Below are 472,884 nucleotides of genomic sequence, written 5' to 3'. Positions count from 1 at the left end.
TCCAATTGCGCTTTCATCTTCCTGATAACTCCCCTGCATTCTCGAGCAATATATTTATACTCCTCCTTAGTAATCAGTCCAAGTTTCCTCTTCTTGTAAGCTTCCTTTTTGTGTTTAAGCTCACCGTGGATGTCCCCAGTAAGCCAATCTGGTCGCCTACCATATTTCTTACTTTGCTTTTCTTGCTGTGCATCAGCATGGTTTCTTCTTGTGCCTTTAATAAGGCTTGTTTAAAATACTGCCAGTTTTCCTGGACTCCTTTCCCCTTCATGTAAGCATCCCAGGGGATCCTGCCCATCAGTTCTCTGAGGGAGTCAACGTCTGCTCTTCTGAAGTTCGGGGTGTGTATTTTGCTACTCTCCTTTCTTCTTTTGGTCAGGATCCTGAAATCTACCATCTCATAATCACGAGGAGTACCGGTAGTTCGGAATGGGAAGCCTAATCCGAACTACCTAGTTCGTGCCGCGTGTAGCCGCGGCCACGGAGTCTGAACTAGCGGACATTTAAAAATGGTGGCGCCCGGCAACATGCAAATGAAGCCCGGGAAATTCAAATCCTGGGCTTCATTTGCAACTCCGGTTGCCTACATTAACCACCCTAGTTTGAACTAGGGTGGTAGTGTAGACATACCCTTACAGGTTTATTAAAGAAGCTTATAAAACATATGGTTACAATGGCTATTGCTCTATTTCTTAACTGCTAGCAAATATAGATCTTAAAAATGGTTGCAAAGAAAATAAAGATAGAAAATAGAAATAATGGTATCAAGTGACAGCTTAATCTTTAAAGAGCTCTAAGTCTATGTGTACACTTAAGACAAAGGACACAACCAGATACAATTTTTACCCCCTTCTTGTGGTTTAAAGTTAAAGGTTCGGAAATGTGGCTAGTCCCAGGAAGGCGCAGAAACAGGCAAACTATTACTAAATATCTTTTAAACTTTTATTAAAGGGCTTCTACGTATAAATTATGATTTTATCAATTTCTTACATACGTAGGCACTAAATAATTATTAGAATGTCCAATAAGCAAAATGCGATACAGTGAAGAAAATTCTTTGAGGTTTCTCTAAATCCCAATAGTTGTTAACAAGGGACTAGGGATTATTAACAGTTACATTTACATCAGCCTTACTTATAAGACTAATCATTTATCTAAAACTTTTAACACTACTACTTAACAATACCTCTAAACAATTTCAGATAACAATACTTACATTTAACAGACACACAAACTACAACAACAACATATTTGGTATTCGTTATGTTTGGTATACGTTACGCTCTACAGGAACTCGTTTGGTTCGGTGAGCGGGAGGTGGCCCTCGGGTGATCAGTCCTCAGACCTGGCTCATATTCCGCCATCCAATGTTTATTCGGGATTCCTCAATTTGATACAAGAGGGGAAGCTGTTTTATAGAGAGAGCTTTTGCGCACTTTTTGTGATAGGCTAGCAGACCCTGTCTGTTAAGTGACAGGAGTAAGGGGGTTAAGATGGTTTCCTGTTTTTCCTTTTCTGCCTTATCGGGCATGGCACAGTCAGCACAACCAGCACGAACTTTACATGAACTTTTCAGGTCTGGTTTTGGTTCCTGTTCGTCGCTGATCTTTAAGTTACATAGTGTAAGGGTTTTCATCAAGGGGAAGTTGACCTTTTGCTTGGATGGCAATACGCGCGAGAGGCCTGGCCAGCAAAGAGCCTGCTTTCACACTTCTGTGCCTCTCGACTCCAGTGTATCAGGCCAGGGCCGGTCCCTCAATTCCTAGGAAAGACGAATACGAGGTGGGCGTCCCCGTGGAACCTCGGGAGGCCAATCACCTAACCCGACCAGCAGATAGATGGTAGATTGACGCTCAGAGTGAGTGTGCTGCTGGACCCATCTTTATACCCATAGCGGCCCGTATCCTCTTTCTTATCTAAGATGCCAAATTGTGTTGGTCCGTCTTTGTGACACCAGTTCTTACAACGGAGTTTCAACTTAATTTACACTTGCAAGAGAGAGATAACTAAATTGTGAGTACTGGACATTCTTTACTGGGCGGGAGATTCCTCCCCCCCCCCCCCCCCCGGACGAGTGTGTGTGATTGTATCAATATGGGTTTCAGTCAAGGGCATTCTTCAGCAGCCTCTTGGTCAGCGATTAGCTCGATCACCCTCATATCTCTTACAGTGGTCCAGGGTAACTGAGAGCTAGCATATCCGGGCCTCCTGTCAAGGCTTCAAAGACTATGCTGATTTTACTGCTCTGTGTGTGCCCTGTATGCTCCAGGCAAGCAAGATGGATGTTACGGGGTGGGGGGGGGGGGGGGAGGGTGTTCCTGTCTGGCTACAAGAACACAGCAATAAAACCCCAGGCACAAACACACACTACAGACAGACCACTTCCCTCAAGGGTACTGTATTAGCTTCCTCCTTTATCTGGAGAACTCCCTCTCCAAACTCCCTGTTAACAGCCCCTGTTAAGCATAAGTACTTAACACACATTTCAAGACATTCAAGGTGAAGTGGCCCATTAACAACCTTGCAGTCATAGGGAGGAAAGGGAGACACATAGGAATGGAGGAAATCTGGGTTTTCTGAGGGGTTGTGGATTGCTGTAATAAGCCATCAGTCTAGTTTACACCATGATCTTTAGTATCTAGCAAAATTAACAATTTAAACTTCCAGGCTTGTCTTTTGAAAGTGTTTCCTTAGAACCAGTGATAGAAATGTAGCCGTGTTAGTCTGGGGTAGCTGAAGCAAATTGCAGGACAATGTAGCACTTTAAAGACTAACAAGATGGTTTATTAGATGATGAGCTTTCGTGGGCCAGACCCACTTCCTCAGATCAAATAGTGGAAGAAAATAATCACAACCAAAGGATACAATTAAAAAAATGAACAAATATGAAAAGGACAAATCACATTGCAGAACAGGAGGGGAATGCAGGGGGGCGGGGAGGAAGGAAGGTAAGTGTCTGTGAATTGATGATATTAGAGGTAGGGAGAGTGGGATGTTTGTGAGTTAATGGTATTAGAGGTGATAATTGGGGAAACTATCTTGGTAATGGGTGAGATAGTTCAAGTGTTTGTTGAGTCCTTTTTGGAAAGTGTCAAATTTTAACATGAATGACAGTTCAGAGGATTTCCTTTCAAGTGCAGATGTAAAAGGTCTTTGTAGCAGAATGCAGGTGGTTAAGTCATTGAGAGAGTGTCCTTTCTGGTTAAAATGGCAAGAAACTGTTTTTTCTTTGTGATCTTGTCTGATATCTGTTTTGTGGGCATTAATCCTTTGGCGAAGTGTCTGAGATGTTTGTCCAATGTACATAGCAGATGGACACTTTCGGCACATGATAGCATAGATTATATTTCTGGATGCGCAGGAATATGTGTTCTTGATCTTATAACTCACTTGGTTAGGTCCAATAATGGTATCAGCAGAATGAATATGTGGACAAAGCTGGCAACGGGGTTTGTTGCAAGGGAAGGTACCAGGGTTGGTATTAGTGTGGTATGTCCTGTGGTGGTTGGTAAGAATCATCTTGAGGTTAAGTGGTTGTCTATAGGAGACTATGGGTCTGTCTCCCAGAGCCTCTTTGAGTATGGTATCCTGTTCCAGTATAGGCTGTAGTTTATTGATAATGTGTTGGACAGGTTTAAGTTGGGGGTTGTAGGTGATGACAAGTGGTGTTCTATTGTTGGTTTTCTTGGGTCTGTCTTGAAGTAGATGGTTTCTAGGTATTCGTCTGACTCTTTCAATTTGCTTTTTTATTTCTCTGGGTGGGTAGTTGAGGTTTATAAATGCTTGGTAGAGATCCTGAAGCTTCTGGTCTCTGTCAGTGGGATTAGAGCAGATGCGGTTGTATCGAAGGGCTTGGCTAGAGACGATGGATCGTGTGGTGTGTTCTGGATGGGAGCTGGAAGCATGTAGGTAACTGTACGAGTCGGTGGGTTTTCTGTAGAGAGTGGTGTCTAATTTTCCATTGTTGATTTGTACTGTGGTGTCCAGGAAGTGGATCTCTCGTGTAGAATGGTCCAGGCTGAGGTTGATGGTGGGGTGTAGGTTGTTGAAATCTCTGTGGAATATCTCCAGTGTTTCTTGGACATGCGTCCAGACCTTAGAACCACTATCCCTGACAATCATGGCATGTCTGTCTACCTCAAATATTTACAAGATGACGGACAATCCCCAGATATTCACCCCAAGCAGGTCACCAAACTAATTCATTTCATCATCATCCATATCAATTTTACATTCAACAATACACACTTTGTCCAAACCACAGGAAAAGCTGTGACGACTCCCCAATATGCCAGACTCCTCATGTGTCATCTTGAAGAAGAATTTCTGGACAAATGCATCATGAAACAAATAATATACCTGAAATACATCAATGATATTTTCATCCTGTGGACAGATGACGAACTCCCTCAGATTTTGACCACAATTTCAATAGGTAGCATCCATTCATTAAACTCTCCCAGGAGCCCTCTCACATCAGTATCAACTTCATGGAAACCATAATCTCCTTCAGCAATGGAACCCAATAGACACTTCTATATAAATAACTCTGTGGATTTTCATACCTATCTTCATAGATCCAGTAACTACTGAACCACACAAGAAATCTGTTACTTACAGCATGGACCACAGAATTTACGCCTAGGAGAAAGTCTGAAGTACACACCTTCACACGCTCAAAGCCACCTCACCAAATAATGGCCATTTCACGAGAGAAGTAGATTATGCCATGGAATGGGCCACCAATATATCCCCCAAAACCCAGCTTCAATGCAGAAATAAAACCCCTAGTTGTCACCGACAACCCCACACTGGAACCCGTATGGAGTAACAACTTCAACCCATATCCAATGAGAAACCTGTCCTAAAATAAATTTTTCCTGAACCCCTCTTTTTGCTTTCAGACAATCCTCCTACCCTCCCAAGCTCATCAGAAGCAATGTCCCTCCCCACTCCCACCGCCAGCCCCATATCAAGACACACCAATTCAAAGTGACACAAAATACCACTAGACCAACAAAGGCAAAACCTGCTGATATATCATCTCTGCTACAATAAGCAATACCCTCCATAACACATCTTTCAAGATCCATGGATCCTACATATGCCTGCCTGTTATAAAATGTGGTCTTCCTCATTCAGTGCATTAAATGTCCCAATAGCAACTATTTGGGTGAAACCAAAAGTTGTGCTCTCCAATGAACTCAGATAGGAAAATGACAGAAGACAAAACCATATCACCTATGGGTGAACAGTTTTTTTTCACAAAGTGATCACTCTGTCTGACCTGTCTGACCTCGTATGCAAAGAAAACCTGCAGATCTCCAAAAGATGAACTCTGAAGACTGAAATTCATAGCTGTGATATACTCCTCACTTCAGTCCATGATTTTAGTATATTACAACAATCTATAATCCACTAACAACCACCCTCATTTGCTTTCCCTTCTCCCCTTCCTTTTCTCCCTCTGACTAAGGGATGTTAACAGGCCACTTCACCTTGAATGGTCCCTTGAGATATATATTAACTACTTACGCATAGCAATCTTTTCCCTCTGGTATTTAGGTGTGACACTGAGTGAGGGCAAATCTACACTTAAACTCTGTGTCAGCATTCCTGCACTGATGCAGCTGCATTGCAGTAACACCAGGAAAGACTCCCTCGTGCTGATAGGAGAGCTATGTCGATAGGAGAATCACCTACTGACATAGCGTGTCTGCATGGAATGTTAGGCAGCTATATCTATGTATCTCAGGGATGTGAATTTGTAACACCCGTGAGTGACATAGGAATACTGATATAAATCTGTAGTGTAGACCTGGCTTAAGTTTTTACAAACTTAAAGAAGAGCTCTGAGGAAACTCAAAATCATGTCTCTCACCACCAGACATTTGTCCAATAGCAGATATTTTCATCCTCTGACAGACTGCCTCAGATTTTAACCACAATTTCAACAGGCACCACTAAACTCTCTCTGTAGCATTCTTACACCAGCATCAACTTCCTGGAAACCACAGTCAGCTTCAGCAATGGAATCCAATAGACACCCAACTTACCTCTCTAATATCTTTGGATCTTCATAGTTATAGCATCACTGCATTGAACTTCTGCCAGTCAGATTTCAACATAAGAATGGCCATATTGGGTCAGACCAAACATCCATCGAGCCCAGTACCCTGTCTTCTGTCAGTGGCCAATGCTTAGGTGCCCCAGAGGGAATGAATAGAGCAGGCAATGATCAAGCGATCCCACCTCTGTCACCCATTCCCAGTCTCTGACCAACAGAGGCTAGGGACACCATTCCTACACATCCTGAATAATAGCCACTGATGGTTCTATCCTCCATGAATTTATCTAGCTCTTTTTTGAATCCTGTTAAAGTCCTGGCCTTCACAACACCCTATGGCAAGGAGTTCCACAGGTTTTGTGTTGCATGAAGAAGTACTTCCTTTTGTTTGTTTTAAACCTGCTACTTATTAAAAGTACTAAGTGCTCTATAGGCACTAAAAAACCTTGAACAAGTCTGGCCTTAAAGTGCCATGTAAATGCTGGATAATATCATGCTAACAGAGGCCTTAAAGGAAGAGGCATTTTTAAAGCTCTAACTGGCCATAAAGAAATGAAATCACTTATGTAAGAAGAGTCCTATAAGTGTAAATTAACACAGAGACAAAATTCTTGAATTACATATCTGAAGTTGTTAAATATGTTTGCTTCTGAAGGTGAATGATGATAACCATACACCATCAAGAGAAATTTTTATAATAAAATTTACATAGCTACTTGTATGCATAACGTGACAGCAAGGTTTTGAGGCCTCCATCCTAAAGAAATGTATGCTTATGCTTAACTTCGCTGTGTGGTGTTAGTTACTGCCTTCATTGATACAATGCATCTGGCACTATTCACAGTGTGCAAAGTACATGCATAACTAACTACGGGATCAGTGCCTACATGTGTGTTAATGCAAACATAATATTATGTATGGACTCTTGATAATCTTCACCTCTTTGTAGGATTATTTGTTCTGGTATCACCATTTGTATGTGGCTAACTTCTTCTAGGCCAAATAGAATGCAGACAAGCAAAACTAAGTTTAGCAGTTCCTTTATCAAACAATTATCTAATTATGCCTGTATTTGTCTGGGCATGTTTATTCATGCATATTATTTTTTTCATAGAACAGTTACTGGCAATAAGGCATTCTCTATGGTATGACTATTATAAATAAAATAAGAGGGACATCTAGTGCTTAAAGATGTGGATAGCACCCTAAAACTAACAAGTTCAATACTTATTACTATAATTTTATTCTACCTGGTTAAACAAATATGTACAGATTTTATGTCATAACGTTTCTATACAGTTCACAATGAGTGAACCGCTCTAAAAAATTTCCTTTTACTGTTTAGGTATTTCAGCTGTGAGCAAGTATTCCCTATGAATAATAATAATAGTACCTTGTTCCACAGAAACATGAGATCTACTGTTAATGTAAGCAGTACTAAATCTATCTGAGCACTGCACACTGTCATGAAACTGAGCATGTCTACACCTGCCACTGCTACCTAAGGTCACATGAGTGATGACAACGAGACAACTGAAAGCAAATAGGACCTAATTCACCAAAGCACGTAAGCTTTAAGACTCACTGAAGCTAATGAGATATTAAAAGCCACATAAAGGGGCATCAAAACTATCACTGTTCATAAGCAATAGCTATACCTGTGGACAAGCTATACAGATACCTCACACTTTCTTTCCTCAGGTGAGGGGAGGACCCCATCCTGCATGACCACTGCACAAGTCACCTATGTAAACCCCTTTTCTCTGGAGTCCTGTGTGTGGATCAAGAATTTGGCAACCTGTCTTTGAGGAAAGGTTCATAACAGATTTCTTTCCAAGGAAAAATAAATTAGTATCTATAAATCATGTTAATCAAGTTCATCTTCTCCAACAGTTTCCTCTGGCAGAGAACAACCTGAAGTTTACAGTTGGGAGGCACTAGGCTTCACAGACTTTAGCACTGCTGTTTGTGAAAGGAAGCATGCCTCCCAGACCAAGGGGTTTAGAGGGAAACACAACCATTATCAGAGAGGGAGAAGGATAAGAGTCAGACAGCAGGGCCAATGCAGGCCTCAGGTCGAGGTGTGGGGGGGGGAGGGAGGCTCCAGCTTCACAGCCCCACAAGGGGTGGGTCCTTGGGCAGAAGGGGCAGAGCCATGGCAGCCAGCTATCAGTACCTCTTGGATCATGGTTTGCCACTCCCCCTTTAGCCCACAGAACCACACAGCGTGCATGGCGCCACGCTCAGCTGGCTAATCACAGGAGCCCGGAGCTCCTGCTATTGCGACTGCGGCCTGGGCCCTTTAAATTCACCAGGCCCAGGGAAATTGCCCTTTGCTTCTCCTGTTGCCAGGACTAGAGTCAAAACATGGATGACCCTTCAATTTATGCCAGGCTCCTGTGGAAAACGGGGAGCAGATTTGGTTGAAGAACAGTGGGGAGAAATGGAGCTATGAGGGAGACGAAGGTCATGCCTTCTATTCAGGCCACCATGCCCTTGGAAAGGTGATCACTCCCCAACAGGAGGACTGTAGCCACAAGGATCCTCTTTCCTCTGACAAGGGCTACAATCTTTGTCATTGGGGAGAGGTAGCCAGGTATGCCACACCATTGTTGGCTGGCCAGTATTTAACAAGGAATAGGTAAATGAAACAAACAGAAATGCCTCAAGTGGTTAAAAGCTTCACTGACTAGTAAGATGCTCACCCCTTAAATCTATAATCAGATCTCCCATCAGGTTTATGGGAGTTTCCCTTAAGTCAAGACCACATCTACAATGTTTATCGTGAGTCTGAAAGGAGCATACACACTGGGGTGAAATGGCTGCACAGCTGGCTCTAGTGCTGAGACATGTGTTTTTCATGAGCTACTGAGAGCTTTCAGCAGGTGCCTGTGTTGAACTAATGGACCCTGAGTTGCTCTCTCCATCACAACAGGCAGCCCATTTCAGCCACACTAACCTATAAGGAGATACATTCATCTTATTAGTAAGTTCTGCAGCTCAGCAGTAATGTTGGTTTATGTCTTAGAAAAGAGATGAGCAGTGGGATTTTGAAACTATTTGTTGGTGTCACCCTAATGCAGTGTCTCCTCCAACTTATTGGCCACATATATGCTGCCATACCCAATCTTTCAAGCAGGTTTATTCTTTTACTATAGGTGAGTAAACAGAAAAGTCTTAACTAACCCTTTTTTCCTCAGACTTTCAGGGTCAACCCCCATGACACAGAGATCTCCTACTTCTGGCAGTCTTCCTGTTCTAGCCAGCTCTTCTACCTCCCTAACACACCTGAACACTTGTTGCAGGGACTCACCACAGGAGTTAGCTTCACTCCTCTGTAGCTTCCCTTCCCCAGGCACAGCCTACCCCAATCTCTTCTTTCTTTGCCTGGCCTCTCTCAGCCCTTGATATGTCCAGCCACTGGCAGGACTGTACTCAGTTCCTATGACACAAGGAAGCTGATTCCAGTATATGCACAGGAACCAGTTACCCTATGACAGCAGGGAAATCAGACAAATTAAAAAGGCAGGCATTACAATAATAAAAATTGAGGAAAACGCAATACTTCCATCTCTTGAGTAGCTAGTGTTAAGTTTTACTATATTCCTCTAACTGGAAAATGACAGTTTAATAATCTGTCCTATGATACTTCAACTCTTGTTAATCAGAACCCCTGAGCTTCCCATCAAGACTGGTGCTATCAGCCAGTCTCTAATTGACACTATGACAGAAGAGCATTAATCAATGAGGCAACAATTACAAATTATAAGTGCACTGGGGAGGCAAGCAGACTAACTGGAGAGAGACTGTGCAATACACAAAGCAAAGAAGTACATCTACATGCAGTCTGTGGCATATGGCCAGAAGGGCATTTTCTCATCAAGTTACAGATATCTTTCCTAAAAGTTGTGAGGAGCTCTGTAGCAGTTGATTAAAAAGGAAACCAAAATCTAATGAGCTACAGATATATACTCATTAGGGTTTAACCCCTCCCCCCCCAAAAAAGGATGAAAATGATTTAAAAAATAAATACAATTTTAAAATGTCACACACACACGTATACAGTATATGCGCTAGTTCATTACCTTTTTTTTCATGTTGTACAGGTTTGAATTTCTCTAAGTCAGCACACTTGGGATCTGACCAGTCCTAAATCAGAGAATTTGCCAAACCATAGGAGGTCAATACTGCCTAGCAGCATTACCAACACTTCCACTGCTTATTGGGTTCTTAGAAGACATTTAGGGGTAAAAGAGAGCTAAGTATAACAGCACAGAATATAGAGCCAGGATAGGCAGCTATAAACAAACTTTATGGGACCATGGGAAACTTGACCGCCCCTATGATAAGTAAACATCTGGCTAACTAAAATCATGCTGGACCATGGTTGTTGCTGGACTAGAGAAGTTCAACCGATAGTCTTAAATTGACAGAGAGGATGTTTTGTGCACATTTCATCAATTACTTTCCTGTTAGTAGTGTTTCCGATTTTACTTAGAGATACTTATCTACAAAGAAGTTTCACATTGGTCTATGCTGAAGAAGACAAGTCCAAGGCCCCATTAGCTTTCTTACTGTGAAAACAATACAAACTCAAACACATAACTGATTAACCAATTGTCTGTTCTGCATTTGCAGCTAATTCTCCTTTTCAATACACTGAACTTCTACAAGTCAAGAAATGTTAAACCAGGTTATACTCAGAAACAAGGATTTTCATTTTGAAGTCAATGATACTGGTACACCTCACTCAAGTGTTTTTGAAAATCTCACCCTACAATGCCTAATGTGAGGTTGGGTACCTAATTTCAGGGATGCACTTCTAATGGAAAATGTCCTCTTCGCAAAATCAAAGCTTTCCAGTGAAAAATTTAAATGTTGCCCCCAAAATTCCATTTTTCCTCCACAGAAATTCAACAGGTAGTTCCCACCTGCCCACTTGGAAGGCTTTCAACAAAAGTCTGGAATACTCAGTGTCTCCACTTCTGGGCCGTGTCCAGACTCAGGGGTTTTTTCGGGAAAAGTAGCCTTTTCCCGAAAAAACTTCCTCTGCGTCCAGACTCAAGCCGCGTTCTTTCGAAATTATTTCGAAAGAACGCGGCTTTTCTTTCGATGGCGGTAAACCTCAATTTACGAGGAAGAACGCCTTCTTTCGAAAGTTCCTCTTTCGAAAGAAGGCGTTCTTCAATGTAAAGAGGCCGTCTTCGAAAGAGAGCATCCAGACTCGCTGGGTGCTCTCTTTCGAAAAAGCGGATTTCTCTTTCGAAAGATCCGCCTGCAGTCTAGATGCGATCTTTTGAAAGAGGCTCTTTCGAAAGAAGCCTGCAGTCTAGACATAGCCCTGGTGTCAGGCATGCTGAACACCCTCGTTCTCTGCTGCTCCAGTTGGAGAGACTGGGAAGCAGAAAGACCCAGTTCTCTGTCTCTCTGGCACTGGGACCGACATGTCCTTGTTGACTTCATTTTCTGCATGACAGAAGTGAAATTGATAAGAGCCTTCCAGATACACAACAGGGAAGCCAAAAAAAATCATTTTAACTCTCCTAAAGTGGAATTTAATTTGAATTCCTTCCTGAAAAAAATTACACATTTTTGAAGAAAAAAACTTCATCCCAAACAGGATAAAATCAAAAGCGCAAAGTTTTTCCATGGGAAGAGATTTACATTTTCCAGCCAGCTCTGAAAATACAGTTTTGCAATTTTATGCTGATAGGAAGTTTTTAATAAAAATACTATTTACAGCAAACACTTATTGTCTAATTAACTTTAAGCGCAATCGTTTTATTGAAGTAATTATTCACAGATAAGAATCCAAGACCATCCACTAAAGAAAGTTGCATGCATATATGCTTCTGTGATTGCAGGATCATGGCATTACTTTTTGCTATAATAATTATAATAAATAATTATTATAAATAGAAAATAAATAGAAAAATTAAAAGCAGCAGCCCTAGCAGTAGTGGCATTTAAAAACCCTGAATTCATTTAATTATAAAGAAAAGCCCTAGCAATACAGGTTGAAACTCTGTAATCCAAATTTCTGTACTCCGGTAACATCCCTGGTCCGACATCATCAGGAAGACCCCAGGAGCATTGCCAAACTATGGGGTCGAGAGAGTGGTTCCCTGGGTGTCAGTGGAGCTGCCCGGCAGAGCACGGAGCTCCAGGCAGCAGCAGAGCTTCTGGGGAGAGCCCCTGGCAGCAGCGGGACCTCCGGGCAGAGCATGGACCCCAGGAGGTAGCAGAAGCTGCTGGGGAGGGGAGGGGCGCGGGGAAGGAGAGCCTCTCCCCAAGTGGCAGCAGAGCTGTGGGGGAAAGATAGAGCCCCCACCTCCCCATGGGGAGAGCAGAGCTCCAGATGGCAGTGGGCTGGACAAGGAAGTAAAACAGAGCTCCAGGTGCATTGACCAATCAGGTCCCCAGGGTGCCACACCAGGGAGGTTAATCCCGGGACCTAACCCTGCTGTGGCTCTGCCTTTTAAATTTATTAAGAGCGGGCTACATTTAAAAGGCTGAAGCAGAGCTGGGGGACCCAGCATGAGCCGAGACAGCTGATTCCTGGCTCACGCTGGGACCCCCTGCTTGCGCTTTAGCCTTTTAAATGTATTAAGAGCTTACAGGCTCATGCTGGGTCACCCTGCTACTCACCAGTCTTAGGTATAGAAAGGCAGATGCGCAGCATCTGGGACTAGGCGCAAGACAGCTGGGTCCCAGCTACCGCTTGCCCCTGCCCGCCCATGGAGATGGTGGTGGGGGGAACCAGCTCCTGCTCCCCCAGATACAGCAAGGGTGGGGAGAAGCAACTAGTCAAGGGACTAGTCGACTATCCAATAAGCTTTTGCAACTGCATCACATGCTGGCTCATATTCAGTTTGTGATTCACTATGCTCCTCACATCCTTTTCACTAGTGCTACTGTCTACCCAGTATTTCCCAGTTGTAGTTGTGCATTTGATTTTTCCTTCCTTTTCTTTCATCTGATTGGTTTTAGGCCAATCCTCCATTTTGTCAAGGTCATTTTGAATTCTAATTATGGCCTCCAAAATGCTGGCACCCTGTCCAGAGTTGTGTCATTCTCAGATTTTATGAGCATACTCATTGCTCCATTTTTCAAGTCATTAATGGACACTAACTAATGACAGATCCTCACTAGACTACACTAGATATAATCTTGCAGTTTGTCTGTGAAACACTGATAATGATTGAAAATAGTTTTCCAACCAGTTTTGTGCCCATTTTATAGTAATTTCATCTAGATCACTAGTGTGTTTAGGAGAATATCATGTGGAACAATATCAAAAGCCTTACTAAAATCAATATATATCATATCTACTGCTTTCTCACTATCCATTAGCCCAGTAACCCTGTCAAAGAATGAAATTAGGTTGGCGTGGATTTTGTTCTTAAGGTAAGAACAACTGCTCCTTATTCATTCCTGCTAATCTCACAGTAACTTCATCCCAAAGGTGACCTCCTTAGAATGATCTTGTTTTTTCTCAGTGTACCATTGCAGTGCTGTTCTCATCAGAGTTCCTCTGATTGTGCCTTAATACCTCTTCCATATGACCAGGTATTACCAGAAAATAGCTTTTTAACCAAAGCAAAAAATATGTAACATGAAATAAAATTATTCCTTATTGGTTACAGTTCCCATTTCAGTAAACAAATGCCTGGCAAGTTCCTTTTGGTTACTAATTGCAAAACAAATGAGTATAAACAGAGCTTATTTTAGCTATTCACAAAAGAATAAAGTATGGATACAATCGAAAGAGTCTAACAAATAATTCCATTATCTACCCTGAAAAAAGAAGCAAATATTAATAATATGAATAAAATAATGATTTTAACTATGGATCAGGTGAATTCTAGCAATTATTTAAGACAAACGAATGAAAAAAAGTCAGACTATCCAAAATACAAATCAAGACTGTAACATCATTAACAACTTATGTCGCTGAAAATGGTAACAAATCAGTGTCACATGTCAATCACCACCTCTTATTGCATATAACACATGGTCCTCTTAAATTAACCTTTATGTAGTGCCAAATTCCACCAGCAGGTGTCACCTTGCATAGGCTTAAATACATCAAAAGATAATCCGTTTTAAAAATGAAAGAATAAGACTACTATTTTTAGAGACCTCTTACCCCTTTGCTCATTGCACATGTGATCTCATTGCCTGCCTAGTCTAAGATCTCTGCCTCTCTCTTTCTCTCACACACCATCATTGTCAGGAGTTAACCAGAGGTGGTGGCTCACCAGCTGTTTTCCACAGGACTTTATAAATTGAAGTACAGCCACTTCTTTCGATGTTGCTAAGGTCTCTTGTTTGTGATGCTGCTGAGAAAAGCATAATGACTGCAGAGTTGTTAGCACACAAAACAGGAACTCAGAAATGTACAACCAAATCCTGAAGTTCTCTAAGAGGGCAAGTTTGAACCCTACATAAAAATCAATTATTATTTGATTGTTCCAATATTTGCTCACACTTTAAATAGGGAAATTTATTCCAGATAATCAGCTGGACATGGAGAGTGTCTCTACACAGCACCATAAATTCAAAATAAGATACACAATTTGCATAGCTTATTTTGAGTCTTTTTTGAAATAGGCTATTTTGAGCCATCCCTAACTCTTCATACAACGAGGTTTACGGGAATGACAAAATAGCATGTCCTCTATATTTCAGAATAGCGGATGCATTCAAAAGATGTGGGCTAGCTATTTTGGGATACTTCTGGTATTTCGAAATAACTTTGATGTGTAGACATACCCAAAAAGTGTCTACATTCACACAGAATAAATTTCAGGGGCGTGACTCATAGACAGCATGAAATTGCTCTAGTGTCATAAGCAATTCTGAAGAATAATTACCAATCAAAAAACTATTTACAGCAGCAAGTGGTTGCCAAGATCTCACACTAGAGCTTTTAGGTACATTACCAATGTGCCATAATATACCATCTGACTAACAACATGTCTCATCGCAACACTAAAGTAACTTGTTACAATGATATTATTATTATTTAGTTGTGCTGTGGTAACGCCTATGAGCTCTGGCCATGAACCAAAGCCCCATTGTGCTATGTGCCGTACCAACATAGAGCAAGTACACAGTCCTTAGGTTTCAAAGTATAGCCACACTGGAAGATTTATGGTGCATACCTTTGATCTCAATTGGGAATATTGACATGCTTAAAGTCAGGCATTTGGTTAAAGACCTCACTAAACTGGGACCTTATTCTCAGATTTCTAAAGATATTTAGGTGACTAAAAATGCAGACAGGGATTTTCAAAAGAACATAGGCCCACAACTCCTCTTGATTTCAATGTCTTATATAATCCAATTGGTTTCCAAAGGATTTAGACACTAAGCACTTTTGAAAAATCACACTAGACACCTAGCTTCACCTTTAGGTACCTAACTACCTTTGAAAAATCTGGCCTTGATCTTTGAGGTGGTTTTTAACAATGGGCTTGATCTGCCATTCGCTACTTTGGCTAATCTCCCACTGACAGGGCCGGTCTTAACCAATTGGTGGTCCCGAGCCAATTTAAAAAAGAATACCGGACACAAATTTGTCAAGCAAAAAAAAAAAAAAAAAAAACCACCGTGGGACAGGAGGGGGGAAACAGAGGGAAACCTGGGGGAGGATTTGGGAGGTTAGGCCAAAGACCACCCCTAAGACAGACTCTGTCGGCGGCCCCTTGAAAATGGCGGCTCATCTGCCCCTAAGACCGGCTCTGCCCACTGAACTCAGTAGAACTCTTGCCATGGTGGGGAAACACATGCTCAGGCCAACAAACAGATTCATCACCCCTGGAAAAGTCTTGCAAGACAGACAAGTATTGTAGTGACATATTGACAGATATAATGTTAAAATAATTGCTTTTCTGACACATGCAGGTTATAAAATGAAAAGGTCTTCACACTGAGGCCATCAGCCTGAGAGAGAGCCTCTGCAATGCACATTGACTGCCACAGGACTTGGGGGAAGAGGAGAGGGCAGTCTCAGCACGCTTTAGAATCAGTCTCTATAAAAGCAGACCTTCTGAGGGAAGGCACCTAATTTCCACTGAAGTTAAAAAACTAAAGAGCACTCTTGATCATTGAATTAGGCCTGCTCTTTTATGCATAGTGACTGTAGGCTTTCAGTTGGACCAGCGATGATAGTCTCCTGAACATCAGCTTTTAGGCTATAAAGTCTGAGTCACCTTGGCGAGGGCCTGTGGTTTATGTTTTCAGTCCAGATGTAATTTTCTTTTCTTCACCAAAAATTGCTTCAGTTTGTTTAACAGAATCTGAGAATTACAATGTCAAAACAAATCCACCAATGCTTCCCTCATTCCCTGACCTAAATTAGGGCCTCCTCCTGCAGTTCTGCTATGCAGAGAACTATACTGAAATCAGTTCAGGACCTGGCTTCAAAACTTTTTTCTATTTGGAAAACAAAACTTGTCTAACTAGCTAGGCGTTTATAAAGCACCAAAGCATCATGCTCTCCAGGCAGTGCATCCTAGTAGACTTAATCCTCTTGAGTGGGATTAACCCTTCTTGAACTGACCAACCAAAGAGAGGCAATTGATTGGAAATTGCAGGGATGACCAGGACCTCGCATTTTCAGAGGCACTATCATTATTGTTCGCGGTTGTTCAAAAGAGTTGTGTTATGGCAAAGTACGCATTTACAGCTATATGTGCCTATATATTTGCTGTATGAAGCAGGGGAGCTGGCACAATTGCCAACAGGATTTCCGGGCTCCTTGGCAATGTGAGGGGGGACCTCCCCACTCCTGAAAGCGGAACCTTGTCCTCCCTCCCTATCGCCAGCCCTCAGAGCCGGATGGAGCATGCAGCACGGGCAGGGGCGGCCCGTGAGGCTAGGCAAACTAGGCAGTTGCCTAGGGCACCGCCGGCCAGGCACCCGATGATGACATCACAGGACACCGGGGCACCCCGTGATTACGTCACAGCCATTGACGGCCGAGGGCACTGATTGCGCCTTCTGCCTGGAGCACCAGCTGCCGCAGTCGGCCTCAGGCCGCTCCCGAGCGCAGGGCTCTGGAGCATGTGGCACGGTGCTCCAGCAGTGATTCTAAAGGGCCCAGGGCTCACAATGGAAGCTGGGAGCTCCGGACCCTTTAGAATTTCCAGGCTCCAGGGCAATTGCCTGCTTTGTCCCTCCCTGTCAGCGGGCCTGGTATGAAGTAGCTCTAATCTCACAGCTCAACAGCTTCAGAGACAAGGGCCATCATCAGACTTACTAGGGCCCAAAGCAAAAGCTAAGGAGTGGGCCTCCACCCTGCTACCTGGAGCTGAAGCCCAAGCCACCTAGCACCACTGCTTACCCCTCACCCTAACATTCCTCTGTGCCAAGGGTCATTTAGCTTTGTGGCGCCCCAGACTACCCCCAACACTGGTCCTCTCTGTCTATGTCTACACAGCAGCGTTATTTCAGAATAATGTCAGTTATTCCAAAATAACAAAGAGTGCGTTTACACCCTTTCATTCCTCTCCAGAGCTCCCTTAAGGTGAAAGGCTTCCTGCACCTCAATGTGAGTGGAAGCACTCATTCCAGCCACTCAGATGAGTCTCTGGGCTGCAGCCCCTTTTTCCCCGTTGTATTGGCTTGACCATTCAATTTCATTTGGCACCTTTCAGCCCTCTTACTCGAGTGGCCTGTGATCATCAAGGTGGTTAAAGCAACTCAAAACCAGCATTGTGACTACATTCCCCCGAAGGTGCAAAGCACACAGAGCAAAGGGTAAAAACAACAAAAGGCCTTTATGTGTAGGCTGGTGTTGCACCATAATCTTTAATTGAAATTTGTCTTTCATAAGTTTCTCTCAGCCTAGCTAACCCACATCTCTAGCCTGGAGGAGCAGACTGTCCTGCTTGCAACATTCTGTTTCTGTGTGTCTCCTTGCCATCCTGTCACTTCTGTCTAATACTCCCTGAACAACTTCCAGCTGTGCACTGAACCCCCATCAACCCCACTGGCAGAGGGAACTCCAGGTGGCTCTGAGGATTGCCTGGGGACAGGAACGTCACAGAGTGGCATGCTTCGGGTGGTACTGAGGGCTGGCTGCATAAAGCCACGTTCCCCCACCTTGCTTAAGGGCCCTATGAGTCTGTCAGTTCCTCTGTCCTCCATGAGAATCCTCAAATATTTTCTCTCTCTCTTTTGATCCTAAATCTTAGCCTTGACAAGAGTAAATTGTTCTTGGCCTAGCAAAAGTCAGGAAGTGGATATTCCCCAACAAACAGCTTTTCTGTTGTTTTCTCTGGGCCTCTTATCTGTGTCATTATAAAAATAATACAGCTATTTCCCAGTTTGTCATAAAAATGGTCTTTAGACAAGCCATTGACTGGTATAGTTTGGGCAAGTGTGAGGCCCTCTGACTATCCATTCACGTTGTACTTCTCTGCTTTGATTGTGAACTGTGCCAGTCAGGATTCACAGCTTAGGATGTGGGTGGGGAGACAGTGCTGGTAAATATAATTGCAAGGCACCATTGCTTCTTCTGAATATGAGGTCCTTCCTAACTCCCATCACCTGGGGCTGCTCCATCTTGTGCGGGCTTCCTTCAGCCATTGTGGGTCATTCTGCAGCCCAGAGCAGCCCAGAGCAGAGTGCTCCAGTAAAACCCTATCCCAACCCTAGCATTAGGGATGTAAAGTAGTAGTTGACTACTCGATACGCAGCGGGGGGTAAAGGAGAAAGCAAGAGCTGGTGCTGCGGGGAGCCATTTTAAAAGCTCGTTTCCTCCCCCCCCCTCCCGCCCAGCACTGTCCCTGTGGTGCTGCCCATCCCCTGCCCCTGCTACTGCTTCTATCAGAGCCAAATCCCCACTGGGACCCCAGCGCACAGAGGCTGCTACCGGCTGGGCAGGCAGCCCAGCTCAGTTCTGGCTTGCGCCGGGTTCAGGACAAAACGCTGCTGTGACTCTGCAATTTAAAATACAGTAGGAGCCAGGGAGCAGGTTGCCGGCTCCCCTACTTCCTTTTAAATTGCAGAGCCACAGTAGGGTTTGGTCCTGCACCCAGTGCAAGTCAGAACTGAGCCAGGCTGCCTATCGACTAATCAAGTAGCCAATAGAATTTTTATCGACTACTTGATTAAATACCTGCATTTTAACATCCTACCTAGCATACACATGTGAGGTGTGGAGGGGAGGTGGCACAGGGCTGGACTGGCCCAAAGAACTCCCCACCTTGGAGTCCAGCAGTTTTCTATCGCTTTTGCCCCACAAAAGTGCATAGGCAGCCACCAAGAATTAGAGTGTAGGCTTCAGAGTGTAACTTCCATCCTTCCTGATGCCACCCCAGCCCTATCTGCTCTAAACTCCTATGACAAGCTATCTTGGGAGGGGATTCTTCTCATAAGGGTAGGAGAAATGCTATAAAGGCCTAGACATAGTGTGCATCCCTGTATAGGTGAGGGAGCGGAGGCATAGGGAGTGCTCCAGCACCATCAGGTTTTGCACGCAGCTTCCCTTTTAGGAACCAACCCTGCTGTTGATCATCTGCTGACTTCAGGTCCCCCTTAGTCACCAGCCCTGGATCCTGGCCTCCAGGTGGCCCATAGGGTCCCACTGGGACTCTGGGGATCTACCAACCTCCCTGGTTTCACTACTCCACCCTCCCGGCGTCCTGCTGTCTTCTGGCCTTGCGGGCTCTGCTGACCCCCAGGGCCCTTCCACCAGCACAGGTGTCTGTTCCTGGTCTCAGCATAGGGCTTAATAGCTGCCGCCAGGTGTGGCAATGAGGGACTGGGGTTGACCGGACGCCATTGCTGCAAATGTTGTCCAGTTGGTCCAGTCCAGGAGATTTGGCAACCATTGGAGAGGCACGAACAGGTTAGGGAGACATCATTCAGCATCCCCACCCTAAAAATTGTACCAGTGCCACTGTGTCTCTGGGGAGGAAAGAATGACTGTAGGGTGCCTATTACACAGGAGGAGGAGGTGAACCTTTGATATGCCCCAGCCTGGACTGTGATGAAAATCTAAGCCCCGTGGAGAATGAGAATGTCTCAGTATATCACCACAGAGCTGAGGCCTTGTCATTCATTATGTGAGCCTCACACTAACATTTCACCTCCTGGCCCTGGAGCTGCAGTCTCCCTGGGTGTGTCTAGACTACATGCCTCCTTCGACGGAGGCATGTAGATTAGCCAGATCGGAAGAGGGAAATGAAGCCGCGATTAAAATAATCGCGGCTTCATTTAAATTTAAATGGCTGCCCCGATCTGCCGATCAGCTGTTTGTCGGCAGATCGGGGCAGTCTGGACGCGATGCGCCGACAAAGAAGCCTTTCTTCATCGGCACAGGTAAGCCTCGTGAAACCAGGTTTACCTGTGCCGATGAAGAAAGGCTTCTTTGTCGGCGCATCGCGTCCAGACTGCCCCGATCTGCCGACAAACAGCTGATCGGCAGATCGGGGCAGCCATTTAAATTTAAATGAAGCTGCGATTATTTTAATCGCGGCTTCATTTCCCTCTTCCGATCTGGCTAATCTACATGCCTCCGTCGAAGGAGGCATGTAGTCTAGACACACCCCCTGTGGCTGCAGGGTTAGCTGCATTTTTAACAGGACAGGGCCACTTTAGTCAGTGAGAATTTTGCCAGTTCCAGGATCTGGTCCCTGAACTAGAAAGGTGAGAAGAGGATCCTAAGTCTTCACAATCAGAGAATTGTGTTCCCCTCCATAACATGGCCAGGAAGGCAGAAGAGAAGTGAGAATTAGGACTTAATAAAGTCCCCTAAATCCACCAAAGGGTGGAGTATCTTCTGCCAGTCTATAATCTCTCTGTGCCTAGTTTGCACAGTTAGAGTTCTACCAAGTTTAGGAGATATAGAGGCTGGTTTCCAAGGGATGCTCTAGCAGAGCCTGGTGCATTTCTGAGCAGAAAAAATCCAAGCCACAGTCTTTGTGAAAGTAGGAGGAATCAGAAGCTCCTTAGAGAGCAGTGCCTCCTTTAGGAAAAAGAGGTAGTGGCACACAAAAAAGTGCAGTGGTACAATACCTCTTTGAAGAAGTTCTAAGATCTGCGGGCTTGTGTTGCCATCGAGTAAATCTCAGGTCCGACGCTAGGTTCTCAAGGTACAAAAGACGCTACACAGGTATCTGTCAAACACAAGCCGTTTATTTCCTGACAGCTATCAGCTGTGCCCCTTAACTAAAAGAACAACATGATAGGAAAAGCGGCATTTCTTACATCCCTTCGGCTAGCCGGGAACCCCATTTTGGCTGCGGATGAAGTGGGAGACTGTCTTAGCTTCCGCTGCACTGGTACCCAAAGCCCATTGGTGAGGTCCAAATTGGTGTGCTCTGTTGCAGCTTTAAATACTGTGTCTCTACCTTGTTTGTGGCAGTATGGAAATTTCTGGGGGGGTTACTCATTGCTTGTTATAGTATGGCTCAGCTGTACTGCTTGTCCTTTGACTTTGTTTACATGATCAGTACATTTAGGTAAACAAGATTGTTATGTTCCTGCCCTTATCTACAATTTGTTCTTGCTACAATGGCGTATGTTCCTAGAGGCTTACTTCTGGCTCATCAGTAGTAGGAAAAAGTGGGGGAGAAATGGGAAAGGGGGGAGAATGCAGGCCTCATCACCCCAATACTTCACACGTATAGAGGTCTTCTGCAATTTACCTGTACAGCTTGGCCTTTGGCATCCATCAGCATCCTGGGGCTCTGGAGAAATTGGGGACAGACATCCACCTGAATTTGTGACAGTCACGATACCTCCCCATTCTTAAAAGGAGGGAACAGTTCCAGATACCACAGACATTGGAGATATGAATATTTTATCTTAGTTCAGCCTTCATTATCATAAATATCAGCTTACTGCTTAGCACATATATAGCCCATTTGTGTAGCATGAGAAAATGAATATCCAGTAACTGTATTCTAGACACTGACAGCTGATTTTACCCTGGCACAATTACACTAAATTCAACAGAGTTAGGTGAACAGGGCCAGGTTTTCCCTGGTGCAACACCTGGTATGTATAAATTTGGCCTAGCTACCATTATGTTTTATTTAAAAAAAAGAAGAGTTGATTAGAGGAAAAGATATATTAAACTCCATTTGTAGCTTATAAGGTATTAAACATATACGTATGTAGCAAAAGTGTGCAGTTTTCCATTGCAAAAATAGAAAACCCATGTTTATCCACAGATTAATTTCACAGAGTGAAGAACGGTAATAAAAATAGAGCTCTTTCTTTCACAAAAGTCATATGATGGAGTAAGGTATCACTAAGTTGCAAAACATATTAAAGCAAGGGAAAGCATAAAAAGATATCAACTTCTTTCCATTATCCTCAAATGAAATGGCTCACTTCCAAAGTATGACTTATTTAAGTAGAGTGTGAATTTTACATATGAAAGATTTCACATATTTTTTCTAACATTTTAAAAAAGCTCTTTGTCTTGTTTTCAATTATGCCAAAAAATTATACAGAACTTAAGTGTTGTTAGATAAAAGATTTCAGGATTTGGCTAGAAAAGTTTAAAGAAGTCCCTTACTTACATGACAAGCTATATAATAACCTTGTAATAAACCCTACCCATTGGCATAAATCCCAGTCCTACTCCATGTCCCAAATGTGGCATCTGAGTATCTGCTATAGCAGAGTTGAGAGGTAGGTTTGATTACCCTCCCCCCAGCTTTTTATAGAAAACTTTTCCTACCAATTGCTAGAACTAGATGTGTGGTTTCCTACTCCATGCCTGGAGGAAGATGTATACACTGTCATTAGGGATGTTTTCTATCATTTAGTTAGTAGCTGTTGTTGCTAAATACTTAGAAGGAAACTGACTAACACAATGCACACACACTCCACCCACACACTATGGTGACAGAAAAGTTATGGATAGTGTGAACAAATACCATTAATATTTGGCGGAAAGTCTCCTTTCCATGACTAATTGAAATAAGCTGTTAAGACCACAACTCCTGAGAATTCTTGGTTATTTTCTTTTTTGGGTCAAGTAATACAGCACATTTTCACACATTTATAAGTTTATTTGAGGGCCAGGTTGTTTGTAAAGTAAACAGTGCTCCTTAGGAGATAGAATCTATTAAGTTTCATGTTTTGAAGCTCAGCCACTTTTGAATTTTATCCTGGTGATAAATACATGAGAGAGTTTTTTCCACTTTGAAAAATGAGCATTTCAGGCTGTGGTGGGGTACAGCTGTCTCTGGTTTTGTTTACTCACCATTTCCCTCCTCCTTTGTGCTTAGCATGAAGACATTCAGTTAATCAAACTCTTTCCCAGCTCCCTTACCCACAAATCCAGCATATTTTGCTGAACTACCCCTTCTAGAACATGTGGCTACTCTCCTCCCATTTCCAATACTTGAATTTCTGTCCTCCACTTCCTTTTCCTGTCTCTGCTCCTAAACTTCCAAGTGGCACCCTGTTTAAAGAGACAGTAAATTCTCCAGAGGCATGAGCCTAACCAGTTTACTTTTCCACTAATCAAATATGTTAGCATTACTCATCTTTTAACTTGTATTTCCCAGGGTACATATTGTATTCTCAAACATTTGTCTAACAGTCAATACAGGTGTATGGCAAGGATTTTGACACACCCACTCGTCCATCCACAATATTCCTCTTTTTCCTGCCACTCCTCAGATAGCATGTAGGGGCATCTGCTCTCTGATATGCAACTTGCAGGTGCACATGGCTCACTGAGGAGTTTTTTTCACTGTGTTGGTGCCACAGTCGTGATCACTAATTTTTATAATTTTCTCAAGAAGTTCGCAGTGTTTCTTAAAGTTCAGGTTCACAAAGTCATGTGGGGTACATCTACACATCAGCATTGTTACGGAATAACTGACATTATTTTGAAATAACAAAATGCATGTCTATACAGCACGCCATTATTTTGAAATGATGTTGAGCTGGAGGACTTCTTACTGTGACTCCTGTAATCCTCATTTCATGAGGAGTAAGGGATGTGGAAGGAAGAGTGTTCTTCCTTCCACTTCCTGCTATGTAGACAGCGCCAAAAGCCGAATTTAGCTTTTTTGACTTCAGCTGCGCAATTGACGTAGCTGAAGTTGTGTATCTTAATTTGACTTTTGACCTGCAGTGTAGACATGCCCATGGTGACTAGAGAAGCTTGGAAATAACCTGAAAAACAGAGTGTCACCAGAAAATGTTGATTTGTCAAGTATGAAATGGTTTGCAGAAACATATCGGGTTTGACAAACTTCCAAACTTCTACCAAAAATCTTCCTGGTTTCCTGCCAGCTCACCTGGTGGGCTGTAAGGGAGCTTGTGCTTCCAGGACCCATACGTGACCCCATAACACAAACTGCTCCAGGGTCAGGAATCCCAGGGCTTCCAGGATCTCTGCTGCATGGCTGGAGTTGGGGTTTCCAGGCTTATTTCTCCATGGTAGGGGGACTCCTGACTCCTGGAAACTCTCTGGGCTGATCCCAACTCTAGAAGACTCTTGTGGAATTGTGAGCAGTCAAGGAAGTCTTTGGACCTCAGGAGGCACCAGCTTTAGGGGCAATTTCAGAATCTCAGTTTGCTGGGGAAGTAGAGGGAGAGTAAGTTTCCAGTCTTCATGTTTGCAGAGAAAGATTGAAAATGTGTACTTGAAAGATTAAAAAACCAATAGACAAATACAAGCATTCTTAGCATTAATATCACATGATTTTTAAGTCACTCTCATGATTTGGGGGGTGGGGCTTGACTCTGATTTTGACTGGATGTGGTTGGCTATAGTGCAGTTTCCATAGACAATGAAATCAGAGTGCTGTAGCCTTTCTGACCATGCTAAACTCCTCCTGTGAACTTTGACTTATTGCAGTGGTCACCAACCAGTAGATCAGGATCTACCAGTAGATCTTGGAGCCTCAGTAGATCTTGGTAATCCTGACTGGTTTGGCTGGGAAGCTATCAAACGCTGGAACTTCAGTTGCCCCTCCACCCACTGTCATGCTTCTCCTGCCCTCTACCTTGGAGCTGCCCCCCTCGGAGCCTCCTGCTTGCTGGGCAGGATGTGGGAGGAAGGGGGGGAGACACTGATGTCAGGGTGTCCTTTCTCCCTCCACTTCTGTACCCTATCTCCACACAGAGAGAAGGGAATGGAGAGAGCTTGGCAATGCAAATCTCTGTCACTCACACACTGTGTGTCTCTGTCATTCTCACAAACACATACTGTCCTTCACTCTCATCTCCCAACCCAACACATGCATGGGGGGTTGTTGTTACTCCTTTTACTGCTTCCAAGGTGTGTTATTTTTGGTTTTGACTATCCCCACCCTGAACTTCTTCCTACACCCAACCTCCTGCCCCTGACATGAGTCCCTCTGAACTCAAACTCTTGCACCCTAAAACCCCTCCTAGACCCCAATCCCCCACTCTGGTCTAAACCTAGAGCCCCTCCCACACTCCAAACTCCTTGGCTCAAGACCAGAGCCTGCACCCCCAAAGCTATGTCTACACTATGGGGCTTTATCAGGAAAAGGTATGCAAAGAGGCTTTTCTGAAATTTGGCCTGTCTACACTGGGCCAAATTTTGGGGGAAAAAAACCTCTTTCGGAAGAGCCCTTCTTCCTTGAGGGAGGAGGGAGACAGGGCTTCCAAAAGAGCATGTCTGCTCTTCCGCAAAAAAAAAGTGGAAGAGACGCATTCCCTGAACGTGGCGAAATTTTTCCAGGATACCATAGGTATTCCAGAAAAAAAACGTAGTCTAGACATAGCCAAATCACCTACCCCAACCTGGTGAAAGTGAGTGAGGATGGTGGAGGAAGAAGGATGGAGTGAGCAAGGTAAGGCCTTGGAGAAGGGGGGAGAAGAGGTGGAGCAGAGGCAGGGCCTCAAAGAATGGGTGGGAAGGAAGTGAAGCAAGGTATTTGGGTTTGACGTAGATCTTACATTGCACTTAAATTGAAAAAGTGATCTTGTGATTAAAAAGGTTGGAGACCACTGACTTAGTGGGTAAAATTTTCAAAAGTATCCAGGGCATGTCTACACTAGGAAATTATTTCGAAACAACTTATTTCAAAATAATAACTCCTGAAATAACTATTCCAAAATAGTGTATCCACACTATAAGGAAGCCTTGAAATTAGTCCGAGGCAGGCTCCAATAATGTGACTGTGTGACCTTGACTTAGAGCCCCAGAAAGCACTGGGGAGTAATTACTTTGAATGACTCTTGGGAGTAGTAGAGAATCCACACTACTGCTATTTCAAATTAACTAGGTAGAAATAAGTGTTATTCTTCATGACAAGCAGGAGTTATTATTTCGAAATAGCCACCACAGGCTAGGTAGTGTGGATGCTCCGCTTGTTATTTCAAAATTAGGGGACAGCGCGATTTGATGTTGCCTCAGCTGGGAGGGGGGGTTAAGGTTAGGCCATGGCAGTGTGTGGGGAGAGAAAAGGCCCAGGATGGCAAGGCCAGGAAAGGGGACCCAGGCTGGTGTGGCCAGTGGAGGGAGAAAGGACCTGGGCTGGTGCAGCAGGATGCAGGGAAAGGGAGAAGAGGCCCGGGTTGGTGCGGTCGCAGCAAACCCCTTCCTGGTGGCAGGAGGAAGGGAGAGCATGGGTCTTGGTGAGGCCTCAGAGTGGCTCCCATCCTTCCTCCTCTGGTGCGGCCCCAGCAGCTGGGGGGGTAGGGTCTGCAGATGGGGTGGGAACGGGGAGCAAGAGGCTGGGGCTGACATGACTGCCGGCCCTCCCTGACAGCTGGGGAGGGGGGAGAGCTGGGCCTGCCTATCCCCACAGATAGGCGGGCTGGTGAGCATAGTGAGCAGGGGGCACCGTTCCCCTCAGCAGCATGTGCACTTCTCCACAAACCGCCTCCAGAGCGGAGCCTCAGGATTTTCTCCTCTACCTGCTCCCCTACAGGAAGCCAGCGCTGACCTACAAATCTTGTGGAGGTGAGGAGGAGAGGGTTCCAGGCTAGAGCTCCAGGCACACAGCGACCCCAGCGCGCCCAGCCCGAGTAGCCAGAGGCAGCAGTTCCCGGCTGGGTCCTGGAGCATCCAGGCCTTCAGCACCAACAAGCAGCTGCTATTGCCACCCTCTGGCCCTCCTTCAGGGGAGCCAAGGGCCAGTGGGGAGCCCAAAGTGCCCCCCAAGGTGGGGAAGGAGAGCCCTTAGCTATATCCACCTCTTCCCCTTCTGGGGACTCTGTTGAGGTGGGGGGATAGGTGACGTAGAGTGACGTGATGACATCACTGTTGCCCCACAGGAAAAGCCTTCTTTAATATATAGAGAGACAAGAGGAATGCAAAACACATGAATTTTAATGGGAAAAGATTAAAGAACCAAAAAGCAATCCCATAAAATAAGAGCAATGGTCTAGCAGGCCTACACAGTCTGATGCCTTTGCGTCATACACCCTGGTGACATGCCAAGCTACAGGAAGGGAATCACTCAGAGCAGTCTAGGAGTAATGTTCCTTTCACAGGCAGTCAGAGCCACAGCTCCTGAAGTCATGTCATTGCACTGGAATTTCAGCTTTCATTTAAACAAAACATGGCTGGCCCTCCAGTTTGTGAAGAAAAGCTTGTAAACAAACTGAGTGTAACTGATGCAACATCTTCCTGACTCTGAAGATGGCTTTATATCATGGAGGTGCAATGTAAAACCATAAAAGCTAACTCCCAAGAGTTACTGCTCTGGGTGGCCCCACTAACACCACTCTGGCATATCTCTGCAGCAAGAAGAGCAGAGTGTAGTGAACCCAGATCACCATCTCAGACAGGTAAACCCCAGCTGCTGGAGTAAGTGCTGCAGGTCCCCATTGCTTCTAGGCTTGGATGAGCAGGGAAAGGTTTCTATGCCACTGCCATTGCCTCTCTGGGTGGCATCCCAGAGTTAAAAGAGATTATTCACAGAGCAGAAGTGGGACTGTGGGGGGCCACATTCCAGTCTTGTAGAGTGATCCATAGTGATTTTCTTTGTATACTTTGGAGGAGAATAGTTCCACTGTGTGTATCAAATGAACATGGTACTATCACACACTATAACTACTGATAGAAGAAAACTTGTCTTCTTTTGTAGGTCTGACTGAGACCAAACCTAAATCCTTCTTTAAGGAAAATCAGTCCAATTCTTCTAAAGTTATGATGGTTTAAAGCCAGAATGTTGCATCAAAAGTTGTCGTTGCTCACAAAAAACTTTCTTTGGCTCACATACACATTTTCTAATACGCGTGACTTTGCTGTTCAATAGCCAAATTCTTTGCAACATAGCAAAGCACATGCTACTCAGTAGGAAGTAATGACATACCAGGTTTCATATTTCAGAGTTTCGCCACTTTTAAGCTTTTACCCTTATTGGTGGGGGACAAAAAAGGAGGAAGAGAATGATCTTTTTAAGGTGAAAAATAGGGGAGGGTGGATTTCGTACACATAATTCCTAAAAAGCTAAACAGATTTTTTTTTACTTTCAACCAAGCATGGAAAATATTGACTCAAATGATCAGAATTTAAATAGGTTATGAATTATTGAAAACATGCTGATGAAAATTATTTTTCAACCTTAACTAAAATGAGCAGAACAAATGTTCACTATAGCACATGCTCATGCATGTGCGCACACACACACACACACACACACACACACACACACATGCCCCTTGTACACAATGTAGAGATTTCCAGAAATACAGCCCCCAGAAGAGGCAGTATTTCCTAGAATTAAGACATACGACTGCTTAGCAACTTTTCTGACAGTGGAAAGATAGTTCCAGGAAGTATAAATGTTTGGAACAGTAATTCCAATAGGCTCATCAAACCAGTGAAGATAAATGATCCACACACCAGGACCTTCTTATAAAGAACTGCTTCTTGCACTAATAATACACATTAATGAGAAATGAACAGTAACTACAGATGTTGACTCATTACAGTGCAGAACTTGTGCTCTTTTGTATAGTGTATTCCAGTCGTGTCACAAATCAGAGAGTTTCTGTCATATTAATTTTGTAATTCCTAGGAACTGAACTAAAATCAGAGAATTCATTTCACTCAAATTGGCTTTGAATCAGTAGCCCAGGGGTAAAAGAAGATGCTCACAGAGATGCTTACATTTCTGAACTCTGCTGAATACAAAGCAAAAAGAAAAGATGATTTTTATTCCCAAACAAACAACCACTGTTTAAAAAAAGACTTGAAGCAAAAAAAGTTTGTTTCAACAGGGTCCAGCTAATACCCAAATACAGTATTATTTATTTTTTCAAAAAAGACAATATAGTGCCCATCACCATATTGGATGAAGATCAGGAAAACTTCAAAAATACAGCAAAACATGTTCCAGGTTTGTCTTTGTTGGATATTAAAGGCATCCACAGGGCAAAGAAGTGAAGTGAAGACATTGCAAGTGGTATATCTTTGGGGCTTTGGAGTTTTGCACTCATTAAGAGGTAATGTCATGGAGTAGAGAAGGTTGGAGCTCAGGGAATGTTGCTTTCCATAGTAATATCTCCTTCCTAACCTGTGGCAATAGCCTTGTGTACAGTAATTGGGACCCTGTCAGTATGACTGTACCTGGAGTCAGTGGCGGCCCTAGACTAGCTGCCAGCAACTGGCGTCCTAGGTGGAACCATGCAATTGGTGCCCCCACCTCCAAACCCCTCAATGATATTGTGCTTGAATTTGGCACCCCATTTAACTTGGTGCCCTAAATGACTGCCTAGTTCGCCTATATGGACGGGCCACCCCTGCCTGGAGTTTAACACCTAGCATTCAATCACTCACTTCTTTGAAAGCTCATAATTTGCCCTTTACAACAAAACTCCTAAAGGACCAATAAGTTTAGATCTTGCCACCTCCCATTCCACAAGTCTAGGGATGGCTTCAGATTTAAAAAGTTGCACTCCTTTTTACTGGACCCGCGCTTCTGCAAGTGAGAAAGACAAGCTTTTTGAGCTTACACAGAGCTCTTTCTAACCTCAAAAACTTGTCTTTGTCACCAACAGAAATTGGTCCATTAAAAAGATATTAACATACCCACCGTGTCTCTCTAATGTCCTGGGACCAGCATGACTTCAACAACACTGCATCCTCATTTTTATATCAGATATCCAAAGATTACACATTACGGTCTCATAACAGTTTTGTTTAAGAGGCTTGCTAAATTCTGCATCTGTATCTCTTAAACTTAATAAAATGCCCCTCCAATTGTGATCTAGTATGTTACTGTTGTTAAAGATATTAACAAATGTACAGCCAGCTGTATACTTTTACACATTCAATAAGTGAAGGGCTAGTTCTCAAAGGTATTGACCTTTGTTGTCACTCTTCAAATGTCTGCCAGCCAAAGAGAGGTGTATATTACGAACATGTGATTCTTCAGTGTTGCACTGCATACTTGAAAGAAGGTCACTTGCCAAGGTCGTGAAGTTCAGAATTAAAAGAGCATGTTCCATGGTTATCTAATTGTTTAATTATTGTGCTAAAAGATCAGTAGAAAACTAGAACTACCTCACACCTAAATATTTTCATTTTGATTCAATAATTTGCATAATCAAGTAACAAAAGGCATCTGGAGAAGTGTTCTTATAAGTAAGAACATTGACTTTCCTATTTTTCTGAAGGTGTTTCACTGAACAAATGCAAAGGAAGTGACTGTACATTAACCCTCAATTTTAAAGTTATTGAAAACATTTACCTGGTACTGAAGAGGTTTAAGGATTGGAATGTCAATAATGACATAACACTTTGTACTCCAATAGCACTTTCCTGAAAGCATTTCTGTACATAATTACTTAAATTCACAACTTCCCTGGGTAGTAGTTCTGTTATTATTATCCCCATCTAAGGAGGGGCCCATAGAAGAGAAATGGCTTACACCATAGTCACGCAGTGAGGGTACAGTCCTGTAAACCAAAATTCACTTGAGTTTAGTGGCAGCTCTGGACAAGGAGAACTTTCCAGAACCATGTCAGAAATGTAGCACTCCACATACTATCCTACCAAACTTGATCTGTCTAGTCAAGTAAAGTCAGTCCACACACGTTCTGTCATTAGCCTCTTGGTTGAAATAGCTGTTTGTGATACAGGCAGTCCCCGGGTTACGTACAAGATAGGGACTGTAGGTTTGTTCTTAAGTTGAATTTGTATGTAAGTCGGAACCGGTACATATTGTAGGGGAAACTCTAGCCAAACATTTCTCCAGAGCTGTTTTATTCTCCCACACCTCACTTCCCTCAGTCCTTTATTCTCAAGCTGAGGTGTCTGCTGAGAAAAGCTGCTCCGCGTCTCCCTGGTCTGCTCGGGGAGAGGATGGGGGGGCACTAGCTTTGCATCTCCCTGGTCTGCTGGGGGGAAGCAGCTAGTGCAGGGTTGCCTCACCCCGTTTGTAAGTAGGGATCCGATGTAAGTTGGATCCATGTAACCCGGGGACTGCCTGTAGTTGTTTTTATGGCAAGGATGTAATTTCAAAGGGAAATAAACTGAGTACAGCAGCTCACTTCAAGGAAGATGCAAAACAGTGAGCAAGTGGTACTTTTTGGTCACACTTTCTACCAACCTAGGCTGAATTCCACTAAAACCCAACAGGACTTCCCCCTGTCCTGAGTACAAGATTGGGGAAAAGGAAGCTCTTTTCCAGACAAGTGGTGGAACTCCAAGGCTACGTCTACACTGGCCCCTTTTCCGGAAGGGACATGTAAATTTCATGAGTCGTAGTAGGGAAATGCGCGGGGGTTTAAATATCCCCCGCGGCATTTAAATAAAAATGTCCGCCGCTTTTTTCCGGCTTTTTTAAAAGCCGGAAAAGAGCGTCTACACTGGCCCCGATCCTCCGGAAAAAGTGCCCTTTTCCGGAGGATCTTATTCCTACTTTGAAGTAGGAATAAGATCCTCCGGAAAAGGGCACTTTTTCCAGAGGATCGGGGCCAGTGTAGACGCTCTTTTCCGGCTTTTTTAAAAGCCGGAAAAAAGCGGCGGACATTTTTATTTAAATGCCGCGGGGGATATTGAAATCCCCCGCGCATTTCCCTACTACGACTCATGAAATTTACATGCCCCTTCCGGAAAAGGGGCCAGTGTAGACGAGCCCCAAATGTCTAGGCCAAAGGACTACTGGAGTGGCAGGTGATTGAAAACCGTATCCTGAGTGGAATGGTTGAATGAGATACCAGGACAAGTTTACCCTGCCAAAGAATCTGACTGACAGACTGGAGAACCTTACACATAAAACATTTTCAAACATAATCTTCCAAGAGTGGAAGAAAATTAAGGTGAATTTTAACAGCAGAGAATTGCCATGAGCAGAGTGTGTCCCCCACCCCTTTTCTTCCTTCCTCCCCCTGCCTGTAATGGGCAGGTTGCTGCAAATGACAGAGCAAGTGAGCCAAACACTGAGAACAAAAGGACCTCTGTCACATCCTGTGCCCTTGGGATATATTATTTATGCTGTCTCCTGTAGGACAGTGCTGTGAGGCAATGTAAGTGCCTCCCCATCCCTCCAGAGCAGAGAGTCAAAGGGAGCAGCCCTGCACTTTAAACAGTGGCTGCTGTGTGCCCAAGGGTCCTGGCAGGGAGGTCCATGGACCGGATCCAGTGCTTTGGTGGCTCGGAACCAGCCCTGAGAGGCATCTTGCCCACCCTGTTCTTGAGACTATAATTTCCTAACACACTAACAAAGATAGTGGATAGCACTTACCATACTCAGATCTGTCCCCTGGCTGCATACTATTCCCTCCCCAGGCTGTTCCATGGGCCCTTCTCCAAACAGGTCCTCAGATGGTTGCCTCAGAATGGCTATTGGCCTGTCTGCCCACATGGGTTTGCCCTAAGCTTCCAGCTCCCAGGGTACGTCTAGACTACATGCCTCTGGCGACAGAGGCATGTAGATTAGGCTACCCGACATAGGAAAATGAAGTGGCAATCGCCGCTTCATTTAAATTTAAATGGCTGCCGTGCTGAGCTGATCAGCTGTTTGTCGGCTCAGCGCGCTAGTCTGGATGCTCCGCAGTCGACATCAAAGGCATTTGTTAACCTCCCAAGGAAGTGGGGTTGCACCAGCACTTGCCCACGGAGGTGCTGATGGGGAATGACCTAGATGAATGGCCAGATGGAACCCACAGGGCCCTAGTCACCACCCATAGCCAGAGCCAATGAGGGGCTGCCGACCCTGACCCAGGGGAGGGCTCCCAGCAGGGGGCTCAGGGCTCCATCCCAGCAGACACGGGCCCAGCAGGGCTAGAGCCCCAGACCCAGGCAAGGGAGAGGAACAAGTCCCTATCCCTGTCCCAGCTGCTGAATTCTGGGTGGAGGTGCAGGCAGATCCCTCCTTACAGATGTTGAGAGACCAGGCTGGCCTTGGCTCAGCACTGCCCCTGGGGAAAGGCTGCCAGGAGAGATTCCTGTGGGAAAGGGGATTCCTGTCCTGGGAATGGCTCCCCGCCGGGAAGGTGGAGGCATGGGGGGCCCAGCAGCAGCTGGTCATTCCCCAAAAGTATTGCTGCAAGCTGCTGTATCCGGCCCATGACGTCCCATTTGCAGGGCACCAGTGAATCCGGCGAACCTGGCTGAGGCTGCTCCAAAACTTCTACTGGCCGGAGATATTTGCGGCCGTGCAGCGGTACTGCCAGTCCAGCGACTCCTGCCAGAGGGTGGGGAAGGCCCAAGATAGGAGGAAAGCTGCTTTGAGGCCCCTACCCCATATAGAGGAGCCGTTCCAGAAAGCAGTAATAGAGATAGTGGCGCCTATCGGCCAGGCGACCCAGACGGGGAACAAATACATCTTGGCAGCAGTGGATTTGGCTACCCACTGCCCTGAGGCTGTGGCTCTGCCCTCTATCGAGGCAGACACGGTGGCAGATTCGCTGCTGGCCATTTTCAGCAGAGTGGGGTTCCCCCAAGAGGCCCTCATGGACCAGGGAGCCAACTTCATGTCGGCCCTGCTCTGGAGCTTGTGGGAGAAGCATGGGGCCCAGCTCACCTGGGCCCCAGTGTATGGCTTCCGGTCCAGTGGGCTGATGAGGAGGTTCCAGGGGACCCTGAAGCAGATGCTGGAGGCCTTCCTGCGCCAGCACCTGCAAGACTGGGACAAGTATCTGCCCCACCTGCTGTCTGCACATAGGGAGGCACCCCAAAGGTCTGGCAGGTTCTCCCCAACAGAACCAGGGTGCAGAAGGGGGAAGGACCCCCTGGGCTTGCTGAGAGAGTTATGGGAGGGGGAAACCTCCCTGGATGGAGTGCAGGGGTGGAAGACATCCTACCTTTCTGGGAATGGCTCGCTGAGCTCATGGGCCCATTCAGAGAGACACTGGCCAGAGCTCAAGGGAAGTGGAAGGGCTGGTACAGCCACAGAGAATGGGCCCATGCTGGCCCCCTCAAAGCCATGCAACAACTGGACAGGGGGTAGCCAGCTCCTGCAGGGCAGCACCGTGCCCAGCCCAAGCCAAGGGGAGCGCCAATTTCACCAGTGTGGCTTTACCGGGCAGCGGACCCAAACTTCCCCAGGTCACAAGAGGAGTGACCCTGCTCAGTTCACTCTTGGAGGGGGGAGATGTGATGTAGTGTGGGTGCTGTCTGCTCTGTCACCCGGTGATCCCCTGTGCTGTGATGTGTGATTCCCACTGACTCACCCACATGCCTAGACACCTAGTTCCAGCTTGAGAAGTTAACAAGTCTCTTCCCAGAGGGACAGACAAAGGAAGGGAGGCAGAGACGAACACCTGGGTGAGGGCAGTGAGGGAAGTGAGTGTTGGGGGAAGGGTCAGTCTTGGGCTGGAATCATGAAGGAACCAGTCTAAGGAGGGGGCTGGAATCGAAGGGCTCAGGGACCCCATCTCAAGGGGTCTGAGGCATCCTGGACCAGAGTCCTGTAGACACATCATGTCTATGCTGTGCTGTATCCTGGAGAAGCAATAAACCCTCTCTATTCTACTGGCTGGAGGAGTCTGTTCTTGCTGCTACGGGGGTGCAGTGTTGGGGGAACCCCGACACGTCATCACACAAGTGAATACAGCTCATCACAGAAAGGATATCTTGTCAGCACAGCATCCAACCTGCTGCTCCCATCCTTTCCTTTTCATCCGGATGCTTCAGGTGATTGGTACACCCCCAGCATAGTGCACCAAGCTAGTGTATGCCCAGCTTTGCCTGCCTCTTTGAGCTGGCCTCATGCAGGTGGATGACATGGATGAAATCAGGATCTTAGGAGTACTCTCACCAACTCTTAACTAGAACCCTGGGTTGCTCCTCCATCTAGCTAGCAGTGAACTGTCTGGTGGGCTTATTGATGTTTGGCAAAGTTGGACTGAGCTATGCAGAAGCTGAATAACGTTGTATGGGGGAAAAATGAGTTAAAGGCCATGTAGCTTCTGGTGCACAGAGGGCAAGTGAGAAGAGAATATGCTTTTTAAGTCCCGGCTTGACAAAGCCCTGGCTTGGATGATTTGGTTAGGGTTGGTCTTGTTTTGAGCAAGGGGTTGGACTAGATGACCTCCTGAGGTCTGTTCCAACCCCAGTCTTCTATGATTCTAAGCAGAAGGGCAGGACGAAACAAGTTCAGTGAACTGTGGCAATGACTCTGCAGGGTTATCTTGGCTCAAAGTCAGGTGGTACCCACTTGACTTCTCCAGACGGTAAAATGCAAAAGTAGGTAGAGTAGGGTCACTGGTCAACATGTGTTCTGCTCCATACTCCTGTAGATGTGTGTCCAGGGGTTTTGATGGTATGGGCAAAGGTGCAAGAGATAACACACAGCAAACTTGCAAATGTAGACAAGCCCTTAGAGACGAAATGCTCAGTATCCCATTACTTGTGCAAGGGATATGAAATATCGGTTAAGTGAATAGTTGATTAACCTCATGAATTCTTATTGGTTACTTGACTATTCTATAGTCCCTGGGGTTGGACTATAGAATAGTGCTCTGCCCCCACTTCTCAGGAGCCCCAGCCACTCCACACTGCTGCCTCTGTATCAGAGGGTATGTCTACACTGCATTCCTCCTTCGAGAAAGGAATGCAAATGCAGACAAACGAAATTGCAAATGAAGTGCGGATCTGAATTTCCCATGCTTCATTTGCATAATTGTGCCTGCCGCTTTTTTGAAATACCCTATTTCAAGATAAAAAACGCTGTTTAGATGCGGTTATTTTGAGGAAAAACCCTTCTTTCAAAATAACCCGTAAACCTCATTTTATGAGTAAGGGTTATTTTGAAAGAAGTTTTTTTTCTCGAAATAACCGCATCTAAACAGTGTTTTTTATCTCGAAATAGGGTATTTAGAAAAACCGGCCAGCCGCGGTTATGCAAATGAAGCGTGGGAAATTCAAATCCGCGCTTCATTTGCAATTTCGTTTGTCTGCATTTGCATTCCTCTCTCGAAGGAGGAATGCAGTGTAGACATACCCAGAGGTAGCAGCGCTGTTGCCAGGCGGGAGCTAGCCCACGAGGGGAGCCAGTTTAAAAAACACAGGCAGTAGTGTGGGGTGGCAGCAGCACCTGTCCTGGGGCGGGGTTAAGCTCCCAGACCCAGTGTGAGCAGGACCTGATCTGGACTGTTTGCCCACCTGGCTCCTAACACACTTTAAATGCAGAGCTGCAGTGGGGGGGTAGGTCCCAGACCCCGCGTGAGCCAGGACTGAGCCAGGGACCTGGCCAGCTTGCTAAAAAATTTACTGGCAAAGGAGGGAATGTGTGTAGTCTATAGCATTAACCTATAAGCTTTTGCATATTGGTTAATCGGTTATTCAACTACACTATTACATCCCTGATTGTGCTCTAAGGCACCCATTGCTAATAATAACATGACCGTGCCAAATAGATCGTCATAAGTTCATTCTAGCAAAGCTTATACACTTTTTGTTCATGAGCTCTGACACCAAGAGGCTAATTTCTCATGCTAGATACTCTTGAATGCTAGTGAAAGAATCCATCTTTCTTTTCTGGACATTGCTGTGAAGACATTTTTAGATTATACCTAAAGCATCACTAATGGCTGGAATTTTTTCGTTGTAGAATATGTTAACTGAAATGACATAGTATATGAAAGGAAATATTTTTTAAAAGATCGTTATTTTGCAAAGGCTGTCTGGCAATTTGTAGTGCTGTATGACTCTGTCGCTGTCTATGAATTATGCATGCACTTCTGTTATATGAAGCATAATAAAGAAAATGAAGGCAAAATATTGAGTTTCACGAACCTTGGAAATGTAGTTTGGGGTGTGAAAAAAGAGACAGTTTGCAATACTTTGATCAACTCTGTCAACTTCCACTCTGTTACATTGTTAGGCCTTGTCACTGATAGTGTAAGGGAGAGCACAAGTCTTTGTGCGTACAGTTTAAAAGCCAAATCCTGCAGTTGGCTTACATGGTAAAGTGGCCAAATCCTATAATTTTTGCTGTGGCATGACTCCTACAGAAATAAATGGGGGTGTGCCAGGATGAGAACTGTAGAAGTGGGACCCAGTTCTGTTCCCATTGAAATCAGTGTCAATAGGAGGAGCAGGTCTCTACTCACTAAACAAGGGTTTGCAAGATGAGGCCTTTATATTGTACATTAATAGTAGTCACTTTTGAACTTTGGGATGAACTTGCATGAGGAAGGACCATTCACCTAGGGAGTGTTGCATTGTCCCTTTAGGTCCTGATCCTGCAAACATTTATGCAGGTGCTTTGAGTTGTGCCACTGAACTCAAATGGACTATTCACAAGCTTCAAGTTAAACATATCCCTAACTTTTTGCAGGACCAGGGCTTTAGTTTGTAAAAGGCTTTGGGACATTCCTAGATCAGGGTTCTCAAACACTGCACTGCAGCTTCTGACAGCAAAAATTACTACATGATCCTAAGAGGCTTGAACCTGCCCACCCCAACTGGGGGAAGAGTGAAGCCAAAGCCAGAGCCTCATAGCTGGGGGGGAGCAAAGTCAAAGTCCAAGGACCAACCCCAGGCCACAGGGTCTGTAACCCCAGCCCCACTAGCCAAAGCTGAAGCCCTGGGGTTTTGATTTCAGTCCAGCAGGGTGGGGCTCTGGAGATGGGCACCAGCAAGTCTAACGCCAGCCTAGGTGACCCTATTAAAATGGGGTTGTGACCCACCTGGGGATCCGGGCCCACAGTTTGAATACCACTGCTCTAGATGACACATGCAATATGTAATAGCATAATTATCATGATGAATTCATAGAATTTGTAAGCATGTCCAAAAGCTATAAATCAAAAAAAGGTGGCTAGAGTTCTTAGTACTTGGAAATGGTTTTAAAGAACCACAAAAGAAATACTTCCAGCAGAACACGTTTTATTTATAGCAGGATTTTCAGAATACCATGTATTCCCAGCCTTTGACCATTTCAATTGCTTTTATTTTGAGGAACACCCCCACCCCAAATACTGACCTGCTTACAACAAAAAGCATCCCCTGGAAGGAAATAAAATATACAGCATTAGACAGCAGTGGTTTCTATGTATGGCATACATTTGTGTCCTATGGGGCGAATATTCTGAGCACTGTTTGCAAGTGAGCTCTTGCTTGCTTGGCTGTTCCAGGAGGAATGAAAGTGCCTCCTCCAAACAAGATCGTTAAGAAAAAATGATTATGAAGTAAGCATTGCAGGGAGTCACTTCTGACAGCCTTCTGTTCACAGCTTATGTATGTTGGCCAAAAAGTTAGCCTGGTAACAATATAATACAAGTGTTTTTTTTTTAAGTACTACAGTGTGTCACCAATGCTTTAGTCAAATACATCTCCTGGTAACGTGGCAATATCATTCACAAATATACAATTTCCAAAGCTCCTCCTGTATATACATATTTTGAAACTCCTGGATTCCACGTGCCTCATGGGCCGTTCTCCGGGAGGCCCGGCTGCTCCACGGTGGGAGTTTCCTCCTTCCCACGTAAGAACAGTGGCTGAGGCTGGTTCAGAGGCTCAGCGCTCATAATACGTGGTAAATGAGCCTGGAGTGAGAGGTCCGAGGGGTAGCCGGCTGGGAATCGAGGCTGGCGTTTGCCGAGAGGGAGGCGGTGTCCCGAAGAGGCAGAGCAGCTTGCTCGGAGGTGGAAGAGATGCGATCCACGATGCTGGATAAACAGTCCAAGCTGGACAGGGCGGTGCTTTTGTCTGGGGGACAGAGAAAGGCGGGGGATGGATCAATCCTTCCGTAGCCAGCAAATCTCAATTCGCTCACTAATTAGCCACTCTTTCAATTCCAACTCTTTTCCATAGTCCCACCCAGCCCCGGGGAGTCCAGGAGCCGACCCTTTGGGCGTCCACCCAGCCCCATCGTTTGCAAAAATCACCGGGAGGGTGAACACTCATGGCAGGTGTTGCCTTTCCATCTGCACCGGCGCCACGATGCCCGCAGTGGAACGGCGCTAACCAAACAGCTGGCGGGAGAGTTCTGCGTTCTTACCGCTGTGGATGTCCGGGCAGTAAACCGGATCAAACCCGCTGCCCCGCCGAGACCAGACGGGGCTGGTGCATTCAGCCTGAAACAGACAAGAAATGAGCGCCCCCACACCGTGCCCAGCCCGGCCAGCCCAGCAGCGGGGCCCTGCCACCCCGACACGCCTGGGCGCTTCCCCCTCCCCGCGCGTGGGCTCCCATTAGCTCCGTTTCCAGCGGCCCTTTGGGCCAGGGGCAGCGTGGCCAAAGGCGAACCCCTCCGCAATGTGCACCGCGTTAACCATGGCGAATGGATTGGTAGCAGGAGGGAGGCCGGGCGAGTCAGTCAGCGGACACTTTCCCAGAGCGAAAGCACATTGAAACCTGGCACTTAGGGCGCAAACTTGCTGGGAAGGGGGGAGGGGACGCACCAGCAGCTCCTCTGGGCCACGCTGGAGCTGGGTGGCTCCCCCTCTTGCCCTCTCTTTTGTCCCTGGAGACTGTAACATTGTTTGGGCTGGGGCGGGGGAGGGGAGCAGCAAAGGCTTCACTCCCTAGGCTCAGCTCTCCATGCCCCAGGAGGGATTTCATTGGCTACAAAACACAAAGGAGAACAACGGTGCTGGGGCAATTTCTATAGTGGGGGGGGGGGGCGGAGAGCTGCGGAACCCCACTGGAGACCCTGTATAGCATGGCCAGACCCGTGCTTCTGAAGGAGAATGACCATATTGGCCGACAGGGAGTGGGGAATGCAAACCGCGAGCTTGTGTTCTAGCTACCTGCATTCCCCCAAAGTGGCCTCCTTTGCACATATTAATCCCCCCAGCCCGGTAACGCAATACAAGGCCGTTTGCAAGCGCGCACACACACACACGGGGCCCTTTCCCTGAGCGCACCTTAGTGGTTCCGTGGGCTCAGCCCAAACTCTCCCCCTTCCACGCCGCCGCGCCCCGAATCCGAATTCGCAGAGTAACGGGACCTCGCCCCGCGCCCCTTCTCTTACCGTCCCGTCGGAGCAGCTGGACGTTGGGCTGGTGGGTTCCGACGGGCAGCTCTGGCCCGGCAGGCTGTAGTAGTTTTCTACCTGCTCTCTCAGGAGCTCCTGCAGGCTTTCGATGTATCGGATGGCGTTCCTCAGGATCTCCACTTTGGGGAGCCGCTGGTTGGGGTTGGCCGTGGTGCACCTCTTCAGCGTGTCGAAAGCCTGGTTCACTTTCTTCAGCCGCCTCCTCTCGCGCATGGTGGCCGCCTTCCTTCGGTCCATGGTGGTGGACTTCCTCTTGCAGGCTTTGCAAGCCCACAGGAGGCAGTGGCCGGCTTGGTGGTGCCCCGTGGGGGCTCTGACATGCTCTTCTTCGTCGGAGCCCGGCCCCTCCGCTTTGTGGGCTCCAAAGGCAGCCAGCCCGGGCTCGAAATCATCCCCGAAGTCGCCTTCAGGGGAAGGGATGCAGGAACTGTCATAGAAGAACTCGGATGGAGAAAACTGGCAACTGTCCATCACCTCCATCTTTGGGGGTTAGGGCTGGTCAGCAGGGAACCCGGCTCGGCCAGCCTCGCTGCAGTTTTCTTGGGCAATTTCCTCAGTAATTGGGTCGGCCCGACCAAGTGTCTTTTCTCTGTGGCACGGGGCTCTTTATATAGACATCTTGTTACGGGAGGCTGGTCCAGAGAGGCTAGTCTTTATTAGCATATCCCTCCACAACCCCTACTGAGGTTGTCTGGGCAAACCCCCTCCATTCCCCAGGAGACAACTTGCTAGGCACCGCTCCTTGGGACTGTCTGATGAGTTTATTACATTGGAACTTGCATACACTTTTTCGGGGTAGTGATTGTCACCACCACTCCAGCGGGAGAGATTCGCAATTTGGCGTGAAAAAAAAAAAAATCGGGAGGAGAGAGACCCCCAAACGTGACATTTCCTGCGTATAAGCGTCTTCCAACAGGTTATGCAGTAAACAAGCTACAGCCTCACCTTAATCCCCCTTTTCCCAGGAACTGAATGGTGAACGGTTACTTTGAATCACTTGATTTTCTTACAAGCAGGGCTGCGGTTCGAACCAGACTGAATCACTTTGTTTGTATAGGTGTGATCGGATCCGTTTGCTTCGTTTTCCCGGGGGATGTTTTGCCCTTTGATTAGATTATTTATACAATGAAAAAAAAAACACATAACGCTCACAAATTATTCCTGCGGAGCAATACCACTGTCAGGTAAGAATGAAGAGGGGGCACTTCGACTACATTTCAGGGTTTGGTGTTCGCTGATCCTGCCAGGAAAGTTACTCACAAAAGACAATTTGTAGTTGTTTTGCCTTAGAAAATCTCTTTTCCACTCCTTTGCTCTTTTTTTCCTGTGGCCTGATGGTGTTGGAGACACAGCAGTAGAGCAGTGCTTCGAAGTTGCTAATTTTCTGCTTTCAGACAAACTTGTACCGTTACAGATGCGTCCCAGCTGTCAGTGCCACAAACCCCTCCTGGAAGTGTAAAATTTCTACCCCCCCCCCCCTTCCCAATCCCTGAGTAACTTTACACAAGTTGGTGTCAAAAGCCTTCCAGAGTCCTCGCAGCAGATCATTGAAACTGTTAAAGAGGCCATTAAAGTGGTAATGAAGCCATTTAACAGGCATTTGCCAGCGCGTAGGAACCCTTTGGCCACATTCAGCTGGGTTTTATATGGTAGGAAAATGTGTTCTTTGGATTAAATAAAACCGTTTGCGAACGACTGGTCCGAAATTCCCAGTCTTGGCGAGTTATTCTCTGTATCCAGCAGAAGGATTTTTTGACTAACCGCCCTCAAGAAGCCGCAGACATAGGCTGTGAGTTTACCTCTTGGTCTAGTCGTTTTATTCAAGCCCCCTTTAAATAAACGAGACTGGCGAGGAATTCGGTGTGAAACAGGTTATTAAAGGACTGCCTTTGATGCAGGCTGTAACCCACAAACCCTTCTGAAAAGGAGACCTTCGGACTGGAGCAGGTAGCCTGAAAAGCCACGCGTCTCTTTGTACAGTATTCGCCGGACTCCCCGCCCCTCAGGGGAGACTCCCGTGGGAACCTGATCTATAACTGTTCGGTTCCCACAGGGGAACTTTACTGCTTTAAGGTGAACGCCCATTTTAAAATATATCAGAGGGAGACATAAAAAAGTTTAATAAATAAAACCCCTGCCCGGACCCCTTCAAACAGTCGGGATACCGTTATCCAAACATTGGAAAGGCTACATCTGTACGGTTCCAGGTTATTTAGGGCCATAAACCGGCAGCAAGCCCCCTTTGAAATGAATACGGTAAGAAAGCCAGCGCGCTGATAAGGGAATAAAGTTACAGAAAAGGAAAGCGCTGAGCTTCAGCGCTCTCTATTGAAGTCCAGGTTGCCATTCAGCCGTTCTCCGTGGTTTTGCAAGAAATCCTCAGCCAAATAAAGCGGTTGTGGTCAGCAGTAACTCGAAGACTGTCTTGGATTGTAGCGCACCGATCTTTTAATGTAGCAAGATCAGACTCACACGGCTACCTCTCTATTACTTAATTTAGCATGTTCACACTGACTATAATAGACCTGTTTACAGATTTATGCTTTGCTCACAAATACATTTTGCCGTTCAAGGGTTAGGTACACTGCTCTGGTCCCTCTTCAGTGGTTCCTCTCTCCAGGTATGTACAATATACCTTGCAGTTACAATACCAACCCCCTTTGGCGTGTCTTACAAAATATTGTCTGTGTGTCTTCGAATGGGTAGCTGCTTATTTGGAGTGTTTGAGGTTGTTTAGAAATGCCTTTCCCAAGAGTCTGAGAAGAACTCTAAAGTTTCCCTTCTTCCTGACTCTTTGGGAAAAAAACAGGCTGTCACTCAGGAAAATCTGTAATTAGCATCCCTTAGAGGAGCCAGCTTCCTTTTGTAAAGTGATCTCAAAACAAATTTGCAAACGTGCAGCAAAGCAGGCGAGGGGAACTAAAAGAAGCAGAACACCCTCCACCCCAAATACAAGGTTGGCTAATGAGGCTGCTGTAAGGGGGGGAAAGGGTGGTGAGTTTCTGATCTGGGGCTTGACATGCTGAGAATGAGATCCCAGCGAGCCCCAGACTTTCAAACTCTTGCTACAACAGAGAAAAATGTAGAGAGTTTTAAAACTAACAAGAAAGTTTCATAGGAGAAAACACCGCATTTCAGAGGTGTCCCTCGGCCGGTAGGAATCGCTCTGTTATAATTTTTTTACATATAGAATTTAAAACATATTTTTACTAGATTACGATTATGTGCCTCCACCATAAAAGAAGGATTCGGTTTTTTTTTCAAATAGCAAAATTATTGAACAGCAGATTTTATTTCGTGACTTTGCTCCCTTCTTCGGAAATGGCTGGTGTTTAACTTTTCTTCCAAAAACAGTCCAAAATAAGAGACCAAAGAAAGTGTTATCACACACTGTAAACAAGTCTCAGAGGAAAAACTTAAAAACCAACAAATAGTTTAGCAGCACCTTAAAGACTAACAAAACATGTAGATGCTATCATGAGCTTTCCTGGGTACAACCCACTTCTTCAGATGACTGGAGTATTAAAAGTCCAGTTCCAAAATAAAAAGGGGATGGAGGGAGAAGAAAAGGGGGAAAAAGTCTCAGAGGGGTAGTCTTGTGAGTCTGCAACTTTAAAAACGAGTAGTCCTGTGGCACCGAAGAGACAAACAAAAATAGAGAGAAACGTGAGCTTCCTTGGGTAAAACCCACGTCATACTGTACATTACATACAGAAAATGTGAGTGTAACAAGGATTCGGCCTCGATGCAGCAGTAGAGCTGGAACATGTAGGAATGAAATGTAAATCTCGGGGTATGAAAAATCACCGCATGCTGCCGCTATCTTTACAGATATGACCCAAAATTGAATCACTGGGGCGCATGTAATGAAGCCATTAAATGCCAATGAGTGAGAGGGGGAGAGAGAGAGTGGCGGGGATACTGATTTAGGAGCTCAAGTTCTCTTCTTAGCCTTGTAGGGGGCTGGGCGCATTTTGTACTGTAAAAGCGCCGGATCTCACATCTAATTAACTGCGGAGGCAACTGAAGGCAAGAGGCAGTTACTGGAGCACCCACTTTCAGCAAAACTCCCATCGAGCTGGCTTGAGTAAAGGGGCCAGGGCTACAAATATTTAACAGCTGAGACTAAACTTACCGGGCAGCCTTTATTCCAAAGGCACATGCCCAGACTCAGCCAACAAAGCCCAGAGGAAACGAGTTCTCTAGAAGTCCCCACTGGAATCAGAGGGAGCTTTGCCTGGGTGCAGCCTGCAGGGCTGAGGCCAGTGGCTGTCGGCACCGCTTTGCAGCATTCGGTGTGTGACGGGCTAGCTCAGATCCCTTGGGGGAGGGGGCAACGCTGAACATTTTAGCTCCTAGCTCAGTACTAGCCGGGCCACCCTTCCCCCCGCCCCCAGCGCTCCGCCTTCAGCTCTAACGAGCAGCCAAAATCGCTTTCCCACTTGGACCTGTATTCAGGGGGCACCACCAACGTGCTAAACGTTTGGCTCCCTCCAGCTCTGGGAACTGGGCGCACCTAAGTAAACACATTAGTACCTGCCAGAGCTGCGGGAAGGGTTTGCACAGAAGCCAGCTGAAGAAGACATTGGCCTCTGCTTGCCTTCTGGGACTCCCAAGGGAGATCAAAGGGACGAGGGTGGTTAGCAGCCTTGAGAATGGGGGAAGTTGCTAGTCCCTGCTGCTACAGAAGGGGATACCCAAGTGAGCACATGGCTGAGTTATTCAAGCCCTCCCGCACACCCCTCGCTTCTCCCAGCGAAAACAGCCGCGCTTGCCTTAAAAGGGCAAAGCTCTGGCAAATCGCTAGCCTGGGTCCCCACAGCCACAACAAACCGGCCCTGTCAAGGGCTCCTTACCGAGACCTCGGACTTTGCCCTTTGGCTATAGCTGCATCGCGCCCCTGTGCCATGGTCTTCTTGGATTTCAGCCACAGCTCTGCATCCGATCCCCCTTCTGCTATGGGCCCTGCAGTTGGTGAAAGCTTTACCGAAGAAGAAGCAGGGCCGCTGATCTAAATATACTGGATTGGAATCTGTAACCCTTTTCGCATAAGAAGAGAACATTGCATGTGTACTGTAGTATTTAGTGGGGATTCAAACCCCGTCTCCCCTACCTTCATCTCTTCCCACCACCCCTGTGGCCGCAGTCCAGCTGTTCCACCAGGGCATTCTAGTGGCCAAGGACATCTCAGCGACTCTATAGTGCCTCAGCGAAATGACCTGGCTGTTCCCTTCCATACAGTACATTACAGCGCCACTTGGATCCGGGACATAAATGGCCCCCTCCCCACCCCACTGTCCGATTCCATACAAACAACTACACAGGCTCTGAGTTAAGCAACACAAGTGAAGCCGCAGGAGCCAGGGCTTATGAGAGACATTCGGGGAGTCATGTTCCACATTTCATAAAACGCAGGCCGAAAATCATTTTCATTAGTTTAAACCTGATCACTTTGTGCCCAACACTCCCCCCCCCCCTTTTTGGAAAGAGGCTAGATTAAATCCCAACCTGCTTATCTTCCCCGAGTTATTACCTCTTGATTGTGGGCTTCCAGGGCCTGTTTGCTTTGGCTTTAGACGTAGGTAAAGATTATCGTTATTAATATCAAACAAAAACACTCTAATTGCAAACACACCGAGGACTTTCATGGGGAAGCCTGGCATGTCAGCTCCAGCCAGGGAGGTCACAGGGAGTCTCTTTTGGGGAAATATTTTCTTTATTTAATGAAAAACCTTCTTTACTCAAACTGACTCCAAACAATCTCTCGTGTTACCCCGCGGCGGAATCGACGCGGATTTCGGGGGTCCACTCACAGCCGGACAATATGAGTTTTGATGTTAATATTAGGCTCAATGGCTAGTCAGAGGAAGAAAGGGCATTTTCCTGAGAGGCTCGTGGTATTCCGGAGAGTGACCACGCTGCTCCTAGAGTCCACCCTCCCTGCTCAGGACAAATAAAGCCAGAGTCCTGCTTGAGTGGTACCAAATTGGGCCCCTCCTCTGACTTGTTTAGGCATCAAACTAGGTTGTGAAGAACACGACTAGCTTCTAGCGTGGGTTAAAAAGCTTCTTTGTATATTTCAAGCTAAAGCCTTAAATGAAAGCCAGGGCAACAGCCACCTTCTCTTAGCAAAAGCAATCGTTTTTTTGTGTGTGTACAAACCCATATTCTTTTGCCGAGTAGATTCCCCAAGGTCCTGGCTTGTTATTTCTATACAACAGTGAATGTATTTGAAACACGCGGGGAGGAGGAGGGAGGAAATAGAATGACACCCTAACAGGTATTTTCTCCCTTCTTTTTCTGTTATACAAATCTGGGTTTCTGTTATTCCTCTCCAGCTCATCTGACGAAGTGGGGTTTGCCCATGAAAGCTCATGAATCGATCTATCTAATCTATCTATCTATCTGTTAGTCTGTAACTTTAAAAGCAAGTAGTCCTGTGGCATCTTAGATACTAACAGGGCTGCCCCTCTGAGACTTTTTAACCTTGTTTCTAGGTCTCACTGCTTGGGGGACACACACACACACACACACACACACACACACACACACACTCTCTCTCTCTCTCTCTCTCTCTCTCTCTCTCTCTCTCTCTCTCTCTCTCTGCATTCGACAACGGGACCCTCTCTCGTTTAAGCGGCAGACTCACACCATCAAACCAACAACCGCCCAACCAAATACCAGCGCGGTGGGCACTGTTATCCCAAGCGACTCAGCTGGCATGGGAAGGAAGGTGGAGCCAGTAGGTCTGGAAGGGCGAGTTTCTGTCAGATCCTTCCAGGAGCATGGGAGCGACACTGTATTTTGAAAAGACTCAGGTTAGAGCGCAGGTGCCAAAGGGGCCTTTGCTGGACTCTGGGGCGTCCCCCCTTGGTAGCTACCCCGACGCGGTGGAGAGCTGGGGGAGGGGGACCGAAGCGGTTTAGGAATTTCAAGGTGGTCGCCTCTTCCCGAGATTACAAACGAATCAGTTCCAAGCCGGAACGTCCTTGCTGGGATCAGCTCCCGCTTCCCCACCCCCGGCTGTAGGGTTTGTCCCCCCACAGCACTGACAGGAAGGCTCCTCGTGTTGTTTTTCCTCCTAGGCCTCACTTGCAGCCACTTAACGCTGTCCGCCCCTGGGGCCCCCACGCTCCCCCTGCAGGAGAGGAGCCCCGGCTCTGTCGGAATCCCCTTTCTTCCAGAGAAGTCTCTGCTCTCTACACCCCCGGGAGGGGGCTCGCCAGAGCCCTTTGCTGTCCATTAGCCAGCCAGCCAGGTCCATCCGTTCTGCTGCGAACTGGGGCTGGGTGCAAGCCCCGCAGAGAAAATCGGAGAAGAATTCCGGAGCCGGTTACTGAAGCACAGGGGCTCGCAAGGGAGCCTGGCTGGACGGTCTCTAACGCTGAAGATGGCACGGGAGTGGAAGCGCTTTCCCCAGCGCTGCCCTGAACTGGTCGGTAGACCCATTGCCTTTTCCACCGAGGGAGGCCCTGGCCTGAGTAAACACGGGCTGTCTGCGAGCCTACACACAGCCGTCACAGAGCTCAGCTGGGGAAGGCGGCTTGTGCAAAGCTAGAGGGAAAACGTGAAGGCCCTCTGCGGCGGTGAGCGGATGCGAAACTCTTCAGCCAGGTCAAGAGACGCTGCCCTGAATGGGCCTATTTGCAACGAAACACCTTTTATTTGGATTGACCGAAGGGAGTCCGGATCTTGCTGAAGTCAGTGGCAAAATGTCATTCTCGTGGGAGCAGGATCGGGCCCATCATTTAAAGTACCAAAGGGCTGGGAGCTTTGTAACCGAAAGAACTTTATTTTACATACCTAAGAAATCTGGTCGTTCTTATATACAGTATCACATTCCACAATTTAAATATATATATATAGGGATCAGGGTTACATAAAAAGTGCTAAAATTATGTACAAAAACAAAAACTAAGAACTCTTTAAATAATACTAAGAAGGACTCCAAACAACAGCTTCACTCAGACAGGAATGAACTTTTGGTTGAGTATTATACAAAGAGGATCACCAGAAAACAAGTCAATATATTAAATAAAAAAGGAGTGGTCTATACAACATAAGAAAGAAAAACAAGAACGAAGGAAGTGGGCTGTACACTTATCTGAGGTACATTTCTTTTTAAGAACATACAATTTTATCTCCCTCTCAACAGTGTCTTTAGCCAGGCTCCCTCACCGGGACTGCTAGAATATTAAGTTACTTCATTATTTCGCTTAGAAAGAGTGGGGGGGAAGACCCTTGTTATCTGCATTCAAATACTACCAGGCCAAGTGCATAGCTACTTCTCTACCACTTCCTCCACGCTGGGAATTTTGGGATCTTCTGAAGAAATACTGTCCACTATCGAAGAAAGACAACGAAGGCTGCTAGAGGCTGAAGAGTCAACGATGGAGGCTCCTGGTTAGTGTAAAAGATAAATAGAAAAAGATAAATAGAGTGTTTGGTTTATTTTTTAAAACCAGGGATCCATAGACAGAAGGCAATGACAGAAAGGAACAGCGCCTCAAAGAAAAAGAGATTCTAACAAGAAATTATATTAAAAAGACTCGAAGGAAAAGGAATCAAGACTATATCTATATCTATATCTATATCTATATCTATATCTATATCTATATCTATATCTATACAACGTTATCTGGCATAGATATAGATATATAGATATACCAAAGAGCATTATATATATATACACACTATAAATATATAGTAACACTATACATATAGTAATTGTCTTGATTCCTATACGATAGATAGATAGATAGATAGATAGATCTGTATATCTCTATATAGATATAACTAGCTAGTTATAGAACTTGATAGATGGGGGGGATCTAGTCTCTTAGTGAAAGCACAACTTACTGTGCTGGGAACAAGTTACACTGTTAATATGTTGTACACTGCGCTCTTTCTCAGACCTATAGGAGAGAGCGGAGTGTACAATATCTTAACAGTGTAACTTTTCCCCAGCACTGTAAGTTGTGCTTTCACTATAGATCCTTTTCCTTTCTGCCCCTCTCTTCCTCAGCCCCGCGCCTACAAGTTAGGGTCTGGCCAGTGCCCCGGGAGTTTACCTTCTTTGGCGTTGATTGCTAGCACTCTGGAATGATCGGAAACGTTTTGCCAGTCGGAGCTGCAGGTGCTCAGGAAATCGGAGGTTGGGATCTGAAGCAAACAGGCAGAGGGAGAGAGAAAGAACAGGTATTAGCAAGGAGGCTCGCAGCTCCTCGGGCCAGCCTGCCGGCCGGCTGGACTTCTCAGCCACTTCTACTTCCCTGGCGAAGCCTGCTCAGTGCTTATGGGTGTGCCCGGAGCGCCGGCTCCGCAGCCTCTCCCAGGGAACGGGAAGAGCGAGCGGAGGGGAACGGCGGCCGGCGGGCTCGCAGCTGACTGTCAGGGGGCAGGCGGGGACGGAGTGCAAGCGCTCTGCTTACATTTCCCTGCTTGGGGCTGAAGCTAAAGGGGTCTCCCCCGAGCTCCTGCATTTTCTCCTGCTGATCCAGCCTGTGCAGGAGATCCTGCAGCTTCTCGATGTAGCTGATGGCGCTCCGCAGGATCTCCACCTTGGGCAGCCGCTGGTTGGGGTTGGCCACAGTCCTCCGTTTGAGAGCCTCGAAGGCTTCGTTGATCTTCTTCAGCCGCCTCCTCTCCCGCAGGGTGGCTGCTTTCCTCCTGTCGGTGGGGGCCGATTTCCTCTTGCAGGTCTTGCAAGCCCAGATCAAACACTGGCCGGGGCAATGAGGGGGTTGTAGGCCAGGGGGGGCCAGCACATGCTCCTCTCCGCTGCTGTCACTCCCCGCCTCTGGGGGTATTTGGTCCTGACAGGGGGACAAGGTGCCGTCGCTGCCTGGGTACAAAGGGGAGCCCTCGGCCATCTCCAGCTGCTGCAGGGCTCCATTTTCGCCGTCCAAGTAGAAGAAATAGGAGCCAGTTTCAAAAAGGTCCATCATCATGCTCTCCCCTTGGCCTCTCTGCCGGCCGGAGTTGGGTGACAGGCTCAAAAAAACCCGGAGGAGCAACCCAGCTGGAATTTAATTAGAGCAGTGACATAAGTCCCCCTGCTTTATATATAGTAGCGGCTGAAACTTTATCCAACTTTTAGCTGTCGCGGTGCATCACCCTCCGGATCCGATTCCAACCAGTATCCTGGGCTCCCTCTGGGGAACATCTCCTGTTTGGGGGGAGGGGGGAACCACAACCACAGCTTGCGGGATGAAGTGGGAGAGCCAAGGTGCATTGGGGGATAGTCCCAGAGGGCAGCGGCCACCCCCCTCGGTGGGAATCGGCCTGCTTCCCATAGGTGGTGGGTGTGTTGATTTTAGGGCGACCAGCGGCGCTTAAAACTGAAACCTCTTCTCCCTCCCCCTCCTCTCGGGCTAAATATAGGTGTCTAGTGAGAGAGGTTCCAAAGGCAGGGACCTCTCTCCAAATAGACCTGGGAATATTGTCAGAAGAGTCCAGGCTATTTTTTTCCTCTCCGAAACATGCCATTCCTGTGACCCAAACCAGGAGTGCCAGCCCAAGGTTAGAAGTGGTACAGCCTCTTCTGCCACATACCCTTGCAGGAAAGCTGCCCAGGGTCAGCTCAGCTTTGACGATCTCTCTTCCATGGATAATTTTTCATTGGTGATACAGTTACTAAGTTAAGCATTGTCCTTACAGACATTGTACCTTTCAGTATCTGGGGATCATAGTTATGGAGCTTAGGGCAAACTGGGGCTCTCTGTGTCCTGAAAGGTGACATACCCCACTGTCCTGGAGAAGAGATGTATGATCAGGAAGCATAATCTTTCCCTCTATCTGTCACTCATCCCACTGCGCCTCCAGCCCACCAGATGCAAACTCAGGCATGTTTCCCTCCTTGTTTGAATACAGTGTGCAGATATTGACAAAAACAAATGTAAATATAAAGAACTAAGCCCATGAAATACTACTCCCTCTATCCATGGATCTTTTGTGAAGGGAACCATGGAACTGATCCCTAGTAATGGATCCTTCAAAAAAGAACTAGATAAATTCATGGAGGACAGATCCATCAATGGCTATTGGCCAGGATGGGCAGGCACCATGTCCCTAGCCTTTGTTTTCCAGAAGCTAGGAATGGGCAATGGGATGGATCAGTTGATGATTCTCCATTCTGTTTATTCCCTCGGGGCACCTGGCATTGGCCACTGTTGGAAGACAGGCTACTGGGTGAGATAAACCTTTGGTCTGACCCAGTATGGCCGTTCTTATGATACTGCCATTGACATAAGGGGCCCAGGAATCAACGGAACTTTGATTCTGATTGAGTAAATGCAGCAGGATCAGCCCCCATATCCCTCTTCATAAGTCATAGCAATGGCTCATTTTAAATGAATCCAGAAAGATTCACCATGTGCATTGAAACTCCTAGTTCCAATGCCAAAAGTACAGTATTTAGAATATAAGCTGGTTAGGCCAGGGACTCTCTCCCGTGGTCCAAACAGCCCCATGATTAGCACAAAGGAGTCGCCAATTTCTGTTGTGTCTGTTATCTACAACTGTAATATAAGTAAGAAATAATAAGATTGAGGAGGGGTGGGGGAAGAGAATTTCAAAGCAGATGTAATTACATTTTGATTTCAGACCAATGGAACTAACTCTAAGGTTGTTTGAATTAGCAATGGAAGGCTATATTTAATAAATAGTACATACATTAAATATGCTGTAAATATATGTCTATTTTTTCCTATTTTTCTTGTTTCCTTCCTACATCAGAATAGGTGCTAGGGGTTGGCACTGTAGAGCAGAGGGGGAAAAACATGGATGTTTCCCAAATTAAAATGCCCTGGAAAAAATCCAAACATACTGTGGTGCAAAAGAAAGAAGAGAAAAAAATTGCTATTCAATAGAACATGTAGGTGGGAAGTTGGCTTTCAATTGTATTGAACATGCTAATGTGTCCAACAATATTTCATTCTACTGCCAGCAAACTAGTGAATAACATGTTAATAGCTTGAACTATGTTGTCCCAACTCCCTCTCTCTTCACATCTAACATCTATATATGATAAATGTTACAAGAGTGCTCCTGAAGATGGCTGTACTCAGGGTGTTATATACATTGACTGAGTTGGACAGATTGCCATTTACTGCACATAACAATAGGTAACATTGTCTATAAGCACACCAAAAAGCACACCCATGAGTACAACTGTAGCAGGACTGGACAAGAGTCTGTCAGTGAGTCGTTTCCGACCCACTTAGTCCTTTCTTCTGGCCCACGGCAGCTCCTGGCCCCACCCCCTAATACGGTGCCTGGAACACCCTTTCAACTCCTGCTATATTTAAAGGGCTCGCCCCTTCCCGGCAAGTGCCAAACAATGCAGTAGTGGTAGGCTGGGAGCTGTGAGTCCTTTCAGCTGTGAACCCTTTCTAATAGCAGGAGTTGAAAGGGCTCACAATTCCTGGTCCCCCACTAATGTGTTTCCTAAGAGCCACAGGGAAGGTGCAAGCCCTTTCAATTTAAAAGCCCCACCTTTCTGCCAGACACTCTAATCCTTTTGCCCAAGGTCCCGCCCCTTCTGGGGCAGCCCGCGACCACTTCACAAATTATTGTCCACCCCTGAGCTATACAGAACTCAGTGTGGCAGATACAAGGCTGGGCAAGTAATATCTTTTATTGGACTGGCAGGTTTTTCCAATAACATACCAGAGATATATTCATATTTTCATCCTCTGGGCAGGTTTAATCTACCTGATAAATTCCTATTGTAACTTCTACAACAACCACCCATCCACTAAACTTTCTCTAGAATACTCCCATACCAGAATCCTGGACACAATAATCAGCTTCAACAATGGAACCCTACAGACATATATAAGAAATCCACCTTCATTGATCCAGGAACCGCCCCAAATGCAGCAAGAAATCTGTGATCTGCAGCCTGGCACACAGATATCACAGAATATAATTAGAGGAATATTGTGTGGGTCGATTTATTTTTAGATCCAAGGGAAACCAGGACACTCCAGGAAGACATAATCACTTTCTTATTTCTTGCAAGCTTTAAGCAGTTAATATAGTTGTTTAAGTTTTACAAGCCTTAAAAACAATTACTAAACAATTTAAACCTGAAATACTATAAATTGTAAAGCAATTATTACAGTGCAAAGCAATGCAAAACCAATTAATAGAAGATCTACTATAATACAATAATTAAGCCTAGATCACATATACTTCACCTGTATGCCACCTATAGTACCATGCGGGAAGTCGTGATTCCTTCGATTCCCACTGGTTAGAACGCCGTGCACTGCCGTAGCTGGTGTGAAGGGTCTATTACTTCTAGTTACAATGAGCAGAACCTGTGGGTCAACCCTGCTCCCTCTCTCCCATTGATTCTTCTTACTAAGCAAGACTTGATCCCTCTAATAATATTTACCAATTGATTACATATTGTGTAAGATGCCTAAAATGCCCAATGCCCCTATTTGGGATACGTCCTGCTACTCAGAATGTTGCAAAAACTATGTACTAGTTAACAGTTTTATGGCTGCATCTGTAATTTTTGCTTATCAGAAACAGAAGTACCAGTACAAGATTGATTGCCATATTTCTTGACTTGGTCTCACGTACTATGCTTAATCTGCATTGTTATGCAAAACATTCTGCCTCAGACTTGACATAGGCCTGAGTTGTCCTTTTTAGAGATCCGCACTGTGATCAAGGCAGACTTCACCATTTCTTGTTGAGGCAGGGCCGTCCAGACTCCCCTAAGAGAGGAGAAAGTCCAGGATATACACCTTGACCCTTAAAACTACTTTCACCAAAGAAGGACATTCTAGCAGAGATGTAGATTGCACCTTGAAATGGGCCACCCATGTCCCCTGAGATCACCTGCTTCAATACAGAAAATAAAACTTCCTCTTATTGCATATCACCAGTTGTCACTTGTCACCCCACTCTGGGACCATATGGGATATCAGCAAACAACTAACATTCATATTCCATGGGAACCCCAACCCAAACTAAATCTTTCTTGAATCCCCTCTTTGGGCCATGAAACAACTCCCAGCCTCTCCAAGCACATCACTGGAAGCAAGTTTCCCATAGACCAGGACACACCAACTCAAAGAGGCACTAGACTCTGCCAGAACAATGGATGCAAAACCTGCAGATGTATCTCCACTGCTACAATAATCAACCCCCCTCCCAAGATCCATGGATCTACACTTACCTACCACAACCTATGGCATACCTCGTTCAGTGCCCTAAATGCCCCAATAACAATTATGTGTAGGTGAAACCAATCACTGCACTCTTGAATGAACTCACACAGGACAATGACAAAAGGCAACTCCTCCCTCCCCCCCGCTCTCATCATGTGTGGGTGAACACCTTTCACAAAGCACTCATTCTGTGTCTCACCTATCAGTCCTCATCCTCAAAGGCAACCCATACAACACTTTCAGAAGATGAACCTGGCAACTTAAATTCGTAACTTTCCTAGTTGCTAAAAACCATGGACAGAACACAAGTGCTGGATTCATGTCTTATTACAATAATCTGTAACCTACTAACCCTTTTTTTGTCCTATGATTGTAGAGATGTTAATGGGTCTTGAATGGACCCTTATTAATATGTGTTAACCACTTATGCTAAAGAATCTGCTTCACCTCGCCATCTTGCAGTACATTTCCCAGACCTGAAGAAAAACTCCATGTGGCTTGAAAGCTTGTCTCTCTTACCAACAGAAGTTGGTCCAATAAAAGATATTACCTCACCCTCCTGGGACTGACATGGCTGCAACTATACCACATACATCAGTGGGCTCAACCAGTGAAAACTAATACATTTTGGACACTTCTGTGATATAAAATAAATTCCCATATACCATACTATTGTCTTTTTAAGGTCTGATATCTCCGGATCTTCTTGTCCTTACACACATAAATTCCATAGCTTGCAGTACAACTGATTTGGCTCACACAAAGCTCGCTTACATACACAAATATTATTATTTACATGTAGCTATTTGTTTGAACGGGCAAATCCTACTTTTGTGCATAGATTGTATTATTTGCACATGCATAGGGTCATCTATGCAAAAATGCATGCATGGGCAACACATGCAGGCTCTGATTCTGTAACTTACACCTCCAAGGAGCCCAGCTGAGATCAACTGGCTCCAATGAACTACAGAAGTTTGCCCATACAGAAGGCAATATGGGAGTTGGGCCTTACATAATAATTAATGAAGGTATGTGTTGCCCGTATGTGTTTTTGACCAAATATGTGTTATCATTTGGTTAGTGACAAGTATAGTTATTATTTTAAGTCATGTCTTCACTCCGTGAATCGATCTTCTAGAGATCAATTTAGTGGGTCTAGTAAAGACTTAGTGGCTGGTACTCCCGCTCTTGTGAGGAGTAAGAGAAGCCAACGAGAGCATTTGCTCCTGTCTGCCTCCCACTGTGGGGGCAGCAGGGAAACTCAAATAAGAACATAAGAATGGCCATACTGGGTCAGACTAAAGATCCATCTAGCTCAGTATCCTGTCTTCCGACAATGGCCAATGCTAGGTGCCCCCAAAGGGAATGAACAGAACATGTAATCATCAAGCAATACCACGCCATCACCCATTCCCATCCTCTGACAAACAGAGGTTAGAGACACCTTTCCTATCCATCCTGGCTAACTGGACCTATCCTCCATGAATTTATCTACTCTTTTTTGAACCCTGTTAAAGTCCTGGCCTTCACAATATCTGCTAGCAAGGAGTGCCACAGATTGACTGTGTGTTAGGTGAAGAAAAACTTCCTTTTTTTTGTTTTGAATCGGGTACACTGGTTTCAGTTCCATAGTAACATAGCTGGAGTTGTGTACTGTGATTCAACTTTCCTCCTTAGTGTAGACCTGGCCTCAGAGAACTGAAATTACATGAGAGCAATAATCCCTCTAACTTAGACTGGCAAATGTATAGGCCGTGGCATAGTTTTCATGATAGTCTAGGATGTGGGAGTGGAAAGTGTGTGTTCAATGGCAGCAGTCAGAAAATGGAATGTTCCTTTTTTCTGAATTATTTTGGGGATCAATTTAAAAAACTGTCTTTGTCAAGGTCTTTGCTGAATGGCTGTTTCTAATTATTTTTGTTTTCCTTTGATTTGATATGGAGTTTGGTGTTCAGATCAATTACATGCTTGATAGTTGTCTAGAAGTGCAACTTTGCTAACTAAACAGGCATCTCTAGTTCGGGATAGGAAGGGAGGATTTTATTACAGCTCGCATGTTGGGTGGTTATGACACATAGTTCTAAATGGCAGATGCTTTAATGCCTGTGTCAAGGGCTACAGTGACAAATAGCCACCACTGCACAAACACGTTTATTCTACTCCAAGACATTTTATTGGGGGGAAACTGCCCAATCAGAAACAGAATGCTCACTGCACTGTTACTGAGTGGAACAGGCACCGTTGGCTGGGCAAGCCACATACAACATTCTATGTGGTAAGTGATATGATGGTAACTAGAACTATTTTTTCCTCCTTGGAAGCTTGGCGTTTAAAAGAAATGTAGCCTGTATACAGGACATTTTGCATACTACACTCTTAAAATCATGTATTTCTCCACCAGCTGAGATGGGAACTTTTTGGGAGCAAGGCCCGTATTTTCATTGTGTGTCTGAGCAGTGCTATTAGCACAATGAAGCCCTGAACCTTGAGTGGTGTGTCTCAGTACAACCATAGTGCTGATAACTGTGCCCTTAGCATTTGTGCACATCCTTACGTTATAGACTAGGGTCTATGCTTTTGTACTCTGCCTGGCAAAGATATTAGAGTTTGTCTTTGGCTTCCCTAATAACCAGGAGTTTCATGGGATTTATAATTTCCAATCACAGCAGACTAAAGCATAGTATACAGCCTGCTAGCCTCACTCAGTTGTGCAGAAAAATTGATTTGACCCAGTTTATACACTTTTGATTTTCAGTTTCACAAATAATGTAAAAAAATGCAGTATTAACATCTCTCCCCCCTCTTTTTTTTTTTTTTTTTTGGAAGAAACTTTGCAAGGATATGGTCTTTGGAGTGAATGTAATACATTTCCCATTCAAGGTATGTATCAGCAGTGTATGTTGAACTTAGGAAACTGTGCACAAAGTAGTAACCTTTCTATCACTCAGTGTCCCACACTGCCTCTGTGAGCATTGGACAAGGAACTCTAGCAGGGCAGGGTTTCACCTCTCTACTCCAGGGTAGGCAACAGCCTTTCTGTGACTCGGTGAAGTAGTAGCATGCCCCTTTGTGAGTGCCCAGGCCACATTCTACATACATATGTATTCTATGAATCTTCTCCCAGCAAGTTTACTCCACCCATACTCTTTGTGTCAGCCTATTCAGATCCCATCTTTGCAGCTGCTCCATCCAGAGAGGTGCACTGGGGAGATGATGTTGGGGGTAGGGCTTTTTAGGGAACCTCAGGATTGGTGTGATTTTTACCTTTTGTGCATAAAATCCTGTTCATTAATGAACTCATTTCAGTGGCCTTTGCACAGGAAGATTTCACATCATAGGCTCATAGACTCATAGACTTTAAGGTCAGAAGGGACCATTATGATCATCTAGTCTGACCCCCTGCACCGTGCAGGCCACAGAATCTCGCCCACCCCTCTTAGAATAATCCTCTCACCTATGTCTCAGATATTGAAGCCTTCCAATACTTTGAAGGCCCCAACATGCAGAGAGTCCTTCAGCTGTGATCTGTGCCCAATGCTACAGAGGAAGGCGAAAAACCTCCAGGGCCTCTGCCAATCTACCCTGGAGGAAAATTCCTTCCTGACCCCAAATATGGCGATCAGCTAAACCCTGAGCATGTGGGCAAGACTCACCAGCCAGACACCCAGAAAGTTCCCTATAGCAACTCCTATCATCCCTCCATTGACCTATTTCCAACTGGAAATGAATGGTCAATTAGTTACCAAGATCATGTTATTTCATCCAACCATCCCCTTATCATAGAATCAGTACTGGAAGAGACCTCAGAAGGTCGTCAAGTCCAGCCCTCCGCTCTAGGCAGGACCAATCCCATCTAAATCAACCCGGCCAGGGCTTTGTCAAGCCGAGACTTAAACACCTCTAGGGATGGAGACTCCACTACTTCCCTAGGTAACCCATTCCAATGCTTCACTACCCTCCTAGTAAAATAGTTTTTCCTAATATCCAATCTGGACCTCTCCCACCACAACTTGAGACCATTGCTCCTTGTTCTGCCATCTGTCACTACTGAGAACAGCCTCTCTCCATCCTCTTTGGAACCTCCCTTCAGGAAGTTGAAGGCTGCTATCAAGTCCCCCCTCACTCTTCGCTTCTGCAGACTAAACAGACCCAAGTCCCTCAGCCTCTCCTCGTAGGTCATATGCTCCAGACCCCTAATCATTTTGGTTGCCCTCCGCTGGACCCTCTCCAATGCGTCCGCATCCTTTTTGTAGTGGGGGGCCCAGAACTGGACACAGTACTCCAGATGTGGCCTCACCAAAGCCGAATAAAGGGGAATAATGACATCTCTGGATCTGCTGGCAATGCTCCTCTTAATGCATCCTAATATGCCATTAGCCTTCTTGGCTACAAGGGCACACTGTTGACTCATATCCAGCTTCTCATCCACTGTAACCCCCAGGTCCTTTTTAGGCAAGACCATCCACAGGGTCATACTGTGATGGTACAAGTTAATTTAAGACTGATAGCAAGTACTGCCCTGAAATAAATTGGTCAAGCAGAATCTTACTGTAGCTGCCATTTCCTCTTTGACTCACTCCTTATGTGGCCACAATGGGTGATTTTTAATTTACCCTTTTGTGTTTCCATACCCAGGCACAACAGGCTGAGCCAGAAAAAGAATTATGCCCAGGAAGATTTGTCTATGAAGGGGTATCTTTGCATTGACTACTCTCTCTACATCTCTTAGTATGTCCCTGCTCTTTGGGTAGACAGAATTGTGTTGGTTGGATAACTACTAAATAGAATAATCTGATAATGAAGTTAAAATTATGATCAACGATTGTCTTCTCAGCTGATTGGTTACTTACCAGTTTCACGAGTGCTGAAATACTTAGTGATACTTAGAGATCTGATAACTAAATATTTAATTTCTGGCAGCAGTGTCTAAATGCTTAGCTGTCAACTCATAGGGTATGTCTAGACTATATGCCTCTGTTACCAGAGGCATGTAAATTAGACTACCCGACATAGTCAATGAAGCCGGGATTTAAATATCCCCGGCTTCATTCTAATAAAAATGGCCACCGCTCTGTGCCGGCTCAGCTGATTGTTGGCACAGCACGGCAGTCAAGACATGGATCGGTCGACAGGGAATGCTTTTGTTGACCGCTCCTGTAAACCTCGTTTCACGAGGCATAAGGGAGCAGTCGACAAAGGCTTCCCCTGTCTACCGATCTGCATCTTCACTGCCGCGCTTTGCCAACAATCAGCTGAGCCGTCACAGCGCGGTGGCCATTTTTATTTGAATGAAGCCGGGGATATTTAAATCCTGGCTTCATTGACTATGTCGGGTAGTCTAATTTACATGCCTCTTGCGACAGAGGCATGTAGTCTAGATATACCCTTAGTGACTAAATATTTTGCTGCCAAAAACATGGAGACAAATTAGACTGGATGATGACAAATGGACAAGGTAAGGCTATTTGGAGCTTGCAAAGGTGAGTGAATATCCTAGTGAGTTGAGGATGCCTGAATAGGGGGATTTACAGAGGAGGGCTATCCTTCCCTATACGCAGAATATGTGTAAGGCACCTGAACACTGAGTCTTAATGTCCCACCCACTCATCTCTTTCTATCCTTGTTCTGTAGTTCTGCTTTCTCCAGAGAGGATCTAATTAACTTAAAAGTGAAGAAGCCTGCCAGAGCTGTTAGCAGAGATGGAAGCTCTGAAAGAGCCACTCAAGTGGTAATGAAGCCATTTGACAGGCGCTTGCCAACGCAAGCTTGATACTGTAAATGTCTGACTGTACTGTGTTAGCCTACAGGGCCTTCATTTACAATTTGCTTTAGAACTATTTAATTAGCATATTGTGGAAAATTCTAAAATCATATCCTAAGCACAGCCCTGCTTCAGACCGTGTTGGCATGAAGCAGATACCTACATATGGCAGGTTAATTTGGCAAGTCTTCAGGTGCACAGGAAGCCTGCAAGAGCTGCAGTTATGGGAAGCCCCCATTTGAGCAGAGCAGACATCTATGCATAGCTTATGGGGTGGGGTGGGGGTGGGGCAGAAAGGTGTCTTCCTGAAAAGCTTTAGTTTTTCAAACATCTATGGACACCAGTAATTTCTACATGCTAGCCATATGTCTATCCACAACCATTCTTTGGAGATCGCATCAGAACTCTGAGAATGACAATGCGTATGACACCTAATCCCTGTGGAAAAGAGAAACCTCTCTGGCTATCAAACATTAATTGAACAAACTGGTCTGAAAATTACAGAGTGATAAATCTTTTTTCTTCTCTACTCCTGCTATGTATCCACTACCTCCCTTCCAGGAATATGGGGGTATTATAACGATGATCACAATTGGTGGAGAAGAGGAGAGCAAAAGGGGCCCCTTTTCCTACTCTTTCCACGCTTTCTTCCATCTCCCACCCATTCTAACACCCACGCCTTGCCTAGCAGGAAACAATTAGTGAACTCCAGCCCCTCAGCTCCTCAGAAGGTTTTTGCAACACACAGCCCCTACCACTGCACATTCACAGAAGATGTTAACTTTTATGCTCTGTTAAAAAGTCAGTACATCACAATTTACTAATTTAACAAGACTCAGTACACCCGTTGCTTCAAATGCAGCACTGAATTGGTTTCTAGTCAAAGTAAAACAAGTTCTTTTAACTAAAGAACCTACATTAAGTGATACAAAGCAAAAGGGATAATGGCAGAGATGATTACAAGAAAATAAAAGTGCAAACACACACCTAAACGCTAAAGTTGAATCTAGACAAATACTGCCTTTATTGAAGATAGGGTGGTTGGATTTGGTTTTGTTGTTGTTTTTGGTTTTGTGGTGGCTGTGTGTGCTGTTGTGATTGGTGTTTTTTACATTCAATCTCTTTTGCAGCTTTTTACTAGCCAGGTCCCATCACTGAGATCAAATTGTATGGCTTTTTTATTTCCTCAGGAAGGTTAAAGATGGAGTTTTACTCTCTGCTCCTTATTTTTCTAAAGAGATTGTCTTTGTCTTGTCAGGAAGGCCTCCTGGGGATTTAGTCTCCTGTCTTGAGAATGTAGGAGCCATGTTAATTCTTTATAGAAGTTCAAGAACAGAATAATCTAGCTGGTTGGTTTGATAGATTTATTTACTGTTAACATGCAAATTGAGGTAACCCCGCATTCCTTTGTCTAGGACAGACCTGTTTATCATCTTTACCAAGGGGAGGTTTCCCTATCTTAGACTCGATCAAATAACATCATACAGATGGAGCTCCTCCCTTCACATATTATGTTAACATATGCTTTTCACAATGATATTAATAACGAGCATGTTATTTTCACATGACACCTCACGAGGCATATTTTATACAATAGCACTGCAGTAATGTGAACGGTGTTGACTACAGACACAACCAGATATGAGACATGACCAAAGGATGATAATCTTTACAGGGCTAGAGGATGAGGGGAGGGATGATAAGAGCAAAATGGTCATATTGGGTCAGACCAAAGGTCCATCTAGCCCAGTATTCTGATTTCCAAGAGTGACCAATGCCAGGTGCTTCAGAAGGCATGAATAGAACAGACAGTTGTCAAATGCACCCTGTACTGCTTCTCCTTCCTTTCACAGACCTGCAGAGAGTCATCCATGGAGTCTGGGGGAGGAGGAATATAATTATATGGGTGCATGAGGGCTGACAGAATCATCACCATGCAGCCCCCCCCATCACCATGCAGATGCGCTGTGCTCCCGCCAGACTTTTGTACCCCCTGGAGCGTGCTGCTTGGCGCTCCGGATGGTGATTTAAAGGGTCTAGGGCTCCTGCTTTTGTATCACCAGTCTCTGGGGCAATTACCCCTTTTGCCCGGCCCCCCATCAACAGGCCTGTATTTGTGACTGATTCTCTTACCACCAGTCTTTGCACTCTGCGCACGGATTTCAGAGACCTTGAAGAGTTTGCTGTTCAGGAGAACAAACTGGTAATCATATATTTCCACATTTCTTCTGTATAAACTCTGCCAGTGAGTTCCTAAATCACAGGCTTCTTCCTTAGTTTTGATTGCTAAATACAAATCTTATCTTGCTTTTTTTGAACAAGCTCTTCATGCAAATTGAGGTAACCCCACATGAATCTCTCTTCCCCTGCCTTTCCCCCGTTCAATTAATTCATTTGCTGGAACATTTATAGGACTAAATGATTAAGAAGAACTTATTAAGTTTTAGCAAAGAGGAATTCCTTATTCTTAGGCCACAGACAGTTGCCCATTAGAACTGTGATGTGGAAACCTGGATTTAAAGTGCTAGAACACAGTTGAAGTTGTGGTATCTGATGTGTCACTATTTGAGGCAAGATGCTAGGGTTCCCCATGATGATTAGATGGTTGTGCCTCAATTCAATCTTTGTGCCACGGGCCTGCAGGTTGTTCAAGCGATATCTTAAGGTCAGCCTGCTGTTCCTTTCTGTAATGTGGCCCAACCTACATTTACTCCAAATGTCATCAATGATATTATATATCTGTGGACAGGATATAACTTCTCCAGCTTTTGATTTTCAGGATGTGTTGATTTCTCCATCCAGGACCTGTAGTTTGTGCTCTTGCTTGCAGTGTGTCATCCTTAGCAACTTTGCTTTCCATCCCATCCCATAATCCTGCTAGTCTAGCAGATGATGCTTTTGTCATGTTCACATCTACTGCTCGGGGTTGCTTGAGAATATCTGGCTGCATGTCACCAAGGATAGAACACCAACTTGATAGCATGTTGCAATTAGTAGGATGTTGTACTTACAGAAATGGTCCTTCTCTTAGCTCTTTCTTGAGTTTTGTGATTAGTGATGTACAGTGAGTCTAGGAGTCACATGTAGGCCTTTCATGCATATGTTTCTATTAGCCTGGCTTTTATGCGTCTTCACTGTGCTCTGTACCTTCATTTTAGCTTTTGTCCATGTTGTTCCTGATTTAGCTACACATTTTACCAAGAAGCCTATTATATGTATTATATTTTTGTCTCAACGCTGTCATGTTGCTGACAATCTTGCTGTTTTGACATATTTCTTCCCTTTGCCTTTTAAATTTCTGTTCACATTTTTCTTTCTTGTTTAACTATCTTGTTTGTATCATGTACTTGGTGCTGCTTGGTATATGAATACCGATTTTCCAAGTATAATGTCCATTTTCTTGAGTAGATTTTTACAAAATTTGTCATTGTTTCCCCCCAAAATACTGGTTTTTAATGAGGAAGGATTTTTTGTAATATTAATATTTTTTTTAATATTAAAAAAAATCAGTGTTAATTCTGGACAAACTCCTCTGTTGTTTCCCCTTCTTTCTGAGTCTTTATCCAGAAAAATTCAGCTGCCTCAGACATGATCATGTATTTTCCCTTAAATGTTTTCATTACCTTATCCAAGATTTCTTCGCTTTCTTCATCTTTATCCTCAGCATGGAATGAATGTAATGTTGTGAAAATCTTAGGGGTCTTTTTCTGTTAGCATTGTTATTTCCAAACAATTTCACACAGAGAGTCTCTAGCACATGTTGACCTCGCATGAGCTGGCCTATTGAAAGAAAAGTCTGGTGATCCACCCTGGTGACAAGCAACGCAGTTTGCCTTCCAGATGGAAAACTACTTTGAATTTCCCCACACACCACACTGACAAAGAGCCCCAAACGTGCAGAGATTTGGTACAAAGGATTTGTCGTATATCCTATGAACTGTGGTCTGTTTAGTGCAATAGTCTATCTGTAAGACTGACCAGTAGAAGATGCTTCAGAGGAAGGTATAAGAAACCCTGCTGAGGTTTCCTCCCAGCTTCCTCCATTAAATTGATATATGCCCCTTCAAAACTGTTTTTTTAGCCTATATAATATAACTGATGTTGTGCAAACATGCCTGAAGAGAGATTCCCCCACTCCGGGCCCTTTTTGGTAGAACTGTTGTTTAGCCAGTCAGTCCCCAGCTTGTAGCAGTGTTCGGGATTCTTTCATCCTAAATGCAGGACTCTGCGTTGTCCTGGTTGATCTTCATCAGATTTCTTTTGGTCCGGTCCTCCAATTTGTCCAGGTTACCCTGGACTCTATCCCTATCATCCAGTGTAGCTACCTCTCCCTGCAGCTTAGTGTCATCTGAGAACTTGCTGAGAGTGCAATTCATCTCTTCTTCCAGATCATTAATAAAGATGTTGAATAAAACCATCTCCAGGACTGACTCCTGGGGATACTCCACTTAAAACTAGCTGCCAATTAGACATCGAGTCAGAACTATCCATTGAGCCTGGCAATCTAGCTAGCTTTCTGTCCACTTTATAGTGCATTCATCCAAGCCATACTTCTTTAACTTGCTGGCAAGAATATTGCAGGATACCATATCAAACGTTTTGCTAAAGTCAAGGTTGATCATGTCCATTGCTTTCCCCATATTTTCAGAGCACATTACCTCATCATAGAAAGCAATTGGCATGCGTGTGGTGAAACCATGTTAACTGATCCTTATCTTCCCCAGATTCTCCTTCTTCCCCCTTTTAAAGATGGGCACGATATTTTTCTTTTTCCATTTGTCTGGGACCTCCCCCAATTGCCACAAGTTTTGGCAGTCCCTGGGCTTTCCCTGGCCCCCTTCCAACCTCACTTCTCTATCTCCTTGCTTATACCTGGGGTAAACTGTAATGCTTCCTCTGCTTCTTATGGGCAGCTGAGAATTTAAGACTAACCCACTCTCTTAGCTTGTCCTATGACCTGGTTGAGAAGGCTCAGGGCTATATTCATGCTACAGCTTCTTGGGTGAGAGACTTAAGCCCAGAGCCTCTAAGTTATTGAGCCTCCTAATGTCCATTGATTTCACTGGGTATTAGGAACCTCAATATCTTGGAGGATCTTGGTCTTAGTTTTTCTGTTTCCTATTGTTGCTAATGTTCACAAGGGAGGTTATGAGAATAAATGAATGACTCTCAGGTGGTAGGCTACCTATGAATAAGTAGAGTAAAAGAGCAGTCAGGGATCATGATTTAACAATCAAAATGGAACTTTACCTTGAATATTAAAGTCCTAATATTTAAATGTGAAAGAGACTGCAGAGCACATTACACGAACACCTTAAAACAAGCTATGAACAAGATTACAGGCTCAGTCACTATAACGCCAAAGCACAGCTAGATAGTTCCAGAAACTGACTGATAAGCTTGCCAAATGAATTGCATCAGCAAAGAAGAGTTAATTCATTCACCAGCGAATGCAGTTCCCTGCTCCCTGTTAAGCCCTTAGGGCACAAGGCAACTCTTGCTTCCTCTGGCCTTCCATTGCTCTGTCCGTCACCGCCAAAACCCAGGCGGCATGCTAGGGTGAAACTGGGTCATGTAGCAAACGAGACAAGATGTTTCCCAATGGAAAGTAGGTTATAGAATGTAAAGTAGAAAGTGTCCAGTAATTTATTCTTATATTTCCTCTGTGAGCCTAGAGTTTTCATCTGTGGCTGCCAGTCTGAGGGGGCCAAAGGTATTTGCAAATGTACCATACTGGGGCTCAGAAAAAACATCACCACAAGGAACAGAGTGGACAGACTGGCTGTGGCATCTCTTTTCATTTCATTTGCATCTTTTGTTATGAAAGAAACATCAAGGATTTTGTATTGGATTTTTTCCTATGTGGTTCAGCACCACAGCTCAGCTCAGAACTGAGCTTGGAATTTGTGTTCCAGGAAAAAGAAGAACACATTACATGCTGTGGAGTGCAATGGAATAAGGCACTTACACGTTGTGTTAATACAGCATTCTTTTCTGTTAAGCACTTTAATACAGACTGTGACAAGCATGATGTTTATGACGGATTTTTTTTATAGGATGGGGTTCTTTTCATACAGTGAATGGTTTGTTTACACGGCCTCTTCAAATTTATGTCTGACTTTCAAATCCTTCAGGAATTGACACCAACTGTCCATGTTGACACTTGTTCATTATTTCTCCATCAATGGAACTATTCTCCTTCTTTCAGCTGTTGTAACAATTTTATGTTTTATCAAGTTGCCTTATAAGACCCTGCAGAACATTTTTTCAGTGTTTAGAGAATTTTATAACACGAGAACCAAAAGTATTTCACAGCTCCATTGCAGAAGCCTGCCCCTTGTTTCCCCTGCACACATCACAAAGGGGAGCTTCAGCCTGACCGCTTGAAAAACTTTTTTAAAAAAGCAAACTCAATTAGTCCTACAGATTACAACTAAATGGTCATGATGACAGTAAATCCAAGTCATATTTCCTCCCCCAGCCTGCAGCCAGCTACACCTGACCCGAATGACTCAAACATCTCTTTCTGTGGCTTTGGGGGAGGAGGGAGTGGGTCAGAGAAGGATACATACATGTGCTCATGTTGTAAAGTTAGACTGGCAGTTACAAAAAGGTTGAGATCATAAACAAATTAATGCTTTGTTAACCTGGTGGTGTTTGAAATACAGGGCCAATTTCTGAAGCCCTCCTTCAATTTTTACTCAGTGCCCACTAAAGCAAAACTCCTGCTGTTGTCAAAGGTATTTTGACTAACTAAAGACTGAATAAAAATGGAGTGGCTATTGGTAGCCCCCCTCACGTGGTTGCGTGCGGTGGAGGAGAGAGGTCAGGGAGCCTTTCCCATGTCGTGTCCCCATATGTCATCTGGGCTTGGGCTCCCTCAAGTCATCCACTGGGAGATTTGCAAGAAAAGGGACTAAAGCGTTAGCCTAAGGCTGCCCTATCTATAGGTCCCTCAGTGTTATCCTAAGGCTGCGCTATCTATAGGTCTCTCAGCACAGTAGTACCCTAACTCTCCATGCTCACTGTAGGTTCTGGGGCAATTTTGATGTCACTGAACTGCCATGGAATTGGGAGAGCAACTGGGGATCCCATGGGTAGCCCTGACTTCCAGAAGATCTTGGGACTTCACAGCCTCTTTTTATGTGTGGATGTAGGTGTGGAGAGAAGGTGAAACCCTCCCCCCACACTTAAAGATGCTAGAAGGTCTTTGCCACCCAGGGTGTTTGGCAATGGTATCATTGTTGGAGGCCCCACCAACGGAAGGGAACAACCTGCCCATCAGCCAAGAGGAACCCCTATTAACATCAAAGAGTTTTACCAGAGTAAGGGCCGAGAACTAACTTCAGGATTTGACTCATTACTTTTTAACCATTCTCACTGAAGAGAACACATACACAGTTCAGTGAACAGCAAAGCCAATACAGAAAAGATTAAGATAAGCTATGTGGAGGAGCCAGCGATTCCGTGTAGTAGGCAGAATTGTTACCATACACCAACGTAGCCTCCTACATTCAAGGAATTATATTGTCTGTAACAACTGTCTGCACGTTATCTGCACAGTTCCTGTTTACATGAATAGGAGGGAAGCATGCAGAGCAAAGGAAGTGTAGCTGCCAAATTCATGTAATGTGTTTCCATTAAAAAAGTATCAGAGCAACCCAATTGGGATGCTGGTTAGGCCATTGTGCAGCCTAATTGGACATTCTACTATTATTGCATATTTTATTGGATAGAGATAGGGAGCAGCATACTGCTGGACATGCCCATATTTCAAAGGCGATATTATTCACAAAATTGGGTTTCTACTTTTTATAAGAGAAGTGTTATTAATGCTAGTGTTCTGGCCATATTACAATTCAGATGATTATACTTCACCTTCAAAATGTCCCTTGCAGCTTTTGTTAGACTATGTGGTTTTCCCCCACCCCTTCTTTTTAATCTACCATATACTGTGTCTTTTGGCACTATTAATGGGTTTCTATGATTCTCCTCGGAAGTCTTTAAAGTTTAATAGGCTTATAATACCAAGCTGTATATTCTGTATTTGACTCACCACTGTGTTGTGAGGATTAGTATTATTACCACTAATAATCATTACTGTTTATTAAACTCTTTCAGATCTTCAGATATAAAAGTTCTAAAGACAGATCCAATATTGGTAGTGACAGACCCCAAAATGGTGTGGATCCCAAAAGTATTTGTGTGCACACATATATTTATGCCATTTCACATAAAAGTTGGGTAGTATGTTAATTTATCTGGAGTCATCCAAATCTGCAAAGCTCACCTTTGTTTTACCCTGTAAACATGGAATTATTTGAACCAGTCCTAGACTGTATCATCTAGTAATTTCTTGTCATTTTCTAGACTGTTCTTATTGAAAGGCCTTGATATTTATCTCAGGGGTTGTCTCATTAATTGATGTGTTATTAATCATTTCTGTATTTCACTATTGTGTCAAAGTCCCAACCCTGCCAAGGACCACATTGTATTAGGTCAGTTGTTCCCAACCTTTTCGATACTGGGGACCAGCAATCCCATTCACAAACTTTTGTGAATTAATTATGTAAAAAATTAATATGCAAATGTGCAAATAAAATGTTGGTGTTCCACCAAAAGCTCCAGCCCCCAGTACCCCCCACTGCCAACCCTAACCCCTAGAACCCTTCACCCCTCCACTACCTCCCAGTGCCAGCCACTGACCCCAGAGTCCCCTGTACCCAACCCCTTCAATGCCATTCTCCTGCCCTCAGAGCTCCCAATACCAGCCCCCTGTCCCTTAGAGCCCCCCCACCAGACCCCCAGTGCCAGCCTCCTGTTTTCAGAGCCCCACTGCACCCAACTCCTCCACAGCCCCCACCAGTGCTAGCCCCCAGTCTCCAATATTAGCCCTGTCCCCAGAGCCCCCCAGTGGCAGTCCTGCCCCTACAGGCCCCCACTACTATGCCCACCCCTAGAGCCCCCAGAGCCTGTTCTACTCCCCTCACCTAGCCCTGTGCTGCCTCCCAGTCACCAGCTGAGCACCAATGCCCGCTGCTGCAGCTCTGGAGGCCGTGGCTGAGGAACACCGCCTAGCACCTCCTCTCCTGCCCTGGCTGTTGGGAAAGGCGTATCCTGCCCCACCTCCCAGCTAAGGTCTCCTCCTGGCTGCAGAAAAGCAATCTTCCTGGGCCAGGAGGAGGCGCCACCCCTGCCCAGTGCTGTTTGGCTGAGAGGCGGGGCAGGATATGCACATGAGAAAAGCACAACTAAGGAAAGTGACTGTGTGATACCCACAGGAAAGTCTTATACAGCAGTTTCAGAGGAAAGTGTTATACAGCAGTCTCTCGGAGAACCATCAACAGAGCTATGGATTAGAAGTTTATAAGGGTCCTTCACACCAGGGCATCAGTGGAGATGAATCAGTGGAGACGCTGAGGCAGTGGATGCATCCCCAGGTCTCCAGCCCCTTCTAGCTACTATCAGGGTTGGCCACCTGGTAAGCACACTTGTGGCCCAGTGGCCCAGCTGAGCGGCGCAGAAGTCAGTCGAGTACCATGGCGGGAGGTGAAGGAGGGCGGGGCGGTACACAGAGCCAGGGGACAGGACCTGGACAAGCATGCATCCCCGACGGAGACAGAAGAGAGCGGAGAGAGAGTAAGAGGCAGGAGAGGGAGAAGAGAAAAAGAGACAGAGAGAGAGAGGCAGGAGGCGGAGGAGAGCTGAGAGAGAGAGGGGGAGGCAGTAGGAGGAGGAGAGAGAGAGAAAGAGACACAGAGTGAGAGACCAGAGGCTCAGGAGAGAAGACTGACATGGGAGAGAGTCTTGAAAATCCCGTCTTATGATGGGCTAATTGGCTAGTTTTGAAATAATGGCTTAATATGTAGATGCACATTTTGTTATTTCAAAATAATGTCAGTTATTTCGAAATCACACTGCTGTGTAGTCATACCCCAAGCCAGCAGGCTCCTTCTCTGTTTTAGAAATTCTCCTCCACTGGCACTTTTACATTATGAAAAGCCAAGGCTCTGCGTGTTCGAGGTATTACATAAAACAAGACAAATCGCAAAGCACACTGTTACAATAGTGTATCTTAAGAGAACAAAAGCAATGGCATTCAGAGTCAGGCAATCCCTCTTCCACTGTGCTCTCTACAGTACCTGTCATGGTAGGAATTTCAGAACAGATACTTCTCCAACTAGACACAGATGAGGGAGTAAAGGAAGCAGACACACCCTTAACTCTGTACTTCCTTGATTTTGTTTGTTTACAGCAGAGCTGGGTTCAAACTAAACATTCAGATCCAAATGCCCGTCAACTTGAGGAAAGCTTCCACATCCAAATTCTGCAGCTCAAATGCCACTCTAGTTTATGCGAAATCATCCCATTAGTCCTATAGTTAAAAGACTACTTAGCACTTGTTCTTATTTATACAGTTTATTTCTTCTATATTACACCTTGTAAAATCATGTGAAGTAAAAGTCTCGATGATGACAAACTTAGAGCCTGTTTGCCTAGCTGGCAAATGCCTAAATTGTTCCCCAATTTTGGAAGAGATTGGGAGTGAGAGAGGGTCTCCTCTGTAGGCCTGACTTGCCTCCTGTGGCAGTGTAACCTCTCCTCTTGCTAACAGAGCTTATGTAACAATTCCAGGAACAATGTGAGAGCCCTAACCTCAGTCTCTCACCATTGCATTGCTGCGGCAGAGCTAACAAACAAGTAGTAAAACTTTGTTGCCAGTGATACAGGCAGATGTGAGAGTCTGTGTACACACATGGAGCAGGGACAATTTTCCACTGTCAATTTTCTGATCATACTTACACTTTCAAGGAAAATCTTCCTCTCACATAAGAAGTTAGCTGCTTTCTCTACAATCCTTTTTTTGCTTAACAGCATGGGGAATGAATCTAAATTGGATAAAAATGCAGCAAGGCATCAGGAATCATTCCAAAATTTTACAATGATTAATTGTAAGTTGCTGTAAGGCATACTGCATGGATATAGTTTTGTGTCAATAATTCATTTCAAGGAATTTGGGAAGAGTCCCATGGGAAAAATACAATAAAATAGGCAACCAGAAATAAAGCAAGCTCATTTAACCTCAGAACTAGTTAGAAAGACCTTTTTGTCCAAATCTAATTCACTTGGAGGCAATAGTAACATTTGCAGCTTGTTCTTCACTAGAAGAATTGTGTTACCGGAAATCTCTTTGTATTATCATAATGAAAGGAAGAAATTATTGCTGCTCGCCCGAGTAAGTTTCTCTTCCCCCTTTTCTCCCATTACACTGCTCTACAGCCAAAATGCTTCTGAAATAAATGTGGTCAAACTTTACTAATTCTGAGTCACTGAGAACAAAAATGATGCTTAAAATTGTTGATTGGCTCTAGTTTTCAAGATATGCTATTGGGTCAGTATATTGACTTGCGAATGGCGGAGGATAAGTGAGTTATAAAGGGAAGGGATCTCAATTTAAACCAGAAATGACTAAAATACATCTTTGACTGGATCTATGAATAAATCTATGACTGGGTTTGGCCAGTACTTGCTTTTTAGGCAAAACAATGAATGATGCAATCTGAAGCTAGTATTGCATCATATATTATATGAATTGCATCATGTTATTCCTAGAAGTCAAGGATGATGCAATCATAACGAAGCTTACATCACTCTGCTGAACAAATTGCACTATATCAGCTCTAGAAATCATACAGTGTCATGCTCTCTTATTTGTCAGTGTTTGATTTTGCAAAGGGACACATTTCCGTTTAGCCAAAGTGAGCAGAGATGCCTCGAACTTGTGTGAACGGTGCAGATAACTTCTGCTATGTTTGTGGTGAAGTGACTTTTGCATCACAAAAGTGCAGTACAACCACTATGATTAAGAAAGCCTATCACCTTTATTTTGGCTGCAAAATTGGAGAGCAGGACAAGAGGTGCAGACTATTGCTGGACAGTGACAAGAGATGCTCCATTTAATGAATATAAGAGACAAGCCAAGAATCACCAAGTAGACACTGAATAGGACTAAACTATGTACATAATAGTTTTTTGCCTTTTGTTTCATAATAAATTTTATTTATATAACCCTTTTGCTGATTTTTAAAGTGTTACATAAACAGGACAGGTGAAATATTATCATGTAAAGCAACCATAAACACATGAAAAGACCTAGGTTTACAATTTATGCTTAAAACTCTACTATCTACACAATATACATAGACGTAAAATGTAAAAACTTAAATATCTTGGAAACAGTAGCCAATCAGTTTTTTTAATTGTCATATTTGAATTCAGCACATCAAAATACATAATAAATAGCACATTTTATCGCTGAAGCAGACGACTTCTAAAAAATTGTAGACCAGTGTTACTGGTTTCAAGCAGGATTATCTTGAAATTGTTGCATGATGTTTGGGGCCAAAAAACAAAAACAAACCCCCAAGCCCCCAACAAACAACAAATATCTGATTACATGTATGCTGTTACAGGGGAAAAAAAACCCTAATCACAGTTATAAAGTGTGTGAGGTCCTTATCCACTTACTTAACAACAGAACAATCAGAGCATTCAAGAATACATGACCTACCTGGCCTAGAAATAGTCAACTCCTGAAAGACAACTGGATAGCTATGACACATCCTGATATAGCATGCCTCATGGAATGAAACTGGGAATGCTGAATCTCTAGGTTTCCACTTTCTAAACATCCTTTTTTATGACATGCAGAGTCCCAATCTTCCATAAAATATTTCAGGAATATCTTGTAAAAGTTCCTTTATTTCACTGTTGATTACAAAGACTTATGGAGTGGTTTACTTTCTTTCTCTCTCCCCCCACCCCCATCTAAGATTAAATATATCTGAACCTGCTCGATTTTGGCCTTTAAACTAAAACTCACAGGCACAACATATCAAAACCTTCTGAATGAACAAGGCCTGTGAAATACGTCAAGCAATGCTGTGCGTATTGATGAAAAGCTATGGGATTCATGTTCTCTATTTTCCTTTTCCTTGTACTGTGGAGACTCAGGATGTGTATTGAAAAGGAACTGGTAGAAAAACCATTAAATTAAGTAATTTGTTCAATATAGATAGGGAAAGGTCAGAGGTGAAAGGCAGATTTATCATGAATAATTAGAGCCCTTGTTTCCTCTTGGACACATCCATCATCCTCAAAACCTGCAGCAGCAACATCTTCTGGAAGGGAAGTATACATTCCATCTTATGTTTAAGATTGTAGTGCATTGAGAAGACATTCAACTGATATCACAATTCAGGTCCTAGCTCAGCCTCAGCAGTAAGTTTGTATCCCATCTGATGCCTCATAACTGCATCCAGATAGATGAGAGAAGTGTGAACAGGTTCAGCTCATGTTCCCAGATGTCAGCTGTATGCCATTGCAGATAGAGGAAGGTCAGCTAGCAGGTTGACACTATTATACAGTCAATCTGGGATTGATGTTTGCATCTAGTATGAGTCGTAAAAAACATAACACCATGTCTTAAAATTAATACAACATATGACTTCAGATGGTCCTCATTATCATGCACATTTTACACATTGGTCATTTTACGGAGTCAGCTATCAACTACGGTTTCATGGCGTTAGACAAAGATAGTCACATATTCCTTAAAGCAAAGGACAATAACTGGAAATTTTCTATAGTCTCAAAATTAAGAACTGAATTTGGACTTTGGGAATTTTATTTTATTTATATTCATGTTACAAAATTGTGCCCCTCCAATGCACTAGGCATATTTATGATGCACTCTCTAAAAATACATTTTTTAAAAGGTTAAAAGTTCAAGCTGACCTGCTGTCAACATTCCCAAATGAACTGCTCTCTACTCAGGCCCCTACTCTCGTGTGCATTGTGCCCTGAATCTCAGCAATCAGGCTGTGTCAGAGTGTGGTCAGATGTGGATGTATGTTTCAGAGTTTAGAAGCCTCCACTGAGACTGTCTTGCTCCAAGCTTAACACATATAAGTATTCTAAACTCAAGTGGCCAAGCTAATTTCAGCTGGATGGTTTAGGCACAACAAATCCTGCATCTTGGTAGTGTGTGTGTGTGTGTGTGTGTGTCTGTGCATCTTGTGATAAGAAATACTCAATATTCACTTTTTGCTACAATGAGTTTAAATTAAAGGCAAAACTACCATAGTTACACTGCTAAAAAAGAGACTTTCAATCTGTCTGTAGACTATAGAACTGGCATAGTGTTTGAAAAGAAAGAATATGTCTTGGCAGCTTTGTTTGATCCATTACGTTGATGTCAGACGGATACAATGTTAATTCAGGGAGATCAAATTTGGCACCTTTTTCTGAAAACAAATTCTAATAGCTATGTCTTTCTTTATCCTCCCAATTTACAGCCATGGTCTCTAATATCTTATGACACAATAGTTTCCACTTTCATAAAATAGCATCAAATAGATGCTAACAGAGAGACACAATCAGCACATTAGCCACAAGTAACAACAAAACTTACTGCATCCTTGACATTTCTGAAGAAGTGGGTTGTGCCCATGAAAGCTCATGATACCATCTACATGTTTCGTTAGTCTCTAAGGTGATGCAAGATTATTTGTTGTTTCTTAAGTTTTTTCAGTGACACACTAAGTTGGCTATCCCTTTGACAATTTCTGAGTAGTTATTCTTTTACTGTATATAATCAGGCTTTATCTCATTTCCTACATTAGAGAACCCAGAAGTCTCTAGTGTATAGAGATTATTTTCAATTGCTGAACTGAAAAAAATCAGTCAGTGCCTAGGTATTGTGTTATAGAAAACTGAAACATGTGAGGTAAAACATATTTCCATACATTGTAGCATCTGTGTAGCAGAATAGCTCCAATTAAAAATGTAGTGACTTTTCAAGTGGTTTAATACATTTTAACTATCTAAATTTATTGAGCCATAGATGTTACAATATTTATATGAAAGGAACAGCTAATCATCAATGTCTCCTTGTAAGAGCAAATTCACCCATCTGTTTGTCTTCCAACATTTAGATTATGTTATTGACTGGAAAAAATGAGGCAAGATTCAGCTTTTCAATGGATTATGAATTAAAATTCCTTACAATAATAAAGTAAAGGCTTTGTGGGGTCTACTTCATTCTACTTAAAATCTACTTGGTTACACTTTTAACCGAGGACAAAAAAACACATGAGAAATTTGTTCATATACTGGGCACAGCAGCTAATGAAATCACGGCCCTATTGAAGATTGCATTTTGTCTCTGATGGAAGAGGAGCCAAGATTTAACTTAACTCACAATTGCTCGTAACACACTCAAAATACATGACAGGGGAGCTAGTGTTGACCTTTGTTTCCCCATGCAAGTACCTCTGTGTAGTTGGATGACTGCCCCACTCCAGCAGGGAAGGAGTTAAAGCAGGCTGCTGGGAGCCTGTACAGAGTCCTAGCCAATCAGGAAAAGGCTCATAGGGAGCCAAAGGGAGGGTAGCTTGCTTGTGCAGCCCTGATTTAAGGAGCTGCTCAGCAGAGCAGAAGGCAGTTGGGTCCCAGCCAGGGAAGGTACAGGACTGGCTGTCAGCAAGGGAGAAGCACCTCAAGGGAACAACACTGGACAGGCTCATGGGAGTGGAAGAGAGATAACAGATAAAGGTAAGCACTGGCATTGCGGTACTACTTGTCTTTCTAGGTGGATTTTTTTTCACAGAAAAGGCAATGGATGAAATGTAACTGTCAGATATTTTGTATTGGAAAGAATTTTTTTTAAACTAATCTTTCCAAAGCAAACTGAAGTAGGTTTTTTTTTCCCCTTCAAATTATTCAGAAATGGTTGAATCTATTCACAATCTGAAAAGCGTTGTACATGTCTGCATATCACTGGGCATAAAGGCTCACTGTTATGTGTGACCATGGTATGAAATATGGTAGGTTCAAAACTGTTTACAATTTTAACAAATGTGTGTCATACAGTTTGTATTGTAACTTAATTTCTAGATGTCCTACATTATAATCTCTCTCAATCTTATGAACCTAAGACCAGGTTTATGCTATGGGGCAAGATCAGCTGAAGGTACACAATTCCAGCTACAGAAATAATGTTGTTGGGGTTGATGTACCTTAAGCCAAACTTTTGGCACCATTCTCACAGCAGGAGGCTGATGGGAGAAATGTTCCCGTTGACTTCCCTTACTCCTCACAATAGTGAGGAGTGCAGGTGCTGTCCGGGGTGCCCTTACCATTTGATTTAGTGGGTCTTTACTAGACCCGCTAAGCCTACTGCCACAGTGTCGATCTTCCCATAAATCTACAACAAGGATTTAAATATATATATATAAAATATATTCACATTTAATACTGATTTTGGTATTCAACTGCTTTTGTTATAAAATCCTTCCAGTGTAAGCATAGTAGCCACCCAGATGTCAGTTTCTTGCTTTACTTCATCATGTTAAAAGGAAGTAAAATGACACCTTCTTTTGTAAGCAGCAACCAATTTTCAGATATGTTAATGGTTAGAAAATATTTGTAGTTCTCAGCATGCCTGTTGATGAGGGAAATGCAAAGGGGCCAGTTATCCCAGGGCCGGGCAATTCAAAGGGGCCCAGGATTCCTGGCCACTGCCACTGATACCGTGGCAGTGATGGCAGCTGGAGCCTTAGGACCTTTAAATCACCACCGGAGTGCTATTCTATGTGTATCTGAGGGCTGGGAGGCAGTGCTGTGGTCCAGGCAGTGCTGAGGGCTGACTGCCTCCAGCACCCTGCCTTTCACCTAAGGCCCCACCCCTTCCAGGGGCATGGAGCTGCCTCTCCACCTCTTGCCTGGGGACTGCAAAAGCTGTTAGTCCCCCTGAATCTCCAAGAACAGTGTTCTGTATAGGTCTAACTGTACTGCACACATTCTTTCTACAATAAAGGGCCCAGGGCACTTCTAAAAAAAATTTGAAATCCTTTTTTGAATTATCCTTGTATTTTCTGTATGTCTTAAAGTGAGACAGGACTTATTTTCATGTTGTTCATTTTTAAAAGTGTCATTGAGCAGATTCAGATATACTAAAACTTAAGAGATTTGTGGATCTCTTTCACTCTGGAGCCATTTTCTCTATTTTGTACTATTTGGAGATAAAACACAAACAAATTCAACATTCACCTCACGAGACAAGAAGAGGCCACTATCTGAGAGATGGTTCTGCATCTAAAGGAACAATCATCTGCTCTACATTCACACATGATAAACTCCTGAGCCTGTGACCACAGTTGTCACCAACCCTTTTCAGCACAAGATTACTTTTTGAATTTACCTACAACCCAATGTCTACCCCCCAAGACAATGGTGTACAGTAAACAGTCTATTTTTAGTGTATGTTATATAAATCTAAAATCAATTATACATAAGTTAGGGATTTTAGGCTACATATGAGATTTGTGCATATGATCATTGTGATTGCACAGGCAGTTGTAGACAGATAAGCCAGTGCAGCTTTAACATGGGTTCACTAGCGTGCACAAATAAATCATGAAAGCAGGGGGGGGGTCAAAATCCACTGAGGACAGCCTAACTGTGCCCTGGCTCCAGCTGGAGCAAAGGGGAGGCAGCCACCTGCCACATGGCCCATGTTCTGCCCGCCAGAGCTAGAACTGGGCCGATGAGGCTGCCCCAGCAGGGACAACCGCACGATGCCCCGGCTCCAGCTGAAGCAAAGCTGCCCGCCCACCACGTCACCTAGCCAGAACCACCAGGCTTCCACCACTACCACTCACCTTCCTTTCCAGCAGGAAAGTGAGCCTTGGTGAGTGCCGCTGCATAGCTCTGCAAATGAGGTGGGTTGACCTAAAATTGTTTCTTTGTGGCTGCGCAGGCATGCAGCTCAGAAGGAACCCTGAGATTGGCTGTTTGAGACAATGCGATTGACCAGTCGATCATGATCGATGGGTTGGAGACTACTGCTCTAACGGAAAGTTTACTGACAGCTGTCAGTGTGTGAATTTTATTGGCCTGGAAGCCAGCGGTGGAGTTGCCCAAATGATGGTTTCAAATGATGGATTTATGTGTGAGTGGAAGGAGCAATTTGGGAGGCCATTAACAGTATAGATGGGCCAAGTAGCCTCAGTTATAAACAACTTAGCTTGTCTCTAGCTCTCTCTTTCTCCCCTCCTCCAACTGTATATTTATTCTGACTTCCTTCAGTGTCCCTTCTTGAGATCTTATAGACCTGAATAGAGATTAAACAAATAGGCTGTCTACACTGGTGCAATCTTGCGCAAAAACAGCCGCTCTTGCGCAAAAACTTGCTGCCTGTCTACACTGCCTGTGAGTTCTTGAGCAAGTAAACTGACGTTCTAATGTATGAAATCAGGGCTTCTTGTGCCAGAACTCTGACACTCCCACTCAGGAATAAGCCCTTTTGCGCAACTGTTCTTGTGCAAGAGACCAGTGTAGACAGGCAACATGAATTTCTTGCACAAGAAAGCCCTATGGTTAAAATGGCCATCAGAGCTTTCTTGCGCAAGAGTGTCTACACTGGCATGGATGCTCTTGCGCAAAAGCACATGCTAGTGTAGATGCTCTCTTCTGGAAGAGTTTTTGCAGAAGAACTCTTCCACAAGACTTTGCGTGAGAACGTGCCAGTGTAGACGTAGCCTATATAGAGTATTATAAAATATAACAGGCTTCTATAGAAATTATTTGTATAATTGATAAATGTCCTTTCAATAATATTTTTAAAACATCCTATAGAAATCCATAGTATGGCTATAATTCTGTATTGCATCATATAGGATGGGTTTAAAAAAAACTACGGAAAAGTTATCACTATCTGTTAAATAGTCCACAGAAAGGTAGATAGTCCAGAAGAGTAGATTTATTTTCACAGGTTGGCTGGTTTGATTTATGTTTTTGGTGAAGTAGGTTATGCTGATTACATTAGAAATGTGGAACTATCATAACATCTCTACTCAAATATTCTCTAAAGACTCAGTAAAATATCACTTGTGAAATTAAAAATAAAAATGCCATATTGCAAAATAGAAAGACAAGGTGGGTGGGGTAATATCTTTTACTGCACACTTCTGTTAGTGAGAGGGACCAGCTCTTCTAAGCATTCTGTGTAAGCTTGAACATTTGTCTCTCTCATAGGCTACATTTAGACTGCTTTCCTCTGTCGACAGATACTGTCGACAAAGCCTCTGTCGAAACAGAGCGTCTAGATTACATTATGAGGATTGAAAAATCAATCTGCTTTTTCAAAAAAGAGTGTCCAGATTTCCGGACGCTCTGTTGAAAAAAGAAGGCACCTGGAAGTGCTTCTGGCAGGGCATGGGGGTAGCCTTTATATCCAGGTGCTGCTGCCTGCACTTTGCAGAGACGCTTGCTTAAAGGGATTCCCTTAGACAGCCGTGCTCTGCTCTTGCTTCTGGCTTGCCTACGTCCTAGACGGAAAGCAAAGCAGCTGCAGTGCTTGCTCTGGTTGCCTGGCTTCCTCGATGCCACAACAGTTTATTTTCTGGGTTTTTTTTTCTGCTTTTCACCTTTTATTTGGCCAAGGAGCCTGAGCTGCCCCATGGCAGGCGATGACCCCACGCTGCCATACTGCAGCTTCTGCTGCATCTGCATGACTCTGTCATGAATCTCTGCCCTATGCGGACCCAGACCACACCGAGGAGACCCTCCTCTAGGATGCAGGCACTCTGCCCTTGCCCCCAAACTTTTTTGGGGACAGGAAGATTTAGAGACACGAGACGAGTTCGGACTGGTGGGACTGGCTTGTCATGCAGCTGTTGGACAACAACCACTGGCTCCCAACTTCCGGGTGCAGAAGGCCACATTCCAGGAGCTGTGTGCCTGGCTTTCCCCTGCTCTGGAACATCAGGACACCCACCTGTGGCCCAACACCCCCCTGCAGAAGTGGGTTGCAATCACCCTGTGGAAGCTGGCCACCTCCGATAGCTACCTCTCTGTGGGACACCAGTTTGGTGTGGGGAGGTCTACTGTTGGAGCCGTCTTGATGGAGGCAAGTCACTTTCGGGGGACAGGACCTGCTGAGGGGAGGGTTGAAAAAGGGGGACTGCCACGCAAGGACAAGAGGGAGTGGAGGATGAAGTGGCTCTTGGAGGCCACTCCTCGGCCACCCCTGCACTGATGCGGGGGAGGGGGCATCCTGACAAGGGGAGGGGTGGGTTGGTGCGGGAAGGGTTCTACTCCCAAGTGCTTAGGTAACCTATCTAACTCCCTAGTTTCTGTTTGTCTGTCTCATGGTGAGGGCCATCAATGAGGAGCTGCTAAGAGGCTCATCTGTCTCAGGGACCTGGACAACATCATTGCTGGGTTTGCCACCCTTGGATTCCCAAACTGTGGAGAAGCCCTTGATGGGACACACATCGCAATCCGTGCACCGCCCCATTGAGCAGCCAAGTTTATAAACAGGAAGGGCTACTATTCCATGGTGCTGCAGACCCTGGTCGACCACTGGGACACTTTACGGACATTTGTGTCGGATGGTCTGGGCGGGCACATGATGTCCGCATATTCTGGAACTCCTGCCTGTACCGCAGGTTGCAGGCAGGAACAAGTGCCAGTTGTCTTCATTCAAGTTACTCACCTGAAAACTGTGGCTCAGTTCAAGTATTTGGGCAACATCATCTCACGTGATGGTTCTCTTGATAAAGAAATATTGTCCTCCAGAATTAATAAAGCTATATAGACCCTTAGCTGACTTTGAACAAAATTTCTTAACCAACATACATCTTTCCACCAAATTGAAGATCTACAGTGCAGTGATCCAACTCCTAACATCTCTCCTGTACAGATCTGAGACGTACTTTTTATATACATCACATTAAACAGCTTACACAATTTCACATGCATTCCCTCTGCCTGGCAGGACAGAGTGACCACTATTAAGGTCCTTGAAACAGCAAACACAAGCAACATTGAGGAAATGTTTTTGAAAGCAAAACTTAGGTTGACCAGGCATACCTCCAGAATGGAGAACTTCCACCTCACAAAACACATCTTGTGTGGAGAGCAGAGTCAGGGCAAGAGAAAAAGGGTCATCCACATAAGCACTTCAGAGATGATCTCAAGAGCAGTCTCCAGGTGGCTCGCATCAATCCCAATGAACTTGAGCAAATAGCTGACAACAGGACTCACTGATCGTCTCTGATAAGATCCATGTGCGACAAATCTGAGCAGGATCTATGAAATTATCTGCTGGTGGTACGCGAAAGGCACCATAAAACTGCATAAATGTTTGCATGCCCTCAATACGGCTGACTCTGTACATCAGAATTTGGACTATGCAGTCATGTGCATAGCCATATATGAGAATTCTGACTGAGGGATTACCAATACATGAAACTGTACAATGAAATATTTAAAACATTTTAAAGCTTTCTGGCTTTAACATAATCACAGAAACATAAGATGTGTCATACTGGATTGTCAGAACAGTGTTCCTTTGAATCTAGTCATTGAGAGCGACCAATTCAGAAAGATGCAAGAATCTCCATAGGAGTCAATTTGATAAAATACAAAAAAAAAATATCATTTCTGAAACATTGGAGAGTTCACCTGCAAGCTGCTCCGGGCTAATTAGATCTTGCAAAAATATAATTATGGAAATTATTAACATACTTTTATTCTAGCACTGTGGTTACAAGACTATGAATCAATAATGTCAATTTATCACAGGGTTAAACATACTGCTACCAAGTACAAATATAATCATGAAAAACATCTGTAGGACCCTTCTAAGTAATTTGTCTAAATACTTTATACATATGTATAAGAAATGAAGAACACATGTTTCATATAAACCAAATGAAACTAGAGCTTTACAGACTAGTTTGCCAGAAATCTGAACAGCTGCAGACATCACCTCTTCTATTGGCTTTAAAAGGCATTATTTTCCTTCAGGTTAACAGGTGACACTGAAATACTGTCAGTCTTCCTGAAAGACAGTTTCCAAAAAATAGTTCTCTAAAATGTCATCAGACGACCCTCTTCCCCTCCCTCAGTGTTACTTATAATGGTCATTTGAGGTACCTGACACACTCTGCCTATTTACAAAAGGCCTCTTCTAATTTACAATCTGTACCAACCCATCAGATTGTAAAAAGGAACCAGATCCTTACTAAAGTTTACGATACAACCCTGTTTGTTTAGTATACACAGTGGTTGTGTCTACACTGCACCCCTTTCCCGGAAAAGGGATGCAAATTAGACACATCGCAATTGCAAATGAAGCAGGGATTTACATATCCCCTGCTCCATTTGCATGAACATGGCTGCCGCTTTTTTCCGGCTCGGGGCTTTGCCAGAAAAAAGCGCCAGTCTAGACGGGGATCTTTCGGAAAATAAAGCCTTTTCCGAAAGGTCCCCTATTCCTGATTTTAAGAGGAATAAGGGACCTTTCGGAAAAGGCTTTATTTTCTGAAAGATCCCCATCTAGACTGGCGCTTTTTTCCGGCAAAGCCCCGAGCCGGAAAAAAGTGGCAGCCATGTTTATACAAATGAAGCGGGGAAAATTTAAATCCCCACTTCATTTGCAATTCCGACTTGTCTCATCTGCATCCCTTTTCCGGAAAAAGGGTGCAGTGTAGACACAGCCAGTAAGTAAGGGCATCTTTTACACTGGGGAGTTATTGCAAAATAATCCTCCCTATTTTGAAATAACAAGGGAAACCTCTAAACTACCAAGCATGTTATTTCAAAATAATGGACTTGTTATTTTGAAATAACAACTCCTGCTTGTGAAGAGGAATACACTTATTTTGAAATAGTTATTTTGGGAGTTATTATTTTGAAATAACTTGGTAGTGTATACATAGCCTTAGAGTCCACTTAATTTTCTGTTACATATAGATCAGGTACATACTCAGAGTGCTTATATTCCTTGCTGGTGTCCCAACTTGCAGAGGGTTTGGGCTAATTTACCTGAGGCTCCTCATAGTTGGTAAGTTGTGCCACTTGTCATGCTCCACCTCCCCAACCCCCGCACTGGCTGGAAGCTCCTTCTCCATATTGCAAACATGAGAGCTCTACAAAGAGAACCTTCTATAGTTTCCTTACTGTTTTTCCTACTCAGGTAGTTTTCTCCTTGAGTACTCAGGCCACAATTTAATATTATTATTGGTTTGTATAGAACATTTATGTTCCTTACATGCTATTTAAAAATGTATCCGTGCAAAGCTATGAATATCAACAAAGCATTGGGACTCCTAGTAAAATCCAAATGTATGGTAAGATTATTTTCCTATGGCCCTCTTCTTTATCAGTCTAGGCTTTGCTACTTGATTGAGAGCCTCCTGTCTCTTCCATTTCATCCTGGGATCTATCCTTGATGATGCAGCAATAGGAGCTGAGTATTTGGGCTTTATTAATCATTGCTCTCTGGAATTGTGCCAACACAAGGTATTGTCAGCCATGTATTTCAAAGGCTTCAGTGACTTATTTTGTGTCAATGTGAAGGCCGTGTCCACACTCAGGGGTTCTTTCGAAAAAAGTACCCTTTTTTCGAAAGAACTTCCCCTGCGTCCAGACTCAAGCCGCGTTCTTTCGAAATTATTTCAAAAGAACGCGGCTTTTCTTTCGATGGCGGTAAACCTCGTTTCACGAGGAAGAACGCCTTCTTTCGAAAGTTCCTCTTTCGAAAGAAGGCGTTCTACAATGTAAAGAGGCCGTCTTCGAAAGAGAGCATCCAGACTCGCTGGGTGCTCTCTTTCGAAAAAGCGGATTTCCTCTATCGAAAGATCTGCCTGCTGTCTAGACGCGATCTTTCGAAAGAGGCTCTTTCGAAAGATGCTTTCGAAAGAGGCTCTTTCGAAAGAAGCCTGCAGTCTAGACACAGCCGAAGGCTACAAAGTTTGATTATACACTTGAATAATAAAATATTTTAATACTTAATTTGTGAGTACTGTATGCCTTATTGAGATTGTATTCATGTCATTGAAACGGAAGTATAAAGAACATTACTCAAATCAAGCTTCCATACACTATAATGCATAATACATGTAAAACTTTATTTTTTTCTTTCAGTTTTAACAAAAGTAGTTTGGAATGTGAGATCTTTTCTTCATCATCAAGCCTGTGCAACCACTAACAACATTTAAAACAACAACCGGGTGATCATAAGTTAGCTTAAATAGCCCCAAGTATCCCTGAAGAGCTACTGTGTGCTGTGTAAAAGCTGAATAATCCTTGCAGTGTCAGGGGGTGACTCTTCAGCTGTTCAGGATCATGAGATGATATCCTAGCACTCATAAAACAGTAGATTTAGAACACAAGAACATACATTTAGGTAAAGATCATTGTGACAGTGTTGGAAGTAATCCACAAGAATTGTCAACACCCTGGAGGCCAAACTAACATGACTGTGTCAAAGAATTCAAGCTTTTACTCAAAACCAAACAAAATACAGCAAATTCACACTGAATTATGCACACTAGGAAATATGAACATTTTTCTTCACATTTGGCTCATTTTAAAGCTTTTACAAGATAACTGGGGGGAAAGGGTATTTGTTGATAATATACTTCTAATTTAAATGCATACTGAATTATTTATATAACAGAACTACAACCTGGGCAAAAGTATTACTAATCACTATTGCTCAGTTATTTGCATAAAATAATTTATGAAGGCACGTTGATAGAAAATAAACCATTTCAACTATTTTTTTTAATTATAATTTAAAATTCATTAGAATAAGGGGATTTGTTTTGGCCCCTAAGCTTAGAAAATATCATTTGTGTTTTCAAGATCTGATGATCTTTGTTTTGAATATTTACATAGTTGTTTCTTCCCATTCAAGTTCCACATCACCTACAATAGAAATGAATAATTAAATTAAACTGCCTTTTAATTGACCATTAACTAATTACTGACAACTGTTAATATGTATTTGAAACAATTTCTGTGGAAAAATATAAATAGTTTGAGCAATAACTGATACAATAATCTGGGTTAAAGGGCAGCAGAAAGCCATAACTTTGCACTTATCAAGCTTCCAAGTGCTTGTCAAAGTCTGCTTATTGATATTAACAAATCAATGCACCTGCTAGGGAAAAAAAACCCAAACTTTGGAACAATCTATATCTACTTACCTTCCATGGCATCCAAAGAGTCCATCTTTTGCAGTGCTGAATAATTTACAAAACATATGGACTGACTATTTCCTTTGCTTGTCAACAGGTCCAAAACACACTGATGCAAAAAAATATATTGTGCCTGTAGGATGTAAAAGTTAGAGGATACTTGAATTTAGAATTAACGATTTGCTTTTAATAGCAAAATATTTTAAAGCAATTTTGAATAAAATCTATATAACTTCTGAATCTTTAGCAACTTATTCCGACTCTTTGGAAATCAGATTCAGTTTTGATAATTAATTATTTTATTAATATTATAATAAAATATTTTACTACTTACTTTCTGAGTATGCCTTATTGAGATTGTATAATTTAATGATTTAATAATTAGTAAATTATTAATCTACAAACATGTTAATTACTATGCTCAGTCAACTATATAAAATTATTCCAAACATAACTGAAGATTCAGACAGGTAGCCAAGTTAGTGTGTAACAGGAAAAACTTAAAAAGCAACAAATAGTCTAGTAGCACCTTAAAGACTAACAAAACATGAAGTATAAATGGTATTGTGAGCTTTTGTGGGCAAAACCCACTTCTTAATGGGTTGTGCCCACAAAAGCTCATGATACCATCTACATGTTTTGTTAGTCTTTAAGGTGCTGCTAGACAATTTGTTGTTTTTTAAGTTATAACTGAAGATAATAGACTGAAACATACCATTCCCTCAAAGCTAGTTGTATATTTAAAATGTGTTCAGCTTGTTTTTCAACATTTGACTCAGACTGAAGAAGCTGAATCTTATACATAAAGCACTTAATTCAAGAAACTTTCCTCCCTCCTAGCATGCTGAAAGCCAGCAGGGAGCAGTCAAATGCAAAAAATCCACTAAATTCCATTCACTTGATATGTGACCTGTTCCCGAGAGGAAAAAACAAATAGCTTCTAAAGATAGATGTCTGTTGCAGAGGTAGTTCTGAGAACCAACTAAGAAATAAAAATGTTGATTTCCTTGGTTTTTTGCATTGGAATAAAACTCTTAATAGTTTAGTGTAACTTCTGTTCATTAATTTTATATTTTAGAATAAATAAAACTGTCATAAATAATTCTCAGCCATAGATAACTAACATAATAATCTTTCAGAGCTGCTAAAGTACATAAGAGCAATGAACATTTTTTGCATATTTTGTTTCCTGAAATGTTTATTGACATGATAGAATGCGATTGCTTCAAAATATCTATTGTAGTAAATCCTTTTTGGGGAAGATATCTTGTTCTGTAATGGATCCATCAGGCAAATACAAGCTTTGACCTGACAGGCTGATGTTACTGCAACATGAATTGTTTAAATAGTTGGTACTATTCGGATTCTGAACCCCAAAAGCTATAAAGTATGTTGTGGCAACGCAGCTATAAGTTGTATGCACTAAAAACCTTTCTGAAATTCCCACTGGGGCAGGAAAAGGGATCGAGGAGAGCACATAATGTGTGGAAAAACCTGTTAGTAGGGTCTATCCCTGAGAAAAAAGAACCCACTTTCATTAGGGACTAGACTGTGCATTTTACATATAGTAGAACTTCAGAGTTAAGAACCCTAGATTTATGAACGGGTTGGTCAACCACACACCTCATTTGGAACCGGAAGTCTGCAATTTGGCAGCAGCAGAGGAAAAAGAGCAAATACACTAGCGTACTGTGTTAAACATAAACTTAAAAAAAAGTTTTAAAAAAGATTTGACAAGGTAAGAAAACTGTTTCTGTGTTTGTTTTGTTTACATTAAGATGGTTAAAAGCATCGTTTTTTCTTCCGAACAATAAAGTTACAAAGCTGTATTAGGCCAGTGTTCAGCTGTAAACTTTTAAAAGAACAACCATAATGTTTTGTTTAGCGTTATGAAAGACCTTCATTTGGAACTTTGAGGTTCTACTGGATAGCTCAGAATAAGGGATTGTGTGTAGCTGAAGCACCCCTGAAGAGTCTTTGTGGTGATGTATACAGAGAAAACACCCACTTGGCTATCACTGGTATATATAGGAGAGTAGATGGTAAACCATGGCGTAGGCAAGTAGAGTGCTCCATATTCCTGAACTCTAAGGTACATATCCTGTACCACTCTCTACATGCCCAAGCAGGGAGATGGCATGTCCACACTACTACTTTTAGCAATGTAGTTTCCCCCTGACCTCCTGCTGCCAGAGCCTTTCCCTTCTACAATGAAAGGCTCAAGCAGCGGGATAAAGCTCCAATCAGGCTATGTCTAGACTGCAGTGCTTTTCCCGGTATCCTGGAAAAGCAATGCTGTGTCCAAGGAACACGTCTGCTTTTCCGCTTTTCTGAAAAAAATTCGGATGTGCTCTTTCACCATCCCTGTAAACTTCATTCTACAAGGCATAAGGGGCGTGTTGAAAAAGCAGGTTTTTCTGAAATTTGGCATCGTGTAGACACATCAAATTACGGAAAAGCCTCTTTTGCCAGAAAAGCGGAAAAAGATATGCAAATTGCAATTTGCAATGTATGTATCTTTTTCAACTTACCTTTGTGGTCTAGATGTAGCCTCAGTGGTGCTGACTGGCACCACCAGGGTCCTTTTTCTACATTCAGTCAAAAAACAGACACCTGGCAAAATCTTATACTGGGGCTGACACAAAGTATTGTGTGAGGTGTGGAACAAGGGGGGGGAGGGGTCAAGTCGTGATTCTGTCTAGCCCCTGCCTCTCTCCAGGGATAGTGTCTTTTGCTCAGCCCCTGCACAATCCAGCACCTAGAAATAAGTCAGGTAGTTGGGCTGGCAGGAGGGAGTCCCTGCTCCTATTTCCCTACACAGTTATGTTAGGCTTTTTCTTAATCATACCCTGTGTAAGCAAGTTTAGAATTGCAACACAATGGTCTGCAAAAGTAAAACAATTTCAGTGTTATAAATATGGAAAGAAATGGTGACATTTATTTTAATTCACTCCTACAATTTAAGGAGAGGCTGATTTTTTTATTTTTATATTTTTATTTGGAGGTGGACAAGAACAAGCTCTCTCCTGATGCTGCCAGTATTATACAGAAGTAACAATGTTAAATACTTTTTGCCTTTGAAATCACTATTAATCACTGTTCTACTCCTCATGTTACATTTTGACACTTCCATTTCTGACCTCTGCAGAATCTATAAGCACGGAGGTGAGCAGAAGTGACAAACGTATTTTTTAAAATAAGTCTTGTCCTTATTTATTGCCTTTTTCATTTGCAGTAGCTTGGTTCTGTGAGGTCTCCACTGAATGGCCTCCAACTGAGGCCATTTAGATGATGTGATTTGCAGTGAAGAGTCTAAGACCACCAGTTCCAGTGCTCCTCATCACAGTGAAAACCCAGTGATAGGAGTTTTTATTTTCTCACTGAGCTACATGTGCTATATTTAAGTCTCCTCACTCTGGGATTGGTTGGTCAGGTAATGTCACCTTGTGGTCCGGGTTAAGGCTTGTGACCTGCAGGGGGGTTGTGTGAGTAGGGGAGCCTGGGCCCTTCCATTCCATTGGGCTCTGAATCAGGGCCATTAGAGGGCTTTTAGTGATCTGACAGACCTCTCTGGGCCTCTTCCTATCTCCTCCTACAACTGTCCCACAGTCACCAACTGGGTTAAGGCAGTGTGAATGGTACTCGCTCACCTCAGAGCACCTTCTGGTGGTGGCGTGCAGCATGAGCTCTCCTTCTCTGCTGCCAACTGCTTCCACCTATGGTATGGACTCCTGGGCCAGTTCAGTCCTAGGGTTTTGCCTGGCTAGGGCAGTCCAAACAAAAAATAAAGAGGATTGCCAAAGTCCAGAGTTTATATGAGGAGGAAGGGGCATGCTTCCCTCTCCAGCTGACTCTGATACAGATCCTCCTTTCCTGCAGGGAAGGACATTTGAACAGTTGTCTTAGGGAAAGATTTCTGCCTTCCTTCCACTCTCTTCTACTGGAGCTGCAGGTTGCAGGTCTGCTCTCTTCCCTGATCTGCCACTTTCACTAAATGAACTGGTCTTCTGCCTTTTAATTCCTCCTCCAGTAGGGGCATTTCCACCATGTGTGGTGGAGTGGTTTCAAAGATCCTGAAATCTCAGATTTATAGTTTCAAGTGGAAAGGTCAAACTAACTTTACACACCTCTCACTTTTCATATTCTCTGATCCCATGTGGACACAGCAGAAAGGCTTCCCAAACTGAACAAACTTTGTTTCATATGACATATCTACATGAACACCCATTGCACAGCAAGCTGGGATGTGACTCTATAGTACTCCAGCATGCTGCATACTAACTGTCTCTTTGGATCCTTCTGGTGAGCATTAAAAGTTCCCTGGTGCACTGTACTGTACTCCTCTTTGAAACTGGCGTAGATCAATGCATGCATCTAGTGCACATCAGAAGGGTCCACATGTACAGCAGCACAATGAAGCTCTGTAGATTTACCAACTGACTTCAATGGAGCCAGAGTTTCAGCTCATGATTATATAACAACCTTGAGGCAACTACAGGAATTGCTTACAATTTTAACCACTGCAAATAGGCAGCACGAATCCGTACCATGTTATCAACTTAGTTTCTAGGGAGTACTGGTGGTTCTCACAATACAGTTTAATACAGTTTAAGAGCTGTATTGAATTAGTTAATGCTATTAAAACTAATAGCCTGGGCACGGCAAAAGGATTACCCCTGAACTAGGGAGCTAAGGGCAGCTTTAAATTCCACCAGCGATCCATAGAAAGCAGCACGTGCCAAGATCTCTAAAGCTAGGATAGTCCTTTTACTAGTAGTTCAATTATTTTTCTCTTTCATAACTTGCATTCACCTTGCATATGAACACTAAATAAAATATATTTAATTTTAGGATGACAGAAGGCTCTTAAAAAACTTATAACTACTAAAGAGTACATAAGAATTTATTCATATAATCTTATTTAAGCCAATTTAAAATAAGACAGTTGATGGGACTATTGAAGTTAAGCATGTGTTTGGAGGATGAAGTGCTATATTTATATGAACTTACATGCCAGAAAGAAGTCAATAAATAATAAGATGTGAGCAAATCTGTTTTGGCTTAAAAAATACCTGAACCTTCACCCAAAATTAAAATAAAAACAACCTTTTTAAAAAGTCTGAGAATGTTTGATTTACTCTTTACAAATATTACCTTTCTTTTTTGTACTTCTTGTTTGGAGTTGAAGTGTCAAAAGACCTAAAGAAAGACTACTTGTATAATGCTTCCAATTCAGCAGGGAGCAGAGATACTAGAAATTTTACAGTAAGGCTGATTTTCACAAGCTTTGGTGCTCAGTATTTCGGAGAACAAAATGATTTCTTAAAATAGGATGTGTATAAATTCTGTGTCTTACCAAGTTCTGTACCATGCACATTCTTTCACTTCTTAGCTCAGCTACAAGTCCATAGATGTCCACAAAATCATGATCATTTATATGTTGTGCTAAGTGGTCAAGTGCAATATAAACCCCAGTTCTTCCAACTCCAGCACTGTAAAGAACATATACATAATAAAATATAGTTTATACGGTAATTATTTTAATAGATATAAATTACAAATCTTCAATACAGTAGAATCTATATTGAAGATTTGTAATTATATCTATATAGTTGCTGCAAGTTGAAGCTAAATAAATTCAGATTGAAAATAAGGCTTACATTTTTTATGGTAAAACTTAAAAAACAATGAATGGTTCTGCAGCACCTTAGAGACAAACAAAAAATATAGATAGTATCATGGGCTTTTGTGGGCACAACCCACTTCTTCAAAGGAATGGAGCAAGGGGTTCAAAGGTACCAATAAATAGCAGAAAAAATGGTAATTAGCCATTGTAACAATTTTCCAAGGGCAGTCATTGATTCTCTACTACTGATAATTTTAAAATCAAAATTGGATGTCTTTCATATACTCTAGGAAAAGATCAGTTTAGTGGCCTATACTATCCAGGAGGTCAGTCTAAGTGATCATCATGGTCCCATCTAGCCTTGAAATCTATGAATCTATGAATCTATGGAATCTTGGAATCTATGAATTCAAAGCCTTGAAAACAAATTTATTGTGAAAAGAAAATTGGGCCAGAACTTAGAACCTTTGTCCACCCTCTCACTCAGGATCTTTGTTGTCTGGGACAAAATGGAATCTAGATCTGAACTATGACCTGGCTTTGGTTTTGCAAAGACAACGCCTGATTCATGAGGAGCTGTTACTTTGAAAAGTCCCTATTTAGCAAATTGTAGGGATGAGAGACCCAAAAAGCTTTTCTATGAATCCTGAAAAACTGCTGGTTTGAATGCAAAACTGCAATTACAATGTTCTGCAAACCTTGAAACCTGGATTCCTTGGTGTATTTCTATTAAAAAATAAAACAAAACAAAGCGGACTTCTATTTAGTGAATTATTACACAAGAAAAACCTTTTGAAAAAAGGTGGGAATGGATAGCTACGCTGAAGTGACAAGTCCAACACTCTTGTGACTAGGGTTGTTCTTCTTAATTAAAAGGTTTGAAAATTAACAGGGTTACCTTAAATCATTCCCACATTTATAAGCAAGCTATGTGAAAATGCTGGGCAGGAGTAACATGATCATGTTTGCTCAGCAAATGTGTGACTGCACTCTGTAGAAGCTGCCACATGTGGAGGAGTTCTGCTAAATAGTATTATAATAAATGAATCCTGTGGTTATGAGAAAATGTGTTGCTGCTGCAAGCTCATAGTAACACAAGCAAGGGAACATCCTTAGTATGGGCTGGCTTTGCATCTCTGTGAAGTGTAAAGGGGATGGAATGTGGCTCTAGCTCCCATTTGGGGACAACCCCCAGCACTGGGCATCCTCAGAAGCATAGAGTCAGTGTAGCTGCCACTTCCATTAGCCTCTAGTGTTGGGGTTGTATTGGGAGAAGGGAAGAGGGAATTTAAATGGCTGTCATGCTGAGCCGATCAGCTGTTTGTCGGCTCAGCGCGCTAGTCTGGACGCTCCACGGTCGACATCAAAGGCATTTGTCGACCTCCCAGGCATTTGTCGCCAGAGGCGTACCCATGAGAACGGAACACCTCTGACAACCAGACCATTTATTTAGGTCCCTATATGTAGATCTGAGCATCTATTTTTAGGATCCAAGTTTGAAATCTGGCCTCTGAATATGAACAGGACTGTAGGAACAACCTCCTATTCAAGTCTCCATTTTCTACTTATTCCTATATAGTTTCTGTGTTCTGATAAAACATGATATGCAGATTTTAAATAAACTGTTCAACACTTCTTCCATAAAAAAGCTATAATTATGATAGAAGTCATTAAAAAGTCAACATCTGTCAAGTGTTACCATGCAGATATCTTCTATTTAAAGTAACCAGGAAATCTGAAGTGAACTTTAATGTGACTTTATGGTAAATACTGGAATAACTCTTTCACTGACATATCAGCTGGATTGCATGGGATGAAAGCAAAGCATAAACTGGTCTTCTACCTCCAGAAAGGGTTGAGAAACATTGCTTGGGAAACTTGCACTGCAGCTATATTATGGAATAAAACAGCATTCTTTTCCCCCCACTGCTATCAAAGTGGCAGCTTTCCTGAGTTCTAATATTCACTTACATGGTATTACACTTTAAACCGATTTCACCTATGTGCTTATTTCTCTGCTTACCTGCAGTGAACAACCATAGGTGTGTTATCATGTGCTCGACTTGCACGGATCAGCTTGACAAAATGGATTAATGGTGCTGTAGTTTCGGGGACCCCATGTTCAGGCCAGGCAGTAAAATTACACTGACGTACCATCATACAATCTCCGTGCTGGCAAACACAAATAAGATACCAGTTCTGTATTAGAATTTTGAAACAGATCCATATTAGACCTAGAAGTGAAGTGCACTGAAATAGCTGCATTTCCCTAGCCAATTCTTCTTACTAACCTTACCTAAAGAGAAAGGTTTGAGCTTCTGCATGGGTTTAATGACTGTTGTTTGTGGGAAGTTGGCTGCAGTCCACCCATGGGGAAGTGTTAATGACCTCAGCCAGCAGGAGCTTGACTTTACAAGCCAGAAGGGACCTGGGTCCAATTTGCAGATTACAAGCTGAAATGTTCCCAGGTCTTCTAGTAGCTCAATATGCAAAGTTGGCTGAAACTCAATCAGACAAGGTGTTCCATCTGACCCTTCCATACACTGACTAGCTACTGGCAAGGCAGCCAACTGGTTCAATTTCAATTACTCTTGGCCAGAAAGCAGATGGAAAGTATATGTGAGTGACTACTATACTGCAACAGTTATGATAATACATTAAAGCAGCAGGTGATTCCCTGACTTCTTAACGTGTGCACAAGGGCAATTTGAATCTATGTTAGTAAAGTACAATGAGGTGAGGGGATTATGGATGCAATATGTATGTATCGACTTTCATGGAAAGAAACTTAAACAAACAAACAAACAATAATTCATCCGTCTGTGGGTTTAAAACAAAGAGCAAAGTTAAAGACATAAATACAGGCTACTTAATTGGCATACTGATAAATGGCACAATTTAAGGAGTAGTGCATTTCAGTGACTGCATACGTTGAATTAGGCAACCATCTAATTAGGTTGCCTAATTGTCACCCCTGTTTCCTAGCAGAGTAGAGACTCAGTGTCAGTTCCATGGCACATAAACTTGCATGGGACATAAACAAGAAAAGATAATGTGTCCTTACATTTGGACATGTGGGGTCAGATCTTAGGGTCTGGCAGAATTGCACACTGTGCTGGAGATTCAGAGAAGGCATAGGATGGTGTTGGTCACTGTGTGCAGGACAGATTCCTGAGCCTAAGTGCTCTTCTGATTTATACTGGTGGCTAATGGTTCCAAAAGTTGAAACTATAGTTGTGGGTCATGACCGCATCGATGCATCCAGGCCACCTCTCCTATGCCAGTCAAAAAAGTGCAAGTGGTGTTAAGACCTCAAAGCCACTTGTACTGAGGTGAATTTCCCTGAGCTGGTTATGCCAGCTGTATAGTTCGCAATACAAGCCAGTTGCACCATTCCAGAGGATCTTGTCTTTGGAGGCTTTATCTGGGAGGGATGCATTTGAAGGGATTATCACTGCCAAATGATAATTACTTCCATCCAGACAAGATATTGACATAGATAGAAACTCTGACTCCCAGCAGACTAGAGACTGGTTAGTTCCATGAGACATAAACTGGCGACAATTTTCAAAAGTGCCTAAACTCAAATACATTATTAAAAAATTCAGGAAAACCAAACAATGCAATGGATGCAAATTTTGGATTAAAAGAAAAAATTTTAGGGACAGCTGAGCAGGATGGAACACGTTTGACATTCATTCACTGGAGCTTTTTTCAGTTTTCCCCTTACCCTTTCAATTTTTAGATCCCTGATAGTCCAGTCTATGTGAATATCTTCCACTAATTTGGTGATCACTATATCTCCAAACACAGTCACTGGTTTGTTGTCTTCTGGCCAATATTGGTGACATCTTATCTGCAGTCAGAGGATACTGCTTATTAATAATGAAAATATATAAACCTGATATATATATATATCAGATGCATTATTAACTGATATGCCAATAACTTACCCGTCCTTTTTCAAAACATTGTGTAAGCATCACAAGCGTTTTTGCTCTAGTTTCCCACACCATTCTCCAGAAATCACCCACTGTTCCTGGTAATGGTCCCTGAGTAGCAATAAACTCATTTGGACACAAATAGCCCTAAAATGAAAATATGTAATATATATGGATATGCACAAATAAAAAGTGTGTGTGTACATGATTATGCCAACGGCCATATCGCCAGAGGTCGTGAATTTGTCAGATATACTAAATTAAACAGTTGTTGCATGGGGAAGCCTCAGTGTTGTGGATAATTCAATAGATGATATCTCTTTCACTGAGTAAGTCTGTTCTCAGCTAATGCCCAAGTATGATAGAGGCCCTGTGCTACTGGAAGTGGCATCTTTTACAAAAGATGTGAAATTGAAGTCATGGCCACTTACCATGTCATTAGAAATATCCCAAAGTTACAGGCTAGAACTGTATTACCTTTACTGTTTCACGCATGATCATGTTCTAACTACATTTCTCCAAGGGGATCTCCTGAGCTACCATGCAGGTTTTTTCTATGGAAGGAATGATTCTGGCTTCTCTTTTTATATGCAATTATAACATTAATTAAAAGTATGAGAGCATTTTATTCAAGCAGAGACTGCAGTACATATAGCCCCTTACTGTCCTTCCACAGGTTGGAACCAGTTTTCTCAAAGGGGTCATTGATACACAAGAAATTCTGTGTTATGTAACATTTAAAAAATAAATGTCACATTGCAAAGCAGATAGTCCATCATGAAGTTCTGGTAGTTACACAGAACAAGCAGTGCAGAAGTTAATTAGCATAATCAAATTCCACTCCTCAGTGGAATTATAGCTCCATAATTTACATCTCCCTCCTCTTTATCTTCTATATATATATTAGAAATGTGCATCTGTCTGTCTGTGTGTTGTCTGTCAGTCTGTGTGTCCATTTGTTCAAGAACTCCTGCTAAATGGTATGAGCTAGGACTGCCAAATCCGGTATGTGGCTTTTCTCCCTCTCTCCCCAGCCCCAAACTCTTTCCACCTAGCCCTTGACTGCCACAGTGCTGGAGCAGGGGGGAAGGGAGAAAGCCTCACCAGATGGTGGGGAGGAGAAAAGAAAAGGCCCCCACTGGATGGGAGGAGAAGGGGTAAAAGAATCCCTGCTGGACAGGGAATGAGGAAGGCCCTAACAGATGGAGGAGAGAGAAAGTCCCACTGGAAAGGAAGAGGGGGGAAAAAACCCTGCCAGATGTGGGGGAGGAGAAGGTGTATGAGGGAGCAGAGAAAAAGTCCCTGACAGATGGGAATGGGAGAAAAGGCCATGCGGATGGGGGTAGGGGGAATCTGTGGTGGATGGTGAGGGAGAAAAAGCCCCGTCGGACAGTGGGCCCCACAGACAGTTGGGACTGGTCCTGCCTTGGGTAGGGGGCTGGACTTGATGACCTCCCCTCAGCTCTTTCCAGCACTACGATTCTATGAGTGGGGAGGGGAGGAAGACCAGATAGGGGGAAGACGGCCCCACAACCCCCCAGGGAGCCACACCCTGCCTTTCCTCACTCTCCCGCAGCACTGCTGTGAGACCACCCCCTTGGTCAGCCTCAGCTGTCCCCCTGCTCTCCCCCTGGACTTGGCCCAGGGAGCACTGTCTGCACCATGACTGCGGAGTGCCAGCAGAACTGGCCCATGTGGCCTCCCCTCACAGTCTGGCTTCCTGGGGACAAGCTGGCAGCCAGCCCTGGGAGAAGCCCAGAGGGCTGTGTGTGCAGCCCTCGCCCCATCCCAGGGACAAGCCAGCAGGTGGATTGCCTCCCCCAACATCTTGGGCTGCCCCCAGGGAGAAACCAGTGGCAACCTCCACCTCCTCCCTTGAGCTGCCTGCCTCCCAATCCCCTGCCCTGATTCCTACATCCCTGCCTTGACTCCTGCACCCTGCATTCCCCACCCTAAGTCCCTTCTCACCCCCAACCCTCACTTTCACATCCCCTACATCCTCATCCCCCTGCCCTGAGCTCCTCCTTAATCTCCCACCCTGATTCCTGCACCCCCCCCCCCCATGCCCTGAAGAACCTAGGTACCGCTGGACGAGTCTTCTAGTTATATATATAATATAATAAACATAACGAGTGGCAGTGGTAAACGATGCTAATCCTTCCTGGGTGAACAGTGAAGTGAGGAACTATAACTCATGGATGCAAAGCTCTGAGTTAATTATTTGTTTTCTTTTTTCAAGGGTGAACCAGTAAAAATCAAAGTACCATTCCAATTCCCATATACAGGGTCTCTCTCTCAATATATCAAGATCTATATAAAGGACAAAGTTGTAGCTTAGAAATAGGGGCCTTAGCAGCCGCAATATCCCATCAATGGTGACAGAATGCACTATGCCTGCATAAGTCAGAAGCAAGCAAAAATGCTTACATGGGAGAGCTCTTATCAGTAGTACTTTCTGCAGCCTTTTTGAAGGTGCTATTAAGCTTCCTAGCATCAGCTTTTGAATACTAGTCAGTGATGGGAAGAGTGGAGACCAGCACACCAAACCAGAGGCCCTGATCACAGCAAACAATACTCCAGCAGTGTAATAGGATTTGCAACAGTGTGGAAGGCTGGAGCACCCATGGGGAAAAAATCAGCAGCCAAGCTGGGCCTTCTGTCTCCCTCCCAACAGCATGCTGCTGGCTCCAATTACCAATTCCTCCCTCACCTTCCCAGCACTTCCAGAACACTGCAAACAGCTGATCTGCAGCATTCAGGAAGCTCTAGGAGGCACTGAGAGGAACAGGGATAGTACATGGTAAGGGGAGGAGGCAGGGAAGAGGCGGTGGAAGTGCGGGTTTGAGGGAAGTGGTGAAAGGGGGAACAGAGCAGAGGGGAGAAGAGAAGTGCAGGGTGAGCTGAGCACCCCCCAGCTAGGAAGGCAGTTGGCACCCTAGCTGGAAGACTTCTTCTGCTAGCCCACCCTGTTAGTACACTGGATAAAGTAATGAGTAAGCTTTTCTAATAGATAGGAAGGATGATGTTTAAGACAGTGGAGTGTAAATCAGGGCTCAGTAGACTAGTGTTTAATATACAGCTCTGCCACACACTTCCTGTATGACCTTGGGAAGGTCTCGCAGCCTGAGTTTCTTGTCTGTAAAAGGGAGATAATTCTATTTTCCTTCACCTACTCTTTGCTGTCTCATCTGTTTATGGCATGGCATAAATGAGCTCTCATTTTATTTGTACAGTGTATAGTGTCTTGATCTCAGTTGTCGACACTAATAAAAACAATAAATAATTAAAATAATCATCACAACAGGGATAGCTTGCTTGTTTTACCACAGTGAGTGAGGGGGCATTACCATGGTTCAGAGAAATAAGAGCAGAGATAGGAAGATCCTGCAGAAAACCTCAAGAAACAAATGAAGTCTGGAGATAAATTTTCTGCTATTATTACTTGAGTTACCAATAAAAATTCCTGGGAAGGCATTATTTAGAGAACGGTGGAACTGACATCTGTTCTATTATGCAGAAAGGATGGAAGGAAGAGACACTGTGGCTCTTTCCCTACATCAACAGGATATTTTAATAACTTATTTTGTCTTTGGGTATGTCCTCATTGCAGAGTTTTTTCGGAAAAAGATTGTTTTTCTGAAAAAAAAAAAAGTCACTTACGTCCACAATGCAATCACGTTCTTCTGAAGGAAAAAAAAATCAAAGAGCAGAGGGATTTTCCGAACAGCAGTAAACCTCTTTCTACGAGGAAGAGCCTTTTTCCAAAAGAGCACTTTTGGAAAAAGGTGTGTGTAGACGGGGAAGAGAGAGTTCTTTTGCAAGAAGAGGAAAAGACACAGGTGCCCTGGTGGCCATTCCGCCCAGAGATGTCACAGCTTAAATGCAAGATAGCATCCATTCAGTGTGGACACTATCTGTTGAAAAAGCAGATCGCTTTTTCGATGCGCTTTCGCAGCGTTTACGCTCTCTTTTGGAAGACTTTTTTTGGAAGATCTCTTCTGGAAAAGCTTCTTCCGAAAGAAGCCTGCAGTCTAGACATGGCCTATGCTCAAACACTAGCTTCTTCAATATTTTGGTAGCAGTTATGTCATTGAATAGTATCATAGCTACTATGTTGTCAGGTGCAATATTTACAGTTTGTCTCATAATAATTAGCATGAAATAATAAAGATAACCATAAAAATATGTTATAGGAATATTCAGCTCAGCTTTATTTATTTTTACATAGCAACTTTTTTGTACAATACCCCAGATCCTTAACCAAAATATGTAAAATAGCATTGTACCCTGCACCACTGACATCAATGGGATTTTTACAAGTGGCTTCAATGGGAACAGGCTGGGATAATTTCCAGAAATGAATTAGCTGACTACGGTTGTTTTACTATTAATAAACACAACCCAACAATAAAAATGCACAAATCAAATTAAACATTTTAAAACTAATTATGTTCAATGATACACACAGACACATGAACTCATAGTGACAGAAGTAGAAGTCTGGCCACAGCAGCTGCAGTGGATGGAAAAAAAAACCATGAGAAGCATGTTTTGATATAAAAGATATTCCCTTTTAAGTCACTTTTGAAAAAGCAAATAAAAATAGAAAAAAATGTGATGAGCATTATGAGAGACTTCCAACTTACAGACACATAGCTGGCATTGATGTAATCAGATCCTGGAATACCAGCATCAGCTATCAGCTTTACTCTGTTGTTATTATCTATGGCAGAAATAAAGACTATTTAATTGTGATGTTTACTTATAAATTACAGTGATAAGCATCAGATGTTATTATGATATGGAGAATTCAAAATTAATGTGAATGTAAGTTTAGCTAATTTTATTAAATATGCCCTGGCAAAATAAAACAGTAATTGCAACTTGCAAGAATTGTTTCACCATCCTGTTTTATTGTATAATCGCTCTTGTCCCTTGATTTATACATTTCAATGAATTCCCAATTACACATTTTTCTCATTCTAATTAATTCTAATGCAATTTTTAAGGGCTTATTCCTGCAATCTGATGCATGCAAGCAGACCTACTATGCCTTTGCAGAGCTACTGCAATGGTGAAGGGATCCTCCATGTAGACTAGACTATAAGACAAGGGCCTAATCATTTATATGTGTGTGTCCTGTTATATCCTGCTACCCTTAGGCAAATCCCATTACAGGAAATCAGTGTGAGAACTGAGTAAAAATTGAGGAAGGATTTCAGAACTTGGCCTATTCTGAGTATACAGAAGTGATGAAAAATAGGAAAGATGTCGTGTTAAAACAATTCTGAATAGGTACATGCTGACATCAATTATCTGTTTCTTGACACTTGCTTCTACAAACCAATAAAAAGAAAGGATATTATGAAACAAATTTCTGAAGCACTTTTGACAACATGTTATAGGATAATATGAATATCAGTTTTTAGCAATTGTCAATTAAAATACAGAATATGTGTTGAACCACACTGCAGATAACAGGAACAGCTGTTCTGTAAAGTTAATAGCACAGAATGTAGCTACATTAACAGAGGAATGCCATGCCCCCCATCTCACATCACAGTTAATGCTTAAAATAATAATGGCATTTCTTGTCTTATTAACTGAAAAATGAAGCAGGGTTGAGTACAGAGAGACAGACTCCTGTCTCCTGCGATAAAATCTAGCCTTGGCTTATAAGTTATCATACAGTCTCTCTGATCTCCAATGGAACTCTTGCAGCATATTTGCAAGGAGCCATCAGAAAGCATTACCAGGCTCCCAGGAAAAAATAAATGCATAAACATGTGGATTTTACACTTAACTCACTTTTAACTAAGGGGAAAAGTCCAGGAATAATGTTGAAGAGTTTGCTATTGGCTTAAATTACAAAGCTAAGAAACTATTTGGACTATAGTTTCTTGTACCTGCACGCTAAAGCTGGGAGAGTACGTTTAAAGCCATTCACAAAGAACCCTTACTCATAGTAGTGAACAAAAACATATTATTTTATAGCAAATTGTTATGTAAAACGTACATTATTATAATAACATATCACAGAAAGGCCAATAGAAAAATTTAGATGCATACCAAACATATATGGTACTTCTACAGTTACAGCATAAAAAGAGAGACCAGTTAGTAAACACATACATGGCTTTATGTTTGGAAATCGATTCTTAGACCTGTTCCAAGGCAGATCAGCATCAGTTGAAGCAAGGTCTTGAAGAAACTTGGGTAGTTCCTGTAAGGTGATTTATATTTGTTAGGAAACCTTTACATTTGCTTTTTTGCTCATTATTGCAAATGGATCTGACCCCACATATAATATCCCCCCCATATGGTCACTCTAGTAAAAGGAAGGACTTTTCAGTTCTATGTTACACTTCTAAGGGAAGCTGGAGGCAATGCAGAAGCATTTCACCTCACTGTCAATCCTAGTTACATCAACATTGTCAGTTGCAGAAAACACTGTCAAGTTGAACAACTTAAGCTTACATGAACTTTCACCTTTAAAAGTCTGGATAAAGTCAGACTATCACCTTTTGTGTGTTTTTCCTATCTTTTCATGATGTCTATTACGTGGCAACAATGTCTTATGTGACTTTTGAGTAATGCCTTTTTCTAATTCCAGTAGCTTAAGAGAGTTCCTGCCACAGTATGAGAACTAGTGAGCATTTAATCAAATAGAGACAACTGGCAATTAGTTATTGCTCACTGACCTGTTCCTGAGGGGGCTGGACAGAGTTATTTTGGGTTCAGTAACAAGTGAACCATAGTTTCATAACTGTTCATGAACTCTATTACTCAGGGACAGATAGGTTTATTATTCACATGGAAGAAGTATTTGATGAAATTATCATATATACAGGCAGTCCCCGACTTACGCGGATCCGACTTATGTCGGATCCGCACTTATGAACGGGGCTTTTCTCGCCCCGGAGCTCACAGGCGGCGGGTCCCCACCCGTGTCCTCCGGGGCGAAAAAAGCTTCTCCCGGTCCCCCTGGTCTGCTGGGGGGCCCAGCAAAGCCACTGGACCCCCCCCCAGCAGACCAGGGACACCCGAGCAAAGCCACCACCTGGGCGGCTTTGCTCCCGGGCAAACGAGCAAAGCCGCCCAGGCGGCAGCTTTGCTCTGGTGTCCCCGGTCTGCTGGGGGGGTCCAGCGGCTTTGCTGGACCCCCCCCCAGCAGACCAGGGGGACAGGAGCAAAGCCTTGGAGCACGCCCGCAGCGGGATAGCCCAAGCGCGCCTGATCTGCAGGGAGACGGGGAGCAAAGCCTTGGAGCACGCCCCCAGCGGAACAGCCCAGGTGCGCTTGGGCTGTCCCGTTGCGGGTGTGCTCCAAGGCTTTGCTCCTGTCCCCCTGGTCTGCTGGGGGGGGGGGAGCAGCTAGTGCCCCCCCAGCAGACCAGGCTTTTCTTGCCTACCCCTGGGGTAGAGCAGCTGGGGGCTGCTGGGTTGGTCCCGCAGCGCTGCTCCGGACCAACCCGGCAGCACCCCAGCTGCTCTGCCCCAGGCGTCCTGATTCAGCTGCTGCTGGTCAGTTTCAGCAGCGGCTGAATCAGGACGCTTGGGGCAGAGCAGCTGGGGTGCTGCTGGGTTGCTCCAGTAGAGCCGAGGAGCCGCGCTACTGGAGCAACCCAGCAGCACCCCAGCTGCTCTGCCCCAGGTGTCCCCAAGTCAGCCGCTGCTGAAACTGACCAGCTGCTGACTACAGGAAGCCCGAGTCAGAGTTGCTCTGCCCCAGGCTTCCTGGAATCAGCCGCTGATCAGTTTCAGCAGCAGCTGACTTGGGGACACCTGGGTTTCTTAAGTTGAATCTGTATGTAAGTCAGAACTGGCATCCAGATTCAGCCGCGGTTGAAACTGATGAGTTTCAGCAGCGGCTGATGCCAGTTCCAACTTACATACAGATTCAACTTAAGAACAAACCTACAGTCCCTATCTTGTACATAACCCGGGGACTGCCTGTATAGTAGCCCAGTGTCTGTGAGTCTGTAATGCTGACATACACGGCCATGCCCCGCCCCCTTCCCCTCGCTTCATGGTGGCTCGGCTGAGCTCTGTGCCGCTCAGCTGAGCCCCGGCTAGGGTTGCCAGGTAGACCCTGCTAAAAAACTGGATACGCTTGTCCGGGGGAGGGGGACCAGCCGGGAGGGGGGCGGGGTTGGAGGGAAGCAGAGCTGGGGAGGGGTCGGGGGCTGTGGGGCTGGAGGAGAGGATGGGAGGGCTGGGAGGAAAGGGGGTGGGAAGCAGGGCTGATGGGGGGGGGTGTCCGGGGACCATGGGGCTGTCCAGCAGGAAGAGGGGGCGGGGAGCAGAGTTGGGGGGGGGAATCAGGGGCTGTGGGGCTGGACGGGAGGAGGGGGGACAGAGGAAGGGGGGGCAGGAAGCAAACCTGGCGCGAGGGGGGGGGGGTGAAGCCACTGGCCGCAGCCGGAGTCCAACAGGCGCTCCCTTTACTTGCCAGCAGAAGCTGGGCGGGGGCGGGGGCAGTGGCAGTGGCAGGGGCAGGTCTGGTAGCCACTCCCACCACCCAGGTTCTGCTCACAACCAGATGCTCCCAGCTTGGAGATGGGCCACGATTGGTGCTGGGAGTCTCTGGTCCCATGCAAAAGCCGGACAGGGGCGGTGTGGCTGGGAGTCCTGGCCCCCCCCCGCCCCACCCCACCCCACCCCACCCCATCCGCCTTTTGCGCATGACCTAGGGCTCCCAAAGCCAATCGTGCTCCACCTCCCAGTTGCTCCCCCACCCTCGCCAGGCTTCCCTCTGGTGCCCAGCTGGAAATTCACAAGATACCGGACATTGCACATGTCTGGTATTTTCTGAATTTTTTTACCAAAGAGAGGGCGCAAATACTGGACTGTCCGGTAGAAAACCGGACACCTGGCAACTCTAGCCCCGGCGTGAGTGCCGCTAAGTTGGGCCCTGGGTGGCAAGTGGCCTTTTGGGGTCCGCTTGCTCCCCCGCCGTGGCCCAGCTGAGGCTCTGGCGCTGCGCCGCTCAGCTGAGCCCTGATGGGTCGGGAAGGGGGGCGGGGCACTGACGTACATGGCCGGGGGCGGGGCCGTGTACGTCACCGCCCCCCCTTCCTCCTCCCACCGTGGCACTGAGTGGTGTGCCCCTCAGCCAGGCCGCTGTGGGAGAGGGGAAGGGGGGCGGTGACCCCACCCTCTGGCCGTGTACGTCACCGCCCTGCCCCTCCTCCCCCACAGCAGCTGAGAGAGAGGGGGGGAGGCAGTAGGAGGAGAGAGAGAGAGAGAGAGAGAGACAGAGAGAGAGAGAGACGGAGCGAGAGAGCTCAGGAGAGAAGACCTGAAAATCCCATCTTATGAAGGGCTAATTGACTAGTATTATATATAAAAGCAGAGTTTTCTAGTATTTAAAAGCAGGAAGAAGAAAATATTCCACGAAATCAGCTATTTTGTCACAGGTGACAAAATGTATGTGTCGTTCATTTATCATGGTCATGAACACTACACAAAAACCCTTGGACAGAATTTTTTCTGTTCGCAAATTATCCACAACCAGACTAACTAATGTTTTTCTTCATTATTTGATGATTTATGTAAGCATATTTCAAACTATGAATTGCTAACAAATAATTAGCTCAAGCCTGAGTAAAATACCCTCCACGAGTTGGATCCAGCCCATCAAGCTGCTGGATCCGGCCTGTGGGCGCAGGGGCAGAGCCCCAGGCTGTTTCCTTCCTGCCCCCTGCATGCTGCCAAGAAAAGCAGCTGCTGTGGGACTTTGTTTGAATAGCTGAGAGGATTCCTGCATTGCCCTTGCTCACAGCACAATCCCATTGGCCAGTTTCTGGCCAATGGGAACTGCTTGTTGTCAATGGGCAGCTTGCGAAGACCCTTCTCCCCTTCCCTGAGGCTGCTAGCTATTTAAAAACCTCATGGCCTCTGCACCCTACTCTCCTACCCCAGGTCACAACCCCTTCTTGCCCAAGGTCACAACCCAAAGTCCTGCACTCTAGTCCCCTACCCCAGGTTACAAGTGCCAGTCCACTTAAGAAGGCTGCTGGCTGGGAGTCAAGCTGTTAATCTCCTGGCCAGAGTCTGCCTTTCCCCCCCTCCTACATCTATATCCCCTCCCAGATCCTGCACCCCAATCCTCTGCCCCAGGTCATAATCCAAACCCCTCTACCCCCTCCTGTACCCTGCTCCCCTGTCCCAGGTCACAATCCTTTCTTGCCCAAAGTCACAATCCAAACCCCTGCACTCTAGTCCCCTACCCCAAACAACTGCCTCCTTCACCCAAACTCCCTCCCAGACCCCACACCCTCTTCTGCACCCCCTTACTGCAATCTCATTTTTGTACCCAGTCTCCATCCCACACCCCACACTTCCATTAATATGGGAGAGTGTGGCCCTTGACCACTTTCCAAATTCTTGGAGTGTCCCCCCCCCATCAAAAATTATTGCCCACCCCAGGATTATCTGTACCTATTGTTTTCAGTATTTGTCATTCATAATATGCCATTTGTGCTGTGTAACTGATCACCACCTTCACTTAACATTATTTCTGCTTCCTGGTTGAATTATCCCTAAAGCCAGAAAAGCTTTTGAAATGGCTGTGCAAAAACCCTGATGCTAATTCTTGTCAAATGCAAGTCTGCATGAGATTTTATGAGCGTTTCCCCATCTGTGAATATTCTTGACACCAGAATTTTATGTATAGTCACAAACAGCAAATAAAATAATTAATTATGTCAAATAGCAATGGTGTTTGTTTTCAAATTATTATTCACGAATACTTACTTTAGCATGCACCCAGACCTAGGTGGGCATAAGGCCATAGAGGACAGCATAATTTACTGTACTTTATTTTCTTATTAGATTTGGTTAATTTTTGTCATAAAATATAATAATTGCTATAATGAAACAAGCCACCCAACAATAAGGAAAATAAACCATCTAGTTCCATATCTTATGTCCAACAATAGCTCACCCCTGAGGCTCCGATGAGGCAGTTATATACAATGTATTCTATATGTGCAGTTATATTACATGGGAAATGTCATCCTACTTCCAGCTAATGAGAAGTCTATGCCCTGAACCGGGAAGACTGAATGGGCTTAATAAATTTATCCTTGACAGTACAACTCCCCGTGCTCTTCTTCTACCAAGGAAGAATGGTCTTACGGTTAAGACACAGGACTCAGTATTAGGAGATATGGCAGTGCCAAGCTCTTCCTGTGAAATCACATAGGAGGAGATTTGCAAAGATGAATTTGGTGCTCGTCTTCCATTAAAAGTCCACGAGAGCGTGTGACTCACTCCCCTTAGTGCCTTTGAAAATCTTCTTAAATCTCTGTAGGCCCATACGTTTCTATACAACTCAATGATTTTATTCATCTTGTTTCCATAGAAAAGGTTAGCAATTCACCCTTTACATTTACAAATGTCTTTATATAATAACAAGGAGTCCTGTGGCACCTCATAGTTTGTACTGAAACAGACTAATATAGCTACCACTTTGAAACTTATACATAATAGTTGGTATTATTAAACTTATTTCAATGTATGTTAAAGGATTAAACAGTGTGGTTAACAGACACAAAGTCAATATAGAAAATGTCAGAATTATGGAACACACATGTTAAGAAAAAGATTTAGCTATGGTTTTGTCTTCCAATTAATACTGTCTGTTGTAAATCTTGCCCTGGAGAGAACCTGTGGCCATTTCCAGAATGTATTTTTAATTCAGTCAAATTATGTTTCTTTCTTTTGTAAATAAAATTTTAATTTATAAAATACTGATATACTGATCTTGTAACTGGCTCTACTTGGTAGAGCCCAGTTGATCTCTAGAGGTTGAAATGCAATAATGACAGGAAAGTAAAGCTAGAAATGGATAAAATACATTTATAAGGTTTATAGTCTCCTCTCTTTACACAAAGCTTCTGTAACTGGATTTTGTGTGAGAAGTAAGCAAGGGGTGAGGCATTTTCCCAAACTCTGTGGCAGGAGTTCAGGCCATTATTTCTCTGTTAAGTGCACATTCCCCATGAGCCTGACCTTCACTTGCCAATTTGACTTCACTTGCCTGACCTTCACTTCCAATGCAGAGGCACCCTATGAGCCTGTCTATATTAGGAAACTATTTCAAAATAACTTATTTTAAAATAATAACTCCCAAAATAATAATTTCAAAATAGCGTGTCCCCACTACAGGGAAAATTAGTCCAGGGCAGGCTCCATTAATGTAGATGTGCTACCTCAACTTAGAGCCCCAGGAAGCACTAGAGAGTAATTATTTTGAATGTCTCTGGAGAGTCAGGTTGCACCTCCCAAATCCTAAAAATACAGGTTGCACCTCCCAAATCCAGGATTTTCTCATCCATGGTTTGGCATGACCATGGATGTTCCTGAATGAGAGAGCCCCAGGGCACAAGGGCCATCAGACGAGAGCCTGGTGCAACTTTGTAAGTCTGCTAGCAGTGGGGCTGCAGCAGTCTGGGTGACGGTAGCAGTGGCAGTGGCAGTGGCAGTGTGATTGGGACTGCCTGCTGCTCGGCAGCAGGGCCAGGGCTGTGCCACAGCAGCCCAGAAGGGGAACCCAGCCATGGCAGCCCAACAGAATCAGCACAGTTGTGGCCACGTGGCTGCTTGGCAGCAGGGCTGGGGCTACGGCAGCCCAATTGGGAAACATTCTGTTTGGCAGTGGGGCTGGAGCTGCCCGGCTGGGGAGCCAGGCCTGGGGCTGGCCTGCAGATAGACCAGCTGGGCTGAAGGAGCTAGCGGCAGGGAGGAATAGCGGGCTGAGAGACTGGGGTCAGGGACCTCCTGTTGTCCAACAAATTCCTTCATCTAGGACTGGTCAGGCCCTGAGATGCTGGACAAGAGAGGTCCAACGTGTGGCAGCAGTGGAGCAGCCACACTACCGCTATTTTAAAATAAGCATTATTCCTCGTGGAAAGCAGGAGTTATTATTTTGAAATAACCAGCCCATTATTTCAAAACAACAGTCTTGGTAGTGTGGATGCTCTGCCTGATATTTTGAAATAAGGGGAGTTATTTCGAAATAATTCCCTAGTGTAGACCAGGGCTATGTTACTGCTCTAACTATGCCCATATGCCTTGATCTACCTCATCTCAGCTTTTACTTGGTGCTAATGGCCCTGTGCCAGATCTCGGAACCAAGATGAAGTTCAACCCCAACTGATTATTTTAGCACAGGATAATGATTATGTGGAGTCTCAAATTCAATGATGATGTGTTACAGAAGGAATGTTTTTTGGTAGGCTTATAAACTTTACAAATAAGTTATTATGCTCTCTATATCAGAGAACTTTTAGGCTACGTCTACACTGGTGGTTTCTTGTGCAAGAACAGCTGTTCTTGCCAAAAACTTGCCAGGTGTCTACACTGCACGCGTGTTCTTGTGCAAGTAAATTTACAGTCTAGCGTCGGAAAACAGGACTTCTTCTGGAAGAGTTATTCCTCTCCCCACGAGGAATAAGCCCTCTAGAGCAAGAGCTCTTGCGCAAGAGGGCAGTATAGACAGGCAACATGAATTTCTTGTACAAGAATCCCCTATGGCTAAAATGGCCATCAGAGCTTTCTTGTGCAAGAGAACATCCAGATTGCCATAGATGCTCTTGCGCAAAAGCACATCTCTTGTGCAAAAGCACATGCCAGTGTAGACGCGCTCTTTTGGAAGACTTTTTGTGCAAGAACTCTTCCACAAAACAGTTCGGCTGTGTCTACACTGGCATGAATTTCAGGAAATGCTTAAAACGAAATACTATTCCGTTTTCAGTTTTTCCGGAAAAGGAGCGTCTACACTGGCAGGCTGCTTTTCCGGAAAAGCCCTTTTTACGGAAAAGCGTCTGTGGCCAATGTAGACGCGCTTTTCTGGAAAAGAGCCCCGATTGCCATTTTCGCGATCGGGGCTTTTTTCCGGAAAAGACTACTGGGCTGTCTACACTGGCCCTTTTCTGGAACAGTGTTCCGGAATAAGGACTTATGCCTGAGCAGGAGCAGAATAGTTTTTCCGGAATAGCGGCTGATTTTGTACAGTAGAGCATCGTTGCTTTTCCGGAAATTCAAGGGCCAGTGTAGACAGCTCGCAGCTTATTCCGGAAAAGCAGCTTTTTTCCGGAACAAGTGGCCCAGTGCAGACACAGCCTTCTTGTGCAAGAAGCTGCCAGTGTAGACGTAGCCTTAGAGTAAGATGGGTACTTTTGTTGAAATGATATTTGCAGGCAACAGACATGTTCACTGATCAATAGCACTAAGAAATATATTTTGTCAAATACTGATTATAACAGTATTGAATACCACAGAAGCCTGATTTTCCATAGGTCTCAGGAAATATGGCAATCCTTAAGAAAATTTAGAGTTTAGAAAATGGGTGAAGCAGGCTCACCACTAGCAATTAGCATGCCTCCTTACAGCCTTCTTGTCTGCACAGTGAATATGCCGTTCCCCAGGAGTAGAACATGCCCTTGAAGGCTGGATGGCTTCAGACAAGCCATCTGACAGATCTTTGCTACATTCTGGACTTGGGAAAACTGAAGTACAGTACAAATCTAACTGTCACATAAACATTGTGGGTATATCTACAGTGCACTCTTAGCTCTGCTTCAGATTTGAGCTCAAGCTTCACTTCTGTTCACAGATAAATCAGTCTGATTTGAATGAACAAGTACTGAGGACCTGGGTCCTACGACCTCTTATGGAAGGGGGCCAGAGCCCAAGTCCTGCTGGGACTCAAGTTCAATCCCTGACATTTTCTGGTGTATTGAGTCAGGAGATCTGCATTGTACAATATCTACACATAAGCCTGGGTCCCACTAACCTGGATTTACAATGTAGTGCAGACATAACCTTTGGTTAATTAAGAGTTCGTTCAATAATTGGTTAAATCAACCAATTAATTTGGTTGAGTTAAATTAAATTTGCTACCTGCATTTGTTTAAAGTTTTAAAACATGCTCTTTCTACTGCTACTACTGGATAGAACATAATAGTCTATGTTAGATTGTAAGTCATTTCAATGCTGTAACCTTTAACCCTATAATTGTTGTGGAACTATAATGCCTAAAAAGTAACATTAGAAATTTTGCAGTGATGAACATTAAAATGTGAAAATGCTATTGCTAGGAAAACTTTTCATGCATAATATAATTATAATTGCTCCTGTTCTAGTGAAATAACACTTCTACTTCTGAAAAGAAATGCTTCCTCTGCATTACTCCTCAGAAGAATGTTATGGTCCTTTTTATTATTATTAAATTTAATCCAATAAGCCTTAAGGAGCATAGCCAAAAAGCTGTAGGAAATGCCATTAATCTTTTCACACTATTGTTGTTTTTTCCAGAGAGACTGAAATATTATAATCTAGTGGTATAAAAGTCAATTGTTTTATTCTTCATCTTTATAAATCCAAATAGAAAGCAATTCATGACAAATCTATAAATCCAAAATGGCAAAGTCATTGGAGATTGACAAATTACGGCATGTGTTAAACATGATGATGATAAAGATTCTGAAATATCGAAAAGAACAGATAAAGTATACAAATAATTTAAATTAGATAGCTCCATAAAAGTAAAGTTACTTAAGAAAAGTTACTTAAGAAAACAGTGAAAAGTTTAGTTGAGATTTAAATATAGTGTTGAAATCGTAGGTTTACATGTCATGTGTACTTTGAAAATTAATCATTTTTGAACTGGAGTCAGACAACTTGCGGAGTTATTGGCTCAAATGCTGCTGTCTGTAGCTACAAGAGCAGTTTCAGTCTCACTTGCTCTCTTCATAAGAGCAAGACAAGTAGAATTTGGCTTATTATTTGTAAAGAAATGAAAATGTATGGACCTAGTTCTACTCCCATTGAAGCCAAAGAGAAAATTCCTACTGACTTTTATGGGAATATGATTAGGCTCTGACCTTTCAGAAAATGTCAGTTATATATATTAGGCTTTTATTCCTGAAGAAAATTATGTTGTTTAGAGCAATTAGATAGTTCTTGAATGAAACCTGTATGATAACAACCTATACAATCAGTTACAATTCGATACATATTATATTTTGATCTAAGCATAAAGCTGAGATTTTTTTTCAAAATTGAACAATAGCATGATATGTAAAGCAAAAAAATTATGAAGAAAATATTCTCAAAATACATTTTTAGAAATATCACTTTAATGTCACAATCTAGCTGATTACTAAGGATAGTGTCATAGCAGGAAGGGTTAAAGAAGACCATCTTTTGCTGACACACTAGTTGAATAATTCTGATCACGTTGCAGTGAAGACTGCACAACCTAAATCAGTGTAATATTACTTTCTAAACAATCATCCTAGTAATTGGGTATTGATTATCAAGGCCACAGTCCTTCATGGCCTGGCATGCTTAAAATGGACATGAAATGTGACACATGACACGATTGGAGGTCTTGCAATGTTGTGACAACTGCTAGTAACATACCAAAAATTCTTCTTGAAACTTCAGGTTGTTGTCTGTGCAAAGTTCTTCGACATGTTGTAGGAAGGATTTCTTGCTTATTGGCCTAGAAGTAATGACAGAGGAGTTAGACACATATGCAAGTTGGGTTTTAGTTGATTTGTTTTTCATTTAACCACTGGCTTACCAAAAGAAATTGTTATTCAGTTTAAAATAATTGATATTTACAGAGATAAAATAACATAAATCACTGATAGTGTAGTTATTTGATTTGTTTAGAATATTTCAAAATAAGAGTGTCTTCTTGCTCTATTACTCCTCCTGATCTAGTTGTTAGCTTTGACTTCCTGTTGAGTTGGATTATTTTTAATAGATTTACCATTCTGATGCAGAGTTTTGATTTTAATGAAGTTTGTAAAGTTATCTTTGTAATTCTAAAGTATATAATATTTCTTTGCTGCACAGACAACATTTTATACATTGCAAGGTTTTAGACCTATAAAATATTGCAGTGACCTCATTCTCATAATGACATGGTTTTTAAACCCCAAGGAGTTTAAATATCCCTGTATTACTTCCCAAGCTAAAACACAGACATGCAGGCTTCACCCCAGAGAGAGAGAAAGCATTTCTCCAATTACCATGCAATTAGTCATGCTTTTATGATTTATACGTGGCTTGGAGTTTTTTGTAATAAACACAGAAGAAGAAACCACACATTCACACTTATCGAACTAGTGAATTGATAGCCATAATATAAAAATCTTTAGTCAACTTACTTGATGGATTTTCTATAACTAAGTAACCTGCAACAGAGATTGTGTTAAATGCAGTAAATCATGAGTCAGAGAATATAGCGCATTCTGATAAGCCTTTAGAAGTAAAATTTAAATAGCTAAAGAATCAGAGCTAAACTGATTTCCTCTCTGGATTTGGATAATATTTTATTGTAGATATCTTGGAAAACTGTCTTACTGAGCTCTTACTTCATGTATTTATAAATATAGCTGATGCAGTTTCAGCCTGTTATTCTCTTTGGATCATTTTAACAATTATTCTTTGCTAAAAATGCTCTCTGCCCTAAGAAATTCACACATCAGGTATGCTGCTTTGCTTACATTGCTCATTACATGGTTTTACATTAAGGATAAATGTAAATGTTTACATTTCACATAAAATTGAAATGTGTTAATGTCATTCTTTTAGGGGCAAGTTCAGTGATTCACTGTTAAACCCAAGTAGCGCAAATGAGGATTTGTGTGATAAAGGAAACCTGCCCCCCATGCCATATAGCAGCGCGGGGTCTGTTCAAGGTGGCAGTTCATTGCACAAAGCCCCTTGTAGCTCCAACATGCATCATATCTTTCAACTCTGAATTTTATGACTGTATAGAAGCTAAATGGCTAAAGCCAAGTTTAAAAAAAAAAATTAGTACGTTCCTAAATCCATAGTTAAGTCCTTTTGTGCATGGCCTAAATTCAGGGGGAGTTTCTGAGAGCTCAACAAATTTGAAAAACAGGTTACATATTTAGGCTCCAAAGGCCAGTCCCACAAGAACATTTCATGTTGGGGCATCAAGCACCATCAATTTTGACCCAAATTTCAAGGTACCCCACTTGCAAATCTTGCTTTTCAATCTCTAGCAAAGAAATTCAAAATGAAAAATGTTGGTCCTTCCAAAATTTACCTTTTACATTTTTCTGTCTAAATCACATTTACTTGGAGAGTAAACCTATTAAAATGCATTTAACATAGTGGATATTTTAAGTAGTGTAAACAACCATCTGGCTTTCCTTTAATAATCTTATTAGGAATTTTTAAGAATCTATATCTAAACATTTTTTAGAAAAGTCACTTCTAAAATTTGTAATAAATATATTTTAGAAAAAAAAAGTGGAAACCAAAATGATATTAAAACAACTACAGAGCCATATACTATTAAATTATCTGCATAACACTATGGAAGTGTTACAGGCTACACTACATATGCACTGGCAACATATATTGTGTTGATAGGGTCATTGTCTCAAAACAATGTAAACTGGCTTGTGCAACCAAATTATAGGAAATCTTTATCCAAAATAAGGGCTTACAAAGAACTTGATTCTATCCCAATGGAGTAAATGGGAACTTTGGAACTGACTTCAGGGTAGGAGCAGGATTATACCCAAAGTGCCCAATCTGGACAGTTAAGGGAGAGATGCCAATCCAGAGTGGACAGAAAAAGAGAGTGAAGAATGATAAAGCACTGACACCTTCTGCAAGAACACAGAAGTTCCCTGTGGAGTCTCTTTACAAGTTTCATTAGTATGTATTGCATACTGATCTTACTTGTAAGACTAAGCCTGCATTTACTTGGTATATAAACCATGGTAGCTTCATAGAGCTAAAGATTTCTCAAATAAAGTCTTCTCTTAAATATATATGTATTGGGTAGAGATGTGCTAATCTTTGAATATCAGGCACTCCTCTCTATAACTTTACTGGACAAAATTCTTAGCAGATTCTGCAAAAAATTGTTTTGCTTGACCTTCCTTTTTATTTGAATTCTTCTATCTTCTGCACAGAGCAATGGAATAAAAGCCACATCCCAGTCAACATCCTAATAATTTTGGAGATCCTGCTGTTTTTAGTCCCCCTGAACCTGCTTGTGATTAGTGACTTACCGCACTGGTAGTTCTATCATTTTGGAAATGACATTAAATGTACACATCACATAAGCATTCAGTATATCACATTTAGCGCCTTTGTGGTCAAGATACAGTGAACCTTACAGCCAAGAATGCTGACACAGGACCATCACCAATATTCTTTGCATTCTCATTGTCAGTACAACAAGGGAAGTCAAGCACTGAAGAGGCATAGAGACAAAACTGAACTTTCACCCCTACATCTGCTTCCTTCTAATCATTTTGGAGAGGGTCCAGCGGAGGGCAACCAAAATGATTAGGGGTCTGGAGCATATGACCTACGAGGAGAGGCTGAGGGACTGGGTCTGTTTAGTCTGCAGAAGCGAAGAGTGAGGGGGGACTTGATAGCAGCCTTCAACTTCCTGAAGGGAGGTTCCAAAGAGGATGGAGAGAGGCTGTTCTCAGTAGTGACAGATGGCAGAACAAGGAGCAATGGTCTCAAGTTGTGGTGGGAGAGGTCCAGATTGGATATTAGGAAAAACTATTTTACTAGGAGGGTAGTGAAGCATTGGAATGGGTTACCTAGGGAAGTAGTGGAGTCTCCATCCCTAGAGGTGTTTAAGTCTCGGCTTGACAAAGCCCTGGCCGGGTTGATTTAGATGGGATTGGTCCTGCCTAGAGCGGAGGGCTGGACTTGACGACCTTCTGAGGTCTCTTCCAGTTCTGATTCTATGATAAGGGGATGGTTGGATGAAATAACATGATCTTGGTAACTAATTGACCATTCATTTCCAGTTGGAAAAAGGTCAATGGAGGGATGATAGGAGTTGCTATAGGGAACTTTCTGGGTGTCTGGCTGGTGAGTCTTGCCCACATGCTCAGGGTTTAGCTGATCGCCATATTTGGGGTCAGGAAGGAATTTTCCTCCAGGGTAGATTGGCAGAGGCCCTGGAGGTTTTTCGCCTTCCTCTGTAGCATTGGGCACAGATCACAGCTGAAGGACTCTCTGCATGTTGGGGCCTTCAAAGTATTGGAAGGCTTCAATATCTGAGACATAGGTGAGAGGATTATTCTAAGAGGGGTGGGCGAGATTCTGTGGCCTGCACTGTGCAGGGGGTCAGACTAGATGATCATAATGGTCCCTTCTGACCTTAAAGTCTATGAGTCTATGAGTCTATGAGTCATGTTGTGCTACTAATAAGAAAATTTCTGTGTTCAGTGCTGGTCATCGGGCACCTTTCACAAGCATAATTTTTTAAAGAATTTGGGCCAGTTTGGTGCCTAAATTTCAATACTCAGCTCAAAAAGTAGAATCCTACATGAAGGGTCTGACTTTCAGAGGTATTGAACTTTCACAACTCCCTATGTAACAACTGCGGGTCTGCAAAGAGGCTCAGCACCTATGATAATCAGGCCATTTAGTATACATTTGTTAATTGAGATGCCCAAATGGAGGCTTTTGAAACCTTGTTGAATAAGGAGTTTTACAATGAGTGAACTGTGCCGTGATGAGTGTTCTCATCCAAAATAGTTCAAAGGAGTTTTGCATAGTACAACTATGCTTGGTTGCAATCTTTCAGAAGTTTAAAAATGCAGCTTATTTTTCTCAATATTTCTAAAGTGAAACCTTTTCATTTCCAGTCTTTCCAGTCTTCTGTATGAAACAACATGGAGCAAATATCATCAGACCATGAAAAGTAGAATTCTTAACTCAGACTTTAAGTGACAATTTCCCCTGTTTCAACAGGAGAATTTAGTATTTCCATTTACTCTGCATTTAAAGGGGGAAAGCAAAGCATTCTCTAAACTAAAGAACACTTTGTTGCTTTAAATCTGATTTTCTTTTTAAACAGTGTATTATTTCACTGATGGGATTTTTTGAAGTCTATCAAAAATCTGAATCCCACTCAGATTACTTCTGATAAACCTAGAAAGATGCCATTTATTTGTGTTGGCAATGGTAACTGATGACCATATAGTCACACAGACTCAGCTTTCTCTCTGGGTCAATCAGGTGAAATCTATAGGGAATTAAAACTTTGTCCAAATGGAAAACCACAGAAATGAATATGTAGACTAAAGCTTAACTCATAAGCACCACTGACACTTGCTAGGAATAACGGAAGACTAATTTTTTTTACAATTTAATTAAGACTTACATAGGGCTTAACCTTCATGAGTGATCAAAGGAGATGGGGAAAAGATACCAGGCCCATTCCCTTCAACTGCACAGTGGCTTGACAATCTTGTTCTTTGGTTCACTAAACTCTATCACTGACAGTTGCACTAGAATGGGTGGGAAGGAGGTGGTCATCTCCAGACCCTTAGGCAGAAAGCAGCTCATGCTTTAAACAGCTGGCTGGTCTCTTCCCTGGAAGGCTGAGGAGTGAGGAGGAAGGCTTTGCATGCTGCCCCCACCTCTCAGCAAAATCTTGCAGTGCCCCAGGCCAGTTTCTGGCCACTAGGAGCTGAGAAATGCTGCTAAGGGCAAGGGCAGCATGTGAAGCTTCCCACCCCTATGCCCAGAGCAGAGCTATGTGAAGCAACTAGCAAAATGAGACTTCAGCAGCCCTACTGCTGAGGCAATCCAAGGGCCTACCTCGCAGGGAGCAACTCTCTGCACCCCAAGGGAGGCCACAGAAACCCTCTCATCCCACCACCCCATTCTCTAGGAGTTCACCTTGCTCCAGTGACCAGCCAGTGGGGTGACATTTTAAATGTAATGAGCTAGGGCATGTGAAGGCCAACTGCCCAAAGAGCATGAACAGAGTGCAGTTCATTACACTGGGGTCACACTAAGAGTCCTCAGGTCCAGATGCCTCCCAGATACCCCCAGAGCAAAGGGAAACTGTGAGTATGGGTGAGAAGGTTACTGCATGGAGAGACATGGGATCACAGGTGTCTGCAATCCACCAGTCCCTAGTAGACCCTGAACTCATTGACCCAGATGCCCAAGTCACGGTTCAAGCTTTCAAGGCCGACTCTTTTTACCTGCCTATAGCCAAGTTGCTTGCTACGCACAAGGGCTGGTCAGTAATTTGGACACTGAGCATACAGCAGTAACTGTACCTGCACAAGACGCACTGCCAGAGCCTGCCAAGCAACCTAGTGCACCAACAGAGAGCAGTTCACAACCAGCAGATACACTGACATCCCCTGCATCTCTTCCAGAATGAGCAACCCCAGTGGGGAGCTGATGTCTCTAGTATCAAGGGAGCAGTTCCAGGCAGAGCAGGAAGCAGATGAAAGCCTCAAGGAACCTTGGATGGAAGCCTAGAGCAAGCCACCACCTCTCAGGTCTTCTAACAGGTTCAGGTTTATGGTAGAGAGAAGACTTTTATACAAAGAGGCTGTCTACACACTGGCACCCTTTTCCGTAAAAGGGATGCTAATGAGACACTTCGGAATTGCAAATTCTGCAGGGGATTTAAATATCCCCTGTGGCATTTACATGAACATGGCTGCCGCTTTTTTTCCGGCTCGGGGTTTTGCCAGAGAAAAGCGCCAGTCTAGACAGGATCTTGCAGAAAATAAGCCCTTTTCCGGAAGATCCCTTATTCCTACTTGAAAGTAGGAATAAGGGATCTTCCGGAAAAGGGCTTTCAAGTAGGAATAAGGCTTTCAAAGGGCTTTCAAGTAGGAATAAGGGATCTTCCGGAACAGGGCTTATTTTCCGCAAGATCCCATCTAGACTGGCGCTTTTCTCCGGCAAAACCCCGAGCCGGAAAAAAGCGGCAGCCATGTTCATGCAAATGCCGCGGGGGATATTTGCAATTCCGAAGTGTCTCATTAGCATCCCTTTTATGGAAAAGGGTGCCAGTGTAGACACAGCCAGAGACTCTATCTGGTGGGCACAAGGAGGACTGGCATCCTCAAGGACATTTGGTAGTTCCAACTAAGTACCAGGAGCAGTTCTTGAGCTTAGCCCAGGATTACCCTACTGGCCATGCTGTGTTATACAGAACCAAAGAAGATTGGGAAAGTCATTGCACTGGGAGGGGATGGGCAAGCATTTGTCTAGTTTTGTCTGGTCTTGTGAGGTGTGCCAGCAGGTGGGAAAGCCCCAAGATTGGGTCAAGGCATCTCTCCAGCCATTCTACATAATAGAGGTTCCATTCTAGCATGTGGCTGTGTATATTCTGGGTCCTTTCCCTAAAAAGACACCCCAAGGAAAACGCTATAGCCTGACTTTCATGGATTTTGTCACCTGATGGCCTGAAGCAGTAGCTCTCGGAAACACCACTGCCAAGAGCTTGTGCCAGGCACTAATAAATATTTTTGCCAGGGTAGGTTGGCCCTCCAAGATCCTTACAGTTCCATAGACTAACTTCCCGGCAGGGACCATGGAACTTCTTTGAGAAGCTCAGTGCGATGAACCACTCGGTTGCCACCCCTTACTACCACTAGACAGATGGCCTAGTGGAGAGATTTAATGGAACTTTGGGAGCTATGATACGCAAATTAATAAACAAACACTCCAGTGATTGGGACCTGGTGTTGCAGCAGTTACTGTTTGCCTACAGAGATGTACCCCATCCCAGTTTGGGATTCTCTCCCTGTGAACTTGTTTATGGCCATTGTAATTAATGAAGCTCAATCAGAGGAGCTACCTCTTCTCCAGGAACTAACATTGTGGATTTTGTAGGCAACCTACAAAACACCATCAGGACTCTTTAGCCCTTTCTCAACAAAACTTTCCATGGGCCTTTCCAATGGTCTTAGTCCCCAACCCAGATGGAAAAATCTATTTTTGAGTGGACTATTGTAAGTTAAATGCTATAATTTACCCAGACAACTATACAATGCCCTGCACAGATGAGCTGTTGGAGAAACTGGGATGCACCCAATTCATCTCCACCCTAGATTTAACCAAGTGATACTGGCAAGTAGCTCTGGTTGAGTCAGCCAAAGAAAGGTCAGCCTTCATTACATGTGTGGGGCTGTATGAATTTAATGTTCTTCCTTTTGAGCTACACAATGCACCTACAACCTTCCAAAGACTTGTAGATATTCTGCTAGCAGGTTTGGTGAAATTGCAGTAGCCTATTTGGACAATGTGGCTGTATTCTCTAATTCATGGGCAGAACACCTAGAATACCCCCAAGTTGTCTTGCAGCACATAAGGGAGTCCGGGCTAACTGTTAAGTCTAGGAAGTGTGAAATTGGTCTAAATGGGGTAACTTACCTGGGAAATCAGGTGCATCAAGGGACTGTCAACCCTTTATAGGCTAAAGTAGAAGCTATCCAAAACTGGCCTGTACCTAAGTCAAAGAAACAGGTCCAATCCTTCTTAGGCTTGGCAGGATAGTAAGATGATTTGTACAGCACTACGGTCAGATCACCTCACCACTAATAGACTTGACCAGAAAAAAGCAACCAAATGCCGGTAAGTGGACTGAGAAGTGTCAGGAAGCTTTTCACAGCTTAAGGCTCCTCTTATGTCTGACCCTGTCCTAAGGGCCCCAGGTCTATGATAAATCTTTCTTTGTCACCACAGACATGTCCGAGCATGATGTGGGGGTAGTTTTGATGCAAATAGGGCCAGATCAACAATTCAACCCTGTTGTGTTCCTCAGTAACTGCTAATTTGGCCATCAAACACTACAAACATTGATAATGTAGTAGATTTCTTTATTCCATGTGTTGGGACATACAATGTTGTCCCCACTCTCCTAGTTTTCTTATCGTTAGACTCATCCATAAATATTTAGCAAAGTTTCACCCATTTATCACATATATATGGATTTGCTGTATTTAACACATTTCCCTCTCCTTTTCCCCTTTTATTTAATTATACAATTCTACATTTATGTTATGTTGGAAGACACAATTTTCCACCTGTTATGTGTGATCTCATGGCTATATATATATGCTAATTTCTTATAAGTATAAATTAAATTTCTTTTGCCTTAATTCCTTTATTAATATAGGTATTCGAGATCCTCCCTGCTATGTTTTCTTAATATAATTGTTTAGTGTTTGAATTTTCCCTGTTGACTTTTACCCAGAGGTTAAGTCCAATAATATAGTTCTTAACACTACAGGCATGTTACCAGCAGCTCTCCACATTACACAGAAAGAGGTTGTAAAAGATTCACCACATGCAATGCATAATGCCTGGGCTTTGCTGGGTATAGTGTGTAAGGCTTTTGCTTCAACAATAGCATCCTTAGGTTTTTTTTTTTTGATGTCCAAGTAAACATTTGGCATCAGCACTCACGATCAGTGTTCCCTCTAAGCTGTGGCAGCACAGCCTTCTAGCTGTTCAATGAGCCCCACACACCCAGGGATTTAGGACTCAGTACTGGCTGAGAGAGACTTGTTGCTCTGTCCTCAGGAGGGAGCTGCTGCTGTCTCTGAGGGAGAAGTGCTCCTCTACCCACTGGGCAGCTCTATACAGCTGTGTCTAGACTGGCCAGTTTTTCTGGAAAATCTGCCGCTTTTCCGGAAAAACTTGCCTGCTGTCTACACTGGCCGCTTGAATTTCCGCAAAAACACTGACTTCCTACTGAAAGAAATCAGTGCTTCTTGCGGAAATACTATGCTGCTCCCGTTCAGGCAAAGCTTTTGCGCAAAAGGGCCAGTGTAGACAGCTCAGATTTGTTTTCCGCAAAAAAGCCCCGATCGCGAAAATGGTGATCGGGACTTTTTTGCAGTAAAGCGCGTCTAGATTGGCACGGACGCTTTTCCGCAAAAAGTGCTTTTGCGGAAAATCGTCCGTGCCAATCTAGACGCTCTGTTCCGAAAATGCTTTTAATGGAAAACTTTTCCGTTAAAAGCATTTCCGGAAAATCATGCCAGTCTAGATGCAGCCTACGTGTGTCCTGGGTCCCTAGCTGGGCAGGAGTCATTAAGCAGCTGCAGGGCTGTGCTGCCATGCAGCTTAGAGGGAACACTGACTAGTGTTATTAACGTTCTATAAGGCATTACCATTGTTTCTGTAACAGTGCTGTAGGTGATTCAGGAAATACTTTTAAGTTTATTGAATTTACTTTTACAATTATCTACAATATTTTCAATGTGATCCTTACACATTAGCTTGCTGCAAATGCCACACCGAAGAATATGTAGCTTTTCATTATACCTATTTGTTGTCCATATATATAGAGAATTTACCAAATTTTTAAATTGTTCTTTTAGTTTTAAGAATTGAAAATTTAAAGCCCCATGTTTTCCCAGTGAACACTTTTCCTAAATGCTTCTTGGGCTCCTCTTGAGAGGTTGATTCAGAGAAATTTAGGGACATCAACTCTAAATGTTGCTCCTGTACCAAATCCATCCACAAGAGCAATGAACTCTCTATATAAGAGAAATGAAATACTTTGATTAGCCCAAGCCATTTTTTTTTCATTTGTTGATGCACAAACATTTTTAAGATTTTGACTTATTGGCTCAATTCTCAGTGCAGAAGAGTTTTAAAATCTTGGAATTTTTCATAACATAGGAAAACCACTTCCCACCCTGTTTCACATGTTCTTAACTATCAGAGCCAAACAGTCTCCCATGCTAAGATCCACTGGGCACAGGAAACTTTGTGGGTATGTGGGAAGGCTTTTAGGGTTATACCTCTCTGATTCTGGGGGCCATCTTATGCCACTCAACTTCCAACACTGCCCCAGCTTACATCAAATGATGTATGGTAAGTCAGTAGACAACTGGCAGAGCACTGTATTGTACAATGCACCCTTACACAGAAATGTGAGGAAGGAAGAATGTGGATGGGTGGTTGGTGCAGGAACTGGTTGTGCTGGCTGTATATCAACTAGCATTTCCCCCATTGTGAGGGAATACTTAGCTGGCAAGCAATAGAACATTGTTTTCAGTGCTTCACATTACATTGGACAAGAAGGAAATGATACATATGGACAGATTCTTTCCACAAACTGGTTCATTTATGCTACTTAGATGGCACAAATGAGCTAGATTCTGGCAGTAATTTGCTAAGTATTCCCTCACCAGTTGAAAGGCTGTGGATGGGTATGTGCATACCTATGTGCATATCAAAATTCAACCAACTCAGGACATTGAGGAAGTGCAGAAATATGATGTAGCACCACATTTTGAATGTGCAATTCATTTGTGATAGTCACAGTACAATCATCATCATGTGGTATAAGAACTTAACCTGCTAATCTGACACCTTTACATTCTGTATTGCTCTTATTATATTAGAGACAGAAAGTGAAAGTGCCTCAAAATAAAGTAATTGGTAGGGTAACTAAAACTGCTGAATTACTGCTCACTGAAGTCCTTGCTGTGCAAAAATCTCTTAAACTACACATAAATGTGAAATATTACAATTTTGTAGCCTAACCTGCTGGGTTTGATGTTGTATAAATCCATATTGGACATACATTAGATAGAGCAGTGGTAAAGTGGAATTTTCACATGTAACATGGGATTTGACCTGTAATTTTTTCTGAGATCTTAATGAGATGCTTTGTGGTAGCATGGACAATACAACTGGCAGCTGAGTAGAAAAAGAAGAATTTCTCTTGAATATACAAATTCTAATTCTTAAGAAAAATATAAGGCCCAGTTTGAGGTATATATTGCAATTATGCTGTCTACTTTTTGACTATCTGCTGAGGTGAGCCTGACATAATTTCTGTTAAAAATTGCTCTAGTTTGTTTTAAAATAGTTGAAGAATTATAGTGTCTTAACATTAATCACTGAAATCAAAGGTGACATATTGACAAATTTGCCATTAGCATTCTCATAGCATAATATAGGTTGTGAATACTAATTTCATTTCTATTACCAAGAACACACTTCAGAAAAATATTTACTTTGGACAAAGATCAATAAAGGATAGTAGCACACAAGTTACACAACAGTATGGAAATCACACCAGGTCTCTTCAATAATGCAATAACTTACTGGATGACAAATATCTCCTTGCGTCTAAAGAAAAATGAGGAATATCTGGAAGTAAAATCCATCAATAACTTAGTACACAAACAAAAAATATATTGTTCTTATTTTGTTAGTAATTTGCAAAAATGTACATTATAGGAAACATCTCAAATTAATGATTTTTTAAAATCTATCAAGGACATTTATCTGAATTGCAGCTACAGAGATGTAAAAGATTGTGTTTGTCTGTTGAAAGTGAACATTTCCATTACTGCTAATGAGTTTTGACTATATTATCTAAACAAACTGTGGAACAATGCTCACCACAGATACATTGAATTCATTAACACCAAAGAATCCCCTGTATGTTTGACCATGTACTGCAAGTGACCACTTTTGAATGCACACATTTGAATAGTTTTATAATGCAATAAACCATTTTTTCCCCACACATATAGCCATAAAAACATTCAAAACAAACAGGTCAATAGCCACAGGCTTTTATCTTCAAGCTACCTACCATGCTTAACTCCTAGGGCAAGGTAATCTTAGGCTTCTCATCTTTAAGGAGATTGCCTACCACAGCACATTCTCTATGGGCTATGTGACAAAGAAGGGAGAATACAGCTATGCCAATAATACCTATCCAACACTTGCTAATTCAGTCATAATACACTGTTAATTACCATGATAATTATTTGTGGAATAACATGGCAATTTCTGATTATGAGAAGGAACACTATATAGCTTCCCTTCCAAACAGATCACAGGGCAAGAGTCTCCTCAGCTCTATGAAAACCCACCAGCAAATCTGGCCAGCTGAGTGGCCTAGGGCTACCACATGCTTCTCCAGGGGCTAGGTACACAGGTGAGATACTCAGCTGCAAAAGTGATTCCCTTATGCTCAAACATTTACTAAATGTCAATTAAACAATGACTAAGCTGTTACAGAATCAGCTGAAAAAGTCTGAGTTTGAAAGAATGTGGATCCTTTGGGATGTTTTTACATTTGCAATCCACAGAAAACACTGAGCCAGCAAAATATTGCATAATTCCCAATGTTTAAAAAATTAAGTTCCTTTTGCCACCAAATCTTTATCTTATTGTAAAATATATGAAAATTAAGTAATATTCTACATGCTATGGAGAGCACCCTTTGAAAGAGGATCTTACTGAACTGTGTAAATAGGAACGTCACAAAGACTTCCAAACAAAAAGGTCAGAAAGGGGTCATAGCTACAGATTCTTTGGACTACTGTGTTGCCTAAGGAGTATGCTTACCGAGTAAATCTCTCATCCTTCAGTTCCAGGTCTGCCACTGTGATCAACTGATCCAGCTTGAATTTAGTGTCAATTATTTCTGCATCCCGTGGGGAGTAGGTGCCTCCTTCTTTTTGCTTTTGTCGGATTCTAAACCAAAGATCATAAAGTTGAGAGTGAATGAAAAAGAATATTAAAATGATTTATTAATTACACATGAATTACCAGAATAGAAGGACTGATTTAGCCTTTCATAGAAGTCAGAGTAGAGAAGCTCTACAAAAATACTTCCAGTTTTCATTGTGTGATGAGCAAAGCAAAACCAATAACATTTAAACATCTTTTTGAACATTTTGATCAGCATACATTTTAACCGTATTTTGCTGGCAAAATAATGACAATAGAGTAAGTTTGCCCCCAGAAATTGTTGCTACTTGGATCTGATTTTCCTCTTATTTTTACTAGTGTAAACTAGAAGTAATTCAGCTGAATCAAAGGGAATTATACTAGAGTAAAGCTTGTGAAAAGAGAAGTAAGACTTTATATTTCTTAAATCCTGTGTAGACTCTTGTCTTACACTTTTTATTTTCCTACAATGCCTTGCTGAATTAGTAGTGGCAACATAGGACCTGTGGCTACTGAGCAAATGAACATCATTCATGTAGCAGTTTGCCTACTTTTTCTATTAGGCATCTATGAATGCTATAGCTCACCTCACCTAGGGTCAGATTTTTGATTTCTCAAATACACATGTAATTCTAATTCTTGACTTCAATGGAGCTACTTTGGAATTTCCTCAGTAAACAGATGCTGAGATCAGATTTTGACCTGCTGTCTTTCAATCAAGCTGTTCACTTTTCATCATGAATGACAGTAAGTTTCTACAGGATAAAAATGATATTAAATTGCAACATAATTCAAGATACTAGACTGGTTATATATAGTTCTATGTATACGATCCATTTCTTCTATATGTAAAGAAATAATTGCATACCGATTAAAAAGAATGCGTAGTACTGTATATATAAAGAAGTCTTACCTTGCGAAAGCATAGATAGCCACCACAAGAAGAATTATGGAGAGTATACACAAAGTAACTGCAAGTATTATTTCTACAGCTCTTTCTGACAGTCCCTCACCTGCAACAGGAAGTGGGCAATACTGGGATTAAAATTTTGAATAACAAACATCTGAACACTGAATCATACTTTGATTACTTTTGCAAATAAAAGGGAATCAAATCTGGTAGATCTTTCTGGGTGGGCAAAGGGAGAGGAGAATGAGATGAAGGAGCTCCATACTTCCTCCTTCTTGGTAGGGAGTAGTACCTCTTCTGCCAGAGCTCAGCAATGTCTGAGCATCACAGGATTTTAGAAGTGAGACCAAGAGTGGGTTGAGCAGAGGACCAGCTACAACCTCACCAGCTGCTGAAGTTATGTATTTCCTTATGTAAATCCAAAGAGCATTAACTTCTGCTGCATCTACTTCTGGAGCTGCCACCATGCACCTCCTGACACAACAGATGACTGCACAAGACCATACCTAAAAGGTAAGCCAATAATGTAGCATGGATGAGTCTGTTCTGTCTTTACTGTGGAAACGTTCTGCTTTCATAGGCACAGGCTTTCCCTTACCTGTAGAGCTTCAGGATCCATGAAACTTTAAAGCAGCACTCCTTGTCCATTCTACAAACCTTCCCAACCTATTGATTGCCTAGAAAGTTGGTAAAACCAATCTCACTGAGTTTCCTTATCTTTCTGTCTTCATCCCATGGGCCTGTTAAAGAAAACTGAGTTCCAGATGTTTCATTCTGAAGGCTTAGTAAAATAGGAGGTGTTTATGGCAGTGGACATCAGTATCCACCAGGAGAATAGCTGGCTTGTTGGATAGTTAAAATTAATCCAGAAACACTTTATAAGAAAGTTCTCAGATATTTGTGGCCTTAGATGTACACAATTTCAAGGCATTCACTATATATTAAATAGACACCATTTGTTTATTAAGAACATCTTGAGATTAACATCTACTGTATGTAAAACAGTATACCAGTAACTACATCCTGTGCACAAAGATTTTGTTTCAGTTTTCAAACATCAACGAATATTTTGCAAGACATGGAATATCAGAAAAGTATTTTTAGCTTCCTTTTAATGCAATTTAGTCATTGAAAAGAAAGAACTATCACCATGTAATCAGCCAACTCCTGCAGACTATGAGATACATTTTGGCAACTTCTGTAATGCAGATTGGAAGCTGTTATTTAGGATGTCTGATTGTGTTTATCTGATGTTAACTGCACAAAAATATTATTTTCTTGAGATAAATATGCAATTCTTCTTAATAGCACTTATTAGATGGGAAATTGGGTAAAACCTCATTGATATTGGTGGGTCTGATAGATGCCCTCATTCTCATTGGAGCAAGATGAAACAATGGAAGTCACTGGTCACATCTCAGGCACATGCAAGGTCAGTCAGAAGCTGAGGTACATCGCTCAGGGGAGCTAATCAGGGATTAAATGTACAGGTGGCTAGCACTATTTGATGGAGGGCTGTATGAGCAGAAGCAACCAGATGTACTGAGAAGCAGCCAGAAAACAAGCAGAGAGAAGCAGCTAGAAAACCAGGAAAATAGCAAGAGAAGCACTTACAGCTCGACTCTGTGAGTATATCTACACAGCGACTAGATACCTGTGGCTGGCCTGCGCCAGCCAACTCAGGCTCATAGGCTGCAGGGCTGTTTCACTGATGTTTAGATGTCTGGGCTTGGGCTGGATCCAGAACTCTAGGACCCTGCAGGGATTGATGAGAGTTCCTTACTTTGGACTCCAGCCCAAATCCAAACATTTAAGCAGCAATGAAAAGGACCCACAGCTCAAGCCCCATGAGCCTGAGTCAGCTGGCACAGACTAGCCACAGGTGTCTAGTTGCTAAAGGCCTGCAAATCTGCAGATGTAGATACAGATTTTGTATTTAGAACCCTGCAAATTTGCGGATATCTGCTTTATATCCATGGGTATCTGCATCCATGGACGTCAGTGTGGACATCTATGGCTAATTGTTGCAGATACAGATATGGATACAAATTTCCTGTCCATGGAAGACTTAATAGTTGCTGCATAGACATCCCTCTGAGAGAGCCCAGAGAAGGCTTTTTGAATAGAGGAATGGTTCCCAACCTTTTTGATACTGGGAACCAGCAAACCCATTCACAAACTTTTGGAAGACTGGCATGATTTCATTTGCATATTTGTTGCCGGTCCGGCAAAGGCCCTGGTCCCCAGAGCCTCTTAATGCCAGCCCTAACCCCTAGAGCCTTCCACTGCTCCACTACCCCCCAATGCCAGCCATTGACCCCAGAATCCTCTGCACTGAACTCTCCCAGTGCCAGCTTCCCACCCTCTGAGCTCCCCCGTGCTAGGCCCCCACCCCAAATGCCTCAGTGTCAGCCACCCACCCCTTAGAGCCCCTCACCACTAAACCCCCTCAGTCCTAGCCTAGTGTTTTCAGAGCCCCACTGCACCCAACTCCTCCAGGGCTTTCCTCAGTGCCAGCCCCCAGTCCTCAATAATAGCCCTGTCCCCAGAGCTTCCCAGGGCCAGCCCTGACCCCAGAGATCTCCCTCCACTACTATCCCCGCCCCTCAGAACCGCTAGTTCCACTCCTCCACCCCAGAGTCCCTCAGGGCCTGTCCTGCTCCCCCTCACCTAGCTCTGCGCTGCCTCCCACCCCCAACTGAGTGCCGCTGCCCATGTCACTGTGGCTCTGTGGGCTGGGTTGGGGAACACCGTCCAGCGCCTCCCCTTCCAGTGCAGCTGTTGGGAGAGGAGTATTCTGCCCCGCCTCTCAGCCAAACAGCGCTGGGCAAGGGCAGCATATTGCTCTTCCTCAGCTGGGAGGAGACCCCATCCTTGGCTGAGAGCAGGGCAGGATACACCTCTCCCAACAGCCGTGGTGGGAAGGAAGGAACTGGACGGTGTTCCCCAGCCATGACCCCAAGAGCTGCCATGGCCCAGCAGCCAGCATTCACAGCCCAATGCTGATCTGCGGACTGGCAGTTGGGAACCGCTGGAACAGAGTACTGACTGGAAAGAGGCTTGAAACTCTGAGCAAAGAAACTGCTTCCTGTTATTCAATGCATAGTGCGCTTATGGAAACAGGACTTTATATGCTCTTTATAAATAAACAGGATCACATCATAGAAATGACTGACTCTCTCATCTAATTCTCCTTATAATAGAAACAACCTTCAAAACTCTGAACAGTGGTGAACTTCTCTGGTCAAAAAAGCTATGAAGTCTCATATAATAGTTTTGAATCAGTAATATCAAATCTACTTTGCTTCTGGCATTTGCTTATTTATATCACTAATAAAAATACTCTTAAGCAGCAGTACTAAGCGTTGGTTCTATAGCCACATGCAGAGACATTCACAGGAGCTCTTTGGGTTTGTTTGTACTAGACTTTAGCTTAAGCTAATTGATTGTTAATTAACTTGAGATAATTAATATCTTTGTAAAGACTAGTTCTAGACACTAGAAGCATAGGCTAAACATATGTGAGTAGCCTAGAACAAAGGACTGGGGAATGTCTAGACTAGAACTGTGTGAATAACAGCTTTTTTTATATGCTGGCCATACTGAATAATAAAATAAAAATATTTTGGATCAATGAAATTTGTTCAAAATTAACAGTGAACTAAAAACTCATGAAAAATTGTTCTGTTGAAACTGAAAGAAAGGTTTTGTTTCTTTTTCAAATTTTTAAAAATGTTCTCAATTTTTTTAAATAAAATTGAAGAACTTTTTGAAAGAAAAAAGTTATTCTGAATTGAAAAATCGAAATGATTTTATTTAAAAATGTTGAAATGAAATATTTCATTTAAAAAAACTTGATTGAAACAATTGGTGACTTTAATATGAATTCACAAAACATTAACAATAGAGTCACAACTGCATTCTTCGTTAAAAATGTGTTGACCAAAAAATTTCACACAGCTCTAGTCCTATGTAGCTTTCACAAAAAGGTTGACATCCTTAAGTTAACAGCCAATTTAATTCAAAGTAAAAAACCAAAAATATCTAGTCAAGACAAGCCCAAGAAGAGGTATTGTTGAATGCTAAGTAAATTAGAATTACTTTTCTCACTCTTCCAAAATCCTCAACACAGCAGAAACTCTTTTCTTGCTAGCAACTAGGAAGACGCGGGAGATGGGAGAGGAGGTGGAAATGGGGATGTAGTGGAAGAGAAACAAAACAGAGTCATAGTGACAAATAGATATTCAAAGAGCTAGATATACTACATCAATGTGCAATGCCGACATTCTGTTGCAAAAGAATTTGATATGCCTAATACCTAATAATATTGGGTCACAAAGAGGCAACAGCATAATGAAAATGTCATAGTGTGTATCATAAAGTCACATTGTGATGTGATTGTTTCATCTCCCTGTGGCCTTGACATCAATAGGAAAAGGTGTTTTTGTTAGTTTTGTTTTTACTAAGCATGAACACATGTTAACAATCTGGTATGGACAAGGCAGTTTGTAGTTTTCATATGTTTAGGCAGGATTCTCTTCATTGTTTACTGCCATACGCTAGAACATGTACAAACTACTAACTTCCTTGTCCACACTGAGATTTTATCAAAATGGTCACCATCTGTTAGTTTAAAAAGTAGTAAAAACCCAACCTTTTTTCCTAGTGTGAGCACGTCTTTTGTGGTTTAGCTATGACTAAATGACTCCCCAGCTTTTCCACATTAGAATAGTGGTATTCACAAAATGGTTGAGAGGAGAATATATACAGGTTGGAACTATGGATGTTAAGGACTAGCTGACTATCCGATAAGCAAATGCTTATCGGATAGTCAAGTGGACTAGTTGATGCCCCCCCCTTGCTGCCTCTATCAAATAGAGGCAGCAAAGGGGGGGAGAGAGTACTTCAAAGTGGCAGCACCGCACAGAGTCCGTACCCTGGGCTCCATGTGGCACTGACACTTTGAAACGCCTTGGCGACATTTCAAAGGGGCAGCACTGCACAGCTGATCCCAGACTCTGTGCAGCGCTGCCCCTTTGAAACACCACCTTTGCGTTTCAAAGCAGCAGTGCCACATGGAGCTGACCCAGGGATCCATGCAGTGCTGCCCCTTTGAAATACTGCGGCGGCGTTTCAAAGGGGCAGCGCTGCACAGAGCCCGTGATCATCTAGGGATTCCCTAGCTGACCCCAGGCTCCCTGCGGCATTTTCATGGAACCTGGAGTCATCTGGGGACTCCGCAGCTAATATTGGGCTCCATGCAGTGCTGTCGCTTTGAAATGCTGAGTGGAGCCTGGGATCAGCTGAGAGTCTCCAGCTGAACCTGGGCTCCGGAAACCATTTCCATGGAAGCCAGGTTCAGCAGGGGACACCCCAGCCGATCCCGGGCTCCAGCGCAGCATTTCAAAGCGGCAGTGCCGGATGGAGCCTGGGGCCAGTGGGGGACTCATTTCAAATACATAAGAGCCACCAGTGTGCATTTCAAAGTGGATGCACCCTCATGGAGCCCGGAGTCAGAGGGACTTCCACTGGCCGTGGGCTGGGGCTCTTGTACATTTCAAAGGATGAATGCAGCAGTACCTACTGACTAGTCAAATAGTCAATAGAAATTCCATCAATTATTTGACTAGTAAATTAATCGTTATTTAATATTCTTAGTTGGAACTCCTTTGTCTAGCACCCTCAGGACCTGACCTGTCCCGGATGAGAGATTTTGCCAGACCAACGGAGGTCATTTCTGGACCCCTGACACTGGCACGCTTGCTGGCTTCCTGGCTGGCTCCCCACCTCCTGCTGGCCCTGCTGCCCTGTTGACCCCATTGAGCAGCCATTGGGGGACATGCTGTGGAGCCTCACACACCATGTTGTGGCTCTGGGACCCACTGTGTAGCTGCACGTGCCGCACTGGAGCTCTGGGTCCTGCAGGCCAGCCACACACTGGGGCTCTGGATTCTGCAGAGTAGCTGCGCACACTGTGATGGGGCTCTGAGATCCACTAGGTAGCCGCACACCACAGCTCCCTGCCCCACCAAGCTACCGTGGCTCCCAACCTTGCCAGGCAGCCTTGCGCTGGGTCTCCCAACTCCACTGGGCAGCCCCTCTGCTATGTGCTGGGTTGCCCCATCATCAGCTCGCTGTGGGCAGCCCACTGCCCTGCCAGCCCTGGAGGGATCCATGCCGCTGGCCCCCTCCACAGAGACTCTCTGGTCTTGCAACATGCAAGAGTTTCAACCTGTACTAAAACGTATTATGTAGTTTTGTCTAAGCAAGGCTTTCCTGCTAAAAACTAATTACAATGAAGTAATTGATCTGGCCGGGCAAGAACCATGCTGTGATGCCATGTGAAACATTGGCATAAGGTATAATTGGCTCTGAAGAAGTGCCAATGATAACTAGTTTTGGGAGAATCTGCAGTGCTGTTTTTTCTGGTTTCACATATTACTTATTGCAACCAAGTTTTACCCAATTGTGGCACACACCAGAGGAGCCAGTGGTGCAATTTCAATAGTGCAAGTATAGTAGGAACTGCAATTAACTATGCTGTTTGCCTATACAGCATTTCATCCTGTCCTTGCCGGGGTGGTTTCTTTAAGCCATTTAGGGTTTTAGGATGCATAAGTAACTAAGAGGAGGAGGGTGGGGTTGTAATCATGACTCCTTTTATACTGCCCTATCATGCTGGCACTTCAGGGTATTTGCTTCAATTACCTTGGATGTCAGAGATTTCTAAGGCAGAAAGAAACATTTGTAGTTGCTTCTTCTTAAAGCATTCAAGGTCAGGTAAACAGACAATTTAGGCTGGGCACTAGCATGTGGGTACTTCTTTTGCTGTATAGCTGGGGTAGTAAATGTGATACTTCATTTTCTAACACAGATCAGATGGACTGGGGAAAGCAGAGGCCACAAGATGAGTATGCAAAGAACAAAATATGCCCAAAAGAAGCTATCTACTAATACATAGGGACATGCTCAGCTTGTTTGGGTTCCCTTTTCTAAGGGCTGGTAGTTTCCTAAGTATCAATTTACTACTTTGTTAAAGAAACCTATCAGTTTCAATGGGATCTATCTGGACAAATTTGAATTCCATTCCTTCAGGATCAGTGCAATTGCAGCAGCAGCTACATGTGGCTTAGGGTCCCAGAACAATTGTGCCATCGACCAGTGACGTCCAGGATGGTCTCGGTTCTACTTTAGAACCTCATTGTTCTAACAGATCCTAGCCAGTCTGTTCCAGGTTGATAAAAGTCATTTTTGTTTGAACTCAAAGGGCTAAGGGATCATGTCCACAGGATGGCTGCCAGCAGAAGGAATGGATAATAGCTGAAACTCACAAGAAGATCATGCAGCTACCATGGCATGGCTTTGCAGGGCATCCTGTGGGATAAATAGATTTTCAGGCTGGGCACCCTTCAAGTTAAACAAGGCCCACCAAAAGTTGAGGTTACTAATTTGAAAAAGAATGATCCGTTAAAAAGAAGAGGGAACAAAATCATAACTTATCAGAGGTTTCTGAAATGTTAAAGTGTCCTTAAATTAAATTCTCCTTACCTAAAGTTTTGACTGGGTCAGAATAGTCTGAATCTGTAAACTGGCCTTTAACATTTGTTGCTCTGAACTTAAATCTGTAAAATAAATTAATTAAATTCAGGAATCAAATATTTATATATAAGTTTTAAAATCTTTAATTCAATGAAGAAATTGTAATTATTTTTCATTTGTGGGGGAAATTATATGGAATCAGTATACATCATATAATTCAAGAATCCTAATGCCAGCATGTTAAAAGTATACTGTAGATGCATGAAATAGATAGTACTTATCTTACAATTAGGCTTGCTGAATTTAGGAAGAACAGTCCTATATTACTAAAACAAAAAATCTGCCTGTCACTTCTGTCACATTTCCCTTTTAGTTAAAAAATTAAGTACACAAAACTACTTCATATAAGAAGTCCAAATGTGCTTATGGCTTCTTGTGAAGTCACGTTAGATCTCTTTTTTTTTTCCTTAAATGAGCCTTGAAAATATTACCTTTGCATTTTGTGTGACTGCCACTCACATAAGTGCATATTTTTATTTAAACAATTTTATTGCTTAAACATTGACATAAAACTTGAATTTTATACTTACAAGTACTGCTTTCTTGGTTTTAGGGGGCCATTGCAGATTTTATCTTCACTCCCAGGTATCATACATGTAGTATCAGCACCTATCACATAGATATCTTCTTTGCCACTTATTCCTTCCTTTCCTTCTGTACAGGGTGGGTTTGGAAAGCCTTCATTTGTAAAATATGGTCTTGGCTTTTTGAAGTAGGCATCATACCACTTAGTAACATTTCCATCATGCTGAACTATTGTCAGAAGAAATTAATTATAAAACATTTCAATCTTAAACAGCTTACAATTAAGGTAAATAAACCAAAGGATCTATTTTCAGACTTGCTTAGTATGCAATAGCACCCAATTAAAAACCTAAAATAGTAATTTTTCAAAAGCATGACTGGTATACCATACAACGTGTGGATGCTTTGCTTTCATATGGGGGCGGAGGGGAAATGGAGATGGATTCATATATATGGAATTTCCTTTTTTTTTTGTTTAGATAAGGAAGAGTTTATAATATCTGGCCAGATTGTTTAAGCCTCTCACACTGGTAGACAGTTTCTCAGAGTAGTCCCATGAGACTACTCATATGAGTAACTGTTCATCAGTTCATATAAAGGGGTTCACAACCTGACCAATATTGCACAAAACAGATGTATATGACTCCATCCTGCAGTAAAATAGAAATATTATTATGGCTGAAATCTTCTAATAGTGATAAAATGCTATAGAAGGAAAAACTACTACATGGAACTTTCAGATATTTTAATTCCACATATACAGCTTGTGTTATTTTTAAAGGAAATCATGAATAAGGAAAATGGATAACCCCTAGAAATGAACAAGAGAAATAGTGCATGGATGACTTCAACCACTGACAGCAACTATTTGTCAGCTGAAAAGGGAGAATGCCTTGCACAGGATTCCCAAAATCCAGTCAGCAGGGCACAGATAATGCTTCAACTTTCGAGTAAGGAATGATAGCACAGAGGTACACATGAATGACTCCTGGGAGTGTTACAACTGCTATAGTAACTGGTCTGCTGTCTCCCAACATTAAGTCTGGATCACTCAATAAAAACAATAAGAGAAGAGGCTAACAAATCAAATACAAAAACCTAAAAATGTATTATTTGTAAAAGAACATTTACCTCCTGCTTCTGCAACAAGAACTTGTATCTTCTTGATAGGTCCATGATCATCATTATAGTAACATATTGGCATTCTGATAGTAATTGTTGTAGCAGTAACAAGAAGTGTTCCGCTGGTATCAAAAACTGGTGTTGGTTTCTTATTAGGTCTTGGTGGTTCTGTTTTAAAATAAATATGAGCCACAGTGTTTTTCTTTCTAATGTATTAATTAAAATCACTTAGTTCAAGCATGCAATTGTATGAAGAACTTAAAAAGAACATAAGAACGGTCATACTGGGTCAGACCAAAGCTCCAGCAAGTCTAGTATCCTGTCTGCTGACAGTGGCCAATGCCAATAACAAATAGAGGCTATGGACAAAATCTCTTCCCATCCTGGCTAACAGCCTTTGATGGACTTATCTAGTTCTTTTTTGAATCCTGTTATAGTCTTGGCCTTCAGAACATCCTCTGGCAAAGAGTTCCTTGCGTTGACTGTGTTGTGAAAAAAAATACTTTTTGTTTTAAATCTGCTTCTCATGGGTGTGGTACGATGTAAACAAATATGGTTCTATTGTCTATTTCTAAATCTCATGACTAGATAATATTTGAAAGGCCTTACTAGATAATATTTGTAAAATGGTAAAATCTGATATTTGTGAGGCATGACTAGATAATATTTGTAAAATGGTAGATTCTGATAATCCTTTTCACACTGGGTGCATCTAGACTGGCAAGATTTTGCACAAAAGCAGGTGCTTTTGTGCAAAAACTTGCCAGCTGTCTACACTGACCGCTTGAATTTGTGCAAGAGCACTGACGTTCTAATGTAAGAATTCAGTGCTTCTTGCGCAAATACTTTGACGCTCCCACTCAGGGATAAGCCCTCTTGCGCAAGAATACTTGCGCAAGAGGGCCAGTGTAGACAGGCACCTTAAATTTTTGCGCAAGAAAGCCCAATGGCTAAAATGGCCATCGGAGCTTTCTTGCGCAAAAGCGCGTCTATACTGGGCACGGATGCTTTTGCACAAAAGCACTTTTTGCGCAAAAGCATCCATGCCAATCTAGATGCTCTTTTGCGGAAATACTTTTAACGGAAAAACTTTTCCATTAAAAGTATTTCCGCAAAATCATGCCAGTCTAGATGCAGCCACTTAGTAATATCTTATTCCACAAGTAAACCCACTGTTTTATTGGTACTAATTATGGTATATAATACAGTTCAAGTATCAGCAAGGTCCTATGTAAGCACTGAATGTCGTCAATCTATAGCATAGACAGAAACAGATCACAGGTATTCAAGGCTCACAGCTTTATGTTCATTCTTCTAGGCAACGACATGAGGGCACACATATGCATGCTCAACTTTACAGCAATTATTAAAGTTTTAGAGATCTCAGCAAAACAGCATTTTATTAGGCATACCTTTAATATCCATAGTTATTTTCAGTTGGATTTTTGGCCCTGCTCCAGCACCATTTACTGCATACACCTTAAAAAATGAACATTTTATTTTAATCAAAATGTGTGTTAAACTTAAATCAGCAAACACTAAATATATACGGCTGAAAGGAATAATTAATCCTGCAATTTTATATATGTCTTTATGACAAAACTGAACACTTTCAGTGATATCATAAACCTTAGGACTGACATTTGTTTTATTCATATGACCAGAATGCAAGATGGAACTAGAACCTTAATTTATGTATACAAAGAACATTATTTAAATATTAATTGAAACTTCCTTACTAATTTATCTCTAGCTCCATTCTCTTGCACTCTCAGGAACACACTATTACAGTAGCATATCTCTCTACCACGAACTCACTCCCTGATTCTCTTTAAATCCTATTTCAAGACCCATCTCCATGAAATTCTATCCCCTGAGATTCTTAGTTTTTCTACTATAACATGATCTTTATATCCTTCTTGAGTCTTGACTCTTATCCCTCTGCATATATAGATGCTATCAGTATGATACATGAAGATTAAAATAATTCTGTGTGTAAAGCTTGAAAGCACTCATGAAACATTTTGTAGTACAGGTTGGACCTCCCAGGTCCAGCACCTTCAGAACCTAAGTGGCCCTGGATGAGGGATTTTGCCAGATGAGGGGAGGTCTTCCTGTTGCCCCCTGCTCCTGGCTCCTCCCAGCCTTGGCTTTGCTACTGAGTGAAGGCCAGCTCCAACCCTGCTACCATCCCACTGCCACATGCTGAGCTTCTTGGCCCCACAGGACTCCTGGTCACTAGCCCTCCACTGGAACTCTCTTGTCCTGCAACATGGATCTTGCCAGACCACAGAGTCCCGGTTAATAGAGGTTCAACCGGTACTTCTGTATGAAAGACAATATGCAAAAATAAATTGAATACTCTTATCAGATTCGCCTAATTTTTTGAAACTACATATCGGTGGACCAAATTTTGCCTTTAGTTATACCCCAGACTCTCTGGATCTACACCAGTGCAACTGAAAGAAAAATTTGGCCCAACTGTTTATTCTTCTGAACTCCTGTGATACTGGTGGAACAAGAAACTGAACAGATTTACATTTGAAAAAAAATCCAGAGGGACTCTCTCCAGTACCTTCTGGTTATTCTCTGTGCCATTCACTCCACTCATCTCTAAAATCCGAAGGAAAACAATATTCCAGTCTCTAGTGTAACACAGATAAAACAAAGAGGGGGAAAACCTCTGAACAATTATTTTCAGGAGTATTTTTACTCTTTCTTTTCCTCCCATCCTGTCCTAATTGCGGATTGCTTTAATTATGGAATTAAAAACAGTAATAAAGATCTGTCTGAAAACACAGTTTATAGGATTTGGCCCTAAAACTGATCCAAAACCAATACAAAACAGAAGAAGACCACAGGGATCAAAAGACAGAACAAAATTCTGTAGTGATAAGTGACGTGTCAAAGAGTGGCCTGGTGATCTAGGAATACTCTTACAAAGTGCTAATTAAGTGATGGTAAGTGTCGTCAGTTACTATTAATTTTCCCCATACACTTTACAGAATGCTAGGGAACAAAATCATATTCTGGGTTTAGGCCTGCACTCCTTAATCAAGCACATATGTTGACATCAAAGACAGAGAAATGTAGTAAGTCTTACACTGATGTTATATGTATGTCCTCCTTTTAGTCCTTCTATCACTGCAGTGACCGAGATATTTGTTGAGTCAATGACACTTAGATTGTGAATCTGGACAGCAGCAGGATCATCTTCTTTGTAAATCATGGCTTGATATATTTGAATATTTCCATTGGGTTCAGATGGTGGCACAAATGTCACTTGGAATTTTGTTACTTCATCTGGTATCTTCTGAAATGTTATGTTGTTAGGTGAGTCTTTAGGCACTAAAGGAAATATTTCAGAAAATTCACTGAATTTATTACTGTTATTATTTATTTCTAGATTAGTATACAAAGGGGTTACAGAAAAATATACTTTTGGACATAGTATTATATCACTGCTATTTAACTTGCTTAACTAAAAATTGTTAACCCAATACTAAGTGCCTGAGCAACTACTGTAGTAGTAATATCACAAATAGCAAACCTAATGATTAGAAACCCATCATAATTAGCATCAGATCATAGGCAATCACGCTTATCTCTAAACCCACTGCTTCCCAGAGAGCTTAATGAAATGCATGAGCCTTGAAGTATGCTCTGAACATAACAAATGCTTGTTTTATTAGACCATGGGGAGACGTGTCAGAGTTGGGGATCCTTTTCTGCCCACAGCAACCACCCTCTGTACTTTTACAGAAGGGGACAGTTATATCAGGAGCCTCTGCTATTCACAGCTGACACTGCATTGCTCAAGGAGAGGAGCAGTCTTTCCATTAGCTGATATCCAAATATACTTGGGTTTTATAGTGAAACCAGCACTTAAAACTCCATCCAGAAATTTACTGGCAACCAAAGCAGCTCTCAGAGCACATTTATCATGTGTTTTCCTAACATAGCCCTTTATTTAAAAAAACACATTTATTTGAGTAGTTTATTCTCAGGATGACAAAAGCATAAATTTTACCAATATTTCCACCTGAAAGAAAAAGTGATCTCTCTCTTTTCCAGGAACAGATGAAAAAAATAAGTTGTTTTGCCTACTCATGCATGTGAGCAGGCAGGGATCTAGCATGATTCCAAATTACAAACTCAAGGAACCAAAGGCAAGCACACTCCCTTACTCAAGGGGTCAGATATAATCTCTGCTTGCTGCTTGCTTCTCAGCCCATGGAGAACAATTCAGCCTTCTCTGGGTTGAGCAAACGTCAGCTAATTTTCTCCCAAGCCTTACCACATAAATAGCTTGAATGTACAAGATAGGTCAGATGAGTGGCAAAGTATTTATTTTTCTCCAGAAGTATAACCTTCCCTTATATAAAGAAGGGACTGTAAGACTGTACCCCACAAGAGGGGGAAAAGGGGCAGAAAAGTGATCACCTAGAACAATCTTCTGTTCTTTTTCCATAATCAAGAAGTTGATCCATTCTTAGTTGACTCCTGCTTCTTAGGGATTCTGTTGGGCCATCAAAGCCTCATAATCATTGTACAGAACGTATCATTATAGACACATGATTTTATTAAATTACCAGAAAGAGGTCACCCTCAAATATCATTAATCCACTGTCTATCCTATACTCAGAGGCTGTACCTAGACTGCATCCCTTTTCCGTAAAAGGGATGCAAATTAGACACATCGCAATTGCAAATGAAGCAGGGATTTAAATCCCTCCCGCTTCATTTGCATAAACATGGCTGCCGCTTTTTCCGGCTCGGAGCTCTGCTGGAAAAAAGCACCAGTCTAGACGGGGATCTTTCGGAAAATAAAACCTTTTCCGAAAGATCCCTTTATCCTCTTAAAATAAGAAATAAGGGATCTTTCGGAAAAGGCTTTATTTTCCAAAAGATCCCCGTCTAGACTGGCGCTTTTTTCCAGCAAAGCTCCAAGCCAGAAAAAAGCGGCAACCATGTTTATGCAAATGAAGCAGGTGGGATTTAAATCCCCGCTTCATTTGCAATTGCGATGTGTCTAACTTGCATCCCTTTTGCGGAAAAGGGATGCAGTCTAGACACAGTCAGATTGAAAATAGCCTGACTATAGTCAAGGCAAACTGAGGTTCAAAACAGGAAGATAATTAGCTCCTATAGCTAATGATGCCAAATGTTCTTAAATTCAAAAGTTTTGTTTTTAAAGGGTGATTTAATATATAATTTAAAGTCCACTGAGAGTTATTGAGTATGAAAATCCAGCAGATGCATTTTGCCTTGTTATGAAGCTAATCAAGCTAATTCTTATTTCTGGCCTAGTGGTCTGTCATTCATTTAGGTGCATTATCACAAAAAAATAAATATTTTAAATTAGCCTTTTGATTTCTGGATATAATTTGGATATAATTTGAATGGAACACAATGATGTCTAAACTATGTCCATAAATCAACAGAGGTTACCCTTCATTAGAAGAGATTAGGATCTATAATATTAGGATCTATAATATTTACAGTATATAAATGATCATAATAAACATAGGATAAATGCTTGAGAAAAGAAACAAGGTATTTTTAAAAGGTATTTACAGTCAAGATGTTGACTCTGAAAATCTGGAAATTTAAAGACCTATCTTCATGGTCAATGGCTTGTCTGCTGAGGTAGTCTGTTCCTTCAATCAGTGTCCCTTTAAATATATTGCCTTGACAGATTAGATTGATTTCTGTACACTACAGCCTGCCTCTGGCTTACTTGGTTAGCTCTGCATCACTTTTACTCAAATGTTAAACAGGAGTAATGATTACCCAGCTTTGTAAAGCACTTTGAGATTAATGGATGATATGTGCTAAATATTAGCTGCATTTATTTTACTGTCACTTTTTATCTATAATCACACTTTAATGTCAAGGGGAATTTATATAGCTTTATTGTGAGAACAAAATCTAAAGATGATTGAAAATGTAGCTGGTATTCTTGATTTACATTATCTTTAGTAGGCAGGTATCAAGAAAAGAAATCTGTGATGTTTAAGTTAAAAACACAAAAATACTTACCTGCCTCAAATGTGGAGACAATTACTGAAGAACTGGACTTGCCTTCAACATGTGCAGCATTTACATCTCCTGTAAAAGCAGTGACAACTACAGAGTATCTTGTGAATGCTTTTAATTCTGAAATTTCCAGTGTTTTACCCTCATAATTTGTCTTGAGAAATGAAGCTTTATAATCATCACTATCTACCTATAAATAAATAAATAAATGCAATACAACAAAAATAGTGCATTAAATTCACAAGATTATATTACTCATATAGCACATTTTATTTATATTTACCTACATACATATAGAAATATACAAGTATCCCTTTCTGTGTAAGCTCAGCTGATGTGGAAGAAGTAGAGTCAAAGCTCCACCAACTTCTGCTCATATCCATCTGTGCAGGACGGGAGTAGCAACTCCACAGAGACTGAGCACTGAGACTTACAACTTGAGTAGCTTGGGTAGAGAAATAAGAAGTCTGCTGTATACCCCTTGGCTCCCTTGTGTACACAGACACAAACCATAGATAATCATTAGGCCCAGAAATAGTCCCCTTGAAGTCAATGGGACTTCTCATGAGCATAAATGTACTAATGCAAACAAGTATTAGCTGGATCATTTCTTAAGGATCAATACATAGTTTGTTTCACAAAATGTGTATTGGTACATAAATGCCCAAATCTATGTAATTTTATTTAGCTGTGAAAATGAAATTAAACACATCAAATAAAATTCATTAAGGAGTTGCTCATTAGTTAATAGCTTCTTTTGAATAATGATGGCTCAATACTCTTATACATAAAATGGAGAAAATATTCATTCAGCACAATCCTCCACCGCAGAGAGCTGGGCCAGAGGGCCTAGTAAGTCTTTTTGAACTCTATGAAAAATTCGGCAAGTGAAAAAGGAAGCTCTTCTAGTAGATGATCGAACAACGTTTTATTAAGACTTTTCCTTAGGTTCTATTCCCACTATTACAACATTTAACATGATGTTTTCATTATTGTTTTGTCAATGTGTAATTTGAAAGAAAATTAGGTAGCTGTACAGTAGTTTTCCCACTGGATGAAATTTGTATTACATGCAGCTGCTAAAGCATTAGAATCATTCAAACACAGTTTTTCTTTGACAGATGTGCCTCTATCTCCTCTGAGGGTTAACCTTAACTAAAGTTTCTGATGCACTAAACAGACATTAGTTTCCTGGGGTGACCATCAAGAGATGAGATACGTTTTCATATCTTACTACCAGTTATATGGCATTTAAATATTTACTAGAGAGATATAAATACTGTACAATTGTTTTGAGACAGGATCTTTAAATGTTTCTTTATTTTTACTCTTTCCAAAAGTGTTATGGTCCAATTCTGCCTCTTTTACTGATGCTGTATAGTCCTTTACTCCACAAAGACTTCCATTGAAAACAAAGAATGAGAAAAAGTAAGGCATGATTTATTTGGGGGTAATGGTGGCTGAATGATTTTCTAATTTACTACTCTGTAATGCTGAAAAAAATTGGAAATTTAAAAAGAAACCTTGACTTTCAATAAATAGATGGAAAGTATTACATTTTTGAAAAATTATGATGTGACAGAGAAGGGATCTGAATTTATTATGGCCTGTGAAAATATTTTATAAATCCTTAAGGAATCTGATCTGAGAACTAAAATACTAAAATGTATGTAATGTTGTAAAATACAGAATGTTTGTGGAATTTGGAATCTTAAGACATGATTTTCCCAGAGGGCCACCAAAATGTACACCAGTATTTTCACTGCAGACAGACTATGACAGTTTTATTGGACTTTAAGAAGCAGTGGACTTGTTTGCATAATGCTGTTCACTATAAGGATGACACCTGTAGCTACTGATCATTTATTAGACAGTTCCTGATTAGAAGCAATCTCTAACATTAAACTCTATATACTTGAAACATATTTTGAATGTGAACATTTCCTTAAAATCATATTTTGTTACTGACTGAATATTCAAAACAGCATTTTAAATTCCTGCTGAATATTTACCAAAACATTTAAGAAATCCAGTCATTCCTTATAGCCTGTTGAGTAACTTATTATACATTACAATTATAAGAATCAGATTAATATGCTATGATCTAGGACATGACTGCATCCTGCTAATTATTCAGGAAATGCTCATTACAAAGGCAGAAGGGAAAATTGTGTAAATAGAACTTGGTGGAATGTTTCACACAAAGAAGATATTTGAATTTGGGGGTTTGGTGCTTCTGCAAAATGGTGAAAGAAATCACTTTGGTGTAATTTTACAACAGTTTGTTATATGTGACAAGAGGGTTTCACAAATAAAATATTTCTTCCTTTGTTGAAATCAGAATCATTAAGAACTGTGCTCCAGCTCTTCTCTAGTCTTTGCTAATGACCAGCTTGAGATTTTGCTAGAGGAAGGAAGAGTTTTCCTCTTAACACTCCACTTGTTATTCTAAGTCCTGCCATCCGATTGCACTGCTGCTGTGATACATGGTCTACTACCTCCATAGTTCACTGGGCCAGTGAGAGGAACAGTAGTGAACACAGAATATGCAGAAAGGGTAGAAGCACATCAGCCCCATGATGTCATTTCTATGTTATTGTGACTCTTGCTATATTTGGTGTTTTTCTTAAACCCAGGAGCTTCGGCTTTAATTTGCTAGGTTTATAAGCAATATAGCTCCATACTCTTTTGTCTAAGGTTTAAAAGAACAAATGACCATTTAACAAAGCTAGTTTCCATAATGTTTCCCATTAGCAGTCTAGTGATATTTTCAATATCAAAGAATTTGCTTATTTTCAAGAAACAAGAAAATCACTATTTTCTCTAATTATGTTTATTTCTTCTGTCCTAGATTCCTCAGAGGGCTTTCTTTCTGGCTTTCATTCCTATCCTATTTCTAGGTCTTGTAATTTTTATAAAAATCAAACACCTGTATCATTATCAACCAACAAGTAAAAATGAGAACTGCCTTACTGAGGTAACATATATGAGGTAGAACGTTGGTCCAGTAATAATGTAAGGTTCACTCCAACTGATGTTAATACTGTGAGGAGATGTAACTACTACATTTACATTTTCTGGAGGACCCTCTGGAGCTATGGAAAAAAACATTATACACAAGTGAATCAGAGCTGAATTAGTTCACAACAAATAACACAATATCTTGAGTCTCCTGAAAATACGATTCAGTTACCATTTAAAAATGAAATCTTCATGACTAATATTATATTTGCCAAGCTGTTTAAAGAATTACAAACATGTTTGGTTCTGATTTATAAAGCTTTCTTAGAGATTTAGATACATCTTTTATTGAAATTCTATATCCTTAAAGGAAGATGTGTCCAAATCTTCTAAACAGCTGAAAAATTCTCATAAGTTTGTACGAAATTATAAAAGAAATGTTTGGTTTCCAGTCTTCTTATCTTTTTTTCTTAGCATATTATCAAATACAGAAAAAATAAAGAGGAGAAAGAAGCTGTAGGAATGTTATATGGTCACTATTAAAAATGAACATTTTTTAACAATTTCCACATGACACGGTGGTTATCTTATTATTCTAAAGTATAGAAAAATTTGGCACTTTTCCTACAACAAAAACCTTCTTAGTACTATGCATATTACTTTTTTTAATAAGTGAACATGATGAGAATGTGAAACAGAATTAATGAGTGTAAGAGACATCTCGATTGCACATCATATGAGAACTTTACTCCATGTCACCGTTTTATGACTGCTAAAAAAGAACAGAACTGCTTTCTCTACAAAACTCAATGAATAGTAAAATAGTAAAAGAAGCACTCTCTATTCCTACCTTCGATTCTGCATAAAATTGCTGTAATACATTTTTCTCTTTCATGAATCATTAGATCCCTATCTAATATCCAGTGGATTACAGCTGGGAAATAAGAAGGCTTGGATGGTAATCAGGTTTGATTGTCAGTGGGAGGCTGAGGGGGTTGTCTGAATACTTGAATTTAGACTACTCAGAGGAGGGTGAGGACAGGAGAGAGACAATTTAAAGCCAATGTACTCATCTGCAGTAGCTCAGTGATATCTACTGAAGACATACATTTTTAACTGTGCTATAACTCATTTTATGTTAGTTCACATCATACTTTTTTTCCTTTGGTGAAAAAAAATGTGTGTGGTACCCATTGCTGCATTACTACAGGACAATAACCTGAAAAATGGAAAAGTAGACAGCATGCTGGAAAAGTGCTGGTACAAAAACACTCGGTGTTACATAATAAACATTTTTAAAACTTTGTCTCAGTGGTAACTGTCACATTCTGATTTACGATTTTTTGTGAAATGAGTCTAGTCAGTAATGGGGTAAGATATCACTATACCCTTTCTCTTATAAATCACAGCAATTTACTCTGTAGAAATGACCTCGTCTTATTCTCTCATTCCCCTATAATCCAATCACTTCCTCTCATAAGCACTTTTCTCCTGGTTTTCACAATAATGCATTTTCTGTAACTAACAACCATCATTTCCTGATTATCATGCTTCTATCCTGGCACAGGAATGTGGGTCTTATGGAGGTCAGGGTCATCTTTCCCATCCATCTGTGTCCTGAAGCTAAGGCAACAGTGAAGTGTGTTTGCTAGAAGGTAAGTCTGGATAGCCCATCATGTAGCATAGTCCTAAAAAACAAGACTGAAAACCCTAACCTCCTCATGGAAGTTCATGTTTGTCCATTTGGATAAAAATGGTTTGTTTAATTATTTTAAGGGGGAATGTCTCATGTCCAGTTATATTAAATTAATCCAGATTCCCTCCCCCCAATATTTGGGTTGTTAGGCATTAAATAGATATAGGGTTCAGTGTTCTCCCCATAAAAAGAATTAAAGGAACAAAGAATCCTCTGCTTCTTCGAGGCAAATGTTGTCTGAAAAAGGGGTATTCAAGCATGACAATATCACTCCCTTCCCTTTGCCCCAGAAAGGCAAGAACTCCAGGCACTAGAGTTTGGGAGGGAAGTGCCGGAAAGGGCAGGGTGACTTTACATTCCTGAAGGGCAGGATCTCACAGAACTGTTGCTTGAAAATCAGAAACACTAGGTTCAATTCTGCCCTCAGGCATGCCCAGGCAACTCTAATTGATCTCTATGGGTTAAATCTCCAGCTATTCCACATAGCAGTAAGATGCCCTTATGCCCCAGAAAGTTGTTTTTCCTCGCTGTGCATCAGCAGACTCACCCAGAGGATGCTTGATTCAGCTTCATTCCCATTAGAGAAAGAGGAGGAGATTCACCACCCTGAGTAATCCAATGGTGCACCCTGAACCTCTCTCTCTTGCTTCTGGTACATGGAGACTACTATTGGCATTATTACATAGCTAGGACTGCAGAAACGCTGGCAAAGGAGAGAATGCGGAACTGGAAAAGGTTCCTTAAGCATTTTTAAATATAAAAAATTCCCAACTGGCAAGTGCTGTAGGATTTGTTTGAGGTAGCAGGAGACAAGGCTTTTCCACAGACTGATCTTAGCTCTGATGGGCCATATCTCAGGTGCCAGCTGGATACCTGTCTTTGACGTGTTCTGTTCATTTTCTCCTCAGCTGATTGCCATTAAGCCAGGGAGAACCCCAAGCCTTGCTAAGACGGCAGAGAGACACTGCTCATGCTCAGTGACATCATCACCCATGTAATCATAGTCCTATATGGCAGTCAGGCTGGACAGTGCCACAGACCCTGTCCTTGTACAATTACATCTCATAGTGTTAAATTCATTATTATATCTCATGATCTGGAAAAATACTGGATTCCATGTATCATCCATAGAGATTTATACATTTATAATTGTGAAAGGCAAATATTCTGTGTGTGGAAGTCTGGCATAACTTTTAAAAAGGAAAATGTAGGCTACCTATTAAAATATGTTTCGTTTGTTAGATGCATTTGGGTATTGCAGAGAAGTGTTGGAAACCCCATTGCTTAGAACTTTTAAAACTAGACTAGATAAGGGAAGGAGAGTCTGCTGCTGGGAACAATATATGTGTTGACATGCAAATTGACTGAATAGTCTAACAGGTCTCTTCTTCCATCTGTAACTTCCATGATAACCATAGTAGCTGGAACAGGTTAGCAAGTTAACTCTTCCTTAAATCATTGCACCCTGCTACTGAGGAAAGCTAAAAGATTGTTTCTCAAACTTTTTTATTTTAAATCCTCTTCCCCATCCCTCAATTTGAAACTAAAAGAGTCCTAAACTCAGCAGCTGTTTTACAATACTGGCACTTGCATTTCTCAGCAGGCAGACAGCAGCTGAGATCTGTAAGTGAGAAATCTTTTTCAGAGTTGTTAGCTAGCAGAGTTGTTTTCCTACCCTGTTTCTGCAGAAACCTAAGTTGTAGCTTTGATTTTTTTTTAAGCTTTAACCTCTTTATCTTGGACTACGTTATGCCATTAATATATAAGCAGAATCTCCCATTAAAATAAAAGTTGAGTTCTACTTAAAAAATCAGTGCAAAATATGGCTCTATTTTTGCTGATCTGGTATCTGTGGAAACAGGAGAAGGTATGGGAAACAGAAGCCAACAGCTGATGTATTATAAATATAATATATTACTTTCTTTGCTTTGCCGTGTGTGTGTGCACATTTGTGTGTGTGTGTGTGTATGTGTGTGTGTGTAAACAATTGCATATATAATATGCAGTGCACACTTAGGCCCTGGAAACTTTTTTAACTTGTGTATTTGCTTAACTTTATGAATGCAGAAAGATGAGAAGAAAGATGGTGGTTCGGGTTGTTGTCTGAGATAAGGGAAACTTGGGGACTTTTTTTTTCTTCTTTACAGATTTCCTGAGACCTCAAGCAAATTGCTTAGTCACTCTGTGCCTCAATTTCCCATATGTAGAGTGGAGAAAATGGGATTTCTTTACTTCACAGATGTGTAAATTCATTGGTGTATGTGAGGGTGCAGAAATATTACCTAATGAGCACCATATAAAAATTCTCTGCATTCAGATGCCATGATGACGTTCATGCTATAAAAATCTGACTAGAACAGATAGAGAGGCGATTGAGAAATCCACTTTCCATGGCTGGTTAAGTCATTGGCACCTCTGCTAAGACTTCTAATTCTGGTATTGTTTTGTAGATAGACTATTACAAAAAGTGCTGAAATCAACTCATTTCACACAGACCAAAAAACAGCTATCAATATTGTACTGCGGTACTGACCCGAGCTGGATTTAAGTCAGTGAACCAGATGTAATAGACAACTTATCCCAATATCAGTCCTCTAAAACATTCAGACATTACTTGACCTAAAATACTTGTTTTTTTTATTACAGTGTTGTTTTATATGTGGAGCTATCTGCATGAACTAGTATCTTAAAACCTGCAGGTGTATTTTGTCAAAAACATGTAAGAGCTCTTATATGTAATTTAAAGCATATGATATGGACAAGAAACTGAGCTCTTCTGTTGGGGGCTATTCTTCATGCTCTTCTAATAGAGAAAGTGCCACTAGACTGGTAAAACAAATAAAGTTTTAAACTAGTGATGTTTTTTAAAACATGCGTGTTTTAACTGACCCCATATCACTTACTTAAACATGGAAATTGAAAAAGTCAGAAATGTCAGTGGAGGACTCTGACTGAGAAATTACATTTCCATTTTGTAAATAGCAAGATAGAATCTAGCATTGAACAGCCTCTTGAGTTCTCAATTACTTCAGCTACGAATAACTATTATTTTAAAATTGTTGGGAAAATACATGAAAGCTGCAAAGTTACAACAAATTCTTCCTTGGCTTCGCCATTCCTATAGTTTTATGAAGAAACATCATAACCTCTGCCTACAATATTTGATGTCTAGCTGGACTCAATTTCAGTATAGAAATACAAGGTATGACAATCATCCTTACTTACAGCCAGGCAGAGTTTGTGTAGAAATCCAAAGTGAAGAGTTGCCATAACCAGCATTTGTACTAGCAGCAACTTTAAACCTATACCATCTGAATATTTTTAGTTCATATACTGTCTCCTCTATGTAGTCATCCACATCAGTTTGAAAGGAATATTGATCCTTCTCATATTCAATACATTCATAGTGTTCCCAGTCATTGCAATGAATTGACCGTAGCTGTGTAGTAATCTTGTAGTTTTGAAAGTAGCCAAAGATAATATCTGGTGTTCTCCAAACCAAAGTCACACTTGTTGATTGAATGTTGGAAAAAGTAACATCTCTGGGAGCACTGGGGACTAGAAATTAAAACACATTCTTAATTTAACATAAGGTATTTTAACTTGAATGACAAGTAGTTTTAACTACCTTCAATTTATCCATAGTTAGAAACAAACTATTTTTAATAAACATGTCCAATAAATACAGGAAACAATGTCATGTAATCAATTCAGAGTCTGCCCAGTCACTTGCTAAATACACTCCACATTATCAGCCTGATTCTCCCCTGACTTACACTGTTGTAAGTAAGGAGTATTCCACTGATATAAATGCAGTCACATACACCAGTGAAAGCCCGAGGGAAACCAGGCCCTATACATATTTACATATGGCATACATATTTAGTATAGCTTCTGGATTAAAGAAAAATACTTCTGAGTATGGCATGCAAGGGCAACCAGGAGGAGAGGTAACATTGCTGTTGCTATACTTGGAACCATGCCTCCTCTTGGGCAGGGAATATTAAGCAAAGTTATTTTTAGTCTAATCTCAGCATCTTTTACTGCTGTTGCTAACTGGGATTCCTCTGCTCTCACTTTGAACTCTTGAACTGCTTCCCACAGTCTTGGTAACTCATGCAATTCTCAGGCAAAATTGCAAGGCTTTATAAGCATTTTTATTTAACTTTTCAGTATATAAATACATACAGTAGATGTATGAATATACACATGACAAAGAGGAGGTAAGTTTTCCAATATTCAGTGCTATTCAGCAAACAAGAAATAACAGCAATTAAAAACAAGAACTCGGTAACAGGAAAATTCAACTTTGTAAAAAAGAAATTCTCAACTTTGTAGTTACTTTTATCTACACATACATCTATATGTGTACAAATATGTATATCGGGGCAGGCAATCTGGCCCATGGGCCACATCTGGCCTGCCAAGTCTTTGGATCTGGCTCAAGGTCCACTGGAACCCTCAAGTATGCTGCCTGCCTGCTGCCGCTCCAGGCCACTCAAAGCACCTGGCTGCTGGGGCCATGGGCCTCTAGGACGCCAAATTTTTCTTTGAAGGAAGGGGGAAGACTTTGTATGCTGTGCCTACCCCCAGCACAATTATTGCAGCTGGTTTCTGGTCAATGGGAGTTACGATGATTGATTTGGGGATGAGCGCAGAACACAAAGATTTCCCTCCTGGTGCACGCCACATAGATGCACATGCTGCTTTGAGTGGTGAGGGGCTGTGGCAGACAGCAAGCCTTCCTAAGGGTCCTCTGAGCTGTTGACCATGAGCTGCCTAGGTAAGCACCTCCTGGCCAGAGCCTACATCTGGCACCCCACCCTCTCCCGCACTACAAATGGCTGTCCCAGGCCATCACCCAACCCCCTGCACGGCCCTTCCTCCCACCCCATGTCAAAACTCTCTCCCAGACCCTGCACCTCTCTTATATCCCCTCCTCCAGGTTAGAAACCTGTTGTACCAATATCTTCTCCCTGACCCTGTACCCCCTGCTGCACCCAATCACCTACCCTAATTCATAACCCAAGCCCTCAGCACCCTCTCCTGCACCTCTTCCCCACATGAGAATCCTGTCATGCACCCATATCCCTTCCCAGACCCTGCCTCCCAATGCTCTGCCCCAGGTCACAATCTCTTCTTTCAACCGAACTCCCTCTCGCACCCTGCTTCTCTATCCTGCACCACAATACCCAACCCTGAGTTCCTTTCTGCATCCAACCACCATCTCAGACCCTGCATCACTTCCCTGGAAAAGTATGGCCCTTGACCACTTACCAAACTCGTGAAGTGCCCCCCATCAATAATTATAGCCTGCCCTGATGGACCCAACAGTATGCCTCATCTCTATTAAGCCAACAGTGTACTTGTCAGATCTCTCCCAATGTGATATGTGATATATTGTTTGTACAGGATCATGTAGTCACACACTAAGCTAATATTATCTCAAAGATTCTCTGTAAGATAAAACTAGCATTCTTTGGTAGCAAGCAAAAATTGCTAAGGAAAATCTCATCAAAAATCCTCCCTTATATGTTTTGAAATCTTCACTGAAAATAACATTATTGGTAAAAGTAAAACAACAATCCATTATCTATCTAATTCTGATAACTAAGTGGAATGGATAGTTAAATAAGGGGGGGAAGCCCCAAGGTATACATTCTGGGGGGAAATATTTCCGAAGGCTTTTGCAGACTTCTGGCCTTGGAAGGACGAATATGCTGCATTACCTGAAATATGTAAGATGATGCCCTGAAAGCATAATTAAGTCCAATAATATATCAGTAATAATGAAAAGTTACTTCATGGTTACTTCATGGTTTAAGTGGACTACATCCTATTTATATATTTGAGTTCATTTGTCTGTCTGTTCGAGAACTTCTCCAAAATGGTAAGAACTAGAACCACCAAATTTAGTATGTAGATTCCTCCTATTATAACGTAAAGCATGATCAGGGTTTGGTTGTACCAGGAAAAGGGGATTGCATATCATAAAACCATACAGAAAAGAGACAGAATCATCAGGTACGTAAAAGGGGCTGGCTGGTGGCCCTGAGGCTCCCCACTCCCGAAGTGCCCTTTAGGAATGGGGGCAGGAGGTAGAAGCTTTCCCCATCCCCGATTTGTCCAAGAACATTGTGTCTATTCCCCTTCATCAGGGAGAGAGGGGAAGTGCACAGTTTTCTGCATTCCTTACTCTGACTGGGGAGAGCAGGGGTGCATGAACCTGGATCTGATCCAGCCAGGGGACATGCACCAGAGGATGTGCCTGCTGCAGCTGCATGGAGCCATGGAGAGGCACTTCTCTCCTAGCTCCAAGCTGCTGTGGTGAGAGAGGGCTGGAGTGGCCCTTTGTCCCACTGGCAACTTGCATACTGATCCCCTCATTTCCAGCCCTACTCCAGAGAAATGATTCAAATAAGTACGTGCATTTTCATTTTATTAAAAAAAAATTAAGGACACCAACAACGTTGGGTAAATCATCTAGTTAAATATATTTCCAAGAAGATATTAACCTTGACCAAATCACACTAAATCAAAATTGCCTCGTTGATGGAATAAATCCTTTCAGATATCAAGAGTGATAGGCATCTTAAATATTCACTATAGTAGATAGCTATTTTCTACTGTAATGCAGTATCTTTCATTTTTATTTCAGCACGTTTCCAATTTACTAAAGGCTTGGTTCAACAGAAAATATATCCAGTTTCTGCCCTACAAAATATAGTGTAAGACAGCAGAAAACACAGAAAAATCAATGTTTTGTAGCAATGCCTAAATAGCTGATTAAAATTGAATTTGATCCTTAAATGTTAGTTAAAATGTCTAATTCATTTTAATCTCATCAAATACATTTAAATGAGCAAATCACATATAAATATCATTTTTGCTTAGACTAAATGAAAAAATGCTGAGTCCACATTACTTTAAAAAGAGATTGCAGGTACTTGGAGAGTAATCACAAGTGACCAGCAGTGACACTCCATTGTACAGTGACGCTCCATTCTGCTTTGATGAACTGCACATTCAACTAGACAACTTCAAGACAACTACGTTATTGGGTTACAGATACAAACAGGATTATAGTTACGTTAGCATGGAGAATCAGATTTCCATTCTTCAAGAATGACTAAAATTCTCCAAACTTTTTCAATCCCCAGATGGTACTAATTTGAACAAATTATTCCATGCCTCCTAGAATAATCATACAGCTTGTTTAAATTTTCTAAACATCATTCAACTATAGAGTGATCAATGTTCTCAGTAAAAGTACTTCAGAAACATATTGTATTTTTCAGGAATTATCCCTTTATGACCTGACACTTTCACGAAAGAAACAACAAAGGTCTGCATATATATCCCTATAGACATGTTTCTGTTTTAATACACATCTAAATACAAATGTATTAATCTTCACTGGCCTCCAGAAAGCTACTATATAAATAAAAAGGAAGAAAAAGATGTTAGTTATGACATACACTGGGACACTAATGATACAGAGTTGTGTTCTGACCAACTGGTTAGGCATTTGATGCTAAGCCTCATGACACCACAAGTCTCATTATAATGTGATTGATGTATTTAAGTATTTGCCTAATAAAATATTCTTTATTGATTATATTTAATTTATTATAAAACAGTAAGGAGTATGCTGGAGTCTAAAATATGAAAGGTTTGTCTTCACTCTATTTAGCATTTGAATTCAGAACCATGAAACAGAGTATGTGGGTTGGAACAAATTTTTAAATGGGGATACTGAGAGCCATTGAATCAAACCGTAAACTCTCTATATAAGGGAAACCACACTAAGCCAGCACTCCCAGCATTCTTAGTTCCAGCACCTATGCCAGAGGAGTTCACTAACTATGCAATACTACTGAACTCAGTATTTGCACGGGTGCAAGGAGGAGGAATTTCCAAGTCCCTTAAATTCCTTACTCTCACCTGACTCTGATATTAACGAGGAGTCCCAAAGCTTGATGGATTTGACGTACAAAACAAGGCCAAAAGAAAGAGTTAGGCAGGTGAGTTTTGAGGCAAAAACTCTATTGTCAGGAGAAACCACATGGGTAGTAGTAAAGGACAAAAAAATCAATTTGTTGAAAAAGGAAAGGAGATGGGTCTGACTGTAGAGGTTGCTGAAAAGCAATGGCTACAGCTGTGCAGGATGGGAAAAGAAAAAAAAGTAATGTGATATGACCTAGTTCCTAACTAAATTAATGAAAAGAAATCTGCCTTCAGAACAGCTGCCTTTAAGCAGGGAGTTTGCATTAAAAGAATAATGGCAGCCTATAAATCTACTGTGTGGTATTAAGAGCATCAAAAGAAGTGAAGTGAAGAACCTGGAACAGATATTTACTGTACTATAACCAAAAAGGAAATTTAAACATTAAATATTTGGAAGACTTTTAATTCATATGATTATATTTAACAGAGACTTCTTACGGGCCAAATTGTGATACTTTTGTTTACACTGAACAGTATTTTAGTCTAGAGCTTATTCTACTGATGTTATTTTGATTATTCCTGGTATAAAGTTCTGTTCAGCATGAATAAGGCATCACAATCTGGCCCTAAATGGATATTCTTTTCTTTTTAGGATGGGATGCTAATTTGCTGATATAAAAATGTAACAAACGTTAGCATTTATTTTTCCAATGGTTTGATTGCTAATCAGATATTATGGGTCATATTTTTAAAATAGTTTAACCCCCTATGGCTGGGGTCAGATTCTAAGCGCTAAACTCTTTTGCAAATCTGGTTCCTTGTTTAGATGTCTAAGTAAGAGATGAACTCTTCTGGCACATCTACACTAGAAAATTATTTAAAAAACTAAATTCAGCTTAACTCCCAATTTTACAAAATCAAAATAGCGTGTCCCCACTTTGGGGAAGCCTTGAAATTAGTCTGAGGAGGCTCCATTAATGTGCACACGCTACCTCAACTTAGAGCCCCAGGAAGCACTGGGAAATAACTAGTTCCAATCACTCTGGGGAGCAGTGTTCCCTCTAAGCCATCTTGCAGCACAGCTCCACAGGTGATTAATCAGCTCCGCCCAGTCAGAGGCTCAGGGTTCCTTGCTGGGAGCTGACTGACTGGGCAGTGCTGATTCATCACCCGTGAAGCTGTGCTGTCACATAGCTTAGAGGGAACAGTGCTGGGGAGTAGTTATTTTGAAATAGTGGAACCGGAGAGTCCACACTAATGCTATTTCAAAATAGCTATTTCAAAATGAGTGTTATTCCCTGAGGAAAGTAGGAGTACAGATTTCAAAATAAGCAGCCTGTCATTTTGAAATAACGGGCTTGGTAACATGGACACTCCACTTATAAATTTGACCCTAAGGGGGTTATTTCGAAATAATGCCCTAGTATAGACCAGGGCTTAGGAAAATCTGGTCCCAACTGTGGGTTCTGAGTACTTGAAAAGCCTAACACATGTTTATTTCAATGGATTTGATGCTCACTTTTAAATAAATATTACATGAACCAGCAAACTTTTTCTAAATTAACTCATCATTTTCTCACTCTATTAATGCAGCCTTGATGGTTGTATGTATTTGTGTTTTAAAGGTAAAGCTACTTTATTTGACTTGTGCTATGGAATTCCTTAGTAAGTAGAAATATTGGAATTCCCTAATGAGTAATTGGCACTGTAAATTCTTTCATTGATTTTGATTTGCCTGCTTAAAGGAAAAGAATCAATTAAATTTATTTTGATCTTCCATAATGAAGAGAAAATCTAAAGCTGTAGCAGCAAAGGAGTTCACCAGGTTTGTTAGGGGAACAAGAAACTTAGAACTCACTATGTCTTGTAGTTAGGCACACTTGATAATGGATGAGTCTGCCAAATAAATAAATAAATGCTGAGCACAAGTAAGTACAGGAACCAAGTGAAGTTCTGCAACAGAAAGAACAGTTACTTACCTCGTAACTGTTGTTCTTCAAGATGTGTTGCTCATGTCCATTCCATGTAGGTGTGCATGCACAGCATGCATGCGTCGTCGGAGATTTTTCCCTCAGCAGTACCCATTGGGCCAGCGGGGAGCCCCCTAGAGTGGCGCCGGTATACCAGTCAATATATACCCCTGCTGGTCCTCTGCCCACTCAGTTCCTTCTTACCAGAATACTCCAAAGAAGGGGAGATGGGTGGGATTTGGAATGGACATGAGCAACACATCTCAAAGAACAATAGTTATGAGGTAAGTAACCGTTCTTTCTTCTTCAAGTGATTGCTCATGTGCAATTACTGTGTGAAGGTGACTCCAAAGCAAAACCTGAGGAGGAGGGTTGGAGTTTCAAACTACCGCAGAACGGAGGATCGCCCTGTCTTGGACAGTGTCCTCTCTGGCCTGATGTGACAGCGCATAATGGTTGGTGAAGGTAAGGACAGAAGACCAAGTGAAAATTCCTGCACATATCCAGGATCAGGATCTGCTCTGCGAAGGCTGTGGAGGAGGCCATGGCTCTCGTAGAGTGCGCTGTGAGAGGGGGGCCTGAATCCCTGCCAGAACGTAGCACTCCCTAATGCAAGCAGTGATCCAAGAAGAAATCCTCTGCGTGGAGACCTCATGGCTCTTGCATGTTCCGCAATGTCCATGAAAAGTTGTGGCAATTTACGGAAGGCTAAAGCTCTCCTGACATACAAGGTGTGCAGAGCCGGCTCTTTCCCTGACACGTGAGGCTTGGGGTAAATCTCTGGTAGGGCTATGTCTTGAAAGACAAGGAAAGATGACACCACCTTTGGCAGAAAGACAGGATGCGGATGGAGTCTGATTTCAGCCTTGAAGAAAACCGTATAGGGGGGATCCAAGGTGAGTGCTCTGAGTTCGGACACCCACCTGGTGGACGTGATTGCTACCAGGAGGGATACCTTGTAGGACAGGTGCAGGAGGGAACATGTTGCCAGGGGTTCAAACGGGGGCCCCATAAGATTAGAGAGGACCAGGTGCAGGTCCCACTGAGGGACAGACTGTCGTACATGTGGGTAAAGTCTATCCATCCCCTTGAGGAATCTGTTTACCATGGGATTTGCAAACAGAGTCTTTCCCCTGTCTCCGGGTTGGAAGGCGGAGATGGCCACCAAATGGACCTTAAAGGAGGAAGAAGAGAGTCCCTGAAGATCCAATAGGTAGTCCAGGATCAGGGGAATGGGAGCCTCCCTTGGGGGAACCCCTCTGTGGGAAGCCCAGGTATAGAACCACTTCCACTTGGCTAGGTATGTAGCCCTAGTGGAAGGTTTCCTACTGCCCAACTGAACTTCCTGGACCCGAGCTGAACACTGGAGCTCCACCGCTGTCAGCCAGGGAGCTTCCACACTGTCAGGTGCAGCGAGTGCAGGTCTGGGTGACGGAGTCAGCTGGAGTCCTGGGAGATCAGGTCCAGGAGCAGCCGGAGGGTTATGGGTCTCTCGCATGACAGGCAGAGAAGAGTTGAGAACCAGTGCTGTCTGGGCCATGCTGAGGTGATGAGAATCACGGAAGCCCTGAACTCCCGCACTCTCAGGGTATGTCTACACTACCACCCTAGTTCGAACTAGGGTGGTAATGTAGGCAACCGGAGTTGCAAATAAAGCCCGGGATTTGAATTTCCTGGGCTTCATTTGCATAAAGCTGGGCGCTGCCATTTCGAAATGTCCGCTAGTGCGGACTCCGTACCGCGTGGCTACATGTGGCACGGACTAGGTAGTTCGGACTATGCTTCCTACTCCGAACTACCGTTACTCCTCGTGAAAATATTGGAGTCCCCAACCAACAGATTCTATTGCCAGAAAGCAGGACCTGGGGAGGGAGGCCTTTGACAAAGTAGAGTCCAGGTTGGCGCCCATGAACTCTATTACCAGGGTCGGGGTTAGAGTCGATTTGTCCACATTCAGGAGAAGTTCCAGTTCCTTGAAGAGGTTCCGGACCACAGTGATGTGAGCGCGTACCTGGTTCTCAGATTGTCCCCTCAGGAGCTAGTCGTCGAAGTAGAGAAACACCTGAATGCCCCTTCTCTTTACAGTGGTGGCCATGACTGCCATACATTTGGTAAAGACACGAGGGACCATAGAAATACCAAAAGGGAGGGCCGTGAATTGGTAATGGTCCATGCCCACAGTAAAGCAGAGGAACCCCTGAGGGTGAGGGGTGATCGAGATGTGGAAGTAGGCATCCTTTAGCTCGAGGGTAGCATATCAGTCTCCAGGGGCTAGTGAGGGGATTATAGATGTCAGGGTTACCATCTTGAATTTTGCTTTTGCAATGAAGAAATTGAGGTCTCTGAGGGTATGTCTATACTACAGCACTAATTAGAACTAACTTAGTTCGAATTAGTTAATTCGAACTAAGCTAATTCGAACTACCGCATCCAGACTAAAAAACTAGTTCGAATTAGCATTTTGCTAATTCGAACTAGCATGTCCACATTAAGTGGACCCTGAACTGAGGTTAAGGATGGCCGGAAGCAGTGCCGGCAGGGCATCAGGTGAGGACTTAGAGCGTGGAGCTGCTGTCTCAGGCTAGCCGAGGGCTGTGCTTAAAGGAACCTGACCCCCACCCCGGACAGACAGTTCTCAGGGGTACCCCGCTTGCAAAGCAGTCTTGGCTTGGAGTGCCCTGAGTGCCCACACTGGGCACATCACAGCACTCGGCCATCAGACCAGCTGCACTTGCCGCAGGCTGCCATCTGGGGAGATAGGACAATTGGGGGGCTGCAGGAGAGCTTCCACCCTCAGAAGCCCGCAGAGCCAGCCCAGTCCTCCCCATCGGGGGCTCATACCCCATTCCTCCCTCACCTCCTTCCACTTACTCTTCCTTCCTGATGTACAAAATAAAGAAAACGTGTGGTCAAAAATAGAATCTCTCTTTATTGAACAAAACTCGGGGAGACTGGGAAAAGGAGGTGGGAGAGGGAAAGGGAGAGGGTGGGAGAGGGGAGGGCAACTACAATGATCAGAGGTTTGGAACAGGTCCCATATGAAGAGAGGCTAAAGAGACTGGGACTTTTCAGTTTAGAAAAGAGGAGACTGAGGGGGGATAGGATAGAGGTCTATAAAAGCATAAGTGGTGTGGAAAGGGTGCATAAAGAAAAGTTCTTCATTAGTTTCCATAATAGAAGGACTAGAGGACACCAAAGGAAAGGAATGGGTAGCAGGCTTCAAACTAGTAACAGAAAGTTGTTCTTCACAAAGCAAAGAGTCAACCTGTGGAACTCCTTGCTGCAGGAGGCTGTGAAGGCTAGAACTAGAACAGAGTTTAAAGAGAAGTGAGATAAAGTGATGGAGGTTGGGTCCATGGAGTGGCATTAGCCAGGGGGTAGGAGTGGTGTCCCTGCCCAAAGTTTGTGGAAGGCTGGAGAGGGATGGCACGAGACAAATGGCTTGGTCACTGTCTTCGGTCCATCCCCTCCAGGGTCCCTAGGGTTGGCCGCTGTCAGCAGACAGGCTACTGGGCTAGATGGACCTTTGGTCTGACCCAGTACGGCTATTGTAAGCTCAGGGCTCAGGGTCGGGGGTCTCAGTGGACCACCTTGATTTTCAGGCACACCTGCTCCTGGGTGGCCAGGCTGGCAGCTCTCCTCCCCTAGATGGCCACTTTTCTGTGCCTAGTGCAGAGGTCGTGGACAAGGTCCACGATGTCCACACTAGACCAGGCGGGTGCCTGCCTCTTGCGGTCCCAGGCAAGCTCCCGGGAGCCACCAGCCTGGTCCCGGGAAGAGGGGGAGGGCTGGGGGGCATCGGGTGGCTGGCTCGAGCCATGCCAGGTGCAGGGTCTGCTGGCTGGGTGCTGGCAGGCTTGCACCTGGCACGGGCACTGTAGCCAGCCCGTACCCCTTTAAGGAGTCCGGGGCCAGGAGGGGGGCAATAGAGTTTCCCTGGTGTTGGCCAGAGTGGCCACCAGGGAAAGCTGGGGAGGGCTAGCCTCCCACTAGTTTGAATTAAGTGGCTACACAGCCCTTAATTCGAACTAGTAAGTTCGAACTAGGCTTAGTCCTCGTAAAATGAGGTTTACCTAGTTTGAACCAAGCGCTCCGCTAGTTTGAATTAAGTTCAAACTAGCGGAGTTCTAGTGTAGCGCCTATCAAAGTTATTCGAACTAACGTCTGTTAGTTCGAATTAACTTAGTAGTGTAGACATACCCCAAAATATGGGGCGAAAACCTCCCTTGGCTTTTGGGACCAGGAAATAGCAGAAGTAGAAGCCCCGTCCCAGAAAACCAGCAGGATCCGGCTCTATGGCTCCCAGAATGAGGAGATGGAGAACCTCCTCCCGTAGGAGAGGCTTGTGAGAGGGGTCACTAAAAAGGAAGGAGTTGGGAGGTGGGAAGGGAAAACTCATAGACTCTGAGGGTATGTCTACACTACCTCCCTAGTTCGAACTGGGGGGGTAATGTAGTCATACGGAGTTGCAAATGAAGCCCGGGATTTGAATTTCCCGGGCTTCATTTGCATGAATCCGGCCGGCGCCATTTTTAAATGCCGGCTAGTTCAGACTGCGTGCCACGCGACTACACGCGGCACGAACTACCTAGTTCAGATTAGGTTTCCTAATCCAAACTAGCTGTACGCCTAATCTGAACTAGCTAGTTCGTGCCGCGTGTAGCCGCGCGGCACGCAGTCCGAACTAGCCGGCATTTAAAAATGGCGCCGGCCAGCTTCATGCAAATGAAGCCCGGGAAATTCAAATCCCGTGCTTCATTTGCAACTCCGTATGACTACATTACCCCCCCTAGTTCGAACTAGGGGGGTAGTGTAGACATACCCATAGACTTTAAGGTCAGAAGGGACCATTATGATCATCTAGTCTGACCCCCTGCACAATGCAGGCCACAGAATCTCACCCACCCACTGCTAGAATAATCCTCTCATCTGTGTCTCAGATATTGAAGTCCTTGAAACGATGGTTCAAAGACCCCAAGATGCAGAGAATCCTCCCGCAAGTGACCCAAGCCCCATGCTACAGAGGAAGGCAAAAAACCTCCAGGGCCTCTGCTCATCTACCCTGGAGGAAAATTCCTTCCCGACCCCAAATATGGTGATCAGCTGAACCCTGAGCATGTGGGCAAGACTCACCATTGGAACTGAATGGAACAGGATGGCATATCCCCCCTCCATTATTTCCAGCACCCATCGGTCTGATGTAATGGAATGCCAGGCCTGGAGAAAGGGGATAAGCAACCCTGGAAGGTCAACAGGGAGACTGGTAAGTTGCCCTCGGGTGTTCCGGAAAAATCCCTGGTGAGGACGCAAGGGTTTGAGGTCCCTGGCTCTGGTCTGGGGCAGGTCAGGGACGGTGGCTATTGTTCCTGCCATTGTCACTCCTCTTCTGCGGAAAGCGATCTGGGGGCATTCTACCCAAGGACAAGCACCTCTGAGTGGCCGGCATGTGCATATACAGGGATTTCAATGTGGTACATGTGTCCTTGAGACCATGGAGCTGCAGGTCTGTCTGTTCTGAGAAGTCCTGGATCATATTCTGGACCTCTGAGGGCACCCCAGATCCCTGTAACCAGGAGCTGCGGCACAGAGCTACTCCCGTGGCCATGGTGCAGGCAGTGGCGTCGGCTGTATCGAGGGCTGCCGGGAGTGCTTCTCTGGAGATCGCTCTACCTTCCTCATGGAGGGCCTTGAACTCCGGATGGGAATCCCTTGGGAGCAGGTCTGTGAATTTGTCCATGGAAGCCCAGGTGTTGTTCGCATACTGTGACAGCAGGACCTGCTGGATAGCAATGCGGAGCTGAATGCTCCTGGATGCGTAGGCCTTCCTGCCCAAAAGGTCCACCTTTTTGGCCTCCCTGTTTTTGGGAGTGGCAGCTGGTTGACCATCTCTCCCTCTGGTTGACCTCTTGTACCACCAGTGATCCTGGAGGGGGGTGGGAGAACAGGTACTCATTGTCCTCCTGAGGCACAAAGTATCTCCTCTCGGCCCATTTGTCCACTGGGGGTATGGAGGCTGGGGTTTGCCAGAGGACCTTCGCAATTTTAGTCACCTACTTATTGATCGGTAGGGCCAATCTGGAGGGGCATCGGACTGGAGGATATCGACCGTGGGGTCCGAATCCTCACACACCTTCTCGGCCTGGACCCCAGGCTCTGAGCCAGTCAGCAGAGGAGATCCTGGTGTGCCCTGGTGTCCATAGAGGGCATCGATGGAAGGGTGTCCCCTAAGGCTTTTCCGGGGAGGATGACGATGACCCCTTCTGGGCCACCCCCACAGGGGCCTCTGTCTGCGATGGAGCTTGCGAAGACACCGACAGTGAAGGCGGTGGTGGCTGGCTCGGAGGGGCTCCGCTTCCCGATGGTCTCAGGAAGGCCTGGCCAGGAGGTAGCGACTGCCCCGGGGTGGGGGATCGGTCCAGGGGGTTTCTACAGAGGGACTCGAGAACCCGAAATGACTGAGCCTGGTCTGGAAGGATCTGTGCCCTGGATCTGGTGATAGGCCCAGGGGGTCCAGAACGGCCACTGGCCTGGAGGCTGTGGGGGCCACGTTTGGTGCAGCATCGTCACAGGGACAGGTTGTGCCCACTGTTATTGATGGTGGTGGGATGAGGAGCTGCAGTGCCACGAGTGTGACCGGTGCCGAGAGCGGGATCTGGAGCCCCTTGACGATCATGTTGACTCTGCCTCTGAATCGGTCGAGTAGGGTGGGGCCATCGCGGGATTCCGACAAAATTGCTGGTGCCGGGGCACGTCTGGCCATCGATTCAGGTTTGCCGCGGTGCCAGGGAGGAGGCAGTGGCATGGCTAGGCTCGGGGCCTGTGCAGAGGGAGGCACCATGGAGCTGAGTGTCGTGGAAGGTGCCGCACAGTGGTACTGTGCTGGTGCCGGGCGCAATACCGTGTTTCATGCAGCATCAGATGCTGGGGACAGCTCTGAAGGCAATGCCACAGTCGGTACTGGGGGTGGTACCGAGGGTGCGGGCTGTGCCAGATGTTTCCTGGCATCCGCACTGCTTCCTCACATGTCTTTGATAGAGGTCTGTACCAGCCATTCCCATGGCCTCTGATAGGGGTCAGTGTCGGAGGAGGCGAGGGGGATGACTCAATCAGGAGCCTGGCTGCCTTGAAGGCCTCCGGAGTGGAGGGTTTTGGAAAGTACTCAGGAGGGCTGGGTTCCCTATGTGGGGATAAATGTCCATCTGACCGAGATGACCCATGTTCGGCGTTTGATGTTGCCACATGCTCCACTGAACAGTGCACAGAGGGCACACACATCAGACAGGATCTACCCTGTTGGGCACTCTTTTTCTTCTGTGCGCTCTGGGAGACTGGCGCCGAGTCTGACTCTGGTGCCGGTCTTAAGGCTGCTTCCATAAGGATAATCTTGAGGCGTGATGCTCTCTTATGCTTCATAAGCAAAGGCTTAAAATCTTTGTGAATTTTGCAGGCCTCTGAAAGGTGGGCCTCTCCCAGACACTTTAGGCAGGACGAATGTGGATCGCCGCAGGGCATAGGCTGGTGACACTTTTTGCAGGGCTTGAACCCTTGCGGTGCAGGCATGCCCCACCGCAGGCGCACGGAACGCCACAGTGGCAAATGAACAACAGAACCAACAGTCTCTAACACAATTTACAACTACTTAATGGTGATTAACTAATAACAGGCAACAAAGAACTACTTAAATAGTGATTGCTTTAGCAGGAGCTGAGGGTTGTTCCAATGACCATCACGGCGGTAAGAAGGAACTGAGTGGGCAGAGGGCCAGCAGGGATATATATCAGCCGGTATAGCGGCGCCACTCCAGGGGGCTTCCTGCTGGCCCGACAGGTACTGCTGAGGGAAAAACCCCAACAACACGTGCACGCACACCTACATGGAATGCACATGAACAAATCACTCGAAGAAGAAGGAAGTTTTCACAAATCATTGTGGCATGATCTCACTCTACAATTATTTGCATGCTCTATATTTTAAAAAAACGACGAGGAGTCCTGTGGCACCTTATAGACTAACTGAAGTGTAGGAGCATAAGCTTTCGTGGGCAAAGACCCACTTCGTCAGATGCATGTAGTGGAAATTTCCAGAGGCAGGAATAAATATGCAGGCCAGGATCAGGCTGGGGATAACGAGGTGGATCCAATCAAGGAGGATGAGGCCCACTTCTAGCAGCTGATCTGGAGGTGTGAATTCCAAGAGAGCAGAAGCTGCTTTTGTAGTTAGCAAGCCATTCACAGCCTTTGTTTAATTCAGAGTTGATTGTGTCAAACTTAAAGATGAACTGTAGCTCCGCAGTTTCTCTTTGAAGTCTGGTCCTGAAGTTTTTTTGCTGCAGGATGGCTACTTTTAGATCTGCAATTGTGTGTCCAGGAAGATTGAAGTGTTCACCTACAGGTTTTTGTATGTTGCCATTCCTAATCAAAGGTTAAACAAAGACTGTGAATGGCTTGCTAACTACAAAAGCAGCTTCTGCTCTCTTGGAATTCACACCTCCAGATCAGCTGCTAGAAGTGGGCCTCATCCTCCTTGATTGGATCCACCTCGTCATCCCCAGCCTGATCCTGGCCTGCATATTTATTCCTGCATCTGGAAATTTCCACTACATGCATCTGACGAAGTGGGTCTTTGCCCACGAAAGCTTATGCTCCTACACTTCAGTTAGTCTATAAGGTGCCACAGGACTCCTCGTCGCTTTTGCAGATTCAGACTAACACGGGTACCCCTCTGATTCTATATTTTAAATAAATCATGGGAGCTACCAAATTGGCAGCACTCAGTGGTTATGTATTTTCTTCATTATAGGGGATATTCTGCTCTTGATTAAAGGATCAGTAAGGGACACAGAAACACCTTTCATCTCACATACGGGTTCTCTACACCCGCTTGCCATATCACATACCACATTTTTTCCTGGAGGGTATTAAACAGCAACTATTTGTTAGACATTTTTAATCAATAGGTCCAGATAATTTACATCCATATGTTTTAAAGGAGCTGGCTGAGGTGCTCACTGGACCATTAATACTAACTTTCAATAAGTCTTAGAATACTGGGGGTATGTCTACACTACAGAGTTTTTCAAAAAAACTTCAATTACGTCCACACTGCAATTGTGTTCTTTCAAAAGAAAATCAAAAGAACAGAGGTTTTTTTCCGGCATTGGTAATCCTCTTTTTTTAACAGGATATTTTTTTCCATAAACCCATGTTGATAGGTATTGTATGATCCTCATTTAATTCTTTATTAATCAAGTCTCATATCAGGTGTTCCATTATCTTGATCAGGATCGATGTCAGACTCACAATATTCCTTTTGGCCTTTGAATCTATGAATCCATCTCTCTGGGACAAGGACTATCATTTACTTTCTATGTATGAACAGTACCTATAACAATGGGATCCTGACCTAGTTGAGGACCCTTGTTGCTATTACAATATAATACTGAATAATACTAAGATACAATAATGAAAACTACACCTGGCTCCATAACACTGAAAATAGAGTCTGGCAAACTAACTTGATATCTTTTCTTCATGCTGAAAATGGTATGTTTAATTTACATTTTGTGTGTGTGTGTGTGTGTGTAAGTAAAAGTTTCAGAGCTGAAAAACAGTGAGCATGGATTGAGTAAAATGAATAATTTACTAATAAAACATAATAGCAGTTTGTATTTTTAAATGTTCAATGTTTTAGAACTACTTTAATAAGCTAAATTTGTATTTGAAAATTACTATTAAATTTATCATAGACGCTAGAACTAGGTAAACATGGACAGTTTAAAACACAGAAAGTCTTTAGAGAACATTCTCTTACCAATTTAAGACAGTTGTCTTCTGAGAATTCACCCAACCTTAATGAATTCTATTAGAATATGTATCTATACTTGGATGCAATCCAAAAATAGTTATTTAATCCTAAAATCTTGCTATATTATCTTTCATATCCTATATTAAATATTTAAACACAAAGTAATGTAATTATCAGAAAATTCTAGACTTTTTTATGGACCATAATGTACTCTACCCCAGTACAAGTATTTTACCATGCCAGCAGAGCTGGTTTACACACCAAACACTAATCTCCTCATAAATTTAATCTTCATGATCCATGTTTAGCTATACCCAGAGATATGAACAAGCTTATGTAAAAAAAAAAATCAAACAATCTTTGCAAGGAATGTAAAGGTCAGACACTATGCAATGAGATACTGAACCAAATTTGATTTCACTTTATGTCAAAAATAAATGCATTGTCAGTGACTCAGTGCTGGCTATGTATTCTGTAACTAATCTTAGACTGCCATAAATAAAAAGTTGACAACAGCTATAAAACTGTTTCCATTCCCTACCATGAATCTCTGATTCCTAGTAGCCACTCATCAGAAAACAATTCATGTGAACACAGTTAAGAAGATGTTGTCCTACTAATTGCCAGTTTGTTGCAAATATAACTAAGTGTTAAAATTTTAAACAAATGTTAAACAACACAAGACTGAATTACAGTTCTTTTAGAGACACAATCCATATTTTGTAGTCCTAGGGCCTAGTACTGCAGCCCTTATCTCTTAAAGATTATCATCCAGTTGAAGATAATGGGAACATTTCTATTGACTTCGGGGAACATGGATTGAACCTGTATAGTCTCTAAATCTATATTTTCTTAGTGAATTAGATAACCTTATTCACTAGATCATTTACCTAATATCTCATTGTGATTGGGAATAATTTCTGTAGCAATCCCAATGTATCCAAATATATTAATTGTTTGCAAAGAACTGTTAAATAGTTTGAACATACAATTTTCAGTTTTTGGGTTGTTTTTTAGCCAAAGCAAATTAGGAATGGGTGATACAATATGAATAAATTAAGAACTCAAACTTAACATGGTAAGACCATAAATCTTCATTTGTACTTCCAAGTCCCACTGACTTTCTACATTGGCCATTCCAAGATGAACTCTATCTAAGGGCACCATAATCAATGACATTTCAAGATGGGTTGGAGAGCTGGCCTCATTTCTTATCATCTGATATTAGAATTAAACTGTGATTATAGGGAAATGATTGGAATGCTGTAGTAAATATACAAACAGCAACACTGTTTGAAATATTCAATTATCATTTAAATTACTCCAAAATGGTTACCTTTTTCTGGAAATGTACTGGCATTGCATGTCTGTTCTTTTCCTTCACCAGCAGATGTTGCAGCTTTTATTTTAAATTGGTAAGAAATATTTGATAGCAGATCTCTGAAAGTATGCACTTTATCATGAGCAGAAATATTTGTAGAATTCCTTTCAAATATTATGAGGTAATGTGTAATCACTCCATTTGACTTAGAAGGTGGGTCCCAGTGCACTAGAATTGACTGCCAACTTGTTGCAGTACACTGAACATTCCGGACAACATCTGGAGCTTAAAACATACAGATGCAGCAAAGGTTAAAATTTCCAAACAATTCAAAAGGGTAATTGAATTATAGATTACACGGTGATGTAGGCATAATGTTTATAATGAGGGTCAGGCATTTTAGTTCCAGACAAACTAATGCTGTAATGAGAGCACTAGAATAAAGTGTTTCAAATGAAGAGATGTACTTTATAAAAGCTTTATTTCCAGTATTTATGAACATGACTGAAGCAGTGCTTGACATGGAAAGAGTGATAATACATTTTATCTCCTCCAGCCATATGCTCTAACTTTCCTTTTCCCTTCTCTCTCCCACTTACACCCACATTTCTCCCCATTTTTTCTAATTAGAAGCACAGTAGAACATATATAGCAATGTAAAGCAAAAAATTATTTACCCTTTTGCTTTCCTTCTCATTTACTGTACTCTATGGCTGGCAATCCTTGCACTGAGTCCTGCTCAGGAGTTTTGGGGGAGTCTTCAAAACTGTCACTTGCAGGCAAAAATTATCTTATTGGTCCCACCCTTAAGCTTTCCCCACAAGATGAATTCTCATAAAGCTTTCTGGGCAGTCCACCAAATGTCATAGGTAAAAAGAGTATTATATTTACGATGAAAACAAACAACTGGTTCCAAGGTATGGAACAACTGGTTAAATTTTCCCAGGGAAAGTCAGATTGTGGGATGTGCTAATTAAGAGAAAAGATCAACAGGAACAGATTTTATTTTCCTCTCTCTCTACTGAAACCATGTCCAAGTAGAGAAGTAGCTAGCAGCAATATCCCAGAAATAGAGGGAAACACACTAATTCCCACAGGTATTTAGGAAAATGGATCTTTTTAAAAAGACATATATTTCCCTCCTAAGTTTGAAGAGTGCTCCCTTTAAAAGCAACATCTTTAGAAGAAAGGAGATCACTTTATATTTTAAATAAAGGCACAAGGCTGAATCATTTGCCCAGTTAGTGCTGAGTGCATCTGGGTGAGGGAGATGCAAAAGAGCTATTTGTGGTTCTTCAGTTCTGGGTCAAGTACTATACTACCTCAGACCCTCAGGCTGTGTCTACATTGGCAAGATTTTGCGCAAAAGACTCTTTGAAGAATCATTCAGATGTATCATTAGCAGAAGGATCCTGTTTAGAGAAGGAAAGGGATAGTTTACTAGCTCCTATAACTTCAAAGGATAGGTATCAAGCACAAGATGCAGCTAGTAAATTGTTAAATAATGTAATTAATAGTATTGCATAGTCCTTCCCAGTTGTCAGAAAGACTGAGATATTACAAAGGAAGAAGTTGAATTAGTGACCACCTTTTTCCCATAAATAAGGTATCAGAAAATGTTAAACTTTTCTGTATGTTAGAAAAATAGCTTCTGATTCATTTTCCATCCTTGTTCAGCTGCCTGTGATATTAGGGATCCAAAATATAACTTTGGTCTCTAAAGTCTGATATTTATCTATTTTTCCTATTATCTGTGTGCTACAAAAAGATTTATAGGTGCATACATGCTTATTCCTTCAATCCAGGACATTTCTAATTCCAGACTTCCAACACTGAACTTGAAAACTGAAGCCCTCACCTATCAGATACAATAGAAATGTGACAGAATGTTGTGACAATTATATAGTTTTGAGTTCCATTAAATTTGGAGAGTAAGAGAAGAACGCTTTTCAGTTATAAAAGGAAATCTGCAAAGACAATGCTGCAGTTCATAAATAAAACTTTGAAACTGTTCCTAACCTGATTCTTTTGTTGTGAATTGGACAATATTACTGAACTGATTGCCATTTCCAACTCTTGTAAAAGCAGATAATCTGATCAAATAGGTGCTGAATGGCTCTAATCCAACAAGGTTTGCATCACTGTGTGAACCTGAAATGTTCTTAGAAGAAGAAAACAATAATTAGCACAAAATACACACTTGCTAATACTCTGAACCTCATCTTGTCCCTGCTGAAGTTAACTGGGATTTTGCTTCTGTAAGTCTTATCTTTTGCTTCCTGCACGTCTTCATATCACACAAAATAGTCCAAAGTCTCACCTAAGGGGGAGTAGGGTCAAATCCTTTATCATGCTACCGCAGATGTGCACAAGAACTTTCCATCTTTTGGGTACAAAGAGGGTAAGTTCTTTATAGATTCCTCCCCCACACCAAAAAATATCAGAAACAAAATATCAGAACAAAACAAGGAGAGAGAGAGAGAGAGAGAGACTGGAGATTATAGAAAATGATAGAAATATAGCAAATTAACAAAAAAAATCACATTTATCTGCTCCTCTGCTTGTTTTTGAGGGTTAGTTCCTATTCATATTGGTCAGTGAGCCAAGCCATATTATTAATTATTATTTAATTGATTGATTGATTGAAAATACTGCTTTCCCATTCCCTTCCTTTCCAGCTCTTTCTCCCTCATGGCAACTTCTAAAGGTTTGTTAAAGGAAGTGATTATAATTACAGTAGTTACACACCAGCAGTTAACTCTACTTAGGCACCCTATGCCAGTCTTGAGCGCTGCTATCACAGTCAGCCCACAAACTGTCTGCCTCCTCCCCATCTACACTGCCTCCATCACTATAGCATCTCTTCAGGTACAGTTATGCGGAAGAGAAGGATTCCCATGTAACAGATTGGTCCCAGCTTCAAGTCTCACTTTGGCTAAAGTTTTTATTATCACGTGTTTATGGCACAATGTCCCTCCCTACTCTCCTATCTTTATCCAGAATTGGAGAGAAATACAGGGGTTATATCTATCTGAGACATGAGATTATTTTGGATGATGTAGAGGCATACAGGGAGGGAGAGGCAAGAGTACAGGCAGTAGTAACAGCTGTTCCTGCAGCACACACAGCCATCTCTTCTGAGGACTGTAAAATCAGCAGGGAGCACTGCACAGTTCTACCATGAAAACAGATACAGATTTTTTCAAAACAATATTTAATCGTACAGGTTAGATGCAATCTCCCTCTGTATCAACTGGATCTTGTCCCCACTGCTGCACTCCAAACAGTCTTTCTTGCATATGCTATTCTTCATATTACAATGAGAAGGAAGCTTTATGTGTGGCAGACGCAACTCAGCAGACTGCCACTGCTGGTCTGTATCATATTTAACTCTGCCTACTGTGATGCAAACTTGTAAGGTCAGATTCTGCTTGTCCCATTCTCAGATGTACAACAGAGAAGCTTTCTCACTGCCTGCATAATGGCAAGCAAAACTGAATTCCTTGTACACAGAAATAGAAGCTGCTGGGATCCTACTCTACCAAGACCACATGATGTCCCTTGCTAACCCCCAGGATCCTGGGCACTCCTTAATGGATTGTACTAGCAGACTGAAAACTCCTTGGGGCAGGAGCTCTCTTTTCTATTACATATGTGGACAGGGTCTAGTACAATGGACCCTGGATCTCAGTTTGGGGCTGATTACTGCAATATAAATCAATAAATATCAATAGGTGCATTTTCCTTGTGTGCTGAGTGCTCCCCACAAATATATTATGGCTGAGGGAGAAGGAGCGTGACGCTCCACACAAACCTTCACTGCAGACTTAAGGATATGCTTTAGCCCACAATACACGTGCATCTCCATACTATCTTTTATCACTGTCTTGTGTGGAGTATTTTGAAAAAAAGTAAAACCACCTCATCTTAGTTATAAGTTCATACAATTTTTATTAATGCAGGACACACATAAAATACCTTACATATTTTTGGTTTTGAGACATGAGACAGGTAACCATAACAGTGACATGTATTTTTTTCAAGTTCAGGTTGAGCCTCTCTCATCCGGTAAGACCACAGATGTTGCTAGGCCAGATTGCCTTGGACACAGAGGTTGAGAGAGGCTGGGAGTGGAGCAGGTCTGGTGGGTGGCAGCCTACAGGGCCAATGACTTGGGGACAGAAACAGCTGCCACCATTCATGGCGTGGTGGTGGGGAACCCCAGAAGCAGCTGACACTGTGCGTGGGGCTGGGGAACCCTGGGAGCAGCTGCTGCCCCATGTGGGGCTGGGGGCACGGAGCAGAGCCCCAGGAGTGAGATGGGGGCAGCAGAGCCAGGCCAGTGGGCCAGAGGAGGTCAGGCCTCCAGGTTCTCCTGGGGAAGCAGCCAGGAGGGGAGCCCTGGGAGAGCCTGGATGCCTCATCTCTCCCAGTCTGGCAAATTTCCTTATTCAGGACTCCGGACCCAAGGGTGCCAGACCAGAGAGGTACAACTTGTACTTAATACACTACTATTATAAACGTACCTGATAAAAAATGGTTTGAGTCTTGTTTTCATGAATCTTAAAACTATAGCTCTTAATAACACCATTTGGCTGAGGACTTGGCCTCCATTTTAGCCACACAGAGTAGGCAGTATAGTTGAAAATAGTCAAATTTTGAGGAGGTGCTAATGGCACTGTGGGAGAAAATACTCATTAGTCCAAAATTACCATGTTAATTTTAGGCAAACGTGAACACTTTGTAAGAGCAAAAGATCATTATGAATTCATTATGTATTCATGTCTGAGCTTAACTGAACCAATATTGTGCTGCTGTAATTTTAACAAAGAGCTCCCAACAAACCTTCCCTCTTGCTCCATTTGCCTATTATAAACTCTACTTACCAAAGATGCATGTAGTTGTAGAAAGTAAGGGTGAGAAATGGGATAATCTATTAATGTTGCTTGTTATTTAAAGAGAAACGTATTTTCATAACTAAAGAAGCGTGAAAATATTTGACAAAAAAGAGTAGATGTACTTATAGAATTATACAAACATAGGATTCCAATGCTTCCTTTCAGTTTGGTAGCAGAATTTTAAAAAGAGGATCCTATGATCCATTAAATGCCACCCTTCCAGGAACTTCAAAATTATTTTCTTGTATTATTTGAGAAATAAACTAAAATGGTCCCATAGTAGTGAGACTTAAATAGTCTTGGGTCAGACTATATCCTCCCCTACAGTAAGACAGGCAGAGTGTGAATGGAAGACAAAATCCCAGAAAAGTTCCCCCTGAAGAATTTCCTTTAAACCAGTGTTTCTCAAAGGGATCTGCAAAATCACTTTGAGAAACATGCTAACTGGCCCTGCCAGTTTGTTTACTTACTGGCGCCACAGCAACAGAGTCTTGCGGCTCCCATTGGCTCTGGTTCACCATTTGTAGCCAAGGGGAGCCTGCAGGAAGTGATGGCCTGGCCCACACCACTTTCCGTGGCTCCTCTTGGCTACAGATGGTGAGCCAGAGGCAATGGGAGCTGTGAGGCTTTGTGGCTGCAGCGCTGGTAAGTAAATAAACCAGCGCAGCCAGTTAGCATGTTTCTGAAAGTGGTTTCGCAGATCACTTTGAAAAACACTGCTTTAAACTCATCCACCAGATGTTGCCTTCTACAGAAGCAGTGGTGTGTCTGGTTCCATGCCCAAGAATTTTAGGTGCTTCACCAAGACCCCGATCAGTTACATGGAAGCCCTACATCTCTGCACCAGCTTTGGGGTTATTTCATAAATTTATTTACAGACAGCATGATGTGATTTTATTTATCACTTACCTGACTCATCTGTGTAAAAGTTAAGTGTAGCATAAGGACCAAGTCCTCTTATAGTTCTTGCAGCAGCAAAAATACTGTACAGTGTAAATGGTAACAAATCTTCTAGAATGATAAGATTATTGGAGGTAGAGCAAGAATCATTCCTTTCTGGTCCATATAACTTTAAATCATAACTTATTATGATACCATTGGGTTGGAGAGGAGGATCCCAGGAAAACATAACTGAGGTAGATGAAAGATTCTTATAAGTTCTGATTACAGGTGAAGATTCAGGGACTATATCAAGAAATGAGAAAACAAACAAACAAACCAAATAAACCAAAAGGCCTATGTTGATATCCTATAAAGGTGAATTATGGTGTGAAAATCTTTAAATATCAGTTCATTTTGTTCTCTTTTCAGTGCTAACTTCTATTTTGTGGTCATAGTGAAGCACTAAAAGAAATATGTCTGATGACAATTGTATTGTGAGTTGCTCTATTAGTTAATTTGACAAGAAAGAATTGACAAGTAGAGTACTAACATTATTTTGTAAGAAACAAATCTAATGATCAAGAATATTTTAGAAAGCTATTTGCTTTTAATAAATGTCTTTAGAGATTAAAAAATATCCAAAACCTACCATCTTCTTCAGTTTTGAAGTGCAATTTCACAGTGTGCATTTTAGAAGATCCTTTTACTGTTGCTGGAGTTATTTTCAGAATATAATCAGTGTACTTCTTCAGCTTATCAAAAAACACGCTTGTATTGTAAGTAATGAAAGACAACATCTCACTGTCTGTTTGCGAATCCATTAAGCTCAGTGAAACAAGAAAAAAGACTATTCCATTTGGCTGTGATGGTGGAAGCCAGCTTACATTTATAGCAGTTGAAGAAATGTTTTGATAGGTCAGACTTTCAACAGGGCCATCTGGAACTGTGTTATAATAAAGAAAAATAAAGATATCTGTTAATTGGATATAAATAACAGAAATAAACACTGAAATTGTTGCTATTAGATAAATTATCTCTATAATTATATATTCAATATTTTATTACATTATTTTCAGGACTAAATAAAACATTTTTCTTTTTGATCATCTGTGTTTGGATATAAAAACAAAGCATCTTAAATGTTTATTTACATAGTTAGTTTAGTTATTGTTAATTATAAATGGGAGAAAATGTTTATGATAGTTTGAAACAGATTTTCTAAGATTTATTTATTTATTTTGTGCCCCCGGGAGTGGGGGGGAGAATTGATTTTGATGCTACACTACAAAAAAGAGACTTGGCCAATGAAGAGACAATGTCCTTTAAGAAGGTGTAAAGATTAGTTGCTTGATAATTAAGCTTACTATCAAATTGTCATAAAAACTAGATGGGCCAATGAGAGCCTGAACTGTAGGGTTTTATACTGATATTAATTACCTCATAGTTAAGGTAAAGAAAATAATAGTGACAGAGTTAAAATGCGACAAGGAGTCCTGAAGCACCTTATAGACTAACAGATGCATCTGATGAAGTGGGTCTTTGCTCATGAAAGCTTATGCTCCAATACATCTGTTAGTCTATAAGGTGCTAGAGGACTCCTTGTCGCTTTTGCAGATCCAGACTAACATGGCTACCCCCTCCGCTACTTGAAACCATGCAAGAGAGTTAAAATGGAACATGGAGTTGAGTATACTAAATCTTCACAAAGAGGTCTCCCAGAGATACTAACTCTAAGGTTCGTGACAATGATCTTTCTTCATTCTAGGCACAGGGAATGTTATCAAACCTATGCAAAGGTAAATGCTATAGTATGAAAAACATTTTAAATGACATTAACTGCATTGCTTATATTTTGTATTTCATCTCAGAAAATGCCATAATTTTTAAAAGTTCAATTTAATAATGAAAAATTTGGAAAGAATATTTGAAAATGAAAATAGAGACATTTACATACTATCTTGATCTGTATACACATGTATTATCTCACTGGTTTTGTTTCCATCTCCCAAGGCAGTGTCTGCAGTTAACCACATGGTATAGTAGCTACATTTTGCCAAATTGTCTAATACTGCAGACAGAGATTTATTGTCAACACCACTGTCAATGTCCTGGTTGGTGAAATTCTAAGAAAAAGAAAGGAGAAATATATCATTTTTCATAACTGACTTCAGTAGGCTTTGCATGTGATTATCAGAGGATACGTCTACACTAGCCCCCTAGTTCAAACTAGGAAGGCTAATGAGGGCAACTGAAATTGCACATGAAGTGCAGGATTTAAATATCCCACGCTTCATTAGCATGTTCCCAGCCGGTCACCATTTTGGAAATTGACTAGCCCGGAATAACTGCCCGCATCTACAAGCGGCAGAGAAGTGTGATTCTGAGATAAACCCCTTAGTTCGAATTAACAGTTAAACCTCATTCCATGATGGCGACCAGCTGGGAACATGCTAATGAAGCGCGGGATATTTAAATCCCGCGCTTCATTTGCAATTTCAGTCACCCTCGTTCACCTCCCTAGTTCAAACTAGAGGGCTAGTGAAGACGTACCCAGAGAGTTAAATTTAACCCAAAGTTATTACAGAATTCATGAAACATCCTACATTGACAGCACTGGAAACCAAAGTCCTCTTCTGGAATGCTGAACAGATGCAGCACAAATGGAACTGTAAACTTGGTTCCTAGTAAATTTGATAATTTTTTTTAAATGATAGTTTCACTTCCGCTAAATAGTGAGATTTTTAAATAAAAAGTGCCAGACCCCAATGAACCCCGAGCCCTGGTTTATCTATATTAGGAAAAGAGATCCACAGCTGGTCAGAGATACTAAACCAGACCTAACCAAAATCTTTTCCCTAGTGTAGATGCAAAATAAGGCCTTTTCCTTGATGTATCTGATCAAAGTCAACACTAGTAGGAACCTCCCATAGAATGTAAATGATTATATAAGATGCTGGCAAATAGAGATTCAGGGCCAACATACTTAAATGTTCAGATGTCTAGAAGTAGGAAGAAAATTAATCACTTGTGAATTTTGTTTTTGATGCAGGGGATCAGAGAAAAAGCAGGGATTATTTCCCTGTCTACAAAAAGTAAAATTTCAAAGTACTGAATAGAGTTTTAATTTCTGGAACAATTAGGTGTCAACCATCTATAAACCCCAAGCTAAGCATTATATATTTACCATTATATTTTGTCAACAGTTTTGCATTTGGACATAGAATGCTACAGTAAACCTACCTAAAAGCTTTATCAAAACACTATTTTGTGGTTCAATGAAAGCCTATTTTAAGGGAGTGTTGTTGTAATTGTGTCAGTCCCTGGATAGTAAATAAATAAGGTGGTGAGACGATCTCTTTTATTAGACTAATTTCTACTAGTGAGAGAGATAAACAGAGAGAGCTCTGTGTGGGTCAAAAGTTTGTCTCTCTTACCAGAAGATGTTAATCCAATTAAAGAGATCACCTCATCCACCTTATCTATTTGGGAGACCATTTAGTCTGGCAGACAAGAGGCAGAATATTAATAAAGCATGCACAGATTATGAGGGGTTAAGGTGACACTAAGAGCTAGTGGGATGAAATTTGAAAAATAATGAAAGCTTGCACTAATTGTACACTTGGGATACATCATTATAGGAAATTTTACAATTCATTCATGCTGCATATGACATCAAACTGCTTAGTGTGGCCAAAGTATTTACAGAAGCTTCTTGGCAAACTGAAGCTACAGCTGAGAAAAAGACTTCTTTCATTCTCCTCCTTCATCGATATCCCAAAAGATTTTGGAATGACAATAATAGACTATTAAGAGCAGTTAGGCATAAGCAATACACAAAGCTAATGAAAACAAAATTCTGCTTGCCCCCGGATGAATTTCTAGCAATCCAATGTCATAATGAATGATACACAAATATCACCAAGTTTCTAATCTTAAGAATAAGATTACAGCACTGCTTTGCTAATATTGTTTCTTTCCATTATTTCTTGCTCTGGATTTGTCTTCACTGCATTGTTAGTTCCAGTTAATATCTAAAGTATTCCACTTGAGTTCTCTCAGCTCCAGGTCACCTGACAAACGCTATTTCAGCCATCCTCAAGTTACTGTGTGCACATTGTTGCAGTGCTAACTCAAGCCAAGCAACTTGCCTTCTGGGGCCATTTCCTTTGGTTCTTAACACTGCACTGTTTGAGCCCCTTCTTCCAAACTTCCAAGATATATTTTGAGAAAACATTTATGTCCCACCTCCTCATATGTGTGGAAATGGTGTTCATCTAGCAACTGATTATAGTACCCTACTTCTCCATGTATGGTCTGCATTTTGTAGGAAAAGTGCTGGATCCAATTCTTGAACAATGCGTGGAATCCATGGCTTGTTCTCCACCAGTTCTTAGTCCCTATGTCTGGTTTACAGAGGCAGCTGGCCCAAGATAGCAGCTCCAGAGACCCAATCCTTCCCCCAACTCCACCCAGCTCCTACTTTCCCTGGCTGTGTTGGAGCAGCAGAGCCAACTGGTATGTTCTGTACCAGTGATCCTACATAGGAAAGATTTCTCTGAAAGTGCATTTATTGTGATGATAGGATACAATTGTGTTTTACGTTCCCCTCCTTCTCTAGTGCGGCCAAAGCATTTAAAGACACAAAGGATTCAACAATAAAAAGATTTAATTCAAAATAAATCACAGTAGGAGTCCTGCTGCATTAAGCAAGTGTCATGCACACAAGAAGCATTGTGCCACATCACATGTACGGAGAGTGCATATGGTTGTCAGTGCATGGGGCTGGAGTGGTGAAGGTAAGCCTGACTGTGGGCATTTCCCTACGTGAACTGGCTAGCCCCCCAGCCCCGAGGTCAGTTTGTGATATTAGATGGAGGAGAGTTTATGGCTGCAGGATGAGGCTGGGCTGGTACGTGTCCCGGAACCTGTCATCCATAATAACCAGAAATCATTCAGACATGACCATTTGCTTCTGACTCTCCTCATGCTGTTTGTGGGTGTCTTGCTTTTCCACAGCATGGTCATGGATGATGCACTTTCTTCAGCATTCTCTTAGCTGCAGCCTGGAACTGACATTCCTGCACTAGCATTTCCTTCTTTAAAGCTACAAAATGCAGTGACACCTTCTGCCAATGTTCCTATGCATCTCCATCAGCAGTCTGTCCCTTGTCTTCTTCCTTCTGCTTTCTGGCTTAATAGACTGGTGCAGACGGTCAGTGACCTTCTGGCATGGGCAGGTGATATGTGCTTGTGTAGATGGGCCTGTAAAGCAGACAAATAGTAAGTAAACCTCCTGTCTGGGGGTGAGGGGAAGAGGGAGAAAATCTCTGTAATTTTATGTATCACAACAAGGTATAAGCTGAAACCTTTATCTCAAGGCCTCTGCTCCCCTCCATAACTGAAACTCTCTCCTTTGCTAAATTCCAGGTTTCCTGACCATACCAACAGTGTAAATGCTTTACATCTCTTGGGATAGTAGTATGGTATGCCCTCTTTACACGCTGGAGTTCTAGTTCCAGTGTGAGAGAATACAAACTACTATATATGGACCCACCAATTGCTTGCACTTAGTGTCAGTCCTACCTTCATAGGCATTTGTATACTTGTATTAATAATGCCTACTTTGTGCACTACAGCAGTGTGTTTTACAATAAATCTCTGTTAAGTTCCCTGCTTGGAATCGAGCTTAGATCCCATGTAGATGCAGAGAGAGCAGGAATTGGACACTGAGGTCGGGATGAGGCATAATGATAGTTATCACACCCAACAAGGAGGGTAGAAGCACTATTAATAGGTGCCCCGGGGTAGGGTGGGAGTAATGGTGGTTTCCCAGGCTTATCAAGAAACGCAGTATTAGCTGAAGTGCTGGATGCCCAGGGGAATCATGGATGCTGGGAAGGAGAAGTGGAAATGGTGGTTTCCATACCCAGAAGAGAAATGACATTTGTCTATCCTCCATCTCACAATATCCTTGTTACAGACTGGCCCCACTCAGACAATGATAGGCCCCTCACATCATTTTTCCAACCAATGGTGAACTGAGTCCTCACCTGGCTGAGACAACCCTGGGTTCTTCTGCCATTTCCTCCCTGTCCCATTCCCATTTCTGCTTCTTCATCTCCTCTCCAGAGTCCTGGGTGAGGTCAGAGTGGGCTGTGGAACCCAATGGTGCATGTCAGCCTCCATCTCATCTCAGATCACTGTAGCAGGATATAGTCCAGGCTCCGGGTCATCTTAAAGGTCCTCCATTCTCAGTCATCCATGAACTTCTCCAAGGACCCTTATTCTGTCCGGGGTGTAAATTGTCTACACACTTGTAGCACTGGAGAACACCCAGTTTAATTGAACTGCTTGTAGTGCAGTGAGCTTGTTGGGGTCCCACCAGATTTCAGTTCTGGTCCTTTGCCCAGGGGTACAGTGGCTTCAGGGATTTGATAGAAGAGCTAGAACAAACACTACAGGTGAGGAGATCAGGGATTCTGTATGTTGACATGGGATATTAATGCTGGGTAGAGATCACTCCTGGCCTGAAGGCTGGGGTAGATCGATAGAACAAATTACCTGGGATGGAAATTTTGGGATTGCGTTTAGGGGCTCCTAGGATCCAAGTTTCCACTGTATTACTAGTTCAAGCTCTGGCAGCACTCAAATGTCAACCCACACCCCCTTATGGGCTATGGCTTGATTTTAAAGCCCCTTAATTCGAGCTAGTAATCTTTGTGCACGGATACATGTTGAATTCAGGGCAACACTCAAGTTTTACTTTCTGTATATGTCTGTATGTGTAGTGTGAACAATAAGCAGCTGATAAGCCATAGGAAGCCATAATACATATTCTGAGAAAGAGTCAGAATGGAAAGAAACAATGATACCAACACGGGTACTCCACACCCTCCTTCATTTAAGGTCGGGAACTGAGTGGAGCATCAAGGGGCAGTCTCAGAGAAAATAAAAAGGTAGCACTAATATTGAAATTATATGGAAAGAAATATCTGGGATTAAGCCATTTAAATGACGTATTCACTTGAAAGTTTTGTGCCTACTCTTGTTAATAGTGACCCCCCCCCCACCACACTCATTATGAAAATGAAAAACATTCTTTTATTTTCTTCTATTTCTGAAATGTGAGTATTTAACAGCAAATCATTATTTCAAATAGGACCATTCATATGCTTATTGGTAAGCACATGCTTAAGTGCTTTATTGGATTTGGGGGCCTGTGTGGATAATGAGGGTCACTGTTTCATGGATACTCTTCCCCCAGGGCCTGCAGAAAAGCAGCAGTAACAGCAGCAGCAAAGCTGGAAGTGATACCAAGAGAGCGGAGGCAGGAGAGTTCCTGGAAAGACAGAGAAGGTGGGGAGAGCAGAGGAGTGAACCTCAGCATGTTTGTTGTTGCTGCTGTTGGACCCACCCAAAAGACCCTTATAAATGTCAGAGAGAAACAGAAATATCTTGATAATTGTTATTAAGGAATTTTAAAAATGCATGATATACTATTTAAAGGAATCTCTAATGAAATCATTTTAAAAATACTGTAGTTTACAAAATAAAGTGAATAGTATACCTTTTAAAACGTCCATTAAAATGCATTTAAGTTACTCAAAAATATTAAATGACTAAAATAAATACGAAAAAGGTGTTTAGTTTCGTCATTCACCTTACTAGGAAAAGATTTAAACTCATCTAGAACAATGTTACACACAATTATCTGTAAATAACAAATACATTAGGGTAGAGATGAGCTTTGGGCATGATGAAGCTGATAGCCACAGGACTCCTAGCTTTGAGAGGAATTACACAAATAAAAGAGAAACTCAACTTTCATTAAGACATAATCATGGGATAGATCCTCTTCTGGTGTATACTGAGGGTATGTCTATACTACAGTTTCTTCGGGAAAATGGTGTTTTTTCTGAAATAACTTCATTTACATCCACACTACAATTGCGTTCTTTTGAAAAAAACCTAAAAGAACGGAGAGGTTTTTGCAACACTGGTAAACCTCTTTCTGTGAGGAAGAAGCCTTTTTCCCAAAAGAGCTCTTTCAGAAAAAGACGTGTGTAGATGAGGAAGAAGGAGTTTTTTCACAAGAAGAGGAAAAAGGAAAAAAGCACAGGTGCCCTGGTGGCCATTCCACCCATAGTAATCACAGCTTACATGTGAGATAGCATCCATTCAGTGTGGATGCTATCTGTGATAAAAGCAGATGGTTTTTTCGATGCGCTTTCGTAGTGTGGACACTCTCTTTCAGAAGAAGTTTATTCAGAAGATCTCTTCTAGAAAAGCTTCTTCCAAAAGAAGCCTGCAGTCTAGACATAGCCTGACATAGTTTTACTGCCATCAATAGTGCTTTGTTCTTTTATGCCATCTGACACTCCAGCCCTGGGTTTCTAGTCCTTTTCTTTGCAGGTATAAAGTGATCACTAGAACTACATCTACACTACAAGTTTTGCCGGAAGAGGCAATACAAATGAAGTGCAGATTAGCATTTTCTCACACTTCATTTGCATACTCTCTTCAGATCTGTTTTTGCACAAGGGGTTTTTGTGCAAAAACAAGAAGTGTCTACGTTTCCTTTTTGCACAAAACCCACTTTCTACGCAAGATGAGGCATAAGGATCTTGCACAAAAAGAGGTTTTTGCACAAAAAGAAAACATCCACACTGCTTGTTTTTGCGCAAAAACAGATCTGAAGAGAGCATGCAAATGAAGTGCAAGAAAATGCTAATCCGCACTTCATTTGCATTGCCTTTTCCGGAAAAGCTTGTAGAGTAGATGTAGCCTAGGGTGAAAAGGAACCAGCAGCTGAGCTCCATTTCTGTGGTAGGAAACTAAGAGACCAAAAATCTCCTCACCCCAGCAGATATCTACAGAAAAAGGGTCATTTAAATGTGATGCATATTCCAAATAATCAACTCTCTAATCTTCCCTACAAACCTCAAGTAAGTTCTGTGCATACATGACAATGGTGTGCAGGAATAGGTTATATGCTGTAGGTTAAAAAAATACCTGTTTTGTAGATTTGCCCTAAGAAAGCTCTGACTAAGGAAATACAGAATTTGGTAAAACAGGGTAGGCATTAACAGTTCATTTCTAAGAACATGGGAAATGAACACAAATGAAATGTTTCCTAGTTGGTAAAGGCAGATAATTGTGAAGGCAAGGAGTTGATTTTTATGGCTCTAGAGGTAAAACCTAAGGATATGTCTACACTACCCCGCTAGTTCGAACTAGTGGGGTAATGTAGGCATACCGCACTTGCAAATGAAGCCCAGGATTTGAATTTCCCGGGCTTCATTTGCATAAGCGGGGAGCCGCCATTTTTCAAACCCTGCTGGTTCGAACCCCGTGCAGCGCGGCTACATGGGGCACGAACTAGGTAGTTCGAACTAGGCTTTTCACGAGGAGTAACGGTAGTTCGAACTAGGAAGCCTAGTTCGAACTACCTAGTTCGTGCCCCATGTAGCCGCGCTGCACGGGGTTCGAACCAGCGGGGTTTGAAAAATGGCGGCTCCCCGCTTATGCAAATGAAGCCCGGGAAATTCAAATCCCGGGCTTCATTTGCAAGTGTGGTATGCCTACATTACCCTCCTAGTTCGAACTAGGACGGTAGTGTAGACATACCCTAAGTTAGCTGGGCTTTTAAACCATATGGTGTAACTTTTGAATCATTTAAACAAAAAGTATCTTTAGAAAGTAAGAATACACAATCTTTGTCTTTATTGTGGCTTGCTTCTAAATCTGTATAATTAATAACGGCATTACAAATTTTGAACAAGTATTGTTAGCCAAAGTAGAGCTAAAAAACTAGAGGCAGTGATAGAACATTGCTCATGTTTTATAGAGGAGAATACTTGTTTTCAATCAAACAAAAGAGATGTTTTGTAGAATAAAGTATATAGAGAGATGTATTTTTCTAGCATATGGGTATCTTTTGAGAGCTATACAAATGGTGCCATTCAAAGAATATATGAAGCAACCACCAAAGCTCCTAACATAGTAAGATGTAGAAATTATATGGAAGAATGACATTTTCATTGTGTTTTATTTCTGAATCTTTGTTATGTAAAAACTCATTAAAACTGTTTAAACAAAAATGAAAAGAGACATATAGAATCTGGACCAGGACTTATTATCACAGGACAAAACAGATTCAGAAAAATGGTTGCAAGAAGGTTGCACTTTAAAGACCCACATTAAAAATTATGATCAATTAGAAGCATACACTGGGCATACAGTAAACCACAATGTGGAAAAAGGAAATGTGGGCATGCAGATGTGCCAAGAAAAAATATCTGAGCCTAAAACACATTTAAAAACAAACTTCTTAAAGATGAGAGGGTTAAATGTTCCTTCTCCTTAATGATGAGAAGGTTAAATGACGTCTGTAACTGAGATTAAATACCAATCTGAAGTCTGGGTTTCTCTGCCATTGCCCCGCTCACTCTATTCTGAGAACAGGACACTTAAAAATACCCTGGCCTCCTCAAAGGACCAGCAGATAAGAGAAGCAGAGAGGTTGATTTGATATGTATGCTTAAAATCGTATTACAGATAGGCATGCACCTATGAACTCAAACCCAATTTTTAGGTCTAATTTTACTCCTATCAGCTTGTGTGACCAAAGTACTTCTAGCTCACTAACTTGCTATTTATTACATTCTGAATTCCTTGGAGATTCCTTGAGGCATCCTTCTCTGTGGCTCCCATTCTGCAATCAGATCTACGAGGGCAGAACCAGACACTAAGGGTACGTCTAGACTACAGGATTTTGTCAACAGAAGTTTTGTCGACAGATACTGTTGACAAAGCTTCTGTCGACAAAGAGCGTCTACACTACATTCAGTTCTGTCGACAAAGCAAGCTGCTTTGTCGACATAGAAGTGTAGACGCAAAGGACAGTTTACATGCAATAACACTTTCTGTCGACAGAAAGCGTTATGCCTCGTAAAATGAGGTTTACCAGCGTCGACAAAACTGCTGAGTTCTGTCGACATTATGTCAACAGAACTCAGCGGTAGTGTGGACGCAGGTACAGTTTTGTCGACAAAAGTCCACTTTTGTCAACAAAACTCTGTAGTCTAGACACACCCTAAGGCAAAACCACACCAATTTCAATGGGGTTATGCATGACTGCAAAGTTTGGCCAGCAACGACTGCAGGAGCAGAGTCTGTATTTGCGGTGTGTCGTGTAAACAAATATCTTAAGGCAAATAAACCCCTGAATCTAGTAAGCGCTAACTACAAAATTATGTCACATACATAAGATTTCATGTATTGCATTTTGCTTGTATTCACATCTTACATTTCTTCTTTTTCCTTCACAAATATGGTATAGGTATTAATCTCCTCATGCTCAATAACAAAAATGCTCTTTAAGATGCACAAGAATTTTTGAATTGCAGGATACTGCACACATAATTTCAAGATAAGGAATGCATGTTTCCCTTTACTAGTAAGATAAAAATCAAAATTAACTGGTGATGAGAATGGAGTGAAAGAAGAATATGAATTTTTCTGTATACAGGTAGCTGGTTTGATCTTTTATGATATATTAAAGAGTCAAAGAAAAGTAAATGCATTTCTCTGTACCAAAAATCTCCAAAATAATATAAAAATAAACTTACCTGCATAAAAATTCCCGAATTATTTTTGTAATAAACTGAATAATATTGTATAACTCCATTAGGCCTTTGAGGAGGGGACCAGAAAACCATTATTGATGATGCAGTGAGGTTTCTATACATGACATCTTTTGGTGGATCACTTGGTGCTAGAATAATATTAAAATTTAGCTTACAATACATGAACTTCTGGGCTTTTTATTACACAAGATTTAGATTTTATTGACTTAAAAACAATCTTATATTAAATCAAATTAATTTTTTAATTATTGACTATCATGCAGATTCTGTTTCTGGAAGAGCTGGGAAATGTACAGTTGAACTTATGGCTACCAATACATCCTGCAAGCCCTGATTTTCAAAGGCATTCATTTTTCAAATAAATGCATAATTTTTCATGCAGCAATCCAAGCTTATGCACTTAGGGCACCTGTACAATTTGAGATTTGTAAGCATATTACTTACTGGCTTTTGCAAATATAAATCCCAGTTGATGCATGTGAGCAAAGCATTATGCATGTGTAACTGCCACTGGGCAGATTTGAATTTGGGACTTCTGGGCTACGTCTACACTGGCATGATTTTCCGGAAATGCTTTTAATGGAAAAGTTTTCCGTTAAAAGCATTTTCGGAAAAGCGCGTCTAGATTGGCAGGACGCTTTTCCGCAAAAGCACTTTTTGAGGAAAAGCGTCCGTGGCCAATCTAGACGCACTTTTCCGCAAAAAAGCCCCAATCGCCATTTTCACGATCGGGGCTTTTTTTGCGGAAAAGAAATCTCTGCTGTCTATACTGGCCCTTTTGCGCAAAAGTCTTTCGGAAAAAAACTTTTGCCTGAACGGGAGCAGCATAGTATTTCCGCAAAAGCACTGACAATCTTACATGAGATCATCAGTGCTTTTGCGGAAATTCAAGCGGCCAGTGTAGACAGCTGGCAAGTTTTTCCGCAAAAGCAGATGATTTTGCAGAAAAACTTGCCAGTCTAGACACAGCTCTGGAGCTTAGTGTAGGAGCTTCTACCTTTTGAGTTAAAAGCCCTGCTGTAGGAGTCTCTTGGGTCCTATCTGTTGCTGTGGTCTAGGTGCTACTGCATGGGACAGTGAATCATACTAAATATGTGTGTTACACATACAAGTTAGGAATTTTCTAAACAAGTGTGTTTCGTGTGTACTCAAAATCCTATATGCTGGTTTCATTAACTTAAGTTTTTCACAATTTTTACTACTATTAGCACTGCAGAATCACCACCCTCTATCTTAAGTTGGAGGGTTGTTTGGCTATCTTTCTGGGACAGTGGTTTTTCATGGTTGGGGGGCTGGGAAACATAAAATTGCTGAAAAGGAGGCCAGCATGCTGGAAATGGGTTGCCAGGTGTCCGGTTTTCGCCCAGACAGTCTGGTAATTGTGTTTTCTGTCCTGTAAAAAAAAACTAACAGAAAACACCATCTGGTATTTTCTGTTTTTCTTGGATGGAAGGCCGGTGGGGACATTAGCATATTTTCTTCTGTTTCTTTTTGCACAAAGGGTTTTTGTGCAAAAAGAAGCAGTGTGGATGGGGGGGGGGGGGGTTGTGCAAAACCCCTGTTTTGTGCAAGATCCTTATGCCTCTCCGGGACAGAAATAACGATCTTGTTCAAAATGGGGTTTTTGTACAAAAAACCCCCAACTATCCACAGTTTCTTTTTGCTCAAAAACCCCTTGTGCAAAAAGAAATGACAGAAAATATGCTAAAGAGATAATGACTTATGCTAATGAGTCCCTCATTAGCATATTTTCTGCCGGAAGAACTTGCAGTGAAGACGAAGCCTAATAGATAAATGTCTTGGAGAAAAGATAATGGAGAGGTGCTCAGAAACAGAGTGAGCAGGGTATAGTTGGAAACTCCTATGATTGGTATGGGATGGAGCCAACTCCCCTTCATTACAGTCCACCTTACCCCTCCTATGAGGGGGTGGTTGGTAAAATCCTGGCAATGGAGTTGCTGGAAGGATCTGGGTAGAATAGGGGGGAAGTTGATTGAGGCCTCCTCCCCTGGGAATTGTAAGGTCTTGACAATGGAACTTCTGGAGGGATCAGGGTGGAAAAGGAGCTTGTAAAGGCACATCCTCCCCTATCCTCCCCTCCCCTCCCCCAGTTAATTGTGACAGAAAACAAGGGAGGGTTTCCTGAATTGTACATGTTATCTGCCTGGTAGTCCCAAACATCTAAAAATAAAATTGCAGCCAGATTAAACCCACATCGAATGTCTCCTCTCCTTCTTTCAGCATAGCCAGATAATCAACACAGTGAAGGAACTGTAAGATGGATTCTATTCTAGCTTACATCACCATTCCCACGGGTACTGATTCTACAAATGACTTTGTGCAGACAATCCAAGTGTATATTCAGAGCCATATCTTCATCAATGAGGTTTCCACAGAGGTGTAGCTCTGTGGAAACCTCATTGACGAAGATGTTGCTTTGAATATGCACACCGTTAATTGAAGGATGGGAACTTAAGTTTCTATAGCAGAATTCTTATTCTTGGTTACATCAGAGCCAGACAGGAACTAGCTTGAATTTCAAAACTGGGTGTGCAGTGTCACCTTCATTTAAAAAGACCTTTCACTTGTGAAGTATATGAAATTCATTGGGATACAATCAGCCTGGAATCCCACAATGCCATGCGTATAAAACTGCTGTCAGAGAATAACCACTTTACATCTGTGTTTGTGAGAGATACTCAAATTGACAGGGCTTTTCCTCTCAGGACCTTATGGCACAGCTTGATAGAACTAAGAGCAATAAAATCAAACTCTCCTCTTTTTACTTCATTTCATAGAGTAAAATGAAAAGACTTTTAAATATAAATGTCGTGCAAAGATATGCAGTGCTCTGTTTGATGAAGAGGCATTAGACTGCCATTGGAAAGTTATTATAGAGTTTGAATGTCTCTTTGGTCAGTCAAGTACAAGTTTTTAGCTAAGTCATTTTATACATTTAAATAAGGTTGACACAGATTTATGGATGCAACTACAGATTATTTGCATGATTTATTATTATACATAAACTTACCACCTTCAGAAGTTCTAAAGCTTATAATGCTACTTTTTATGTTTCCATCCCCAAATCTAGTACTTGTTGTTACATATACTTTGTATTCATTGTTATTTTCTAGGTCTGTGAACATCAATGATGTTTCTGTTACATTAACACTTCTTTTTGACATTTTATTCCTAAAGAAAAAAAAATACATATATTATATTTATGACGAAACTATGGCATAGTATAATAAATTTTATTAAAAATACAACAAAAACAATGTTAACTCATGTACAGGAACTCATACAATAGAAATGGAACGTTCATCTACTGTAAATCCATTATATTATTCAAAAATATTATCAAAGACATTGAGCTATTAAAAGGCACTTCTCACAAATCAAGTAAGAAACAAGGCTTTACCAAAACTATAGAAGTTCATTAACACTGGAACGCTAAGACCAATATTTTCTTAAATTCCTGTAATTTATTGATATTGTAATTCTTGCAAGATCACCATTAAAAATAATGATTTTTTTAAAACTACTGGTTTGCATTTCAGCTTTTTTGTGTGGATTCCTAGCTTCATTTTGTGAAAAAAATGAATAATTTTTCTACAGCTAAAATAGAAAACTTTAGATAAGCTTGCTTCCACATTGTCAAATGGCCTGCATTCACTATCTTTGCCTTCTTACATGTTATTAGGATGCTCTAGTATTAGTTATATCCACCAGAAAATGTTGCCCTTAAGAAAAATTGTGGTTTAAGAGCTTGTTTGCCATACTACCCCTAGTAAAGAATTGTGATGATTTTATAACACCCCAAAGTGTTCTAAAGAATTTAAAAGACAAAGGGTGAAATCCTGGCTCCACTGAAATCAGTGGGAGTTTTCACCTAACCCCTGGTCTATACTAGAGAGTTATTTTGAAATAACTCCCCTTACTTCAAAATAACAAGTGGCACAGCCATACTACCAAGCCCATTATTTTGAAATAAAGGGCTGGTTATTTTGAGATGATAACTCCTGCTTTCCATGAGGATTAACACTTATTTCGAAATAGGAGTACTCCATACTACTGCCACTATTTCAAAATAACTACTCCCCAGAATCATTCAAAGTAATGACTCCCCACTGATTCCTGGGGCTCTAAGTTGAGGTTGTGTGTCCACATTAATGAAGTCTGCCTCAGACTAATTTCAAGGCTTCCCCATTATGTGGACATGCGCTTTTGATTTTGTTATTTCTGGAGTTATTATTTCAAAATATAAGTTATTTTGAAATAATTTTCAAGTGTAGACATGCCACTAAGGTCCTATCTCACGGAGCTAATGCCAATCTGATTTTAATTTGAGAGCTATGTGAGGATCAGACACAGAAAGGAGGAGATAGAGAGGGTGAGAACAAGGGTTACACATCAATGAAGTTATGTGTTTACTTAATTTTGGCATCTGCATATCTAGATGGTTCAAGTAACAAGTTATTGAAAAATGATGATTAATGACACATTCTAAGGGAATCGCAGATATACATCTTCAAGAAGGACTTAAATGAAGAGAAAGGTCCTTGATTTTGAATTTTTTAGGTCTTTAAACACAGTATCCACCAAAACCATATCATTTAATATGAGGGAGATCGTTTTGTACTATAACTTCATCCACAGTTCAAATTTCTCCACAGATGCAGATGACATTAGCCAGTACAATAGAAGGAATGGTGGAAAGCCATTTTATACCCTCTCAGAGTGGGTATTACTTGTGTTCTTCTTATGACTATAGTAAAACAGTTCATAACTATGAAAAAAAGATAAAAGTTAACTGCCACTAAGAGAAACTTCAGATCACCTTTAATAATAAGAAGTGCATATTTAGTTGTAGGATATCTCCTCAGCTGTAAGACAATACCATTTCACATACATAATATATATTGTGTGGTATGTATTTTTGTAGCTATTTGCCCCTATAGATTGGGTAAAAGCAACAGAAAGCCATAGCATAAATAAAATAAATACTTGTAATCAACAATCAAAATAAACAAGTCAACATGTCAAAACCCAGTAAAGGCACTATATGCAAAGTTTAAAAAAAGGAAGAAATAACATATCTTTAGAATAAGCAATGTTTAGAAAAGGAGGATGGAAATAATTTTTAAGTGGGATTTAAAATGACAGGAGTCCTTTTTTTTTTTTTTTTTTTTTTTTTAAAAAAAGGGAAGAGAGAGATTCCAAGGGGCATAAATAAATAAATAATATCCAGCACTTATAATGAATGTTGTAACAGAGTTGAGATGAAGACAAATAAGATGGCATAGTAACAATGTAATGGGAAGTGCAGAAGTAGCTGGGTACATAATGTATACAAAATATGTTAGCTGCTACTAATGTGGGACTCCTGCTATCACAACTCCTTGCATGCTCAAATGATTGAGAGCTGAAACTGCAATTTTCACTGGTTTTTGGCCATCTACATCCTGTTAAGAGGATATTTGTCCTTCAGCTTGAAATATTAGCAAACTCAGACAATAATATTTATCTTATTGTATCATTAATTAAAAATCCCAAAGGTCCAATTAATATATGATAGGATATCACCAGCTAGTTAATTTAAAGATAAACACATTTTGCAAAGTCCCAAACACTTAAAAAGTATTTAAAATGCATGCAAATCATTTAATTCTCACCAACCCCTATTCAGAGTAACAGTTATGTACAGGAAAGGCTAATATTTAAGTAACTTATTAACATTCACTCTCAAAAATGTATACTCAAGAAGGCTTGTAAGGAAACTTTTACATTCCTTTTAGATTACAGATTAATATTTATCCTCAGAACCATTTCCAGAAAATCTTACCAGACATAAACTGTGTAATAGAGGATAATTCCATTTGGCTCCAGTGGTTGTTTCCATGACAACTTCACAGTGACACCCGACAACTGTTTTATGGAGAGGGATTGTGGAGGTGAACTAGGAGCTATAAAGTGAGAATGCAGACCACCACAATTTGTTAAATAGCAAAGACCTGAGTGCCACTGTTAAATGCAGTTATCTTTAAATAGGATTTTAATTATTTGTGCTAGGAATTGAACTATGGAAGCACGCAGATAAAGCACCCATATCAAATGGTGTTACAGCCAAGCTTTTTTACTTTTTCAGCTGAATGATAAAGAAAGATTTTTCATGGTAATGTCAAAACATCTGTTTCTGTGATTCAATGGAAAAAATATTTAATGGGAAAACAGAGGAATGGCTTTGTTACATTGATTCACCTACTGTCCAAGTATATTGTAATTTTCCCATTCTAATAAAAGCAAGCACTTTTTAGGTGTGAATGCATGTAAAACATAGCAAAATAGTTCCCCTGGGGAGAAGTGGACCTGGAAATAATTATATGAAGTACCAAAGATGGGAAAATTGATGAGCATAGCTTATCATGAGTGATGATAAAAATGTGGGTTCCCATGGAGAGTTCAATCTTTTCACTCCATCAAATAAGGAACACATTCATCCATTTAATGTGTCACAAAATAAAATATACATGTATTCAATGAATGAGACAACTGAAATTCATTCTAAGATTAACACTAGACAGCAGCACAACCAATAAGTACTGAAATATCATAGCTAAATATAAAATGTATAATACACTAGCAGACGTAGCCAGTGTTGCCCAGGTCCTTCAGAGCAGGGTCTTGGGGATGTGTGAGTGGGGGGAGGCGGTGGCGCAGAAGGCTGGAGGCCAGGGGTGTGTTCTCTCTCCCCACCCAGCCCAACCCTGCAGCCCACCCAGGGCCTATTTTTTCCCCACACTCCAGGTCATGCACCCCCACCGTCTCCCAGCCTGCCAGTAGCTGGCTCTCCCTATCCCTCAAGCCATCCCCCAGGGCCTGTTCTCTTCCCCCCACGTTACTCCTTCAGGGCCTGTTCTCTGCCTCCCACCCCCAGCCCTTCAGTCACTCCCTTGGTGGTAGGGTTGCCCCCAGTGGGCTCACTGCCCCCCAGTGGCCATTCTCATATTTGCATCCTTCATAACAGCAGCCTCTCCCTTTCAATGTTATGGAAAACTGTCCTTTCCCCTGGGCTTTCAGTTGTCTTGGCACAACCAAACCCTGATCTTGCTTTAAGTTAGGAGAAGAGGAAGCTGCATACCCAATTTTGTGGCCCTAGGTCTTACTGTTTAAGAGGAGCTTCAGGGGGTAGCCGAGTTAGTCTGTTACAGAAAAAACAACAAATGGCCTGGTAGCACTTCATATACTAACAAAACATGTAGATGGTAGCTTTCGTGGGCACACTCTGGTCATCTGAAGAAGTGGGCTGTGCCCATGAAAGCTCATGATACCATCTACATGTTTTGTTGGTCTATAAAGCGCTACCAGACCATTTGTTGTTTAAGAGGAGTTCTTGAACAGACAGACACACAGACAGAAACATTCTAATGATATGTGTGTGTGTATTTGATTTCATTCAATAAAAAATAAGGTTCATACAAATGTTTCTGTGATGAAAATGTATCCATATGTCTTTTTAGTAATAATGCTACTTTTATTAGAGTACTATTGAGGAAATAAAATTGTTAATCAGATAAAGGTATTGCACTATGTAGTAATGTTAACATTACTTTTGTTTTTCAAATTAAACCAAATAGCATCATGTACTAAAAATTCAGATCATGGCTGTGGTTCATGCATGGAAATTGAGAATATAAGCATAGCTATTAGCAAATCTGTGAAGCATTTGGGCTGATGCTCTGAACAGTGTGTACTTTTGAGTAAGACACATGTGGCAAGTTATAAATATTTTGTTGCTCTTCCTTTAATTGCATTGTCTTTCTCAACCACAAAGGACAGCATAAATGTTTTAAACATCTTACTCTCAGTACATTTTGGAAGAACTCCTAATTATCTTAATTTTGCCTGAACAAAGGCTTAATGAATTCAGTGAATGCCTTTATATACTGATAATGAATGGTGACAGCTGTATTGAGTGTTTACTTGTTACATTATTCTCAGTTGCACTACAGTAAAAGGTCTATCAAATACCGACTGTCACATCTCTCTGGTCGGTCTTGATTCTAAAGATATTATTTGTCCTTAACTCATATAAGTTCCTTATTCAGGTTAAAAAAAAAACCCTTCTTAGTAACATACAGAATGAATGTTTGATCTAAAGAAAAACATTTTTTAAAAATGGCATGATTTTAAATAATTAAACTGGTTTTGATGCATGATAGAAATACTGTACAGATTGTAGATGAAAGCATCTGGCTACTCTGGAAGTTTTGCAGAGCCCCACCATCATAGCAGGAACCCCGCATAGGAACTGTCTCTAATGCAAACACAATGCCTCTCTGGGGAAGAGAGGGAGCACAGACACTGTGATATCTTTAAATAAAGTGTAGTACAGGTTGAACCTCTAAAATCTGGAACTTGCTGGCCTGGCAACATCCATGGTCTGTATACAGGCAGTCCCCGGGTTACATGGATCCGACTTACATCGGATCCCTACTTACAAACTAGGTGAGGCAACCCCGCACTAGCTGCTTCCCCCCAGCAGACCAGGGAGACGCGAAGCTAGCGCCCTCCTCCCCAGCAGATGAGGGAGACTTGGAGCGGCTTTTCTCAGCAGACACTTCAGCTTGAGAATAAAGGACTGAGGGAAGTGAGGTGTGGGAGAATAAAACTGAGCTCTGGAGAAATGTTTGGCTAGAGTTTCCCCTACAATATGTACCAGTTCTGACTTACATACAAATTCAACTTAAGAACAAACCTACAGTCCCTATCTTGTATGTAACCCGGGGACTGCCTGTATTGCAAGACCAGAGATCACCGGCTGGTCAAGTTCAGAAGCACAGCCAGGGCTGGCCTGTGTGGGGAGTGCAGCCCCAGCTGGGGCTGGTGGAGGGGAATGCAGCCCTGGCCAGGGCTGGCAGAGGTAATGGGGGCTGGCAGCCAGAAAAGCAACCTGGTGGGGAGTACCACCTGCATATACTCTGATAATGTATGGCAGCTCTGTTGGCAAGTATGGAGGGTAATGCCAAGGCTTTATCAGTGACCCACCTCGCCATGATCATTTTGGAGTGCCTTGTGCCACTGAGTAAGTCCCCTGGGCACTAGCACAATACTAATAACTATAACGATCCATTCATCTGTTTAGAAGAACCAAAGACTCTACGCACTAGAACTATAACTGTTGTAGGCTGACATTCTGGGAGGCAAAAGGAATGGTTAAAGCTGTTTGTGCTTCCTTTCTTCACCTACTTTTCTTCCTATCCAGAGAGAACCTCCATCTGGCTTACTTCCTGCCTTTCTGTAATAGGCTAAAATAGTAACAGTAAATTAAGAGTTCTTAAAAATGGAAGGCACTGATATTTTTGTGGGACTAGCATTTTAAAAGAATAGTAGTGTTGATTTCCAAATACAAAACTTTTGTGATTTGACATAATTTATACTGATAGAGGTATTAAAAAATAAAATCCATTATATCTACATGGAATGTGCCTTTATAAAAATGCTAGATACATCAAATGTCTGAAGATCTCTGAAACAAAGTTCAAGACTTGCCTACTAGAAGTGGACAATGATCAATTGTATTTATTTTCTGACTTACCATCTTCATCAGTCAGTATGTTTAGAATTGCACTACGAACTCCTTCACCCTTACTGGTACTTGCAGACACCTCAATGATATATTTGGTATATTTCTTTAAACCTACAGAAAGAAGAATGCTTCTGAATGCCTTAATTCTGAGGGGGATTTCAATTAATATTTTTAAGCAGGCAAAAGTCCTGTGAACATCACAATTCCCACTGGCCTCAAGGTTGATATTAGATGTGCCAAAAATGTGTTAAAGTGTTAGAAAAATAATTAGTGATTTTTTCCATATCCCATGACATAAAAATGTCTTGTCCAATAACCTAAACATCATCAAACAACAAACATTTGAGTAGTCCCACTTGAAGTCAGTGAAAATAAATATCAGAGTGTTTGCAGAATCCAGCTCTTAGTATTCAGATAAGCAATAAATTTAGTGTCAGTGGTGCCTATCTTCTTGAAAAGTGGCATCTAATGACATTGGCATATTTAACTCAAGGCTGTAAACATTAAATTTCTAACAAACATTAAATATTTCCTGCTGACTGGAATGTGTCAGCATGAATTATACAATATCAACCAATCAGGACGCTATCAACTTTCCAATTTCTATACACTCACCTGTAATACTTATTGTCAGAAAAGTAGTATTTATGATTCTCAGATCAGTTCCATTAATCCTGCTGAGATACACAGTATACTTCCGTATAATCCCATTGGGAACAGATGGTGGAAAAAATGATAACTCTATTTCTGTAGATGAGATGTTCCTGTAAGTTAGGTTTTCTGGTGCACTATCAGGAACTGAAAGAAGAAAATTAAGAGTTAAAAAAGAGTCTAGTCAAAGTTTAGTTCATTAGTTAAGCCATTACAAACACAGTAAATATTTCAGCTTTTTTTATTAAAAGCAAAAAAATAATATTTTTGCAAGTTGATCTGCAAGCTCAAAAAGACATGAGATGTATCTATTATATGTAACAAAACTACCTGTATTATGAGATTTTTTTTATGTTCAGCCTTTTAACAGATGGAATGCTCTTGACAAACAAACTAAAGACCTTCTCACTCATTTTCTCCTAATCTATGATGCTGAGCTTCCATTTCACCTCACTAGCCATCACCATACACTTGGCTGTCTCTTACAACACTCTTCATTGATGTGCTGCCAATATTTTAACAAAGGGTTTCCACTAAGATTTCTTCCATTTGCCGTTGCTGATCCATTTACAGAAAACATGTTTACCCACATCCCTGAACCAGGGAGGGAAGCACCAGCACATGTTAACACTGCATGATCATTTTCTGAAACAAAATATAAATATAACTTTGCTTTTCACAGCACATCTTTCAGTTTGTGAAGTTTGACAAGGTAAAGGGGATAAATGGCTTTTAGAGGAGTTCTAAGTATCCTCCATAGGAAATGTTTTGAAAATGCCTACCATTTGAGGCTACCCTTTGTATTCACAATGCAAAACATTTGCTCTTTATATATATTTGTATGAGTACCAGAGATAAGTCACCTCCATCTAGGAGGATTTAGCAATATCCAAGGAGAGGCTGAATTCCATCAAAGACTGTGAAATCATCTTAAACATCCTCCTAGTCTGGTGGTGGAATTTTAATAAAGATCTTTCAGATACATGTCCCAGTTCCCTCCATACTTTCAATATAATGATGCTTGACTTCCCTGTGATATTACTCATTCATAATGAGTGTTGTTGCAGCTTCCCTTCAGTGTCCCACCTAGTTCTGATTCAAATCTATTATCCACTGCATATCCAAGAGAGGAAGAAAGGAAGACCTAAGGCATTTGAGCAAGTTATCAGCCAGTGCTCTGAACCTGAAATACATTAGTTTAGTTAAAGAATGGGTGAAGGTTTCCAACATGTTTAATATACCTATTAATAATACACTTCAAGAATAAGTTTTTCAGGCCTGTTCATAAGTGCACAATACTCTTTTGAACATATTCCCTGTAAGGTAAAATGGTGGTACCTAGCAAGGGAGGGAATGACCAGCCAGAAGATCTTAGGCAATTATTAATCACTGATTTTTGTCATTATTAACAGAGGAACCTTTTTGGGACAGGGGCCACTGACCCATAGAAAAATTAGTCAGGGGCTGCACACAAGTGGGAAGCATAAATAAATAAATAAAAACCAACCAAACCCTCCCAATGGTGGCTCTCCACATTCTCCTCACACACCAGAGCCCAGGCTAAAAGATTTTGTGTGTTCCAGCCCTGCAGAGAGATGGTGGTGGTGGGGTGGGGTCTGGAGCACCAGCGTAGGTTCCCCAGTGCTGGCGGGGGGGACCCCGAGCCTCAGGCAGGGCCAGCCCTACATGAGGCGAACTGAGGTGGCTGCCTCAGGTGCCAGACTGTGGGGGGCACCACTAGGACCCAGAGTGTAGAAAATTGTGTCTGCTGCTGGTGCATATGTATTCTCTCTGCTCTAGATGCACAGAGCTGATAGAATGCTGTGCTGGAGGAAGGAGGGAACAAGAGACCTTTCAAAGTTTTGGCCCAAGCGTCATTTGACCTCCCCGCCTCAGGTGCCAAAATGTTGTGGGCCAGATCCAGGCAAGCTGGGAGCCGTATACAGCCCCTGGGACTTAGGTTCCCCACCCCTGATTAGGGCCTTGGTATTTAGGTCCGTAGTAACTTTTATAAACAAACAACAGATTATATGAGCTAACTTTCAGCTAAGTAAGCACAAAGTAGTTTTACTTTCAGGACATCCTACTGCCATCTTTCTGTTCCCAAATGGACACTATTAAGCCAAATTTTTCAAATATGAACGTATAAAGTTTGACGCCAAAATGCACATATAGGGACAGCTTATCAAAGTGGTTTGCTTTTCAGAGCTGTGGGGTGCGTGTAGTTCTCACTACCTTCATATCTCTGTTTCTTTTTTCCCTAACTTGATCAAAGATGTCACCACAATTTACCTTTCTTCTCTTGCACTTGCTACCATTTGATTTCCCTTATCCCATTTATTTCCAGAATCCCAGGGCATCCTGTTTAAGTTCATTGCCTTGATTTCTTCTCCTTCAGATGATACATTCCAATTTGCCTTTTGTCCTCTCCATTCCATTGTAATGGCCCTTATCAAGGTTTCTATCATCTTATTTATTGGCTCCTCATATCCTCTCCTGTCCCTATGTAACCCTAAGAGATCTATTCAGTCATTTCCTCCATGTCTCCCTTTCACTGTGATCTTATCTATTCCCACTCATTCATCTACACACCAATTATTCAAAATCACTCATCTTATATACCCCTGACTAGAACTGGGCAAAATAAATAAATAAATAAAAATCAATCAATGATTAGGGACTATTTTGTTTAAAAATGCATTTTTGTGCTCTGAAATGATTCACTAATTTGACAAATTATTTCAGACAAAAAACAAATGGGGAAAACACTGAAAACATTAAGGCTCCGTCTACACTGCAGCCTTTTTGTGCAAGAACAGCTGTTCCTCCGCAAAATCTTGCAGAGTGTCTACACTGCACATGGGTTCTTGCAAAAGTAAATTTATAGTAAAGCGTCAGAAAAGAGGGCTTGTTGTGCAAGAGTTATTCCTCTCCGCACGAGGAATAAGCCCTCTTGTGCAAGAGCTCTTGCATAAGAAAGCAGTATGGATGCACAACAGAGCTTTCTATGGCTAAAATGGCCATCAGAGCTTTCTTGTGCAAGAGAGCATCCACACTGCCATGGACACTCTTGCTGAAAAGCACATCTCATGCGCAAAAGCACATGGCAGTGTGGACACGCTCTTGCACGAGACCTTTTGTGCAAGAACTCTTGCGTAAAATACTTCTTGAGCAAGAAGCCTACAGTGTAGATGTAGCCTAAAAGTTTCGTTGTTTTGATTTTTGTTTTGTTTTGAATTGGCACTTCAAATTCAAATATGGTCAATTTAAAAACAAAGCACCAAAATAAGAGTTTTAAACACTTGTAAACAATCAAATCAAAACATAAAACTAAAACAAAATTATTTTGGGTTGACTGAAATGGTTTGGTTCACTTAAAACAAACTGAAAAAAAAATAACTATTGCAAACTTACTGGGAACATTTTGGTCTATGTGAACCAAAAAAGTTTTGTTTTCTGATCTTACAAAAATATACAAAAAATGATTTGAGTTCAGAACAAACCAGATTTTTCTCAGCTCTTCCCCCAACTTCCCTCTTGACAGCCATCATTTCATATATTTTTAGCTGCTTCTCCAACATCTACTCTTTGACATCTAATCTCCTAATCCTTCTTCTGCATCTCTTCATGTCTATTGGTATTTTCTTTATCCTGCCTGTCTCCCAGGCTTCAAGTGTTTCATTCCTTCTCACTTCAATTCCCCTCCACCCCAGTTCTCTAATATCTAATCTCTCACTATATCCTTATTAGTACAATATCTCGAAAATTCACTCTTTCTTATTGATACTCTCTACTAAAATACCATTTTTCCTGCAGTAGGCAACTTTCATCTTGACTACTGGAACCCTCTGCAATTTCTTTTTATCTCCCCTTTTTCCAAAGTATTTCAATAACTTCTACTTTCTCTCCTGCTGTTTCATTCTTGTCACCACCATCTGTCTTTGATTTGTTTTTCCACTTGTTTCTTTTCTTCTACCACATCAAATTCAATCTCTTTGTCCTCAGCAACAACCCTGGCCTTTTAAAATTCCTCATTTTCTATAAAAATATATTTTTTCCTGCATGGCAGAAGAATTGGTAAAAGGCAGGGATTGTATCAGGCTCTACAATACATAACTGGCCTGGCTCCCATTGTACACTTCTGCTCTTATTACCCTCTACTCCTTTTCCCACTCTCTATTCAGTCTTTGCACAGGTGAAAGAGGGAAGCATTTGGCATAAAAATGTACATTGCAGTAAAATGAACTAGCATAAAATGTCACCACAGTCTATCAAATGTGGGCAATTTATATTATTTTTAATATACTCACCAGTTTCAGAAGTTCTGACAGAGAGTGGAAATGATGACTGATTTCCATGGCCATGTTTAGTGAAAGCTCTTAAAGAAATGTTGTAGAGAGTATATGGTTTCATGTCACTTAAAAAAATACTTGTAGTTGAGGTATTTTTAATAAATAAGTCATTGGCATAATTGTACAGAACTTCATAATGAGTTATGATCCCATTAGGTTGTTCTGGTGGTGACCATCTCAAGTATATTCCTGTGGCAGTTACATCGAATACCTCTACATTTTGGGGTGGTGAGCTTGGTTCTGTAATGCAGAGAACACAAAATAAAAGATCTTTGGATTTTTAACCCATCACATACAGGCAGCTACAGTAAGATTCAGAGCTAAAGGTGAAGATATAGTCTCCCCTCCAAATCATTAATCACTAAGTCTTACCAGTTTTTCATCCTTGTATAGCTCAGAAATACTTCTTTTCTCATCAGTAAAACTGTTGTGCAAATCTTGATCATCTTGCACTCAACTACTGCAGCCTCTTTAGACTGCCTCTAACTTCACTTGTCAATCCACCAAAAATGCAGCGGCAAAAATCATTCTTTTTGCTTACGTCCAACTCTTTGTCAAATCCTCTCATTGGCTTCCTCTTGCCTTTTACATAAAATTCAAACTCTTTATCCTTACTTTCAGAGACCTGTTCACAACTTAGCTTCTGCATCTCCCACCAGTTTCCTCTTTTTAAACATTGCCACCTTCTGCAGTCATACCCTTTGACTTCTACACAGGCTTCTGAGCCTTCTCCTATGCAGCCATCTCTGCCTAGAACCTCCTTTGTAAGCCAGACCAGTTTGTTCCTTCCTTCCTTCTTACCTTCCTTCCTCTCCTCAAAACATACTTTGCCACAAAGAGAAACAAGAACAGTACTGTAAATCATGTATTTAAACCATGAAAAATTCCAAGACGTGCATTACTGAATAGAGCAATAATATGATCCACCTCACTGTCCTCCTTCCTCCAACCAGTCTCCTGTGTGTGTCACCGTCTCTATTGCAATGTTGTAACTTAGGAAATGATTCTGCACCAATATACATGTGTACCTGTATGGAGTCGCACAAACTTCAGTGGGATTTCATATGGTTACAATGCTCTGCCCTCATAAATCTAATCATAGCTTCAGGGTCATAGACATTAGGTCTGATTCTTCTCTCATTTTCATCAGTTTTACCGTAGTTTAATTCACTGGCCTCAGTGAGCTAAACTGTAGCACAGGAGAATAGGAAATTGCCTTTTAATTCCCATTTCCTCATGATAGTCTACATAGGTTAAGTATATAGTTTATTGATCTTCACCGATCCACATTTCTCTCAGAATTGAGAATACTTTGCTGTTGCTTTTAATTATTTTTCCATGCCAGAGAACTCAAGAACTGGGAGTGACTGCATATTGGAACATTCATACTGGCAGTTTTGTGATCTACAGTGACCTATTACAACTGGAGCTGCTGGAATCGGAAATTCATAAGGAAGCACTGGAAACCTCTGAGAGACCTTCAGGCTAAGAAGTTTAAAGATAAGCTTTGAGACTTCTGAACATTTATATGAACTAAACCTCAAAGCCCACCACTAATAATAAGAAGATGATATAAGGGAGAAAAGGTAGGTATAAATGTGGTAATATTCTTTATTGTCATCATTATTCTGGTGCTCAGGCAATAAAACATACCAGTTTATTATATCTTATTAAGTTTTATAGATTGCACCTATTATTAGTGACCATGTGAACAGCTCTTCTACAGAAGCGATGTTTACATCAACTACTGATTTTGTGCCTTAGTGAAGGCTCACTTATGCCCACTTATACAGAGTCCTGTGACTACATCTTGGTCAACAGCTAGAGTCCAGACACTGCAAGCAGGTGTAGCCACTAGGTTACCACAGAGCTAGACTTGCATTCTGTGTGACCTTCACACAATGGCACATAAGATTTGCACCAAGATCTTCATGGTCATCAATCACCAGCAGTAGTAGGTAAACTAAATGGAAGTTAGTCACAAAGTATTTCTTTACCTTTTCAGGGCTTTGTTTCTGAGTCCCACACAAGCCCCTTCAACATTAGTGTGTCTGCTAGCTAGTGGTTAGATTTTTTTACAATCATATAGTGAAGTTCCTTCCATTCCAAATCAGGATGGCAGGACTCACTGGACCAAATTCATTCCTGGTTAACAACACTGACTTCACGAATTACATCTGGGGTTAATTTGATTGACAGGGTTTGTATGTTCAGTACCACTAAACCTATCTCTTAGGGCATGTCTTCACTGCAACTGAAAACTGGACTGGCTTGCGCCAGCTGATTCAGGTTCAAGGGACTTGGGCTGAGAGGCTGTTTAACTGTGGGGTAGATGTTTGGGTGCAGGCCAGTGCCCAGACTCCAGGACTCTGGGAGATAGAAAAAAAGTCTCATATTTTATGCTTCAGTCCAAGCCCGGCCATCTACACTGAAATCAAATAGCCCCTTAGTCTGAACCCCAGAAGCCAGAGTCAGCTGGAACAGACCAGACCAGGGTGTCTAACTGCAATGTAGACATACCCTTAGTGGCCAAATTGTGGCTGGTCCTTTCACAGGACCAAATCTCCCTCTATTCCTTCTACTTTTGGTGTAGGGGGTCAGTAACAACTATTGCTAGTGTCCCCTAGGATTCAATCCAGGCCTAAGCAAAATACAGCCCAGGGGCCGGATCTGGCCACAGAGGCAGCGAGGAGCCCCAGGTTCCCCTGCTTGCTTTGCATCCCCACGTGCCATGCAGAAACACGACTGCCAGGCTTCCTTTCTGTTTCAAAACTGGAGGGGACAGGGGAATTTTCAGCCCCACCCCCGCACAATCCCATTGGAGAAATTTCAGGAGCCTGCCTGCTTGCTTGGCCATGTGCTTTAGTGAATAACTGAGTGGAGGAGAGAGGGCGTGGTTCTTCTTAGTTACCTGTTGTTCCCACAAGCAGCTCCTATTGGCTGGTTTCTGCTCTGCGCAAATTGCATAGCTTATTTCAATGTTATTTTGAAATAACTTATTACGAAATTCGGCACTGTCTACTGAGCACCACATTTTTAAATAAGGTACTATTCCAAAATGTCTCTTATCCCTTGTGCAATGAGATTTGCAGGGATGTTGGAATAGCGAGCTCTTAAGACGTGGAATAGCTATTTAGGGATACCGGAAGTATCCCAAAATAGTTCTGCTGTGTAGACATAGCCTAAGAAACTAGGCTGCCATTGACCCCTGTGTCCATACAATCTATCCATTTGTCAAAGGGCTACTATCCCAGAATGGAGCTAACACTTCTAGGAGCAGCAGTAACTGTTGTATGGAACATGCTGTGGAGAAAGGGACTATTCTACTTAGAGCTATAAAATCTTGATGTGACACATAGCAGTGGGGTGGTTGCTGCACTATTATATCTTATGCTAAAATTACTGATCAGCCTCAAAAGATAATAAAGCCCAGTATATTGCATTCCACAAAGGTCTATGCCATAGTTCAACTCAGAAAATGCTGCTTATTCAGAATGCTGCTGCTCACTTGTTCAGCAGCTCCACTTCTAGACAGAATATTCACTTATATTCCATGATCTGAGACGGTTTCCAAATTGTTTCTGGGTGCAATTTAAAATGCTGTTTTTAAGATACAAATTCTTTATTCGTTTAGGTTCTGGATGCCTCAGAAGCTACTATCTTCCACATCATAATCATAATCAGAAACTACAGATCTTCCAAGCTAATAGCCCTTGGTTTAATTAGAAAGGAGGCGGAGATAGGACATTGTCAGCAATTCCCTTATTGGTGCATCAGAGCCCAAATTTGCTGATCTTCACATAATGCTGAGTTTATTTCTTTACTCCCAAGCCTGGAAAACTGGCTGACATTTGGCAGTAGGAGAATCCTAGTTTGAGTGGATTTGGGAAGATTCCAAATTTTGGAGATAGATCTCACTGTAGGTTTTATCATTGATCTGTGCATGCACCCAGTGCATACCTATCACTGTAAACACAAGACTTACCGTCTTCAGGTGTTTTCACAAAAATATCATTCTCTTCTGACAGTGCACTTTCTCCCACAGTGGTGGAAGCAGCTACTCTCATTTTATAATTTGTGTACTTTTTCAGACCTAATAAGAGCAAGAAAAAAAATTCTAGATTGTGATTCTTTTTAAACTTCCTCTTTTATTTTAGTTCATATATTAAGTATAAAAATGGGCAATGTTCAAATAGTTTTCATAGTTACATAATAATTTATGTAAAATTCCAAACTAAGAGCCCATAAAGCTACTTTGAGATATTTGAAAATAAAATGTTAGTTGGAGCCCCATACATATCACTCCCATTGACTTCAAGAGAAATTGACTAACTCAATCTCTGTACATGGCTTTAACAGTTGATCCATTAGAAATCAAGTGCATGCACACACACACAAGTGTGTGCGTACGTGTGTATTGTAATACTTTATCAGTACAAACAAGTGTCTGAAAACCCACAGTGGGATGCCTTTTCTACTATTAATATACAAAACATTATTTTTAAAGTAGAAAAAGAAAATAAATGTCTAACATGCTGTGTAAAATGTGAAAGTCATAAAAAGCGCTAACAGCACAGAAACACTAAGCCAAACTAACTCCTTCACATGTGAAAATCCAAAAGGGGGACGTTCCGAGAAAATTCCCATTAGAAATCCCTTGAAGAAATTAATGACTACCATCCTAAAGGAGCCAAGATGATAGGTTTTTCTCTCTATCGAAAAGCTACCCTCCATTATTGGCAGAGTCCTCTGAATCAGTGTTCCCTATAAGATGAGTGCTTAGGCAGCCACCCAACAGAGATTCAGGTGCCACCCAGCTGATTAGCAGAGCGCTCACAGCGCCCCCCAGCAGCATGCATTTCTACTGGTGGTGCACATCTGCACAAGCCTCAGAACACATAACAAAATTTACTGTGCACATGAATGGAAAAAATTAGAGGAAACATTACTCTGGACCACAAGAAACTTGGACCATTAATGCAAAGGCCCTCTCTGCCCCTGCACCACCTCTGGCCCCCAATAATTTCCCTCAATTTATAGGCAGAGTAATTCCATTAGCGCAATATTGCCAGGGAGTTCTCTAGCCATGCTGGTCTCTTGGACATAGTGTTCATTATCTTTTTCAGGTAACTTCCATGGATGCGGAGGTGGGTACAATAGGTTTTCACCCCCCAGACTTATTGTCCTTTCCCCAGGTTCTGTAAGGGGACAATGCTGCAGAAATGCCATCCTTCCACATGAAGATAAGGAGAGAATGATCTGGACTACTTACATCTCTAAATAGTTAGATCAATTGTGCATAACACAGGTGGAACTATTTTTATAAATCAGAGAAATGTAAGGCTGGAAGGCACTTCAAAAGGTCATCTAGTCTTCCCTGTCATGCTAACACTATCCCATACCTGTTATAAGGAAGCTATTGTTTGCTGTTGTCATGTGAAATGCTCTCTTTGTGTCCAGTTCCATCGCATAAATTGTATAATGAGTGATTTTTCCATTGGGATTTGCTGGAGGATCCCAGTACAGCAAAATAGATGATGAGCTAATATTTTTATAATAAATATTTTGCACTGAGCTTGGAACTTAAACAAAAACAAAAAAGAATTAATGTGAGTGAAAGAAAGACTAAATCATGGCAATAACTGCGGTGAAAGGAGTAATCTGTTATATGACACTGGTAGAAGATTTACCCAGAATTGCTTGGCTGCCCCATAGCGAGAGGACAACCCCTCATCCCTCTCTCACCACAAAAAAGCTTGGGTGCAGGTGAGAAACACCTGTCCATAGCCACTGCATCTGTCGGGAGAGGTGCATATCCCCCGACTGGGGGACAGACACACAGACAAACACACACAGAAACAGACAAACTCTCGGCAATTGATATTAGATAGCTGTTCCTTTCTGCATCCCTGCTCTCTGCTGGATCAATGCGGTTATAGCTGACTGGTTCCCTTCTCTGGTCCCTTGATGCCCCACTATCAACATTCTACAGCAGGGCTACTCAATTTTGGAAGCCCCCGAGATTACAATGATACTCACAGACCATGCTGAGGGCTGCAACTAAAGTGGTGCTTGTATATACATGCAAATATATGCAAATAGCTTCTTTCACACTGATGGGCATGAATACAAAGCACTTTCCACAATGCCCTGGTGCTCCCAACACCTCATCCCTGGGGTCTAGAAACAATGACACCCTGTACCCGTCTGTTGCAGCCAGCCCATCCGCTTACATCTTTCAGTGCTCATCCTGACTGGGAGATGCCTTGCCATTGTGGAGCGTGTTCTCAGGGAAGGCCATGTTCAAAGGATCCCACAAATGGGCCACGTGTTGAACCCCACGTAAACCCAAACCACGCTGTGTGCTGCAAACAAACAGGCTGCGGGCCACATGTGGCCCACACGCTGCATGTTGAGTAGTCCTGTTCTACAGTATAACTCCCTCCTAACAGACCCCTCCCTTTCCATTTTATGAGAATCAATCAAATTCCAGGAATATTCCATTGTTCTGGCACAGCCAAACCCTTAGTTTATTTTAAGTTATGATTAGAGAAAGCTGCATATCAAATTTGGTGGTCCTAGCTTTACCATTTAGGAGGAGTTCTTGAACAAATGGTATCAGATGGACAGACAGACACACAGAAAGATGCACAAACTCTCTCAAATATATAGTAGATTTCAAAGTTATAAATTGATACCTTGTTCAAGTGTGCTAATGGTGAGAACAGCTGGAGGCCCTTCTCCAATAATGGTGAAAGCAGATACTTTGATTATATACTTTGAGAAAGGTACAAGTCCTTTTATTGTATATGACAGCTGTTCATCTGAAATGATAACATACTGGTTATCTGTAATTTAAAGGAAAAAGCAATCCATTTGTAAAATTATAGTATTTTTGCACACTCTGGCTGTGTCTAGACTACATGCCTCTGTCGGCAGAGGCGTGTAGATTAGACAGATAGGCAAAGGCAAATGAAGCCGCGATTTAAATGATCGCGGCTTCATTTACATTTACATGGCTGCCGTGCTGAGCCGACAAACAGCTGATCAGCTGTTTGTCGGCTCAGCGCGGCAGCCATGTAAATGTAAATGAAGCCGCGATCATTTAAATCGTGGCTTCATTTGCCTTTGCTGAACAAACAAATCTACATGCCTCTGCCGACAGAGGCATGTAGTTTAGACGTACCCTCCAAGCTGAAATATTTTTGCACATATATTTTATCATAGGCATGTTCACCTCACTTTTATGGCAATTAGAAATATATAAATAATAGGCAACATCATGGCTTCTAATATACACATACAGAGGACGCTTTGTGCATGGCTCTCTCCATGTTTCCATATCCACCCCTAGAATCCACACAGTCAAAGTCCAGGCTTTGGGACTGGATGGACACTCATGCTGTCTACACAGCAGCATTATTTTAGAATAACTGACCTTATTCTGAAATAACAAAGATCGTATCTATACCGCAAGCCATTATTTTTAAATAATGACGTGTTGGAGGACTTAATACTCTGACTCCTCTAACCCTCATATTATGAGGAGTATGGGAAGTCAAAGGAAGAGTGTTCTTCCTTTGACTTCCTGCTGTGTAAACAGCGCCAAAGGCCAAATTAAGCTATTTCGATTTAAGCTATGCAACTGATGTCGCTCAAGTTGCATAGCTTAATTTGACTTTTGCCTTGCTGTGTAGATGTGCCCTCAGTGGGCTAAGCTAAACAAGTGGTAGGATAGCAGAGGACAGGTAATTCAGATTGTCTCCCTTATGATCTGTGGATCTTGAGATCTATGGACTGAAGAAGTTTGGTAAAATTGGTATGGAAGCTCAAGACATTTGTGTAGATGGCCCCAGTCTTTCAGGACCCACAGGAATCCACTAAATTAGGGGATAGGCTTTGCTTGCTTTCCCACAGAAAGTAAGGAATTTCCTAATCTAAAGAGCATCTACTCCTGGGTCTCCTCAAGAAACTCTTTTCATACAGGTGTTTTGGAAGGAAGGAGTAATTTGGGTCAATACGACAGAACAAAGCTAGGAGGTCAGGATGAATCAGAAAAAAATTCAGGATATCATGAGGATAGGCTAAACTCAATACCCAGCTCTCTGTTCTAGTCAAAATCAATGTATCATAGAGGCGATGTCATTACACTACAGCATTCTGGACATACACGTAAAGGGATGGACACAGCATATCTGAAAATTAGGCCAAGGATTCTCAAGTTTAGTACAGGCAGTCTGCAGACCAGGGAGATGCTGAGCAAAGCGGAGGAGGACCCGGGCGGGAAACTTGATCAGTTTCAGCAGTGGCTGAATCTGGACACCAGTTCCAACTTACATACAGATTCAACTTAAGAACAAACCTACAGTCCCTATCTTGTACGTAACCCGGGGACTGCCTGTATCCAAAAATGGAAGCATCCAAAATCAGTTGGCACTTTTGAAAACCTGTCTGCATCTAATTGACAAATATTTTCAAGATAAAATAAGTTACTTCAACTTGAATATTGCATTACACCAGATTCAGACCTGAAGAAGGGGTCTATGTAAGCTTGAAAGCTTGTCTCTTTTGCCAACAGATGCTGCTCCAATAAAAGATATTACGTCATCTACCTTGTCTTTCTGATATCTTGTGACAACACAGCTACAAAAACACTGTTAACCAGATACAAGGACTTTAATGGAGCATGAATAAAATCAGAATTTGGTCCTCTGCTGCTTAAAGCGCTCATTGTAAAAATTTGAAGAGGTATTTTAAGCCAGTATCTGTCAACTAAGTCTTATTTAATGGGTCATAAATATCCATACTTAGTAAAGAAACAACGTTCCATTGATAACACAGAACAAGTGTATACACTAATGACATCACCATGACATGGGGGGCCATCTCCACCTGTTTGCCACCCCATCGAGCAGAGTTGTAACTTTTTGACCTATTTACCTTCAGTGACATTTGAAAAGCTATTAGTCAAAAGGCTTAGGGAAATCAAGGTCTGTGAAGGGCTTGGAGATAAGTTAATCCCCTGCAATCACACCTGCTTTGGCAACTGTAATAACTGATTGTCTATGCAGCTTGGCTGATGGCTCTAGTATGCTACTTTCACTTGGAAGAAGGTCAGCTGGGTGATAAAGGGCCAGTTCCTGCCTGTGTGGCATTCACAGTTGCTTCTGCAGGTTATTTGGTAGTAAAAAAAAATTGACTCCAGGAAATGACCCATTAATAATTTGGTTGAACTCTGTGCTAAAGATCATATTTGAGACAGTGACAGGGACCTTTTGAACAAGGAGGTAGGTACAAAAATATCTTAAAATTTACCGGACTGTAGTTCTGATGCTCCATTGATGGTGGGAAAGTTATCATTAGATAGACTAGTAAATGTTATTGAAGAGACTGTTTGTATTGTAGGAAACATCTCAGCTGAGCCTTCATATAATCCAGTGACTGTTTCTGTTCTATCCCAAGTGACAGTAGATTTGTTATTTTCATTTAATATATCTGAATCCATAGAATCCATCAAATGCTAAAGTTTAAAAATACAAAAAAAAATCACAAACCAAACATGACACCATTAAACTCACTTTTCTCATAATATGGATACACACATACGTATATATACATATTACATATTATGTATGTATGTATGTATGCGGAGAGAGAGAGAAAGAGAGAGGAATTAAATTGATATACTTTATAGGTGCAGCTGGTATCAACTATAGTTAAGGTTGCATGTCACTTCCCATTATAAAACCTTACTTTCAATTGTTTATAACTTTGATAAACTTTCACTATTTAATCTGAAATCTACAATGCTGGGTATCTGACTCTGGTTAATTTTTTCAGATTTCAGCTAAAACAGTTTAGTACATTCTAAAAGAGAAGTAAAGGAAACATGTTGTTTTGCTCATGTTAGCAGTATTCTTACAACCATTTTTTCATTAAACAAGGTCTAGAAACATAGCAGGGATGTCACTCTGGTATCAGGAATGTGCCTTTTGCTATATCTAGGAAAATTCACCTCAATCTGATCAAGTGAAAAGCCTTTTAAATATCTCACTGCTTTTAGTAAAAGCTTGTTCATGTTTGGCAGCTAATTCTGCACAGATTTCATCTGCATTGAGCATACTCCAGCCCAGAACTGTACAGAGCCACTGTGATATTAAAACTAAGAGGAGGGAGATTGTCCTGTATTCTTAATGTTCTGCCTGCTGAGCATGTATGAAAAGGAGAAACAGAACTGCAGAAGGATAAGAAATCAGGAAGAGGGTAGGGAGATTAATTGAATCACAGGACTGGGTACTAAGTAATATCAAGAAGATCTAGATTGAATTTTAGGATCTCTCCACACACTTTGTACCTGTCATTTAATAACAAAGATGAGTGAAAAGCTAGTAAAAATCTCTGATTTTTTCTTGAAATTTATTGAAAATTATGTCAATATATTTCAAAAATGAAAACACATTTTGACCATCTCTGTAGCTGATTGAACGCTGCCCTCATTTTTTAAATAAAAATCTAGCTTTTTTTTTCAAATTTTAAAATTAAGATAAAAAATCAAATAAAGGTTTCACTAAAAAAGAAGGAAATTTTGACCAGATCTACTTAATTTTTCTGGGCCTCAATTTCCAATCTGTAAAATGGGATTGATAAAACTTCCTTTGTGCCTAAGGGTACATCCACACTGCATACTTATTTCAGAATAAACTATTCTGGAAGATATAGTCTGAAATTGCTTATTTCAAAATAGTGCGTCCACATTACAGGGAAGCTTCAAAATTAGTCAGAGGCAGGCTTCCCTAATGTGGATGTGCTATCTCAGTTTAGAGCCCCAGGAAGCACTAGGAAGAAACAATTTAGAATGGCCCTGGTGAGGAGCTATTTTGAAATAGCAGCAGTGGAGCGTCCACACTGCATCGATTTCAAAATAGCTATTTCAGAAGAGGAGTTATTCCTCATGGAATGAGGTTTACAGAAGTCAGAATAAGCCACCTATTATTTTGATATTATTTCAAAATAATGGAATTGCTGTGTAGAAGCTCGCATTGTTATTTCAGAATAACGCTAGTTATTCCAAAATAATGGTGCAGTGTAGATACACCCCAAGATCCCAGCACAAGAAATCTCTCTTATTACATATTTCTATATTGCCTAGCACAATGGGATCCCATTCTCATCTCAACAAGACATTATCATAAATAATCAAACACAAATAATTATTTGAGTTACATGTTTATTTTGAAATATATACTTTTTCTTGAAAATCAGTATTCCTAAATACATATGGAGATTGCTTATCTCTTAGAGCTGGAACGGACCTTGAAAGGTCATCAAGTCAAGTCCCCTGCCTTCACAGCAGGACCAAGTACCATCCCTGACAAATTTTTGTCCCAAATCCCTAAATGTCCTCTGCAAGAATTGAACTCACAACCCTGGGTTTATCAGGCCAATGCTCAAACCACTGAGCTATCCCTCCCCACTGTACTCTGGGTCTACGTCTAGACTGGCATGATTTTCCGGAAATGCTTTTAATGGCAAAGTTTTCCGTTAAAAGCATTTTCGGAAAAGAGTGTCTAGATTGGCAGGACGATTTTCCGCAAAAGCACTTTTTGCGGAAAAGCGTCCGTGGCCAATCTAGATGCGTTTTTCCGCAAAAAAAACCCCAATCACCATTTTCGCGATCGGGGCTTTTTTGCGGAAAACAAATCTCTGCTGTCTACACTGGCCCTTTTGCGCAAAAGTTTTTTGGAAAAAGACTTTTGCCCGAATGGGAGCAGCACAGTATTTCCGCAAAAACACTGACAATCTTACATGAGCTCGTCAGTGCTTTTGCAGAAATTCAAGCGGCCAGTGTAGACAGCTGGCAAGTTTTTCCAGAAAAGCGACCAGTCTAGACACAGCCTGGAAGTCCCTAATCTGGGAACACCTGTGGTACAGACCCTGGCAGCTGGAGAAGGAAGCAGCTCTGCGTACTATTGCTCCCCCTGTCCCAACAACAGGTGCAGCAATGTGCTTCCCTAAGCTTTTCCTGCCACTCTATTGCGGGGGAGGGGAAAGGAGCGTGGAGCCACATGTGACCCCAGAAGTGGGGTACAAGGCAAGCACCGCGCCCTCATCCCTCTTACTCCCAGAGCCCCAGTGCCCTCCCTGTCCCGGCAAATTCTTTAATCCAGCATATCCTGTTTCCCACGGTTGCCAAATCAAGAAAGTTCTAATGCACTGAAAAAAAGATTTAAGAATCACTGTTAAAAGGAAATGTTTTTGAAAAGTGCCACTTTCTGTGACAAATCATAAAAACCCTTTGTTTGGGCCTATATTGATATACACAAAGAATTAGATTGTGTCACTCTTATTCATGTTCAATTATACTTTACTATGTAAATGGTGCATTTATTTTGGAGTTGGGCTTCAACTTGAGTACATATGGAAGACTCTAGACCAGTAGGTGTTAAGAAAATTGCTCCTAATAATACAGATACTTTTTCAAATCAACATGGAAAAGTCCACATCATATTTGCTGGTGCCAGATACATTGTGGCAAAGTGTCTTTAATTCTTTATTTGCAAAAAGACAATCTTTGTCTCCCATGCCTTGCTACATTTGCTCAGTTGTAAAGTTAAAACCGTTTTAGTGACATTCATGGAAGTTTTCAAACTTCCATCTACACTGCAATAAAAAAAACAAGATACCGGGTCTCAGAGTCGGGGTCAGTTGATTCAAGCTGGCTGAGCCTGGGCTGTGTGACTAAAAATTGCAGAGAAGACATTCAGGCTTGGGCTGGAACCTGGGCTCCCAGTCACATGGTTTCACAGCCTGTGTTCTAGCTCAAGCCCAAATGTCTAAATTGCAATTTTTAGACCCACAGCCCATAGATGTTGAGTATGTAAGGTGGGGGGAAGGCTCTGCCTTCCTAAACCGCCAGGCATAGCCCTGGTCACACTCTGCCCCCAGTGCCTACTGTAGGTGGTTTGGGGACAGAATGTTGCTGACCCAATGAGTGCCTGCCCTCCCAGTGACCTGGACATGTGGTGCATCCTCTCCCTTCCCCCATTGCTCTGGGGCTGCAGGCTGGGCGGCATGGCACAGCACACCCTGCCTCCTCCCTTTCTGGTGCTCCACATGGCCTGGCCCAGCCCAACCTCTCCAGCCCTGGAGCACCGGGGGAGGGAGGAGGCAGGGCATGCTGTACTGCCAGGCCCAGCCTCCCCACTTCTCCGGCACTTGAGAGGGTGTGCTGGGCTCAGCCGGGCCATATAGCATGGTGCACCTTCCACCAGGGTTGGGGAAGCTGTGGCAAGTGAGAGCCCGCTCCCCTCCCCATGGCTGGATAGGGGGAGGATGCACATGGCACACCACTCCCCTTGCAGGTGTGGAGAAGGAGTGGGGCCTAGCAGAAAGGGCGGAGCTAGAAGTGAGGTGGGGAGCTTACCTCCCCCAGTACTGCCTTCACCACAGCCTAAGCCTAGTGAGCTTAAGTCAACTGACCTGAGCCAGCCAGGGCGGTGCCATATGCCTTTCATTGTTGTGTAGATTTACTCTTATGTGACATTGCAGTGAGCTGAAAGTAGAATCTTTAACTCTCAGTTAAGAATGGAACAAAAAATAAGAGACAGTGAGAAAGGAGTGAACATTAATCAATAGTAATAATAATTCTGTAATTTAATATTGAGTAAGGCAAACAAAACAGAATAGCCAAATAAAAACAAAATACCTTAGCTTTCCCTGTGAGAACTGTATTTTCCACAGTCACTCCTGTATCCTGAGCTAACACTTTAACTCTGTATTGGGTAATGATTCCATTTGGTTGTTGTGGTTTTCTCCAAACAATTCTTATGAGAGTGGCTTCTACTTCAGCTAGTTGTAAATCAGATACTGCACTTGGAACTAAAACAAACAAAAACTCCTTAAGTTTAAATGTTATTTCCAATACTGAATTTCATTAAACACTATCCATTTCTAAACCTTACTGTAAACTTTTTCAGCATATTAATTAAAGGCATTCTAAGCATTATCAGCTTTTAAGTGTTTATGAACAGAGTTGCTCCAGTGCAATCAACAACAGCGGCGGATATAGGGCAGGGTGAGAGGGGAGGCTGCCCCGGGCCCCGCACTTCAATAGGCCCTGCGCTAGCACCAGGGGCGGACTGGCCCGGTGGGCCACCAGGAATTTCCTGGTGGGCCGTCCACCGAAGGGCCAGCTGGCAGCTGCTGGAGACGGAGGGGGATTGTGATGGGGCACCGCAGCCTCGCACTAGAAATTCCCCAGCGCTGGCCAGTACAGGCCATGTGGGGCCAAGTGAACACATGTGCGGCATGCTGAAATGCCGCGCAACAGCTGAGAGGGGAGACTTCCGGGTGTGGCGTGACATCACAGTCCGGGACTTTAAAACCGCGCGGCCCAGCGTTGCACTGCTCGGTTCGGCACGTGGTCTGGAGACTGGGCTGGGGTCATGGCTGCCCTGCAAACTGGAAGGCAGAAGGTGGATGGCAGAGGAAGGGGCTTGTGCTGAAGAGAGGGGGGCAGGTCAGGAGAATAAAGGAGAAGGCACCAAATGCCAGGGGGCCAAGTGAAGAAAATGAGGAAAAGGGCAGGAGGGGAGGTGCCAGCGGGAGGGGGACAGGGTGATGCTGGGAGAGGAGAGGGTAAGGGCATTGGGGGCTAAAAGGGGGAGGGGGAGGTGCTGAGAGAATGGTTGAAAGGGGGGTGGGCATGAGGAAGGTGGGGATGGAGCAAGTCATGTGTGAGGGCACAGGGCATGAGGGGAAGAGGGCAGAAGGTGGTGAGGGAGTGGGCATCAGGGAAAAAGAGGGCAAAGAGTGCAGGGGCAGTGAAGGAAGGGGGAGGCACCAGGAGGGTGCAGGAGTAAGAGAAGGTGCAGGTGCGAGGGGATTCTGGCGGTGAAGCAGAAGGGCAGACACCTACAGGGGAGGGACCAGCACCAGAGGAGAGAGGCAGCACAGGTATGTAGAGGGAGTTGTTAGGAGAGGAGATGAGGAGGGGTAGCTCACATGATCAGAGTGGGGTTACTGGAGGAGTGGGCACAGGGGGATGCCTTTTTTCTATGTTTTCTCCAAAGGGGGGCCTCGTGAAATTGTGTTGCCCTGAGCCCCGCAAAACTCTCATCCGCCCATGATCAACAAACTACTTCAAATAAATTTTGTCCCACTAGTTAAACCATGATTTAAAAACATGCAGATCATTATATGATTTTAATAAAATGGTATGTACAGGTGGTGTCTTCATCTGGTGCAAATCAGTATAGCTCAGTTTCATCTGAACTCATTTGCACTGGAAGTCAGGGGATCTATGCTGATCTACACCAGTTGGTACAAACTTAAAGCAAATATATATATATATGAATGAAATGGAAAAAGTATTTAGAAAATTATAATTATTGATAGTCCTATTTTCTGTGCGTCACATATTATGAATTGTATTACATTTTGCCTTTTAGTAATAATAATCTTACATTGTACGTATGTATCACTTAATCACCCTAGCAAGTGCCTTAGGCAGTGGTGTACCTCAATCTCTTCTACTCTTTGCTGTGACAAATAACAGTCTAGTCTCCTCTGGACTGTAATACAGGCAGTCCCCGACTTATGTCGGATCCGCACTTACGTCGGATCCGCACTTACGAACGGGGCTTTCCTCGCCCTGGAGCTCGCAGGCAGTGGGACCGCCCAGAGCGCAGCGGTCCCGCCACCTTGACCTCCGGGGTGAGAAAAGCTGCTCCAGGTGCCCCTGGTCTGCTGGGGACTCCGCCGCCGCCGCTTTGCTCCCGGTGCCTCTGGTCTGCTGGGGACCATCTCCAGCAGACTAGGGACACCTGGACCAAAGCCGGGGAGGCGGAGGGGTCCCGCGCCTCTGAGGCTTTGCCAGAGCATAGCCTCAGAGGCGCAGCACCCCACCGCCGCTGCGGCTTTGCTCCCCCTGTCCCTGGTCTGCTGGGGGGGAGGGGCGCAGCTAGTGGCCCCTCCCTCCCCCAGCAGACCAGGGAGACGTGGAGCAAAGCCTCGGGCCTGTGGTAGAGCAGGTGGGGCGCTGCCGGTTGGTCCCGCAGCACCGCTCCTTGGCGCTACTGGACCAACACGGCAGCACCCCAGCTGCTCTGCCCCAGGAGTCCTGATTCAGCCGCTGCTGATCGGTTTCAGCAGCGGCTGAATCAGGACACCTGGGGCAGAGTAGCTGGGGTGCTGCTGGGTTGGTGCAGTAGCGCCGAGGAGCGGCGGCGCTACTGGACCAACCGAGCAGCACCCCAGCTGCTCTGCCCCAGCCGTCCCCAAGTCAGCCGCTGCTGAAACTGACCAGGGGCTTACTACAGGAAGTCCCTGCCCCGGGCTTCCTGGAATCAGCCGCTGATCAGTTTCAGCAGCAGCTGACTTGGGGATGCCTGGGGTTCTTAAGTTGAATCTGTATGTAAGTCAGAACTGGTGTCCAGATTCAGCCGCTGTTGAAAATGATCAGTTTCAGCAGTGGCTGAATCTGGACGCCAGTTCCGACTTACATACAGATTCAACTTAAGAACAAAGCTACAGTCCCTATCTTGTACATAACCCGGGGACTGCCTGTACTTCAATCTAATTTTGGTCATTGGGTTTAGTGTGTGGATGCTGAGTGGTGTTGGTGGTCTACAATACACAGGAGGTCAGACTAGATGATCCGGTGGTCCCTTCTGGCCTTAAACACAAGGACTTTTTTCATGCAAAATAACAACCATCACACGTCTGTGTCTTAACATACCCTGCACTGAATCAAGTGGAATTAAAACCCTGTGGATGGAGGAAGTCCCGCCTCTTTACCCAGACTGGGGCATGCTTCAAATGCTGGGGCAACATAACAGGCAGTAGCACGACTCAGTCTCAGCTGACTACCAGAGGAGAAGGACCTCCAGCAGGAGTGCCAGAGACATACCAGTCAGAGCCTATGTCTACACTGTTGAGGTTTTTTCGGAAAAAGGTATGCAAATTACAAACCGCAGTTTGCATACCTTTTTCCGATCCTTTTTTTGGAAGAGGCTTTTCTGACATTTGGCCCGTCTACATGGAGCCAAATATAGGAAAACCCTCCTTTTTCAGAAGAGACCACCTGGAAGAGACCTGCACCTGCACTGGTAGGAAGTGACCCAGGGAGGCTGTTGGAGTGGTATCTCCCACCTAGGTGAGCTTGGCGTGTTTCGGTCAGAGTCCCGGTCAGAGTCCCCACTGAGCAAGTGGTAGAACGCTCTGCCACTCACGGGGCCCTGAGTCAGGACTAGTAGAGTAGGGTCACCCAGGTCCTCCAGCCAAGGCTGTCACCCTCATTGATTCTAGCCATTAGTCGGTGCTGCCCTGAACCAGGGGCTACTCCTTATTGATTCTGGCTGTTAGGCAGTACTGCCCTGATCTAAGGCTACTCTATTAACTTTAGCCACTGAAACCAAAGGTGGGTTTCCATAGATTAAAGGAGATTGCTGACAATTTGGCAACTGACCAAGTGGCATCCACACTGCTGGGTACCCTCCCTCCAAAGGGCGGGGTGTGCATATGTAACCACCACCAGGCAGATTTGAACCTGGGACCTCTGGAGCTTAAGGTAGCAGACTCTACAGCTTGAGCTTTAAAACCAGCTGACTCTCATCTCAGGCTGTAGAGCTCACTTGATCATATCTCTTTCTGCAAGTGGTCTAAGTGCCACTCTATGGTACAGTGAACCATGTTAGGCATGTGGGCTACACATACACCAGGACAATTTCACAGAATGGCTCTTGTAGAATTTGAAGCACAAAATCATTCATCCTAAAGTAACATAGATAAAAGGCCTGCTAATCCTGACTTACATAAGTAGTCTTTTCACTACAAATGGGATTACTCGCACAAATGGGGGTTTATAGGTTTGGTACCAAAATTATTAATCTATCATATCATAACACACTTGAAAATACTTGTATTGCCTAGCATGAATATAAACACCAAAATAAATCAGTATTCAAATTGGAGGGCTATAACACTCAGTTCTTCTTGCTGATAAGAAGTTAGAACATCACCTGCTAGTTTTCCCAGAAGCAACTAGGTAAAAGAAATCTAGCAAATAAATAAAAGAAAATAATATGGGTCAGAGTGGGAGTGCAGTCCAGAAGGAAAACACTGGTCTGGAAGTCAGGAAACTTGGATTCTATTCCAGCGCTGCCACTGACCTGCTATATGAACTTGGGCAAGTCACTTCACTTCTTCTTTCTGTTTTCCTACCATTTGTTTGTATTGTGTATTTAGGTCCAGAACTAGCCAAGGCTTACCTAGTAGTCACAATTAAATCAATAGGATTCCTTACAGCGCATAAAGCTAAGCATGAAGCAGGTGAATTGGGATCCAAGACTGAAAGCTCTCTGGGACAGGGATTGTCTCTTACTATGTATTTGTACAATAACTAACACAATGGAGACTTGATCAGGGCTGGTACCTGTAGACACTACTTCCCAACAAATATTTTGAACTTCAATTTTGAAGAAGGATTTGAGACTCATGGAGGTAATAAAACAGGATCAAGATCAACTCCAACATTAGTCAGTGTGGACCAGTGACTATACCAGAGGACAAGAGAACATGTTGTCAAACCTTGTAATAAGTGTTAATTGCATCTTAATAGAGAAATTGTGCTATGAGTTATCTCCCCTCCCATTCACAGTCATGTAACATTTCTGTGGCATCTACAGAAATTTCTTACTGTAGATTATTCATGATTTTAGCTGTATTTAATGTGATAAAGGCTTTGTCCTTTTTTTAATTAGAAAAATTAATTCAACTGTCTATCTCTGCTTTTCATTGCTAGTCCCCCACGACCTCAATCATACAACCTTTTCTGATTCTCTCCACTGATAATGAGGAGAATCAGCAACATGTAACTATACGAAACCCCTTAGAACACTAGCAAAAGTTTTATGTCTTCACTAGTAATTCACAGGTCACAGTTTGCACAACTCTAGACTTACTAATCCATTAAATTACTCATCCAACCATATAATTTTATAATTGAGAAAGGAAGCTAAAACTGGATTTGGAAGAGGAGTATTAACCTCAGGAGGCAGATCTGAAAATGTCAGAGCATTGGGAAAAGTGGGGTTACCACTGACTAGGGATGTTAAATATTGGTTAACTGAATAGTCGATTGACCTCATGAATTCTTATCAGTTACTTGACTATTCTATGGTCCCTGGGGGTAGGGCTGGCACCCAGTGTGCTCCGGCCCCACTACTGAGGAACCCCCTGCCATTCTGTGCTGCTGCCTCTGTATCAGAGGAAACAGTGTGGGGTGCTAGGCAGGAGCTGGTCCATGAGGGGAGCCAGTTTAAAAACCAGCTCCCCTCGTGAACTGACTGCCTGTCATCCTGCGTTGTTGCCTCTTATACAGTTGCAGCTGCATGGGCTGCCAACAGCCCTTGTCCAGCGTGGGGTCTGAGCTCTTAGACCTGGTGCGAGCCAGAACTGAGCTGAGCTGCCTGCCTGCCTGGCTCCTAATACACTTTAAAAGCAGAGCCGCAGCAGGGGTCAGTCCCGAACCCGGAGGAAGTTTCTGTCTAGCTTGCTAAAAAAATTACTGGCAAGGGGGAATGGGGAATGTGTGTAGTCTATAGCATTAACTGATACGCATCAATTTTGCTTATTGGTTAATACAGCATTTCTAAAAACTGTGGGTCCCGACCCCCCGGGTGGTCACAAACAACTTAGAGGGGGGTCGCAAGCAACTGAGAGGGGGGTCGCGGTATTACAAGTTTGAGAACCCCTGGGTTAATAGGTTAAGTGACTATACTGTTACATCCCTACCACTGAAGGCTGTATTTAAGGGAATGAATTTACAAAAGTCTGTTAGTTTTCGTTTTAATGAGTAAAAAAAAATTGAACAGGACTGAACAGAGAAAGATGGATGGAAAAGGAAGGTGACAGGGAGAATGCACATATGCCCTTTCACACCTGCTGAGTTTGGCTAGTTGTCTCCTGTATTATCATGAGCAGCATTTCATCTGTTCTATTTTCAGACCTCTTATATACTGAGAAATCTCACTATAATAAATAAAAAGAGTATTCTTGGATGTCCTGTAAAACATGTATGCTTTTTATGCTTTAACTAAAGTGTATTAATCACCTTCTTACAGACAAACAATGTATTTTGTTGAAAGTAGTATAATTTTGATGCACATAGACCACATTCTTCTTTTTAAGGTTAGCACATGCTACTCACATAACTATATCTTTTGAAAAAGAGCTCTATGAGACAATATCACTAAAAAGATAATGAATTGTACATGTGGAGTGATCAAATTTGATATAATTATAGAAATATGCTTTTACCCGACTATTTGCTGCCATCTACTGGCCAAATAACAGGAGTTGGTCTTTACTTCTGGAATGGGTACTTCAGTTAATGCCTTTTTTCATTCAAAAATATTATTTCCACAATCTTTGAAGGCTTTTGAACTAAAATAAATATGATCGTTTCACAAGGTGTGTTTATTTTTTGTGATTGCTAAACATGCAATCACATACATTTCTGTGTATTCTATTTTTGGCATGTAATACACCACCCAGATGAGGAAGTAAACTAGAAACTCACTTATTTTTCATACACAGTTTACTCAAATGGCTTTGAAGGGAGAATTAAAATCAGTCATCATATGGAGCAGGACAGTAGCTTTGTCTGTTTTATTTTTATAACTCTACCTACCTTCTGGAGGAGTGAAAATTGTTACATTAGTTTTAGGCCCGATCCCAGCACTTGTCTCAGCACCAACATACACATCATATCTTGTGAATGGTGTTAGATTATCAAATATAAACTTGAGCTCTCTTGTGCTGTTATCCAGAATATAACCTACAATGAAAAGAGAAAGCAGTTTCAGTTTAATAAAAACAGTTTTGAACGTTTCTTCATTTTAAATATAGTTATTTTCCCTGGCAATGTAAGACAGAGGACCAAAACAATAATGAAGTTATTAACAATAACGAAGTTACCATCAGTTTGTGATAACTTTAGAGTTATTAGAATTGCTATTTCATGTCCCCGGTAAAATATTCATATATCATTATAATTCAAAGGGACCCTTTCAACTAGTCTGAATAGAAAATTTTTCTTTCCTTTTAATTTCTTTTTTATATAACCTAGCTGGAGGTTGAGTCATGATGAGGGAGCACTGTAAGTCCTGGTAACCAAAGAGGGGCCAGTGTATGAGGAAGGGGATATCAAACTGGATGAGAGCTTATTCACTAGACACAAGCACGAGGAGGCATTGTAGTAGACAGCAACCCCCCGGACAAGCATCCTTTTTCACTAAGAAATTATCAGAGAATTACTACCAAGCCTAATTTATAAATTTGTTTTCAAGTATCCATTTTTAGAATAATAGTGCTACAGCTACCATTAGAAATTGTATCCTAACGATAGAGGAAATCTAAGTTTGACTGAGACTTACCAGATGGTCCATATAACTCAACTCTGTAACTAAACTTTCCTGTTACAATGGTTGGTGGTTCCCAAGACACTGAGAAGGACTTTCCAGTAATGTTGCCTTTGGCTAAATTCTGGGGTTGATCTTCTGGAACTAGAAAAACAATGGGAAAAATGTATACACACATAATTCATATTAGGATTTCCTAGATTTAATTTCTATTACTCAGCTTAAATGTAAAATAAAATAAGACCGAAAAAAACCCCACTAAACTATTATGTAAATTGGAAAACTGGGATTTATATTAATGTGGAATTTTCTGACTGATTTAAAATTACTTCATTTTAATTTAAAAAAAAGGGGGGACCATTGGTAACTTATCTTGCTAGAGAGATATAAATTTGCAATTGAACCTGAAAAGGGAGAAATGCCAGAGACTCCATCAAGACCAATAGGAATTTTGTGATTGCTATTGATTTTACATTGCAAGGCAATCAGGTTCTACGACAATGGGTAGGATATAAAACTTAGGTGGACAATTTCATCAACAGGTATGCAGTCTCTCCCTCTTATACTTTGTTTCCTAAAGCTCGTTTGATTATCTTCAGTGCTGCCCAGAGCACCAATCCTGCAAACAGCTGCACGTGAACAACTTTATTCACCAGAGTAACTCTATTGCTTTTAATGAGATTTAACTCTTCTAAGTAAATTTACTAACATAGTTTAAAAGATTGCAAGATCAGGCCTTAGCATTTCTAAATCAGAGCTTGCTGTACTTTGATAGATTTTTGAATATACCCAGTAAGCAAATTCGTTTTATTTGGATGATAATCACAGTTTGAATCCAGGACCAAAGTTTTGGGGGTTTTCTTTGAGGGGGGAGGGATTTGAAAAAGAATGTCTAAAGTTAACCGTTGAAATCCAAATTTAGGTACACAACTCAGAATCCTGATTTCCAAGAATGCTGAGTTCAATAGCAGTTGGTAGGTACACGTTTTTTAAAATTAGATTACTAATCTAGGTGCCTTTATTTGGATAGAGAAGTCTAACTGGAAACATCCAGCTTTTAAAACTTTGACCCAAATATCTTGCAGAATATCCTGAATTTTCCATGAAAATGTAGTCTTTGGTTTTTGTACAAACAACAAGAGAAACTAAACCTGAATTTACCCAAATCAAGATTTAAAACAAATAAACCCTAGAGCTTTGAGTTTTTCTGCATTTTCCACTTAGCTTTATTACAAAATTCATTTATAATAAACAACAATTTTAGCTTAGTCCTCTGAAAAATAACATGTAGATTTACTCATGAGGATTATTCTTAAAAAGTATCAGAGGAGTAGCCATGTTAGTTTGCTTCAGCAAAAACAACAAGGAGTCCTGTGGCACCGTAAAGGCTAACGTTTATTGGGGCATAAGCTTTCATGGGCTGCACTTAGAAAGTAATATGTCAATTTTTAAAAATGAAAACATAAAAATGAAAACTTCTAAAATTACTTAAAACATGTATTGCCATAACAATATCCCAAAATGCAGGACAATGTAGCACTTTAAAGACTAACAAGATGGTTTATTAAATGAGCTTTCGTGGGCCAGACCCACTTCCTCAGATCAAATAGTGGAAGAAAGTAGTCACAACCATATATACCAAAGGATACAATTTAAAAAAAATGAACAAATATGAAAAGGACAAATCACATTGCAGAACAGAAGGGGGATGCGGGGGGGTGGGAAGGGGGAGGAAGGAAGGTAAGTGTCTGTGAATTGCTGATATTAAAGGTAGGGAGAGTGGGATGTTTGTGAGTTAATGGTATTACAGGTGATAATTGGGGAAACTGTCTTGGTAATGGGTGAGAAAGTTCAAAGACTTGTTAAGTCCTTGTTGGTAAGTGTCGAATTTTAACATGAATGACAGTTCAGAGGATTCCCTTTCAAGTGCAGATGTAAAAGGTCTTTGTAGCAGAATGCAGATGGCTAAGTCACATCAACCTCAGCCTGGACCATTCTACACGAGAGATCCACTTCCTGGACACCACCGTACAAATCAACAATGGAAAATTAGACACCACTCTCTACAGAAAACCCACTGACTCATACAGTTACCTACATGCATCCAGCTCCCATCCAGAACACACCACACGATCCATCGTCTATAGCCAAGCCCTTCGATACAACCGCATCTGCTCTAACCCCACTGACAGAGACCAGAAGCTTCAGGATCTCTACCAAGCATTTATAAATCTCAACTACCCACCCAGAGAAACAAAAAAGCAAATTGAAAGAGCCAGACGAATACCTAGAAACCATCTACTTCAAGACAGACCCAAGAAAACCAACAATAGAACACCACTTGTCATCACCTACAACCCCCAACTTAAACCTGTCCAACACATTATCAATAAACTACAGCCTATATTGGAACAGGATACCATACTCAAAGAGGCTCTGGGAGACAGACCCATAGTCTCCTATAGACAACCACCTAACCTCAAGATGATTCTTACCAACCACCACAGGACATACCACACTAATACCAACCCTGGTACCTTCCCTTGCAACAAACCCCGTTGCCAGCTTTGTCCACATATTCATTCTGCTGATACCATTATTGGACCTAACCAAGTGAGTTATAAGATCAAGAACACATATTCCTGCGCATCCAGAAATATAATCTACGCTATCATGTGCCGAAAGTGTCCGTCTGCTATGTACATTGGACAAACATCTCAGACACTTCGCCAAAGGATTAATGCCCACAAAACAGATATCAGACAAGATCACAAAGAGAAAACAGTTTCTTGCCACTTTAACCAGAAAGGACACTCTCTAAATGACTTAGCCACCTGCATTCTGCTACAAAGACCTTTTACATCTGCACTTGAAAGGGAATCCTCTGAACTGTCATTCATGTTAAAATTCGACACTTACCAACAAGGACTTAACAAGTCTTTGAACTTTCTCACCCATTACCAAGACAGTTTCCCCAATTATCACCTGTAATACCATTAACTCACAAACATCCCACTCTCCCTACCTTTAATATCAGCAATTCACAGACACTTACCTTCCTTCCTCCCCCTTCCCACCCCCCTGCATCCCCCTTCTGTTCTGCAATGTGATTTGTCCTTTTCATATTTGTTCATTTTTTTTAAATTGTATCCTTTGGTATATATGGTTGTGACTACTTTCTTCCACTATTTGATCTGAGGAAATGGGTCTGGCCCACGAAAGCTCATCATCTAATAAACCATCTTGTTAGTCTTTAAAGTGCTACATTGTCCTGCATTTTGCTTCAACTACCCCAGACTAACACGGCTACATTTCTATCACTATTCAACAATATCCCAGTCATTTTGCTAATGTGATGATCAAACACCTCAGTTGTTTAGAAGAGTAACAGAGACAAAAAGACAATTCTCCCCTATCAGGCTAGTTGTCAAAATAAGAACAGCTCCCAATGAAAAAAAAGAACAGCTTCTCAGGAATTTCTTAGGTGCTACTCAGTGAATATAACCAAGAATAATAAAGTTATCTTGCCAACTCTAATGGTATCAGCCGCACTCATACATTATTCTTAAGTGTCAGGTTTTACAAGGAATCAAGAGACACAGCAGTTCTTCTCCTGACCAAATCATGTCACATAACTCATAGAGATTACATTAATTATTTGACTCCACTTGATCCCATGCCCAGTGACAAAATATGTAAGTGCTGGATTTTGCACAAGACATATGGTAATAATTTTTAATTATAATGTAGTCATGTCCAGAAACTGTAAAATGAGAAGCAAAAAAAAAAAAAAAAGTAAACAGATTCTTAAATAGCATAGTGAGCAAGAAGGACCATGTCACTGGGAGGGATGGGGAAGGGGATCAGCAGAACGGGATTTGAATGGTTTCAAAATCTGGGAATGGGTTCAAGGCAGGATATTTGTCATGAAGAGTCATGAGGTCACCTTTGCCTATGTGGCCACAGGAGGTCATGTGCCAGCAAATTAATGCAGTTTCATAGTACATGTAGGAGACGCAGGATTCATAAGATCATGCAGTAATGACAGAGACGGGAGAGAAGATTCACAGCTCTCCAGCCCACTGTATGCCAAAGGATGCTACTTAGGAAGGTGCAAACATACTTCGCCCTCAAACACATTTCTCCCAGGGCTGAGGGCCTACCCTAGTTACTCAACATTTGATCTTAAAAAGACAGCAAGAAAAGTTGGCAGTTGACAGGTAGTTTGGGTGGCATCACATGCTAAGGTTGGAGAGTTAAGATGCTACGGTAGGAGATATGATTTCAGTAGTTTAAGGGAGGTGGTGATAGATCACTTGATGTTGGGGAATGTGAAAAAGTTCTGGGCACTTGGAGGGTAATTCTGAGTCAATTGTGGGGTGGAAGAGTGTTTTAATATCAGGAAGAGAGGGCAGGGTGCTCTGCAATACAGGCAGTCCCCGACTTACGCGGATCCGACTTATGTCGGATCCGCACTTACGAACGGGGCTTTCTCGCCCCGAAGCTCGCAGGCAACGGTCTGCCACCTCAATCTCCGGGGCGAGAAAAGCTGCTCCCGGTGCCCCTGGTCTGCTGGGGACCGTCTCCAGCAGACCCGGGGCACCGGGAGCAAAGCCTCAGAAGCGCGGGACCCCACCGCGGCTGCAGCTTTGTTCCCGGTGCCCCTGGTCTGCTGGGGACCGTCTCCAGCAGACCAGGGGCACTGCGAGCAAAGCCGCAGCGGTGGCGGGTCCCACGCCAGAGCAAAGCCTCAGAGGCGCGGCACCCCGCCGCTGTGGCTTTGCTCCCCGTGTCCCTGGTCTGCTGGGGGGGGGGCGCAGCTAGTGTGCCCCTGCCCCAGCAGACCAGGCTTTTGTTGTGTACCCTGGGGCAGAGAAGCTGGGGCGCTGCCGGTTGGTCCCGCAGCGCCGCTCTGGGCACTACTGGACCAACCCGGCAGCACCCCAGCTGCTCTGCCCCAGGCGTCCTGATTCAGCTGCTGCTGGTCAGTTTCAGCAGCGGCTGAATCAGGACGCCTGGGGCAGAGCAGCTGGGGTGCTGCTGGGTTGGTCCAGTAGCGCCGAGGAGCAGCGCTACTGGAGCAACCCAGAAGCACCCCAGCTGCTCTGTCCCAGGCGTCCCCAAGTCAGCCACTGCTGAAACTGACCAGCGCTGACTACAGGAAGCCCGAGACACAGTTGCTCTGCCCCAGGCTTCCTGGAATCAGCCGCTGATCAGTTTCAGCAGCAGCTGACTTGGGGACTTGGGGTTGTTAAGTTGAATCTGTATGTAAGTCAGAACTGGCGGTCAGTTTCAGCAGCGGCTGAATCTGGACGCCAGTTCCGACTTACATACAGATTCAACTCAAGAACAAACCTACAGTCCCTATCTTGTACGTAACCCGGGGACTGCCTGTAATGTGCCTTGGGAAAACCCACTATTGACATTCATTTCAGCCTGGGAACAAAATTCTGACATGCCTTAACATACATAAAAGACTCCACAGCAACATTTTTTGATTCATAGCAAAGTAAAACCAACAGAGACCCTACATTCTTAGAATCTTCAACTTGTGGGCCACACAAACCCTTGCTCTTTCCTCTAAAGCTCAATGAGGATTAAGTAATTTGGACTGGCCCTACATGTGGTCAATGTACTTGTGTACATCAGAGATCTATTAGGCCAAACTTTGTTTAGGGGAACAGAACACATCTGCTAGTTTCTCCTCCAGACTTTATAATACTAGCTTCAACCACATCACACAGACATCCTAGATTAGCAGAGGCTGAGTATTCTATCCTTCTGTCCTGGATATTCTTTTGCAGAACAAAACCCTTTTACTTGAGATTTGATGCATTCCCAAGGATTTTGTTATGACCAATACACCTGTCCTAGCATGTTAAGAGTTTGGAAAGCTCAGATAAAAAGTTGGAAGAGAGCCTTGAATCAGACTGGGAAGTACACAGAACTTCATCCCGGGCACAACTATATATTCACCTATTACAAAACCATTCAACAAAGCAATATTAGGAAAGAATCAGATAATTTTTCATCTGCAAGTTAGCATGAATTCTGACATAAAAGAAGAATCCAGAATTACCAAACAGTGCTAGATAAAAGATTGATGCACTCTCCAACTGAGGAGCAGTTTTTGGCTCAAGGCCAGTTAGCAGGTATTTAGGCAATCTTGGTTTCCAGCCCTGTCCCCCTGATGACAGGTCACTTGCAATGTGCTGAGACTCTTGGGGATCAAGGGCTGAGGATTACCTTTCAAACTGTGGATCCTGGGGGAGTGGGGGGACATTGGAAAAGATGTTTTTCTCTCTTCCACCCTGTTTCTCCATAGCTGCAGAGAAATATAGCTGATTGCAGGAAGTTGTGGACACACCTGAACTACATGTGCAGAAGTGGTGGAAGTACTTATGTGAGAACTAAGAGTTCAATTTTGCATTTTGTGTCTGATCTGGGACATGCTGAACACCTTCTTAGATATGCTGAGTCTCTGCACTAGAGTCCCAGCACTCAGGGTAATGCAGATAAAAAATAGGACAAATTACACCCAGCTCTCAGTGGTGGTGGAGAAGGAGCTTTACCAAGGATGGTAAGGAAAGCTTGCTCTGGGTACTGCAGGCTCTTTACTACTACGACCTCAAGTTTTCATAGAATTAAGAACCTACAGTATTTCCCATCTCTTTTAGATAATCATACTTTGCTTTATCAACTCCCATCCACCACTCTTTTCTACATTATACAGTACCTACACACATTCAGTTGATCTCATCTGGTGCACATGATTAAGTATACCAGGAATTATAAAACAAAGAATGTATCTGTTGAAACACAACCTGAGATCTAGCTGAGACAGAATCACAGTCTAAAGTATTCTGCAATGTAACCTAAACTCCCTATGTTATATATTTTAAAATATGTCTGAGAATTTCTCATTTTGATTTTTGTCTGTAGCTAAAAATTGTTTTTGTTTTTAGAAAGCAACACATACCTGCTTCTGGTGTCCTCACGATTGTGCTGTCAATATAGCCTGCTTCAGTAGTAACTGCAGAGACTTCAAAAAGGTAAGTGGTGTATGGTCTAAGATGAGTCACAACAAAACTAATAGGTTCATTCCAGACAGAACTCCTTTGAGTAGTTGCTGCTGTACTTGGTGTAAACATAGCCCGTGAAGGAAATGTAGATTTTCCAAAAGTAGTTGAAGGGGTGGTAGTACTCCACAAAAATGATTCACTGTTTTCCTGAAGAGATAAAACATGAGCCATGAAAAGTTAAGGCTATTACTCATTTTGCCTCAATCGGTGCTGAACTATAGGTCTTTCCAATAACTGACTTCTTTATACAGCTATAAAAAGTGGAAATTTTAAAAATTACAAGTAGGATAAAAGTTACACTCAAAACTCTAAGGCCAAAAATTAATGAAAGCCTTCAGCATGTATTCAAGAGAAGAATTGAGCTAAAAATAATGGTAACTAGAGAAATATCAAATAATTTGATTCTCACAAGATCAAAAAAGTAACCTGAAAGACCAAATAAAAATAAACTAAAAAATAAAACGGTCATGCCAGACCAACAACAATAATACTCAAAAATACAAAAACTACATCTTTAAAACAAAATAGTTGAAAAATACTCAGAGGGGTAGCTGTGTTAGTCTGTAACTTTAAAAACAATGAGCAGTCCTGTGTGGCACCTTAAGGTGCATCTATACTGCACCATTATTTCAAGATAACTAGCCATTCCAATATTTCAAAATAATTTTGAAGTAACAGATGGCTTATTCTGAAATCTGTAAACCTCATTTTACAAGGAATAACACCTATTCCAAAACAGCTATTTCGAAATAAGGCGTGTATAGATGCTCCACTGCTGCTATGTCAAAGGACCATTCTGTGTTATTTCTCGCCAGTGCCTCCTGTGGTTCTAAATCGAGATAGCATGTCTACATTAGGGAAGCCTGCCTCAGACTAATTTTGAGGCTTCCCTGCAGTGTAGACATGCTGTTTTGAAATAAGCTATTTCAGAATAACTATTCCAGAATAGCTTATTTTGAAATAAGCATGCAGTATAAACATACCCTTAGACTAACATTTATTAGGTCATGAGCTTTCATGGGTAATACCCTCTTCATTAGATGAACTGGATTGTAAATTTCAGAATCCAGGGTATATATAACAGCAAAAGAAGTTTATTGTCAATTGTAGGAAGGGGGTTATTGAACCTAATTAAATCAGGCTGCATGTGTCTCAATCATAGTATGTGAATGCCAATATCAAAGGTGGGAAAGTTGACTTTGTAATGCATTAACCAGTTAAGATCTTTATTCAAGGCTAAGTTAATGGTGTTTAACTTGCAAATGAACTTCAGTTTATGTCTCCCTCTGTAATTGGGCAATAACATTCTTTTGTAGAAGAATGACTACTTTTAAATCCATTACTGAATGTCCATGGAGGCTAAAATGTTCCCCTATAGGTTTTTGTGTGTTACCATTCCTGAGTCTGTTTTCTGTTCATTTATCCAATCCGGATAGTCCCTACATTAAAGGATAGATGGATGAAGTGGGTTTTACCCATGAAAGCTCATGACCTAATACATTTGTTAGTCTCTAAGGTGCCATGGTCCTGCTCGTGTTAGTTGAAAATTAGTTTGTCTTTTCTAAATTTTCTAAATGTAGCTTGTGATCATCCTTCCCCTGATAGCATTATTAGCCATGTAGAAGATGCAGTTCACTCCACTATTTGATGCCTGATTCTACATCACATATTAAAATATACTAACAGTATCAAAAATGGCTAAATTGAACCAAAGCTCTAGTGTTGATGAAACTGCCAGATTTGGTTTCTAGTATTCAATCACTCTGTTTCACGAGCCTCCAAGTAAGTGAAACACATTAGTAATGTCCTAGGCTACATCTATACTGTGCTCTCTTGTGCAAGAAAATATGCAAATGAGGCAATGCAGTGAATATCACAGCACCTCATTTGCATACTTAATGAGCCACCATTTTGTGCAAGGGGCTTTTGAGCAAAAAGGAGCTGTCTGCACTGCTCCTTTTTGTGTGAAAACCTCTCTTGCACAAGAGCTGTTCTGCCTGAAAAAAAGCAGCAGAATGACTTGCGCAAGAGAGGGTTTTTGCACAAAAAGAAGCCATGTAGATTAAGTATGCAAATGAGGTGTGGTGATATTCACCGCTTTGCCTCATTTGCATATTTTCTTCCGCAACAGAGTGCAGTATAGACGTAGCCCTTCTGTATTGTAAATCCAAATGAAGCTGATCAAGCTAGAAAAGGTTGAATCTGATCAACAGCTATAGAAAAAAAGGCCAAGAAAAATCTAGATGCTACATTAAATGGTGCTAATGATTTAATTGGTGGCACTCTTTCTTTTGAGTTGGTTCTAAATTAACTCATTTTGATGTTAGGAGGCTCTGTAATGCTGGAAATCCTCATTCAGATGAAATGTGAAACCAAGATTCTGACAACCTGGAGACACTATAACTGGCACTTGTCACAAAAGCAGGGTTTTATTCTAGGATCCTAGGAAAATTCCAACTCAGGCCATGCGGAGCCTTGAATATACAGGGCTTCTACTCAGACTAGAGCTCTATTGGAAAATGGAATTTCAGACCCACAGGAAATTCCAAAAAATAGACATATTTTCATTCCAAATCAAAACAAAAAGTTTGAAAGTATGACATTTTTGAGTAACTGAAAATCCAAACAAAATTTCAGTTTAGAAATTTTGAAACATTTCAATGATGTCAAAAATCATTTTGACTTTTATCATTTTGTTTCATTTTACACAGGTATGTTTCAATAGCAATGGATCATTATTTTAATATGTATATAAAGTTGAGATTAAATGAAATAATGAAGTCAAGATTAGACTTTTAAGCATTATATAAACAAAATGAGAAAATAAACATTTCAATATTTTATATCAAAAATTTTATCAGCATCAACTTGTTTCTGTGAACCATTTACATTTTGACTATACTGCATTTTGTCCTGTCAGAAAAATTTTGACAAGCTCTAGCTCAGACATAAAGATAAGTCTGTACCCAGTGCACCAGTCTAAATGACCAAGACCTACAACTAAATTATAAAATTAGGAATAGACCTGAACCAAATTCCAGAGGCCCCCCAGATTTTGGGGTGTTCAACATACAATGTGGAATCACATTTCATCCTGCAAGTCCATCTCTAATTAAACTGCTTTTTAACACTTACATTACATTCTGGTAACCTTCCTGTTAGAATGTCCTCCACTTTAACAGAAACATCTTTCACTACAATTCCACTTCTTGCATGTTTCACACTAATCTTGAAGCTGGTTATTTTCCCATTTGGTTGTTGAGGCAGAAACCAGATCAGATTTACAGCTGAATAATTCAAGGCCTCAACTGTGAGATTCACCACTTTACCTGGAGCTAAGAAACAAAATAAAACCAGTAAAACGTACAATTTCACAATTAACGTTTCTAATGTGAAATGAGTTTCAATATTCAATTAATCCTTATTTATTCCTGATACCTTTTTTATGCTCTATTTCTTGTTTCTGGACATTAATATTAATCATCACTATAGTATTGTGACGCAACTATGAAATTTTAAAAGTTATATAGCGCTCTCCAAGTATCGTGTTTGGTTATTTTCCCTTTTAAAATACAAATTTGTACTAGTGATCTCATAAAAACACTTGTTGTCATTGGCTGTTAAGGAAGGATAGCCTCTCTTAGCAAAATATTGAATATATTTCCTCTTACACTCGGGGTACATTTACATAGCAAGACTCAGACCCCAGGTCAAAAGAGTTGTGCTTGTGGGACTTGTGCTGTGGTGCTAAAAAGTGTTGTGTACACATTGTAGCTCAGACTGGAACTCAGTTCTGAAACATATAGAATCATAGAATCAAAGGACTGGAAGGGACCTCGAGAGGTCATCGAGTCCAGCCCCCCACCCTCAAGGCAGGACCAAGCTCTGTCTACACCATCCCTGACAGATGTCTATCTAACCTGTTCTTAAATATCTCCAGAGAGGGAGATTCCACCACCTCCCTTGGCAATTTATTCCAACATTTGACCACCCTGACAGTTAGGAATTTTTTCCTAATGTCCAATCTAAACCTCCCTTGCTGCACTTTAAGCCCATTACTCCTTGTCCTGTCCTCAGAAACCAAGAGGAACAAATTTTCTCCTTCCTCCTTGTGACACCCTTTTAGATATTTGAAAACCACTATCATGTCCCCCCTTAATCTTCTTTTTTCCAAACTAAACAAGCCCAGTTCATGAAGCCTGGCTTCATAGGTCATGTTCTCTAGACCTTTAATCATTCTTGTCCCTCTTCTCTGTACCCTTTCCAATTTCTCCACATTCTTTCTTGAAATGTGGCGCCCAGAACTGGACACAGTACTTCAGCTGAGGCCTAACTAGTGCAGAGTAGAGCGGCAGAATGACTTCATGAGTTTTGCTTACAACACACCTGTTGATACAACCTAGAATCATATTTGCTTTTTTTGCAGCAGCATCACACTGTTGACTCATATTCAACTTGTGGTCCACTATGATCCCTAGATCCCTTTCCGCCATGCTCCTTCCTAGACAGTCGCTTCCCATCTTGTATGTATGGAACTGATTGTTCCTTCCTAAGTAGAGCACTTTGCATTTCTCTTTATTAAACTTCATCCTGTTTACCTCTGACCATTTCTCTAACTTGCTAAGGTCATTTTGAATTATGTCCCTATCCTCCAAAGAAGTTGCAACCCCACCCAGTTTGGTATCCTCTCCCTAAGTTTCAGGGATTGAGCTCCTGCCCAAACCACTATATTTCCACAGCTATTTTAGTACTGTACAACAAGCCTGAGTCTGTTGACCTGGGCTCTGAGAATCGCTGCCATTTGACATAACCTAAAAGATTCCTCCAGTCCAATGAATTTTAAAGGACTGAAAAGTCCTTTAAAATTTATTCTTCCATACTGTTTTTTTGTCTAGCTTTCAAATGAAAAGGCTTTACACTAGGCATCAGAGTCAGTCCTATCTTTCTTTCTAAATCTCTCCTATTGGAGCTGTTCCACTTTTGTATAAATAATTCAAGATTCATTGGGCCACACAGAGAGACTCACTCTATTGCCCAGTGGTTAGGTAATTCACCTGAAATCTGGGACACCTGGGCTCCCTCCCTACATCAATGAATCATTATTTATACAAAGTGGAACAGCTCCAACATGAGAACTTGACAACAGAATAACCTGTTGGTTATGGCTCTTACCCAGGATGTGGGAGAAGTGGGGTGAACTCCCTTTTCTGAATCAAGCAGAGCAGGGATATGAATTGGTTCTCCCAGCTCTCCTGTATCTTAGGTGAATGCCTTAGCCACTGGTTATAATAATGGAAGGATATTTTTTCATGGGAAAAGATGAAATTCTACCTGGACCTGAGAAACTGCCACTTGCACAGCAAAAGTTTCAAAATTGGCTTTGAGGAATCAGCATTTTCTGTTTGAAAAATCTTTTTTCCTGGGGGGGTCGGGGAGGAGAAATCCAGCAATTACTTTTGCAACTGAGATCTGGCAATCTGCTGCAACTGAATGAACTGATTTGGGAGGGGTTTTTTGGGAGGAGAGGTCTTTTGGGGTGCAGATAAGTATGTTGTACAATCTGTCAAATGGAAAATCAGTGCTCTGTAGCAGAAAGTAGATTTTTTTAAAATCTGATTTCTTCCCTCCTGATAAATTAACCATATAAAATTCATTTAAAATTTAAAATTTAAATTAGTAAAATTGAACTATAAAAGTGAGCCATTCTTTTTTAAAGCGATAATAATGAAAAATTATGATTGGGAAATCTCAACATTGTGATAAATAAAAACTGATCACTTAATATTTTACTTTTTTTGATAATTTCCCAAAACAGGATAGTGTGTGAACAAGAAATAATTTTCTTTGTATCAATAAACAGTTTGATGCATCCACTGAGTCAGCAAATCATTTCATACTATAGAAATAGAATATAACATATCCTTATCTCAAAGGGTACAAGTTCTTGAGTGATTCAAGAAAACATCTGGAAGTACAGAGGACTACCTCAAATGCCATGCCTACAAATCAGACCCAGATTGCATAAACTAAAAATATTGCAAGATTGTATTGACAAATGAGTTAATTTAAATGAATATATTCATGTTCAACATTATAATAAATCTCCCATACTAGTAAGAGACAGGATCCTCCAACTTTCCTTCTTAAGTGCTTTATTGAATAGGGGCTTTATTTCTGGATTTTCTTTCTCTCTCTCCATACTACTCCTTTCCAATGTGTCTCATAGGGTATGTCTAGACTACATCCCTCTGTCACCACAGGGATGTAAATCAGGCATACCGAAATTGCTAATGAAGCGGGGATTTAAATATCCCGCACTTCATTAGCATAAAAATGGCCACCATTTTTTGTCGCCACAGATCTTTGGCGACAAAAAGTGGTAGTCTAGACACGGATCTGTCATTCACTAAAGCCTTTAACGACAGATCCCTAATGCCTCGTACAACGAGTTATACAGGATCTGTCGTCAAAGGCTTTAGTGAGTGACAGATCTGCATCTAGACTGCTGCTTTTCATCGCCAAAGCTCTGTGGCGACAAAAAGCGGTGGCCATTTTTATGGTAATACAGCACAGGATATTTAAATCCCCGCTTCATTAACAATTTCGGTATGCCTAATTTACATCCCTTTGCCAACAGAGGAATGTAGTCTAGACATACGCATAATGATTAGTATCCATGAATCTAAAACTTGCAACAGAGAGTCTTTAACTATTCAAATAATTTGTATCCAAAACAAACTTTCATGTTTTAGGTATGAAAATGTAACCAGTTTATTATCCACTTGGTGGTGGTGATGACAATTTTTTTTTTAATTCTCAAAGCTGTGATACTTAAAAAAAGAATCAAATATAAGAATGCAGTTGCTTAATAAAAAGCTTTATTTTCTTCATCATTTCAACTAGAACTGTACCATGGATTTCTATTTGAAATGAATCACATGTAAGTAGAGTTGTGCAAACAATTTCTGAGAAGCAGTAATGCTTTTATAAGGCAAAACAGTATATTTTTGCCCTCTGTTAAATTTAAATACAATATGCTCATTACAACATTATGTTTGCATGCAATTATTTGCAAAATGAAAAGAAGTAGTTTTGTACAGCTCCATTTAGAAAGTTCTCATTTATGGGTTTTTTCCCCCTAAGTGATAAATTATCTCAGAAGTTCCAATCTTAAGAGTCTGAAACCATGAAATGCTGAACACCTTTAACTGTCTTTAGTAGATGCAGAGGTGCTCAGTATTCAGTACGCATAAAGCTCATGTTGAAATTAATGGGAATTCCACACACAGAGCCCTGGTCTACACTAGGGAGTTATTTTGAAATACGCCCCCACACTTATTTCAAAATAATAAGTGGAGCGTGCACACTACCAAGCCCATTATTTTGAAATAATGAGCTGGTTATTTTGAAATCTGTACTCCTGCTTTCCTCGGGGAATAATGTTTATTTTGAGATTGTTATTTCAAAATAGCATTAGTGTGGATGATCCAGTGCTGCTAATTCAGGGGCCCGGAGGGGAATGTGAGTGCTATCTATGCTCCCCTACCCCACTATTGGGGAAGTGCATGGTGGCAAAGCCACTGATGATGCTGTCCATGTTATCCAGAATGACAACCCTGCATAGCAGCACATTGTTGATAGCCTTGGCTAACCGCAGGAACACAGCCCACAGCAGTAGCTGTCTGGCATGGCAAGCTTCTACAGAGCGATGGCAATGCACTTCTGCATGGGGATGGCAGGTCACAGTTGGGTGTCCTGTTGCCTGAGGTCAGGGGCAAGCCACCTGCAGAGTTCGAGGAAGGTGGCCTTCCACATACGGAAGTTCCGCATCCACTGCTGGTCGTCCCATAGCTGCAGGACAATGTGGTCCCACCAGTCTCAACTGGTCTCCCCACAGCAGAAGTGGCATTCCACAGTGTCCAGGGGATTGAGGGGTATTTGCAGCAGCAGGATCACCAGGCCTGTGGTCCAGGCTGGTCCTCGCCCTGCTGGAGCACCCTGCGGGCAGTTTGCAAGTGCTGCGCCATGAGGCACATTGCGAGGTCTGTGAGCCTGGCACTGGTTTAAAGTAGCTCTGGTTCCATGTTGTGAGTGCTGTGGCATCCACAAAGGCAACCAGAACCCCCCACATCCATTGTGTGTCCTGCAAGAGGGGAGGCCATGGAGAAGCAGCATGTGAGATGTGGCCATAGAGAGGAGCCCCTGAAAGCACATGTTGGAGCTTGCCTGACCAAGTTGCCATAGGAACTCTCTCCACCTTCTTGGTGCTCTCCCCTGAATGCTTCGGGGGGCTCTAAGTCCAAGGTAGGCTCCAATCAGTGTGGACTTACTATTTCTAAATAATTCCAATGCTCCCCCATAGTGTGGACAAGCTATTTTGATTTTGTTATTTCTGGAGTCATTATTTCAAATTTAATTATTTCAAAATAAATTCCTAGTGTAGACATGCCTAGAGAGTGAAATTCACCCTTTGTAAAGGACAAGCACAAGTTTTATAACGAGGTGTACCGGTAGTTCGGAATAGGAAGCCTAGTTCGAACCAGCGGGGTTTTAAAAATGGCGGCTCCCCGCTTATGCAAATGAAGCCTCGGAAATTCAAATCCCGGGCTTCATTTGCAAGTGCGGTATGCCTACATTACCCCGCTAGTTTGAACTAGGAGGGTAGTGTAGACATACCCAAAGAGTCCTGTGGCACCTTATAGACTAACAGATGTATTGGAGCATAAGCTTTCATGGGCAAAGACCCCCTTCGTCAGATACATGCATCTGACAAAGTGGGTCTTTGCCCACGAAAGCTTATGCTCCAATACATCTGTTAGTCTATAAGGTGCCACAGGATTCTGTGTCACTTTTGCAGATGCAGACTAACACAGCTACCCTTCTGATACATAACTGATGAAGTATCTGATAGAGATAGAAAGGGGGGGCACCACAGGAAGCATGAGGCCAATGGGGACTCAAGCAGTTCCTGCTGGTCCCATGTTCCCACTGCAGCACTTCAGCCTTTGAAATGTACAAGAGACCCGTGAGGCTCTTGTACATTTCAAAGGCTGAAGCATTGCAGTGGGAACCAATGCGAGTGGGGACTGTCTCAGTCCCCGCTCATGCCAGTTCCTCGCTGCATCCCTACCCCTCCCATGGAGATGGTGCTGTAGGGGAGCCAGCTTTTAAGCCGGCTCCCCCCCCCCCCCCCCCCGGGGCTTCTCTCTGACAGAGACAGCAAGGGGAGGGGAAGCGACTAGTCGAGTTAATACTCAACTCTCCAATAAGCTTATGCTTATCGGATAGTCGACCAGTTGCTTACATCCCCAATTAAGAGGCAAAAACAGTAAGAAATGCTGTGTATTATATTTGTTAGAGCTAGACCCTGTCCCCACCCAAGAAGCTGAGGTTGGTGCAAGGGGGCTATGCAAGATCCTGATTCTACTATAGCTCTTGTGATCCCATACTGTAGTAGGAAATGGCTAGTGGGTTGATTTAGTATCTGATCAGCTATCCATGCCTTGATTTCCTGCAACCCATCTATACAGGGACTTATGTGGAGCCTCTGCAGAGCTGGGATTCACAGCACATAATGAATGGGGGCCACACCCACTAAGACACACTATATCCTGCCTCCACCATGCATGGCACTATTTCCACTACATGAGAGGCCCTTTGTAAACACAGTGAAAATATCAGGATTTTCTCCTAAACACATTATAATTTTTAATATTATTATAGTAAAACAAAAAAACCAAACATGCGTTGTAAGAATAAATGGGCTTAGTGGAAGTTTAGTGAAATTACCACTTTCTGCAGTTTGAAAGAGAAAAGGATCACTAAATACTCCAATGCCAGCACTATTCTCAGCAGCAACCTACAATAAACGGAAATAATCACATTAGAGAGTTCACATAATATACAGTGCCAGTGTCCATGCAAATATATGGTTTAAGCTACAAGTGTTGGAAGACACTTATGCAAGTTAATTTTCCTTTTTTCAACTGCAATTGTTAAATTTCCTCTGAACTTTTAAAGGATACGCATTAAATACAATAATCCTCAATAAATGAAATGAACTAAAAAAAGGCTCTTTACTCATTCATGTAAATTTTCTCTTTAGAAACATATGAAATCTCCCAATAATGCTCATGCAACAGCACGTGCTCACCATATGAGTAGCTAACAAGCCTGCAACTTTATTATAGCAAATATGAAAAATCTCTAAGCCATCTGACAAAATCCCTAGCTATAGTAAATGTGTATGGCTGTTTGCCCTTGCCACATACTACTGTTGGGGAATGTTATTTGGTCTCCTCACAACAAAACCCAAGCCAAAAGCTCAGACTTAACAGTTGTAAAGTGCCTTTAGCTCATATTGAAGCAAACATCATTTAAAGGAAGCTTGGCATTTACCAAGCTCATGCACCATGAATGATGATTCTACACTGGTTACCAATACCCCAGTTATACCAGCTATCCTCATTTAACAAGAGAATTACTCCTCTCTCTTTAAATAGGGAGAAGTAAGTCATGCCTTCTTCCTCCATTCTTTTTTTTCCTCCTTAGTTTGGAAGGAAAGGGCCAAAAGCAGTTTCCAACCACTCCAATTCCTCAATTTTTGTAAGGTTGGAATAGCAGGTCCACCTCCCTGGTGGGGAGAGATGGTAGAATGAGTGACTGGTATGTTTGAAAAGCAAAAACATGGGGGAAAAGTGAGAGTGATGCAGCATATGCATGCATGATTGTGGAGGATGATGGTATAGGAGGGTACCTCTCCTTGGAGGTGTGGTGAGCTGGGATCATGACACAGTGTAGAGAATAATCATCATAACTGACAGAGTATCTTTTTCCTGTAGGGCTTAAGTTGTGCGCTTTGTGTTGTCCCTCTGCAAAAGAGTTAGTTTCACCTACAGAGACAAGGAACAGGAGAGTTTGATAAAAGTCAAGATGTATGGTCTGGATTTAAGAGAATTAATTAATAGGGAAACATTACGTATAACCTCCTAAAATCTTCACAGAGTGGTGAGAATGGCAAACTGTGTAAAAGGAGAAATGGAGGTAGAAAGGACTCAATGAGGGCCAGGGTGCTTGTGTGCATGTATACATTGTGTAAACAGTGTAGGTTATGTGTGGTTGAGGATAATGCATGACACTTTGTAGGGATGCTAAAAAAGATGCCTGAGAGAGTGCAAGAAGTGGGAATGGTAAAGTCTATGAAAGGAGCATTCAGGATAGACACACAAAAAAGTGTGTAGACTTGTCATGACTAAAGAGGGTTGTGAGGAACTTTAGAAAAATCTAAAAGAGCTAGGCAAAGCTATGGCAAGGACAGGGCAGAGTGCAAATGTGCAACAGTGCACAGTGGAAAAGACCATTCAAATAGTTCTCATATATTGATGGCTTCTAGATTAACTGTAGCAACCCAAGAAAATTCTGTAGGCGACATTGTGGGTAGCTGAGTGGGTGGGTTATATTAAGTCAGAGAAAGAGAACAGCACTGAACATAAAATGTTGTTTATAAGTAGATTGTATGTGCTCACCTTAAATACTGCATTCAGTTTCGGTCACCTCATATCAAAAAGGGTAAAGCAGAAATAGAAAGGGCCCAGAAGGGGCATTGACTATAATTAGAGACACGGAAAGACTTCCATATGAGGAGAGAGTAAAAAGATTAGGGCTACTTAGTGTAAAGAGAAAACAACTAAGATGCTATAATAGAAGTATATCACATTTTGAATAGCAAACAGGTCAGCTGTGCACACCTCCATATTCTATTTCATGACACAAGAAAAATGGAGCATCAAATTAACTTGAAAAACAACTAATTAAAAGATGATGTGTACAAGTAAATGTACATACAATGCATAGTTAAGATGTGGATCTCAGTGCCTCAGATATTATGGAAAAGAACACCAACGGATTAGACTCCCATAAGAATCACATAGCTATCATCCCAAGTTAAACAAGTTAGGATAAACATTTATAAGGGATATTATTAATCCTTATGCTTTGAGACATAGAGAACCACTAAGTTCCAGAAAGAAACTTTCCTACGGGCATATAATTATATGAAATTATCCATTATGACTGTTTTTATACTCTCCAATATTGGCCACTGTCAGAACCAGGACACAACAATGGTTGCTCAGATACTATGGTAATCTATACATAACTAGAGAAGTACACCAATCAGCAAATGATCTGATTTGGTATAACTATGGTATAAGCCTATTTGTTTGCGGCCCAGGGTACATTTTGTGTTTATACGGGGCTCAACATGCGGCCCATGGCTGGGCGCCAAAACAAAACAAAAAGTAGTCAATATAATGGTCTTCTGCTGATATGCGTTTTAGTAACTAAATTCCTGGACTGTCATTACTCATTAAAAGTGCTGTCATATGGGTAGAAATCAGGTAAATACTTCATGTTATTAATATCTGCAGAACTGATTTAAATGGGGTCTGTGTATTGTGTAGTCTTGCCTTAACGTTTGTATTCATGCCTGTCAGTGTGAAAAATTATTTGCATATATATTTGCATGTACATTCAAACCACACCTAAGCTGCGGCCCTTGGCATATGCTGTGAGCATCATTGTGGCCCCTGGGGCTTCCAAAGTTGAGTAGCCCTGCCTTCGATGACGGGTACTGTGGGCCAAGTGTGAGTGAGTGGCACTGCAGCCCCATGAGCCAACTCCAATCACACACATTTGGTCTAGGCAGGGGGCAGAGCCAAACCGTGGCAGCACGGCAACCCCAGAGGTTGCAATGTCTGGGGCAAAGAGCTAAGCTCAGCCAGTTCCACAGCACAGGAGCTGCAGGGACTACCACTCAGGAGTGAGTACAGGCAGGGTCCAAGCCTCTGAGGGCAAGAGGAAGTGACTGAAACCACACCAGGGCCTCTACTCCCAGATTATTTACAGGGCCATGAAAGGCCTTAAACACTTACCCAAATGGAACAAACGGGTCCTGTGCCCGAAAAGATTGATAATAACTGAGGTAGAAGATAGGACCATTAAAGATCAGGGGGAAGAAAAAAATAACACATTTAACGTTCCTAGGAAAGACACATGTAGGGAGTAGGAAATGGAACATGCAAGAATTTTACTACTTATACTGAATAGAACAGACATTATTATGCTATTTGGATTTTTATATTGAAACCCTCTTCTTACCTGCTCAACTTCGTCCGAGCAAAAACAACGAGTGCTGTGGCACCTTAAAGACAAAGAACAAGTCTACACTGCAGGGCAAAAGTAGAATTAAGATACATAACGTCAGCTACATCAATTGCATAGCTGAAGTCGAAATAGCTTAATTCGGCTTTTGGCGCTGTCTACACAGCCGGAAGTCAAAGGAAGAACACTCTTCCTTTGACTTTCCTTACTCCTCATGAAGTGACGGTTACAGGAACTGGAGTAAGAAGTCCTCCAGCTCGACATTATTTCAAAATAACGGCTTGATGTGTATACACACATTGTGTTATTTCGAAATAACGCCAGTTATTCTGAAATAACACTGCCTTGTAGACGTACCCTAACATATTTATGCCCAAATAAATATGTTAGTCTTTAAGGTACCACAGGACTCATTGTTTTTGCAGATACAGACTAAAACAGCTACCCTTCTGAGATTTGTCAGATCAGTTTTCCCTAGTTCTGGCCTAAGCAAATGGTATAATCTCTATTAAAAGCTAATCTTTTGCTTTACAGATGAAGAAGAGTTAGAGATTAAAAGGTACACTTTTCCATAGCCACACATAGACTGACTTTTATTCATATCGCCATCAATACAGAAGTTCAAAAGAGTATAATGAGTACAAATTCCAAAAGGACATTTGTGCACTATGTTACCAAAAATTAAAATTACAATATTTTTACACAATCTTGGCATGAAATTTCAGCACACAGAGGCATAGAAGTCTAGCTGATTAGTCTGTCAGAAAGCATCCCTGTGCGGATCCTTATAAACATGAGCATTTTCCTCCTGCCACAAATGTTGGAAAGGGAATTACAGGCAGTCCCCGGGTTAAGTACAAGATAGGGACTGTAGGTTTGTTCTTAAGTTGAATTTGTATGTAAGTCGGAACTGGTACATATTGTAGGGGAAACTCTAGCCAAACATTTCTCCAGAGCTCAGTTTTATTCTCCCACACCTCACTTCCCTCAGTCCTTTATTCTCAAGCTGAGGTGTCTGCTGAGAAAAGCCGCTCCGCATCTCCCTGGTCTGCTGGGGGTGGGCGCTAGCTTCGCATCTCCCTGGTCTGCTGGGGGGATGCAGCTAGTGCGGGGTTGCCTCACCCCGTTTGTAAGTAGGGATCCGATGTAAGTCAGATCCATGTAACCCGGGGACTGCCTGTATATAACATTTCTGGTCATTTCACCTCTAATCATTCATTACTCAGCTTTTAAAGAAGATTTTTGGAAAATATGTGTCAAAATCAAGAGTGTTTGATCTCAATATACTCAGGTTTGTACAGTACCTAAGCAAGTGCATTTATTGTTTATCAGCACAAACCCATAAGAGCAAGCACACAATTTTAACAGCAAGGGATCAGAAAAGTAATGAAGTTAATGTCCATTTTGGGATATATCACAAAGCAAATCATTATAACTGAAAGAAACTGAGATAAACTTTTCAAAAGTACCCAACTGACTTAAGAGCCTAAGTCCCAGTGAAATTTGGTGCCTAAGTTACTCTTTAAAATGGAACTTCTCTCTGTCAGAGAAATTTTGACAGAGCCATATTCCATCAGGTCCATTTTGCTAGAATATTGTTCTGAAATAGGAAAAAAAGCAAATGCCACCAATGTCACATTACAACATTTTCAGAAGGAAACCTTTCAACTTTTAATTTTGAAAATTTTATTTGTATCCTCTACATTATGTATTTCTCATAATACAGTTTTAAAGTAAATATTTAAACTATATGCTTTGATATTTTTCAAAATAAGACATTTTGACCAACCCAATTTTCCGCTGTGGAGAAATCAAAAGTTTTTGGGTTTGTTCTGATTCAGAACAAAACCAGATTTTGAAACCTCAAAATCCATTACAAAACAGAATTTCTGTCCTTTACACAGCTCTTCTCCGAGATCCCTTAGACAATTCTGAAAATTTTTCCTCTGAGTTACTGTGCCATCTAATATGTTATGTCAAACAGGATGTTAAAAGAAGAAATCACATTTTAGTGAACTTTGAGATGAAAATTATTTTAGTAGGTGTAATTAAAGAGAAGTACTGTAATAAATAAAAAGAATTGGACAGTGTGTTTTGCGACACCACTGAACTAGTAATCTGCAGTCAGGTTAGGAAAGTACTGTATGTATCACTAAAATAGTGCAGGTTGGACCTCACTGCTCTGGCATCCTTGGGACCCAACTGGCCAGAACAAGGGCATTTGCTGGACTAGGGAAGGTCCCTCCCCTCATGGGTTTCTGCCTGGAGCTCTCCCAGGACCTGCTGCTGCAAGGGCTGGAGTGTCACCGCCAGAGCTGTGCAGCCAGGACAGAGCTCCACAGCTGCCTGGCTCCACGGCTGGGGCTGGACCTCTCCAGCTGGGATGGAGGGACAGCGCTGGAACTCCATAACCCAGGCCAGAATTTCCTCGCTGCCACTCGGGCTGGAGTTCCTTGGCCGCTGGAACCAGAACATTGCCAGAGCTCCACAGCCGGGGATGGAGTCAGAGCTCCCTGGATGCTGCTGGGGTCGGAGTTCCCTGGCCGCTGGGGACAGAAGTCTCTGCTATGCGTCTGTCTTCCCAACACACACACACACACTCTCTCTCTCTCCTCTCTCTCTCTCCCCCTCTCTCCCGGCTGAGAGGCCAGTGCCCATTATGGTGCTCCTGCCCCACCACCAGACTACCCTGGGCTCTGTCATCCATGAACATCCATAGTCTGGCACAGACCATGGATGTTGCCTGACTAGGGAGTCCCAGTTAAGGGAGGTATAACCTGTATCATATTCTTTTACTTTAATCTCAGATATTATACAATATACCCAGAATTCAAAGTACAAAATCTACATAATTAATATTGTTACCTTAATTTCATAAGTTGTTCCAGGGTTAAGATTGGTGAGAAGAACTTCCAAACTATCAGGTTTTGTTGTTACTTGGGTGTAAGTTGTTTGCATCCATGGGCAGACCTCCTTATATTTAATAATATAGGACATAATCCTCCCATTTGGATGAGGTGGTACATTCCAAGAGAGCAGAATTCCTGCAGACCCCACTTTTTCACCGGCAAGGAACACAGGGGGTCCTGGATCTGTAAAAAGAACATTCCTCAACTACATTATCATAAAGCAATGCCTATATCTTTACAGTTAATGCCTACAAATAGCATATTTCAGCATAGATTTCTGAGGCACCCGAAGACTAATGTGCTTGTAAATATGAAGCTTTATTCTCCCTAGAACTGTGTTTCAAAAACTGATTAAATGCTTCTTTTTTTTTTGGAACACCAAGAACATTCTTTCATAAGAATGTAGAAAATGGAATGCTCAAAATCTTCACAGACAAAATAGAGTTTTATGCCAGATATTTTGTCAGTTTTAAGAGAGATTTTTACAGCTTACTTAGTTTCAGGATTCTTCACCTAAAACTACACAGAAATCTGTGACACTGATTTTAGAAGATGTGTTTGCTACTGTTATACTTTTTAAAAGAAATCATATCAAATGAAGATGTCTGTATATAGTTTGCAATATGTAAAATGCATAATATACAAATAATAACAAACATTTCCATAACTTATCCATAAGATTAATAAAGCTGTCAATAAAGCTGTCAATCATGACCAGATTCTTCTTAAAACAATTCTAGAGGAACTTCATTTTTCTTCTAGACTACTCAGTAGATATATCATATATGATGATAGTTTACATATAACAAATAATTGTCTAATATTTTCATGCAAAAATATCATTAACACGTTCAGACTCATTACTGACTATAACCTATGAAGAAATATTATACATATTTAAGCACTAAATAAAACAAGCAATTATTTATCAGAAATGGGCAAAATGTGATGTCATAATTAACTCACAGGTTACATTAGTTGTCACTGTTCTACTGACTGGTGAACTGTATGCTGAAGAAGACACTGAAGAAACAGTCACATTATATGTTGTTCCAGGAGTAACGCTGGAAAAATCAGCCTAAAATATCAAATTAATCCAATAAGTCTTTTGCCAAGATAAGGACAAACACAAAATACAGTTCTAAACATGACATAAGGTGACATGACATAATATACATTACAGCAATAAAAACACTGCATTGTATATGTTTGCTGCAATATAGCATTTTGTAATTGTATTTAAGTTACCCACTATAAGATCTGAATAACATACAATATTAAAAACAACAAAATTAACTGTTAGATAGGTACAGCTGATGCTATAAAAAATATTTCAAAGGGTACCATCATGATAGTAATTAAGTGCACATGAAGCATTAGAAAGTTCTGTTTTTCTGAGGGAAGAAACAAAAAATACAAAGATTCCTGTAAAACTTTCAAGTTTCCAAAGTCTATCTATCTTATCTTTTGAAATAAACATGACACACCTCAATAGTAAGCATTTATACAAAATACCTGTATCTCTGCAATTCCAATTGAAAACAAAACCAAAAGAATCAGCAACATCACTGTTGTTATTATATTTTTCAGACAGTAGTATCAAAAAGTGCTCCTATTTCTTTTTGATGGCTTAACAGGGAAATGTTGCCTGCATTAATGATTTAAGGCTAGATCTTCCTGGCAAGTACACAATTAATGAGCCTGTATTACTCAATAGCTCTGCCCTTCCTTTGTTAAACTATTCATGAACTCTTGGATGACTGGCTGCAAGTTTATAGTAGATGTAAAAAAAAAAAAGAGTATTATAACTGTTGTTAAGGTAACAAACCACAGATGTTGAAATTCATGCTCACAAATTTGGCATTAGTCCTTTTGTATTCTCATCTATGTTAAAAAGCTAAAGGAGCAAGCTTCCTAGTTGGATAGTTCTGCAAAGAATTTTCCCATCAGCACAGTACATACACAGAAGTTGACCGTCCAAATATTACAATGAAAACACATACCCAATACTCCCCACCTCCAAGATCTAGGATAGTAACAAAGCCATGACAAGGAATAAGATCCACATGAAACCTTTCCACACGTCCATAAGGTAGTCTCCAATTCACAGAAAAGGAATGTGACGAAACATTGAAGGCTTTAAGATTCTCTACCTTTGCAGGTTCTGAAAGTGAATTTCAAATTAGGAACAGATTAACCTAAACAAGGCTATATGCTAAGCTAATTTCAATGAAAGTTATATTACTAGTTATAAGAGTAATAAAGATAATCCATCCCTATCAATGGAGGTTTTTAAGACAAAGACCTATCAGGGATGGTTTAGATACACTTGGTCCTGCCTCAGCATAGAGGCCTGACCTCTCAAGGTCCCTTTCAGCCCTACATTTCTATGATTCTATAAAAGTGTTATAGTCAATGGCAGCGAGAGCATGATTAGGTTCTGTCATTTTAGTATCATCGTCAAAGAGCTCATAGGACCCAATCTTGCAAAACTCATTCAAGCAAAATTCCCATTGACTTCAGAGGGATATAGCCCAATATTACTAGAGACCAAATGGCTGCTTGTCCCAGTTCATTGTTAAAAATGTATGAATGGCATATCATTAAGTCCCTGTTTCAACACCAAATCTCTATTCAGCAAAGCAGTAATGCATGGGCTTAACTCTATTCATGCATTTAAATCCCATCAGTAACCTCAAAGTTAACCTCAGTAACCAAAGTTCTAAGGATGAACATAAGCATGTGTCTCAAACTCCCGGCCCGCAAGCCATCCCCAGCTGAAATAATTGTGCAATTTGGCCCAGCTCTGTTGGTGGGCCAGGGGGGTGGGCTACCCATTATCGGGCTAGAGGGGGCTGTCCCATTACTGTTTCCCATTGAGGGCATGGCTACAGGCATTACCAGGGAGGCCTGGCAAAGTGCGGCAGCAGTGGTCGGGCCCCCACCTTCATTCTCTGTGGTGGCAGGAGATGCGGGGGAGCGGAGCATACTTGGAAGGGACACTTGCTCCACTTCCCTGTGGCTCCTGTTGACACAGGGAGGCACAACTGCTGCTGCTGCCCCATGCTGGGCCCCCACAATAACCCCCAAGGCCACATCTTTGAGAACATGGTGCCATGGGAGGGAGAGGGCAGGCTGATGGCAGAAAGGGCGGGGCTCAGAGACGGGTAACAGACAGCTCCCCCTCCTTGACCTGCCAGGACTTCCAAGCTGATTGTGCAATTGCTCCAGCCAGGGATGGCCCGCAACAGGCAGGGAGTTTGAGACCCCTGGTTTAAATGCTTTGCTGAATTGGGGGCAAAGGGCTCAATCCAGCAAAGTGGCTTAAGCTTACATAAGAGAAAGAAAGAATCTACCTGATATATACTGAGACTATAAGGTATTTACTTACTCCCTCTGCAAGATCAGATTGTTTAAATGTCTCTGCTGGAATGAATCCTAAAAGAAGCGCTGAAGTGGGAGTTCTGAAGTTGCCATATTTCATATTTTGCTCTGCTGCTTACCATAAAGTTGATTTTTCTTTATAACTCTTCAAATACTAGGGAGCCAAATAATGGTACGTAGTTCTGTTTGGTTCAGTTAAGCCCTCAAAATCTAGATGTTTAACTACACATATCTTATTCATATATTCCCTCTTTTACTGCACCTGTGTCTCTCTCCCCTCTCCTTCCTGACATCCTGTTTCATCTTTGCGCTCCTTTCCTTTTCCCCCTTCCCTCTTCCTCATATTTAAATCATTCTTTACCCCTCTTCAGACCCGAAGTTCAATCAGTTTTCTTCAGAGAGTCATTAAAAGAGTCATGCTCCTACTGGATAAGAGAAGTGCTCTCCCCCGTGTGCATCCATCTGCATTTCTTTTCCTGCCCATTCTGTAATCTTGGAGTACCCTCAACTGGAGGATCCACACACCACAATGGAAATCCACTCACTAGCATAAGCACACATGTGCCCTAGCACTCATTCTGCTGTAATATTCATTGATACATATGTCATTTCACACCTTCATTAGAGCAGCTCCCCCCTTCCTAGACTCCTCAGCATCCATTCTCCAAAAACAGGTCAAAATGCTGCAGGCAGTGAGCTCCCAATCGTTCTTCCACAGTATTGCTTTTGCAATACATATATCTGCTGTCTCCTGCATATTTTGTGCAGAGTTCTGTGCTTAACTGAGCCAGGCAAAACCTGTACTACTATCAGGTGCACTATACACAAGGGGACTGATTATGGTTCCCAATACACCTCCTTTCTACTCTTGTGGTTTCAGAGTTGTTTCTGTTCTGTATAACTATTTGTCAGTTATGTTTCTTGTAAGGTTCAATCTATGCACAGTCAGAAGAACATTTGATAGCTTTTTTCTGACCTTTTTACATTAAAGCACAGGAGATTAAGATTAGGGTGATGACACACCTTACTGACCTAGTACGAATTCTGCAAACCCTTAAGCATGTGAGTAGCTCTTAGGGATTCAAAGAGAACACTTTTAGGTGGAAAATTACTCATGAGCCAAACCAGCAAAAGACCTAGAGCATCCAACTGTCACATGAGGCGCCTAAGTCGAATACTTTGAAACCTATGCTTAGCTGCTACTGACTCCTGGAAGTATCTAAAGTTCCTACAGAGCCTTTTTGTCAGTGGGCATACACAGAGCTGCCTCAGTCTAAGCACTTGGTTGCATATCTCACACCTAACCACCTAAGTTCCCTCTATGCACACAGAAATAATTTTAGTCCCACCCACCTCTTTAGCAGAGCCGTGCAGCAGCATGCCTGCAGCCCTGCACTCGCTGTCCTGCCAGTGAAAGGTAAACTGGTGGTGGTGGTGGGCTTGGTGGAGGAGTGAGTGTTAAGCTGGGCAGCTCTTTATGGTCCAAAACTCCCCAGGGCTAGAACTGGGGCCAGAGCCATGTGGTGGCTACCCGGCTGCTCCCGGGGCATGGTGGGCCTGGGCATGGCAGGTGGGTGCCCTGAGTGCTGGAGATGGAGATGAAGATGGAGCTGCTCTTGCGGCTGAGGCTGCAGTGCAGTTCTCCCCACTCCTGGGTGGGGGACTGCAGCCACACCTAGCCTGCCCCAGGAGTAGTCGTACCATAGTCCCGGCTCCAGCTCTGGCAGGCCCCATGCAACCTGCCCTGAGGAAAGGCTGGAGCTACAGCCAGGGCCATGTGGTGGCTGCCCAGATGCTCTGCGGTGCAGCCATTGTGTGGCTATCCCATGTGCCCACGTGGTGAGCAGCTGCCCCGTGCACTGGAGCTGGAGCCAGGGCTGCTGTGCAGCTGCTCCCTGGCATCCCTGTTCCCCCCCCACACACACCTTTCTTCCCCCCCTCACTACCCTCTGACCCGCAAAGCCCCTAGCCTTCTTCTGCCCCGTCAGTTCCCCCACACCACCTTCCCCCGCCCCACCCTCAGTCCTCCACTCCCTTTCAACTCTGCGGGCTGGCAGCAGCTTCCCTCTACCCTAGGCAGGGACTCACAGCCAGCTCACTGGAAGCAGCCTGGGGCAGCTCTTGCCCTGAACATAGACTGCTGTGGGAGCAGCGTTCTCTGGGTGAGGGGCAGGTCTCATCTTCTCCCCATGGGGAGAGGGGGTCTGCCTGGGAGCAGAGCTCGGGGTCCCAGCACGGAGGGGTTGGGATGGGGTCTTTGCACTGGGATAGTCTCTTGGGTGTGTCTACTCGAAATAACTCGAAATAAGCTACACAAATTGAGCTACATCAATTGTGTAGCTTATTTTGAAATAGCTTATTTCGAAATTGGGTGCATCTACACAGAACTTATTTCGAAATAGAGCACTCTTCCTCCAAAATAGAGGACTTCCTTACTCAATGAGGGTTACAGGAGTCCGAGTAAGAAGTGCTCCAACTTCACAGTATTTCGACATTATTTTGAAATATCTGCCTGCTGTGTAGACGCAGACTTCAGGTATGTCTCCTCGTTCCACGAGGAGTAACGGTAGTTCAGAATAGGAAGCCTAATCCGAACTACCTAGTTCGTGCCGCGTATAGCCACGGGCATGGAGTCCGAACTAGCGGACATTTTAAAATGGCGGCACCCGGCAATATGCAAATGAAGCCTGGGAAATTCAAATCCCGGGCTTCATTTGCAACTTCGGTTGCCTACATTAACCACCCTAGTTCGAACTAGGGTGGTAGTGTAGACATACCCTAAGGTATTCCAAAATAATGTTGCTATGTAGACTTGTGGTACAGTTAGGCTACAAGTTTTTGTCGGAAAAAGGTATGCATTTTGCATACCTTTTTCTGATTCTTTTGTTGGAAGAGGCTTTTCCGACATTTGGCCCATGTGGACTGGGCCAAATGTCGGGGGAAAAAAACCTCTTTCGGAAGCCCCCTTCTTCCTCATAGAACGAGGAACACGGGGGCTTCTAAACGAGTGTGTTTGCTCTTCCACACAAAAAAGCAGATCAATGTGCTGTCTTCTGTGGACCACATTTTTAAGAACCAAACTCTTCCTGTGGGGGTTTAGACCTCCTAACTAAGGGTTATGGCTTTCACTGAGTGACAAGTCACCTAAAAATTAGGTATTGCAATTCAGAGTTGCCATGCTGAAGTCTATTTGTGTATCTGGGCTACACACGCTTAAGTGTTTGCAGGATATGGGCTGTCAAATGTTTTCTAGCTTTCCCTTTCACCATTAGCAGGCTTCCATCACACATAACACAACTGGGACAATTTCTATATTACTGTGTAAATGGAGAAAAATGTTAGGATAATTAATTATATGATTGATTAATTATATCTAAAAGTAGTCAAATCAAAATTAGGAGTATGTCAAATAAATCAGAAGTACCTGGAAACTGTGAATTGTGAAAATTCTTATGTCAGTTCTCTGATTGCAATCTAGCTTGTTACAGGCAAAGAGATAAAGAATGAGTCGGTTACTATGTCTTGCCATCAGCTGTCAGATGAATAATTGCTGAGAGACACAACTGCCTTCTAACTGACCCGCAGAACACAAATTTCTCCCATCTATGCACAAAAAATTGCATAAGGACCTTTTTTCATGTTATCAAGTATTTGATTTTAGTGGTTTAAAACTCAAAAATTAAAACAGAATAGCAATTAAATGCATACAGAAGTTCATAAGATGGTTGCATTGGAAACAGTTCCAGTAAAATAAATAGAAAATTCATTCACTGGTAAAGAGCAAAAATAGATGTTACAACCTGTTGAGTTAAAAAAAAGTGTACTTCCCACAAAAGATCAAAAATAGCAAAATGGAAAGCTTGATTTGGACAAAAGTGAAACCAGAAAAGTTCCATAGTTTCTGGTCACCACACAAATAATATGCAACTGTAAGTTATTCCTTTTTATTTGACTAAATAAAAATACAATGGACATGCTTTGAAAATCATGCTCATTAGTGCATGGAAAACTGAGAAATGCAGAGCAGCAGATACTCTTCAGTGTGTTAATTCAGTGCTCATAATTAAATCAAGAGTACACAGGATGAAAGGCAAGGCCGGGGCGGGGGGGGGCGGAAATCAGGAACTGGTCTGGACTGGAGTTACTCTCCTTAAACACTCTGCATGGATTATGGTAACAGGGAAGACTACCATGGGCACCAATCCAGCACATATATGTTTTAACTTTACCCACTAACTTCAGAGGGACAACTCACAGTATATAAAGCTAAGCATGTCCCAACAGTGCAGGATCATGACACAGTGTGTTAGGAAAAAAAAAATCACAGATTAAAATTTGTATTTTTCAGATACAAAAAGTCACATAGCTGATCCACTTGGGCCATGTCTTCACTCCGTGGAAGATGAATACTGCTGCAATCAATCTTTTGGAGTTTGATTTAGCAAATCTAGTTAAGACTCTCTAAATTGAACTCAGAAGTTGCCACTGTCGGGTACTCCTGCTCTTGCCAGAAATAAGAGAAGATAAATGATCCCACTGGCCTTCTGCTGTGGGGATGCTGCCAAGCACAGCTTAAGGTGCTTCCAGCTATGTAGAATACAAGTTGCATACCTTAAGCTGAGCTGTTGGGTCTAGTGTAGACCTGGCCTCAGGTAGTCACTGTGAGTGCAGTGGTCGGTGACCAGCCTACAGGTGGTCAATACTGGGTTACCACATACTCAGAGGCACGTGTGGTAGGTGATCTAAGCATGAAGCCCTTTACACACTAACCCTCAGTGGGTTCCCACAAACACAGTGGCTGATGAGTAACAAAAGATAGCTTTATTAGAGCTGCCAGAGATAAATACTGTAATTATCATCAGGCAAAACTGCTTTAAAAGACACACAAAAGTTAATAAACACAACAGGCTCCAATTCAGCCCCAAAGCAGGATAACTATCCATCCCTAATTGGATGGGCTATTCCTGAAATGCAGAGTTCAACTTCTGCTCCCAGGCTGAATGACACTGCGACAGCATTTGTTTAAAATTCCCTGTAATACTGCTATGCTCCTGCCGGAAGCTTAGGGCAAGACAAGTGGTGACATAACTCCACTATGCTGGATTATACCCAGAATGTGATGCCTACCCACCAGAAAGAATAAAGAGAAAAGAAAATGTACATACCTGTTACAATTTCAATGAATGTGATAGCTCCTTCAACACGGCCTCTAACTCTTTGTAATGTGAAATTATAAATGCTGCCAGCAATCAGATCTGTAACTGTGTAGTCATTCAATACTCCCAAAATATTATAGTCTTTCCTGAATGTACTGTTTGATACAGATACTTTGTAATGGGTGAAGTTGGTTCTGGTTGGATTCCACATTAATGTGGCAGAGGAAGTATTTGCCTTTTTTAATGTTAGACCACATATTCCAGCTGGTTCTACATTTTTAAAGAGAAAAGATAAATGAGATAACTTGATCAGACCTACAAAGAAATTATAAATAATTAATTTAAGTAGATTATCATATTCAACTAAAAGTTACACTACTTTGCACAAATACAGAATCTTCACATGAATGTTTTGAGGTTTCCTAATATTATGAAATAGAAAGCTTTTAAGGAGATACTCTGGTCAGGGATGCAGAGTAGCCAGTGCACTCTGGCTGCTGCCTGGAAAAAGAAAGTAGGATATAGAAGCAAGAGCTGTGGATGTGCACCTCTGTATGTAATGCAACCTATGTGATTACAGACTTAGCAGGATTGCAAACCTAGCAGACCTCTCATTAGAAAACACAGTCACAATTGCAGAGACATCAGAACTGAGTCCTTCATAAATAGCATTAATGATTCTATTCACAGAAATATAACATTTACTGAAATATAATGGGCAATATATCTTACAAGTGAGGAATTAAATCACTAAATATTTCTTATCTTCACTTAAAAGTCAACACATCAAACTATCCAGGGTCAATGATAAAAGTTACCAAAAAGACATTTTGTGCTTATATTACCATGGATGTTTAATTAATAATTAGTAGCCATTAATTAGTAGTGTTTTCTTTAATTCTTATGCCTTGCTACAATTTGAAGGAAAATATGTCTCAGGTTTTCTTAAAAGATGCATGTTACAAAGATGTTGATTAAACTTGTATGCAGCCTCCTGAAATCTTGTTAATTAATGCAACATTTTTCTGTGAAAATTGGCAGGGCTTACTATTAAGAGCAAAGAAAAGCCTATTTGCGGTTAAATCTTGGCCCAGCAACACACCTGATTTATCCTCGATACAGGGCATATAAGTCACTCCAGTATACATCTATTTCACACTGAAGTCATTGACGCGTGTAGGAATGGACGTATTATAAGTCCTCCCATTCCCTGCTCTTAAGTCACGTGCAAAAAAACCAAAACAAAACAACCAAGTTTGCACAAATAGAAGTCAACTGCAGGAAAAAAAATCCCCAGCTTTATGTTGTTTTGCTATAAGTCAAAGGTTTTTCTGGAACATATCTTGGACTTATAGCAAGGACGGCCTGTACTCATAAGACTATTTGGGCATAGATGGACTCCTAAAACAGGGGAAGATGCTTACTCCCTCTGCCTGGGATGCATTTTGCATCAATAAGAATCTGCCATGTCAGGGATTGGCTATCCTGTCAGTAACTGTCTGAGTAGGTTCACTGTGCTTGCAGAACAAGCTCACTAAAGCACTCAGTGGTTCAGGAGTTTTGGCCCAAACCAACCACAGAAAATCACAAAATAAGAGGGGGGAAGGGCTGAGATGTGTGTTTGAGTTTGGGATATTATTTTTTTTCCAGAATTTGATATAAATCTATTTCTCCATGACTCCTCCCAAACATCCCCTACTCTTTCCATGCTATCCTCTGGTAGCACTGCTGCCAGAAGAAGATGTTTGCTCCAAGTCAGCAACTTGGTATTTACAAGTATCAGAGGGGAAGAAGTGTTAGATTGAATCTGCGTAAACAATGAGAAGTCCTGTGGCACCTTCTAGACTAACAGATGTATTGGAGTATAAGCTTTCGTGGACAAAGACCCACTTCGTCAGATGCATGAAGTGGGTCCTTGCCCACAAAAGCTTATGCTCCAATAAATCTGTTAGTCTAGAAGGTACCACAGGACTTCTCATTGGTATTTACGGTTTGTGCTTCCAGCACCATTTGGAGCACAACTTATCTACTCAGTCAGGCTTTCTTCTTCGGTCAGGCAACCAAGAGTATCTTCTCATGAATATGCTGCAGCCTTTGTATGAAAGCAATCCTCCAGTTTGGAATCTTTATTTTACAGGAATTTTAAGAAATGGAGAAGCACATGAAAATAAAGTATAAGACAAGGGTGGGCAAATACTGGCCCATGGGCTGGATCCGGTCCACCAGGGTTAGCTCCTGACCGGCTCCCACCACTATATTTACCTGCACAGCTGCAGGTGCCAGCACTCACAGCTCCCATTGACTGTGGACCGTCGTTCCTGGCCAATGGGAGCTGTGGGAAGCAGTGTCCTGATACACAGTGCTTCCTGCTGTTCCCATGGCCAGGAATGGTGATTCGCAGTCAATGGGAATCGTCGGTACCTGGGCTGTGCAGGGAAATATAGCGGCAGTGGCCTTCCAAAGGCTAACTCTAGCAAACCATGTTATTGCCCATCCCTGGAGTAAGAACATACTAAAAGCACCAGGATCTGTTCTTGGAACACTCAGTGTACATAGCCCAGTTAGACCTGGAAGCTTGTCTCTTCTTGTAGCTACATCTCTTCCTTAAATGTTATATCTGTAATTGAACTAACCTGGTGTGGTAGACATAAGACCTCCCTCTAGACTACCAGTGCAACTAGGAGCAGAATGCAGCCCATTTTACCAGTACTTTTCTTTTGTAACCACAAATATTCATCACAACTCTCCATAGTTATTGTGCCACCTTTAAAAAGAAACCAACTTGGAAAAGCTGTTCCCTCACTTGTGGTGACTTTTTTCTCCACAGCCAGGCTGGAATCCAAGCCTTTAATTGTCTTTAATTGAAACAAGTAGTCCATTCCAGGAGTCAGATTCTTTACTACAGCTCTGCTGCCATAAACTCTTGTTGTATGTAGAGTTTCACTGTTTGTCATCAAACAATAGGAAAGCTACAGAAGAAAAATACATTTTAATGTAAAAATCTTTCACCTCACAATAGCAATGGTCAGAGATGCCAGCTAATGGTCATAGTGAAAATGTATTATAACAGTCAGATATTGCAAAGACAGAAAAATATTTTTCAGACATTAATATTAAAGTTCACAATCTTTTTGTAACAATCTCCACAAAAAACCTGTAATCATTAGGCTAATTAAAGAGGCGGCATGGACTAGCAGGGAGTCATGCTGGGAGTCAGGAGCCCTGGATTCAAATTCCAGCTCAGCCAGTGACCTACTCTGCTTCACTGGGAAGTTACCTCACTTCTCTGTGCTTTTATTTGCCCTCTCGCTCTTGTCACTTTAGCTCATAAGTGTTTCAAGGGAGAACTGTCTATCACTGTGTGTTTATACAGTGCCTTGCATAATAGGCATGTCTACATGGCACACAAAGTCCAGCTCTGACTCAGGTTTGAGCCTAAGCTTCTGTTCCAGCCACCCATAAATCAATCTGACTTTAATTAGCAAGGTTTAGGACCCAGATCCTAGACCCTGCTAAAGGAGTAGGTCAGAGCACAAGTTCCATCATGACTCAAGTCCAAGCCCTGTCATTTTGCAATGTGGACACAAGGCAAGCTGCCGACCTGAATCAAATCTGTATAGTACAGTATGGATGCATTAGCAAAGCTGTGGCACACAAGACAAGCAACTGTAAACCCAGGTTTACCAAGCATTAAGGACATGAAAGAATGGGATTAGAAACACTAAGACCACAAGCCCAGGTCCCGCTGACCTGGACTTAAAGTGTAGTGTAGATATTCCCCTAGGAGGCCCTAATCTAAGATGAGACTTCTAAGGGTATGTCTACACATCAGTGTAAGCCCTAGGTCAGTAAGACTTGAGTCAGCTGACCCATGTTAGGAAATCCTAGTATTGAGTGTCTGTGTTGTATTTAACTCTGGATTAAGAATTTTTTGACCTGTCCTCAAACCCACCGCTTTGGCATCATATGTCTCATCGCCAGGATGGGCGAGTGGCTACCCGGCTGTACCCTGGTCAGGCCATGTGGCAGGCGGCTTTCTGTGTGTACAGACCCAAGTGAAAGTAATCTTGTCTGAGAGAGTCTAGTACCCCCTCCCATCTCTGAAACATGGATGCTCTAGACCTAGGAACATAGGACGATATGGGAAAACTTTACTGCCCACCCAGCACATTAGCAGGAAGTAGCTCACTTTGCAAAAGGCTTGATCATTTGCTCTCTGATTCAAATTCAGGAGAGTCTCTGATGGTGTATTTTTGCAGACTGGTGATTAGAACACAATGGATTAATGATGACCTGTTGCCATTTGCCTGGGGGGAGGCTTCTGTTTTCAATAAAGTGAACTGCAGACAGTGGAGATACAGAGGACAAAAGAAATTGTCCCATGGAATTTTTGGTTACAGTAGAACCTCGGAGTTATGAACACATCAGTCCAACTCAAATGCACACCTCATTTGGAACTGGAAGTACATAATCGAACAGCAGAGACCAAAAAAACCCAAAAGCAAATATTGTATTATACTGCTTTAAATATAAGCTACTGAAAAATGGAAAGTTTTCTTTAAATTAAGATGGTTAAAAACAATATTTTTCTTCTGCATAATAAAGGTTAAAAACTACATTAAGTCATTGTTCAGGTGTAAACTTCTGAAGAACAATGATAATGTTTTTTTCCAACTGACAAATCTTTGAGAGTTATGAACAATCTCCATTCTCAAGGTGTGTGTAATCCTGAGGTTATACTGTACTTCCAGATGACTCCTAGGATGAGAGTTAAGTGGGGCTGTGGCTATACTGCAAAGAAATAGGACTTGCACCCTAGGTCTGGAATGACTCAAATTTGGATCCTCCAGGAATGTAGTATCCTGAGACCATGGCTCTGAATCCTGGGTTAGCGCAATTGTAGTGTACATGCAAAGGGGTTAGCTTTGAGCCTTGGCTCAAGGAGGGGTTTATGCTGCACTATAGACATACCCTAAGAGCAATCTTAATATAAATAAATAAATAAATAATAATAATAATAAAAGACTACAAGTATGCATTCTGCCCCCATTTTGATCTGCATTTAAAGCAGCAAAAATATTTGTGTGGGGAAACTGAAACCAACAGAAAACAAGTCTTATGTTCTTTTCATCATTACACAAATAAGGCTTCACTTCAATTAACCTCACTCCATCGCTATAGCTAAAGAAGGAAATAACTAAGACCCAGAGCCTCATCCATCCCAAATGGGGCCAACACAGACTTTTATCAGGAAGTGAGAGGGGCAACAGGATTTGTCCTGATCACCGCCACTTGAAGAAGCAGCAGAGAGGAACTGGTCCGCAATCACCACAGACCCACCGATTGTTGCACACTTTTTGGAGGATTTGCTAGAACCCAGGACTATTTGCATTGAGGTCCTATGCCTCTGCCTCTGCACCATCACCAGAGCCAGATGCTCTCTCAAGTCCTAGAGCAACTTCACAAACACTAAATCCACTATCTAACAAAAGAGAGGAAATGAAAATCTTGTTTTATAGCAGTATCTCCAAAGGGTAAGATGTGTCCCCTGGAGGACTGGCTCATGGGGTGGGGGGTACTTGGGAGATGTACAGATTAAGAGAGGCAAGCCTTTAATAGTACATGCTGGACATTGAGGGCAGGGGCATTATTGAGTTCATTTCACTGAAGTGGAACGCCGCATTCATAAGTGTGGGGAGTGCAGCTAAGGAACACATTGAAAATATTTTAATCATTTTACTTCTCTTCCCATTATACTTTCATGTTTCTTAATAATGTATTGGCATTTATACTATAGCAGTTCTCAAAAGCCCCTATCAGGATTGGGGACCTAGCATGTGTAGGCAACAAATAAGATGAGTTCCCTGACCTGAAGTGCTTCCTGGTTACGTATAACATTACAGAAATAATTGCTTTACTTTTTAACAAACAGTTTAATTTAAATATATTAAATGACTGTATATTATTTTAACATAGGGGTTTTAAAATAACTTGAAAGAGTAATGGCTAATTGGTTCACTCAGCACCTTGGCAGCAGTGTACAGGGATGTGGTTGACTCAGTGGCTGTCATGACTTTAAGAGATTCATTTCCCAGATAGGTGGAACTCAATAATGGCTGACAGGTGAGGCGTTTGTGGTCTACAGTAAAATAACAGCACACTCTAACAGCAAATCCCTGTTGAGTCACAGAGCAGTCCCAAGGCCAATTTTGAAAAAAATCACCTACCAGTTATTTTATTAGAGTGAAGATGTGAAGAATAAGAACTGCATAATGAATTAAAGAGCAGACTAAGGGTGCGTCTACAATGTACCAATTTTGCGATAACTAGAGTTATTTCAAAATAGCAATGTGAGCATCTGCAAAGCCATTTCATTATTTTCAAATAATTTCGAAATAACAGATGGCTTAGTCTGAAATCTGTAAACCTCATTTTATGAGAAATAACTCCTATTCCAAAATAACTATTTCAAAATAAGGCCTGTGTAGACGCTTCACTACTATTTCAAAATAGCCCCTCACCAGGGCCATTCTAAGTTATTCCTTCCCAGTGCCTCCTGGGGCTCTAAATCAAGATAGAACATCTACATTAGGGAAGTCTGCCTCGGACTAATGTTGAGGCTTCCCTGCAGTGTAGATGTGCTATTTTGAAATAAGCTATTTGGAATAGCTATTCTAGAATAGCTTATTTCAAAATAGCCATGCAGCGTAGACGTACCCTAAGAATTAATGCATAGGATCAGGCATATAGATTTAATTTGCTTTGGGACCAGATACTTCAGAGTTCTTGCTCTGCTTGAGCCAAATGAAAAAATCTATGTAATATTCTTTAAAACTTGGATTTTCAAAGGTGTCTAAAGAAATTAGATACCCCACTCCATTTATAGGTATGCTTCAGCAGCTCTATCCTACTAAAAAGCCATATAACTGCTTTCTGTCACCACAAAGAAATAGAGCCACTGCACTGGATCATAATGATGAATGCGATTTGGTTACTTAACTCTCACAGACTTCTTTGAAAATCCCAGTGTAAATTCCTAGGCAGTGTCAAGGTCTGTGAGACTACTCCTTCCCTAATCTCTTCCATGCGCATGGGAAGTCCTGAATACAATGAAACTCAGGAATTAGGAACCACATAAAGGAAGTCTGTATACATATCTGCCAAAGAGCTACACTTGATGAGAGCCCATTGTGCATTAGCTTACTGTTTTTCCCTCTCCCTTACCCCGGGATAGGAGGACTTGGGGGTGAACAGAAGTGTCACAGGAACAAGAGTCACCTGAGAGCATGGTGATAAAGTCATAAAGTGGCTGGAAATACTGCCACTCCCCTAAGACCCTTGTGTATCTCCTCAATATAGTGCTGGTTTCTTTGGGATTAACTCAGAGGCAAATGTTGTTTATTCATCTGAATTGCAGATAGTGGCAAAATACTAAAAGCAAAGTAATGTATTAAAATATCTCCTTATATATGAAACAAGAGAGCACAGTTTAGTACTATCTTCACTCTGCATATTACAATATATGACACAGAAAGAAGGCAAGCTGGGATGATTAATTTTACATGATTAGTAAAATGATCCCAATTATGCAGGTACACTTTGCTAAGTAACCAGTCTACTGAAGCCTCTCTCATTAAAGTTTTACACAATCTCATTTATTCAGAAAAAAACCACCATCTAACAGGGCTGTATCTTCTATGATTTGTCAAACAATAATACTGTGTCAGAGAGATTAATAAACAATAAGTAGTCCTGACACACCTTAGGGCATGTCTACACAAGGAAATTATTTTGAAATAACTAAACTTGCCTTAACTCCCAATTTTACAAAATTGAAATAGTGTGTCACCACCACAGAGAAGCCTCAAAATTAGTCCAAGGCAGGCTCCATTAATGTGGACACGCTAACTCAATTTAGAGCCCCAGGAAACACTGGGGAGCAATTAGTCTGAACTACTCTGGTGAGTAGTTATTTTGAAATAGCAGCACCCGAGCATGTACACTAACGCTATTCTGAAATAACTATTTTGAAATTAGTGTTATTCCTTGAGAAAAACAGGAGTGCAGATTTCAAAATAAGTATCTCTTATTTCAAAATAATAAGAGCTGAACACTGTATTCTTACTCTAGTAGAGGTATTCTAGAAATTTCTATATTAAGAAAACATAGGTTATAGGACATCAATATCACAGATCAAATCTGAAACAGTGCAAATATAAAGCAAATTACAACTTCCAGTTCCGGAGATCACAAACTTGTATTTGTTATCTAAAAGAGCTTTGTATCCAACTTCTCAGATAGAGGTAATACCCACATTATGGTATAGGTCTGTAGTGAAGCCAATAGGTAAATTTGCCAAATATCTTCTATTATAATCCCTCATTTAAACTTGCTTATAAATGTGCCAGATTTTAACTGTTTTGGCTGAAAATCTCCATGTTTTGTTTCTGCCTCAGATTACAAAAAAATAAGAGTTGATTTCCTCCTCCCCCCATACAACTGTTTCATTGAAGAGATGGTTTGGGGTTTGGAGCAGGGACTTGAAATTTGGCAAAGAGGGTCATCAGTACAGTCTGGCAGAAGCTTTCCATATGCACTAAATATGCTCCCTAGGCCCACTCATCTTCCATTTGCACTGAAAATGCTCGCAGAGCCATACAGCTCCCTACATAACTACACTGAGCATGCTCCTAGCCTCACAGAATTCCCTACATGCCATTTGCATTACTAACTCTCCTAGCCCAAAAGAGATTGTTATATGGCAACTGCACTGAGCATCCTCCAAAGTCCCATAGCCCTTAAGCGCCATTTAGGACACAGCAGAAGCATCAACAACAGGTACCCTGTTTCCCCTTTGGCCTTAGGCATGAGGCGCTGGCCTAGAAGCTAGGAAGAAATAATGACTTCTACTCTTCTGTCTTCATAATATCATAGCCTGATATTAATATTTCTGTGCACTTCACACCCGTTATTATATTGAGTAGAGCTTTCCAGCCTTATTTAAGAGGCAGGCACGTAATATTCTTCTTGTTTTACAGATGGAGTGATACAGATATTAGTAAAGGAACAGACACCTGTATCTGATATGACAAATCTCATCCACTTGGCCACACTTCTTTTCAGAAATGAATGTGACAAATATATATATATGTTTGACTGTGCTTTCTGTAACCATTATACATCACTTCTGAGCCAGGAACAGAACCCATTGGCAAAGTGTGTAATGTGTCCCATCTAGTGACTGCTCAGCAGACTGCTGCTGCTGTCAATTACTGCTTAGCTCAAGAAGTAGGGGCTTGTGCTGTGGATCCCAAATTGTTATGCTGAATCCCTGATAATGACACTTGCAAGAGCGTGTAGCTTCACAAGATGAAATTTCTCGTTTTTCTTTGTAAAGTCAAGCACACAAAGGCTATGCCAGAATTATGATTATTCATGCAATCTTAAACTGGTCACTTGTGCATGCACGTGATTATTGTTCATCATTACATGCTCATGTGTGGTTTGTTTTACAGGATCCCTGCTTAATTAACAATCAACACCAAATAGGGCAAAAGGTTGTAAGAAGAGAAAAACAGTCTCTTGAGATGAAGGCACTGGGTTGCTCCCCAGGAGAACTGGATTTTAATGTAGTTTTGCCTACAGACTTCTTCTGCGATGTTGGGTAGGACTCTATCATAATGCATATGCATGGTAGTCCAAATTAATATTGCATAGGTACAGTTAATTCTAGCATTCCCTTACTTTGAATGATTGAGTTTGCAATCTTAACATACTTCTAACAGTTACATATTTCATATACAAAACTAATATAAAGATACCTGATTTTCCTCAAATGATAATTCTCCCTCCATAGATTAATGTGAAATATAAAGATAAAAAATCCCCTCAGATTTATAGTACTGTATATGGTATATTTCACTGAGAACTGAAAAAGATTTAAAGTCAGTCTTAGTTTTTACACATTCTTTATTTATCTCACCTGAAACATTTCAAAGCCTCCTCTTGGCAGTTTCCAAGACAAATATACAGTGTTCTCTTCTTGTCCAAAAACCTGGAAATGTGATGGTGGATCAGGATCTGAGGTAAGAATGACAGATATATATATACAATATCAAAATATTCTGGATAGTTCAAAGGCAAATAAGTTTTATAGACATTTTGTAAATTAATATTTTACATTTCATACTAAATATGAAAATACATTTCAGTACTCAGAAGAATGAAGGATAGACTGTATTTATTCCTCCATGTTCAGAACATATCATGTTGCTGCTATCTGTAAAGTGTAAAATAACTAGTAAATTTAAAATATGTTGGTTAGGGAGATGAAAGTAATACTTGCAAAATTCTACAGAAAAAGTCATTTTATTTACATTTTATTCTAATGATCATTACTGGTTCTCTAAGTACATTCAGCTTCCCTTAATAACACAGAAAATTATTTGTAACTCAATATTTTAGTTAATTTTATGTTTACAGATCTTTAGCTTGAAAAAGAATGTTACAAATGTGCACGCATTTAATCATGAAATTTTTAAGATTTCATGACTAAATAAAAATATGCTTTCAACAAACACACTAAATAAAGATCAGCTCTTACTTCTGCAATCCAGAAAATGTAATAAATTATCTTAAACTTACAAGTACTAATCTTGAGGGTGGTAGGATGGCTTTTCTTTAATCCATTGGTAGTCACAATACTAATTAAGAAGTCAGTCCCTGGGGAAAGACTATCAAATCTGCACATTCTACATATTTAAGAGAAACTTGGTTATATTTTTAAGAATTTGGAAAATAAATATTGTATATATTATTACTGTATATATATATATACACACATCTTTCACAGATTAATTAATATTACATCGACCTAATGCCAAAGTTATATGCATATACTGCCAGCCATTGACACTGCTTTTTTATGATGCAAGTTAAATTCCTGACAACAGGAATCATGTTCAGATCCTGCATTTACTCTATATGCAACATTCAGTTATCATTAATTCATTTCATCCAGAGATAGACCTGAGGCAATATGTTTGGAGCCATATCATGGATAAACGGGACCATGACATGGTCGATAGGTGCTCAGACTTCATTTTTACTTTGGACTCATCTATGTGTAAAGCCCATTAAAAATAATTAATAAAAGAAGAAGATGTTTATTGATCAAGATTAAGATTTTTTTGTATATAGGTCCAGATCAACATTAGTGTGGAGGGCTGGGCTAGATGACCTGTCGAAGTTTCTTCCAGCCCTACATGTCTATGATTCTATAATTTTTAACCTACCCATCAAACAATGAATATTACAAATAAATAATATAAATGATAATTCAGTATAGTCTCTTTAAATATACAACATGACATTTGGTTATATATATTTATTTGATTGGGTAGTAAAATATCAGCTTCCTACCTTATATTAGTAGATAATATTTCTTCTTTGATGAAGCTTTTACTAATAATTGAAATAATATATCCATCAAATATATTTTGCACGGATGGCCAGGTAACAGTTATTGATTCTGAGTCTTTACTGTGATTCATATATTTAACTGGACTTGGTACTGTGTCAATAAAGAAAGCAGTGTTTAAATACCCTGTTCTATCATATCACTAACAGCACTAACTATCCCTAACCAAAACCAAAAAAGAACACATCTAGAAAAAGTCTATGTAGACCCTAAAATTTACTTAGCACAGGGATACATGGAGTGATAAATACTGAGGTTGGTTCTCCACTGTACCAAATCTTGTGGAAGCTAATCACATATGCTTAACAGGCTAAGAATACTGATATAATTGGAAAAGAAAGGAAAACAAAAAATACAACTGATGTAAAGATCAATGAAACATCAATATTGAAAGAAAGAGAAAAACATTTTGAAGATATTTCATAAGCCAAACAAAAGAGCCAAGAAACTAACAAGAGTAGAATGGTTTAACTATCTAAAGACAAAAAAAGTTTCAAGCAATTACAGGAGAACACAAGTAATACTGGTAGAGGCAGATGTATACCGAATTATAACAGTAAGGTCTCACCTGTCTCTATTTCTTTTATTACAAGAAGGCTGTCTTTGAAACCTTCTTTTTCTGTTCGAATTGTAAAGTTATACAGCATTCCAGGAATAAGATTGGAAAACACTGCCATTTCTTGAATTACTTTTTGGACCTACAAATCAAAGATTATGGTGTACATATATTTCTATGGAACTGCTTCAAGTTTTTTTAAATAGCAGTAAAATGTTTATTTGTAGCATCCCTGTGTTTTGAATGGGTTACTATCTGTTACTATCAGTTACAATTTATTTGATGATAAAGGGTGCAACAATAACTTTACTGACTATACACAATTAATGTTCTTAAAAACATACCGTGAAAGTGCCTGCACAATTAGTACATGTGACTTCATACTGCTGGAAATTTCCATCAGCACGATCCCAAATAATTTGTATTGAAGTATCTGTAACTTTACCTTCATGTACATTTTGTGGAGCTGCCAGACCTTAAAAAAACCAAAACATATAAATGCAATAGGCCCTATCCATCAGCTCTCCATGCATAATTGCCACTGAAGTCAATGGGGACATGCAATTGAAATTACTGTAGGTGAGACCTTATATAGTGAGTATTTTCAGATCCCAAAAGAGACCAGTGAAAGTCTGGAACAGAAACAAATGGCAGGATAGGATCCAAGATCACATAAGGCCTCATTTGAAATATTGTATCCAGTTCTGGTCACCATGTTTCTTGTAAGATATGACCAAACTGAAAGTGCAGAGAAGAGCAACAAAAATGATTAAAGGTCTGGAAAACTTGACTTAAGAGGAAAAAGTGAAAAAATTGGATTTGCTTAGTAGGAGAAAAGAAGACTGAGGCGAGACATAACAGGTTTCAAGTACTTTTAAGGTACATAAAGAGGAGGGAGAAAAATTGTTCTCTTATACATCTGTGACTAGGACAAGAAGGAATGGGGTTAAATTGCAGCTAGGGCAGTTTAGGTTGGACATTAGGAAAACCTTACTATCGGGATAATTAAGCACAGGAATAAATTGTCTAGGGAGATTGTGGAATCTCCATAATTGAAGATTTTTAAACTGACAGATAAGACAAATGTCTTTTAGGGATGGTCTAGGTCAGGGGTCTCAAACTCCTGGCCTGTGAGCCATCCCCAACTGAAGCAATTGCGCAATTTGGCCCAGGAGTCCTGGCAGGTTAGCATGGGGAGGAGAAGGCTGTCCATTACTGTCCCCCAAGCTTCACCCCTTTCTGTCACCACCCTGCCCTCTGCCCCCGCCCTCCCTATGGTACCCCATTTCCTGAGGATGTGGTTTTGAGTAAGCAGAGTGGAGAGGGACTTGACTAAATTTTATACAGTACTGACATTTAAATTACTTACATGTTTTTACACCAGGTACGTGATATACTGAACTTAACATGTTTCCACTTACTGTGGAAACATTGAAATCATATTCTGTGCCTGGGGTCAAGTTTCCAATTGTTACTTTGTTATCATTCTTTAAAGTCAGTGTTACATTAGGTCCTCCTTTGCTTGTAACATATATACCATCAAATACTCCAATATCAGGCATTTGAACAAATAAAACCACAGAATTACTGGAAATGTCATAAGGGACAATAATCTGAATTGGTTTGGGCTCTGGAACAAAAAAAAATAAAGCAAATGTTAGATCAGTTAACAATAAGTTGAATGAAAATAATACAATAAATCTGAAGCAGATTTTCTGAAAAATACGTTCATATGAAACAAAATGATAGCTACGATGGCAAGATACTGAGACATGCACAAACAACAAAGAGTTTTCATATAACATTTTTCACTAGATTTCAAAGCACTTTATAAAGGAGTTAAATCTCTCAATAGTTTTATCTCTGGAAGATGTATTAATTTCCTTTTCAATCATAATTCCAGTAAGCAATAAAGTACCAGTGTTTGAAACAAATTTAGGGAAATGAACTTATGAATTGTAAAATGAGGAGAGAAAATTCAGTCATAGAAAATGTGCCAAGAAAACATGCATTTGATTGGTAAGCTATCTTTACATCTTAGCATTCTCCAGATATACCAAAAGACACACAGGAGTCATTTGATGTGGATTTAATCAGGCCACAATTTTATTATTAGATGTCTGGGGATTACCTGGTGAATAACTGTACAGTGCAGTTAACCCCCAAATTATTCTATAATTACACATGGGACTGCCACCAGCTACCCCCTCTTTTTCATTCCAGAACCTTACCATACCCCATACTGTAGTTACCAAATAAGTTGTGACATATGGCCTACTATTCCTTCTGTGTTTACCATAACAGGTCTTCCCTGACACCCACTGTGGAAAAGGCAAAAAATCCCCACTGCACTGAAGCCAATGGTGGTGAGGGGAAAATTTCTTCCCAGTCCCCATAAAAGAAGTGACTAGCAAAATGTCCACAGCAGTTTCAAACCCCACGTGATGATCACATTTCAAGGGGAGAAGGGTGGGTGTTGGCTTGCCTGCTACATGGAGAAAGGGGCTATCCGTGCCAGTGCTTGCACCTTTGAAGCCTTCTGCTATTACATTCCCAGAGGGAATGTCAGTGCTGCAAAGCTGACCACCACCCACCTTTTTGCAGCATTTTCTGACCTTACTTCCTGCCCTGCCTCAAAGTATCTTTGCCTTCTTCTGGCAAGTCTGGACACCACCCTTTTCCCCCATATTTTCAGTCCAGGGCAATCATTCTTGCTCCACAGCTGGTGCTAGCAGATGTGAAAAGTATCTTTTGTAATTCCTTGGCATCAGTAGCTGGAATGAGGCATTGGACTCCATGCTATATCCCAAAATTACTAAATCTACCAAAAAATAATGTAATCAGTTACATTTTCTGTGATGTTGTCATTTTTCATCTTTTTATATTGTACCGCCCTGTCCCAGTGCACAATTACACATATATACAGTATGAATCTTCCATATTCCTTACTTGCTAAAAAGCTATATTGTACCGGAACCTTCTACATATTCCATGAGACTAAGTGTAACACGGAAGATCCTTAGATAAATAGTGTGCTGTTTTACCTCTTGTAGATTATGTGTGCTGTATTATTATTTATAAGCCTTTAACTATTTTTTCCCTTTCTACTTACTTTTTGTCAACATAACTCTTGAAGTGGCAACCTGGCATTTTACATAGATTAACACCCTTTCAAAAAACAGACTGATATACAGATTATCTATCCTGAACCATTCCCATATTCATTCATCCCATTTCAACCCATAGCACACTCTGACAGTGGGAGGAAAATGTCCTAACTGGTGCCCATCACTCTCACAGAACTGAAACCGGTGCTGCCTTTGCACTTCTAAGGATGTCTATCATTACGCTGTACCACTTATATTCAATTGTGCTATGTCATTCTGTTGCTCTTAACCTAAAGACAGTGCCAGTTTACATAACTGCATTACATCTCTTAATTTAGACCCAGAATTGCCAGGCAAATCTACCCAATCTGCCAAATCATTTATGCTAAACAATAATAATAAATAATAATAATTTGTTAATCTTTATAAAATTGTATCTTACTTAGGGTGCATTGAATGGTCTTCAGTTCACTCATATTTCCGTTATTCACAATTGCCACTGCTATTTCATAAGTCATGCCAGGAACTAGATGATTAATCTTTAATCTACCTGTGGTGTTTACTAAAAACTTTACAGTTTCATCCACCTCTGTAGTAGGTTTCACTTGAATGTAGGATTCAAGGCCCTCTTGTGGTACCTTCCAGTAGAGAATTATACTCTCTTCTTGCACATCCTCAGGATGAATAAAAACATTGCTAGGTGGACTGACGGCTTCAATAAAGAAAAAATCATAGTGTATAAACACAGGTCAAAGATACTATCCATTTAGTAACCCTTCCTAATGCAATCTTTTGGTTTTATGTTTTCTTCTGTGATACTTGGATAAGACCCATATATAACCATAGCAAGAGAAACTATTCTAAAATTCTACAGTATTTTATTCAAAGAATATTATATCTGATTATACGTGCACTTTGAGGAAGTCAGAAAGATGGGAAAGGGAAGATGAAATGTGTGAATGGATAAACTGTACTGTGCTTTTTGTCTGTGTTGTTGAGTCTCCACATAAATATAGAAAATTGATGTTTTAATGGTGAGTAGTATATGAGAAAGTAATATTTATTACTAGTATTTTATTAAGATTCTTCCACTCATCCTTGGTAGCCACCTTTACTCATAATCAATAGTCCCCTACTCTGCAAGTAGTCCCTTCCATTACAGTAGAAATAGTCACAGAATCAACTATTAAGCATTGTGCAAGGGTGTTAAATAGTATTAGTATAATCACTGATCTATCTTCATGTAAGTTAAATGAGGTATTTCTGTGGGGATGAGAAATTCTCCCCCCCCCCCCCACTTCCACCCAGGTAGGACTTTGTTTTGTTTCCCATGCTCTCCCACAACTCCTGGAACCTCAGGTCTCCCTCAACTAGGGACTCCCCCCACTTACCCACACAGTGCATGAGCCAGTGCCACCAGGAATCAAGTTCTCAGCAGACTTTCCAGCCCTTCACCAAACAAAATTCCCAATATGCCAGGTCACAACCCCATTTGACCCAACCAACTCTCTATAGGTAGCCAACCCAAATCTGAAAGATACTGTGACCCTGTGTACCAGGTCCCAGTGGCGCTCACTGACATCTGGCTCTCCTGCCCCTCCAAGAGGTGTCTGGATCAAATTTCAGTGGCATTGCAACCATACAGCTAGACTGACATTCCAGACTGCTTCAGCAGTAACTGTTTTGATATAGTAAGGGAATACTGCTCAAAAATCATAGCCCCCACAGCCTATGAAAGTTTGAGCAAGTGCAAGCTGCAAAAAACCCTCCTAACAGATGCACTGGTCAGTACATATTTAATTAACCACATTTGCTTAAACTTCACACTCGTGTTTTTATGTTCAAAGCTACTCTGGAGTACCTGGGGATTTAGCCATTTTATTATCTATGTAAATATATGACCTATGTAAATAAATATATATAAATCACTATGAAATTTACTTATGAAATATTAACACAAGTGACTGGGGGGTAAAGGAGGATAGATACACTCCCCATGTGAAAAATTAATGAATGTTAGAGGCAGTTTAGAGGAAGAGAATTTACCTGGCCTGCCCCCAATATAAACCAATAAATCACTATCTCTATAGCACTAATTAGCAATAGCTTTGTACTTTCTATTTTCAGTTTAAATGGAAAAGATCTATATGTGGGTAATTACCTGTTGTAATCAATATAGGTTTCTCACTGCAACTGAGAGATCCCTTTTCTGCTACACTCTGTAAATATATCTTGTACTGATGATATGGCTTGATGTTTCCAATTACCATTGAAGTGGTGTTTTTTTGGACTGGTAATTTCTCCAATGTATTTGCTTCAGTGTCCAAAACTGTGACAAGGTAGTGATGAAAAGATGCATTGGAGGAGTTCTGTGGGGGATCCCATTGTAAATAGATTTGCGTTGATGAAACATGTGTAGCCTCTAAATGGTGAGAATGTAATGGCCCTGATAACAAAATTAAAAAAAGGAAAATAAGAAAATAGCTTCTGGCAAGTTTTTAGTTACTATTTATTAAAGACATAACCAGATAGGCAGGGACATGAAGTGGGCGGAGTCTCACCACCAGAAATGCACAAGCCAGCAAACCCAAGCCAGTACAGAGAGAGGAGTAAAATGCTCCTGGTCCAGAGCTGGTACACCTTACTTGCCCTATAGTGAAATTTAGTTCCTGCCCTGCTCCTAGAGAAATACAACTATGCCCTATGCCTTATTCATGCTGCTTTGCCAGGCGCTATTCCAGCCCAAAGTATCTACCCTTGTTTAATTTCTGCATATTTTAATACCACAGAGATGGAAACTTGAAGGATTTTCCTCTGCAATTAGTTTTCAAAGGTCAGACCAGAAGTCTTTCAGTTTGGAATAATCCCAGAGGATATGCAGTTGATTCCCTATATAAGGTCATGCTCTCCTTCTAACAGCTTAATTATCTCAGTTGTTTCATATACCCAATTTTTACACCTAAAATGTTTATTTAAAAAAAAAAACACATTTGACTTTACACCTTGGGACAAAAATAGAATTTCATACTCCTTTTGTCTATACTACAAGACATTTTTGTCATTTTGTATACACAAAATTATTTAGAAAGAGACTGAGTTGTAAAATGTATTCCTCTACTTCTAGAATCATTCTTAGGCATACTGAATGGTTTTGGAGTTTTGTTTTTCCTCTGTGGAATAATTTATTCTCAATAAGATTTATTTATGACTCACCTTTGATTGATAGGAATTAATCATCTTTATCCAGTGTTAAAGTTCACAGGGTGTGTTCTATTAGATTTTTATACGTCCTTAGATAATTGGGTTATATGTTGATCTCTATTCCATTTAGCTTAGTACATTGGATCAAAAGTAACTAGAGCTTATTTCAAACTGTGAAAATTTTCTTTATCTTCACTTCATAGATATGGGTGTATCAATATTTCCAAATTAAGTCTTTTCCTTCAGAATTAGAACCTGCACAATTTTATTAAATCATGCCGATTAAAGGAGTGACTTTGTACTTTTTACTGACAGTCTGAACCCTGTCTTTTGACATCGTGGGACCTCTATGTACAGAATGATGAAAGGATTGAGGTTTTGACCTTTTTTTTTTTTTTAGTTTAGAAGTTAAACCTCATCCCACGAGGAATAACGGGGCTGCCGACAAAGGGCTTTGATGTCGACAGGGGAGCGTCCAGACTAGCACGCTGAGCGGACAAACAGCTGATCAGCTGTTTGTCAGCTCAGCGCGGCAGCCATGTAAATTTAAATGAAGCCGCGATCATTTAAATCGCGGCTTCATTTGCCTATGCGTCTAATCTACATGCCTCTGACGACAGAGGCATGTAATCTAGACACAGCCTATGTTCCAATAGTGAATTTTAGCTATGGATTAAAATCAAGATTTTGTTTGTATCCAAAATTTCAGTTCAGCCCATTTCTATTTTTAGCATGTGTATGAACACAAAACATAGAGCACATCTACACTACACGGAAGATCAGTGCTAGTGTAGTATTGACCTTCTAGATTGAACTCAAAGGCCATCCCCATCAGAGCCAGTACTCCTACATCTTGTGAGGAGTAAGGGAAGCTCCCATCAACCTCCCACTATGTGGATGGAGATTTAAGATACATTGACTCCAGCTACGTAATTTACGTAGCTATAGTTGCGTATCTTACTTCGACCTTCCTAAGTAGTGTAGACTGGCCATAGTGTCCTAAAAGAAAAAAAATATGAAAAGTGAATTATTGGGTGGTTATTATTCCTGTTATATGCTATAACTTACTTGTTTCTACCATCAGAACGGGACTTAAGTTAGTCTGTGCCCCTTTGGAGCTCCTTGCTGACAGTAAAACCCTATAAAGGCGACCAGGAGACAATTGCACGATTGTTGTATGTGTTGTATTCAGGGGTAAGCTCTCAAAATGTTGTTCTGAATCATCAAAATAGTATTTAATTATAACTTGAAATCCTAATTCAATCCAGTCATTCAAATCACTCCAAACAAATACAGCTTCAGTTGTTCTGACATCTTGCACATTAAACATGAAATTTTCTGGTACAGAAGGTACTGAAAAAGAACACCAAAAACTTAGAATAACTGATAAGTATAAAGGATGATTTTTCTAAAATTAACATCATTAATGTAGTTTTCTGGGGAAAATATATTCAGATAAATGTAAAAAACTGAAAGAAATGTATTTACATTCATATTCGCAAATATATGGCAAAGGTATATAGCAGAAAAATCCTGTAAAGAAATAGCTTGGACCAGTTGGATTTTTCTGAAAAGCATAGCAGTCAGTTTCATTCTCTGGTATCAAGGACAAAGATGAGATTTCAGCTTTTCCAAGATAAGGAGATCCATCTGTCCATAAGAAGTGACCTTCCTCCTGCAATAAACAAAAACTACAGGAAATATTTTTATAAAAGCTACACCACTGAATTATTATCATATATTTATATCTAGCACATGCTTTCACAAGTAATTTACACTGGACATTTTGAATAATTATACAAAAACAACCTGAACTATGGTATTGCCACCACTATATCATAATTATGGTGGAAAATATCTGGCTAGAAATGATATGTTCTAATAAAAGCTAAATTAAGCTAATGCAGAGGAATCAAAATTTTAAGAGAATCCAGTAACAATCCTAGTAATATTTAATGAAGCAACTTAAAAATGTTGTATATCACAATAAAAAAATTAATGGCGATCAGCTGTTCATTGCTAGTTTATTAATAAAGTTTATCTAATTTCTAGAAATCATGCAGGGTAGTTAACATTCTGAACAAATTCAAGATTTATTTGTCCTGCAAGCTTGCCTACTGTAAACAAGACTTTGAGGTCATTTAAATGAAATGGAATTGCTTTTTTGGAGCCAACAATGTTCACAGTTCTTATGATAACATTTCTTTCATTGCAATGTTTCCATTTTCCATGGTTTAAAGGATTAATCATAGAACACTAGAACTGGAAGGGACCTTGAGAGGTGATCGAGTCCAGTCCCCTGCCCTCATAGCAGGACTAAGCACTGTCTACTCTAGACCATCCCTGATAGATGTCTATCTAACCTGCTCTCAGATATCTCCAGATGTGGAGATTCCACAACCTCCCTAGGCAATTTATTCTAGTGTTTAACCACCCTGACAGTTAGGGGGGGTTTCCTAACGTCCAACCTAAACCTCCTTTGCTGCAGTTTAAGCCCATTGCTTCTTATCTGAAAGCCAAGGAGGACAATTTTTCTCCCTCCTCCTTGTAACACCATTTTAGATACTTGAAAACTATTACATTCCCTCTCAGTCTTCTCCTTTCCAAACTAAACAAGCCCAATTCTTTCAGTTTTCTCATAGCGCATGTTCTCTAGACCTTTAGTCATTCTTGTTGCTCTTCTCTGGACCATCTCCAATTTCTCCACATTTTTCTTGAAATGTGGTGCTCAGAACTGGACACAATACTCCAATTGAGGCCTAATTAGCACAGAGTAGAGAGGAAGAATGACTTCTTGTGTCTTGCTTACAACACTCCTGTTAATGCATCCCAGAATCATATTTTTTTGCAACAGTGTCACTCTGTTGATTCATATTTAGCTTGTGGTCCACTATGATCCCTAGATCCCTTTCTGCAATACTCCTTCCTAGACAGTCACTTCCCATTCTGTATATGTAAAACTGATTGTTCCTTCCTAAGTGGAGTGCTTTGCATTTGTCCTTATTAAACTTCATCCTTTTTACCTCAGAAGAAAAAGTTAGAATAAGATTTTTAAAGTTACGAAGGACAGACATCTAACGCTCAGTCACTGGCACCTAACTGTCATTTGTGCGTTTGAAAAATTCCCGCATAATGTTAAAATACAGCAAATGAAGTTAACTCATAATTAAAGACACACAGGAAAGTTTACATTGAAATCTATCCCTGTTTTTCACCTTATTCTACTGAAACCTGTGAAGTTAACAAAGATGACTTCAGGATGTTTTGACTGAGGTCCTATGTGCGGGGTTAAAAGTATGTGATATATTCAAAATGGATATAGATTGTTCCTGAGTGTGTTCCCATACAAATTGGTTCAACTGCAAATGAAAGATAGCTTGTGAAGTAGTTTACTCACACTGATGATTCTGGGATGGTTCAGAAGACATGTAAAAGCATCCTGGATTCATTTGAGGCAGCCACCTGTGTAGTGCGGTTTCACTCTAAACATGTCCCTAACACAGAGGCTTGTAAATGGAACTTCATCAGAAAGCAGCCAACAAGTTTGTGGTTGTCTTCTGAGGTTTTTATGTCAGGGAAATTGTCCTTTAGCCAGAATCAGGGCTTTCAGAGCCTCTTTATCTGATATACAGGGACTGGAGTGGAGGCGAGGGTGTGAGAATTTCACCTTAAGTGCGCTGATCTGAACTTTCTATTACAGCTACATACAAGACATTTATCATCTATTATAATATCCTGCCATCATCCTCTCTGATGTCTGCAAAGATTTGAATGCAGAGCAATGTTAGAACAAGACCACAGAATGAAAAGGAAAAAAGAAAACCATAATAATTATATTTGCTAACAGTGTAGCCTACTCTTGTGATTTTATTGAAAGTCTCACAATATGTGACACTTTTCTTAAAGCTCCTGGAATCCTCTGATTAAGTGAGAATCTCAGCTTTCATTTTTTTAAACAGGTTTCTAGCCCTTGGGGTTATAGAGAAAAATTGGAAAATGTATCCTAAAGGTACAAAAACCTGGGGGCCAATAAAAAGAACCCAAAATGCTTTTTCTTCATCATTATTTTATGATGAAGAAAAACTAACTCAATATTTTGAGCATATGAGGTTTACAATACTGTAATTCCAAAAAATTAAGTTTTCCTAAATTTCTCAGAGTTAATCTGACAAGCTAACTGCCATAGAAACACACAAAAATGTTCATATTGTTTCTACAATTAGAAACACAAATTATCTGGGAAGAAAGTTCAGCAAAGTGCTTGAAAATCAAGCCTGTTCATTATCATCTCCTGGCATTCTGAAAAGAACTTACTCATCTAGTTCATTACAGTGACCAGATTCCCACAAACTGAAAAATGCTGGTAAGCATGATATAAACAGCTGGTTAACTGTCAAATTCCAAATGGATAATTAACTCTTTCCTTGTGTAAACAGAATTGACAAAGTAAAATTCAAATGCTTCTTCACAACACATTGTAGGTATCGAAATAACATTTGTGGAATTTGTCTTGTGGAATACCACAGATGTTCTAGGACCAACGAGTCCTGGAGGAGGGCTGACAGCTGGGATCCCTGTGGATCAACAGAGCAGGGGGCTGCCAGCAGTGAGCTGCCAGTGGGGCCAGGAAGCTCGGTGGGCTGGCAGGGCAGGTGGCAGGCTCTGGCCAGTGGCCAGGCCAGGTCTGGGGTAGGGGCTAGTGGCAGAGGGGCTAGAAATGATCTTCGCTGGTTGGGCAAAATCCCTCATCCAGCACTGGTCAGGTCCTGAGGGTGCTGGATCAGGGAGGTCCAACTTGTAGTAGTTTTTCTTCCTGCCTCACAATTAATCTGTTTTAATATAAATAAAGCAAATTGTTCCACTGCCAAACCAATAATTCAGTTTAAGTTCCAATAATGCCACTTCAGTGTTGCAATCATTCTGCTCATAGGGCTCCTGCTTGATATATTACAATGGATCTACTGGAATAGAGCTGAAAGGCTCAGCTGTCATTTTTGTTTTCTATGAAAGAAAAGCATTAAGAATATGCACTGTGCATCAGGCTAACCTATCCATCTTCAAATACTGCCAATCTTCACCATGCTAGCTCCTTGAAGAATAAATTTCACACACATACACACGAACTTGAAATTCAACTCTACATTTGAAATGCAAGTAAATCCCATAAATAGAAATGCCAGAGGTACAGGGAAACCTAAAACTGCATTGATTTTATTTTTCTTATGGTAATGGAGACAACAGACGGTCGAGGCCATGGCTTTCATATTTCAGTCTAGTCCTGCACTTCTTATTTGGACATAAATGCTATTGGACGCAGAGGCAAATTTAATGGGATATTTCCTAACTAAAGAGTGCCGTATCAGAGTGGGCACAAATGAGTTCTAAAAGGTTAAGAGGAAGGCCCCAGTTCAGCCAGTTACTTAAGCATCCTCTTACCCTTAAGCACGTGAGTTCAACAAGAATACTCATGTATATTTAGGTACATGTTTAAGTATCTCTCTGAATAGGGCCTAAAACAGAAGTTTACCTCCACACACACACACATGCACATTTTTAAATATGCCTCTTTTCTTTTTGGGACTTCAAGGGATTTCAAGTTCTGATCAGTATCTAAAAAGCAAAGCATTGTGGGTGAGATTTTATTTTACAATATGGTCTCATTACATATGCTGGCAGTTCAAAGGGGACGTAAAGTGGGAGTAAAAAAAAAGAGACAGCTATAGGTATAAAAAACATTAGTGCAAATGAGAATCTGGAGCTGACATTGAATATAACTGGACAACATTATTCACTTTTACTGAACATAGCTAATCATCACTCGCTGACTCAACTCCCCAAATTCTGTCCCAGCAGTCTAGGCTTAATGTAAAATCTGGAATGGGAGTACTTGATTAACTCCCCATATCGTGGTCATGAATCTGAGGAAATCTTCCCATGACATTATAGTCCGGATCCTGCATGCATATAGAACAAATCTCCTTTTTATTCCAAAGGGACTTAGGCATCCATAAGTAGAACAGGGTTAGATCTCAGATATGGAAAGACATAACACCTAGTTTCAAAAGTTCACACAAACATTTCTTTGTTTTTCAGTTTCAGCTCTAGATGATCATATTTAGAAAAATTACTTGTACCCATAGTATCTTTTTAAAATGGTGAATGAATAATTAAATTTACTTTTAAATACTTGCAATTTATTAGCAAATTAGGTAATATCCTACTATTCACCAAATTAATAAACAATGTGAATAAGGTGGGGGTTTTTTTAATCAACCTACTGTAGTAAGTTTTAGAATCATAGAATTCTACGGCTGGAAGAGACCTCGGGAGGTTATCAAGTCCAGCCCCCAGCCCAAAACAGGACCAACCCCAACTAAATCAACCCAGCAAGGGCTTTGTCAAGCCGAGACTTAAAAACCTCTAGTAATGGCGATTCCACCAGTACTTCACCCTCCTAGTGAAGTAGATTTCCTAATATCCCACCTAGATCACCCTGATTGTAACTTGAGACTTTTGCTTCTTGTTCTGCTGAGAACAGTCTCTCTATTTCCTCTTTAGAACATCCCTTCAGGAAGTTGAAGGCTGCTATCAAATCCCCCCCTCACTCTTCTCTTCTGCAGACTAAATAAGCTCAAATCCCTCAGCCTCTCCTCCTAGGTCATGTGTTCCAGTGCCCTAATCATTTTGGTTGCCCTCTACTGGACCCTCTCCAATTCATCCACATCCTTTCTATAGAGTGGGGCCCAGAACTGGAGATGTAATCCATAGGAATTTAATTGTACATATTAAAATTCCCAAGTTTAAGATAAATCCATCTTAACAGGGGAAATAACAAAAGATAAAACATACTGACCTTCATGTCATTAAGACCTGTCCATAACATGATTATTTGATTGACTGTATGGAGGTAAGAAGATATAAATATACGTTCTTCTTCACTCTGTATGTCAACCAGGTGTGCCCCTACTGAAGACAATTCACAGATTTGTTGTGCTGTACTCCATGGCTTACTTGATTTGCTTATTTTATAACAGCTGCCTTTGAATGCCAACCATCCTTGTGAGCACAGACCTACGAGTGAACAAATACGTTGTTTCTGAAAAGTTCTCTACTAGTAATGCTGATGTTCAATTTTACCAATCTTAAACAAGTCTATAAAGTATGAGATTGAATTAAAATACAGTATTGCCAATCTCAGCCATTCAAGAATCATTAAATTAGCTACCTAAGACAGGCCTACATTAAAAAACAATAAATTTTGACTTCTTTTTTATTTGCCTACTGGTTTCTGAGACTTTAGAGTGCATACACATCATGTTTTCAAGCTTTTATTCATAACCACGATGACTAGAAATATTTTTTTTAATGAAAGCTGAGATTTCCTTGCAATCTCAGGATTCCAGCAACTGGGGCTTTAAGAAAAAACATGAAATATTATGGAGTATTTGGCCCCACCAAATTCACAGCCTTGAAAAACAAAGTCACGGAGTATGAAATCTGGTCTCTTACCATAAAATCTGGTCTTGTGTACTTGTACCCTATACTAAAACTAATCTCTTGGGGGAGACAAGAGTTTCTCACATTAGGAGTCCTGTCCCAAAAGGGAGTGCAGGGAAGTCACAAGGTTATTTGAGGGGGGTTGTATTGCCACCCTTCTGCACTGTCTTCAGGGCTAAGCGGTGGCTGCTGGCCAGGTGCCCAGCTCTTAAGGCAGAGCCCTGCCAGCAGCAGCACAGAAGTAAGTGTAGCAATACCCTTTCATGCCACCCTCTCTTCTGCACTGCTGCTTTCAGAGGTAGGCAGCAGGAAAAGTGGTGACTTCTGACTGAGGGCCCAGATCTGTAGGCAGCAGCACAGAATTAAGGGCGGCAATACCATATCATGTTATCCTTACTTCTGTGCTGCTGCTGGCGGTGGCTCTCCATCGAAAGCTGGACATCAACAGCTCCTACTCTCCAGATGTCCAGCTCTGAAGGTGGCACCAGAAGGAAAGGAAGCAGTACCCTGAAAGCTCCCCACAACTTCTTTTTTGGATGAGGACTCCTACAATTACAACACTGGTGAAACTTCAGATTTAAATATCTTGAAATCATGAAATTTACAATTTAAAAAAATCACCTTGAAATTGTCTAAAATTGACTGTGAATTTGGTAGGGCCCCACATATGAGACTCATGATAAAATCATGGGCGGTATCAACACTGAAAATATGTACTATCCTTACGCCTTTAATTTTCTATAATTAATGGGAATATTACAACTTTTTAATCAATTATTCAGTAATGTTATTGAAGTTAAAATTGAATTCATTCATTTAAAATAAGGAAAAGTACACCCCTGTTATTAAGATTCTCCAGGAAAGACGTTTATAATGATCGCATGTTTTTAATTTTTAAAATTATGTATGTAACATATTTGCATTGTATATGCTGTTTTGGTTTTTTACTTTGTTAATAACGCATATTTCATTTTTTTCTTTAGTGTTGCTAAATACCACCCCCACAGATTATAAGATTTTACATTACAACACCAAATAATTAAATAAAAGGAATGATGCCAGACAATCAAGTACAGGCTGAACCTCTGCAGTCCAGGACTCTCTGGTCCTATAACACCCATGGTCTGGTGGGATCACAGATTTTGTTGGACCAGAGAGCCCCAGTGACAGAGGTTGCCAGCAGTGAAAGTAGAGCCAGCCAGCAGGACAGAACAGTAACAGAACTCACAGGGCAACAGAGTCTGCAGCCAGTGGGGCAGCAAAGCAGGCAGGGCTGCAAAACTGGGGGGAGCTGCAGAACCCACAGCTGGCAGGGCTGCTGGAGCCAACAAGGCAGAAAAGCTGCCAGAGCTGCTGAAGTTCACAGGATCACACAGCCCACAGCTAGTGGGTCACCAGAGCCCAATGGGGGTGCTTGAGCCTGGATGGGCTGTGGAGCTGGCCAAGTTGCTAGAGCCAGTGGGAGCAGGGGTAGCAGAGCCTGGTGGTCAGAGAAAGGAGCCCAGTAGGGAGGCTGGTGAGCTACCCTCTCCCCCATTCCTGGTCTAGCAAACTCCCTTGTCCAAGACCAGACAGGTCCCAAGGGTGCCAGACCATGTAGTAGCTCCTACAGAGCCCTGTGTTATTCAAAGCATGCATGACAAAAACTCATTTACAAAAACGTACTTAGCTAGGTTAACCATTCATGCATGTGCAATGCAACCAACATCCTCTCCAAATGTTGGCATAAAGTACTATAAGTTTTTAGCAAATGACATGTCAGAACCCATACTGCATAATTTCACATTCAATAGTTGACACATTAAGCCAAAATGCCTCAAAGCACTTAGCAAAATTGGGTAAGGATGGGTAGCACAGTATCTCAATAAGTTTAAGTCAATTTTCATGAGTGATTCTGTGCTGTAATCACAAAGTAAGGATGTGTTTCCAAGTCATCTAGAAGCTTCCTATGAAATATTCTGCAAGTCACTTTCTGATCTTAATTTATGTCCATTTGGTAAATCTATCTTTGCATAGGCTAAGGGGAATTTTGTTTTGTGAGATATGCAGGAGGAATTGTTATTTGATCAAATTTTGATACTTTTACTCAACATTCAGAAAGTACCCCCAGCCAGGCTGGAGATTGACAAAGGAAATATTCTTGGTCACCATGTGTTTCCCTTCTGCAATTTCAATGACAGAAAACCAAATCTAGGTTTTCAAATACTGGGAATACCTTAAAAGTTTGCCTATTCCTGCACTTGACAACTGCCCCTTGCATGACCCAATAATGAAATCTACATGTTTCAAAAACTGTGATTTTGTTGAATTTGTTTAATTTTTTTAAAAATCTTTGACACAAGTACTGCATATTGAAGGACCCTCGATAAGCATACAAAGCCCCACTGAGTTCAGTGGGGTCATATGAGCACAAGAGATCTACCTGTGTAGATGACCTCACAAGATCAATACTTTGCATTGTAAGACTATTAGGTTCTTCAGCATGCTTATGCTATGAAGAAATTACAGCCCCTCCAGGATCTCAGTGTTATCATGTTATTACAAACACTTGCTAGACAGTAGAGTTAAGCAAATAATGCACAACAAATAATTTAGCTTCATTTTCTGCAATTTCCTTGAAATTATTCAGAGCTTTTTTCAACCTTGTTTTTAACTTATAGACTGAACAGAGGATGCTTCAAATCTAAACATCTCAACATATGAAATTCAAACTAGGTACTTTGTTGAAACTGAGCAAATCAATCGCAAGGTATAGTTTCTATTTTTTGACTGGATGAGCAAATACTTGCACATGCAAATTTAAAATTTTGTTTCCAGAATACTCACCAATATTATTTTGAAATATGCTTTCTACAAACAACTGTGCTATTAAAACTCTCTCTCATAGGGTTTTTTTTTTTTTGGAAAGCAAACACAAAAGGGATTTCAGAATTGCTAAATTCATTTAAACTCTTAATACATATATTTTACAATTTTCTCTTAAAGTAATCTGTGTCATATTTATAATCTTTGTGATCATGATGAATTAGATTATATACCTGTTTCAACTTGAATATCCATTGTTTGAAATATATTTATAAATTCAAAGTGCAGCTGTTTAAATTCAAACTTAAAAGTATACAAGGTTCCAGGTATCAAATGATCCCACTCTGCAAAGACATCATTTTGTTGCATAATCCGCGAAGTATTATTCAATGAAATTGTAACTGAAAATTCACTGGCTAGTATACTCCAGTTAAAAGATACAGTAGTACTTGTCACAAATGTTTCAATGTAGTTGCCTGAAAGTCCACCTGCCAGAGAAAATAAATGTATATTATGCATCTTTACAATAATTGATTAATTAGTACAAAGGAAAAAATAGAGGTTAATTTTCAAGCACTTTTTAAGAGAAGTGTATTTCAGGAAAGTAAGAGGGATATTGCAATTAAAACTAAAGTATATTTCCTGTGAGACATTATTTCAGTGTACAAATCCATGCATCCTTGCTCTGGAAGTCTGGATGATTTGCTCGTTATGTAAACATAAAATGGGAATAATTACTGTATTCGGTAGAATACAAAAAATTAGAAAGCTTATCAATAAAAAATAGTGTGAGTGTAAAGGTGTAAATTCTGTAATACAATTTGGTTCAATATTCATTAATAGCATATGTTGGCCAGTGCACAAACACACTAGCAGCACAATCCTGCAAAATGCTGACAGCCTATTACAGGGATTCAGGACTGCACGGGTTTAGACCACAGATCTAAGTTTAAATCTTGATCATGGTCTTTCATTTCCAGGTTGGCAAGATGCTGGAACATCCTAGAAGTAAGGCTTCAGAGATCTATTTTTAGAACATTTAAAGAATTTTAGCACCACAAGCCCCATTGATTTTTTTAAATGTTAAAAATCAATGGGACTTTTGCTTCTAAATTCATTGGGACCTTTTCAAAATCTCCCTCTTACACTCAAAAGGTTGCAATCTATTCTTACTACTACTGCTGTTTCTGAAGCCCCAAATGGCTAATATGGAGGGTAACCATGGCCTATAATGAAACTTAAATTAAAGCCCTAAATACTGCAAGCAATGACACTGCTGACTAGAACAGTTTCTTTTAGAGTTCATTAGGGAGACAGTGACAAAAAAAAACAGACAAAAGTTCCATAGTGTTAAGAGCCTCATGATTAGAGCTGAGTGACATTTTTAAACAAATAATATATCCACCAAGAAACTTCAGTTTGACCAAGACTATTTATGAATTCAGGCCAAATGTAACAATTTCAGCCAAGAAAAAAAATTCTTTTTTAAAGTTAAAATGTTGTTTTGACTGTTCTAATGTAAAATGTTTTGACTTTCAACATTGAAATGGCATTTTGTTTACAAATTTAGCTAGTTTTATTTTTTTAAATCAAAACATACCCAAAATCTAAACAAGAAAAAATAATCTGAAATTAGTTTTTAAAGTTCTTAATTTCAGCAAGAAAAATAATAAATGTCTTTTATGAATTGATTCTGATTTTTTTTTCAGTTCAAATGGGAAAAAATCATTTTATCTGTTCAGCTATATTCACCATACCTTAAAATGTATATGCAATTAGAGTGAAATTCAACCCAAGCAGATTCACCATTTACCTCCTATTTTAGGGTTTAAATGAGGTTATCTATTGCCATAATATACAATGCAGGCCCTCACACTAAAACCTACTTTCCTTCCAGGATCTCCAAGAGCTGTATAAATATTAATTATTCAAGATTCACAAAATCCCTATGAAATAAGTATTATCGTATCCAGTTTACAAATGATAACTTGAGGTACAGAAAGATGAGCTGACTTTAATAAAGTCTCAAAGAAAATACAGTCTATGCATACATCTATGTTGAAGGGAAAACCAAGCAGCAGAGCCTGGGATAAAGAAGGTATCTGAGATTACCCAGTTGGCAGGAGGATCTCAAAGCCCAGGCTCCAGCACAAACGGGATGATCTACATTGCTATTTTTAGCTCCATAGTGCAAACCTGAGTTGACCCAGACTCTAGGGCTACGTCTACACTGGCATGATTTTCCGGAAATGCTTTTAACGGAAAAGTTTTCCGTTAAAAGCATTTTCAGAAAAGCGTGTCTAGATTGGCAGGACGCTTTTCCGCAAAAGCACTTTTTGCGGGAAAGCATCTGTGGCCAATCTAGACGCGCTTTTCCGCAAAAAAGCCCCAATCGCCATTTTCGCGATTAGGGCTTTTTTGCGGAAAACAAATCTCTGTTGTCTACACTGGCCCTTTTGCACAAAAGTTTTTCGGAAAAAAGACTTGTGGCTGAATGGGAGCAGCATAGTATTTCCGCAAAAGCACCGACAATCTTAGATCGTCAGTGCTTTTGCGGAAATTCAAGTGGCCGTGTAGACAGCTGGCAAGTTTTTCTGGAAAAGCAGCCGCTTATCTGGAAAAAGTGGCCACTCTAGACACAGCCTAGACTTGTTGCCTCAGAGGGGGATGGTTTGTATTTGTTGTGGGGGTTGGTTGGTGTTTGTTGTTGTTTTGCAGTGTAGCTGTAGCCCAAGGATCAGATTCACTTCCCAAATCTGAGACCTTGCACCACTCAGGCAGCATACAGGCTGAAATCTGACTGTAGCTGGCCTCTGATAATTCCCCCAGTGTCATAATGCCACAAGTAGTCCCTTGCCCCCCATCCCTAACACACAAACTCCTGTGCTAAAAATCCGGCCCAATAGTTCTGGTCCCTAATTTTTCATGATAACCACCAACCAGCGCACGATCACCTTCTCTTCTCCTCCATTCTAGATGAAGGGTTGTCAACATAAAAAAACCAACCCCCAAAACAAGCCAAGTACAATACTGAATTTCAATTTTTACTGTAAATATAACATTACACCTTTAAACTGGTCTAAAATGACAAGATTATCTATAATGTTGCCACTGACCCACTTTATAGTTCATTCCTCCCAGGAAAATACATCTCAGTCACAAGAAAAAAACACACTAAACAAAAAAAATCACAGAAGCACTGTTTCTACACCTTGTTGATTAAACTGATCATTACAATACTCAACAAGTTACTATGAAGATGACCTTCCTTATCCTAGCCACACTGAAGTCCATTGAAAAACGGACATTGACTGTAATGAGGCCAGGAACTCATCTCCTATCTTTAAACTTCAATAACAAAGTTGTCTATTATCAGAGGGGTAGCCGTGCTAGTCTGAATCTGCAAAAGCGACGAGGAGTCCTGTGGCACCTTATAGACTAACTGAAGTGTAGGAGCATAAGCTTTCGTGGCAAAGACCCACTTCGTCAGATGCATGTAGTGGAAAAGTTGTCTATGATGATGCCAAAAGGTGTTTTAAGTTCTGTTACTTACGTGTCTTAAATGACTTTACGCTTAAAATTGTCCCATTTTTTATTGATTCTATTGTGACATCATATTTCTTTCCTTCCTCTAGCAAAATTATGGAATTCAGAGGCTTTAGCACACCTGAAGAAATGTTTTCTGCGATCTGAAATGTAAAAGAATGTACTGATGTAATGAATGTAACGCAAAATTAATAAAAGTCATCTTTAGTATAAAGGGAGTAGATTAATTTTTTAAAAGAATATAAAATATTGTAGTGTATCAAACAATTTTCTCTCAATTCAACCATGTAATACTCAACATTTATAACAAAAATATTTATGGCTGTTTTGAGTCTTTAAAGCACAGCCTTATATTGAGAGGGAAGAGAAGAATGATTTGTATTCTGCCCAGATGAGAGCTCCAAAAGGCATGTTTTTGAAATAGAAATAATGCCTCCTAGACTGAGCACCAGGAAACATAGCAACTGTGCGGTTTTAGAAGACCTTAGTGTCAAATGGCAGCATCAGCCTCACACATCCCTTGATTCAGCAAAGCACTTAGGCATATACAGGTAGTCCCCGAGTTACGCAGATCCGACTTATGTCGGATCCGTAGTTACGAACGGGGATTTCTCGCCCCGGAGAACTAGAGCAGCGGGACGCCTGGTCCTGCCGCCCGCCTTCTCCGGGGCGAGAAAAGCTGCTCCCCATCTCCCTGGTCTGCTGGCGGAGCCAGCAGACCAGGGAGACGGGAGCAAAGCAGCGGAGCACCCGGGGCCGGACCCGCGCCGCTTCCAGATCAGCTGGAAGCGGCGCGGGTCCAGCCGGGTGCTCCGCCGCTCTGTTCAGCGTCTCCCTGTTCTGCAGACCAGGGAGACGCTGAGCAGAGCGGCGGAGCACCCGGGCAGGACCCACAGCGCTTTCAGCTGATCTGGAAGCTGCGGGTCCGCCCGGGTCCTCTGTGGCTTTGCTCAGCGTCTCCCTGGTCTCCAGACCAGGGAGACGCTGAACAAAGCGGTGGAGCACCCGGGGCCGGACCCGCGCCCGCTTCCAGATCAGCTGGAAGCAGCGCGGGTCCTGCCGGGTGCTCCGCAGCCTTGCTCCACGTCTCCCTGGTCTGCTGGGGGGGGACGCAGCTAGTGCCCCCCCAGCAGACCAGGGAGACGTGGAGCAAAGCCGGGCGCCCGTGGTAGAGCAGGTGGGGCACTGCCGGTTGGTCCCGCAGCACCGCTTCTTGGCGCTACTGGACCAACCCGGCAGCCCCCCAGCTGCTCTGCCCCAGGTGTCCTGATTCAGCCACTGCTGAAACTGATCAGCAGCTGAATCAGGACACCTGGGGCAGAGCAGCTGGGGTGCTGCCGGGTTGGTCCAGTAGCTCCGAGGAGCAGCCGCGCTACTGGACCAAGCCAGCAGCACCCGAGCTGCTCTGCCCCAGGCATCCCAAAGTCAGCCACTGCTGAAACTGACAGCGGCTGACTACAGGAAGCCCGAGGCAGAGTTGCTCTTCCCTGGGCTTCCTGGAATCAGCTGCTGATCAGTTTCAGCAGCAGCTGACTTGGGGACGCCTGGTGTTCTTATCTTGAATCTGTATGTAAGTGGAACTGGTGTCCAGATTCAGCAGCTGTTGAAACTGATCAGTTTCAGCAGCGGCTGATGCCAGTTCCGACTTACATACAGATTCAACTTAAGAACAAACCTACAGTCCCTATCTTGTATGTAACCCGGGGACTGCCTGTACTTAATTTTAAGCAACGGTTTAAGTCCATCCCCATTTAGCAAAGCACTTAAATTGCACTATTGAGTCCCATTGGCTTCAATGCAGCTCCACATGGGTACAAAACTGCATTCACATGAAGTCAATTGCAAAATAGGGGACTAATTTTTCTGAACTTTTACTTAATCAGTTGAACTGTGTCACCACTCATCTCTTTTATTAAAGCAGACATAGCTTACTTTTTGATTGAAGCCATCTGTAAACTTGTATGTTACAACATAAAAGTCTGGATTTTCTCCTTTTGGGAACTCAGACCATGTCACCAAAACTGCTTTAGTGGGTGTTTTCACTTGGTCACAATCCAGACTCTTTGAAACCTGCACAAAAGTACACAACATGTATTTCAACAGAAAATGCAGTAGAAGAAAAGCAAATCTGAGGAAATGATTAAATTATGTCTATCCTTACTTGTTCTCTTTACATACTGCCTTACCATTGGATTCTACCAGACCAAAACTACCTATCCAACGGTGAAGTCCTTAAAAGCTCCATAATATTAATAGCTTCTGCAGATGCAGATACAGTACTATTCATTCCCTTCACCTCAGATGTAGTTAAGTAAAATCAGCTGTGGCCCAAACCCACTCCATTGTCAGGAATGTAATCTGTGATTCCAGTAAGGCAGTGGTTCCCAACCTGTGGTTCATGGACCCCCACAGCAAGGGGTCTGTGGAAATGTAAAAGGAATGGGCCCGATCCTTACTTTTCTTTTCCTTTTCTTCTTACCCTTGCAGCCATGCATGACAGGACGCGGCTTACTTTTGATCTTGTCCCTGGATGTTGGGGAGTGTGGGGAAAATGCTTGCATGCTGCGCATGCCTCTCACTCCTGGCTGATGTGTGAGAAGCATGCATGTCATGCAAGCAATTTCCCCTCACTCCCTTAGCATCCAGAAATCAGGATCAAAAGTAAGCTGCATCCCGGTGTGCACCCCTTGTGCTCCGGACACAGCTTATTTTTTATCTTATTCCCCAGACACTAAGGGAGTGAGGGGAAAGAACTTGCATGCTGTGCATGCCTCACACATCAGCCAGGCGTGAGAAGAGTGCATGGCATGCAAGCACTTTTCCCACACTCCCTTAGCGTCTGGAGAACGGGATCAAAAGTAAGCCACATCCTGGCGTGCATGGCTGCTGCCCTGCCCTCCCCGCCCCGGTGCTCCCAAAGTTCCACCCTTGCTCCCTACCTTCCTGAAGTTCTGCCCTTGAATGTCATGAACTATTATACATTTCAATTGATTATCAAGTAACAGAATGTTTGAAAACAGCTATATTGTTTGGGGGGGAGGGGAGGATCCATGAAGTTTTAATAGATTGAAAAAGGATCTGTATGCTTGAAAAGGCTGGAACCTCTGCAGTATGGAAATCATTGTAGGAACTGAGGCAGGGAATGCACTCACAGGTGAGTACCTAACTTCGGTACTCATCTAGGTAATCGTTTTAAAGGGAGGTGAGAGGGAAAGAAAAAGAGGTAGTTTTGCTTTGGAGGAGGGAAGACCCGCCCTCAACAGAAATGTGAAAAGCTGGGCAAAAAAATGAAAAAAAAGTATTTGAAATATACTATGGAATTTGTTAAATAAATTGAGCAGTAAATATAATTATGCCTGCTGTAATAATGAGGGTAGGCCTTACTGCTCCTCTGAACCAGCAATGTGGAGTAGTAGGGTTAATTTCCCTGTGCTCAGGTCAGGGCTGAGAAGAGAGGTCCTTTTCTAGTTTTGCTGATTTTGTTTAAATATGTTTCTTGGGACTTGAGCTCCAAACTAGGGATGTTAAATATCGGTTAACTGAATAGTCGAGTAACCTCATTAATTCTTATCGGTTACTCAACTAGTCTATAGTCCTCAGGAGTGGGTCGGGCAACCAGCAAGGAGCCAGCCTGCCACTAAGGAGTCCCCTGCCACTCTGCACTGCTGCCTCTGTATCAGGGAGCCAATTTAAAAACCAACTCCCCTTAGGGACTGGCTGCTTGTGGCCCCACTCTTCTGCCTCCGATACCAGAACTGAGCTGGGCTGCCTGACTTTTAATACACTTTAAATGCAGTGCTGCAGCAAGGGTAAGTCTCAGACCTAGTGCAAGCCAGAACTGAGCCAGAATGCTGGCCAGCCTGCTAAAAAAATTTACTGGAAAAGGAGTGGAGGGGAAAATGTGTGTTGTCTATAGAATTACCAATAAGCTTTTGCTTATCGGTTAATCGACTACACTATTACATCTCTACTCCAAACCAACCACCCAAATTCCGTGTTTCCCACCCTCAGAACATAGTGCATAGTTTATTCTGCCATTAGTAACCACCCCAGCCTCTGCACATCCAGAAACAAGTGTACATGAAGTAGGGAACTAGCTTACCTCTGCTGATCTCCTCACCCACCCCTACCTGTGCAGAGCTGTTCTTATGATGGAAACTGAATCAGCTTAAGGTGAAAATATTCCTTATTATTGCAATGATACATTTGTTCTTACGGGACTTTGACTACACCAATATAGGAAAAGAAGTCCCTGCTGATTTTGGGTCAGACCTGAAGCCAAAAACATAGGGGTTGGTTTGAGATCTGGGGAACAAATCTAAACCATATGTCTGGAACTCTAAGGAGTTTGGGCCTGAGATGCTAGTCTCCATATTACGTATAATGTAAGTTAGGGTTATTTAAATATTTCAGCATTTTACCTGTTTATGTTTCGATTTACAAATGTATATATACACATCTATTGGTAACAAACCCAAAATGTAGTTCAAAAAAGTCATAGCCTGAACTAGTAGCAACCATTTTACTCTATAATAAAATCTTGATCTAAAATTGCTTATTGTGGTATGTTGTGTTATACTGCAAAGCAATGTATTGTAGTAAAAACTGAAAACAATATATAAAAGGATGAGATTTAAATATTGCTTTGTCCTTTGTGAATATATCGTGAAATGGTACTCAGTTTGTTCTTTTAGGGTAATTTGTTATGTCTAATGCCAAATGGACATGATTATGTCCAATCTTCTAAGATCTAATCATTCACATTTAAAGTATGGCACATGCTTCTTCTTCTTGGAAACCAAGGAATTTCCATGTTAAACTGATATTTGTGTCATAAACAATAGTGCTTAGTGATAAATTAGATATGCTCAGGAAAAGATTAATAGACTTTAAAATTATACTTGTACAGCAAGCTGGAGAACTGCAGAAATTTACACTCTGAAAATAATATTGTGAAACTTCTTCATTCTGAACAGAAAAAAAATCTGCTTTGAAATGCAACAAGCAATTCATACAATTGATAAGATTCCTGGAAATGATAGATTAGCTCTTTCCATTCCAACGTTTGCTCTTGTTTTTGATTTAACAATGTATATTTGTTTATTGCAATTGTAGGAAGCCACCATACAAAACAGAGCACAGTTTCACATAAAAGCCACTAACTGGAAAACCCTACTTAATTCTTCAAATTTACCAATGTATTCAGATATTCTGCCATGCAGAATTTGTGATCATAAAAAAATAAAGGGGACTTCAGCTTATCATTTTCCTTCTACTTCTTTGTCCAAAACTAGTTTCAGAATTTTGAATCTCATTTAGGGCCTTATCCAAAGTATGCTGAAGTCAATGGGAGCCTTTAACCTAACAGCAAATTGTTAGGTGCAGGTCCTTATATTCGGTTTTCACCACCTATCCACTACAGGACCCAATCACGTTTCCATTGAAGTAAAAGGTAACTCTCATTGACTTCAACAGCAGTACAGTGAGAACAAAACAATGGTTTCTATAAATTACAATTTATTGTCATAGTTTTATAATGACTACAAAGAATCTAACCAGTAATTGTAACTTTGCACACTTCAATTAAAATATCTACATATATTCAAAAGAAGGAAAAAAATTCTTACCTGAAATATATATTCTAACAGCAGCAGCAGAAGATTCACTTTGTCCATATGGAAAGTAAGTTCTATAATCCTTGTGTCTATTATGTTTCTGAATCTTAACAGCTTCAAAACAAAATTATGTTGGAATATTTTTAGATAAAATGAGGGGGAAATTAAGATAATGAATGTGCATGTTAACACTTTATATTGATAGAATTGAAGTTCAACAATATTCTAGGTTTACTCTCCTTCACTAAGGGTCTGGCTTTACTATGCTAGTGAACTCAATGGGAGTTTTTATAGACTTCAATGAGCTCTGGATCAGACTCATGTTTCCTACACAGCAAAATTCTCATCTTCAAAATTATGTTTATCTTTTTGCCTACATAATGATTACAGGCTCATACATTCTATTGGATCCATCCAGCACCAGCTGTCATTTGCTTTACTCCCACAAGGGTAATTACAGTGAGTTCACAAGGGTGAGCAGGATTTGGCCCCAGATTTAGGGACTGATCCAAAACCCAATACAAGTCAGTGGCACACTGCAAGAGGTTATTGTGAAAGTCAAGAAAGACAATAACAGGGTTTAAAAAACAACAACATGTGGTCCTGTGGAACCTGAGAGACTAACCAAAATATATCGAGCTTTTGAGGGCAAAACCCACTTCATCAGATGAATTGGAGTGGAAGTATCAGAAACCAAGATTGATTATATTCCATAATGGCTTCCAATTTCTTCTGCCATTAACATCTGCATTTCCACATCAAAAGCTACATATGGGACACATCCAGCCCACTTAATTAGCCTTATTAATACAGGTCCTACAACTGGCAGGTATTTTCTTCTGATGTTATATATCTCTTGGTTTCTGTTATTTCCATCCCAATTTGTCTGATGAAGTGGGGGAGTTTTTTGCTAGTTACTTTTAAATAATTGCTTGTTAGAAGCACTGCACTGCACTCATCTGCACATTCTATCAATACAGGCAATATTTTGTCTCTAAAGTATACATCATAAAATACAAAGTGCACGTTAATAAGCTATGAAAATTTGGGGTGTTTTTACAAAGAAGTTCAACAGCACCAAAATGAACACCATTAACTACAAGATGACTACAGACAACTACAGTAAACAATGTGAAGTAAGCTGTTCATCACAAGAGATCTCATACACAAATGTGTATGTACACAGTTTGTTGGAAAATGCTTTAACAATTTAGAGAAGTATTAATAGAAAATGCTAATTTTATTCTTGAAATATACAGCAGATGTACATCCACATTCAAACACATTAATCCATCCTACGTATTCAAAAGCATTTTAATTCTGCAAGCATCGTTGGGTCAACATGAAAAGCTTAAGTCTGCTCAAAATCTTAGCAACCAAGATGAAAATAAAGAAATGTCACCGTTTTGGCAAGACAATCCTTCATTACTGCAATCCTAAAGTGATTATTCAACACTATGAATTTTAAAATATTTTCCCACCACCACCAAATGACCTTAAATCAGGCCCCAATCTAGGGGGGGGTGTAGGTAGATACCTGATCTGAAGCTGGAGCAGTCCCTGAAACCAATCAGTGCTGGATGAAGGCCATTACTCTGGGGCATGCACAGATTCTGCCAACACAATTCAGCCAGCAGTCCCTCAGGAGACGACAGGTAAGGCCCAGTTCTTATGGCCTTTCCTCAGTCTGCCAGGGTGTTACCAGGTCAGCTGCTGTTACTCAACTGGTTGTGGGTCACTAACTCATGTAGCCCTCCTGCCCAGTCCCCCCAAGCTAAAGCCCCTTAGTGGCACAAGCCAACAGAGTGAGGGAAGAATGAAACACTTTCTTATACAGGAAACATCAATGGAGCCTACATTTCAGCTGCACACCACTCTGGGCCTATTAGGATGTGTAGATTTCAAGCCCTAAAGAGACCAATACGATTAGAGCTGTGTTGGAGGAAGGAAGTTCCATTTCCCGGAGGTTTTATGAGATTCCAAAAATCTGAAGTTGAAATTTGTTCTGAATAGGGATGAAAACGGAACATTTTATCATTTGCCACTAAGGGGAAAAAATCTGGTCATCTGACACTTGGCGCTGGTAAAATTTGGGTTTTGATTTTTTACTTTATTTAATTCTGTATTGTAATATAAAATGGAAAAGAAAAGAAAAGCAACGAAAAGCAAAGCAAAGCAAAGCAAAGAAAAGAAAAGAAAAGCATTTGGAAGAGGAAGGCTTTGGACCGGCCCATCCAGCGACTAGATCTCTTTTTACAGCCCATCGCCCTTTGCAAACCTCCGCACTCAGCACCCGGTACGGAAACCCCCTCTGCAAAGAGCCCGGGGAACCGGGGCAAGACGAGGCAACTGGTGTCTACAGCGGGATGCAGGGTGCAGGGAGGGCCGCCCAAGGAACAGGGAAGGGGCATGAGGAGGCGCCACCCCCTTAGCAATTGCATTTTTGTCGGGGGGACATGGGGAGGGGGCACCTCCCGAGTGCTGCGAGTCACCTCTGGGGGCAGGTGCGGAGCACGGCGCCGGGGTGAGGCGGCCAGCCACGTGCGGAGAGGCCGCGGACCGGCGAGCAGCTTCAGCCGCTGGGGGCGGGGAAGGAGGCAGCTGCCGAGAGCCGAGCCCCCGGGCTCCCAGGCCCTGCTCACGCTCTTCGGCTCCCGGGTCCCAGCGCATCCTCGGCCCCGGCAGGGCGGCGCGCTCCTCGCCCGGCGGCGGCAAGAGGGCGCCGCTGCTGGAGGGGGCGGTGCAGCGAGGAGCGCGCGGGACCCACCTGCCCGGCCGCTGAGCCCCGCTCTCCCCTGCCCGCCTCTGAGCTGCTCCCATCCCCCAATTTGTTCTGCTCCTTCCTGCCCTTCCCCCCTACAGCGCGAGCGGCAGGAGTCGCAGCAAAGCTGGGCTGGCGGGGGGGAGGGGTCTAGCGCCAGAAGCCTCTGCCCCAAGGAGCAGCCAGGGACCGCCCCCATCCAGGTGCATGGCCGCGCTGGTCGGGAGCCTGAGCCCCGGCCACATCCACTCACCTCTGCACATTTCCTCTCTCTCAAAGAGGGACGAGTCACCAGCCTTGCTCCTGCTCTAGCGAGTCTAGTCAGCCGCTTGCTCCCACTCGCGGGTCGGGTCCCGGCTGCTGCGGCGATTTGAGAGCCCTGGGCTAATTAATATGTTGGTATGGAAAGAAAAAAAATGAAGGGTGGACTAGAGCGTGTGCCAGGGAATTACAACCTCACTGTACGTGCCAAGAAACTGGTCTGTTTCTTAATGCTGAAACTAGTGCCAGGGCTTACACATGCTATCAGTATAATTTGCCATTTTTATTCATGTCTCTTGTATTACTAAAGAACCAAAATAGGATTTAGTCACCTGCAACACGGATAATTTCTGAGTAATGTGAATTCAAGAGAGCAGACAGAATGGATGGGCTTTGTTTCCTTTACTTGCAAATAAAAACTCAAGCCCAACAGTGATGTTTTTAGCGATGCAATTGCCAGGGGATCCTACTCAGAGCCAATTGAAATCACTGGCAACATTCCACTGCCTTTCAAGAAGCAGAATGGGGATCTGATTCTCCATATCTATTCAGTCCTGTGCCTCTCTGCTGAGGCAGCTAGCAAAGCAAAAATAAACAAATAATAGCAGGGCTAGGACCACTAACTCATAGCACAAAGATGACTGAAAAGCCCATCAGATAGAAATGACTTTTGGGGACCAGCTGCCTTACAGGATTTGCAGTCCCCTTCCAAAAAGAGAGAGACAGAGAGCGAGAGAGAGAGACAGAGACAGCAAGTGTGTGTGTGTGTGTGAGAGAGAGAGAAGTTGACTAGTGGACTACCCCATAAGCATAAGCGGGGCTGGGGGGACAGGAGCTGGAGCTAGAGGAGCCAGCTTAAAAGCCATTCCTCCCCTCCCCCCGCACACTATTTCCATGGTGCCACTCTCCTGCCACCTTGCTCCCCACTGCCCCTAACAGAGGTAGTGAGGAGGGCATAGTGGAGGCTGCTCCAGCAGCAGCCCCTGGCCGTAGACAGCCCTGGCTGCCGCAAACGGGCTGCTTGACTCGGCACAAGCTGGGACCAAGCAGTCCCAGCTCACACCAGTCAAGGATTCTGTACCTCTGCATTTTAAATGTAGTAGAAGCCTGGCAGCTCTTACTACATTTAAAATGCAGAGCCGCAGCATGGGTGGCTCCTGGAGTCGGCACAAGCCAGGACTGCTCAGTCCCAGCTCCAGCTGGCTCTGGGAGCTATCTCCACTGCAACCCTGCAGAACAGTCCCTTATTGACTAATCGTGTCGTCGATACAAATGTATTGACTACACAATTAGCCAGATAACCACAATTTAATATTGTTAATCATGCAATGAATGTGCATAAGAGAGGTTAATGAAAAATTTGAGTGGAAACAGTGATGTAAAATGATTTTGTTGTAACATACTGAAAAATTATACTGTAATAAAGGTTTTATAGAAATTACCTTCTGGGATCATGACGGGCAGTGCAGTAGCCATGGCCCTGCCTTCCTCAGTCACCTCTGCCTGCTGCTCTATCTGCTCAGTGAGGCCAGCACCAGGAGAGTGTGGTTGGGGATTTCAGCCAGCAAGGCTGGGCCTGGGCCACTCCTCACTGGTGGGGGGGAGGGGTGCTGTTCCCCCAGCCCTGTCATGCTGCCACCAGCTCCATCCAGCCATCCCCAGCAACACAACACTCTCCCATCTCTCTAAAATAGTGGTTCTCAAACTTTTTGGCCCATGGCCCACCTGGCTCAATGCAAACCCTTCAGTGGACCACCAGCTGCTAAAGAAAACTCACTATTAATTACATAATTATGCCCAAGCCATTTTGCCAGTGCTGCAGCTAAGGAGAATGGTTTAATTTAACCAGCAAGAAAGGAAATATTTCTTTAAATTATTAAACAGAGTACGCTCTTTAACTTTCTCATGTTAGTTTATCAAACTTCATTTTAAATAAAGTAAAATATTAATTTATGTTGAACACAAAAGGTTCCCATGTTTTCTTTATTTGTGGCAGGCATGGGGAACCTTTTTTCAGTCAGGGGCCACTGACCCACAGAAAAATCAGTTGGGGAACACACAAGTGAGAAGTAAAAAAAAAAACCCCTCCAAAACCCCAAACCCTCACTGATGTGGCCCCCAGCCAAGACACTTCATTCCTCTGGCACTCCAGCCCCATGGGCAGGGGAGGGGCAGGGAGGATTGAGGTTCAGGGCTTCCTATAGAATCATAGGGTTGGTAGAGACCGCAGAAGGTCATCAGGGTTATCAAGTTCTGGGGTTGGGGCAAAAATGGGGAGTTCAGTGTGTGGAGCAGGACTGCTTACAAGAGGAATTGGGTGGGAGGTGGAGTGCAGGTGAGGGTGAAAATGTGAGGTCTGGATGGGAGGTAGGGTGGAGGAGCAGGTTGGGAATAGGGTGTTGTAGCCAGACATGAACCTCTTGGTTTCCGCCCTCCCCCGCCAAGAGCAAGAGAAAGGCAGTCAGCCTTTGATGCCCTGGGAACGCAGGTGTGCTGCCTGTCCCTGACTCTACCATAAACAGAAACCAGACAGTAAATGGGCTAGCTGACGACCCAGGGCCTCCCGCCATCCTGATGGCTAGTACCAGTAATTGACACGCCTGCACTGTCCCAGGAGAGGAATCTTCGCCCATCACATACCAGAGGTGCCCATTGTCTGCATTTTCCCAGGTGTGAATTATGCTTTGCACCCTTTGTGGGAAACTTGGCATTCAAAGCCATTTTTCCTAATTGGCCACTTGAGACCAGGAAGAAGCCTACGTGACCCAAGGGGTATAAAGAGGGGTTTAGTAGCCCACCCCATTGGAGCTCCAATCATCTACACCTGCTGGCAGGTATTGATTGTCTCCCGAGGTGTGTGGGATACCCAACCTCACCCTACTTCTTCCCGAGGGATTGAGAGAAAGACGCTGGCCATGCCAAGTCTGGAACACAGGGGTGAGAATATATACCTGTGAGGTGTCTATTTTGCATGCATTTAATAAGAGCTCAGAGAACCAAAGGGGTTTCATGGCACCTGTAAGTGACTTATTAGTGTAATTTGTGTCCTGTCCTTTGTAGTGGCTGTGTTATCTGTAACACAGTAGTAGCATTTAACAGCTAAGTTTACCCTTTAACAATAAAATAGTAACTGTTTAAGCTTTAACCTGACTCCTTCAGTTGCTGTAACAGAACCAAGCACAATTTAAAAGAACTTCAGCCGGTCATAAGGGACAGGTATAGGAAGAGCTTGGGCGTTTTGGATCATGTCACTCCCAGCTGACAGATCCGTTGGGGTATCTCTCAGTGTTCCCTAGACTGCCTGCTGCGAAGGGATCCTGTGTCCTAGCAGCTGAAATCTGAGGTGTAATAAGCTCTCCCTGTAAACTTCTTGGAGCGCCTGTCAACCTTCTCCAGGTTGCCCGTTGTGAAGGGACCCCAGTCTCAGCAGTTGAAGTTTCGGGTGTATAACACACACACACACCACTCACTGCCCTGACCATCGGCTGACAGGTGTCTGGCCACAGGAAGGAGACAAGGCAAGGGAAAGTGCAATGGTGGCCAGGAGGGAGAGTGCAGGAGCAAGGGTGGGTGCAGGAGTGGTGTGTGGCGGGGGTGTCTGCCCAGGAGGGAGGGTGCCAGAGCAGACTGGGAGTGTGGGGTCTCAGTGGGAGGACATGAGGGTGTGGAGGTCTGGATATGAGGGGGTGGGGGGCACTTACTTGCCTACACATCCCGTGCTGGTCCCAGGCACTACCTTCTGCTGCTCCCATTGGCCAGAATCCAGCCAACAGGAACAGTAAAGAAAGCCTCCAGGCAGCATGTATCTGTGCTGCTGTTCCTCCAGCTGGGGTAGGGAGAGAAGGAGAAGGAATGGGAGTGCTGGATCACGCAACAAGGCTCGAGGCTTTGTTCTCCCCCAGCGGGAACTCCAACCTCGTGGGGGGCAAGACTGGAACACCAGCACAGGCTCCCCACTGGGGGGGGGGGGGTAAAGGGTAGCTGAGCTTAAGCCACGGAGCTCCCTCATGCTTACTTGGGGGAATGCACCCCCCTGCATATGGTCCTGATTTGAATGTGTTCCAAAAATAATCTCCTCCTAAGCACCCCAGCCTTCCAAAAATAATTTTTTTTAAATGGTAGTTGATTCTGTTCAATAACCATTGAAATAAAGTCTTAATTTCAAAATAGATAAGTTACAAACTCAAAAATTGAATATGCAAACTGCTAGATGAATCAAAATATAGGTTGAACCTCTCTGGTCCAGCACTCTCTTGTCTTACATCATTTGTGGTCCAGCAGGACCATGATTGTTGCTGGATCAGAGAGCCCCTGGACCTGAGCGCCGCAGCTCAGGGTGGCCCTGGAGCAGATGAGTCTGGCAGCCTTGGGGATGTGGAGCCCCAGCAGCCACAGGTCTGTCTGAGGAGCTGGGAGCCTGGCAATTTGCTGACAGATCTCAGGAGAGCCCAGAGTCTTGTCAGCAGCCCGACCTCCCTGTCTCAGCAATCTATCTATTGACTTTGATCTTTATCTGCTTAGGTTTAAGTACCCATTCTCCACATACTTAATGATGCCTTGTTCTCTTCCTTTCCCCACCCCCACTCCACACTTTTCCTTTTTCCTTTCTCTTCCCCTCTCCTATTTATTTCCAGTTTTCATATCCCCTACTCATAACTCCGGTCATTTGAAGAAGTGGGCTGTGCTCGTGATACCATCTACATGTTTTGTTAGTCTATAAAGTGCTACCAGACCATTTGTTGTTTTTTTCTGTAACAGACTAACTTGGCTACCCTCTGAAACTCTGTCCTTTGGGACCAGGGAAGGCCAAACCTGTATAAGTAAAAATAAGCATCCCTATCAAACATGGACAATTCTGGGCATACATTTCCTTATGTGGTTACATCTTCAGGTTCTATTGTCATATATGGTGCAATATTTCTGTATTGTGAGATATTCAGGGGTCATGTTACACTATAAGATTTTTCTAACAGCTGCACACAACACTGAAATTGTGAAGTAAACAAGAGTTACATTTTAGACAGAGCTTGCATAGCTTTTGGAGTAAACCATCTGAGCTGAATTTCTGCTACATAAGAAATTTGGCCTGCGTTCTCCAGATCTCATTAGCAAACACAAACAACTCCTCCTCCCCCCCCAAAAAAGGTGATCTAAGTTGCTGTGGAAAACCTCTGATACCAATAGATCTCTCTCTCTCTCTCTCTCTCAAGCCCTAATGTCTGTGTGTGGTACATTCCAGTTTATCCAAAAACACTACTCCCCAAACATAATTTTTCTTTTATTCAGCATTTTGAGGGGTTTTTTTTTTACCAGTGTGATGCCCAGAATGTAACACAAAAACTTGTAGACAATCTTAAGTTTAATTCTCCCAAATTCTTCCTCATAAGTAATACTATAAACCACAATGGAATTACTTATGAAAGTACAAACACTACTTGTAATGCATAGTTTTGCAGAATTGGGGCCAATACTCCATTCTCTGAAGTCAGAACAATTTCTGCCACTGAGTTCAATGCATGCAGGATCAGGCCCTTTGTAAGTAAGAGTGCTGAGGAAGTAGGTAAAAGATACCATTCCAAAATGGTGAATAGGTACTCAAGAATTTGTAAATAAATTATAAGTTTTTAGAATTGTTTAGGTATGATATGCCTAAAAAGCATGATCATTTTCCATTGTTGATTTACTCCTAATTTTTCCAGCTTCTATACCTCAGAAACCTTAATTGTAAAGAATGGGGTTGGAAGGAACACACTCAAAATCCCAATTACAAATGGGCTACCATCCTGCAATGACAATGCCTTTCCAAATAACAGCCCCTTTTTGTGCTGTAGTGTTAAGTTTGTGCTGCTTGTGATCTTGTCCATTTTTCATCCTTTCATCTTAAAGAATATACTTTAAAATATATGAAATGGATGAAATCTAGTCAAACCACATAAAGCTTAAAGTATTCAGGCAGGGTATGTCTACACTACCACCCTAGTTCGAACTAGGGTGGTAATGTAGGCATACCGCACTTGCAAATGAAGCCCGGGATTTGAATTTCCCGGGCTTCATTTGCATAAGCCAGCCGGCGCCATTTTTAAATGCCGGCTTGTTCGAACCCCGTGCCGCGCGGCTACACGTGGCACGGGCTAGATAGTTCGAACTAGCAAGCCATTCCGAACTAGCAAGCCGTTCCACGAGGCGTACAGATAGTTCGGAATGGCTTGCTAGTTCGAACTATCTAGCCCGTGCCGCGTGTAGCTGCGCGGCATGGGGTTCGAACAAGCCGGCATTTAAAAATGGCGCTGGCCGGCTTATGCAAATGAAGCCCGGGAAATTCAAATCCCGGGCTTCATTTGCAAGTGCGGTATGCCTACATTACCCTGCTAGTTCAAACTAGCGGGGTAGTGTAGACATACCCGCATGTATGTGGAAGAAATGCAGAATTGTTGGCAAAGCAAAATCCAAGCTCGCTAGGTAACATGGCTGCTAGTCACCCCATCCTACCTCCTACTTCTTTCAGTCACTATTTCAGCCTTTGAGCTTGAGTAGTGGCTACCACTCTTTTGTGCCAATTGGCTAAAGAGCTGGGGCCACTAGGTTTACACAGATGTAGATTATGACATGGCATAATTTCCATAATGCCCGTCTGCGACAGAACTTGCCTGGGCACTCATTAATGGATTTCAAAGTCACCGTATTATTTCAAACCAATTTCAAAAGCCAGCTTGACAGCGAGTCTACAGAATTTAATTTCATTTAAAAGTTTGATTTCTACAACAGAAGTCTAAACAAAGACATTGGCTGGATGGCCTGCTACATTCCACATCGACCAAAAAACAAACAAACAAAGGGTACTTAAAGTGGGTACTAAATATTTTTAGCATCATTTAGCACGGACATTCTACCTGACCATTTATTTTCCCTTTTTCCTTATCTTCCCTTCTCCCGCCCCTCCCCTCTCTGTGCTATTTATTAGAAAACTGGACCCCTAAAACTCCATTCATCTGAACATGATTTTGCTGCCCACGAAAGATCATGATAAACAACAAATAATGTAGATGGTAAGTTTTTCCAGTTACAGAGTAACATGGCTACCCCTTTGAAACTTGTGACAGAATGAGCCTGCCTTGGAGATCCTTTCCATGACACACAGGTGATACACAGGTATATCAGCTATGAAACCAAAAGCAGAGCCCCTAACTGGAGCTTTAGTACTTCAGAGACACCTGCACCAATCAATTACACCCAATAATTTTTCCCCTTCAGAGTGGTATTCTGAATGCTTATTACTCAATGCACTACAAGGTGATTTACAAACAAAGTAAAATTATAAAAAATAAATGAATAAATCTTGGACCAACTCCTGCTCCACTGATGGAGAATTTTGTTGTAGATGTTCATATTTTATTAGACCAATTAAAAAACTTTAGAAGTCTGTACACATCTAGTGTTACATAAAACTTTGGGTTATAGCTGATGTTTATAGGAATATGTGAGTTACTTCAAAGACTTATGTTGTATTTTGACACATTACATTGTGTTGACTCGTAATGCAAATGATTTTCAAAATATTATATTTATTGATATTACTTTAATAACAAATAAGTGCTAAGTGTTACAAAACCATTTTGTATACAAATAAAATATATCATTCACCATTTCAATCAAACCCCATTAAGTGTTCCATGATTAAATCTCTTGTATCATATTAAAACTTGTGGCATTAGTTGGCAAACTCTAAGTACGGGTCCAATTCGCTCTGCATATAAGAACATAAGAACGGCCATACTGGGTCAGACCAAAGATCCATCTAGCCCAGTAGCCTGTCTGCCAACAGTGGCCAGCACCAGGTGCCCCAGAGAGGGTGGACCGAAGACAATGATCAAGCGATTTGTCTCCTGCCATCCTTCTCCAGCCTCTGATGAACAGAGGCCAGGGACATCATTTCTATCCCCTGGGTAATAGCCTTTTATGGACCTAACCTCCATGAAATTATCTAGCTTCTCTTTAAACTCTGTTATAGTCCTAAAATATAAAAATAAGATTCCTATCTCTATATATCAAAGGCTCTTGAAGATAATTTTCTTTTAATATTTCTCCTTCCAATATATTGCACTGTGACACAAACTTTTAGCATAGACTAACAAATGGAAGTAAGTTATATTTATAATTATGCTAATGAACTCCTACAGCACTAACCAGGCACATTTTGGTTCTAGGTCCCGGTGTATAATATTTCAGTAACAACAAAATATCTGTCACAAAATATATTTTCATAGCCCTATAGCTTTGTGCACATAACTTCATTAGGAAGTTTGCATGAATAAAATGAGTAAGACTTGCTCCTGTGGGAGAATCTGAATCCAATCCATGTTTACATTGCTATACTTTAGTTAACCATCTAATATGCTCAAAGTTTATGGAATGTTTAGCACGGTTATTAAAGCCAAAGTACGTTTTGCCTTTGAATTCACTAGGATCAGGATTCCACCCATAATATCAGGAATTCATTCAGTGAATTTCTAGGGTAAGCAATACTTCTGAAAATGGGCAAAATACTGGATCAACAATTATTAAGAATTAAGATAAATAGCTCGTGGTTAAGAAAATGGAGAGCACATTTGGCAGCAGATATACAGAACCATGTGCATCCACAGACTAAATATATATCTGAATTTCAATTATCTCCATACAGTTAATGTTATATCCTTTTTAATGGGAGTATGTTTCTTCCTGACTCCAAATTATTTGAGACTTAGATTCAGCTAGTGTATCCAACCTCAATATTCCTTTAAAGCAACCTTTAAATTAACTTTATGTAAATAAAGAGTACTGAACATGAGCATTTCAACCAATGAAACAAAAGGTAAAACCATAACAGACTTGCTCCTCAATTCATTTTGAAAACATGTTGTTCCTTTTTGAAAACAGAAGTATATATGCATTCACTGAAACTCACTCCAGCAATTTCTCCTCTGGCTAGTTGTAAAAACTTAAACATTTATTTCAGATATTTTTAACAAAAGCAACAAAATTTTGAACTACTCTTCATATTTGTTTCCTTCTAGCCAATTAAAATATGTTAAAAAATATGTGATATAGGTTGAACCTCTCTAGTCCGGTACTCTCTGGTCCAGCATGATTTTAGTTAGCTGGACATCCACTCACCATGGGGGCAGCCAAGTTTCCTGTGGTCCCATAAAGTTTGTTTACAGCCACCTGTCCTAGCTCTTAATGTTCTGTGATGTTATTTACCTTTTGCAGAAACATGTCCCAACTCAATCAAGACTGAATTTTAAAAATCAAGTTAGTTTTCAGCAACATAATTTAAAGTAATTGGATAGAAGTAAATAACTGACAAATTAATTATCTGATATAAAGACACTCTTGCTACACATATATTTGTCAATGCTTGAAAATGTTTTTGCTGTAAAACTTTCATGCACTTTCTACTAATTTTGTTAAGAAACCAAGTTGACTGAAACATTAATGATAAAAATATATTTTTCTATATAGTATCGGATTAGTCTGTCCAATGTCAAAAAATACAATTCAATTATAGGAAGCCAACTTCAGTTCTCACAGTGGAATCCATCAAATGCTCAATTCCATTGGCATGAACAGTCTATAGGCTCTTGGATGACATACAACACTTCGGTGCCATTTCCTGAGCAGTATAGTGGCACAGTCAGGTTCTGTACTCCATTTTCACGACAACATTTACAGAACCTTAAATGGCTATCAATATTGACATTAAAAATTGTAGCTGAGGGGCATTTTCCTTCGCAGGAAGCCACATTTATCTGTTAGTGACAGAGAAAGAGTAATTATCAAACCAGTTTCATTAACAAGATGAGACAAAACATTTCAAAATAAACTGTAATCAGAATCTGTTTTTACATTTTAAAAGATCCATGGTTTTGAAAAGCATTCTGATGTGTAATATTTATTATCCTTTTTAAAAATAATTTGAAAGCGATCTCTTATAATACTGTGTTAAACAGTTATTTGATTCAATTCTAGGTCTCTTTGATCTTGCCTTTTCTTTATTAAATGAAATCAACTTCTGGAGGTTGAATTGCTTTGCACTTATGGCTACATATGTTGTCTGAGACTAAACAAAATCTGGTGCTTGATTCTAAAGCTGTCTACTACTGATTTTTACCCTATAAAAATCGCCTTCTTCTCTAACCAATTTCTTGCTAACAGTGTTGTGGAAAAACATGTAAGGTTTTGAAGGTAATGAGCAAGATACACAGGTAATGCATAAAAGAGGACTTAAGTTGTATCCTGGTAGATCTAATTTGATACTCTTCAACTAAGGCCTGATCCAAAGCCCACTTCAGTCAATAGAAAAATTCCATTGAACTCTAGATAGCAGGCTGTTAAAGAGGGATATTATTCCTGCAAGAGCAAAACCCTACCTCACACTGAGCTTCCAATAACCAAAGAATGGAATCATCAGATCTTCCACTCCGCTATTTAGTTTTGAGAAGTAGTTTGAGTTCAAAAACTTGTCCTAGTGCACATCACTAAATCCTAAAATACATGGATATACTAAACTTTTTTATTGTTCAGCTAATGCTGTGTTCTTTACTGGTAATGGATTAAGCAAACTATAGAAAAGTCAGTCTTTTAAGTATTCCTCCATGAGATCAACAGTGGAAGCTCCCTAATGTGATAGCTTTCTCCTTCCTCTTTCTATGGGTATGTCTAGACTACGGGTGTGTCTAGACTACATGCCTCCTTCGACGGAGGCATGTAGATTAGCCAGATCGGAAGAGGGAAATGAAGCCGCGATTAAAATAATCGCGGCTTCATTTAAATTTAAATGGCTGCCCCGATCTGCCGATCAGCTGTTTGTCGGCAGATCGGGGCAGTCTGGACGCGATGCCCCGACAAAGAAGCCTTTCTTCATCGACACAGGTAAGCCTCGTGAAACCAGGTTTACCTGTGTCGATGAAGAAAGGCTTCTTTGTCGGGGCATCGCGTCCAGACTGCCCCGATCTGCCGACAAACAGCTGATCGGCAGATCGGGGCAGCCATTTAAATTTAAATGAAGCCGCGATTATTTTAATCGCGGCTTCATTTCCCTCTTCCGATCTGGCTAATCTACATGCCTCCGTCGAAGGAGGCATGTAGTCTAGACACACCCTACATGTCTCTGCCTACAGAGGCATGTCAATTAGACATACCGACATAGTCAATGAAGTGGGGATTCAAATATCCCCCGCTTCATTAGAATAAAAATGGCCACCGTGTTGTGCCGGCTCAGCTGTTTGTCGGCACAAAGCGGCAGTCAACACAGGGATCGGTCGGCAAGGAGGTTTACAGGACCGGTCAGCAAGGAAAGTCTTTGCAGACCTGTCCTGTAAACCTCCTTGCCAACTGATCCCTGTGTTGACTGCCGCTTTGTGCTGACAAACAGCTGGGCCGGCACAACACGGTGGCCATTTTTATTTGGGCCAAATTCAACCCACCATGCCACTGGATCTGGCCCGCAGCCCAGTGGGAGCCTAGGGCAGGCTACCTACCTGCCTCCCCCCCACACCATTCAGAGTTGCAGACTATGGGGAGCCATTTGCCTCTGAGCACCACTGTGAGCTTGAAGGGGTGGACACTTCATATGTTGCCCTACCCCCAATACAATCTCACAGATCCCATTGGCCAAAAACCAGCAATGGGAGCTGCCTGTTTTCAGGGCAGGAAGCATGCAAAATCCCTTCCCCCCCCCCCTCCGCTCTCTCCCCCTGCTCAGGCTCACAGTGCTCAGGGCATTGCATGGCTCCCCACAGTCTGCAGCTCTGAGCGGCAAGCATGGGCATAGAAGGCAGGAAACCTGCTTGAGGGACCTCCTGGGTTGGTGGCAGGGAGCCACCTAATTAAGAGCCTCTTGCTACAGCCTGCCTGTATCACCCCAGCCCTCTCTCCCCCAAGACCTCTGTCCCCTCTTTTGCAGTCCTACCCATTGTAACCAAAACCTTCTGCACCCCTGCTCCTGTACCCATGCCACCCCTCCAGTCCGCTGCCCCAAATCTCTGCACCTCCTCCTGCACTCCTGGCCCAGGTAATAACCCCTTCCCAGATCCTGCACCCTCTCCTACACCCTTCTCCAGGACAAAATCCTCTTCTGCACCCCTTCCTGCCCCAGGTCACAATCCCCTACTTCACCCAAACACCTTCCTAGGTCCTAAACCCTCCCCTGCACTTCAATCCCCTACCCCAAGTGCTTTTCTGTACCCAACCTCCATCCCAGTAGCCAGATTTCAAGCCATGGCAATACTTTGCTTCTTGCCCCATTACTATTTAGCTTTTCTAATAGCCTCTTGTATGTGACCTTGTCAAAGGCTTTTTGAAAGGCTAACTAAATTATGTCCACTCAGTGTCCTTTTTCCATTTTATTATTGACACAAGCATACATGCATATAACAGGTTTTATAGCTAAGACTTCACCAAAGCAGAGAAATAATATGCCTTATTAACTGATTTCCATAAAGGCTATCATCAATGTATTATATATATTACAGAGAGACTTGTCATGTGGGAGAAAAGATTAGAGAGCTCTTTAAGGAGGAACATATTTTCATCATTTATAAGTGGAAGCATTTATACTCCCTTTTTTGAGTAACTCCTCATTAGGGATGTTATTTCATGATGAGAGGTCAGTGCTTTTGTTAGTGATAAGCAATTTTACTATGTACTTTTCATTTGGAGTCAGATGTTATTCCAGGTACAAGGGCTCAGTACTTCTGCCATGTATGGGCAGAAGTAATTAATGTTTACCCACATTTATGAGTAGAATAACATTTCCAGAGTGAGAGGTCACTGATGAGAGGATAGCAGCATTTTTGCTGTATACTGATGTCTGCAATACACTTTTTTCCCCCATACTTGTTGTATTAGTATGACTCATGCTCATTATCAAACACAAAAACATCAGTTTCCTATACTTACAGGCCTTTGACTTATACAGTCACTTTTTCTTATAGTTGTTCTGACTGTCACTTTCTGGCAAATCCTTTCCTCCTTTCTGCCTGATAAAATATAGAAAATGTTTATTTATTAAATATATATTTCGCTCTTTTTATTCATTCTTTAAAATATGGAAGGCAAATTCAAATAACTGTAATAATTTAATTCTTATATTATTATGGTAAATATTATTTCCATATCTAATCCATTAGGCAGTGACAAAACACTTATATATTACTAAACATTTCCTAGAAAAAAATCTGTTTTATAACTACCATATATGAAAACATTTAGATATCAGCATAGCCATATAACATATAAAGAGGCTACAACTGTTGACATGTTAATGTGATTTAATAGTTATCTTAAAAAGCTAAAGACAAGTAAAGACAAATCCCATAAATAGAAAAGGGCAAAATGCTGTATTTCAAACATTATTAATACTAAGGCTGAACTTACAAAAATAGAAATTAATTTTAATTTAATGTTTGACATATTTTAAATATTTAACATTAAATTACTCTTGCACCTTAGAACACTGGAACTGGCTACCATTAGAAGATAAACAAGCTTTAAATATCCAGAACTCAGACAAGGGTCCAGGGTTACTGACTGAGGTGAGGTCTGACAGGGCTTTTGGAGGCTTAGCAGGAGGTATGCAAACTTCCTTTATGTATATGGGGGACTTTGTACCAAATACTACTCCCAGTACCAAAGCTAATAGTACTGGGGATAGCAAATTCCCATAAAGGTTTGTGCAAAAATTACATTTCTCTACAGTTATGAATTTGTGAAACTTTTCCACTGAAACAAATGTAAAAGTTACACAAACCTGCCACCAGAACACAAGTTGTAATAGCAGTATATATTGTACAATTTCAGAATCTTATCAGAAGTCACTGTATAACCACGTTGCCACAATCATTTTGCATCTTCAGCATCTAAAGCAAATGGGACTAACAACCTCTTCTCTTTCAACACAAACCCTTTCCTGCTCCACAGGAAAGGTAGAACACATGCTGGTGAGCACTTTTGTAAGATCAGCAGATGCTAAGCAACCTAGTGCTGCATGTGGAGTGGCCACAGCTGAAGTGGGTATCTTGTATGCATGAATCATCTGGCCTCAGGAGATAGATGTCATGCTAGCCTCTGATTAATGCTATGCACAAGAAGGATTGGGTTGCCTGGTATACTACACATAGTACTCTTTTGCCACAATACATGTTGCTGTGCAAGGGCTTGTCTAACCAGTGGTTTAGTGCACATCAAGCAGGGGATGTAAGTCTACAGTGCTTCTTCACCCATTATGCACCAAGTTGCCATGTGGATCTTACTACTGCCCACTAAAAGTTCCATAGTGCACCTGGATCTGCTCCTGACAGCACATTCCAACAATTAATGGGCTTAATCCTGAGACGCATGGAGCAATAGGATCCTACAGAGGATTTCTGCTCTATGAAAGACTTCAGAGGATAATTAACTCTCAAGATCAGGTCCAATACCAGTATGATTGGTTACATTACATTGGGAGTCAAATATAAACATATCCCTACAAATAATGATTATGTTATATAAAAAAGAAATACATTATTAAAAATAATAATACCTGGTTCACAATTTATACTATCAGTAGACACTACAGGACTAATGGCAAAGGGTAAAACACCCAATCCAGAACCTGGCAGAATTATTAGGAATATAAGTTTCTTGTAAAATAAAAACATTTTAAACAAATGACATTTCATTAATTCTTACACTGCCAACTGCATTTTTTCTTTTGGTACAAAAGTAATGAACTTCCCTATTTAACTTTGAAATTTAGAAATTCTGCAGTTGCTGGAAATCTTACTGATAACACCCTAGACTTAGTACTTTCCTGGTTAACACAAAACTTCAGCAGTGTTTCCATACATACCACACTTTTGCAATGGGTATCTCATGACTATGGCAAGGTAAGAATTAAATATATGAACTTACTTTGCATGCACTTAATCAAGCTTTTTACAAAAAGATTACTTGCTCCCATTACAACCCCCAGATGTTGCAAGCTCTAGTTTAGATTTGTCTTTTTAACTGCTTTACCCCAGGACACATGCTTTTAGTTTGAAAACAAAAACAAATAAAAAGCGTGTAATTGTATGTATTGTATTTTTGTTCTTAGCAGCCACCTCAGCAAATATTTCTGAAGTATAACAATGCCTTTCCTGAGGCCACAAAATATTGTGAAAGCTAAATCTTCCTATTTACTGCAAAAGGCAAATAATATTTGTAGCTATTAATACTTTAGTCTCATTCTCTAAATGAACCCCACGCAAGTTTTACGGCGTCCATGAAATATTTTGCAACTTTACTCAAACTAGTAAAAGATTAACCTCTTTCAAAGACTTTAGCACAATTTTTGTATAAGTTTTTTTAAAAAATATTTTTGTCTGTTTTTTCTTTTGAAAAAAGTTCTTTATTAAGCTACCATAATTCCTGGCTTCTTTGCAGTGAATATGAAGGAACAATATTTCATTCACTTTCCTAAAAACTGATTTTCAGTGCCCTTTATGCCATGAAAGCTAAATGTAATTTTATTAGACAAAAATGCCTTTAGGCAGACTATTTTTTAAAAGTGATACACATATGCCTACATCACTATCCATTTGTACTTTTGAATGTCACGAGTATGACACACTAAAATATGAAGTTAGTGTTATTATTCAATATTATTGATTACAGCCCATTTTAAAAAATGAAATTCAGGATTTCAAATGCCATTTTTTGTCCAAAAATTTTAATTCCAAAGAAAAAAAATTGTGCTTTCCGAGCAGCTCTATTTTTGACATTTATTATTAGCTGTTTGTACAAAATCAAGGGTTATATTTTATGTAGTGTAGAATTCACAGCCTAAAAACTAAAGCCTTTTGTAGTTCAAAACTACAAACACAGGACCGGAGTCTGTTCTCAGTCTGTTTTTATGCTGGTTTAAAAAGAAATCAGATTCTGCTACATAAGCTACACCATAATTAAGGACCTAACATGTTTTAAACATGCACATTCATAGAATGTGAATACAGGCAGTCCCCGGGTTACGTACAAGATAGGGACTGTAGGTTTGTTCTTAAGTTGAATCTGTATGTAAGTCGGAACTGGCGTCAGCCGCTGCTGAAACTGATCAGTTTCAACCGCGGCTGAATCGGGATGCCAGTTCTGACTTACATACAGATTCAACTTAAGAAACCCAGGCGTCCCCAAGTCAGCTGCTGCTGAAACTGATCAGCGGCTGATTCCAGGAAGCCTGGGGCAGAGCAACTCTGCCTCGGGCTTCCTGTAGTCAGCCGCTGGTCAGTTTCAGCAGCGGCTGACTTGGGGACGCCTGGGGCAGAGCAGCTGGGGTGCTGCTGGGTTGCTCCAGTAGCGCGGCTCCTCGGCTCTACTGGAGCAACCCAGCAGCACCCCAGCTGCTCTGCCCCAGGCGTCCTGATTCAGCCGCTGCTGAAACTGACCAGCAGCGGCTGAATCAGGACGCCTGGGGCAGAGCAGCTGGGGTGCTGCCAGGTTGGTCCAGAGCAGCGCTGCGGGACCAACCCGGCAGCCCCCAGCTGCTCTACCCCAGGGGTAGGCAAGAAAAGCCTAGTCTGCTGGGGGGGGCACTAGCTGGCTTTGCTGGACCCCCCCAGCAGACTAGGGACACCAGAGCAAAGCCGCCGCCTGGGCGGCTTTGCTAGTTTGCCCGGGAGCAAAGCCGCCCAGGCGGCGGCTTTGCTCGGGTGTCCCTAGTCTTCTGGGGGGGTCCAGTGGCTTTTCTGGACCCCCCCCAGCAGACCAGGGGGACAGGAGCAAAGCCGCCCAGGCGGCGGGAGTCCCGCTGCCTGGGCGGCTTTGCTCCGGGGCAAACGAGCAAAGCCGCCCAGGCAGCGGGACTCCCGCCGCCTGGGCGGCTTTGCTCGGGTGTCCCTGGTCTGTCGGGCGGGGTCCAGCGGCTTTTCTGGACCCCCCCAGCAGACCAGGGGGACAGGAGCAAATCTGCTGAGGCGGCGGGAGTCCCGCTGCCTGGGCGGCTTTGCTCGGGTGTCCCTGGTCTGCTGGGGGGGTCCAGCAGCTTTGCTGGACCCCCCCAGCAGACCAGGGAGACCGTGAGAAGCTTTTCTCGCCCCGGAGGACACGGGTGACGACCCGCCGCCCGTGAGCTCCAGGACGAGAAAAGCCCCGTTCGTAAGTGCGGATCCGACATAAGTCAGATCCGCGTAAGTCGGGGACTGCCTGTATATCATAGATAGCACAGGTGTACATTTGGTCTAGATTTGTGCCTTTTACCACAATTAATAATTATTTTATCTACACCCAGCAATTTTTTCATATTTTGGATTTAAATATATTTTCTAAGATGGAAAGTGCTAATTTTCCAATTGAAAAAATATTGTGTTCTAGCACTCTGACCCTAAAAAATGCACAAGAATAACCCCATAATTATACAATCTGTTTTGAAATATAATCAAAATAAATTTTAATTTCAGAAAATGTGTTCTGAGTTTTTATAGGGAATACTATATATGTGTCTCTGTATGCTTTTGGAGTAATCTTAACTACAAATCAATCTTTTAATCATTTAACTTGAGATAATTTTTCATCTTCCTCAGGCTGTCTTTGGAGAGATTTGGTTATACTCCAGAAGGATAAGGTTAAAAATCACCATACCAGCAGCCATATGAAGCAAGACTTTCAATAAACAGTTGTTAAAGAGCTATAATAATAGTGTTTGATTTGGGGACTGCATGCTTATTCCTTTTTTATGTCCCAGCAACTGAGTTAAAAAACACTGCTCTTCAAAACCAAAGCCAAACTAGCATTTTTGCAGCTTTCTTTACTTACAGGTCTTGCAGCAGCCATCATTATAAGTCTGTACAGTGCCTCCATTCTAGGAAAAGAAATGGGGAATATATCAAGAAAGATAGTGCCCAATGCAGTGTCCTGATGTATCCAATTACATTTATAACATAATGGGCCAAATCTGCAGCTAGTGTAAATGGGTGTGTCATGCCCGAAGTCACAAAAATTCACAACTGCAAAGGATCTGTGTCAAAATCTCAAAGCTGTTTTAAATATAATATTTGAAAATAAAATGGCCATTATGACACAGTATATCTGAATTGGTCTCTATTGAATCAAGGAGCAGCCATCTTCTATAAATATTGCCATCCATTCTTCCACTGATGGCTCAAGTAACATCATCAGAAGTTATCTGAATGTTTACTAATGTAATTTTGTTGAAGATTTAAAAAGATTTATTGTGTACCACAGAAATTAGTACAGTGAAGATACCAATTAGATACTATTTACAACTGACAACCTATAATTTTGCATCATGTAATATAGTTTAAAAGCTCTACTATATCCTTTCATTCTAGTTGTTGGTTTTCCTTTAATGTTCTATAATTGATCTTTGCTACTGTTTTCTTCTCAAACATATTGTAGGCAGGACTGAAGCAGAAATGCAGAAAACATGTCAAAATGAGATATTTCTTTTTAAATTAAAAAGAAAGAAAGGTCTTCTCTCATGTAGAACCGGCATAAACAAGAGATAAAACTGTCTAAACTTTTAATACATTTACAAAAAGTGTAGCTAAAGCAGGAAAGTAGATGGAAATAGCAGTCTTGTACTAATCATGCAAAATATTTTTTCAACTTCTAGTATTATTTTTCTATAGTCTAAAGACATTATTGAATATCTTGATCAAATTTTCAAAAACAAGCACTTAAAGTTAGCTTCCTAAATCCTTATTAGCGCCTAAATTAATGGGACCTGATTTTCAGAACTGCTGAACAGCTACTCTTACTTGAAATCTGTATGTTACACTTCTGAAAATCAGGTTGAACTCTTTCAGAAGAATAATTTTAGGAAACCCTTCTGGAAAATTGTGTCAATTATTATTAAAGAAAGAATATGATGAAAAAGCTCCAACAATAAGAAAAAGTTTTTAACTGTGTCAACTTTACTTTATGATATGGTGCTTTATTCGGGATAGGCAGAGGAATGGATCTGTGCCCTTTCTAAGTAACATCCAACAGTTTCATAGACATTGTGCAGAATCTGAAATTAGTACTCAGGACAGATATTGCAGTGTAGTTTTAGGAACATTGCTTAAACATCCAGAAATACAAGGACTAGAATGTACAAAAAACAGATTAAAACAATTAATTAGGATATAAGATAGAAACACATGTTTCCTAAACAATAAAAAAGTGTGTGTGTTCAGTACCTAATTCTTTAAACATAGCTATTTGGTTTATAGATGTTGAATTTTAGGTAGGTATATTAAGTAACTTGTATTTTTCATGAACCAGAGCTATTGGCTTCAGAAAGAGCTCAAATTCTGCAGGCATCTTGCAGTGCTTACAATCTCTGCTCAATTTATAGAATTTTGAATCTCTGCTGCTGCACATTTATTTGCGAAATTTCTAAATGGCTTGAAACAACTTATTTCATGTATATGTTTATAAACCCTGTGAATAATAGGTCCTATTCAGAACTCTCTGCTCAGACAAAATTAAATGGAATAACTACTCTATAAGGCCTGGTCTATATTAGACCAGGCGGGTTGTCTTAAGGTACACCAACTAGCTACACAAAAAGCATTGTTGGAATTGGTTTACCTTAAGCCAAGCCACTGCGGCATCTATACTGCAGGAGGCCAATGCTCCCATCAGCTTCCCTTACTCCTCACAGAATGAGAAGTACTGGATACTGGCGGGGGCTGCCCTCCGCATTTGATTTGAAGGTTTACACTAGACCTGCTAAATCAAACACTAGAAGATTGACCTCCTTAGGGAATGCCTACACTACAGAGAAGATTGTCCCTCTGAAGGGGGTCTAGTGGAGGGCCCACAGGCATCCAGTACTTCCGATTCTGCGAGGAGTAAGGGAAGTCGACATGAACATGTGCTCCTGTCAGACTCCTGCAGTGTAGACACTGCCGTGGCTTGACTTAAGTGAAGAAAAATCCAGTTATGCATTTTGTGTAGCTGGATGGCGCACCTTAAGCTGTCCTGCCTGGTCTAGTGTAGATCAGGCCTAAGAGTGAAGCAAGCTTCATACCAATTAAACAACATTTTAAAAGTGGACATTGTTTGCAATGTATGATACAATTCTAAAAACAAACAGAAAAATAATAAAATATGACTATGCATTGCTTGTTTAAAAGTTGCTACTTACCAAATGGGGGTTTTTTTAGATTAATCATTCTATGGAAAGTATAACACAGTTGCCAAACTCATAATAGTTCTGAAATGAATTCCCAAACAAGCTCCAAAACAAAAGATTAGTTATTATGATTAACGTCACAAAGTACAAACCTTTGAGCATTCAGTCTCATTAAAAGGGGGACAGACAACACTAGATCCCAGTATCATAGCACCTACAGCAGTCTTTGCACACTCATATTTGGTGCAATTGGAGACCCAGGTGCTTCCCTCCTACAAATACAAAACAAAAATACCAGAACAGATAGCAAGTAGCACTGACATGTCCTAGAACACTGTTTAGTTATAACTGTGTTGTTTCCACATATAGCCACTTAAGTCAGGTCTGTACATTAAGTATGCAGCTGAAGTAGACATATTTTGTTTCACATTTCCCCGCTGTTTGCTCCCATTGGCTCCTCTTACTCCTCCCCCAAGCAGGAGTACAAGCAGCCAGTTCGATTTAGCGAATCTTAACTAGACTCGCTAAATTGAACTCCGGAAAATTGATCACAACAGTGGTGATCTTCTGTTTAGTGTAAACATGGCCTAAGATAGCATCAGGCAGAACCTGGACTCTATTTCTCATCAATACACGAGCCAAAAGACAAAGAGCCAGAGTGAGAAAAAGGGCTAGTGCAAATTACTTCTCCATAAATCAAAGTGAAAACTGAATTAGGATTTATTGTCAGTGAGTCAAAGAGTCATAGAGTTTAAGGCCGGAAGGGATCATAAAATCATCTAGGATGATACCCTTCATATTACAGGCCACCAAAACCATCTAGCACCCAAACATTAAACCCAACAACCAAAATTAGATGAAAGCATTTCAGTCCACAGGAAGAGAATAGGAAGCACAGAGATGCTCCTGTGCCTGAGTCTCCTGCAATATCAGGGAATCAAGATATATACCTAGATAATCCAAATGATCTGACCTGTGGCAAATTCCATCCCAGTTTCACATAGGGCCATCAGTTGGACCTTGAGTGTGTGAGCAAGAGCCACCTAGATAAGCATGTGTGAGAGAGAATGCTCAGTGCAACTTCAGAGCATTGGCCCACCCCATCTCTGATGCTTCATCATGATACTTCAGAGGAAGGAGACTAAAAACAATCCCCAGCCAAAATAAAGAATAAATTGGGGAAGGGGCAAATCCTATCTTGATTCCCTGCAGACAACCATAAAGCTTGAGCTCTAGGAACTTATGAATATTAACCTTCTTAATATTATTAATAATCTTTCATTTATATCACACCTTCAATTCCAAAATGCTTTACAACCTCTCCAAGAAGTACAAGACAGGAATCACTAAAACCAGTCACTGGAGTGCAACCACTGTTTTGGGTTCTGAGCCTCAACCAGAAAACTCACGTTGGCAAATTCCCATATATGTATGCTGAAGAGCCTCACTTACATCAATGGTATTTCCAGTGTCTCTTAAGAAGCCTGATTTTCAGAAGTGGTGAGCACCTTTAGCTACAGAAAGGGACTTAGACATGGCAATGCTAACTTTTAGGCACAAAGCTACCCAGTGGAAACTGCAGCCCTGAGTAAAGCACCCAGGCTCCATCTGTGATACACAGGGATTTAGACGCTGATGAATGGGATTCACAGAAGCCAGCATGCTGAGCAGTGAGCAACCTAAGGTAACTAATAGGAAATGCTAAGGACAGGGGTACGTCTTAACCCCCCCTTCAAAGGCAGTTAAGTGCTTAAGTCCAGGCTGGAAGGAGGCACCTATCTAAACCTGGGATTCAGAGCTGTGAGCCAGGTCAGCCCTTTCTCATGAAAAACTCAGGAGAGGGATCCCATGATAGCCATTAGCCCAGTTGTTAGGGCACTTCCCTGTGACAGGGAGATCTCTTTGCAAATCTCTGCTACAGAGCAGAACTCAAACTGAGTATCCTCAATCTGAGTAACTATCCTAGTCACTGAGCTACCAGGAATTCTTAGAGAAGGGGCTCTCAATCTCACTTATTTAAATTGTTCCACTTTGTATACAACATTAAATATTCATTGGAGCAGGTACTTGAACTTGAGTCTCTCATATCTCAGAGAAGTGGCCTAACCAATAGGCTACAGAGTCATTCTCACTTTTACTTTTTCTGTCCAAATGAATTTTTGCATTCTCAGACCACCTACTTGTTTGGGCTCCACAAGTAAGAGGGGGGCAAAGCCTAGTTTGAGAACCCTCCCACCCCACGCCCCCCCAGCTAGCCACAAATTATAGTGTCAAGCTATTCAGCATTGGGAGGACTCAGGCAGTTTTACACATGCCTCTGGAACTTAGGGGACTTTACTAAAAGAAAGGCATGTACTTAGGGAGTTCAGGTGCCTATAGAATTAGGCACCTGCCAAGCAGTGATTCTGAGGGTCTCACTGATGCTTAAAAATTGGATTTCTATGCCTATCTATCTGTCTAAGTTCCTTTGTAGATTTAGCCTTCAGAGTTTGATTTCTCTGCTCCCCTATATTTGTTGTCTGATTACAGATTGCCATGGGGACACAGCTATATTGAATACCACTACTGCCCACATGGAAAGACTAAAAGTAGGACCGTGAGAAACGATATTACAGGAACCAACTAAACAATGCCAGTTAGATATTTCAATCAAGTCATATATGCTCCTGATATTATTATTTCCTCCAGCTGTCCAGAGACACTTACTTCATGTATAAATAATGTTCCATTTTCGGCATAGAAAGCACAAGACACATTTTGGCAGGTTCCACAACAAACATGATGACTGGAAGAAGGAATGTATATCTGATGCTGTTAAAAAGGCAAAAAAAAAATTAAATGAACCTTATTTTGTAACATATATGTCCCTAATTATAAATTGGTGTGCCGGTTCTCTGTGGTCTCACTCAGTAGAAATGGTCCCAAACCATAAAGTTTGAATCTGAGTCTACATCTAATTTCTCCAAAGTGTTAGACAGAAAAATAATCTGGTATTTTAATTTAGGCCTCTGATGGATAGAAGGAATGCTGGACAGCAATTGGTGACTAAAGGGTTAAATTTAGCTAGCTAAAGATGTTGGCAGGGGGCCAAAAGAACCAATGGAATACAGTGCTGAAATCTGAACTGTATGTAGATTCCTTGCCTGCTCTCTGTGTGTGTGTGCATTTAAGCCAGGAGTTGGGAGACAGAGAATGATTTAAACCCAGACAGGACTACTATGCCTCCAAGGAATACGGGGCATGGAAGTGGACTGAACCATGAAGCAATCATGATTAAGTAAGGGGAAATGTGTATTTAGTCACAATCAGGGTATTTTTCTTTGTTTTGGTTGTCTGGTTAAACTTTTCTGTGTGAATTCTATGTGCCTTCTTCCCTACTCCACACACCATATTTATGCTATAGCTCAAAGGTATTGCTCTTTGGGTATGTCTACACTAGCCCCCTAGTTCAAACTAGGGTGGCTAATGTAGGCATTCAAACTTGCAAATGAAGCCCGGGATTTAAATATCCCGGGCTTCATTTGCATGTTTCCAGGCGGATGCCATTTTTAAATCCCCTTAGTTCGAACTGACTGCCCGTGGTTACACACGGCAGTCAGAAATTAATCCAAACTAAGTCCTGGTTCAGATTAACTGTTACACCTCATTGCAGGAGGAGTAACAGTTAATCCAAACTAAGGAGTTAGTTTGGATTAACTTCTGACTAACACATGTAGCCGCGAACTAGGGGGCTAGTGTAGACATACCCTCTGTGTTTTGATCTGTTCTTTTTTTAGTTTCTCTGTAACACTTAGCAACCAAGTATGCTTTATCAAGTATATCTTTTTGTTTTGTTAATAAAATCCCCTTTTTTAAGGGGAGAATTTGATTCTTGTGTCCTTGTGTTAACAGGAGGTCTGTGTGTGTGTCTGCCTAGCTGAGAGGTCAGCTATCAGAGATATAGTTTGTTTTCTTCACTTTTTGTTTCTTTTTTCAAGCTCTCTTGTGGCAAAAGAGTTTGGTGTACCCCTGGGGAAAGAATTCAAGTGTTCCTTCCTGTTTTTTTCAGGGATTAAATCACTTGATAGTGGCAGCCTATTTTCCAGAGCCAGTGCATCTGTAACTCTGGGGAGTTTGTTTGTTTGTTATAAAGCAGAGCCTATAGAGGCAAGGTATTTAAGGTCTTTTGTGGGCTCCCACCTTCTGCATGTGGAGTGTCAGAGTGGGGAACAGTTCTTACAAGGCTCATTTCTATTTCTGAGAGGATACACAGACTTAGAATTTTATGCTTAACTGTTTGATCTTTGGCGGTTCCTTAAATGTTTCTATAATTGCAAAAATAAAAAGATGTGGCAGCCTTGATAGGCAGCCTGCCTGCACCACCAAGTGGACTTGAAAAAGAAAGCTATGAATAAAAGCTGACGATCAAATCTAAGAGAAAATGTGTAATGAATTAAAAGAATAAGGATATAACACCCAGGGACTAGGAATTTCATCTTGAAAAGAAATGGGAAAGTATCCCCATGACATAATGTCATTTTTACCTGAATTTGTGCAAAATGTACCCAAAACTACAGAAAAAAATCAAAATTAGAGAATTTTAATATCACAAAAATCATCTTCTTCCACCCTTTACAAAAGAAACCACAAAAGAAATTCAGCCTGCTCAGGCCACGTCCCTCTAGAAAAAGCCTAAGCAACTCAGTAAGTTTTACCATGTGCCCTGGAAGGGTTGTCAAAACAGCTAGAAAAGTGAACCCAAAATGGACAGCTCTCCATCGAGAATTTCCTGTGCTCAGAGAGGAGAAGAACAGAACTCGTAATCAATTGAAAAGGTGACTAAGATGATTTTAAGCTACTTTGGTATCTTTCCAATCCTGAGCTGCTCTGAGACTCTACATAATTCATACAGCACCAGAGGCCAATTTAAGTTAGGACATTTAACCAGGACCTTCTATGGTTCACAGCAGTGCCCAGAATATCCACAGTACTGTATGCTATGGTTCTGCACTCAACACACTCCTCTTGCGTCTAACCTGCCTCCTGGCACATACTGTACACCAGGCTTTATGAAGAGGTTCGTGGAAGGCAGCCATAGAAGGAAACTCCCTTGACTGTATCCTTGTCTTTTGGGGCCCTTTTACACTGCTCTAGCCCCTTCATCTTGCCTAAATGGCTGAAGCTGGGGTGAGGATCTTACCCTTTGTTTCTGCCAAGACTCAAACTTTAAAAGTTCTTCATATTGTGGCAGTATTAATTGTTGACTTTTTTTATTGGCAATCACTGTAGATCAACGTCTATAATCCCAAGAAACAAACTGGCTAGCTTTATGTACAGTATGGGAAACGCGTATGCTTTATAGGGAAGCTTCACTAAATAACTGGACAACTGTTTCCTTCCTACATAAACTGATGTTGTGCTGAGTGGTCTTCAAGAATAATCCCATGCAAAGTCTACTGCAAAAGTCTATCCTACTCCCAAATGGCATTATGTTCCTAAATGAGAAAATATAGATATAGAAACAGTTCAAAATGCTTTAGCAGAGATAAGCTAGTTTCTACATTTAAGAGGTTAAATATTTTACAACTAAAATGAAAGACCAAACCATAAGACCGTGATTTGTAGAGGATTCTAAATGCCCTCATGTGGACCCCAGACTAAAAGGTACCCAGTTCATTTTAACATAGTGCTGCACCTTTTAGTTTGTCACAAGGGTCCATATGGGATAGTTAGAGCATAACAATTTAGAGTGCTTTGCAAATTACAGTTCCATAATCCAGCCTGCAGCATGGTGTAGACAAACGCTAAAAAAAGGGATCCAACAAAAACCCCAGATCTAATGAATCCCTCCACTTTCAAAAAGCAGGTAAGGATCAATATCCTTATTTGAAATTTTGCAGTTCAGGTCCATTTCTACTTATAACTGGCAAGCCATTTGCAGCTTAATTGCCAGCCAGATTCACCAATACTCATCTATACGAATCAGCAGACCTGTACTACCATTTAATATTAAATTTCCTGAACACTAGAACAAAGTATTTCTACTGTGTGCTATACAGTCATCATTGTAGGCAATGAAATTTCTTATCTATCTTGTTTGTCTTACATTTTGGAGTGAAAGCACTGAAACTGAATGTAAATATCATTCTCACTAAACTGGAACCCACGTGGGGAATATTATATCAGGGGGTATGTCTACACTACAGCGCTAATTCGAACTAACTTAGTTCGAATTAGTTAATTCGAACTAAGCTAATTTGAACTAACGCATCCAGACTAAAAAACTAGTTCGAATTAGCGTTTTGCTAATTCGAACTAGCATTTCCACATTAAGTGGACCCTGAACCGGGGTTAAGGATGGCCGGAAGCAGTGCCGGCAGGGCATCAGATGAGGACTTAGAGCGTGGAGCTGTTGCCTCAGGCTAGCCAAGGGCTGTGCTTAAAGGGACCCGACCTCCACCCCGGGCAGACAGTTCTCAGGGGTGCCCAGCTTGCAAAGCAGTCCTGGCTTGGAGTGCACTGAGTACCCACACTGGGCACATCACAGCACTCGGCCATCAGACCGGCTGCACTTGCTGCAGGCTGCCATCTGGGGAGAGGGGGCAATTGGGGGGCTGCAGGAGAGCTTCCACCCCCAGAAGCCTGCGAAGCCAGCTCAGTCCTCCCCATCAGGGGCTTGTACCCCATTCCTCCCTCACCTCCTTCCACTTACCCTTCCCTAGCCCCCCTTCCTGATGTACAAAATAAAGAAAACGTGTGGTCAAAAACAGAATCTCTCTTTATTGAACAAAACTCGGGGAGACTGGGAAAAGGAGGTGGGAGAGGGGAAGAGAGAGGGTGGGAGAGGGGAGGGCAACTAAAATGATCAGAGGTTTGGAAGAGGTCCCATATGAAGAGAGGCTAAAGAGACTGGGACTTTTCAGTTTAGAAAAGAGGAGACTGAGGGGGGATAGGATAGAGGTCTATAAAAGCATGAGTGGGGTGGAGAGGGTGCATCAAGAAAAGTTCTTCATTAGTTCCCATAATAGAAGGACTAGAGGACACCAAAGGAAAGGAATGGGTAGCAGGCTTCAAACTAGTAACAGAAAGTTGTTCCTCACAAAGCAAAGAGTCAACCTGTGGAACTCCTTGCTGCAGGAGGCTGTGAAGGCTACAACTAGAACAGAGTTTAAAGGGAAGTGAGATCAAGTCATGGAGGTTGGGTCCATGGAGTGGTATCAGCCAGGGGGTAGGAGTGGTGTCCCTGCCCAAAGTTTGTGGAAGGCTGGAGAGGGATGGCACGAGACAAATGGCTTGGTCACTGTCTTCGGTCCATCCCCTCCAGGGTCCCTAGGGTTGGCCGCTGTCGGCAGACAGGCTACTGAGCTAGATGGACCTTTGGTCTGACCCAGTACGGCCATTTTAAGCTCAGGGCTCAGGGTCGGGGGTCTCAGTGGACCACCCTGATTTTCATGCACACCTGGCTCCTGGGTGGCCATGCTGGCAGCTCTCCTGCTCTAGACAGCCACTTTCCTGTGCCTAGTGCGGAGGTCGTGGATGAGGTCCACGATGTCCGCACTAGACCAGGCGGGTGCCCGCCTCTTGCGGTCCCAGGCAAGTTCCTGGGAGCCGCCAGCCTGGTCCCGGGAAGAGGGGGAGGGCTGGGGAGCATCGGGTGGCTGGCTCGAGCCGTGCTAGGTGCAGGGTCTGCTAGCTGGGTGCTGGCAGGCTTGCACCTGGCACGGGCATCGTAGCCAGCCCGTGCCCCTTTAGGGGGTCCGGGGCCGGTAGGGGGGGCAATAGAGTTTCCCTGGTGTTGGCCAGAGTGGCCACCAGGGAAAGCTGGGGAGGGCTAGCCTCCCACTAGTTCGAATTAAGGGGCTACGCACCCCTTAATTCGAACTAGTAAATTCGAACTAGGCTTAATCCTCCTACAATGAGGTTTACCTAGTTCGAACTAAGCGCTCCGCTAGTTCGAATTAAGTTCGAACTACCGGAGCGCTAGTGTAGCGCCTATCAAAGTTAATTCGAACTAACGTCCATTAGTTCGAATTAACTTTGTAGTGTAGACATACCCTGAGATACTGCTTCTCTAGTTCCTTATACAGTCTTCACACATAGCCTGCTAAAATATACACATATTTCTCACTTGCAGCTTAACTTTTTGCCATCAAACTATTATTTTGAGTAATAGACTTGCAACTTGAAGAACACCTTTTTTGTTCTTGATAACTTCTGAACTGCAAAATGAAAAATGTGTTTATAAATCTTAAATAAAAAAACTCAGCAAAGCAATATTTGTCATAGACAAGGGTATGTCATTAAGTTGAGTCCTCAAGTTCTTATTATTCCACTTGCTGGATAGACATATTGTTAAACCTCCTTTATTCACTTTTTATAATCTGCAATTAGGACATTTTTGTTCACAAATTACATCAGAACTGCATTTTAAAAGCACTCACAGATTCACATTGTTGGGAACAGTTCACAGTTGTAAAATCCATGGCATAGTATCCTGTGCTGTGATCTTTTTCTTGCAAACACTGTACTGTGTAGCAAAGATTTTCATCCAGATACTGAATCATAGATTGTCCAGGATTTAGCACAGTTACTTCTTGAAATACACATACATCATCCTTTTCTAAAACGATAATAAAAAGAATCGGGTCATTAGGAAAATGTTTCTCATTAAGCAAACTAACAGAATCTCATTCAAACAACTGCACTTTGTGCCAGTTTTAAAGTTTACTACTGCAAGTAGGGATTGTTCAAGGTAAGCCCCTTGACCATCCTGGGAACAAATCATGTGTTCATTTATACCTGTAAAATCCCACTGATTTTGACAGAGTTCTATGGAGACAAAAACCACTGCTGAAATTGCCCTCTTCACTTTAAATGTGCCACATTTGGATTTGTATATTTAGTTGTGGGTGGATTTCCTAGGCAGGAGGCAAGGTGCTTTCCCCAAGCATGTGGAACACTGCTTAGGACATGCCAGGAAATAAAAGACACTGGGGTGGATTTTAAGCAGCTGCCTACAACTTTATTCACTTACAGCTAGATAGGGGAGGTGTACACCCACCCATCACAAACACCAGGCGTTTAGGTAGGTCCAGTGCAAGGCTACAGGGATCCCACCCTATAATAAAGAAGATAGACCCTTCAGCCTACCTCCTAGAACTCAGCTCACATCTAAGTTCTCTCATTCTCACCTCCTCCCCAACAAACAGAGCAGAGCATTGACAGGGGGATCTTGATCTGCAAAGATTTCAGGCTTGCCCTTCCTATAGGCACAAGCCCCACCAGCAAAAAATCTCAGCTCTCATTTACCTCTGGGACATAGCCCTTTTAGTTTTTATCCATACTGGCTACTAGCTGCAAGCTGAAACAAACTGTAAATTCCTATATTATATCTTAATATCAGACTTCAAAATGCCATTCTCCTTATGCCAACTGCACATCCACAATGCTGTGAGGAAGGAAAAAACACACAATATCCCTACAACTTTGGCTCAACAGGAAAACAAATCTTTTTTGATCCCCTTCCGATAGGTCACACCCACAGTAGCCTGGAAATCCAGCTCCCTATCTGTGCTACAGGGCGGAAGGGCAGAGCAACTGAAGAGGCAAAGAGGCTCCTGAAGGCTAAGGAAAAGTGTAGGGAGGGCCAAAGGAGCCAATCAACTCACACTCTTCCCTTCAGGCTAGCCAATGGGATATAACAAACCTGTGGAGAAAAGGGGACCCAAGTATGGCATTTCTGTCACATGTTCCCCACTGACACCTCTTCCAGGAGCAGTTCTTTTCTTTTCTTTTCTTTTCTTTTCTTTTCTTTTCTTTTCTTTTCTTTTCTTTTCTTTTCTTTCTGATCTAACCAATAATGTCTGTCCTAGCCCACTGAATTGGTGAGAGGGCATTTCTTCAAGCCCGGTCTCTTCCCCCTTAAACTTCCAGGGTTCATGCATTCTGCCTGCAATCTGAGATTTTTACCACTCACCAATCCCATATTTGGGGCAGGTAGCTCAGTATCAGCACATACATGAAACATTCTTGTCCACATTTTATAGGTGATTTGGAATGTAATTGTTAAACTGGATAGGATTGGGAATTTCCTAGTATTTGGAAGGAAAAGAAAGCCTACAACATAACACCGTTTAACTCCCTGGTGCCCTGAAAAGCTATAAAATGTACAACTACATAATGTTAATAATACTCCTGGGCTGGGGCTTCATATAATCAGCATTTCTCTAATATTTAAAAAACAATTAGAAGTCCCGTGGCACCTTAGGGTATGTCTACACTATAAAGTTAATTCGAACTAACGGACGTTAGTTCGAATTAACTTTGATAGGCGCTACACTAGCGCTCCGGTAGTTCGAACTTAATTCGAACTAGTGGAGCGCTTAGTTCGAACTAGGTAATCCTCATTTTACGAGGACTAAGCCTAGTTCGAACTTACTAGTTCGAATTAAGGGGTGTGTAGCCCCTTAATTCGAACTAGTAGGAGGCTAGCCCTCCCCAGCTTGCCCTGGTGGCCACTCTGGCCAACACCAGGGAAACTCTACTGCCCCCCTCCCCGCCCCGGACCCCTTAAAGGGGCACGGGCTGGCTACGGTGTTCATGCCAGGTGCAAGCCTGCCAGCACCCAGCCAGCAGACCCTGCACCTAGCACGGCTCGAGCCAGCCACCCGATGCCCCCCAGCCCTCCGCCTCTTCCCGGGACCAGGCTGGCAGCTCCCGGAAGCTTGTCCAGGACCGCAAGAGGCGGGCACCCGCCTGGTCCAGTGCAGACATCGTGGACCTCGTCCATGACCTCCGTACTAGGCACAGGAAAGTGGCCATCTAGGGCAGGAGAGCTGCCAGCCTGGCCACCCAGGAGCAGGTTGGCATGAAAATCAAGGTGGTCCACTGAGACCCCCGACCCTGAGCCCTGAGCTTACAATGGCCATACTGGGTCAGACCAAAGGTCCATCTAGCCCAGTAGCCTGTCTGCCGACAGCGGCCAACCCAAGGGACCCTGGAGGGGATGGACCGACGACAGTGACCAAGCCATTTGTCTCATGCCATCCCTCTCCAGCTTTCCACAAACTTTGGGCAGGGACACCACTCCTACCCCCTGGCTAATAGCACTCCATGGACCCAACCTCCATCACTTTATCTCACTTCCCTTTAAACTCTGTTCTAGTTCTAGCCTTCATGGCCTCCTGCAGCAAGGAGTTCCACAGGTTGACTATTTGCTTTGTGAAGAAGAACTTTCTGTTACTAGTTTGAAGCCTGCTACCCATTCCTTTCCTTTGGTGTCCTCTAGTCCTTCTATTATGGGAACTAATGAAGAACTTTTCTTGATGCACCCTCTCCACCCCACTCATGCTTTTATAGACCTCTATCCTATCCCCCCTCAGTCTCCTGTTTTCTAAACTGAAAAGTCCCAGTCTCTTTAGCCTCTCTTCATATGGGACCTCTTCCAAACCCCTGATCATTTTAGTTGCCCTCCCCTCTCCCACCTCCTTTTCCCAGTCTCCCAGAGTTTTGTTCAATAAAGAGAGATTCTGTTTTTGACCACACGTTTTCTTTATTTTGTACATCAGGAAGGGGGGCTAGGGAAGGGTAAGTGGAAGGAGGTGAGGGAGGAATGGGGTACGAGCCCCCGATGGGGAGGACTGGGCTGGCTCTGCGGGCTTCTGGGGGTGGAAGCTCTCCTGCAGCCCCCCAATTGCTCCCTCTCCCCAGATGGCAGCCTGCGGCAAGTGCAGCCGGTCTGATGGCCGAGTGCTGTGATGTGCCCAGTGTGGGCACTCAGTGCACTCCAAGCCAGGACTGCTTTGCAAGCGGGGCACCCCTGAGAACTGTCTGTCCAGTGTGGAGGTCGGGTCCCTTTAAGCACAGCCCTCGGCTAGCCTGAGGCAGCAGCTCCATGCCCTAAGTCCTCATCTGATGCCCTGCCAGCACTGCCTCTGGCCATCCTTAACCCCGGTTCAGGGTCCACTTAATGTGGACATGCTAGTTCGAATTAGCAAAATGCTAATTCGAACTAGTTTTTTAGTCTGGATGCGTTAGTTCGAATTAGCTTAGTTCGAATTAACTAATTCGAACTAAGTTAGTTTGAATTAGCGCTGTAGTGTAGACATACCCTTAGAGACTAGCAGATTTATTGGGGCATAAACTTTTGTGGGTAAAACCCATTTCATCAGATGAACTGGAATGGATGTTACAGAGTAGGGGTGTATATATTGTGTTAATAAGTGAATGTGTTAATATACAACAATATATATATTTATACACACACACACACCCTTGTCTCTGTAACTTCTACACCATTTCATCTAACGAGTGGGTTTTACCAATGAAAACTTATGCCCTAATAAATCTGTTAGTCTCTAAAGTGTTTTTGCAGATCCAGATTAACATGGTTACCCCTCTGAGACTCTAATATTTAACACTGATATATACAACAATGATATATACATTTTATTTAGAAATCACAAAACTGTAGCCTATTGCCCATTCAACTTCTATCTTCAGAATTAATGTTTAACCATTATAAACCATGGCTGTGTCTAGACTGGCCAGTTTTTCTGGAAAATCAGCCGCTTTTCCGGAAAAACATGCCAGCTGTCTACACTGGCCGCTTGAATTTCTGCAAAAGCACTGACTTCCTACTGTAAGAAATCAGTGCTTTTTGCGGAAATACTATGCTGCTCCCATTCGAGGAAAAGTCTTTTTCCGAAAGACTTTTGCGTAAAAGGGCCAGTGTAGACAGCAGAGATTTCTTTTCAACAAAAAAGCCCCGATCGTGAAAATGGCAATCGGGGCTTTTTTGCGGAAAACCGCATCTAGATTGGCCACGGACGCTTTTCTGCAAAAAGTTCTTTTGCCAATCTAGTGTCCTGCCAATCTAGACATTCTTTTCCAAAAAGGCTTTTAATGGAAAACTTCTCCGTTAAAAGCATTTCTGGAAAATCATGCCAGTCTAGACATAGCCCATAGATATAAAGTCAATAGCATTCCCATTTTAGAAGACCAGTATGGACCCATTCCTGCATTGCTTGGGTGCTTTTGTCCTGTAAAACAAAAATTAATAAAATTAAAAATTAATAAAATTAAAAAGAAAAAATACCACAGATGTGCTGCACACATCCGCAAGCACTGTAAGTGTTCTCATCGATTTTTCGAACTTCTCCCTGTGTAGTAAGAAATAGTTTCAGTATCAAATACATCAAACACATCTACAAAATTACTGCCAACATTCAGGTCTAAACTTTGAGAAAGAGACAATTACAATAGACAGCAGTTGGCTGGCTCCTAGAAGTATTACTGTTAACAATAGCTAAGTGGTTAAACTTATTTTGGTCTGAATATAAGGATAGCATATCTGAATATCAGTTTTAATTAATAAGGACCTGAAGAACTCTGTGGGCTCATCCAGACTACGCGGAAGATTCAAAAGAGGAAAATTAAAATCAGCGGGAATTTGCATATCGTCTTCCGATCTCACTTTTGAAAGCAGAGCTTCAAAAGTGAAAGTAATCAAGATGCGTTTTTTCAGCAATCCCCCCCTTTTTCAAAAAGCCACTTTTCCTCAAAAAATGAGGTTTACACTCTTTTTCGAAAAAGGGGGAAAGTTGCTGAAAAAACCGCATCTTGATTACTTTCACTTTCGAAGCTCCGCTTTCAAAAGTGAAATCGAAAGAAGATATGCAAATTCCTGTGGAATTTGCATATCCTCTTTCGAATTTTCCACGTAGTCTAGATGAGCCCTGTGTAGCTTGTCTCTTTTTCCAGCCAAAGTTGGTATGATAAAAGACATTACCTCACCCATCTTGTCTCAGTTTTAATTAGTTTATTTTTTACAAATCTGTATTTATTTTATTTGAATTTACTTTCAAGTGATAAATCCAGATTATTTTAATAATAAAGGTATATTTGGTAATAAAATACCACTTGGCTGCTCTGAAACCTTCTTCAGGACTTTAGTGTATTGTCAAAATTCTATATTATCATACATTCCTTGCAATTGGTTCAGAATTTGGCTGTTACATTCCTTGTCTTATAGCAACATTATAAGTTCCTTATATGTAGACCCCTCCAAGATACCCGTAGATGAAGAGATCTATGGATATGAAATGGATAGCCATGGAGTTGAAGGGCCCTCCTAGGAACTATGTTAGCAAAAGCAGCAGTGTGTCAGACTACCCAGCCAACTCCTCTGGTATGGCTGTACTGCCTGGCCCTGCCCAAGGAGGCAGGCATTCGGCTCATCAGCAGCTGTCTCTGGTCACATTAGTATGTGCAAGCAGCTTGCATGCTCCAAAACACACCAGAGAGCCCAGGGATAGCTGCCATTCTTGGATATAAATTTTGTATCCAGGTATGGCTCTACTCACACTCATATGGAGGAGGGCATGTGATGAGGAAATATACCTTTCATCACAGTGATAGTTCAGAGTTACATCATTCATTTTCATGCATTTTCCAGGTTATAACAACTATTTTGTTTAAAACAAAATAGAAGATGAGAGAAAAGGACAGCATATCTAAACTCCCATGTTGCTAAGGTCAAAGATATTTAATAACTGTAATATGAAAATTAAGTCATTAACCATCAGGTCAATGTTCCTCTAGATAAGAAACTTGTTCATAAAGATGATTTATTTCCATTAACAAAAAAAAATTTTGTAACTGCTAAAATTTTAAGCATGTAGATCCTAGTCGGGATTGAACAAAGTAAGGTTACATTTTCTTCCCTTCAGTTAGGTCTGCCTAAAAAAACCCAAAATCAAGTTTCTTCAGTGGTGGATTGGTGGTAGCAAGACAGGATGTACAACAAGGGTTACAGCTTGATTTGGAAGATAGTGTTCCAACACCTCTCCATTTTATAATCCATATGCCGGCAAATGTATTATAGGCATTATTGGTAGCCCCAAGACCATAGCCTGTGATGACAGACTCAAGGAAGGATAGTACATACAATACTACATAAAAAGAAATAGGGGAATAAAAATGCTATATGTTATTAAATAATACCTGAAGGAAAATTTCTTACCACTTTACAGGTTGGTATAGTAAAATTTTCACAGCTACATTCTATAAAGAGAGGAATAAAAGTATATCAGTCAACAGACCTGAACTGTTATGAATAAGTAACTGGTAGAAGAACAAAAAATAGTTACCACAGTGCCAGTCTGGACAGCACTGCTCAGGTACTTTTTCTTTCACAAGTTGCATGTCAGCTGTGCAGTTCAGAAGAGGCATTGAACAAAGGTTTTCATCACAAACTAAAAGGGGGAAAAATAACATGTATCAACTTGTTTTTAGCTATTTCCTTAGATCAAATATTCCAATAATACTGAAGGTTTTTCATAGAATTTTGTTATTATTACTTAACATTTAAGATCCAACAGCACTGTACAAGGGGCAAATAAAGGCTCAGGCCAAGATTTGCAAAAGTTAGTGATCTTGGTTAATTTCAATGTTTGATGCCCAACTTGGATCCCCTTAAAGGCTTTTACATTTTCAAAGTCTGCTGAACGCCAATCATCTGAAAATCTCGCTCTATCAAAGTGACTCAAGCGAGGCACCCCATAATTAAGCACCCAAAATCACTAGTAGTTACAGGAGTGCTCTAGCTGTTTATCTGTAAATAGTTACTGGACAAGGTGTCAGAACAGACTGTGGCTGATCAGACCACTGGGCCACTTCAGCAATGGTGGTGAGCACCATTCTGCTCCTTGCTGCAATGTGAAAATGCAAACCCTGTGAAAATGCAAACTTCTTCAGAGTTTATTAAGGACAAACTGTGAAGTGGCTGCAAGAATAGACAAAGATAACATTGCAATCAGAATGGCAACAGCAATGAGTAAGGACTGCTTCCTAGTTTGACAGCACTTACTCCTGGTAAGGAAGAAAGGTAAGATGCAATTAAAATCTTAGAGGCTTTAACAAAATACCTTGTGCCTAAAATAAATGCAATAAATAAAAGACAGATTTGCAATATGTCTGATCAAAATGAAACAGAAACTATAGATCAATATGTTACCAAACTGCTCCAGTTAGTTTCATCCTGCAGAATGTAGCCTCAGGTTTATGCATAAACATATAAGGATAACTCTGCTGTAATAACTATCATTTTCCATGATAGTTCCAAACAGGGAGCAGTTGCCTTCAACGATTGAATCAGATGAGATCCCCCACAAACATACATAGTGGTGGAGACAGAGGAGACTGATGGTCATTGGAAGGGAAATTCACCTACTAGTTACCATCAGAAGCTGGCAAAGGTGAAGCCAGAAAAAAATCAAGCAGCAGAAAAATCTCCTGAAGGCAAATGGTAAGATTAGAAAAGCCCCTACAATGGAATTAGAGGAGGTGAAAGACCTGTGAAGTTGCTTAATCGTTGAAGGTCTATAAAGTTCATTAAAATTATTCATTGTCCATTATAGGAAGTGTCCATTATGCAAGATGAGTGCTCTATCCAGATATATGTAAATAGTTAATAAACAGGGGTATGTCTACACTACCCTCCTAGTTCGAACTAGAAGGGTAATGTATGCATACCGCACTTGCTAATGAAGCCCGGGATTTGAATTTCCCGGGCTTCATTAGCATAAGCGGGGAGCCGCCATTTTTAAATCCCCGCTGCTTCGAACCCCGTTAGCGCGGCTACACGGGGCTCGAACTAGGTAGTTCGGACTAGGGTGCCTACTCCGAACTACCGGTACACCTCGTTTCACGAGGAGTAACGGTAGTTCGGAATAGGACCCTAGTCCGAACTACCTAGTTCGAGCCCCGTGTAGCCGCGCTACACGGGGTTCGAAGCAGCGGGGATTTAAAAATGGCGGCTCCCCGCTTATGCTAATGAAGCCCGGGAAATTCAAATCCCGGGCTTCATTAGCAAGTGCGGTATGCATACATTACCCCGCTAGTTCGAACTAGCGGGGTAGTGTAGACATACCCAGGGTGCCAGTAGAGATCACTCTGAAATATGAAGCACAGTTTCTGGGTTTTGCAGGACCAATAAAATTGCTGTTGTAAACTGTGAATGGCTTTCTCTGTCTGCTCATTTTATCAGCTTTTAACACGTCACTTTGTAAAACCCTGGTTTAAGTCTTAGCTCCCAGGAACAACACAAAGGAAGGGTGTTTGTAGTTCAAATACAAATGAAAGGTATGCCAGAAAACTGTACTGGACATTTTACAATAATATACATGTAACATTTGGATAAATTCAAATTTATATGGATAGTACTGAATCAGCTGAAAAAATACACAGTATATAATATTTTCTAGATACAAGTAAAACATTTTAATTAAAGACAACTAAACTTACCACAATGGTAACGAGGACAACAGGAATGCATGGTGCTAAGATCTACTGTGAGAATTTCCCCCTCATTACATAAAGGAATAGGCTCAATGCAAGATTCACAAACTAAAGTTAAAAAGAATAAGCCAATACAAAGTTTAAAATACATCACCAGAAAATTGTTACATATTACTTTTATTATACCCATATTCTTTTACTGTGCCCACCTGCATGTCACCTGGGTATCTAAGAAAATTTTATTGATTAACACCTTCAAAAAAGTAGATAATTGAATGTAATTATATATTACATTATAATCCGATATTATGGATCTATCTATTGCATTACCTGGTGTTCAGATTTATACTCAGAGGCTGTGTCTACACTGGGCCACTTATTCCGGAAAATCAGCCGCTTTCCCGGAATAAGCTGCGAGCTGTCTACACTGGCCCTTGAATTTCCGGAAAAGCAACGACGCTCTACTGTACAAAATAAGCCGCTATTCTGGAAAAACTATTCTGCTCCCGCTCAGGCATAAGTCCTTATTCCGGAACACTGTTCCGGAAAAGGGCCAGTGTAGACAGCCCAGTAGTCTTTTCCAGAAAAAAGCCCCGATCGCGAAAATGGCAATCGGGGCTCTTTTCCGGAAAAGCGCGTCTACATTGGCCACAGACGCTTTTCCGGGAAAAGGGCTTTTCCGGAAAAGCAGCCTGCCAATGTAGACGCTCCTTTTCCGGAAAAACTGAAAACGGAATAGTATTCCGTTTTAAGCAGTTCCGGAAATTCATGCCAGTGTAGACACAGCCAGATAGTTGCTACATTGACTGAAAAAATTAGTTCTGGTGCGGTACACTTTATGAAACTGCATACTGAAGGCAAATAATTCTATAAATGAAATTTATCCAAATATTTTCAGATAAGTCCAATTTCTGTACTTCTGTCAAGTGGGAAATAGCATCAATCTTTAGGGTGCAATTCAGCATTAACATTAAAAAAGTAATCTAGGAATACTAGGCACTAACTTGCAAAACAATCTATCCAGAGGGAACACTTATAGCTATAAAAGTCTGTCCAGGTCAATCCTGTGACAGGATTCTCAAGCAACATTATCAAGCATGCAAATAGAATTCTCTTTTTTTCTTATTTGCAGATAAGAGTACTGTAAGAGTAGTTCTCAGCCTGTGAACCATGTACCTGTGGGAGTCTGCAGACTATGTCTAAAAAGTCCATGTATGACAAATTGAAAACATACTAAACAGAATTCAACTATATATAGCCTATAGATTTCCAAAGAGGTTTTCACCTCCATTCCGAATTGTCTAGGGTTCCTTAATGAAAAAAGGTTGAGAACAATTACCCTATAATATCCTGTCTACCCACAAGAAAGGTACTACAGTAAAGGCTTCTTACCACATAGATAAGAAAAACAACAAGGATCTTCCTGTTTTGCTTCAACAATAAATTGGTCCTCTCTGCACTCCGGACGGGGGGCACTGGGACATGCTAACGGATCACATTCTGCATAAAAGATAAAGTCAGAATCCCTAATAAAAAGTCACACAAATAGTCCTAAAAATAAAAGAAACTATTTTGCTTAACTTCTTTTATTTTCATTTTCTCTTCTCTTATCTGAACAAAATTAAATTGATTGGAAATCAAAACTGGCAGAAAGAACAAATACAAAAATGCATATAAACCCTGAAGAGCAGAGTAGAAATAACATGAGAGAAAGAGTAGAAACATTTCTGTTACGTTATTTACAATGATCTGTTAATACAGGCAGAATAGTCATCTGTCACAATTACCACAGATAATGTAGGGATGGAAAATATCCTCTACATCTTATCTCCGTATACTACTTACCACATTGGTATTGTGGACAGCAGGAAAGGGCACTATAGCCTACCATCAATTTTTCACCATTTTTGCATGTTGGAACTATAGCCTCGCACAAAGTCATGTTACATTCTGAAAAAAATATAACATATGCAAATATTCTTATATGTCTGGATGTGACTAGACAATACACTGGTTGATAACTGGCAAGTGGATACAAGTAGCTATCTAGAGAGTGAAAATACCATTTTGATTATCCCATTTGCCCTCTATTTCCACAAAAGCATTTAATTAACACATTCAAGAAAGCATCTTTATGACTTTTAACATATCAGATACTAGAAGCATACTTCTTTTAGTGAGAAACAGGGACAGAGAGAAAACATCTGGCCATCAACTGACACTAAGCTGCTTTCTGGGCAAACAGCAATATGCCAATGTTATCAATAATACCATTATTTGTTATTTTCACAATAGAATACATAATGTGCAATAAGCTGAGGTGTGAATCTCCCCTGTACTATCCTGCCACAATCTAACTGTTCATTTGCACTCTGCTGATGCATGTTTACAGCTTGTAGAGAACTTAGCTCTAGTCCTCTTTGGACTAGCTCAAAAAGCATTAACTAACTGGTAATGTGCATCAACAGGGTCCACTCACGTAGTTACACTGTGATAGGCTAGTGCAAGGTAGATTCATACTCCAGGTTGCTGTGGTTAATTGTCGTAACACTTTAAAGACTAACAAGATGGTTTATTGTGTGATGAGCTTTCATCACCTTTTCAAAGTAGCTGTTCAACTCTCTATCAATTAGGCACTTTGAAAGTTTTACCCTGAATCCTGCCTGTAAACCAAACCATGTCAATAAATGTTTAAACATCTCCTTAGAATGCTGGTTATGGAAAAGATGTTTGGCTGCATACATACCACAAACTTTCTTTGGACAGCAAGCCCTCTCTTCAATGACATTAATGATAACTTCACCTTCCCGCTCACAAATTGGTAGAGGGTCTTCACTGCATTCAGGTTCTATAGGAATAATGCTTCCATTCTCCAAACAGTTATACATACAACACCCTTTAATGGACCCATTCCAAACCTCTCCAGCAGAACGTGGCTGTCCTTCATTATCTGTACATGCTAAGGAAGAAAAACAATACATCCTTCAGATTGTATTTAGCACAAATTTATTTCAGATTAGTACAAGTACAATGTGTCAGCTGGAAAACCTCATGCATAAAATGATATGCAATATTTTATCAAGTATTTAATGAAAGGTTTCTATTGTTTTAGAAAACATGATTGAATTTGATACATAGAAAATGATTAATTTAATTGATCTATTCTACTAACAGAAACTGTAGGTGGTATGCCAGCAACGCTGAATAGTATGATGTACATAACATCACAGTTCAAGTTTCTGCACATACTTCCTCTTTGTTTCTGGGAGAAATTCAAGAAGTCAGTGACTAACTTAAACAACTAGGAGTCCTGTAACACCTTAAAGATTTTTTTGGACATAACCTTTTGTCAGCAAAAACCTCCTTCGCCAGATGTTGAAGCAGTTTTTGCTTGTGAAAACTTATGCCAAAATATATCCGTAAGGTTACGTTTACATAGCAGCGTTATTTTGGAATAACTGATGTTATTTTGAAATAACATAGTGCGTATCTACATAGCAAGCCATTCTTTCAAAATAATGTTGAAATGGAGAACTTCTTACTCCAATTCCTGTAACCCTCATTTCTGAATTGTCCGAATCTTTCTATATTATTCCCACAGAATCATAAATTCTGAATAAGTATCCAAACTCACTTTCTTCCTTGAATCTATTTGTAACTCAGAAACAGCATCACAAGACAACTTCAGCCTAGGCTTCCCACCTGCGAAGGGCATTTAAAACCATTTGATCCAGACAGACACTGCCATATCCTTTATATACTGTCCGTGTAGTGGGAAATTATATTTGATAAAAATGCAGCCATTTTGTGTGTCCAGCACTATGGGCTTACCTTGCCATTCAAAAAATTGTTAGAAGCAAGGCCAAATAGCTGTATAATTGCAATTTTGCTAATTAGAATGGGAAGATGTAACACGGGTGGGCAATAGTTAGCTCATGGGCTGGAAGCAGTTCACCAAGGTTAGCCCAATGGGCCACTGGTGCTTTATTTACCTGCACAGTCTGCAGGTACGGACGCTTGTGGTTCATCGTTCCTGGTCAATGGGACCTCTGGGAAGTGGTGTCCCAGCTGCGCCACTTCCCATGGCTCCCATAGACTAGGAACAATGAGTAATGGCTAATGAGAGTTGCAAGCAGCCATGCCTACAGATGTGCAGGTAAATAAAACACTGACAGCTTGCCAGGGGCTAACCCTGGCAAACTGCCTAACTTATTGCTCACTCCTGACATAACAGAAAGTTATCAGACCATGAAAATGAAGGGGAATACTTCAATAGCTGATCTTCAGTGTCCTTAACATGTATGTTTTATTGTGTTTATAACTATAAATGCTAAAAATACTTTGCTAATAAAAAATGAGCAATTTTACTAAAATTTTAAAAATTGGTGACCCACTAGGGTTTACTATAATGACCCACTAAAGTTAGCTATAAAAATACACTTTGGAACTATTCAAGGAAGCTTTTCTTTGAGCAAAGACTGATATTTCCCCAGCAGCTGGACAGGCATACCCCTGAAAGCCTGACTTTTGATCACTGGAAACCATCTCAAACTTGGGGTAACTATAATCTGGCTTCTAACTATAATTTGGCATCTACACGGTGCCAATTTTTGGAAAAATCTGCTCTTTTGACATATCCCTTCTTCCTCATAGAATGAGGTTTACAGGGATGGTAAAACAGCATGTCCACTTTTCTGAAAATTTTTTCAGAAGAGCGGATGCATTCCTTGGACGCAGCTGCAGTCTAGATATAGCCTCAGTAAGTAAGAGCTTTGGATAAAAGCACTCATGTTTGTGCCAACCATTTATCAGACAGGATTCGCCTCCCCCATTGATTTGTACCTGACATTGCCTTAAAATAACAGTTAAGTTACCACAGTTTTGGGTTAAAAAAAAAACCAGTTAACAGTTGGAGCTAAATAATGCCAATTGTCCAGTATAACTTAGAGGTAATTAACCTGAATGTTAATACAGGAGTATAACTAGAGCTGCCATGAAGGTTCCAATATTTTAAAGTTTAGTTTTGTTTTGAATCAGCATAAAACTCGAACATTTTTAAATTCTTTGTCTCTGAGGCAGCCTGCTTGGTGGGGTGCCCTGGAGCTGCATAACCTGCAAGCTGGGACTGCCAAACCAAGGAGCCATGAACACCTAGAAACCTAGACTCCCCAAAGCAAGCTGGCAGGAACTACTCCTGGCCCAAAGCACCCTCTAATTACAAACTTCTTGAACAGAGGGTGGATAAAACCACTCAGTATAGAGAACAGACACATCATCTTAAATGTTCTAAGGGAAGGAACAAGTTGTAGAAACACAGTAAGGACATCCAAGCGGAATAGCTCTATGACTAATAATTGGGATTGAGCCAAGGACCTCCACAGCTGAAAACATGAGCTTGAGCTAAAAAGACAAGCTCTGTACCTGGGACTGTAACAGATCCACATTCTCTGGTGATTGGGTAAAGACAGGGTACATAACTTGCTAGGAGATGTCAATATAAATCACCAGTTATAAGTATTAACATACCTACTCAGCTATTCTTCTCAGCTTTACTTACCACATTTTTCTTCAGGTATGCAGAGGTCAGAGTCTGTTCGATGTAGAATGGTTCCATTTTTACACACACAGTCTTCCCTCAAATAGGAGCAAGGGGATTCTTCATAGAACCATTTATTTAGGCATGTTTTGGCTGCACAGGGTTGCACACAAGGCTGGTATTCCTTGCCATCAGGACAACCCAGAGCTATACATCACACATACAGAGGAAATAAAGTATTGCTTATTTTCAAAGGAGAAAATATGTACTAAGAGCAACATATATATATATCATAAAAAGCTTATTTTCTACATTTTAGCAATGTAAATTTAAAAATTATGTTTTAGGAATACACATGACTAATTTAGTCAAGATTAGAATTAAGATACAACATATTTAACCGAAGGCATAATTTTAGCGTTTTAACAAAATTTACCATAACTTAACAAGGATGCAATTGAAAGAGCAAATATATAAAAAAAATTGCTGGCTAGTATACCGGACACAGAAATGTTGCATTGATAGAAAATTATATCTGGACATAGAACAATGTTATTTACTTACAACAATAATCTGGTGTCCTCCACTTAATGCAGATGTTATGTTTGTTGCACAAAGACACATATGCTGAAAGTGCATCACATTCATAATTCCAAAAGTAGGTATTGTTGATCCACATCTTCTCACAAAAGTCTTGTGGTGAAACCTAGATTTACATTGCAGTTTAGATTGTAATCGAAGTTGCTAGTTAATTACAAGAAATATTACCATGGGAAGGGAAAAGAATCATCAGTGATCCTCACTGACAGGAAGTCAAAACCTTTTATCTTTATGATCACTATTTCTATGATTCTACACCTTCCCCACTTTTGTATACCTCTCCACTTTTTGAATTTTGTTTCATTTATCTTCTATGAAGCACAGAGGACACTCCATCTTCTCTGGCTCTGTCAAATTCATGTGCACATGAGAGAATAAGTTTCATTCTGGCTGGGCCAAGCATTCGTGGCTTTACACAATGTCAAACTTGAATGCAGCTCATAAATAGAACATACAGGTTCAGATGGTAAAGAAATAATGAGGCTTGTCTACACAATTGAGCAAAGTGCACCAGAGAGAAGTGAAGTATAGAGTGCACTAAACTATAGACTCTACTGATGTGCTTTATAAACATGCATTAATGTAGTCTTGTTTCATGGGGTCTAAATGGGGCTGTAAGTGACATTTGGAAAGGAGGGAAAATGCAGTCACTTGCCCTGCCCTGATTTCTGCCACGCACAGCTGTGAAGGACTTTCCTGGGAAAGGCACCAGCACTGAGCTCTCCCACTGTGTTCCTCTAGGTGGAGCCCAGAACAGGGACATGAGACCGAACTGGTAGCAGCTGCAGTTACTATAGCTAAGCAGTGGAGCCAGGCTGGGGTGCGTGTGAGAGGTGTAGGGTGCTCAAGGACAATGGGGGAGAGGAGAGACAGCAGAATAGGGGGCACTGGGGAAATGGCTGTGGAGCCTGGAGAAGCAGCAGTGGTCAGGAGAAACACAAGTGACACTATTTGTGACACTATTTTATTTCATTTTTATAACAGCCCTAATTCATCAGAGTACCTAAATGTGCTTAAGTCCAAGTACTTAAACAATTATTTCAATGGGACTACCTACTCAAGTGCTTATAATTGAACATGTGCTTAAGGCTTTGTTGGATTGGGGCCTTCATGTCAGAATATATTATAATAAACAACAAAAACTGAAAAGTCACAATATTAAACTTTATAATCTTAATAAAAGTGGGTCAATTGTGCAACCTCAATCCAAATTCAAGTTCCTAAACTTCAGATACAAACCCAAGAGGGTTGTGATTTGGAGTTCTAAACTGGTCTACCACACACATAAACCTGAACAGTAAATCACAGAATTGTAGGACTGCAAGGGATCTCAATAGGTCATCTAAGGTAATCCCCACTGCTCATGGCAGAACAAAGTATACTGCTCTTTCTGAACAATATTTCAGTGTTAGGCAGTGGTATCATTGCCATTTATATGATCTTTTCAAGTGTGGCATATTTCCCAAGAGTTACATACTAATATGGTTGCCCACATACTCTCAGCTTGTCTTCACTGTATTGTTAGCTCAGGTTAGTACACTCAAGTTACTCCATTGGAGCTAGGCTAGTTCCAGAGAGCATGACCATGCTGAAGCTTCACAGGCAGCTGATGAGTTGTTGTTTTAATTTGAGCTGTTGTTTTAATTTAATCCCACCAAATTACTACCTCTAGCTTCAACAGCACTTGGCTTCAACACATCCCTATATACTCCCTGCCTCCCATGCTGGTTAGCTAGACCTTAGAACACAACGTAGAGCAAGTAAGAGATGTGTGTATGTGTGTGTGCGCGCGCGCGAGTGTTGGATTGGGGAGAAACTTGAGGTATAGCTCAGGCTAACAATGCAGTAAGGGTATGTCTACACTACCACCCTAGTTCGAACTAGGGTGGTAATGTAGGCAACCGGAGTTGCAAATGAAGCCCGGGATTTGAATTTCCCGGGCTTCATTTGCATCTTGTCGGGCGCCACCATTTTTAAATGTCCGCTAGTGCGGACTCCGTGCCGCGCAGCTGGACGCGGCACGGACTAGGTAGTTCGGACTAGGCTTCCTATTCCGAACTACCATTACTCCTGAACCTCAGAGGCCATCTGAGGTTACCCATGAGCAACATGGAGGAGGAATTAATTCTCTAAACATTGGAAGCAAGTGACATTTAAAAAGAATTGCTATGCATTACATTTTTTACTATAAATTTAATTAATTTAGACTTGGAACTGCCTCTTTCTTTGTACTTACTTTTTTGTGACATGGGACAAAAACTCTTCTATTTAACAGCTCCATACAGTAAGTGCAGTTATCTTCAGTACAGTTTCTTACTGGCCTCCTGGTTGTTACATCAACTGATTTCTCAATTTCCCAGCTCTTAATAAATGCTTCGATGTCTTCCATATTTGTAATTATAGTCCTATTTTGCATCTTGAGATCATCAACTGGGTCTCCATTGCACACACCTTAAAATAATGCATCACATTTAGTGAATAACTCTAGAACAACTGAAAAAGTACAAGAAAAGTACAAATGATATGGTAAATGTTAACACTGGATCAAATCAATCTGTAAACATTTTTATTTGCAATAGTCTCAACATTTGTGAAAGTTAGAATTTTAGCTAGACTGACATCACTGAATTTAGTTAAAAATACTCTCTGAAAAAACTCATACTAAGATACATTACAGGCAAAATGGCAAACTCACATAGAATCTTGCACAAACACCCTTATTCATACTGAATACTCTTATTTCCACAAGTTCTATTATTAAGTTAAATAAGAGTGGTTATGCAAATAACAGCTCACTGTGACAGATTGCAATATCCCTGCCAAAACTTTGTGAATTAATTTAACATCTTTGGAGTTCATTGTATTAAAAAGGCAAATATTTATGTGGGACTGAATGGAATATTTTTAGCAAGAAGACAGCATCTCTGGAATGCAATCTCTGGAAGATATGAGGAACTTCAAAGGACTTTGCAGTGCATTTCCTAGGAAATACTTGGAGGTGAGGGAAATACAAATGACCCACTTCAGATCCAGGTTTTTGAAGCTACCAACCAGGGAGAAAAATCGATTGTTGCTAATTACCTGCTTCTGGTAACCCCAGATCAAAGATCCTTGAACTGTATAAAGGTTGAACTAAACACACACTGAGTTTTCTAGTTCTGAGCCGAGGCTTTTATGAACTTGTCACCACAACAGACACCTGTGGGAAGGTTTGAAGGATTCACTTGCCAGAACCCATGTTCAAGACAGTTGGGCAGGAAATCTCTGGTAATCGTATTAGCACGTGTATAGGTTCTTTTATTGTTTTCATATTTTTTTTCTGTTGAGCTTTTATTCAAAGATTAAACTAGGCTTGCATAGAAAGTGCTGTGTGGTAACATATAACTGAGCAGTTAGACTGCTAACCCTCTGAATAGAAAGTAGGCAGGATCATTCAGACAGCTCCTCTTGCTAGGAATATTTCCAGCCTGGAAGTGCTCTGGTCAGAAGGGCGACAGATGGGTATCTCTACCCATGAGGCAACAGCAGAGGTAGTCCAAAAGCATGAGAATAGATGCTCTTACTGAATCATTAAGGGAAAATAAATGTGTTGTTGCCCTGAACTGTGACACACACCATGGGTGGGAAGGTGCTCATAATCTGCCACATTATTGGATTTATCTCAACATTTCTAAATGCTAGAAGTTATCAAAAATATTTTCTAAACAAATGAAATAATTGCCTTCATCATAAATACCTGTGTTACTTGATTTCTCAGTGCAGAAAAATCTAACATATTTTAAAGATTTTGATTAATGTTCACTACTCTTGTATGAATTTGATATTATAGGGAGAGACAACAGCTGCAATTTCCATACTCAAGGATGGGTATTTAGAAATGACTGAAATATCTTCCTATAAATATATATTATAGAAAGTCAATGATACAATAGTAGAATTTGAACCTTTATGGCTGGCGTTTGCTTTAGCAAATAAGTAACAGAATGTTCTATGTCCGATGTGATGGAATACTTTTGATTGGGAAATGGGCAGTTGGGGTTCCTATGTCTTTTTATTAATTATTATTATTATTATCATCATCATCACCATCATCTAATTTTTTGTTTGTTTCCTTTTCTTCCCAGGCCATAGAGCACTTTTTAACTTCCTCTTGAGTCATTATTAGATTTTTAATTTAATTAATGGATTTAACACAGATTTTTAATCCCAGAAGGCAGGATTTTGTAATATTTCTGATATGCTTGGATGTAAAACAAATTTGTAATTATGGTGCAATTACTGTAGCTGGATTATTTCACTTTCATACTCTAAAAATTTTGCTTCATATGATTTAAACACAAACACCAATGTGTCATTTAAAATGTGATTTAACATACCTGTATATTGATGATCAACAAAGTCCAAATTACTCACTATGTTGATTATTCCCATTAGAGTTTTGCTATTGACTGTAATGAGGCCAAGATTCCACATGTTCCTTCCTTATGGTAATAGGTTCCTTATAAGGCCCAGATCACTCAGCACCTCCACCTGAACCCCTAAAGTTGTGATATGGTGTCCCTTTCTGTCAATGCTTGCTCATGGGGACAAATGTCACATCATGGAGAAGAACCCACACAACATTAATGTTGAAATTAATTGATGCTTGGAAGGATTATAGGATCAGGTGCAGCTGATTCCTGGGCCACCCTCTCCCTCTCAAGTCATGAAACCATATCCTCATACAGCTCCTACAGGAGGTTTTCATGGGATTAGAAGTAAGGTAAAGCATGCAGCAAAGTCAGAATTTCCCTCTTCCCCAGGGCAATCCTTACCCCTACACAGAATACGCAGCTGTGTAGGGCACCTGGAAATTTGGGGCACTACTGAGTCTTCATGTCTACCCACCCATTTCTTTCTAACCCTGTTCTGTGGCTCGGCTTCCTCTGGAGAGGATCTAGTTGACTTAAAACTGAAAAAAACCTGATAGACGTATTAGCCGAACTTTGAACTCATAAAAGAGCCAATCAAGTGGTAATGAAACCATTTAACAGGCATGTGCCAACCCCAGGTATATACTGTCACTTTCTGAATTTACCATGTTAGTCTACAGGACCTCAGTTTAAAATTTGCTTTACAATTATTTCATTAGTGTGTTGCTGAAAATTATAAAATCACTTCTTTAAAAAGTTGTCATCCACCCCTTGGACTATTGTTGGGGTTAGGGGCACTAGTTTGGTAGTACAGCATTGGACCCCATAAATCCTAAGGACATCCCTGCACCTCCAACCCTCCTCCCTCCCGCCCCATGTCTTCTTCCCCAATCTATGCCTGGATCTGGCTCTTCGCTCTTCTCAGCAAGTTTGGAATTACTGTGGCCTGTTATTTTGAAATTAATTCTTTAAAAATAATATAAACAATTTGAAGTTCAGATAAAACTCATTAGTTTTATTTCATTAATGTGTTGCTGAAAATTATAAAATACTGATATTGAGCAGTATTCATACAACAATTGAAATACCTTCTTACACTTACACTTATAATATTACTTTGTCAATTTGAATTTGACTACAAAGAGCTAAAGGGAAAAGGGAAGCCTTTAAAACTTTGATCTGTGAATCCAAATGGGAAAATAAGAATTGCAAAATAAATAAATACAAAACAAAGCTACATTAATCCAAACTCTTCCTGCTATTTTCTGCACTAGCAACTGTTAATTATCACATCCTTCAGAAATATAGGAAGCAAAATTTCCTCACACTTAGAACACTTCTGCTGTAACCACAGGATCCCAGTTTTAACAAATATTTCTCCTACTATTGTTGTAGCTTCCAAATCAATATTCATTGCACTCCACAAAAGTAATATCCAAATTAAATGTGTTACAAAGTGAAGCTGCTGTTTCAGGTTAATAATTGTATAGGTCACATCAGTTCTGCAGCTTTACTTTTTGTTCTTTCCTATTAACCTGTTGTGCATTTTAGGTCAAATAGCCTGGTAGTGGCATGGACTTAGGGATGCATTCAGTACCTCATGAGGCATTAACACAATGCCACACCTAGTTTTACCATAGTTACTGTCTTTTATCTTGCTATGTCCTTTTTTCCTATAGCTTTTCTTTCTGAGAACTGAAAATCAAAAAGCCTTGTAAGCAGGAACAGTGGTGGATTAAGGCTGGAATCATAGTGGGCCTGACCCTGGACCCAGTGTCTGCAAGGGAACTAGCTCCTTGGCCAAAGCCACAAAATTGGTAATTGCTGCATCATCAAAGAGGTAAGTTGCTCCTTCCTTTATGGTGGATAGAGGAAGAAAGCCATTCAGGAATTAGCATCTCTCTGCAAATACCATTTGATGCATTGCCTACACCTCAACTCACTCCTGGGCAGTTTCTTCTGAGTAGAATTTGGTTCCTTTGCTCAATGGAATTAATTAATATATATACATGCAGCCAGAGCTTTTCATGGGTGAATTTCAAATAAAGTTAAATACATAAAATATAGTGATAGTTATTTGCCTTGATGTTATTTAAATAGGTGCTTTAAAAGTGAAGTAACATTCATTTATAGGTTATTGATCCAATCCTGAGAGTTCAGATCAGGTCAAATTTTCACTACAATGAATGGGAGTTTCATATCTGAAGTGCTTTAAGAAGACAACAGATCATGGCTAAGGGTCTTGGTTGGCCATGGCATTAGGAAGTGTCATATCATACAGTGAGAAAAAGCTAAAAAAATCTTCAGCGAAAACAAAATATAAAACAAAGATAAATAGACAAGATAATCTCACCACAAAGTCCTTCTGTCTTGGTAGATGTGTTAGAATGTAAGCCATATTGTATATCTATAATGCCTGTAACATGAGCCCACTTAATGCTAATGCCAGCAGGTGTGTTAATGACGTACATGGCACCAGTATCCTGAATACACAGTCCATGTTTTGAGAAGGGCAAAGGTTGAATTACAGAATCCACTACTACCTAAAATAAACAAAATATATTTTAAAATGAATAGCAGAACTTCAGAAACACATTTAATGAAATAGCAAGTAGCATTTACATTTAGTTGGAGATTATTTCCCTCACGTTTTGTCAGAAATAGTCAGGATGTGCAAATCATGGAATTTTTAGTCAACCTCCACCTCCTATAATTGCAAAGGAAGTAAGCAATGATAGAATATGGTGAAGGAAATTGTTATTATGAAATTTGTAATTATGAAAATAAGAAATCTGGCGTGTTCACATACCAAACTATTTAAATAAGAAACTCATCTTCCTTTCTTAATTTTTCCTCTCTTAGGGTACGTCTACACTAGCTCATTAGTTCGAGCTAGGTAGGGTAATTAGGGCAAGTGGAGTTGCAAATGAAGCCCGGGATTTAAATATCCTGGGCTTTATTTGCATGTTCCCAGGCACCGCCATTTTTAAATCCCCCTTAGTCCGAACTCCGTGCCCGCGGCTACACGCGACATGGAGTAGGTAGTTCGAATTAAAGATCCTAATTCGAACTACCGTTACTCGTCATTCCATGAGAAGTGACGGTAGTTCGAATTAGGATCTTCAATTCGAACTACCTACTGCGTGCCGTGCTGCGTATAGCTGCGGGCACGGAGTTCGGACTAAGGGGGATTTAAAAATGGCAGCGCCCGGGAACATGCTACTGAAGCTCAGGATATTTAAATCCCGGGCTTCATTTGCAACTCCGCTTGCCCTAATTACCCTACCTAGCTCGAACTAACGAGCTAGTGTAGATGTACCCTTACTAACTATTATGAACCAGCAAGGAGATATAATGGATTACACATAAGACTAGAGATCAGGAACTCAATAAAACTGGGAACAGTCCTTATTCCAGTTCTATTTTGAACGTCTGTTATAAACATGCTTTACAGAGTTTTAACCATCGTGGTACACCCTCAAAAATCTGTGAAATTGGACCAAATGTTGGTTTTTGTAAATCAGCCGAAAACTGACAATTTTTTCTTGGTTCTGGGTTTCCCACAGAAGATTACCACAGCTTTCTTTAGGGCCTCAGTTCAATATCCACCTGGAAGATAGTAATTCCATCATAACAGTGTCCCTTAAAGCCATGCTGAGCAACTGCCCTGTACAAATTGACAAACACCTGCAATGAAGAGGGGCAGGTGACCACAATGCATGGCAGATCAAGAATGAAAGAAGAGGAGAAAGAACACTGTAGGGTTACGTCTACACTGCCATGATTTTCTGAAAATGCTTTTAACGGAAAAGTTTTCCGTTAAAAGAATTTTCGGAAAAGCACGTCTAGATTGGCAGGATGCTTTTGCGCAAAAGCACTTTTTGTGGAAAAACGTCTGTGGCCAATCTAGATGCGGTTTTCCGCAAAAAAGCCCCGATCGCCATACTGTGCTGTTTACACTGGCTCTCTTGCGCAAATGATTTGCGCAAGAGGGCTTTTGCCCGAATGGGAGCAGCACAGTATTTCCGCAAGAACACTGATGATCTTACATGAGATCATCAGTGTTCTTGCGGAAATTCAAACGGCCAGTGTAGACGGCTGGCAAGCTTTTCTCGCAAAATCAGATTATTTTGCGGAAAAACTTGCCAGTCTAGACACAGCCCTGATGTAATGATTATGATTTTTTTTTCTAAATCAGTCATGAAAGAGGATTTAAATGGGAAGGCTGATAGCATATTTTATACGACATTATGAAATAATACTAGTGTTCCTCTTGTGGTACAATCTTCAAGCTCTCATTGTTGTACTACAAGAGGAACACTAGTATTATTTTATAATGTTGTAAATGATAGGTTGAAGATTGTACCTTAGAAGTAATCCTGTTCCTACACTTCATAAACTGTAAGACTGGTTTGCTACATTCTAGAATAAAGTAGTTCTATGTAAATTACCTTTAAATATACACATGTTGAATATTAACAATTATTCTCACCTTTCTTGCCAAACGGTTGATAAGTACTTTATTTGTAGGTGTTGTTACATTTAACTTCTTAAAACAGAGCCCTGAAGTGCCTCCATGTGAAACCTTGAAAGAAAAATACCAAAATAAGGATTTTTGAGATGGGGGGAATATTACAGATGATATTTATTTTAGCATCTAAAAGAAGTAAAAAAAAGTGTATACTTAGGAATTAACAAAATACTTACTAGTTTTCTTATTGAATTTGCACTCTGAAAAACATTGTAAAAATAGATTAAAAATGCAGGGATATTAGACTTTCCTCCTGTTTTGCTATGACAAATTATTAGTCATTTACAACCCTGAGTGTCCCTTCTGGAATCTTAATGCTAGCTAAATTTTCACTGAACATGAGAACATATGTTTGAGGCTAACTGGGAAATATATTTTAATTAATATGGTACTTGCCTTTGTGTGTTTAAGAAGCATTATTTGCTATGGAGTTAGAGCCAAAGGACCTATTAGGGGAACCAAGCAAGAAAGACAACACAACCTAGATAAAGACCATTCCAACACTCAAACATAATTTCCAGAAAAACAGGACTATGCAGCACTTTAAAGACTACCAAGATGGTTTATTAGGTGACGAGCTTTTGTGGGTCAGACCCACTTCCTCAGATCAAATTGTGGAAGAAAATTGGTACAACCATATATACCAAAGGATACAATCAAAAAAATGAACACATATGAAAAGGACAAATCAAATTTCAGAACAGATGGGGGATGTGGGGGGGGGGAGATAAATGTATGTGAGCTAATGATATTAGAGGTGATAATTGGGGAAGCTATCTTTGTAATGGGTAAGGTAATTAGTGTCCTTGTTAAGACCTAGGTGTAAAGTGTCAAATTTAAGCATGAATGACAGTTCAGAGGATTCTCTTTCAAGTCTGGTGTTAAAAGGTCTTTGAAGCAGGATGCAGGTAATCAGGTCGTTGAGACAATGTCCTTTCTGGTTGAAATGGCAAGAAACTGTTTTTTCTTTGTGATTCTGTATAATATCTGTTTTGTGGGCATTGATTCTTTGGCAAAGTGTCTGAGACGTTTGTCCAATGTACATAGCAGATGGACATTGTCGGCACATGATAGCATAAATTATATTTCTGGATGAGCAGGAATATGTGTTCTTGATCTTATAACTCGGTTGGTTAGGTCCAATAATGGTATCAGCAGAGTGAATATGTGGACAAAGCTGGCAACGGGGTTTGTTGCAAGGGAAAGTTCCAGGGTTGTTGTTAGTGGGGTATGTCCTGTGGTTGTTGGTAAGAATCATCTTGAGGTTAAGTGGTTGTCTATAGGAGACTATGGGTCTGTCTCCCAGAGCCTCTCGGAGTTTAGTATCCTGTTCCAATATAGGTTGTAGTTTATTGATCATTTGATCTGAGGAAGTGGGTCTGACCCACGAAAGCTCATCACCTAATAAACCATCTTGTTAGTCTTTAAAGTGCTACGTAGTCCTGTTTTTTGTTTCAGCTAGACCAGACTAACACAGCTACATATCTATTCCTATAATTTCCAGAGTTATAGTAGTGAAGAGACTAGGGCTGCCCTTATCCATAGCAAAATATGCAGCTATGTAGGGTTCCTGAAAATTTGGGGCACCACTGGGTCTTAGTGTCCACCCACCTCTTCCAATCACTGCTCTGTGGCTCTGCTTCCTCCAGAATCTAGTTAACTTAAAAGTGAAAACACCCACCAAACCTATTAGCAAAACATTGAACCTGAGAAAGAGCCATTCTAGTGGTAATTAAGCTATTTAGCAGGCATTTGTCAACCCCACGAATATACTTTCATTTTCTGACTTCAGTCAACAGGACCTTAAAATAAAATTTGCTTTAAAGATATTTCATTAGTGTGTTGCTGAAGACTATAAAATCACTTCTCTAAAAAATCATCAATCCCCCCACACTCAGATGCCATTGGGCATAGGGGGACCAGGTTAATAGTACTGAATAGGGCTCCACAGACCGTAAGGGCATCCCTGGAGGAGATGACCCCCCTGGTCCCAATCTTGGTGGCATAGCTGTTTTGTCAAGGCTGAGAAGAGAGAGCTCAAGGGGAACATTACAGGACCGCAGTGCTCTCATCCTCTGCCCTGTACAGGTAAGGTCACGGCCATGGTTCACAGATGGCACCATGGACATTGCTGGGGCTTCAGGCAGAAGCACAGTGACCTGTCTGGCTCCATGCCAGTGCTCAGCCCCTACCTGCCACTCTCATACCTCCTGTGCCCTAGTTACCGTTGCTGCATGGGACTCACTCTGAGACCATGATTCAACTCCACTGTGTCCAAGCTGTGGTGGAGGAGCTGCCACCAGAGAACTACAAAGCCAATAGCAATGAGCTCACCAGGAAGGCTCAGGGTGGAGGACTGGAGGGTGTGGGGATTGCTGGGAGGCACAGGGGGATGCAGTCTAGGAATTTCTGGGGGCGCAGTGTGCAGGGGACTGGGTAGTAAGCTAGCCATGGGAGGACTGAGATGTGGGGCTGGGTTGGGCAAGCAGGAGCCCAGATGCAAAGAAACCCACTTTCTGTCCAGTGGGAAGAAGCCCACCACTCACTGTGTGAGGGGGACCAGCATCCCCCTGGCTGGGTGACAAGGAGTCTACACTGCCCAGTTACTGGAGCCTTTCAGGCTGGGCAATGCCCCTGCTGGAGCCTAGATCCTGTTGTGAATGAGCTGAGCAGCTCCATGGTAAACATCTGTTACTATCCAGGGGCTGGGACTCCCTTTCCTCTCGAGCCGGGCAGCTGGTGCCAATCCTCTCATTTCCTGGGCAGCTGGTGCCAATCATCTTGGAACGAGCCAGTGGGAAGGGCAGCCCTGGCTGGGGGTATTGCCCAGCCAGTGAACAGGTCTCATCTGTTTGCAGGGCGTAGGCAGAAAACAAGGGGATATTCATCCTGGTCTGACTCAGTTCAGCCTGCCCGGGTGCCAAACTGTTTCCTCAGTGTATGAACATGGCCCAGCAGCCTCTGCATACCCAGGCTAGGGTTTACTCCATCATCCTTTAATCCAGCTGCAGAAGTGGCGGTGGTAGGGGCTGGAACACAAGGAGGTGCCTGGAGCCTGTCACGAATTCCTAAGGGAATAGGTATGGGGTGACACGTAAAAGTTTTTCTCAGCAGTAAATTGTCTTGACCAGCCTCTGTTTTAACTATGTCACTGGTCAAAGGTCCCTCACAGTGAGAGAATTCATAGGTGCCAAATTAAGCCAGACCTGTCACATTAATCTGACTGGAGGCTATGTCTAGACTACATCCCTCTTTTGAAAGAGGGATGTAAATTAGACATATTGAAATTGCAGATGAAGCCGGGATTTGAATTTCCCATGTTTCAATTGCATAATTGTGTCATGGCGTTTTTCCGAAAAACTCTATTTCAAAAGTGAAAATGCGGTCTAGATGCGGTTCTTTCGAAAAGAAAAGCCTTTTTTGAAAGATCCTGTACTCCTCAAAAAATGAGGTTTAGAGGATCTTTTGAAAAAGGCTTTTCTTTTCGAAAGAATTGCATCTAAACTGCGTTTTCACTTTCAAAATAGCGTTTTTCGAAAAAACGCCATGACGCAATTATGCAAAAGAAGCATGGGAAATTCAAATCCCAGCTTCATTTGCAATTTCAATATGTCTAATTTAATTTAATTTCAAAAGAGGGATGTAGTTTAAACATACCTAGGACACCAACACCAAGACTGCCAGTCTATCAGTGGCTGGAGAATGTGATTCTTTCTACCCAGAGTGAGATGTAAGAAGCCAGGCTTGTCATATGAGGGGTGCACTTGATAAGGACATAGAGAGGTCTAAGGAATGGTCCAGGCAGTAACATTGATCACCCAAAACATTGCTGTAGTAATATAAAATGTTGTGTTTTGGTCTCAATCCTAATATTTGCTAATGTAGCCTATGTGGACTTTGCCCATTTGCCCCTGTGCCCTCTCAATGAAATCAGTCACAGAGGTGCAAGGTTCCACACGAGCAATCCCAATGCAGGACTGAGGTCCCAGACCATTACTACAGAGCAGCATAGGCATTTACTATCTAAGGAGAAGGACTGCAATACTGGGCCTTGTAATTTATTTGAGAGAAAAATGTACTCTTGACCATTTTCCTTGTGAAACTCATTTTAATATAAACAAAAAAGTCTTTGACTCTCCCTCACACACAGACTACTCACATGATGACCTTAATTCATCCCCAAGTTTCACCAAGTTTCAGCAACCTAACAGAGAGTCAACCAAGAGAAAGGTATCATCGATTCAAGGTCCCCCCAACACCTGCATCCAGCCAATGCAATTCTAGTGGTGCAAGGGGAAGTAGACAGGGAATATGATACTTTAAGCATATCACTCAGGCATCTGCTGTCCAGAAGGACTATTGTGTAGTTCCTAATGCAACCTGAAGCTAGGATCACAGGCAAAATCCCTGGAGGAAGTCAGTGGTATAGGTGTCTCTTGCCTTCTTCTCATGACACTGAATTCTCCTGGGTGCAATTGCAACAGACTAGTGGAAAGGGATATATAATTTGCACTTTCCATCACCCCCTCAGTGGAGCTATCCTGATTTACCCTTTGAGGATCTTGAATATCTGTCAATAAGAAAGAAAACTACAATTTCATTTCCTTATAACAAATATAACAATTAATAGTTACCCGGAGGTCTGTTTCATTTCCAAAGAGGTACAATAACGTGTGTTTTGACATATAAATAATTTACTATTTTAAAAAATGGTTATCACTACTAACTGCATGTTAATTCATGCTGTTCCTTTGCACATTTACATCAACACACACAACAAAAGAATTCAAGATTACTAAGGTTATTGAAGGAGTTATAGCATGCAAGCATCTTACCCGGTTAGTGGGACATTTTTCAATATGAGCAACAATTATTTCTTCTGGGAGCTTGACTAAAATGTAGGAAGCCATATTATAGAGGGCTATGTTATTTCCATCAAATGTAATAATGCTCAGTTCAGACAGTACAGAACATTGGCCTAAAAAAGAAATGACATTTAATGAGGGTACCACAAAACTGAATGCTACAAGTTTCTTTACAGCTTCTATTTGAGGCAATAGTTGCCTCTTCTACAAAAACAAAAACTCACCACTATTAGCTGGAATTGCTTTGCACGCAGTACACTGCTCCATGAAGAGAAGTGCCTTATGTTATTCAATAGCAACAACTCTAGAAAGTTAAGGAATGTGCTAGATACAGGGATAGTTCCTCAGCAGCTGCAAATTGCCATAGCTCTATTGGCAATACTCAAAATGAGGGTAATTTCCATGGGTCAAAAGGGAGACTCAGCCATTCTTCTATGTGGCTGAAATATGGAGGTCTCAAGAATGTCATATTTACACCTGTATGACTAATATCTATATTTTAATCCTCACCTTTGTTATACCTTAAAAAAAAACAATCTTTGAGCTTCTATTGTCAGAATTGGGGTCTGATGCAATGCTCTTTAAATTAAATGACAGGCTTCTATTGAGGTTAAGGCTTCAAGTCCCAATTAGAGTTGAATAAAGAGAAGTTACTCACCCTGTGAAGTAACGATTGTGCCCCGTGGGTGCTCCACTCTAGGTGTCGGGTCCCGTCCCGGCGCCGCAGCTCGGAGACTTTTCATAGCCGTGCTCCCGCCGGCTCGCGCATGCGTGATTCACCAGGATAGCGTTCGCGCCTTTGATCAGCCGCGCGCGAGCCGGCAACCGTCCGTTCCTCTCATCCGCTCATCTGAAAGAGACAACAAGAAGAGAAATTTTCCCGGAGCGGGGAGGAAGGGCGGGTCGTGGAGCACCCACGGGGCACATCTCGAAGAACAATCGTTACTTCACAGGGTGAGTAACTTCTCTTTCTTCTTCGAGTGGCCCCGTGGGTGCTCCACTCTAGGTGACTTCAGAGCAGTACATAGAGCAGAATCACAGCGCTCCGGAACCAAGGCTATTAGCACGGTTTAGTACTGCTGTAGCCACGGAGAAATCTGAAGCAAAGTGTTCTACTATAGCGTAATGTTTTATAAAAGTTTCATATGAAGACCATGTTGCTGCTCTACAAATGTCGCGAAATGACACTCCACTGAGGAAGGCTGTAGTGGCAGCCACTGCCCTAGTTGAATGAGCTTTAGGGCGAGAGGGGAGAGGCTTCCCTCGCAGCGAATGACACATCGATATACATGAGACTATGAGCTTAGAAATGCGCTGAGACGTTAGAGGCTGTCCTTTCGAGTGGCCCGCTATCGCAACCAACAGACGGTCTGTTTTCCTAAAGCCCCGTGTTCTGTCGATGTAGAACGCCAATGCCCTTCTCACGTCTAGAGTATGTAAGAGCGCTGCTTGAGTTGAGGTATGAGGTTTCGGAAAGAAGCACGGTAAGACCACCGGTTCATTTATGTGGAATTCAGAAGACACCTTCGGAATAAAAGCTGGGTGGGTCCTCAAGGTTACTGCTTCTTTCGAGAAAACTGTGTATGGCGGAGAGGCCATGAAGGCTGCTATCTCACTCACTCTGCGAGCTGAGGTGAGGGCTAGGAGAAAAACCAGTTTGAGCGTAAGTAAGTGTAGTGTTACTGTTGCTAAGGGCTCTAAAGGGGGACGAGTCAAAGTCTGTAGGACCAGGTCCAGATTCCATGCGGGGGGGGGAGGTCTCCGCGGGGGATGGAGATTCAAGAGCCCCTTCAGAAATCTCTTCGTAGTGGGGTGAGCAAACAACGAACTATCACCAACCCTATGATGGAATGCATTAATTGCTGCCAGATGCACCCGTAGCGATGCAATTGTCAAACCGTTGTCATGAAGTTGCAAGAGATAGTCCAGTACGCAAGGTAAAGGGGCAGAACACGAGTCCACTTTATTGTCTGCACACCAGGTTTGGAACTTTGCCCACTTAGCTGTGTAAGCAATACGAGTAGATTGTTTCCGGCTATGCATCAACACTTGCTTGACTCGTTGGGAGCAGGATTGCTCGGAATTGGTAAACCAATCAGCATCCACGCAGTGAGGTGTAGGATCTCCGGTCGTGGGTGACTGAGGAATCCGTTGTCCTGGGTCAACAGATTCGGAAGGGAAGGTAGAGGATATGGGACTCTCACTGACATCTGGTGAAGCGTTGAGAACCAAGGCTGGCGAGCCCATGCTGGCGCGAGAAGAATTACCCGAGCTTTGTCTACGTTGATCTTTTCGAGAACTCTGGGAATTAACACTACTGGTGGGAAAGCATACAGTAACGACGTCCCCCAATGGAGCAGGAAGGCGTCCCCCAGCGAATGACGTCCTATCCCGGCTCTTGAACAATAATTGGGACATTTCGAATTGAGTTCTGTCGCAAACAGGTCTATCGCTGGAAATCCCCACCGACCGAAGATGCGATTCAGTATGTCCGAGCGAATCTCCCACTCGTGGTCGTGTGGAAAGCGCCTGCTGAGAGAATCCGCTACTACATTGTCGGTACCCGGCAGGTAGGAAGCTGTTAGAACAGTGTTGTTGGTAATACACCAATTCCATAAACGGATGCTCTCCGTGCAAAGAGAACGGGATCGCGCCCCTCCTTGCTTGTTTATATAAAACATAGTCGCCATGTTGTCTGTTAAAATCCTTGTGGTTGTATTTCGAATGCGTGACTGAAAATGCCTGCACGCGTGTCGCACCGCTCTCAATTCTAGCACATTGATGTGCAAAAGCATTTCTCTTGTCGACCACCGTCCCTGGACCGTGAGATTGCCCATGTGGGCTCCCCAGCCTATGAGGGAGGCATCTGTCGTTATTTGTACAGTAGGTTGGGGACGATGAAATGGAACGCCCATGAGGAGATTGGTCGGGTTGACCCACCACTGGAGGGATTCCCGGACATACTGCGGCACCACTAGAGGTCTGTGGATACCGTGTTTCAACGGGATGTAGACCGTGGCTAACCAGTGTTGGAGGCAACGAAAACGTAACCTTGCGTTGGGCACGACGATGGTGGCAGCCGCCATATGCCCCAACAGTTGCAAACAGACACGTGTGGGAATCGTTGGAGCGTGGACCACCGTGTGCACCAATTCCTTGATGATTGTAAAACGTTCCATCGGTAAATACGCGCGAGCCGTGGTTGAATCGAGGCGTGCACCTATGAACATGAGATTTTGGGATGGAACTAGTGTTGACTTCTTCAGATTTATGAGAAGACCCAGGGTAGCAAACTCGTCGGACACTGTCCGAACCATATGACACGTTTCCGTGTAGGTCGTGCCTTTTAGAAGGCAATCGTCCAAGTAGGGAAATATCGTCACCCCTAACCTGCGTAGGTGGGCCACGACCACTGCTAGCATCTTGGTGAAGACCCTGGGGGCACATGCCAGGCCGAATGGAAGAACCCTGTACTGGTAATGTTCGCTCCCCAGTTGGAACCGAAGGAAGCGTCTGTGTGCCACGTGAATCTCTACGTGGAAATAAGCGTCTTGCAAGTCGAGGACTGCAAACCAATCTTTTTCGTTCAACGACGGCAGAATGGTCGATAAAGCTACCATCTTGAAGCGCTGCTTTCGAAGGTGCCGGTTTAGTCTTCGAAGGTCCAGGATGGGCCTCCATCCTCCCGACTTCTTTGGTGTGAGGAAATAACGGGAGTAAAAGCCTTTCCCCCAAAACTGCTTGGGAACTCTCTCTATCGCCCCGATGTTGAGCAAACGTTGAACTTCTTGCTCCAATAGATTCTCGTGAGAGGGGTCCCTGAAGAGGGACGGGGAGGGGGGAGTGGTAGGGGGAATAGAGAGAAAAGGGATGGAGAGGCCGGATTGAACTACCTCTAGCACCCATCTGTCTGTGGTGATCGTAGACCAATGGTGGTAAAAAGAGCGTAAACGATGGTGAAAAAGATGGTGCGTTTCCGCATTGACTATGGAAGATTGGTTTGTATCCTCGACAAGCAAGTCAAATCTGTTGCTTGGTAGACTGTTGATTGCCCGAACGGTTCTGTTGTGGACGCTTGCGCTGGGGACGCTGTCTAGGACGCTGGTTGTCGAAGGGCCGTGATTGTTGTCTAGGGAAATTGAAGTCATACCTCCGTTGGTATGGGAAATAACGCCTCCGTTTGAAGGAAGGTGTATACATCCCCAGTGTACGTAAAGTGGTGCGTGAGTCCTTTCCCGAATGGAGGACCTCATCGGTGTTTGCCGCAAAAAGTTTAAGTTTGTCAAAGGGCAAATCCTCAACCTTGCTCTGCCACTCCTTCGGTGCCCCTGCAGACAAAAGCCAAGATGATCTCCTCATGGCTATACCAGTGGCAGCGGCCCGAGCTGCTGTGTCAGCCACATCCATAGCGATCTGGAGCGCAGCGCTACACGATGTGTACCCTTCCTGCACTATCGCTTTCAGGAGTGGCTTCTTGGTGTCTGGGAGATGGTGCAATAAATCCGCTAGTTTGGAGTAATTATCAAAATTATGGTTTGATAGGTGGGCTGAGTAATTCGCAATGCGAAGTAAGAGTGTAGCTGACGAGTACACTTTCCTCCCAAATATATCCAATTTTTTATTGTCCTTGTCTGAAAGGGGATTTCTGTACTGTGGCGCCTTACTCCTACGTTGTGCTGCGTCCACTACTAGTGAATTGGGTTGGGGGTGATTAAATAAAAAGTCCAACCCCTTCGCTGGAACAAAATATTTTCTATCAGCCTTTTTACTTGTAGGTGCAATTGATGTTGGGGTTTGCCATATGTCGTCCGCTACTTCCATAATCGCCTCATCGATTGGTAGCGCTACTTTCGCACGTTGTTGAGGGCGTATATTTTTGAGAAGGCGATGTCTCTTAACAGGCACATCTGCTAATTGGATGTCTTGTGTGTCTGCCACTCGCTTGAAGAGGTCCTGGAAATGTTTCAGATCGTCCGGTGGGGAGATTTCAGCTGGGCAAATTGCTTCATCCGGGGAAGACGATGGGCAGTCCGCCGGGGAAGTTTCCGGCTTAGGGTCCTCCGTTTCTGATAGTTGACCCTCCTCTGGTTCGGATTGGTCTAATTGAATTGTTGAGCTTTTGGCTGGAGAAGGTGAGTGTAGTGATTGTGATTTGTGGTGTGAGTAGTCCGTTAACGGTGATTGGCAGATGTGAGAAGACCCTCTATGCGATAAAGGTGAACGATGACGGTAGAGGCGTTCGTCATACGATCTATGATATCGGTCACAGCAACGTTCAGAGCGTGACGGAGAGGGGTATCGAGAAGAACGTGCGCTATCATGCTGGATATAATAAACGCGGCAGGGGGAGCGCCTCCCCGATCCGTATCTCGAGAGACGGGAGGGCGATCGGGATCGTGAACGGGATCGATGTGCATCCAAATACACCGCATCCCTATAACCATGCCGACTGTACATCATCCGAGTGGGGGAAAAATAGTCGTGATAGCGACTCCGCCCTCTTGGTGAAGCAGGTGGGGAAAAAGACCTGTGTCTGTGATGGGTCTTTGATAATGATTTCCTATGTGTTGGAGTCTGATCTCTACCCCGAGGTATAGGGGAACCAGACACTGATTGAGGTCGGGACGGTGCCGGAGAGGCCAGCTGCTGCTGATCTAACGCCGGTGCCAGCAGGACGCCCGGTGCCGGAGTTGACATAGGTGCCGAGCCTGAGACATTAGCATGTTCTGCCTCAGGTCTCGGTGCTGGGGAAGACGGTGCCGACGTCACCGCCGGGACAGGGGAGACAGGCGCCGATCCCCCGTGCGCCGTTGAAGCCGCTGAAGCCGGTGCCGGGACGCTGGTCAGTTGCGGTGCCGGCGCGCTTGTCAGTTTCAAGGCGCGGGAAACTGAAGCCGCTGCCGGCTTGCTCTTCAATTGCGGCTCCGCTCCCGGTGTTGGTGCTGAAGCCGCTCTGACTCTAGACGATGAGGGCTCCTTTGTGCTGTTCCCCGGGAGTCGTGTGGACCCCCCGGGGGTCAATTTAGATGCCGCTGCCGGGGTTGAAGCTTCCACAGGGAGGGATCGCGCCCGGGGCGGCTTTGCCGCTTGGGAGTCAGTCGGTCCCGGAGAAGCCACTCTCCGCTTGTGCTGGGAGATTTTTGTGGCTGCTGGAGGGGTAGGATCAGGCTGCAATGCCTTGCCGAACATGAACATACGGAGTTTCATCTCCCGCTCCCTCCGGGCTCTCGAAGTCAGTTTGCGGCAATGGGTGCACTTGTCGGGGACATGAGTGTCTCCCAGGCACCTAATACAACTATCATGGCCGTCAGCCGTTGGCATGGCTTCTCGGCAGGTCGAACATTTCTTGAACCCAGTTGATCCTGGCATTTCGAGTCAAGTTATGGAAAGATTGAAGCTGGTTTAACGCGCTGCAGTTAGTCAATTTCACAGCTGCGCTTAGCCGCAGCGCTTCAGAGTAAAAACAGTTTTAAGAACTACTTTCTCTTTTTTTTTTTTTTTTTTTTTTAAACAAGGGAACAGGTAAAGCAAACAGGAACACAGCTAACCCTAAGAACTCTAACTATTTACAGGTAGACAACTATCTAAACATGAGTAGATAAGAGATCAGGGAGCTCCGACCGCGACCTGAGGCGGTTGAGAGGAACTGACGGTTGCCGGCTCGCGCGCGGCTGATCAAAGGCGCGAACGCTATCCTGGTGAATCACGCATGCGCGAGCCGGCGGGAGCACGGCTATGAAAAGTCTCCGAGCTGCGGCGCCGGGACGGGACCCGACACCTAGAGTGGAGCACCCACGGGGCCACTCGAAGAAGAACATTGGGAATCTAAATCCTGCAGGAAATTCTGGTATTTCAACATTTATTTTTCTATTGGGAAAAATGTTGATATTTTGACAGTTTTCAGGAGGAGAAATTAAAAAAAATCAATATAGAAATGTTAAAATATGCCATTTCAATATTTTCAGTCAAAATGTTTTTACATTCACAAAATTTTAAGAACTTAAGACCATAATAACGGCCATACTGGATCAGACCAAAGGACCATCTAGCCCAGTATCCTGGCGGCCGACAGTGGCCAATTCCAGATGCCCCAGAGGGAGCAAACACAACAGGTAATCCTCACGTGATCCCTCTCCTGTCATCTATTTCCAGGCAAAGAGAGGCTAGGGACACCATTGCTACCCAACTTGACTAATAGCCATTGATGTTTCATTCTGATTTGCTGATTGAGCTGACCTGAAACATTTCAAGACAGTTAATATTAAATTATATTTTCCCACTGTGGCACACTGGGAGTTGTAGTTCTGGAACCTGATTTACAAAGTGGTATATTTTAAATCTGTATGCTAAACTCCAAGAGGGGGAAAAAATCACCATATTAAGCAAAGTAGTTTATAAAAGTAATGCTGATTTATGCTTTCCCACAAAATATTAATCTCTGCCCTTTTTATGTACTTTAAATAACAGGTTTTTCTGTTGCATTTTTACTCTGGTATTACAGTACCTTGTGAGCATTAATGGATACAGTTTCTCAATATTCCCATGTGGTATGGAATACCTAATTTTTAGATGAAGAGAAATTACATATTTTGTCCTAAATTCTCACAGAAAATCTGTAGCAAAACTAAGAATAGAACCCATGTATTCTGAATATCAGGCTAGTGCTTTACTCACAAAACAATCTCTCTCCTGAATTTATAATTCTTAATTTATAATGTTTGATGTTTGCATAATCAAATTTTAATTTTTCACAGTTGAGAATGTAATATAAACAACATGCGACTTACAGGGGCATTCCCATTCAGGACAACAACTATCACTGTTAACTTGAACTGGCATTCCTCGAAAACCACAGTCGGGCTTCTCTACGTTCTTATGACAGTTCCTTGAAACGTTGTACAACATCCATCCCATATTAATGCATACATACTGGCTACATCTGTCTACAGGTTCAATGTATCTTGGCTGTTATGTAGAAAGGAAAAATAGGAATGAGCATTGCATTCTGTATATTCACAAATTAAATTCAGAGACATGGACAAGAATATTCTTGTTTCACATGAGTTTAGCTGCAACATGAGCTCCCGGTGGCTTTTGCTTTTGAACATCAGAGAGCACAAAGAGACCTATCCATGCCCATTTAATCCAGGTGCACTCAACAAGTCTCCATCCAGCACACAAGAATCCACCAAATTAATAATCTGTATGCTTCTAAAAAAGAAAGGAAAGAGACTCCCAATACCCTTCTCCCAAATCCAACAGGACACTCAGTGGCATATTAGCCACTGGGCCAATATTAGCCACTCAGGGACCAATCCCAGAGGCCTTGGCTTATTGGGCACCCCTGCAACCCAACCCTGCCAGGTAGCTGGGTCTGGGTGTAAGGGCCTGTCCTGCCCCACTCTTCCTGCTCAGCATTCCTGCCAGGCAGTGGGGGAAACCCCCTCACCCTGGCCCCACTACCCAGCAGAAGCACCAGACAGGTGAAGGAAACCCCCATTCCTTAACCTCGCTGCCTGACAGGAGCACTAGGCAGGAAGGGTAAGACCCCATACCCCGACCCCATTTCCCTATCAGGAGTGCCAGGACAGGTGTGGCAACACTGCTGGCAGAATGGGTGGAGAAGGCCCTATTTGCTCTGGCTCAGGGCCCCACAAACCAGTCATCTGCCTGTGAGAACACTGACCAGGACAAGGCAGAATTTGCCACGATGCCCAAACACACATAAAAATAAGACACAACATAATAAAACAAACAACAATAAAATCTACAGGAACACACAATTCCAATTAGTCCTTGAAACTGTGACATGGCCTAAAATAGGGGGGAAAAAACTCTATCATTTGAAGACAGAGGAACCGAAGATGTTGGAAGCACTTTATTCTCTCGTGGTTCCTAGTATTTGTTCCAATAACCTCAGAAAAATAGGTTACTTGCCCGTAAATGTATTTCATGGGATCTGCTTACATAGACCCGCAGTATTAGGTACATATATACATGTGTGCACAACCAATTTGAGCCCTGTAGGAAGCATTGGCTATTGAGGCCATATGCACACTTGTACATAGTAACCAGTGTCCATGCCCACAAGCATATAAGGAGACGTTACCCTGCTTTGTTCCTCAGTAACTTCCATTAATTCATATTCCATAGGTTCCAAAGAACTAGGGAGGGAAGGTGAGCTCTACCAATCTCTGTGAGCAATAATTTCAAAGAATTCCATGTGTTCCTTATGCCCACTGTTAAGCCTAAACAGTTGAAGCAGTAATTGTAGCTCCCATGGCCAAAGTTTTCTAGAGGGTTTCATCCAATTTGGGGAGTATGCAAGTGTACCCAAGAGCATGGGTGTGCAGGCAATCTTCAAAGAAAAATAAGGAGACAATATAAAGACAAACAGAGAGAGAAAAATGGAAGGTATTTTATTCAGCTTAAACCCTCTTGCATCCCTATTGGCAGATTTAAAAAGCAAAATACTTAGAGTATACTGTGGGTAAATAAAATTGATCATACCATACAATCTGAGGAAGATGACATTAGTGTATGTATCATGGTGCCATATGAAGCATGGTCAGCTGTCTCTGTCATCATCATTTCTGTGTCTGACAGTGAAGTTTGTGTTTCTACAGGTTCCGAAGTAGAAGACAGCACCTTTATATAACTGGAATGGGATGAATCTTTTACAGTGGTGCTCTGTGATTCTCTAACCTCCACTTGCTCTGGTACTGTTTGATTGTAGTAAGGTTTGATTGTTCTTTGTGGTGGAACTCTGGGCCAATCTGACAGTGTTACATCTGTAACTTCAGATATAGAGACGGATTTTCCTGAAGCTGTGCTGATTTTACTGGGCAAGGAAGCAGTCTGCACAGAAGATGTAGATTTTGTCTTAGTAGTATTTTTTTCCACATGGGAAGTCTGACTACTTTCTGTGGTCTCTGCAATGGAGGCTGCATATTTAAGTTCTGAAACTGTTGAAGGTATAATCTTCTGCTCTGCGAATGCACTCATGGCACCAATTGTTTTCATGACTGTAGTTTTTAGCATTTCTTTAGTACTCAGTGAAACTGGTGAATGTGCAGATGTCAGTAAAGTCTTAGGTGAATGAGACATAGATGTTTGAGAGGTAGCAGGAATTGGGACTGAACTAGAGGCTGTGTGAAGCTCAGTATGAGTAATGGAAGATTCAGTGGTTGTTGCAGTAACACTAGGGGCAATGGTGGTGCCAGGAGTAACTAATAAACTTACTGAAGGACTAACTGATGTTTTCATAGTGACATAAGTGGGCACTATGGTTGTAGTATTCAAAACTGTGCTCCTGGTCAGTGCTGCAGATGGCACAGTGGACTCAGTGACTATTTCAGTGGGTACAAAAGCTCTTGTTTCATATTCTGTGGAAGGACTTGATGATATATTTGTTCCTAATGATACAGCAGATACACGAGAAATCTCAGAAGGTGAAGAAGTAGTAGTAAATATACCAGAATAGCTTTCCAAAGTGACTTTGGGAGTTTTAGAAGTTAATAAATGTAATATTGCAAATGAAGTTTTAGGCATGGCTGAAGAACTTATGTAAGTGTTTGTGCTTAAAGTTAATGTAGAAATACCCAAGGGAGAGGTTGCCAGTTCTGTATGTACGCTTCTTGAGGTTTCTTGTGTACTCATTGATACAGTAGGTGGTTGGGTACGAGTTAGACTTGTTGTCAAAGCAGATGTCCTATTCACTGCTGGAATCACCAAAGAGCTTGTTGTTTTGGATGTCATGGCAGAGGTTTGCAAAACAGATGGTCTTGATGTTGACAACAACATTGTAAGTAATGTGGATGGACTGGTGAAAGACAGTTCCCTAGGAATTAATGAGGTGTCTGTACTTCGTATCAATGAGGCAGTCTTGAATTCAGAATGTGGAGTGATGGGGTACTCTGTTATTTTTGAAGTGGTTCTTACCATTTGATGAGTAACTAATGTAGCATTTATGGGTAATACAGGTGTACTAAAAGGGAAGGCTGTAGAACTAATGGATCCAGTTGACATTTTAGAAATCGTCGATATTGGAACTGCATCAGTATGTAGTGCATATTTACTTTTTGTTGAGATTGTACTTGTTACAGAGACCTCAGAAATTTGAGGAGTAGCTAGAAGAGACTCTTCAGCTGTGGAAGGTTCTAAGAAAAGACTCTTTGAGATAACTGTGACTTCTTTTGTTGCTTTTGGTTTGGGAGATGTAACAGGTAGAGGCACTAATGTAGACATTGTATGTATTACAAGGGGACTCAAAGAAGACCACGTTGTTCTCATGGTTGTAGGGATTTGAGAAGCAACTGGAGATGAAACTTCAGTCATTATAGGTGTGACAGTAGAAACATTATCTGCACTTAATGGAACTATATGTTTGGAGGGAGTCACTGAAATGCCTATTGAAGATAAAAATGTAGGTTCTGAACTTCTAGTTAAAGAACTGGTTGTTCTTAAAAATGATGTTGTAGCTTGGGAGGTGGCTTGAGTTGTCACAGCATAGGAAGCTGTGATTAACTGAGGAGGACTAGTTTGAAAGCTAGTAAATCTAGAAGTAGACATGGGAGTTTGAAAAATAGTTGAAGTTGGGTGAACTATAGGTTGAACCATAGTAGACTTGGTTTTTTCAGTCATAGCAGATAGTGGTGAAGTAGATGCAGTTAATATTAATTGTGGGCTTGTAAGGAACATGGGACTTGAAAAAGATGTCCTTCTAGTTAATGATGGAGATGAAGGAAATACTGTGGATATTTTTGGTAGCTGTGAATGACTTGAAGAAGGTCTTCTGGTTCCCCAGATCCTTGTAGGTACTTCAGTAGTGATAAAGGCTGGTCCAGGGGATAACCTTGCTAATGCTATAGAAGAGGATGCAGTTCCTGTTTCATGTGAAAATGGTGTTATCAGTAAAGAAGTAGGCATTAGTAATGTAGAATGTCTAGGAACAGGACTTGGAGTTAGCAGAGTAAAAGCAGGTACTGATGGAACTGCCATAGTTGTAATGGGTGGGGTTATAAATGTTGTTGGACTTGCAATATGGGATGTTTTTAACGTGACTGCTGATGTCTGAAGAGTAGCTGGAAAATCTGTTGAAAATATGGGCTTGGGCAGTTCAGAGAGGCTTGTCGTGCTGTGGGTTACTTTGGAAGATTGCACTGTACTTGAAATGGGTAATGAATAAATTAAATAAGTTGTTGTATGAAGTGATGCCAATGAATGAAAGTCTGATGGAGCTTCTGTCGTAATGTTTGCTCCTCTTAAAGTTGTGTCCATCTTTGTGGTTATTTTGGTAGTTACACTTGTATGAGTTGGCTCAGCTTCCACAGTAACAAACAGAGGGGGCATTTGAGAAAATCTCTCTGTAGTAACAATTGTAGGAGAGATTAATGCAGTGGGTCTTGTTCTCTGAGTTTTTGTTCCAGCTGCCAGCTCTGTGGGTGTCACAGGTATGCCTGGAAAAAAAAACCATATGTTTCACTGTAATTCTGTACCAAAGAAAGAGTAAAACTGCAACATCTATCAGTCACTGAATATCAATCTAAATATAAACCAGCCTATTCTTAGAGAGTTTAAATTCCCTGAAAAGATAACCACAGTACACCTGAAAAGGCAGACTCTGCAGAGACTCTGCCTTAGTTGCAGCTCAGCATTAGTTGCCCACAACTCATGTTCATAAGGTTTTCTTCACAAACTCAAAAGCTAGGTTTTTTATTGGCTGTAAACTTTTATTCTGGAGCACAATTCTGTGGTAAGGAGTGAATTCTATAGCAAATTCTGCAAACACAGAACGGTAGAATATTTGGGACCCAGGGTTTAAAAATACAGCTTTCTTTTATATTTTTGGACACTCACACACTATGATAGATTACTTGTATTAGTAATTATTAGATACCACATAACTATTTTAAACATACAAAATGCAGAGACTTTATTTTAAAATGGAAGAAAAATAATTATACTGCTATATCATTGCATTATCCACAAATAAAGGAATGATGTGATAGCCACACACCAGCAGTTAAGCATCCAGGACACTGGGCTACTTGAATTTTTTTCCCAAAAAATGCAACCAAAGATGCAGTGATGTTGGCATCACCACAGAAGCAACAAGAGGTCATGGCAAAAACACAGGACCAAAGTATAATTGGGGCATAGCTGTGCTGGGACTTTAACAAGGACACGATGTTTCAATTTAATATGATGGAAGTCACAGAAGAATTGAATTTGTGTTCAATATGGTCAGATGTGGAGGCTTATTTTAGCAGCTGTATATTGGATGGACTGGTGTGGAGGGATGCACGTAACAGGGAGGCTAGAGAGAACGAGGTAACACTTTTGCAGGATGCATAGAAAAAACTTGTGCATCCACTGCCCATACAGTATGCATATCCCTCTTCTTTTCCCTTTCTCTATATATGGGCTTTATTTTCTATTGTTTTCAATCTGGTCGTGAGCACTAAATTAAATTATATCATAAAAAACTTTACCCGTAACTGCGGAAAGTACTTACAGTCTTCTGGATAAACACATTTTAGTGTCACCTCATCAAGGATCATATTTTTAGGACAATATGGTAAGCATCCTTCAACCCTTTAATAAACCCCCAAAAAAATCATGTTAGAAAAAAATGGCAAATCTACAATATCTCAGTTCAGTTTAACAGTTAAGGTTTAACAAATCAGTTTTTTTAACATTCCTTTTTTTTTTGCCACTGCCACACAAAGAATCCTGAAACGCCTCCTCAGAATAGCTTACACACACATTCACTCACTCTTCCTGATGCAGCCTGTAGGGGATTGACAAGGAGTCATTCCACATTAATGCTGATGGGCTATTATTGACACAAGATGACAATTCAACCTTGTTTAATTCCAATGAAATGAACTTTTGATTGGGTACAATTAGTATATAATGTAATAAATCATTAAAAATGATAGGGTATCCATTCAATTATTAGTAATAGTAACATTAATTAGTATTATTTTGGAGATATATAGTTTATTTGGACTTACGGTGGAAGAAATTTACATGCTATTCCTTCAGGATCACTACATGTTTTAAAACAGGGGCTAGCACAAGGTTCGTATCTCCATTCACACATCCTCCTATAAGGCACTGATGCTTGGAGTTCTGAGAAAGAAGGAAAGCATGGCATTTACAGACTGATCATTTTTTCTGTTATGAATACTTCAGTGATAGCTAGTTGATAATAAAAATGAAATACAGACTCCCAAAATTTTCCAAAGGAATTATAGTGTTTTTATACGTGAGTATGTAAACCAAGGAGCCCTAGAAAGTTCAAAAATATTGGCGTATCAAAGATACCATCAGCTTTCAGTTCATCACCAAATATTCTAATAAATCTATTTTCAAAGGAAAAAGCACATATTCTCAAATGTGCTGTTGATTCCGAGGGCAATATTACTTAATTTTCCAACAAACAGAAAAAATATGTTTAACTTATTAAACAATACACAAACTTTTGTCTGCTTGTGATAACATGTCAAATTCATTTCCAAATTAAAAATAATTATCAATCTGTGTGAATTATGCTCTCAAGGCAATATTCATGATCTTAAAAAAGAGGAAATCAATAACAGTTGGACATGGTGGAGGGGACCAAAAACTAATAGGAGAAATCAATATAAATATTAGCTAGTATTGATGAAGATGAACCTCATGTTTACCCCTCATAAGACAATTAGAACAAAACTGTATAGTATCTGTTGATATCATGTACAACTTACCTTCAATGCTAAAGCTACTTGTACGTTTGAATTCTTCTGAATTATCATACTTTGACACTTTAACACCAGAAGCTGTCAATATAATGAAAAAGCCTTTCTTGTTGTGAAGTTCAAATGCACTATAATCTGGAATCCAGAGGCCCTGGTGGTGGAAGAATGTGGCTCGTCTACGAAATGATGAACTTGCTGCCCACTGTTCCAAAGTAACAGTTTCATTGTCATGAACATATAGGAAATAGTTTGGTCTTTCAGCAGACTCCAGGGAAACAAGAGACAGAGCTGTGACAGACAAAAAACAAAGCAGTCAGGAGTAGGTTATCACATCAGGAAACTAAATGTGAGACTACGGACTACACATTGGCTATTGGAGTAGTTTATGTCAATATTACTGCTCTTCCCAAAAATTCTTCCGTTTTTCTGTAGAAAATAGCAATGCTGACCCATAATTCAGTTTGGATTCAGTTCATATACAAATCTGAAAATTCAGCTATATATTGAGCTGACCGAAAAAAATCATTTTAGGAAAACCAAAACATTATTTTTCTGCCCCCAGGAGCAAAACTCTTCTAGCCAGCTGTCAGAAAGGCAGAATCTGGTCACTCTGTCTTCCTCCACCTATCTATCAACTCTGGGAGCCTGAAACATGCTGCCCATTCTTGGAGCTAGGGGAGAGGCAGGAAGGAAGCCAGTCCCCATGCTCTGCTGTGTTTTGATACAAGTTTAATCAAATCTGTGCTAGATTCAGATAAACATTGTACTTTACCCAGCTGGCATTTCTTAGTTTTCCTGGAAAAAATCCCACCAGTTCTAGTTACGTAAACATAATTTGTCCACACTCCCTTTCACTGAAAAAAATCAGGGAGTACATTTTGTGAGAACAAAGTCTTCTCTCCTGAAATTTCAGGCACTTCTATGTCCAGTCACAGCCAGATGTGCCATCAGGAAAGCTGCATTTAATAACTTCTTGTTCTAGTCCTGGACAGACCAGAGGTGAAGAAATCACTTCTCTGAACATTTAGAAACTCAGGAAAGGCTTGGTTCAGATTTGATTATGGGTAAAAATATGCAACTTCCTTCATTCATCCAAATATTACCTCATTCCTAGCAGTAACTTTTAATATGCCCATATAGTACGTGATTTAATTCAGCTTTCAGTCATCTCAATATTTTACCTGTGCTATTTTATATCTGCTGGGTAATTTAAAACTCTTCTAGTCATGTGTACCTTGCCACATTTCTAAAATATATTCTTGCAAAATGTATCATTAGAGCCTAAATTATAGTTTCCAAGAATGTATTTTAAATGCACTATATTTCTTCTTTAAATTATAAGGACAGATCAGTATTGAAACTGGCTACTCCAGTTTCATTTGTTCCATGCCATAAAGAGCAAACTGAAAAAAAATCATTGTAGCTTACTTTGGACAAATAATAAACTTAGAAATAAGTAATAGAGCAACTGATACATATAGCTGTAAAACTTGTCTTTGTCATTAGTGTAATATTGAGTATACTTACATAAGTCTTTATCTTTAAAAAGACCAGGAGTTATCATAAAACTAAAACCCACATTTCCATATGTACTGATTCTAGACAAAGGAAATAGCTTTCTGCTGGTAATGTTAGCTCCTATAATGGTATCATTCTGTCCATAACTTGCCAAAATATATGGTCCTTCTCCGAGGCCTGATGAAACAAACAAAATCATATGAAAAACTATTGATTTACTTATATTAAAAAAAAAAAGCAAAACCTCAGTTACTTCCACCAATGATTGTTGGCATATAGTGTCATGATTATTTCCCCACACTTGGAAATACTTAGGGTATGTCTACACAGCAGCGTTATTTCGGAATATGTCTGGTATCTTGAAATAATGTTTTCCGCATCTTAACAGCATGCCTATTATTTTGAAATGCAATCGAAATAATTGGCTTGCTATTCCAATGTACCGGAAAACCTCAATCCATGAGGATTAATGGACTTGTTGGAATAGCAGTCTATTTCGAAATTTGGCACTGTGTATACAGCGCCAAATTTTGAAATAGACTATCTCGAAATAAGCTTAAAATAAGCTACACAATTTGCATAGCTCAAATTGCAGAGCTTATTTTGAGCTAGTACCACTGTTTAGATGCACCCTTAGAGTAGGGCCACATGCCTCAATGTAATCTCAGGCCAAGACAACACCTACGGGTATGTCTATATTGCAGCTGGGAGTGTGCTTCCCAGTTCAAGTCAATAGATATCAGCTAGCACCCTAAAAATAGCAGTGCAGTTGGGTGTCGCACAAGTGGTGGCTTGAGCTAACTAACCATGTATGTACCCATGGACCAGATGGTTTTATACTTAGACAGCTAGTCCATGCAATGTACTACCCCCAACACTACCACTAGTTTTAGCAGAGCTAGTGTGTGGCTGTCTACTCGATGTTGGAAGTATGTTCCCAGCTGCAGTGTAGACATACATTTCTGTCATTTTAAGCAGCCATTCTTAAAAATACCAAGACTATGATATTTTCATAGAAAATATCTGTTATCCTGTTAATATGAAGTAAACTCATAAACCCCAATCTTGCATTTTACAATGCATGAACAGTGCCCTGTTGATGTTAACATGGCTCTGCATATGGGTGCAACAGTCCACCTACGCATTGCAAATTTCAGGATCAGAGCCATTCAATTTTTAAATCAGAAGGGAACAATATTATGAACCATCATGACTCCAAGTCACGGAATTATCACCCTGTAGAAACACCAGCAATAAAATAAGGACATAAACCAAATTAAGATAGTACAAGCAGGGGATTTAGAAGAACTTCCCAATGAATCAGGGTAACCTCTGTCTGGATGCACCCATTTACAAACACTTAAATAATGACGATAAAACTACTAAGCCCTGGTTACATTGGAGAGTTATTTCGAAATAACTCCCCTTCAATCGAAATAATAAGTAAAGCATCCACACTATGTTATTTTGAAATAACAGGCTGGTTATTTCAAAATCTGTACTCCTGCTTTCCTTGGGGAATAACACTAATTTCAAAATGATTATTTTGAAATAGCGTTAGTGTGGACTTTCCGGTGTTGCTAATTTGAAATAATTGGCCTCCAGAGGCCTCTCACAGCTGCAGTTCTGACAGCTCTGTCCACACCTGGCATCTCCACTGCTCCCCTTCTCCTGCAGAGCTTAAAACTGCAGGCAGCAGGAGAAGTGCTTGTCCCACATGGCAAGCTGTGAAAGCCCGGTGCAACATAGCAGCATCTGAGGGAGCCATGACTAATCCCAATGCTCCCTCAGAGCCTCCGATGGCTGCCAGCACTCCTGCTGCTCCCTTGGCTGTCTCTGGCCAGGGATGGAGGAGAGCCCCAGCCTGGATTGGTGTGGAGATCCTGAACCTCATCGGGGTCTGGGGAGAAGACCACCAACCGCCAGGATCTCTGCACCAAGAAGAGAAGTGCGGAAGTCTAAGGCCAGATCACCACCAGTCCGGGTGAGAAAAGCCACAACTGGACCCTGGACCTGGTCCAGATGAAGATCAAGGAGCTCTGGCAGGTGTGCCACAAGGCCAGGAAACAGAGCAAACGCTCTGCGATGGCACTGCACACCTACCACTACTTTGAGCATCTGGATACCATCCTGGGAGGGAGGCTAGTCACCTCCCCCCACATCTCCCATCCTGGGAGTCTGGCCAGGACACGCCCAGTGTCAATCTCCAGAAGGGTGGGGTTGTGGACTAGCAGGTGGAGGAGGCCAGTCAGGCAAGCAACCTCACCCTGGACCCATTCCCCCGCTCTCAGGTTATCTCCCAACCTTCGGACAAACTTGGGTAAGGCACTTCAGGTGAATTCTATAACTTTCCCTATATACACATGAGCAGGGCTCGACAAATACGCTTATCTATGCCCAGGGTGAGTAGATTTCAGCCGATCGCCCTGTTCACTGGCGGCCCGCGCATGTGCAGTGCGGGTCTCGCGCAGGCGCGGTGTGGGGCTGGCGAGTGGTTTTCACCGCAATCTTCAAGCCCTGCACATGAGGACAGGTGATGGGCTGTGAGGGACTGCACATTCCTCACTCAGCTTATTCAGTCCGGGGGCCACACAACAGCCTGTGCACATGAGTGCACATGGAACAACAGTCTAGAGCATTCAGCTCCATCACGCTCTCAGAAAGAAACCCCTCAGTCCTTCTCACAAGTTTCCTGGCCTTACTCTGGCCTCTGTGGTGGGACACCTTCCCATGACAAGCCACCACTAAGGAGTCTGGGGTCATGGAACCACACAGCACTGCCGCCCACAGCACAGGGTCATGTGGGTGTCCTGTTGCCTGAGGGCAGAGGCGAGCCACTTGCAGAACTTGAGGCAGGTGGTCTTCCACCTGCAGAAGTTCAGTGGCTACTTTTGGTTGTCCCATAGCTGCAGGATGATGTGAGCCCACCAATCTGAACGGATCTCCCACATTTAGATGCAGTGTTCTATTGTGTCCAGGGGATTAAGGGACATGTGCTGCAGCAGGAGCACCAGGACCTGGGTGATCAGGGCCTGCAGTCCGGGCTGATGATTGTCCTGCTGGTGGAACATAGGCAGTCTGAATGAACTGCATCATGAGGCGCAGCATGAGGCCTATGAGCCTTGCACTGTTTTGCAGCAGTTCTGGTTCCATGGTGTGAGTGCCGTGGCATCCGCAAGGGCAACCAGAACACATTGCATCCCATTTGAGATAGTGGAGGAGTGGCATATGAGATGTGGCCGTAAAGAGGAGCCCCTGAAAGCACACATCATAGCTTGCCTGACCAAACACCCACAGGAAGTCTCTGCCTTCCTGGTGCCCTCCCCTGACTGCTTCCGGGGGCTCTAAGTCCAAGGCAGGCTCCAATCAGTGTGGACGCACTATTTCAAAATAATTCTAATTTCGACTACACACTATTTAAATATTGTTAAATTGGGAGTTAGTATGTCAAATTTAGTTATTTTGAAATAATTTCTTAGTGTAGGCATGTCCTAAGAGTGAGAACCATTCATAAAGCTTATAACAAGCTCATATCTCCAGTTTTGCTACAATTTACACTAATTTACTACCATCTTTTTAGGTGGTATTTTAATACAGTAACATTAGAGATGCAATATATATTCATACTATTCATTATATAAGCAACTGAATTATAATTTTACTGCCTACACAGACAGCTCACTGCATTGAACATTAAAATAGTAATAAGCATATACAGCTGGTCCCCGAGTTATGAACGGTCAATTTATGACCATTTGCATTTACGACCAAACCTCCCATTAAGCGGTCATAAAGGCGGTCCCCGAGTTACGAATGTGACCCGTGCTTATGAACAACACAGTCGCAATGTAACTCAATGGGATCCAACTTACAAACATTTCAAGTTACGGCCAAGTGTTTTGTCCGTAACCCGTTCGTAACTTGGGGACTGGCTGTATAACAACTTCAAACCACACAGGTTCCACACAAATATGTCAGTAGTTTGAATCTCTTAATAATATGCTTGTCTGTATATGTCAAAAAAGCTTTAATGACTTTCATATGGGAGAAGTCCCATAAAATAGTTGGGCCATTTAGAGAGAAAATATTGTGAGATACCATCCATAATGGAGTAAGATGGAGAGGATGGAAAGATTTTTAAGTTTATTTATAAATCAAGTTTATTTATAAATATAGTGTGAGCCTTTGGTGTTCTTTAAACTCCTTTTTGGCTTTTCTTATTATATTTTTACACTTAATTTGACAGAGTTTATGTTCCTTTTCTATTTTCCTCACTAGGATTTAACTTCCACTTTTTGAAGAATGCCTTTTTATCTGTCACTGCTTCTTCTACTTGGTTGTTAAGCTATGGAGGCACTTTATTTTGGTTCTCTTTCAGTGTTTTTTAATTTGGGGTATACATTTAAGGTGGGCCTCTATTCTGTTGTCTGAAAAGTTTCCATGCAGCTTTCAGGGATTTTACTTTTGTCACTGTAGCTTTTAATTTTTTTTTTAACTAACCGCCTCATTTTTGTGTAGTCCCTTTCTGAAATTAAATGCCACAGTGTTAGACTGATGTGGTGTTTTTCACACTATAGGGAAAAACACCTTCATAATATTAGCCTGGAAGGGCAAATATGGCAAAGGACTTGCAATATTTATGGCTATCATGCAAAAGCGACGAGGAGTCCTGTGGCACCTTATCTGACGAAGTGGGTCTTTGCCCACGAAAGCTTATGCTCCTACACTTCAGTTAGTCTATAAGATGCCACAGGACTCCTCGTCGCTTTTGCAGATTCAGACTAACACGGCTACACCTCTGATATATGGCTATCATGTTTCACTGCTGCCTTCTGATGGTTGAGAATATCTCATATATTCAAGAGTTTGTAACTATGGAATCCAACTGCTGGGGCAGGAGGCCCAGAAAAGAGACAACCTATAGCAGCACAGCCAACAAAGATTTTTCTTTGCTTAAATGGTGGAGGGCTGTGTTTTTACAGCAGGATGTCTCATATTACATCCCAGATGACAGACACAAGTGGTTTAGCTAATCACTGTATCCATGTAACCATTGTCTTAGTACCCTTGGAAGTCCCACAGGTGTCAGTTTCCTAACTATCTGAGCTGCTGGTGCACAGTCCAAGTATTGAGAAATCATTAACTTCCACAAACCAGAGAAATATCAAGCCATAAAAAAAATAGCCTCATGTTACATATATAAAATATATATGAGAGAGAGAGACTGTAGAGGTCATGGCTTTGTAAGTAAGGCTTGTGTGTTTTTCTCTGGCATAAGACACAGAGACCTGTGTGATACTCATGGGCGATGGGTGAATGCCCAGCTGGGGAAGGCAAACCCGAGCCCTGCCCCTTTCACCTGAGGCCCCGCCCCTTCTGCAGGCTCTTCTTCCCTGTGGAGCCAAGCCCGGCCCTACCCCAAGTTACTGTTCCCAGCCCCCTGAATATCCTGTGACCCCTTAGTCCCACCGTTCCAGCAAGTTGTATGGCTCCAGCCCTCCTGACTGGCTGGAAAGACAGGCTGTCACACTGCAGCCCCAGCCCTCCCGGGCGGTGGGAATGTGGGCAGTTTTGGGAAAGCAATGCCTTCTCTTGCCTACATTACTCACCACCCATGGCTATACTACAGAAACCAAGGTTTGAAAAACATGTTTAAATCTTGTTTGAAAACAATCATGCCCAAGCCTAAGTTCTAGCCCTTACCATAACCACAGCTAAATCTTGCACATACTAATTGAGGGTAACCATATTTAAACTTTTTAAAAAAAATACAGTTCCTTCTGGCATATAGAGCAGTGATAGGCAACCGAGGCTAGTGAGTGGGCATCATGGGTGGCCCTCCTTTACAGCAGTGGGCTGCAAGATTGTTGTAACCAAGATGGGATAAGGTAATTTTACTAACTGTGCTGGTGTACCTAGAATTTGCAAATTGAACCATAGCAGCACTTTGATTGAATACAGAGGGAGTGCACAGCTCTTACAGTCAATGTTGTATGCACTCAGTACACACCTCACTTCACAGGCTCTTGCTTTATATGCATGTCACTTTAGTAATACAGGTAGGAAAAAAACTATGTGGATGGAAACCAGTGGAATCTGGCAACCCTGTCAAGGCCAAAAGTAAACCAAATGTCTTATTGGGTACATATAGAACCTCAATGGCCACATGGGGGCCACCAATGGCAGGTTGCCCACCACTTATATAAAGGGTCAAAGCCATAAGAAATTGTGGCTTATAATAATAAACATGCTTATGAAGCTATTTAGAGACATGAGGAAGCATCCAACAGAGAAATATTTTTCTTTAAATAAATACTACCTACCTTGGTTGTAGTATTCACAATTATAGGCTGAAAGAGAACAAAATAGACATAACACCATTAAACAGCATCAACAAAATCCTTGTGTGTCAACAACCCTAAAACACCATAAATCAAGGTTACGGCATTGTAATTCACTTTGATCAAAGTAAGTTTTGTTTTCCTTAGTGTGTTTCAATTAAAGGCTCTATTTCTCTAGGATTTCATTAACAGACGTACATCTGTGTTCTTAGAAGGGCCAGAGCTGCTGTTTTAAAGCACCAACTATATTCTGCTGAATCTTCAGCTCAAGAACTCTTTTTTCATGGTGAAGTTATAAGTAAAAATATGACAAATCTGCTGGCAAACTCACAGAGAGTTTAACAGTAGTGCACTTTAATGTGCTATTTTAAGGACAAAGGTATACTTTAGAACACTCATACTGGTGTCAGATCAAAGATCCATCTAGCCTGACATCCTGTCTTCTGGCGGTGCCCCAGAGGCAACGAACACAACAGATAATCATCAAGTGATCTATCCCCTGTCACGCATTTTCAGGTTCTGGCAAACAGAAGCTAAGGATGCCATCTCTGCCCATTCTGGCCAATAGCCATTGATGGACCTATACAAAACATTGTGATCATAATCAGCTTCCTTATAGGGGCTGTAAATCCAGTTCTAAAAGACTAGAATTGACAGCATGGAAAATGTAGAGTAGAAACACACATATCTCCTGTCCCACTTCAGATCATTTGCATTATCAGTGAGAACTTAAAATTAATCTTTTCTTATTCCTTATGTGTCAATAGAAATCAATCATTGAAAGGTCAGCTAATCCAGGTTTCTTTATTGCGTACTTACGACAGACAGAGGGAGATCTCCAGTGAATAACTGCACCCTGCTGGCAGCATTTGTAAGCATAAGCTGCAATGCTTGTACACAAACACTCACAGTCCCCACCAAGATTACAGTTACATGTGTCTGTATGGCAATTTTTGACAAATGAAGTCACATCAATCTGAAAAGTGAAGGGGGGGAAAGCAATTGAACATTCTGGGTCTCAGCTTGCCATCACTTTGAACCAAAACTCCCACAAGTTTCTAAAGGAAATCTGTGTCTAGAAACAATAAGTAGTCCTGTGGCTCCTTAGAGACTAACTATATATATATATAGAGAGAGAGAGAGAGAGAGTAAGTAAAACCCACTTCATCAGATGACTTAGAGTGGAAATTTACACTCCAACTCATCTGATGAAGTGAGTTTTACCCACGAAAATGCATGATACTATATATTTTTGTGTTCTGAAAGTTACAAACTAACACATCTACCCCTGTTTAGAGAGACAGCAGAATTCAACCCTGTCATAGAAATCTAAATATTTTCTAATGCTTGGGTAAATTACTTTATCTTTTAGCATAGGTATAACTACATTTGGCCACACAGACTGACACTGACTAGCATCCCCCACTGCCTGTGCACAAACACACAATAACCCCATTGTCTTCATAGGGAGGTCTGCCATTGCACATGGTGTGATTCCCCACAGTAGCAGTACTGAACAGCTGCAAGTCCCCAACACTGTGTTGAAGTCTTGATGAAAAATAACGAATAATTTTCAAGCTGCCTTAAATAATTTTGCCTGTCTAGAAAACCAACTGTGCAGATCATAAAGCTCATGCAGCATGCCTGCCTACACTCTTGCTATTTCGTGATTATGACCCTTTGCAGTGGTTACAAAATGTAGCCAGTTTGTGATTTTCTGTTTTTATAAGGCAAATATTGCCACCTAGTGTCATATCTGTAGTTTTACATTAACATTATCAAGACCAAGGCTATGATAAAAACGTGAGAGGAAGAGCCTGCAGACTGATTTTTAAGTTGATTTACTTTACTTCAAAAAAAACTGTAGTGTGCTGGCAAGACACAGAATGTCTAAAAAAGGAAATGCATTTCTGAAGCTGCTGTCCTTTTAACAAAAGTAAAATATTTCTGTTTTTTCCAGATTTTCTCTCATTTGTGTTATATCTCCCCATATTTGTATTTGCCCTCCCTTCTATTTGCTTCCCCATGCTTTTCATAACTCTAAAAATTAAAAAGAATGAAATTATCTTATTATTTCTACATCTTGGAGGCAGCCTTAAGTCATAAAAAATCTTACTGCTATTCTAAAACAGTGGAGAGATTTTAGTTTACTAATTGTAAATCAATCCGAGACATAGTTTAGTTGCACAAAAATTGTATCACAATCAATAACTTAAAATGAATGGCTGCTTTGACAAAAACCATGAAGGTCAAATTTTCAAATACTGAGATCTAAGCGGTATATACACTTGAAATGCACTTACGTCTACAAAATGTGTGGCACAACAAAGGTATGTGTACATGAGCAAATACGTAATTGGATAAGCAAGTTCATGTTTTGCACATGAGATGAATTCTTATGAACATAATTTTGCCAATGCAATTCAAGTGCCATTTTTGGAAAATTATCCCAAATACTGGTAAAACAGAGACAAGTGAGTACACAGCAAAAAACAGAATACTTAAGTTTTTATCTGTTTTTAGAGAAAAAATGATCTTCTGAGGACTCCATTCCTACTTTTATTTTATGTTTGGAGAATACTCGTCACAGGCCCATGCTCAAAAAATTCCTATAATATTGGCTAATATGAGCATGAGTAAATCTACTTACTCCACGGTCTAACTCTGTACAACCCTGTAATTCTCCATCAGGCAAATTCCTGAGCAAACTGGTAGTCCTTACAATATGCCCTGAAAAATCAAGGAATTCAGTTTCTGGTAGGACATCTGGAGATACCTTTCATTATTCCAGTCTAGCAGTCATAAAGGAACAACTATGGTAAGCACCAATGCCTACACTGCAACTGAGGAGTGGAACTGAAGCATATGTATCTAGGCACTGCTAGGGGGTACTGCAGAGACAACGCTTTGGCTTGAAGTGGTTTCCAGCATTTACAGGTTTTACAGTTTGGTTAAACAGCTCTCAGCTCCCCACACTATCCAAATTGTTCACGCACTCTCGCAAGTGTAGATATATTCAAGTTAGCTTTTAATCTACAATTTTCTTCCACTATTTGATCTGAGGAAGTGGGTCTGGCCCATGAAAGCTCATCACCTAATAAACCATCTTGTTAGTCTTTAAAGTGCTACATAGTCCTGTTTTTTGTTTAATCTACCTAGTCTCACTAAACACCCTTATTAATGGAATGAGAGACTTCTCTTGTCACATTTGCTTCAAACTATCTGAATCATCTCCATCGTCTCTGGATTGAGCCTTAGACAAATTGCTGTAATCCAAGCCCCTATTAGTCAGATACAAAAGAAGTCAAGACATTGCACCATACATTAGTTGCCAGTCAACTACGCTATCATAGCTTTCACATCTAAATCATCTCTCTCTTGCCTAGCATCCTCAAATACAGATTGATCAGGACAAATGACAGAAGACAGCCACCTGAGATAAAGCTATACATGTATCTCCAACTTCTCGTATCACATACATTTAACATTTGTGTTTATCAAATTTTTAGAATCCCTTGGTTCGATGCATGTGAATAGTCAAATTTAGTTAACTGCATAGGGTGATCTACACTGCACTGTTATTTCTAGATAACTAGCATTATTTAGAAATAACAGTGTGAATGTCTACACAGCCATATAATTTCGAAATAACGGACAGCTTATTCCGAAATCTGTAAACCTCATTCTATGAAAATAACACCTATTCGGAAATCGCTATTTCGAAATAAGGCCTGTGTAGATGGTCCACTGCTTCTATTTCGAAATAGTCCCTCACCAGGGCCATTCTAAGTTATTCCTCCCCAATGCCTCCAGGGGCTTTAAATCGAGATAGCATGTCTACATTAGGGAGCCTGCCTCAGACTAATTTTGAGGCTTCCCTGCAGTGTAGACTTGCTATTTCAAAATAAGCTATTTTGGAATAACTATTCTGGAATAGCTTATTTCAAAATAAACGTGCAGTGAAGACATACCCATAGATTGCACGTATCAAATGTAGCTACACTAATGCAGTAGAAACTTGATTTTAAGAGATAGTTATCCAAATCTTTACATTACTTGAAAGAGGGTAATGTTCATAACATCTAATAATACTGAAAATTCGACCACCTGTCCTATACCTTTATGGATAGACTTTATGATCCAGACTTTGACTCCAATCTTGCAAAGAGCTCTGTACAAGCACAGGACTTCACCCACACAGAGATCCTCGCAGCACTGGGGTCTGAGTCATTGTCTTCCAAGTTTTCAGATTGAGTCATGTTGTACCAAGGAATAAATTACTGACTCTTGAATATTTTGCTACCAGACATTCAGAATCAATACATTCATCTTTGAATAATTAATACAGTTTTAACTTACCACATTTCGACAAGGGGCAAAAACATCACTGTATAGAATTGAGCATTCCCTTTTGGCATAGGGGAACTTGCTCTGATGTACTTCACATGGCTTTATGGTTTCATTTGGGCTTTTACACTTAAAAAAAACACAAAATGTGTTTAAACCATATATAAGAACTATGCTTTTTTCTTGTTGTTGTTTATAAGAGACTTACTTTTGGCATATATCAAAACTCTCATTTCCAGGGAACAGAGAAAAATGTTAACCAGCAAATATTTTACGGTATGTTTGGCTCCTTCTTTCCTGTTTTTTATCATTAAAAATATTTGCATGAAAAAGAAACTTTGCTTTTTATTTTTAAGAACTCATATGTTCCTGCTTCTTGTGCAGAACATGAAGACAATTTTTTTGTATGTGTGACACAGTGTAATTGTTTCCAGAGTAACCAATTGCAATATCACAAACAGAACATCATGGGCCAAATCCATCCCTGGTGTTTTGCCATTGACTTTAAATGGCATCACACGAGGGATGATTTAGCCCTATATGTTCAAGTGAAGCAGCAGCAGTAGGAACGGATTAACTCATAAAAAACAAAGAGTCAAAGATCATCATGATAACTCAAATAGAACTGAGACACCAAACTCCCTTTTTAAATATCCTCCTTCAAAATGAAAAACAAATGGGCAGGAAAGTTTAACAAAAGGACACTCAATTTGCTGAATGCAAGTTCATCCAAAATGTGTACACGTGGTAAAAGGGAAAAATCTGGGGAGAAGCAGTGGTGACAGACATCTAGTGCTGATCATAGACAGGAAATTGGACATGACTTTGTAACAGTGTACAAAGCTCTAAAAAAAAAGCCAGAGCAAGCTGGGTTGTGTAAGTAAAGGCAGCATGTCATGGAGCCGAAAACTAGGTTTTCTTTTCTGTTGTTCTGATGCAACTGCACAGAGATCATCTAATGCTACCACATTCCCAAAAAGATATGGATGAAATGGAAGGATAACGAGGAGAGTGGTCTTCTTGTGAGGAAAGGTTAAAGAGAGTAAAATATATACAGAATGGCTAATCAGGGACATATCAATCTACAAGTGTTAGGTGCATTAACACAAAGGAAGGAGCTACATTATTTAGATAACACTTAAAATAGTAACTGAAGAAAAATAAGAAAGTAAAAAATAGGGGAGATATATTAAACTGTGAAATAATGGTGGAAGTTCCATCACTTGAGAATTTTAAAACTAGCTTGAACAAAATACTAGAAAATTACTATCCGGAACAATTCAGCTTTAGCAGGGAGATAACCATTTAATAAGGTTTTCTATTTCTAACTTTACCAGGCAAGGCCAGTTATGTACTAAATTTCAGACAACCAAATAAACTTGCAGAGAACCAATGTCTCTTACAACCAACCATCACTCGATCTCACCTTCTCTGCTAGATCAATCTTTGTTTGTAAAGTGTTTTTTAAAATCACTGCATGAACCTGAATCTGATTTCACAGGCCATTCTGGGCACAACATCCAGAGAGTCAACGTGGCTAGCCCAACAATGTGGAAATCATCTGTCCAGCTATCATTTGCATGCAGGCAAGTTCTAGGATTTACTTATGAGAGAACTGAGAGTCAGAACATGCTTGCCTTCATCAGAGGCCTCTTACATGGGAGACTAAATAACAAGGGTTTTTTTAAAGTTAGAGACTGTCCAAAATACCAGATTCAATGCATCCCAAATTTGGGTAAGTTTAGATCTACAGGTGAATTTTATAGATTCTAGTTTTTCTATATATTAATATTATAATTATTGCTATAACATGCACCAGGTTTCAGTTGTAAAACAATTATTTTGTTTCTTAAATAAGCCCCACCAATTTTTTTTTTCACTGAAACTCATCTACTACTTACTAAGATACAGGGGTGGACACTACTATACATGAAGTTTATAGACAGCAATTCTTCCAGAAGTATCCAAATGTCCCTCCCATGCATTGACTAGACTGTCAATTTGGAAAATGTCAGCATTCTAAGTGTTTACAACTTGATCTTATATAATTAACTTTTTATGCAGTTTATTTCTGAGTTGATGAACATGTTACGTACCTGTCCTATTGCCCAGCTCTCTCCAAAGAACTGAGCATTTCTCACTTCCATGTTGTTTGATGTAGTCAGATCATTTGAAGTGTATTTGTCAAAATTTCCACACAAACCTGCTAATTTACCCTAAAGCATAAATTGGAATGTTTTAAACATCTTTTGATTGTCAGCCAAACAGTAATTACAAGTCAGTGCTGAAACATATGTTGTTTTATTTTTTAAATAGTTTTAAGGGAGAAGAAATTAAATTAATGTTGCATTAATAAGAAGTTTACACAATAATTGCAATCCTGATCGACACTTTGATGATATTTGCCACTATATTTAGACAAATGAACTAAGGGTTTTGAAAGCATAAAATTATATATTCATTTTTGTTTCTATTTTTTGCTTCCCAGAACATATCTTTACTTTCTGGCTGAGAAAAAAGGACTTGGGGAATGTGAAGGGCTCTGAGCTGAGCCTGGGGCAGGGAGTTGGGTTCAGGAGGGGGGTCAGGCTCTGTAAGAGATCTTGGATCCAGGGGGTTGGAGATGCAGGAGGGAGTTCATGACTGGGGCAGGTGTTCAGAGCTCGGTCCAGCTGGACACTGCTTACCTCAGGTGGCTCCTGGTTGGTGGTGCAGTGGGGCTAAGGCAGGCTCACCCCTGCCCTGGCCCTGTACCACTCTCAAAAGCAGCCAGCAACTTCCTTCTATCCCAAGCCCTGTTGTGCTTTCCCCCTCCCCCACCCTCCGTTCTGTGGAGATAGAATACAGGGTGAAAGAGGGAGCACCCTGACATCAACACCCTCTCCTCTCGCTTCCCTAATCTGTGCCACAAGCAGGAGGCTCCCGGGCAGGAGAGAGGGAAGCTCCAAGGCAAAGGGCAGGAGGTGCACAGCAGTGGGGGCAGGGGAAGCTGCCATGCTGCAATGGATAGCCTCATGGCCAAACCTATCAAGATCACCTGTCAGAGGCTCCAAGATCTACTGGTAGATCTCGATCCACTGGTTGGTGACCACTGATTTAGATTGTGGCTAGATCTGGTTTGTCCAAATGTGCAAAAGTCACACCTCTGGCAGCAATTTAAACATACCCTGAGAGAACAGCTTGGTAGACAACAAAGTGTCTTCACCTATTTCTTGTCTAGATGCTTTTACTTGACCTGCAATACACCAGCTGAGTTTCTGAACAGAACGTATTGGGCTGCAGTTTGCTAACTTGTGTCAAGGTTTTAGATTGCTGATAAATGTGCACTAAGAACGTGTGATTACATCGTGGGCTGAGCCCAGAGGCGGATGTAGGGCAAGGCGAACGGGGCAGCTGCCCGGGCCCCACGCTTCAATAGGCCCCACGTACGCACCCCGCGCACGCTACTTCTGGTCGGCTGCTGCCGATACGCATGCGCGAAATGCTACTTTTGGTCGGCTGCTGCCGAGGCACATGCGAGAAACGCTACTTCTGGTTGGCTGCTGCCAAGGCGCATGTGCAAAATTGTGTCTCCCCAGGCACCGCAGTGCAGCCCTGGGCCCCGCAAAATTATCATCCGCCCCTGGTTGAGCCATGAAGTTCATATCTGAGGGATGGGGAGAAATCCAAGTTCAAGGAGTTCATATGCAATATTCTGCTTTGGATCTATCTTTGTTTTGTGATTGAAACCAGATTTCAAAAGTGCCCAAAGATGAAATGCTAACACACTGAATTCCAAGAGGTGCCCCCCACCCAATGGTCCTACCTCACACTGTATTTCCTTCTGTAATATAAAATACATAGTAAACAATCTCAAGTTTACAATTTGGTTCACCTTCCATCGAGGTCCAACTTTGACATGTATTGTTGTCTTCTTGTCCCACAGGATAGTAATTTCCTGCTCTGGAAAGTGTACCACCGTATAATATCCAGCCTTCCAAAGCTGATATGTTGCTTTGTTTTCCTGTCTCCTGGATGTTCTCTGTCAGAAATGGATATTTGTGAAAGATTTACAACAGCAATTTTATAATGCATACAAGCAAGATGTGCCACTAATAGCTAGTCCAAGGCAAATTCTAAATTATAGCATAACACTAGCATGTTATCAAGCAACTAGGGAGCATTGCCTCAACTGTTTTGCTTTAAGGATTTTTATTTTATTTGTAGTTATTTTAGCTCTTTCTGTTACAGAAGTGCAGGAGAAACTCTCTAAGGGCACGTCTACACTAGCCCCCTAGATCGATTTAGGGAGGCTGAAGGCTACCAAAATTGCAAATCAAGCCCAGGATTTAAATATCCCGCGCTTGATTTGCATGTTCCCAGCCGGTCGCCATTTTAGAAATTGACTAGCCCAAAGTCACTTCCCGTGTCTACATGCGGCAGTGAAACGGGATTTCGATTTAAAGCCCTAACTCGAATTAGCTGGTAAACCTCATTGCAGGAGGAATATCAGCTAATTTGAGTTAGGGCTTTAAATCGGAATCCCGTTTCACTGCCGCGTGTAGACGCGGGCAGTGACTTTGGGCTAGTCAATTTCTAAAAATGGCGACCAGCCGGGAACATGCAAATCAAGCGCGGGATATTTAAATCTCGGACTTGATTTGCAATTTCGGTTGCCCTCATTAGCCTCCCTAGATCGATCTAGGGGGCTAGTGTAGATGTACCCTAAGCCAGGACTCTTTGGTTTAGCTGTTGTAGGACCAGAGAGTCCCAGCAGAGAGCCAGCAACAGGGAGCCCTTCAGGGCTAGCAGGGCAGTGGGCTGCCCGCAGCGAGCCACTGGCAAGGCCACTCAGCGTGCAGCAGTGGAGCTGCCCAGCAGGGCTGGAAGACTTGGTGCATGGCTGCCTGGTCAGGCTGAGAGCTGCAGCAATGTCAGCTGCCCAGTGCAGCCAGGAGCTGTGGCAGCAGCAGCTGCCCAACAGGGTTGATGGGGCAGCAGGGCTGGCAGCAGGTGGGGAGCAGGCCAGGAGGCTGGCAAGCCAGGCCATGGCTGGGGAAGCAAGTGGCTGGGAGGCCAGAAATGAGCTCCCCTGGTCCAGCAAAATCCCTAATTCGAGATCAATCAGGTCCCGAGGATGCTTGTAATTCAAAACTCCTTGGCTCTGCTGGAACATCATTCATCTCTATGGGACCAATACAGCTGTACAGGGGTGGGGGGAGCAAAAGAGGGGTTGAGAAAGCAGTGGAAAAACAGGAATTTTCATGGGGACCCAAACTACATGAAGGGGCTTGGATGTTTTTGGTACTTTTTATTGAATAGGACTCAATTTAATAAATTAGATTTGTATGTTTTAGATATGTACCATATATGGTCATTCAAATAAGAAACCAGAGTAACTAACCTGTTTGTCAGAAGGTTCACTAAAATAAATCTCAGTGTCTCCAACAGAGATCAAAACGCTCTTTGAGCAAACAATGTCATTGTCAAAGCACTTCTTGTTCTGAGCAATTACAGATATATTTGTGTTGTCTGTACTCTGCAATATGAAAGAAAAAAATCATTACATTTACAAATACAATTACACTTCACCTCAACAGATAAATTCCAGTTTCACTGTCACAAGGTCACACTTAATTTGTAATTAACCCTTTTAAACTGAAAGTTATGTAAAGAGGTATCAATCAAAGAGATGTTAAATCCAGCATTGTTCCTTCTTTTTATTCAAAGTTTAGAGTTAAACACAAAGAACTATTAAATCATCTTTCAGTCATTTTATATTTTGAGGAGTTTATTCACAATTTGGTCATTAGCTTAGCCTAAAATTCAACTTTTAAAATAAGTAAAAGTTTGGCCTAAGTTTAAAAAATTGATTACACAAACAAAAAGTAATATTTTTGGAACAATATGGTAATAAAGTCTAAATGCATTATAAACAGCAATGAGAATGAATTTTAAAAAGCACATATTCTGAGAATGTTTTGCCACTGTATTTCAAAACCAAGAAGCCTACCAACCATTTGTCATGGATTTCTAGATCATTTCACTATTGCCCGGCTTTAAAGTTCAAAATTATGGACTCAACTCCATAATTGGAGTTGGACTGAAAATTAAAAAATGTTTTTAATTATCTTATGTGTTTTTGTCTGTCTTTTGATTTTTGAACTCCCCTTTGCCCACATCCAACATACAGGGCAGTAAAGAAAGTAGGTCCAGAGGTGAGGAGAAAGGGTTATGCAGCCTCTATGGTGATTCAATCTCCCACTACTCAAACTGCTAAGTGTGCTAACTATAGCCACTGGTTTTGTTTGTCTGTTGTCCGTATGACTTGAGGTCCATAAGCTATGTACAGGCCACTAAACTAAAAAAGTGAAGCCTTGAGAGACCTGATTCTGATCTTGCTTATATCAGTGTAAGTCAGGACTAACTTTTGTAAAGTCAAACTGGTGTGAGGTCAGTTTTAGGTATATGCTATTACAAGCCTATGTTAGATATGAAAAAGTAACCTGGGGGAAACAATCTCTAGACCCCACCACTGACTGCATCACCCAGTCATATATCCTCCATTTGGACACGGTCTAAAACAACTTGCAGCCTCTTTGTACCTTGTACAGCTACCCTCATTTTTGCTCCCTTGAACATTCTCTGAAAATACAACTAACTTAATATGTTGCGATGCAGCAAAAAGCTCAGAAGACTTACCTGCTTTCATTGAAGCATTTTACTGTGTTAGCTACTTGAGTTCAGACTAGGTGAGACACACGGGCTGTGTCTATACTACATCCCTTTTTTGACAGAGGGATGTAAATTAGACACGTCAAAATTGCAAATAAAGCTGGCATGTAAATATCCCGTGCTTCATTTGCATAATTGCATCATGGCGCTCTTTAAAAAAAAGTGCCATTTCAAAAGTAAAACCGCAGTCTAGATGTGGTTCTTTTGAAAATGGCAGACTTTTTTTGAAAGATCCTGTAAACCCCTTCAAGACGTTTAGGCTTTATCTATACTTCCAACTTTACAGCGCTGCCGCGACACTGCTTTAACGCAGCAGCGTGGTTATGGCACTAGCGCTGAGAGAGGTCTCCCAGCATTCTAAGTAAATCACCTCCAGGAGAGCGTGGTTCCCAGTCCCCAGAGACTGTTTACACTCGTGCTTTATAGCACTGTAACTTGCTGGGCTTGCGGGAAGAGGGTTTCACACTCTGAGACAGACAATTACAGCACAGAAACTTGCCAGTGTAGACAAGCCCTAAGGCCTTTTGAATCTGAAAGCTCTGACCCACAAACCCACATTCCTGCTGAGATGTCACACATTCACCAACAGACACCGTCAGTTCTTCCTCCCAGGCACTGGGGATGAGAGAGAGGAACAGTGAAAAGATTGTGGTGCTGCTTTCAGCCTCCTCTTGTTTTTGATTCCCCCCACTGGTGTGCCAGTATAGAGCCTCTTGGGAGGCAGACACAGTGCCTGAGAGGGAAGGGACATGGGCCAGAATAGGGGTTGATGTATCAGTTCAGGCCTACTAGTGGAAGGGGATAGAACTGAGGAGGCTAATGGGGTGAGGCTGGAGCAGGGTGATGGTGGCTGATCAGGTTCCGTACATCTCCAGCAATCCTCCATTGCCTACATATGGCCCCAACAATTCGCTCCCAAGCTGCCTCGGGCTCTTCTCATCTCATCCATCAACAACCTCTTCTCAGGCTGCTCCAGCTTTTCTCACCCCAAATTAACCCTCCCAACAGCTCTTCCATGTTCTCTTCCCCAGCAAGATTTTCCAATAACTCCGCTTCGTCTAACTCCCTGGGATCCTCTGCCTCCCACAAGCCCCTCTGACTTCTGAACCATGCAGAGAATAGATTCCTGTTTTCCCCACATACGCTTGCTCACCCTGGTTAGGAGATCTTAAGGGTGAAATACTAGTTACTTTTTCTCACCAGTGAGCAATGTTGCATGTGGAATTGCAGAAAACTTAGGAGCTGCAGGAAGCAGTCTTGTAATCAGTATTCATGAGCAGCACCATATACAGAATTTTTCTGATCTCAACAGTGATTGTATGGTGGAGGGATTTTTGCTGATCACTGGAAGACATTGTACAGCCCCCCTGCATACTCCTCAATCCCATGATGATCCTTAAGAAGAGACCATATTGTGCCAGGCCACAGCTTGTGGGGTTTTGGAGATAACTGCTAGCAAGAGTCTGCTCAGGAAAGCACTCGTATCTTGGTGCTACCTAGGAGCAATTGGTTCTAATTAGGTTTGTGATATTCAAGGCTATGTCTTCAATGCAGAGTTAACTTAAATTATCAAACCTGGAGGTATCTTCTCTCAAATTAGCCGAGCTTGAGTGAAAGGAGTCATGATGCACGTTAACACTCAGGTGATGTTTCCACTGAAACCAGTCGTGCATTGGGGGGTGGGGGGGGAGACGTAGATTTTTGTGTGTAAGGTTACCATGGGATAATTAATACATATTAGTTACCCCATGATAGACACACACCTTTTTTGTCAGTAAAGACAAAAAACGTAAGACTGATTATATTAGCATTAGCTACAGAGTGATTGCATTGCAAAGTGATTTGCGTTACAGGATGATTTGCAAACATCTAGAAGATAATAAGGTGATAAGTAACAATGAGCATGAATTTGTCAAGCAAAAATCCTGTCAAACCAACCTGATAGCTTTTTTGTGGACAAGGGGTAAGCGGTAGATGTGAGTGCATAACTGGTTAGATAATGGTTCTCAGAGAGTAGTTATGGTTCACAGTCATGCTGGAAGGGCATAACGAATGGGATTCCACAGGGATCAGTTCTGGATCAGGTTCTGTTGAATATCATCATCAATGATTTAGATAATGGCATAAAGAGAACATGTATAACGTTTGCAGATGATACCAAGCTGGGTGGAGTTTGAAGTGCTTTGGATTATAATTCAAAATTATATGGACAAACCAGAGGAATGGTTGATGTAAATAGGATGAAATTCAATAGGGACAAATGCAAAGTATGCCACTTAGGAAGGAACAAACAACTGCACACATAAGAAATGGGGCTGGAGCATCAAAATCTACTAGCCTGGACCACTAAGGCTCTGGTGTCCAAGGAGAATGTGGGGCCACTTCAGTGAAGGGTGGGGTTTTATTTGTTTTTTGCCCCAACTCAATAAAGATCCCCAACCCCTGGTCTAGATGGGGCTTGGTTCTGCCATAAGTGCAGGGGACTGGACTTGAAGACCTCTCAACATTCCTTCCGGTTCTATTATTTACAGCATAGATTGGTTATTTTAGGAGCTGATGACTGATTAGTTGTGCTAACTCAAGCTATAGCCTACACCTCCATGTGGAATGTCTACCAAACAGCTGGGAGAAAACTTCTCAGTATGCATTGACAAATTTCTGCTATTTGCACTCAAGCTAATATCCTAAAAACAGCCATGTGAGTGCTGTTCCTTTGGTAGAGATTCAAGCTCATTCCTGAGGTCAGATCTCAGAGCCCAACCTGCTACCTGAGCTGCAATGTCCACCAGCTATTTTTAGCATTCTAGCCCAAGCCCAGCTTGCATGATTGTATCTGGATTAGGAGGCACAGTCCCTTGCAGTGTAGACAAACCTTGACAGGCAAGCCAAGTTGAATTAAAGGCACCACCGCGCTTCGGAATTTTTGCATATGAACAGGACTTCAACTATAAAATGAGTCAATGCTGCAGTGAAAAGAAGTCCTGTGAGGAGCTGGGTTATTCCTGGGAGAGAGGCAAAGAGCAATAGAACTGACCACATGCCAGGAGAGAGAGCCTTAAGAACCTATAAATACTTTCCTGTTTGTTGGTGTATATGTTAGAGAGATCATTTATGGAAAGCTGCATGGCAGGAATGCAGCCAAAACCTTTGCCAGTTTGTATTTGTTATGAAATAAACCAGAAGCCTCAGAAAGGGCATTCTCTTTTTAAACCGAAGCCTCTTGTGCACCCTCCCCAGTCCTGCCCATCCCCCTCTCACACACCACCACTATAAAAATGCCCTTGTGGGGGTTCCATCTTTATTGTGTCACAGAGCTTACACTATCACAGTTGCTCAGTTCACAAATAAAGATGTTTTCCCCCAACTACTAGACCAGCCACTCTTCCACAGATCTGAAAGTAGCTGGTTCTCCCCTTCTCACACAGCACCTTGAGACTATGTCTACACTATGAGGTTTTTCCAGGGTATCCTGGAAAAACTCCACCATGTCCAGGGAACGCATCTGCTCTTCCGACATTTTTTTGCAGAAGAGCAGACACGCTCTTTCGGAAGCCCTGGCTTCCTCTTCCCATGACGGAGAAGGTTTCTTCCAAAAAGTGGAGGCTTTTCCGAAATTTGGCCCAGTGTAGACAGGCCAAATTTTGGAAAAGCCTCTTCCGAAAAAAACTATCAGAAAAAGGGAAGCAAATTGCGGAGTGCAATTTGCGTACCTTTTTCCAATAGTTCATTGTAGTGTAGCCATAGCCTGAGTTACACCCATATAGTCCCTTGATCTGCAAATTTAGCTGTCAGTGGCACATGTACTACCCTTTTATTTCAGTGGGTAAAGCACAGGTACAACTTCAATTTAGCAAATAATTCTGTTGATATTGCAAAAAAAAAATGGAAGAAGTCCAACTTTGACTGCAGGCTCTTTGGCACATAAACTTTTTTGTTCAATGCTCAGTACTTGGGCTCTTAGGTGCTACAGTAATACACATAGGCTACGTCTAAATTACATCCCTCTGTCAGCAGAGGGATGTAAATTAGATGTATCAAAAGTGCAAATTAAGCCAGGATTTAAATATCCCGTGCTTCATCTGCATAATGGCAGCTACAGCTTTTTTTCTAAACCGGGCTTTTCGAAACCCCCCCGGCAGTTTAGACTGGGCATTTTCAACAGAAATGCCCTGTTTCGAAAGATCCTGTACTCCTCAAAAAATGAGTTCAAAAAAACTGCCGGGTTTTTTTAAAAGCCCCGTTTAGAAAAAAAAGCAGCGGCCGCCATTGTGCAAATGAAGCACGGGATATTTAAATCCCGGCTTCATTTGCACTTAGACGTAGCCATAATAAATAAGTATTAATAATCAAACGCACTCCCAACAATCTGCTGTAAAAAAACAACAGCTTTTGTCACTAATGTTGGGAGATATGTCGGAGGAACTGATCTAGTGCATAACAAGGTGTCATTTTTAGGTGGCTACTTTCCAGAGCTGAGCTATTCTTTACCTTATTAGGTAAAAATGTCCACAAAAAGGGACGTGCCACCATCTGTCATGTGAAACCAAGTTGTGCTGATAGAAACTAGATACGAAATGGTTTTCCCACTTCAAGAGAAGTTAGTATATCCCCACGTAAATTACCATATCTTGCCTGTTCTAAATTAATATCAGTTTCTTTGTGATAACATGGAGTTGCTAAGCAACAGCGAAGGCAGAGTGTCACAGACCTGGGCAGTCAGTCAAAAACTCATTGTCAGTTCTAGCAAAAGAACATTCTGAGATGTTAGACTTCTCCACTGCACTGTATTATTCCATGCCTTTGAGACAGGAATAATAAATTGCCAATGCTTCCCAAATTTTTAATAATGTTCAAGGAATGTTACATCTTATTTTTGTCACAAATCTTCAGCTGTTATCAATGCCATCTAATGAGAACACTGTGCTCATTTTTAATCTCAGAAAATTCAGCCCAATAAATGGTGAGTTGGGGTGAAGGTTGCTATTTTGAAAACAAAAACAAAAAAATTCATTTAAATCCATCTGCTTTAGAGCTACATGTTCAAATAACCAAGATTAGGAGGTACTTAATAATTAGCTGATTTAAAAGCTTATCCTCTTTCAATTTTTTCCATACTCACTCACTCACTCCCGCTCGGTATGGTGCACCACCAACATGAAATCTGGTGGCACTATTACACTATCTGAAGGACAGATTGGAGATGGCACATGGTAAATCAAGTCCCATTTTACTGATTTTTGTATGACTTTACTATTTTAAATAATGATACTTAAAAGACAAATGATGGAGATTTGAAAACGTGGAAAATTGCTCTTGTGTGCAAAATAATAAAATGTGCTTTACTCTTATTGGCTATCTCCAAAGGGTGCCACCAGCATTGCATAGCCAATCTAATGTTATTTATTTTATGTGGTGTTCTGAGTCTCCTCTGCAAAGCACCTAATGGTTACCTGAGCACTGCTGTTCATCTATTAATTTACAAAAGCTACAATCCTGCAAGATGCAGAGCATTCTCCCTCCCATCCAGCAAAGCACATAAGCATAAGCATTAATGCCCATATACTATTGTATTTTCATAGTCATACACAAGGGCGGATATAGGGCAGGGCGAGTGGGGCAGCCGCCCCAGGGCCCGCGCTTCAAGAAGCCCAGTGCATGCGCTGTGGCAAAGGGGAGCCACGCGAAATTGGGCTGCCCTGGGCCCCACAAAATGGTCATCTGCTCCTGGTCATACACACATACACACACACATTGTTTACTGTTTAGTTTTAGTTTCTTATCTACTTGAAGCACAATACTAACAGCCCCCAAAAGTCTTTGCAGGAGTCTTGCATTTTTATTGGGAGTCTCCAGAAGCCAGGATACACATAGTTCCACAAGAAGAAGAGTTTGTCTATGTAACCCACACTCCTAATGGGAGTGGCACTTAGACCACTTACAGCAAGAGATAAGAACAAAGGAGCTCTACAGCTTAAGTTGAAAACCAGCTGGCTTCATAGCTCAAGCTATAGAAGTTCCTACCCTAAGGTCCCAGGTTCAAATCTGCCTACAGGTGGTTATATCTACACCTAGCAGGGATTGGTGTGGTGGTGCTCAGTCCCTGGGGGGTTGACTTTTTAGAGTATAACGGTGGTTTTATTTTAGTGCATGTATGCATAAAGTCCTATTAACTGTTTAGTGAATCTAACTCTATTGACAGTTCAGGGTGGTATTGTGACAAGAGAATCTTTCTGGTAATACATTATAAAGTTCATTTCTAAAAGAATGTTCTATTGTAATTGAATCAACATTTGAAAAACAAAATGATGTAGTCAGGTAAAAAGTAATATAACAGGGATTATTTTCTTTTTTTTTCTTCTTTTTTTAAAAAAAGAATGCATCCAATCATTTTAAACAGATTCTCCTTTGTTTCACTTATTTAATTTTGCACTGCTTGTGTATCAGATTTGGCATTCGCTTGGGTTACATTACAACAATCCTTTTCTAATTAAAAATGTGATATTCTCTAGATTAAGGTTTCGGGAATGTCTGGGTATCTGTTTTCAAGTGATACGATCCCAGCAATATTAATTATTTTGAGCTACAGAAGGTATCTAAGTAGCTCAGTTAATGCATGTACTGGTTTACTGCATGTTTAAATATTTCAATTTTCATTTATATGGAAGCATGCAGTATTATAAAGGATGTGTGAGATATTATTTTTGTTATTGGACCATAAATGTGGTTTTATGATTAACAGCTACTTTTTAGATGTAACTAATTATCTTGTCACTCTGAAGATTTTGGTTTTTTCCTTAGTAAAGTAAAATATGAGGTAAAAATGTAGAAGTGAAATTGTGGCAGCAAGTTACTTTTCCTTAATTACAAATAAGGTATTTCTGAGTACCACAAGACATGGTCAATGACTACAAGTCCTGGACTTCTCTGCATACTTTTATAACAAAAAAAAACAAGTTAAAGCAGGATCGTTCAGATTATTAACATTTAATTTCTATGGATTCAGAAAGAGAGGATCTGAAGATCTTTACTTCCTCAGCCCACAGCAAATTTAATTCAGAACTGAACATTTTCCTATATTGCTCTTACATGATCAATTCTTAGAGTCTTACCCACACAGTTACCCCTAATGCAGCACCTCCAGGTGGCCCATCTAATCTGACCCATACTAACATCAGCAACCTGACTCAGCTGCTTAGAGCTCACATATCGTATAGGACTCTCAGAAGTGAAATGTCAACACATCCAGTGAACACCCTAAGACTGCTATGTACTAGGTTATTTCTTTATGGCTGGGAGTGCTATATTAACAATCTGTGGATTCTCACACATTAGAAGCCAGCAGAATTACTGGAAGTCCAACTAGCCATTCCTTTTCAGACATGCAACACACTATTAAAATGTAGATTAGGGAGTGCCCAAGAATACCTGTATGCCTAACTATAACTTCAAAAGCAAAAACCAATGGTGAAAAAGTTACTTTCTTTATGCCGTATGGTCACTGACATCATGAGGTACTGAGCTGTCATTCACACCACACTTCTTCAACTCTGGTCTGGCAAAAAAATTTGCTCCAATCATTTCTGGAAAACCTCCACACTAATCTGCACAAATTGAAAATTATCTTTACTCTGTTGGAGAAAAAAAGTGATTCATTCACAGCATAATTTCATGATCTGAAGAGCCAGATAGTGGAGACAGAAAAGTAAGCAGAGGTAACTGAGACTGAAATAATTGATCTGGAGAAAATGGAACACTAGCATAAACCCACTGCCAACTGTAACCGAAACTTCTGCTCACCGAGAGGGTAGAACTAATGGAAAAACAGATATAAACCAAAGTAATCTGGGAATGGAGCTTCCAGGGTGAACACTAGAAAGAAGAGGGACCTGTCTGTAGGCTTGATTAATAAGATTCTAGCTGGACTTCCAAAAATGTCTATAAAAGAGGAGGTTGACTTCCATTGACTTCAGTGGGTTTTGAAACAGGCTCTGACTATTAACACAGAGCTCTCATTCAAGGACAGACTGATCTGAAGACTACACAGACCTTTCAAAATTCTTCCTCACTGATATTCATCAACTGGGAACATGATCTCTCTTACGTCACTAAATGTGAAACTCTGCTTCTCTAAAAAGCACAGCCTTGAATGGCTGCAAAGTGCCTATATGCTGACATTGTGAAGCCACTACTGAAGATGAAACTGAATTTTAGGAGTGAAAGCAGCCAGAGAGGCAATTATGAACTAATTAGATTAAGCCCTACATATATAATACACAAGTGACAATTTTAACATAATGCAACTGATTGGCCTATGGAAAGTTTAGTGTGAACAACCTCACTTATTTTATAGTCTAAAAAAGATTTACTTTCCTATGCTTTTAGGAAAACATCTTCTATTTAGTTATAACATTTGGTGACATGAACTCATTAACATTCAAACTTGTGGAAAATTAGTAATTTGCTTGACTTACAAAGTAGTGAAAAAGATAAGTCAATCTGCACAGAAAAGAGATTTTCTGCTTTGAAAGCACTCGTTAATTAACATTTTAAATTGTTGGGGCTTAAAATGGATATGTTCTTTGAGAAATCATACACCAGTGTAGTAACCTTTATGTATACTCAATTCATAAAGTTATATACTACATGAAACAAATTATCTTGAAAGATGTTACTAATTAATAAGAAACAATGGCCTCTATCATTTAAAAAAATACTGCTGCATTAAGTTCTTTCCTATTTTTTTCTTACCCAGAGAACGTGTTTAGAAACTTTTATAGAAAGACTTTTTATTTGATGGGATATCATCTAAAACAATTCTAAACTTACATTGAATCTGTAGTTGAAAGTAGCTGAAAGATTAAATGTGTTTCCTGTTCCTCCTTCAGAACACAAGCAGGTGCATCTTATTAAAGTTTTAACAGCAAGATATATTGATAAAGTGTATGATTTAAACACAATATATCAGATTCAGAAAGGCTAAATGTCAAGTCGACATCATCAGTCAATTAAGAGGAGTGGCACACCTCACTATCCTATCAGCTGAGTAAACGGCTATGATAGATTCAGGATAAAACTCAAGAACTAACCCTTGTTTCAGTAAAGAACACAGCAATGAGTATTTGGTAGCAATGGTTCCCATTATTGTATTCTAATGCCAATTTAATCTTACAATAAAATAGCAGAAATAAAGTGACCTATTTTTCGGCAGAAAAATAAAAGATTTGTATAAGAGAAGGGATCATTTGATTACATAGTTTTTAAAGATTAGACTACCTTCTTTCCCTTTCACAGATCACGTTACTCTTGCAATGACAAGCCAGATTTTCTAATAATGTCAGTCTTGCCACTGGGTGCCCAAAATGTGGACTCATGCTAACATCTGTAATTTCAGAAGGTGAAGAAAGCTGCTTGGAGGAGGATGTTCTAGATGCAATTTTAACAAATAGAGAGGAACTGGTTGAAAATCAGAAAGTGGAAGGTAGCTTGGGTGAAAGACATCATGATATGACAGAATAGAACCTGGGACCTCTGGAATATGAGGGTATGTCTATACTAGCTCGTTAGTTTGAGCTAGGTAGGCAAATGAGGGCAAGCGGAGTTGCAAATGAAGCCCCGGATTTAAATATCCTGGGCTTCATTTGCATGTTCCCGCGGCTACACGTGGCATGGAGTAGGTAGTTCGAATTAGAGAGCCTCAAATAAGGAGTAACAGTAGTTCGAATTAGGATCACTATATTTAAGGATGCCTCTGCAGGTATGGGAAATTGCTGCTCCCTTTGGCTGCAAATTGCTGTTCCTGGCCAATGGGAGCTGCAGGAAGCAGTGCAGACTGGAACACTGCCTCCTGCAGCTCCCACTGGCTGGAAGCAGCAATTCACAGCCACCAAGGAGTTGTGATCACCTGTTCCTGCAGATGCACAGGTAAATATAGCAACAGCTTACCTTGAGGAACTGGATCTGGCCCAGAGGCCAGTATTTGCCCACCTCTGGCATAGAGTACACTTATAAAGTTTCTAGATCATACCAAGCTGGACAGGGTTTCAAGGGCTTTGAAGGATAGGATTATCATTCAAAATTATCTGGACAAACTGGAGATATGATCAGAGGTAAAAAGAATGAAATTCAACAGGAACAAATATGAAGCACTCCGCTTAGAAAGGAACAATCAGTTGCACACATACAAAATGGGAAATGACTACCTAGAAAGCAAAAGGGATCCAGGCGTCATAGTGGATCACCAGCTAAATATTAGCCAACAGTGTTGCAAAAAAAGAAAACATTCTGAGATGTATTAGCAGGAGTGTTATAAGAAGATGATGAGAAGTCATTATTTTGCTCTACTCTGCACTGATTAGGGATGTTAAAAAGTGTTTTGGTTTTGGTTTGGTTTGGCTTGGGGTGTTTTTGTAAATGTATAACTGCGGAAATTTTCAGCGGTTACATGTTTACACACAGGCAGGGAGGCAGCCCCATGGGAGCTGGTGTTCACAGGGAGCCGCCTTTTAAGCCAGCTCCCCATGAGCACTGGCTCCCATGGAGCTGCCTGGCCCTTCTACCCCAAACTGCTGCCTCTGATACAAAAGCAGCAGTGTGAGGGGCAGGCGGGAGCCAGTGCTTGTGGGGAGCCTCCCTCCCCCACACACCAACGCTGCTGCAGTATCAGGCTCAGGCTCATCAGTTAACCATTTACACATATACACTATCAAATCCCTACTGCTGATTATACGCCTCAACTGGAGGAACGATATGAAGAAACTGGAAAAAGTACAGAGAAGAGCAACAAAAATGATTAAAGGACTAGAAAATATGGCCTAAAATGGAAGGTTGAAGGATTGGATTTATTATGTTTAGAAAAGAGAAGACTGAGAGGAGACATAACAGCTTTCAAGAATCTAAGAGTTTGTTGCAAGAAGGAGGGAGAAAAATTATTCTTCTTAACATCTGATCATGGAACAAGAAGCAATGGGCTAAAATTGCAGAAAGGGAGGCTTAGGTTAGGTATTAGGAAAAACTTCCTAACAGTTAGGGTGTAGGAATAATTTGTCTAGGGAACATAAGTGACTGATCTTTGCAAGGAGAGGAGGTACAGGGAGGGTTGCCTAGAGGAACAGGGAGGGGGCATGACAGGCACCCTAATTACCAATTAAAAAGTTGGCAGGGACACAGAAGGTCAGTTTTCCCTCCCAAGTGGTACCATAAATTACCTATGATAGGAAGGCTAGTCTCCATCATTGGAGACTTTTAAGAGGAGATTAGACAAACACCTATTAAGGATGGTCCATATAGTGCATGGTCCTGCCATGAGTGCAGGAGACTAGACCTGATAACTTCTCAAGGTTTCTTCCAGTTCTGTTATGCTATGAGTCTGTTCATGTGCAAATCAGATGTGCAAGTGTTCACCTAATGTATTTGAAAATCTGGTTCAAATTGGCTGAATTAATTATCTGTCAAATTAATGTGCACATGTTAACGGGATGACTTTTTTTCTTTGCAGAAAATGGAAAATGACATTTTGGAAGGCTATTGCAATATAATAAATAAGTACAATAGAACCTAAGAATTATGAACATCAGAGAGAGAGGAACTGATTAGAAGTACAGGCAGTCCCCGGGTTACGTACAAGATAGGGACTATAGGTTTGTTCTTCAGTTGAATTTGTACGTAACTCGGAACTGGCTCCAGATTCAGCCGCTGCTGCTGAAACTGACCAGGGGCTGACTACAGGAAGCCCGAGGCAGAGTTGCTCTGCCCCCAGCTTCCTGGAATCAGCCACTGATCAGTTTCAACAGCGGCTGAATCTGGAGCCCGGGACAGAACAGCTGGGGCGCTGCCGGGTAGGTCCCCCCAGGACCAACCCGGCAGCACCCCAGCTGCTCTACCCCAGGCGTCCACAACAAAAGCCTGGTCTGCTGGGGGAGGGGGCGCACTAGCTGCGCCCTCCCCCCCCCCCCCAGCAGACCAGGGAGACCTGGAGCAAAGCCGCGGAGGCGGCAGTGTCTCGCGCCTCCAAGGCTTTGCTCCGGGTGTCCCTGGTCTGCTGGGGGGGTCCCCAGCAGACCAGGGAGACCCGGAGCAAAGCCACAGAGGGGGCGGGGCCGCCTCCAAGGCTTTGCTCGGGGTGTCCCTGGTCTGCTGGGGACCACCCCAGCAGACCAGGAACACCCGGAGCAGCTTTTCTCACCCCGGAGGACGCATAACTCGGGGACTGCGTGTACACAATCAGGAAGCAGGACAGACCAAAAAAAGAGAAAAAAGAAAGAAAATATAGTACAGTACCGATGTTAAATGTAAGTTGCTAATAAAATTAAGAGGACATTAAAAAGAAGATTTGATCAGGTGAGGAAACTGTTTCTGCGCTTTTTTCATTTAAATTCAAATGGTTAAGAAAAGTGTTTTTCTTTGGCATAGTAAAGTTAAAAAACTGTATTAAGTCAATATTCAGTTGCAAACTTTTGGAAGTAATACTATAATGTTTCATTCACAGTTACAAACATATCAGATTTACAAACAAACAATCTCATTCCCAATGTCTAAAGTTCTAATGTTACTAGTTTCCGTTCTCTTTCCCCCTGGAATTGTTATTTGACATTATTATTTCAGATATGCTGTTGAATAAGCATAATGTTACTCTTTAGGAAACTATCTTGTCAGAGGATAGTGTAGATGAGTGGACAACATGCAAACTGACGAAGCTGGGGGTTCTACCCCTGGTTCTGCTACTGAATGGCTGTATAACCTTGGGCAAACTACTTGGCTGTGTCTACATTGGCACCCCTTTCCGGAAAAGGGATGCTAATGAGACCAGTCGGAATTGCAAATGCCGCGAGGGATATTTAAATCCTCCGCGGCATTTGCAATTCCAACTGGTCTCATTAGCATCCCTTTTCCGGAAAGGGGTGCCAATGTAGACACAGCCCTTGAGTTTTCTGCTCCTGTTTCCCCTTCCACCTTTTATCTGTCTGATCTATTTGGACTGCAGGCTGCCAGGCAGAGAAACAGTCTCTTATCATGTGTTTGTACAGTGCCCAGTACAAAGAGGCCTCAACCTGAGCTAGGATTTCTGAGCACTGCTGTAATACAAATAATAGTAGTAATGCTGTAAGGCTACATCTAGACTACAGGCCTCTTTCAAAAGAGAGCATCTAGACAGCAACCAGTATTTTCGAAAAAGAGAGCCACTTTTTCGAAAGAGAGCACCCAGGCAGTCTGGATGTTCTCTTTCAAAAAAGCACTGTTTTCGTTCAATAATACCTTTTTTCGAAAGAGCACTTTTGAAAAAAGGTGTTATTCCTCGTAAAAAGAGTTTTTCCGTGCTCAAAAAAACCTGCCGCATTCTTTCAATTTAATTTTGAAAGAACGCGGTAGCAGTCTAGACACAGGTGAAGTTCTTTCAAAAAAAGGCCACTTATTTCCAAAAGACCTTGTTGTCTAGACACACCCTAGGTGACTAAACAATGGGTAGAATAATTTTGAGAAGGTGACAGCATTGTTTTAACTTAGGAACAAGCAAATATAACATCAAAAATGGCCTCTTTCTGCATATAAACCTATTACAGTTGCACAAGTAAGTTCTCGTTGCGCACACAAATATAATTTTGTGTGTATAAATGAATGAATGTGCAGAATCAGAGGCAGGGTCCTAACTGGCTAAGTATATGGACCACCATGTTCACACTCTCCCAAGTAATATGCCAGTTACACTTATATACATTATATGCAATGTTTATTATAAATATCATAGAGAAGGTATATGCTTTAATATTCAGTTGGAGTATATATAGCACATTTACTCCAGAGCTCCAGCCAAATAAACTGGATTTACTGAATAGGAAGTTAAACAGCTTAAAGAAATCCCCAGGACAAATATTTAAAGCAGCAACCTCTCATCCTTTCAGTAGAAACTATCAGGGAAACTATCCAATATAAAATCATCAGCATCATTATAGAACAAATCAGTCTCTTCATTGCCTCTAAACATTTTATATACACAGTTGAACAAATAGTTATGTTATCTATTCTAACAATCATTATACAGTGCCTGGCTTGTAGTAAAAAATCCTTCTGTAGGGGTGGTAAAATCCATCAGCACTACAGTGCAATCCAAGGACCGTGAACAAATTAGCTATTGTGAACCAAGCATATCCTAATTTTAAAAAAAGCCAAACACACAGAGTTTAAAAGGCTTCTAGGTAGGCCTACCATTGCACCTGTCTCCAATATAACAAGGCTAGTACTGATATCACAAAACTACATAGGCAGCATTTTCATCACTTGAGTCATCTTGTTCACTGCATGAAAGGACTACAGGCAATGTGCCACATGCCTTGATTATATGACTGCCAACTTCCTTCTTGAACTTTAGAATGCCATATGCTTCCAGTGATTCATTTAAAAAATGAATATGAAGAAGAATGCTGGGTAAAACTGGAATGGACAACGTGAGGGATCAGCAAGACAATCACAATCCCAAAGGTTGAGAGGCTAGTGAAGATTAGGCTATGTATCTATCTGGCTGGATGATTTATAGATTAAGACACGTCATTAATTTTCCAACTCTCGCACGCCAAGATGGTTTTACAAACAAGATAACATCTAGTTAAGAGATGGCTCGATACATATCAGGAGTTTACTTGTGAGTGGCTTTTGTTTGTTTTGGCTTTTGGAAGAAGAGGGTTGTATATCATCATTTTGAATCACACTTTGCAAACAGACACAAAATCTTCAGGCCATACTCCCCAAAATGCAAGTTCACACTGTTATTATTTTGATTACTTTATTTTATTTCACACAGGAATTGGTATTTTGTAATGTTTCTATGGAATGTTATTTTGAATAATAATGAATGAGAAGCTGTGCTTTTTATTAGAGAGTTAGAAGTAATAAACATATTCTTTTGTAGACTATTACTGGAATTCCAAAAACAGATTCTCACTTCTAAACACTACCACCAGCACCAACCAGACATAAGAAATAATTAGTGAGTTCTTAGTAACAGGAGCATTAATTTAGAAATGTCAATAATGCTATTTTTACATAAAATAGGAAAGTTATGTAAATATTTGCTATTAGGAACATTAATATGTAGTTGCCAACCCATCATTATAAAGGTATTTGTAGCTTTTTTGTTAAATCAGCACACTCGCATTTAAGTAGGCACATTCACTCAGGGTCTAACACAGATCCCATTGAAGTCAATGGAAAGACTTCCACTGATTTGGGCATTGTGGATCAGGCCCCTGGAAACTATACCAAACGCATTTTATAAATGAACATACAAATGAATATGCGATAATAAAACAAAACAAACAAACAAACAAAAAGATGTATCTAGCTGCACAGCAGTTTCCATGTTAATTACTCTTACAGGAAAACAAGCACAGGATATGATTACACTGCAATTAGATGTCTGTGCAAGCTATTTCAGGCTTGGACTCTGGGGACTCAGGCTAAAAGGCTGTTTAATTGAGGTGTAGACATTAATGCTAGGCTACAGCTTAAGCTTTGGGACCCTCCCATCACACAGAGTCCTAAAGCCAGGACTCCACCCCAAATCTAAACATCTACACCATAATTAAATAACCCTTTAGCCCAAGCCCAACAGGTGTCTAACTGCAGACATACCCTGTGAGAGCAACATAGCTGTCATTTAAAATTCACATTTTATTGGTCTTTGAGTCACAGAGGGAAAAGTGCAAAGCAATTACCTATCTAGGTAGCAAGAACAACTTCTCGCTAGGAGTAAGTAATGGTTAGTCACTCTTTTAAACTGTACCTGTCTCTGTTATAACCTGCTGTATAAGCTGACAACTCACTCAGCATAGTTGAGTACAGAAAATAAAGACAGCCTTTGCTCTGAAGAGCTTAAATCTAAAAGATACAGATGGAAGAGCACAACTGGGAACTCCAGTTGTGGAGATGGTTTGATGCAAGTGGTGTCTACACATCCCTTTCATTTGTTTTCCTTCCTCATGGCAGGGCAGAGAAGGGTCCAATCTTTTATTTGTCCTGGGAGCACCTATATATGTATGCTTTGGCCACTGTACAAAAATATCATCACCATCATATTCAAAAGAGTGTCAGCACTAAAAGCCATTTACAGGACAGTTCTTTATAGATTTCCCTTACATCTCTGTTTCACTCTCTTTATTAATAGCTCTTTCAATATATAACCCACTGATACTGAAAAAATGTGGGGGCTCCCTTTGCAAGTCCAATTCTCTATTGCTTTAATTAAAATAATCTTTTTTATACAGAAATGTGCCTAGAGAAAAATGTTTAAAATGTGAGAATAATTTTCCTACCTTCACTAAATAAGCTTGGCAGTCACTGACGAAATCATATTCCAACCCATCAAAAGAGTAATAATGTCGATCCCCGTAAACTGTACACACAGCAGGACAAGGATAACTAGTGCATGTGAATATCCCGCGCCGGCAAACACTGTGAGGAAAAAGTAATATAGTCCATAATGTCTCCGAAAAAAGGCTATTTTCTTTTCAAAGCCTCCTTTCTTTTCAAATAAGTTTTTTTTATTACACTCTTTATTTTGACTTGTGAAAAAAAATCAAGGGAAAAACTTGCATACCCATGGTACCACAGAACTGTGCTGCATGCTGCCCTGGGAATGTGAGCTTGTCAATGCTGCAAAAGTGGCAAAAGGGTGGCCTTAAACCCACATAATTGATAAAGAGGTGCAGAAAAAGAACAAGAAAATCCTACCGATTCCATGGCACATGAAAGTATTCCCACTGCCTCCTCGGGGCTGGATGGAAAATTCCAGCACCCCTAAACAGTGCCTAAACAAGAGTCTTACAATACTAAAACTTTCTGTTCTTGATTCATTCTGATATATTCATTAGAGAGAATCTACATTTGTTCAATACAGATTGCACCTCCCTAAACCAGGATTCTGTCTTCCAGCAACATCCGTGATCCAGCTGGACCAGGGATGTTGCTGAACAAGAGAGCCCTGGGACAGGAGGGCCAGCAGCTGAAACCCGGGGCAAGGCAAAGCTGGTGGTAGCAGAACCGGGCATCAGCTGCCAGGCGGCAGTAGTGGGGCCAAGGTAGCGGGGCAGAAGCAGCCCGGCAACTCAGCTGGTGCCGGGGCAGCCCAGGCAGCTGAGGTTGTGCTGCAGCAACCCAATGGGGGCTACCTGCCGGCCTGGCAGCGGGGACAGCAGCGGCTGCCTGGTCAGCCCCGTTTGGGGCTGTGGCAACAGACCTGGGAGTGCAGCCACCCAGCTGGGGTCGGGGCAGCTCGTGAGTGCTGGCCTGGCAGTGGGGACAGAGCTGTGACAGCACTGCGGGGGAAGCCTGTCTGGGGCCATGGCTGCGGTTCCAAGGCTGCGGCAACCCAACTGGGCTGTGGCAGGTTGGCAACCTGATAGGGGTCACGTACTGGCTGGCAGCGGGGCCAGGGTTGCATGCTGCAGTGCTGGCTGCTGTGCTGGCTGGAGAAGCAGCTATGACAGTGGGGCCAGAGCAGCTGTATTGCCCAGGTAGCAGCGAGGCCGGTGGCAGGGGATCTTCCCTGGTTCAGCAAATTCCCTCATCTGGGACCACTCAGGTCCTGAGGGGTCTGGACTAGGGAAGTCCAACCTGTATCAGGAGCACCCCTATTACTATCAATGGGATTTCCTTGTGCCAAACAAGCCCCAAATTTGCTTACATTTGGAGGACCACATTTTGCTGTTGGTTATATGAAGTGACTTAAATTGTGTTGCCTTCATGTAAATGACCGTAAAATTTCCAGAGCCTCAGTTATGCATGTTTAATTAATTTTATGATCTCATACATTTTGCTAGTAACATTTTCACAGTGTCACTAATTTGTATGTGCAAGCTGGCTACAAAGGAAGTGCAGACAGGCACCCCTCCCAATTATATTTTTTCCACATATGAGGCCAGGCTGAAGACATGTGAAAGGAATCCAGGTTCTATCTTCCCAATTTTAAAATAATTTGAATGCTGTTTAGCTATTGCTCTCTTTCTTCCTTTCCTTTCCTTTCCTTTCCTTTCCTTTCCTTTCCTTTCCTTTCCTTTCCTTTCCTTTCCTTCTCTTTGTGAGCTGTTTATATCATGGCTTTGGCTAATGGGTAGATTATCATATTCTCACTCATACTAAGTAGTAGTTTACCCTGCATATAGCCCCAAGCCTTATTGGAGGATAGCATGTAAGTTGTATCCTGAGCTACCAAATGACCAGCTTCCTCACCCATAATTTTACATTCAACTTTTCTCTTGTATTCTTCTTCAGTTTCTCTTTCTTGATATTTCTTTTCCCGTACTATGATGTTTTTTAATGTAGTTAAAAAAATTGCAATATTAAGTATAAAAGTTCACTTTATTGTTAGGCAGTAATGTTTTGGAAATATGTAAAACATAATAGTAGTTTCTTACCAGGTATAGCAAGGTGTAGATATCACTTCTCCAGACAAATATTCCCAATCTTTCCAGGTACATGGACAACTATCAGGAACATAACATTTCCCTTTATGCTCTGCCATCCTTAAAAATAGAAGATAAAACACAATTTGGCCTGTATTTATTTTCTCAATATGAGATAATTTCATGATATTATTGTTTAAAGTGAAAATCCAACTATTCAAGCTTAAGCTAACCACCTAAAGCACAGGTTTTCAGCTGTGGTCAATAGAACATTGCTGGTTGCTGGAGAAGCTACTGGTGACCATGGTCCAGAGAACTGCTTAGTCACATTGCACTGCCTTCTTACCTCCAGCTGCTCAGCTACATTATACTACATGCTTTCCTGATATTATGCTCTAGGGAAGCAATTGTTGTAGCTGCCGTTGTGACTGAGTGGGGAAGTGGTCTATGTAAATGCAAACAGACGCCATCCATATTACAAATAAGTTTGAAGATCCTTCCCTTAAAAGCTAAAGCAAAGTTCACAGTAATGTTTTCTGTATCATCATCAGCATTAAGGATGAGTATGTATTTTTTTTCCAATGACTTAATAAGACGCAACAAGTATTGAGGTACCCAACTCAGGACTGTGATTTGCCCTTTTATCCCCTGACTCCAATAAGAGGGAATCTTACTTGTACTTAACTCTCTGACACCACCAGACTGTTAGTCACTCAACCATTCTCCTTTGGGCTTTTCCAGTCCTTACTTTGCCTTACATGTTAAAAGGTGCACCCCAGTCACCCAGTCCTTTTGAAACAATCTCCTGTGATATCGAACCCGACACTTGATACCACAGCCGCCCAGTCCATAGGACAGTTCAGAACGGCCATCCTAGACCCCATGCTTTGGGGTCCTCCACAGCAGCTACCTTAACCATCGTATGGACAGACCCCTGGATGGCCAGCAATTACCTGGAGGGTAAGAGGCATAAGGATCTTGCGCAAAAAGGGGGTTTTGCGCAAAACGGAAATGTCCACACTGCTTCTTTTTGCACAAAAACCCCTCACGCAAAAAGAGATTGGAAGAGATTATGCAAATGAAGCGCGAGAAAATGCTAATCAGCAATTCATTTGCATTGCCTTTTCTGGAAAACCCCGTAGTGCAGACATAGCCTGAGGTAGTACTACATTTTATTCAGACCATCCCTGACATATGTTTGGAGATTTTTATAAACAGGCTAGACAATGATGGAAATTCCACAATCTCCCTTGGTAATTTGTTCTAGTGCATAACTACTGTTGCAGTTAGGAAATTTTTCCTAATGTTCTTGCTGCAATTTAAGTCCATTACATCTACTCCTGTTGTAAGATGTTAAGGAGAACAATTTATCACCCTCTTCTTTTTAACAACCTTTTAAATATCTGAAGACTGTTCTTAAATCTCTTCTCAGTCTTTTCTTCTCCAGACTAAACAAACTCAATTTCTTCGATCTTCCCTGATAGTCAAGTTTTCCAGACCTTAAATCAATTTTGTGATTTTCTTCTAGACTTTCTCCAACGTGTCCACAACTTTCCCAAAGTGTGGTACTCAGAAATGGACACAATAATCCAGCTGAGGTCTTAGCAGTGGCTCGTAGAGTGGAAGATTTACTTCCTACTTACAACCCTCCTGCTAATACAGTCCATAAGATGTGCACTTCTGTTGCAACAGCATTACATTGTTGACTCCTATATAATTTGTAATCCACTATAACTTCCTGCCTTCTGCAGCCCCAGGCCACTCAAAGTGACTGGCTGCACCATGTACCTCTCTGTGCCATCCACCCCAAGCACAATCTCTCAGCACCCATTGGCTGGAAACAGCCAATGAAAACTGAGAGATTGTTCTGGGAGCAGGGGCAGTGCATGAAGCAGAGAGGCACATGGAAGAGCCAGCTACTTGGAGCAGCTTGGGGCTTCTCCCTCCCTGAGGGTCCCCATGTGGCTGGCTGTGGGCCAAATTCAAAGGATTAGCAGTCTAGATCTTGCCCGCCCATGGCCCATGGTCATTGTCTCCCAAAGGGAAGAACCACAGGTTCCAAGCCCACTAGGCTACACACAGTTGATGCACATGATCCTGTAGCCTAAGACCCGATCCAAGATTGGGAAAACTGTAGGATTCTGCGCAGAGGAGGTAAGACACGAAGCCTAAATCCTATGGAGGGTGCACTCACAAAGACAAGAGAAATGGTTAGTGAACAGCTGGCCTGGTAACTATGACAATCAATACCTTATATCTCAGAAAAAAAGGCAGCATGATAGATTCAAATGTTTGCAAGCAAATCAGAAGATGGACATTTATGAATTGTACTGTCTGAAGAAAAGAGAAGACAGTTTGCAGGGGGTCCTCGTGAAGGAAAAAGTATTCCTGTCCCCCTGGCTCTACAAAACACTCTGGCTTACACTTACCCTGGGGGGCAGATACAGCCACTTGCACAGGGTGGTGATGGCACACATGTGAAGTTCATGGCAAGGTTTGCACAGGAAATCTCACAGTTCACACCAGCTGCTGGTAAGCCAGGCACCGGATATCTGCAGTCATAGTAGATTTTTCCTTCAGGGCATGTGTGAACTTCAAATGTAAAATGCAAATTGAATGAGATCAGCAGCTCTTTTGCACTGAAGGTTTCTAATTATTTTAGTTCACAATTTACTTTTTAAAGGATTTTAATTAATAAAATATACCATATAAACTAAGTGCATTTTGTGAGTATTCAACTGAGTTAAAAGTGCAAAACTTTCATTTTTGTTAATATTTTATGTAATTATAGCATTAAAAATATCTACTAACTGTGGTCCAAAATTGCAAACTGAAGTGCCTAAAGTGAGGCAGCTAAATCAAGGCATGACCCACAGCCTATTACAGTCAATTACTAATCACTTCAGTGTGCTTTGGATCAGCCCTCAGTGAACTGGCTTGATTTTCAAAGGTGTTGAGCACTCACAAATTCCATCAGAAATCCAGCTCAAATTTCACCTGCTGTGCACTGCTGAAAATCAGATTTCTTCTTTTAGGTGCTTTAATATGGAATTTGCCCCCTAATTTTAGGCACCCAGGTTTGAACATTTTTGCATATATCTTATGAGAGGGGTGCTTTCAAAAATTCTTAAGTGATTTAGGAATACAAGTTACACTGAAAGTTGCTGTGCTTTATGCCAAAAAAAGTGATATTTAGCATCTGATGAAATGTATATGAATATAAAAAAGCAAATGAATAAATATAGCAAATATTTTTTCCTGTTAAACTGTAAAATAAGACAAGAATGTAAATTACCTGCCGTTGTAGCAGTTTCAGTGCATTTCATTGTTCCATTCAAACACTGGCTGGTATAAAGAAATAAATCATCTTTATTCCAGGAAAAAATAAATCACACAACTGCTGTGTATATAAGAAAATAACAATTATACAACATTCTAAAAACAGTACTTAATTTTATCATTTAAATCAAGAGGGAGATGATCATTAAACTCTAGAAATCTCAAATCTGTTCCATATTCTGTGTGTAACTTACTTATATTGATGCAGGAACTGGGTGCCTGAGGGTACTGGCGATGTGATATAGGCCTAGATTAATCAATGTGCACGGCATACACTCGCACAGGCCTCCATTTCAGGGAAACAAGAGGAGACAACTGTGTGTGCGGGGGGGGGGGAGGGCGGTGGAAGACAGTGGAACTAATCCACACAACAGTGCAACACCACTCACTCAAATTTGGCCCAGCCATTCTCCTGTCATGAGTGAGCCAAACCTCAGCAGCACTATGGCCTAATATGCTGAATCACACACCACTCATTGACATTTGGTATGGCCACCTTAGTGTCATAACAGAGGATCATGAAGCGGGTGGAACTGTGCAGCCAGGATCAAGAAGAGCTATTCTATCCCAGGATGGGAGTGGAGGTCTGAGCCAGAGGAAGGAAGGGGAACTTTGAGTGGCTAGGAAAATACCAAGGGGATGGGTGGGATTAGGTTGTTGGCTGGCTGTGGGGTGTATGGGGACTGTTGTGGCAAGTATGGGACAATGGGGCATGGTGAGGCTGGGGTGAGTGGGAATAGTGCAGAGGTGGTGGGATGAGTTGTTTCTCTGAGTTTAAGAGCTCTTTTTATAATTTATTAAATCCAGTTTCTCTCAAGATTTCCTTTTCCAACATACAAAATAAATGTGGAGCAAATAGGAGCAAATAGGCCCTAATTCTGAATTTAAAAACCACACAGGAACAGGGGGGCTGCATATGTAATTCTTCTAGCAGAATCAGGGCCTGAGTAGTCAAAGATTAAACTCTTAATCCCAAAACCTACCAGGAGCCTGACTGTGTGGGCAGGATTTCTCCAGGCTGGAAGGCTCTGCCTTTGTAATAACAATGACAGCCTGATCTGTGAAAACAAAGCTTCTGCTTATTGGTATAAAAACCTATATGAAATAGGATAAGGACATTTCATGCTTAAAATCCTAACAAAGAAAGATAAACATGCAGGTTAATTCTTTAATTGATCTGCTTATTTCTATTTATAGTGCAAGCTTAATGGAAGGTGAGACTTAAAGAGTGAAATCCTGGACCTGCTGAATCAAGTGGATTTTGCTATTGACTTCAATTTACCCTCATTCCCCGCAATGATCTTCAAATTACGTGTTTGCTTTTTCTGTGTATTGTAGCTGTAACCCACACACCTGCTGGGTATAGTGTTCCACCTAGTGGCACAGAGACCACTTACAGAGAGGAGTCTGCTCTACAGCCTAGCTGATAGCCAGCTGGCTTTTAGCTCATGTGGTAGAGGCTCATGTGCTAAGCTCCCAAGTTCCCAGGGTCAATTCTGCCCGCGTTATACAATCTCACAGAAAGCAGCTTTTCTTCCATGCTACAGGAGTAGCAAGTATGTCAGATGGAGCCTAATTTACAGAATGGTATTCCAAAAATGATAGGAACATAGGAATTGCCATACTGAATTTGAATTGGTGTAGTGTCCTGTCAGACAATGGCCAAAACCCAGAGGCTGTGTCTAGACTGGCAAGTTTTTCCACAAAATCATCTGCTTTTGCAGAAAAACTTGCCAGCTGTCTACACTGGCCACTTGAATTTCCACAAAAGCACTGAAGATCTCATGTAAGATCGTCAGTGCTTTTGCGGAAATACTATGCTGCTCCCGTTCGGGCAAAAGTCTTTTTCCAAAAAACTTTTGCGCAAAAGGGCCAGTGTAGACAGCAGAGATTTGTTTTCCATAAAAAAGCCCCGATCGCGAAAATGGCGATCGGGGCTTTTTTGCGGAAAAGGGCGTCTAGATTGGCCATGGACGCTTTTCCCCAAAAAGTGCTTTTGCGGAAAAGCGTCCTGCCAATCTAGACGCGCTTTTCCAAAAATGCTTTTAACGGAAAACTTTTCAGTTGAAAGCATTTCCGGAAAATCATGCCGGTGTAGACATAGCCAGACACTTTAGAAGACCATACAGTATAAGAAACCTGCAGAAGGCAGTTTTGAAATAATCAGCTTCCCACCTTGATTTTACTATGGTCTAAAAACGTGAAAAATGAGGTTTGATAGCCTTTCCAGAATTTTTATTGTTACTAATTTTAACATCATTTTAACATCTAAAAATCCTACTGCTTACATAGCTGCAGGCTCTGCAGTATAATGATTAAATAATGCAATGAAGCCTCTCCAGGAGGGGCCTGGCAAGGGCTGCCAGCCTCACTCCCAAAGGAGGTTTCACTGCCGCAGCGAAACCACCACACATAAAACAGGGCCAGTTCCTGGGGAGGCTTTGCTGTGGGCTCTGCAGCCAGCTCCCCGGGAGCAAGGTGAGCAGCCTCTGCAGGCTCCCCTCTAAGGGAACCAGCATGTAACCAGCAGCTGGGGGGCCGGGTCAGCCTGTCACAGACAGGGACTGCTCTGGCCCTCAAATGTGCATTACTTCGCATTTACTGACACTGAATCAGTAAATCACTTGTCTTGTTGGCCATCAGTCACCAATTACACTATCCTCAGCCAATAAATGGTACAGTAATCATGGCAGAGAAAGGGGAGCACAAAATGGGACACAAGAAAGAGTTCTATTTTAAAGGCTTGCTGCAAAGTTCCAGAAAGGATATATTGAGAACAATGTAATATGACTTACATTGGCACACAAAAGTTGATTGATTCTTCAAAGTATTTCCCATCAGGACAATTGCATCCTTCCGCACAGTCGTCATTACAGATATGCGGGGAAGAAAGGGAAGAACAGGAGTGCTTGCAAAAAGAAGAGCACTGATGATATAGCATACCACTTCGGCAAACGAGACCTAGGGAGGAAACAACATTGTCTTATGAGGTTGCAATATATACACGGAGATACATTCATGATAGTGTGAAATAACACTGTCCCAAATTACCACAGGTAAGCTGGATTTAGTCATGTGATTCTCAGCCAGACCTCAGCCCAACTCTGATTTCTAGTGTGTTAGAAATTTCTTGTTTTCACCATTTTGAAGCTTTACATGATTCAGTTCAGGATGACTTTTTGTTAAGAAAAACCCTTGAAGAAGTGTGTGTGTTCCAAAGTATATTCAATGTATTTGCAGTAACTCAAATTTCCAGGGGAGATAAACCTGATTCAGCAGGTAGGGGTATTAGCCAAGGATTTGGAAGACCTGGTTTCACATCTCTGCACTATCTTCCATATTACATTCTGACATCTTTCCCCTCCTCCCAAGAAGTGACACCCTCAGCTGTGCAACTGCATGTACTCTGTAGTGTTTGAGTTCAAACATCCAAAAGCATGATTCTGGTTTCTGATGCAAAGCAAAGATTAGTTTTAGTTCAAAGAATGTCTGATCATTCCCTATTTCTAAAACTATTCTTCTTTTGAAAATGTTACTCACCACAGTATGAAACCTGAGATCTGAAATCAATAGCAATTCCATGCTTGCCACAGATATAGGCATAGTGTGCAAGTGCATTACACAAACAGCTGCTTCCACATTTACAGGCATCAAAACGGCACAGCTGGTAGTATAATCCTGGACTGATGTACGGATGACACGGAGCAAAAAGTTCTTGACTGATGATATCACAGTGGGAAGCATAGCCAACTAAGAGAAGGAAACATTTTTTTTTGGCAGTACCCATGACAATATATCAATCAAAAATAAATAGTAAAGGGTATATCAACAACATATCAATTCATACAATTGTACAATAAAAGCTTCTTTATAAAGTAGTTCCACAAAATACTGTTATTTGTAACAGACGTAAATATTTCAGCAATGAACTTTGCTTCAATAAAAATATGTAACTAAATGAAAATCCATATTTAGGTGAAAGAAACATATAAATGGAAACAGAATATATTTCAAGAGCATACGGAAAGTCATTGGGGGCTTTCAGTGGCCAAACTTTTCTTGGCATGCAGGCTGGACACTTGTTATAAATTGGAGCTTTAGAACACAATCGTCCCAAGACTACAGGCAGTCCCAGCAGACCAGGGAGATGCTGAGCAAAGCCGCAGAGAACCCGGGCTAGTGCGCCCCCCAGCAGACCAGGCTTTTCTCGGGACGCCTGTGGTAGAGCAGCTGGGGCGCTGCCGGTTGGTCCCGCAGCGCCGCTCTCAGCGCTACTGGACCAACCCGGCAGCACCCCAGCTGCTCTGCCCCAGGCATTCTGATTCAGCCGCTGCTGGTCAGTTTCAGCAGTGGCTGAATCAGGACGCCTGGGGCAGAGCAGCTTGGGTGCTGCTAGGTTGGTCCAGTAGTGCCGAGGAGCGGCGCTACTGGAGCAACCCAGCAGCACCCAAGCTGCTCTGCCCCAGGCGTCCCCAAGTCAGCCGCTGCTGAAACTGACCAGCGGCTGACTACAGGAAGCCTGAGGCAGAGTTGCTCTGCCCCGGGCTTCCTGGAATCAGCCACTGATCAGTTTCAGCAGCAGCTGATTTGGGGATGCCAGGGGTAGAGCAGCTGGGGTGCTGCCAGGTTGGTCCCCGCAGCGCCGCACCTCGGCGCTGCGGGGACCAGCCCGGCAGCACCCCAGCTGCTCTGTCCCAGGCGTCCAGATTCAGCCACTGTTGAAACTGATCAGCGGCTGATTCCAGGAAGCCCGGGCAGAGCAACTCTGCCTCAGGCTTCCTGTAGTCAGCCGCTGGTCAGTTTCAGCAGCAGCTGAATCTGGACGCCAGTTCCTACTTACATACAGATTCAACTTAAGAGCAAACCTACAGTCCCTATCTTGTACGTAACCCGGGGACTGCCTGTACTGCTCTCTCTATATGTCACATAGTGCTTCCTGGAGTTACTTAACTTTTTGCTGGCCTGCCCACTGAAATTCTTATATGGCACAAAAAAACTCCATTATTTATGCTTTGATGCTGAGCCCATCTCATGCTTTTGTTCATTTTATCTCATAGCTCAGAGAGAAGCAGGTTACATGGTGGACTAGTTGCCACAGAGAAGACCACAGATGACCATTTCTACTGCATGGTTGAGACCTACACGAAAGGAATGCTAAAGGGCCACATGTGGCTTATTGCTGCACTTGGACCTCTTCTACAGTACTTTGATCCTTGGATTCCTAAGGTAGGGTGAGCGTGCTTGTCCTTCAAACTCAAATATAAAGGCTGAGAGCAGCTCTAATTCAGATCTTTGCTTTCTCTTGCCACAACCACACCTCTACTTGAGCACTCCCACCTCTTAAGCCCTCCTGTAATCTCTCCTAGAATTGCCAAGACGTTTCAGCTTGCTGATAAGCATTCTGTTTTCCAGCTACCATCTCTCCAACCAGTCACATCAACACCACTGTCCTTCTGTGTGCTGTATGAGATGGCATTCATCACCAGCCACTACTGCTGCCCTGCATCATCCACTCATCCTGCTTCCAAAGAGTTAAAGATTATTCTGCACTCAGTCCTGTAGTCTTTACTCAGGGTTCAATTTAATTGGCTTCAGTGGGGGTAAATCCTGATTAAGCACTTGAATATTACACACAAAAACATTAAAAATACTACTTGGAGATAAGGCACAATCACTATAAGCTACATGCATATGAGGAGACCTAACAGCCTTTGAATCTGCAAAACATGCTTATATAGTCTTAAAAGGTAACATAAGCACATCTAAAAATAAGTAATTACCTTTGCATGTGCCAAAGGTTATTTCAGTTTGTATATTAAGGACATTAAACACATCAAAGGAAAGGCGTTGTAAAACAAAAAAAAATCCAAAATCATTGTGTATCTAGAAATGAAGTAAAACTGACACCCAAAGAAAATCTGTAGGTAAAAATGAAACTCAGGCAGCATAGAGAAAACAAAATCTGAACTAGTAATTGGTTAAGATAAATCTACAGCAAAATTTGAAAGTCAAACGGTACCATTTTGTTGATTAATGTTGCAAGGATCAACCACGGGAACGTTGACAGGCACAAAACAAGCTGAGGAAACCTTCCATGCATTGGCATGAAGCTGTGGGGTTCCTTCAATCATCCCTGCTGGAGAACTGAAGGGAGAAGGAAAGATAAAGCAAAAAAGATCAGTATCTCCAGGTAGAAGGGCTTCTCGCACAGACTAATATTACTAATGTCTTTGCATTTGTTCAGATCTCCCTTACTTATCCATTGTTTCTACAGTGCATTCTTTGCCATCACTGCACTTTGTTTTAGAATCTTTGTAAAGGAATGAAATGAACAGAATTCTCATGAAACATTATCCTTTACAACTGGCAAATACAGTACCACCTCTGAAGGGGTAAAGTCTGTCCAGTGGGCCTGGTATAGGTACAGAAACATTTTGGAAAGTTAAGTATATTTAATCAAGGCCTATCCAGCATTTCTTGAATTATTACAAACACATGATTAGAAATTTGGTGTTATAAATTCTGTATAACATTCTTAAATAGATCCAATAATTTCAGTGAATCTGTTGTTGACATATGTTCTTGTTCCCCCTAAGCGTGATTTTTAAAAGTGCCTCAATGACTTAGGACCACCAATTCCCAAATGAACTTTGTGGTTCTAAGTCATTTGGAGACATCTACAAAATTAGATCCTTCGCTGTCATCTTGCCATAGAATTCAAGATGGTGATGCTGCAAATGGCCAGAGAGATACACACTGAGAGTCACTTCAGATTCAACACACATTTCTGCTTTCAGTTAAGTGCCAGACTTATGTAACTTGGATAGTTACTGAGAAATTGGAAATCTGTATAGATTCTAGAAACAGCAGTATTCATAAATTCTAGAAATGGAGTGTCTTGTGTTTTGACACAAGAAAGAAGAGCAGAGCCTTCATAATACATTTTTAAAGAAATAATTAAGCTAAGAAAACAAATATGAGAGATGAATCCTCTTCCAGGTTTCCAGTCTCCATTAGTCACCCCCAGCAAATAATAACAACTCTTACTTAGTGCTTTTCATCAGATCTCAAAGTGTATTACAAAAGGAGGCCCGTAGCCTTCTCCCCACTTTACAAATGGTGAAACTGAGGCACAGAGAGGAGAATGTCACCTCATAGGCCTGTGGCAGAGCTGAGAATGGGACCAAAGTCTTTTGAACCCTGATCCATCCACTGGGCCACATTGGGCCCAGTGTATAGATTTTACATAGAAAAATCTGTCCTTTTTCACAACATATTCAAAGGCACTAGCTTTTATATTTAAAAGTTTCTCTCTTCAGCTCACAAGCTGCTGGAGCAGTCGCATGGTCCATCAACTCTTGCCTGTGATAAGCAACTTAACCCCAGGGCCCAAGCCCCCCATAAGTAACAGACACAAGCTACTGTTGTGAATGTGCACATAAACTCAAGCTACTTCCCCAGAGAAAATTAATCAGAATGAGTCCTGCTGTCTCTAATGACCACATGGGTTCAAAAGTCAAACAACCTCAAATTCACCATTTAAAACACTCTTCAAAAAATTTTTAGCTTTCAAATAATTATAATAAAAGTCAGGTTCAGTTTCAGCTAATATTTTACTGATGCAGAAATTTCTGACCTCACTTCTACCCCACGTGACTACATTCAGGCTGTGTCTACATTGGCACGATTTTGCGCAAAAACATGCTGCCTGTCTACACTGGCCGCGAGTTCTTGCGCAAGAACACTGACATTCTAATGTGTAAAATCAGTGCTTCTTTCGCAAGAATTATGATGCTCCCGCTCAGGAATAAGCCCTCTTGCGCAACTGTTCTTGCCCAACAGGCCAGTGTAGACAGGCAACATGGATTTCTTGTGCAAGAAAGCCTGATGGTTAAAATGACCATCGGAGCTTTCTTGCACAAGAGAGCATCTACACTGGCATGGATGCTCTTGTGCAAAAGCACATCTCTTGCACAAAGGCAAATGCCAGTGTAGATGCTCTCTTGTGCAAATACTTTAACGCACAAACTCTTGCGTTAAAGAGTATTTGTGCAAGATCATGCCAATGTAGACGTAGCCTCATAGTAGAGTTAGATAAGCCATGAGTGAGAGCAGAAGTTGGCCACTGCTAAAACCCACATGCTCTGTGAAGCATCATGAAATCTGACAAATAGCCAGATCACAATGATTTTTAATGTTGTATTCAGTAAGTTAAACAAATCTACTTTCAACAAAGAATTGGGATAAAGTTTGAAGGATTTTCAAGATGGCGTAGAAGTAGGACTGAAAGGAAGACAAAAGGTGTCCTTTGTGATTAAGGAATTCTTCTATTTAAAAGTTATGAGAATCCTAAAAAAATTTGAGGGGAAAAAAATCAAGCAATAATGAAGGGAGAATGGTAGCAATATTGGATACTATCCTTTTTCCTGGCTTTAATGTCCTATGCTGATGGTTTGCATGCAAAGGAACTACCAGGAAATACCAGGAATAACATGGTTCAATTCACAGATGACATGTTAATCTTCCTTAAAAAGAAGGGAGGAGTACAGTGATTTACAGGATCGTTTCTTGCCATATCATAGTCAAAAGATAAATCAGAATGGCCACAGGCTATTTTCCTTTGTTAAAAAATCATATTCAGTGTATAAATCAAATGAGAATAAAAAGCTTTACAAAAATAAAAAGCAATCTGCTAAAAAGTGAATTTTATTTATTGGTAAGAGTACACCAACTTCATCCCACCAGTAGAGAGCCATAAAATGGCTCAAGATTCCATCAGCTATACTCAGTATCTTCCTGGTGCTGCAACCCCAATAGAACCAAGAAATAAAGAAACAGTTAATCCTTTTGTGCTGGTGTTTCCCAGTAACCCCCTCGCCAGCAATGAACTTCATGCAAGGAAACCTGATCTCTGGCGTCAAAGAGTTAAACACTGATACAAAACCTGCCTTCTGTTAAGCATTTACTTTTACTCAGTTGGGGAATGAATCATCCTTCTGTTCTCTGAAACCCCTGTAGTAATTCCTGTAGAGTGCTGTCACTAAATCTAGTAGAGAGGATGAAGATGCTGTGGGACTCAAACAAGCTGCTCAATGGATTTTGTTTGTTTGTTTGACTAATGTTAAATACATTAACTAATATGCTCTCTGGCAAATATAACAGCACAATCATGATCCTGGCACACACATATCTGACCTCTGCCAATTCAAAGCACAGATGAGATGTAACAAATTAAAGCAACCCCTTAATCAATTCAGAGCCTATTTTTAATACAATATAGAAAAATACAACATATGCATATTCTGTGCATTACATAAATCTCTAGTGATCCATTTTTCTAACACTGCACTGTTATAAATAATCATTTATACATCTCAAAATACTTTGCAAACATTAGTGAGTTAAGCATTTTTCTGTGAAGTAGGTAAATTATAGTCACAATTTTACACATGGGTAAACTGAAGTAGAAAGGTAAAATTACTTACTCAAGGTCACACTGCAAAAGCGAGAACAGTATCCAGGGGTGAAAACTTCATCCTACTGAAGTCAAAGGGAGTTTTACCAATGACTTCAATAGGGCAGAATTTCACATCAGGAATCCAGACTTCTAGGCCCCTTCTCTGGTCACCAGACAACATTCATGGGGCTATTGAGTGGTTTTAAAAACTTAAGTAACTAAGATTCTTGTATTTAAACTCAAGTGTTTCTGAGTAATTGGAATATGAAAGTATTCATGAAATCACTGTGTCATCTGACTAGATTTATCTGAATATTTCATCTGTTATTAAATTCAATATAGGCATATATAAAACAAACTTACAGAAAGTCATCTCTTAAGTTCCCATTAAAAGTTCCACATAGACCTAGTGTTCTTCTCTTCCAGCTGGTATTGACTTGTATATATAGTCTCTCCCCATTTTTAGCAAACTGAATCTTTAAACCAAATCTCGTTTTCAACTGCACAAACAAAGAAGACAGGTTCCGAATTTCGATGTCCGCTGCACATAACAGGAAAAAAAAACAGAGTCATTTTTCCTTGGTTAAAATATTTCCTACAGAAACCAGCCCCACAGTTTTAAAGGTTTTAACTTTTTTTTTTAAGTTTGAAAAGTAGAGAAATGCAATTAAGAAACCGTACACAACCTTACAACTCTAGAAATATCCCTGCCCACCCTCTACCAAAACATGTATGGAGACAACTGCATACCACACTGTGACACAGAAGCCCATGTGTGGCTTAATTCAGGTTGAACCTCTCTCAACTGTGACTCTCTGGTCCAGCAACATCTGTGATCCATGGATGTTGATGGACCAGACAGCCCCAGTGGACGGCCAGAGGCAGGAGCCATGTGGGGGCTGGGAACCCAGCCAGGCTGACTTCAGGAGGCTTAGCAGTGGGAATGCCAGCGGGCTGGGTCTGCCATAGCGGGGCCGTGAGCCCTGGCGGTGGGGCAGAAGTCTGCTAGGGTATGGCTACACTACAGCACTAATTCGAACTAACTAATTCGAATTAGCGCATCTAGACTTAAAAACTGTCCACACTGAGTGGACCCTGAACCGGGATTAAGGATGGCCAGAAGCAGTGCCGGCAGGGCATCAGATTAGGACTTAGAGCATGGAGCTGCTGTCTCAGGCTAGCCGAGGGCTGTTCTTAAAGGGACCCGACCCCCATCTGGGACAGACAGTTCTCAGGGGTTCCCCGCTTGCAAAGCAGTCCTGGCTTGGAGTGCCCTGAGTGCCCACACTTGGCACATCACAGCACTCGGCCATCAGACCAGCTGCACTTAGCACAGGCTGCCATCCGGAGGGGGGTGTCAATCAAGGGGCTTCAGGAGACCTTCCACCCCGAGGAGCCCGCAGAGCCAGCCCAGTCCTCCCCATCGGGGGCTCGTACCCCATTCCTCCCTCACCTCCTTCCACTTACCCTTCCCTAGCCACCCTTCCTGATGTACAAAATAAAGGACATGTGTGTTCAAAAATAGAAACTCTCTTTATTGAACAAAACTCGGGGAGACTGAGAAAAGGAGGTGGGAGAGGGAAAGAGAGAGGCTGGGAGAGGGGAGGGCAGCTAAAATGATCAGGGGTTTGGAACAGGTCCCATATGAAGAGAGGCTAAGGAGACTGGGACTTTTCAGCTTAGAAAAGAGGAGACTGAGGGGGGATATGATAGAGGTCTATAAAAGCATAAGTGGTGTAGAGAGGGTGCATAAAGAAAAGTTCTTCCTTAGTTCCCATAATAGAAGGACTAAAGGACACCAAATGAAATGAATGGGTAGCAGGCTTCAAACTAACAACAGAAAGTTCTTCTTCCCAAAGCAAATAGTCTACCTGTGGAACTCCTTGCTGCAGGAGGCTGTGAAGGCTAGAACTAGAACAGAGTTTAAAGAGAAGTGAGATAAAGTCATGGAGGTTGGGTCCATGGAGTAGTATTAGCCAGGGGATAGAAATGGTGTCCCTGGCCTTTGTTTGTGGAAGGCTGGAGATGGATGGCATGAGACAAATGGCTTGGTCATTGTCTTCGGTCCATCCCCTCCAGGGTACCTAGTATTGGCCGCTGTCAGCAGACAGGCTACTGGGCTAGATGGACCTTTGGTCTGACCCAGTACGGCCATTCTAAGCTCAGGGCTCAGGGTCGGGGGTATCAGTGGACCACCTTGATTTTCATGCAAACCTGCTCCTGGGTGGCCAGGCTGGCAGCTATCCTGCCCTAGACGGCCACTTTCCTGTGCCTAGTGTGGAGGTCGTGCATGAGGTCCACGATGTCTGCACTAGACCAGGTGGGCGCCCGCCTCTTGCAGACCTGGGCAGGGTCCCGGGAGCCGCCAGCCTGGTCCTGGGAAGAGGCGGAGAGCTGGGTGGCAGCGGGTGGCCGGCTTGAGCCGTGCCAGGTGCAGGGTCTACTGGCTAGGTGCTGGCAGGCTTGCACCTGGCATGGGCACCGTAGCCAGCCTGTGCCCCTTTAAGGGCTCCAGGGCCGGGAGGGGGGCAGAAGAGTTTCCCTGGTAGTGCCCAGAGTGGCCACCAGGGAAAGCTGGGGTGGGCTAGCCTCCCACTAGTTTGAATTAAGTGGCTACACAGCCCTTAATTCGAACTAGTTAATTCGAACTAGGCGTTAGTCCTCGTAGAATGAGGTTTACCTAGTTTGAATTAAGCGCACCGCTAGTTCGAATTAAGTTCGAACTAGCAGTTTGCATGTGTAGCGCCTATCAAAGTTAATTCGAACTAACATCTGTTAGTTCGAATTAACTTTGTAGTGTAGACATACCCTTACAGTGAGACCAGGAAGACCACAACAACAGGGCCAGCATTGCCACGGTAGGACTAGCGGAGCCGGAAGCCCTATGACTAAGCAGTAGTCTGCTGTGGTGAGGTCAAGAACCCCGGTGGCAAGACTGCAGCTGGTGGGACCTGTTTTGCTGTGTCAGGTTTGGCAGGGCCAGGAGTACTGGTGGCAGGGCAGTGATCCACTGAGGCAGAGCTAGGCACTCCAGAGGCGGGACTGTGGGCTGCCGTGGCAGCAGAGCTGGTGATAGGTGGAGAGCTGGCCAGGAGCACAGCTGGGCTGGGCTATGGAATGGGGATGACATATTTAAGGTGGAGGAGGAGGCTCCAGGCTGGGTCCAAGCAGTTTGGAGTGAGGGAGTAGACTCAGGGATGGAGACTGGGATGGGAGTACAGGGTCTGGGAAGGATTTAGGGTACAGGAGGGGTTTAGGGTCTAAGGGGGAGCTAAGATGGTGGAGGGGGCTCAGGGCTGGAGCAGGGGATGGGGGCAGAATGCTTACCTGAGGCAGTTCCCCCCCTCTGGAGTGTGGGGGAGGGAACAGGTGGCTACAGCCCTTAAAGCCCCCTTCTTAATCCAAGGGTGCTTCTGGGGCTGGAGGAGCATATCCCTCCCCCAGCTACAACAGCTCCTTGTTGCTGGTGAGAGGAGCACATCTTTTCCCCTGCTGTGGCTGGGGGAAGATGCACATTTGTCCAGCCCCAAAAGGCAGCTGCCACAGCCAGGGGGAGAGGCCTTTCCTCTGGCTCCAGCAGCTCCAATCACAGCAGCACTAAGCCCCTGCACAGAGCTTATTAGAAAGCTTATTAAGAACCTTGATTATAAGTGCATCAAGGGAGGTGTTTTATGAAAGCCTGTGACACACTAGTGATTAATGGCATTGTAAAATGTATGCATTAATATCATATCAGGAATTATGGTTACTCATTGGTATTAAGTTTTATAGCCTATGTCCCAACACAGAGAAACAGACCTCTTCCAGATAGGAAGGAATGTTGCAGCTATTCACCTGTCTCCTATATAAATTCCTAGAAGACTTACCCAGTGTTCCTTGGATCCTTCAGGGCGGAAGGCTGGTGGTGTGGGTGGTGCAGGAGTCAGGGTAGAGTTTGGGGGGCTCAGGGCAGGTAGAGGGGGATGTAGGAGTCTGGGTAGGGGTTTTGGTGTGGGGGAACTCAGGAAAAGGGACTGGGTGTAAGGGAGCTCAGGGCAGAGGGGCTGGAAGGTCTGAGGGAGCTCATCAAAGCTGTCCACAGTAGTAAGGATGGTGCTGCAACTGCCACCTCCAGCCCCTTTGGGGGGGCTAGAGCTGTGTTACTCAGTCCCACTGCCAGCTCCTGGGAGTGGGGGCAGGGCTTCACAGCCCGGCACTGGCCGGTCATCATGGGGGAGGGGGATGGGCTGTTCAGCCCAGCCCCAGCTAGCCATCAGAAGGGTAGAAGGAGCTAGGGTTATGCAGCCTGGTCCCAGCCCCAGCAGTCCCTGGGAGGGAGGAGTCAAGACTGCACTGTTTTAAAAGGGGGGAAATTGAGAGAGAAAGATGAACTAACTTGCCCAGAGTCACACAGCAAAACAATATCAGAGTCAGAGACTCACACGTTCTTAAGCTGTCAACCTTATGCAGATGCCATTAAACTAAGTTGTGCCTCATTTGTATTTTGGCTTTCAAGATGTTACATGAAACTTGAATTAAGCAGAATCGTCCCTTTAGCCTACAGATGCTCCTGCAATAAATCAGAATCACTAACACCTGCATGTCTCCTTGCGGGTATAACATAGGAATTTCCCTCCCCTACACACAATTTATACAATATACACAACTTTCCATGGGTTATTAAAATTACGAAGATTTAGTCTTTTAACACTAGTTAGCACCTTTCATGGTTTGTGTCTTCCAAGGAATTATTTACTCGCAGAAAAGTCTAATAAGAAGCAACAGAAAATAGGAAGGTGAAAATGCGATTTCTGATCCATGTTTTTCTTACCATTAAAGTTAAAACCCTGGCTAGGGCCAATCTGGACTTCACCATCCCTGGTAAGAGTCACTTGCTTACTCATATCATCTTCAAGAATTAGTGTTACAGACTGGATGCAGCCATGGTCGAGGTTCTGAATAAAAAATAAATTTTATCAACAAACAGAAAGATACAAAGAGTTTTTTACTAACACCGAATTAAAAATTTCAGTTTGGTCATCCAAAGCTAGTAAAAAAATACTTGACTTATAGCAACCACCAGCACGGTCCTCAGGTATGTGTGTTGTCTTCCATTGACCAAAATGTAAAAACTGGAAGCATCAGAGAAGAGCAAACACAGGGAGCCAGACACAAATATTGAGTGAAAAGTATACAGAGGCATGTCATACATAAATGTCTGGTGTACAGAACCAACTATTCAGGAAAGCACAGTGGCAAGCTAACAAAGGGCTTAGTTTCACAATATAGTCCATATGGGCTGATCCTTGGTGCCCACCCGGAAATCCAGAGACTGCAGTGGGGCTCTGGTCAGAAATGAAGGCCTGGCCTATGTCCAACTGAAGGACCCTGAGCTAAAGTGCTGCAGAGCTTTAGGACATGTTGGCTGTCCCTAACAGAAGGCCTTTTCACTTCCCTTTGGAATACAGGCAGGATCTTTAACTACAGAAGAAGATATAAAGCTCCAAAAAATATGTTAAAATACTATCAAGTATTTGACTTTTTCAAAAAGAAGGAAATTAAAAGTTACGGTTGCAATTAACTCAGACCAATAATGTGTCCTAAACTCTTCCACCCCAAACTGATATGGCTGGGATTTAATGTTTTGATATTTTCGTGAACTTCTTAAATATACTATTCCAAGGAATGTGATATATGAAATGACCAATAAGTGTCCCAGGCTGCTAGGAAATCTCTCTTACCTAGCTGGCAGTATATTAAACCTGCCAGTCCTGTCAGCAAGAGCGATGTTCTGTCTAAAACACCTGTTCATGCTGTAACCAAATATGTGTAATCATGCATGAACGAAAAGGTCTGTAGACTTAATCCCAGAAAGGCAGCAATTGATTTTACAAAGCGCAATAGTGGTAACTGAAATAAAATACAGATCATGATCAAACTATATTTAGCCACTCAATATAAAAAGCAGCAAAACTGTTGTCAATTTTGTTTCTGATACTTTTACTACTAAGCATGCCTGGTTAATTTACAGTGGCTGGCTATGTAAGATTACCTGAATTTTTTATTAACCCATTTATCTTTTGAAATTCAATCGTGACCTTACCTGACCACATGGAGCTTTCTGTAAAGTGATTGTGAATTTGTCTTTCCCAGTGCCTTTTACCAGTATGTACTGACAAATCCCAAGAAATGTATAATGACGACCATCAAATGTTGTAAAATGAGAGTCACCTACGATGGTGCACTCAGCTTGAGAGAAAACAATGGTCAGTAAATAGGAAAGTTAATTTGCATAGAGCCTTACAGTCGGAGTTGGAAAAGAGGTTACCACATATTTTTCAAGCACATTAACCAACCTAAATTAAATGTCTGGTGCCACATTTAGTTAAATGTCTGGTGCCACAATCTTTCATTTCTGTCAGAAAACACTTCATCAAATGCATTTTACAGATGTACCATCTCTAGGTTCTAATTAGGCACTCATCACTATGGTATCTAAGTGCTCTCCCCCTTCAAAATAAAAATTAATGCAAGACAAAGCCCAACAAAAAGACTATAGTCCCCGCCTCCCCCCCCCCCATTACATCCTACAAGGTTTCTGGAATACTTTTCTTCTCTTTTCTCTACGACTACATCTAGACTGCATCCCTCTGCCGAAAAAGGGATGCAAATCAAGCACTTCAGAAGTGCAAATGAGCCCGGGATTTAAATATCCCGGGCTTCATTTTCATACTCACGTTCCGACGCTGTGCCGATCAGGCTCAGCGTCGAAAGTGAAAGTAAAGTGTAACCACAGCTCTGCCGACAGTGGGGAGCATTTTTGACAGCTCCTGTACTCCTCAATGCAAGGAGTACAGGAGCTGCTGAAAAAGCTCCCCGCTGTCGGCAGAGCCACTGCTACACTTCACTTTCATTTTCAATGCTGAGCCTGATCGGAACAGCATCAGAATGTGGGTATGCAAATGAAGCCCGGGATATTTAAATCCCGGGCTCATTTGCACTTCTGAAGTGCTTGATTTGCATCCCTGTGTCGGCAGAGGGATGCAGTCTAGATGTAGCCTACATGTTTGAGTGTGAGAGCAATAAAGAGAGAGAGAGAAAGAGAAAATATGCAAGAGAGAGAGTACATGCTTCTCCCTTTTATGTTCCTTTTCCTTAGTTATTGACGTTGTGGGAAGGATAGATCCTTCTGCAGGTTGCCCACCACTGCCCTTAAGCATATCTTATCTTTTGCTGTTTCTGGGATACACATTCAGTATAGAATTATAAGACGGGAAGGGATCTTGAGTGATCATCTAGTTCAGTCCCCTACACTGCTGGCAGAAACATCCCTGAGAAGTGTTTGTCTAACCTGCTCTTAAAAAGCTCCAGTGATGGAGATTCCACATACTCCCTGGGACAATTTATCCCAGAGTTTAGCTGTCCTGACAGTAAGGAAGTTTTTCCTAAAGTTCAATCAAATCTGCTCATGCTGCTAACATCATTGCTTCTTGTCCTATCTTCAGAGATTAAGGAGAACAATTTTTCTCATTCCTTGTTATATTAACCTTTAAACTAACTTATCATATCTCCTCTCAGCTTCTCCAGACTAAACAAACCCATATTTTTTTCAATCTTCTCTCATAGGTCATGTTTTCTAGACCTTTAATCACTCTTGTTGCTCTCCTCCGGACTTTCCCACTTTTGTCCACACCTTTCCTAAAAGAAATAGGCACCATATTCAAGTTGAGGACTAATTAGCTAGGAATAAAATGGAAGAACCATTCCGTATGTCTTGCTTAAAACACTCCCACTATTAAACCCCAGAATGATGTTTGCTTTTTTTTTTTTTTTTGCAATAGTGTCATGCTTTTGGCTCATTTAGCTTGTGATCCACTATAAGCCCCTATTCCCTAGTGATATCTATACTGCTCATAGGAATCATTAAAATGTGATTACCTGGACAGTCATGTTCAGTGCAGTTCCAAATGCCACCAGTACAAGTACTAAATAAAGCACATAAATAAATCTTCAGACATGTTACAAATTTACACTTCATTTAGGATATTCTTTCCCTGTATTTTAGTTAGATACAGATTATGGATTGTAGATATACATATAGAGAAACCTTGAAACATATACAGGCAGTCCCCGGGTTACATGGATCTGACTTACGTCGGATCCCTACTTACGAACGGGCCCTCCCCCCCCCCAGCAGACTGCCAAGATGCACCGCGGCGGTCCCGCCTCCCGCGTCCTCTGCAGCAAGAAAAGCCGCTCTGCGTCTCCCTGGTCTGCTGGGGGGGGGGGGACCCCCAGCAGACCAGGGAGACACGGAGCAAAGCCGCGGAGGACGCGGGTGGCGGGACCGCCGAGACGTGCCGCGGTCCCGCCGCCCGCGTCCTCTGCGGCGAGAAAAGCCGCTCCGTATCTCCCTGGTCTGCTGGGGGGGCTCCCCCCAGCAGACTAGGGAGACGCGGAGCAATGCCACAGAGGACGCGGGCGGTGGGACTGCAGCGCGTCTCGGCGGTCCCGCCGCCCGTGTCTCCCTGGTCTGCTGGGGGGGGGCACAGCTAGTGCGCTCCCCCCCCAGCAGACCAGGCTTTTCTCAACACGGAGGACGCGGGCGGCGGGACCGCCGAGACACGCCACAGTCCCGCTGCCCGCATCCTCTGCGGCGAGAAAAGCCGCTCCGCGTCTTCCTGGTCTTCTGGGGGGATAGTGCACCCACCCCCAGCAGACCAGGCTTTTCTCGCGGACGCCTGGGGTAGAGCAGCTGGGAGGCTGCCGGGTTGGTCCCACAGCGCCGAGGTGTGGCGCTACTGGACCAACCCAGCAGCACCCCAGCTGCTCTGTCACAGGCGTCCAGATTCAGCCACTGTTGAAACTGATCAGCAGCTGATTCCAGGAAGCCCGGGGCAGAGCAGCTCTGCCTCGGGCTTCCTGTAGTCAGTTGCTGGTCAGTTTCAGCAGCGGCTGGCTTGGGAACACCTGGGGCAGAACAGCTGGGGCGCTGCCGGGTTGGTCAAGTAGCGCCGAGGAGCGGCGCTGCGGGACCAACCCAGCAGCATCCCAGCTGCTCTGCCCCAGGCGTGTCCGATTCAGCCGCTGCTGGTCAGTTTCAACAGCAGCTGAATCTGGACGCCAGTTCTGACTTACATACAAATTCAACTTAAGAACTAACCTACAGTCCCTATCTTGTACGTAACCTGGGGACTGCCTGTAATGTAATTAGTAAACATGCTACAATAAATTAAAAATAGGCAAGCAGATACATGAAAAAGAAAAGAGTGGATAATAAGTTACATACCACTGACTGCATTCTTGTTCAATTTTTGAGCCTACAGGAAAGGCTGTTCCATGATAAATACAAGGGCAATTTGACACAGAGATACAAGTTCCATTGTCCATAACGAGACCTATTTTTGTTTAAAAATAAAAAGACTGAAAACAAGAACAGTGGGGCTCTGTTTACTCTGGTTGCTAATAGGGGTACCATTTTCATGATATTTCAATGGGTGGTTTTATCCTAGCAGTGCCCATCTCATCGACACGACTTCCACTGTCCAGAGGGGAGCCTTTGTACAGATGGGGAACCAGACCATTCATCTAGTTTTAAGCCAGACAGTCCAGATTCTAAGTGGTTTGTTCCAGTACTGATACAAAACCAGGCATGGTTTTGACGGGTATCATGGAGGAAGGACACCATTTTGAAGAGTTTGCCACTCCACCCTCACCTCTATCCCACCATGACCTTGTTTGTGCACAGTCACAGCAGTGCGGATGGGGCGGGGGGGAGGGCTCACCCTTTAAAATCCTGTCCTCTACATCAGTGGTTCTCAAGCAAGATTCCAGGGCTCTAACCAAAGAACAGGGCTGGCATTAGACTTACTGAGGCCCAGGGCAGAAAATGGAAGGCCAAGCCTGAGCAACTTAACTGTGAGGAGTCCCCTGTAGAGAGGAACCCTGGACAATTGCTCTGCTTGCTCCCCCTAGCATCATCTCTGGCTTTAATGTATTGGATATGCAGAAAAACAACTGTGGCACAGGTAGGCCATGGCATTTTTATAGCATATTATATGAGGGGGAGTGGTCCTCAGGAAGAAAAAGTTTGAGAACCCCTGCTCTGTTTGATGTGAGCTCACATGCAAGGTACAGCAGTGGGGACGGGGTCAAGCAGATGGTAGTTCCATGCTATTCTTTGGAAGTACTGGAATGCACAAGTAGACAGACTACCTGGGCTACAAGGAACTAAATGACTTGCCTAAGGTCACCCAGGATGTCTATGGCCCTACAGGGATTTGAACCTGAATCTTCCATGTCCCAGAAAAGTGCCTCAACTGCAGGGCCATCCATATTCACCATTATTCACTCTGCTACATAAAAGTTCACTTCAATGAAAGGGTGAAATCAGTGCTTAATTTGCATGGATCTGAATCCTAGCACCTCTGGATTTGGTAGTTCCAAGTTCTGGCACCTCGGGACTTGCTCCATCAAGTTAGGAATGTTTAAAAAATGTTTAAAAAAACCTCTGGCACTTACTTGCTTGAGCCTCAGCACCTCTTTCTTTACAAATCAAGCACTGAATGAAATTCAGTCCAGAGCAAGGTGCCAGTCAAGAGATGCACCACTTACTGGCTTAAAGGGGCTTACCGGGGGATTTTGTGATTGAAAGCTTTGAGCAGTTCTTTTGAAGCAACTTGAATTTCACACAACTTGAATCTGCACACCATGTACAATACCCACAATGATCGCACAAAACCACACAAGTTTCAAATGGAAAAGCCTGGTGCGGGTTACATAGTCAATAGCCTTGCCTCTTGTCTTTTGTTGGGTCTAGCATCAAGGAGGATAACCTCCCTGAACACAGTATAAAATATCTACACTGTTTTAAAAACTAATAATTACGAAAAATCAGATAAACTAAGTTAAAGCCAATGCCATGTTTTTATTTGTATAGCTCACCAAAGAGTTCACCCAAGTTTCAACTGTTAGGGTCTGGTTCAGAGCTGCACTGTATTCTGAATCTCTTTTAGAAGAATATAATACAACCAGTGCATAAAACATTAGGAGAAGAAAAGAAAGTATGAATATATTAAAAACTAAAATAGAAGCATATGCATGTAAAATATATATTTGTATTATTTTTAATTGTAAGCATGTAAGTCTATTCAGACACTGTAGTTGTATTGTCAAGTACTGTATTATGTTAATGGGAATATGTCATGCGAAAATATCAGATACTTACCATCTGGACAGTAACAGCCATCTAAGCAATGGAGGTTGCTGCCAAGACAATCCTTTTCAAATGTGCAGGTTGGCGGGCAACAACTAATGCAATCTCGATGGACAAAACTGTCTTCACACTTCTCAGCTAAAACGTGTACAAATTACACTGGACATTAGTGCATTGTTTCCTTTGTACATTAGAAAACCTCCATCAGTAATGTGTTCTTTTTTAAATGTAACACAACTCACCAAATAAACAGCTGTGCAATGTTCCTGGTATTATTGTTAAATAAATGCACTTTAAAAATCCCATTAACACCTCTTCACTCATAATGCGGGAGAGAATGAGGAGGGGAATTAAACAGGTTATAGAATGTTGTAATAAACCATAAATCCAGGGTCTCTGTTTTATTTTCTCCCTATGACTGTAGAGGTGTTAATGGAGCTACTTCACCTTGAATAATCCCCAGAAATATGCACTAACTACAGGAGCAGTGGGTATGGTAGGCAGGAGGATGTTAAGCTTCCAGAACAGCCTCGTGTCCCCCCCGCCCCACCACCACCACCTATGCTCTGCTTCCGGTATTCCCACTCTTTCCTGCTCCAGCAGGGCAGGCTTGAGCTGCCTGGGGAACTTGGAGAAGCCAGGGCTGGCACCCTGCCCAGTACTGCACTTGGGGTTGCTGTGGTGGCACCACCCACTAGATGCTCTGAGACAGGGTCACTCTATGCACCAGGGATGGTGATGGGGGTGGAGGTGGGGGACCATTGGCCTGGGACAGGAGGGAGCCAGCAATGGGGGAGGAGAGCTCTGGGCTCCAGCAGGGACTACAAGGGGAGGAGGAATGATAGGGCCTCAGGCAGGAGGGGAGGGAAGGGGCCAGAGCATAGGGCTAGACTCTCTTAAGTGCTGGTAAAACTACTTCTGCTAAACAATCAGTTTCATCTGGTATTTAGCACATTTCCCAGACCCTAAATACAACTCTGGGTAGCACAAAAGATTCTCTCTCACCAATAGAAGTTGGTCTAGTAAAAGATATAACCTCACCCAACTTGTGTCTTTAATATCCTAGGACCAACATGGCCAGAGCAACACTATATATGTTAGAATATAACATTTTAAAAAATATTAAATATGATTTAATCATAATTGGATACAAAACTATCTTCAACTCAATGGACTACAATTGGACCTAACATTTAAAAAGTAACTATAGACGTGAAACTGCAGCTTATTCACCAAAAATATCATTTACAAATACAGTGGTCCTCACACAACTGGGTGTAGTTGTGTAGTCTGGAAGAGTCATGGGGGACATTTGTCCCCCATCCCCACCCCCAACAGAGCTGAGGTATGGGGGGACTAAATTGCCCACTCTGGTTTGATGAATTCTGGAGGCTTCATCATATGACATTAGCCTTAACTGAAGATTAATCTTTAATTCCTGGAGAATCCAGGACAATCCTCCCTACCCCAGGGGTGGCACATGGGGAGATCAAGAAGGCACACCATTGTGGGAGGGTGTAACGGGGCAGTTGTCCTGGGGTCCAATGATTCAAAATGGCCCGCACACTCTGGGCAGCTCTGAAGGCTGGCTGGGGTTGAGGGTGCAGGCACTCTGGATGATTCTGAGGGCTGGCAGGCCCCAGCCCTACCTCTTCTGCCCAAGGTCCTGCCCCTCCCTGGAGCATGGAGCCTGCCCCCCCCCCCCCAACTTTGCCGAGGGTCTGGTGAGTCTCTTGGCTCCCCTGGCAGGGCCAGAGCCTCTAGGCAGTCCAGGGGACTAGTAGGAGGGCCTGGTGCCCAAAGCAGGAGCTCTGTACTCCCTGGCAGCAGCAGGGGAAGCAGAGCCATATGGACCCAGCTCATTCGGCTCTCCTAAGCTATGTCTACACAGCAACACTATTTTGAAATAACAGTCCACGTCCACATAGTCGGCAGTTATTTAGACATAATGTTGAAATACTGTCAAGCTGGAGGACTTCTTACTCCAACTCCTGTAATCCTCATTGTATGAGGTGTGAGGGAAGTCAGAGGAAGAGTGCGCCATTTTGAAATAAGTGCTGGGTAGACAGCACCAAAACTCAAAATAAGCTATTTTGAAATAACCTACACAGTTGACATAGCTCAATTTGCATAGTTTATTCTGAGTTAAGCTCTGCTGTGTAGTGCACTGCTTGGGGGAAAAGAGGGGACCACTCCTGTACTCACTGGCAGGAAGTGGAGCAATGCAACTGAGGGAGCAGAGTGAGCTGGGGTCGCATTGCTCCAATTCCCCCACTGCTGCTGGGTGAGTGTGGCTGTGGGTCCCCTGATGCCAGCGACCCTTACCCCAATACTCCCTGGGGCCACATTGATCGGGGAATGGGAATGAAGGAAAAGGTGAGATGGAAGCAGAACAATGGCAGGGAAGAGGAGGGGGGGGGTCAGAGCAGGGGCAAGGAGAGATGGAGATGGGGGGGTTGTCCCAGCTCTCCCTGAGGATGGGATGGTGGTCACATGGTCAGTGGCCCCCTTTTCCCTCCTAAGCAGTCACTTCTACTCCACCCTCCTAACTTCTGCAAGCACTGAGCTGCCCAGGTAGATTTACTCTGCCCAACCTCCAGGCAGGGAACCTCTGTCCTTCCCACACTGCACCTTCCCCAATGGTAGGCCAGGCAGCTGAGCCAGTGTGGGGAGCAGGATGAAACAGCTGCTCCAGGTTGCTACCTTGGCAGCTGGAGACCACCTCCTGGGTCCTACCACCTGCCTTTTTCTTGTGGAAAAGTGAGTGCCCACAGGGAGCAGGGAAAAGGGGACTGGGTGTGGCTGGGCAAAAAGGTATAGGGAAAGAGTCAATGAGGAAGGGGGAAATGGGGCAGAGGGAAGAGAAGTGGATGGGGAAGGTGGATGGGATAGGACAGAGAAGGGAATCCAGGGATGGCAGGAGGAGCAGGAGCCCGCATGTGGCAATTTGGGCTCGCTAAAGGTGCATGATTAAAATAGACCCTGAAGGTAGATAAATCTTTTCCCCTCCCTTCCTTTTATCCCATCCTCTTTGCTCAATCTGTTATTTTTGTGTTTTGGGAAAAATTAATAAAACCTAGATATTAAAAAGTTGATACTTACTACAGGCAGGAAAATCCTCTCTCCAGTCCCGTACAGGATAGCCTGCATGTGAGCATGCTCTAGCATACTCTGTCACTGCTCGGCAGTAAGTTTCATCATCGTTCACTCTGAAGCAGTAAAATAAGCCTGTGATCACTCAATCCTAAATTTAATACTCAGCAAAATCTCTGCTACATGACATTGCAGAACTCTTCACAGAGTTGGCCCGGCACAATTAAAAGGGGCCACAATTTTCGAGATTTTAAATAGCGTTACTTGAAAAAGAAAACTAGAGATATCAACTAAGCTTTGCATTTTGTACCATTTGACCTGACAAAATAGTTTTGCTTTATTTTAATGTTACAACAAAGAATGAGTAACATTTATTACAAAAGATCAGCAACGCTCATTAAAAGAAATAAATTGGGAGAGGAAGGGTGATTTTGTGATGAAGGCAATGGTCTATAATTCTGGAGATCTGGCTTTCTCGTAAACTTCTCATCAGCCCTTAGGGAAAGTCACTTTCTGTCTCACTTCCCTATCTACAAAATGGGGATAATAGCTCCCAATCAAATTGCTCAAAGGATACATTCATTAATATTTGTATTATGCTCAGATATTCCAAGGACAGCAGTCAGAAATAGATTGATTAGATAGTCACTGTTTTATTTAAAAGTGAGAAGATAACCGTGAAGGATTTTGTGTCAAAACAGACTAACCACAACAAGACATCTATGGAATAAGCAAGGTTATAATACACAGTTTGGAGTTTGTTTTTCATCACAACAAGGCCAAACTTCCAAAAAAATTGTAAGACTATGATAGTGTGTGCTCCAGTGCCTTCAAAACACCTGTTACAAACTCACCATTTCAAAACTCCATAGTGATCAGTCTCTCTTTCTAGCCTGCCTCATCTAATCCAATTAAATGAGTCTTAATGGAAAGAATGACTTGGCATATAAACTATGGCACCAGAAGGAACTTCTTAAACTGACACTAAGCCACAAGATGAGAGTTCTCTTTTATAAACAACCTAAGCCTAAATTAATGAGATCCTGGGACACAGAAACTTCACTCAAATTTCTAAATATTCACACCATTCACATCACACATGTGAATGAATTTTTAAAAATAAAAAATCAAAGCCCCCTGCATATTGCCTTATTAACTCAATGCCATCCTGAAAGTTTGCTTTCCATTGCAAAAGAGAAGGTGCAATTAGTCACTGAGATGTAAACAGGCATTATAAAAAAAATGTAGATCCTGCCTGACTTCTGTGCCCATTGAAGTCAACAGGAGGTTTTCCACTGGTTTCAGTGAAAACATTTTTAGCTACAAGGTCATTTCCCTGCCACTGGGGGGAAGGGCTCAGGCACTCATGCACCATGCTACTTCATATCATCTGTCTGTAAATGATAATAATCTAGTCTCTTGTGGTTACTTCAATCTAATTTCAGTTGGGTTTAGTGTGCAGGTATTTAGGGACCAGTGCTCTCCAGGTAGTCAGATTAAATGATCTAATTGTGCTTTTAGCTTTAATCTCATTGATTGTAATAAACCTGTATCTTGCCATCTACACTGTAAAGCAAAAGAGAGAATCAAAAAACAGTCATGTATTAGTCAGTGTTAGTCATATATTGTGACAGGAAGTATAATGGAAGCAAGGATTCCTTCAATTCATTGCACTGGACGCCTTCTGTGCCCCCATTTAAATAAATAAATGGCAAAGCAGAAAATAAATAACTGATGACACACACTCTGGCAAAGTAGTCAAAGATATAAACAAATAACAAATAGTGATGTCACTAATGTTATTTACTATGATATCATTCTTATTGAGAGACCCACAGTATGTTGCTTGGTCAGTTATTCAATTTCAACACACATGAGGGAATAATCACTTCTCATTTAAATGATCTCACAAGGTCTAACAGAAACCAGCACTGTTGGAAATGCAGATGATGCTAGTAAACAAGTCTGGAGTGGGGGGAAGGAGGAAGAGAGCACAGTAAAGGAAATTCTGAATAATAAGGGAGATATAATGGATTGCATTTATCCCTAGCATTAATCCCTAGCATTAGATGGTGAAACTCTCATTGTTTCCTATGAAAGTTGCAACATCTTCTGACAGGTTTGAATTCCACCCCCTATTTATTAAAATTATAGAGGCTACTGAGATTAAACAGAGGGACACTGGGAGATGAGACTGGTCAATGTGGGGAGGAAAGTGTTTTACTGAAATAAAATTGTAATGAAAACCTCCACTCTCTAAAACCAGTCTGGGGATTGTGTAATATTCTAAAGAATGAAAATGAATGCTTAAAGAAAACATCCTTCTTACCTGCAAAGGTCATTCATGCAGCTAGAAATATACGAATACGGATCTATGCTTTCATGGCAGCTGAGGAAGGGAAACTGTAGGAGTATTTGGCATTTGAAGAATATGGCCTGTGCATTTTTAAAAAAATCAGTTATCTAGCAGTTATCAGTTACTTCATGATAGAAACATTATTCTTTTTACTTTTGGGTCCCAAGTTGGGTGTCTGTTACATCCCTTTTAGAACCAGAAGATTCCCCCATTTTCTCCTATCTCCACTCTTTGGCCCATTTTATCACAATCACTGTTCTTTCCACCTCAGTTTTCTTTTGACTGGACTGAATTTATTCTATAGTACTACAGCTCAACAGGCCAAAGTAGCAAAAAGAATCCTCTTCCAGCCCCGAGTTGATCATGTTTCCTCTTTCTACTTTAAACTCCTCAGCTAACGAATGCACAAGGGATCAGGACTGGGAATTAAACCCACAGTCCAATGTGACAGTGAATAACACTAAATAGGCCAGCTCACAGATCCATGAGATCCACTGTTCTTTACATTTTATCATATACAGTTCTTCAAAATCCTTATGAAAAGTCTGTACATTATTAATGGGCTTGATCGGAATCTTCTCTTTCCCAATATTTCAATGTTTAGAGACACTGCTTTGCTTTGGACCAATCTTTTCTCTACATGTTTGGCATACACGTTATATTTTTTCTGGTTCTAATCTTATTTATGCTGTTCCCCCTCAGTTTCTCTAAAACTGGTGTAGTTCCACTGACAACAGCTGAGTTCATCCTGATCTTCACCAGTGTGAGATCAGTATCACTCCTTTTGTGTAAAACCCTTTGGGAGTCTAAAGAGTCTTATGTATTATCAATAAAGAACATGCAGATGACTATATTTCATTTCTTTTGAACCTATATAGCTGGTTAGAAAATATGATTTATTCAACTGATGCCACACAATTTGCATTTTAAAGTGCTATCTCATTTTAAATTAATCATTTAAGATTTTTTCATTTGTGTTGAATTTTATATGTCTGTGCAGAGCCATAAGTGCTTTGGTTTGGAAATGGCTGGACACTTTATTATAAAATTATTGTTAATGGAAGTACATAAAATGGGCTAGAGAATGTGAATCATTATAATGTACCCAATATGAAAATATACATTGATCAACTTACCTCAGAGGACTCTGTGTCAGTTGAACATGGACTAGAAAAATCTGAGACAGTAGTCACACAAATTGCATCACTTGGAGTTTGTACAGACCAGCTGTTTGCAAATACAGCAATGTCTTCTGTATATTCACCTACTTCAGAAAAACATTGAACAGAATCAATCTCCACAAAAAAATGGGTTTTTCTGTCAACACAAGAGCTAAGGAATACCGCATACAAAGGAATCCAAAAGGAATCCAATGCATCAGGGAAGGGCAGACAAATAAGCAGTGGCAAATTTTTAAAGTGCTTGTACACAAATGCTAGGAGTCTGACTAATAAGATGGGTGAACTAGAGTACCTCGTATTAAATGAGGAGATTGACATAATAGGCATCACTGAAACCTGGTGGAATGAGGAAAATCTGTGGGACACAATCATGCTGGGATATAAAATATATAGAAAGGATAGAGCAGGCTGGGTGGGTGGCGGAATGGCACTGTATGTGAAAGATAATGTAGAATCAAACTAAATAAAAATATTAAGTGAATCAACATGTTCAATAGAATCACGATGGATAGTAATTCCATGCTCCAATAATAAGAAATTAGCAGTAGGGATATATTACCGACCACCTGACCAGAACAGCGATACTGACATTGAAATGCTAAGGGAGATTAGAGAGGCTACCAAAATAAAGAACTCTATAATAATGGGGGATTTTAATTACCCCCATATTGACTGGATACATGTCACCTCAGGAAGAGAAGCGGAGATAAAATTTCTCAATGGCTTAAATGACTGCTTCTTGGAGCAGCTGGTGCAGGAACCCACAAGGGGAGAGGCAATTCTCGATTTAGTCCTGAGTGGAGTGCAGGATCAGGTCCAGGATATAACCGTTACAGGACCGCTTGGGAATAGTGACCATAATATAATAACATTCAACATTCCTGTGGTGGGAAGAACACCTCAGCAGTCCAGCACCCTGGCATATAATTTCAAAAAGGGGAATTACACAAAAATGAGGAGGTTAGTTAAACAGAAATTAAAAGGCACAGTGACTAGAACCAAATCCCTGAAAGCTGCATGGAAACTTTTTAAAGACACCATATTAGAGGCCCAACTTAAATGTATACCCCAAATTAAAAAACATAGCAAGAGACCTAAAAAAGAGTCACCGTGGCTTAACCACCATGTAAAAGAAGCAGTGAGGGACAAAAAGGTATCTTTTAAGAAGTGGAAGTCCAATCCTAGTGAGATAAATAGAAGAGAACATAAACACTGTCAAATCAAGTGTAAAAATGTATTAAGAAAAGCAAAAAAAGATTTTGAGGAACAGCTAGCCAAAAACTCAAAAAGAAATAACAAAATGTTTTTTAAGTACATTAGAAGCAGGAAGCCTGCTAAAAAACCTGTGGGTCCCCTAGATGATCGAGCTATAAAAGGAGCAATCAAGGACAATAAAACCATTGCGGAGAAACTAAATGATTTCTTTGCTTCAGTCTTCACGGCTGAGGACGTTGGGGAAATTCCTAAATCTGCACTGTCCTTTGTGGATGATGAATCTGAGGAACTGTCCCGGATTGAAGTGTCATTAGAGGAGGTTTTGGAACAAATAGAAAACCTTAATGTTAACAAATCTCCGGGACCGGATGGCATTCATCCAAGGGTTCTAAAAGAACTCAAATGGGAAATTGCTGAGCTATTATCTGTGGTTTGTAACCTATCCTTTAAATTGGCTTCCGTACCTAATGACTGGAAGGTAGCCAACGTGACACCAATATTTAAAAAGGGCTCTAGAGGCAATCCTGGCAATTACAGACCGGTAAGTCTAACTTCAGTACCGGGCAAATTAGTCGAAACAATAGTAAAGAATAAAATTGTGAAGCATGTAGAAGAACATAATTTGTTGGACAAAAGTCAACATGGTTTCTGTAAAGGGAAATCCTGTCTTACTAATCCGTTAGAGTTCTTTGAAGGGGTTAACAAACATGCGGACAAAGGGGATCCAGTAGATATAGTATACTTGGATTTTCAGAAAGCCTTTGACAAGGTCCCTCACCGAAGGCTCTTATGTAAATTACATGGCCATGGGATAAGAGGGAAGGTCCTTTCTTGGATTGAGAACTGGTTAAAAGACAGGAAACGAAGGGTAGGAATAAATGGTAAATTTTCAGATTGGAGAGGGGTAACTAGTGGTGTACCCCAAGGGTCAGTCCTGGGACCAATCCTTTTCAACTTATTCATAAATGATCTGGAGAAAGGGGTAAGCAGTGAGGTAGTAAAGTTTGCAGATGATACAAAACTGTTTAGGATAGTCAAGACAGAAGCAGACTGTGAGGGACTCCAAGAAGATCTCACCAAACTGAGTGATTGGGCAACAAAATGGCAAATGAAATTTAATGTGGATAAGTGTAACGTAATGCACATTGGGAGAAATAACCCCAACTATATGTACAGTATGATGGGGGCTAATTTGGCTACGACAAATCAGGAAAGAGATCTTGGAGTTATCGTGGACAGTTCTCTGAAAACTTCCACGCAGTGTGTAGCGGCGGTCAAAAAGACAAATAGGATGGTAGGAATTATTAGGAAAGGGATAGAAAATAGGACCCAGAATATCTTGCTGCCCCCGTATAAAACTATGGTATGCCCACATCTTGAATACTGTGTACAGATGTGGGCTCCTCACCTCAAAAAAGATATTCTGGCCTTGGAAAGGGTTCAGAAAAGGGCAACTAAAATGATTAGAGGTTTGGAATGGGTCTCATATGAGGAGAGGTTAAAGAGACTGGGACTTTTCAGTTTAGAAAAGAGGAGACTGAGGGGGGATATGATAGAGGTCTATAAAATCATGAGTGGTGTGGAGAGGGCCGATAAAGAAAAGTTATTTATTAGTTCCCTAAATAGAAGAACTAGAGGACACCAAATGAAATTAATGGGGAGCAGGTTTAAAACTAATAAAAGAAAGTTCTTCTTCACACAGCGTGTAGTCAACCTGTGGAACTCCTTGCCAGAGGAGGCTGTGAAGGCTAGGACTATAATAGAGTTTAAAGAGAAGCTAGATAATTTCATGGAGGTTAGGTCCATAAAAGGCTATTAGCCAGGGGATAAAATGGTGTCCTTGGCCTCTGTCTGTCAGAGGCTGGAGAGGGATGGCAGGAGACAAATCACTTGATCATTGTCTTCGGTCCACCCTCTCTGGGGTACCTGGTGCTGGCCACTGTCGGTAAACAGGATACTTGGCTAGATGGACCTTTGGTCTGACCCAGTACGGCCATTCTTATGTTCTTATGTTATGTAAGGAAATTCTCAATAAAACATTAAAATTATTTTCCACCTGGCTCAATGCAAATCTTTTCGTAGACCATCAGTTGCTAATGGAAACTCACTATTAATTCCATAATTACACCCGAGCCATTTTGCTAGTACTGCAGCTAGGGAGAATGGTTTCATTTAAATTATTTGAGCATTTTACCTTTCTCTACTAAACCCCCCAATCCTCACTGATGTAGCCTACTCTTCTGGTGCTCCAGCCCCACAGGGCAAGGAGAAAGGACAGGGAGGACTAAGGTTCAGGGTTTCCCATTGGCCAGATTTACTTTTCTGGGTTTCTGGAGTTAGTGGATTTTGTGGACCCCCTTAAGCTCTGGCGTGGGGACAAAAAAGAGGGATTCATTGTGTGGGACAGGATTGTTTGCAAGTGAGAAAGGGATGGGGGTGCAGGATTTGGGAGGGAGGTGGAGTGCAGGAGGGGGTGAGGTGTGAGGACTGAGTGGGAGGTAGGGTGCAGAAGCAGGCTGGGAGTAGGGTCTATGGCTGGCGGGGTGGAGGGTCAAGGTGCAAGGGAAGATGTAGAGAGCGAGCAGGAGGTGTAGGGTCTTGGCCTGGGGACAGAGGGGAGTGAGGGGGAATTGTATTGTGGGGGTCTAGGCATGAGGGGGGCACTTATCTGGCTTTGTGCCTCCATTGCTCCCAAGTATCACCCCTGCCACTCCCATTGGCAATCCAATGGGAGCAGCGGGGAAAGCCTCTGGACAGCGCATCACTGCGCTGCCGTTCTCCCAGCAGGGCGGAATGGGATGAGATGGGGAGGGAGCTCTGCCCCCTCTTCTTCCCCTATATAGTGGGGAGCCTGTGCTGCCACTCAAACCTCGTGGTTACCGTGCAGCCCAGCTCTCCTCCTTCAGCCACTTCTCCAGCAGGTTGCCCAGCACCACATTGATCTGGGGGGGCTGGCAGGGCTGAGCGTGTCGGTGGTGGCAAAGCAGGGCCGATGGCAGCAGCCACAGTTGCTGGCCTTAGCACAGCGGCCGCAGTGCAGGAGCACTAGCTTGCACAGTAGCCACTAGCAGTGCCAGTGGGCGACAGTAGGAGGGATCACCCAGCACTTTGCCCATGCATTTGGGGCCGCCGACGGGCCAGGGCGGCAAGTGCAGCACCTTCTTGCGCAGGCTGAGTGCCAGGCTCTCAGCCAGCTCCCACAGCTCCTCAGGCTGCAGGCAGGCCAGCCAAGTAACAGTGCTGTAGGCCTCCCACAGCCCGGGCATGAACCCAGCACATCTCCCTGGTGAATGTAGAGGCCTCGCTCAGGCTGTTGCAACTCAGACAGCTGTGAGCCATAAATCTCGGCAGCCAGCCTGAAGTTGCTGCTGCAAAAGGTCTCCTCAGCCACCTGCAGCATCTTGGTGCAGGGCCCTGCACTCAGCTCTATGCTGCCAGTTCCACTCACTGGACCTCCCTGTCCCCTATGCTCACTGGGCCTCCCTGTCCCCCTATGCTATGCCACCCATTCCGCTCACTGGGACTTCCCATCCCCTATGCTATGCCTCCCGTGTGTCCTCTGAACAGGAAGTTGGAGCTGGTGCTCCAGCCTGTGGCTGAGCAGCAACTGCAAGGCTCAAGCTACAGCACGGGCTCCCCACTGAGTTAGGGGAGCTACGTTCAAGCCATGGACCACCTGGGAGGCAGCTGTGGACCACTAATGGTCCGCAGACCACACTTTGAGAACCACTGTCCTACTGTTTTTACCAGTTTCTTTACCATCATTAGAAATGTTGTATTCTTAAAAATTTACTTTCTACTGCATCTTTGGTAGATTATGAGGTATGTCTCATGCTCTAGCAATGATAAACAAGTCAGGAACCTCATTGCAACTGTGCCTAAGACTTTACTTCACGTTGAGACCCTACATTTCTGAACTGCATTGCTACATTGGAAGACAGTTATGTTAACAACAGATGCCAGATTTGATTCTGGCTTTAATGTGGCTGAGGCCTGTGAGAGTAATCAGTCTGTAGACCACAACAAACACTTCACCTTGTACTGCCAGGCTGTGTCTAGACTACATCCATTTTCCGTAAAAGGGATGCAAATTAGACGTATCGCAATTGCAAATGAAGCGGGGATTTAAATCTCCCCCGCTTCATTAGCATAAAAATGGCTGCCGCTTTTTTTCCGGCTTGGAGCTTTGCCAGAAAAAGCGCCAGTCTAGACGCGGATCTTTCAGAAAATAAAGCCTTTTCTGAAAGATCCCTTATCCCTTATTTTAAGAGGGATAAGGGATCTTTCAGAAAAGGCTTTATTTTCCAAAAGATCCACATCTAGACTGGCGCTTTTTTCCAGCAAAGCTCCAAGCCAAAAAAAAAGCAGCTGCCATTTTTATGCTAATGAAATGGGGGAGATTTAAATCCTCGCTTCATTAGCAATTGTGATACGTCTAACTTGCATCCTTTTTACGAAAAAGGGATGCAATCTAGACGTAGCCCTAGACTATAGTGCCATTAGCATGGTATAATGCTGTAAGTGGAGGTGGAAAGCAGATCCCGGTCTTGAAAGTGTTTTATAATAAAAAGTATAGTAAAAAGGCATTGAATTTCTATTTTTACCATGTGTTAATCAATGAGTTTTTAAAAAATCATTAGTTATAACTAGCCACATAAGGTACTGTGCTTTGGTATGCAGATGTTCAATGCCAGGAACAGAACAAACAGTACCATGTCATCAAGTAACTGGAGTCTGCTACATGTTCTATGGTGGGGATACAATCAGTTTCCACTGGGCAAAAAAATCAGGGCTTTGTGTACATACAAACGCAGCCAATTCGTTCTCATACTCCTGGCACAATAAATGGCACCCTGGGAGGGATGTGGATAGAGGAGTAATATTGAGATAAAACTTGTGTATTAAAAAAACAGCCAATTGTGAGAAACTAAACTCTGCCTGTAGTTTGTTGTAGTGGTTAAATACATTACTTTTACTTATATCAGGGACTGGTTGGGTGAAACTGCACCGCTTGTGTTCCCAACCTTCCTGCTCTATCTTATTTCACCAGCTGTGAGCTGGTATCTGCTTTAAAACAAAAGCTACCCAAAACACTTTTCACGTGGGTGTGTGTAAATGATTATCTACAGTACACAATGGCCAACATAATGTGTTCCCTAGAGAGAATACTATTCAGCTAATGAGAGAAGGTCTTAACTTTCTTCAGCTCTAGCAGGAGAATCAACACCACAAGCTTTCTCTCTCTGATGACAAGTGATATCATTTGATTCTTCATTTTCATAAAGTGTATAATCTGCTTTACGGTAAATTATGTTAATAAAGGTGGAGCAATGGGGGGAAAAAATCAACTTCCTCAACAAGGTTTTTCAATAGTTTGTATTTCACCAACCAACAAACCAGTAATATATTATTTAAAATTATGATGTAGAACAGTGTGCTAAGTGACTGCATCTTCCAGATATTACTTAATTTTGTGTTTTAGGGATTTTACATTATATTGCTTTCACAAAAACAATAGGATTTTGGTCATTAATGGTATGTCTATCAGATAAATTAAGCACATGCTTAAGTGTTTTGCTGAACAGGTAAAGATTTAAACATACACTGAAATGTTTTATTGAACTAGCCCTACTCCTTTCATGATTGAGGGAAGTCTACTATAGTCTACTCAAATCTGAAAATAAATTGAAACCGATAATGGACACAACCTTTTAGAGCACGTCCTGATATTTAGAAGACAACAGGGCCAGAGAAGCTGTGGTTTTTTGTTGTGGTGGTTAGTTGGTTGGTTGGTTGGTTTTAAACAAAGAAAGGGTGCATTTCTGATCTCTTCACTTACTATTTTGTATTATCAGGTCATCAGATGTATTGCCATTATAATTTCCACACAGGCCACAAGGTTTCCCTCTGTGTTCTTCTGTCAGTTTAATATAAATACCAGAGCTTCCATCCCAAGCAAGAGAAAAACCAAAGGTAGTTTTCACCAGAATATAGTCAGCCAGCCTCTCAATGAAAACATTTCCAATGGTCTGAGGCAATGTTAATCTGGAAAAACAGAACAACCCATTTTAAACACTGTGAGTGAGGCTAGAACTATAAAAAGACTACATAAAATGTCACCTAACTCATCAACTCTCCTCCCCGGGTGTACTCAAAGTCTGCTTCTTTTCCTGTCAAAAAAACATACATTTTTTTCTATCTGTCATTCCTGTTATTTTTACACAATCAATTCAGTGAAATGGATTATTTTCTGGCATATTCACAATCAATACAGAATTGATGCATAATTCAGAAAGAATCCATACTGACTTTCAAATTGCAGGGTTCATTTGCTGTATTAGCATGTTTGGAATGACAGCTTTTTACTTGTAAGCTGAAAATTTTTTATATGGAGTCATTGATATAGACCAGAGGTCTCCAAACTTTTCAGCCCGAGGGCCGCATTAACTATCAAACAGCAGTTCGGGGGCCGACTACACACTTGAGGTCCAAATAAAAAACAATCAAAACATGGATGTTGTTTTTAATTATGTATTTAATATTATTTTATTCAGTTATTATTTAATAACACATTCATACACTACACATGAACACCTGTATTAGTGTGAATGGTGAAATTGTTTCCTGGATGCCAAAATAGCAGACATTTCTGGCTTTAGATTTGTTGTCCCTAACATCAACAGTGACCTGAGATTATCATCGGACAAGTTTGTTCTCAAATTGTTCTTCACGTATTTCATTCTTGAAAATGTTTGTTCACACAGGTATGTTGTTCCAAAGATTGAAAGGTACCTTGATGCAAAAGTTTTGACATTAGGAAAGTCTTCCTTGGGCAAAAACTGGTAAAAACCCACCAGTCCTATTTTGAACTTGTCCCTAAGGAGGTCATTTGCTTGCAACTCAATGACTTCCAGCTGCAGTTCATCTGGGCAACTGGCCACATCTGCTTCAAATGGGTTTTGAAACAATCTCACTTCTTCTGCCTTTGAATCCAAAAAGGTCTCCACGGGCCGGATGAGAGGGCCTCGCGGGCCGCATCCGGCCCCCGGGCCGTAGTTTGGAGACCCCTGATATAGACATTAAGCATGGAATCTATGAACTCAAACTCATGAATATAGTATCTTTTTAGAGACTAACTGCACATTTAATTTATTTGTAAACAGAAGAAGCAACAGGCAAAAGAATTTTTAAAATGTCAGAAAATGACTGTAATTTGGAGCCATATCCATCAAGTTTTCAATATAGACAACTCCCTTTGAAGTCAATAACTGTTCTGTGTATAGAATGCATGTAGAATAAGACCCTTGCTATGCAAATCAAAGATCCAACAGCACAGAAAGATTTATTAGCCATGTGCAGTATATCCTTCATTGTGCTTGTAGCTCTGTCCAGTTAGTGGAGACAGCTATGCTTGGAGTTCCACCAAAAACTGCAGAATCATCTAATCACTATCTTCAAAGGTGGTTGCTTCTGCAACTAATGGCAATATCCTTTTAGATACCAGGTGCAGCAACTCAGATGAGACACCACCAGATCTATTCACCTTTATGTTTGAAACAAAGAAGGGTAAGCCTGATGGAGCCTAGGGTTTGATGTATCTCATAGGCTGTGTCTACACTGGCAAGTTATTCTGGAAAATCAGCCGCTTTTCCAGAAAAACTTGCCAGCTGTCTACACTGGCTGCTTGAATTTCCGGAAAAGCACTGACGATCTAATGTAAAATTATCAGTGCTTTTCCGGAAAAACTATGCTGCTCCCATTCGGGCAAAAGTCTTTTTCCGGAAAACTGTTCCGGAAAAGGGCCAGTGTAGACAGCACAGTAGTGTTTTCCGCAAAAAAGCCCCGATCGCGAAAATGGCGATTAGGGCTTTTTTTGCGGAAAAGCGCGTCTAGATTGGCCACGGATGCTTTTCCAGAGAAAGTGTTTTTCCGGAAAAGCATCCTGCCAATCTAGATGCGCTTTTCCGGAAATACTTTTAATGGAAAATCTTTTCCATTAAAAGCATTTCTGGAAAATCATGCCAGTGTAGACATAGCCATACAGTATTTTTGGCATCAAATGGTGACACACAGAGAATTTAAGAACCTTGATTAACTCAATTTGGCCTTCTCTATAATGAGGCAATGCACTCAGCATGTTTACCTTTAATCAAGGGTTAACCAAATTTAACTAACATCATTTTAAATAAAATAATCCAATGACTGACATATTATAACACCACACATTTTTTCCAATGTAGAGAAACTCTTGCTAGTCAAAGGACAGGCATTTGAGGAGTCAGAAATCAGATGCTGAAAATAGCAAAATTAACAGACTAACTCTGAAAGGCCTAAGTGAACAAGCTGCTAAGCATTTTAATGGAATTAAATTCCTCTGATCAAATCAGAATTTGACTTAATAGTTATGACCTCTGAGGGCAAGTCTTCACTGCAGCGTTATGCCAGGCTCTTACCTGGTATAGTCCCTAGTCCATCCACACAAATCCTCTCTGCTGAGTTTAGTGCTGCTTTCTACCCAGGCTAGCTGATGCGGCTGTGGGTATGGATTACAGCACAGGCGCCACTTTCACTCAGGCTGGAAACTAGCCCACTTTGCAGTAAGGGTGCAGGTTAAATCAACTGAGGGCCTTCCCACTATTCCCCCTGTGCACTCAGAAGGACAAAGATCTTCCACAATTCATTAGGGCAGTGTTTCTCAAACTGTGGGTCCTGACCCATCAGGGGGTCGCGAGCAACTTAGAGGGGGATCACAAACTAATTAGAGGGGGGTTGCGAGCAACTGAGAGGCTGGTTGCAGCAATGGGGAGGGGGGTCGCGGTATCACAAATTTAAGAACCCCTGCATTAGGGAAAAGTTCAGAGTGTGACTACAGCACAAAGAACCAAGGGATATACCTTCCAGAAGCTGTAGTGACACACAATGGTGAGACTAGCACCAATGAGGACTTAATACCTCAAACTGTTCCTTTGCAGTGTGTCTGTTCACATCTCAGCTAAGCTAACCCGGGCACTCAGAACCAGGTGTAGATCATGTGGGCTAACAATGCACCAAAGGGATACCCTCAGAGCACTTCTAGATTTGGTGACAGAATCAGAGCTTCCTAATGCCAATACTTCATTTCTGAGGTAACATGTTCCAAAATCAGTCAATTTACCTGCTTCCTTCCTTTCTTACTTCATGTCCCATAATAACTATTTCTTCCTGGTTTGAAAAAAATAAGCTGATTGATCGCAGACAAGTGTACACTGAACCATCACACTGGGGGCTGTTATGAACCTTGAGAGGAGAAAAATATACACACACTGACAACTCTATATTTACACACAATACCGAATAAATGTACATTTAATCTTTTACATTTCTATACACCTCTCACTGATGGATCCCAAAGAACTTTAAAAATAATTATTTAAATAATACAAGGGACTGCTGATACAGGGATACATATGGTGAGAAGGAACTGTGCCTTGAGCCACTATAAAATGCAGTAACTGTTTACCAGCACCCAGCATCATTGCAAGCAGCTCGGGACAGACAAAGTAACTGGAATATTTTATCCAATTGAAACTGGAGGGAGAATTTAGTTTAGGCAGAATATAATTACCTACTTATGGGTTTAATAATGACCTGGAACACCCCATATCTTATGAAAAGTGCAAGTGAGCCTCTATTGCCCAAAAGGATGTGTCTTCTGAAAGATGGGCCACCAGTAACACAATAGTCCCAGCACCATATGGGCACTTTCTGTATTGACCTAGAAAAAAAAGCCTGGCACCTATTCAATCATCAGCATCCATTCCTGCACCAAGGTTTTTCTTGGAGGTGTTCTATCCAAGTATTGACTCTGCTTTGTCCCGTTTGGTTTGAGAGTTTGGATAGGAGAGTGTCAACACAACATTTACTAGCAAAAATTGCATTTACAAGCATAGAACTGTCATCAAAAATAATAATCATAGCTCTAACTGGAAATACTGCATCAACAAATATTTTTCATGTAGTCCTGCCCAAGACAGACACACAGACTGCAAAAAACTCAATATATTTTATAGCGGGGGTGGGCAATAAGATGGAGATGGTTTGTCAGGGTTAGCCTCTGATAGGCTGCTTCCACTTTATTTACCTGAGTCTCCATAGGTACAGTTGCTTGCAGCATCCTTTGGCTGCAGATCACGATTGCTGACCAATGGGAGCTGTGGAAAGAGGTGCAGACTGGAATACTGCTTCCCACAGCACTCATTGGTCAGGAACAGCAATCCACAGCCACTGGGAGATATAGTGCCTGTACTTGTTGAGGTGCAGGTAAATACAGTAGTGGTCCACCAGGGACTATCCCTGGTGAACCACATGTGACCCGCAGGCCAGTTATTGCCCGCTGCTGGTCTACAGCATGAAAGTTTAGCTCACTGAACATCTTTTCTCCTGATCAATTTTTCTTTTCAAATCTTTACACGTGGGACATCTGGCAGCCCCTTGAATATGAAATCCTATGTGGTCACATACACCTAAAACTAGTCCAGTCCAACTATCTGGTCAAACCACATTTCACTTAAGCAGGGGCAGATGACCATTTTGCGGGGCTCAGGGCAGCCCAATTTTGCGGGATCCCCCTTTGCCACAGCGCATGCGGGTGGTTTCTTGAAGCGCGGGGCCGGGGGCGGCTGCTCCGTTCACCCTGCCCTATATCAGCCCCTGCATTTAAGTGGGATCTTGGTATTTCTGAAAACCTCCTCAACACATATTTATCTCTATAACTACCACTTGTAGTATTATAAATATGTCATGGGAACAATTTCTTAATCACAAGTAACAAAAGTACTATCATTGGAATAATAGCAGTCTTAACTTCATTTGTATGTAAGAAATTATGCTATTCAACATTTGGCACCAGAGCACTGATCACTAACATTAAATGATTCAATCAGGGCTAATGAAAGAGACAGTCCACTGCTTTCAAATCAGGAGAAAAGTTCTTCCTGTTTGCCTAAAAAGACCATTTTATAATACAGATCACTTTATATTTCAGAGACTTCTAGATGTGAAGTCTAGAAGGAACCATCTAGTCTGAACTTCTATATATCACAGACCAAATTTCACCTATTTGCTACCATTTTGAACCCAATATCTTGTGTTTAGCTAATGCATATCTTCCAGAATTATGTCCAAGTCTTGATTTTAAGAGATCAAAGCTGGAGAATCCATCACTTCCCTTGCTAGTTTTAATACATGTAGTGGTTGCCAGCCCCTCACCAATTCTTCACTTAGGTGTTTTAAGACAAAAAGGATCACAATATGAGGTCAGATCCGATATGAATCTTGGCTCTCTATTGCACAAACTATAAAAATATGCTTCTTACATGAGATGTTACAGTGCAGGGTACTGCTCCATTACTAATAAAGGTTGCCCTGAATAAACTTTTCTGATTGTTTATGAAACTTGAACCTTGTTCCAGCAATTACATAGTACTCTCTGAAACCTAAATTCAAGGTTTTGATACAATAACAGGTTTGATTCTGTGTAATACTTTCAGAAAAAGATTACAGAAGCATAGGTCAGTCTCCAAGGGTGTGTCTAGACTACAGGACTTTTGTCGAGAAAACTATACCTGCATCTACACTGCCTCTCAGCTCTGTCGACATAACGTCAACAGAACTCGGCAGTTTTGTCGACGGCGGTAAACCTCATTCTATGAGGAATAACGCCTTTTGTCAGCAGAGTTCTGTTGACAGAAGGCATTATTGCATCTACTCTGTCCTTTGCGTCTATACTGTCATGTCGACAAAGGGCTTGCTTTGTTGACAGAACTGGATGTAGTCTAGACGCTCTTTGTCAACAGAAGCTTTGTCAACAGTATCTGTAGTCTAGACGTACCCTAAGAGATAAAATTAAATGAAAGAAGAAGGGTGCAATATCAGCTATACATGATTTGCTCCAATATACATTATATATCCTTTTGAAGGGTACGTGGAAATTAAAACTCTGTAAGACTGACTTTTACCAGTTTGCTAGTAAAAAGCGGGGAGACGTGGTAATATGATTAGTTATACTATAGTGATTACTTACTCTTCCAAATCTACAGTTTACTTCTACAACAAATAGGATATTAATGTTATGAAGAGATGTTCAAGCAAATTGTTAATATCTAAAAAGTAAACAAAATCAAGTCTTGCAGAGGAGAGCTCTTCATTACAAACTCCATAGTCAACCAAGTGATGATATGTGTTATTCTTATAAGAAACATGGAAACCTCCTCTTTTACAGTTGGGGAAATATTTAACTAGACTATATTATTTGGATTAAATATATACTCTCTCTCAAAATAAGATGCCATTTTTTGACATCCTCATTTTTTGAGGGTTACAGGATCTTTCAAAACTAGCCAATTAGCCCGTCATAAGACGGGATTTTCAGGTCTTCTCTCCTGAGCTCTCTCGCTCTGTCTCTCTCTCTCTCTCTTCATACTGCCTCTCGCCCCCCTCAGTTCTCCTCTGCCTCCTGCCTCTCACTCTCCCTTTCTCTTCTCCTCCTCCTCCTGCCTCTCTCTCCCCTCCGTCTCTCTCCTTCCCCTTCCCCTTCCCTCCTGCCATGGTGCTTGGCTGAGTGCTGCCTGCTTAGCCGGGCTGCCGCGAGGGAGGGGAGCGGGGCAGTGACGTACACGACAGGGCCACTCCCACCCCGGGGGAGCCCAAACAGCCCCTTGTGCTGCTGGCTCCCCCGGCAGCCCGGCTGAGGGAGGCAGCACTCAGCTGAGTGCCACAGTGAGAGGGGAAAGGGTCGGTGATGTACCCGGCCCTGCCCCCTGGCCGTGTATGTCACCACCCCGCCCCCTTGCCCTCGCTCCATGGCGGCTTGGCTGAGTGTTGCATGCTCAGCCGGGCCGCCACGGGGGAGGAGGGGCAGGGCAGTGACGTACATGGCCAGGTGGCGGGGCTGTCTACGTAACTGCCCCCCTCTTCTCTCCCGCAGCAGCCTGGCTGAGGGGAGCACCACTCAGCCCTCTGGCCATGTACATCACCGCTCCGCCCCCCTTCCTGTCCCACCAGGGCTCAGCTGAGCGGCACAGCGCCAGTGCCAATCAGCTGCGCTGTGGTCAGGAAGCAAGTGGCGGTTTGGAGTCTGTCTGCAGCCAGTGGCTGCACCCTCCCCCCACCCTTGCCTGGTCTGCTTCCCGCCCCCCTCATCTCGTCCAGCCCCACGGCCCCTGATGCCCCCCCCCCCAGCTCTGCTTCCCACCCCCTCTTCCTGCCGGCCAGCCCCACAGCCTCCTGGAAGCCCCCCCCCACCAGCGCTGCTTCCCTCCCCCCTTCCTCCGGGCCCTCCCACTCTCCCCTACAGCCCCTGATCCCCCCCCAGCTCTGCTTCCGAACCCCCTTCCAGCCAGCCCTGCCCCCTTTCCCTCCCTCCCCCTCCATGGCATGCTGCGCCACTCCCAACTGAGCGGCGCTCCCGCTGGGCCCAGGCAGGGGACCAAGCGGTGGCAAGCTGCCCTTTGGGGAATGTGGCCACTTGCCACCACTTGTTCCCCTGCCAGGGCCCAGCGGGAGTGCCGCTCAGCTGGTAGCGGCACATCACACCACGGAGGGAAAGGGAAGGGGGTGGAAAGCAGAGCTGGGAGGGGATTGGGGGCTGTGGGGCTGGAGGGGAGAATGGGGGGGCCCGGAGGAAGGGGGGAGGGAAGCAGCGCTGGCAGGGGAGGTGTCCGGGGGGGTCGTGGGGCTGGCCAAACCGCCACGGAGGGCGGGGAAGGGGGCGGGGTGCTGACGTACATGGCCAGGGGGCGTGGCCGTGTACGTCAGCGTTACAGACGCACAGACAATGGGCTACTATATATAAAGATCCCCAACTTGACCACAAGTGTTTTTTTTTTCAAAAAAGCCACCATTATGTAAATGAAGCGCGGGAAATTCAAATCCCGGTTTCATTTACAATTTCGATACATCTAATCTACATCCCTTTTTCGATAAAGGGATATAGTTTAGACGTACCCATAGAATGCTTAGTTTACCTGATGTATCCTACTCTGATGTCCTAGGGTACGTCTACACTGCATCCCTAGATCGGACTAGGGATGCAAATGGAGACGACTGAAGTAGTTAATGAAGCGGGGATTTAAATATCCCACACTTCATTAACATGATCTCGCCGGCGCTCTAGTTCGAATCACAGCTGATTCGAACCAGGAAGTGCGTGCCGGGACGCGTTAGTTCGGACTAAAGCCCTTAGTCCGAACTAACGTTACTCCTCAAAAAATGAGGAGTTTACTCTTCAAAAAATGAGGAGTAACGTTAGTTCGGACTAACGGCTTTAGTCCGAACTAACGCGTCCCAGCACGCACTTCCTGGTTTGAATCAGCTGTGATTCGAACTAGGGCGCCGGCAAGATCATGTTAATGAAGCACGGGATATTTAAATCCCCGCTTCATTAACTACTTCGGTCGTCTCCATTTGCATCCCTAGTCCGAACTAGGGATGCAGTGTAGACGTACCCTTAGTGATAAGGTATAGCAAAAATTGACACAAGCAGCAACTCCTATTAGAATCGCACACTCTTTTCCAGTAATATATTGACTATGTGCAGCCCTACAGAATGAACTCCACTATTTCATCCATAAAACCTGAGCAATATAAAGTTCCTACATTACCCTATCAATGTCCCTCCAGCAGGACCATCTGTAGGTTCAGTTTCTGTGCCATTCCCTGGTCTGTCTGCTGACACTGCCAATAAAAGTGCCATTTGAGGTCAATTGTGGCTGTGTACTTTTGCCATCTGGCCTGATTGGCCAGTTGACTTCTCAAAACCGCCAATGTATAGTTGCAATTATTTGTCATTGTGGAATATTCCAGCAAACAATTTAAGCCTATAAAAAGTAAGTGAAGTCCATTTATTAGAGACATTATAGCAGAATTTTCCAAAGCCTTCTCACCCCAGCACTAACAGTGCACACTTAGCAGCTGACATCCCAATGATTTGCCACACATCATCTATTTCCTTGCTGGTCATCCCTTTCTACAAGACCCACCATCATTCTGTCCATAACAGCAGGCATAGAATTGGAAATAACCTTGAGAAAATTATGACCAAAGCACATAAGTTGTGCCCGTTGATTTCCAAAAGTGAGCAAACACAGGGCAAACACCGCAAAACAGCAATAATATTTAAAAGGTTCCATCAATCACATTCACAAACAATCTGTACATTTATGTTCTACCTCAATCAACTACAGTTCTTAAGGGAACAACCTCCAGATTTAAATGGAAGGCGCTGATGAAAGCTGTTTTTACTGTTCTCTGGAATTCACTTGTTTCTATGGTCTGACAGCTCAGATTAGTTAGAGACACAAGGTGGGTGAGGTAATACCTATTACTGGCCCAATAGCTAGAGAGAGAGATACATTTTTGTGCTTACATGGAGCTCTTCAGGTCAAGTTTGCTGAATAACCAGGCACGCTTCAAGGTCTATTTTTTCCAACACAAAATTTGCTAGAAGGGAGAAGTGAGATTTGTTTTGGAGTGGGGGGAGGAAGAAATATTTATGATGTACTGAATCTGCTGGTGAATTATCATTTATTAATGTTTTCAGTTATTGAAAGTGTACAGAGTTTTTGATCAGCACATTCTATAGTTCTAAAAAAGGAAATAAACCACCTTTGCACCATCTATAGTCTCTGTTGAGGTTTTTTTTGTTATACTTTAATACAAGTTCTGTGTTATAGCAATTTTTTGTATTTCATTTCAAAACTCATATTCACATGCTTACCCAAACAGTGTACTGAGGTTCTGGAGCATTGCAGTCTTTTGCAAAAATATAGGAACAATTTCCTGGGAAATAGTAGTAGATGCCATCAAATGTTTCAAAGTGATATTGCCCCCATGATTTGCAGATTCCATCTCGATCTTTACCATTGTTAGGTACTAGGGAGAATAAATCAGACAAGTGTATAAAAAGCAAAACAACAAAAGAAGAGTCACAGACATGCACAAAAGTAAGATATCATACACATAGTAGACAAGCATATATCAGCACAGAAGATCATTTTAGTTTTTGAATGATAAAACTAAGACAAATTGTATTACTTTTAGAGGAAACTGTGGACCAATAAAGGCATTCTCATCAATGAAGCCTGGATTTCACCTTTAAATTATAACTAGAAATAGACCAATGAGTACACTCAGTGAGGGGTGTGAGTTTTTTTTTTTTTTTTTTTTTTTTTGCTTCTCACTTGTGTGTGGTCCCTGACTGATTTTTCTGGGGGTCAGGAGCCCCCCAACCCAACAAAGGTTCCCTACCCCTGCTTTACAAAGTCTCTCCATGGCTTCTATTGCAGATATTCTACAGAGCCTAGCCAGCCTGAGGAATCAAGATAGGGGTAAATAAGTTTCTACCCCAATTTCACTATTGATAGATTGTACCTGCCAAAACTTGTCCCATTTAAATATTTGAACACCCTGTCTTCAGAATGGGCAAGTGCCATGATATTTTTGGTGATACAATTAAATAAATAAAAGCAGATATGGTAATGTTATGATGCACTGGGATACTGTGACGGGTATTCATAAAATTTAGGAATGTCTGACGTTCTTCTGTACTCCCATATCTCACTCTGAAATTAGCCTTTGAGCAGCCTTGCATCCCTTTTAGGATTAAGCTGGTTTATAAGGCAATTGCAAAAGTGCTCTGAATAGATGGTATTTTAATAAACTAGCTCCTAAATCCCACTCTAATCTGAAACTCAATTCCATTACCAATTACTGAAACTTACCAATTTGACATCTTTCACCATGAGCCTGAAACATCTGACAGTCACATACACCCGCCTCTGTACAAACTGCTCCATTAAGGCATTCTTGAAGACAAGAGCCTGAAGGGAAACATAGCTGCTTTCTAGCACTGAATTGTATCAACATGCCAAAAATTTTGGATGAAACCTTTCTATTAACTAAAATAGAAGCAGAGTTATTAGTTAAAAAGTTAACCAACAGCAATCTTGGTTTTCAATGTTTATATCATTTCATATTTTTGTTGTTTGGTAAGAAGATAGATTAAAGATTTGTAAACAAACAAGAGAGCAAAGGTCAGTCTTTCTTCTAGTAACTAAAAGGTCAAGTTCCCATGTAAAGAAACAAAATCCCAGCAGTCTTGCAACAGAAATATAAAAGGTGCATATTATACTCTTTGATTGAATTCAACACAAAAAAGCACCTATGTTCAGTCCCCTATTAATACAAGTTAGAGTGAAAGATACAGTCAGGCTATAAATCCCTATGAACATAAAATTGTACATAGTCAAAACAACAACAACCACTTATGCTACAAAAGATCAGAAATTATTATTTCTGTTTGATCAGCTGAAATTTATCATGCGCTTAAAATGTCATTAGTATTAGTTGTTTTATATTCCAGTTTAATATTTTTCTAAAATTATATACACATTTTCTTTCATTAAAGAGTTTTATATGCAACCATTCAAAAAACTAAGACCCTATACTTTTCCCATTGGCCTTATTAAGAGAGATGGATCTAAAACAAAACACCACATCTGAATGTCCAAAATATGGAAGAATGCAGGGAGAAGGTGGGAGGGGAGGGGCAGAAGGAATCAGTATTTTGCAGAAAGTTTACTTTCTGTATAATGAGCCAAACTCAAAACTTGGATCCAAATATCTCTAAGGCTGGTGGGGTTAAAAATCCTCTTCTGGATTTTGCAGCTGGGGAACATCTTTACTTACATTCTGTTCTATTGCACAAAGAAACAAACAAAGATTAAAAAAAATATCTTAGAACCAGACTCAGCGAGTCCATGGTAAAAATTCTCCAATGACCTAAATAGGAGCTGAATAAACTTTTGAAGCAAAACCATACAAAGATGTCAGCATTGCCTGACAATTTTAACTTTAATTATAAAATGTTCTTTTTTTAAGGCAGCACATAAACCTTAGCTTTATATTCTTTTGCCTTTAAAGTTATTTTTCATATACATATAAAGATAAATCCATTTGAAAATTCAGACAAGGCAGAGAATACTATCTAGCTTCCCCATTTCATTTGAAGGAAACACTTTTAAAATTACAGCAATATAAGATGCTCCATGATTTGTAGTCATAGTTATCAATGACCTCAAAAACTCCATCTATGAGTGGACATGCCTTGGTTTAAGAAAGTGTCAGTCTTCAGCCCATTTGATCATTTCTGCATGTTGGATGCTAGATAATAGCAATGGAAATATATCATCTGTGGATAATCTGTGAAATCCCTCAATTCACTCTGAACAAACTGAAAAGTTTGATTGACACCTAGAATCTGCTAAAAGAGGCTTTAGTTTTGTCTTGCTCCATGGACCACTGCTGTTATCAATCCCATTCAGCATACATGCTCAATCTGACAAGGCCTAAAGTGACACACAAGTAAACTGGGAGTGGAAATAGCTGTAAAGCAATGAAGGATTTGTTTCCGCAAGTGCTTGGGTGTCACATTAATGGCTACCTTAAAAACGGATTGTTTTAATAACCATTTTCTGTGACACATCAGAAGTACAAGTTATCAAAACAAAATTAGATAGCACTGAGTTTTGTATGGGAGATAAATACTATGAAAAGGTACACAATCCTTGGAAGCAAGGAATCGTTGATGCATAGATAGCATTTTACTGAAACCATTTCAAACCAGTAGTGGATTACTAACATGGCACTGACCTCCTAATGGTCTTTCACCATGAGTAAGGTCCCCATGAAGGCGAGACCCCGCAGAATCTGCTCCAGGCTATCCAAGACACAAAAAACCAAAACCAAAGTGTTAATACTTCATAAATGTCTAACACAGCTCCAGGGATTTTGCAGCAATTTTAGGATAAGAATTTGACAATTACTTTAATACATAAAATGATCTTGCATGTATATAGAACTTTTAACCCAAGAGAATCTCAAAATGTTTTGTAAACAGTAGGTAAAATTGTAAAACATGTATAAGGAATTATTTTTTCCAACACTGAAATGCAGCCATCCCTAGGACAGAACACGGCAATAGAGTTATCAGAAGAAGGACAAGAAGCATAGTTTACTGAGATAATAGCACAGGGCTAGCCATCTGTCCCAAACAGGCACACAGCACTTTCTCTGGCTTCCTAGCAGCCCAGACACGAAACTAACCCCAACCACGCTCCGGTTATTGCTCCCTGCAGGACAAGCATAGGGTGATCATTTCAAGTGTTTTGCATGTGTCACAGACACACAACAAAATTCTAGTGCAACAGAACTTTTAAAACTAACCTTACACTCATCCCAGACAGAATAAATGTCAGGTGTGTTTCATGGCCTTCTCAAGTTCTCTTAATAGCAACGAGGAAATGGAGCGGGGGAATAGCCTTTGGAAGCACAGCCCCTGCTTGGGAACTGCTGCACAGCCCAGCAGCACTGTCGCAACAGCAACACTGTTTGCAAAACTGTTTACTATAGTTTCATTGTTGTGCTTTCCGCCAAACAGTCACTTCGAAGTTTCATTTTGCTTTCATGAAAAATTTAAGGAAGACCTGTTTCTCCCCACTCAGAGAATGTATGTTAGGAAGGATAATTCATGAAGCATGTTGCCAAGAATGAATGAGGCTGTGGATTTAAGTTTAAGGAAAGCAAGTATGGAAAAACTTCTCCTCATCCCTGTCTTATTACCATTTCCAATCTCCTCTACAAAGACCTCATTGTGACAACAGCAAAGCCCCATCACACAAAGGAGGGGGGATTTTTGACCCTCTTTCTCTCAGTGGTATAACCTACCTCAGCTGCTAAGAGATCTCTTTTCTGTCGAGTTGCATTAAATTGGTTTCTGGAAGAAAACAAAAAGGATCTTGTATAATCAAAGGTCCCTGAGCAACCTGAATAAGCGGTTCCCTAGGGAGACGTGTTTCTTTCTGATTTCCAGCACAGTTATCAAAGAGGCCTTTCTTGAGTTAACATTTAAAAAGGTGACTTCTTTCTTTTCATAGTCTCATTTTACAAAATTCAAGAGTGCTCAGATCTTTGCTTTTGAACACAGGCTACTTGTTCGGGAAGATACCTGGTATTTATGGAGGAGGAGAGATAAGCAAATTGGGCTTATAATATGGGACACAACATAGTGAAGCTCTTTCATTAGATGTGTGAATCAGGTACACGTGCTACTGAGGTGCACCAGTGCTATTTACCTGTGCTGTGGTGTTAAAAATGTAAAATTACCTTACAGTGGTAACTAAATTACAATAGGTAAAAATTAAATTAATTTCAGAAATAATGGTCTCAATCTACAAAATACACTTTGTTTAACAGGGCAGATTTTGTACAATATGATGTGGGCTCACTAGATGTACTGGAAGTGATTAGATGTTCAGAGCCAAGCTCTAATCGTGCTTCTATTGATTGCAAACTTGCCATTGACTTCAGTTGGATCGGGAAGATACCTTGGTTTTGGTTTGGTTTTAACTATTGCATATAGCTTACTGGGAAAGTGCTGTTTTTCAGACTGAGAAAATGAATTATCATCACTGAGACAGTATTATGTATAGCACATTGTATTTGTGAATAATTCCTTTCTGCATATCACTAGAATTTTATTATTTTTATCCTGAAACTAAAATGATCTGATAATATTTAATTAATATACATTTGAATTAGGTATGTAAATAGTCACATTCGATACTCATTCTGTGTCTTTCCCTGAGCTCCTGAGGGATACCATCTTTTTGTGATTACTAAAGAGCGGCACTTGTTTTTCAAAAAAGGATTCACATGTTTAATCACCGGTTCTTTGGGAAGAGTTATTAAGCTGAAGGAATACTTTATGTCTAAGTTCCTAAAGTTAGAGGTGTTCTGCACAAGGCCATACTGCAGTCGCTCCCAACCTGTGGTCCGTAGAACCCTGGGGGTCCCAACGGTACAGTAGGGGGTCCATGGAAAGTTTAGGAAAGGAAAGGAAAAGAAAAGTAAGAATCGGGCCCACCGGGGGACTGGGACTTTCCACCAGGTGATTCTCGCCTGGGGCTCGCTGTTCACAACCAGCTGCACACACGCTGCCTCCCACCCTTTGGATAGGATCTTGATACCCCAGGAACCACCATCCATCCTCCTGTTGCCAGCTTCACTGCCGTTTGCGCTTCAGCCCTCTCCCTCCTCCCAGTCTCACAGTGAGCCCAACCCTTACTTTCTTTTCTTTCCCAGGGCTCTGTGCCTGGCCAAGGGTGGAGTGCTGGGGCAGGAGTTTCCTTGGACCATGAGAGCCCCCTCGACATGTCCTCCATGGATAGGCAAAGTATGGAGGGGGCGGGAGCTGAGGAAGCGGTGTGGGACAAGGGACATGCTGGCCACTGCTTGCCGCTGCTCCCCTTAGGGGGGCCATAAAATTTTAACCGACTGAAAAGGGTTTCCTATACCTTCACTGCCCTACGCATTTCCTATACTTTCATTACATCAGACGAGCCTTCCTGATTCCACCTGTATTTGCTTTTAAAACTCTGCAAATGAGGAACACACACTCACCTTGGTGTTCTTCTCAAAAGAGAAAACTCGCAATTGGATCCTGTGTAATAAAAAGTGATGGAATTAAACCATTTTATCCCTCTATCTCCTTCCACACATTTTGCAGGCTGACAAATGTGTACCTGACTTCAGTTTAACAAAGACTGAGTTTTGTTCTTTAGAAGAAAACTAATGACAGTAAGGTTTCCCGAAAGCATTTATGCAGCCTGTCTTCTAGAGGGGTTTAGGACTGAGTTACTCCCAGCCCGCAAAGATAGAAACAATTTCTTGTGAGTGAGTGATATCTTTCTTCTTCAAAGCCTGATCCTGAGAAGTGCTGAGAACCTGCAATTCCCACTGGGCCCGATCCTGCAAAGTGCCATGCAACCTTGACTTCCACCAAACCATCATCAGTGGAAATGGTGAATGCTCAGCACCCTGCCTTTCAGACTTAAGTGCATCAATATGGAAGGTGCTCAGAACCTCTCAGGATCAGGCTTCAGTGCAGCTACTTGTAATGCTTTTCTGACCATAGTAATCACAAATCTTTAGCGCAATACATTTAAATCTCTCTCTAGCTTTCATGCCGATTTACTTTTATTTTTAAAATATTTTTACTTTCAAGAAATATAAAAGTTACAATGCTTGAAAAAATCTCTGTTTTCCAAGGAATCGTTTTTCTCAGCTGTCTATGGTATCTATTATTAGCTTGTATGATGACAACAGCTGGGAGAGTTTCTGTACTCTGTATGCCAAATATTTTCTCTAGAGTTATAAAAATGTTCAAACACACTGCAGGTGCAGTCCAAATCTTGAGTAAACCCATATCTTGTTCATAACAATTAAGCCTGCATCAATCTGATAGCACAGTTGACAATAATGAGAAGCAAGAAAGCCAAGAAAAATAATTGTGTTCTTTACCAATCTTTTGTTATAAAATTCAAGCATTTAAGTTTGAACTTTTTTTTTTAAGTTATTTTTAGTTTCCAAAGCAGTCAAGAGTGTGAGTTAAGGTATTAAGTCTGTATTACTGGTTTGTTTGTTTAATCAAGCCATGGGCTGTAAGAAATATTTTCTTTCCACTGAAACAAAAATAAGTAACCATATTGCTAAATTGTTAACAGAAGTTTTCCTGAAAGGTTTTTAGGGTAAAAATTGAGCATAAGTTCTTACCTTGTAAAGAGAACAGCAGAGAATGAACCAATAACACACTCCAAGGTATCATTAAATTGAGTTTTCCCACAATGTTCATTTCAGTGTAGCTTCTTAGTATGAAATGTATCCAAATTGGTGGCCTTGACTATGATGGCATCTTAGAATATCTATGGAACGTTTAAATCTTTTATAAATTTAGATATCAGAGAAATTTAAATAATGCAGAGTAAAAAAACGGGGGCAGATAAGAAAAAAAGAAATATCAAGCTTACTAGCCACATCCAGCTTCTGAAGCTCAGGAAATGTTGTATACTACTTTTTGGCTGTGCCTTTCTCATTAGTAATGCATGGTAACTCCTTACCAGAGCCTGTATTAGTTACACTTATACTAGACCTGCAAGGCTGATTCCACTTTTGGACTGAATCAATCCTTTATAACATTCACGGATAGTGACACAGAAAGAAATTTTGCCATGTCATGATGCTCTGAAAGATTTTTCAAATGGTCATTTCACATTTGTGCATTGTGAAACTTATGTTAATTAAAATTGCTGCCCTTTCTACCTTTTATTTATTAAAAAAAAAACCTTAAGTACAAACTTTATAATATTGTTCTCATAAAATATACATTAAAATTGTTTTATTGACTAATATACTGAAGTATACAACAAACATTTAAATAAAAGATATTTATTTCCTTTACAGAAATTAACTGGATATAAAATATCTAAATGAAGCATATACTTTTTTCCTTGTAACATTCTGATAGTATCACAAAAAAATGTCCAGAAGTTTGTAAGATTTTTTTAATAAAATGTGTTCTAAAATCTCATATAGAACAGAAAGGGGAAATTGTTAGAATTTTTCTCATTGTCTTGACTATAGTCTTTGTCAAAACTTAATGTAAACAAAGGCTACCTAACCTAGCCTAAACCTACAATTACACTAATCCTCCTTTCAAATTAATTGTGTGTTTTTTAACTTTCAAGACATGTACATTACTAATTCAAACAACCACTTAATCATTGTACTATACCTTCCCTTCCTCAGCCCAGTTAGTGTTTGTCATTAACCTAGGGTCAAACCCTGCAAACATTCACTAGTGCATGTAGTGTTCACTAGTATACCATTTTTTACTTATTGTAAATTCCTCATTGTAAAAAATAAGAGGTGAAATGTTGGTCCAATGAAATCAATTGGAGTTATACCATTGACTTCAGTGGGGCAGTAATTTCACTAATTACTTTTTACTTTTTATGTAAAGCATCATCTATGTTTATAGTGTGTACATAATACAAAATATTGATTATTTCTGTACATATACATCAAGAAAATATGATATTTACTGAAAAATTGTTGAGAAAGAATACTTGCACAGATCTGAAAGAATTCACTGTTTTTGTTGGGGGCTTGTTTTGTTTGTTCTTAACTGATTACAAGCAACACCAAAGATTATTGTAACTAAATGGTATATATTGTACAATGATACCACTAGCCATGTTGGGATTGATTCTCTTTCACCACCCCTTATTCCCAGCATAGCCTCGTCTTCAGAGCTCTTTTAATTCTTTGCCCTCTTACCCAAGGATTATTTTTCCCAGCACTCCAATTCTGAAAATATTAGAAGACTCTTCTAATTTGAAGGTTTTATTTAACTGAATTTTTAACATTCTCATTTGGAAAAGAACAGGGGCTAGACAAAACTTCCCATTTTGTTGTATATACTCCAGTGACTCTGTCCCGAAACTACCATGGATCATCAACCAGGTAACCAATAACTGACTAAGACTCATGTATGAAAACGAGTAGTCCTGAAGCAACTTAGAAACTAACAAATATATAGGATCATGACATTTCATGGGTAAAGCCCACTTCATCAGATAAATTATTCTTACTGTTGGTTAGAGGCTGTTTATTATGTCTAATATTTAGGGTTGAGAAAAAATGCATTAACACTGCACTGTAATGTATGGTATATTTCGTTTCCTTTGCATTTCCTTGTCCTTTCAAAAGCAGTGACAGTGAATATATAAAAGAACCTAGATATTCCAGAATACACATACTTACTGGCTACGTCTACATTGGCATGATTTTCCGGAAATGCTTTTAACGGAAAAGTTTTCCGTTAAAAGCATTTTTGGAAAAGAGCATCTAGATTGGCACGGATGCTTTTCCGCAAAAGCACTTTTTGCGGAAAAGCGTCCGTGGCCAATCTAGACGCGATTTTGCGCAAAAAAGCCCCAATCGCCATTTTAGCCATCAGGGCTTTTTTGCGCAAAACAGTACTGTGCTGTCTACACTGGCCCTCTTGCGCAAATGATTTGCGCAAGAGGGCTTTTGCCCGAACGGGAGCAGCACAGTATTTTCGCAAGAACACTGACGATCTTACATGAGATTGTCAGTGTTCTTGCGGAAATTCAAGCAGCCAGTGTCGACAGCTGGCAAGTTTTTCTGCAAAAGCAGATGATTTTGCGGAAAAACTTGCCAGTCTAGACACAGCCACTCTGATTGAAAATCCTGGAAAGCAATGATGCTAACAAGTGTCATGAAAAACATGTTAGACATTAACTTGCAATGTGACTAATGTGTGCTTGTATCTGCAAAGAGCACAGGCAGATTAGGTGCTCAAAACACAGACAGAGCACTGTACGTAGCAGCAAAGCAATAATCATCCTTTCTCTATGAGCCTAATAGAACTGCATCTCTAAAACAGCTTTCATGCATGGTGACCATATTACCAGAAAGAGAGAAACCTGACAAATCAAAGAGCAACAGAAGTCATTAGTGAACTAGGGCAGTAGTTCTCAAACCCAAGGACTCCCATTTAGACTTAGATTTTTTCATGGACCTCCAAGCCCTCCCTCCCCCACACACGAGTCCCAGGCCCTGCTCCACTCCTTTCCTCAAGACCTCCCCCCTCCTCATCTCTTCCTGCCCTTGCTCCACCTCTGCACCTGCTACTGCATCCTATTTCCACCGTGTGCTCATGCAGTTAACTCATAGCAACGTACTTGTGACATTTAGACAATTAACCTCCCTTGAATGGTTAACTATTTAATAACCAGAGTATAAAAATGATCCATAATTTAAAATGATCTAATGGTCCGAGGTAAATAGGATGAAGTTTAATAAGGACAAATACAAAGTACTCCACTTAGGAAGGAACAATCACACATACAGAATGGGAAGCGACTGTCTAGGAAGGAGTACTGCAGAAAGAGCTCTAGGGGGTCACAGTGGACCACAAGCTAAATATGACTCAAAAGTGAGACACTGCAAAAAAAGCAAACATCATTTTGGGATTCTTACAGCACTCCTGTTAATGTAAGACACAAGAAGTAATTATTCCGCTCTACTCTGTGCTGATTAAGCCTCAGTTGGAGTACTATGTCCTGTTCTGGGCACCACATTTCAGGAAAGATGTGGAAAAATTGGAGAGGGTCCAGCGAAGAGCAACAAAAATTATTAAAGTTCTAGAAAACATGACCTACAAAGGAAAATTGAAAGAATTGGGTTTGCTTTGTTTGGAAAAAGAGAAGACTGAGAAGGGATGTGATAGCTGCTTTGAAGTATCTAAAGGATATCACAAGAGGATGGAGAAAAATTATTCTCATTAACCTCTGATGATATGACAAGAAGCAATGGTTTTAAATTGTAGCGAGGTTTATGTGGGATATTAGGGAAAAACTTCCTGTCAGGACGGTTAAGCACTAGAATAAATTGCCTAGGGAGATTGTGGAATCTCCAACACTGGAGATAAATTTAAGAACAGATTAGACACACATCAGGGATGATCTAGATCAGTGGTTCCCAAACTTTTCGGCATCATACCCCCTTTTTGATTTTTGAGAAACCCTCACGCCTTCCCACCTCTTCTTTACCATCATCCAATCCCCCTTTTAACAAAAAATTCAATTTTTAATTTGACATTTAAAATTAACACAAAAACTTGGTATAAAATTTTTAATTTAAAATTAAAAATAAGCACAAATAGGTTTTTTTGGAACATAAAAATGTAATTTAACATAAATAGCAGAAACAAAACAAATATAATGTGAAGGATAATGCTGCATTTTCTTCATGAAATCCTAGGTTTGAAACATAAAAGTGCACAACGCAAATTGTTTTCGATGTCCAGTCGATTTCTTTGTTTCGTTTTTAATGTGACTAAACTTGAAAAGCTTTTTTCACAGAGGTACGTCAACAAAAACGGAAGAATAATATGCAGTGCTTCTTCTCCAACTTTCGAGTAAATTGGGAAATATTTTATCCCAAATTCCTCCAAGCTTGAGTTTTCAAAATTATCTTTCGCACTTGAATTGTATTTCATTTTGAGTGCTTGCTCTTGCAATACTTCTGGCAATGAATTGACATCAACGTTGAATGGATTGTGTGCTAATTTACTAACGGGGTTGCCAGAAAAGTTGTCTGGAAAATAGAGGATGAATTCATCAGCAAGGCAGTCCAGAGGAAACACAATTTTGTTCTTTGCATCCTCTTTACAAAGTTCTTGGAAACCTTCATTTTCAGCAAGTGCGGAAAATGTCAGAAAAGACGAAAAGTTAGGCATCTGAGCTTGTGCTTGACATTTCCAAAGCTGGATTTTTTTCCATAAACGCTTTAATGGCATCGTGGTGCGCTATAATGTTTTCAGCGTTATTTCCTTGCAGCTTCAAATTGAGGCTGTTCAAAGATTTAAAAATGTCCACAGGGTATGCCAGCGAAAGTTGAAACGTATGGTTCATAAACGCATGATATAACTCTTCTTTCTTCTGTTGCCTGAGGAAAATTTCCACTTCGTCTTTCAGTTCGAATAATCTTGAAAGCATATTACCTTTGAAAAGCTATCATACCTCCATGTGAAACAACAGAGTTTTATGATCCGCTCCCAAATCCACGCAAAGAGCAACATTTAAAGTGCTATTCTTTATAAAATTGACAACTTTGATGGTCATATTCAACAAGTCACGCAGGTCATCTGGAAGGGCTTTAGCAGCTAACACTTGTCTGTGTATGATGCAGTGGGGGTTCCAGGCTCAGGGTTGGGGTGTGTGCGGGGATGCAGGGGTGTTATGATGCTGCGGCCAGATGGGGGCTTGGCCCCAACAGGGGGCTTGTTGGCCAGGCTTCATTTTTAAATAAAATATGTCCAACACAAACATTTCAGCATTGTCTTCATTTATGAGAGGGCAGGGAACCTGTTTTGGGTCAGGGGGTTACTGACCCACAGAAAAATCAGTCAAGGACCACACAAGGGAGATGCAAAAAAACCAACCCCTTCAACCCCCCCCCCCCCCAACAAGCCTCACTGATGTGGCCCCAACTGAGACACCTCCCTCCCCTGTCACCCCAGCCCCATGCGGGGAGGGTAGGTAGGACTGAGGTTCAAGGCTTCAGGCCAGATTAATTCTTCTGGGGTTCCAGGGTTAGTGGAATTTGTAGGCCCCTCTACACTCCGAGGTGGGGCCAAAAATGAGGGATCCAGTGTGTGGGACAGGGGATCCAGTGTACCAGTGCATGAGTAGGATAGGGATGGAGTGCAGAATCAGGGTGGAAAATAGGGTGCAGAAGCAAGCTGGGGGTAGGTGTCTGGCCAGAGGGAGGGGGCAGGAGCAGGGTGCTGGTGGGTATCTGGCTAAAAGGCAGAGGCAGGGTGCTGGTGGTGTCTGGCCAGGGTGCAGGAGCAAGGTGCAGGTAGGGCTCTGGGCAGAGTGCTGGTGGGGGCTGAGGCAGGGTGCTGGTGGGGCCATGGGCAGGGTACTCATGAGGGTCTGGGCAGGGGATCAGGGCACTCATGGGGGTCTGGGCAGAGGAGGGAGAGGGGCAGGTACTTGTGGGGATGTGGGAAGGGGGACAGGGTACTCATGGGGGTCTGGGCAGAGGGAGGGGACAGGGACAGCTCAGCTGGTACCTAGGGGTCCCACAGCTGCACATCAGGTCCGGGTCTCAGGAAGCATGTATGCTGCTTTCCTCTCTGCCAACAGCTGACATGGTTCCTGAACAGCAGTCTGTTGCGCTTCTAGGGACTTCCTTCCCCCTGCTGCCTTCCTGAGGTGGGGGGAGTAGGAGTCCCTGGACCACACCAGCTCCAACTACTCAGGCAGCGCGTGCCCTGCTCCTCCGCTCCCCATGGCAGCTGCACACTCCCTGAGCAGTTGGAACTAGCGCAGTTCTGGGACTCCTATTTCCCACCCCCCGCCCCGAGGCAGGCAGGAAGCAGAGGGAAGGAAGTCCCTGACAGCACGACAGACTCGGCGTTTCAGGAAACACGCTGGCTGTTTGGGAGAGGGGAAGCAGCACACGTGTTTCCTGAGACCCGGACCTGGAGACACTCAAAAGAGAGAGTCTGCTCTGCTGCAAAAAAAAAGCGGAAGAACAGCTGTGTTCCCTGAATTCCATATCCACGAAAAACCCTGTAGTATAGACATACCTATAAAGGCAGTGGACTGGACTTGACCTCTCAAGGTCCTTTCCAGTTTTAGTCTTCTATGATTCTATGAACTCAGCCTGTTGGCAGCTAGCAGCTCCCAGTATATATTAAGTAACATTTATATATTCACAAAATCAAACAGTTTGATGTGACATCACTGCAAAGATTAACAGGACATTTTAATGAGATAAAAATCCATCTAGAAAACATTTTGATCCATTTTTATTAGTTAAGGGCTTCTCATTTTGAAGAAATGCCATGGAGGCAGTATGCACCTCATACAAAAGGCCTAGAAATGTTGTGTCAATATTTTTTATGGTTCAAGAGCTAGAACAGCTCATCATTCATCAACAACCCCATCAGAAGAAACCTGGATGAGTTCCAGCATTCTAACAGGCCAATACTACATCCCTAAATGGAGCGATGAGAAGTTTTGCAGGTCACAGGAGACAGAGGGAAAAAGGCCAGAGAACCTCCCACAAAAGAGATCAGTCAGAACAATAAACGAAAATAAAACTTCTAAAGTGAAATTAGGTATATTGTTCATTTTATGCAGGACCAAAACAAAAAACAAAAACAAAACCCACACCCCATACACAACTGTGACAGACAAGTTGCCAGGGACTCACAGTAGACTTGCAAAAAGGAAACAAAAATAGGCTTGTTGCTTGCCTGCATTCCACCTTTCTTTCTTATGTATGAAAGTTTAATTTTCTAATTGTATATAATTGAAATTCGGGTCTTATTCATTCTGGGACACAAGACTATGACTGGAAAATTAGTCATGCTATCAACAGAGACTGAAAGCTGAGCAAGTGAGAGTGGGACTTATTCCCGATTAGAACAGTTTTGCTCAATTTATGCTACCACAATTTAATATTAATGACTAAGTTTACAAAAAAGGAAATCTTTATTAACAATTCCACTTCCTGCACCTTCTTCTACAATGTTTTAGCCCAGACATCCAAGAATTCCCCCAGAAGTTAAAACTAGACTGCAGATATTTTTAAGTTTAAAAAAATTCTGCAAGCACTCTTCAGTACAAGGGCAAAAAGTACATGATTTTTTAAAACAATCCACTAAAAATTGTCTCCAGCATCCCACTTAATCAAAAGAAATGGATGTAGATGTTGGGAGGGCAGGAAGCACTGTGTGACCAGGCAGGCATACCCCACACTAGAACGGGAGGTGAACACACTGTGAGCAGAGGAAGTCCTGCCCCTTCAACCAGACTGGGCATGCGCCAAGTGCTGGAGCAGTATAAAAGGCCAGAGAGCAGCTCAGTCTGGGCTGGCCAGCTAAGAGGGAGGTTCTCTAGACAAGCTGTGGCCAAACCTGAGGCTCACAAGCTAAATGCAGCTCCTTTTAAAGGGGCAGTCCTTTTTTTTTTGCTCAACAACTTTGCCCTGGCTCTTCGTGCTGGATCCACTGCTATTTTGGCTCTTTGCCCAGAATGGGTTGGCCACCCCTGCTTTAGACAGAGCTCCAGTGCTGCTACAGCCTGTGCCCCAGACAGAGGGAGCTGAAGTGCCCCTACAGAGACCCAGGGAGAAACCACTCAGGGAACAGGGAGACCCAACCGCTATGTGGAACGACACCCCAGCAGGACTGGTAGGAAGTGACCCAGGGAGGGAGCAGGAGCCACCTCTCCCACCCAGGTAATCATGGCGTGTTTCAGCCTGATTCCCCACTGAGAGGGAGCGGTAAGTAGTCCCTCCACTCACAGGGCCCTGGGTCAGGACTCAGTGGAGCTGGGTAGGCCTGGATCCCTGTCATACTGACTCTGGCCATTAGGTTCTACTGCCCTGAAGCCAGGAGGGCTCACTGACTCTGGCTATTAGGCCATACTGCCTGGAAGCCAAAAAGGCTTATTGACTTCGGCCAGGCCATTTTGCCTGGTGAACAGAACTACTGACAGACTTGAGTTATGTAGGGAGCGAGAGACTTATGGACTAGTGAGACGGCCATTGGTCCGGCAACCAATCAGGTGGCGACTGTACCCGAGAACAGCTCCATTCCTGTGATGGGATGGGCATACACTGCCACACACTGCAATACAGGATCATGGAATTTACAGTACAAAGAGGGTATTTGGGATTTTTGTGAAGTCTTCCCAAGTCCCAAGATGCCTCACTGTTGTCTGATAAGGACGGAAAATGGTATCTTGCTTCAATGGCGATAGGGTCAAAAATCCAGCACCACTAACTATCAGTCTATGTTCTTTTCCATTCCTGTCCAAAATCGTTTTTTGTGGAGCATCCAATGGGATACAAAGCAGTTTTTCTTATCACCCTGAGCTGCTCTCATGTGTCAGACTACTCCATATTTAAGCACCTGTTTGTCAAATTAGCATGATTTCGCTTAGGTGCTTATGACTAACATCTCCGATCTCAAATCTTTTGTGTTTAATCCTCACATGATCCTGCCCGTCACCCATCTCCAGAGAAAGAGGCTAGGCACACCATTCCTACCCATGCCGGCTAATAGCTACTGAAGGACCTAACCTCCATGAATCTAGCTAGCTCTTTTTTTTAACCCTGTTAAAGTCCTAGCCTTCACCACATCCTCTAGCAAAGTTCCAGAGGTGGACTGTTTGCAGCAATTAGTTTCTCTTCCACTTACGGCTTCCTCGCATCAGCTACTTACCCTTTAGCCTTTTCCTCTCACCTATTTAAACAGATGCAACTTCTCTAGCATCTCCACAATTTCCTCCTCTCATGCAGCATATATACTTCCATCTAGATCAGTGACTTTCTAACCTACCCCATTCAGGAGCCCTCATTTAAAAAGTACATGCTTACAAAATCAGACAAAAATACTCAAGTGACAGCATACTACTCTGAAAAACTGCTTCTCATTTTCCTCTTTAAATTATAAGTCACTTGGAATATATTGTACTTAACAGTATATATAGTTTAAACGAATTATTGTGTAAAATTTTTGTTTGTAGAGACTTTTCTAGGGCTTTTTATATTATCGGTTGTGAAACTAGGCAACTATCTAAATGAGTTGATTTATACCCTTCCCCCCAGAGATATAAATGTGATTTACAATGTCTTTCTTACCTATACCCCTTTGTGTAGGAACTATTCAAAGACGTGTTGAATAGTTCCTACACAAATTTCCCAAATGTGTGTCAAAGCATCTCAGAGTACAGATATTTCTCATTTTCAGAGCATTGTGCAAATCTCTCAATGGTCAGTATTTATGAAGCATTATAAATTATATTTAACCACTGAATGGTGGACATGAAAACAGCTTTGTTTTTCAAAAAAGAAAATCTGGTCTTCAGTAAGAACTTAAATTCACATAACAAGCATTTCTTAAAAAGTCTGCTACTGCACTTCAACATGAATACATTGTAGATTTTCTGAGAAGGAAACATACTCCTTTTGCTCCAAAACAGCAATACAGCTTTGTAGCATGCCTTCAAGACCCAATTATTTAATCAGGGTTACAAGGAAGATTGATAAAAATCTTAATTTTCCTGAGTTGACAATTTTGTAAGCTCTGCTTCTAGGTTTGTCAGTGATTTTTCACGGCCACATGGAGCATATGATGGGGGCTCTTGTTACTTGAAAAAATGCATCTGACAGCAAAGTGCTTCTCTGTTCCTAGACACCAGCATTTCTCCTGTGGTGTTTGGGTTTTTTTGTTTTTGAGGTCAGCTCGCTTATATTGCTACAGTATGTAACTAGCGAAATTCTCCAAAACCTTACTAAAAATGCACTAAAAAAAACAGCTATCCAATGAAAAAAAATACTTGATTTAGAAACTTGAATTTATTAACTGTTCCCTCATTTATTGCAAGACACAAGGGTAAAGAACAATTTTAACGGTAAGACTTCTGGTAGCGGGCACGAGCACCAGGTCCACCAAACTTCTTGGACTCACAACGACGAGGATCTGCAACCAGCAAGGTCCTATCATACTGAATTAAGATATCTTTGATCTCCTTCTTGGAAGCTTCATCAACATCTGAAAGACAGATCATATTTACAACGGATTCTATAATCTCTACCGATTATTGTTCTATATATAGCACTTAATCTCTGAAGCTAAACGCCTCAAAAAGACTAGTAAAATAAAATCAACTTACACTTCTGATAATAAGCCACCAACGCTTTGGAAATAGACTGACGAATTGCTGTTGAGGAAAGAGACAAGTAAGAAATTTCTACGTAAAACTGAATTTATTGGATAACACAACCAAGGGTTCGGGGAAGAGAGGGGGTGGAAATAAATCTGACAAACACAAATAGTTATCAAACCATTGTGTGTCATATACCTCCAGCTCTCTTAATAAAAATTGACTTTAAAATAATGTCAAGCTGGATTATCTATAACAGATGAAGATTTGACGAGATACAGAAAGCAAGTAGATGTATTAAGCCAATCATATCAGCTTAATGAACGTATACAGGCCTTAACTAGCAGCAATGCAACATTAAGATTTATGAAAAGCTAGTTATGGTCTAGTCTGCTCAATGTGAAAAAAATAACAACCCAAGTTCTGATTCTAAGGATTTTATTTGACCAATTTTATCTGAGGCACATAATTGTTTGATGCATTTTAGCTAGAAAATGCTGTTTTAAAACTAGACCTGAAAGTCTTTGATGGAATATACAGGACTCAATGACACTTTCACCAATCAAAAAAACACATTTCTGAACACTCAATTATTTATATAGAACTGGGAAAGGGAAATGCTAATGCCATTATCAGAGATCATTCATGTGTACAAATGAGGGCAGGTGATGCAGATATAGTGCAATATGCACCCTCTGTTCATTCCTTCTGGGGGCACCTAGCATTGGCCACTATTGGAAGACAGGATTTTGGGCTAGATGGACCTTTGGTCTGACCAAGTATAGCATTATTCTTTTATGTTCACCCCATTAAACTGTTATTTGCAGTAGTCAAAGCTAAACTACAAATGAAATATATATGTCCTAAGATATATAAAGTATTTATCACTTAATAAGTAGCTCAAAGTATATTAATTAGTTTAATCCATTCCAGCCCATACTGAGAATAGAGTACAAGAGTCCTACCGTAGATCTGCGCTACATGGCCACCACCCTTAACACGAACTCTGATGTCAACACCAGCAAAGCGTTCCTTGCCCAGGAGGAGAACAGGTTCAAGCAGCTTTTAAAAAAAATTGACATTATACATAGTTATGGGAACATATTCATGATCTGAGGCAGCAATCACATTTTGATCTGTTTCTAAACATGGACTTACTGAGCCTTGAATTTACAATATATACTAAGGCAATTAAATAAAAGCCACTGAGACAATGTGACCTAGTCTCTAGTGGATAAGAACATTGCCTAGAAGACCAAGCTGCCAATCTTAGACAAAGTCACTTCATCTCCCTGAGCTTCAGTTTCCCCACTTGTAAATGAAAGTAAAGTGCTGAGGTTGTCTGATTAGGGATGTGAAATTTAGACTAACTAATCAAATAGTCAATGGGATTTCTATCAACTATTCAATTACTCTATAAGGGCATCTCTGCCTTTGAACTGCCAGGCTCTTGCTCAGTTCAAAACCGAAGCCCCGCAGGGAACCAGCCCCCTGCTTCCTGCTGCCCCATAGCCTTTGAAATGTACAAGAGCCCTATTGGGGCTCTTGTACATTTCAAAAGCAGAACTGCAGCAGAAGCAGCACAAGTGGAGATTGCTTCAGTCCTGACTCGTGCCGTTTCCTGCTATGCCTCTACCCCGCCACGCCCTGCAGAGCCAGGGCTGGGGGGAACTAGCTGGTAAGCCAGCTTGCCCAGAACTGGCTCCTGCTCCCCACCCTTGCTGCCTCTGGTAAAGGCAGCAAGGCGTGGGAAATGACTAGTCGCTTACATCCCTTTGTCTGATGAGTGCTTTATAAAAACTAGGCAATATTAAACTTTATTAAACCAGATCTAAGGAAGATTAACATCTATCAAAATATAGTATTTGCTCCCAACAGCATCAATGAAAATACTGAATTGAGAAAATGTCACCACACAAAATTTAGAAAAGCACCTAAATGGACATAGAAGTGCAAGGTCCCATTTAGCAAAGGGATATACTCACTCAAGTCACTCTTCTGAGTTGATATTTTTAACAACTGTACGCAAGTTTACCACAATTGAAGGATACAAGGTTTTTTTTTGGGTGGGGATTTATGAGGGGAGACAATTTACTTATTTCATACACTGCGTATTACTACTCTTAATTTCACTGATTTCCTGCATAGGTGTTGTGTAGGTACTTCACACAACACCAGAAAGGAACATCTTTACTAAGAAAATATAGCTGTAAAAAATCACAAATATTGGCAGGACATCTCAGGAAGAGGTAATATCACCACCTATTTCCAGCTTTTTTTTTAAATTGATCTGCTTTGAAATCAAATAATTATTGTCAACGTACTTAGTCACAGTATTCAGTTATCTCATTTGCTTATAAGTAGATCATCTGTAGTACCACTCATGCACATCTCAAGCTCAAGTATATTTATTAAGGATGTGAAAGTGTAACTGTGTACAGTTGACCGAGGAGCTTGGGCTCATCAATTAATGTTCATGGTTACACATAGGCTGCTGGTGCACAAGGGGACCTGTCAACTTCCCCACTCTTCCAAATACATATAGTATGTAAAAATAGACTAGTCTCCAAAGAAAACAAAGTGCTTACTTTGTACTGCAGGGTTCTAGGCTCAATCATTTCCAGGGGTCTTCCATTCACTTTAATGAGACCATTTCCTCTTTTGCAGTGAGCAACAGCAGTTGCTGTTTTCTAAAAAAGCAAGCATACGTGAGCGTGGCATTTTTATTATTTATACAGTCCTAACCCTGTACCAAGTAATATAGAGACTGGTATATGGTGCTTTCAGAATAGATTATGATATTGAAGATTTCAGGAAGTATTTTTCATTTAAAGCCACTAATGCAAGCCAATGAAATATACTAGGTGAGACGGGGACTTCAAATTAGGGATGTTAGAGTGGAACCGATTAACCATTTAATCAATAAGCTGGTGCTTATTGTTATCAGTTACACTCAGTTCCCAGGTTGACAGCTTCACAGTAGCAGGGCAGCAAAGCCTCCTCACCAGGAGCCATGCAGGCAAGGGCTATCCGCTCAGTTCCTGAGGAGGCTTTGCTGCAGCAGCAAAACATCATCCCTGGGAGCCAAGTGAGCAAGGACTGTCCACTGTGCCCAGGGAGGCTTCACTGCCCAAAGAGACTTTGCTTTGTATTCTGCAGTATATAGCTAAGCTTTATACTGCAGAGCCCACAGCGCATGTAACCACTAATATTTTCAGTACACATGTTAGATGTCGATTAGTTGAATAATTATGTAATCACATTGAATTTTAGTGGTTACAGAACTATTTGATATTCCCCAGGAGCAGGGCTGGCAGCCAGTGCACTCCAGGCCTAACTCCCAGGGAGCCCCCTGCAACCCTACACTACTGCCTCTGACAGACAACAGGAGATGTGCCAGCCTCACATGGAGCAGCCTGTCCGCACCAAGTCTGGGCCCATCGTGGACATAGGCTGCTCTATAGCATCCTCCCCTGCCTGCCACTGCTGCCTCCCTCCTCACCCACCAAAATGCTTCCTCTCTAGCAGATACAGAGGCAGCAAGGAAGGGTGGAGAAGGGGGAAGTGCTTGTAGTCGATAGGATTAACAGTTAAGCCCAGGCATATCAGTTAATCGTTTAGCTGGCTGCATGCTGACACCCCTGATTTTTAGTGGCTACCTGGTCACCCCATTACATGATTTTCAGCATCCCTACTTCAAAGACAAAATACGGGTGAGAGCCAACCCCAAGCGAAACCGCTTCACATCAGGCCTACCCGCGAGAAGTGTGACATAGACACTGCCCTGCAGCAGCCACGCTGCCTGGGCCAGGGAGGGAGCCGGCGGCCGAGTCACCGCCCGACATCTCCAGCGACGCCGCGCGTGACGGGCCGGGGGGCGGGAGCCGGGGCACCGGGACGAGCCGCACTGCCGGGCAGAAGCGCAACGCTTCCCCCGCTTCAGCACCGGGGGGGGGGGGGGCGAGCGCGTGGCAGGGAAAGGCTGCGGGGCGCGTGCGGCTCCAGGCTCGGCCGATGACGCGCTGCCCTGCGGCTACAGCCCAGGCGGCTGCAGGGGCTCCAGGCCTGGCTGGGCCCGAGCGAGACACGTGCGGGCCCCACAGGGCGCAGGCCCGGCCGCTGCCGCCCTCCCGCTCGCTCGCTCGCTCGCTCACCTTCCGCCCGAAGACCTGGACGCTCTGCAGGGGCCCCTTGGCCGGCATGGCTCCTCCTGCAACGGACACACGGGAGGGGGGGGGGTGAGCAGCGCGCGGCTCAAAGCGGGGGGGGGGGGGGGGAGAAGCGGAGAAGCCGGGTACTTACCTTCCGCCAGCGACAGCAGCAGCAAAAGAACGAGCGGGGCCTCCGGAGCCGCTTCCCAGGGGCAGTCCGGCCGCAAAGCACAGCGCGATTTCCGGCCGCGCGACACGTCGTCCTCTCGCCGCGCTTGACGGCTGCTGCCCGAAAGGAGGGGGGGGACAGAGGAGCTTGTTGGGAACCTGGGCTGAGGGAGCCACGTGGGAAGGGGCGCTCGGCGCGCGTGCTTCTCCCTTAGCTGTTCTGGCGCCAGCCACGTTCCCAGTGCCTCCCCCCCCCCCCCCCCCGCACGTCTGGCCTCAGCTGCCCCCACCCAATACCAGCCACAGCAGCTCCCCAGTGTCCCCAGCCAGCCCCTCCCATCCCTGCTGCAGCCCCCTCAGCATCCTGCGATCCCATCGCCTTCCCCTGTGCCCGTGTCTCCCATTCCCTGCACCAGCCTCCCCTGTCCGCAAGCCTAGGGCTCTAGTCCTTCCACAGCTCTGGCGCGGACCAGGCTCTCACCAGCTGTCCAGTGCTCAGCACCATAATACATTAAATCTGTAAGGACCGAGTATTACTTCTAGGCAATAAGATTCTAGGCGTGTCACTGCTTGTAACTCTGAAGCCTGAAGAGACTGTGGAGACACTGAAGGGATGGAAATTGCTACGAGCATGGTTAAGAGCTCTTCTGTTCAGTATAACACTATTACCTTCAGTCTTCGCTGGATTCACGATCTGTTACTATCAATTTTTTAAGTTAGTGGGGGGTTTGTTACACTTTGTGAATTATTCCTCTACAACAGCACAGGCTTTAACCTAAGTGATTATAGTCCAAATAATCCAGTAAATACGGCTGACTAGTATTACATGGCAACAGCAGTTCCTCACACCTTTCATAGGTTTCCTCTGCTTGGACCCTTTCACACACTGGCTCCTTTTCAATATACTTCATTTAAAAAAATCTGTCTGTTGGAAGAAATTTGTTTCTCATTAGTTTCCCCCTTACAGAGAGTGGGAATTTGACAGAAATCAGTGAGATCTCTCCCAGCTGGATACATTTTTTCATGCACCCCAGTGTATTTGTACTGTGCTGTTTTCTAAGTAGCTATACAAGCAGTCCCCGGGTTACATCTAAGATAGGGACTGTAGGTTTGTTCTTAAGTTGAATTTGTATGTAAGTCGGAACTGGTACATATTGTAGGGGAAACTAGCCAAACATTTCTCCAGAGCTCAGTTTTATTCTCCCACACCTCACTTCCCTCAGTCCTTTATTCTCAAGCTGAGGTGTCTGCTGAGAAAAGCCGCTCCGCATCTCCCTGGTCTGCTGGGGGGGAAGGCGCTAGCTTCGCGTCTCCCTGGTCTGCTGGGGGGAAGCAGCTAGTGTGGGGTTGTCTCACCCCATTTGTAAGTAGGGATCCGATGTAAGTCAGATCCATGTAACCCAGGGACTGCCTGTACTATATTATTGGAGCACCATAAGGAGCAATCCACATCATTGTTGTGGTCCTTCTACGTGGAATAGCTTTCAAGATTGTGTCCTATATCAAAACAAAAACTTGGTGAAAAGCAGAATTAAATGCTTAATGTAAAAATAAATGTCATTATAACCCAAAGCATTTAGGGAGATCGTTAAACTAAGCCAATGTGAATTGAAAAGCATCCCAGACACCTAGCACCACTCGCTCCTCTGAGGTTGGCTTTTGGCACAATGGCATATAGTTTTTATAAGTTCACGGTTTTTCTACTGCTTTTGCAGTATTATGTTTTGTAATTCTTTTGTTTTTTTTCTACTTTAACTTTGAAACTGTCTCGCCTTGTCCTTAGCCACAAAGGAAATAATGTTTCCGCAAAAATAAGCCTGACAGACTTTGCATCATCTGGAAAAAGAGGAAGTTACAAGTTCTTTAAAGTTTCTGCACTGTGTGAGTTTCTGCTAACTGAAAATCTCCCATTGTGGTTAATTTTGTTAAATGAGACAAAAAAAATCGGAATAAAAAAGAATCCATGTGCCACCTAGAGGCTATGCCATGTATTTTTTATAAAGGAATCATGGGCATAAATAGT

At 41.9% G+C, this 472,884-nt stretch overlaps 6 protein-coding genes and 1 long non-coding RNA gene across 19 annotated transcripts; 1 reads left to right on the top strand and 6 right to left on the bottom strand.

Moving 5' to 3' along the window:
* Positions 1-38,301: 38,301 nt before the first annotated feature.
* MYF5 (myogenic factor 5) lies at positions 38,302-45,858 on the bottom strand. Of its 2 annotated transcripts, NM_001286906.1 has the most exon segments (3): positions 38,956-39,140; positions 39,433-39,508; positions 40,408-40,911. In NM_001286906.1, coding segments are annotated over 3 exon segments (765 nt in total).
* A 2,854-nt stretch (positions 45,859-48,712) lies between these two features.
* MYF6 (myogenic factor 6) lies at positions 48,713-50,381 on the bottom strand. The gene is given in 3 exon segments (NM_001286931.1): positions 48,713-48,831; positions 49,503-49,593; positions 49,863-50,381. Coding segments are annotated over 3 exon segments (729 nt in total).
* Positions 50,382-63,921: 13,540 nt separating this feature from the next.
* On the top strand, positions 63,922-148,390 carry LOC142829952 (uncharacterized). 2 transcript variants are annotated; one of them, XR_012904916.2, is made up of 3 exons: positions 63,922-75,999; positions 145,012-145,099; positions 147,288-148,390. It is a non-coding gene; the product is annotated as an uncharacterized LOC142829952 (long non-coding RNA). The 2 variants fall into 2 exon arrangements; XR_016350168.1 differs by lacking the exon at positions 63,922-75,999 and adding an exon at positions 140,700-141,911.
* PTPRQ (protein tyrosine phosphatase receptor type Q) lies at positions 84,347-292,278 on the bottom strand. Of its 11 annotated transcripts, XM_075932438.2 has the most exons (64): positions 292,137-292,278; positions 289,135-289,236; positions 285,440-285,577; positions 283,515-283,650; positions 280,195-280,449; positions 276,513-276,730; positions 271,148-271,334; positions 270,728-271,012; positions 268,620-268,904; positions 266,901-267,170; positions 264,721-264,981; positions 263,696-263,826; positions 263,364-263,493; positions 262,738-262,888; positions 261,961-262,067; positions 261,299-261,396; positions 254,120-254,285; positions 251,326-251,586; positions 244,780-244,940; positions 243,743-243,854; positions 242,733-242,959; positions 236,496-236,565; positions 229,842-230,041; positions 226,604-226,853; positions 219,640-219,768; positions 218,895-219,041; positions 211,908-212,080; positions 207,518-207,722; positions 204,901-205,050; positions 203,605-203,784; positions 202,188-202,295; positions 198,161-198,442; positions 193,815-193,997; positions 193,209-193,310; positions 189,456-189,576; positions 186,642-186,802; positions 183,593-183,738; positions 173,917-174,085; positions 172,612-172,905; positions 171,990-172,265; positions 170,709-170,860; positions 168,202-168,343; positions 166,198-166,467; positions 148,366-148,698; positions 143,457-143,578; positions 140,487-140,673; positions 137,548-137,792; positions 135,857-135,923; positions 134,454-134,612; positions 133,328-133,550; positions 132,747-132,820; positions 125,202-125,301; positions 124,184-124,312; positions 122,927-122,971; positions 112,195-112,221; positions 111,440-111,521; positions 101,139-101,229; positions 99,653-99,729; positions 95,019-95,153; positions 94,796-94,921; positions 93,089-93,237; positions 90,796-90,931; positions 85,449-85,572; positions 84,347-85,167 (listed from the first exon to the last, which is right to left on the bottom strand). In XM_075932438.2, the coding sequence occupies exons 2-64, from the start codon at positions 289,180-289,182 to the stop codon at positions 85,130-85,132; spliced, it is 10,206 nt and encodes a 3,401-aa protein (XP_075788553.2). In that variant the 5' UTR covers positions 289,183-289,236; positions 292,137-292,278; the 3' UTR covers positions 84,347-85,129. The 11 variants fall into 11 exon arrangements, 10 of the variants coding, with proteins under 10 accessions (XP_075788553.2, XP_089636199.1, XP_075788523.2 ...); XM_089780073.1 differs by lacking the exon at positions 292,137-292,278 and having other exon boundaries at positions 289,135-289,470; XM_075932408.2 differs by lacking the exon at positions 292,137-292,278 and having other exon boundaries at positions 204,901-205,026; positions 289,135-289,470.
* Positions 292,279-299,686: 7,408 nt separating this feature from the next.
* On the bottom strand, positions 299,687-456,447 carry OTOGL (otogelin like). The gene is made up of 58 exons (XM_075932401.2): positions 456,041-456,447; positions 454,889-454,928; positions 453,155-453,203; positions 452,081-452,147; positions 450,151-450,249; positions 449,148-449,302; positions 442,548-442,669; positions 439,233-439,438; positions 432,134-432,264; positions 430,971-431,077; positions 428,651-428,757; positions 425,561-425,686; positions 423,623-423,731; positions 422,272-422,318; positions 420,437-420,582; positions 419,165-419,288; positions 414,718-414,895; positions 410,917-411,041; positions 408,438-408,647; positions 407,693-407,858; positions 405,881-405,955; positions 404,854-404,903; positions 403,988-404,150; positions 401,571-401,678; positions 399,471-399,609; positions 381,839-381,973; positions 380,330-380,476; positions 378,552-378,671; positions 376,468-376,584; positions 372,928-373,084; positions 372,091-372,117; positions 365,777-365,944; positions 364,259-364,537; positions 363,524-363,641; positions 363,022-363,101; positions 359,016-361,963; positions 357,293-357,470; positions 349,476-349,618; positions 344,817-344,840; positions 344,602-344,694; positions 342,463-342,652; positions 337,934-338,148; positions 335,662-335,803; positions 335,119-335,304; positions 332,308-332,520; positions 331,407-331,511; positions 330,954-331,061; positions 329,568-329,669; positions 327,413-327,517; positions 327,286-327,326; positions 325,360-325,423; positions 320,705-320,883; positions 314,991-315,095; positions 312,437-312,556; positions 309,956-310,001; positions 306,708-306,779; positions 305,084-305,163; positions 299,687-301,932 (listed from the first exon to the last, which is right to left on the bottom strand). The coding sequence occupies exons 1-58, from the start codon at positions 456,117-456,119 to the stop codon at positions 301,732-301,734; spliced, it is 9,936 nt and encodes a 3,311-aa protein (XP_075788516.2). The 5' UTR covers positions 456,120-456,447; the 3' UTR covers positions 299,687-301,731.
* On the bottom strand, positions 353,393-357,280 carry LOC149525587 (uncharacterized). Its single transcript, XM_089780068.1, has one exon. The coding sequence runs from the start codon at positions 355,872-355,874 to the stop codon at positions 353,526-353,528; it is 2,349 nt and encodes a 782-aa protein (XP_089636194.1). The 5' UTR covers positions 355,875-357,280; the 3' UTR covers positions 353,393-353,525.
* A 9,768-nt stretch (positions 456,448-466,215) lies between the features above and the next one.
* On the bottom strand, positions 466,216-470,934 carry RPS16 (ribosomal protein S16). Its single transcript, XM_006118484.5, has 6 exons — positions 470,845-470,934; positions 470,697-470,752; positions 469,131-469,232; positions 467,508-467,604; positions 466,552-466,599; positions 466,216-466,430 (listed from the first exon to the last, which is right to left on the bottom strand). The coding sequence occupies exons 2-6, from the start codon at positions 470,742-470,744 to the stop codon at positions 466,285-466,287; spliced, it is 441 nt and encodes a 146-aa protein (XP_006118546.1). The 5' UTR covers positions 470,745-470,752; positions 470,845-470,934; the 3' UTR covers positions 466,216-466,284.
* Positions 470,935-472,884: the final 1,950 nt, after the last annotated feature.

Source organism: Pelodiscus sinensis, chromosome 1 (genome assembly GCF_052426305.1).
Source record: "Pelodiscus sinensis isolate ZL-2025 chromosome 1, ASM5242630v1, whole genome shotgun sequence".
Taxonomy (NCBI): Eukaryota; Metazoa; Chordata; order Testudines; family Trionychidae; genus Pelodiscus; species Pelodiscus sinensis.
This window is presented reverse-complemented; position numbering and strand designations above follow the sequence as displayed.

Bases quoted from the DNA above. Each gene is read 5' to 3' on its own strand.
- MYF5 (XM_006118481.5), bottom strand. From the start codon at position 40,911: ATGGAGGTGATGGACAGTTGCCAGTTTTCTCCATCCGAGTTCTTCTAT. The intron at 39,141-40,407 runs GTAAGAGAAGGG...TCTGTCCCCCAG, and splicing joins CCAGCTGCTCCGACGGGACG to ACAAAAGCACCGCCCTGTCC.
- OTOGL (XM_075932401.2), bottom strand. From the start codon at position 456,119: ATGAACATTGTGGGAAAACTCAATTTAATGATACCTTGGAGTGTGTTA. The intron at 423,732-425,560 runs GTAAGTATCTGA...AAACAAAAATAG, and splicing joins TGGCTGTTACTGTCCAGATG to GTCTCGTTATGGACAATGGA. The intron at 419,289-420,436 runs GTAAGGTCACGA...TTTTTTATTCAG, and splicing joins AGAAAGCTCCATGTGGTCAG to AACCTCGACCATGGCTGCAT.
- PTPRQ (XM_075932438.2), bottom strand. From the start codon at position 289,182: ATGGACAAAGTGAATCTTCTGCTGCTGCTGTTAGAATATATATTTCAG. The intron at 264,982-266,900 runs GTAAGATACAAT...TTTTTGTTCCAG, and splicing joins GACCATTCAATGCACCCTAA to AGCCCAAACCAATTCAGATT. The intron at 243,855-244,779 runs GTATGTGTTTTC...TTGATATTTTAG, and splicing joins TTGGAGGTGGGGAGTATTGG to GCTGATTTTTCCAGCGTTAC.
- LOC149525587 (XM_089780068.1), bottom strand. From the start codon at position 355,874: ATGCCAGGATCAACTGGGTTCAAGAAATGTTCGACCTGCCGAGAAGCC.
- RPS16 (XM_006118484.5), bottom strand. From the start codon at position 470,744: ATGCCGGCCAAGGGGCCCCTGCAGAGCGTCCAGGTCTTCGGGCGGAAG. The intron at 469,233-470,696 runs GTGAGCGAGCGA...TTGCTTTTTTAG, and splicing joins TCCAGGTCTTCGGGCGGAAG to AAAACAGCAACTGCTGTTGC. The intron at 466,431-466,551 runs GTAAGTTGATTT...TCTGTCTTTCAG, and splicing joins GGTGGCTTATTATCAGAAGT to ATGTTGATGAAGCTTCCAAG.